Below are 437340 nucleotides of genomic sequence, written 5' to 3' on the forward strand. Positions count from 1 at the left end.
GGACTGCTGATCGAGGGCGCCGATTGGACGAGAGAGCCGTCGGTCAGCAGGCAATGGGGGCGGGACATGATGAGTCAGCGCGATCTTTGGAGTGGGGGGGGAGGGGGTGGGACTGAGGATAGAGTGCGGTGATTGGAGGAGGGAGACGTGCCAAAACACTCTCAGCACAGACCTGCGCCTCATCCACAGCCAGGATCGATCCCGGTTCTCCGGCGCTGATGGCCAGAGACGTCGGGAGTCAGACGGGAGCTGTACCCCCAGGCCCACAACCAGCGCAGAGAAGCAGCGCAAAACCCAGCTCAACTGTGCCTGTCCCGCCAGGTTAACCTACAGCCCTGCCTGGACTTGCGGGAAATATGGCCAGCGCGGAGAAGCAGGGCTGGTGTCCCGGCGAGACAGGCAGAGTTGAGCTGCATTTAGCACTGGATTGAGCCTCCGAAGCCTTGCGCGTGTGTGTGAATGTGCGCATGCACGCGCGGCCGCCAAAAAATGGTGTCCCCTCCTGTCCCCTGGTCCCCTCCATATTTTGACAGCGATTTCCATGCCTGCACCGAGCCATGGTTTCATGCCATTTATATTGCTCTATGAAATGAAGAAATTACTAAGCATGCAGGATACAGCTGGGATAATGTAGCATAAGAACTGAATATGGCCCAATTGCAGTACTGAAGCTATGCCCTAGGGTCAGCCACACTTCTAGCCAAGTTGTTGCAGCAAAGCTACAAAACTGGCAATGACCTGTAAAATGAAATGACCAGTCCACAAAAAAAATCACTGCCCCACCATTTCCCCATTAGTCCACACTCAATTGACAGCAGCATGGTCAGAAAGATCATTTAACCGAATACTGACCGACATCTACCACAAACCCACTGACTGCCATGGCTATCCGGACTACACTTCTTCCCACCCTGCTTCCTGTAGGGACTCTATCCCCTACTCCCAATTCCTCCGTCTACGCCGCATCTGCACCCAGGATGAGGTGTTCCAAACCAGGGCATCGGAGATGTCCTCATTCTTCAGGGAACGGGGATTCCCTTCATCGACTATAGATGAGGCCCTCATCAGGGTCTCCTCTATATCCCGTAGCTCTGCTCTCACTCCCCATATCCCCACGTACCAAGGGTAGATTCCCCGTCCTCACGTTCTACCCTACCAGCCGTCACACACAACAGATAATCCTCCAACGTTTTCGCCACCTCCAATGGGATCCCACCACTGGCCATATCTTCCCATCTCCTCCCCTTTCGGCTTTCCGCAGAGACTGCTCCCTCCGTAACTCATTGGTAAATTCGTCCCTTCCCACCCAAACCACCCCCTCCCCTGGTACTTTCCCTTGCAACCGCAGGAAATGCTACACTTGTCGCTTTACCTCCCCCCTCGACTCCATCCAAGGACCCAAGCAGTCTTTCCAGGTGAGGCAGAGGTTCACCTGCACCTCCTCCAACCTCATCTATTGCATCCGGTGTTCTAGGTGTCAACTGCTCTATATCGGTGAGACCAAGCTCAGGCTTGCCGATCGCTTTACCCAACACCTCCGCTCAGTTCGCATTAAACAACCTGATCACCCGGTGGCTCAGCACTTCAACTTCCCCTCCCATTCCGAATCCGACCTTTCTGATCTGGGCCTCCTCCATGGTTAGTGTGAGCCCCACCGCAAATGGGAGGAGCAGCACCTCATATTTCGCTTGGGTAGTTTACACCCCAGCGGTAAGAACAATTTCAGGTAGTCCTTGCTTTCTCCCTCTTTCCCCTCCCCTACCCAGCTCTCCCACAACCTACTGTCTCCGCATCTTCCTTTCTTCATCCCGTTTCCCACCCCACCCCCACATCATTCTGAAGAAGGATCTCGACCCGAGACGTCACCTATTCCTTTGCTCCATAGATGCTGCCTCACCCGCTGAGTTTCTCCAGCATTTTTGTCTACCTTCGATTTTTCCAGCATCTGCAGTTCTTTCTTAAACATTTAAAGCAGAGTCATTTGTTCACCAGACTCTTTACTAATGCTCAGTTTGGGTTTTGCTAGAACCACAGAGCGCAGACTGGGGTTAACAACTTCTCATAGAACCATTGTAACCCAACAATGAGGGATAGACAGCAAAAAGAAGCACAGATAAATTGCCCTCCTGCCTGATCATAATCCATTTCCTTTTCCATAAATGGTAGAGTATGCAATGCTCACAAACATTGTGCGGGTTTGTTCTGCATTGTTATTTTAAAACGGTATTTTACTTTCCATGTGGTCCAACATTTCATATGTGAAATAATTTCTGCATTATACCTTTGGACAACTGACAAGTAAAACCATTTTAACAAATTTTGTGGCAATTCACCATAAATATAAATATTCAAGACGTGATTTGTTATTTTACTAAATCGATAGATAATAGCATGCAATAATAAAGATCACTGATTTAATGTAATTAAAAAAATCACTTGTTCAATCATTATAACTCAGCATACTTAATTCTAAAAGGATAAAATTGCTTTGTGCCATTCTCCAAACATTGTTTTATGACCCTAGATTCAATATAATAAAATAAATAATTTGTCTTCTTAAGTTAGTATTACAGCTGAAAGAAGCATTTTGCACTATAAGACACAAATATTTGGGTGCAATTGGATAGTTTCCTTTTTCTATTAGTTGTAGATATTTATTCAATAGGATTTTGAAATAATGTGACAAAGGCAGCACATATTGATTAGTAAAAGATATAGAAATATATTTATTTTAGCTTGTTTAACTTGAAGTACCAATAGTTGTTTTCATCCTTGAGGCTATGTGATTATTCTTTTACATTAAAGGAACATTCAGCCTACAAACCTAAAGTACTGTTGAGAACATAATTTAGCCCTTATTAATGTTGACAGGTTTTAGCATGCTGTGGGTATTTGTTTTCTTTTTATGGTTGGCTCTTCAGTATAATTTCAGCTGCAGTGTTTAAGCAAATGCCAGAAGCATACTAGTTGTGGCATAGATAATAGTGTGGAAGAATTGGGTTCATTTGAAGGCAGTGTTGCAATAGGGAGTGCCAATGGGCAGAAAGCCTAAAAAAATACAGCAACCTTTGAAAAATTGAACTTGTGGGAAATTGAAAAGAGGCAAATGTAAAGGAATCAAATAAATGCTTAGCAAGTAACTCATGCAGTACTCTGCCATGATGATATCCAACTTGGAGGTGATAGAAATTGAGCTACATGCAAGGAGGTTATCACTTTGTAACAATGCATGACATCTTACCCAAAGATCAATATGCAGATTATCTAACACAAAGTAAAATATTATTTCATATACACATGATAGTAATTGAGCCGTAGAGCTATACAGAAACTACTCATCCCTCCTGGTCAAGTTGTCTCACTGAGCTGGTACAACTTGCCCACACCTGGTCTATATCCCTCCAAATCTCACTTATCCATGTAGCTGTCTAAATGTTTTTTAAATGTTGTAATTGTACCTGCTTCAACCACTTCCTCCGACAGCTTGCTCCACATATGCACCAACCTCTGTTTGAAAAGGATACTCCTCACGTTCTTCTTAAATCTTTCCCCTCTCATCTTAAACCTATGCCAACTAGTTTTAGACATCCCTATCCTGCGGAAAACACTGGTTGTTCACCTTATTTATGCCCCTCATGATTGTATTTTTTTAATAAGATCGCTCCTCAGTCTCTTGTGCTCTGGGAAAAAAGATGCAGCTTGTACATATAACTCAAACCCATATAACTCAAACCCACCAGACCCGTTATTAGCTCCGTAAATCATTTTTTCACCTTTCCAATTTCATGACTTTCTTCTTATAGCAGACTGATCAGAACTGTACACAGTGCTCCAAATGTGACCTTACCAATGTCTTGTATAGCTGTAACATGACGTCCCTATTACTGCACTCAATACAGGAATGCATTCCTGCAATCCTGCAATCATTGAAGGCAAGTTTGCCAAATGCCTTCTTCACTACCCTGTTTACTTGTGTCGTCACTTTTATGAAATTATGTGCCTGTACCCCTGGGTTTCTCAGGGGCCTACCATTTATTGTATAAATTCTGCCTTGGTTCATCAAACTGCAACACCTCACATTTATCTGAACTCCAAATTTATCCGAACATAAACTCCATCTGCCATTCCTCGGCCCATTGATTCAGATAATCTTGATCTCATTATGATCACCTTCACCTTTGTCCATACTACCTACATACCTACATTCACAACCAAGTAATGAATGTAAATAATGAACCACGGTGGATCCAGCACCAATACCCTGTGGTACACCACATGTTGCAGGTCTCCAGTCTGAAAAACAAACCTGTACCACCACCTTCTGTTTCCTGCATTCAAGCTATGTGACCTAAGCTTTCAGACCAGCTTACCATGCAGTATCTTGTCAAAGGCCTTGCTACCATCTGCATAGACAATGTTGAACATACTGCCCTCATCAATCTTCATGGTCGCCTCTTATTGGTGAGACATGATTTCCCATGCACAAAGTCATACCGACTATCCCTAATCAGTCCTTGTCTTTCCAAATTCTATCTCTCAGAATCCGCTCCAATAACTTACCCACTACTGATGTAAGGCTCACCCATCTGTACTTCCAGACTTTGCAGCTTTTCTTAAATTGAGGCACAACAGCTACCGGCACCTTACCCATGGCTATCAATGATACAAATATCTCTGCCAGTGGTTTCTTGCAGAGCATTCTGCGATGTCCCAGGATACAGTTGATCAGGGCCCAGGGATCTATCTACCTTAATGTGTTTAAGACCTCCAGCACCTCCTCTTTTGTAACATGGATTTTCTTCAAGGCTTCAACATTAACTTGTTCTTCTTGCATTAATAAGATGTATTTTCCTAACTCTATATCCCCATTTACCATTGAATTCCTCGTTACTCCATCAACTTGGATAGCCGTACAATGGTGCTGTGGTCAGTTTGTTCCATAGTCAATAGACTTTATTGTCAGTCGTACCCGGATATAGTGAAATTCTTTGTTTTGCATCCAATCCTGTAAAATAGTAAGATTAAACGAGAACTTACCAGTTTGAAGTTGATCTGTATTTTATGAGGAGTTACGATGAGGGATTACGTGAAGAACCCGCTCAGTGCGCATGCGCGGCATACTTCAAAGCAGCGGTGTGGAATCACAGATAGACACAGTTATTGAAATAAACATAGTAAATAAAAGGAGACATCAGTTATCAGTTTGACCCATATTATTGAGGGTGGGAGCGGAGGGCACGTAATCCCTCATCGTAACTCCTCATAAAATACAGATCAAACTTCAAACTGGTAAGTTCTCGTTTAATCTTACTATTTTACTTCGGAGTCACGTGAGTGACGACGTGAAGCTTTTAAAGCTCTGTGATTTCAAACCGTGTAACAGTTATTACTTCACTCACTGCCGAAGTCCTTGAGGGAGGAAGTGTGATATCGTAATCAACCAATGAATCTGTTTGTAGAAAAACACAACGGTATTTATTAACAATAACAACAAAGAAATTAAATTGCTCCCCTGGGCTTAAATTAAATATTTGCAGTCTGTAAAACTTTCTCTGCAAATAAAGCAGGTTTTGCCAACGGCTTATTATAAAAAGTTCGGAACGTTCTTTCCCCCGACCATCCTGCTGTAGCCAGGATGTGGTCTATAGGAACGTCCATTCTTTTGGCCATCGACGTTGATGCTGCCCTGGTGGAGTGAGATTTGTACATGTTAGTGTCTATCCCTGCAGCTTTTAGCACCTGCTTGAGCCATCTCGAAATGGTTTGGCTCGTCACCCGGCCATAAGTTTTTATGACTGACCCATAAGGCATTTTCACTCCCTCGAATATTTTTGGTTGTGTCTATGTAGGACAGTAGGTGGGTCATGGCACATAACCGTGGTTCTGGCGTGTAAGCCCGGAATTCCATGACTGGATTATGTGTTCCTGGTCTGCTCTGTTTGATCAGTCCCTGGATAATGAAAGAGACCTGGTCTGGAGCTGTTATCATGTTGTCCAGTCGCAATAGGTGTAGTGACTGGACCCTCTGTGCGGATACAAGTGCCATCAACATGTGAGTTTTAAGCGTAGATTGTTCCAGGTTGAGGGATCCGGCTGGTGGCCATCCCCTGAGGTATGTCAGGACCACACTGACATCCCATATATGGGTGTACCTTGGTCTAGGGGGGTTAGAGTTGAAAATACCCTTCATTAGTTTGACCACCAGCGGGTGGGACCCCATGGCCTGTTGTCCTGGTGCTTGTTTTAAATAGACAGACAGGGCACTTCTAGCTGTGTTGATGGCACTAGCTGAGTCCTTCATCGTGGTGAAGGTTTGCCAGGAATTCCAGTACGTTGGTGACTGTAGCGGTTGAGTAGGTGGTCCCTGTATCCAAGCAGTACTTCTCCCACTTTTTGATGCTGGACAAGTACTGTTTTTTAGTGGATGTTCGGAAGGATGCTGACATGGTGTTGACGGTTTGTTCTGACAATCCCAGTCCCAGTAACGGTCTTTTCAGAATCTGCAACCCAGGAGTTTGATTTTTTCATGGCACGGGTGGCTTATGCCAGACACTGGGTGTCTTAATAACTCTGGGTCACTGGGAAATATCATCGGGGTTTCAACAACCATGTCGTGGAGTAATGGGAACCATGGCTGTGTAGGCCAGTCGGGTACTATCAAAATACCTGAAGCAGAGTTCATTTGTATTTTGCATAGTACCCGGCTGATGAGGCAGAAGGGAGGAAATGCATAGAAGAAGAAATTTCCCCAATCCAGCGCGAACGCAACTACCGCTGCTGCCTCAGGGTCTGGTTCCCAAGCGACATACATAGGTACCTGGTGATTTAGGCTTGATGCAAATAAGTCGATATCTGGCGTGCCATATTGCTTAATAATCTTTGCAAACACTTTGGGGTTTAACATCCATTCGGTGTTGTCATTAAATTTGTGTGACCTGGTGTCTGCCACTGTATTTAGCTAACCTGGCAGGTAAGTTGCTGATAGCCAAATATGTCTTTCGACACACCATTGCCAAATTGTGTTGACCAATTAGTCGCATGATATCGATTTTATGCCGCCCATATTATTAATGTAGGCCACCACCGTAGTATTGTCTATTTGTAACCGTACATGCAAGTGATGCATATTTGATGCATATGCTTTTAAACCATAAAAGGCACCCAACATCTCTAGATAGTTAATGCCCAGTGTAAGTAGTAATGATGACTCTGGGTTAGTCCATCTACCACCTTTGCTGGATATGGAGTTAGTCGCTCCCCAGCCTTGAGCACTGGCATCTGTTTGGATAACTAAAGTAGGGTTAATGATGATGATGGGGCTGAAACTATGCCAAACGTTTTCTGCCCACCACTGTAGTTCTGATATTGCTTCAGTGGGTAATTTCATGATGCGATCATAATGACCTGCATGTCGTTTTAGTGCCTGTACCTTTGCTCTTTGCAAGTTTTGATAGTGCAAAGGTCCGAATTGTGTAGCCGGAAATGCTGCTACCATTTTCCCAATTACTCTTGCTACTTGTCGGATAGTTGGTCGCTCGTTGACCATTAAATTGTTGCATGATTGTGCCAATTCAACTGTTTTGTCTTTTGGCAAAGTTACAGACATGTGGACTGAGTTAATTGTGAAGCCCAAGTAGTCCATGGTTGTGGATGGCTTCAACTTAGATTTATCTGGATGTAAGACAAATCCCAGGGTTTCGAACAACTGTTTGGTAGCTGACACAGCTGATATTGCCAATTCCATGGTCTTGCCTTCTATTAAGATATCATCAAGATATGCCATGACAATATGTTTTTGTCTTCTTAATATTGCCAGGGCTGGTTTTAGTATCTTGGTGAATAATCTTGGGGCTGATGTTAACTCATTGGGTAACGCTTTAAACTGCCATAGCTGCCCCATCCAGGTAAATTTCAGGTATCTGCGATGATCCTTGTGAATGGGTACTGAATAGTAAGCATCTTTGAGGTCAATGCTTGCCATGAAGTATCCTTTGGAAATTAGTTGTTTGGCAGTAACAAACATTTCCATTTTGAAATGTACATACTTAACAAACATATTTAGTGAAGTTAAGTCAATGATGATGCGACATCCACCATCTTTTTTGGTTTTAGTGAATATATTTGATACAAATTCCAAGGGTTCATGTTTTGTTTTTTCGATGATACCCTTAGTGATTAGCCTCACCAGTTCAGCTTGTCCCTCTCGTTTTTCTTTAACTGAGAGGGAAAAGACCCTCTGAGGTGAATGATTGATCTGGTGGCAATTTTTCTAGTATAAATTGTATTTTGTATCCACTAATGCTATTGAGTATATACTTGTCACTCGTGATAGACTCCCATGCTCCCTTAAACAGGTGTAATCTCCCCCCTGTTAGTATTGCGCCCCTACTTTCTATATGCTGGTAGGCAACAGACCCACCTACCTCCATGGTTATGGGTGTTTCTTCTGTCTCTTCCCAGACCAGCGAGTCTTGCGCGTTGACTGACGTGGCGGTGATGTTTGGGGGTGGCGCATTTTCCATGGGGTCCGCTCTGGGCCTTGGTCTAAAAAAGACTTCCGGTGATAATATGCGTATCACCAATCTAGTCACCAATCCCATATGGTAGACGTCGACTGGTGGACGCGATGGGGTGCTGCCGCTTGGGTATTGTTGTTTTGGGTTTGCTCGTCCCGGGGCCTGCCCTCATGAGACTGAAAGTTTTAGAGGCCTCTTCCATATCCTTTACTTTTTTCGTGAGGTCTTTGCCAAAGAGCAGTATGTCTGGCTCAGTGGCTGGGGTTTTGCACAAGCCCGCGAATTTTGGATTTAGGGCAGGTCTTATAATTTCTTTACGGAGGTCATTTATCTCGAACTGCGTGTTGCACAACAGCGCGAGAGTGTCCTTTTGGTTTGTGGTCATCTCCGTATTGTCCACGGAACGAGCAAATGATGTGATGGCTGACGTCAGGAGCCTGAGGATCCGCTGCGGTTTCAGCTCCTGGTTCCGAATATTTGTCCCGACGTGCCCCCAGATTTGGCTGTTGACAGCCGGCACTTTGAGAGACTCACAATTTTCTGGAGCTGTGTACAATTCTAAGGCCTCATTAACCACCTGCTCCTGTAGGGCCCTGTTGGAGAGGTGGTTAATGCTGGCCGCTAGTTTAGGCTCTAATGGCCTTCCTGCACGTGGGGCTGCCACGTAGCGGTCCACCACACCCAGCAGCTCTTCCTGGTCCTGCACCCCTTGCATACTCCCGACATACTCCAGCCAGCGTCCCCTCTTCCTGACCAGCCCAGTCCTGGTCGCCAAAGCTGCCCTCGGGTGAGGAGGAAGCGATGGCCAGTGCACAAGGCACTGTGGAGGGAGTGCCTGAACTCCCCCTGCGAGACTGCCCCTCACGCAGCGAGTCTCGCTGGAGCACCTGCTCCAGGAGCCGCTCCAGGCGGCTCATGCGGCTGTCTCTCCCCCGAACGGGTGGTGAGACGTCCCCGTCCGACGAGTCGGAAACCACCGGCCGGATGCTCTTCCTGGTGGCTTTACAACCAGCCCGCTGCTCAGGCGCTAGCGGGACTGGGCTCGGCCCAGTTTCGGGGATGGCGGAGCGCCGGGTAAGCGGTCCTACCGCCTGCTGCCCCCCACAGATGGGACGCTCCTCCGTTGGAGTCGAGCGGGGGACAGATTTCTTCGAGAGCCTTTTCTTGATCGAACTCATGTCTGAAAAACAAATCAGAGGCTCTCCTTGCAAAAGAAAAGCCGACCTCAGATTAACTTACCTGACGGTCCGTCTTTTAAACTGCAGCAGGAGCACCTGACTCCCGCTGCGGCCGCTGTTGCACTGCTGAACGCAATCATGCGCGCTGAGCGGGTTCTTCACGTAGTCACTCACGTGACTCCGAAGTAAAATCAGACTATACATAAGCACAATCATACATACCGGTAAGTACAATTGATTGTAGTGCAGAAATGGTAGATTTCTTCTGAGACAGTACACAGAATCGCTACATTTCCTGCACCACTTGTACCCTTCATAAGTCAAGTTCTTAAAAAGGTTGAGTCTTATTTTGGCCTTAAGCCTTAAATCCTAGTGGTGACACAGAGTCGGCGAGGTGGCGGTTGGCCTGGCCAGACAATGCCTCTGTACGCCAGGTTGCCTCTCACAGCTGTAATTGAAATCTCTAGAGTACTTCCATGGATGTATGAGGTGAGCTCACAACCTGTTCACCAGCATCAATCTTCTCCTCTGTCCCCCACTGCCACCATCATAAAGTTGCTCATCCACCCAGCAATCTTTACATTTATCCACACGTGTTGCAAGAAGCTCTTACCTGTTGCACGTTCAAGGATTGAAGCTTCTCCAAGTTATCCATAATGTCAAAAGTTTATATATGACCAGTCATTTTCAATAGAGCAGAAAAAAATAAGTGACTGACACTGTATAAGAATTTAAATATTTCAACTTCAGTGCAGAAAACTTCATATTTTCATAGTACATCATAAATTATTCTATTTGCAGTACTCCTCTTTCAAATAAGTGACTTGGATGTAAAATTCAGATGAATACTATTAGAAAACCGCAATGCATTTTTAAGAAGATAGTATGTACAGTAAAATTATAATTAGCATATTGTCATAGATGGAATCTGCGAATGCCTCATCTCACTTTGTTAAAGGAAGAATGCAAAACAAAGTTTTACTTGAACTATCAAATAGATGTGACACAAAGAAACAGTTGTTCTTTATCCTTCTCAATGGCTAACATATTTGGGATCAGCAACATTTCCTAACACATGTCTAGAGTCACTACCTAGGCAGAGAAACTAATTTAAGGTAGTTAACTGTGCCAGTACGTTTCATCCAGAAAATAATTGTTTGGTCAGCTTCTGGGTGAGCAAGGCTATGTGCTGTAGCTATATACTGAGGAATTGAATTCAGTAATTTTGTTGAGGTAATTAGTTCACATTCTGGAGCAACAATTGAGTACAGTAATAATTGCAATGCAGGAAACATGATCAAGATTTTTGAACTGATTGGGAAATCCCATAATAATTCTTGTCTGGGGTTACAGGATCATGGTTATGTGTTGCATGTCTTCGAACATTCCAATTCTGGGATCTCATGTTGGAGTTCCCAAAAAAAACATAACCTTCAATTTCACAGCAGTTAAATCATCAGAGATATAGCAATTCTTGATCATACAATGAAATTCAAAAAACTGTATGAAGGAAAATTGACACAGATTGTGGTGCTTTTGTCATATCATCTGGACAACGCATTTGCTCTTCGAACTGTAAAGCATCATCTGTTGCAGCCCTTCTTTGGTAATCAAGTCTCAAAGTTGTTCTTCAACCCAGTATTTTTTTTTAACTCATTTACTGATTTTGATTATTCATTGTCCAACTATGATTGCACAGGAGGTGGAGGCAGCGAGGCAACTGCTAGTATGGCTATAATTAATATTTTGTTCCGGAGTCCCAGGCTTTTAATCCAGTGACAATGAAGAAAAATCAATACATTTCCAAACTAAAATGATGTGTGCCTTGGAATTTGCAGGGGGTGGTGTTTACTGCCACTAACCAGAACATAAAAAAAGATCAGTTTAAAGGAATATCTGTCCGATATGGGTAAGTTTATGTACTCCTGTCTGTCAGTGTTTACAGGTAATTGAAATCATGTTGGCTAATCAAAAATCCCAACCAGGCATTTACTTGGCAACAAGAAATCAGAAATTCTGTGGTTATATATTTTCACTTGGGATTGAGAGATTGTAAGGCCTTAATGTAAAATCTGACACCATAGCCTTCTCTTTTTTCCAATCCATTTTTGATGCAAGGTGAGCCATAAAAACCTTACTACAGTGATTTTGTGGCTAAGAGGCCGTTTAAAATAATTCCTCACTAACCATCAACAACTGTATTGCAGTGTCCCCTTTGATCTGTTAGTTGTTAATGGATATGATATAGTTGGGATTATGGAGACATGGTTCCAGGGTGACCAAGGCTGGGAACTCAACATGCAGGGGTATTCAATATTTAGGAAGGGTAGGCAGAAAGGAAGATGAGGTGGAATGGCATTGCTGGTTAAAGAGGAAAATAAGGCAATGGTATGGAGAGACATTAGCTTGGATGCTGTAGAATCTGTATGGGTAGAACAGACCACCAAACAGCAACAGTGAGGTTGGGGATAGTGTAGACATCAAACGTTGTGAATAAACGCTTTCTTTCTTCAGGTATTATAGGTTTGGTATGCATGCACGTATGGTACTCTAACACAAAAGTCATTGGTGCTGCTGCGAGGCACATCTGTTGACTCACAGGCTCGAACTGATCTTCTGCTGATGTGGCAGGACACTCCCCTTAATTCTTGACGTCACGTACCCGTCAAAGCCTGTCACGTGACAGTCCCTGTTCTGATGACGAAGGTTCCACCTGTAAGTGGCCTGAACACCAGATAGCACCACATGACCCCCCGCCCCCCCCCCCCCCCTCCCTCCAGAGCCAGAGTAAGGGAATCGAGCAGGCTGACGAAACACGGCAGACTGAACTTGTAAACGCACAGGCAGTCCATGAGGGCAGATGTCGAAAAGGGATAGGGCGCGCTCACCTTCTACAGAAGGTGCACATAGTCAAGGGTGGTTCCTGCTGTGGGTCATGGGCACCCCGGCCGTGGGTCGGGACGGTGGGGCCCGTGGGCGCAGTCGGCGCTCCGGCTGTGGGCCATCCCGGCTGTGGGCTAAGGGGTGCAAGGAGACCAATGCAAAAAGCCGCAGGATGGACCAGATGCAGACCGTCGACCAGCGGGGGATCATGTCCTGCGAAATTTGGCACCCAGCAATGGCTGGGAGACGTTGGCAACAATGAAAACCAAAGGAAAACAACAACAACAACAAAGAAATAAGCAAGAAACTACTAACTATCCCAAGCTGAGTCATGACAGTTCAAAATAAAACAAAGTATGAAGAGCAACCATACTGTAAAGTCCAAAGTGGTTCAAGAATCCAGTTTTCGATGAGGAGAAGCTATTCTTGAAACTGAAGGTTGTAGAGACACCATCCGGCCAGAAGGGGCTGCTGTTGACGGCTGACAGAGCAAGGCAACTGTGTACCGGAGTTAGCATCGAGCCTTCCCCAACGAGGCAAAAAGGCTGACCTCCGCTCCTGGAAGTAAAGCATCGTTTTCAGCCGGCCGCGTCGGACATTATGGCCTCCGGGTGAGGTGGCCATTTTGACAGCCGGCCAAGCCGGTCTGTACTGGCGGCCGACCGAGGCGATTCCCTGATTCGTGTGGGGCGGCTGGCTTTGACGGGCCTCGCCCCACCGCTGGTGGTAGAAGCTCCACATACCGTCGGCAGTGGCTCTCGAGACCGGCTGTGTCCCTGCACCCTCGGTGGAGACTGGAAGCGACGAGGGATCCATCGTGGCACCTCTGACTCACAACTGACTGAGGCTCCGCCTTGCTGTTGGGCCGGCCACAGCCCGACCGCACGGGCAGCCAGAGGCTGGGGATTGGCGAGATCCGTCCCGGCGAGGAGCAGGCGGACATCGTCGGGCATCCGCCCCAGGTAGGCCTCCTCGATCGGGATACAGAGCTGGCGGCCGTCAATCAACGCTTGTATCTCGCTCATCGACACGGACGGCCTGCGACCGCCAAGACCACTCACGGGCGGGATTCAAGCGGCCCTATCGCGGTGGCAGAGACCACAGGTACATTACTGTAGTGTGTGGAGGCTGTCGTCGGAGGCATCATGCTGCAGTGCAGTGTTGGCTGTCGTATCCATAATGCAAATTCCAAAATACCGTTTGGGATCGCCGGGGTCACCAATGTGAGACATCAAACGTTGTGAATAAACGTTCTTTATTCAGGCATTATAGGTTGGGTATACATGCATGTTTGATTAACACAAAAATTATTGTTGCTGCTGCGAGGCACGTCTGTTGACTCGTGGGCTCGAGCTGAGCTTCTGCTGATGTGGCAGGACACTCCCCTTAACTCACGACGTCACATTCCCACCAAAGCCTGTCACGTGACACTCCACGTTGTGATGACAAGGTTTCGACCAGTAGGTGGCCTGACCACCAGGTAGAGCCACAATAGCATCAAACAGGAAATTTGGGATGCTTGTAGCAAAGGTACAGCAGTTATCATGGGAAACTTTAATCTACATATGAATATAAATTGGGCTATTCAAATTGGTAACAACACTGAGGAGGAGGATTTCATAGTGTATATGGGATGTTTTCTGTATGTTAGCCAATCAGAATGCTTAGTAATTATAACTCCACCTAATGCATGCTTTATAGTGTAAGAACTCGCCTACTGTCTTCAACAGCTGCAGTAGACTGAATGTACGATGTACTGCTTATGTGATGATGACCTGAACATTAAAGATGCTTATACCCCAACCAATGTGAGAGTGATGTACTTACATGGTGTCAGAAAACTGGGTCCAACCCACATCTGTTAACCGCGATTTATTTTCTTTATCAGTTTTTATTTGTGATTGATTTTGATGACATGGCTAACTCCTGCCGAAAGCCGAGTCCCCTCGTGTTTGATTCTGACGTAATCGAGCGCTGGCGAATGTTTGAGCGCAACTATGCTCACTACACCCGTATCGTTCACCGGAACGAGCACGATGATCTGACGGCATCGCTACTACTCAATCTAGCGGGCCCGGAAGCACTGTTCCATGCAGACAACTTTGAATTCGCCCCAGCACACCTCGACGCAAATGGTCAGGTCCTGGTGCCAGCAGAAACTATCGACAAACCTACGGTCCTACTGAGAAAGTTTAGAGATCTATGTGACCTGCCATCGAACCGTATCCTCGAGAGAACACGCTTCCTCGCCCGACAGCAGCATGTCGATGAACCTGTCGAATGATTTATCAGTGATTTACGATACATGGCTACACGGTGTCGTTTTGGTGAGTTGACTAACGAGCTGGTACATGATAAAATTGTGGAGGAATGAGTGACCGCAAGCCAAGAGCAGTACTGCTTCGGAACGCCGAACTGACTTTAGAACAAGCCATTCATTTGTGTCGAATGGCTGAGGTCGTGGCCCCACTAGCAGATTTTGACCCTGCCAGCCCTCAACAGGAACACAACATAAATCTAGCCAACTACTCTCCACATAAATTTTTAAACGCATCTCGCAAAGATCCCAATATCCCTGCCACGCGATGCCCCAATAGCAATTATTTCCACCCTAGGGGGCGCCAGTTTGGCGTCGCCCATGGGAAAGTTTGTCACAACTGCAAGAAACTTAATCATTCGCCACATGTTGCCGATCTCGTGGGAACACTGCTTCAAGGACAAATCTGCACCTGCTTCAACAAGAGCTGCCTGACTCCGATTCCCAAGAACAAGATGACACTTCCCACAGGAAATATTCCGATAACACAGACAATGACTCAGCCATGCTGTCCCTCCTGCGCTCCTCAGACAAGCTGCTGGATCCTGCAGTGACCATGGTAATAAACAACAAGGCCCTCATCGCCAATGTCGACACTGGTGCAAAGGTGAAAGTAATGTCACTCAGAGAGTTCAACAAGATAAGGAGCACTGAACTAATGAGAAAGGACTCCTCCACCCAAGATGCCTACGGCGGGGGGGAGTTCTCCACCCGTTGGGTAAAGCTGATTTGAAATACACTGTCAATGAGCAAACGAAAAACCTGATGTTTTAAATTGTCCAACCTAACTCTGAAACCCTGCTTGGCATCAACGCATGCCAGGACCTGGGGCTGGTTTATTTCGGGCGTGCTGTGCACAAACTCTGCCTGACAGAGGAAGCAACACAGCAGTTGCTCTCCCAGTACAAAGACCTGTTCGATGACAAACTTGGCAAGCTGCCCACGATATGCAAGATCACTGTAGATCATGCAGTCACACCAATAGTTTGTGCGCCCCACCGCGTTCCCCATGGTATGCGGAAGAAAATACACACCAAACTTAAATGCATGGTCTCCATTGGAGTAATTGCCGAGGTCAGCAAATCCTCCGACTGGGTCTCCACCATGGTTGTAACCACCAAGAAAAACAAAGAAGAGTTGCGGGTCTGCATCAATCCCAAAGATTTAAACAGAGCAATCAAACGCCCACACTACCCAATGAGAACCACTGAGGACGTAGCTGCGCAAATTGGAAATGCAACAGTGTTCTCGGTCCTTGACGCCAAGAGCTCTTTCTGGCAAATACCACTGGACCAGGCATCGTCTGCCCTAACAACTTTCGCCATGCCATTTGGCCACTACAGATTTTTAAGGATGCCTTTTGGCATCAACTCTGCCAGCGAAGTCTTCCAGCGCGCAATGGAACTGTTCGCAGAATATCCGTGTGCCATAGTTGTTGACGACATCCTAGTCTACACCGCAATGTGGCCAAGCATGATGCCAACCTGAAGAAGATACTAAACTGTGCCAGAGACATCAACCTGAAACTCAACCCTCGCAAATGCAAATTCCGGGTTCCGGAAGTCACCTATGTCGGTCATGAATTCACCAGCAACGGATTAAAACCTGATCCGTTCGCCTTCGAACTGATAATGGAACCCAATTCACCAGCCAAAAGTTCCAAAACTTTGCCAAACGGTGGAACTTTCAACATGTCATTAGCAGCCCTGAGTACCCACAGTCCAACGGACTTGCTGAACGCGCTGCTCGCAGCGCTAAACAACTCATGGAATGCTCCTACCTAGCAAAATCCGACATCCACCTGGACCTGCTAAACTTACGGAACATTTCAAGAGACAGTATTCTCGGCTCCCCCGCCCAACGATTAATGTCCCGCCAGACACGTCCACCACTGCCTGTCTCTTAGCAACAGCTGCAGCCTCAAGTCTGCTCTCCCACTGTGATACAAAAACGTGTGTAGTTTAAACGCGACACACAGAAGCGTTTCTATGATAAAACCAGCAAGCCACTCAAACCACTTATACAAGGACAAGTGGTACGACTACAAACTGACTAAGCACATACCAAACTGGGACATATTCATGGCCCCTCGAAGGAACCACGCTCCTAGCTGTTCGAAGACGATGGTGTCCTCTACAGACGCAACCGTCAACACCTCCTTCCTGGGAAGGAACATCGTCTGGCGCCCCCGAGTCCTGATGCCCCACCACTCGTGTTCACACCAACGCCTGTTGCAGCTGTTCCATCACCTGCCGCGACCAAGTCCACCCACTCCCCGCGTCGGTCTACCCCTGCGTCTCCTGCTGTAACCAGTACCCCAGGCTCCCCGCGTCGGTTCACCCCCGGTTCCCCCGTGGCGGTCTCTCCCGATAGGCCCATTGGGTCTCCTGCGGTATTACCAACCCCAGCCCCCATCTTTTCGGAAGGAAAGGGTGATGAGGCAGCCCCCTACCGCACGAGGACCGGGCGGGTTAGTAGGCCACCCAGTAGATTTAGCGATTTTGTTTCACCCCACTATTATTCTCTCAGCTTACCGTTTAAAGTGCCTTAGTTGCTTTTTTCATTTCTACAAGAAGAGATGTAGATTGGCTATTGCATGTTAGCCAATCTGAATGCTTAGTAATTATAACTCTGCCTAATGCATGATTTATAGTGTAAGAACTCGCCTACTGTCTTGAGTAAATGAAGTAGACTGAATGTACGATGTACTGCTTATGTGATGATGACCTGAACATTGAAGATGCTTATACCCCAACCGGTGTGAGAGTGAGATACTTACATTTTCCATGCCAATATGTAGAGTAACCAACTGGAGGCCAGGCCATCTTAGACTGGGTATTGTGAAAAGAGGGATGATTAGTTAGCATTCTTGTTGTGCAAAGCCCCATGGCAACAGTAACCATAATATGGTAGAATTTTGCATTAAGATGGAGCGTGACATGGTTAATTCAGAGACAGGGGTCTTGAAGTTACAGAAAGGTAACTTTGATGGCACGAGACGGGAATTGGCTAAGATAGACTGGCAAATGATATTTAAAGGGTTAACGGTGGATATGCAATGGAAAAGATTTAAAGATCGCAAGGATGAATTACTACAATTGTTCATCCCTGTCTGGCGTAAAAATAAATCAGGGAATGCGGCTCAACCGTGGTAAATGAGGGAAATTATGGATAGTGTTAAATCCAAGGAAGAGGCATATAAATTGGCCAGAGGAAGCAGCCAACTGGAGGACAGGGAGACATTTAGAACTCAACAGGAGGACAAAGGGGTTAAGTAAGTGGGGGAAAATAGAGCATGAAATAAAGCTTGCGGGGAATATAAAAATTGACTGTAAAAGCTTCTAATGATATGTGCAGAATAAAAGATTAGTGAAGGTAAATGTAGGTCCCTTACAGTCAGAAACAGGTGAATTTATAATGTGAAACAAGGATATGGCAGACCAGTTAAACAAGTTCTTTAGTTCTGTCTTCACTAAAGAAGACATAAACAATCTCCCGGAAATACCAGTAAACTGAGGATCTAGTGGGAGGGAGGAACTGAAGGTAATCCATATTAGTCAGGAAATGGTGTTAGGTAAACTGTTGGGACTGAAGGCAAATAAATCCCCAGGACCTGATGGTCTGCATCCCAGAGTACTCAAGGAGGTGGCCCTAGAAATCGTGGATGTATTGGTGATCATTTTCCAATGCTCTGAACACTCTGGCTCAGTTCCAGTGGACTGGAGGGTAGCTAAAGTAACCACACTTTTAAAGAAAGGAGGGAGGAGAAAACAGGGAATTATAGACCAGTTAGACATCGGTAGTGGGGAAGATGCTTGAGTCGATTATTAAAGTTGTGATAACAGCGCATTAGGTCAAAGACAGCATGGGTTTATGCTTGACGATTAATCTGGTACTTTTTGAGCATGTAACAAGTAGAATGGATAAGGGAGAGCCAGCTGATGGGGTGTATCTGGACTTTCAAAAAGTCTTTGACAAGGTCCCACACACGAGATTAGTGTGCAAAATTAGAGCACATGGGATTGGGGGTAGGGTATTGACATGGATAGAGAATTGGTTGGCAGACAGGAAGCAAAGAGTAGGAATTAACAGGTCCTTTTAAGATTAGTGGCTAGTGGGGGCCCGCAAGACTCAGTGCTAGGACCCTAGTTATTTACAATCTATCTATCTATACATAACTAAAACTCTGATCTTGTGCTCTTCCGCTTTGCGCAATTTATCTATATGTGCAAAAACAGTACTCAATAACACTACGATTTTTCGTCAGCTCGCTCACCTGTGCTGCGAGTGCACCAAGTTTCGTTCCGATCGGTAGTATGTTGTAAAAGTTAGCGAGGTTTAAAAATCGTAAAAACCGCGCGGGCGCAGATCAATCTCTCCTGCCAGTCAGTGCCGCGTGGATTGGTCACTTCTCCTGTCACTCCCGGGGACGGTCCGCCCCTTCCTGCACCATCGCATCTTTATTGAATCTGAGGATGGGCGACGGAGGTATCCAACCGGACATAATTTTTGGAGGCACCGCAGGCGGCCCGAAGTCGCCAATGTCGCCAAACAGAAAGCCGGATCCCAGAGTCTGATCTCAGCAGAGGATAATGTCCAGCACCCACTGTGAGTCCCAAACACACTGCCAGCTCCAGCCCCACAGCTCCAGCCCCGCAGCTCCAGCCCCTACCCTTCTGGTCTCCCTCGCTGGTTCCTGCCCCCCTCCCCCGTGATACAACCCTCTCCCTCATGACTCTTCCCCCATCTTTTCTCCAAGTTCTCCCCCCCCCAGCCCACACGCTGGCGCGGCCGTAACTGCTGGTGCGTTCGGGGCGATCCGAGGCCTGGCTCTGAGGGCGCCGACGGCTGATGCTCCTCCGGGGCACGCAAGAAGGGAGAGGAGTGACAACCTCCATATCCTGGCGAGTGAGAGTGGGGGAGGAGAGCGGATAGAGGGAGAGGAGGGGAATAGGGAGGGGATAGGAGTTATGGAGAGAATGACTGAGGGTAGGGGAAAGGAGAGGGAGGGAAGGATTGGGGAGGATAGGAGGAAAGGGATAAGAAAGGGGAGGTGAGGAGGGAGGAGGGGGAATAGAGGTAGAGGAGGGTGAGAGTAGAGGAGGAGGAGTGGGGGAGGTAGGGAGTGGGGAATAGAGAGAGGAGAGCATTGGGGGGGGTTGAGGGGGAGGGATAGGGTGAGGTGTAGGGGAGGTGGGGAGAATAGAGAGATAGGAGGGGGGTATGGAGGGGAGAGTTATTGAAGGAAGGATGGAATGACTGAGGGTAGGGGAAAGGGAGAGAGAGGTGTGGGAGGGATTTGGGGAGGGGAGGAGGAGAGGGCAAAGAAGAGTGAGGGTGAAGAGGAGGGGGAGAGAGTGCTAGGGATGAGGGGAAATGAGCTGTGCCTGTGCAGTTGGGGACCAAGCCTCCTGTGTGACAGGGACCCAACGGGTACCACTTAGCATGGTATATATTAACGATTTAGATGAAGGAATTAAATGTAACATCTCCAGGTTTGCGGATGACAAAAAGCTGGATGGCAATGTGAGCTGCGAGGAGGAATGCTATGAGGCTGCAGGGTGACTTGGATAGGTTTGGTGAGTGGGCAGGTGCATGGCAGATGCAGTATAATGTGGATAAATGTGAAGTTATCCTCTTTGGTGGCAAGAACAATAGATTATTATTTGAATTGTGGCAGATTAGAAAATGGGGAGGTGCAACGAGACCTGCGTGTCCTTGTACATCAGTCACTGAAAGTGGGCAGGCAGGTACAGCAAGCAGTGAAAAAAGCCAAGGAAGTCCTCCTGCAGTTGTACAGGGCTCTGGTGAGACCACACCTGGAGTATTGTGTGCAGCTTTGGTCCTAATTTTAGGAAGAACATTCTTGCTATTGAGCGAGTGCGGCGTCGGTTCACCAGGTTAATTCCCGGGATGGCAGGACTGACATATGATGAAAGAAACACTAGACTAAGTGGGACTCGTTGGGTCCCAGTCACATGGGAGGCCTGGTCCCCCCTAACGCAACCCATTCCCCAATGCAATAATCCACCACTCACCTGTTCCCCCAACACAACCCGTTTCCCCAATGCAATATTCCACCACTCAGGGGAGGGGGTGTGGGGGAGGGGGTGGTGTGCATGTGGGGGAGGGGGGTGGGTTGGTGTGGGGAGAGGGGAGTGGGGAAAGGGGGGGTGTGGGGATAGGGGGGGTGTGGACAAAGGGGGGGGGTGTGGGGAAAGCGGTGTGGGGGAAAGGGGGTTGGGGGAAGGGAGGAGGGGGATGGGGTAGGGAGGAGGGAGAAGGGGTGTGGGGAGGGGGGGGCTCATGCTCTGCTCTGCTCACCCCGCACCTTCAGCTTTCGGCCACACACAGCAGATTCTGGTCCCACTCTGGCTTCACTCAGAGGCTTCCAGTTCAACTCAGCAGCATCCGGCTGGTTGTGCTGGTCACCGAGGAAGCAGTCCATATGCTGCTCACCCCCCGCGGGCTGCACGCTCTGCGCGGGCTGCTCAACACACTCCGCCCCTTCAGATTGTTATTCTCCTCGCCGCGTTATTGACAGCGGGTTCCGGAAGGGGCGGTTTTCATGATTTTTAAACCTTCATAACTTTTGTACTGTTTTACCAATCGGAACAAAACTTATTTGACTTGCAGCAGAGGAGAATGGTGAGAAAGGTGGTGAAAAATCATGGTGTTTTGGGGGATCGTTTTTGCACAAATTTAAATACAACGCAGACAGGGTGGTCAAGATGAGAGTTTTAATAATAGTATAGATATAAAATTCTTAAGAGATTGGACAGGCTAGATGCAGGAACGATGTTCCCTATGTTGGAGGAAACCAGAACCAGGGGTCACAGTTTAAGAATAAAGGGTAAGCCATTCAGGACTGAGATGAGGAATAACTTCTTCACGCAGCGAGTTGTGAATCCGTGGAATTCAAGGGAGAGTTAGATATAAATCTTAGGGCTAACGGAATCAAGGGATATGGGTAGAAAGGAGGAATGCGGTACTGATTTTGGATGTTCAGGTGGCAGTGCTGGCTCGAAGGTCCGAATGGCCTACTCCTGCACCTATTTTCTATGTTTCTAATGTAAATGGCTCCCACACTATAGGCACTGGGATAAGTGCCTATAGTGTCATCCGCAAACTTGGAGATGTACCCCACTAGTCACTACCTGCCATTCTGAAAAGGACCCGTTTACTCCTACTCTTTGCTTCCTGTCTGCCTGCCAGTTCTCTATCCACATCAATACTGAACCCCCAATACCGTGTGCTTTAAGTTTGCATACTAATCTCTTATGTGGGACCTTGTCGAAAGCCTTCTGGAAGTCCAGATATAACACATCCACTGGTTCCCCCTTATCCACTCTACTAGTTACATCCTCGAAAAATTCTATAAGATTCGTCAAACATGATTTACTTTTCATAAATCCATGCTGACTTTGTCCAATGAATTCACCACTTTCCAAATGTGCTGCTATCCCATCTCTAATAACTGACTCCAGCATTTCCCCCACTACCGATGTTAGGCTAACTGGTCTGTAATTCCCCGTTTTCTCTCTCCCTTCCTTTTTAAAAAGTGGGGTTACATTAGCTACCCTCCAATCCTCAGGAACTACTCCTGAATCTAAAGAGTTTTGAAAAATTATCACAATTTCTGCGGCTACTTCCTTCAGTACTCTAGGATGCAACTTATCTGGCCCTGGGGATTTATCGGCCTTTAATCCATTCAATTTACCTAACACCACTTCCTGGCTAACCTGGATTTCACTCAGTTCCTCCATCTCATTTAACCCCCGGTCCCTTGCTATTTCCGGCAGATTAAAAGATCCTATAGCGGCGCTCCGCCATAGGTTCTTTGTTCTGCCGATCTGGAGGTGAGTGTCGCTGAATGAGGTTCTCCTCACTGTCGGCGCAGCTCGTGAAGCCCTGCCCCTCCCATCCCCTGCCCGCTCATTCCAGCTGTGGGTTTCCAGAGTCAGAAGAAGCTGTTCCTGTCTCTCCGCATTTCAGAGCCCACTCTCTCGCCCGGCTCCCCTCCACCACCCCCCCCCCCCAACTCTTCTCAGCTCCTCCCCTCTCCTCCATCCCTCTCTCCCCTCTGCTCTCCACCCGTCACAGGGGAAGACCTCCTCTCCGGGGAGGCCCGATCATCTGTCCCCCACCCCCCCCCGGCCCGGCCCGGCCCAGCCCGGCTCTGTCACGCTGGTGGGTGCGTTTACCTTTGCGGAAGCCACGAGCGGCTGGTCCCCCCGCTGCTTTTCACCGTCCTCTGATCGCTCTGTGCCTCGCTCGGGCTGCCGCCTCGCCCCCCTCCTCTCTCTCTCTCTCTTTCTCTCCCCTCTCTCCCCTCTCTCTTTCTCCTCCCCCCCTCTCGCTCTCTCTCCTCTCTCTCTCCCTCTCTCTCCCCCCTCTCGCTCTCTCTCCTCTCTCTCTCCCTCTCTCTCCCCCCTCCATTTCTTTCTCCCACCTTCCTCTCCCCCAACCCCATGTTCTCCCTCCCCTAAACCCCCCTCCCCTTCACACCCTCCACTCCCCCCTTCCCTCCACCCCCTCCACTACCCCCTTCCCTCTACCTCCCCCCTCCCCCTCCCTTCCCCCACCTCTCCCCCTCCCTTCCCACCCCCTTCCCTTCCCCCCCTCTCAGCCCCCCTTTCCCCCCTCTCTCTCCTCCCATCTCTTGCTCCCCTCCTCTCCCACCCTCCCCCCTCACCCACCCTCCCTCTCTCCCTCCCCTCCATCCCCCCTCTCCCTCCGTCTCTTGCCCTTCTGTCTCTGCCTCTCTCTCTGTCTCTCCCCATTCTCTCTCTGTCCTCACTCTCTACCCCCCTCCTCCGTCTCTAGATGCGCCTGTGAGTTGGGGGCTATGCGTCAGTGGATAGGGCGGTTATGGGGTAAAAGAAACAAATTATTAATATTAATATAATATCAAGGGGGGTAGTTAGTGTGTGTGTGGGTGTGGTTAGTGTGTGTGACGCCGCACCCCCCTCCCCCTCCCCCTCTCTCCCTCCATGCTCTCTCTCCCCCTTTCCCCCTCTCTTCCCCCTCCTCTCTCTCCCCCCTCTCCCCCTCCACCCCCTCTGCCCTCCCTCCACCCCACACCCCTCTCCCCTCCCCCTCTCACCTCCCCCTCCCCTCCCCCTCTCACCTCCCCCTCCACCTCCCTCCCCACGTCTCATTGCATCTCCCCTTTTCCTAATCGGCCACCATTCAGATAATAGTCTACTTTTCTGTTTTTGCCACCGAAGTGGATAACCTCACATTTATCCACATTATACTGCATCTGCCATGCATTTGCCCACTCACCCAGCCTATTCCATCTTTAATAACTGACTCTAGCAGTTTCCCCACTACCGATGTTAGACTAACTGGTCTGTAATTCCCCGTTTTCTCTCTCCCTCCCTTTTTAAAAACTGGGGTTACATTAGCTACCCTCAAATCCTCAGGAACTACTCCAGAATCTAAAGAGTTTTGAAAAATTATCACTAATTCATCCACTATTTGTGGGGCTACTTTCTTAAGAACTCTGGGATGCAGCCTATCTGGCCCTGGGGATTTATCGGCCTTTAATCCATTCAATTTACCTAACACCACTAACCTGGATTTCACTCAGTTCCTCCATCTCATTTGACCCCCGGTCCCCTGCTATTTCTGGCAGATTATTTATGTCTTCCTTAGTGAAGACAGAACCAAAATAGTTATTCAATTGGTCTGCCATGTCCTTGTTCCCCATGATCAATTCACCTGTTTCTGACTGCAAGGGACCTACATTTGTTTTAAGTAATCTTTTTCTCTTCACATATCTCTAAAAACTTTTGCAGTCTGTTTTTATGTTCCCTGCCAATTAACATTTAATTTTTTGCCACTTGGCCCATGCACAGATGATGTTCATAAGTTCAGAAGCATAGGGGAATGGAGCAGACTTAGGCCATTCGGCCCATCAAGTCTACACCACCATTCAATCATGGCTGATCTATCTCTTCCTCCTAACCCCATTCTCCTTCCTTTTCTCCATAACCACTGGCACCCGTACTAATCAAGAAATTTTGGGAATCCCGCACCAGCATTCCCAAGTTCCTTTGCACCTCCGATTTCTGAATTTAGAAAATAGTTTATGTCTTTGTTCCTGTTACCAAAATGCATGACTCCACACTTTGCTACACTGTATTCCATCTGCCACTTCTCTGCCCCGCTCCCAACCCGTCCAAGTCCTTCTGCAGAGTCCCTGCTTTTTCTACACTACCTATCCCTTCATCTATCTTCGTATCATCAGTAAACTTGGCCACAGAGCCATCAATTCCTTCATCCAAGTCATTAGTATACAACATGAAGAGTAGCGGCCCCAGCACCGACTCCTGCGGAACTCCGCTGGTCACTGGCAGCCAACCAGAAAAAGCCCCCTTTATTGCCACTCTTTGCGCCTTCTGCCCTCCAGCCAACCTGCTATCCATGCCAGTATCTTCCCTTTGATACCATGGGTTCACATCTTCCTTTTCAGACTCACGTGCGGCATCTTATCAAAGGCTTTCTGAAAATCTAGGTCAACAATATCCACTGACTCTCCTTTGTCTGTCCTGTAATTTACTTCCCCATAGGATTCCAGCAGATTCATCAGGGAAGATCTCTCCTTTACAAAACCATGCTGACTTCGGCCTATTTTATAATGAACTTCTGAGTATTCCATAACCTCAGGACTCTAATGTATCCTGCTATGCAAATTCACCATATGTCCCTCCCTGCCCCAGTCCCTCTCTGCCCCGTCCCTCCCTGTCCCTGTCCCTCCCTGCACCTGCTCCTCCTTGTCCCTCCCTGTCGCTCCCTACCCCTCCATGTCCCACCCTGTCCCTATCCCTCCCTGTCCCTGTCCCACCCTGTTCCTCCCTGTCCCTGTCCCTCCCTGTCCCTCCCTGTCCCTGTCCCTCCCTGTCCCTGTTCCACCCTGTCCCTGTCCCTCCATGTCCCTCCCTGTCACCGTCCCTCTGTCCCCCTCCCTCTGCCCCTCTATCTGTCCCCCTCCCTCCCTGTCCCCGTCCCTCCCTGTCTCTCTCCCTCCCTGTCTCTCCCCCTACTGCTCCCCCTTCCTGTCTCTCCCCCTCCCTGTCTCTCTCCCTCCCTGTACTCTCCCTCCCTGTCACTCCCCCTCCCTGTCTCTCCCCCTACCTGTCTCTCTCCCTCCCTGTACTCTCCCTCCCTGTCACTCCCCCTCCCTGTCACTCTCCCTCCCTGTCTTTCACCCTCCCATTTTCTGTCCTTTTGTCTCTCGCTCTGTCTTCACAGCTTGAACATTTAAAGAGCCCTTGGTTCTCTCATGTTATAGTGGATATTAGACCTCAGTCAATGTCTGTATTTAGGCCATGAACTGCCTATAATCCCACTCTTTGCCTTCTGTCATTCAGGCAATATACTATACTGTTGGCCAGCACAATCTTTGTTAGAAAAGTATTCTTGCAGTTATAACACAAATGAGATATGGTGGAAAATTTGTTATAATTACATGAATAATTCATAATGGACAAGGCTTAGTTTCATTGTAAGCTAAACCCCATCTCTCGATTGCAGAATTTTGCAATGGTTACAGGTAATTATTTATTTGCACTCTCCAAATAATTTTCAAAAATAGTTTATAGTGGTTTAGTGATTATATTAATGGGTTCTTATCCCCAAAGCTTGAACAAGTGATTTGGAGATATGAGTTCATATGTTACCATGTCAGTTTATAACTTTCAATTCCATTAATTTAAAACACATTTAGAATAAAAAAGTACAATTTTTAATGGTTGCTTTGAAATAAATGGATTGTCATAAGTCATAGTCAGAGAGTCGTAGAATCTTACAGCACGGAAACAGGCCCTATGGTCCAACTCGGCCACACTGACCCATTTAAACTAGCCTCATTTGCCCACACCTACCCCATATCCCTCTGCATTTCCAAACCATGTATCTGTTCAAATGTATTTTTAATGTTGTTGTACCTATTAATTCTCCTGTACCACACTCCCTGTCTTATGCTGTTAAAAGTCACCTGTGCGTGTTGCTTTTAGCTGTATCAGCCCAAGCCTTTGTGCCTGGAAGTGCCATGATATACCTTTATTTGCTGTTATTCGAATGGGAAATCTTTGAGGAAATAGCAGGATAGATAAATGAGAGTCAGTGGATCTTGTTTATACTTTGGATTTTCAGAAGGCCTTCAATAAAATGCCGCACTCGAGGTTGATAAACAAGATAAGGGTGAAGATACTAGCATGGTTAGAAGATTGGCTGAATGACAGAGATCAAAGAGTAGGATTAATGGGGCTTTTTCTGGTTGGCTGCCGGTGACTGGTGGTGTTCCACAGGTGTTAGGTCCGCTACTTTTTATTTTGTATAATAATGAATTGGAACTTGGAATTGATGTCTTTGTGGTCAAGTTAGATGATGATACGAAGATAAGTGGAGGGGCAGGTAGTGTTAAGGAAGCATGGAGTTTGCGAAAGGACTTGGACAGGTTGGGTGAATGGGAAAAGAAGTGGCAGATGGAATGCAAAGTTGCCAAGTGTGCGATCATGTAACTTGGTAGTAGGAATAAAGGCATAGACTATTTTCTAAATGGGGAGATAATTCAGAAATTGGAGGTGCAAAAGGACTTAGGAGTGCTGGTGTTGGATTCCCAAAAGGTTAATTTGCAAGTTGAATCGGTGGTAAGGAAGGCAAATACAAGGTTAACATTCATTTTGAAAAAACGAGAATATAAAAGCAGGGATGTAATGCTGAGGCTTTATAAGGCACTGGTCAGACCGCATTGGGAGTATTGTGATGAGTTTTGGGCCCATATCTGAGGTGGGATGTGGTGGTGTTGGAGAAGTCCAGAAGACGTTTACAAGAATAATCCCAGGGATGATTGGGTTAACGTATGATGAGTGTTTGACTGCTCTGAGCCTGTATTCAATGGAGTTCAGAAGGATGGAGGGGAGGATCTCATTGAAACTTACCCAATAATGAAAGGCCTAGATAGAGTGAATGTGGAGAGAATTTTTAGATTCCACACTATAATTGCACTAGAATCTAGGACCAGAGGACACAGCCTCAGAATAAAAGGGCATACCTTTAGAAAGGAGATGAGGAGGAATTTCTTTAGCCAGAGGGTGGAGGATCTGTGGGATGCTTTGCCACAGACAGCTGTTGAGGCCCCGTCTTTGGGTATTTAAAAGCATAGATGAACAGATTCTTGACACAGAAGGTAGTTGAGGCCAGTTCATTGGCTATATTTAAGAGGGAGTTAGATGTGGCCCTTGTGTCTAAAGGGATCAGGGGGTATGGAGAGAAGGCAGGTACAGGATACTGAGTTGAATGATCAGCCATGATCATATTGAATGGCGGTGCAGGCTCGAAGGGCCGAATGGCCTACTCCTGTACCTATTTTCTATGTTTCTATGTTGATTAGTAATGGCTCTGTCCAATGGTACGAGTTAATTCCAAGAGCTCTCCCGAGTTTAAAAAAAATCAAACTCGTGGTAAGCAAGGAGACTGAACGTAGCAGGTACATCGGAGCTCGGGAACGTCTCTTAGCGGCTCGTAACGCTGATGGCAGCGGCTCGCAACACTAATGGAAGACTCGCTAACGGCATGTAAGCTCGGGAAGACTCGTGAAGATTTTTCAACATGTTGAAAAATGTCCACGAGAGCCCCGAGTACCGACGAGTGGCCATTACCGTAAATCTGCGAGTTCGAATCAGGGCAAACTTGGGAGAGCTCTTGGAATGAACTCGTATCATGGGACAGGGCCATAAGGGTGTTAAAAGTTATGGGGACATGGCAGGAGAATGGGGTTGAGAGGGAAATATAGATCAGCCATGATTGAATGGCAAAGTAGACTCGATGGGCCAATTGGCCTAATTCTGCTCCTACGACATATGAACTTATGAACACCATGTTGTGAGCCCGCCACTTCTCAATATACAACCCCTATAATTTTCTAAAGGCAAATTAAGTTAAGGCATCATTTGGTTAACGTAATAAGCTGCTTTACTCCACAGTACAGCATTAAATATGATAAAAGCCACTTGGTAAAAGGAATACATTTTCTCTGTACATTTTGTTCCAAAGTAAATACACAGCCCTGTTATCGAACATTAAATTCACTAAAGGGAGTAGAATTGCTGTAGGCCAGTTTTTTTATTTGAAGTCAGGACCAAACACAATGCTCTTAATCCATTTAACGACTGGAGTTTTACTTTACCAATGGAGCACTGTCCTTGCCCATCTGATACAATCATCAGCTACTTCTTCTCCAGTCTCCTCTTTCCACTATTTGTACCCAAATGACTATAATGCTGTGTGTTTTAGCCTTGTCTCCAAGTTTGGTGTTAGTTAATATATGTTTTCTTCAGTGAGCTCCAAATCTTTGCTCTAGCTTCCACTTTAATTATGTACGCTCAAATACACAGCGCATTCTCTGATCACCTCTATTTTATGTGTTTCTTCATTCAGAAACTTCTGTATTTAGTATTAATGTGGGTTTCAGAACCTCCATTTGTAATTAATGTTTAGTATTTATTTCAGCATGATTTCTAGTAGTATTGCACCTTTTTAAAATGTTTGGAAAAAATGCTTTGGATCTATCTCCATATATTTAGCTGTATATCTGCAGACTGCAAAAACACTCCTGAGGGTCATTGAAGGGAGGATGAACAGAATTTAGGATGCAAGTGGTTTTGTTATTTTTGCATGTGAAAAAGATAGCACTGTCTTAACTACCAACTCCCACAACTCTGTGCAACAAAGTGTTGCATGACTTTCCATGTACTTAATAGGACAGGCATACCAATACTGTGTAAAACTCACAGTTTCCTCTTTGATGTTTTGTCACCAGCACACCCCACCTTCTTAAAGCACCATTTTCACAAATATCTATTCACAATGCATGAAAAGCAGAATGATGGAGAAGAGAATGATGAAGACCCAAGCCACCTCGGAGTATTAATTGCCTTTACATGCAGACACTAATATATGCTGGATCCTTACCCATTCTCCTCATTGCACTGAAGCTCTTCTTAAAAAACACCTGCTGTTCTTCACTGCACTGCATGTAACTTGTCTGGGCTCAAGGTCCAGTAACTTAGAGGCCTTTTACCACATTTCACCCAATGTAAATCATGTAACTTAGGTGCTGAATCCAAGTTGCTTGGAAATTAGTTGCAACAATGTTCTATTGTCACTAAACAGTAAATTTTAAGGAAATTTACTTCCATATTCAAATTCAAATTAATGTTATTTTGTGGTACACTCAGTGCCATAGGTATTTATAATTTATACATTAAAGTAATACCTATTGTGCAATTTTATTTTTTTTTGCACACATCCACACATCAGAATAAGATTTAAACAGATATTATTTTGAAATTATATCTGATTCAAATATATAATTATTAAACAAAAATTAAGTTAACAAATTAAAATATGTTTAATTTTGTTTCTTCTACATTTTGACAAACTAACTTGTTCTCCATAAGTAGTTTTTAATAACAGAAATTACTGTGAACATAATTTAATTATGGAAAAAATGCTAATGCAGAAAATGAGCAAAAGGATCCAGAACAGTGTTTCTCAGCAGTGACTCTTAAAAGAAAAAGTTACCATGCCAATCTCACAAAACATTGTTTTCTTGACTCGTTTTCCTTTACAAACTAATTTAATTTACAGACACTTCAGAATATATTTAAAATTCAGTGCCCTTTTCTCAAGGCCTCCTCAGATATTAATGCGTAATTAGGCTCTGCAATTGTCTACATTTCCAGCAGGTGCTCCCAGAGATTACAGATTGTGTGGATAATGTTTGATGAACAATAAATAATTGGGCTATTGGAATCTATTGGAACACTCTATTTGTTTGAAGATTCCAAAATAAATGGAAAGTTAGCACTCCAAATACGCAGCTATGGTGTTTGAATCTCCAGTGGTGCAATATTTCATGGTGAATAAAAATCTAAAAGCATTAGATACTGGAAATCTGAATTGAAAACAGAAAATGCTCAAATGGTAGCAGATCTGGCAGCCTCCATGGAAAGAGTATTAGCAATATTTTTTGTTTTAGTTCATGGTGAATGCTCACCTTAACTGCTAAAAAATGAAGCCTAAACTACCTCTGGAACATCTTTAGCACCTTCATCTTCCTCCGTTCGCCCTCTTGCTAAATATCACACACATGCACGGGTGAATTATCATTTCTGGAACAGCTGCAGGCTGACTAATGTATTATCTTGCTAAGGTGGTGTGGGTTCATGTATCTTGCACCACATTGATGTAGCATAGATGTCCAATGCAGTGAGGCATGGCATCAAGCTAGCATCAATATTGTACATAAAGCATACTAACTGAACCAAAAGATACCTCAGAATTGTAGTGGCCAAACATTAAAAAAAAATGTTCTCCAAATTTACTGTGCCATTTCTAATGAATTTTTGGAGACTGAAAATTTGCATTTATCTCCACTTCACTTTGCCAAAATTAGCATTTAGTCAATAACTTTATTTGAATTATTGTGAAGCCAAATGAGACAGCACTGGTCTGTTTTTTTTCTTGCACCTTTCAGCTCAAACATATTACTTGGTACCCCAGCTTACTAGAATTGTATCTTGAGGAAAGAGGAGCAAGAACAGCAGAACATCCAGAGGCTTACTGAAAGGGGGTACTAAGAATGGACCCTCCAAGGCTACATCCCCCTTTATCCCTGTAACACCTACAGCAATATGGTCTCTTGCACGTTTGGACTTCAGTATTAGTCGTACATTAATTTTCCTGGGTTCAAGGCACCAAATTTCGCTCATTGAACTTCTCTACATTCATCTTGTTGCTTAAGATATGGTTCATGACACCAACATGATGGGCCAGCTCATGAAAAATTACGAGACAGAGTACACCACAGCTGTGTTGCATCCCAACTTGGTTTAGGAACAGCCCTGCTCAAGAACAATAAATTGCAGAGAGATTTGGATGTTGCCTGGTCCATCACACAGACTAGACTCCCTACCATTGACTCCATCTATACTTCATGGAAAAGCAGTCAAATGAAAGACTTGTCCCACCCCCATCATTCCTTCTTCACTCCACGCCCGTTGGGAAGAAGATACAGAAGCTTGAAAGTGTGCACCAACAGACAAGGGGATCAGCTTCTTCTCCTCTGTTATCAGGCCTCTGAATAGTCCTTCCATAAGTTAGGATTCTGTCCAATTCAACTCTTCCTCATCATGAGCATTAGACTTTGTCTCTGGAACAGTTGCACTACATTGCAAAGAGCTACATTCTGCACTTTGTTTTTTTCCCTTCGCTCAACGTATTCTACTTGTGTTTGGCTTAATATTATTTATCTATAGTATTATCTGATAGCATATAAAACAAAGATTTTCACTGCACCACAATGTACGTGAGACAATAGTAATATAGTTTAGAGATACAGAATGGAAACAGGCCCTTCATCTCACCTTGTCTGCACCGATCAACTGTTGCCAAATCTACTGAATGTTTAGTTTAATTTAGTTTAGAAATACAGCATGGAAACAGGCCCTTCGGCCCACGAGTTCATGCCAATCAGAGATCCCCTCACACTAACATATCCTACACACGCTGGGGACAATTTACAATTCTACCAATCCAATTAGCCTACAAACCTGTATGTCTTTGGAATGTGGGAGGAAACCAGAGCAGCTGTGGAAAATCTACATGGTCAAAAGGAGAACGTACAAATTCCATACAGACTGCACCCTTAGTCAGGATCGAACCCGGGTCTCTGGTGCTGTAAGGCAGCATCTCTACCGCTGCACCACACATTTAATTTTTATTTCAGAGTTCCTGCATCTGCAGTTTTTTTAATTTTCATTATTAATATATTCTATTGCTGTTTAACTTCACCCAATTTAAAGGTTGAGAAACAATAGAGAACAGAGAGTTAAATATATTGGGTTAATTAGAATAAAATTAGAAAAGGACAAGAAAGGGAAAGAAGTGTTAGATTAAGATAAAAGAGAATTTCCTCCTGGTCCTCCAATTCCTTCCCACATGCCATGAATATGTAGGTTGGTAGGTTAATCGCCATGTTGATTTGGCCAGATGTGTAAATGAGAGGTAGAATCAAGTGAGTAGTTAATGCGTATGTAGGGGAAATAATGTTGGTTAGCATAGGATTGATATAAATTGGGTGGTTAATGGCCCATATCTTTTTATGACTATGAAATAGGAAAGACTGCTGGTCAGGGCACACATGGATCACAATTCTTGATAATTCTTATGTTTGTGATTTCAAATTTTACTTCAACATGGTGCTGAACCTCATTTTTGAATGTATACTAAGCATAACATATATTTATGACACAGCCTCTCTATTGCTCTTTTGCCACATTACTATAATAACAGGCAGTGCACTTCTAGTGCAAGATGAGCATGCTTCTTGCCTGCCAAATTGGTTCCTTAAGCACCAGCAAATTAATAGATACATAAAGGTGTCACAAGGAATATTTTAGATATTGGGGGAAAGACAAAGTACCAAAGTATGGAGGAAGCGGTTTGGGAGGAAGGCCTATGGGAATTTGGCACTGAAGACTATGTAAAAAAAAAAACTAGCTTCCTGATATAATGTAAAGAAAAGGACCAAAACAAAATGATGACAAGAAATTGTGTTTATTTTCCTCATCATTTGGAACATGGGTGTCAGTGGCAAGGCCAGCATTTATTGCCCATCCCTTAATGACATTTGGTAAGTGCTGGTGACCCACTTTATTGATCTACTGTAGACCTTTTGGCATTAGTACCTCTACAGTGTTGTTGGGTTGGAAGTGCCAGTATCTATACCCAGCAATAATCAACAATATATTAGTGACAGAGAAAATGCTGGAATCTATAATACAGGATGTCATTATGCAATACTTTGAAAATTATAATAGAGTTGAGCAATGGTAATATGGGTCTAATGAACACAAATTATGTTTGATAAACCTGATTGACATCTTTGAGGATGTGTCTAGTAGGATAGTTATTGGGAGATCAGTGAATCTAATGCATTTCTATTTCAGAAAGTATTCAATAATGTTCTGAGTCAACTAACTGCTTGACACAGTCATGCTCACAATCAACATGTCAAGGGACTTCCATCACCAACAGAACAAACATACCAGTTGGGAAAATAAAAAGTTATGAAAGTGGGTGATGATAGACTGGAAATCCTGAATATTGACCCAGGGCCCCACAATGTTTCATGGCAACAGGCTAAATGTAGGGAAACCTGCTTCTTACTGCCTACTATCCCCCTCAGCTCATAAGTCATATTTTCACATGAAGAATCACTGTGAATCACTGAAAGTAGCATGGCACTGAATATCTTTACTGGGTAGGAGACTTTAATCTCCATCATCATGAGTGACTTGGTAGAATCACCACTGACCGAGTGTGATGTGTCTTAAAGGACATGGCTGCCAGATTGGGATTGAATAAACATGACTGCTAAACATACATAACCTCATCTTCACCAACCCACCAGTTGCCAAATAACCCATTTAAGACAGCACTGATAGGAGTAACCACCACACAGTCTTCCTGCAGACAATGTACCATCTTCCATTGTATTGTGTCACACTTCAGTCACACTAAAGGGGAAAGAACAGGCTGTTCTAAATTGGGAATTCAATTTGGTGCTATGAGCCAACACATTATCTAACCTTATAATCCAGCATATCACTCATTTTATCTTGATAATAAGGCATCAAATGTGGAATGAGTAATGCAGAATTGCTTACCTAAAAGTGTTCCAGTTTGGCAAAACATCTATATAACTAAAAGTCTCATCTTGACCACTTCCTGTCTGCGCTGTATATTGTTTTAGAAAAACGGCATCCTACAGCGTTATGATTTTTGGCCATCTTACTCACAGTGCTCCCCCGCTGAGGCAGCCCTGAGGATTTTTCCGATCGATGAAAAATAAAAAAGTTATGAGTATTTAACAAATCTTGATCAGCCCCTTCTGGGGGGAGGGCAGGACTATAAAACCCCGGATGCCTGGACGTGAGTTAGTCACTCTGAAAGATCGCGAGGGAGAGGCCACAACTCTCTGCTGTGAGTCTACTGAAATGTGAGTCCACTGAACTGTGAGTCTACCCTTTATGTGCTTTATGTGGTTATGAGGTTTATGTGGTTATGTGCTTTATGTGGTTAAGTGCTTTATGTGGTTAAGTGCTTTATGTGGTTATGTGCTTTATGTGGTTATGTGCTTTATGTGGTTATGTGCTTTATGTGGTTATGTGCTTTATGTGGTTAACCCTTTATGTGCTTGCAATAAATGATTTGTTAGCCAGCAATGTGCTTGCAATGAATGATTTGTTAACTCTTCATGTGCTTGCAATAAATGATTTGTTAACTCTTCATGTGCTTGCAATAAATGATTTGTTAGCCAGCAATGTGCTTGCAATGAATGATGATTTGTTAACCCTTAATGTGCTTGCAATAAATGATTTGTTAACCCTTAATGAAATTAAATGAGTTGTTTGGCCTGCCCTGTGCTTTTGCTTTGCCTTTGCTTTGCTTGAGCTCACCTGAAATGAAAGCAAATGGATTGTATTGTTGGCTGGTCCCACCTGCCCTGTACTTTTGCTTTTGCTTTGCCTTTGCTTTGCTTGAGCTCACCTGAAATGAAAGCACACGGATTGTATTGTTGGCTGGCCCCGCCAGCCCCGTGCTTTTGCTTTTGCTTTGCCTTTGCTTTGCTTGACCTCACCTGAAATGAAAGCAAATGACTTGTATTGTTGGCTGGCCCCACCTGCACTGTTGCCTGACTTGACTTGAAATGGATTGACTTGACATGAAATGGATTGAAATGGATTGTTGGCCCTGCACTCACTATGCTTGACTTGACCCACAACACCCATGTTAACGCTCCAGAACCCCCCCCCCCCCACTGGCCACCAATATTGGAATTGGTGGCAAAGTGGATATTGCGTTGGGGGACCAGCTGTCCCGTGTGAACCTGGGACCCAACGGGTCCCACTTAGTCTACTAGAGTTACTATATGCTTGCTAAACAGCAAGTACAGCACACTGTAGACTTATGTAAGGGCCTCCAATTACCAAAAGATAAGATCAAACTTATGCAGTCCTGAAACATTTAGTCATGAATGATGAAAAGCAGTTAAATGGTTAATGGGAAGAGAGTCAAGGGTGCTTTATTGTCAAATGTCCCAGATAGAACAATGAAATTCTTACTTGCTGCAGCACGTTGAACACATTGAGACATGGGCGGAAATTCCGGGACACACACACACACGTCCCCCCCCCCCCCCCCCACCAATGTTTTGTAATCTGAATTTTGAAATTTGGTGAAAAAATCTATTAAACATCTCTGCTTTCCGCGAGACAGTGGGGGGTGGGACTGATGATTGAGGGCGTCAATTTGACGAGAGAGATGTCAGTCAGCAGACAGTGGAGGGGTCGGGACATGATGATTCAGCACGAAAATTGGAGGTGGGAGGTGTCAGTTAGAGGCTGAAGTGGGGTTATGGGACTGAGGATAGAGCGTGGTGTTTGGAGGAGGGAGACATCCTGGTGGAGCAAAGATCATAGAGCGGTGTTTGAAACGTCCCGTTCGCAGGGCCTTTCATCGCCCGACCCAATACGGCTTAAAATCGGCCACAGGATCTTCCATCGCCCCGCGGTCAAATTGCTGCGTCGAGGCAATCGAGGCTCCCGATGTTGAAGCCCCTGCCGGGGATGAAAGATCCCATGGCCGGTTTTAAGCCCCATGATTCGGGGCTGACGAAGCTGCTATTGCTGGAGTTCGGAGTTGGCCACTAACCAGGGTAATTCCCGATGTGATCGTCCACAGAAGCCTCCGAAGCCTCGCGTGTGTGTGCATGCGCGTGCGGCCACCAAGAAATTGTGACCCCCTCCCCCAGGTTTTGACAGGGATTTCCGCCCCTGCATTGAGAGAAGGCTCAAAAACAAATCTTGCTCAACATGTCAGCTCCAAATACATGTCTGAAGCATTTTTAAGTAAGGACGTCATATCTGTGCATAAAACTTCAGGTGTGGCCTCAGTAAAGCCAGTATAATTGGAATATAACTTGGTTGCTCCTATATCAAAGTACAGGTCCACGACCGATTTTCCGGCACCTTTGGTTCCAGAGTCTTTCTGGATTACCTATTTTGCTAGAGGTCACGGCCTCCGAGAGGAGTCCAACGGTACTGAACGGTCCGCCCAGGCAGCTGAGGAGCTGTGATATCGGGCTGCAAAGTCAGCCTTGAAAGTCAGCTATGGGAACAGATCTGCCAGCTCCGGCCGGGCTGGAGTTCCAGAGCCCTGGCCGCAGGCGGCAAATTCAACCCACTGATTGGTTACGGAAGTCGGCAATGGGAACGGATCTGTCGGACCACCAGTGCTGGACCACCATTTGCCAGAAAATCGGTGTAGACCTGTATCTTGTAATTTAAGAAGGAACTGCAGATGTTGAAAATTCGAAGGTACACAAAAAAGCTGGAGAAACTCAGCGGGTGCATCTATGGAGCGAAGGAAATAGGCAACGTTTCGGGCCGAAACCCTTCTTCATACCTTTGTATCTTGTAATAAATGCTAAAATACCATTTGCTCTCTTAACTGATTAACATATTGGTCTTCAGAAACTTGCATTGAAGCAGACCTGAGTCCCTTTGAACATTTATCAAACTCTGACTAGTTAAGGTATGCTCAAATTTTTTATTAAATATTTCATTTTCCACATGATATTTTAACTACCCTATGCACAGACGTTCACTCAGCATCCTTGAAGCCTTTCTACATTCTCGTTTGTACTCGCATTCCCACTTCGTTGAGTATAGTGAACAAACGTGGAAGTAAGAAGTTTGATACCCTCAGACAAATTATCGATATAGTGCAGAATCTGAAAATCCATGTCCCAAGCATGAATCCCTGCAGTTCTCTATTAATCATGCTGACCTGAGAATGATCTACTGATTCTGACTTTTTGCTTTGTGTCTAATAGCCGTCTTAATTTATTATTCCGAATACCACATCCTCCACCTAGAATCGTTAATAAAATGTAGTGTTCAAACTCGGAAGTTGTACCAGATTAAATGTAGTGAAAGCCTGAAATGAGCCAATCTTCATTTGATTCGTTGAAAAGGACAACAAAGGATTATAAACCCCATAGAATACAAAGAACACACCTTAATAAACGAAAAGAGTGGGGGGGTCTAGCGCTCCCTAACTTTATGTATTATAATTGGGCAGTAAATATTAAAAATATGATTCACCTGCTGGACAATTCTGCCCAGCAGGCGGACTGGATTGTAATGGAAAAAGGGGATTGCTCCCCGAGTAATATAGGAGCGATTATCCTCTCACCAATAAATCTGAATAATAAAAATTATAATAAAAACCCAATTATACATAGCACAATTAGAACATGGAAACAAATAAAACAGAATCTAAAATTAAGAAACCTATCTCTCTCAATACCAATAGCCAATAACCCATCGTTTAAACCATCAATCATAGACAAATCATTTATACATTGGGAAAGAATGGGAATCAAAACGCTCGAAGATCTGTATGAAGTGGGAAAATTACTATCATTTCAACAACTACAACTGAAATATAATTTGAAAAATAACCAATATTTTAAATATCTTCAAATTTGTGATTATTTGAAAAAATACACAAAAGACTATCATAATATGCCTTCCGACTTACTGGATGAAGCAATGAAGACAAACGCGGAATCAGCTAACTTAATATCGTACTTATATAATATCATTTTAAACATAGAAATACCCACAACAGATGGAATTAGAAGAGACTGGGAACAAGAATTAGCTATAAACATTTCAAAAGAGAGCTGGGATAAACATTTACTACAGGTGCATAAATGCTCGATCAATGTACGACATACGCTTATCCAATTCAAAACATTACATAGACTATACTATTCAAAAACTAAATTAAATAAAATCTTTCCTAATGTTTCACCAATCTGTGATAAATGTCTGTGTCAAGAAGCTACCATAGCGCACTCTTTTGTTTTTTGTACAAAAATCCAAAAATTCTGGCATGGAATATTTGATATTTTTTCAAAATTAATTAAAATAAAACTGGTACCAAAACCAGAATGGATCATTTTTGGGATATCGGAAGGTATCCCTGAATTAAACGTGTATCAGAAGAATTTACTCAATTACGGGCTAATAATGGGAAAAAAGCTCATACTTAAATTCTGGAAAAATGCGCCCACACCAACAATAAAAATGTGGATATCAAATATGTTTGAAACATTACATCTGGAAGAGATGAGATTCCTCTTAGCAGATAAAGCAAACCAATTCCAAAAGACGTGGTCTACGTTTATGGACCTATTACAAGCATGAGGTGCAATAGTAATTTTAAAAATAAATAAATAAATAAATGGTATCAGGACCTGGCATTGGGAGATAAAACAACAAAAACAGACTTGGTTGGTAGTCTTTCTGCGGAGTTTAATGTTATAATAGAGCGATTGTCCTTACTTTCTTTTTCTTTCTTTTCTAGGGTCTACTTTCTTACTTTACTTCCTTCTCTAACTTCTTTTCTAAGGGGCTTTCTTTTCCCAACACTCTCCTGCACTTCACAACTCTTGCGCACCTTCTTTACTTTCCTTACTTCTATCTTTTTCTTAAAGCTTTAAAAAAAAAAAAAATGAAGCGGTACAAAAAATGTATTAAGATATATGTGTTGTGTGTTATTGTAATTTACCGTACTTCTAATAAAAAAAAAAAAAAATAAATTAAAAAAAAGAAAAGGACAACTTTATAATGTACTAGACTAAGTGGAACCGGTTGTGTCCCAGCATCACATGGGAGGGCTGGTACCCTAACGCAATATTCCACCTCTCCACCAATTCCAATATTGGTGGCCAGTGGGGGGGGGAGGGGGCTTTCTGGAGTGCTAGTATGGGTGTTGTGCGCTGAAGGGACTGGTTGCCAGGGGGCTAGTATGGACATTGTGGGCCGAATGGATTCTTAGGCTGGCACTCAGTCACTCAAGCCTGTTGTGCTGGCAGCTCACTCACTCACGGCTGGTGGGCTCGCTGTTGACTCACAGGGCTATTCCTTAAAATTCCATTTCAAGCAGGGTGCAAAGGCACAAAATTCAAGTGCAGTTTCATACCATTTCAAGCAGGGTGCAAGGGCACTAAAGACAGCGAGTCGTGACCTCTCCCTCCCCCATCTTGCAGAGACTGAGCCATGCCCACACTTCCGGGTTTTATAATCCCTCCCCCCCTCCCACCAGGCGCATTCATGGCATGATTGACAAGAGAGAGAATCGCAACATTTTTTAAACACTAATAACTCTTTTACTTTTCATCGATGGGTAAAATCCTCAGCACCTGATGAGCGGAGGGGGACTCTGAGTAAGATGGCCAAAAAAATCACAGCCATACGGGTAGTGTTTTTACTAGTGTTAGCACTTTCAAAACCAAAGGCAAGGCAGCTAGCTTTAGCACTTTCAAAACCAAAGGCAATGCAGCTCGCTTTAGCACTTTCAAAACCAAAGAAAAGGCAGCTCACTTTAGCACTTTCAAACCCAAAGGCAAGTGCTCGCCTTCGCACGTTCAAAACCAAAGGCAAGGTAGCTCGCTTTAGCACTTTCAAAACCAAAGGCAACACAGCTTGCTTTAGCACTTTAAAAACCAAAGGTAACACAGCTTTAGCACTTTCAAACCAAAACACACTTTTGCATTTTCAAACTACATTTCAAACCACATTAAGGGCACGGACAGGTCAGTAAAACCACTCACAGTTTAGTAGAAATGTGTTCAGTGTTATTCACAGCTCAGACTGCGAATTGCCACCTCTCGCTCCCCCATCTTGCAGAGAACTGAGGCACCTTCACACTTCCGGGTTTTACAGTCCCTCCGGAAGGGGCGTGGCATTCAGGAGAAAAAATCTCGACATTTTTTAAACACTAATAAATCTTTTATTTTTTATCAATGGGAAAAGTCCTCTTGTCTCGCGCAGCGGAGGGGGACTCTGAGTAAGATGGCCAAAAATCACAGCCGTAAGTGGCAGCATTTTTTCCAAAATCAATATACTGAACAATAGGAAGTGGTCAAGATCAGACTTTTAGTAATATAAGATTACTGCACAGGTCATTTTGACAAAAAAATACTATATTGCATTGTTGCATCTTTTTCTCTTTTTTGTTATTGGTTATTGGGGAGTAGATTGGTAGGTGATATTTCTCATGATGTATGAGGAAGGAATACAAGAACATAAGAAAAGAGAAGCAGCTGGCACCACAAGAGTGCCCTAGTGTCCAATAAGATTGTGATTCTCAGAAGAAGGGTCTCGACCCGAAACTTCACATATTCCTTTTTTTCCAGAGATGCTGCCTGACCCGCTGAGTTACACCAGCATTTTGTATGTATCTTCATAGTCTCCTGTTCTTCAGATTCATTTTTGAACCTTCTGATCAAGTACTGCAAAAATTTCTAAACACCTGTTTTCGCTTTTTTGTCATGTATTGTCATAGATTGGTGATTAAAAAATGAATTGAATCCATTTTTGAATAAGTTTGTAACGTTACAAAATGTGGAAAAAGTGAAGGGGTCTGAATACTTTCTCAATGCACTGTAGGTTTCCTCCATTCAAGATTATATTTTCTTTATTTAAACAGATCTCTGCTGATCTCCCATTAACCAAGAACTACCTGCTTCTGTCATTGCCTTAGTTATTAGTTAGGACATTACATCACCACAATGAACTGACTAGAATGATGTTATATAGTCCTACAGCATGGAAACATGCCTTTCAGCCCAACTTCTCCATACTGACCAAGATACCCGATTTACGCTAGTCCCACCTGCCTGCGTTTGGTCAATGTTTCTCTAAATCTTTCTTATCCATGTACCTATCCAAATGTATTTTAAATGTTGTAATAGTACCTGCCTCAACTACTTCCTCAATACCTATTTACCCACCATCCTCTGTATGAAAACGTTCCCCCTCAGGTTCCTATTAAATTTTTTTCCTCTCACCTTAAACATATGTACCCTAGTTTTTGATTCCCCTACTCTTGGTGAAATCACTGTGCATTCACCCTAAAGGGCCTGTCCCACGAGCATGCGACTCTATGCGGCAAGCGCAACCAAACCAGAAGCGAGGGCCGCGCGGAGGTCGAGTGAGTGACATGAAGTTCGAGCAAAGTCCGCGGGAAGTTCGCGCGTGACGTACGGCGTCCCTATTGCTTTTCCATTGACTTAACACAAAAGCTGTGATCGAGGACAGTCAAAAGCCCATAACTTTCTTAAAAATTAAGAGAACTGAATGAAATTTCAATTATAGATTGAAGCATTCTCAAACAAATATAAAACATCTCACTTGGATGACCTGAAATTAAAGCATATAATTAGTTAATGACCTAATTGTAGCTAATTACAAAATTGACCGTTGTGACGGAAATAGTACCACGCATGACATGCCTTTCTGCCCACTACTTTCCCATTAACAATGTCCTGTAGATTCCATTTCTTAAGAAAAGGATATTTTTTTTTAAATAGCCTAAGTATCCAATGAACAAACTAATCCAATTCACACAAGAAATCACAATATAACGTGATTTTTAAATCTCACTGTCATGAATTTATATGCCAGATGGAAGGAATTTAATGTTTAATTCCCATAAATTAATCTAGAAACATCCACTCGATATAATTATTATTTTTTGCACAATGCATGTGGCTAAAACTGTTGTGTATATTTAGTATAAAAATATTGACTATGGATAGACAATAACACAAAATATAGACGATTTAGATGCTCTTATGACATGATTGTCCAAAGTAAAAGAGCATTTTAATCATCTTGCGAGTGGGTGTTTCTGGAAGGCGATCGATTGGAACATTGCATATGTTTGAACCCCATATCGGCATCTGTGAATTTGAACCCCATATCAGCAGGAAAGACACTGCCGGTTCGTATGGAGCCCAAATAACATTTTCACAATGTAAAATTAGATTAAAGCCATCCCAAGAAGCAAGATTATATGTAAAATAAACGACTTGCCCTTTGTTTTGTCCCGTTCTTGCGATTCGTCACGTTGTAGGCGTTGAGGGCATTAGAAGTCGCCTTTTATTTTAATCCAATTATTAAATTGTCTAGCGATTTTAAAAAAACGGGAAAGGAAGTCCAATCGATTTTTCTTCAGCAGCTAGCAGCCCGAGGAAACCGCCTCCGACAAGCAGTACTGCATTTTAATCCCGCCCCCCTCCCCCCCAAGGCGCCAAAGTCGCGCACACGGCCAGTGGCAGAACTGCAGTGCTGCTGAAGGTAAGTTTTGTAACATCGCTAAATACTGAATGGTTATACTGTTGGAGAATATTTATTTTGCATAACCAAGGCCATTTATAGGGAATTACACAACCTTCTGGCTTTGTATTGTGCAAAGTGTAATTTTGAAAAAATGTACCAAGTGGGGAGCTGGTTCCTGGATGGGTGCTTAATAGAAGGCTATGTGAAATGCAACGGGCATTGCAATTTAAAGTCATTGTATTCCAGCTGGTCATTGGAATAAAAGAGAAATCTCACATTTGGAGCCAATCCCATCAAAATAATTCCCCTTTTTTTCCCAATAGTGTATTCTCTCAATATTTTGTTTTTCACCACTCCTTCTACTGGTCACCTGCTTTGGAGCAATTCTTCAATAGTAGCCCAGCCAATTACTATCCCAACCTAAAATTAATGACACATTTCTGCAATGTATGATAATGAAATCACTGATTTATACCTTAAACTACAATATTATTCAGAAAAAAATCTATTTGATTCCTCATGCTAAACTTTGTTTCCACTCTGCCTGTTCCAGTTACAGGAATTCATACAGACACAACATTTGCATCGACATGCTGCAGCAAGGTTATCACAAGTCTTTTTCAGAGTTCACCACTCTGATCCTATATTGGAATGCTGTAAGGGAGAATGCAGGCCCTGGGTCAGACATATGGATGGAAGAACCATTGAACAAACAGCTAAATAAACTGGATCATCTTCAGTATTTCCTTACTAGGGCTGAGGCAGCCGAAAGAGCAGGTAAGTGAGGTCATATTGGTATTGGTTTATTATTGTCATGTCTACCGAGAAACAGTGACAAACGTTGTTGTGTGCTATCCAGCCAAATCATGCCAATCATATCAGTGTAGTGCAAAAGGGGAAAAAGATGCTGTAGCGGCAGATTTTGGACTATATCTTTCAGGTAATTAGCACCCTAGCCGCTAATTGGATGAGAATGGATAAGGGGAATATCTTCGGTACGCATGCAAGCTGCCTCAGAGACCTTCAGAGCTTCTCCATTCATAAAGCTTCAGCACACAGTCTTTTAATGAATATTTTCTTTATTGTAGATAGAAAACAGTAAGATACATCCAAGGTTTTTCCGACTTGTTACGGCAATCTTCTTCGAACTCCAGCTCATTACTTTAGATATTAGAAAGCTCCTCGTGTCTCCGTAACAATAACATGCAATGACATGGTCGAAGGATTAACCTTCTCCATCGTCTCTCCATAACAAATCTAAAAACTAAACTTCTGCGCAAGCAGTTAAGCTGCAAACACGCCCAAAGACACGTTATAAATCCCACCCACATTATAACGGGCAGTCTAAAATTTAAAGGCACATGCCATCCACAATGACATGCAAAACAGGCCAAATGGCCACTACAGATACAAAATGCAGAATATAGTGTTACAGCCACAGAGTAAGTGCAGATAAAATAAGTGCAATGAGCTTCATTGGGAGGGTAGGAATTAATTGTTTCCATATGAGAGAAATCTTCAAGAGTCTGAGAACAACAGGAAAGAAGATATTCTTGAATCTGATCCTGTGTGCTTTCAAGGTTTTGTATCTTTTGTTCGACGGGAGAGGGGAAAAAAGAATGACCAAGGAGTGAGTGGGTTTTGATTATTTTGTTTGCTTTCCCAAGGCAGTAAGAAGTATAGATGGAGTCAATGGGAGGGGAGACTGATTTGCATGATGGGCTTGGCTGCATTCACAACTCTCTGCAATTTCATGTAGTCTTGGGCAGAGCTATTGCCAATATGAGTTATTATGCATCTCACTAGGATGCTTTCTATGGTGCATCTGTTGAAATTGTTAAGAGTCTTTTGAGACATAACAAATTTCCTTTGTTTTCTGAGGAAGAAGAGTTATGCCAGTTCAGTTCAGTTTAGTTTATTGTCATGCGTACCGAGGTACAGTGAAAAGCTTTTGTTGTGTACTAACCAGTCAGCGGAAAGACAATACATGATTACAATTGAGCCATTCACAGTGTACAGATACAGGATAAGGGAATAACGTTTAGTGCAAGTTAAAGCCAGTGAAGTCTGATCAAAGATAGCCTGAGAGCCACCAATGAGGTAAATAGTAGTTCAGGACTGCACTGTAGTTGTAGTAGGATGGTTCAGTTGCCTGATGACAGCTGGAAAGAACCTCCCTGAATCTGGACGTGTGCATTTTCACGCTTCCATATTTTGCGAGGGGAGAAGAGGGAGTGGCTAGGGTGCGACTTGTCCTTGATTATGCTGCTGGCCTTGCCAAGGCAGCATGAGGTATAAATGGAGGCAATGGAAGGGAGGTTGGTTTATGTGATGCTCTTGTGAATCTACAATAATGGCTTTGCAAATTTCTTGCGATCTTGGATGGAGCTGACCCTATACAGTGGTGTCATCTTTAAATATGTAAATAAAGTTAGAGCAGCCCTTGATATCCAGATGTTCCAGGGATAAGTGTAGGGAGATGCCATCTGCCATGGACCTGTTGCGGTGGCGGGCGAATTGCAGTGGATTCTGACTTTCTGGCAGGTTGGAGTTAATGTGCACCATGCCCAGCACCTCGAACCACTTCATGACGTGAACCTATGAATCTGAACCTGAAGAAGGGTCCTGATCCAAAATATCGTCTATCCATTCCCTGCACAGATGCTGCCTGACCCATTGAGTTCCTCAGCACTTTGTGTTTTACTCAAGATTCTCTTATCTGTAGTTCCTTATGCCTTCATGGTGATGGGAGTCAGAGCCACTGGGCAGTAGTCATTAAGGTATATTACCTTGTTTCCCTTTGGCACAGGGATGATAGTGGTCTTCGTATAAAGCATGTGGGAACTTCATATTGGAGGAGGGAGGCATAGAAAATGGTCTGTGTGGTTAGTCTGGAACTCCAGCTTTGTCAGGTAGTCTCTTGCCATCCTTGGTTTGCAATAGTGTACTTAAATTTCCTGTACAGGTCGGACACATCTGACTTGAATGCCTCAAACCTGGAATTCAAGAGGAAGTGGATCTCACTTTTCAACCAAGGTTTCTGGTTAGGGAACACTCAGATTGACTTATTTGCCACGTGTGATATCCTAGCAGTCACTTAGGAGCTTATCTGGTTCAGCAGGAATTGATGCAGGAAGTGCTAGGCTGAAGGGGGATGAAAATAGTTTCAGGAACAATTAATATTTTTGAAAATGTGAGCATAAAAGCTTCGTTCCAGCAAGCTTTTCCTGAAAGTATGAAAACATAATATGATATTTTGGTGAGTTGAACATTTTACCTTTACTTTTATGGAATTTCCATTTTGTATCATTAATAACATAAAAATAGAAAGGGGTCTTATCTCTGAAAGCATATTGGAGAGCAATTTTATTTCACTTAGATGAGTTATTCAGCTTTTAGTTTATATATGCATAGCATTGGATATGTAGCAGTGGCTGTCTGATCATGTATGTAGGCATCTCCTTAAGCAAGAAGATATCAAAGCTGAATAAATGTTGTACTAATTTACAGGTAACATGAAATATATAAGATGACTCTGCATGTATGTTGGAGGGGGATGAGGGAAATTGACTGATCATGCAAATATATTCATGAACACAGAGAATACTGGAAGAAATGCATGGACCAGGCAACATCCATGAAAAGAGAACAAAGTCACATTTCAAATCAATGACCCTTGTATATATTTGTTTGTTCATTCTTTTTAGAGAAAAAGTCATTAATACAAAAACACACTACAGTAAACCGCTGTAATGGTCATTGGGGGGGGGGGGGGGTGAGTAACTCAGCAGGTCGTACAGCATCTCTGGAGAAAGGTCGAGCCTTCTTCAAACTCTCGGTGTGAAATCGGGCCTGAAATCCAGGTAAGTTGATGCCCCCGGCCGCTGGAAGTCTGGGGAGAGGTGGAAATTCTGCTGACCTGCTGAGCTACTTCAGCACTTTGTGTCCTTCGTCATTGCTCAAGTATCGATTGAAGCCATTGCTTGTTATTGGGTGTGGCCTGGAAGTGGCTGAGGAGGTTGTGTTCCCAGCGGTGGTGGCAGTAGGACTGGCCTGGAAGCAGCCAGGGAGGCAGTGCGGGCCGGCTGTGAGGGTCGTCAGTGGCGTCGGCAGCTCTGCCTGGTGGTAAAGGTGTGGCCCGGAGGCGGCTGAGAAGGAGGTGCGAGAAGGCGTCGGCAGCCCCGTTCGGTGGAGAAGATTGGTAGGTCTGGCCTAGATGTAGCTGGGAGTGCGGTGCAGGCAATGGATGGCATAGACAGCCCGGTCTGGTGATAAAGGTAGGTAACATGGCCTGGAAGCAGCCGGGGAGGCAAGGCCAACCGGCATCGGCAGCCCGGCCTGGCGGTTAAGGTCAGTAAGTCTGGCCTGGATGGTGTCGGGGAGGTGGTGTCGCTTGGTGTCAACAGCCCGGCCGTGCGGTGAAGGATGGTGCCACTGCAGGTCTCAGCCTCCAGCGCAATACAGCAGTGGGTCTCGACTCGGAATGTCACCTATCCATGCTCTCCTGACCTGCTGTATCCTTCATCATTGCACATGTTGATCTGCTGTCGTGTCAGGTTCTCTGGATGCTTTCAAGAGAGAGCTAGATAGGGCTCTTAAAAATAGCGGAGTCAGGGGATATGGGGAGAAGGCAGGAACGGGGTACTGATTGGGGATGATCAACCATGATCACATTGAATGGCGGTGCTGGCTCGAAGGGCCAAATGGCCTACTCCTACACCTATTGTCTATTGTCTATTGTGTCGAAATTGCTTGTCAATTTCTATGACTTGTCAATTTCAATAGCCGCAGCAGTGTAATGGCCAGTTCTCACGGTGCGACCTGAAGCAAGATGTCACCCGAGTGAAGTGGTCGTGGTCCAGCACGAGTTCCGCACGATATAACGGGGGGTAGATAAAGAGTTCCCACGGTACTCGGCATTTCTGTTATTTGTGCGAGTGACTTGTCCGTCTCCCGATCTTTCCCGTTAATCTTGAATGAACATCGTGGACTGTAGTGTTGTTAATCACGTGGCACAAATGATGTTACTTTTTTTCACACACTATATTGGTTTTTTTCACCCGAGCTCTTTAATGAGCTGAAGAATAATCTGTTTTTTTTTAGACAAATGTTGTTTGGTGTGATGCACCTTCTCTCAATATGTGCAAGAAGTCGTCTTTTTATTTTGTCAAATAGGAATAAAGACTGTGTCTCACATTGACCGTGATGATTGTCTTATTTTATTATCTACTGAGAGGTGAAACTTTCAGTCTGAAGAAGGCTCTCGACCCGAAACGCCACCCGTTCCTTCTCTCCAGAGATGCTGCCTGTCCCGCTGAGTTGCTCCAAGCAACTGGTGTCTATCTTTAAAGGACTGACCACCGGGCTGGATGTCGGGGCTGGCGTGTTGCGTTTCACAGACCGAACTGTCCAACAGATGGGCACTCCCTCTCAACCACATTCTCTTGCCTTCTCCCCATAACCTCCTGACAGCCGCACTAATCAGGAATGTATCTATCTCTGCCCCTATTCTTCACCCTTTTGACAGTAGTTTTGTTTTATTGGAGACGCGGGAGACAGCGGATTCTGGAATACTGAGCAAAACACGAAGTGCTGGAGGAACTCGGTGCATTTGTGTTTAAGAAGGAACTGCAGATGCTGGAAAATCGAATGTACACAATAATGCTGGAGAAACTCAGCGGGTGCAGCAGCATCTATGGAACGAAGGAAATAGGCAACGTTTCGGGCCGAAACGTTGCCTATTTCCTTCGTTCCATAGATGCTGCTGCACCCGCTGAGTTTCTCCAGCATTTGTGTGTGAGGGTGGGAGTTGGGGGGAGGGGGGGGTGGGGGAGAGAGATAAGGCAGCCTGAAGAAAGGGTCGCATGTCCATTTCCCTCCGTAGATGCTGCCTGGCCCGCGGAGTTCCTCCAGTCTTAGAAACTGCTTTAGACAAAAAGAGACACAAACTGCTGGAGTAAAATAGCTCAGCAAGTGAGGTACCTGAACACTCAAAAATGAAAAAGAATGAAAATGTGATTATTTCACCTCCCTTCAACTATTTTGTGTTTCAGCATGAGAGGGATTATAACATTAGAGACATTCATCTTGTAGTGATGTGTTAATGAAGAATTGCAGACATCAATCTGATAGTAAAAAATATATTTATTTAACAATGAGGTAAAACAAGCACTGACAATCAAACTGCTCAGTTACTCACCGTTCGCAGGAATTCCCACGGTACCCGCAAGAGTTATTACGGATATCGCACGGGCCACTGCGTTCATACAATGTTGCAACGCTCACCAAAAAGTGCTCAAGGCACTCTTGGAGAAATTCAAAAATGTTTGAATTTTCTCCCGACCTTACCAAGTCACACGGCTACCTGCCGTTAGCGCCACGGAGGTCCTCGGTGGTCCATGAATGCCGTACTGCTATCGCAGAAGGTTCCCACGATGTTAAGTCTTGCTTCAGGTCGCACAGTGAGAAAGCCCTTTAACTAGCACCCTGTGTTCTTAAAGAGACAGTGGTGTCTAATTACTGTGGGGATGCTCAGTCCGCTATAACTAAAATCTGTTATAAAAAGGTCTGTAATAACGAGGGTTTACTGTAGTACAGAATTTACTGAATTGGGACATCTCATGTTGTGCTATTTTTTCTGACACCCCTCACTTCAATAATGTTCTTGTCCTGTAACTTGCTGGAAGAGTAACCTGATACATGACAAGAACAACAGGACATCAAGAAAGTTGATGAACAATAGAGCAAACGATGCATTGTCCAAGTAGAATAACTAATTAAGAATTAAATAGTTGAGGGGGAAGCAGCCGGTGAATACAATTACAGAAATATAAATACAGCAAATGAAATATAAAATTAAGATTGAAAAATAATTGGGATAGAAAAGTACATAAACCTTTTAAATAATTTACGTAGTTGTAAAATATCCCCCAAAATAATTCATAACTATACTTTCAGATGTTTACTTGCTGGGTCAGATAAATCGATTGGCAGTCATTGATATTATCATGTTAAGGGCCTGTCCCACGAGCATACGACCTGCATGCGGCAAGCGCGACCAAACCGGAAGCGGGAGCCGCATGGAGGTCGAGTGATCCCCGTACAGGGCCGGTCCCACCAGCATGCGCCTACATGCGGTGAGCGCGACCAAACCAGAAGCGGGGGCCGCGCGGAGGTCGAGTGAGTGACGTGAAGTTCGAGCGAAGTCCGCGGGAAGTTCGCACGTGACGTACGGCGTCAAGACTGCGTACGGCGTTGAGACGCTGCGTATCCCCGTCGAGGCCATGCGTACAGCGTCGAGGCGGCTGCGGAGTGGCATTTTTGAACACGGTCAGTTTTTCGGAGCCCCGCGCGATGTCGGGACCAACTCCGCACAACTCCATACGGCTCCGGCGATTGAAGTGGGACCGGCCCCGCGAGGCCGTACGGCTCAAGCGACCACGTTAGGTCGCGCTTGCCGCATGGAGTTGCATGCTCGTGGGACAGGCCCTTTAATAAACAAGATTCTTTGATTGCTAATTACTAGATTCAGTAGTTCTGTGGTGAGTTAATTGAACTACACCGATTTATAAAAAAGAATGTTTAATGGTGATTGTATCAGAAAAACTAATAGTACAGTTCACAGTGTCTCTCCCTTTCCATTTTATTATCTGATTTGCATTCTGCATAATTCATCAGTAATTATATTTTTAGTCATTTCTCAGGTACAATGAATAGCTACTGTATGCTTAAAGCTGCTTATAGCAGTGTTTTATTGACATTAGATGTGTTAAAAGCTTTACATTTACACAGGATTATAAAAGAAACATATAAGTTGCATACACAAATTATTTGTAGATAGCTGAATTTGTGTTTCATAAATTAAATTTAGTGATGCCATACTAATGTTAATTTTCCTTCACTTTATTATTACAATGTCTTTGTGAAACTGTGAAACCTGTTGAATTTTATTAGTGGGAATATAGGTAATTTCTATATGCTGTCTCTGGCATTGTAACATATGTTGGATGAATAAGTGTGTATTGGTGACTTATTGCCCATGATCGTTTCTAAAATATTACTCTTTTTTTGAAGGTTCGTTTGAGGAAGTCTATAATAATCAACTTTCACTGGCATGTTACTTTAAAAAGGTTGCTGACAAACTACTTTCAGATCACTTCTTTGAATCATGCCTCTCCACCAGTAAAATGATCGTGCCATGTGGGGGACAGAAAATGGCAGAAGCAAATGCCAATATAGGCACAGCCTATGAGGAGAAAGGTACTTCAAATTCATTTACATTATTGTATGCAATAACAACTCGGAGAAAACGAATACATTTACTATTAATCACAATCTCCTCAATGGAGGGGAAATTAAATAACAAACTGGCACTGGGTATTATTTATTCTTACACATTTTCAGTGTTTTTGTTGTTTAGTGATTTGATCTGATATTACATTTGGATCTTGAGTTTTTAAAACCATATTCCTCAAATTTGCAGAACCAGAAAACTCCTATTATATATATCCCTCTGAGAATCGCAAAACGTTTTCCATGTTTCCTTATGAGATAGAAGGAGGCAATTCAGACTATCAAGTCTAAACAGGCTCTCGACAGAATCCCTTCAATCCATTCACCCAACTTTTTTTTCCCTATTATCTATTATCATACCCATTAAAAAAGCCTTAGATTCTCTCATAAGATCATGATCATTAGTGATAGGAATGGAATTAGGCCATTCGGCCCATCAAGTCTACTCCATCATTTAATCATGGCTAATCTACCTCTCCCTCCTAACCCAATTCTCTTGCCTTCTCCCCGTAACCTCTGATACCCATACTAATCAAGAATCTATCTATCTCTGCCTAAATATATCCACTGACTGTGCCTCCACAGCCTTCTGTGGCAAAAGATTCCACAGATTCACCACTCTCTGACTAAACAAATTCTTCCTCAATTCCTTCCTAAAATAACATCCCCTAATTCTGAGGCGATGACCTCTAGTCCAAGACTCTCCCACTAGTGGAAACATCCTTTCCACATCCACTCTATCCAAGCCTTTCACTATTCTGTACGTTTCAATGAGGTCCCACCTCATTCTTCTAAACTCCAGCGAATATAGGCCCAGTGCTGGCAAACGCTCATCACATGTTAATGAAGAGCTCTGCTCTCAATTCAAGTAGCCAATCAACCAAACAACCAGAATGACAATGGGATGTAGGATGAGTTGAAGTGATTCCATAATATACCATACAAATACTTACATTTTAACAGCATGTAGATTCTAATTTGGCCAATTTTGACCAAACATTAAATGTTCTTCTTGCTAAATCTATCTGCATATAAAATGAAATAATATATGTTGACCGATTTGTCTATTTATGCAATGTGATTAGTTTCAATCCAGCAGGAAACCTTTTGGAGATGAGATACAGTGATGCAGTGATAAACATTGAGGACAGTGTTGTGGCTTTGATGCAACCTTCTTTTACACCAATTTGCTCAAGGAATATTAATATTGTCAACCTGCTTGGTTAAGATCATGGTTTGCATGCTTTATCATAGTGGACATTAGATGAAGACGATTTTTTTGTGGACAGTCACAATTTAGATGCTCCACAATTTCCTTCAAGTGATGAAGGGAAAGACTTGAAAAGATAGAAAACGAGGAGCGTGGCACTGATTGTTCCCCATGGTAGACAGTGGAGACACCCAATATAATGATCACAATTGGATTTGTGTCCTACTGCCTTTCTGTAACATCCCTCCTAACTACCCCTGCAACTCCTTCTCAGCCCAGTTACAGGAGGTGGGGTTGTGGATTTGTGACTAAGGATGTTCCCTGCCAAGTTTTAAAACATTTTGAGAGATGCAGTTACTTTTGAGGCCTGTTTTTCAGTTTTCATGTGGCCTTTTCAGCTTTTTGCCGGTCACAAAATCTGAACCAAATATTTTACCCAAGTCAAGGATAAAGTCATGGTTGAAAAGCTCATAGTATTCCTTCTAGCTGACTCTCCTTCTGTCCGTTGAGGAGTTTCCAACCCAAAACACAAGATGATTTCAGTTAATTAGATGCTGGAACTTGATTATTCTCATTAAACAGTTCTGATGTTTTCTGGGAGAGGAGCTGAGTCTCTTCACATGTACTCATGTTGGTAAACTTAAGGGCAGTCCAGCTGCTGTGATGCTGTGAATCCTGTGTTTGGTGATTCAAGTTGTCTCTGAAGAGAGCTACCTTTGCAAGATCCTTGATGCCTTCAAAATTATGCAGCAGTATTTATTTTGCTGTTGTTTTGGAGTCAGGATTTGGTCAGTCCAATGATCATTGGTACCTGTCTTGTGCAGATAATGTGTTTCCAGCAATCAGATGGGGAATTGAGAATGTAGAGGGATGTAGAGGGAGACTGGCTTGGAAGAGCAGTGACTCCCTTTGCAGCAGTGACTCCTTTTGCTCATCTCTTTTTGTCTTAGATCCTTCTCTCTTACTTGCCTCAGCAATCTTCCCTGGCCTCAACACCCTTAGATTTTCCAACTGGACGGCTTTGTCTCTGCATAAACTAGATTCCCAAATTTCTTCTAGAAACCAACCAGCTTAGTGCTGCAGATTATGATATGCCCATCCTCAGCCTTTCAAACAACTTGTGATGCATTGGCAGCACTAATAGCCAGGAAAGTGCAATAATGATTAACATTTGAGAATTGATTTTCCTCTACAGTGTCCTCATATAGTAGCGGAAAATGGGCTAAAATGGTTGAAAGAATTCTCACAATTTAAGAAGTGACCTTTTCCCATCCACTACATACAATTGCTGGTATGGTGATGCATTTTGGGGGCCCAGATATGTTTTTTTTCACTTATAACTGGCTTCACCTCTTAACCATGACACAGTGAAATTAGTAGAGCTGTTACTTCACAACACTAGTGATTGGGGTTGAATCCTTATCTCAGGTGATGTGGAGTTTACTTATTTGTCTTTATTACTATGCAGGCTTCCTCCAGGTACTTCAGTTTCCACCAACACCCTAAAGACATACAGATTGAATGGTAGATTCTGGTGGCAGAGTGGGGTTGCAGATAAAATGGGTTTAGTGTAGAATTATTGTAAATTAGTGCGTGATGGTCAGTGAGGACTTGGAAAGCCAAAGGGTCTCTTTTCATCGAAGATAGAAAGAAAACGATGGAGTAACTCAGTGGGATAGGTAGCATCTCTGGAGAGAAGGAATGGGTGGCATTTTGGGTCAAGACCCTTCGGTCTCTTTTCATGTTGTGTTACTCTATGATTATGACTTCTTGGGAGCCCCAGGAAAATCTTGTTCATGTAAGAGCAATAAGGGTCTAAAACTAAAAGGAGGTAGGAAAAGTGCTGTGCATTGCTTTCACCTTCACTTAGCATGTTGGGCATCTGTTTTGCCTGATGCCCACACAGATGGTTTTGATCTTTGGAATCATTCTTTTAGAAATTATATATCCTTGTGTTCTCAATATCACACAAGAGAATACCATTTTAAATTGGCATAGAAATCTATTATAGTAACTAGAACATGGAACATTGAACAGTGCGGTACAGGAATAGGCCCTTCTGCCCACGAAGCCCATGCCAAATATGATTCCAAGTTAAACTACTCTTCTCTGCCTCCATGTGGAATTGAATATTAACAGGTTTCAAGGATTTGGATTAATGATGGAAGGAAAACACTCAGATAATATAACATTTAAAGCAGAAGCGTTTATTAAAGAAACATTGAAGCACAGACCACCAACAAGAAGTGAGCAATAGAATGACAATACAACTTTGTGTAAAGCAACCATAAAGACACAAATAAACTACAATATAAATGGCAGCATAAAATGGCAAATAAACACCGAGTCTCACATGTCCTGCAGCCCCGAAGGCTGTTACTTCGGAAGCTGGTCAGGAACTCTGTTTAATAGTCTGGACTGGAGAATTTTCAAATTTTCTTTTGAAGAACCTGTGTTCCTGGTACCACTCCGGAAGCTCGGCTTGAGGTGTCTGATGAGCTCATGTGTCACAGGCATTTTTATACATAAATGCTTATTCTTATACCCTAATCTAAGAACAGCAGTAGACTATGTATTAAAATTGGCTCTCCTCCTGAGTGTTAAAAACAGTTGTTTGTTGCATCAGGTTCTGAGCTAGTCTTGGATGTCTCTGAGAAGGTAAAAATTTATCTTCTTACTAGGTGCCCTGGCAGCTATGTTATCAGAGACCTAATGATTTCCTGATTCTTTTACATAAGTCCAAACATTCTCTAATTCATCTAATTATTTTTCTAAATGAGCCTGTTTCCGTGACAAATTCATTCATTCGTTCATTCATTCATCATCATTGAAAACATTAGCGATGCAGTGGTGCTGGTTTCCAACGCGAATGGCGACGGACGCATCACACATCTCTGTCCTCCAGTTCCTGCGGACTTCCGCCGCTGGAAGTATAGGATTTTGGTGTGTGCTTTATCATCATTCCTTACAATGCTATTATACGACAGTGTTCGCAACTTCTACTGAAGTGTGGATGGCCGTTGGCTCGCTAGAAGCTCATCCGCCCTTTGACAGGTCTTGTTTTTGGTCCTGTTGGGGGTCCACAGCCCCCTCCTCACATGGCAAACCAGGTGGGGGAGACGGGTTCTGTCTCCGGACATGGTTTTAGTCGCCGACTATCTGACCATGGAGCAGGTAGCACGGGATTACATGGTACCCATGGCAGGGGGAACTCCCCCCGACCTGACGTCCATGACAAATTATGCTATTAATTTAGCTGAGAAGCTTGCATATGGATGTTGGATGACAACTCTATTTTAGTTAATACAGTTTGCTTATCTTTACATTACAGCACGGGATCCATATCCCTCCATGTTCATGTGCATATCTAAAAACTTCTCAAATGCCATCAATGTATCTGCCTCCATCATCACATCTGGCTGCGCTTTCCAGGCACCTCTGCAAATAATCCCATGAAGGTCAAAAGAGATGGCGTATAATGTGAAATTAAAAGTATGCAAAAAGTCAAAACGTGGAAATGATGGTGAATGGGAAAGAAAAAAGAACAACAAAGCATTGCGTAACAAAATAGATTTGAAAACTTGAAACATATGTCACAACATTTAAAATGAATATAATGCTATGCTGAATAGTAGCATGAGTGTTTGGATTAAAGGAAATGGATAGCATTCCAAATATCAGGAAAAACTTTGTTGAATTGGGAACAGAAGATTTTCAAAATTGGTAAACATATTAATAATTTGCAAAGTTTCAATTTAGGGATCATAAAGACAGAAAAATAGGTGGAGTAGGCCATTCGGCCCTTCGAGCCAACACCGCCATTCAATATAATCATGGCTGATCATCTAAAATCAGTACCCTGTTCCTGCTTATTCCCCATATCTCTTGATTCCTTTAGCCTTAAGAGCTAAATCTAACACTCTCTTGAAAACATCTAGTGAATTGGCCACTGTATTCTGTGGCAGAGAATTCCAAGGTTTCACAACTCTCTGGGTGAATTTTTTTTTCCTCATCTCAGTCCTAAATGGCCTACCCCTTATTCTTAAACTGTGACCCCTGGTTCTGGACTCTCCCAACATGGAGAACATTTTTCCTGCATCTAGCCTATCCAAACACTTAAGAATTGTATATGTTTCTATAAGATCTCCTCTCATCCTTCTAAATTCCAGTGAATACAAGCCCCGTCGAGCTTTGCAATCAATTGGAAAATCATATTTACCAATGAGAAATAAAAGTGAGAATGGTAAGTCAGGGAATTGGACTTGTTAGCCCATTATCTGTGAGTTGAAATTTTTTGGCATCTCTGAGTAAAGAATGAGTGACTGAATATCTTACATTTTCACCTGACTGGACAGAGACAAAAATAGACAAGGAAACTAAAGGTTACGCTTGAGAACCTGAAGTAGTGACTAAATCTATTGGAAGGCATTTGATAAAGTTCTTTCCTTACTTCAGCTAAGACTGTTAACTGAAGTTTAAAGTCACAATGCCCGAAATTCGTTCATACAGCTCCAAAAGACTTGTTTTGCTGTCCAATATCACTTGCTGTTCATATCTGGCCATATTAATTCATTTTTCAACACAGTTTTTGTTTTCACTTACACATTTTGCTCTGGCATAAACCATCCAGAATAATGGGGTGGCACAGCGGTAGAATTGCTGCCTTACAGCACGAGAAACCCGGGATCGATCCTGACTAGTAGTGCTGTTTGTACGGAGTTTGTACATTCTCCCTGTGACCGCGTGGGTCTTTCCATTGTGCTCTGGTTTCCTTCCACACACCAAATACGTACAGATTTGTTGGTTAATTGGCTTCAGTAATAATTGTACTTTGTCCCTAGTGTGTAGGATAGTGCTAGTGTACAGGGATCGCTGGTTGGCATGGACTCAGTTGGCCGAAGGGCCTGTTTCCATGCTGTATCACTAAACTAAATTAAACTAATCTAAACTAGTGCAACATTCAACATTTTTTTCTTTAGTGAGTTTTACAACATCACAGGTCTGAAAAATAACAATTGCTATCTACTCACAGAATGGCTGAGTTTTACACTTCCGCTTTCACCTTTAAACATACTGGTTAAAAGGCCATGATGTATACCACATTCTTTACTCCTGCAGTCTCAAGTACAATCTGTTATTTGTGAAATGACCCTGGACTGGAAGGTCATGGTTATTCTTTTTTTAATCTTTGGGATAATTACTGCTGCTGACGTCTGTTATGTCTGTTTGCTGCTTACTGCTGCATTAGGAAGGTCAGGGAAGGAAAGACTTCCCCTTTTTTTTCAGCTCACAGCACCAGGCAGGGTGGACATTATTCTCTTGTTTCTACAGAGATCTCCTTGGCCCCATCCTAACATCAGTGCATATTTGTAGCCCTGGATGTTCTCTCTACCCTTCTTGCACAAAGAACATTCCTTCAATCTATCCATTACCCTTGAACTCCTTAGTATATTCTTGTATTTTGCAATGTCAGCACCCCATCTCCATCCTTTCTTTTGCTGGATTCATTCAGTAGCAACATTTCACTCAGGTTGGAAGGGTCTTGCTTGAATTCCGGTATTTCCCTTTAAGATCTGGCTGTAAAGATAGCACCTACTGTGCTACATGATGACTGCCGAGAACTTGCAATACATCAATGGGGAGTGCTACACCAAACATCACAACATAACTGACAATTGTGTCTGTGAACCTTCGTGATGTTTTTAATGTTTAAATAACTTTCACAAACGGCATTAGCATGATCTGCAACACAGTTTTAATGCCAAAGAATGTGGTATTCAGTGATTTCCAAATCATGTAACTGAAAGGAAATTATTCCTTTTAAGTTGGGAAATTGGCTAACCCGTAATAGATGGAGAGCAAGGATAATGAGCAATAGCTAAAATGAGTTCAATGTTGGTGGTGACTCCTGCATTACGATCATTCAGATAACAGATATTCTTCCTCACAGAATTCACAAATCTACCCCAAAATTTGAGATATAGAATAGAATTCATAATTTATTTGAGAGAAAGCAAATAAATAAATGTGTATGTAATGTGGAGGTCACCTGTAATCTATACTGGAGGTGCAATTATTTACCTTACTTACAATCAGAGACAGACACACAATGCTGGAGTTACTCAGTGGGGCAGGCAGCATCTCTGGAGAGAAGGAATAGGTGACGTTTCAGGTCGAGACCCTTCTTCAGACTGCTTATAATCAAAATTGCTGATAAGAAACAAAGTTACATATCAAAGTTTATCAATGACACGAAGTATAGATAGCATTGTTAACAGTACAGATGAAAAGATTAACTTTAAAAATGTTGATACGTTAAGTAAACAGGAAATTAGATTTAAATAAAACCAGATCATCTGCTTTGAATGTAAAAAGCATTGAAGGGACTACTTTTAAATGGTTAAGAATGAGGAGCTATAGATATATACAGTGGCTTGCAAATGTTTTCATACCCCTTGAACTTTTCCACATTTTGTCACGTTACAACCACAAACGTAAATGTATTTTATTGGGATTTTATGTGATAGACCAACACAAAGTGGTGCATAATTGTGAAGTGGAAGGAAAATGATACATGGTTTTCAAATTTTTTTACAAATAAAAAACTGAAAAGTGTGGTGTGCAAAAGTATTCATCCCCCCTGAGTCAATACTTTGTAGAACCACCTTTCGCTGCAATTACAGCTGCAAGTCTTTTGGGGTATGTCTCTACCAGCTTTGCACATCTAGAGACTGAAATTTTTGCCCATCTTCTTTGCAAAATAGCTCAAGCTCAGTCAGATTGGATGGAGAGCGTTTGTGAACAGCAATTTTCAAGTCTTGCCAGAGATTCGCAATTGGATTTAGGTCTGGATTTTGACTGGGCCATTCTAACACATGAATATGCTTTGATCTAAACCATTTCATTGTAGCTCTGGCTGTATGTTTAGGGTCGTTGTCCTGCTGGAAGGTGAACCTCCGCCCCAGTCTCAAGTCTTTTGCAGACTCTAACAGGTTTTCTTCCAAGATTGCCCTGTATTTGGCTCCATCCATCTTCCCATCAACTCTGACCAGCTTCCCTGTCCCTGCGAAAGAAAAGCATCCCCACAGCAGGATGCTGCCACCACCATGTTTCACAGTGGGGATGGTGTGTTCAGAGTGATGTGCAGTGTTAGTTTTCCGCCACACATAGCGTTTTGCACCTTCCTCCACATAACCATATAACCATATAACCATATAACAATTACAGCACGGAAACAGGCCATCTCGACCCTTCTAGTCCGTGCCGAACACGTATTCTCCCCTAGTCCCATATACCTACGCTCAGACCATAACCCTCCATTCCTTTCCCGTCCATATAACTATCTAATTTATTTTTAAATGATAAAAACGAACCTGCCTCCACCACCTTCACTGGAAGCTCATTCCACACAGCCACCACTCTCTGAGTAAAGAAGTTCCCCCTCATGTTACCCCTAAACTTCTGTCCCTTAATTCTCAAGTCATGTCCCCTTGTTTGAATCTTCCCTACTCTCAGTGGGAAAAGCTTATCCACGTCAACTCTGTCTATCCCTCTCATCATTTTAAAGACCTCTATCAAGTCCCCCCTTAACCTTCTGCGCTCCAAAGAATAAAGCCCTAACTTGTTCAACCTTTCCCTGTAACTTAGTTGCTGAAACCCAGGCAACATTCTAGTAAATCTCCTCTGTACTCTCTCTATTTTGTTGACATCCTTCCTATAATTAGGCGACCAAAATTGTACCCCATACTCCAGAATTGGCCTCACCAATGCCTTGTACAATTTTAACATTACATCCCAACTTCTATACTCAATGCTCTGATTTATAAAGGCCAGCACACCAAAAGCTTTCTTTACCACCCTATCTACATGAGATTCCACTTTCAGGGAACTGTGCACAGTTATTCCCAGATCCCTCTGTTCACCTGCATTCTTCAATTCCCTACCATTTACCATGTACGTCCTATTTTGAGTTGTCCTGCCAAGATGTAGCACCTCACACTTATCAGCATTAAACTCCATCTGCCATCTTTCAGTCCACTCTTCCAACTGGCATAAATCTCTCTGTAGACTTTGAAAATCTACTTCATTATCCACAACCCCACCTATCTTAGTATCATCTGCATACTTACTAATCCAATTTACCACACCATCATCCAGATCATTGATGTACATGACAAACAACAGTGGACCCAACACAGATCCCTGTGGCACCCCACTAGTCACTGGCCTCCAACCTGACAAACAACCATCCACCATTACTCTCTGGCATCTCCCATTCAGCCACTGTTGAATCCATCTTGCTACTCCACCATTAATACCCAACCATTGAACCTTCTTAACCAACCTTCCATGAGGAACCTTGTCAAAGGCCTTACTGAAGTCCATATATACAACATCCACTGCTTTACCCTCATCAATTTCCCGAGTAACCTCTTCAAAAAATTCAAGAAGATTAGTCAAACATGACCTTCCAGGCACAAATCCATGTTGACTGTTCCTAATCAGACCCTGTTTATCCAGATGCTTATATATATTATCTCTAATTATCCTTTCCATTAATTTGCCCACCATTGACGTCAAACTAACAGTCTATAATTGCTAGGTTTACTCTTAGACCCCTTTTTAAACAATGGAACAACATGCGCAGTACGCCAATCCTCCGGCACTATTCCCGTTTCTAATGACATTTGAAATATTTCTGTCATAGCCCCTGCTATTTCTACACTAACTTCCCTCAATGTCCTAGGGAATATCCTGTCCGGACCTGGAGACTTATCCACTTTTATATTTCTCAAAAGTGTCAGTACTTCCTCTTCTTTGAATCTCATAGTTTCCATAGCTACTCTACTTGTTTCCCTTACCTCACATAATTCAATATCCTTCTCCTTGGTGAATACCGAAGAAAAGAAATTGTTCAATATCTCCCCCCTTCTCTTTTGGCTCTGCAGATAGCTGTCCACTCTGACTCTCTAATGGACCAATTTTATCCCTTGTAATCCTTTTGCTATTAATATAGCTGTAGAAACCCTTTGGGTTTACTTTCACCTTACTTGCCAAAGCAACCTCATATCTTCTTTTAGCTTTTCTAATTTCTTTCTTAAGATTCTTTTTACATTCTTTATACTCCTCAAGCACCTCATTTACTCCATGCTGCCTATAATTATTGTAGATCTCCCTCTTTTTCCGAACCAAGTGTCCAATTTCCCTTGAAAACCATGGCTCTTTCCGATTTTTACTATTTCCTTTCAACCGAACAGGGACATAAAGATTCTGTACTCTTAAAATTTCACCTTTAAATGTACTCCATTTCTCTTCCACATCTTTCCCATAAAACAAAATATCCCAATTTACTCCTTTTAAATCCTTTCGCATCTCCTCAAAGTTAGCCTTTCTCCAATCAAAAATCTCAACCCTAGGTCCAGTTCTGACCCTCTCCATAATTATATTGAAACTAATGGTATTGTGATCACTGGTCCCGAACTGTTCCCCAACGCATACCTCTGCCACCTGACCCGTCTCATTTCCTAACAGGAGGTCCAGCACCGCTCCTTCTCTAGTAGGTACTTCTATGTATTGCTGCAAAAAACTATCCTGCACACATTTTACAAACTCCAACCCATCCAGCCCATTTACAGAATGTGTTTCCCAGTCTATGTGTGGAAAATTGAAATCTCCCACAATCACTACCTTGTGCTTACTACTAATATCTGCAATCTCCTTACATATTTGCTCTTCCAATTCTCACTCCCCATTTGGCGGTCTATAATACACCCCTATAAGTGTTGCTACCCCTTTCCCATTTCTCAGTTCCACCCAAATAGCCTCCCTAGACGAGCCCTCAAATCTATCCTGCCAAAGCACTGCTGTAATATCTTCCCTGATAAGCAATGCAACACCTCCACCTCTTGCCCCTCCAATTCTATCACACCTGAAGCAACCTGAAACATGTTTGCTGTGTCCCCCACATGGCTTGTGGCAAACTGCAAACGGGACTTCTTATGGCTTTTTTTCAACAATGGCTTTCTTCTTGCCACTCTTCCATAAAGGCCCGATTTGTGGAGTGCACGACTAATAGTTATCCTGTGGACAGATTCTCCCACCTGAGCTGTGGATCTCTGCAGCTCCTCCAGAGTTACCATGTTACCAGAGTTACCTCTTGGCTGCTTCTCTGATCAATGTTCTCCTTGCCCGGCCAGTCAGTTTAGGTGGACGGCCATGACTTGGTAGGTTTGCAGTTGTGCCATACTCTTTCCATTCTCGGATGATGGATTGAGCAGTGCTCCGTGAGATGTTCAAAGCTTGGGATATTTTTTTATAACCTAACCCTGCTTTAAACTTCTCCACAACTTTATCCCTGACCTGTCTGGAGTGTTCCTTGGGCTTCATGATGCTGTTTGTTCACTAATGTTCTCTAACAAACCTCTGAGGCCTTCACAGAACAGCTGTATTTATACTGAGATTAGATTACACACAAGTGGACTCTATTTACTAATTAGGTGACTTCTGAAGGCAATTGGTTACACTGGATTTTATTTAGGGGTATCAGAGTAAAGGGGGCTGAATACTTTTGCACGCTACACTTTTCAGTTTTTTATTTGTAAAAAAATTTGAAAACCATGTATCATTTTCCTTCCACTTCACAATTATGCACTACTTTGTGTTGGTCTATCACATAAAATCCCAATAAAATACATTTGCGTTTGTGGTTGTAACGTGACAAAATGTGGAAAAGTTCAAGGGGTATGAAAACTTTTGCAAGCCACTGTAGATCCATATATCATTGAGGCATATTAGTTTAGTTTATTGTGTACCGAGCTACTGTGAGAAGCTTTGTTTGCATGCTATCGTCAAAGAAAAGACCATAGATGATTACAATCCCTTCGACAGTGTACAGAAAAAAAGATAAAGGGTACAACCTTTACTGCAAGATAAAGTCTAATAAAGTCCAATTAAAGAGAGGGCAGTACAGTTGCCTGATAACAGCTGGGAAGAAACTGTCCCTGAATTTGGAGAAATGCATTTTCAACCTTCTGTATCTCTTGCCTGATGGAAGAGGGGAGAAGAGTGTGTGTGACCAGGGAGAGACTGGTCCTTGATTATACTGGTGGTCATGCTGGTGCAGCATGAAGTGTAGTTGGAATCAATTGAGTTAATTAAAAACTCATGACAGGCTAGTGAAAATATTCTGTTAGGCCAGTAGAATGCTAGGGAACTGGAATGGAATGCCTGGTGGGATAAAACCTATCTGCTGTGGTTATAGGTTTTGAAACAAAATATAACAAAGAAGAGGTATATGGCTTGGAGTATCGATTTTCAGGATAAAGAAACAATTCTTTCCATGCTGACTTTGGCCTATTTTATCATGTGCTTACAAGTACCCTAAAACTTTATCCTTGATGATGGTCTCTAAAATCTTACCAACTACTGAGGTCTCCACCGCCTGTAGTTTCCCCTCTTTTACCTTGCTACCTTCTTGAACAGTGGAGTTACATGTGTGATTTTCCAGTCCTCTAGAACCATTCTTGACACTTGTGATTCTTGAAAGATCACTACTAATGCTTCAATAATCTCTACTGCTAGGTCTTTCAGAGCCCTGGGGTACAGTCCTTTTGGCCTAGGTGACTTACCCACCTTTCAGCTTCCCAAGCACCTTCTCCGTGGCAATAGCGACTGCACTCACTTCTGGTCCTGACTCTCTTGAATTTCTCGCATGTTCTGGTGTCTTCCACTGTGAAGACTGAAGAAAATAACATTTTGTCCTCTATTTCGTTGTTCCTATTTCTGTTCCTATTTATGCAGCCCAATTAGTTGCCTTCATGATTCAAGTAAGATTGGAAATGTTACTCATTTTTCATCGCATATATATTGGGTATATTCATTGGATATGAAATCAAGAATGTAAATAAAGGAACATTTCCAGGTAAAGAATACAGGCCCATTTCCAGGTAAAGAGCACTGGCCCATCACTAACCTTAACTTCTATTCAAATTCTTAAAAATGAAAATGATAGCAGGTATCAAAAAATGTGGTCACAAATAACTTGCCTGACTTTATGTAGTGATTGAATCTTTAGTGTAAGTAAATGATTTTGTATTGAGTGATGGAACTGGAAATGCCTGTTTATATCATCATTTCATAGCCTTGGCACCATCAGAATTTTTGACTATCACAAGAGAACATGAACTCCATTGTTGTGGGTGTGATCAATGTTCAACACACCAGGCCAATCAGGTTTTCCCAGGGAAAAGTCAGATTAGAAATTATTAACATGACATTACTGTTTCAGCATAGAAGGAGGCCAGGCAGCCCTTGAAATCCATTTTTATTTCCAGCAGAGCTACCCCATCAGTCCTTTTTCACTGTCGCTCTGTGGTTTATTGTCACATGCCCATCAATTCCTCTTTGTTTTTTATGTTGTTTACCTACAGTGGAATAATTTAGCATTGGGGTGTGGAAGGAAACCAGAGCATCCTATTTAAGCCCATACAGTTAAACCCCTGTCACACTGTGCAAGCTGACCCACGAGGTACCCCGAGTTTAAAACGTGGTAATCACGTACAATTAACGTAGTGGTGACGTCGGAACTCGTGGACGCAACTTAGCGACTCGTGGCGCTAACGGCAGGTACCCGTGAAACTTGTTAACTCTTGAAAAAATTAAAACATGTTTAAAGTTTTCCACGAGTAAAATGTACTGCTGAAGTTAAAAATTGGAACATTTAAACTCGTTGTAAGAAGTGGCCCGTGAATTTACCTTAGTGTCTCGTGAGTCTACCGTGGGAACTCTTTAACTCAGCGGGCAGGCAGCATCTCTGGAGAGAAGGAATGGGTGACGGGATGATATTTCTATTGAACCTCGCAATGAAAGGACAATGGATTTCATATAATGGAGTTACCCTTGTACTTCAGCGTACTTGCTCAAAAGTTTACGGCCGAACTGAACTCAAAATATGGTTTGTATATCAAACATGCATGTTACAAACACTAACCAACCATTGACAGATGAAAGATACATGCAGCTCCTGGAAAGCGAGCGATAATTAGTTCCATGTGAAGTTCTTACCGATAGTAATAATTTTATTCGGAATAGTTTAAATCTACCGAGTAGCATTTTAGTTTACACCCACTGCCTCCATACTAATACACGTGTATGCACATGTTGTTTCCTCCATATACCACATGTTGTATAGTTATTTAGGTGTTTTGGCCACCCTGAGTCTGAACGGCGCTGTAATACAGAGCAAGTCTTTATTTCTATTTCCCTTTGTGAGAATATTTTTTCCCTGATCATCTTCAGTAAATAGACATGCGGGCGGCTCGAATAATGTTCACATGTTGCCTAATCGCTTTCCAAATATTGGAACGTGAAATTGTATTTTATCTACCGTGCAAAGCTTCATTTCAGAATGCCAACTGCATTGAAGTCTTTCGCTGCTTCACTGCAGAAAATGACTATTTGTTTCCCAGATAAGGACGCGATGCAGAATTAGTTCGGGTACACAGTGGGATATTGCTTAAAGTTGTATATGTGTGTTGGTGGAGCGAGATCTGGGTGCCCCAAAACTGCACTGGTTTGTTCCGCGGCAAGCCGATTGTACCGCCTTCACCATTTGTAACACCTTTTCCCACGGACATCTTTCAGAACAAGCTCAGAAACGGCTTCTCTTTTGTCCGTTTTCAGGTGAGCCGACAGTGTGGAGAGGTAGGGTTACGCGACTTTTAGCTGTAATGAATATTTGTCACCGAACCAGCTGAATTCCAAACACCACATATAGCTCGTTCTACCTGTTTAGCTTAAAAATGAACCCCCATCCCCACCAACCCTCGGAGAGAACAGCGAAGGTTCTTTGTTCTTGTTCCAAATTGTTAAAGAGTTGAAGAAAAGTGCCTTTTTCCACGCGCGACTCAAGCGGTGACCTGATCTCTCTGGGAAAAGGAGAAGTTCAAAATGCAATAGATGCGGCCGCGCTGAATTCTATCTTTAATAAGTCTCATAATCAGGCAACCATGAACTAGAGACAGACAAAATGCTGGAGTGACAGTGGATCAGGCAGCATCTCTGAGGAATAGGTAATATTTTGGGTCAAGACCATTCTTCAGACGGGTCTCGACACGAAACGTCACCAATTCCTTTACTCCAGAGATGCTGCCTGACCCGCCGAGTTTCTCCAGCTTTTTGTACACTTGTTCAGTCTTTCGGTTATTGATCTGCAAAGTTTCTGTGGAATTTGCCTGACAATCCACAAATTGCTCTGCTTGCTGTCTCTCTTCATTTCTTTTGATTTTTCTGATGCCCTATTCACACCCAGTTCCAATCCAATTCGTTCTGGATCTGATCTCACACACTGTTCATACCTCCAAGTTTATGCCATATCAATCACCATAAATTTTGGACTGGTTCATCTTGTAGATCAGTGCATGCTCCTTTAACATAGTGACCTCACCACTACTAACCACTCCCCATTATCTTCAGTATAATTGTAGCCTCCCCACACCTCTCTCGCTCTCTAGCTCCAGTGACAGACCACGGACAGCTAGGGCACAGTGTGTGTAATGGCACAATGGGCTAAGTGTTCGGCTGGCAACCGGAAGGTAGCCGGTTCGAATCCCGCTTGGAGTGCATACTGTCGTTGTGTCCTTGGGCAAGACACTTCACCCACCTTTGCCTGTGTGTGAATGTGTGTGAGTGATTGGTGGTGGTCGGAGGGGCCGTAGGCGCAGAATGGCAGCCACGCTTCCGTCAGTCTGCCCCAGGGCAGCTGTGGCTACAGAAGTAGCTTACCACCACCGAGTGTGACTGAGGAGTGAATGAATAATGCGATGTAAAGCGCCTTGAGTATTAGAAAGGCGCTATATAAATCCCATCCATTATTATTATTATTATTATAACAATGTTTGTAATAAACTAATAGTGAAGACATCGCGTGTTTTAAGAGTCTTTACACATCTTTCTTCGCAATCTTTTTAAACAGCAAACGGGCAACTGATTGAATGATTACTGCATTGAAAAGCTATTTTGAAGAATCTGCACAGTGTCTCAATTGTGCAGCAGCTCCACAAATAATAACAGAATCATATATTTTTATCACAGTTAACATCTTTAACACTGTTGCTTATTAAAACAGACCTTCATTCATGGTGGCTCAAGAGTAACTCGGTGGGGAATTTGGAACATCGCAGAAATGACAAGTAAACGGCAAACTTATCATACCCGTGGGAACTCGGTTAAACTCTTGATCATACACTTGGAATCTCGTACACAACCATGAGTTTTTCGCTCGGGGTACCTCGTGGGTCAGCTCGCACAGTGTGGCAGGGCTTTTACAGAGGTAAACGCCATACAGATAGCACTGGAGGTCAGAATTGAACCTCGGTCCCAGGAGCAGTGAGGCAGCAGAACTGACTGCTGACTGCTTTGCTGGCCTTTTAAGTGAATTATGTACCTTCATCCTTTATGTCTTCCACCAGCACACGCCACAGCACCCACCCCATCAGTAATCAATCATTGTTAGTCATTTTATCAATACCCCAAGCCACATCACATGCCTAATCGGACTTGTGCCTGCCAGTCATTCTGAGTTCTGTTTTCTAGTGGTGTATCAGGTGGCATATTTTTGGCTAAAATGGTTTAACACTTAGTTAAGCCTTGGGCCCTGAATACAAGTAAAATTTGCAAAGTCATGACTAGTTTAGGTGTAATCATTTTTGCATTTTATTGTTCTGACACTCTGCTGATTTGGGTGTGTCAACAGCAATGCTTTGCAATGTTTACTTAGAATCAATACAGACCATTTAGCTGGTGTGATTTTTTTAAAGAAATTACAAGGTAAATGTTGATCCTTTGGTGTATACAATTCACCAGTAAATGTTCAATTCAACTTTATTGTCATTGCACAGATACAAGTATGGGTACAACGAAATGCAGTTTGGCGTCAGTCCGTAGTAATAGTGCAATATAGAAATAAAAATACAGAATAAGCAAACAATGTGGACGGAGAGACTGGAGAAATCTATCGGCGGGACTCCGAGTTCAGCAATGTGATAGTGTTGTTGTAGAAGCTGCTCCTCATCCTACTAGTACGAGACCTGAGGCTCCTGTACCGCCTCCCTGATGGGAGGAGGGCAAACAGTCCATGGTTAGGGTAGGAGGGGTCTTTGATGATCTTCCCGGCCCGTCTCAGACACCGTTTTCGGTGGAGGGCATCCATGGCAGGGAGCGGGGCACCAATGATGTATTGAGCGGTTTTCACCACCCGTTGTAGTGCCTTCCTGTCCGCTACGGTGCAACTGCTGTACCATACCGTGAAGCAGGTGGTCAGGATGCTTTCGATGGTACAGCGGTAAAAGTTGGTCAGGATCTGGGGGGACAGGTGAGTTTCTTGAGCCTCCTCAGGAAGTAAAGGCGCTGCTGCGCCTTTTTGATCAGCTTGGAGGTGTTGAGGGATGGGGGTATGTCTGCCCCCTCTGTTCTTCCTGAAGTCAACAATAATTTCCTTCGTCTTCTTGGAGTTGAGGACGAGGTTATTGTTGGCACATCAGGTTGTCAGGTGCTGGACCTCCTCCCTATAGGCTGACTCGTCGTTGTCACTGATCAGTCCTACCACCGTGGTGTCGTCGGCAAATTTAATGATGGCGTTGGAGCCATTCTTAGGGATGCAGTCATGGGTGAAGAGGGAGTAGAGGAGAGGGCTGAGCACTCTGATAGGTAACTTGGAATATTACAGAGCTGAAATTTTGAATTAGGGTATGAAAATTCAGAAGTTTTCATCCCCCAAAACTCAGAAGTTTTCATCAAACAAACTGATCAATAAATGGAATGGCCTTCAACTGGAATGGCGACTGTCAGAGTGGATCACACACAAACACATCGCTTCTTTCACCAGCCCGTGTGAATTTTTTAGACAGCGCTCCCCAATGAGCCAATGAAATTCACCAGTCAGCACCGGCTACAACCTACAAGAACCTCCAAGAACCTTCGACCTCCTGGCAACCCATTAGGACCTCCTGGCGACCCACTTACAGCATGTGAATTCTCGCTACCCTCCATGGCGGCTTCAATCCAGTCGCCGCAAATTTTTCAACATGAAAATAAAAACATTCGATTGAACCATATATTTGACATAGAATGTCAGTTTATATTAGTTACTAGACTAAGTGGGACCCGTTGGGTCCCAGCATCACACGGGAGGGCTGGTAACCATGTTTCTGTTGCGATAGTATGGGTGTTGCTGGCCGAAGGTACTGGTTTCCAGAGGGCTAGTATAGACATTGTGGGCCGAATGGATTCTTGGGCTGGCAGCCAACTGTTGCAACAATTTATAAAGCAAAGCCAAGGCTAACAATTTGGCTGCAGTCACCCGACAACCAAAATTCATTTTGTGAACACAAACATTTTTAAAAGGTGAAGCAAACAATTGAGCAGCAGCCACCCGACAACCGAAATTCATTTTATGAACACAAACTCGTTAAAAAGGCGAGGCAAACAATTGGGCAGCAGCCACCCGACAACCAAAATTTATTTTGTGAATACAAACTCGTTAAAAAGGCGAGGCAAACAATTGGGCAGCAGTCACCCGACAACCAAAATTCATTTTGTGAACACAAACTCGTTAAAAAGGCGAGGTAAACAATTGGGCAGCAGCCACCCGACAACCAAAATTCATTTTGTGAACACAAACTCATTAAAAAGGCGAGGCAAACAATTGGGCAGCAGCCACCCGACAACCAGAATTCATTTTGTGAACAAAAACTCGTTAAAAAGGTGAGGCAAACAATTGGGCAGCAGCCACCTTTCAGCCGCATCGAGGGGTCTCACCGTGGAGTAGACGTGCGTTCAGTGTTATTCGCAGCTCAGAGAGCCATGACCCTCTCGCTTCCTGGGTCTGGCAGAGACTGAGTGAGGGACTACACTTCCGGGTTTTATAGTTCCGACCCCCTGCCGCTAGCGGGGGCAGCAGGGAGAATGGGGAATTTTTTTATAACATTAATATCTCTCTGATTTTTCATCGATGGGAAAAATCCTCCGGTCCCGGAAGGCGGAAGGGGGCTCTGAGCGAGATGGCCAAAAATGACGGGTGTAGGTGGCGGCGTTCTCTCGGAAATCACACCGCAGTGAGTCAAAAGTGGTCAAGATCAGACTTTTAGTAATATAGATAGTACCATGATATATTAGTTTTGCAGCAGATCTTGCTCTATACCCATCTATCCTTAGTTATAACCAAGCTTCCATTAGATTCTTCCAGGGAGCACTTTAATTAGTACAAATTAGGATCCAGTGACAATTGCATTGTCGTCTTCCTGTTGTGCCGACACCATCAGGTGGATCTGTTACAATGCTACTATGATCCACCAAGGGTATGAAAAATGAACTTCTCAAACCAGTTTCCTTCTGGTTAACATCTGATCCTCAGTACCCCAGGAACCCTGCTTCCAATGGCAGTAAGCAACCCAGTCTTTACCTGCACTGCACATTCAGTTACAGCTTTGTACTAAAAACAACTGAGTAGGTAGCTAGTAATTCCAATGGTTTAAAATCTGCTATAACACCAATGAACTCTCCCAGATTATATCCATTCCTGATGGCTTCTCACTGAGTTAAAATCAGCCCTACAATAATGACATAGGCATACTTATTTACATTCTGACATTTTTCAGAATTGCTAAAATGTATATACTTCTATACCATCTGCAGTTATTGAAGTGTGCAATATTACAACATTAAAATTATTTTTTAATGTATGATCCTGCATATAGTTTCTCTTAGTTCCACAACTACATTGAATTGAGAATATTTTGCGTTAAATGCTATTAATTTAGCATTTCAGTGAAAATCTCCAAAGGAGCAATGCCTCTATACCATAACCAGGAGCAATAGAAGCAGGTGGAGATTATTGCAGGGAGCGGTGCGACGGGTGGAAAGCTTATGAGGAGTTTGGGAATAGTAAGAGTAAACACTCCTGTAATTTATCCTATTTGTAATATTAAAAGAACAACTTATATTAGGAACCCAGCACCCATACTTTGAATCAGCTGCAGGGAATCCCAAAGGTCAGTTGTCCCAATCAATAATGAGTGAATTTTCATAGTTGTATTGTCATCATTTCATGACTTTGATACAATAGTTTGGCTTTTAACTATTTTTACATGGCCGACGTCAATGGCCTGTCTTTTGCATTATACAATTTATAGGGAATGGCATTCAGATTTTTTGAGGCAAAGGAATTATGCAACATGCTGAATCTGAGGAAAATAAGATATGTGACACAGGCTCATTGGTGAAGGTGAGGATGTACACCACCATCTCAGCATATGTATTCAGGCTGCAAAAATGTCGGCAAACATCTTATTGGACTTATCTCCAATTTTCTCACACTTCTGAAGAGAAGCAGCACAATAAAAACATCTGCTGCTAATTCAGGAAACATGTACGTAATAAATGTAATATGGATGTAAACATTAAAAAAAAAACATTACGAGAGACTATCTGCAAGATGGCAGACATCTTAAAGACCATGGCAGCTAAAAGATAAGATTAATTATTTTTTTTGTAATAATACTGAAGTAGGTTTTTTTCATTTAGGGCCAGATTTAGTCTTTTTAATTTATTATTGTCATGTAGTGAGATACGGTGAAAAGCTTGTGTTGCATGCTATCGTCAAATCCTACTATACATGATTACAATCATATACATGTAAATAAGTGAAACAATTGTAGTTGGTCATAGTACATCTTCCGGGATAGCATGCAAATAGACCAATGTTCCAACACCACCTTGCAACTTTCAAGTCTCGAATCATTAAAAATATTAAGTCTGATCTTAGCCTAAGGAGTTATGCTTTACTTATTTTCTCACTTTAAGGCCTGATGTCCTAACGGTCTTGGATTGATGATGTTGGGGTTGGCCTGGTACAGCGCAATGCAGTCAGTTCCTTTCACTGCTGCTCAGTGCAGCTGCTGCAAGCTCCATTCAATCTGCTCACTCACCTGGCTGTTGTATGGCCTTCAGCAACCGCCCGCACCAACACATGACCTGACACCACTGCAACCGTGCCATCTGACCCCTCCGCTTCCGTCTGCCGAGGTCGCCATGTCCCACTTCACGAGTTGACAACAAATCTTTAGGGTGCTTCTGAGGGTGAGCTGGCAGACCGTTCACAGCCACTAGGTTTCCTCTTGAGTACTCTGATTGCAGGGTACTGTTTGTGGGCCGTAAGAAAAAAGCAAATACATTTCTAAAGGGTGTATTTACGCTGTATCTTTTAATGACTGAATCATCATGTAAGAGTGGAAAAGAGTAAAATGAAATTAATCTACAGTGCGTAGATTAAGAGGGGTGGGAGAAGTCTCCAATGGCACATAATCTAGCAGGTTTGATTGTTCTCCTTGGCTCTGTTGTCATAAACCAGTGGGGTCAAATGGGCAGTTTCAGTGTCATGCTCAGGATACAATTAAAAAATTCTGAGAGTTTGAAAAAAATTAAAATGCAAGTACTAGTTTCCTCTCTCACCATGACCTAACCTTTATATCACTTTACACTATAACATATATAAAAATAAAATATTTGACAATTTTAATGCTTTTATTTTCAGCGTGACTTTAGAGAATTAAATATTTGAATTCCTAAGTTACTGCTTTTTACCATGCTCTCATTAGCATATATTTCTATTTATATCTTCTTCCATAATGTAATACCTCACGGGTAATTATATTAAATTTCCTTTGACTTCTCCTTGCTTAATTTGATGATGTGTCTTCATCTTCTAGATGTCTTTCATAGTCCTACTTGTTAATTACTAAATACTAATTTGCCTTTGGAATATTTTCAAGTTATATTCTCTATTTGAATCCAAATCAGAAACTGAGCAAAAGTGTATCTAATACTGATTCTTGGGATACAATATTAGTAAATCTTGTAGAGTCTAAACCATCATACATAATTCCTTGCGTTTTGGTGCATTATCAAACTTTTTCAACCCTGTATCTTACCTGACGCTGCAGTAAACACTAATGAAATTCAGACCATTTTATATGTTTTGGCTGGAAACAAGGTGTTTTTCGTGTTCGTTTTCTAGGTCTGCACAAAACTTGACAGTCTTCAATTTACAACAGAAGTCTTTAATGATTTACTCAATGCTGGCAGCAAGACAACTCCAAAATGGCTGCACTCTCTCACACTACCTCCCTGTTGGACTGCAACCTTGTCACGGTCAGGGAGCTTGTGTGTCTCAGTGACCCCTTAGGCCTATGCCAGCGGGAGATTCGTCTCCTGTTAGGGTCTCCCATGCTGGACAGGTTGAAGGGTGGAGGCTAGATGAAGAGCGATCCACTGGTCCTCCAGGTTGGAGGTTGAGCACAGGGCTAACAACCCTGTCTCGTAAAACAAATATGTTACAGAAACAGCAACTGAAGAAATCAACATTACTGAGTGGAGGACCTTCATTGCTGCCCTACATGCCAGGACGCATAATAGGCAGTAAGTAATTAAGTCACACACTACAGACAGGATAAACTATATACATAAACATCTCCCTTTGTCCTGTGCAGCGCCACCTGCTGCACAGGAGGAGCAACGGGTCCTCCCACCCACACAGTCCACCAAACATCACATTCCCCCTTTCCAGTTTGAACGTCTCCATTGGCTGGACCTCACTTCACTCTTTTTTCCCAGCCTTTTTTGCGTTTCACAACCCTTGCTAAAGGCCCAGAATCAACAGAGTTTTCCTCAGTGTTCTCTTTTGAAGAGACATCAGTATTTGTTTTATCTGTATGCTGTTCTTTCCCCACTTGACTGTAGTTTTCCTCGGCATTCGTCAGCGTTTTGGATGCGAACGCGATTGGTTCTTCCTTGCCGTTTGGCGTGGTTTGTGAGATTACAGCTCCAAGACCACACGGCGATGCATCGGTGGCCAGCAAGATCAAACGCGTCTTCTGGGCGAGCACTTCCTTCAACCTGGTGAATGCGTGGTCACACTCTTTGCACCAGTCCCATTCATCATCCTATTTTTGCAGGTTGTTCACGCACTTGCTGACCATGTTGCAATCCGTGGTAGATGACAATGCCATAGTTGATCCATCGTAGATCAAGGCGTTCATGTCAAGCTTGAAAGCATGGATCCGGTCGATGGCGCACAGGGATCTACCTTCTTTACCAACGATGATCAGCGGCAAGATCTGTGTCAGACCATTACAGGAAACGGCGACACTGCATTGCCTTTTGTGGGAATGGGCTGTAGTCCGTATCCGAAAAGGCGGATGTTGGCCGATTTCAGTTTTGGCGATCCGATCCTCTTCCAGATGTCCTGACCCACTACCAACACAGATGCACCAGTGTCCACATTGAACTGTAGATCGACATTCGAGACCCGCAGTGAAATCCTCGGCTTGTCGGTGATCGTAGACACCCCGAGCACTTCAATAGAAATGGTCTCCGCGATTTGGTCGACTGTGTTTTGCGCTTTCTTGCCCTTTCTCAGCTTTCCTACGGATTGACACTGCCTGGAGATGACCTTTTCGGTAACAGGCATAACAAACGGACTCGATATACGGGCACTCACGGGTGATGATGAGCAGTTGAGCCGCACCGGTAGCCGGGTTTTGAGCCTCCATCCACAGGGGGACGGCTCTTCTGAAACTGTCCCACCTTCTCCGGGTTTGCTCTGGATCGATCAAGTGATTTCTTGCGTTGTGGAATCTTGTGTGTTGGATGTGTCTGATGAACTGTATGCACCTCCTGAGGGAGTTTCAACGCTGTTTCACCGGCCATTTTGTGCAGTTCTTTACTTAGCAGCTCAGCCATCTTAGCACACTGCAGCACATTATTCAATGAGGCATGCGATTCCTTGAGAATCGCCTGCTGGATGAATGCATGCCTGCAGCCCATAACCAGTCTATCCCGCACTTTTTGCAGCATTGAGCTTTAAAATCACATGCCTTTGCCTTGGAGCAAAGTTTGTCAAGAAATTCGGTGATCGATTGCCCTTCCGGTTGCACTGTCCGGTAGAAATCGAGGCGAGCTACTAGGAAATTTTGACTTTCTTCGAAATGCAGCTGCAAAGCTGTTGTGATTTCAGCATATGAAACTTCAATTACTTCTTCTGTAAGTAAATTTTGAAAAAGTTTTGCAAAAGTTTCTGGAGACATTGATCAACACAAGAGGGCCTTCTTCTTCAGGTCAGTAGTAATTACCATACTTTAAAAATAAAACTCAGCTCGCATTAAATACGACGACCACCTTTCTCGCTCGGGATCGAAACGATCGAATTCCCGAGGCTTTGGACGCAATCCAAAGTATCCCACTTCTGACACCACTTTCGTGTTCTTTTTCTAGGTCTGCACAAAACTTGAGATTCTTCAATTTGCAACAGAAGTCTTTAATGCTTTAGTGCTGGCAGCAAGACAACTCCAAAATGGCCGCACCCTCACACACTACAGACAGGATAAACTACATCCAAAAACATCTCCCTTTGTCCTGTGCAGCGCCACCTGCTGCACAGGAGGAGCAACGGGTCCTCCCACCCTACACAGTCCATCAAACATCACAGTGTTGAATTTCTTCAGGAAGAACATTAGAGAGTTTGAGTTCCAAATCTAATTTATGAAAAAAGGGTTCCTCTTTCCTTAAAATAGACCAATTCAATCTTTAGGGAGTTATATCCCTTGAAATTCATGTAAAGAACTGGGTAGCTATGGGGAGCGAATTACACAGAAATCAATTCTTCAATGAACTTGACTGCATGCTCAGTTTGACTAATCTGAGACACATCTAAGAGCATTGTGAAATTGCCAGTATTAAGAAAGCATATGGTAACATATAAAGAATTAACACCACATTCATGTTGCATAGAGGGACTGGTAGTCTTGATGATGATGTACCGGGTGTTGTACATCTTGTGAACAGGTTCACCCACTTAGAAGCTGTCTGGTCAGAAGACGTTATTACACCGAGCGGCGGACTGGCTGGCGAAGCAAAAAGGGCTGTTGAGCCAAAACCAAAGAGGCCAACATCAGGCAACGCCATTGTAGTGGGAGACTCCATTGTGAGAGGTACGGACAGGGGTTTCTGCGGCAACAGACGGGATTCGAGGATGGTGTGCTGCCTTCCTGGTGCCTGGATCCAGGATGTCACGGACAGAGTGCACAAAATCCTCAAGTGAGAAGGTGAACAGCCGGAAGTGGTAGTGCATGTCGGCACAAACGATGTCGGAAAGAAGGGGATGAATATTCTGCAGCATGACTTTAGAGAGTTCAGAAAAATGCTGAAAAGCAGGACCTCCAGGGTTGTTATCTCCGGTTTGCTTCCAGTTCCTCGTGCTGGCGAGAGCAGGAACAGGGAGATACGGGACCTGAATGTGTGGCTGAATGGTGCACCAGAAACTGGTGCACGGGGCAGGGATTTAGATTCTTAATCACTGGGATCTGTTTTGGAGTAAGGGGGAACTGTACAAAAGGGACGGATAGCATCTTAACAGGTGGGGGACCAGCATTCTGGCAGGCAGGTTTGCCACTGCTACACGGGTGGTTTTAAACTGAATAAGGGGGGTGGGGTGTCAAATGGGATAGTCGATGATGGAGTTAAAGGGAAAGGATTTCTTAAATGTGTGAGCGTAGAGACAGAGGGGTGTAAAATGAGGGTAGAAGCAAGGTGAAAAGTAAAAGTGGCAGGCAGACAAATCCAGGGCAAAAATCAAAAAGGGCCACTTTTCAACATCATTGTATAATGGGTAAGAGTGTTGTAAAAACAAGCCTGAAGGCTTTGTGTCTCAATGCAAGGAGCATTCGTAATAAGGTGGATGAGGTGAATGTGCAGATAGCTATTAATGACTATGATATAGTTGGGATCACGGAGACATGGCTCCAGGGTGACCAAGGCTGGGAGCTGAACATCCAGGGATATTCAATATTCAGGAGGGATAGACAGAAAGGAAAAGGAGGTGGGGTAGCGTTGCTGGTTAGAAAGGAGATTAACGCAATAGAAAGGAAGGACATTAGCTTGGAGGATGTGGAATCGATATGGGTAGAGCTGCGAAACACTAAGGGGCAGAAAACGCTAGTGAGAGTTGTGTACAGGCCACCTAACAGTAGTAGCGGAGTTGGGGATGGCATCAAACAGAAAATTAGAAATGCGTGCAACAAAGGTAAAACTGTTATAATGAGTGACTTCAATCTACATATAGATTGGGTGAATCAAATTGGCAAGGGTGCTGAGGAAGAGGATTTCTTGGAATGTATGAGGGATAGTTTTCTAAACCAACATGTAGAGGAACCAACGGGAGAGCAGGCTATTTTAGACTGGGTATTGAGTAATGAGGAAGGGTTAGTTAGCAGTCTTGTTGTGCGTGGCCACTTGGGCAAGAGTGACCATAATATGGTTGAGTTCTTCATTAGGATGGAGAGTGACATTGTTAATTCAGAAACAAGGGTCCTGAACTTAAAGAAAGGTAACTTTGAAGGTATGAGACGTGAATTGGCCAAGATAGACTGGCAATTGATTCTTAAAGGGTTGACGATGGATATGCAATGGAAGGCATTTAAAGACTGCATCCCAGTTTGGCAAAAGAATAAATCAGGGAAGGTAGTGCATCCGTGGATAACAAGGTAAATCAGGGATGGTATCAAAACAAAAGATGAAGCATACAAATTAGCCAGAAGAAGCAGCCAACCAGAGGACTGGGAGAAATTCAGGGTCCAGCAGAGGAGGACAAAAGGCTTAATTAGGAAAGGGAAAATAGATTATGAGAGAAAACTGGCAGGGAACATAAAAACTGACTGCAAACGTTTTTATAGATACATGAAGAGAAAAAGATTAGTTAAAACAAATGTAGGTCTCTTGCAGTCAGAAACAGGTAAATTGATCATGGGGAACAAGGACATGGCAGACCAATTGAATAACTACTTTGGTTCTGTCTTCACTAAGGAAGACATAAATAATCTGCCGGAAATAGCAGGGGACCGGGGGTCAAATGAGATGGAGGAACGGAGTGAAATCCAGGTTAGCAGGGAAGTGGTGTTAAGTAAATTGAATGGATTAAAGGTCGATAAATCCCCAGGGCCAGATAGGCTGCATCCCAGAGTACTTAAGGAAGTAGCCCCAGAAATAGTGGATGCATTAGTGATAATTTTTCAAAACTCTTTAGATTCTGGAGTAGTTCCTGAGGATTGGAGGGTAGCTAATGTAACCCCACTTTTTAAAAAGGGAGGGAGAGAGAAAACGAAGAATTACAGACCAGTTAGTCTAACATTGGTGGTACACAAAAATGCTGGAGAAACTCAGCGGGTGCAGCAGCATCTATGGAGCGAAGGAAATAGGCAACGTTTCGGGCCGAAACCCTTCTTCAGAGTCTAACATGGCGAAACTGCTAGAATCAGTTATTAAAGATGGGATAGCAGCACATTTGGAAAGTGGTGAAATCATTGGACAAAGTCAGCATGGATTTATGAAAGGTAAATCATGTCTGACGAATCATAGAATTTTTCGAGGATGTAACTAGTAGAGTGGATAAGGGAGAACCAGTGGATGTGTTATATATCTGGACTTTCAGAAGGCTTTCGACAAGGTCCCACATAAGAGATTAGTATACAAACTTAAAGCACACGGTATTGGGGGTTCAGTATTGATGTGGATAGAGAACTGGCTGGCAGACAGGAAGCAAAGAGTAGGAATAAACGGGTCCTTTTCACAATGGCAGGTAGTGACTAGTGGGGTACCGCAAGGCTCAGTGCTGGGACCCCAGCTATTTACAATATATATTAATGATTTGGACGAGGGAATTGAATGCAACATCTCCAAGTTTGCGGATGACACGAAGCTGGGGGGCAGTGTTAGCTGTGAGGAGGATGCTAGGAGGCTGCAAGGTGACTTGGATAGGCTGGGTGAGTGGGCAAATGCATGGCAGATGCAGTATAATGTGGATAAATGTGAGGTTATCCACTTTGGTGGCAAAAACAGGAAAGTAAACTATTATCTGAATGGTGGCTGATTAGGAAAAGGGAAGATGCAACGAGACCTGGATGTCATGGTACACCAGTCATTAAAAGTAGGCTTGCAGGTGCAGCAGGCAGTGAAGAATGCGAATGGTATGTTAGCATTCATAGCAAAAGGATTTGAGTATAGGAGCAGGGAGGTTCTACTGCAGTTGTACAGGGTCTTGGTGAGACCACACCTGGAGTATTGCGCACAGTTTTGGTCTCCTAATCTGAGGAAAGGCATTCTTGCCAGAGAAGGTTCACCAGACTGATTCCTGAGATATCAGGACTTTCATATGAAGAAAGACTGGATAGACTCGGCTTGTACTCGCTAGAATTTAGAAGATTGAGGGGGGATCTTATAGAAACTTACAAAATTCTTAAGGGGTTGGACAGGCTAGATGTAGGAAGATTGTTCCCGATGTTGTGGAAGTCCAGAACAAGGGGTCACAGTTTAAGGATAAGGGGGAAATCTTTTAGGACCGAGATGAGGAAAACATTTTTCACACAGAGAGTGGTGAATCTCTGGAATTCTCTGCCACAGAAGGTAGTTGAGGCCAGTTCATTGGCTATATTTAAGAGGGAGTTAGATGTGGCCCTCGTGGCTAAAGGGATCAGGGGGTATGGAGAGAAGGCAGGTACAGGATACTGAATTGGATGATCAGCCATGATCATATTGAATGGCGGTGCAGGCTCGAAGGGCCGAATAGCCTACTCCTGCACCTATTTTCTATGTTTCTATGATGTGCCACCTTCGTGAAATGGTTTGAACTTCCATTGAGGTACTTTTGGAGGATTTTGGAGGAATCCATTTTGCTCCATTGGTAGTACTCATTTTAACTCTTTGACCTTTGTCAGCTTTCTGAAGTTGACAACATGACAAGCATATTAACATGAAACCTTCTCACTTATGCCATGCTATCACAGTCTCACCAAGTCATCAGAAACAGAATGAGTGTGAGGCTTCATCATCTGGGGAGGTGGCATATTAGCTTTACGATCCCTCTATCCCAACTGATCTGCAAATGCCAAATCTCTCACCATGAACATTTCACTTTGTTAATCTGGCCTGTGCATTTTGTTGAGCACTAAAATGTGAGCTAGTGGTGTTAAGCACAGCAATTTCTCCACTTCCTGTTCCTCCATGGTAAAGTCCCTTTCCGGCGGGACCGGGAAGCCACCTGAAGGCTTGTCGGTCGGAGTGACTGGGAACCTGTCCAAAGGCTCGTCGGAGTGCGCCTGAAGCCTCGGCAGACGGCATAACCAGGAGGGAGCTGGAGAAGATGGGCGTCAGCAGCAAGGACCGGTAGGAGGGTGTATCAGGGTCTTCAGGTAGGCTGCATGAGGTGCCCCCGGGACACAAAGATGGCCAGGCAAGGAGAGGAAAAGGACGTTGGTTCATGGGAACTACTCCAGTTTTATAGAGCGCGCACGCTGACTGGACTTTAGACTTTGAATAATGGCGGCAAATATGACCGCATGAGTAATATATGCAAAATCAATTTATCTGCGCAGTTGCATAATGTGACAAATAAAGCACTATTGAACTTGTACGTCATAGAACATACTGTAGGACAGTACAGCACAAGAACAGGCCCTTCAGCCCACATTGTGCCAAATGTTGCTAAAACCATCACTTATCTACCTGCACAAAACCCATATCCCTCCATTCCCTGCACATCGATATGCCTATCCAAAGGTATTTTAAATGCCAGTGGGGTATCTGCTTCAACTCCCACCCGAGGAAGTGTGTTTCAGGCACTCACAATGTCCTGTGTGAAAAAACGTGTCCCACACATCCCCTCTAAACTTTGCCCCTCTCACCTTAAAGCTATACCCCCTTGTATTGATTTTTTAATCCTGGGAAAAAGATTCTGATTGTCTATCGTATCTATGCCTCTCATACTTTTATATACTTATATCATATCTTCCTGCAACCTTCAGCATTCCATCAAAAGTAATCCAAGTCTGTCCAACCTTTAGCCAATACACCCTAATCCAGGCATCATTCTGGTAAACCTCCATTGCACCCTTTCCACAGCTTCCACGTACATCCTATAATAGGGCGACCAGAACGGCATGTAATATTACTCCAAACGCAGCCTAACCCAAGCTCCATAAAGCTGCATCCACATTGATCTCACTGTCCTCCATGTCCTTCTCCTTGGTGAAAACGGATGCAAAGTACTTGTTTAGTACCTCATCTACATCCTCAGGCTCCAAGTACAAATTCCTTCCTTTATCCTTGAGCGGATATCCTTGATTCTTGCTTTCAGTAGAAGAGTCAGAAAGTCATGATGCAGCTTTATAGAGCTTCAGTTCAGTATAAAAAACTGGGATTTTCTTTAACCCAACTCGCTGCAGCCATTTCATGGCCCCTTTTGGCCCACTTGAGTTCTTTCTTCCTTCGCTATATTCTTCAAAAGCCATGCATGATTCCAATTCTTAAACCCTGCATGCTCTTCCTTTTATTGTTGACTAAATTCATGACCTCTTTGGTCATCCAAGGTTCCCTTACTTAGCCATCCTTATCTCTCCTACTGGAACATGCTTGTTCTGAACATCGATCAACTGGCCTATAAACAACTCCCGTGTGTATGAGAAGGAACTGCAGATGCTGGAAAATCGAAGGTACACAAAAAAGCTGGAGAAACTCAGCGGGTGCAGCAGCATCTATGGAGCGAAGGAAATAGGCAACGTTTCGGGCCGAAACCCTTCTTCAGACTGATCGGGGGTGGGGGGTGGGGGGGGGGCGGGGACAAGTAAGGAAAAAGGAGGAGGAGCCCGAAGGCTGGGGGATGGGAGGAGACAGCAGGGGGACTGAGGAAGGGGAGGAGACAGCAAGGGCTAAAAAAATTGGGAGAATTCGATGTTCATGCCCCAGGATGCAGGCTCACCAAGCGGAATATGAGGTGCTGTTCCTCCAATTTCCGGTGTTGCTCGCTGTGGCCATGGAGGAGACCCAGGACAGAGAGGTCGGAGACGGAGTGGGAGGGGGAGTTGAAGTGCTGAGCCACCGGGAGGTCAGCTTGGTTATTGCGGACCGAGCGGAGGTGTTCGGCGAAACGATCGCCCAACCTCCACTTGTATCTTCAAAAGACCAAGCGGAGGTTGGGCGATCGTTTCGCCGAACACCTCCGTCGGGAGGTCAGCTTGGTTATTGCGGACCGAGCGGAGGTGTTCGACGAAACGATCGCTGCTGCACCCGCTGAGTTTCCCCAGCTTTTTTGTGTACCTCCCATGTGTATGATGTGGACTTATCCAATGGACCCTCCTGAGCTGCTATCTAATAACATTATTGTGTGCCTTACTCCAATTTGACACTATCCCGCAAGGTCCAGTAGTCTCCCTATTCAAAACAATTTTTAAACTAGGGGAGTTGTGATCACTATCCCCAAAATGCTCTTCCACTGAAACACCAGTTCCAATATGTTCTCTTTTTGGGTTAGACTATCCACATTTTCTTTTGAAGATACTGATTTTGGATACATCTCCCAAATTATGTCTCATCTCAGCCTTTGTCCCACTGAGCAAGTGCCAGTCAATATTCCAAAAGTTAAAATCACCCACGAAGACAACCCTGCTGCTTTGGCTTCTTTTGGCAATCTGTCTACATCAGCTGTTCCTCTATCTCCCATTTGTTATTTGGAGGCTTGTAGTACAATCAATTGAAGTCCGAGCACCATTCTTATTTCTATGCTCTATCCCTACCGCCTCAGCAGCCGAATCTTCCAGAATCCTCCAGCCACGGAGTGCCACCGTTTCAGTCTCTCTGATCAGTAGTGCAACTCGTCCCAGGCACCAATCCAGGTTCTAAGTTCATATGATTTCTCTACAATGCTCCTTCCATTGAAATAAGCAGACTCAACCCATCAGTATCACCATATTCCTTCACCTCTCCCAGCCTGTCCTTTGACACTTAATGGTCCTAACATCTACCTTCCCATTACTCCTTTCAATTTCTGAAGCCTTTATCATGGCATTGTTAAAGTAAACATTCAAATAGGCAGATTAATGCTATCATATCTACCGTTGAATCATAAAAGCATTTATGTAATCTATGCCCCATAACTTCATTATATGAAGCACCTGCTGTTTCAGTCTACATGGCATGTGGAACTGTTGATATCTTTCAACCTCTGGGATACTAATGTCACCACAATCTCTAGAGCTACCTCTTTCAGAACCTTGGGGTGTAGTCCATCTGGTCCAGGTGATTTATCCATCTTCAGAACTTTCAGCTTCCCAAGCACCTTCTCCTTAACAATAGCACCTTCACTAACTTCTGCTCCCTGACTCTCTTGAATTTCTGGCATCTTGGTGATGTCTTTCACTGTGACTACTGAATCAAAAATCTTATTCAATTTGTCTGCCATTTTTTAATTCCCCATTACTACTTCTACAGCAGTCCAATGTCTATTCTTGCCTCTCTTTTACTCTTTATATAAACCTAAAAATAACTTTAGATATCCTCTTTTATATTATTGGTTAGCTTACCTTCATATTTTTTCTTTTCTCTCCTTATTGCCTTTCTAATTGCCTTCCATTAGTTTTTGAAAACTTCCCAGTCCTCTAGCTTCCCACTAATTGTTGCAATATTATACGCCTTCTCTTTTACTTTTATGCAACTTTTGACCACTTGTCAGCCATGGTCACCTCATTCTCCCCTTAGAATCTTTCTTCCTCTTTGGGATAAAACGATCCTGCTTCTTCTGAATTACACCCAGAAACTCCTGCCATTGCTGCTCCACTGTCATTTCTGCTAGGATCCCTTTCCAAGTAACTTCATAACAGCTCCTCACTTATACCTCTGTAGTTATCTTAATGGGCCTGTCTCACTTACGCAACTTTTTTGGCGACTGTCTGCACCTGTCATAGGTCATTGCAGGTTGCCGAAAATTTTCAACATATTGAAAATTCAGCGGCGACTAGAAAGACGCTACGACTCTTTGGGCAACTGAGGAGACTACTCACGACCATTAAGGCAACATGTCGCGGGGTGAAGCCTGTATGGTCGTGATAGTCGCCCAAAAAGTCGTACCTTGTTATGGTTGCCTGCAACGACCTATAATGGGTGCCAGCAGTTGCCGAAAAAGTCACGTAACTGGGACAGGCCCATTACTCAAAATTCATACCGACACTTCTGATTTTAACTTCTCCCTTTCAAATGGCAGGTTGAATGTTTTCATATTACGGTCACTACCTTATTAAGGTTTCCATAAGGTGAGGGGGAAAGTTTAATGGAGATGTGCCCGGCAAGTTTTATTACAGAGAATGGTGGGGGTGATGGGTGAAACACACACGATAGTGGCGTTTCAGAAGCGTTTAGATAACTCTATTAACCATTGAATGTACCTCTAGTTTCATCCACGATTTCCTGTTGGGGAACATTTGGATTTACTTAGTTGGCACTAGGTCTTCCATGCACTTGATGAGGATGTCAGTCACGGCAGTGGAGTATACATTCAGGTTAGCTGTGAGTCCCTGAATATGGACCAGTCCACTGACTCAAACCAGTCGTATAAGATGTAATTCGTGTCCGTTGACTAGCATTTCACAACTCTGCACCGGATGCTCCTGCTTCAATTTTTGTTTGTAGGCAGGGAGCAGAAGCACAGTAAGGTGATCAGATTTCCCAAAATGTGGTCAAGGGACAGAACGGTAGTTGATCTTTACTAATGTATAGCAATAGTTGAGGATGTTCTAGCTCTGTGTGGGACAAGAGACATGCCGGTAGTACTTTGGTCGTACACTCCTGAGGTTGGTGTGGTTGAAGTCTCTGGCCAAAACGAACAGGGCTCCGGGGTGTTGGAATCATTGTTTTTTAATGGGAATGGGCACGATTTCCAAATTTGCAGATGGCACCACCGTGGCTGTGATGTGAATTATGAAGAGGACATTGACAGAAGTGATAGGAGATGTAATGGTTTCCTTGTGACTAATGTCCAACTCCTTGAGGCCGGTGGACCTCTCAAGGAGCCAGACAAAGTTCCAATATTTTGTGATACAGACTGCACACCATTTAAACCACCAATAAGCAATATGAATAGGTAGATAACAGCCCCACAATTCTGGCCACCACTTTGTTCAGTCTTTCAAAGGAAGCTCTCAGCTAAGTCTGACCAGAAACACTGCTCTGAAACCAGAGTGTATTTCTCTGCCCTCACGGTGGAGAGACAAGATCACAGTTGACATATCCATACTCTTTTGGACCATACTCTTGAGCACCCACTTTAGAGTGATCCTGTGAAAGTCTATCAGTTTTAGTCCTGACTTCTCTGGAGCAGAGAGGGTGCATGAAACAATACTCCCAGCCGCCAGTGAGCCCACAAATGTGATTCTCTACACATCCTGTATGTTTGTAGTCCTCTGGTGCCAGATTGCCCTCCCCATACAATATTCCCCTCTTACATTATTACCTTTTCTTCCCTCACTGTACAAATATTTGATGTGTTGCTAAAGACTATTAGACAGACGGAGATGTTCATCTTTGTATTGTATTGTATTTTAATGACCACACAGCCAGGCTGGTGGAATTTGTTATCAGTACAGCTCGGTACAGGTTCCAACCTTTCATCAAACATTAAACATATAACATAGATATACATACAGACAGACACATTACATAATACATAAGGGTCATGCTTATTCTTATTCCTCACCGTACAGAGTTTAAAATGTTAATTGCAGTGGGAATGAAACTGTTTTTGAAGCGGTTTGTTTTGGAGGCAATTGTCCTGTAACGCCTCCCAGAGGGCAGTAGCTGAAAGGCATAGTGTGCAGGGTGAGTGGGATCAGAGATGATCTTGCGGGCTCTGTGTAGTGTCCGTTTGTGGTAAAGTGATTCAAGGGATGGTAGGGGTAAGCCAATAATTTTGGATGCTCTGTTGATGATGCGCTGTAATTTCTTCCGGGAGAGTGAGTCGAGACTGCCGAACCAGACTGTGATGGATGAAGTGAGGATGCTTTCGATGATGGCTGTATAGAAGCGGAGCATGAGATGAGACCTTACTCTGAACTTCCTGAGCTGTCGGAGATGGAAAAGTCTTTGCTGGGCTTTTCCATAGATGTGGTCTGCGTTTGTCCTCCATTTGAGGTTGTTGCTGATGTGGGTTCCAAGGAGTTTGAATGTGTCAGTGATGGAGATGGATTCATCTTTAATGAGCACAGGAGTTTTGGGGGATGGCTGGCGTCTTGGGTCGATGATGAGTTCTTTTGTTTTTGATGAGTTGAGTAAGAGATCATGGTCTGTGCACCAGGTCACTGCTTGGTTGACCTGTGCACGGTATTCAGTTTCTTGGTTGTTGGTGATGAATCCTATGATGGTTGAGTCGTCCGCGTACTTGTACAGGTTGACAGAGCTGTGGTGGGATGTGAGCTGGTTTGTGTAAAGGGAGAATAGCCAGGGTGAGAGAACACAGCCTTGGGGTGTGCCTGTACTGAGGAACAGAGGGGAGGATGTGTTATTGTTGATCCTCACCCTCTGTTGCCTGTTCCAGAGAAAGCTGTGAATCCAGTGACAGATGCATGGGTCAATGTTCATGTCCAGTAATTTATTGAACAGTTTGGCCGGGTTTATTGTATTGAATGCCGAGCTGAAATCCATGAACAGGATGCGGGCATATGTGTTTGCGGACTCCAGGTGGTTCAGAATGTGATGAGTTGCTAAGTTGACGGTGTCCTCAACTGACCTGTTGGCTCTGTATGCAAATTGGTATGGGTCCATGAGTGGGGTGGTGACAGTTTTCAGGTGATTGAGTATGATGCGCTCAAATGATTTCATGACTGCCGATGTCAAGGCAATGGGTCTGTAGTCATTGAGGCAGGAGATGGTCTTGGGAACCGGGATGATAATGGATTCTTTGAAGCAATTGGGTACTGAGCTTTGACAGAGGGAGGTGTTGAAGATGTTGATAAAAACCCCAGCCAGTTCCGCAGCGCAGTGGTGGAGAACGGAGGGGCTGATGTTATCTGGGCCGGAGGCTTTATTCCTCTTAAGTCTTGAGTGTCATTATACTACTGCACTACTTCCTCCTGCTCCTTCTGCAGCTTCTCTTCCATTTTCTCATCTCGTCCATTTCTTCAAAACCTTGGAGACAAGAGAGTGGCACACAAAAAGCAGTGACATTGAAACAGCACACATGCTTGTATAGTTATTTATATCAGATCAACGTGAAGTAGACACATTTATGAAAGTGCAGTTTTAACGTGAATGGTCAGCAGATTTAGTAGCCACTGCTCACAACTGTGTTCATCCATCAATAACACCTTTGCTCATGAGGAAAAGAAGCCTCGCCAACCTGAGGGGATGTGCTCTCCCATTCGGGTAGCCTCCCTCCTATATTTGGCAGTCTTCATCGAAAATAAGAAGATAAAGCATCAGGCCAATGGCAGTTTATCATTCCTAGGTTCATAGGGTGGATCCTTGTTGAAGCGGGGATGTGGGGTTTAATATGTGTGGATGAGTGGATTGTGAGAATGTTTTGGACTTATATGTAGGTGCCAATGAACGGCAAAACTTATTGTCCGTCTGGCACACCATGACAGACCTATTAAAGTCAATTTTCTTCCTACATTAGCCTATTATAAGGCGAGTGCAACTTCTGGACAGTGGCCATCTCTCGCCAAAATAATCTAATGACATACCTAGCAGGTCTTTTGGGCTCCACTTAATTCAGTGGATTCCTTTCTTGACGTGTATCTCCCTAACCAACTTGATATTGTTTCTCTCAGAGGATTTAGGGGGGGTTCTTCTCCTGCCCTTCTCTCTTCTTCCACGGTACGATAGCTATTTTGTGCAATGTTACTATACAGTATTGCTGTTAAGAAGAGCAAGCTTTTAAGGACCGAAACCTTGCAGTGATTAGTACGCCACAAACTGCTGCCAGCTGAATGAAAATTCACAGCTTTTCTGTCGGGACCCTTACTGCTTGACATTTAATGCAGTGCTTACTAATCAAAAACAAGAAGGCAATATTCCACACCTACTTTTCACAAGGACCTGATTTGGCACAGGCAAACTACATCACAATGTATTCACACTTCAAAAATGATGAAAAACAATTTATAGATAATTGCGCCACACAAATCATTTGCTGTTAATGACTGTGAACAGTTTAAAAAAATCAGCATTCATGTGAAAGGAACTTGGACTTTCTGTAAATGATCCGAGAAACAGAACAATCTCCAAAAATAGTTTCATATTTCTTCATAATTTACCATTCCTGAGGACCATGATCCTTTCAACCTGTTTTAGAATATCAGCTGTCTGTAGAAATCACCTCAAGGCAGTCCCAAAGGCAGTCATTAAAGGCAAGTTTCAGTACTTAATTATATTTTATAGAAATGCTCAACAAGATATATGGTTTTGGAAATTCTGAAAGGTAGTTCATAAACTTCTCAGTACATTGCATAAAATGAAGTTCTGTGAATCAATGTAAATCGATCCTTACTTTGTAGGTAATGCAAAAATTCATTTGACTGAGTATTTGGGTATAATGAGACTGAAAGTTAGGAACTTAATGAAGTGTCTTGTATTAAAGTATTCATATATTCAAAATAATTCTGTTTGAGCTTTTGGATGGAACCAAAGCCGTATTCTTTGTGCAAAAATCGTAATTACAGCACAGCCCTGTGGCCAAAGGTTCTCTTTAACACTATAGACATGTTTCAATTTCAAATCAGCTACTTTTATAATAAATTAATATTTGCCAAAATATTACATTCACTTTTTCATGTGTATCTTTATAGTTTAACTGACTTTTCAATATGTTCTTATCATTGTACCTTTGATCATGTTCTTTTGTAACATTATGAATAATATAGATATAAAGTTTGCTTTGTTAAGTAAGTTTTTTTAGAAAATTAACCAGTTAAAATTGTTGGACCATTTTCTTGCATTTATATTGGCAAAGTCTCCCAGCTAAATAAAAAATAATTAGCTATTCCCAGTGTTCCTGAAGTCCACAGCCAAGTAAGGCAGGTCAGTCAGTGCATCCCAGTTTCTGACATTTCAAATTACCTGAATAATACCTGCAGCAATCTCCAGACCTAATTAACACTCCATGCAATTATGGCCGGGTCTAAATGTACAACCTGTCTGAAGGAGCATGAAACGGCTTAGATTTTTTTCCAGAAAACCAAGCATTCCTCTCTGACTTCTTATGTAAAATCATTGTGTCTTCCGTTTTTTTTTGTCTTGGCGGAATAAGATCTTTCCATCAAATAATCAATGCACTGCCGAATGAGTTCATTTTAATGCGCTCAATCATGCCTCTAATGTTCATTGCTTACGGGCGTAGGCATCAGTAATGCAGGAATGTTATATAGTTTCAGTTTGGCCATTTCATAAAATATTCATGGAATCAAAAATGTGCATCAAAATAGCGGCTGGGTGAATTACATTTATGTGGTTGCTGTTATGGCAGCAGATGGTTGCCCCTGTCAGTGTCAATAATTTGTAGGTATTTTTAACAGTTCAAAATTAAACTGCATATAACCTTTATTTTACATATTATTAAATTGTTTAATATTTGCATGATGAAGAGTTGTTTTAGTTACAAAAGGAAAATATATGCAAATGATGCCTCAGAATTTTATATCCATTACTATAAACATTTTAATGGCGGCTGTTGAAACATATTGATGTTTCTTCTACTAGGTTTTGATGATGTTTATCTGCCTCACATCCTGAATTTAGTCTTTTCACAGTTGATCTTTATGTGTTTCACGTCCTGTCATTTGAGTCAAGCCTTTACCATAAATTATATTTATTTCAGGAAATGCACCTACAATGTATCAGAATCAGCTGGTATTTTTTAAGTCTACAGTTTATAAGCTTAAATATGGTGGTTGAGCTTTCTGCACCTTTGTTTGTCAGTTGTGATGTCTGTCCTGTTATGATGATATGGAAATCATTCTTTGCAGAAAACCCTTGCTCGTTTATTTTCAATCTTGGTTATGAAATTTTAGTATAAATTAAAAGAATTATAGTTTCTCAGTTTTTGCATTTTTTTAAATATCTAAGTATAGCATTTGTTGATGTGATGAATATTGTGGTGGATACCAAATAATACAAAACAAGAACAAATAACCACATTAATACTCAATTCTCTATTGGCAAGGACAATTGGGTCATTTAGGATGATGAATAAAAATCAAAATGTTTCTTCATATAGTTGATAATTTTTCTATAATGCAATGTATCTGAAAGCTGAAATGAAACCCGAAGAGATTTTATTTTCCTTTGTTAAATGAAGGAATTAACATATTGAGTACCAGTGACCACCATACAACTATGAAACCATTACATTAAGTAGCCTTTAATTTAAGTTGCTTATTTTGCATTGAAGTGCACTGTAAAAACTAGACATTCATATAAAAGGCAGTGAGTGCACCGTAAAGCTATACAAACGCTGCTTGTAATAAAAACTTGGAATAACTGCCACTTTAAAATTATGGACAATAACAATAGCAACAGTTAAAATCTTCCATTGCTGTACAGGTATTTACCTCTCTATCCAAACTCCAGTACAAGTCCGGAAAGGCTGAACATCTGGATAGCATATTGTTTTGGATTTCCTGATTGTGCTCGGATGTTGGGATTACTCTGATCGCCGAATGAAAGGGAGAAACGTTCTGCAGTTTCCCAACATTTATACTGGGAAATGAGTTCAATGAATTAGTATCAAATGTGACCAATCTTGGAGCAATAAACGCTTCCATTGAATAGAGTAGTTTAAGGAAGAAGGGCGAATATAGATTATTTGCCATGCTTTTCCTTTAATAGGGTTAATTTAAATTTATTTAACTCAAATATTTTCTATTAAATGATTTACTTTAATTTAAAGAAACCGCATGGAAACAGCCCTTCAGCCCACCGAGTTCGCACGGACCATGATCACTCGTGCACAGGAAATAGACTACGACCAACGTCTATTATGAACCTACCGACTCCTACAACTATCTAAATTACACTTCTTCCCACCCTCCTTCCTGCAAAAACTCTGTCCCCTACTCCCAATTCCTCCGTCTATGTTGCATCTGCGCCCAAGATGAGGTGTTCCATACCAGGACATCCGAGATGTCCTCATTCTTTAGGGAACAGGGATTCCCTTCTTCCATCATAGATGAGGCCCTCACACACGTCTCCTCAGTACTCCACAGGTCCGCTCTTGCTCCCCCTCCCCCTAGTCGCAACAGGGACAGTCCCCTTAGTCACAAGTTCACAGGTTTATAGGAGTAGAATTAGGCCATTCAGCCCATCGCGTACTCCACCATTCAATAATGGCTGATTTTCCTGTCTTCTCCCCATAATTCTTGACACCCGTTCTAATCAAGAATTTGTCTATCTTTGCCTAAAAAATATCCACTGACGGCCCTCGCAGCCCTTTGTGGCAATAAGTTCCACAGATTAACTACTGTCTGGCTAAAGAAGTTCCTCCTCACCCCCTTTCTAAAAGAGCATCCTTTAATTCTGAGTCTATGACATCTGGTCCTAGACTCTCCCACCAGTGGAAACATTCTTTCCACATCCACTCTATCTTTCATTATTCTGTAGATTTCAATGAGGTCCCCCCCCTCAACCTCTAAACTCCAGTGAGTATTGTCAAATGCTCATTTCCTTTTGCCTTTCACCCCATCAGCCATCGCACATATAAGATATAATCCTCTGACATTTTTGCCACCTCCAACGTGATCCCACAAAGTGCTTTCCTACCGGGGCAAGGTGTTGGTCATTAACCAACTCGTGGCCTCCATGCTCTGGTACAGATTGACCACATTGGTCCCATCAGCCACCTTTGCTGGGATCATCCAGAGGAAGTTGGTGGACTTCTTCTGGGGCAACAGAAAGCACTGGGTCTCTGCAGCGGTCCTGAGTCTCCCGATCGAGGAGGGCGGTCAGTCGCTGGTGTGCATTCGCACCAAGTTGGCGGCTCTCCGCCTCAGGACCTTGCAGAGATACCTGTACTCAAGGCATCAAGGTAGCATGTGCTGGCGACGCACTTTTCCCAACGGAGCCGCTGCCTTCAAGGCGGTACGCGGATCCCGATGGTGGACGTCAGTCGTGCGGTCCTGATGGGGATGCCCAGCTTCTACAGGGACTTGTTGAGAGTCTGGAACCTGGTTGCCGTTGACCGGGCCCCCCCCCTCCGCCGGCGGAGGGTGACGGCCCGGGCGTGAGAGCAGCCGGTCCTTGTCCCGCCCCACCTGGTGTCGGGGGGGCTCAAACGTGTGGAGTACTTGTGGTTGAGCAAGCCCCCGCTCAGCCGGAAGTACTCATCGGACTCAGGCGCCGTAATCTATCCCGGGAGCCGGTCCCACACAATTTGAGCCGCCTTTCCTCGACACCCTTCGTCTCCCTCCGAGACGCAGGGAGGCGTGTCCTGTACAGGCTCCTCCTCCACACCCTGCACTTCCTCGCCCTGGTCCACCATCCAGACACCAAGTGGCGGTCGGTGTTGCCTTCAGGTCACGAGGGGGGTCCCTCTACGCAGGGATTCTCCCCCTCTACATTGGGGACCTGTGTTGGAGGGTATTGCACCGAGGTGTTCCCTGCAACCTGTTTCTCTCGTGGTTCACTGACTCGCCAACCACCTGCCACTTTTGCGGGCTGGAAGAGTCTGTGTACCACGTGTACATGGAGTGCGTGAGGCTGCAGCCTCTGTTTGAATACCTAAAGGGGCTGCTCCTTGCCTTCTGGCTGCATTTTTCACCCACCATCCTCATCTTTGGACACCCTGTGCGTAGGGGAGAGGGTAGGGCTGAAGATGTCCTGGTTGGGTTGCTCCTGGGCCTGGCCAAGCTGGCCATCCGCGTCAGAGGGTGGAGGGCTCTACCCGAGCCGGCTGCCTGCCCCTTTTCCGGGGTTACGTCCGTGCCCGGGTGGGGTTAGAAAGGGAATACGCCCTGTCTACGGGCACCTGAGGGAGTTCCGGGACCGCTGGGCTCCGCAGGGTGTTGAATGTATCCTCAATATGGATTGTAACATGGTTGTATAGTAGTTTATTATGGATACATGTTTGTATTGTATTATGGTGGTGGGTTCTGGCTTGTTTTATTGTGGTGTAAATATTATTTTTTAATAATTGAATACATTTTTTGATTAATTTAAAAAATAAATAAATAAATAAATAAATAAAATAAAACCTGATCCCACGACGAGTCACATCTTCCCATCTCCACCCCGCTGAGACCGTTCCCTGGTTAACTCATCCCTTCCCAACCAAACCAACCCCTTCCCAGGTACCTTCCCCTTGCAGGCGATACAACACTTCATATTTTGCTTGGGCAGCTAACAACCCTGCGGTATACATATTGATTTATATAACTTCAAGTAATCCTTGCATCCCCTCTCTCTCCGTTCCTCCCCAACCCAAGCCGTCGTATCAGCATCAAAATCTTCTTGTTGTGTCTTATTGTCCGTAACTCGTCACCAAGCCCACATCTAACAATGGCCTGTTTCCTTTATTATCGTAACATTTTTGCATATCCTTCATACATTCTTTATCTCTCTACATCAATGTCTATATCTCTAATTTCCCTTTCCCCTGACTCTCAGTCTGAAGATGGGTCTTGACCCGAAACATCACCTATTCCTTTTCTCCAGAGATGCTGTCTGACCGGCTGAGTTATTCAGGTTTTTGTGTCTATCTTTGGTTTAAGCCAGCATCTGCAGTTCCTTCCGACACACTAGTTTTATTTTACACACTGGGGACAATTTACAGAAATTAATTAACCTACAAGCCTGCACGTCTTTGGAATGTGGGAGGAAACCAGAGCACCTAGAGAAAATGCACGCAGTCACAGGGAGAATGTACACACTCCATACAGACAGCACCCATAATCAGGATTGAACCCAGGTCTCTGGCGCTGTAAGGCAGCAACTCTACTGCTATGCCACTGAGCTGCCCTAAACTTTTTAAATGATTTATGGGATTTATTAATTTATGTCATTAAATGATATTATCATTATTTTATTTAAATCATGCTGTTTGCAAATGTTTTCCCTATTAGTTTTAACCGTTTGCTCAGCCTGGATACTGAATTAACCAGTTTTCAATACATGATATGTGCTGTGCAAGACCTCTCTAATCAGGTCTGTGTTGCTGTACCTACCTGGTCAAATTACAAACATAAGAGCAGATTTAATAAGTAAAGGTATTATGTGGCTCACCGCTTTACAAAGGTTTGGGGCAGTATCTTGATAATGGCATTTTTTTCATTCTGAAGCTAAGATTTTGTATGTGACTGACTTAAATCATTTCTGACGTTGCATGAACAAAAGACAGTGCGTGTTTCAGTCCGTTAACTTAATGTTAAGAATATTAAATTTATGTTATCAGTTTAAGAGGAAACCATTGAAGATTACAGTTGCTTGCAAAGCAACTATCCTAAAGGTGATCTTTCAGAAGACTGTCACATAAGCATAGATTTAAAACATATGTCAATTATTAGTACCTAATTAAGATAACTAAGATTACTATTACCAAATCATTGTTTCTGCACATGTAAATTGCTCATTCTAAGCTTCCCCCCGGTCTAGTTTGTCAAAAATCACTGAGTCAAGCACTTGAGCATCTAAACTTCATTTTGACAAAACACAATTACAGTTCAACTATTATACCTAACCATCGTGGGTTCGATCCTCGTATCTGCCTGATCAAGCCCTCTAGGCCTCGGTCAAACAGAGACCTCCAGAAGGTCACGCAGTCCTAAGCGCTCTCTCAGAAGATCAACGCAGGACCTCGTAGCAGCGGTCTTTTATAGGTCTCGGATTTCAAGGGGCCGAACCACATGGAGGTGGTCTCTTTACAATCCAATTACAGATATCGATTAACCCCAAACATGACAGACATTTCCCTAACTCAATAATACAGTGGCTAATACATTGTATTCAAACAGTTTTTCTCGGAGGAAACGGACATCGCAACATTTGCCCTGATATGCAAGAAAACCAGACAAGGCTCAATACTTAATCCAATCAACATTCAGCAAAGTAAAGCTTTGCAACAGTATTTACAATTATTTACAAAGTGTATGTCTGGTTTGCATTCATCCAATCCATTCTATGCATTTTGCACCTAATCGTCAGGGTCTTTAGATGTTCCTATTCTTTTCATGCAGCTCTGATCTAGGCTCTGGACAAACTGGCACCATTCTGCAGCTTGTCCCATTTCTACAGAAAGCACTTTTAAATTTACCAAATGGCCGAGGAGCCCTGAAGTCTTTACTCAATTTTAGGGTCCTGGCCTCCCCAATTTGACCAGGATTAACATTCCTTCCTTTTTATAATATATGAAAACCCATCATTTATGATAACCAAATAGTCAAATAATCAGCTAACCAGATATACAGGTGTGTGTCCATTACATTTCCCATCTATCAGCAACACAAGATGATGATGTTTCTTCCCAGAATCTTGTCAAGCTTCCCGAGTTTTCGTGGGCGTCACTTCACAATTTCCATCTGATGAGTCTTCACCTCCCGCGTTTTCGTGGGAGGCGAATTCCCTCCATTCGTGTTGTTGCCCATTCTTCCATCCCTTTCCATAGTCGAACCTATTACTTATAATTCCTGAAAAACATGGGACAAAGCAAGTTACCACTCATGCACCAATGCTTCCCCATACATTCACTGTAATTCTGCAATACTATCCCTTTTCCATTTCACTATTCTGCTCAATTACTATATTCCTATTTCTATTATGTTCTATAATATACTCTTTACTATCCTAGGATCAACACTAGTCAGCCATCTCCATATTCACACGATGTTATAGTATGTATATCTGATGATGGGTTCTCATATAAATTTCAGCTGGGTTCAGTCCAGATTTCCCTACAGGCGTGATTCTAATTTAAAGCAAACCATGAAGAATGTTTCAATTCAACCAAATTCAGTTTCAGCCTTCCATTTAATATTGTAAATTTCAGCGTCCGTCTAATTTTCATTCCACAGCTTTGTGGCCGATAACACAATTCCATACCAATTCCTGTGGAATTACCAGCTGTTCTAATTTAATCAATCAATTGCTATGTGCTGTCAATTTCATCATGAATCCGATTAAGAATGCCAATTCCAGGGACAATTTATTTCTACCTTGATAATAGAAGCCACTTTACCATCAAAGGTTAAACAATTTAGATCCATCGTTTAAAAATGCATTGGCTCTGTTATTCCTACACCCATTCAAGTTTATCCTTCTAATTCAATAAACTTCTTCTCCAGTACATCTTCAAACAGTTTTGGCTCAGCTCTCAGTCTAGGGGTTCTCGCTTATACTAGTTCCTAACTACAGAGTAATTCCTAATCCGGTCTCCTAAAGGGAAGTCCTGCTGCTCACAGTTCCTCTTTTGACCATTTCCAATTCCAACTCCAATTTCTCAACACAAACTCCAACTCTCAATCACAGTCTCTTCCATGCTGCAATCTCTCTCACTCAATCCACTTTAACTTCGCACAGACAGACAAATCCGAACCACGCTAATAAAACTATGATCAAAAACGAAAGTATTCCCCCGATTACAAGTAACCCTGAACACACCCCAATATAAACTACAAGCATCCAATAAATCACACTCTAATAAATCTTCCTCGTGGTGCAATCGGTCAGCGGAATGACTCCTGACACAGCGATCGAAAGAGTACAACCCCTGATCGAACCACCAAGACTCAGATTCTCACAATACTACGATCTAAACAATTACAAATATTTAATTCAAACACACTTTTACTTCAAGTATTTAAATCCGTAAACACTCACACAAGCAGCAATACAAATAGCCGTCCGGGAGCATAACACATTCTAAATCTTACTTTCTAAATCTTAATACACTCTAAATTTATTTACATGCACGGAATATTTACACAATTCGGATCCAATAACAATGCAAAAAGCTAGATTTTTACAATTTACAAAAATGATTTAAAGCATTAGCGCACAGTTTACAAACACTCGATCACAATGCCGCGTCACGCTGTTATCAATCAGTGAACCTCTCCCTCCGTTACCGATGATTTTACCCTTCCTAGGTTACTTTTTGCTATGGGGTACTACTCCTTAAATAACTACTTTCCCTCCCAAATGTTACTATCCTCACGCTAAGACTGGAGGGGGGACCTCTATCCCTCCTCTCTCAGTTCTTTAGAATTAGGGGTACCCTTCACATTCTGATTACTTTTCACCAAGTAAACAGATTCCCATCTCTCAGGTACTCTTCACTATGAGGTACTAATCAACAATCGATGAGAGGGTTACTGTTCACTGTTGATCAGCCGCTATTCGGAATCGATCACGGACATGCACCAACTCCGAAGTTCTATCTACAAGAATTCGAATTCTACCTTACGGGCAGAACTTCAATGTGAAATTGGAAATTTGATTCTGCAAATCTAGACTAGTTCTCGAACTCCTAGTTTTAGTGCATATACCTCCTCATACGCGGGCTCTCGAATCAAACTAAAATTGCCCAATTAAATTCTCGAATGGACTAGAGTATTCCCAGCCACCCTATGCTCTGACCACCAAGCCCAGTACCTTTACGAGGTTCCTCGCCCGTCACTTCAGGGAGGGACTCAGACACCTTCACGCAGACACCTCTCTCTGCTGGGCACTGAGGGTTCAACGCCTAGCCTCTTCGCGCTGGCAGTCGTCGATGCCAATTTTCAGAGCGCACCTTTCCAATCAACGCTCCTGGCAAAGATAGATCAATACGTAGGTCAGACCTGTGTTTCAATACCCCACCAATTGGATACCAAATCTAACCTTGGGCCACCCCTTGCCCAATGAAGCGCTTCAGGCTCTCGTTAAAGCAGTTGCAGTCTGCCATCTACAAATTTTGGGCCTCTAACCTAGGAAAAGGTCTCTAACCCAACCCCAGCAGGGCCTCTAACCCCATCCTGGTTTTATGGGCCCCAAACCCAAAGGAGTGCTAACCACCCCCCCGTGCTTGCTAGATCCTGTTCTAATGATCTCGATTAGACCCTTTCCCAAGCCCACGAATGATCGATCCGCTCCGACTAACGAAGTGCTGAAAACCAATGTGAAAACCGCACAGTGGGCCCGATTTCTGCACTCACGATCGATACAGCTCAACACCCTTGATCGCAAGCTTGTGTTTGGGGGTCTATTGAGATCCCGGACGCGCCCCCAATGTAAATTTCTCATTCTAAGCTTCCCCCCAGTCTAGTTTCAGTCAAAAATCACTGAGTCAAGCACTTGAGCATCTAAGCTTTATTTTGACAAACAATTACAGTTCAACTACTATACCTACCCTCGTATCTGCCTGATCAAGCCCTCTAAGCCTCGCTCAAACAGAGACACTCCAAGAAGGTCACGCAGTTCCAAGCGCTCTCCCAGAAGATCGACGCAAGACCTGGTGGCAGCAGGCTTTTATAGGTCCCCGGATCTCGAGGGGCCGAACCACATGGGGGTGGTCTCTTTACAATCCAATTACAGATATTGATTAACCCCATACATGACAGACATTTCCCTAACCCAATAAATCAGTGGCTAATACATTGTATTCAAACAATTATTTACAAAGTGTATGTCTGGTTTGCATTCATCCAATCCATTCTATGCATTTTGCACCTAATCGTCAGGGTCTTCAGATGTTCCCATTCTTTTCCTGCAGCTCTGATCTAGGCTCTGGACAAACTGGCACCATTCTGCAGCTTGTCCCATTTCTACAGAAAGCACTTTTAAATTGACCAAATGGCCTAGCAGCCCTGAAGCCTTTACTCAATTTTAGGGTCCTGGCCTTCCTAATTTGACCAGGATTAACACACATACAGAGCAAAATAGAACATAGAATTACTAAAGCTTAATTTGATATTAATCAGCAGTTTTATTTCTGCAGTTTCGGTAGATTTGTCAGGAATATTTGTTTTATGTTGGCTATCTGATGTACAAAAGATCTGGATAATTACTGATTCTCAAATCATGCAATGGTTAGCATTGCAAAACCTAGCAACAAATATCACAGATTACACTTTGGAATAGAATGTGATTTTCATTACATAACTGTTCCAAAGAGAGTTTTTTTCTGGAATGGTGCTGCAGCAAGGAATATGTTTTTGTATTCTATTCAAGAATCATAGAAAAGCAATGGAAGATATATTCAGGTCAGAAAGAAAAAAAGGAATTGTCTTTATTTAAATATAAATTGGAACTTAATAAGAGAAGACACAAAGTGCTAGAGTAACTCAGCAGGTCAGGCAGCATCTCTGGAAGCCATGGATAGGTGACATTTCGGATAGGAACCCTTCTTGAGACTGATTGTAGGATGGAGAAAGCCAGAAGAGAGATGGCAGTGGGACAAAGCCTGTATTATGTGACACTCTTAATATCAAGTATTCATTATTCCATGTCAGATATGTTTAAGTGTCCAAAAGAACTAACGAGTCTCCATATTTTACATAAAGAATATGGAATAAATTCAGTATAAGATCTGTAATTATTTGATTCTGAAAGAAGATTCAACATCTATGAATGTGCAAGGAAAAAAATTGCTTCCATTCTGTAGTAATAAAACATGCACATCAGAAGAAATTTAAATTCTCCACAGTAAGAAGCAAGAGGGCAGATTATTAATGAGTCCCTATCATAGTTGTGACAAATAAAAACAAGAAATAAACACACTTCAAAACCATTTCATGAAGTATTTAATTGAAAGGACACCAATGACAAACAACCAAAATTAAACATAAGTTGTGGGGTGTCAGGATTTTGATGTTAGTAAAGCAGTGCCTTAGGACGATTTAAACCATTAAATCTCAAGCAACCAACCCCAAGCATTTAGTGATTCAAGGGTTCAGATTTGTAAATTACTGATGATCTTATTAATGGAATCAATCATCTCTGGTGAAATGTCAGAAGTTTAAATGTAGTTCTATATTCAAAAAAGGGACCAGACAATGCTCGGCAGCTGCATCAATCTCATGTCAATAATTAAAACAAGTTATTGTAGGTCTTAAATATACACAAAAGTTGTCAGTGGTTGAGAATTCTGAATATGTAGGTCAATTTACTTTCCTATCCATTCTCGTAATTGGTAGAAATCCCTCGTAAAGTGTGTGCAAGCTGTGGCTCATAAAACTAAAGCAGCAGAATGGGGAGCAATCAATTAGAAAAGGAGCAGTAGTTGGCTTATTCGCTTGGCTCTTAGGTAATTTCCTTTAAATTAAATAGCATACGTTTAAAACAAATTGTAAAGCATGACTGGTGCAAGCAGCAAAATAATGTAGCAAGATATACAAAAAGAGAGTCGTGGTTCGTATTATCTGATGATTCAACGCCAAGGGCTAAAATTTTTAGGTTTGGGCAACAGTATTATGGGAGTCTCAATGCAGAGTGTGGTTATGATCCAAATAAGATACTTAAGCATGTTACCTAAGCACATAGGTAGGACATATATTAGAATCTAAAGCAAAATGATGTAATGCACTTTGGCTTTCAATAAAGTGTGAGATGAAGAAATGGTTTACAATTTTAAAAGTACTGGAGCAAGTGGGACCCACCCTGTCACACAGGAGGACTGGTCCCCCAATGCAAAATTCCACCACTCAACCATAGCCCCCATGAGAGGCCTGGTCCCCCAATGCAACCCATTAACCAACGCAATATTCCACTCGTTCCCCCAATGTAATATTCCAGCACTCACCCATAGCCCCCAATTGCGCAGGGGCGGCTCATTTCCCCTTATTCACTCTCCCTCATTAAACTTTTTAAAATATCCTTGCTGTCAGGATTGCAACATTGTAGCTTGCAATTGCACTTGCAAGTGCTGGCAGGACTCAGTGTCCTGGGATAGCAACATTGTAGCGAGCAGGCCTACAATCCCATTGTGACATCATAGCCAGTGCAGATGGAAGAAATGTTTTCTCAAATTGGGATTTTGTAAATTAAAAAATGAATAACTTGTGAAATATAACAACAATCTGAATGAAACTTGGTACAAACCACCACATGACAATTGTGAGTAAGGTGGTCCAAAACCTGTAGAGCTATCGTGTACTGTTTTGGCATAATTTGACGACATCACCGAATCAGAGATCACAGACAGGCACGCACGCACACACACTCATAGAAACAAACAAGATGAGAGTTTTAGTATAATGGATTTATCAAGAATTCACAAATGACTAAAAGAAAGGAAGCAGGAGACATAAGCGATATACATGGATATACATGAAGAGGTACATAGATAGGATAGGTTTAGAAGGATATGGGCCAAACACAGGCAAGTGGGACAAGTGTAAATGGGGCACATTGGTTGGCATGGGCCTGTTCCCATGTTGTATGACTATGACATACTTTAGAAAAATGTGCATGATTTTCTTTAGTATTCCAAGACCCATATTTCCATTTGTATAAAATTAAATAATATGGAGAGAGATTAAGTATGGTTTACTCATTTACCTCAGATTATTTGGTGCCTGATCTGAGATGCAAAGTTTATGCTTGCACATAAATAGAATTAATGTATCTTCCTTGTTTTGCAGATCCTGTGCAAAATGTGAATCCTTAATTGTGAATGAAAGAATATAATTATTTATTCTAGATAACAGGGTTGAATCACATCTATCATATGTGGTGCATGCTGTCTGCCATGGACATATGCCCCCAAATCTGAATATTTCTTCAGACACACACATTTGAATATTTTGGTAGAATATTCATTTCAAAATTAAGGTATCAAAATTGAACAGCATTATTGTATTGCTGCTCATTTTTATGCTGTTTGAAACAGTTCTTTATATATTTAAGAAATTGATGCCTGGCATTTGTAACTGATTATTGAATAATCAATTACAGAAGCGTTTAGTTATTTAAATAAGTACCCTTGGGGCCTGTGGCAAACTGGGTGCCAAGAATTAACAGGTATCCCAAGTATCCAGCATTTTATCTTAGTTAATTTAATAGACCCACATACAAATGAAGGGGGAAATTGTAAAGTACCTATAAATCCCAGTGTGGATGGAGGCCAAATTAGATCTAAAGACTTTGCACGTAATGTATATGAAAGAGCACAAATAAAGTTAGCTCAAAATGATGCTCTGATATTTTTGAAACAGATAAGACAATGGTGTAGAAACAAGGAACTGCAGATGTCGGCTTCAAAAAAGAGACACAAAGTGCTGGAATAACTCATCTCTGGAGAACATAAATAGGGGATGTTTCCGTTTGGGACACTTCTTTAGACTGATTGTGGTGGGGGGAAGGAACTGGAAGAGAAGGATGGCAGGACAAAGCCTGGCAAGTGATAGGTGGATATAGGTGTGGTGAGCCTTGGACAGTCAGATGGCTGGACAATGGCCAGAGATGAAAAGACTAAAGGTGTGACATAAAGTTGGAAAAGTTGCAAATTGTGAAGCCAGAGAAAGGAATGTAGGTGGAAGCAGAGGAGGAGAAGAGGAATGGGTGCAAGTTCAGGCTGAGCACAGGGAAGAGAGGGAAAGGGAAAGGGCTAGGGGAGGAGTTTTGGAAAGTTACCTAAAAGTGGGGAATTCAATGTTCATACCGTTGGGATGTAAGTTATCGAAGCAGAATATGAAGTGCTGTTCCTCCAGTTTGTGTGTGGCCTCACTTTGGAAATGGAGAAGACTCAGAACAGAAAGGTTAGAATGGAAATAGGAATAGGAGTTGAGATGGTTAGCAACTGGGAGATCCAGTAGACCTTGGTGGACTGAGCGCAATTGTTTGGCAAAACGGTCAACAAGTCTATGTTTGGTATCGCCGATGTAAAAGAGGCCACATCGTGATGCAGTAGATGAGACTAGAGGAGGTGCACATAACCGCTGTCTCATCTGGAAGGACTGCTGTGTCCCTGGCTGATTTGGAAGCAAGAGGCTTCAGGACAGGTGTTACATCTCCTGCGACTGCAAGAGAAAGTACCTGGGTAAGTATGGTTTGGGTTGGAAGGGATGAATGAACCGAAGAGTTGTGGAGAAGACGGTCACTGGGGAAGGTGGAAAAGTTTGGAGATGGGATCACGTTGATGGTGGCAGAAAAGTCGAGAATGATATGTCGGAAAGTGAAAGGTATGGACCAGGGTAACTTTCCTTGTTCCATCAGGGGGGGAGAGGTAGGGAGAGCAGAACTATAAGATACAGGGGAGACACGCATGACAGCAGGGGGAAACCGTATTTACGAAAGAAAGAGGATATATCGGATGTCCAAGAATGGAAAGCCTCATCTTGTCTTGCTGTTCAGTTAGGTATGGCTGCCCTGCCTGCAGCTGTCCGTCTTTTCACTTCTTTTAAAAAAATTTTAGTATGATAAAATAGTGTTTTGCTTTGGAGGTCTAGTCTGTTTATGTGGGGTGTGGGGAGGGGGGGGGGTGAAGGAGGAAACTGCTTTTCCTAGTCCCTGTCTGGTCCTCCGAGCAGCATCTTCGACCCGTCCTCGCAACCTACCATCGGGTCTGTAGTGGCTTTTCCTGAGGGGACCAGCCAGAACCAAGGCTTCGGCGGCGGCACAGCGCTGGAGCGCTATCGCGGGGCAGGCGATGCCTTGCCCTGGTCGCCCCACTCTGGAGCTCCGGTGTGCTGGGTCCACCGATTGAACATCGCGGAGCTACGGGTCTGTGGAGTGGCCAGCCGCGGGCGGCAGCTCTGACTTTGACATCACGGAGCCTGTAATCTCTCGCCGAGATCGCCAGTGGTGGAGCTCCGTCCAGCGCGGCCCGTTAGCTTCGAAAGCCGCGGTCTCCGGTAAGGAAGCGGCCGTTCCAGGTATCCCAAGCCACTGAGAGGGTTCTCCCGATGCCGGAGCACCATCACCTGGCAAGAAGGGCCTGAAACATCGGGCCGCCGTAGCGGCGACTGTGGAGGCCTCAATAGACCCGACTATGGGTGGACAATGGGATGGGGACTGGACTTTGTGCCTTCCCTTACAGTGGGAACTATTGTGGGGGGATGTTTTTTATGTTTAATGTTAAATTCATTTATAATGTTATGTTGTATTCTTATTAATGTGCTGCAATGGCAACTCGAATTTCACTACACCAAACGGTGTATGTGACAATAAATGAACGTTTGAACCTTTGAATCTTTGAGGTGTGGCTGAGACAGAGAAATTGAGAATAGGGGATAGCATCTTTACAAGAGGCCGGGTGGGAGGAGGTGCAGTCTCGGTAACTGTAGGAGTCAGTGGGTTTGTAGTAGATGTCATTTGATAGACTGCCTCCTGTGATGGAGAAAGAGAGATCAAGAAAGGGGAGAGGTGTCAGAGATAGAAAAAAGAAGAGAGAGGTGTTGGATGTTTATTTTCCACTCTTCAGCATCTATCTATATAGCCATATTCCACACAATTAAATGTGCCATAAATTTTGCCATACAGAATTTTTGTGGTATCCTATTAAAATGCATTGTCAGGATCAGTGTTTAAACATTCTTTTAAACCTATCTTCCAGTTTTCTTTAAAGAACACCTTAGGATTTATCGGGCATAGGCTGTCATGGGCTTGTAATATCTATGTTTACAAACTCTATTAGCTATGAATCTTTATCTTTTTGATAAATTTGATAAATTTCCAGCATGTGGAATAGTGTTCAGTTGAATCATGTAGTGTTTAGTAATTTCTTACTAAGAACACAGATTGACAGCACACACTTGCCATTCAGCACATCATGTCTATGCTGCTTCAGACTAGTGCAAACTCATTAACCCCATTCCCTTGCACTTTTTCCGTATCCTTACAAATTATTTTAACTCAAGTGCAAAACCACTTCCCTGTAGAAGTCTTGATTGAATGTTACCAACACAATTACAGACATTGAGTTTCAGATCATAACCCTGCATAAAGATTTGCTCACATTCCCTTGACATTGCTGACCAGACTTTAAAATTGTAACCCTTGATGTTGAATCATCTGATAATAAGAACCACTCTTCGCTCTTTTTAAATAATCTAAAATATTTGCCTTTATTCATGCTGTTCTTGTACTGTTCAAAAAGTAGGATGTACAGGTCCACCGGGAGCAAATTCGATCCGCCAATCGGCCGCGGAAGTCCCGATGAGGTCAAGATCACCCACCTCACCCGGCCTATGTGCCCACTTTTAGGGGGACTTCAAGTTCACTCTTGTAATTCCCTCCAGATTAAAGCAAGTGCCGGTCCATCAGTTGCCGGAAAATCGGTGGTGGACCTGTACCTGATATTGTGGAAAATTGCACACGTATGTCCTGTTCACCAAAAGCAGAATAGATTCAGTAAGATAATTATGGATTATGGCCCAATCTATTCACTGTCATCAGCAAAGTGGTTGAAGCTGTTATCATCATAGGAAAGAAGGGGGGGGGGGGGGGGGGGGCATTACTTAAAATTGGAAATTTCAATGTTCATAACGTTGGGTTGTAATTTAAACAATCAGAATATGAGGTGATTTTCATCCAATATTCATCTGATCATCTCCCAATGCCCAGTCACTCTGCTCATTTTCTTCCTTCCCGTACTCATCTCTCAACCCCATGCCCTATTCATCTATCACTTGCCAGACTTTGGCCTGCCCCACCACTCTTTTCGAGACCTCTCCCTGCCCCACCACTCTTTTCGAGACCTCTCCCTGCCCCTCCACTCCAATCAGTCTGAAGAAGTGTCCCAGCACACAATCTGTCCATTCCCTCCACAGATATTCATTTGATAAGGTCCCATATAGGAGATTAGTGGGCAAAATTAGGGCACATGGTATTGGGTCCTTGTTCATCGGTCTATGAAAGTAAGCATGCAGGTACAGCAGGCAGTGAAGAAAGCAAATGGCATGTTGGCCTTTATAACAAAAGGAGTCGAGTATAGGAGCAAAGAGGTCATTCTGCAGTTGTACAGGGCCCTAGTGAGACCACACCTGGAGTATTGTGTGCAGTTTTGGTCCGCTAATTTGAGGAAGGACATTCTTGTAATTGAGAGAGCTAGATAGGTCTCTTAAAGATAGCGGATTCAGGGGATATGGAGAGAAGACAGGAACGGGGTACTGATAGAGGATGATCGGCCATGATCACATTGAATGGCGGTGCTGGCTCGAGGGGCCAATGGCCTTTTCCTGCACCTATTGTCTATTGTCTATACTGCCTGACCCACTTACCTCCTCAACCACTTTATGTTTTGCTCATTACATTTACAGTTTCTCTGGGTATCCATTATTTGTGTTTTGTTAATAAGATGCCAGACATGACACATTGCTGCAGTTAGAGTTTTAATGATTAATATTTAAGGATTTAATTCCTCAGCCCATCTAGTCTCGAGCTTGAAAAGGTAGTAATAGGTATAGATTATTGGCGATGAACTAGAAGGAAGAAAAAAGGAGCAATATGAGTATTAATTAGGGCATTATAATGAAAGGATTTTAAATTGTTTAAAATTTGCAGTCTAATTTTCACCAGTATGATGCCTGGATCAGGTAGTTTTTAGCTACAGAGAGATATTGAACAGACTTGGATTGGTTTCTCTGGAATGCCAGTTGTGGGGAGAGCTGATAGAAGTATGTAAAATTATGAGAGGCAAAGATGGGGTAGACAGTCAGAATCCTTTTCCCAGGATAGAAAAATCAAATACTTTTAAGTTGAAAGGAGCAAAGTTTAAAGGAAGTGTGCGGGAAAACTTTTTTATGCAGACGTTGTGAGTGCCTGGAACACACTGTCGGTAGTGGTGGTTGAAGTAGATATGTAAGCAGATAGGCATATGAATATGCAGGGTATGGAGGACAGGTAGCTAAAGTGATGGTCTTGACATCATGTTCAGTACAGACATTGTGGCCCAAAGTGCCTGTTCCTGTGGTCTAATGTACCATGTTCTAAATGGGTATCTGTACTTGCAGCATAGTGATCCATAATTGCATGTCTTCTTCAGAGGAAGCCACTGCATAAGAACTAGAACCAGGAATAGTCCAAGGTACACAAAATTGCTGGGGAAACTCAGCGGGTGCAGCAGCATCTATGGAGCGAAGGAAATAGGCGACGTTTCGGGCCGAAACCCTTCTTCAGACAGTAGTCCATTTGGCTCCTGTATTCAGTAAGATCATGGCAGCAGTTTCTTGGACTAAATGTATTTCCTTTAATATCTAAAAATCTGACAATCTTTTAACTTGAATGTGTTTAGTGCCTGACTTTGCATGGCCCGCTTGGGGTGGCAATATGAAAGAGTCATTATCGTCTTGGACAAGAAATGTCTTCCTATGTCTTCCTATGACTGGACCATTACTTGGAGTCTACGACCTCTGGTTTCAGTCATGCAAGTCAGGAGGAATATCATGCAGTCAAGAGTTAAAAGAATTGTGTTCAGTTCAATTAAATTACTTTTTCCCCTCTGAACACCCATACCTTTCAATCTTTCACCGTTTATTAAATATTCTACTTAATACTCTACCTTTCTCTTTTTGCGGATTCCGGAAGTGGCGGCGCTGTTAACAGCTGCGGCTCGCCTGCAGTCCGTCTGTCTACTTTTTTCTGTTGTTTTTTTTGTCTTGTTTTGGTTAAGTTTTAGTTTGTTGGGTTGTGTTAGGGGGGGGGGGTGAAACATGTTCTCTGTCTCTTCCTTCGGGGGAATGCAACTTTTTCGTGTCGTATCCCCCTTCTCTGCCTCCGTCTGCGCTGAGGCCTAATGGCGGAGCTGGCGGCCTCCAGCCTGCAACTAACCCCGAGGCTCCGGAGGCAGAGCCAGCCAGGACTCACCAACGAGAGGCTGGCCGTCTTCGGGGCTGAGGCAGCGGTGGCCCGACTTGCTGGTGCGGCATTCTGGCTTTCGGCGGCGGCCTGGAGCTGATGCAGCGGGGCTCGGAGCGGAGACTGCGGGACCCGGAGCTGGGGCAGCGGCTTGGAGCTGGGGCGGCGGCCCGGAGCGGAGACTGCGGGACCCGGAGCTGGGGCAGCGGCCTGGAGCTGGGGCGGCGGCCCGGAGCGGAGACTGCGGGACCCGGAGCTGGGGCAGCGGCCTGGAGCTGGGGCGGCGGCCCGGAGCTGGGGCAGCGGCCCGGAGCGGAGACTGCGGGACCCGGAGCTGGGGCAGCGGCCTGGAGCTGGGGCGGCGGCCCGGAGCGGAGACTGCGGGACCCGGAGCTGGGGCGGCGTTCCGGCTTTCGGCGGCGGCGACATCACCATGGAGGTCCGCTGGACTGGAGGGCGGCATCTCCGGCCTGGATCGATCGCCTCAGCGCAGAGGGAGAACAAGGAGGGAAGAGACGGAGTCTAAGACTTTGCCTCCATCACAGTGAGGATGTGCTTGGTGAACTCACTGTGGTGGATGTTTAATTTGTGTTTATTGTATGTTTTGTTTTTAATGGTTCTGTGTATGACTGCAGGCAACATAATTTCGTTCAGACCGAAAGGTCTGAATGACAATAAAGGAATCTAATTCTAATCTAATTCTAATTCTATATTTCAGCTTCATACCTATATCTTCCTCACAACTTGGATGAAATTCAGCATGTCTCCAGTGACTGACAATACTTATATAGATGCATCATAGAAAGCATATTGCCGGGTTGCATCACAGCTTGGTTTGGGAACAGCTCTGCCTGAGACCACAAGAAATTGCAGAGATTTGTAGATGTAGCCCAGTCCATGATACAAACCAGATTTCCCACCATTTATTCCATCTACACTTCACACTGCCACAGAAAAGCAGCTAACACAATCAACGACTTGTCCCACAGGTCAATTCTTCTCTCTGCTTCTGTCCGGCAAAAGATGCAGAAGCTTGAAAGTACGCATCACCAGACTCAGGAACAGCCTCTTTCCCTCGATTAACCAGATTATGAACGGTCCTTCCATAAGCCAGGGTACTGTTTGATGCACCTCTACCCCATTGAGGATATTGGACACCTCCACCTTTCGCCACCTCCAACGTGACCCCACCACTCGCCACATCTTCCCATCTCCCCCCATATCTGCCTTCCGCAAAGACCGCTCCCTCCATAACTCCCTTGTCAATTCTTCCCTTCCCTCTCGTACCACCCCCTCCCCGGGCACTTTCCCTTGCAACCGCAAGAGATGCAACACTTTTACCTCCCTTTACCTCCCCCCTCGACTCCGTTCAAGGACCCAAGCAGTCGTTCCAGGTGCGACAGAGGTTTACCTGCATCTCCTCCAACCTCATCTATTGCATCCGCTGCTCTAGATGTCAGCAGATCTATATCGGTGAGACCAAGCGGAGGTTGGGCGATCGTTTCGCTGAACACCTCCGCTCGATCCGCAATAACCAAGCTGACCTCCCGGTGGCTCAGCACTTCAACTCCCCCTCCCACTCCGTCTCCGACCTCTCTGTCCTGGGTCTCCTCCATGGCCACAGCGAGCAACACCGGAAATTGGAGGAACAGCACCTCATATTCCGCTTGGGGAGTCTGCATCCTGGGGGCATGAACATCGAATTCTCCCAATTTTGTTAGTCCTTGCTGTCTCCTCCCGTTCCTCAGTCCCCCTGCTGTCTCCTCCCATCCCCCAGCCTTCTGGCTCCTCCTCCTATTTCCTTTCTTGTCCCCGCCCCCCACCCCCCCCCACCCCCGATCAGTCTGAAGAAGGGTTTCGGCCCGAAACGTTGCCTATTTCCTTCGCTCCATATATGCTGCTGCACCCGCTAAGTATTTCATTGAACCTTGACTACACGTGGCAATAGGAACCTATACCTAAAAAACACCTAAACCTAATACATTTTGGCCGTTATCAACATTTTTATTTTATATTAACCAGTCCCAACAGTAATTCCTATAGCGTCGACTCTTAATGGCCTTCCATCCTAAAAGTGGCCTATTTACTCCTGTTCTCTATTTTCATTCTGATAGCCAATCCTCGGGTCACAGCACTATCTTATTCCCAATCCCAGATGTTCTAATTTCTTGTGAAACCCTTTACTCAGAATGTTCAAATGCATCACATCCACTGGTTCCTCCAATTTTTGCTGGTTACTATCTCTAAAATCTCCAATGGATCTGACAAATATGATTTTATAAATTACGATGATTCTGCACAATCCTTTTATTATTTTCTAATCTATAAAAATGATCATATTATCTGAAGACTTTGATGGAAGACGCATGTGTAGAGGCAAAATAGGAGCTTACCAGATGCATGGAGGACAGAGATGTGTGGTGCGTCTGTCATCGTCCCCGTCGGAAACCAGCACCACTGTGTCGCTAATGTTTTCAACGAATTAATAATAATAAATAATAATAATATTATAACCTCACTTCCATAACGTCTCCTTAACTACCAGATTATTAATGCCATTATCATTTGGGTTTCTATATTTTCTGCACCTTCTTCAACACTGCTTGCTTGTTGCCACAGGATTTTAGTTTGTGGTATTCTGAAAAATGATGGCAGCTGTCTATGAGATTTCCTAAAATACAGTATAAATGTTGTAGTCCCTGATGAATCCATATTGAAGGTGAGTATTTCAAAGGTTTTGCAAAGTGATCTTCCTGAAGCAGTTTTTAGAAAGATTGGGAATCAAATCCTCTTTAATAAGGCCATACAGTATTTGCTCTATTTTGATAAAATATTGTGATGAAAATTTACTGGCTGCAGTCGCGATGGATCAGGTGACATATTGCAGCCTGATTAGCTAAATCATTCTGAGTCATTCCTCTGTAAATATGTAGATTCAAGTCAATGAGGTAACAGTAGCATAGAAAACAGGAGCATGAATAGGCAATTTGGCCCTGCAGACTTGCTCTATCATTCAATAGATCATGGCTGTTCATCCACTTCTGTACTGTTGTCCCACCTTCTCTCTGTATCCATTTATCCCATTCGCATTAAATAATAAATATATGTTCTTAAATATATGTAAAGACTTAGCTTTTGTTGCCTTCTGTGGTAAATAATCTGAAAACCTCTGGCTGATCATGGTTCTAAAGGCATATCCCATATCCTGAGGATGAGACTCCTGGTTCTGGACTTTCCAGGCATTAGAAACACCCTCGCTGTATCCACTCCTCAAGTCCTGTTAGAATTGCTTTGCTTTATTTAAGATCTTGTTTAATTCTTCTACACTTACAAATGTTGGCTGACAGCTATTGTTTTTACTAATTGGAGTGCTGTGGCAATGATTCTGTTCTGGAAACACAAAGCAAAGGCAATGATCAGTGATCTAGAGATCAAAATTCAAATCCCATCCATGTCGACTGGGAAAATTAAATTCAGTTAGTCAATTGAATAAAAATCTATTAAAAACAGTATCAGTAATGGTGCCCATGAAACTCGCTGTAAAACCTTTTTTAGGGAAGGAACTCAGCTATCTTCCGCAGTCTACAGAGTTATGAGTCTGGGCCCATAATAATAAAATGGTTGGCACTTAAATGCTGTTTGACATGCATAACAAGCCACTCAATTATCATTGCTATAGTAGTTGCTGGTCACACCAGCATCTCATGGGTATTAAATACTAGTTTTGCTAGCAATACACATTCCCGATGAATGAATTACTAAAATAAATTCTGATGGCTTGAACAGTAGTGGCATCAGTGCCATGTCAAATCTAGATTTATGCCAAAAGTGGACCAAGTAAAATAATTTTATTAAGGATTAGAAAACAATAGGATGCTCTCTCTACCTTCGATTTAAACCAGCATCTGCAGTTCTTTAGGGAGAAGAAATGGGCCCATTCCTTCTCTCCAGAGATGCTGCCTCACCCGCTGAGTTACTCCAGCATTTTGTGTCTACCTTCGATTTAAACCAGCATCTGCAGTTCTTTCTTACACATCTGCAGTTCTTTCTTACACATCTGCAGTTCTTTCTTACACATGCTCTCTCATACCATTTTCAAACCATGGGTCTGTGTTCTACCTCTCCTTTTACCTTTATGATATTTCCACCCTCTTGCATTGCTCAATCATTTGTGGTTGTTTGAAGCTGGAAGTTGCCATGCTGTGTCAATGGTAAGAGCTAACAGTCCTAGCATGTTTTAACCTGGACACCGAAATTCCCATCTCATGTAATACGCTGGAGAGGAATCCCTGTATTTGCAATGAGTCTTCGCAACCTAGTGGAATCTCAATGGATTTCTCGAGCCATCAAACAATCCTTAGAAAATTTACTTTTAGCTATATATTATCTGTGGATATCAGGATGTTATTATTATAAAGTCAAATTCTAAAATTATCAGATGTGGCCAGATGTGGAGTTTTGTTCAGATCACTAAATCTGATCTGATTGGATAGCATGCAAAACAAAGCTTTTCACTGTACCTTGGTAAACATGACAATAATAAACCTAAACCTAAAAAAACAAAACCTAATACACTATGGCCTTTATCAAAATTGTTAATTATATATTAACTAGCCCCAACACTAATTCCTGTAGCATCCGATTTATAATGATCTTCCATCCCAAAAGTGGCCTAAATCTTTATCCTTGTCCTCTATTTTCATTCTGATAACCAATCCTCAGGTCAAATCCTAATATTATCAGATGTGTCCAAGTGTGATGTTTTGTTCTGGTCACAAGATAACAATCGGCAGCAGAGAACCCAATATTGTTACTTCACTATTGGGCACCAATTTTGATCAGATTCCAATTGATACACAAATAAATCAGAGACTTTTTTGAGTTGCTACAGGTCGAATTTGCCTTGGAATCTTCCATTCAACTACCGTAACTGCAGATAATATTTATTTAGTGTTTCTGCCAAATCTTTGCTTTGCCGGAAATTATGAAAATAAACACGACCTAATGCTCACTACTGAACCAGTACTTTTCCCAATAATCTGACAAACTACACCAGAATCTGCAACCAAAATCAGTTGTGCACTTGATGTTTCAGGTTGTGCATGTTTTCTCCACTGCCAGTAAAACATAAAGCTTTTGGAGACATTATATAATCTTCATGCATTCCCTCCACTTCAACACATCTTCTGTCCCAAAACAGAATAAAGTTTGGTTTTGCTGGTTTTCACTTTCACTCACCAGCCTCCTCATCCAGTACATCATCTTTCATCACATCTCCCAGCTCAAACAGGATCCCATCACCAGCCATATCAGTTGAACGAAGGGCGGCATGGTGGCATAGCGGTAAAGTTGCTGCCTTATAGGGCCAGAGACCCAGATTTGATCCTGACTACGGGTGCTGTCTGTACAAAGTTTGTACGTTCTCCCTATGACCTGCGTGGGTTTACTCCAGATGCTTCCCACACTCCAAGGTTAATTGGCTTGGTAACATTGTAATTTATCCCTAGTGTGTGTAGGATAGTGATAATGTGGGGGATCGCTGATCAGCGTGGACTCGGTTGGCTGAAGGGCATGTTTCTGCGCTGTATTTCTAAACTAATCTATGAGATCCACTCTCTGGTGAATCCAAATCTGCAGCTTTCAGGTCAAATGAACGTGAGCTGCATATCAAATCTATATATGACCTCATGAAGTCATGAAGAATGTCACAAGGGAATTCTGGACCAAGCTAGAGTCCCAGAAGAGCCACACGGCCAACCATCAATTGTGCCAAAACCTGCATGTTATGAGCAATAAAGTGAAGTCGAGTAGAACCACTGGTAACACCATGTTTCTAGTTCATGATCTCAATGCATTCTCAGCTCGCTTCGAGCAGAAGATGGGTGAAATAACGTTCTCTGCCCAGAAGGCCTTGGGTGGACCTGTATCCACGGTCCCTGTAGCAGATGTCAAATTGACCTTCCTGAGAGTAAACCCATGGAAAGCAACTAGCCCAAGTGAAGTCTCCAGTGGCATCCTCAGGACCTGCACGGATTAGCCCTATAATCCTGTAGGACTATAGGGGGTTTATTTGTCCATTTTCCACCATGAGCCAGAGCCTAAACAGCTTTTCTAGGTGAAATAGAGATTCACATGCATCTCCACCAACCTCATCTATTGCATTTTGTGCTTGCTATGTGACCTCCTCTACACTTGCGAGATCCCTCGTAGATGAGGCAACAGTTTTGCAGATAATAATAATAATAATAATAATGGATGGGATTTATATAGCGCCTTTCTAATACTCAAGGCGCTTTACATCGCATTATTCATTCACTCCTCAGTCACACTCGGTGGTGGTAAGCTACTTCTGTAGCCACAGCTGCCCTGGGGCAGACTGACGGAAGCATGGCTGCCATTCTGCGCCTACGGCCCCTCCGACCACCACCAATCACTCACACACACACACATTCACACACAGGCAAAGGTGGGTGAAGTGTCTTGCCCAAGGACACAATGACAGTACACACTCCAAGCAGGATTCGAACCGGCCACCTTCAGGTTGCCAGCCGAACACTTAGCCCATTGTGCCATCCCAGATACCTGCCCTCTGTCCACAAGGGCCATCCTGAGATTCCAGTTGCACATCATTTAATTGGCACTTCTTGTTCCCACGGTAATGTTTCTGTCCTTGGCCTTCTCTACTGTCAGGGTGAGGCCGAACACAAACTAGAACAACACCTGATATTCCGTAGGAATCTTGCAGCCCAATGGCATAAGCATTAAATTTTCCAATTTCAGATTACCAACCCTATGTTCCTTCCTCATTCTCACCAGGGCTCCTAGCGTCTCCCTCTCGTTGTTCACCTTTTCCATTCCTCCCCACCTCATTACCTAAACTCATCACCTTTCTCCGCATGGTTCAATTTGCCCCTCTCCCTCATACCTATCTACTTGGGTTTAGCTCCATTGGTTTATCTTCCTTTCCTCTTCCGTACTACCTGGTTCTTTCCAACCCCCTCCTTCTCATTTTTATATACTGGCTATCTTCCCTCTGCACCCTCAGTCCTCATCTAGGGTCTTGACTCGAAATGTTGAGCATCCCTTTGCTTCCACAGGTGTTGCTAAACCCACTGAGTTCTTCCAGCATTTCTTGTTATGCAATCTTCACTCAATGAGAAACTAGGAGCACATTGTTTATCTTAATCTTTAGAAATATTGCGTGAAAACCGGACCTTCGGGCCACCAGGTCCATGCCGAACACTATTTCTACCCTACACACTAGGGACAATTTACACAGGCCAATTAACCTCCAAACTTGCATGTCTTTGGGATGTGGGATGAAATTGGAGTACCCAGAGAAAACCCATGCAGTCACAGGGAGAACGTGTAAACTCCATAAAACAGTATCGTAGTCAGGATCGAACAAAGGTCTCTGGCGATATAAGGCAACAACACTACTGCTGCGCCACTGTTATCGGTGTTCTGTCAGCGCTGGTGTGTATCGCTTAGATTATCATAGCAAGACCACAATTGCATTTAGTATTATTGGGCATTAGTGTTTTATTAAGCCCACGTATAATGCATCGTGCTTGAAACCCAATTTCTGGCAAAGATACTTCCTTTCAGTATGTGAAGTAAAATTGTGTAGATATCAGAAATGATACTACGATTAAAGGATCTGAATTGTCATGTTAATGTCTTGCACACAGCAACTGCCGGCCTCAGTTTTGAATGGCTAGCGGTATAGTAACTGATTCTGTGGTGCTCTCTTCACTGATCATAACCTTTTTATTCAAGTCAATTTGGGATGCTTATTGTAATTAGGTATGTTGCAAAACGCACCTGAAGCATCGCTGAAAATCTGTCCCAGCCCGTGTGCGCGATTTTGGCGCCGTTTAGAGGGGGGCGGGTTTAAAACGCGATTTTCCCTAGGCTGTTCAAATCGAGGTTTTTCAGCCTAGTTAATTATTAACTAAAAATCGCTGGAAGATTCCCTCGCTTGAGCTATTATTAGTTTTAAGGGCTTTATTTAATTGTTATAGTAGATTCCACTATCACTAATTTTATATGGGATTACAGAACACATAGAATTCAACTAAAGCATTTGTGCAAATCTAAAGAAGTTGGGGGTTTATCATTACCTAACTTTATGTATTAATACTGGGCAGTGCATATTAAGAACATAATGTACTGGCTGGATAGTTCCACTCAGCAGTTGGAGTGGATAAGAATGGAGAAAGAGGAGTGCTATCCGCACGATATAGGAACGATCCTGCTCTCATCGATAAAATTGAATAGTATAATATATAAGAAGAACCCAATTATTCACAATATAATAAGAATTTGGAAACAAATAAAAGTATCCTTGAAATTAAATAATTTATCAGTACTAACCCCACTGTTGAACAACCCCGCATTCAAACCTTCTCTCATCGACAACACATATCAACAATGGGATAGACTGGGGATTAGGAAAGTAGGGGATATGTATGAATTGGGCAAACTGTTATCATTTCAAAAATTTAAATTTAAATTGAAGGATAATCAATATTTTAAATATATACAGGTATGTGACTTTATGAAGAAATATACACATAGATTTCAAACTATATTTTTAGACCCTTTAGAAGAAGCAATGAATATTAAGGCTGATTCACAAAAATTAATATCATACTTTTATAATAATATATTAAATAGAGAATCACCCTCAACAGAAGCACTATGGGAAGATTGGGAACATGAGCTAATGATAAAGATCTCGAAGGATGGATGGGAAAAGTATTTGATGAATACACATAACTGTTCTATTAATGCAAGACATAATTTAATTCAATTCAAATTGTTACATAGACTATATTATTCAAAAACGAGGTTGAATAAATTTTATCAAAACGTCTCTCCCAGATGCGATAAATGTTTGTTTCAAAACGCTAATATAACACATTCATTTGTAGGATGTACAAAGTTGAATAAATTTTGGAGTAATATATTTGATATATTTACAAAGCTCTTCAAGTCAAGAATAGAACCCAAAATGGAATGGATTATATTTGGAATAATAGGAGAAGATACCAATTTAAATAAAGACCAAAATGTTTTTTTTAATAATGGGTTAATAATTGGAAAGAAATTGATACTTAAATTTTGGAAAAATACAACCATACCAACTGTTAAAATGTGGATTAGGAATATGATGGACATAGCACGCCTTGAAGAAATGAGACTCCGACTAATAGATAAATATGACCAATTCTTAAGGAGTTGGTCTCCTTTCATCGACTTTTTGGAATCATGTGATGCAGCGGTACCATAAGGATTGCTGATTTCAGTTCATGACGTGGATAGATCTACATCTCCGAATACAGATTTGAAAAATTCTCTTTTAAGGGGCTTTCTCTTCTATTTCTACTTTCCACTTTTTCTTTTTTATTTTTATTTTTATTTTTTATATACACACTTCACGTTTTTCTACTCTCTACCATCTATTCTTCTACTTTTTCCCCTTTCTATTGTTTTCTTTTTCTTGTCTTGCTTACTTCCTTCTCATAACATAAAACTAGAGGTTGTACATAGAATGGATTATGGTATGACATAGTTGGCACCTAAAATTAGGTTCCACTGTACTGTTTTGTACTGTATTAACTTCTAATAAAATAAACAAATTAAAAAAAAAAATAAAAAAAAAATTAACCTCTAAACCCCCGACCGCCGACAACGGGCCAGATCTCATACTGGGGAAAACGGAAGATAGGCTGTTTATTTTTACATTAAAAAGGGCTTCTTAAGATCCCTTTATACAAAGTTTAATGTTGCGAGTAGCTAATTTGGGCCACATTATATCCCGCAGTATTTTTCTGGGCATTTGAGGGCACAAATCTACCGCAATGTGAACGTTCTAAACCAGCGCGTTCACAGGATCCCACTAGAAAGCTGATTTAAATGGACTTTAATTTACAGCAATTAAACACTAAATTCCTTCCATTTGGTCTATAAATTAATATAAATGAGATTTTAAAATCATATTTTATTGTGAATTATTTGTGAATATTATTTGGACACAGGCTATTTAAAAATATTAATCATTTATTAAGAAATGGATAGATGTTTAGATCTAGTAATTAAAGTGTGAAATTAGCTACAATTAGGTAACTAACTAATTATATGCTTTAATTTCAGGTCATCCAAGTAAGATTATTTTATATTTGTTTCAGAATGCTTCAATCTATGATAACTGAAAATTTCATTCAGTTCTCTTATTTTTTAAGAAAGTTATAGGCTTTTGACTGTCCACGATCACAGCTTTTTTGTTATGTCCATAGAAAATCAATAGGGAACAAGATGCTAATTTCCGAGTATGAAAATGGCCATAACTTTTTAAATACTTGAGATATGAAAGTGAATTAGGTGTCAAATTAAACTTATTTGTATGCTTTATCTGATGGGATAAATTGCAGACTTGATTTTTTTAATCTCAAAATTTTGTAATAGCTATTGTAATCACTAGCTATTTGATCAGCCTGCATTTCACAATTGCTAAGGCCATTCATGTCAAGTAAATCAATCAGTCTGGACAATCAAATGATATGTACTCACATGGAAGAACTCCGAATCTCACCTCCTACATTTCTCTTCCCTCCATGTCAGTCTTTTTTGCTGCTGTATGTTGGCTGCTATTTGGAGAGTTTTGTAGGTGCTGATGTGCATCCGTGAGATGATCATAGCGACAGCACAATTGCAGTGGGCATTATTGGGCATTAATGTTATATTAAGCACATATGCATAATGCACCAAATGCTTGAAACCAAATTTCCGGCATAGATACTTCCTTTCAGTATGTGAAAGTAAATTGAATAGTGGTGCTCAGAAACTGGAGTTTGTTATGATTTTGGTGCACTAAGTGGCTGCTATATGTAATGCTGGTACCCAGTTGAGTGACCTCTAAAGAAATTAAGGAAACTGCTGAAAAATCCAGTTTAAAATATTGGCATCATCCTGTATCATTAGCAGGACACTTTCGCTACGCATTTCTCAAAGACAGCTGCTTATCATTGCTGCACCTACCAGTTAGAAGACAGTTATTCCTTAAAGAGCACAAATTGACATGGCAGCCACAGTAAATGCAGCATAAATAGCTATTATGGAGGTGAAGAAAAAGTAGGTAGGGAAGACATGGTACTCTATAAATGTGAAAATTACCACTGCACCATGTTCTCCAGAGATTCTGCCTGACCTGCTGAAACCTCCAGAACTTTGCACTCCTTTGTGTAGTAACCAGCATCTGCATTTCCTCATTTCTCCATCATAATTTTTAGGTTCTGGTATTTTATAATTTATCTCATCTCACTTCAGCCAAGTGTAGAAACTAAGAGAGCACTGTATTGTCAGAGGTTCCAATTTTGTACTAAAGGCTAAATTAAAACTCTTTTCAGTTTGGATATATTAGAGATCATTTAACGATATCTGAAGAAGTCAAATGAAGTTCCAATTAATTCCAATTCACAAAACAGATTATGGTTATTTTATTTCATTGCTTTTTGTTGAATATTGCTATGCCAGGTTTAGCTACCATCTTGTTCCCCTATCAAATATGTATATATTTTTTATAATAAATGAGTGCATCTCCCAACCCCACGGGGAACCCCGAGGCCTCAAGCTTCCCTGCTTCAATGGATATCACCGATCCATTACATGCCCTTTGCCCTTTGTTGAAATTGAGACTTATAGTTCGGTCTTTCAGCACTAATTGTTGCAATTACAGTCAGTATTTGTAAGTTCAGTGGTACAATACCTTCATGAATTCAGGTCTTAGTGAAAAGATTAAATGTCATTCTAGCATCAAATGTGTTTAATATTACTTTAATTTAACCTCAGTAAAATGAGATAAAAGAGCAGTAAATGGTTAGTCAAGGATTGGTATTTAACTACAAAGCAATTTAATTTTCCTCTTATGTGTTCCCCTTCCACCAATTAAACTTTGCATAAAATTTTCACAAAAAAGAAAAAAAATTAACATAAAGTTACACAGTGCAAAGTAAAGACTAGATGAACTTGCTGATCGTTTATTCTACATCAGTTATGCTTATTCCACATATTCAATAGCACATTATTTTGGTAAAACGTTCACAATAAGAAAGTGCCCATGAAGACCATATTTTAAACAGTTTAATGTGTTGTTAAAAGTTTAAACTTAATTCTTCAAAACATAGCATACATTTATGAGGCTCAAGTATTTTATCTGAGCCTTTATTTTCTGATTGTATTTTAAGAACCAAATTACCTGGGATTGTCAGAAATCAAACCTGTTTGAAAGCTAGAATTTGTCATTGTGTTGAGTTACTGTTTATCAATTACTTGTGTGTTGCAGGAGAGCTGGATAAAGCTGCTGAGTATTATGAGATATTCCATCAACTCACTGTAGGAAAGACATGGCAGGATGAAAATTGCTGCCTCCACTTTGCACATGCATGTACGAACCTCTGGAGGATTTACACATCACTGGCAGACGAAAAGCTTGAAAGTGCACAAGACAAAGAGGCGAGGGAATTTCTCAGAAAAGCTTATGACATAGCCAAGGAAGGTGAGTGCAAAGTAACATTTTCAGTTCCTGTGTTTTATATGGTAAACCTCTCACTGGGCAGGAAACCACAGTAAATAGAACAAGGTGATTACAAAAATATTAAAAATAGACAGAAAATGCATACATAATATGAGAAATTGAATCAGCTGGGTTTTTGAGGTGTTTATTTGTTCTTGAATGCTTAATTTTCACTAAATTCATTCCTGTAGGTTTCCCTGTAAAATAAACTGTGATTTAAAACTAGAAAAAATATCTTACAGACATTTAGAGGTTAATGAAAATTCCCTACATATTTGTTATTTGTCCAAAATAACAAATGTATTTTGATATATTTGTTCCAAGAATATCTTTTTAGATATTAAAAATATCTAATGAGATAGTTTGGGACATTTTCCAAAACACGTAACAAAGAGACATCCTTTATTATTATTACCTGAAGCAGCAGTAGACCACTTGCATTTGTGAATAGAGAGTCCACTATGTGCTTCATTTCTGCTCAGTCAGTGATTTGTCATAGTCCATTCTAGACAATAGTCCCCAGAAATAATTTATGACATTATAATTTGTGGCTATTTTAAATACTGCCACCACTACCAGTTGTATGATTTCTGAGTTCCAGTACCTCTTGACATTTTCCTGCTCAATCCAAACTTCTAGCCTCCATTAATCTTCCGCTCTGACCACCAATCATGTTATAAACCTACCCAGCAATTCACCTCTGACCAAGGATTGTGATCTCCCTCAACTCCAAATGAATTTCTACTGAGGCCAATTCACTCTACGCCATGCCAGGTCCTAATCATGATCCCTTCATCCTGACCTGATCTAACCCCTATCCCCAAAGCAATAAATCATTTACTGGCAGGCTGCAACATTAACTGTATCCCATCTTGCAGTGCTTATCTCCATTGCCTCTCATAACATGCTGATTTTGTTTACATTAGTGAGGACCTTCAACATTTTCTTTCTCTTTAATTATTTAATGATGTCATGAACAATTAGTCATTTACTTACTTACTTAAGGGCCTGTCCCACTTACGTGTCCTTGGCACACAAATTACGCGACCTCGTGGTCGCGTTGAGGCGCACGGGTATCGTATGGCCGTGTGGGGCCGGTCCCACTGAGAAGCGCGGAGGGGTATGTAGTTGTGCCGAAATTTTTGTAGCGAACAAAATCTTCGCGCGGCAACGGCCTGTCGCGTAACTGACGGCCAAAGTGGGACAGGCCCAAGACCCTGGCGCGACGCAACGTCTCACCTCCAGCAGAAGCAGAAGCAGGCAAACGATCGCCAAACTCAGCCTGGAGCTCAAGGCCGTTGCGGTCCGGATCCGCCCCCACTTCTATTCCCAGAGCGGGACCAAGAAAACTGAAGATGGACACAAAATGCAGGAGTAATTCAGCGGGACCGGCAGCATCTCTGGAGAGAAGCAATGGGTGACGTTTCGGGTCAAGACCCTTCTTTCAGACTGAAGAAGGGTCTCGACCCGAAACATCATCCATTCCTTCTCTCCAGAGATGCTGCTGGTCTCGCTGAGTTACAACGGCATTTTGCGTCCATCTTCAAATGACGTCACGCACTCCAGACGGCTGTGCGGGCGCATGAAATCGCGAGCGACCTTCGCGGGACCATCGCGCCTCAACGCGACCAAGGACACGTAAGTGGGACAGGGGAATTTATTTACTGCCTATTATGCCTCCTGGCATGCAAGGCAGGAACAAGGGTCCTCCACTCCTGTCTGTTCTGGGCTAGCTCCTGGACACTGTGTGTGGAGAAGTATGTGCGACTGGGGAAATATAGTTTTTACAGAAACCTGGCTAAGGGAAGGACAGGACTGGCAGCTTAATGTTCCAGGCTACTGTGCTCCAGGCAAGATAGAGTAGAGGGTAAAAGAGGAGGGGGAGTTGGTTTACTGATTCAGGAGAACGTCGCAGCAGTAGTCCAAGATGACTTTACTGATGGTTCACCCAGTGAAAATATATGGATGCAGCTGAGTAATGAAATCCACCCGCGGGAGCGTCCCACAGTCACTGACCGCAGTCGGAGGGAGGGGGGGGGATCACCCTGGTGTGGAGGTTGGGGTCTGATGGCAATGCATCGCGGTCAGTGACTGTGGGATGCTACCACGGGTGGAGACAGAGGAGAGAGAGGAGGGGGAGAGAAGGGGAGAGAGAGAGGGGGAGGGAGAGAAGGGAGGGAGAGAGAAGGGAGGGAGAGAGAAGGGAGAGAGAGAAGGGAGGGAGAGAGAAGGGAGGGAGAGAGAAGGGAGAGAGAGGAGGAGATAAAGAAGAGGGGAGAGAGGAGAGAGAGAAGGGAGAGAGAGAAGGGGGAGAGAGAGAAGGGAGGGAGGGAGAGGGGGGAGAGAGGAGGAGAAGAGAGGGAGAGGGAGAGAGAGAGAGAGAAGGGGGGGGAGAAAGGGGGAGAGAGGGAGAGAGAGAGAGGAGGAAGAGGGGAGAGAGATAGAGAGAGAGAGAGAGAGGGAAGAGGGGAGAGAGAAGGGGGAGATGGGAGCGTGGGGTTCATTTTCCCACACAAGTCACAGGTGACTGAGCAATCTGAACCCAAGCACCAAGTTGAAAGCGGCGTGTGCATCGCTCGGGACAGCCCCCACTCTCCCATGGCCACCGTCCGCGGGCTGTGAGTCGGGTGGAGCGGAGGTTTGGGACAATGTTCATGCCTTCACAGTGATGTGATGGACGTGGGGGTCTGGACCAATAGCTGACAAGTCTCGCCCCCTGGCAACGTCAAATCCATTATTGGACTTTACTGTTGAGCGGCAGTCGGTCCTTTGGCCTGTAGGCGCCGCCGCCTTTCTGGGTAGGTCGCGTTTCGACAGAGTGGCCATTCGGTAAGTTTGCTTTAAGGCGACGCAGCTTTTCGGTTCCTTGGGTTTTAGGCGTCCCGCCCTTTCGGTTAGTTTGCATATAGGCGTCCCATCCTTTCGGTTAGTAGGCGTTTCGTCTTAGACTCTTTCAGATTATTGTCGTTTCGGCCTCGTTTCCATTCCGTTCTTTGGCTTCGACTTCTTTGCTTCGGCATCTCGGCCGTCGGCGCCACGTTCACACACGGGGGATTTTAACTTTCTCAATATAGATCGGGACTGCCATATTGTCAAGGACTTAGACAGGTTGAATTTGTCAAATGTGTTTTGAAGAGAAGGGCAGTGGAGGAATACCACCCAGCCAACCAGCATTGGGTGCGCCTGTATGGTTAATGTGGATGTAAGATCGGCCTTGCTGAGAGTGAATTGATGGAAAACAACTGGATCGGATAAAATCCTTGGCTGTGTCCTTGGGACTTGTGTGTATCAGCTGCCAGAGATATTCACAGACATCTTTAACCTCTTACTAGTGCATTCTGGAGTCCCCACCTGTTTCAAGCAGACCTCTATCATCCCGGTGCTAAAGGAAAATAAAGCCCCTTTCCCACCTAGGAGACCTAAACAGCAACCTCTGGTGACCTTGCCCACCACCCAAGGTTTCCATGAGGTCACCGGAGGTTTTGGTCACTCTCCCTAATGGTCGAAAGTGGTTTCCGCGTGGTCGAGGCTTCATCTAGGTTGCTGCTATTTTTTCATCATCATTAAAAACCGGCCTCGACTAAAAATAGGTTGCCGTTTTAAAAATCGATTATTTTTTTGATGCAGGTCTAGTCGAAGCCGGTTTTCTTCATAGTCGAGGAAGGTTTTCAACATATGCGTGGGAGGTGGTAGGAGATTGCAGGTCACCTCAACATTAATTTTTTTTTGGGTGGCTGGCAAGTTCACCAGAGCTGTTTAGGTCTCCTAAGTGGGACAGGGGCTTAAGATAGCGGGCCTTAATGACTACCCTCCAATGGCTCTGACATCCACTATCATGAAGTGCTTCGAGAGACTGGTGATGGCGCACATTAACTTCAGTCTCCCAGCCAGCCTTGATCGACTACCAGTTTTCATACCGCAGCCAACAGGTCTACAGCAGCTGCCCTGGTCATAAACTCATCCCATCCCTGGAACACCTAGATAACCATGACTCCACCTAGATATTCATCGACTATAGCTCCACCTTCAACACCATAATCGCATCCAAACTCTTCTCCAAATCATTTGACAGAGGAATCAGCACCTGGATAAATGTGAGGTTATCCACTTTGGTGGCAAAAACAGGAAAGTATTATCTGAATGGTGGCCGATTAGGAAAAGGGAAGATGCAACGAGACCTGGGTGTCATGGTACACCAGTCATTGAAAGTGGGCATGCAGGTGCAGCAGGCAGTGAAGAAAGCGAATGGTATGTTAGCATTCATAGCAAAAGGATTGGAGTATAGGAGCAGGGAGGTTCTACTGCAGTTGTACAGGGTCTTGGTGAGACCACACCTGGAGTATTGCGTACAGTTTTGGTCTCCTAATCTGAGGAAGGACATTCTTGCCATAGAGGGAGTACAGAGAAGGTTCACCAGACTGATTCCTGGGATGTCAGGACTTTCATATGAAGAAAGACTGGATAGACTCGGCTTGTACTCGCTAGAATTTAGAAGATTGAGGGGGGATCTTATAGAAACTTACAAAATTCTTAAGGGGTTGGACAGGCTAGATGCAGGAAGATTGTTCCCGATGTTGGGGAAGTCCAGAACAAGGGATCACAATTTAAGGATAAAGGGGAAATCTTTTAGGACTGAGATGAGAAAAACATTTTCTACACAGAGAGTGGTGAATCTCTGGAATTCTCTGCCGCAGAATGTAGTTGCGGCCAGTTCATTGGCTATATTTAAGAGGGAGTTAGATGTGGCCCTTGTGGCTAAAGGGATCAGGGGGTATGGAGAGAAGGCAGGTACAGGATACTGAGTTGGATGATCAGCCATGATCATATTGAATGGCGGTGCAGGCTCGAAGGGCCGAATGGCCTACTCCTGCACCTATTTTCTATGTTTCTATGTTACCTCTGCCACTGGATCTTCGACATTCCGATCCACAGGCCACAATCTGTGACAACACCCCCTCCACAATAATTCTCAGTGCCGGAGCCCCGCAAAGATGCTTCCTCATTCCCCTACTATATTCTTAATACAATCATGATCAATCACAAATTCAGCACTAACTTCTTCTACAAGTCTGCAGATTACATTGTTATGGTGGGCCAAATCACGAACAATTATGAGACAGAATACAAGGAGATAGAAAACCTAGTGACATGGTTCAGGACAGCAAGACAAAGTAGCTAGATGTCGACTTTAGGAAGACTGGTGGAGTACATGCCCCAATCAGTATAATTGGTGCCATAGTGGAAATGATTGAGAGCCTCCACGGCCTTCCAGCGCTGACTCCAGCCCAGGGAACAGGCTCACAAAGTCCAAGTTCTGCCACCTAGTGGGGAAAACGGATTAGGCGCGCTGGACTGAAAGTAAGGCTAAAACAATGGGGATTTTAAGACTCCCCCCTCCTACCTAGCATACTACTGGCTAATATGCAATCCAAAATAAGCTGGATGAATTTAAAGCTAGAATGATTCACCTTAAAGAAGTTAGAGACTGCTATGTGCTCTTTCAGAGACATGGCTCAACCCTGAATATCTGATAGTGAAGTGCCGTCCTTACCACCTGTCGAGGGAATTCACCTCAGCTATCCTGACATCAGCCTCCCCCCCTCTCCCACGCAGACATCAAGCTTGCTGTGAACGAACTGTACTCCACTATCAATAACCTCGAGACAAAACACTCCGAAGCTCTGGTCGTTGTAGCCGGAGACTTCAATCAAACCAACCTCAGAGGCGTACGACCAAAGTATTACTAGCATGTCTCTTGTCCCTCCAGGAGCCAGAACATCCTCGATCACTGCTATACATTAATAAAAAAATGCCTACCGCTCTATCCCTCAACCACATTTCTGGAAATCTGATCACCAATCTGTACTTCTGCTCCCTGCCTACAAACAAAATTTGGAGCAGCAGGATCTGGTACAAAGAGTTGTGAAATGCCAGTCAACAGACAAATTACATCTTATGCGACTGCTTTGAGTCAGTGGACTGGTCCGTATTCAGGGATTCCACAGCTAATCTGAATGAGTACGCTGGCAAGTGCGTGCAAGACTGTGTGCCAATGAAGTCGATCCGAATGTTCCCAACTGGAAACTATGGATGAACCATGGGGTACATTCACAGGCTAAGTTTAGGTCCGCTGCATACAAGTCAAACGATCCCGAGCAGAACAAGATGGCCCACTATGATCATCGTAAAGCCATTAAGGATGCCACGAGACAATACCGGGACAAACCTAAGTCCCAGTATAATCATTCAGACACAAGGAGAATGTGACACAGTCTGAATAAGATAACTGGCTGCAAAGCAAGGTCAGGAAACAGAATTGGTGATCGTGCCACCCTACCCGATGAACTGAATGCTTTTTATGCTCGCTTCGATCAGAAGGCGAACAGAACGGTGACACCTGGCCCTTCAGACTCAAGTGTGCCTCTCCCAAGGGTGAGTGTTGCAGAAGTTAGATTGGCCTTCCTTAGGTTCATCTCAAGAAAAGCAACTGGCCCAGACGGAGTTCCTGGCTGCGTCCTGAGTAGCTGCGTGGACCAGCTAGCGGGAGCATTCACGAACATCTCTAATTCCTTCTCCATTCTGAGGCACCCACCTGCTTCAAGAAGACAACCATCATCCCGGTGCCGAAGAAAAGTAAGACCTCCTGCCTAAACGATTACCGTCCAGTGGTCTTGACATCCACCACCATGAAATGTTTTGAGAGGCTAGTTATGGAATGCATTAATTTCAGTCTACCCAGTAGGCTTGGCCCACTGCAGATTGCCTACTGCCACAACAGGTCCATGGATAATGGCATATCCCTGGCCCTGGGACATCGGGATAAGAGAGACAACTACGTCAGACTCCTATTCATAGACTACAGATCTGCCTTTAATACCACTCATCTCTACAACTGGATCCTCCACTTACTGACCAACGGACCCCAATCAGTGAGGATAGGGGACAAATCATCCTCTACGATAACCCACAACACACAAAGCAACCTCCCTTCGATTGACTCATTTTATACCTCACACTGCTTCGGCAAGGCCAGCAGCATAACTAAGGATGAGTCGCACCCTGGCCAATCTCTTTACTGCCCTCTACCCCCAGGCAAAAAGTATAGAAGTGTGAAAAAGCACACCTCTAGATTCAGGGACAGTTTCTTCCCAGCTATTATCAGGCAACTGAATCATCCTACCACAACCAGAGAGCATTCCTGAACTACTATCTACCCCATTGTTGTCAGACCTTACTGGCTTTACCTCACACTAAACGTTATTCCCTTATCATGTATCTATACACTGTAAATGGCTCGATTGTAATCATGTCTTTCCGCTGATTGGTTAGCACGCAACAAAAAGCTTTTCACTGTTCCTCGGTACACATGACAAGAAAATAAACTAATCTGAACGTTCTGTCACGCATTATTCACACTTTTTTCTAAGTTGAAGCAGTAATGCCTTTGTGATGTGCATGGCCTTTAGGAGTTGGTTCCCAAGGTACAGCGAACACTGAAACCTGCAAATAAGCTGAACTACATGGACTTGGTTTTGTCTTTTTGTACTTATTGTTTGTGTGTTGTTTTTATGTGTGTGTATGTATGTACACATGCTGAACTTTTTATAATATTGTTTACGGAGTACTATGTTTACATATTCTGTTGTGCTGCTGCAAGTAAGAATTTCATTGTTCTATCTGGGATATATGACAATAAAACACTCTTGACTCTTGACTGCCTTTTACTCAGGACTGTATTCCTCTACATCCCAGCCTACCAAACCCCCCCAACTTGCTTGTCGCAGAAAGATGAATGACAACCTCCACCACTGCTTGATAACTTTTGGCTTGGCAATTAGTGAGTTACTCTTCCAGTACTGTCATGTTCATTCCGCAAAGGGTTATAGCATAACTGCATGTTAGCAGTTCAGATTAACCGGCAAGTAATTGGGAAGGCTAATGGAATGTTGTCCTTTTTTGAACAAAGATTTGACAACAAAAGTAAAGGTGTAGTGTGCCTTGAGAACTACAGTCCAGTGTCACTGACATTCACCATCATGTGGTGCTTTGAGAGGCAACCATGACACACATCAAGGCCAGCCTCAAAGACAGCCTTGATCCACTGCAGTTTTGTTTACTGTCATAACAGGTCCATGGCAGACACTATCACTCTGGCCCTGCGCTCATTCCTGGAACATCTGGAAAGAAGGACACCTACATCTGTCCTATTTATTGACTTTAGTTCTGTCTTCGATGTCATAATACAAACCTGACTCATCTCCAAATTCCTGGACTTAGGAGTGAACACCACCCCCATGTCACTGGATCCCCGATTTCCTGACCCATAGACCACAAACAATAAGGATAACACATCCTCCATAATAATTCTCACCACTGCTGCCCCACAAGGGTGTGTTGTCAGCCCCTAATTGGACTCCCCATAAAATCATGTCTGTGTGCCCGAATTCTGCTCTAGCTCCATTTACAAGTTTGCAGACGACACCACCGTAATAGCCTGGATCTTGAACAACCATGAGACAGTGCAGGAATGAGATAGAGGGCTTAGTAACGGTCTCAAAACTACAACCATAGCCTGAATGTCAGCAAGGTGAAGGAGCTAGTTATTGACTTCAGGAAACAACGTTAGGTACACATCCCAGTCAGCATCAATGGTGCTGGTGAAGATGGTTGAGAGCTTCAAGTTTCTAGACATAAATATTATTAGCAATTTGTCCTGGACCAACCACACTGAAGCTACAGCAAGACATCACACCAATGCCTCTCCTTTTTCAGAAAATTAAGGAAATTCAGCATTTATCCAACAGTTCTTGCCAATTTCTGTGTATGGACTATAGAAAGCATCCTATCGTGTGCATCACAGCTTTCTTTGGCAACTGCTATGCCCAAGATTGCAAGAAATTGAAGGGAGCTTTGGATGTAGCCAAATCCTTCACCTGCACAATCATTCCCACATCGTCTCCATCCACACAACGTAATTTTGTGGTGCTAGATGGGCAGATTTTCCAGACAATTGAATATTATTCCTATTAATGCCGCACCATGCTTTTATTTCACTAATTTTAAATGCTGCACATTATTATAACAAATTATCCAGTGAACCTAATAAGATTAAAGAGAGAGAGATAGACACAAAATGCTGGAGTAACTCAGCAGGACAGGCTGCATCTCTGGAGAGAAGGAATGGGAGACGTTTCTGGTCGAGACCCTTCTTCAGACTGATTCAGACCATTCCTTCTCTCCAGAGAAGCTGCCTGTCCCACTGAGTTACTCCAGCATTTTGTGTCTATCTTCGATTTAAACTAGCATCTGCAGTTCTTTCCTACACAAGTTTAAAGAGAGCTTGGGAACCAGGTTCTGGTCAGTATAAAGGGAGCACTGAATCAGAGCTCCGATGAGATAAGAAATAAATGCGTCCTCTTGAGTTGAAAGGGTGAGCACAAACTTAAGTCCTCTTGAATTGAAAGGGAGCATGGGCACAGGGCTCTTGGTAAATTGAGGGAGCACAGTGAATTGAAAGGGAACATGGGAATCTGGATCGCAGAGTGTTGAAAGGGAGCATCAGAAAGGGCCCCAGTTAGTTGTAAGGGAAAACAGGAATCAGAAGCCTTGTGAGTTGAAATCAAACATGGGAATCACGACCCTGGAAGGTTGAAAGGGAGCGCAGGTATTAAGGCCCCAGTGAGTTGAAAGAGAGAGCCAGAACCCGGGCAACAGTGAAATGAAAAGATGCACTGGAATTGGGTCCATGTGAGGTGAAAGGGAACACAGGAACCTGAACCCCAGTGAATTAAAAGAGAGCGCCCTTTCCAGTTGAAAGGAATCACAGGAACCAGGGTCCTGGTGAGTTGCAAAAAGCACGGGTAGCAAGACTTTGGTGAGGTGAAAGGAAGCGAGCCAGATGATGAGCCATCAGCATTTCTAAATAGTTGGAAAGAAATTCCCAAGACTTAATATATATCAAGTTGCATGATAAGAAACCTAATAATAAATAGAAATTATGGAATGTATACAGTTTAAGGATAAGAGGGAAGTCTTTTAGGACTGAGATGAGAAAATCATTTTTTTACACTGAGAATCTGTGGAATTCTCTGCCACAGAAGGTAGTTGAGGCCAGTTCATTGGTTATATTTAAGAGGGAGTTAGATGTGGCCCTTGTGGCTAAAGGGATCAGGGGATATGGAGAGAAGGCAGGGATGGGATACTGAGTTGGATGATCAGCCATGATCATATTGAATGGCGGTGTAGGCTCGAAGAGCCGAATGGCCTACTCCTGCAACTATTTTCTATGTTTCTATAGGCCATAATTCAGATAGTAACATTTCATTCTGAAATGTTTAAATCTATATGATTTTTTGAAAATGTTGCAGAAAATATATATGAAAGCATGTGAAAAGAGTATAACGTGTTATTTCTTGAAACGTAACTGAATCAAGGCAATAACAATTACATTAATACTGTCTGAAAACTGGACATTAAATTTATCTGAAAGCAATTAGCCTCCAAATGATACCTGCATAAATATAATTACAGCACTTGTCCAGAGGAAGACAATGGTCAGGCAGAAAATCAGATAATGGTTTGACCACTTAAAACAGAGTTCCATTTAGAAGTTAGCTTTTTTTGCTGTTTCATCTGATGCAGTAAATAGAAGAAAATCAGACTGAAAATTAGTTGAATCCTCTTCCATTATATATCCATATTTCCTTCTCAGTGGAGGTAAAGTTGGAGAGGGTGACGTGCATAGGAACAATGAAAGGTGTGGCATTGTCTCTGTTTAACATTAGTGTTATCCCAGTATCTACACATCTTACAATGGGAGAATTGTACTATTTGCAAAAGGGTTGGCAAAAGGATTATAGAGAGTACTGTTGAGGGCAGTTATTCAGAGCAGGGATCATGGTAGCGGGGCATTTTATTTTACAAAGTCAATATACTTACATTTTGCCATATTATACTTCATCTGGCAACTTCTTTCCCATTCACTTAACCTACCTATATTCCCTTGCAGACTTTTTAATTGCCTCTTTCCGTTGTAGCCTCTTGTCGGCGAGACCAAGTGTATACTTGGCGACCACTTTGACGAACACTTATGCTTGACCTGTCAAGGCCTGTGGAATCTCTCGGTTACTAACCATTTTAATTCCCCTTTCCATTCCCATGCTGACCTTTCTGTCCTAGGCCTCCTCCATTGCCAGTGTGAGGCCACACCCAAACTGGAGGAACAGCACATATTCTGCTTGGGTAGTTTCCAGTCCAGTGTTATGAACATTGAATTGTGATGAAGTGCTTCAAGGGGTTGGTTATGATGCAAATCAACTAATGCCTTGGTAATAATCTGGACCCATTTCAATTCGCCTATTAGTACAATACATTGAGAGCAGATGCGATCTCACCTGCACTCTTAAGGTCAGCTTGTAGCACTCACTTCTTATCTCCCAGTCAACCCAGGCAAGAATTAACAAAGCAGAGACAGCGTGATTATACTGCAGCTCGTTCTATTCAAGAATGTAACAACTGTGGTGGGGGGGCACTTAAGAAAGAGAAGTACCCTATTAAGAGAGAGAAGTACCCTGCCTTTGGTCAAGTTTGCCATGGGTGTAAAAGGCGAAACCATTTCTGGAGATGTTGCAGATCCCGACCTAACAGAGAGCAGACAAAGCAGCCAATAAATTTGCTGCAGGCTGAGCCACTGTCAGATTTGTCCGATAGCAGCATGGACGTGAGGCCAAAGGTCGATGGAATCGTTCTGCAGGCACATTCTATTATCACACAAAATGTGCAGAATAGTGAGCCAATGGCTACCGTAACAGTAAACAATAAAGTGATCGAGATGAAAATCGACACAAGCGAAATGCAATGTTCTGTCTCGGGAACAGTTCAATTGTCTGATGAACGCAGGGCTAATTAAACCCACCAGTGTTACTCTTCTCGCATATGGGGGAAGCGAGGTCAATATGGTCGGTATTGTGAAGCTGCAGTGCTCCTTAGGGGAACAACCATACAGGTTGTAATTCTATGTCGTCGACTGCAATGTTATTCAATTTTTAGGCTATGATGTCTGCAAAGATATGGGATTGGTTACCTTCAGCAAGGCTGTGCATCAACTAACTCCAGTTCCGGATTCTACACAGCGTATTCTGATGGATTACCACCATCTTTTCACTGAAGAACTTGGCAAGCTACCAATAACCTACTCTATGTCTTTAGACCCGGAGGTGCGGCCTGTGGTTCGTCCTGCTCAGCGTGTACCTATTGTCATGAGAGACAGGGTCGAAGCCGAACTGGACAGGATTATGGCATTGGGAGTTATCAAGACTGTGTCAGAACCCACGGACTGGATGTCCTTGATGGTGACTGCTACAAATAAGAATTAACAGGAGATTCGTATATGTATTAATCCAAGGGACCTGAACACCGCGCTCAAAAGACCCCATCACCCCATGCGTACCGTGGAGGATGTAGCTGCCCACAGGGGTAAACCAACGGTATTGTCTGTATTAGACACCAAGAGCTCCTTCTGGCTGATTCCCCTAGATCATGCATCATCTATACATACCACCTGCAGCACCGCTTTCGGCCGCTACAGATTTTTGCGCATGCCGTTTGGCATCAGTTCAGCCAGTGAGGTATTTCAGTACTCCATGGAGCAACTGTTTGACGGATACTCTTGTGCTATCATTGTGGACAATATCATTGTTAGTGGCAAAGGCATGGAGCAACATGATGCCAACTTGAAGAAGGTACTCGAGCGTGCCAGGGAAGTGAACTTAAAACTGAATCCCCAAAAATGTTGGTTCCGTGTTAACCAGGTGAGCTAAGTGTGCATATTTTCACAGCTGATGGTCCCAAGGCGGATCTTTCATAGACTGTGGCTGTTAGCGAAATGTCCACACCCACTGATGTTGCAGGCCTGCAGAGATTTCTGGGCATGGTTAATTACCTCCGAAAATTCATTCCTAACTTCAGCAAGATCTCGGCTCCCTTGCTGCAGCTAACTCACAAGGACACTGCCTGGACATGGCACGAACATCAGCAACATGCTTTTGACACATCAGATGTCATGCCCACCTACCCTGGCTTATTACGATGTCAATAAATCTGTTACTTTGACCTGTGATGCATCCCAGTACGGCCTCAGTGCAGCATGTCTGCAGGAAGAGCAGCCTGTTGTTTATGCCTCCAGGACGATGACGGGCATGGAGATGAGGTATGCTCAGATCGAGAAGGAAATACTATTCAACTATTGCACTTTTGGCAAGGCTGTTACCGTAGAGACCGACCACCAGCCTTTGGTTACCATTTTAAACAAGCCTATACATTCTGCTCCGGCGTAGCTGCAAAGAATGATGCTGCAGCTCCAGAAATATGATCTCTCTCTCACAAGCAGGATAAACACATGTATCTGGCTGACACCTTATCTCATGTTCCCAGGAGGTCGAGCGCCCAGCACACATCAGAAATAGACACGTTTGACGTCATGGCAATTGATTTCACTCATCCTTCACATCTGGATACTTTGGTGGTTCCCACGGCAGAAGATGCCACACCTTGGTCATCAATCACGGATGGCCTGGCAATCAGCACTTGCTTCCATCTGCTGTTCAGCCTTACTTTTCTGTCCAAGACGAACTGGCCATTGAAGGTGGGGTTATCAAAAAGGGCCGTAAGGCAGTGATCCCGGCTTCACTCCAACAGAAGTACTTTGACGCTGTACACGGAGGTCATCCTCGTTCTGAAGCTATGGGTCAACGAGCAAAGAGCATGTTTTTCTGGCCTGCCATGTCAGATTATATACGCCAGAGGGTGCAGTCCTGCACTGTGTGCAACAGCATGGCTCCACATAAACAGAAAGAGCCCCTTTTGCAGCACCTGGTTCCTGACTTGCCGTGGTCCATGGTAGCTACTGACCTTTTTGACTGGCGTGGCAACCAATACTTGGTCCTGGTTGACTCTTACTCCGGGTGGTTTGAGATCGATCTGCTTCCCACAGCTTCCGCTGCGACGGTCGTCAAGAAACTTGCGAGGCATTTTTCGGTCCAATGGGTACCTCAAATCCTCATGTCTGACAATGGTAGCCAATTCGCAAGTCAGTGTTTCAAGGACTTTGCAAATGAATGGGATTTTAGGCACATCACTAACAGTCCGGAGTACCCCCAGTCGAACGGGCTGGTTGAGTGAGCTGTCCGCAGTGCAAAGGAGCTCATGGAGAAGTCCAGCAGGGCAGGGTCTGATGCATTTTTGTATTTTCTCAATTTCCGCCACATTCCACGTGATCCCACACTCGGTTCGCCGGCTCAGCGACATGTCCAGACGGAAATTATGTCTAGATGCAGATCTTGGACACTAATTAACTACAACCAATGTTACTTATATTACTTGCAGTATATCCTCCATTGCTTCACTGTAGATGATAGTTAATTTTTACAGCTTTATATACATATTACCCCTGCATGCTTTATGTTTGCCCTTTGGGGAAAAGCCCAAGAAGGGGGATGTAGATCAAACAATATTGTCGATTTGATCCGTCTGGTTTTGCTGCTGATGACCTGATCCATAATCCATGTCAGTTTTTCCACACCACCACCTTGTGGCAGGCGGGCAGCCATGATGCTTTTTAGTTGTTAAATTACGATTCGGAGCCTAAAGTACTCATCTCGATGATCTCTGTATGTATACAAATTAAAGTACTTGTTATGATATATAATGACTCTGTATCATAAGTACTTTGAACAATCACCCCTTCTAAATCCATCATCAAATTCAGGGAACTGGGCCTCTGTTCGTCACTATGCAACTGGACCATCGACTTCCTTATGAGCAGGCCTCAATTGGTACAAATTGGCAGCAATACCTCCTCTTTGCTAACCATCAGCATAGAGGCATCTGAAAGCTTTGTGCTCATTCCCCCGCTTTATTTTTCACTATATCCATGACTGCAGCCAGACACAGCTCCAATGTCAATTTTAAATTTGCCGATGATACCACTGTTGGATAGATAACGGGTTATGATGCATCAGAGTACAAGAAGGAGATAAATCATCTGGTTGATTGGTGCCGGAATAATAATTTGCCCTCAACATTATGAAAACCAAGGAACGGATTGTTGGTTTCAGGAGGGGAAACCTGAGGGACTATGCATCTGCCTATGTCAGCCAGACAGTGGTGGAGAGAGTCAGTGCATATCTCTGATGATCCGTCCCAGGCCCAGCACTTTCATCAATTACGAAGAAAGCTCACCAACACCTCCACCTCCTTGGTAGTTTGTGGAGGTTCGGCATGTCACCAAATATTGTATTGAACGTATAGGTGTACACTAGATGGCATAAAACTGGTTACATCACAGCCTGTTCTGGTAACATAATCGCCCAATAATATGTTTGTGCAGTAAGGTAACAGATTTGTCCCATTAATAAGCATTGCCATGCAAAATGTAAAGTGCAAGGTTTTTAATGTAATTACCAGCTTACTCCGGATTTAAATAATGATGTTGTTGCCTCTTCAAGAGCACTGGACCATCCAGTGAATCACTGGAGAAACAATTATTTCCAATGCCAATACCTTTGTAAGGTTATATGATCATTAGAGTGCTGTGTTTCAAGGATAAAAATGTAAATGACCACAGATCAAACATAAAGCAGATGCAGATCTTGTCCACATGGACATTTGTTATTGTAACGAAGGCGCATATGAATCAGTCTCAAGTAACAGAAATCCATTGGAGTCAACAGTAGTTTCAAAATTACCCTTCAAGAGTTCAAGAGAGTTTATTGTCATGTGTCCCTAATAGGACAATGAAATTCTTGCTTTTCTTTAGCATACCAGAACATAGTAGGCACGAATACAGAACAGATCAGTGTGTCCATATACCGTTGTATAAATAAGCTAAGGAGCTGATCGTGGACTTTAGGTGGGCACATCATCCGAGGACGTACACACCATTGAGAATAAATGGGGATACTGTGGATAGGGTGAGCTGTTTTAAATACCTGGGAGTTCACATCTCTGAGGATATGACATGGACATCAGACGCTGCAGCACTCGTGAGTAAGGCAAGACAGCGCCTTTACCACCTCAGGCAATTGAGGAAATTCAGAGTGTCTCTGAGGATCCTCCAGTGCTTCTACTCAGCGGCTGTGGAAAGCATCTTGTCCGGAAATATCACGATTTGGTTTGGGAACTGCTCTGCCCAGGACAAGAAGGCTCTGCAGAGAGTCGTGCGTTCGGCCGAACGCACTATGGGAACTTCATTCGCCCCTCTGCAGGATCTATACATAAGAAGGTGTAACTCCAGAGCCAATAAGATCATGGGAGATCCCTTCCACCCCTGCAATGGAATGTTCCAGCTGCTATGGTCAGGCAAACGCCTCCATTGCCATGCTGTGAGAATGGAGAGGTTGAGAAGGAGTTTCTTCCCAGAGGCCATTAGGACTGTAAACTCCTACCTCACCAGGGACTACGATGCAACCAGTCAGCATGCTCTCTACTGTGCACCTGTAGAAGTTAGAGAGAGTCCTCCTTGACATACCGACTCTCCGTAATCTTCTCAGGAAGTAGAGGCGCTGATGTGCTTTCTTTATGATTGCACGACAGATGGCACAATGGGCTAAGTGTTCGGCTGGCAACCAGAAGGTAGCTGGTTCGAATCCCGCTTGGAGTGCATACTGTCGTTGTGTCCTTGGGCAAGACACTTCACCCACCTTTGCCTGTGTGTGTCCTTGGGCAAGACACTTCACCCATCTTTGCCTGTGTGTGTGAATGTAATTATGTGAAGCACTTTGGGGTCAATGCAAGTTGACTAAAAATGTGCTATATAATTAAAGAAATTTAATTTAATTTTAATTGCATCAGTGTTCTCGAACCTGGAAAGATCTTCAGAGATATGCACGCCCAGGAATTTGGTATCGTCAGCGAACTTGATGATGGAGTTCGTACTATGACCGGCTACACAGTCATGAGTATAGAGTATAGAGTGAGTACAGCAGGGGGCTAAGCACGCAGCCTTGAGGTGCTCCCGTGCTGATTATTATCGAGGCTGACACATTTCCACCAATACGAACTGACTGTGGTCTGTGAATGGGGAAGTCGAGGATCCAATTGCAGAGGGATGCGCAGAGACCCAGTTCTGCGGGTTTGGTAACCAGCTTGGAGGGGATGATTGTATTAAATGCCGAGCTGTAATCAATGAATATCAGCCTGACATATGAGTTTTTGTTGTCCAAGTGGTCCAGAGCGGAGTGGAGAGCCAGCGAGATCGCATCCACCGTTGATCTGTTGTAGCGGTAAGCGAACTGCAGAAGGTCCAGGTTTTTGTCGAGGTAGGAGTTGATTTGCGCCATGATCAACCTCGCAAAGCACTTCATCTCCACTTCATCATCACCTTTGCTACATGCACAGGTGTATAATGTCTAACCACAATAAGACCACAACTAATAGGAGTTTTTTAGTTTAACACTTGTCTACTTGTGCACTAGTTTAGTCTGCCTTTACTAGAATTTTATGGAGTGAGTGAGTGATTAACACATTCTGAGGTCATATGAGCATATCATCAAGCCAGCATAATCACAATTACAGAAATAATTGTTGGCAAGGAAGTAGTTCCATTTGCTACCTAAGAAGCCAGCTTCCTGACGATGTAAGTGTGCAGAGGTGACCTTGATAAACAGTCTGGTTTCTACCTTGGTTAAATTGACATTTTATAGTGATGTATAGAGAACCAATTTTGTTCTACTTATGTCTTGGTTATGTTTTATGGGGATATTTCAGCAGGAGTCCGAAATCATGCGTTCAGAAATCAAAAAGTCCACTTTTGGGATACACATGAAATAGCATGAACATGTTGCAAAGGTTGCACATTTAGTCAGTGAGGCAATTGGTACAAAAGGAGTCTTATTCTAAAGTTTTGCATTTAAAACGTAACTTTATTTTGTTTCTTTTACTATGTTAACTAAAATTAAACAAGCTGCTTTTCAGTGGCAGTTAACAGATAAGAATAAATAATCAGCTAAAACTGATCAACCTGAATAGGTCCTTTCAGCAGAGGCAGACTGAGCAATTGGGGAATTTGAGTGTGAGTAAACACTTGCTAATGCTCAGACTGACTGCAGCTTGAACAGTGTGATGGTTGAAAATGTTATTGGCATGCGAACATAGTGCGAAGAAAGAATTGTGTTGCTTGGTATTTAAAATACAAATTAAGGAGGATAAATCAGGAAGAAAATAACTTAAGGGATAAGTGCTGACCTAGGAGATTTCCTGGATTTTTAGTTCTTGTTCTGAAAATAGAGTCATGGGGTATTTACACCGTCCTGTTAAATCCACATACTATGTGATGTGGGAAATCCATAATGCCTCCTAGATGTAGGAATTAATGTCTGCTAGGAGAGCTGTCTATATTTTGGACTATGAGCAACAATTGGTGTGACTACAGTGGCTACAAAACCATCTGTAGAGAGAGGATAGACAGCAAAATGTCAAGGTCTATTAATATTGGTATCAATATCGATGGCAGGAATAATAATGATTACAAGAAGTTTGTGCAGGACCTCCAGATGGCAGTTTCCAATGACCACAAATGTCACGCATCAATAAGTATGGAAATTGGTGGATAATATGACTGAAGTAGTATAAGAAGGAGGGCTTTAGATTATTGAGGCATTAGTGTTGAGTATCTGAGGGTGGCTCTGGGAGAGAGGCGGATACATATAAGCTTAAGGATTTAGTAGACAAATGTAAAAGGTAGGCAATGAAGTGTTGTGAAAGGCAGAGGAGATAAAGGCTAGAATAAAGGAAACAAAGGAAGTTTGAAGTTAAGGGGTGCCTAATTTGAGAGGGCTTAAAAGACGTAGGGGTGTGATGTCTTGGACATTGCTAAAATGTGGGTTATACCAGGAGAGGATAACAGCTGAAATTCCTTAACAGGATTTTCAGATGAGGAAGTGAGGGGGTAAAGAAAGAAGATGGACAACAATATTAATTCATGGAGTTGATTGTTACTTGAGGACAAATGCTAAAACAAAGCATGTAAGTAGATGCAATGAAGAATAACTCAATGATTTAACTGGGGTTGTGAAAAGAAAGAACTGAAAAACAAAAGAGGCAAATGACATTATTGGATGTGCACTAAGGGCCCCAAACAGTCAAATGCAAATGGTAGGGCAATGTGCAGTCAGGCTTCTGACAAATGCTAAATAAACAATGGTAGGCAATTTCAACCACCCTAACAGCACAGACAGAGAGTAAAGAGTTTAGAAGGTACAGATTTCTTAAATCACATTCAAGGGAACTTTTTTTTAATCCGTGCATAAAACCTCAAAAAAAAGAGATACAGTACAGGACATCCATTTTAGAATCTAGACTCATGTGTGTTCAGACCAAATATGTACACAATAAATTCCCAAAGTTATAGAACCCCCCCATGCAAAAACAGTGAATATGATATGTGGAGAACCAGTCACACAGCAGAAGCCTTGAGCTATTGGAGGTGCAGAAGTGAAATAAAGACAGATATTAGAAAGAAGTGCGAGAAAAATACATTAGCAGATGCAATCAAGAAACATGCTAAGATTTTACTTAAGAATGTAAAAGGAAAGAATAAATAAAATGTCAGAGGATTCCCAGAGCCATCCTCTCTGACCTGTGTAAGGTCTAGTATGTCTGCCTTGCCAGTGGGACACAACACACCTAGGAATTGTCACGGAGACGTATTACATGTTGACTTTAAGATAAGATTCTGTCAGGCAGTTGCCTGATTAGACTGGGGACATTATTCCCAATTTAGATACCATTTTCTAGATGTTTGCGAGGAGCACTTTGCAAGGATGACAGGACTGGGAGTGACTGCTATGTATGGATATGGTGACAATGTCAATGTTGAGTGATGGATCAGGTTTTATCTTTTATTTTGCTTTAAAATAACAGTTATGATATAACTAATATAATTATCTAAAGGGTGGCACAGTAGCACAATGGTAGAATCGCTGCCTTATAGTGCCAGAGACCCAGGTTCAATCCTGACCATGGGTGCTGGCTGTACGGAGTTTGTATATTTTCTCAGTGACCTTGTGAGTTTTTTTCAGATGCTCCAGTTTCCTCCCACATTCCAAAGATATACAGGTTTGCAAATTAGCTGTCTTCCGTAAGTTGTCCCTAGCATGTACAGTAGGATGCGAAACTGGGATAATGGGTAGTCGTTAGTCAGCATGGACTCGGTAGTCCAAAGGGCCTATTTCCATACTGTATCTCTAAACTAAAATAAACTAAACCAATTGGTTCGCTGAATCATTTCAAGGGTGTTTAGAACAATTCTAAATCATTAACTGTATTTAAACCCATCAGTTGCCTAAATGGGGTTTGAACTCACACCTCCGAATTGTCAGTTCAAGCCTCTGGGTTACTTTCCAAGTAAGTTCAGCCTCGTATCCTCAACATACCTAATTTCTGACCAATGAACTGTACTGAAGAGATGAAAATCAAAAACCTGTTGAGTGTTTTTGCTGTGATTTTTATTTGAGAAAGGGATGAAGTCTCCCTACCTTGAATAGAGATTATCAGTAACTTATCTAATGCAGCAGTGAGCTGCAAACAAAATACGAGCCATGAATCAGCCTCAATTGCCAAGAATGATCCAAAGCTAAGTAGATCAGGATGATAATGACCTTCATTTCTACCAACAGACCTGCAGGTGTTTGAAGCTCTGTCTGAAGGCTATGGGGTCACCACTACCTATTATTTTTTTATCTCCAGATATGCCTCTCTTCATAGATACAGAGGCAGTTTAGCTTTATATATTCTCTTTAATGAGGTACGATCTGTGTGTTTGAATCGTACTTTCTCTACTTTTTAGTGTCTCTAACCATATACTAGACTAAGTGCGACCCGTTGGGTCCTTGTCACATGGGAGGCCTGGTCCCCCAATGCAATCCGATCCCCCAACGCAATATTCCACCACTCACCCATAGCCCCCAACTGCGCAGGCACGGCTCATTCCCCCTCATCTCCAAGCCCCTCCTCTTCACCCTCACTCTTCCTTCACCTCTCGTCCTCCCCTCCCCCAATCCCTCCCTCACCTCTCCCTCCCTCTTCTTTCCCCTACCCTCAGTCACTCACTCCCTCCCTCCATAACTCCTCTCCCCTCCCTACCCCCTCCTATCCCTCTATCCCCCACCTCCCCCACTCCTCACCTCCCCCTATCCCCCACTATCCCTCCTCACCTCCCCCACTGCCTTCCTCTCCCTCTATTCCCCACTCCCTACCTCCCCCACTCCATACTTCCCCCACCCCCTCCTCTCCCTCTATTCCCCCTCCTCCCCCACTCTCCCTCCTCACCTCCTCCCTCTTCTTTTCCCTCTCCTCCTACCCTCCCCCAATCCCTCCCTCACCTTTCCTTTCCCCTACCCTCAGTCACTCCCTCCCTCCTTCCATAACTCCTCTCCCCTCCCTACCCCCTCCTCTCCCTCTATTCCCCCCTCCTCCCCCACTCTCCCTCCTCACCTCCCCCACTTTCCCCTCCCTCTCCCTCCCTACCGCCTCCTCTCCCTCAATACCCCCACTCTCCCTCCTCACCTCCCTAGTATCTCGAGGTTGCCGCTCCTCTCCCTTCTTGCGTGCCCCAGAGGGGCATCAGTCATCGGCGCCCTCAGAGCCAGGCTTAGGCCTTAGGATCCCCGGCAGGAAGGCCACGCCGGCAGGATGGTGGGCTGCGGCCGGTGACTGACAGCAGAGGTTTTTAAACCTTAATAAGTTTTAAAATATACCACTGATCGGAACAAAACTTGGTGCATTTGCAGCACAGGACAACGGTGAGTAAGGTGGCGAACAATCGTAGCACTATCGCATACCGTTTTTGCGCAAATATGAAAACTATGCAAACTAGAAGATACCAAGATGAGAGTTTTAGTTATGTATAGATAGATACCCTTCCAATCTCTCTTCTAGCTTCCATTTTACACCACACCTAGAGAGACCATGACTGAAGCAATGTGGCAAATGATTGTACACTTCGCTCGTAGTGTTAGAAACTTGAACTCTTTCCTGTGGTTGCCTGCAGCTGCCACACTTCAATATAATTGAAAAAGGAAAAGTGACTCGTTAATGGAGCTGTAAAAGCGGAGCTATATAATACCAATTTCCGGTGACTAACCCATCTGTTTCCAAATCAGAAAAAAATGATTACAATTAAGTGGAGTAGATTCCAACTGAATATCGCAAAAGGTATGCATTCTCAACATGATGGATCCGTGGGGCAATAGGTGCAAAGCATTCATATGAAAGTGCCAGGTACTGTTCTGCTGCTGTGCACTGGGTGCATTTCAGAGAGAGTTCTCCAGGTTGATTCCGAGGATGAAGGGGTTGCATTATGACAACATTTGTGTACATTGGATCTATGCATTGGAGATTAGATAAATGAGAAATAATCTTTGTGAAGCATGTAAGATGCCGTGGGAGTTGTAGATGCCGAGAAGATGCTGCAAGGATGTTATCAGGACACGAGAGCCTGAATGAAGACCATGAGAAGTTGGGAAGGCGAGGACTTTATTCCTTCAAGTGCAGGAGGCTGAGGGATGATCATCCAGACATGTATAAAATCCTAAAGAGAATAAATAGGGAGAATGCACAGAGTCTTCTTCCCGGGGTATGAGAATCAAGAATTAGGTTTAAGGTGAGAACGGAAAGATTTATTAGGAACCTGAGGGACAACTTTTTCATGCAAATGCTAGTGGGTATATGGAACAAAAAGTCAGAGGAAGTAGCTGAGGCAAATACAACTTTAAAAATAAAATAAAATTTAAAATATTAAGACAAGTACATGGATAGGAAAGGTCTAGAAGAATACTAGATCAAGTGGGACTCGTTGGATCCCATCCTACACACACCCTAACCACCCCTCACACACACACACTAACCACCCCCCTTGATATTATATTAATATTATTCATTCGCTCCTTTTGCACCATCCCCGCCCTATCCACTCACGCATAGCCCCCCAACTCGCAGGCACATCTAGAGAGGGAGGGGGTAGAGAGAGAGAGGAGGCAGGGACAGAGAGAGAGGGGCAGAAACAGAGAGAGAGGGGCAGAGAGAGACAAAGAGGCAGAGAGAGAGAGGGGCAGAGACAGAGAGAGGGGGGGAGAGAAGGGGGGAGTGAGGTGGGGGAGAGAGAGGGAGGGAGAGCGAGAGAAGGGGTAGAGGTGGTGGGGAGAAAGAGGGGGGAGAGAGAATGGGGGGGGAGAGAGGAAGGTGAGAGGGGGCGAAAGGAGGAGAGGGGGGAGAAAGGGGGTGGTAAGGGAAGAGGGGGAACAGAGAGGGGGGGGGGAGAGCCGAGGACCGGACCCAAGCCGAGTCGTGAGCGGGTAAGCATCGACAAAGGACCGCGAGTTGGGGGGGGAGAGGGGGATGGGGGGGAGAGAGAGGAGGGGGGACTGGGGAGAGAGAGGGGGGGTGAGTGGGGAGAGGGGGGGGAGAGGGGCCGGAGAGAGGTGGGGGGAGAGGGAGGGGGTAGGGAGGGGGAAGTGGGGGAGGATAGAGGGGGAGAGAGAAGGGGAGAAAGGGGAAGTGCGGGGCCGGAGAGAGGTGGGGGGGGAGCCGAGGATTGGACCCGAGTGGAGCCAAGGACCGGACCCGAGCGGAGCCGAGGCGTGAGCTGGCAAGCGTCGACCAAAGGACTGCGAATTGGGGGGGGGAGAGAGAGGAGGGGGCAGAGAGGGGGGAAGAGAGTAGGGATAAGAGAGGAGGAGGAGAGAGGGGGTTGAGAGAGAGAGGGAGGAGGTGAGGGGGGAGAGAGTGTGGGAGAGGGGGTAGGGGCATGGGAGGGGGAGGGGGAAGAGGGGCGCCGGAGAGGGCTGGGAGCGAGGGGGGAGTGGGGGACGAGAGGGGAGGAAGACGGGGGGAGAGAGGGGGAGGAAAGGGAGGAGGTGAGGGGGGAGAGAGTGTGGGAGAGGGGGTAGGGGTATGGGAGGGGGAGGGGGAGGGGGAAGAGGGGCGCCGAAGAGGGGCGGGAGCGAGGGGGGAGTGGGGGTTGAGAGGGGAGGAAGACGGGGGGAAAGAGAGGGGAGGAAAGGGAAGGGGAGGAAAGGGAGGGGGAGGAGGGTGGGAGATGGGGAGAGGGGGGTAAAGGAAGGGGGAGAGGGAGCTAAAGGGAGGGGGTGGTGGGAAAGTAGGGGAGGGTAAGTTCAATCTGTGAAAAAACGGGGAAAAGCAACGTAATAAAATAGTAAAAAAGTGCGGAAATCACGGAGAAAACCGCTGTCCGAAATTAAATGGTAAATGTTAACTGTTAAACCTGTAGTAACATTTTCAAAGTTAAAGCAATAAAATGAAGTTCCAATCGGACTCTTATCAAAGTGAGAATGACCGTTGAGAATTTTCTGGAAAGATGAGCCGGTGAGCTCGCGCGAGTTCCGGGGAGCTCGCGCGAGTTCAGGGGAGCTCGCAGGATCCCGCGGGAGCTGGAGTACAGGGCCTGACTTGATCGTCTTTTGAATAACCAGAGGGGGGGGGGGGGAGAGGGGTCTGGAGGGTCACTTGCAGCGTGTGGAACACCGCGAAAAACTTCAGATTTGTGAACGTTTTCATAAATAATTCGAGAAATAAAGCATGAATTTTTCAGATAAGATGATTTTGGACACCACGGGATAAAACTACAAAAAAGTTACCGTTAGGGCTTCATTTTTTCGAGCAGATGTGATTATACACATACATACCCACACACATCCAAGATCAGAGTTTTATAATTATACTAGACCAAGAGGGACCCGTTGAGTCCCGTCCCCTCATCCCCCCCACACACACACACAATAACCACCCCCCATGATATTGGAGAGAAGGGGGGGAGGGGGTGGAGAGGGGAGGTGAGGAGAGAGGCTGGGGGAGGAGAGAGGAGGGAAGAGGGGGAAGAGAGGAAAGGGGGAGAGGAGGAGGGGGTCGAGAGGGTGAGGAGGAGGGGGAGAGGAGGAGGAGGAGGGGGGGAGAGGAGGGGGGGAGATGAGGGGGCAGAGAGGTGGAGGAGGGGGAGAGGCGGAGGAGGGGTAGAGGAGGAGGAAGAGGGGGAGAGGAGGAGGAGGTGGGGGGAGAGGAAGAGGGGGGAGTGGAAGAGGGGGGAAAGGTGGAGGGGGAGAGGAGAGCTGGATGGGGAGTGGAGGAGGGCGGAGAGGAGGAAGGGGGAGAGAAGGAGGAGGAGTGGGGAGCAGGGTGGGCGTCAACCAAAGGACTGCGTGTTCAGCGGCTTCAATCCAGAGCCCGAGGGGGTGGGGGGGGGGGGGTGTCACAGGGGAGGGCTGGTTCATTAAAGCAATACTCTGTTCCTCCAGGCTGCAGGCTCCCGGGACAGGGAGGGGGTAGAGACAGGGCGAGGGTAGCTTGCTGCCTTTTGGTGCTGGGGTTTCCGATTTGCAGCATCATTTTGAGACAGGGAGCGGGCAGAGGCAGGGAGAGGGATGCGGGCGGACGTGGACTTGAGGGAGGCTGCGTGTGGGCGGGCAGGCGGTTATGGACCCCGAGCGAGTGGGGCGCAGCCGCTGCGAGTGGGCGGCCGGGCGACGTCACTCGCAGCGCGTGAACACAGTGTGCAGCCAATGTGACTTTATTTAATAACTCTAGAAATAATGCATGAATTTTTTAGATTTGCCAATTTCGGAGTTCACGGGATAAATCTGTACAGGAATATGTAAAAAAGGTGCCGTTAGGGCATAGTTTTTTTGAGCAGATGTGAACACACACACACACACGCCACAAATTTATGTTGGTTTCGTTTTCAGATTAGTTATAGAGATTCAGCCAGGAAACAAGCTCTTCGGCCCACCGAGTCCACACCAACCACTATTCACATCTACACTAGTTCTATATTATTCCAGTTTCGCATCCTACACCCGAGGGCAATTTACAGAAGCCAATTAAGCTATCAACCTGCATGTCTTTCTGATGTGCAAGGAAACCGGAGCACCCAGTGAAAACCCATGTGGTCACAGGGAGAACGTGCAAACTCCACACAGACAGCACCCGAAGTCATGATCCAGCCCAGGTCTCTGGCGCTGTGAGGCAGCATCTCTACCGCTGCTCAACTGTACCACCCTGTTGAAGAGTAATTTCTTGTCAGAGTCAAAAATCTTTGGTATTGTGAGAAACTGAATCAATTAATTTACTCGAAACTGTTTCAGATTTTTGGAATATAGACACGTCAAGAATTATACAAAAGCACAGGAAAGTGAGGTCAAAGCTAAAATCAGAACATTGAACAATGGAACAAGCATGAGAGGCCAAATAACCTCTTCTGAATCTTTTCTTCTGAATTATGATTGTAAATTAAACAGAAATCCTTTTCATTTCACCTTCACATTGCACTAAAATATTGTGAATTGTAAATTAATTTCTAGTTTAATATATTTGGTTCTAAGCTTAACAAATTTAGATCCTGTGGGCAAAATTACATACAAATCTAAATGCTAGCATTTGTTTCCACCAGGGGGCGATAAGAAGTTGGAACTAGCAGCTCTGTATCGAGTGGCTTTAGGTTACCTTAGTACTGGAGATCCAGAGAGAGCGATTACTGTAAGTACAATGTTGGTATTTGGTTCTTTGCGTTTTATCCCTATGTTGTTTTAGATCAACGCATTAACACTTGAGAAATGTACTGGCTTTGTATTCCTTAAAACATGAACATGTTTTTTGTCCAATAAATATTTTAAATGAGGGTTCTTGTTAAAATGGTGCTGTGATTTCCCATTAACGTAAAAATATACTCAATTTCTAGCATTTCTGGAAATTGATCTAGAAATCATTGGAGCTGTCTTCCACTGAAAATAACTGATTTTCATTGGGGCGATGCTGGAAAGAAAAACATTGCTGCCATTTGTACGAATTTCCAGGCCAAAATTTATGTAGTTGTAGTAAATTACAATAACTTCGTATTTTGAAGTTACGGCACAATATTATTCTAATGGTTCAAATGAAAAACAAACTAAAATTGGTATTGTTGAGAGAAGTCTATTGATTCTGTTTAATTTGTTACTGTACTTTATCTTGATAATATAATTTTCATAGCTCCTTTTAATTGCATTTAGTATATCTTTGTTTTTTGAAAGACCTTTGAAGTAGGAAAAGAATAGGGGAGAGATCTATTAAAGAGTGTAAACAGAGCAAGTGTGTAAAACTCCCAAAGGAAATATATGTTATCAAGGATAGGATGAAGAACAGTTAAGATAGACTATGCTGCAAAGGCAAAAGGAAAGAAGTAGTGGAGTATGCTTAGGAGGTAGCACTTCTTTTCTCTGGTATCTCAAGCCCTCAGCTCTCTCCTATCCAAAATAGCACCCTCAGAGTCTGTGTTTTATTGCTGAGATGTGTTGGAGCAGTTTCCTTGTGGCCTCTACAGTGCTAGCCCTTCTATTCCCCTTCTCCATTGTTCACCATCATAGCTAATTATGGGTTGAGAATCCTATCCAACTTGGTAAATTTTGGTTGTGATCTTGCTATGTACCCTGGTTTATAAAAATGATACAAACTGGGCAAACTTTATAAAAGAATGTTTATGCGCTGGAAATTCAGAGAAAATGTAGGAGATAAATAAATATAAAGGGAGAAAAAAGAGACAAATCAGGAAGTCATGCAACTCTCAAAGATTTTGGAGTATTGAGTGCAGTTGTGGTCGCTTCATTACAGGAAGGATGTAGAGGCTCTAGAGAGGATGCAGAAGATGTTTACGAGAATGCTTCCTGGATTAGGTGGTATTAACTACAAGGAGAGGTTGGACAAACCTGGATTGATTTCTCTGGAATGCGGAGGTTGAGAGGATACCTGATAAAAGTATATAAAATGATGCAAGGCATAGATTGGGTAGACAGTCAGAACCTTTCTCCCAGGGTGAAACTGTCAAAGACTACAGGGCATGCCTTTAAAGTGAGAGGGGTAAAGTTTAAAGGAGATGTGCACGGCAAGTTATTTTACACAGATGGTGGTGGGCGCCTGGAACCCACTACCAAGGGTGATGGTGGAGGCAGGTACAATAGTGTAACGGGTTTTAGATAAGCACAAGGATATGCAGGAAAGTGAGGGATATGAATCATATGAGGCAGTTTAGAGATACGGTGCGGAAAGTTCACATAAACCAATGATCTCCGCACAATAACACTATCCTACACACTAGGGACAATTTACACAAACAAGAAGCCAATTAACTAACATACCTGTACGTCTTTGGAGTGTGGAAGGAAACCAAAGATCTCGGGGAAAACCTACGTGGTCACGGGGAGAACGTACAAACTCCATACAGGCAGCACCTGTAGTCGGGATCGAACACGAGCCTCTGATGCTGCAAAAGCTGCAAGGCAGCAACACCACCGCTGTGCCACGGTGCTGACCATGAGAGTTAAGATTAGTTTATCTTAGCACAGTTTATATTCAGCACAGACATTGTGGGCCGAAAGGCTTGTACCTGTGATGTACCATTCAATGTTCTCTGTGCCAGAGAAATGTATGGAATGAGGAGAAATGTGGGAAAGAATTAGAGGCAGAGATAGATATAAACAGAAATTAGAATCAAGCTGCACAAAGGGAGAATGAAAGCATGGAAATATAAAAATGTGCAAAGCTAGAAAAGTTTATGGGGAGGTAGTAAAACAGACAGAAATAGGAAAATACGATTTTTTTTATCAATAACATTTAAACATTTAACTTAAAAATCTGCAATGTTGCCTGCATGCTAGGGGCCAAGAAAAGTCAATCTTAAATAATATAATGTTTAATATTTTTGGTTACTTCATAGTCCCCAGCTCTGAGTTGGTGGCATTAGTTGTTATTATACTGCATACAATTATTTTATTGAAGTCTGCGCTGCACAATTTTGCCTTTGAATACTTAAAAAAGAATGTGGATGCTGACGGTGTCAATAAGAAAAAAGGCAAATGTTTTCTTTTTAAGAGCCATTGTGTACAATTTACATTTATATTTTATTATATTACTAATTTCTCCATCTGAGTGGAGCTCAGATGTATACAGGCCTTAGATCATAGTTCCCTCCTCCCTTAGGACATCTGCTTGTCATTATACTGAGCATGCTAGCTTTCTACTTTGCCTTGTGGTAATATGCTGTTCATTGCCAGGCCAGGCCTCGGAGACATGCTAAAGAGGTCCTGCCACACAGCTCAAGACTCCTGGGGTCTGTGCTCTGGGGTCTCTGTGGTTGTTTCCCTGCTTTTCCATCAGAGTTTTCATCTCCGTTATCCTGTTGTAATGTGCCCACCTCGGGCTGTCTTTCTGCGGAAGGCTACGGTCAGGATCTAACAGCAACAGCTGGTGTAAAAGACAACCATTTCCTCCCACTGTTACCTCATTAGTGTTTTCTCATTCAAGTACAAAAACATAACTCCTATTGAAAATTAAAGGAACAATATTTAAAGATATTTTTCATGAAATAGAGAATTAACAGAGTTCGGTTTGTTTAAAATCATCATACACAATTTGTGTTGTGTTTTTTTTTTTAAATTATTACATTATTTTTATCTTATGGCTCATCATTTCGATATGTAAACGAAACCGGTGACAGATGTAGTAATTTATGAAATGCATGTTATATCTATGCTATTTAATCCATTATTTAACTGAATTGCGTATGATGATTTACCTGAAGCATGAAATCTGTGATCAGCATCTGTGATTTGCTTTTCAAACATTTACAGTCATAAAAATATTTACACTTATACATGGTCTTTATCTATGAACTTTTGCATGAAATATTTCATTCCAATGCTTTGATAACATAGCATTGGGTATAGTAAATTGCATTATAAGATTCAGCAATTAAAACATTTTGTTAAGTCCAGATCAAAATGCATGGTAGATAAACCAATATTACATTTACCTTACTTTTCTTATTTTAATACAACATGCAAAGGAAAGAGCTTTCAGTGAAACAAATGACTTTATGTTCCCCAAATTGACAAGTTTCTTTTATATTTTACCAAAGCCTAGCTGAACCCGAGAAACATTCAAAACTCTACACAATTTACCTCATCAGAGGGTCCAAATTACACCAGTAAAATTAAATGTGGATAAAATGAAAGGTATCGAACATTTTTTAGAACCACGAATGTAATACCCGATATGAAATAAACCACATGCTTAATACTGCAATTGCATTTATTTATATAACAGAAAAATTCCATTGCCGGTTGTTCCCATTTTATATGATAAGAACAGAACTTGCAGTTGAAAAGGTGAAATATCATGTGTTATATGATATGTGATTGAAGCTTTTCAGGAATTGAAAAGGCATTTGGATTTTCTTTACTGTGCGTCTCATTATAATTCTTTTTGCCTAGCATCTCAAAGTATTCCCAGTTTTAAGAAATGCACTCCATTCATTACCATAATTACAAATAAAAGAATTTCAAAATAAATTAATAATGTGTAAGGCTTTAATCCTTATATTGCTTTAAACAACCTGCCAAGTACTTCAGATTTGAATGTTTCTCAATCATAGTGGATGCACAGAAGATGCCTTAGGAATTTAATTTTAGTGTATAATGTGGTCAAAGTAATGTGATTTTTTTACTGCTTTTTTAATATAAAATTCTATGCAGTATTAAAAAACTTTCTGATGTGAGAGAATAAAGGTATTTCCTAAAGAGCAGCTCACAGTGGAGGTTTAGTTCTAGGTACTTGTTGGTGCCGAAGCATGTAGTTGCATATACTATGATTTTGATGTCTTGGGAGGATAGTGGAACTTGACAGCAAGGTATATTGCTATTGACATAACTGTAAGATAAAAGCAAAGCAGACAATCAGGCCATAGCACTATATTCAAAAGAGAACTTTGAATATTCTTTGCAAATGCACTCACCAGTCACTTGCTTTTAGCAGCTCCTTCATTTTCTCCTGGGTAGGTTATGCTCCCTGTATCATTCACCTTTCCTACGACTCTCATTTCCTCCATGTCATCACTGGCATCCAAGCCAAACTGCATATACTGTATGTCCAAGATTCCCCATTTGACGCGCTGTACTCCTCCTTCCATTACTGCTCTTGTGTGGCTGCTGGTTTCATGTATGTCTTCGTTCAGCAGCGCACAGGCTTGTTTTGTCAATAACCATTTATTTGTTGCTGAAATAGAAGCAGCCATTACATCTGACCTCTCTGTTTCATCAATTATGGATAGATTATTGGATATGAACATCTGCAAAAGCTAGCAGTTAGAATCACCTTCTGGCTTGCATGAGGTAAAGTATTATACTGGTGTTTATTGTCAGACCAAACCCTAGTGGAATGACTGAACTATTCAAGGAACAGAAAATTCCCAATGGCAGGCATCTACAGTAAACCTGCTTAGAGCTTTTATATGCAGTTGCAACAGTAATAATTTCTTTGTTTAATCTTGTTATGCGCTGAATTCTGGAACTCCTCCATGAAAATGGATAAACTCTAGTCAATAACACAATGGGATCAAAGGACAAAACCAAACTAGCCGCAGAACGGAGTACATATGAACCTATGGCTTGAATATGAGAACCACTTTCCCATTCCACAAACCCCACCCCAAGTCATGCTAAGGATACCATAAAAACAACAATGTTGCAACACAATTTTAGGAATGTGTACCCCCTGTGGTTGACCATATTTATGCCAACATATAAATGAGGTTACAAAATAATTCATTCAACCCAAGCAGTCTTAAAAGCAAGCCAATACTTAAAATCACATTCTTCCACCGGTTACCTTTTTCTTTCAATTCCTTCTCTTTCATCTGTCTTTTCAAACTAAGTTTGAATGTTGAAATAATTTCTAATACAGACATTGGAATTCAATTCCACAGCCCTGCTCTAATTTTATATCAATGTTCCTTGACCTCACTATTCTAAATCTCATACATTTAGTACCATATCCAAGTCTCTCAGCTTCACCAGTTTGTCTCCATCCACCTGAACAGTGATTTCTTGATTAGAATTGAGAACATTAAATATAGGCCACGCATATCTTGCAAATCTAATGATTTCTTCATGCAGGAGTCCACTCGAATGGCTATAAACTTGATTAGACATGTGGGCTGCAAAGTTTCAGGAATGAATTTGTCAGGGCAGAAACTATAATCTGCTATTACAAGGCTTTAGCATAACGAGGTATGGCTGCAGTGAGAGGGACTTGATTAAGGCTGAGATCTGCAAAATAAATGTAACACCAATCTGTGGTCTTCTGACACAAACAAACATTTAAGAACATGATTACTACTTAAACAAGTAAGTCTTATTTTGAAACTGAATTATCATGTTCAATTCTTCTGTAAGGAGCTTTAAAAGCTGACAGCATGCCTCAGTATTTTGTGGGGACAGCAAGCGCAGTCATGCACTGTCAGACTTAATAAAGATTTATCTGAAAGTTCCAGGCTGTCCCTGCAGGATATCTTTTCAGGATAACAAGTTGGGCTGCTCAGGAAACTTTGCAAATAGGCTTAATACAAACAATATACTGTCCTGATCGTAGTGTGTTAGTAGCTTCTATCTTGGGCCTTTTCAGGACTTCCTTCAAATTGGGCTTGGGTAAATAAAAGGGCACCCAAGAATATTCCTCTGATTTCTCCCTATTGGGTGATTGACTCGTGTTAGAAACATTGGTATATTGGCATCGGCAGTCTTTTATTTCTGATGTTATTTTTTTCAGACACCTGTGACATTTTGCAATCAAATATTAAGGCAAATAGCTGAAACAACACTGTGGGTTCATGCATCATTTACTTAGTGTCTGGTTTACATAGAGCTTCCTGGATTTGGGGTTCAGCAAAGGTACATAACTTGGTCTAAAGGGAAGAAGAAGAGGTTTACAAATTCTTCCAAAGCAGTTGTTGTCGATGAGCTACGGTATAGAATTGAGTAGTATTAAGATACTGGACTTTTCAGCCTAGCAGAGGAAATGCAATTGGAAGATGATAAAAATGTGAACAGAGTTGTACTTGGTCAAAATCTATACACTTCTGCTTGGAGAAGTTTTCTTCACTGTGTATTTATCCAGTTCCTTCCTGAAAGCCACAATGGAATCTGCCTCCCTTACGTCTGCAGGAAATAAATTCCAGATTCCAATCACACACTGAATAAAAGAAGCTTTTCCTCATATCACTATTAATTGTCTTCCCCTTTACTTTATACCCGTGCCTTCTAGTCCTCAATCTCACCACCATTGGGAACAGCGTCCCACTATTCACTCCGTCCAGTCCTCATTATTTTGATCTCAACTCAGCCTTTTCGAAAGAAAACAGTCCCAGCCTTTCTATCCTAATAACTGTTGTCCCTCATTCCAGAAACAATTCTTGTATATTGAACCCTCTCCATTGCCTTCACATCCTTTTTTTTTAAAGGCAACCAGAACTGAACACGATACTCCAGTGAAGGTCCAGTAGTTTACAAAAAATTCAACAGTCGATGAGCGTGAGGGGGGGGAGGGGAAGACAAGGGTGGACCCTGTGTGGGGGGACGCCATGAAGACAATGGGGACCCGACGTGGGGGGACCGCCGTGAGGGACAGTGGGAGAATAAAGGGGGAACCGGTGTGGGGTGGGGTGGGGGGGGGGGGGGGGATTGGAATCTGGAATTTATGTCCTGTGTGTGATTGGAATCTGGAATTTATTTCCTGCAGACGTAAGGGAGGCAGATTCCATTGTGGCTTTCAGGAAGGAACTGGATAAATACACAGTGAAGAAAACTTCTCCAAGCAGAAGTGTATAGATTTTGACCAAGTACAACTCTGTTCACATTTTTATCATCTTCCAATTGCATTTCCTCTGCTAGGCTGAAAAGTCCAGTATCTTAATACTACTCAATTCTATACCGTAGCTCATCGACAACAACTGCTTTGGAAGAATTTGTAAACCTCTTCTTCTTCCCTTTAGACCAAGTTATGTACCTTTGCTGAACCCCAAATCCAGGAAGCTCTATGTAAACCAGACACTAAGTAAAGGGGGAACCGGTGTGGGGTGGGGTGGGGGGGGGAGGGGGAACTCTAGTTTAGAATCCTCTGTCCAGCGGATAAGTCTGTGTTTGTTTGTTTGTTCGTTCATTTGTTCCGGTGAAGGCGCCGTGCACATGGCAGCCAGCTAACGGTCGCCTGTCTTTTCCTTTTTGTTTTAATTTCTATAATTTCAATTTTTTTGTGTACCTTGTGTGTTGTGACTGTTGGCAGACCAATACCTGTCTGGGGATGAATAAAGTTTTATCGTATCGTATCGTATGGTAGAATGTCATGATTCACATTCCTCTTGTCTGAAAAACAAGCATTTACCAAAATAGCAGTGAAGATTGGTAAAAATATTGTCAATGTTCTCCAATGACTTGTGTTTGAATACAGCAAAGTGACAACATTCTATGTAACCTTGACCTTCCAAAAATCCATTATTTGTATCTGCTGTTAGACCAGTCTAATTAGATGACCTGATCAAAAGACTATTTGCTCTGTTGGTTCCACAAAACAATAATATATCAATTGAATTGTCCTTAGTGCTTTCAACTGAATTGTAGACTTGTCTCTTTAATAAATGCATGATTGGAATTAAATGCTAAAAATTGTCAAATGTCAATGAATTTGGGCTGTGACTTTTATTGCATATCAGTACAGTTTACTCCAAATTTAACATCAAAAAGTAAAATCATTTCTCTCATATCTTGAAAGGTTGACAAAAATCTACAGGGATAATTTTCATTTGAAAATGAAATCATCCTTGAGGCTACAAATTATTAAATGCCATTGAGGTGGAATGCCATAAAAAATTTAACCATATATGGCTGTTGACCATTAATGTATGTCTCAGAGTGTCTGATTTATAGATTTGAAGTTCTTTCAAGTGGGGTGTAAATTGTACTATTTGAAATGAAGATTGTTAAAATGAATTAGTAGCAGAACACATGTAGCAAGTATGTAATTTATATTGGATAGAAGAGGAAGATTGCATTCACCATTTATACAGCCTAACATATTTGTAGAAATGTTAAAGATAATTTTTCGAGACCTTCCTATATGAAGGAACCTTTCTGTTACTGATATATAAAAATGAACCACAGATGTATGTAGAATTCCCTCTGCACATGTTTTAAGAGTAAGTACTTATGTTGCAGTGCTGGCCTCAGCTGGCCTGAAGCCCAGTGCAGGTCTTATTGAAATCATTTATTAATGCAAATCTCTGTCCCTCAAACTGAAATAGCATTCATTTTGGGCCACATGAGGTCTCTTTAACCATTGCCAGTGACACTACAGTTCCACTACTATGATGCGTAAAGTTGCAATTAAAATTTAGTGCTGAAACCGATATTATGTTAGGAAAATCATTATGAATACTACATTTGTATCATATACTAATGTGCTTGGCAGCTACAATTGTAAAGCAACACTAACAAACGATTAATATTTATCCTGATACCAGTAGTAATTTGAAGGTTATTGGATCATAAATTTTCTTAAGCTATAAAGCTCATGCCTTTTAAAATCTTCTTGCATGCCCAATGAAAATAACTTCCAATTGCTCAAAGCTCAGTTTTATACGCACCACTGCAAGGGCAGTGGAGGGTATTTGAAATAAATGCAATGACCTGAAGAGACAAGCCACCGATAAGCTGGGCTGGCTCTCTAGAGTGCCAGGTCTACAGGTTGAGGAACCATCAGTGGAGGAGTGGCTGTTCTCTAGGGAGGAACATATTTGTTTAATCAATAAACTCTGAAATCATTGGGGTGGATAAATATAGCTAGATGGATTGGCATTTATAGCCCTGTGCAACATTAAGAAAACAACAGTTACAGTTATTTTCAGAATGAATCTTTTTACCTTTGTGTTGCTTATCTTTTATATTGATTCAGCTTTTAGCACCACTATTTCCATATTTAAGTTTGCTGTTGTAAACTATGAATGCCAAATTATAGCAATTTTGTTAAAGGTTTTTCCAATCACAGATGATGAAGAGAGTCATGTTATTTTAACAGTCATGAGCAATTTTGTTTTCTTTCCAGTATTAGAGGTTCTTCCATTACAAAACATACAATATTACAAAAGCAATTAGCATTCAATAATCCTGTACATATCCTCCCAAGCAACTTGAGAAAATGTAGAGGGAAAATATTGAGCTAGTAGTGCATCTTAAAAGAAAAATCAAATAGGTGATTCGTGTTCTTGATAAAGAACAACTAACCCGGGAGCAGGTCTCGGGAAATCAAAGCCATAAAAACTACATCCTATCCTATCCTATCAGTACAATAAAAATTGTAAATGTCACCATGTGCACTCGAAAATATTGTGAATTTGAGTACTTTTAGGATCTGTTTGAGTCCACAAGCCTGCGCTGGGCCTGATGCAAATGCACTGGATTCCCACTAAAGGAAATCCTGATCTATCACCTCTAAAGTACATCTATTTCCCTAGGTGAGGTCAAAGAATATATGTAAATAATGAGAAATTTTAATTTTCCTTACTTTGATGTTCCTTTTAAATATTCTGCACTTGCCCAGTTTTATTAATCTCAGGCATTTTCTGTAGTACCAATGGTTTTCTCAATGAAAATTCTGCAATATGTTATTTGGAAGGGAACAAAGATCAATGACGAGATATCAGTCAGACAATGTTTATTCCAATCTTCCAAGTTCTATTTAACCATATTTGAAATAGTTGAGACCAAACCTCACTTTAGCTGGTATAGAGACCTTTCCTGTCCATTCAAATGTCAGGGTTATTAATGTAAACTTCTATATGCATCATTACCAGTATGTGTTAATGTTCTCTGGTTTGTTTTATGTGAGGGGTGGGGGAGGGGGGAGGGGGAAACTTTTTTTCAATCTCTTACCATGCAGGAGATGCAATTGTTTTCCGGATCGTATCTCCGGTCGCTCCGCGGCCTAACATCATGGAGCTGGCAGCCTTGCTTGAGACTGACTTTGAGTCCCACCTCAGGGCCGTAGACTTATCATCGGAGCCTGTGATCCCTTGCCTGGGATCGATCGCCTGCGGATTTCAACATCGAGGAGCTCGCAGTCTCGGGTAGAGACTGATGTCGGGAAGTTCCAAAGTTGCAACTGGTTCGACCAGCGCCAATCCGGGGTCCGATCGCCCGGTGCAGGGGAGCTGAGATCCCCCCGATGCAGGAGCTTGATCGCCCCGATGCGGAGGGCCCGACTGACGGCTACAGGAGCCAAGATCATCTCATCAACGGAAGGCTCAAGGCCAATGAGGACAAATAAGCAAAGAGATTGAACTTTTTTTTCGCCTTCCATAACAGTGAGGAATGTGGTGGATGTTTATGTTAAAATGTATTTTGTATGTTTTGTTGCTTTTTATTGGTATGACTGTATGGCAAATCAAAGTCCTCATATGTTGCAAAACATACTTGGCTAATGAAGTATGATTATGATTATGAATGCAGTTAATTGCTGGATAGAACTGCGGTTAGCCAGAAATCTCAAGGTCTTGAGATATTGCTAATTCTTGATTGTACAGTATAACACTAATGATATGGTATCCGATTGTTTTGAAATCCTTATGGTCTTCTATCCGTCTTATTCATACGTTCAGATTGTAGGATGGGATATCCTCTCATGTGTGCGGGCAGGACGAGAAGCCGAAGCCAAATGCCGAACCTACATCACGCCGAAAATCCAAGATACCGAAAGGACACAACGCCGAAAGGAAACAAAACCGAATGGACACGACGCCGAAAGGAACGAAGCCGAACGCACATGACGCCAAAAGGAAGCGAAGCCAAATGGACACGACGCCGAAAGGATACAAAGCCGAAAGGAAACAAAGTCGAACGGACATGACGCAGAACAGACATGACGTCGAAAAGCCGCCGCACGGACATGACATCTCCGGGGACGGTATTGGTCTGACATCTTGTCAGTCATCGACAAAGATCAGCGATTGGTCCAGACCCCCAACCCCCGGCGTCCATCACATCACTGGCTGGGGGGGGGGGGGGAGACAGGAGGGCGGGGGGGAGACGGGAGGGTGGGGGGGGAGCTTCAGCTTGCATTTGTAAAATGGTGGCAGTGACTTCAAGCTGCTGCGATTGCCACAGAGGCTTTTCAACGTCATGTTCCTTCACCATCAGATTTTAAGCCAAAAAATAAGTAAGTAAAAAAAGATAATTAAGATTATTTTTTCAGCTTTTTGACGTCATGTCCTTTCGACGTCTTTTCGACGTCACGTCCGTTCGACATCTTGTCCGTTTGGCATCGTGTCCGTTCGGCTTCGTGTCCTGCCAGTGTCGTGTCTGTTCATCATCTAGGTTTTTCAATGTGATGTCCGTTCTGCATCTTGGCCTTGACTTCTCGACCTTCGGCGTTCCATTCGGGTACCATCCTCTCACAAACCTCTGCCCCAGGAAAACACTTTGTGCATTCACCCTATCTATTCTCTACATTATTTTATACACCTCTATAAGATAATTTCTCAGTCTCCTGCACTCCAAGGAACAAAGTCCTAGCCGGCTGAACCTTGCCCCCTATCTCAGGTCCTTGAATCTTGGCAACATCCTTGTAAATGTTCTCTGTACTCTTTCTAGCTTAACGGCATGTTTCCTATAGCAGAGTGACCAAAACGGAACACAATACCCCAGGTACAGCCCCACCAACGTCTCGTACAACTGTAACATAATGTCCCGACTTGTAGCGTGAAAAATCCGTTATTTAAGCACCACCAAAGTCCCAAGGGTGTTGGATTTTTGGAGTTTTACTGCAGATGGATTTTCTTTTGTGAATGCTTGTGACCTTGGACCTTGCCCTCGATAGAAAGCAATACAGGAATGAGAGCTTGACCGAAAATCTTCTCACAGCATGTCGCACATCCAATAATAATAGACTTTGAAACCTGAATCTGTGAAGACATTGCTCACCAGAGAATTCTAAGTAGGAGGTTCAGTATCTGAAAACTTCATGGGAGCAGTAGGTTCTGTGACGATAGGCATATGTTTTTCTCTTGCTTCACGAATCCTGATCCACTTGGCCAATCAAGGCCACAACAATGTTTCTAGCAATGGAGGCTTCCCAGCAACGTAAATACTGAGGCACTCATGGAATGAGGACACCAGCACCAAGAAGCTGGAAAAAACCTTCTCTGTCAGTTGTTGTACATCCAACTTTGGAAGGCATTTGACTGGTCTTCTATCATTTCTGATCCCTAACATATCAGTGCATTTCAGTGTCAACAAGAAAAAGCAACAAACTAGCGTGATAAACCCCGTGCCGCAGACCAGAACCCGCCCGGTAGGCCCAGCTCAGCTGCCGCAGGCCAGGGACTCACCCGCCACGGACGGAGGGCCTGCGCCATGGACTGGAACCCGCCCGGAAGGTCCGGCTTGCCCGATGCAGATTGAAGACCCATGGCAACCCACCTGGAAGGCTGGTAAATGGACCGGCTGCGGGAGAAAACGCACGGCCTCGACGGGCGAGTGGAGGCTGGAGGCAGGGGGTCATGCAACAACCTGGGGCTTGGCTAAACCAGATGCCGCTCCAAGAGGCAGGGCACATGGATCAGATGCGGCCTACAACGGGGGAGCAGAGGCGGAGTACACCATATGCTTGGCTAGGCCGAACCTGCACCGCCGCCAAGACAACGGGCCTTCATGGTCAGGTCAAGAACCCTGCACTTACAACAACTGGGACTTGAAAATGGTGCCAAACAAGCACCTGTTTACTGCCTCAGTGTACTACTGCTTTACACTTGTACTGTGTCTGAGATGCTTATCTAATATGTATCTTAAGTGCTTATGTATAGTGATATTCCTACTGAACTGTATACAAAAATGAATTTCACTGTACCTCGGTGAGCAGTTTTAGGCCCCATATCTGAGAAAGGATGTGTTGGACTTTGGAAAGGGTCCAGAGGAAGTTTACGAGTAAGATCCTGGGGACGATTGGTTTAAGGTATGAGAAGCGTTTGAAGGCGTTAGGCCTGGTACTTGCTGAAGTTTAGAAGTTCGAGCAAAGTCAGCGGGAAGTTCGCGCGTGACGTACGGCGTCAAGACGCTGCGTCCGACGTCAAGACGCTGCGTATGCCCGTCGAGGCGGTGCGTACGGCATCGAGGCAGCTGTGGGCCGGCAGGCGGTTGCCGCGCGGAATTTTTGAACACGGTCAGTTTTTCAGAGCCCCGCGCGATGTCGGGACCAGCTCCGCACAATTCCATACGGCTCCAGCGATCGAAGTGGGACCGGCCCCGCGAGGCCGTACGGCTAAACCGACCACGTTAGGTCGCGCTTGCCACATGGAGTCGCATGTTCGTGGGACAGGCCCTTAAGGCCTAGATTGAGTGGATAGAATGTTTCCAGTAAGGGAGAGTCTCGAGCCAGAGGCCACATCCTCAGAACAAAAAGGACGTACTTTCAATCATGGATGTACCTTCAATTTCTTTAGCCAGAGGGTTGTGAATCTGCAGAGTTAATTGCCACAGATGGTCATGGAGACCAAGATATTGGGTATTTTATAGGCAGAGACTGAGTAGGAAAGGGGCCAAAGGTTACAGGGAGACGGCAGATTGAGAGGGAAAAATAGATCAGCCATGATTGAATGGCGGAATAGACTCAATGGGCTGAGTGCCTTAATTCTGCTCCTATATCTATGGTCCTATGATCTTATGTCAATTATAGTGCAATGCATACTGCACACACAGGTGGTAGATAGTCTAATCTTACAATTGATACAATTTCATCTGTAAATGATCACCAATGCAAAATGATCTCCAGTTTGTTTGCTTTTCAACGCCAGCACAGTCTATTCTACATACTAGCAAAATTGGACCATTGTAATAATAACTAATAAAAAAGGGTGTTACATAATTTTAATTCCAAGCCCTTGAAGAAAATATGTGCACAGTGTTTGAGCATGCAAATAACATTAAAGTTGATAATACAATGCAGTAAAATACATAAAGCTAAATTGTGCAGATGCCAGAAATCTGAAATCAGTGTATTTTGTTCATCAGTCAGCATCTATACAAAGAGAAAAACAAAGATAAAACTTTAGGTTATTGATGTTTTGACTGAACCAGTTATTATAAATGCAGTGTAACTGATTCAGCTACCATAAATCAGCTACCCAATGTGAAAACACTGGAAGCAAATAATGTTCCTATACTTAACCATTGTAAATTGATAGATGCTGAGTTTATCGTGTTTGTTATTTTTATTGGGAATTAAGATCATAGGGTTAACCAAAACATGTTTAATTTACTAACAATCATTACACTTCATATACTTTCTTATATCTTTTTGGTCATGGAACAAATTTTTTGTGACATTAAGTGCTGCATCTAAAGGTGTCTAGCCACTAATTCACCATATCACCACCTGCTCTTCATAACCCAGTGAGCTGGTTCCACTGCATCATAACATGCCAATGCTTAGACTAGTTGCAATGCATGTTACTGTGGCACTTGTCATGAATCATTAGGCTGTGATGTGTCTGATTGATCTGGTAATTGATTGGCTGAGTCATGTAAATCCACTGTGCTCACAGATTCAAAAGGCATACAATATCAAAAAATCATTTGTGAGTGCAACCTGAATGTAGCAATTTGTTAGCGTTACAAAATTTGAGCCAGCAGTTAGCTGGGATGAATTTAATTTATAAAAATAAAACATGTTATGGCAGAAGACATGTTTTGCATTCCCCACTAATGATAACCCACTTATATTAAAAATGAATATTGCTTTTGTTCAATGGACATTAGATCTAAATGTCCCAAGATTTAATAAGCAATAGGTCCCGAAATTTGCATCCAGTCTGGTAGTTTTTGAATGTCAACTCAAATGGGCATCTGCTATAATGATTCAAATGTGGTTGAGTCAAGGATATGCTCGTTTGCAGCCTCGATTCAATGGTATTGTGGGGATGCAAAAGAACGGGTACTCTGGCTAACTCTACAGTGCAAAAAACATGACATTAGTGCAAAAACATAATTTGAACAAAAATGCATGTCCTTGGAAGTGCAAGAGGTGGATCTTTGTGTTCCATTGTTGAGGTAGGGTTTGCACATTGTTTCCATGAATCCAGCATCCCTGTCCCCAGAATCCCTTTGTTCCCAAACAGCCATGTACATTCCTACATGTTATTTCATCCTAAGAGGTATGCGGAGGAAATAGTTCCAGGGGTTTAACCAAGTAAAAAAAGGACTGACTGTATTTACATTTAATTTGATGACATCAATAACAGTAAATGTGGGAAGTTTCATCCCAGTATTGAGGAAAAGCTGGATACACTCTGCTGTGCAGACAAAAAGGCAGAGGGAGCACATGTCTTAATGGTCTTCATATTGTAATGTGTATTTTTTTTAAACTATGGAGGGATTAAGAGTTTTTACTGTTTCCCTGTGTACGGGGTAGTTTGTCTCTCTAGTGTGGAAAATGCGTAATGATATTTTGGACTATAATCCAAATTTTGAAAATGGAAGTCCCAGCGTTCTTAAAGCATATCTAGGTAGATACGTTCCCAGGGCCTGACAAGGGTATCCTTGGACATTGAGAGAAGTTATGGAGGAAATTTCTAGGGCCCTGACAGAGGTGTTTACATAATCTTGAACTATGGGGGAGATACTAGAAGACCGAAGGGTGATCAATGTTGTGCCTTTATTTAAAAATGGCTGCAAGAACAATCCAGGGAACTGCAGCCCAGTGAGTCTGATGTCAGAAGTTACTGGAGGGGAACCTGAGGGACACAATCTATGTGCATTTGTGCAGGCAGGACTGTTTAAGCATAGTGGGTATGTCTTTGTGCTTGAGGAATTATGTCTCACATTTTTTTTAAAGTTCACCAAGAGGATTGACAAAGGCGGGGTGGAGTACATTGTCTATATGAACTCAAACAAGGCCTTTGACGAAGTCTTGTATGATAGGCTAGACCAGAAGTTTAGGTCATATGGGATCCTGGGTGAACTTATCAAATGGATTCACAATTGGTTTGATGGAAAGAGTCAGAATATGGTAGTGGAGGGTTGTTTTTCTAATTGAAGGGTTGTGACCGGTAGTCTGGTCCATAATTGTATGTCATCTATATTAAGAATTTGGGTGACAATGTAATTAATGTGGTTATATGTTATTTGCAGATGATAACAAAATTGATGGTGCAGTGGACAGTGCAAATACATTTCCGGTTTTAAATGTAAACCCTGAAATTGACAGAAATGCATCCTGCAACATGCTTTATTTCACATAATCCCTTACTCTTTACCTCAAAAATATGAAGTTGCTAGAAGTACAATCTTTTAATAGCTTGGCAAAGGTCTTAGTGAACAGTAGAGATACTGTTGCAAAATTCATCTGAAGAAGGGTCCCGACCAGAAACATCACTCTCCATTTTGTCCAGAGATGTTGCCTGACCCACTGAGTTACTCCACCATGTTCTGTCCAGCAATTATTTTGATGCCTCATCAAGATTTGCCTGCATATATGCTCCACAATCTCCCACTGACTGTTGGTGGCCTGAAACACCTCCCAGAGAAGTAGTCTCTGAAAGTAAACATGCTTGCAGATACAGCAGGCAGTGAAGAAAGTTAATGGCGTGTTGGCCTTCATAACAAGAGGAGTTGAGTATGGGAGCAAAGAAGTCCTTCTGCAGTTGAACAGGGCCCTGGTGAGACCACACCTGGAGTATTGTGGGCAGTTTTGGTCTCCAAATTTGAGGAAGGACATTCTTGCTATTAAGGGAGTGCAGATTAGGTTCACGAGTTTAATTCCCGGGATGGCGGGACTGTCATATGTCGATAGAATGGAGTGGCTGGGCTTGTACACACTGGAATTTAGAAGGATGAGAGGGAATCTTATTGAAACATATAAGATTATTAAGGGATTGGACACGCTAGAGGCAGGAAACATGTTCCCGATGTTCCCGATCTAGAACCAGGGGCCACAGTTTAGGAATAAGGGGCAGGGCCGTCTTAACACATGGGCAAGCTGGGCAGTAGCCGGGGGCCCCACTAGCATAGGGGCCCCATGCTAATCTATGTATTGTAGAATGTTATTGCAGAACATGAAAAAGGAGAAGAACATCGCAAGTGCATGACGGCATATTTGATTCGGCATAAATAAACTGGAAGTGTAGGGGCCCCAGTGCACTGCTTTGCCCAGGGGCCTATAATGCTGTTAAGACAGCCCTGACAAGGCCATTTAGAATGGAGATGAGTAAAAACATTTCACCCAGAGAGTTGTGAATCTGTGGAATTCTCTGCCTCAGAAGGCAGTGGAGGCCAATTCTCTGATGCTTTCAAGAAAGAGTTAGATAGAGCGCTTAAAGATAGTGGAGCCAGGGTATATGGTGATAAGGCAGGAATGGGGTATTGAATGTGGATGATCAACCATGATCACAACGAATGGCGGTGCTGGCTCGAAGAGCCGAATGGTCTACTCCTGCACTTATTGTCTATTGTTTAACAACAGGTTAAATCAGCATTTGTTATAATGACATGATAGAAGCTGGGTTTGTAGTCATTGATGAGTGTCTCACCTAATCCCTCAGATAGTCTAATTAATCACAAGGTTCATCATAAATATAATGAGATGTTCATATTTTGCCAAGGTTGGTGCAACTGTAATAGTGCTCAGGACCAACACATCCTGCACAAGGTTATCTGCTTGAACATCATTTCATCTCTGAATTAAATATTCACATCCATCATCATTGCCATTCTTGACAGCATTCTGTAATTTATATTAGTGTGGTGCAACTGGTAGAGCTGTTGGCTCACCGTTCTAATGACCCAGTGCAATCCAGAACTCTAGTGCTGTTTCTGTTGAGTTTTCTAATTCTCCAATGATATAACATATAACATATAACATATAACAATTACAGCACGGAAACAGGCCATCTCGGCCCTACAAGTCCGTGCCGAACAATTATTTTCCCTTAGTCCCACCTGCCTGCACTCATACCATAACCCTCCATTCCCTTCTCATCCATATGCCTATCCAATTTATTTTTAAATGATACCAACGAACCTACCTCCACCACTTCCACTGGAAGCTCATTCCACACCGCTACCACTCTGAGTAAAGAAGTTCCCCCTCATGTTACCCCTAAACTTCTGTCCCTTAATTCTGAAGTCATGTCCTCTTGTTTGAATCTTCCCTATTCTCAAAGGGAAAAGCTGATCCACATCAACTCTGTCTATCCCTCTCATCATTTTAAAGACCTCTATCAAGTCCCCCCTTAACCTTCTGCGCTCCAGAGAATAAAGACCTAACTTATTCAACCTTTCTCTGTAACTTAGTTGTTGAAACCCAGGCAACATTCTAGTAAATCTCCTCTGTACTCTCTCTATTTTGTTGACATCCTTCCTATAATTGGGCGACCAAAATTGTACACCATACTCCAGATTTGGTCTCACCAATGCCTTGTACAATTTTAACATTACATCCCAGCTTCTATACTCAATGCTCTGATTTATAAAGGCTAGCATACCAAAAGCTTTCTTTACCACCCTATCTATATGAGATTCCACCTTCAAGGAAATATGCACGGTTATTCCCAGATCCCTCTGTTCAACTGCATTCTTCAATTCCCTACCATTTACCATATACGTCCTATTTTGATTTGTCCTGCCAAGGTGTAGCACCTCACATTTATCAGCATTAAACTCCATCTGCCATCTTTCAGCCCATTCTTCCAAATGGCCTAAATCAGTGCTTCCCAAACTATCTGATGTGGCGTACCGGTAATTTTTTTCCAATGTGCCAGGTACCGGTAATATGCGTAGTAATATTAATTTATACAGGAAACAATATATATAATGAATATAAGAAAAGTTGATAATTAGTTTTTATCTTATATTAAAGTTTGTAAACAAATAATACAATATTACAATATTAAAAAAAAATTTAAACCAGCAGTCTTCTAACAAAGATATTTTACCACATAATATATAAGTAATAAAAAATATATAATGAATAAAGTACAGTAGTTTAATTTTAAAGAATATACAAAATTTGTAGTTATTTTAAACCGCAATGAATAAAGATGTTAACACAAAGATTGAAAGGAATAGGTAACGTTCAATTGTAGACAGAACAATTGAAAATATATCGTAATACTAAAAAATGAAACTAATTATTTTATTACCACAATAATAGCCATGTTAAAACAATACTCTTTACTAATGGGAAAGGTGAGCCTGCTTCTTCTTTGTCAGCTTATCCAGTCGAGGTTCAATTGAGGACAGTGCCACGCGCAATGGAGAATGAATATCCATAATATTCCTGTACTTTGTTTTAATGACACTCATGGTTGAGAAGCCAGTCTCGCAGAGGTAAGTTGAAGGAAATGGGAGAAGGGTTTTCAGAGCAATTTCACTAAGCTCAGGATATATTGAAGCTTAGTTAGGCCTATATGTTAATTCTAGACTAGGTTAGGTCATTTGCGGTATAATTCATGGTCAAATCAATGGAAAAACACAAAACTAGTGGGAAACTATTTTTTCCCCACCGATATCGATGTTTGAGATAAACTGGACATTTACCAAATAATTAATATAAATTTCATAACCCCAGGTAGCCCTATATACTTAATTTATGATATTAGGATGAAAGCCAAATAAATTCAGTGGGAATTCTTTTATTGAAAAGTATGTGTGAGAGGAACATTGATTAATAGGGTAAGTAATGTTAGGATAAGAAGCTAATATGAAATTTTAAATGAAATTACAAACAGGATAAAAATGGGAAAGTAAAGAATATTCGTACTTACATTCTCAGATCAGTGGATTGTGACAGGGCCTCAAAGGACAAACGCGCTGTCATCCGTATGATACTCTCTGTTCAACTTCTTGATGGTAACTGCGGGAAAGGATTATAATATTAGAGAAGGATGGCCCACTCTGTTATATATTTGCTCCCGGGCCGACGGTACCGCCTCTAGCGGTCGACACGTATCACTAATACAACTCTCATTAGATTTGTTAATATCAAACCATTTGTTTTAGTTTATTTTATATTAATAGTGATGCATTGGAGTTTCCTATTATTAACACATCTAATGAGATTTGTATTAGTGATACTTGTCGACCGCTACAGGCGCCACCGTCGCGGCAGGAGTAAGTTCGCCAATTGGAGTGGGCCATCCTTCTCTAATATCATAATCCTTGCTGCGGGTCACGGGTGACCCGTTGTACGGTTGTTGGGGTGGGTGTAACATCTTTAAACGTTAGGAGAAATGAAATAATATATTCTCTCATTTTTTTTTTGTTCGTGGAGGCAACTCCGTTTCCTAAGAATTCGTCTTGAAGCATAAATTCTTCAATAACTGAGGAATTCCCCACACAAACCCCCAAGAAAGAGAAGCTTGAGAAGATTGGGGTGAAATTTGGCGGGGAAACAGCAAACATGCCGTGTTCACTTATTCCAGATTCTCCCCTCGCCCTTACACCCTCCCATTTTGTCTGCATCCCACACGCTATAGTAGCACCCACTATGTGATGTATAATACAAATAACAAGTACACAACGGAAATGAAAATAAAATGTTTGATTAATTTTAAAGAGAGAGAGAGAGAGAGAGAGGAGAGAGAGAGAAGAGAGAGAGGATCGAGAGCAGAGCAGATGAGGATGAGAGAGATGAGAGCAGAGAGATGAGAGACGAGAGGTGAGAGAGAGGAGAGAGAGAGACGACGATGGATCGAGAGAGGAGAGACTGAGAGGATATGACGCAGAGAGAAGAAGAGAGTGAGAGAGAGGAGATGAGAGGAGAGAGAGAGAGAGAGAGAGAGAGAGAGAGAGAGAGAGAGAGAGAGAGAGAGAGAGAGAGAGAGCTTTGATTATAATTATTACAGATAAATTTCCTACGTTTTGACTCTTTTCTTAATTAAACAAAAGTATGATCTCTGAAGGTGCTATCCTTTCTTTCTTTTCTGGAAACTCGCCGCGTACCGGCAACTGATGGTCCGCGTACCGGTACCGGTCCGCGGACCACCACTTTGGGTAGCACTGGCCTAAATCACTCTGTAGACTTTGGAAATCCTCTTCATTATCCACAACACCCCCTATCTTGGTATAATCTGCATACTTACTAATCCAATTTACCACACCTTCATCCAGATCATTGATGTACATGACAAACAACAAATGACCCAACACAGATCCCTGAGGCACCCCACTAGTCACCTGCCTCCAACCCGACAAACAGCCATCCACCATTACCCTCTGGCGTCTCCCATTCAGCCACTTTTGAATCCATCTTGCTACTCCTGCATTTATACCCAACAGTTGAACCTTCTTAACCAACCTTCCATGAGGAACCTTGTCAAAGGCCTTACTAAAGTCCATATAGACAACATCCACTGCTTTACCCTCGTCAATTTCCCTAGTAACCTCTTCAAAAAATTCCAGAAGATTAGTCAAACATGACCTTCCAGGCACAAATCCATGTTGACTGTTCCTAATCAGACCCTGTTTATCCAGATGCTTATATATATTATCTCTAAGTATCTTTCCCATTAATTTGCCCACCACTGAAGTCAAACTAACAGGTCTATAATTGCTAGGGTTACTCTTAGAACCCTTTTTAAACAATGGAACAACATGCGCAGTACGCCAATCCTCGGGGACTATTCCCGTTTCTAATGACATTTGAAATATTTCTGTCATAGCCCCGGCTATTTCTACACTAACTTCCCTCAATGTCCTAGGGAATATCCTGTCAGGACCTGGAGACTTATCCACTTTTATATTTTTCAAAAGTGTCAGTACTTCTTTTACTTTGAAACTCATAGTATCCATAGCTACTCTACTAGTTTCCCTTACCTCACATAATTTAATATCCTTCTCCTTGGTGAATACCGAAGAAAATAAATTGTTCAATATCTCCCCCATCTCTTCTGGCTCTGCAGATAGCTGTCCACTCTGTCTCTCCAATGGACCAATTTTATCCCTCGTTATCCTTTTGCTATTAATATAGCTGTAGAAACCCTTTGGATTTACTTTCACCTTACTTGCCAAAGCAACCTCGTATCTTCTTTTAGCTTTTCTAATTTCTTTCTTAAGATTCTTTTTACATTCCTTATACTCCTCAAGCACCTCATTTACTTCATGCTGCCTATAATTATTGTAGATCTCCCTCTTTTTCCGAACAAGATGTCCAATTTCCCTTGAAAACCAGGGCTCTTTCCAATTTTTACTGTTTCCTTTCAACCGAACAGGAACATAATGATGCTGTACTCTTAAAATGTCCCCTTTAAATGTCCTCCATTTCTCTTCTACATCCTTCCCATAAAACAAAATGTCCCAGTGCACTCCTTTTAAATCATTTTGCATCTCATCAAAGTTAGCCTTTCTCCAATCAAAAATCTCAACCCTAGGTCCAGTTCTGACCCTCTCCATAATTATATTGAAACTAATGGTATTGTGATCACTGGACCCGAAGTGCTCCCCAACGCATACCTCCGCCACCTGTCCCGTCTCATTTCCTAACAGGAGGTCCAGCACTGCCCCTCCTCTAGTAGGTACCTCTATGTATTACTGCAAAAAACTATCCTGCACACATTTTACAAACTCCAAACCATCCAGCCCATTTACAGAATGTGTTTCCCAGTCTATGTGTGGAAAGCTGAAATCTCCCACAATCACTACCTTGTGCTTACTACTAATATCTGCTATCTCCTTACGTATTTGCTCTTCCAATTCTCGATCCCCATTTGGCGGTCTATAATACACCACTATAAGTGTTGCTACATCTTTCCCACTTCTCAGTTCCACCCAAATAGCCTCCCTAGATGAGCCCTCCAATCTATCATGCCAAAGCACTGCTGTAATATCTTCCCTGACTAGCAATACAACACCTCCACCTCTTGCCCCTCCAATTCTATCACACCTGAAGCTACGAAATCCTGGAATATTTAGTTTCCAATCACAGCCCTCCTGCAACCATGTTTCACTGATCGCCACAACATCATACTTCCAGGTGTCTATCCAGACTCTAAGCTCATCCACGTTTCATACAATGCTCCTAGCATTAAAATATGCACATTTAAGAAACCCCCCGCCTCTTATTCTCTGTTTATTTCCTTTTTCTTCTTTCTCCTCTTGTGACCGAGTGCTTCCCTTTTCTGCTTCCTGCCTCCCACTCTGTCTACTAGCTTTCTCTGATGACATGGCTTTCCCCATGTGCTCCAACTTCCTCTCACATCACACATATGTGCAAGTGGAAAGGTTATTTGGCCATTGTTGGTCGCCCAGGGTGTAGGTAAGTGGTATAATCTGGAGGGACTTGATGGGAATGTGGGGCTAATATGTTTCATGGAAAATTACTGGTGGAGTAGGATTGTGCTGTGAACCAGTATAGACGTAATAGGACAAAGTGGCCCCTTCTGTGTTCGAAGGCAATATGGTATAATGGCCCTCACTCGTGTCTCCTTGGTACCCTGCAACTCTGTCCTTGCTCCCCCTCCCTCTAGTCGCAACAGAGACAGTCCCCCTAATCCTTACCTTCCACCCCATCAGCCGTCGCATACAGCACATAATCCTGTGAAATTTCCACCACCTTCAACGGGATCCCACCACTCGCCACATTTTCCCATCTCCACCCCTTTCCGCCTACCGCAGAGACCATTCCCTCCACAACTCTCTGGTTAACTCATCCCTTCCTACCCAAACCACCCCCTCCCCAGGTACCTTCCCTTGAAACCGCAGAAGATGCAACACCTGTCGCCATACCTCCTCCCTCGACTCTGTGACAGTCATTTCAGGTTAGGCAGAGATTTACTTGCACCTCCTCCAACCTCATCTAATGTATCCATTGTTCAAGATGTGGACTCTTATACATCAGCAAGACCAAACGCAGGCTGGGCGATCGTTTTGTGGAACACCTTCTCTCAACCCGCCTGAACTTACCTGATCTCCCGGTTGCTGGACACTTTAATTCTCCTTCCCATTCCTACACAGACCTTTCGGTCCTCCATTGTCAGAGTGAGGCTAAATGCAAATTGGAGGAACAGCATCTCATATTTGGCTTGGGCAACTTACAGCCCAGTGGTATGAATATTGATTTATCTCACTTCAGGTTCACCCCGGCATTCCCTCTCTCACTATCCCTCCCCCACCCAAGTCACACTAGTTCCTCATTTTCACCCAACAAACAGCTAACAATGGCTTGTTTCCTTTATCATCATTACTTTTTTACATGTCTTTCATTCATTGTTCGTTATCTCCACTTCACAATATGTATCTCTCGTTTCCCTTATCCCTAACCAGTCTTAAGAAGGGTCTCGACCCGAAATGTCACCCAGTCCTTCTCTCCAGAGATGCTGATTGTCCCGCTGAGTTACTCCAGCTTTTTGTGTCTATCTTTGATATAATTTGATCCCCCTTTCCTCCAAACTCAAAGACTGAAATGAATAAAAGCATCAACAATAGATTTAGGCTGATTATTGTCATGTGTCATGTGCAGTGAAAAGCTTTCTTTTGCATGCTTTCCAATGTTGACTCTCCACCACCGTCCTATCGATGAAGACAGGTAGACTTAATGTACCAGAAAGCTGTCAATTCTTTTTGACTGTCGATACTGAACATGAAGAGCTATTTGGATTACCTCTGCAATACAATTATTTCAATGTGCTAGAACTAAAGATGTCATCTGTAGAAAAACAACTCAATTGTTTCATTAATAACGGCTATAAATGTAACTAGACCAAGTGCAGACCCGTTGGGTCTGTTTCCCCAACGGCGTTTGCGGGGGGGTGGGGAGCTGCGGCATCACACTCACATTAACCACCCCCCAAACACACCGGTGGGGGGTGGGGGGGTGAGAAGAAGGGAGGGAGGGGAGAGGAGGAAACGGGACAGGTTTGGGAGGGAAAGGAGAGCGGGGTAGGGGGTGAGAGAGGGGGATGGGGAGAGAGATGTGGGGGAGGGGGGGGATGGGGAGGGAGGGGAGGAGGGAGGGAGGGGAGAGGGGTGGGGGGAGAGTGGGGAGGGAGAGTGGAGGGGGAAGGGGGAGAGGTGGAAGAGTGGGGAGGGAGGAGGAAAGGGGTAGGGGGAGTGATGGAAGAGGGACAGAGGGGTAGGAGGAAGGGGGCGGGTGGAGAGAGGGAAGGGGTGGGGTAGAGAGGGAAGGGGGGTGGGGGAGAGAGGGATGGGTGAGAGAGGGAGAGGGGTGAGGAGAGGGAAACATAGAAACATAGAAATTAAGTGCAGGAGTAGGCCATTCGGCCCTTCGAGCCTGCACCACCATTCAATATGATCATGGCTGATCATCCAACTCAGTATCCTGTATCTGCCTTCTCTCCATACCCCCTGATCCCTTTAGCCACACGGGCCACATCTAACTCCCTCTTAAATATAGCCAATGAACTGGCCTCAACTACCTTCTGTGCCAGTGAATTCCAGAGATTCACCACTCTCTGTGTGAAAAATGTTTTTCTCATCTCGGTCCTAAAATATTTACCCCTTATCCTTAAACTGTGACCCCTTGTCCTGGACTTCCCCAACATCTGGAACAATCTTCCTGCATCTAGCCTGTCCAACCCCTTAAGAATTTTGTAAGTTTCTATAAGATACCCCCTCAATCTTCTAAAATCTAGCGAGTACAAGCCGAGTCTATCCAGTCTTTATTCATATGAAAGTACTGACATCCCAGGAATCAGTCTGGTGAACCTTCTCTGTACTCCCTCTATGGCAACAATGTATTTGAGCATTGGGCATTGTGACATCACACGATGGAACGTTCACCAGGTGCTGGTGCTCCTGCAAAGGCATATGTAAATGGATCCATTCCGATTGGACATATGTGAACATCGGGCATTGTGACATCACACGATGGAACGTTCACCAGGGGCTGGGGCTGGGGCTGCTTCTATGGGTGAGAAGCCAGTTTATTTTTGAAATATTGGGGGGGGGGGGGGGGGAGAAGGCTTTGATTAAAAATGTGTACATAAACACGACGAAATGTAATCAGGAGTGGATACTTTGAAAGAAAAGTGAAATCTCTACCGAAATGGAAAAGATGTCGGCGATTCTGCGTCTGGTTTCGGAGTTGCAAGGAATCAAAGGAAGAAAGGCAGCTGGCAGCCGGACGGATGGACGCCGGACGCCGGCAGGCACACAGTTTTATATAATAATAGATAGATAGATTTGATGTTATCCACTAGACTAGTTTCAGGATGAAATTTTGTATTGTTTTATTTGATACGTTAGGATTAAACACATTACATGCCTGTTTGCACTTGCACTGAGGGGAAAATAAGCTATAAAAGCTGAATGGCAATTTGTGTTAGTGATTACATGCTTTTATACAGAGATGAAATGAGTAATGTTGAAGTATACCATGAATTACGTATGATTAATTAATACATAGTTCACCATTCTGAACCAAAACAAAAGGCTTGCCAAATGTTCTTATGACAAAAATATACCATACAGACTTTGGAAAGCACTTTAATAAGAATACATTGCCAACATCAACAACTTTAAAGCGGTGACCTTTAAAAAAGGGATCTTCAAAAATAATAGCTTACAACTGTACTCATACTTTACCTCATCTTTACAATTTAAAAAAATAATATATTGAAATTTCTAGTAAGTGTAATAAAAGTGCAAAGCTACATAGATGTTTGTATTTTTTTAAACCGATTTGAGAATTTCTTTAATTCCACTTGTGAAGGTTCCTATATATATTTTTTGCCTTACCTGGGAGTTTTATTTATGTTTCTTCACTCAACATCTTTAGAGTTCAGGAAGCTCAGTTCTTGTTTGTTGTCTTACAACTTCTGGCAAAATTAATCTAAACAAAAAATAATTTCAATTACCTGGAAATCCAGCCTACAGTTAATTTGTTTACAAATTGTTTTTGCTTTCATAATGAATGATGTAGGCTAAGGGAAGATTAGTTTTGTTTTAGTTTAGTTTAGAGATACAGCATGGAAACAGCAGGGCTGCCAACATTGGGTGAGATTGAGAGTGAGAAATTGCGAGGGAGGTAGCGAGCTTTCGCATTTTTCAGCTTGAAATTGTGCAATCTGGTGCAAACTGTAGCAGTACAGTACAACATTTATGCTTTAAATTGTATTAGGTATGACTAAGGTTAGGCTAAATTACATTCCTAATTACTTTCCACAGTAGAACTAGGCTATGATCAACAGGTGCAGCACATGAATGACTATATTCATGTATGGAAATCAGATTATAATTCATGGTGTTATGCATATCTATATATAGAGAAAAACAGAGAGAAACAAGGCAAGAGTCGGACATCCATCACTGTTCTGCACAAATAAATCAATCAACCTTACCGTTTGACTATAGAAAGAAGATGAAAATAGTGCCACATATTCAATTGTATATGGTTCAATGAAATTAAGATATATATGTAAAACTATGTATGGAAACAGGCCCTTCAGCCCACCAAGACCACACCGACCAGCAATTTATCATATACCAGTTCCATCCTACACGCCAGGAACAATTTACAGAAGCCAATTAACTTACAAATCTGCACTTCTTTTGGATGTGGGATAAACTGGAATATCCAGAGAAAACCCATGTGGTATTAAGGCAGCAACTCTACCGCTGCGCCACAGTGCCACCCCATTAAATTATTTTTTCTGTAATATATTTATTATGGTGTCACGTCAATAAAGATGAACACATGATTCTGATTTCTGCCCTTAGTTGGATAACACACATCTCCAGTCATTGTGTTTTATGGCTGGTTTTCAACCTCTTCAGTCTGAAGGTCTTGACGCGAAACATCACCCATTCTTTCTCTCCAGAGATGTCTGCTGCCTGTCCTGCTGAGTTATTCCAGTTTTTAGTGTCTATCTTCAGTTTAAACCAGCATCTGTAGTTCCTTCCTACACTCTTTGTTAACAGGTCCTATTCTCATTATATTATTCACCTCAACTAAGTTTTTTTTCACCTCCGTTGCTGCAGAGAATACAATCCCAGTTATCAAATCTTTCTGCAAAGTGAAAAAAAAATTCCAGCCCAGCCAACATCTTCATAAATCGCCCCTCGATCCTCTCCAGAGTAATTGCACCCTTTCTACAATGTGTTGTAGTCTTTCAGCATGGAAACAGGCCCTTCATTCCAACTTGTTCATGCAGATCAAGATGCCCCAATTAAACTAGTCACATTTACCCGCATATGGCCCATATCTCTTTAAACCTTGTGTGTGCCAGTGTGTGTGTGTGAGAGTGTATGTCAGTGAAGCGGCGACAACATCCGGAGCGAGTGGAGACTTGGCGATGCCCAGGGAGCGTTTCCCTCTCCCCCCCCGCCTCCCCCCTTGTCTCTTCCCCCCTCCCCTCCCGGGAATGCGGGCCGGCCCAGGTGCTCTGTGTCCAGCTGCGGTCCGGGGGAGGTAAGAGTCAGTGACCCGGGGGGATCAGTGACCCGGGGGTCGGGCATCAGAGCGGAACCTTAGCCCGAGATTCATCCCCGCGGCTCCGGAGGCGGCAGCGACGCCCCCACTCACCCGATCCGCTCCTGGCTCCAGTCCGGGGTTAAACCTCCATGGGGTGTGGACAGAGCGGTCGACGGACACAGAGCCGCCGGAGATAAGGTTGGGAGTTGTGAGTGGTGCCTCGGGAGGGGAGGGAGGTGTCGGTGCTGGGACCACTGCAGGGGAGAAACTAAACTTTCCCCCATATCATCCTGCGGGCCAGTAGTTTGACAGCCCTGCTTTAAACCAATGCCCTCTAGTTCTTGAATCACATATCCCAGGAAAAAGACTATGCATTCACCTTATATATTCCCCTCGTGGTTTTTACTCACCTCTAAAACAATTTTCGCTTTAGTTTGAACTTCCAACACCTGAAGATTTTTGAGCATGAGAAATTTGTGATCAGCGTGAGAGCATGAGAATTTTGTGAAATGCGTGACTCTCAAGCTCAATGCGTGAGAAGTGCAGCCATGAAACAGCCCCTTCGGTCCACTGAGTCCATGCTGACCATCAATCACCTGTACACTAATTCTATGTTATCCCACTTTTGCATCATACACACTAGGGGTAATTTATAGGAACCAACAAATCTGCATGTCTTTGAAAAGTGGAAATTGAGAAGTTGAAAAATTATTCGACAGATATCATGCCAAATTAGAATGAAAGTGAAACTGGATTGTAAATAGAAGTTAAAAAAATATTGCAACAGGTTAAGCAGATTTTTTTTCAATTAATTAAATAATTTCATAAAGGCCACATTTTTACTCCACCAATAAAGTGGCAAAGGGCTTGGAAGAAAAATGAACATATTGGGTCCAGCTGAGGATAGCGTTCTTTTCAATCAATTTTTAAAACTCCAGATCCACTCTTCAATTACACATCTAATAATGTAGAGGAGCGGAAGAAGAATCTGAAGAAGGGTCTCGACCCGAAACATCACCCATTCCTTCTCTCCAGAGAAGCTACCTGACCTGCTGAGTTACTCCAACATTTTGTGTCTACCTTCTAATTATGTGAGCAATTTAGGACTGATTTGAGGAAATAATTCTTCACCCAGAGTTGTGAACCTGCAGAATTCTGTGCCACAGAAGGCAGTGGGGGCCAATTCACTGGATGTTTTCAAGAGAGTTAGATTTAGCTCTTAGGGCTAAAGGAATCAAGGGATATGGTGGGAAAGCAGGAACAGGGTACTGATTTTAGATGCTCAGCCATAATTATATTGAATGGCAGTGCTGGCTCGAAGGGTCGAATGACCTACTCCTGCACCTATTTTTCTATGTTTCTACAACGAGAAATTGTTGGAAAAAGGTCATCACATGCAGCTATTCCTGCAGCAGTTGTCATAGCCTTTGATCTGGCACTTCACACAGTTCCAGGGTCGAAGGCGTGGCAGGTTCCGCGGAGCAGTCGCTATGAGAGTGGCATTGCTCGGCCTAACCTTTGCCATCCAAGGTTCAGGTAAATTTTCGGGCCTTATTTTTCAGTAAAAACTAGCGTCTTGGACGCCGGGAAATACGGTAATCTTAAAAATAATTTATTTTGCTTGCATTTTTTTACTCCATATTTTTCTAAATGATTTGTCTCTTTCTCTCTTCCTTAGTACTTACAAACATATTTGGAGCTGTCCAGTTCCATAGATGATGATGCTGGTTTAGGCAAAGCTTATGAAGCTCTGGCAATGGCCTTACTAAGGTAGGTTGTATTTTGCTAACTCAAACTTGTTCAGCAGTGAAAATCAAAATTGTTAGAAGTACGTTCCTAAATATTACAAACTTATTAAATCTGAAGCATTTCTCATTGTGAATAATTCTTTCGTAAAAGTTATCCAGTTATTTTAAAGCAAAATTAAAAATCTACAAAAATAATGAAACATTTAACATCTAACAGCAAACAAGTAACTGTTATCTTTGTTCCAGCCAGTGTATTTTGAGTTTAAAGTTAAGCATCAAAATTTTCCAAACTCCAAAAATATTTTCTTATTTTAACTTTTATAAATGTGCATTAAGTTAAAACAATTTTTTCATTACCTTATCATTCTGTCTATTTTTTGGTCAGGTTGAGATGTTTAAATGTATTCCCAGTGGCAGCAGGTGTGTTTTTTAGTTACAAATGCTTCCACAGTATCACAACTCCACCATTAAACATACTGCATTTTTATTAAATGCAATTCAACAGTCCAGTAAGCATCCGAATTTATTAAATTAAACTGGTTCGCTCCTTGATTAAAATTTAGAAATGACCAAAGAAAAAAATATAATTGAAAGTATTTACATTAATTCATGAAATGAAGGAAGTCGTTTAAATTTCCACCTGTCACCATTCGCATTTTCTTCTTGCTAAAAGCTTTCCTCCTCAAACTTGGTGGCACAATTGGCAACCCCCCTGAGTGACTGTTTTCATCTCTGCTATATTTGATTTCTCCACACTGAACAAATGATTAAGTTTTCATGCATTGGTTCAGCCAAAATCTGTGTTCACTCAACCATATCCTTTATTGATTACTTCTTCAGCAAACAGTAGGCCGTGTGTGATGTACATAATTGGACAGTTGTCAGGGGATAAGGGTGTTAAGAGTCCTGTTTCTCCAGCTGGAAATTGGAAACACCTTGATATACAAATAGAGCATGTCCCATCTCTCCTCAGCACTGAGACTAAGGAAATCTGTTTTCTGAGAAAATAAATTAACTATTTAAGGCTTCCAACGGAAGTATCTAAGAGCATAGAATTTTTTCCTCAAAATGTTCAGTGCTGCAAGGTTAAAGCAAATTTAATATTATAAGGCTGTTTTATTAGAAATTGCCATGGAATGGTGAATGAAGTGCCTAGATGGATTATAATGTACAAATAAGTCTCATTTTTGTAATTTGTGCACTTTATAAAAAATTAAGACATCCATTTGTATCTGTGAATTAGGAAGATTAATAACTTGCTTCGTTAAGCAACACTGCACTGTTAAATGCATGATTACCTTTTTATATTTGAAATTATTTTGTCTCCTTAAGTACATAGAAAATACGTCTGAAGAAGGGTTTTGGCCCGAAACGTTGCCTTTTTTCTTCGCTCCATAGATGCTGCTGCACCCGCTGAGTTTCTCCAGCTTTTTTGTGTACCATAGAAAATACATCTTGGTTAAATATTTGGACACTAGCAGCTATATTGAGTGTGTAAATATATTTTACAAATAATAACACCACATTGCCAGGGATGGTACCTTGGAGATTACTGTGAACAATGTTAATCAAAATCCCTGTCTTTCTATATCTTAATGGAAAAAATATACTATTTATATCAAATGGTTAAAGTCTCTACTTGTGTTATAAATGGAGAAAGTTTTATCCATGTTCAACATTTGTGAAGTTATAGTAATCAGTGCACTTTCTAGGTTGCTGATACTTGTGCAAGGAAAGGATTTTCTGTCTTTGGTGGGAAGGATATCGGTCCATCATTTGGATTTTTCCATTACTCCGACAATATTTCATGTACAATGTTCTCTGTATTTTTAGACAAATTCCTTGTCAATAAAGAGGCAGAAACTTAGAATAATATGCAATATGTTCCAAAAGGCTGGGCAACATAAAATAATGTGAAATTTTAAAAAAACACAAGAAAGTGGGAGCAGGAATAGGCTACCAGGCCTCTCATGTCTGCCCCACTCTTCAACATGATCATGATTGGTTTATGCTGGCCTCTGCTCCTGCCATGTTTCAGATCCCCATGACCCTCCGTTCCTTGTTCTTTCAAGTATTTATTTCCATGTTAAATACTGTATATCTAATGATCTGACCACCACCCTTGGAGGCAAAGATTTCCTGCGATTCTCGTGTGAGAGAAGACATTTCTACACAGCTGAGTTTTAAATTACTCTTATTTGTAGCTATTTCCCTTTCTTCGCAATTCTCCCAATTGTGAAAACATCTCAATATTTACCCTGTAAAGTCCCCTTGAGATCTTACATGTTTGAATCAGATCGCCCTTAATTCTTGTAAATTCCAAGGAGTACAATAGGCAATAGACAATAGGTGCAGGAGTAGGCCATTCGGCCCTTTGAGCCAGCACCGCCATTTACTGTGATCATGGCTGATCATCCACATTCAGTATCCTGTTCCTGCCTTTTCCCCGTATCCCGCTATCTTCAAGAGCTTTATCCAACTCTCTCTTGAAAGCATACAGAGAATTTGCCTCCACTTCCATCTGAAGCAGAGAATTCCGCAGATTCACGACCCTCTGTGTGAAAACGTTTTTCCTCATCTCCGTTCTAAATGGCTTACCCCTTATTCTTAAACTGTGGCCCCTGGTTCCAGACTCGCCCAACATCGGGAACATGTTTCCTGCCTCTAGCATGTCCAAACCTTTAATAATCTTATATGTGTGTACCTACCAAGGACTGTGAATGTTATCATGTTTGATAAAAAAGGAGGGAATGAAAGATCGAATCTAAATCTAAATCTAAATCAAATCTAAAATTGAGTCGTTCCTCTACAAAAGCATGGTCTAGTAGAACAAAAGAATGGCTCGATGCCAAGTCTGAATGACTTTGCAAATTATATGGAACACAATATGGAGGAGACATTAAGATGGAAACCTGCGTAATAACATGTGCTCTTTCAAGGCCATAAAGAAGTCAAGATTGAAAAAAATAGCTGACGCTCCAGAGATAAGTAATAATTATTGCATGAGCTTGATTTGGACCCAGCTTTTCCTATATTCTGAAAGGCTATAAAATGTTTGAGTCATGCCATATTCAGACTTGGTAGGAGTGTTTTACTGACAAGAAAAATGTATAATTGTGCTAACTTTCCTTTGTTCTGTGAGTGGAGCCTGAGAAGCACTGAGCAACGTTTGTGCTCATGGTCGATCTTGCAACTCCCATCTAACGAATCAATTAAACATTGCCATGGTTTACCTTTAACAATTTTGTTGCTATCTGCTTTTTAAGAGACAAAGCTTGACACAAGAACTCCCAGATCTCGTTGTACTTCTCTATTTCCCAATTTGACACCATTCAGATAATAATCTGCCTTCCTGTTTTCGCCACCAAAGTGGATAACCTCACATTTATACACATTAAACTGCATCTGCCATGCATCTGCCCACTCACCCAACCTGTCCAAGTCACCCTGCATCCTCATAGCATCCTCCTCACAGTTTACACGGCCACCCAGTTTTGTGTCATCTGCAAATTTGCTAATGTTACTTTTAATCCCTTCATCTAAATCATTAATGTATATTGTAAATAGCTGCGGTCCCAGCACCGAGCCTTGCGGTACCCCACTAGTCACTGCCTTCCATTCTGAAAGGGACCCGTTAATCCCTACTCTTTGTTTCCTGTTTGCCAACCAATTTTCTATCCATGTCAGTACCCTGCCCCCAATACCATGTGCTCTCATTTTTGTCCACTGATCTCCTATGTGGGACCTTATCAAATGCTTTCTGAAAGTCCAGGTACACTACATCCACTGGCTCTCCTTGTCCATTTTCCTAGTTACATCCTCAAAAAATTCCAGAAGATTAGTCAACCATGATTTCCCCTTCGTAAATCCATGCTGACTCGGACCAATCCTGCTACTGCTATCCAAATGTGCTGCTATTTCATCTTTTATAATTGACTCCAGCATCTTCCCCACCACCATGTCAGGCTAACTGGTCTATAATTCCCTGATTTCTCTCTCCCGCCTTTCTTAAAAAGTGGGTTAACATTAGCTACCCTCCAATCCACAGGAACTGATCCTGAATCTATAGACCATTGGAAAATGATCACCAATGCGCCCACAATTTCTAGAGCCACTTCCTTAAGTACCCTGGGATGTACACCATCAGGCCCTGGGGATTTATCAGCCTTCAGTCCCATCAGTCTACCCAACACCATTACCTGCCTAATATGAATTTCCTTCAGTTCCTCCATTACCCTAGATCCTCTGGCCACTAGTACATCAGGGAGATTGGTTGCTTCTTCCTTAGTGAAGCCGGATACAATGCACCTGTTCAACTCATCTGCCATTTCCTTGTTCCCCATAATAAATTCACCTGTTTCAGTCTTCAAGGGTTCAACTTTGGTCTTAATGATTTTTTTCCTCTTCATATACCTAAAGAAGCTTTTACCATCCTGCTTTATATTCTTGGCTAGCTTACCTTTATACCTCATCTTTTCTCCCCGTATTGCCTTTTTAGTTATCTTCTGTTGCTCTTTAAAAGTTTCCCAATCCTCTGGTTTCCTGCTTATCTTTTCTATCTTATACTTCTCTTTTATTTTTATACTGTCCCTGACTTCCCTTGTCAGCCACGGTCGCCCCTTATTCCCCTTGGAATCTTTCTCCCTTTTTGGAATGAACTGATCCTGCACCTTCTGTATTATTCCCAGAAATACCTGCCATTCTTGTTCCACTGTCATCCCTGCTAGGATATCTTTCCAGTCAACTTTGGCCAGCTCCTCCCTCATGGCTCCATAGTCCCCTTTGTTCAACTATAATACTGATACTTCCGATTTTCCCATCTCCCTCTCAAATTGTAGAATATAATTTATCATATTATGGTCACTACCTCCTAATGGCTCCTTTAACTCAAGTTCCCTTATCAAATCCGGTTCATTACACAACACTAAATCTAGAATTGCCTTCTCCCTGGTAGGCTCCAGTACAAGCTGCTCTAAGAATCCATCACGGAGGCACTCCACAAACTCCCTTTCTTGGGGTCCAGTACCAACCTGATTTTCCCAGTCTACCTGCATGTTGAAATCCCCCTTAACTACCGTAGCATTACCTTTACGACGTGGCAATTTTAACTCTTGATTCAACATGCACCCTATATCCAGGTTACTGTTTGGGGGCCTGTAGATAACTCCCATTACGGTCTTTTTACCCTTACAATTCCTCAGTTCTATCCATACTGACTCTACATCTCCTGATTCTATGTCACCCCACACAGGGGACTGAATTTCATTCCTCACCAACAGAGCTACCCCATCCCCTCTGCCCACCTGTCTGTCTTTTCAATAGGACATATACCCTTGAATATTTAGTACCCAGCCCTGGTCCTCTTGCAGCTATGTCTCTGTAATTCCCACAACATCATACTTGCCAATTTCTAACTGAGCCTCAAGCTCTTCCACTTTATTTCTTATTCTTCACGCATTCATATACAACACTTTAACTTCTATATTCAACTCTCCTCTCACACGGGTCACTATTGGCCCTGACCTTACTCTCTTATCCCTTCTCGAACTTTCCTTCCCATTAATTCGGGAGTCTTTTGCATCTTTTCCTGTACTCACTTCCCCCTTAACTCCATCTTTAGACTCCCAATTTATCAATCCCTCCCCCCCCACTATTTAGTTTAAACCCACACGTGTAGCAGTGGTACTGATCCAAACTGTCTATAGCATTGTAAGGCACTGTGCCTGTTGATGTTTTCAACGATGATGATGATGATGATTATTATTGTCACGTTTACCAAGATACTGTGAAAGGCTATACAAACAGATATGATAATATCATACATAATTACAATTAAGTCAAACTCACGTACAATAGATAGAGCAAAGGACAAGATACAGATTGCAGAATATAGTTCTCAGCATTGTAGCACATCAGTTCCTTAGCCAAAATCCAATATCTACAATGGAGTAAATGTGAATTGGACACTACCCTAGCATATGGAAAGATCGTTCAAAAACCTGGCAACAGAGAGGAAGAAGTTGTTACTGACTCTGCTGGTGCAAGGAGAAGAAGGAGTAACAAGTCGGCTGTCTTTCCGAGCCGGCATGAAGTGTAGATGGAATGGTGGGAGGTCTGGACTGTGATGGATTGGGCTACATCTATAAGTACGTGTGACACGTTTAAACAAGATGTTGAAGAAGGTGTATGGCATGCTTGCCTTCATTAAGCAGTGCTCAGAGTAGAAAAATTAGGATGTCACGTTACAGGTGGCTGGATGTTGGTAAGACTGCACCTGGGTCAGCACTTGGTCTGGTAAATTATAAAATCGTGAGGGATTTAAAAAAATAGTTGGTCTCGTTTTAAAGGGGCCCATGGGGCACGTTTTTTACACAGGTGGTGGTGGCTATATGAACTCAGCTGCTAGATGAAGTGGTAGAGGCGAGTATAATCATAGCGTTTAAAAGGCATTTGACAGCTTCATGGATAGGAAAGGTTTAGAGAAATTGGTATCGATGGTGGGAGGTCTGGTCTATCTGATGGGAGAGGCTGCATCTACAACTGTAATTTCTTGCAGTCTTGAGCATAGCTGTTCCCAAACCAAGCTGTAATGCAACCCCATAGTATACTTTCTATGGTGCATCTTTCAGACTTCATTTAAAACTGTAGAGAAACAGCGTGGAAACAGCCCCTTCAACCCACCGTTTCACACTGACCAGCGATCACCCTGTATACTAACACTGCACATTAGTGGCAATTTACAATTCTACCGAAGCCAATTAATCTACAAACCAATCCACATCTTTGGAGTGTAGGAGGAAAGAAAAGCACCCGGAGAAAACCCATGTGGTCACAGAGAGAATGTACAATTAGATTAGATTAGATTCAATTTTATAGTCATTGCACTTTTCAGTGCAACGAAATGGTTTAGCCTGCAGTCATAACATAGAATAAATAACAAAACACACACTCAACACAGTTTAACATCCACCACAGTAGCACCTCCTCACTGTGATGGAAGGCAAAAAGTCCCAAAGTCATTGTCTCTTCCCTCCTTGCTCTCCCTCTGCGCTGAGGCAATCCAGGCCTCCAATGTTGTGACCCCGCCGGGTGATGGTAAGCAAGTCCCACGGCTGAATCCGAGCTCCGCAAATGGGCCGGTTCAAACTCTGTGGCCCGGGGTGGTCGAAGCTGCCGAAGCTGCCGCCCTCCAGTCCAGCGGACGCAGCTGTTGTTGCGGGAGCTCCGGAAAAACAGGTCAACAACCTGTGATCTGCAAGCTCCCGACGATGTTGTCTACTGGCACGCGGCCAAGCCTCCGAGGCTCCAAAGTTGGGTCGGAAGTCGGGTCGCAACGCCACCACAGCCCTGAAGTCGGCCAGCCTCGCGTTGGTAAGTCCTGGCTGGCTCTGCCTCTGGAGCCTCGAGGTCGGCCCCAGTTGGAGGCCGCCAGTTCCGCGATAGGCCTCAGCGCAGATGGAGACGGAGACGGGGGATACGGCAAGAAAGGTCACATCCCCCCCTGAAGGAAGAGTCAAAAAACATGTTTCACCCACCCCCCACACATACACAACTAAATAAACTGAAATAAACTGTAACAACGGGACAAAAGAAAACAAAAAAAGAAAAGACAAACGGACTGCAGGCGAGCCGCAGCTGCAAGGCAGCGCCCATAGTCAGGATCAAACCCGGGTGTCTGGCACTGTAAGGCAGCAGGTCTATATCGCTGCACCAAGTTTAAAACGATTAGAAGTATTTTAAGAGTCATTGGAGACATTCTGAATTTTCTCAGTCACCTCAGGAAGCAAAGGCATTGGTGTGCTTTTTTGACAATACAATACAATACCTTTTATTTGTCATTTGAACCTCACATGAGGTTCAAACGAAATTTGGTTTCTGCAGCCATACAAGAAAAGAACCAAGACACACACCAACACAATTCACACAAACATCCATCACAGTGAGTCTCCTCCTCACTGTGATGGAAGGCAAAGTCGAGGTTAAAGGCCCCAGCGGGCGGCCTGCTGCAGTAATGTGGTTGGTCCACTATTGATCATTGGTAATATGAAGGGCAAGGAACTTGAAGCTCTCAGTCATTTCCACTTCAACACCATTGATGCTGAATGGGGCATGTACAACACCATTCTTCCTGAAGTCGATAATTAGCTCCTTCGTCTTACTGACATTGATGGAAAGATTATTATCCTGACACCATGTTACGAAGTTCTCTATCTCTTTCCTATTCTCCATCTCATCATTGTCAGTGACCCGGCCCACCACAGCGGTGTCATTTGCAAACTTGTAGATGGAGTTAGAGCTGAAATTTGCCATATAGTCGTGAGTATATGGGGAGTATTGTCGGGGCCTGACATACATTCGGTGGAATTCTCTGCCTCAGAAGGCAGTGGAGGCCAATTCACTGGATATTTTCAAGAGAGAGTTAGATTTAGCTCTTAGGGCTAAAGGAATCAAGGGATATGGGGGGGAGGGGGGGGGGAAGCAGGAACGGGGTACTGATTTTAGATGATTAGCCTTGATCATATTGATTGGTGGTGCTGACTTGAATGGCCTACTCCTGCACCTATTTTTTTTTTCTCCAGCATTTTTGTCTACCTTCGATTTTCCAGAATCTGCAGTTCCTTCTTAAACGCAGATATAATTTAACTCAGTGTAAAGTGATGCACTTTGGAAAATTAAACTAGGCAGAATTGGAGTGTTACTGAACAGAGACCTAGGGGTACAAGTACTGTACATAGTTCCCTGAGAGTAGCGACACAGGCCATTGAAGAAGGCGTTTGGCATGCTTGCCTTAATCAGCCAGTGCTGTGAGTCAAAACCTGGGGATGTCATGTTACAGGTGACTAGATGTTGGTGAGACCGCACCTGGAATATTGTATGCAGTTCTGGTCACCATACTATAGGAAGTATGTGATTAAATTAGAAAAGAATCATAAGGATGTTGCTGGAATTGGAGTGCTTGGGTTATAAAGAGAGACTGGAGCAAAGGAGGCTGAGGAGCGACCCATATCGAGCTTTATGATAGAATGAGAAACTCAGTGAAGAGAAAGGGTCACAGTCTTTTTCCATGGGTAGGGGAGTCTAAAACTAGAGGGAATTTGTTTAAGATAAGAGGGGAAAGATTTAAACGGCACCTATGGGACAAGCTTCTGTCCAAAGATGGTGTCATGTACATGAAATGAAATTCTGGAAGATGTGGAGGAGGCTAGTACAATCATAACATTTTAAAGGTATTTGACAGCTTCATGGATAGGAAAGGTTCAGAGAGGATATTGGAGGGAATTGTGTGTTTCACCTGTACCAAAAATGTGACTTTCATGTGGGGATCAGTTCAATTACAACTCTGATTGGGATAGCACACAAAAATGTTGTAGAGCAGTGACGAGTTTCTCAAACAAGTCAGTTTATTCAAGGCTTTGCCAGAATATATTGGGGGAAATTCTAAGAGAACCTAAAGTGTTTCACTGATTCACAGCACCTACAGGCTTCTTATACTCTGGAACACAATAGTTACATGCAGGTTTCACATTTTTGAAATAATTAGTCAGTGATCAATGTATCTTTGTAGTCTTTCATCTTGTTTTTATCCCCCAGAGTTTACTTTAACTTTCTGTTCCTTATTTAGTTTGGTTTAGTTTAAAGATACAGCTCGGAAACAGGCCCTTCGGCCCACCAGGTCTGCGCCGACCAGCGATCCCCGCACATTAACACTATCCTACACATGCTAGGGACAATTGACATTTATACCAAGCCAATTTACCTACATACTATTTACAAAACCATTCTCCCATTCTCCATTCTCCCAATGGGTGTCAAAAGGTTACTTCTCTTATCTCATGATCAGTTTTATTACCCTCTGCCTGGTTTACAACCTCCTGTGTTTATCTTTACCCCAGCTAGCTTTGCCAAGCTTGTAATGTAAACACTTCCTAAATCTATTTATTGCCTTTCATAATATGACTTTTAAGTTACCTTCACCATGTTGGTCTCTTTTCTTGGATTCAAACATATTACGAATTTGCCCAATTTTCTTATAATTTCCACAGTTTCCTTTACCAAAGATATTAGCCAAATGCAGACAAATGGAACTGGCACAGAAAGGTACCTTGGTCAGTATGAAGAGTTGAACCAAAAGGCTTTTTTCTGTGCTGTCACTCTATGACATTCAAGATTCAAGAGAGTTTATTGTCATGTGTCCCAGATAGGACAATGAAATTCATGCATTGCTTCAGCACAACAGAATATAATAGGCATAAATAAGTACAGAGCAGATCAGTGTGACCATATACCATTGAATATATATACACACATAAATAAGCAGATAAAGATAAAGTGCAATGGGCTATTAATGTTCAGAGTTTTGTTTGAGTTGAGTTTAATAGCCTGATGGCTGCGGGGAAGCAGCTATTCCTGAACCTGGATGTTGCAGATTTCAGGCTCCTGTACCTTCTACCTGAAGGCAGCGGGGAGATGAGTGAGTGGCCAGGATGGTGTGGATCCTTGATGATGCTGGCAGCCTTTTTGCGGAAGCGACTACGATAGATCCCCTCGATGGTAGGGAGGTCAGAGCCAATGATGGACTGGGCAGTGTTAACAACTTTTTGCAGTCTTTTCTGCTTCTGGGCGCTCAAGTTGCCAAACCAAGCCACGATGCAACCGGTCAGCATGCTCTCTACTGTACACCTGTAGAGGTTTGAGAGAGTCCTCCTTGACATACCGACCCTCTGTAATCTTCTCAGGAAGCTTTCTTTATAATTGCATCAGTGTTCTCGGACCAGGAGAGATCTTCAGAGATATGCACGTCCAGGAATTTGAAGCTCTTGACCCTCTCCACCATCGACCCGTTAATATAAACGGGACTATGGGTCCCCATCCTACTCCTTCCAAAGTCCACAATCAGTTCCTTGGTTTTGCTGGTGTTGAGAGCCAGGTTATTGTGCTGGCACCATTTGGTCAAATGGTCGATCTCACTTCTGTACTCTGACTCATCTCCATCAGTGATACGCCCCACAACAGTGGTGTCATAAGCGAACTTGATGATGGAGTTTGCACTATGACCGGCTACTCAGTCATGAGTATAGAGTGATTACAGAAGGGGGCTGAGCACGCAGCCTTAAGGTGCTCCTGTGCTGATTGTTATCAAGGCTGACACATTTCTACCAATACGGACAGACTGTGGTCTGTGAATGAGGAAGTCAAGGATCCAATTGCAGAGGGATGCGCAGAGACCCAGTTCTGCGAGTTTGGTAACCAGCTTGGAGGAGATGATTGTATTAAATGCCGAGCTGTAGTCAATGAATAACAGCCTGACATATGAGTTTTTGTTGTCCAAGTGGTCCAGAGCGGAGTGGAGAGCCAGCGAGATCACATCCACCGTTGATCTGTTGTGGCGGTAAGTGAATTGCAGTGGGTCCAGGTTTTTGTCGAGGTAGGAGTTGATTTGCGCCATGATCAACCTCTCAAATCACTTCATCACCACTGACGTTAGTGCCACTGGTTGATAGTAATTGAGGCACGTCACCTTGCTCTTCTTGGGCACCGGTATAATTGATGCCCTTTTAAAGCAAGTGGGAACCTCAGACCTCAGAAGTGAGAGGTTGAAAATGTCCGTAAAAACTACAGCCAGCTGGTCCGCACAGGTTTTTAGAACACGACCGGGTATGCAACCAGGTCCAGGCGCTTTCCGAGGGTTCACCCCTCTGAAGGATTTTCTCACGTCGATCACTGTGACCGTGACCGAGATACCATCACAGCGAATGGGGGCTCGAGAAGACACATCAGTGTTCTCCCTATCAAAGCGTGCGTAAAACGCATTGAGCTCGTCAGGGAGTGATGTTTCGCTGACATGAAACTTAATGGGTCTCTCCCACTTTGGCGATTTTTCAGCGGAATGCCTGCGACTGTCAAATTGCCGGCAGTCGCCTGAAAAACCAGGAACTGGAATGGCGACTGTCAGAGTGGAACACAAATGCACACACACACACATCGCTTCCTTCACCAACCTGTGTGAATTTTTTTAGACAGCGCTCCCCCCGCTTGCCCTGTCTAAAAAATTCACACGGTGCAAAGCCAAGGTGATACAGACACACACCGCGATGAACAGGAAGGTTGGTGCTGTAAAAAGACGGCTAATGCACAGTGTACGGTAAGTCCTTTCAATTAGGGGGAGAGGAGGGAGAAGGGGGGAGAAGGAGTGGAGACAACTTTTAAGAAGCCAGAGATACACAGCTGTGAAGCTCGGCGGACATTTAACATTACCGATTGGTTATCCTTAATTCTGAAAACTACTGCTTACGTTTTGTTCCCCCAATGAGCCTATAAAATTCATCGGTCAGCACCGGCTCCAACCTACGTGAACCTCTGAGAACCTTCGACCTCCTGGCAACCCATTAGGACCTCCTGCCGACCCACCTACGGCACGAGAATTCTCGCTACTCTCCATGGTGGTTTCATTCTAGTCGCCGCTAATTTTTCAACATGTTGCCTAAGTGCGACAGGCCCATTACTATTATTTTCCAAGCTGCTGCCTGACTTACTGAATGTTTACACAAGGTTCTCCCCTTTTATTGATATTTTAAACACCTTGATCACATCAGTTGATTGTAGGGTATCTTTTGTACAGAAAGATATTCAAGGCACAACTCTGAAACCTGTCCCCTATCCTTTGATTCTGGTAAATATATGGTTTGACCTTACCAAGGGCATTATATCCTTCCTGGGGTTTGGTGTCTAAAAGGGAACGTAGCTGGTGTTGGACCAAAGTTCTAAAACATAACTTCCATGTATTTGTAATGTAACTAACTTTAATTAAAAGCCAAGATACCATTCAACATTTTTAATTGTATTTCCTCAATACATGGGTTAAGGCTTTCTTTCATTTGCTCACTAAGAAACTATGAATGGCAGGTATTTTTAGCTAACAAAATGCTCTTTTAAACAAAATACATTTCTTATTTGTGCTTATGCACAAACAGACTGATTCCACCAAGCTCTACACTAATTATATAACAGGGAGTCACATGCAAGTTACTAACCAGTATTATGTTACACCTCCCTAAAAGAAAATCACACGCAACTGCCCCATCTCTGTGTACTTTGGCCACATATTGTCCATGAAGATCAGGTGCTACATCTGTTCATTTCCTTTCTCATGATCTCAAATGATGCATGAATTAGTACATTTCTACTCACCACCACTTTTTGGTATGTGTGGCGTTGCTCTGGTATAAGTTTCATCTTCTCTATTTTTGCAAAACTTAACAGTGGCAGTTGTTTGGCAGCAGTGTGCATGTTTTATTTTGGCCATCTCCAGTGGATTTCTCTAAATGTTACATATTTTGTCACCTTGTTCCATGAACAGCATCTACTTATTTACCCATGAATGCTTGCATTAGAACATTCTTCATGATTCTTCTGTGATATATCTTTATCAGTGGCATGCTGCTTTCAATAAAGGTGTGATATTTTACAGTTTACAATTACAAACTGAATGAATGAATGAATGAATGAATGAATGAATGAATGAATGAATGAATGAATGAATGAATGAAACTTTATTGTCATTCAGATATACACCTAGACACAGTGCACCTTGAACGAAATTTCGTTGCATTTGACTCTCCAATCAGGTAAATAGTAAAAGTAAAAGTGCTAGGTGCGTCCATAAAAATGCCTCATGTGCATGGTTCTGTAAAATAAATATATATAAAAAGTTTTTAAAAAGTGTCGATATTTAAAAAGTTCTAGCCTCGGTTTTGTTGATTGTTCAGTAATCTTATGGCGTGGGGGATGAAGCTGTTGCAGAACCTGGTTGTCCCGCTCTTCATGCTGCGGTACCTCCTCCCAGAGTTAAGCAGTATAAACAGTCCAAATTGTGGGTGTGTGGGGGCTCTGGTAATGCCCTTAGCTCTAATCAGACAGCGCTTGTACCCCATGCCCATGATGGAAGGAAGAGAAGTCCCAATGATTTTTTCCGCTGTCCTCACCACTCTCTGAAGGCACTTCCAGTCCGCAGCTGTACAGCTGCCGCACCACGTAGAGATGCAGCTGGTCATGACCGACTCAATTGTGCTTCTGTAGAAAGTGGCGAGGATGGGAGGGTGGAGGTGTAAACTTCTCAACCTGCGGAGGAAGTACAACCGCTGCTGTGCCCGTTTTGCCAGAGATGTAATGTTTGTGGACCAGTTTAAGGTGTCCGTTATATGCACCCCCAGGAACTTGATCCTTTTCACCTGCTCCACTGCTGAGTTGTTGATGCAAAGTGGAGTGTGACTGGGCTGAATTTTCCTTCTGAAATCGACGACAATCTCCTTGGTTTTGTTCACATTTAGGAGAAGGTTGTTCCTGCTGCACCAGCTCACGAGCTGTTCCACCTCCTCTCTATATGCCTGGTCGTCGTTATTGCGGATGAGGCCCACTACTGTTGTGTCATCCGCGTATTTGATGATATGGTTAGTAGTGGACCTGGCGACACAGTCATGTGTCATCAATGTGAAGAGCAGCGGACTCAGGACACAGCCCTGAGGGGATCCGGTGCTCAGTGTGATGACCGAGGAGGTGTTCTTCCCCACCCGCACAGACTGGGGTCTTTCAGAAAGGAAATCCAGGATCCAGTTGCATAGTATGGTATTGAAACCTAGGGGTGCCAGTTTGCTCACCAGATGCTGGGGGATTATCGTGTTAAATGCTGAGCTGAAATCAACAAACAGCATCCGCACGTGGGTGTTTCTCTCCTCTAGGTGTTGTAGGCTCAGGTGGACTACAGAGGAAATAGCATCCTCTGTGGAGCGGTTCGGGCGATAAGCAAACTGGAACGGGTCAAAACTGGAGGGGAGTTTAGAGACCATGTGCTGCTTAATAAGCCTCTCAAAGCACTTCATTATTATTGGTGTGAGTGCTACGGGGCGGTAATCATTCAGGCAGGTTATTGTAGACTTTTTGGGAACTGGTATGATGGTGGCTGTCTTGAAACATGATGGAACAATGGCCTGGTTCAGGGAGATGTTAAAAATGTCTGTCAGAACCAGAGCCAGCTGGTCGGCACATCCCCTAAGCAGACGCCCCGGTATGTTATCCGGTCCGGCTGCCTTTCACTGGTCAATACCCTCCAGGATTTTGCGGACTTCAGCAGTTTCAAAAGACAGTGTCTGTTCTCCTGGTTGAGGCTCTAATTTCCTCATTGTAGTGGTGTTCAGTGCCTCAAACCTGCCGAAATGATTATTTAGTTCATTTAGAAAGTCTGTGTCATCCTTACAAGACATCTGAGGGGCCTTGTAGTTTGTTATGGCCCGGATGCCTTCCCACATGTTCCTGGTGTTGGTATCATCCTGGAAGAAACCCTGGATTTTCTGTTCGTGGGCGCGCTTTGCTTTCCTAATTTCGCGGTTAAGGTTGGCTCTCGCTGTTCTCAGAGCTCCCAAATCACCAGATTTAAAAGCCGCATTTCGTGCTTTCAGCATGGCACGCACCTCTGCAGTAATCCAAGGTTTGTGGTTGGCCCGGGTTGTGATGTTCCTGATGACAGTGACGTCCTCCATGCACTTCTGTATGTAGCCCGACACTGACATGGCATACTCATCCACATTGATGTTTTCGTTATGAGTGGCTGCTGTCCTGAACATGTCCCAGTCCGTGCACTCAAAGCAGTCCTGGAGTGCTTCTGTAGCTCCCTCAGACCAGACTCTAACCTGCTTCACAGTGGGTTTCTCTCTGATCAGCAGGGGCTTATAGGCTGGGATGAGCATTACAGAGAGGTGGTCAGAGGAGCCGAGGTGAGGCCGGGGTACTGCTCTGAAAGCCTGCTTGATGTTACTGTAGACCCGGTCCAGCGTATTCTCTCCACGTGTAGCAAAGTCCACATATTGATGGAAATGAGGGAGGACAGTCTTCATGTTGGCCTGGTTAAAGTCCCCAGCAACAATGACAACGCCCTCTGGATGATTTCTTTGCAGCTCACTGATGGAACGGTAGAGAATACGCAGAGCCTCCTTAGTGTTGGCCGCGGGGGGGATGTATACAGCAGTAATGCTAACCACAGTAAACTCCCGTGGCAGATAGAATGGCCTGCATTTCACAGTCAAAAACTCTATGTCCGGAGAGCAGTGGCTGGAAACAGCGGTAGCATTATTACACCAGCTGTTGTTTGTGTAGATGCACACACCCCCACCCCGGGATTTACCAGTCAAAACAGTGTCCCTGTCGAGCCGGAAAGTTGTTAGACCCCCTAAGCTAACACAATATTCTTAGTATCAAGAGCACATGATGAATTGATTCTAAGTGTGCCTCGAGACCAATGACTTTCTTCCTCAATGCATTGCTCCCTATTCATGTTGAAATTACATTGACTACCCTTATTCCAATTATACCCTTATTGGCACAGATACATGTAGCAGATATTCCTTCAACAGAATTGACGATGTTTAGCCTCAGATACATTGTGTATTCAGTTAGATATCTACATCTGGCTGTGTGTCTCTCGTGCACGGCTCATTTTATCCACTTCATGGACTTTCTATGCTGTTTTCATTCTGCACAGGTCATGGACTTGATTTCCCATATCATATTGTATAGTTTCTTCCCCATATGCAGGGTATTGTTTTCACAGCTGCTTCTGCTGGCATAATTGCCATTATACTTGCAATAAGTAAGCTGCCATGGCTGTATTTTCCATGTGCCACCTTTGCCTTGCACTTCATCTATTATCTATCAGCATTTCTAGACCAGCTTTGGATAGCGGCACAGCTTTGCACGTCTCCTTGCATTTTTCTAATTCTATCTCACCTGCTAGCTGTTGCCTAGAGCTGAACTCCGATGAGCAAATCCTTAGATTCTATAACACTACAACTATCTGTCATTTAAATGAACAACGTGCTTTCGTAACAAAAAAGCCTACAAGAAAAAAGTAAATGAGGTCAGTTACCACATGATTTTCCAACAGAAGCAAACTAGCTTTCATAAATTCCAAACACACAAAAATATAATAATAGCCAGAGAGTACAGTAGTTGTTCTTACGCTACAATACTTAAAATAGCGACGGTCCACATAACAATCATTGGCTGAATCATCTTCATGAACCAGTTTAGCCTGTGTGTTACTAGCTCGGCATTTCCAAGATTTTCATCCAACAATAGGAAAACAGATTAGGCATGTACTTCCTAGTCAGGATTAAATCGGGTAGTATGCCTGCTCTTTCCCTGCAGGTTCAGAGAAATGCTGTTGAAAAATCCTGTTGCAATGTGTGGTCCAGGGGTGGCAGAGTAAATTTGTAAGGTAATAAATAGAGTGCCAAACAAGTGGGGGGGGGGGGGGGGGTTCTGGAATTACTTTCTTTCTTGAATGGTTGTTAAAACTGTACTTATTTGGACAAATTTAAAACATTTCATGTGCTTAGTGAATGAAGGAAAGATTTTCAGTCAGGAATTGAATTGCCTATCACAGAATTTCCAAACACCAGCCTGTTCCTGTCATCACAATATTAATGTTACTTGATGGAACATTAGATAAAAGTCATGCCATTGAATGACATAGTGAAGTGGGGAGAATCTCACTTGATGAGGAGGTTGATGACACAAGTTGTTCACAAGTTTTATGGGGCTTATTAACCCAAATAGAAATCTTTGTCAGCTAGTGCTCTGCACAGTCATGGATTACTTTATTATGCGATGAACTGTGAATGGAGTCAAGAACTGTTGATTAATCACCAGATATCTCTCCTTCTAACCTTATGGAAGGAAGATTATAGACAAAACAACTGAAGGCAAGTGAGCTTAAACCATTTCCTAAGGAACATCAGGTGGGTGATTTCGTAAGCCTCAGCGGACCGAGCGTAAATGTTCAACAAAGTGGTCGCCAAGTCAACATTTGGTCTCACTGATGTAGAAGAGCTCCCATTGTGAACACCAGATGCAGTAGATGGGGTTAGACGAGGTACAAGTGAATCTCTGTATCACCTGAAAGGACTGTTGTGGTCCCTGGATGGAGTCAAGGAACGAGGTATAAGGACAGGTATTGCACTTTCTGCGGTTGTGGGGAAAAGTACCTTGGGAGGTGATGGTTTGGGTGAGATGGGACGAGTAAAGCAAAGAATTGCAGAGGGAGTGGTCTCTGCAGAAGGAACATAGACTCGGTGACCCTTTCACTGAACACTTACATTTGGTCCGCCGAGGTCTATGGAATCTCCTCGTTGCTAACCATTTCAACTCCCCTTCCCATTATCATACTGACCTTTCTGTCCTAGGCCTCCTCCATTGCCAGAGTGAGGCCACACACAAATTGAAGGAACTGCACCTCATATTTCGCTTGGGTAGCTTATAACTCATTGGTATTAATGTTGAATTCTCTAATTAAGTAACTTCCAGCAACACTCCTCTCCCCCCCTGGCCACCTTCCTCCATCCTAGTCATTTAACCAGTTCCACAATTCACCACATTGTATCCCTCTAGAGATCCATGCCTTCCCTAGCCACCAATTGAGATCATTTGTTGCCAGTCCTGATTTGTCCAGGTCTTTTCATGCCTTCAGCTCACAAGACCCCACCACCACACCACCTACTTTCAGTCTGAAGAAGGTTCCAAACCCGAAATGTCACCTATCCTTTTTCTCCAGAGATGCTGCCTGACCCACTGAGTTACTCCAGCTGGTATCAGGCAACTGAACTACCTTATCACAACCAGAGAGCAGTCCTGAACTACTATTTACCTCATTGGAGACCCTCGGACTATCTATGATCAGATTGTACTAGACGTTATTCACATTATTCCCTATATCATGTATTTGCACACTGCAAATGTCTCAATTGTAATCATGTATTGTCTTTCCGCTGACTGGTTAGCACACAACAAAAGCTTTTCACTGTACCTTGGTGCCCTTGACAATAAACCAAACTCATAAACTAAACTCAATGAAACTGTGGACAGATGCATCTGCATCATATAGATTACTGTTGACAAGGACAAGTGGTCATGCGCATCTTGCTAATCTCACTTCCTGTCACCTACCTGATTTTAGCAACTATTTTCTTTTTGGATAGTTACTATAAGTGATTTGTGATAACTCTTGTACTCTTAACGAAATATATTTTGAGCCCCTAACAACCTTGATGCTTCTAAATGGTACTCAGCAGGGAGGAGTATCTGAATCATCAATTGAGATGATGCGAATGATGGTAATCATGAGATCACTGGATGCCAAGTACTGCAATCCACCATTATTAATTATATTTGTCCTTGAGGTCTTCATTTACATTTGTTGTAACCACCACCATTCAAAACTATGTGCAGCAAATTTTTCAGAGTAGCAGATGATGGGGACCTGAAATAGAAATGGAGAATTCTTGAAAAGCTCTGCGTCAAGCAGCATCTATAGAAAGAAAATCAGTATATCTATTATTACTGACAATTTCCATATCCAGCCACCAACCCTTCCTCACTTTGCATTTTGTTGGAACCAGGGTGCTGAAGCAGTAATAACGCCTCCTGTAATCCTCACTCGGAGCCTCTCTAACACCAGCACACCCTTCCTCGGATATGGGGCCCAAAACTGCTCACAATATTCCAAATGTGTAGGAAGGATCTGCAGAAAGTGATTTACGCTGGAGATAGACACAAAATGCTGGAGTACCTCAGCGGGACAGGCAGCAGCTCTGGAGAGAAGGAATGGGTGATGTTTCGGGTTGAGACCCTTCTCGATGTCTCAACCCAAAACCTCACCCATTCCTTTTCTCTTATCCCGCTGAGTTACTCCAGCATTTGTGTCTATCTTCATAATATTCTAAATGTGGCCTGACCAGCGTCTTATAAAGACTCAGCATTACATCCTTGCTTTTATATTCTAGATCTGTCGATATGAATGCTAACATTGCATTTGTCTTCCTTATTACCAACTTGACCAGCAAGTTAACCTTTTGAGAATCCTGCACCACCATTCTCAAGTCGCTTTGCACCTCCTATTTCTGAATCCTCTCCCCATTTACAAAATAGTCTACATGTTTATTCCTTCTACCAAAATGCATAACCATACACTTTGCCATATTCTATTTGCCACTTATTTGTCCACTCCCCAACCTGTCCAAGTCCTACTGCAGTCTCCCTCACTGCAGAACTCAATCTATCCCTCCACCTATCTTCATATTCTGCAAAAACTTGGCCGCAACGCTATCTAAACTATCATCCAGATCGTTAACATATAATGTGAAAAGTAGCGGACCCAACACTGAACCCTCTGGAACACCACTAGTCACCAGTAGCCAACCAGAAAAGGCCCCCTTTATTGCCAATCTTTGCCTTCTGCCAGTCAACTAATCTTCAATCCATGCTAGTACTTCATCTCTAATACCATGGACTCCTATCTTGTTTAACAGCTTCATGTGCAGCATCTTATCAAAGGCCTTCTGGAAATGGATGGATTAATTTGGCTTGCTTACTTTTGATATAATATTCTTGGAATATTTAACATTATTTGATAATGACTCTGTGTACATGCACCTGTAAAGGAAAGGCTTAGCCTCACCTGCCTGGCATCTCAATCATGCTGCCTTTGGCATTCTCTCTTACACTCATTGAACCAGATAACTTGACAAACAGTATTTTGAGGAGTTGAGCTAGATAACGAATTTACAGATTGTGGTAGAATATAATTCTGTTGCTGTCGATGGCCTACTGTCCCTCTTTGGTCCCTAGTTTTTGAGCTGCACTATTTGTTTTGGATCTGGTCCATTTATTGCAGCAAAATTGCCATTATAACATGAGGAAATATCTTCTCATTGAAAGGAAATTGTCTCCTTACGTCTGGGGATGGCCTCCCCAAATTTCATGGCAGGTGCCTCTGTGACACATAGATACGGTAAATATGCACGCACTTGTTAACTTCAATCTCTATTCTTCCACAGTCCCTAGTTTCTCAACATTAGCACCCTTTCTTAGCCCTTGCTGTCTCCTCCCCTTCCTTAGCCCTCGAGCTGTCTCCTCCCATCCCCCAGCCCTCGGGCTCCTCCTCTTTTTTTTCCTTCCTTCTCCCTGCCACCCCCTATCAGTCTGAAGAAGGGTTTCGGCCCGAAACGTTACCTATTTCCTTCGCTCCATAGATGCTGCTGCACCCGCTGAGTTTCTCCAGCATTTTTGTGTACCTAAGATCATTGTGCATCTCCATTCATTCCATGGTTTATTGGTCACTTGCATTGACAAGATATGGGAGTAGGCTTACTACCAATAACATCTTGCTCCATTCAGCACAAAATATATGTTTGAGATATGTTTTTTCCTTATCACTTTGAGTTATTTCTGACTACTCTGTTCAGTCTATGAGGAGAGTGTAAAGGACCTTTTCACTGAGATTATTAACGCTTCCTGTGTTGCTCCTAATATTGCTCTTGTCACATTTTCAGATGCCTGATAACCAGGTGAACATGCTTGAAATTAAAATTGAAATGGCAATTGCTCAGCTACCTGAAAGTGAATCCAATGATCCCAAAACTTCCCGACTTAACCTGCTAGTTCCTTAGCAAATCTCTTAAACTTTCATCCAAATTTGTTCTTTTATCAAGCTGCGGGTTTAATTTCATACATTTGCTTTTATATAGAATATGCATGCTTTGATAAGGATGGGCTTTGCCTTTGACAAGAATGGGCTGGGATGCAGGGATAAACGGTACAGTCTCTAATGGGAAAATAATCTTATCTTTCCTGGATCTGAAATAAATCACCTCACGCAAGCCCAATGTTGAGGTTTTGCCACTTAAATAATCAAAAATGTTTGCAACTTCATGTTCATATATGCAATGCTACTATCTTTCCTAACTATTGTGATAAGTTGAGGGCCAAATTAAGAACAGATACTTGGAGAACACTACTATCCAGTCCTTATTTCTAATAAAACCAGAGGTGAGAAATCATTAAAAGAAAGTGACATAATTATAGGCTGAAAATTTAAGAGTATCGTCACCTTAAGGGCCTGTCTCACTTGACGATATGTTTGGCGACTGCCGGCATAATTGACTGACGTATCAGGTCAGCGGAAAATTTGCGGCGTGATGCGGCGGTGACGCAGTGTGATGACGTATGACGTGCGGTGTTTTTTCAAGTGTCGCATCATTTTTTTTTGTCGCCACTGGATTTTGAAATCTTTTGGCGACACTGATATGACGCCGGCATTTGCCGAAAAAATTGCCAAGTTGGACAGGCCCTTAAGGCTTGGAAAAGGCAATCGATAAACCGGCAAAGAAAATTCGAAGTTCAGCCATGAAGCTTCAAAGGAGTAAAGGAGACTCAATGTCTTACCCAGTTTTAGATGCTGAAGTTGAAATGGTTCAGCATTGGACAAAGGATCGGCATCGTGGCATTTTACAATAACATTCCCATACCCCAATAATGCAGCATGGCTACTAAGATATCGCCATAATCAACCATAACTGAATGTATCAGTCCTTTTTAATAAATGTTATAACATACAACACCATTTGTTCCAACAGTAGATTCAGTTCAATGCAAGAGCTTGTTTTGGTGCTGGCACCATCTTAACAATTGTCATTAATAATATAAAGTTGGTCATTAATCACCACAGCATTTCTTTCATGAAATGCTCTTGAAAATATGAGGAATTGCAAATAGGGCGACAAAGCAAGAATCAAATCAAAAAGGCATTTACATTAGAGCCTAAAAGGAAAATCTGCATCCACATTGATAAGAGAATTAAATTACCATTATATTTTATATATTTTTAAAATTTACGAATCCATCTTCGCATTAGCGTATATGTATAATGTCATTAACTCCATAGTTATACATTAATTATGATATCTTAATGTTACTGTGTTCTGAAACTCAATTGCAAGACAAATATAATTGCAAGTAAGTTCTCAATAGATTATAAAAGATGAAAAAGAAACTACTTACATTTTAGAACTTTTTTTAAGACCTCAGTACCCCCAATGAAGTATTTTGATCTGCGGTCATTTTATTAAGCTGGACTATATACATTATCATAGCCAACGGAAAGTGTTCCTGCTTGTTTTTAAATTATCTCAGTTTATTTTGGTACTTATCTATTCTCTTGTTTCTTGTATCTTACTCATTTAAAATCAATATCCTTATAATATTTCATTCTTCCACAGCACAGGAAATTCTTCTGAAGCTCTTGAATACCTGAAAACATTTTTGGGCCTGGCAGAGAAAAGCGGTGATAAATTGAGTTTGATCGATGCTTGCAGATTCCTTGGAATTATGTATAATAATCTAGTAGGTATCAGTTTGTATATATATTGATGGAAATTGGATCTCATCTAGAGTTGAATACCGGTAACAAGACCCAATTTAATGAGCATCATACCATTCATGGATACCTGAAAATCACCCATCCCCATATTAAGCCATGTTAAGGGTCCACAGCGGCTGCTTAAAACAAGAATCGGGTCTCTTAAATGTTTGAATTAAAGATTTACTAAGCCGGATCATGCTCGTCTCAATATTCACCCGGAGAGTTGTGAATCTGTGGAATTCTTTGCCACGGAAGTCAGTGGAGGCCAATTCACTGAATGTTTTCAAGAGAAAGTTAGATTTAGCTCTTAGGGCTAAAGGAATCAAAGGATATCGGGGAAAAGTAGGAACGAGGTACTGATTTTAGATGATCAGCCATGATCATATTGAATGACGATGCTGGCTCAAAGGGCCGAACGGCCTACTCATGCACCTATTTTTCTATGTTTCTATGCCCCGAGATGGTACCTCGCACTCTTATTGCTCTACTTGCAAATAGAGTGTAGAATTGATATAATGTTATCAAAGTACCTTTTAGAAGTGTGAACTGTATAGTAACCATATAATTTGTATACCTATCATTATAGGCCCTATTAGTAGTGCTGGGAGGAGCTGGCAACACTTCCTGCTGGTCAGAATGGTCTCCTTATACTGTGTAAGGTTTTGTTATTGGAATTGAAACCTACATGATCCATGATATTGTGTGCAATGTTGTCCAGCATGTTATTTAAAGACAAGAAGCATTTCCTGACTCTCTTTAGTCTGCAGTGACATGAGCATCTAATTCTGCCACTTCAATACCAATGCCTGAGCTCCTCAGCTGACCCCTGTGACATTCAGTTCCCCTGGCCAAGCTCCTGGGCAGAGAATCGTCACATGCAGAGGCCTCCTCTAATCTAAGTAAGGACATTATTCTGCTATGATCCTGCATGAAACTGGCACATTGACTGTACAATAGCATTTTTGTGCACACTTGCAGGATCACAAGAATTTCCATTACAATATGCCATAAGGTAAATTGCAACCTAGGGTAAAGGAATTATGTCGAAACATGGAAAGAATGAAGCAGACAAGATTTGCATTTGGAAATATCTAGATGTGAATAACTATTATTTTGAGTTGTTTAAGACCAGTGAGGGTATCAGAAAAGTAATAGATATATTAATTATTACAGAATATGCATTGGAAAAAGAATGGGTGAAATACAGAATATTGTGATCGCATCTTTCCGATATTTTCTAAAATAATCTTTGAAAATCACCCAGTTATGTTCATTTTATTCCAGCTTTTAAGAAAAAATATTTGCATGTCATAAAAGAATAACTTTCTGTTAGCAGTGGTTACCAGATTTTGGCTCTTTATGCTTTTTATTTATCTTTTTAGATGCTGACTGACCTGCTTTACATTTATATCATTTACAATAATCACTTAAGAATTGCGGTATTCATTTTTCTCTTTGTTATGATATTCACGTTAATTTGATATTGTCTTTGAGCTCTCTTTTGCATTCCCATTAAATTACCAGAATTAGACATAGAAATGTAGCAAATACATATACTTACACTATCCATGAATGTGGCGCTGAAGTAAAATATTTACATATGCATTTGAAGTCATTTTCTTAAGATTAGCAATGGTAAAAATAGATTATGGAATAAATAAAACGCTGTTTTCTGTGAACAATTTTCCTTGCCAATGTAAAATAGGATTTTTAGAGATTATTCCTGGGCCAATCATTGTCATGAATTGAATGAATACGTGGGCAGTAACCCCTGTCCCACTTACGTGCCCTTGACACGCTAATTACACGACCTCGTGGTCGCGTTGAGGCACGACGGCCCCGCGAAGGTCGCGCGCGATTTCTTGCGCTCGCACAGCCGTCTGGAGCGCGTGACATCAATTGAAGATGGACACAAAATGCAGTAGTAACTCAGCGGGACCGGCAGCACCTCTGGAGAGAAACAATGGGTGCTGTTTCGGGTCAAGACTCTTCTTCAGTCTGAAAGAAGGGTCTTGACCCGAAACGTCACCCATTGCTTCTCTCCAGAGATGCTGAGTTACTCCTGCATTTTGTGTCTATCTTCAATTTTCTTGGCCCCGTGTTGGGAGTAGAAGTGGGGGCGGATCCGGACCGCAACGGCCATGAGCCCCAGGCCGAGTTCGGCGATCGTTTGCCTGTTTCTGCTGCTGTTAGAGGTGAGACGTTGCATCGCACCAGGGTCTTGGGCCTGTCCCACTTTGGCCGTCATTTACGCGACAGGCCGTTGGCGCGCGAAGATTCCGTTCGCTACAAAAATTCGGAGCCCCGCGCGATGTCGCTCACAACTACATACCCCTCTGCGCTTCTCAGTGGGTCCGGCCCCGCGCGACCATATGATGCCCGTGCGCCACAACGCGATGACGAGGTCGCGTAATTTGTGTGCCAAGGACACGTAAGGGGGCCAGGCTTTAGAGTTTTTGTGAGTTCACTGCAAGTGCTGCTTCCTACTGGAAGTTCCCAATTGCAGAATTACTGCAGTAAAATGCCAGAAAATCGTTGAGGAATATACTATTACAGGCAGAGTTAGTTGCTTTTACTGCCAGCTGGAAGCATTAAAAGAAAATTGAGGGATGCTATGAGGTGAAAGGGAGTGAGAGTTTACAAATTGTAATCAAAATAGTTTTAGGAAAATAAAACTGTTCTGATTTCATCATTGCTCAGTAGACGTTGATTGGCAACAACAATGAATGATGTCAGTTGAGTGTTTCACTGAAACAATGTTTAAGGCTGAAGAACCACCTTTCACTTAAATGATCTATTTCACAAGTAGGACCTAATTTGCAAACATAACTAGAAAGGCATATGAGTTACAATTTTTTGACAATAGCAGTGACATTGACAATGACCTTGTCAAAAGCACTTTCCATCTCCTTTGAGCATACTTTGAGATATTACTTATGCAATATTACATGTATAATACCATACAAAAATGTGTGTGTGCCATGATTGTCTGTATTCTTTTCATCCTCAGCTTTCCTTCTCAAAGAGGATTTTTTTGGATTCTTTGAAAATATGTGCAAAAATGTATTATTTAAATGTAATGTTAAAATGTGAAGTTGGTTAGAAAATTCATTGATTATAAATTGTTTTGAAGTAATTGTGATGTGATCATTGCATACTTATACATTCTGACCAAGTAATATTTAAAGAAGACTACAAAATGTATCAAAATCACACAATAGTACTTGAGACTTTTTTTCAATATTTTAAGTTTGATAGATTTGTGGATTAGAGAAAAAATTTACACATGAGCAAAAGGAAACATATGGCAATACAGTGGGGAATGTTCTTAATTCTTAGTATTCTTTGCTAACATAATGAGAAGAGATGAAGAGATGTGAAAAGATCAACATACCATCATACTTCTCAGATTAGGTTCAATGCTATGCTTTGCACCTGCTCACGTTTCACTGTTGACTTAATATATGCCTTCATGCACAGCCTAGAATTTTAAATTGCAGCAATATTTTTTCACTTTAATGTATTTTACCAAGAGGTGAATTCCCAACACAGAAAGATTACTGATCTGTTTTTGTTGCTCAAGCAATGAGACACGGATTTTGTCATAACCTTTGTGATACCCAAGGGCATGTGTATTAAGAGGTAACCGCTGACTGCTCTGTTTTTATTCCATAATGCAAAAAATAGAGAGGTAAGTGGCATTTTCTAACTCAAAATCATCTTTGCCTCCCTGACCTTATTTGTCTGTAACATTTCATGACAGGGTCAGTATGATGTAGCCTGCGAGTATATTTGGCGAGGATATGAGATTGCAATGACCTTGGGTGATATCCATTTGGTAGAGATAATGCAAGTTCACCACGGAATCTACAAGGCTCACATGATGATGTCCTCATATTGTCACCACGTTGAGGCTGCTGGACATGTGCATCTTGAGCACTTGGTGACATGGAAGGATAGTAGATTAGACATGTTCAATGTCTCCAAAGCAGAAGGTAAGTGTTGATACAGAGCGTGTTAATGGATCTGCATTGTTAATGGATGGGTCATGATGTATTCACCTTAATTGTTTTTCACATCAATCATTGGTTTATTTCCTTACTTAATTTGATTTTGAGATTACATTCTTTCTATCGGGAAACATGGCTAGATGTTTGTAAACGTGATGCAGCTAATAGGCCATCCAGTGTGACTGATTACATGATTAATATGTTCATTGATATTAGCAGTTAGAACCCGTTTGCTTGAAAATGTCAAAGATAGACACAAAATGATGGAGTAACTCAGTGGGACAAGCAGCATCTCTGGAGAGAAGGAATAGGTGACGTTTCAGGTTGAGCCCCTTTTTCAGACTGAGCAGAGCAGCCGGTGGGTCAGTCTGAAGAAGGGTCTCGACCCAAAACGTCACCCATTCCTTCTCTCCCGAGATGCTGCCTGTCACGTTGAGTTACACCAGCATTTTTGTTCTCTTTGATTTAAACCAGCATCTGCAGTTCTTTCCTACACATTTTGCTTGAAAATGTATTTCTGCCATCACAGTAAAAGGCTGGATAAAATGATGGTTAGTCTCCTAATCATCTGGAGGGTGAGAAATCTTGTTCATCACCCATGCACGTTCCACACATATTTCCGCAGTTGCAGTGCCATAACCTTTCTACAAGCAGAGTGATCTATTAGTAGCAAGCATGCCTCAGGTGGCATATCAACTGTTTTTAAAGTGCTTCTGATATTTTTTAATATTTAAACAATTGACAGCACTAAAATTATTTTTTTAAACTAAGTTTACGTAAAAATATATCTTTATGTGTCTCAAAATAAATATTTTGAAATTAAGAAAGATAAAGAAATAAATCACAAAACTACATTCATCTTTACAATCAAGGTTGACGATCCCATTCAAATGAATGTGGTTACACTACATACACTAGCTATTCCTGATATAAAGCTCAGTCAGAAGTACTTTAAGACGTTGAAGCTCAAAGATTTGTGTTCCAGAACTGGACTCAAATTCTGATTCCAGCAGTGGAGCAAGTAAACAGATGCACCAGTATGTGACCTTTAATTTATCACTGACCTCTAAACTGCAATGTGTAAGCACATTTATCGGAATAGTATAGTACAGAGTAGCACTGACTCACACACTGCTGCGAGATAGTAGTTATTTATTGAACAGAACCGTCAGCTGAAGAACAGCACAAGTTGGTCCTTTAATGTCTGTTTAGGTCAGTGTAAACAAATGGAATAATCAAGAAACAAACAAGATGATTATGTGCACTTTGTTCTTTATTAACTTAAGGATAATGTTTTATTTTTTGTACTATTAACTATTATGAAAGGCATTTGACAACATTGGATGGAAGGTGAGAGTAAATTACATTTCCCTTGATTCCTTGTGCATTGTATTGCTCTTGGTTTATTGTTGCCATTCATACTGAGATACAGTGTAAAACTTTGTTTGCATGCTAACCAATCAATTCATACTATACATTAGAATAGAATAGAGAATAGAATAGAATAGCCTTTTATTGTCATCCAGACCGAAGTCTGAACGAAATTTAAGCAGTCATACATACAATACAATACAATAAAAAACAACAATAAACACATATTAACATCCACCACAGTGAGTCCACCCAACATCTCCTCACTGTGATGGAGGCAAAAGTCTTAGGGCTGCAGTCTCTTCCCTCCTCTTCTCCTTCTGCGCCGAGGCGATACCCCCCGGGCGATGTTAAAACCTGTCCTGCGGCTCAAACACCGCGGCCCGGGGTAGTCGAAGCTGCCGCTCACCAGACCTGCTGACGCAGCCGCTGGCCCGCGGCCGAACCCCCGGTCTCAGGCCACCGCCACCAGAACTGCCGTCCCAGCCCCCGGAGCATCGTTCCAGCCCCGAGCCGGATCGCCCTCACGTGAGTACTGCCACCGTCTCAGCCTCGCGCCAGGCCGCCGCTCCTCCCTCGCGCCAGGCCGCCCCGACTGGGCACCGCTCCTCCCTCGGGCTGGGCCGCCCCGACTGGGCGCCGCTCCTCCCTCGGGCTGGGCCGCCCCGACCGGGCACCGCTCCTCCCTCGGGCTGGGCCGCCCTGACCGGCGCACCCGCTCCTCCCTCGGGCTTGGGCCGCCCGACCGGGCGCCGCTCCTCCCTCGGGCTGGCGCCCGACCGGGCACGATCCTCCTCGCGCTGGGCCGCCCCGACCGGGGCACCGCTCCTCCCTCGGGCTGGGCCGCCCCGACCGGGCACACGCTCCTCCCTCGGGCTGGGCCGCCCCGGACCGGGCGCCGCTCCTCCCTCGGGCTGGGAACGCCGTACCTCCCCGAGCTCGGCCACTCCGACGGGAGCACCGTTCCTTCCTCGGGCCGGCCGTCACAGCCCCTCACGAAAGCCCTGTTCCAGCCCCGAGCCGGGCCGTCCTCACGGGAGCGAGCTCAGTGCGAGTCCTGGCGGGCTCTGCCTCCTGAGCCTCGAGGTCGCCAGCTCCGCCATTAGGCCTCAGCGCAGACGGAGGCAGAGAAGGGGAATACGACAAAGGGGGATGCTATAAATCATGCTATAAATCATGCTACAATCATGCTATAAACATGTACAACAGGTAGCGCAAAAATAAAAAATACCAGAATACAGAATATAGTGTCACATTGTTATAGTGTTGCAGCTGCAAAGAAGGTGCCTATTAACAAATTCCAAGGGCCGCAATTAGGTAGGACTAGACTAAATGTCACACAGGAGGCCTGGTCCCCCAACGCAACCCGTTCCCCCTGCGCAATATTCCATCACTCACCCATAGCCCCCAACTGCGCAGGTGTGGCTCATTTCCCTTCATCCCCCAGTACTCCCTCCCCCTCCTCTTCATCCTCACTCTTCTTTCCCCTCTACTACTCCCCTCCCCCAATCCCTCCCTCACCTCTCCCTCTCTCTCCTTTCCCCTACTCTCAATCCCTCCACTCCCCTCCCTACTCCCCTCTATCCCCCACTCCTCACTTCCCCCTATCCCCCCACTTTCCTTTCTCACCTCCCATCCCTCTCTCACATTCCCCACTCCCTACCTCCCCCACTCCTCTCCCACTCTTCCCTCTCCTCCCCCACTCCCCCTCCTCACCTCCCCCAATTTCCCCCCTCTCCATCCCTATCCCTCCTCTCCCTCAATCCCTCCCAATCTCCCTCCTCACCTCCCCAGGATCTCGAGGTTGCCGCTCCTTTCCTTCCTTGCGTGCCGAAGCAGCGGCTGCGGGGCTGTGGCTGCGGGGCTGCGGCTGTTGTGGCCGCAGGGAAGAGGAGACGCGTTGAAGCCTGGCCGCGGGGAAGCCGGGGAAGCCACACTGCAGGGAAGCCGGGGAATCCAGGCTGTGGGGAAGCCAGGGCGCGGGGAAGCGGGGCTACGGTGAAGGCGGGTCTCGGCGACGCCCCTTCCTGAGTGACAGGAGAGGAGACCAATCTGCTTAGCGGCGACTGAGAGCAATCTGCGCATGTGTGGTTTTTACGATTTTTAAACGTTAATAACTTTTACAATATATCATCAATCAGAACTAAACTTGTTACATTCGCAGCACAGGAGAACAGTGAGTTAGCTGGCGAAAGATCGTAGCACTATCGAGTTCTGTTTTTGCACAAATAGAAAAACCCTGCAAACCGGATGAGCACAAGATCAGAGTTTTAGTTATGTCTAGATAAATAGATTGATAGATAGATGGGACGTCAGGATTTAGGGGAAGACCATTGTCTGAATTCAGAAAGGAATAAGGTGGTCCTGAATCTAGTGGTATTGTTTTGGTGACTGTAGAAAGGGTTAATCCTCTATTTTTTTTAATGTGCTACTTTCTAAATATATATTCTTTAATATTATAACATGTATTTATTTCACTTACATTTTAAGAATGATGGTTAAGTACGATTTTCCAATGTAAATATTTGCTTTAAATCATTGATATGACAAGACGTGCAGAAAATCATTAAGACCTGAATGCTTTTTCTAAAGATATTTCAGGTGGTGCCATTTCAAAATGCTCTTGTTCTTAATGGTAATGGTTGAGACTTTGTTCTGTTCATGGTATGTACTATAGCCACAGATTGTGATGTCAAGATTCATGAGTATAGTTTACTTGGTGTCATCACAATCCTACTTAGTGTCTACCGGATGTCTGAAGAAGGGTCTCGACCCAAAAATTACCCATTCCTTCTCTCCAGAGATGCTGCCTGTCCCCGCTGAGTTACTCCAGCATTTTGTGTCCACCTTCGATTTAATACCAGCATCTGCAGTTCTTTCTTTCACATAGTAAATGAATGGTTGATTTCTGAACCATAAAGCTTGTGAAATATCACGTGAATCTGCACTAGAAACCATGCTTCTAGAAAGTAAAGCAGGGGACACATTGCTATTATTCTCAAGCAATGCTTCCACTAACGGAAATACTTTGGAAGAACTTTGCAGTACTTAGCTGGGTGGATTAACATGATTTGCAAATGAGAAATCCTGAATAATTTTAGGGAACATCCTTTCTGTCACCTATCAGGGGAGGAGTAAGGAGAAGTGCAGGGGAAATGAAAAGGAGGAAGTAGAACAGGAAGAGAAAGGAAAGACCATGGCAATGCAGTTCCTCTCCTCCTGAAATCTATGTGGTTAAGTAATTTATGTGCAAAACTAAAAATAACCACCATTGCCCATTCATCTTAAGTCCAAAAGTCCTTGCTAATGTCAGTTACAACTTGTATTTTCCAGCAAAACCAGCCAGTAAAGCATTGAGGGTTGGTGTCCAGTGCCATGATAACAACAAATTGAGTTTTCTTGCAGCAGGCTTAACTTATATGGTCACAGTCTGAGTTTAGATGGTGGCAATTCAAAAATTGTATAGAACAAGCTGCAGTAGGCCAGCATTCGCATCTTTAGCACAATTTATGTTGCAGTGGAAGCTAAGTTTTTATCCATTGGGTGCCACTTCATGCTAAGTTCCACAAGTATGTGAACAGCGATGTCTACCCATTCCCTTATTCCATGTTGATAAGGTAAATTCAAGATTCAGTGCAAGGTCTGGGCCAACTTCCTGTGTATTCTTATTTGGCCATTGACATTCTGATCTGAGTTGCCTTCATGAGACAAATGTTAGATTTATGTGCTAGTAGAGGGGAGAAGAGGGAGTGTCTGGAGTGAGACTCGTCCTTGATTATGCTGGTGGCCTTGCCGACTTCACACTAAGTGCAAATGGAGTCAATGAAAGGGAGATTAATTTGCGTGACGATCTGGTCTGCATCCACAATTCTCTGCAATTTCTCACAGCCTTGGATGGAGCTCCGAACAAGTTGTGATGCATCCTGATAAAATGTAGGTGAGAGTTGTTGGGGACGTGCCTGAATGGTGGCCGATTAGGAATAGGGGAGATGCAACGAGACCTGGGTGTCATGGTACACCAGTCATTGAAAGTAGGCATGCAAGTGCAGCAGGCAGTGAAGAAAGCGAATGGTATGTTAACATTCATAGCAAAAGGATTTGAGTATAAGAGCAGGGAGGTTCTACTGCAGTTGTACAGGGTCTTGGTGAGACCACACCTGGAGTATTGCATACAATTTTGGTCTCCTAATCTGAGGAAAGACATTCTTGCCATAGAGGGAGTACAGAGAAGGTTCACCAGACTGATTCCTGGGATGACAGGACTTTCATATGAAGAAAGACTGGATAGACTCGGCTTGTACTCGCTAGAATTTAGAAGATTGAGGGGGGATCTTATAGAAACTTACAAAATTCTTAAGGAGTTGGACAGGCTGGATGCAGGAAGATTATTCCCGATGTTAGGGAAGTCCAGAACAAGGGGTCACAGTTTAAGGATAAGGGGGAAGTCTTTTAGGACCGAGATGAGAAAATCATTTTTTACACAGAGAGTGGTGAATCTGTGGAATTCTCTGCCACAGTAGGTAGTTGCTGGTGGTATTTACTTCTTGGGACCTTGATACTTTCAACCAGGTACACTTAAGTTCCGTCAATATATGTATGTGTACCGCTTCGCTTCCTCAAGTCGATCACTATTTCCCTGATATTACTTACATTGAAAGAAAGGTTGTTGTCTTGACACCAGGTTATGAAGTTCTTAATATTTTGTGCTGCATGAGTCCATGACTATTATTTAAATGGTGAATACATAGATACTATCAATATAAATACAATCTATAGGAGGATTAGTGCTTCATGGGATTTCCATATATATATTTAAGGCGAGGATTATATTCAACGGCTAGTGTTAATTGCTGCAAGATTTTAACATTGGTTTACAAGGGGCTGTTGGTTATTTTAAAAGAACAAATCACTATCTGCATTTTAATAAAGCACCTTTAACAAGCAATGCCTTTACAAGGTTATATTTTGTTTCATGTCAGTGACCCTTTCAGCTAGGCAAACAATTGTCATTGTACACAGAGGGTTAAAATTAGGCTGTTTTTTTGGAACATTCAGATTGGCGGCTGCCAGGGAGACACTAAATTATCTTGGCTAATGACATGTAGGTACTGAATCTTCAGACCTCTCAGGTGGCTCCAGCCAACCAGATCCTTCAGTATGATGAAAAGGTTGAGATAAAATAAACTGACAGTTGCTAGTCAGTGCAGGCAGCAGACTGCACCCAGGCAGCTGAGACCCCAGGAGTCCTATTTTACAAAGGCTTTCACTGCTCTAAGCACAAACTCTGGAACAGGCCAGATTGGCAGCTGGTGGTCGGTAGGGGGGAGGGGGTGGGGGTTAAGGGAGGGAAACTGGATTACCCGGGAATTGTTGGCTAATTAGAAGCCATTCCCACCTACTTAAAACTAGGCCATTAAGCAAAAATACAATTCTCGTTCTATCACCACAACACATGACATAATACTCCAATCAATAGCCTCCCACTGACTGCCTCAGCATCTACAAATGAATACACTGCAGTTCAAGTATGCAATGATTGAGTTGGTACAGCAAAAGTGCAAATTACTCACCAAAAAAAATCTTTCAACATAAAGATAATACTTTGTACTGTGGAGATGAAATAAAGAAATCAGCTCCTTGGTATTGAATGAATGTCAGAATGAAGATACACTCCAGAAATGAGAGATCAATAACTGTTGCAATTTATCTTGAAATTCCTCGGCATTACAAGTGAGAATTTACGGTTCTTCTATTTCAAGTCATCTTTCATTTAAGTAAAAGGTACAGTTGGGAACCTGAATTTTAAAAACCAGCCCCATATCTATCATGAAGGGGAGGGATACAGTGGACATTACAACGCTTTAAAAGCAATGCCACTAGCATGTGTGCCACTAATTGACTTGAGAATGACTTTCAGTCTCAGGTGTCAAATGCAATAATTCTACTATGGACTCTATTCCAAAATATAGATTTTTAGATAATTGCAAACACAGACCAACCATTCTATATTTTTCTAGTGCAGTGCTGGAGATTGGAAGATCAACTAGAATTGAGTTTTGTTATTTCTGCTCTATTTTTATGCTAAGAACATGTGATTATAAAACAGGTTTTCTGTATTATTTCAAATACTTGAAGGACAAGCAATTTTCTTATTTGGAAATCGTGTGTTCAAAGCAAAATTATGCATTAAAAAGACAACTGAAATTGAATTATATTGGGAGTGAATTTCCTCATCTTAACCATTAAAAACCGACGGAGCACACCCTGTAGGTCAGCACAGTAGTGCAACAGCAGACTTGCTGCTTTACAGACAGTGATTTGGGTTCAATCCTGACTACGGGTGCTGTTTGCATGGAGTTTGTACGTTCTTCCTGTGAACGTGTAGGTTTTCTCCGGGTGCTCCGGTTTTCACCCACATTCCAAAGACATGCAAATTTTTAAGTTAATTGGCCTCTGTAAATTGCCCCTAGTGTATAGGATAGACCTATTGTATGACTGATTATGGTCAGTGTGGACTTGGAGGGCCAAAGGGCCTGTTTCCGCTCTGTATTTCTAAACTAAACTAAAAACTGAATTGTACGCCGATTTGGATACATTTTTTTTTGGTTTCCTTTCCCAACGATAGAACACACTCCAAGGATAAATGACAACCAGGAGGATTTCATTTTTATAGAAACAAGGAACTGCAGATGCTGGTTAATAGACAAAAGTGCTGGAGCAATTCAACAGGTCAGGCAGCATCTCTAGAGAACATGGATAGGGGACGTTTCAGGATGAGACCCTTCATCAAACAATCCATGTCCATGTTCTCCAGAGATGCTGCCTGACCTGACTTACTCCAGCACTTTGTATCCTTTTGAGGATTTACATGTTATTTTAAGAACGTTGCATTTGACTTTCAATTGTTTTTATTTATTTTTTTAATTTGTATTTTTATTAGAAGCAGTGTACAGTAGTATAAACCACGGCATATGACAAAATACATTTTGTGTACAACTTCTATTTTAAATTTAACAAGAAAGAAGTAGAACGAGAAAGAAAGAGCGAGAAAGAGAAAAAGTGAAGGAAGTAGTGATGTGTAAACCCCTAGACTACCAGATGTGCAGTCTGGGGGTGAACAAGTGATAGCCTATAGAAAAATAAGGACAAAAGCCCTTAAAATAGTTTAAAAAAAAGAAAGAGAAAAAAAGAAGAAAAAAAAAAGGGACCCTTGTGTGTGGATATACCTGCTTCATATCTCACCACACCCATCACCGGGTTAATCTGTTTATTTCCAGAGTTGTGTTGCACCATACTATACTTGTAATGAGTCAATAAAAGGAGACCATGTCTTTAAAAATTGCTCTGATTTTCCTGCTAAGACGAGTCTCATATCTTCCAGATGTAGCGTCTCAGACATGCTTGTGATCCACATTTTAAGCGTTGGGGTGGATGCATTTTTCCAAAATTTAAGTATAAGTTTTTTTGCCATTATCAGGCCGTAGTTAAGGAAACGTCTTTGAAATATTGATAGCTTAGAGCAGGCACCTGTTGTTCTGAAAATAATCAATTCTATATTGGGGTCCAGTTTTGTTTTTAAATTGACTTTCAATTATGCAGAGTTAGTGGTGACCAATCCTAGTTCTCTCTTATTGTCCAGTCAATCCCCAAAATTATATATATAAATAACCTAGACATAAATGTCGATAAGTTGGTAAGTGAGTTTGCTGACGACACCAAAATTGGAAGAGTTGCAGACGATGAGGAATGCTGTCAGACGATGCAGCAGGATATACAGTAGATCAGCTGCACAAATGGGCAGAGAAAAGGCAGACGGAGTTTAACCCGAGCAAGTGTGAGGTGTTGCACTTTGGGATGTTGAATGTAAGGGGAGATTATACAGTTAATGTCAAGACCCCCAACAGCATTGACGTTTAGAGGGATTTTGGTGTCCAAGTTCATAGTTCATTGAAGGTTGCAGCACAAATAGGGTGGTAAAGAAGCCGTATGGTATGCTTGTTGTCATTGTTAGGGGCACTGAATAAAAGGATCAATAAATCACGCGGTGCTATCGGACTTCGGCTGCATTTAGAGTATTGTGTGCAGTTCTAGACAAGATGATAAAGCCTATTACTCGGCTTCAGTTCAAGAGATGATGACTTTCATCACTAATATCGGTGCTTTAATAAAACATGAATTGAAGCTGAAGAAATACCACTTTGGGATCTGTTAGCAAATGGTTTTAGCACCAAAGGTGATTCAAGCACCATGATATATCAATGGGTTATTTTACTCAGGCAGTTAGATGCCTGGTTGAATGCTGGAGACCATTCAGTAAACTTCGGCTAGATGACAGCTTCTGAATTGATATCTTTCAGGATCAACAACTTAATCAGTTCAGAATACAAAAAATGTGCCTTTATTTTGCCAACTGAAGTTTGTGACAGGGAAGCCAAAACTCCGATAAAATCAGTTGAAGCCCTTGAAAATGAAGCAGCTCATGTTTACCAAGTTTATGAAATTACTTGACTGTGAGTTCTAACCTCACTTCAACAAAAAATCTGATTATTTGGTGATTTTTGGCCTGAAACTCTGAACTGCTAGATATTGAATGTATGTGAGGATCTGGAAGCATTTTTATATTTTTCTCTCCAACATTTTTCAAGTGGCAGGAAACAATGAGGCACTCAGAAAAGTAACTGCAATTTCAGAGTGAAGATTCGTTTTAAGTTAATGTGCAAGTCATTGACACACCAGGCAATAATGAATTCCTACGAGTCTTTGTTGATTATAGCTTAATTTGTAACTGTGTGCATGGGAACATGATCAAAAAGTGCAGCAGAATCAATTCATGGGGTACATGATAACTGCTAGCAGCTACGATGTTTGTGTACTATGGATCTGGAGTGGGTAAAATGCACAGTGACTGGAATTAACCAACATTGTTTGTTATGTGCTGGCAGTACCCATAGCTATTATATGTATATGTGGCGTATTTGTACTTTCAGTTTCATGTCATTAACGACTGCAAGGAAAGAGCATCAGTGTCTGCAGACTCATTAAATATGAATGCCACGATTTACTACAATTGATTTACTGTCTATATCTTGTATTTGGGCACCTGCACTTAAAAACCTGTTTTTGTGTCCTTATCTAAATATACATATTATTATGTATTTATTTAAAATATCGTCTTGTAAGCATTTTTGTAGAAAAATGTGAGTACGCATGCGGTTATTTCAGTTTAGTTGTACATGTTAAGGTTGCAAGAGATTGAAAGTTGATAAGCATATTTTGACGGGAGTTTATCAACAGTCAAAGTCAATTGACTTTAGCAAATATTAATGAAAAACAAAAGAAAATGAATATAAACCAAAAAGATCAGTGAAAAATGCAAGAATTACTTATCTTTATTATTGCACCTTGAATTAATACCTCGGTGACTCAAAGGAAGTAGATTTTCATGTGCAAATGTTCAACATTGAATATCTGATCCCAGCATAACTGTGATAAAGTGCTTAAAGTAATACCTCCTCTTGCATATGCTGCAGTTGTTGAGCAGCAGGTTAAAGTTTTACATCGAGGTGGAAGTACAACGGGATCTGGGGGTCCTTGATCATCATTCACTGAAAGTAAGCATGCAGGTACAACAGGCAGTGAAGAAAACAAATGGCATGTTGGCCTTCAAAAACACACAAGGAGTTGAGTGTAGGAGCAAAGAGGTCCTCCTGCAACTGTACATGGCCCTATTGAGACCACACCTGGAGTATTGTGTGCAGTTTTGGTCTCCAAACTTGAGGACGGACATTCTTGCTACTGACGGAGTGCAGCATAGGTTCACAAGGTTAATTCCCGGGATGGCGGGACTGTCATATGTTAATAGATTGGAGTGGATGGGCTTGAATACTCTGGAATTATACATCTGAAAATACTCTGGAAATTGTATAGTCTGGAAATCTACATATAAGATTATTAAGGGTTTGGACACGCTAGAGGCAGGAAACATGTTCCCAATGTTGTGGAAGTCCAGAGCCAGGGGCCACAGTTTAAGAATAAGTGGTAAGCCATTTAGAACGGAGATAAGGAAAAGCTATTTCACACAGAGAATTGTGAGCGTGAGGAATTCTCTGCCTCAGAGGGCAGTGGAGGCTGGTTCTCTGGATGCTTTCAAGAGAGAGTTAGATAGAGCTCTTGGGGATAGCGGAATTAGGGGAAATGGAGAGAAGGCAGGAACAGCGTACTGATTGTGGATGATCAGCCATGATCACATTGAATGGTGGTGCTGGCTCGAAGGGCCGAATGGACTACGCCTGCACCTATTGTCTATTGTCTATTTTTGTGTGTCCACTTAATGGTTTCAGTTGGTAGGTTGGTATATCATTGCTAAATTATTATTTACAGTACAACTGTGCATTAACAATTAATTAAGTGTCCATAGTCTGACGGATGTATTCACGTCTCCAGAAGGTGCTCTTTTTTTCTGATTTTCTTCATGTCTGCTGGCTTACAGACAGAGATTGAAGCACGAGGAATGTAATGCAACAGTAATCTGAGGACGCTGAGGGTTTACTTCAGGACAACTGGAGTCAGTGGACTGGAACATATTTTTAGTTTAGCTTAGAGATACAGCATGGAAACAGTCCCTTCGGTCGCCAAGTCTGCGCCAACCAATGATCACCCGAACACTGGGGCAATTTACTGAAGCCAATTAACTTACAGACCTGCACGTCTTTGGAATGTAGGAGGCAATCGGAGCACCAGGAGAAAATCCATGCAGTCACAGGAAGAACTTACAAATTCCATACAGACAGCACACATAGTCAGGATCGAACCCAGATCTCTGGTGCGATAAGGAGCAGCTCTCCTGTTGCGCCACTGTGCTGCCCCTGGATCCTGTTCAAGACCTATTTGTGCAGCCTGAATAAGTAAAATCAGTTTCTTCAAGGAAAGTGTTGATGACCATGTTATGACAAAGAAAATTATGGCCTATCCTAACCAAAAACACTGGATAACAGCGGTATAAACACTGATTTCTCTAACCTCAAGAAGCCCTTGATTTCCCTCTCCCTCCATCCCCTCCCCCTTCCCAGTTCTCCCACCAGTTTTACTGACTACATTCTATGTTTTTAAGAAGGAACTGCAGATGCTGGAAAATCGAAGGTACACAAAAATGCTGGAGAAACTCAGCGGGTGCAGCAGCATCTATGGAGCGAAGGAAATAGGCAATGTTTCCCTCAGCCCTCGGGCTGTCTCCTCCCATCCCTCAGCCCTCGGGCTCCTCCTCCTCCTTTTTCCTTTCTTCTCCCCGCCACCCCCCATTAGTCTCAAGAAAGGTTTTGGCCCGAAACGTTGCCTATTTCCTTCGCTCCATTAATGCTGCTGCACCCGCTGAGTTTCTCCAGCATTTTTGAGTACTTTACATTCTATGTTTACTGACTACATTCTATCTCTGTACCGCCCACTCTCCTGACATCATTCTGAAGAAGGGTCTTGAACAAAAACATCACCCATTCCTTCTGTACAGAGATGCTGCCTGTCCCGCTGAGTTACTCCAGCATTTTGTGTCTATCTTCAATTTAAATCAGCATCTGCAGCTCTTTCCAACACAGGAAGATTCACTCTCTGCTTAAGTCCAGATCTGAGGCATTCAAGAAGCATGACCTTGTACTATATAAGAAGGCCAAGAATGATCTCCATTAGGCTATCTGGGATTTTAAAGAGAATTCCTGAACAAGCTGGACGAGTTGTTCTTAAATACAGGAGAGGTGCTGGAAGACTGGAGGGCGGCAAATGTTGCTGCAGGGAAAATGCTGGGAACTATAGGCCCGTGAGCGTAATTAACATCTGTAGTTGGTAAATTACTGGAGAGTATTCTGAGGGATAGGTTATACAGGCATTTGGATGGGAAAGGGCTGATTAGGGATAGTCAGCATGTTTTTGTACTTGGGAGCTCATGTCTCACAAATCTGATTGCTTTTTTTGAAGACATGACCAAAAAGATTGATGAGGGCAGAGCTGTAGATGTGGTGTACATGGACTTCAGTAAGGCGTTCGACAAGGTTCCGCATGGTAGGCTGCTCTGGAAGGTTAGATCGCATGGGATCGAGGGAGAGATAGCTGGATGGATAGCAAATTGGCTCCATGGAAAGAAGTAGAGGGTGATGGTTGCTTCTCAAACTGGAGGTCTGTGACTAGTGGTGTGCCTCAGGGTTCGGTGCTGGGCCCGTTACTGTTTGTCATCTACATCAATGATTTGGAAGAGAACATACAGGGTAAGATTAGCAAGTTTGCTGATGATACAAAAGTTAGTGGTTTTGCAGATAGTGAAGATGGTTGTGAACGATTACAGCAGGATCTGGATCGATTGGCCAGGTGGGCTGAGGAATGGCTGATGGAATTTAATACAGAAAAGTGTGAGATGTTGCATTTTGGGACGTCAAACAAGGGCAGGACCTACAGTAAATGGTAGATCTCCGGGTAGTGTTGTAGAGCAGAGGGATCTAGGAGTACGGGTGCATGGTTCCTTGAAGGTCCTTGAAGGTAGATAAGGTGGTCAAAACGGCTTTTGGCACTTTGGCCTTCATCAGCCAAAGTATTGAGTATAGAAGTTGGGAGGCCATGTTGTAGTTGTATAAGACGTTGGTGAGACAGCATTTAGAATATTGTGTTCAGTTCTGGGCACCATGTTATAGGAAAGATATTGTCAAGCTTGAAAGGGTTCAGAAAAGATTTACAAGGATGTTGCCAGGACTAGAGGGTGTGAGCTATAGGGAGAGGTTGAGTAGGCTGGGTCTCTATTCCACAAAGCACAGGAGGATGAGGAGAAATCTTATAGAGGTATACAAAATCATGAGAGCAATAGATTGGGTAGATGCACAGAGTATTTTACCCAGAGTAGGGGAATCGAGGACCAGACGACATAGGTTCAAGGTGAAAGGGAAAAGATTTAATAGTAATCCGAGGGGTAAGTTTTTCACACAAAGGATGGTGGGTGTATGGACAGGTTCCAGAGGAGGTAGTTGAGGCTGGGACTATCCCATTGTTCAAGAAACAATTAGACAGGTACATGGATAGGACAGATTTGGAGGGATATGGACCAAGCACAGGCAACTGGGACTAGTGTAGCTGGGACATTGTTGGCTGGTGTGGGCAATTTGGGCCGAAGGGCCTGTTTCCACGCTGTATCTCTCTATGACTCTATGACTCTATCAATGCAATTAAGTGGATGCCAGGTGAATGCGGCAGGGCCTGAATACCATCGCAGGATGCAAGCCAAAATCGGGGTGATCTCTGGCTACCACACATCTTCATCGGATGAGCTCAAGACCATTTATGCCTATTTTACCAAGACTCATTCACCCCACATCTTCCACTGGCTCTGTCCCACACATCTTGGTGGAAGAAGCTTGATCTACTATCATAAAGGTAAAATCTCAGAAAGCAGCAAGTCCAGATGGAGACTCTGGAAAGTCACTGAAATGATGCACTAATCAACTGGCCACTATCTTCACCGACATCTTCAACCTCTTATTCAACAGCTGACTGTCCCCATCTTCTTCACGGAAATCTCCACCATCCCATTAGCTCTAAAATCAACCATAATGAAGTGCTTTGAAAGATTAGTAATGCCCCACATATGCACCAAGCCTTTGGACAATTTAGATTTGAATACAGGTAAAATAGGTCTACAAGGGATGCCATCTCCCTTGAATGACATTCAGCTCTAGATCAACTTGACAATAAGAATACATGTCAGGCTGGGATTTATTAACTATAGCTGAGCCTTCAAGTTCAAGTCACATTTATTGTCACACGCACCTTGATACAATGATATTTGAGTTACCACACAGCCATACGAATAATAAGAACACAATACACAATAGAATTTAACATAAACGTCCACCACAGTAGAATCAACATTTCTCACTGTGATGGAAGGCAATAAAGTTCAGTCAATCTTCCTCCTTTTGTTCATCCATGGTCAGGGCCTAGAACCCTCCATATTCGCCGCTACGGATGTACCGATGTACAGGCCCTCTTGCCGGAATGATCAAAACTCTGACGTTGGGACAGATCGGAACACACTCTGCGGCTTGGAGTTCCCGAATCTGCCGCTACTTACCGGAGACCATGGCTTGCGAAGTCCACAGGCCCCGCTGGATGGAGCTCCAACACTCGGCAATCCTCGGCAAAAGATCCCAGTTTCTGCGATGTTAAAGTCAGCGGCGTGCCCGCTGCTAGAAGCTCTGCTGCCCACAGCTCCACGATGTTAAAGTCATCATGCCCCGCGATCAGAGCTCCAACACTGCCGATCCTCGACAAGGATCCCAGGCTCTGCGCTGGTAATTCCGCGCTGCGCCTGCTGCTGAAGCTCTGGGTCGGTCTCCGGTCGGAAAGGCCGCGGGGGGGGCGAAGATGCGACATTGAGAAATGATGCATCTCCGTCCAGGTAAGTTTCCCCCTATTCCGCCCACCACCCCCCACATAATGCATACTGAGTAACATTAAAACATGCGTTTAGACGCACTAAAAATAACATAAAAGGCGAAAGGAATGATGAGCTGCTGACGAGGCAGCCACTGAGCTGGCGCAAACCGATAGCGCTATAACACCAAATTTTTATATCTGAACTCCTGGATCCTGGATTTGATGCCTCCATCTGCACTGACTTCAGGACCTCTTGACTGACAGACCTCAATCAATTAGAATTGGCCATAACATTTCCTTCACTCCGACCCTCAATACTGGTGCTCCTCAAGGTTGCATGCTCCGTCTCCTGTCCTACTACTGTACACCCATGGCTGTGTGGTAACGTATAATGCCAACTCGATATTTAAATTTATCGACGATAACACTGTTGTTATCTGGATCAACAATAATGATGAGATTGAGTATAGGAAATAGATTGGAACCTTGTGGCGTTGTGTCAGAACAACAAGTTTTGATTCGTACTGCTTCAGGTTGCACCACAGTTTTTACATAATTCTGCTATTTTGCAATTCTCCTTTTATTCATTGTTGTATCTATCATTATAACTTATATTGTGCACTCTATGAGCTTCATGCAAACAAGGAATTTCATTGCAGCTTGATGTATATAACTATGAACTAACCTGAATTTGAATCTAGTAAGTGGCGACGTTCAGCTACTCAGATTGTACCAGATTTTCTGACGAAGGTTAAATCTATACTTCTATTCTCTGATCCTTAACTTGCCCTTATGCGCCTGTCCCACTTAGGCGATTTTTCAGCGGACTGCCGGCGACTGTCAAGGTGCCGGCAATCGCCTGAAAAACCAGCAACTGGAACAGCGACTGTCAGAGTGGATCACACACAAACACATCGCTTCCTTCACCAGTCCGTTATGCAGGCGGGGGACAGGGCAAGAGTGGTGAGCGCTGTCTAAAAAATGTACACAGTGTAAAGCCAAGGTGAAACAGGCACACACCGCGATGAACAGGAAGGTTGGCGCTGTAAAAAGACGGCTAAAGCACAGTGTACGGTTAGTCCTTTAAAAGAGAGGGGGAGAGGGGAGCGGGAGAAGGGAGAAGAAGAAGTGGAGACAGCTTTTAAGAAGCCAGAGATACACGGCTGTAAAGCTCGGCGGACATTTAACATTACCGGTCGGTTATCCTTGGTTCTGAAAACTACTGCTTTCCTTTTTTTTCCCCAATGAGCCAATGGAATTCACCGGTCAGCACCGGCTACAACCTATGAGAACCTCCGAGTACCTTTGACCTCCTGACAACCAATTAGGACCTCCTGGCGACCCACCTACGGCTCGAGAATTCTCGCTACTTTCCATGACGGCTTCATTCTAGTTGCCGCTAATTTTTCAACATGTTGAAAATTTCACGACAACCATAGTGAAGCCGCGACTAGTTCCCAAAATGCGGGAACTCCTCACGACCATGAAGGCGACTCCCCGGCAACCACCCGCGAACATGTGGCGACCATGTGGCGACTGCATTTGGATAGACGAATGGTCAGACAAAGGCCAGACATGAAAATACAAAAGGTGTGAGATAAGGATAGAAGAGGTCCTGATTGTGAGGCCAGAGGAAGGAATATAGGTGTGAGGAGAGGGGGAGGAGGAGAAATGGTACGGGTGTCAGGGGTTATGGGGAGAAGGCAGGAGAATGGGGTTGAGGGGGAAATATTGATCAGCCATGATTGAATGGTGGAATAGATTTGAGGGACCAAATGGCCTAATTCTGTTCCTATAACTTGTGAACGTGAAGTTCCCCTCCATTTATGCATTTCCTGTCACTACAACAGTCAGGAAAGTATAGAAGTGATTGTCATGCAATCTGTTGAGTAATATGAAGTAGTTGAATAGCGGACAAGCAGAGCATATAAATTTATACTTTTGCGGTCACTTCTGTCTGATGCTGCACAATGTGCATCTAATCTTTCTTCTAAAGTAAGCTATGTGTCAGGTTGAGTGAGAAGGTACCATCACTCTTGCTGGTTTGCTGCTCAGCTGCAGGCAAATGGGAGTTCCTGGTTATCCAAAGAAAAGGCAAAAGGTTGGGTAGAGTGAGCGTTTTACAAACTACAGATGGTATGATTGCACACATCTGAGCATTTTACACTATCTGCAGTTTGAATATCTGCAGTTTGAACTATTCATTACTATAGGCTGTGTTTTGAAAGAAAATGCTTTGTGCAAAAAAAGTTACCGGGGTAAGTTGTGAACAGGCTGTCATCTTTGATGGCCTCAACACTGGCATTGGCTACCTGTGACACTGTTACACAAATAGGCTTCATTATTTCCTCCGATGGAGATGAATATGCTCTAAATATTCTGCTGATGTAGGCACTGATTAAGAAATGATTTTAACTGCAGTAGAGAGTAAATTGTGTTAAGAGAATGATTTTCAATGCTTATGGATGACATATCTGTTATATTTGAATAGATGGCCGTGTTTGGAAATAGTGAGATGTGTATCAGTTGTAGAGTGGTGGGAAAAGTGTGAGGATTTCTGGGAATACATGAATGTCATGTTCTAATTGCTTTAAATTGTTGTTGAATGAGTCACAAGGATGCAGAGCAGAGAATGAAATGTAAAGTTAGTGGTACAATTGTTAGGAGAGAGATTCCATGATGTTTTCATCAGCTTAACCATATATGCAGGGCTCTCGCTTAACTCTTTTTCCCTGTTGCCAGCCGGGCAACCTTGGCAGCGTTTTAGGTTGCCAAATGACAGTTTAGGTGGTCATTTAAGATGGCTTGCATGACGCGTGCGATAATGTGCTCTGACGAAGTGCGTAGTTACCAGTCGGAATTATACTCAATGAAGCATTCACATATTATTTCTGCTTCAAATAAAGTCACAAACTAAACATTCACCAATCAAGACATGATATATCCCACCATGACATGCAGCAAAATTATAAGACAGTATCACAACTCTTTTTACACATTGCAATTAATGCAATTTCTATTAGTTCTTTTCACTTCCAAACAAAAAGGTGGTTGGATTATTCAGCATATGATCAACCTGTGTCAATAAATCCTGGACCATGGTAACATATATGCGTACGTATAGTTGTGAATGTTGCTCATTAAATAACTACAGTACTGATACTCCATAATAAGAGCATTGATTTGCCGTTAAAATGAATTCTGTAATAACGTGTCAACGGTAGCAGTGACAATCGAACACTGCGGTTTTAATGTTTCACGTGTTCACAAATAAAATTAATCCATCTTTATGGATTAAAACAAATAATAACATTGGGAATTAAAACACATTTGATTGCATTCCGTTATCAAACATAGTCAATGTTCGCTCTGAAGATATTTCCAGGACAATAGGGTCAGGGAGGGGGGTGTGTGTGAATCAGTGCGGGGTGGATAGATGGCGGGGAGGGGGGGGGGGTTTTAGAAGGCAGTCGATGTAGAATGGATGGATTAGTACGTGTTGGTTGGAGTAGGTAAAATTGTGAGGGGCGAGCACGGGGGATGTCAGTGGTGTTGAATGGGGGAGTTCAGAACGGGTTGGATGGGGGTAGACAAAAGTGCTGGAGAAACTCAGCGGGTGAGGCAGCATCTATGGAGTGAAGGAAATTGTCAACGTTTCGGGTCGAGACCCTTCTTCAGACTGTTCCCCCCATTCTTCTTGAATGGGAGGATCAGTACAGGATGGATGGGGGGGGGGGGGGAGATCAGCGCAGGATGATTGGGGGGGGGGGGGGGTCAGGACAGTGTGGAACGGAGGGTCTGTGCAGGATGAATGGGGAATCACTACAGGATGAATGAGGGGAAGGTGCAGGGTAAATGGAGGGTGGGTCAGTACGGGATGAATGTGTGGATTAGTACAGGATGGATGGGGGATCAGTACAGGATGGATGGAGGAGAAGTGCAGGATGGATGGGAAAGGGGTAAGTACAGGGTGAATTGGGGAACCAGTGTAGGATGGATGTGGGGGGGGGGGGGGTGGCGGGGAGGGGAGCACAGGGGATGTCAGTGAGGACTGAATAGAGGCGGGAATGGGGATCAGTGCGGGATGTAGAGGAGGGGTCCCAGGATAATGGGGGTGGAGGGGGCGTACCAGAGAGAGAGAGAGATAGAGAAGGGGGGTGAGGTATGGAGGAAGGAGGGTCAGCGCTCCTCGACAAAATCGCCCTGCTGCCTTGGCCGTTGGGAATTCCTCGCCACTGCCTCCCTCCTCCGCCAGCCAACAGCAAGGTGCGGGGCCGAGCGGTGCAGCTCAAAGATCCTATAGCTATAGGATCTATGGTGCAGCTGCTTCAGAAGTGTCGGAGCGAATGACGGGTCCCGCACAGCAGCGGCAGCAGCGGCTCCATCTCCTCCTCCTCCCTGATAGCGGCCGCTGCTTGCAAACCCACTAACGGCGATAACCGCTTTTTAAAAAAAACCCTCCCGCACGCCGAGGCCGGGAGGTGGGAGGGAGGGGGAGGCCTCGGCGTGCGGGAGGGTTTTTTTTTTAAAGCGGTTATCGCCGTTAGTGGGTTTGTCAGGGCGGGCGGGGAGCGGGAGGAGGAGGAGATGGAGCCACTGTAGCTGTTCGGGGCCCGTCATTCGCTGCGACCCTTCGTCACCCCGCACCTAGTATCTTTCCCACGCAATACAGTCGTCACCTCCGACACAAAATGTTGCGTTCCTTTTCTCCAGAGATGCTGCCTGACCCTGCGGAGTTACTCCAGTTCTTTGTGTCTGTCTTCGGTACAAACCAGTATCTGGTTGCCAAGCCGGGCAAAATGACTCGGTGTTTAGGTTGCCTGGAGGTGCTTTGAGTGGTCTGTGGCACCCGGGCAACCGTTAATTTTGAGCCCTGATATGTGAGATCATTAAAACATTTTGCTGCAGCCTTCATATCCTTGAAACTTAATTCTTAATGTTGATCCTGATTATGACTCAAACATCTGTTTGATTATTTATTTGAGGACTTAACGGGCATTACTGGTGGTGACTTTCTTTTGCAGGTGTCAAACTTTACACTTTGATAACCAAGGTGTCCAAAGTCATTTCTGAAAATCAGGGCACCAACTCTAATCCATTCTCTGTCATGGTTTCCTCCATGAATCCAAAACCTAAAAAATAGTTTCTCCGCCAGTTTCAGGCAATAAGCGCATCATTTTTATGAGATGCAAGCATGGCTTCAATCAACACCTTATAATAACAACTGGTACTGGCCACTCATTAATTTGGATCCTACGAATATATGCTAATACAATAAACTTAATGGTTTGCATTCTTAGAAGCTGAAATCTCAAGAGTGAGGTAGGCTCATGAATTTTGAGTATATCTTGATTTCGGGCAAACAAGCCTGGGATAATCTAACATCATAATCCGAGCAGAGACACAAAAAGCCAGAGCAACTCAGCGGGACAGGCAGCATATCTGGAGAGAAGGAATGGGTGACGTTTCGGGTCGAGACCCTTCTTCAGATCATAATCCGAGCATACATTTTACAGCACCATCCAGTTTCTCCCTCTAAAAGTTCACAGCCTTTTCAAATAATTGAGATTGATTCACGCAAGATGTTGCAAAGTCTCGCAACAGTCAGTTGCAAGACAAACTGAGCCTTAAGACATTAACATCACCTATTCCAGCTTCCAAACCTTCTTTTCTACAATGCACATCACACAAGAGAATTGTTTCTTTCTGAAGTCCACACTACCATTGTACATTCTATTTATGAAGATTGAATATAAGCCATTTGTTTTTATACTTGTTTTTCCTCCTTTTGATTTTACCATGTACCCTAGGTACATGCCCAACCCTTATTTGTTAAACTCAGACCTTGGGTGTACATAGCTGACCAATTTGAACTGTTGACCTATATATGCTATTTATTTGCATTTCCAAATTTATTGAGGGACATTTTTGACTTTTTTCTTTCTCGATTGCAACTGATGTACAGTCTGATAATGGCATTTAATCCTAGAATTTAGCAGTATTTTTGATGCATATAAATCCTCACTCCAACTGCCTAATTAAGCCTCAAAGTAGGCAACAAATGTGCAATCAACCCCCGAGGCTACAGATGATGTTACCAGATGATTCCACTTATACCCAGATTTTGCATATATCACTTTTGCAGCTCTTTGTTCTTCTGAGAATTCTATAACACCCATGAAAATTAAACGAATGACTCAGATGCTACACTTCATGGGCATTAAAACTTCAAAGGACGTGCTGTGTGACAAAAAGGGGTGCTGTCTGGATGATCACTGATCATAGTGCTTTGACTGAGATAAATGTGTACCATATCCATTTGGTAACTCCCAGATTACAATATCTATTTTATAGCACCTGCATGCCATTTGTGCTATTGTACTGCAAACTTTACAGGCCTAGCCAAAAAAAAACAAAGTAACTGACATTCAAATACACATTGTTTAATTCTTCTTTAATTCTACTGCTTCTTAAGCTGCTCATTTGGAAGGCTTCCTGGGCCCCATTATAGTAATGATATACTATTGCATTGTCCTGTGGAGTGTCTGGAAATTGGTAAACATCTGTGATTCTCCACACGGTGAACTTCCAGCCTTATTTGTGTCATAAAAGAGAAGGGAAAGATAATCAGAAGTGACAATTTATGTGGTTCTTGAGAACTTTTCACATATCTATCAGAAGATAGCAAAGTATGCCTGTTTTTCTATTCACTCAACATGGCTTTCTTGAATAGCAGGGCGACATTTGATATTGAGAAATGCAGGAGAAATCAGAACTGATATCTCTGTAGCGATGTCATAAAACATTAAGCTATAAGGCATCACGGCTATGGGATCCGTCAAATCAGTCCCATTAAACTTTGTATTCCATTAAAATTCTAATTTATTTAACTTCTTAATGCTTATTACATCCTTGTTATTGATTAAATGATTTTTAGTGTCTTCTGTTGAAATTATTTGTTTAACGATGTTTAATTTGTCTAATATTAATTAATAGTCGATTCTGTGTCCAACTTTCCATAATTGCTCGCATCCTCCTGCAAGGGAAGCATTATCACTTTGTACAAATCTTTCTTATCAATTTTTCTTGCATACCACAAGAATATTATATATTCCATATTTGCATTTTTTGCAAGTTGACTTCATTTCTTTTCTCTTTCCATCAATTTCTTCATCAACCTGCTGAATTCAAGTAATTCACAGGCTTATTGTTCTTTTTGGCATATTTGCATCCTCTTTTAATCACATACTATATTTAACTTTTCCCGTAGTCAAAAGGGGAACACTCTCCCGATGGGAGCTTTATTCCTCAGGGGAATATATATTCATTGTGAATAATGAATTATTTATTTGAATGATTGCCTTTGCTTATCCAATGGTATATCATTTAATTTAGTTCCCAATCTACCTAGTTTGCCTTAATTAAATTTAAGATCCTCTTTTCATTCTCAACTAAATCACTCTCAAAGTCAATCTAAAATTCTATCATAAACATTCTCCAAATTTTTAAAAACAACAAGGTTATTAATAACTTAGTACCATTGCCCTGTTGACTAGTCAGTCTCTTGAGATGCTGATTTGGGTAACACTTTGAATATATTCAGTAAATTTGCACTGCACACTATTGCTTCAAATTTGGTTTGCCCAATATAAAGGATTAAAGTCTCCCAGGATTATTTATTTTAGACACACTCCTCTAATCTCATTTATTTATACCATGCGCAGTACCGTAGCTACTATTAAGTAGCCTATAAACTAATTCCATCAGAGTATTCTGCTGCTTATTTCTTAATTCTATCCAAACTGATTATTGATTTTCTCGGTTAAGATCATTTATTTTTATCATCTTCATCCTCCATTGTCATTGGGCAACCCCAGCTCTCTTTTTGATTTTCCCAAAGCCATCTAAAAGTCAAGTACCCTGAAATCATTTATTTCTAACCTTGTTCATAGCAAATATATCTCCATATTTGCTCTTCGATCAAGAGGGTTTGTTTTCAATTGTACAATTACTTGGTCTTCTTTGTTTTGAATGTGTTATATGCTTGGATATATTGTGTTAACAGTATTACTTTCCATTGATACAAAAACAAAATACTGCAAACGCTGGAAATCAGAAAGAAAAGTTCAGTTCAAGGGGCAAGGCAGGACTTGTGTAGAAAGAATTAGTTAAAATTTCAGCTCATTGACTTTTTACCAGAACTAAGAAAGGGCATAGGTTTAAGGTGAGAGAGAGAGATTTCATGGAAACCTGAGGGGTATGTTTTTCACACAGAGTCCGGAGGGTATATGGAACAAGCTGCCAGAAGAAGTGGTAAAGGTGGTAACGATTACAAAGTTTGGACAGGTTCATAGATGGGAAGGAACTGACGTGACAGTGATATTCCATGGCACTGAAGGGTTATGTCTCTGGCTTTTTTTCAGATCAATGCCAAAGTTAAAAAGTACATTTGTAATTTGCAGTGAGTGGATCAGTGTTATAGGAAGGGTCAGATGCTCTTTGTTCAAGTAGAATGTTTATTACCTCTTTGTGCTAGGTAAAGATCACCAGGTAACATGAACATGGGAATTTTCAATGATAGCAAACTTTGCAATAGTACAAGAAATGCTCAGGAAACAAAAGAAATATTAGTAAATTAGTAATATTAATAGAATTTTAGCACTTGCGATTTGCAAAGGTTTCTTTGATAGCAGCTCCCAGATCTCCAATCTCTACCACCTAAAAGGGAAAGTCAGCATGTACTTGGGGACACCTTTACGTGCTGGTTCACCACCAAGTCAGACATTATCCTGATTTGGAAGAACGCCAGCGTTATCACTGGATCAAAATCTTGGACTCTGAACTGAATGTCTTCATTACAGGGGCTGCAGTAACTCAGGAACATATTTCCCTACCACCTTGTCAAAAGCAAATGACACAGGTAGTAAACTGTATCCTTGCCAGTGACACCATCATGCCAGGCCTGAATAAAAATAATTCAGTCATCAGATAATTGTGAATCTCAAGTGGTTATTCCTGGTTAAATCCAATTCCTTACTCCCTGCAGGTATAATAACTGAAATACCAGAGGGCCCTCTGATTATCTATCTCTTCTTTGTTTCTATACTTTTACCTAGAACCACATAAAACTAAAGTGCAGAAAAGATGTAATTGGCCTAATTGGTTCATGGCAATAATTATACTTCGCAAGAGCATCCTCGGTATAGGAGCATTAGAGGTCCTTCCGCAGTTGTACAGGGTCCTCGTGAGACCACACCTGTAGTATTGCGTGCAGTTTTGGTCTCCTAATTTGAGTAAGGACATTCTTGATATTGAGGGAGTGCAGCGTAGGTTCACGAGGTTAATTCCCGGGATGGCGGGGCTGTCATATGATGAAAGAACAGAGCGACTGGGCTTGTATTCACTGGCATTTAGAAGGATGAGAGAGGACCTTATAGAAACATATAAAATTATTAAGGGATCGGACACGCTAGATGCAGGAAACATGTTCCCGATGCTGCGGGAGTCCAGAACCACGGCCCACTGTTTAAGAATAAGGTGGAGGCCATTTAGAACTGAGTTGAAGAAAAACGTTTTTGCACAGAGTTGTGAATTTATGGAATTCGCTGCCTCGGAAGCTGAGGCTGAATCTGGCTGATTCACTGGATGCATTCAAAAGAGAGTCGGATAGAGCTCTTAGGGTTAGCGGAATCAAGGAGTATGGGGAGAAGGCAGGAACGGGGTACTGATTGTGGATGATCAGCCATGATCACATTGAATGGCGGTGCAGGCCTACTCCTGCACATTTTGTCTGTGTATCTACTGTATGTATCTATGTACTTCATTAAACCATTTCAGCTTGTCCTAAGTCAATATACTGGGCCACCATGTTTATTTTACACCAATGCCGTTTTCAAAATAATAAAAAAATATCTTCATATCCTGGTACAGGAGAACCTTGGCCTGCAGATGAAACACAGAATCTTAAAGATTAGACTGGATCTATACAGTCGGCTGCAGTACAATATAACAGGAAAACCAATCAGCAAAAATTATCTTAATTTAAATAACATCACTGTTTTTTGATCCTGGATATTGAAAGGCTCTTTGGTAAACATATGCACAATTGAACAAAGCTATCAGAAAAAAAATGATGGGTTCCAATTCTTGCTAACAGATTCATGACTGAAGTCCCTTTAAGGACAAATCTGTCTGCATGAAATTTACAGTCACCTCTTTCTGGGCCACACTATTTCTTCTATTGGGACTCTGACCAGACTACTGTTGGGATCCCAGCACATTGGCATTGCGGCTACACTCACAGAGCAGCTTTGACAACTAATCAGGCACAACCCTCAAGTTCACTGTTCAAAGCTGTCATTGTTAGTGAATGGTATGATATCATTGGCACTCAATGACATGCGCAACATTCAGCTGCATTTATGATATATCAAATATAAAAATATTGTACAAGAGACATTAAAGTTACTACACATACACACTTAAAATATTTAAAGATATTTAAAGTAACTAAATCAGTATAAAAAAAACGTATTCTTCTCCTATAACCCTACTTCACCCATCCATTTCTATCGGAACACAATACATTTGCCTGGTACAACCTGTCGCAAGTTGAGAGTAAAGCATAGTGGTATGGGCAAGTTTGGGACAATGCTTGAGATGTGACATTCATGGAGAAACAAGAGTAAGTCCCAACATGCACATTGGTGTGGATCAGAAGATCTGATCTATTACTTCCATTAACTATTTCCCAGTCAGTGGCAGCTCCATAGATCAATGTAAGAAGGGAACAAAGGTGATCAATGCTTGAGATAATTGATATATGTTGAACTAGACTAAGTGGGACCCGTTGGGTCCCAGCATCATACAGGAGGGCTGGTCACCAACGCAATATTCCACCTCTCCACCAATTCCAATATTACTCGCCAGTGGGGGGGCTTTCTGTTGCGCTAGTATGGGTGTTGCGGGCCAAAGGTACTGGTTTCCAGAGGGCTAGTTTAGACATTGTGGGCCGAATGGATTCTTGGGCTAGCAGCCAACTGTTGCAACGATTTAAAAAGCCATGCCAAGGCAAACAATTTGGCTGCAGCCACCCGCAACCAAAATTCATTTTGTGTACACAAACTTTTTTTAAAAAGGCGAGGCAAACAATTGGGGAGCAGCCACCTGACAACCAAAATTCATTTTGTGAACACAAACTTTTTAAAAAGGCGAGGCAAACAATTGGGCACAGCCGCCTGACAACCAAAATTCATTTTGTGAACACAAACTTTAAAAAAGGCGAGGCAAACAATTGGGTAGCAGCCACTTTACAGCCGCATCGAGGGGACTCACCGTGGAGTAGACGTGCGTTCAGTGTTATTCGCAGCTCAGAGAGCCGTGACCCTCTCGCTTCCTGGGTCTGGGTTTTATAAAACTTCTGGGTTTTATAGTCTCTCCCCCCTGCTGCCAGCGGGGGCAGCAGAGAGAATGGCAAATCTTTTTAAAACATTAATATCTCTCTGATTTGTCATCGATGGGAAAAATCCTCCGGTCCCGGAAGGCGTAGGAGGGCTCTGAGCGAAGTGGCCAAAAATGACGGCCGTAAGTGGCGGCGTTCTCTCGGATATCGCAGCACAGTGGGCCAAAAGCTGTCAAGATCAGACTTTTAGTAATATAGATGGATAGGTGGTAAACATATGTTGGGGATGAAGAGGGAGAGCAGGACTTTTCATTAATATGAATGTGGTTAACTCATGGCTAGACAAGTGATAATGCAAGGAAATGTATATACAGGAAGCAGTGGTATATCTATAACGTGCTGATATGAAGAGTAATATATGTGAATATATAGGTGAATATGCCACTATAGTCACATTTCCTGATCTGATGAGAACATTAAACTGCTTGAGGTACGGAATCGAGGAGCTTATTTATGTTTCTGGCAGGCTTCTTCCTCAAGGAATATGATATTACTACATCTTCATCCTTCTTCAGCATGATACTGAGTGATCTATTAAACTGAAGGACACCTAGTTCATTTACACACGAGTCAAAGAGTCATACAGTGCAGAACCAGATGCTATTGCCCACCATGCTCTTATCCCCTCCGTGTACATCAAATCAAGTCAAGAGTGTTTTATTAATAATAATAATAATAATAAATTTTATTAAATGGGCGCCTTTCAGACATCTCAAGGACACCTTACATAGTAATCGGAATAACATATAATCGGAATATAACAAGTAATAAAGACATCACAGAGACACAAATTAAAAACAGAATTCAATCCAAAAACAGAAAATCAAAAACACAGTGTGAAGAGAGAGCAGCGGCAGCCAAAGCGCGCTAGCGTCCACTCTCTCTTCACGGCAGCCATCTTGGACACAGACCTACAGGACTACAATTAGACAAAAAAATCATCCCCCCACAGTGGATAGCACTGTGAGGGAAGGCACAATGTCCAGTCCCCATCCCATGTTCACCACAAAGTCAGGCCTATTGAGGCCACCGCAATTGCCTCTACGGAGGCCCGATGTCCCTGGCTGTTCTAACCGGGTGGTCTTGCCCCGGCGTCGGGAGAGTCCTTTCGGCAGCTGGGCCACCTGGAACGGCCGCTTCCTGGTTGGAGCCCGCGGCTGCCAAAGCCGACAAGGCCGCGCCGGTTTGGAGCTCCCAGGCTCCCGATGAAAAAGTCGGCGCCGCCTCTCCACACTGCCGCCTCTCCGCACTGCCACCTCGCCGCACTGCCGCCTCTCCGCACGCCGCCTCTCCGCTCCGCAGACCCGCAGCCCGGAGATGTTGCTCTCGGCGGTCCAGCTCACCAGAGCTCCAGCGCGGCGACCCAGGCAAGGCATCGCCCGTTCCACTCCGCTCCGCTCCAGCGCTCCAACACTGTGCCGCCACCGAGGCCGAGGTGCTGGGCGGTCCCCGCCAGGAAACGGCGCTCCAAGCCCGCTGGTAGGCCACGATGACGGGTCGACGGGCAGCCCGGAGAAAAGGCTGCCACACCGACCAGGTAGGGACAGAAAAATATAGTTACACCTACCCCCCCACATTAAAAAAGACCATATTCCCTACAAACAAAAAAACAGGACTCACTAAAAACTATTAAAAAAACGAATTTAAAACAGACGGCTGCTGGCTAGCAGCCGTTCACCAAGATGGCTCCTCCCCAAAAGGAGGATTTTTATTGTCATATGTCCATTGGGACAGTGAAATTCTTACTTGCTGCAGCACAACAGAATATGTGAATATGTAAACATAGTACATAACGGGTGAGGAGAAAAAAAAGAAAAAGTTCAATTAATAACAAACATAGTGCAATAATAATATAGTCTTTTGCTGTTGAGAGCTCAGAGCTTATTCGTTGTTGTGTTTAATAGCCTGATGGCTGTAGGGAAGAAGCTGTTCCTGAACCTGGACGTTACAGTTTTCAGGCTCATGTACCTTCTTCCTGATGGCAATGGTGAAATGAGTGTGTGGCCAGGATAGTGAGGGTCTTGATGATTTTGACTGCCTTTTTGATGCAGTGACTACAATAGATCCCTTTGACGGAGGGGAGGTCAAAGCCGGTGATGGACTGGGCAGTGGTCACAACTTTTTGTAGTCTTTTTCGCTACTGGACGCTCAAGTTGCCGAACCAAGCCACGATGCAACCAGTCAGAATGCTCTCTACCGTGCACCTGTAGAAGTTTAGGAGAATCCTCTTCGACGTGCCAAATCTCTATAATCTTCTCAGGAAGTAGAGTTGCTGATGTGCTTTCTTTATAATTCCATTGGTGTTCTGGGTCCAGGAGAGATCTTTGGAAATATGCACACCCAGGAATTTGAAGTTTTTGACCCTCTCCACCATTGTCCCATTGATGTGAACAGGATTGTGGGTCCTCATCCTTCCCCTACCAAAGTCCACAATCAGTACATTGGTCTTACTGATGTTGAGAGCCAGGTTGTTGTGCTGGCACCATTTGGTCAGTCGGTCGATCTAACGTCTATACTCTGACTCGTCCCCATCTGTGAATCGTCCCAACAACAGTGGTGTCATCGGCAAACTTGATGATGGAGTTCGCACTATGTCCGGCTACGCAGTCATGTGTATAGAGTGAGCAGAGTAGGGGGCTGAGCACGCAGCCTTGAGGTGCTCCCATACTAATTGTTACTGAGGATGAAGTGTTTCTGCCAATTCAAACAGAATGTGGTCTGTGGATGAGGAAGGCGAGGATACAATTACAGAGGGATGCGCAGAGACCCAGTTCCGTGAGCTTGGTAACCAGCTCGGAAGGTTACCAAGTTGGTTACCAAGAGTTGGTCAATTATTTCAGATGTGCCTTTAAAGAATGTTGTTGATATTAAGTAATATGCTTATTGTCAGTATACTCAGGCCATTGGTCTGCTGACGTAGATGATATTATGCCCAATTTAATATACAACACACAATGCAGTTTCCTGTACAGTGGGATACCCTTTGGATGTAAAAAAAAACAAGAACATTCAGACTTTTATTATACGTTGCTTTTTTCTATCTGTGGAACTCTCCGTGATATAATGTCTCTTTTTCTACCTCAGGTTCTTAGAATGTTTATAAACCTACATGTATTTTTTTTAAATCATATTTGCTCTGAGCAATCACTAAGGTCAAGGTCTGAAGAAGGGTTTCGGCCCGAAACGTTGCCTATTTCCTTCGCTCCATAGATGCTGCTGCACCCGCTGAGTTTCTCCAGCTTTTTTGTGTAAGGTCAAGAACTAAGCTGGTATAAATCTCAGAGTACAGTACATATGTGAATATTTTTCTCCTCAAATCATCTTCAGAATGTAATGAATTGTGATGAAAAATGCCGACTGAAGTGTATAAATTAGTAATTCAAAATGTTTGTATGTTATTTAAAGAAATGTTAATTTTCTGCAGCTGCCAGTTTTTTTTCATTTGCTAAAATCATGCAGAATGGCAAGGTATATTTTTCCTGACAACAACTATGGATAAATGATGTTACAGTTTGTAACGTTACTTCCTTAAATAAATTAAAATGGATTAGAATTGTGACCTTGAATTAAATTAAGGGATACTTGTGTACATGCTTAATCTACTTAACTAAAATTACTCTCATTATTTTTGAAGTATTAATTTATTTAAGGTGTTTAAATTCACTAACATAGCAGTGAACATAGATTTCTAAGTTTTTCTTGGTATATATCCAAGGTCCTATATTCTTGATTATATAATTTATTCATAATATTAAATTGGTAAAATTCTGATGTGATATTAAATTTTGTGATTATATAATTGAGTTTCACGCGTAATAGTTGCAGAGAATGAACAATTAAATATCAGTTGGGAAAACAACAAATTATTGGAGTTCCCTCACAATAATACAATAAATTATAGTGAAACATAATTTGATAACAGTGGTGAATCTTATGTTTTCATACATTTGACATTTGTGGAAAGTGTTTCATACCTATGTTTAGGGCTACTTAAGATTAATATTTGTGTGCCGTACCAAAAGAGTCAGCTCATTGAAAGTAAATACCAGTGAAGGTTTCAGTAGGGTGTTACAGCATGGATCAAGGCTAAGATTATTGGAATGCCAGTTTCATCCATTTTCTAGCCTTTTGCAGATTTTTCTTATTATTCATGCCTCCTTTCCTCCTTTCCTACTACTTTGCTTATTTTTTAAAAATCTAAAATTTCCTACTCTCAACGGAAGGTACTCAATTCCACAGATACAGCTTGACCTATTAATTCTTACCACCAGTTCAGCTTTTTTCAGCTTTCTAGCTTCCATCGTCCTAGATTTTGTATTCATGTCTTCAAATTGTCACACTGACTCACATTTCTTTGGCCACTGCATCAATGACTCTTAATCTCCTTATTGCTCCTCATCCCGCAATCTCTCAAAGGTTCCTAAAATCATAACCCTCAATCTCTACAATCCATCCATGTTCCTTTGCTTCCCAATCTTTATAAATGTGCTCAATTGATATATTTTCCTAAACCTAATCTTCCTGAGCCTTCAATAAATACCGTCCACTTTTCTTAGAACCCCATTGATGTTATCCTTGCTTGATGTTTTCCTTGCATGCCTCTCCCTTCTTTTCCCTATCATCCCAGGAATAAACTGGTACCATAGTCTACCTATTCCCAATGGTTAACCATTCCTCTAATATTGGGATTGGTTTATTATTTTCACAAACTACGGTGAAAAACGTTTTGCTTGCTACCGAGGCAGATCATGCCACACATAAGTGAAAACATGCCATATTTGACTATAACAGGTAGTGCAAAAAGAGAAAGGAAATAGAGTGCAGATATAGTGTTATAACAACAGAGAAAGTACAAATGTAACAACATTACATCTCCACTTTAGCACCATTAATGCAGGTTGTGTTGTGTACTCCAATCCACTTCCTTATGTCGATGGCCAGCTCCTTCCTTTTGCTGGTATTGGAGGAGAGATTTTTGATTTGACGCAACTACTAAGCTCTCTACTTTCTTCCTGTACTCCTTCTCATCATTGTTCAAGATCCGGCCCACTAAGTAGGTGTCATCTGTATACTTGTAAATGGAGTTAGAGCAGAAATTGCATGCATAGTCGTGAGGGTACAGGGGAGTAGTAATGAGCTGAGGATGCAGCCTTGTGGGGCACTGGTGTTGGGAATTATCGTGGAGGATGTTTTATCATTTATCCTTACCGATTGTGGTCAACCTGTCAGGCAGTCAAGGATTCAAATGCAGAACGAGGTTTTGAGGTCTAGGTTCAGTAGCTCGCAAATGAGTTTAATTAGAATCATAGTGTTGAAGAGAGAGCTATAATCAATAAATGGGAGTCTGATGTATGTGTCCTTGTAATCCAGATGTTCCAGGAGTGAGGGCCAGGGAGATGATGTCTATCGTGGACTAGTTGCGGCAGTGGGTGAATTGCAGTAGATCTAGGCTGTCTGGGAGTTAATGTGCACAATGACCAGCCTCTTGAAGCACTTCATGATGGTGTGTGGTTGTCATTATTAGCATGCTACCTTATTTTTCTTTGGTACTAGGATGATGGCACATGGGTCTTAGTGATCTTACATCATGGCACAAGGGTCTTAGTGATCTTCTTAAAGCAAAGACAATCTGTAATCAGGCTTTATTGTCAAAACAATAGTGCTTGATAGAAATAATTTTTTCTGCATTCCCTTAACACGAAGCTATTACTGCCACTTTTCCCTCCCCATTCTCACATTCATATCAGGGCCAGTTTTTCTAAGTTTTTCCAGTGTCTTGGTTATGAATGGAAAATAAATTAGGAGTTTCTATACAAGTTAAAAATAATAATTTTAATGTGACATTTCATCTTTTCAGTCAATATTTTTGATCTGATCATCAATATTCCACCCCTACTTCAATAAAGTGATTTGCAGGACTGTATTTGTTTATAAAAATGTAGTCTGTTGAGGAATTCCTCTGATTAGTATTGCAATGTAGTATTGAATAGTGCCTCACCAGCATACAGCGATGAAGTCTTTGCATTAGTTTAGTTGAAAACATTCATGCTTTAGACAGAAGGCTGTGGTTCAAGTCTTCTCCCAAGTAGAAATTAAGAATCTCAATGAAGTCCATGTAAATTTCATCTTGGCTGGGCCAATATTGACCTATGTTTTGTCTATATTTGTCTATTAAAATACCGTTTTAACATAATATTTTTAAAAGACAAAATGCACAAAATGGATATAATTGTGATAAAGTTCTGACCGAATAATTTCCTTAAACATTGTGTCTTTGAACAAGACATCTACTGATTAAAATTGTAATTTCTGTAAATCTGACAAGGCAAACATTTAGCTAATTATCATTTTTTTAATAGCTTTTCACTGCCCAACTCTATTCCTAAGGTTCAGCAGATGCTATTAAATTTCACCTCATAGATATACTGTTATGACATGTAATAACTACTTGAATATAAAGGGGATTAATAATTTAAAAGGAGTTAACAAATTAGACCCATCATTAAAAAAGAGGCTTCAAACCATTCACATAAAACTCAGTCGAAGGTAATGCTCTGTTCTTATGATAAAGAATTACCGCATTAATTCTGCAAAGTGAACTTATTGCTCCTATTCATCTCTTAAATCCCTGGAGCATGTGAAGACAAGAAGACTAGAAATGATAATGGCAATATTTAAAGCATCATGGTTTGAATATTTTAGGTCATAAACAATTTCACATTTGAGCTCTTCCTAGTAATTTCACCACAAATAAGATTAATAAGAATGTTCTTACTTATTTGTTAGTTCTAACATTATATTTAATAGTGCCCTGTAATTAGCAGAGGATGGAATGGAATGGTCATTTCTGTTTCTTAACATTCTCTGAAAATGTTGCATAAGTGGCTCAGCAGTAGAGTTGCTGTCTTACAGTACAAGAGACCCGAGTTCCACCCTGACCACTTGGGCTGTCTATATGGAGTTTGTACCTTTTTCCTGTGACTGCGTGGGTTTTCTCCGGGGCTCCGGTTTCGTCCCACGAAGGAAGACATGCAGGTTTGCAGGTTAATCGGTTTCTGTAAATTGTCCCGTGTGTGTGGGATTGAACCAGTACATGGGTGATTACTAGTCGGCATGGACTAGGAGGGCTGAAGGGCTTGATTTCATGCTGTATCTCTAAACAAAAGTGTTCTTCACATTCCTAATATTGTGCGACCCATCTCTGATACCTAACTATGAAACAAGGAACCGCCTGCTCTGCCTCAACTCTTGCGGAGCTCTTGAATGCTGTGGGATTTTTATGTTTTCTTTTAACCATGTGAAGCAAAGATTAAAAATATGCAACTGTAAAGGCAGGCCATTATGTACGAGGGTTTTGGCTTATTATCTGTAACACTTTTACCAAATTACTTAAAACTATGTTTGTGTTTTTCATGGTGATTTAAAGTCAATTGATTATGGCAATTAGTTTAGTTAGTTCAGTTTAGTTTATTGGCACGTGCACCAAGGTACAGTGAAAAGCTTTTTTGTTGCATCCTATCTAGTCAGCGGAAAGACTATACATGAGTACAATCAAGCAACCCACAGTGTATAGATATCTGATAAAGGGAATACAATGCAATACAATACAATATGGTTTATTTGTCACATTGCACATAAGTGCAAGTGAAATGAATATGTCAGCAGCGGTACAATTATAAAGAACACACACAAAAACACAATAAAAATTTAACACAAACATCCACCACAGCATTCATCACTGTGGTGGAAGGCACACAATTTGGCCAGTCCTCCTCCATTTTCCCCCGTGGTCGGGACCTCAACCCTCCGCAGCCGTTGCTGCGGGCGTCCAGATGGTAAAAGGACAAGGTACAAGTCCAGGTAAGTCCAGAGTCGGCTCTTCCCCACCGGAGACCGCGGCTTTAAGTTGGTGTAGGCGCAGGCCGGCGGCCGAAGATTTAAAGTCCCCACCGCGCCGCAGCCAGAAGCACCGCAGACCGCAGGGCCGGCGGTCGAAGCTCCCCTCCAGGGGTGATGGTAAGTCGCCACCGCGCCCGCGGTAGAAGTTGGCCGCGGGCCGGCCGATGGAGCTTCTTCTTCCCCCCGGGTCCCCCACGAGGGATCCCGGGCTGCAGACGCCGCGCCAGCTGGAACTCTGCAGACCGCGGCTTCAGGCTGCCGGCTGCCGCGGGCCAGCGAAACGGAGCGCTCCCCTCCAGCGAGCCCCAGCGAGGGCTCACCCGCTCCACGCCGAGAGTCCGCGCTGCGCCCGCCGCTGAAGCCCCGGGGCGCATCTCCGGGAAAGGCCGCGCCGATCCTTGCTGTAAGGCCACGGGAGAGGCGACCTGGAAAAAGTCGCCCCTCACCCCCCCACACCACCCCCCACACAAACCACACAAAGAAACATTAAAAACATACTTCAAAACATACTAAAAAAATAAAAAAAGTTGAAAAAACTAACGCGCTGCTGACAGGGCTGCCGCCATTGCAGCGCCCCCACTGACCATATGACAGCGAATCATGTTTAGTGCAAGATAAAGTCTAGAAAAGTACTATTGAAGATAGTCCAGGGGTCTCCAGTGAGGTAGATGGTAGTTTATGGGCCTGTCCCACTTAGGCGATTTTTCAGGCGACTGTCAAGTTGCCGCCAGTCTCCTGAAAAACCAGCAACTGGAATGGCGACTGTCAGAGTGGAACACATACACACATCGCTTCCTTCACCAGCCCGTTATGCAGGCGGGGGCTAGGGCAAGCGGGGGGAGTGCTGTCTGAGTGAAATTCACACAGTGCAAAGCCAAGGGGATACCGCTATGAACAGGAAAGTTGGCGCAGTAATTAAGACGGCTAAAGCACAGTGTATGGTAAGTCCTTTAAAAGATGTGGGGAGAAGTGGGGAGAGGGGAGAGAAGGAGGGAGAAGGAATGGAGACAACTTTTAAGAGTCCAGAGATACACAGCTGTGAATAGACAATAGGTGCAGGAGGAGGCCATTCGGCCCTTCAAGCCAGCACCACCATTCAATGTGATCGTGGCGGACTTTCAAGCTCGGCAGACATTTAACATTACCAGTCGGATATCCTTGGTTCTGAAAACGACTACTTACGTATTTTTTCCCCAATGAGCCAATGCAATTCACCGGTCAGCACTGGCTACAACCTACGAGAACCTACAACCTCCTGGCAACCCACGAGGACCTCCTTTCGACCCACCTACTGCAAGAGAATTCTCGCTACTTTCCATGGCGGCTTCATTCTAGTCGCCGCTAATTTTTCAACATGTTGAAAAATTTGCAGCGACCATAATGAGGCCGCGACTAGTCCCCAGAATGCAGGAACTCCTCACGACCATGAAGGCGACTCCTCGGCAACCACCCACGAACATGTGGCGAGCATATGGCGACCATGTGGCGACTGCATAGTCTTCTGCAGTTGCCTAAAAAGTCGCCTAAGTGGGACATGCCCATAAGGACCACTCTCTAGCTGATAACAGCTGGGGAGAAACTCCCTGAATCTGGAGGTGTGCATTTTCACACTTCTGTATCACTTGCCTGATGGGAGAGTGGAGTAGAGGGAGTGTGCGGGAAAGACTCGTCCTTGATTATGCTGCTGGACTTGCCGAGGCAGCGTAAAGTATCGATGGAGTCAATGGAAGGGAGATTAGTTTGCATAATGGTCTGGACTGAATCCACAATTCTTTGCAATTTATTGCGGTCTTGGATGGAGCTGTTCCCAAACCATGCTGTGATGCATCCCGATAAAATGCTATCTATGGCACATCTGTAGAAGTTGGTGAGAGTTGCTGGGGATGGGTGGCATGGTGGCGCAGCAGTAGAGTTGCTGCCTTACAGCGCCAGACACACGGGTTCGATTCTGACTCCAGATGCTTGTCTGTACAGAGTTTGTACGTTCTCCCCGTGACCTGCGTGGGATTTGTCTGGGTGCTCCAGTTTCCTCCAATTCTCTAATGCCGCACTGGTTTGTGGGGTAATTGGCTTGGTATAATTGTAAATTATCTCCAGTATGTGTAGGATAATGTATATGTGCGGGGATCACTGGTCAGCACAGACTTGGTGGGCGAAGGGCATGTTTCCACAATGTATCTCTAAACTAAACCAAAATAAACGGAACTAAATCAAAATCATCTAAGCAAGCCGAACTTCCTAAGCTCTTTAAGGAAGTAGAGGCGTGGTGTGCTCTCCTGGCCATAGCTTCGATATGACTAGTCCAGGCCAAGTTGCTGGTTATATTTACTCCTATGAACTTGAACCTTTCGACCATCTCTACTTCAGCATCGTCAATGTATACTGGGCTCTGCTTTGTTTCCTGAAGTCACTATCTCCTTTGTCTTGCCGACATGAGAGAAATCAATATCAATCAATCAATATCAGTTTTATTCGTCACTTGCACATAAAATGCAAGTGAAATGAATTTGCAGCAGCGGTACAATGAATAAAGAACACAAACATCCACCACAGCATTCATCACTGTGGTGGAAGGCACAACATTTGGCCAGTCCTCCTCCATTTCCCCCCGTTGTCGAGACCTCAACCCTTGTCCAAAGGTTCTTGTCCTGACAGCAGGTTACGAGGTTTGCAATCTCCTTCGTATACTCCGTCTCATCGTTATTTGATATCTCGCCCACTATCTGACCTCAAACTGTAAGAATGGAAAGTCACCTTAAATGATTGTATTTTAATATATAATCAATGTATAAAGATAACATTTCCACTGTGCACAAGCTATGTCAAAATCATACAGACTTCTTTCAGGATTATGTTTCATTTCTTAATATCTTATGCAGCGGAAATCTTTTATCATGCTCCACAATCTAAGATTCATTAAGATTGTAATTATTACAAATTTAAACTTTGTACTGAACGGAGAATAAATTAGATCCTTTTTCTATAACTCCACTATATCTCTGCAGTCTACTGAATCGGACTAATATTCTTATTCTTCTTCTTCTTCTTGCATATGGCGTGCACAGCCTAAAGCTGTAGGACAACTTGTTCTATTTGATCTTACTTGATTGTGCACAGCAGGTTGATTGCATTCGTCGAAACAGGGTGGACCACGTGAAGGTTGCAATCTTCCACCCAGGACTATTCATGATCTTTCAACTAGACATACTTCCAAACACCAACATTGATTCTGAAGTCTGAAGAAGGGTTTCGGCCCGAAACGTCGCCTATTTCCTTTGCTCCATAGATGCTGCTGCACCCGCTGAGTTTCCCCAGCAATTTTGTGTACCACCAACATTGATTAATTCAGTCTCCTCGCTATTGCATGCCACCTAACCTTGCAAGTTCTGAAATCTTATCCAAGTTTTAATCATCTCCAGATTTGCTTTTTCCAGAGTGAACCGTGTTTTCCATCTCCAACAAAGGAATAGCAGTTGAATTAGGCCATTCGGCCCATCAATTCTATTCCGCCATTCAATGTCGGCTGATCTATCTCTCCCTCTTAACCCCATTCCCCTGCCTTTTCCCCAACCTCTGATACCTGTACTAATCTAGAATCTATCCATGCATTAAAAATATCAACTGACTTGGCCTCCAAAGCCTTCTGTGACTAAGAATTCCACCAATTCACCACCCTCTGACTAAAGAAATTTCTCCTCATCTCCTTCCTAAAAGAACATCCTTTAATTCTGAGGCTACGATCTCTAGTTCTAGACTCCCACTAGTGAAAACATCCTCTCCACATCCACTCTATCTAAGCCTTTCACTATTCTATATGTTTCAATGAGGTCCCCCCTCACTCTTCTGATCTCCAGCGAGTGCAGGCCCAGTGCTGACAAATGCTCATCATAGGTTAACATAGAAACATAGAAATTAGGTGCAGGAGTAGGCCATTCGGCCCTTCGAGCCTGCACCGCCATTCAATATGATCATGGCTGATCATCCAACTCAGTATCCCATACCTGCCTTCTCTCCATACCCTCTGATCCCCTTAGCCACAAGGGCCACATCTAACTCCCTCTTAAATATAGCCAATGAACTGGCCTCAACTACCCTCTGTGGCAGAGAGTTCCAGAGATTCACCACTCTCTGTGTGAAAAAAGTTTTTCTCATCTCGGTTTTAAAGGATTTCCCCCTTATCCTTAAGCTGTGACCCCTTGTCCTGGACTTCCCCAACATCAGGAACAATCTTCCTGCATCTAGCCTGTCCAACCCCTTAAGAATTTTGTACGTTTCTATAAGATCCCCCCCTCAATCTTCTAAATTGTAGCGAGTATAAGCTGAGTCTATCTAGTCTTTCTTCATAAGACAGTCCTGACATCCCAGGAATGAGTCTGGTGAACCTCTGCACTCCCTCTATGGCAATAATGTCCTTCCTCAGATTTGGAGACCAAAACTGTACGCAATACTCCAGGTGTGGTCTCACCAAGACCCTGTACAACTGCAGTAGAACCTCCCTGCTCCTATACTCAAATCCTTTTGCTATGAAAGCTAACATACCATTCGCTTTCTTCACTGCCTGCTGCACCTGCATGCCTACTTTCAATGACTGGTGTACCATGACACCCAGGTTAACCTACTCATTCCTGGGATCTTTCTTGTAAACCTCCTCTGGACCCTCTCCAGAGCCAGCACATCCTTCCTCACATATGGTAAGCAAAATTACTCACAATATTCAAAATGCGGCCTTACCAGCACCTTATAGAGCCTCAACATCCAAGGTTTCAGGTCGAAACCTTGCATCAGGATTCCAATCCTGCTGTAGAGACCCAATCAGAAACAATGACTCCGATCTTTAGCCTCCACAGATGCTGCTTGATCAGTTGAATTCTTCCAGCGTTTTGTATTTTGTTCCAGATTCCAGCATGTCCAGTCTCTTTTTGTCTAGATAGCAAAAACATTGTCCTTTGGAGAACTACAGTGCCCTCCATAATGTTTGGGACAAAGAACCATCATTTATTTATTTACCTCTGTACTCCACAATTTGAGATTTGTAATTAAATAAATTCACATGTGGTTAAAGTGCACATCGTCAGATTTTAATAAAGGGTATTTTTATGTATTTTGGTTTCACCATGTAGAAATTACAGCTGTGTATATATACATAGTCCCCCCATTTCAGGGCACCATAATGTTTTGGACACATGGCTTCACAGGCGTTTGTAATTGCTCAGGTGTGTTTAATTGCCTCCTTAATGCAGGTATAGGAGAGCTCTCAGCACCTAGTCTTTCCATCACCTTTGGAAACTTTTGTTGCTGTTTATCAACATGAGGAGCAAAGTTGTGCCAATGAAAGTCAAAGAAGCCATTATGAGACTGAGAAACACGAATAGAACTGTTAGAGACGTCAGCCAAACCTTAGGCTCACCCAAATCAACTGTTTCAAACATCATTAAGAAAGAGAGCACTGGTGAGCTTAATAATTGCAAAGGGACTGGCAGGCCAAGGAAGACCTTCACAGCTGATGACAGAAGAATTCTCTCTATAATAAAGAAAAATCCCCAATCACCTGTCCGACAGATCAAAAACTCTCTTCAGGAGTCAGGTGTGGATTTGTCATTGACCACTGTCCGCAGAAGACTTCTTGAACAGAAATACAGAGCATACACTGCAAGATGCAAACCACTGTTTAGCTACAAAAATAGGATGGCAGGTTACAGTTAGCCAAGAAGTACTTAAAAGAGCACCCACAGTTCTGGGAAAAGGTCTTGTGGACAGATGAGACAAAGATTAACTTATATCAGAGTGACGGCAAGAGCAAAGTATGAAGGAGAGAAGGAACTGCCCAAGATCCAAAGCATACCACCTCATCTGTGAAACACGGTGGTGGGTGTGCTATGGTCTTGGCATGTATGGCTGCTGAAGGTGCTGGCTCACTTATCTTCATTGATGATACAACTGCTGATGGTAGTAACATAATGAATTCTGAAATATATAGACACGTGCTATCTGCTCAAGTTCAAACAAATGCCTCAACACTCATTGGCCGGCGGTTCATTCTACAACAAGACAATGATCCCAAACATACTGCTAAAAAATGGTCAATTCTTGAATGGTCAAGTCAATCACCCGATCTGAATCCAATTGAGCATGCCTGTTATACTCCTGTGCCTTCTCCTGCAAGGCTCCTAACCTTTCATTAGTCATTTGCAACAACTAACTAGAAGCTATCAACCAAGATGTTTTGCTACTGTGTAACAACAAATGCCCTTTAAATTAGTTACAGTACTGACGAAAGTATCCAGCTAAAAAGCACTTAATATAGTTTTATCAAATTCTGAGTGCTTTGTAAAATATCTTGTGAATTTGTCTGGATACCATTCATTCCAAACACATCTTCCAAATCCAGAATCATTTTTATAAGTAGGCATCTTAGTGCATAATAGTGCCAGTGCTTGCCAAAGACAAGGAAATTGATCTGTTCCCATCGTCATGAAGTTGGTCAGCATCTGAATATTCTGAGTTTGATGCAGCTTATCTCTCAAGATCTGGTTCACCATCTGAAAGGCAAGGCATTCAGTTTTGGATATTTTTAAATGGTTGTTTTGCTTCTGAGAGTAAAATGGCTATGACAATAATGCTGTAATAACCAGCATGAAAGAAATTCCAATTTAACTGTACAAAATATTGAATAAATGTCTAATAGCAAATATTTTTTTTTTAAAGTTTGTGAATGTAAGCTGATAACAGATTCAGAGTAACCATATGGTCATTTTGATGATTCTTTTTTTGAGGCCATATAGATTTATATTTTCTTGTCTAATGTCAAACAATGTACTGTTTTACCTGACTCCAGCAACCAGTGTTTGTGGGTTTAGAGTCCATAATCACACTACCCATTGATTGTAAATGCAAAAAATGTTGCAACCGCACTGTAATAAACATGTAAAGCAATTAAGAGAAATATAAACTTGCACTTTGACAATCCATAGTCATTCTAGCATATTCCCAATAAAATTATCATGAAGGTCTCCAGGAACCGTCAGGTCATTCCAGGTCCCAGTTATGCTTAGAAAAGAGCAAGAACACCTTGTGTCAGGATTTTGTTCTACTTAGTCCCTAACCATCAACAGTTGAGAGTCATATTAGTGTGTCAAGCCAGGAATAATACGTAAAACACCCTTCTCACGATAAGGACCATGCGTGGCTACCATCCAAAGCACATCTGCCAATTTAACTGGTATCTTAGGTACAACCATAACAGTGTTAATGCTTTCCAATGTCAAATAAATTAAAGAAAATTTCCCACTGTCAGAAAGATCATCAAGATCTAAATATTTGAGTCTCATAATCTGCATCTCTCAAAATTTGGTTTACACACTTTTACGGGTTAGGTCTTTATTTCTCTTTTTTCCACTCATCGCTACGTGAATTATTAATCTGAAGCAATCTTTCGTCAAAGTCTGTCTTCTAAAACTCAGGATTTTTAACTTTGACCTGGAGTACAATATCCGTGATGGATTTTTTGAGCAGCTTGTACTGGAGCCTACCAGGGAGAAGGTAATTCTGGATTTAGTGTTGTGTATTGAACCAGATTTGATAAGGGAACTTCAGGTTAAGGAGCCCTTAGGAGGTAGTGACCATAATATGATATTTTAATCTATAATTTGAGAGGGAGGAGGGTAAATCGGAGGTCTCAGTAATACAGTTGAACTAAGGGGACTATGGAGCCATGAGGAGCTGGCCAAAGTTGACTGGAAAGATACCCTAGCAGAGATGACAGTGGAACAACAATGGCAGGTATTTCTGGGATTAAAACTGAAGGTGCAGGATCAGTTCATTCCAAAGAGGAAGAAAGATTCCAAGGAGAGTAAGGGGCGACCGTGGCTGACAAGGGAAGTCAGGTACAGTATAAAAATAAAAGTACAACATAGCAAAGATGAGCGGGAAGCCAGAGGATTGGGTAACATTTAAAGAGCAACAGAAGATAACTAAAAAGGCAATATGGGGAGAAAAGATGAGGTACGAAGGTAAGCTAGCCAAGAATATAAAGGAGGGTAGTAAAAGCTTCTTTAGGTATATGAAGAGGAAAACAATTGTTAAGACCAAAGTTAGACCCTCGAAGACTTAAACGGGTGAATTTATTATGGGGAACAAGGAAATTGCAGATGAGTTGAACAGGTACTTTGGATCTGTCTTCACTAAGGAGGACACAAACAATCTTCCTGATATAGTAGGGGCCAGAGGACCTGGGGTGACGGAGAAACTGAAGGAAATCCACATTAGGTAGGAAATGGTGTTGGGTAGACTGATGGGACTGAAGGCTGATAAATCCCCAGGGCCTGATGGTCTGCATCCCAGGGTACTTAAGGAAGTGGCTCTAGAAATCGTGGACGGATTGGTGATCATTTTCCAATGTTCTACAGATTCAGGATCAGTTCCTGTGGATTGGATAGTAGCTAATGCTATCCAACTTTTTAAGAAAGGCGGGAGAGAGAAAACAGGGAATTATAGACCAGTGAGCCTGACATCGGTGGTGGGGAAGATGCTGGAGTCAATCATAAAAGATGAAATGGTGGCACATTTGGAAAGCAGTAACAGGATCGGTCCGAGTCAGCGTGGATTTACGATGGGGAAATCATGCTTGACTAACCTTCTGGAATTTTTTGAGGATGTAACTAGGAAAATGGACAAGGGAGAGTCAGTGGATGTAGTGTACCTGGACTTTCAGAAAACATTTGATATGGTCCCACATAGGAGATTAGTGGGCAAAATTAAGGCACATAATATTGGGGATAGAGTGCTGACGGATAGAAAATTGGTTGGCAGACAGGACACAAAGAGGGATTAATGGGTCCCTTTCAGAATGGCAGACAGTGACTATTGTGGTACCGCAAGGCTCGGTGCTGGGACCGCAGCTATTTACAATATATATTAATGGTTACGTGAAGGGATTACAAGTAACATTAGCAAATTTGCAGATGACACAAAGCTGGGTGACAGTGTGAACTGTGAGGAGGATGCTATGAGAATGCATGGTGACTTGGACAGTTGGGTGAGTGTGCAGATGCATGGCAGATGCAGTTTAATGTGGATAAATGTGATGTTTTTACTAGCAAAAACAGGGAGGCAGATTATTATCTAAATGGTGTCAAGTTGGGAAAAGGGGAAGCACAACGGGATCTGGGGGTCCTTGTTCATCAGTCAATGAAAGTAAGTATGCAGGCAGTGAAGAAAGCGAATGGCATGTTGGCCTTCAATAACAAGAGGAGTTGAGTACAAGAGCAAAGAGGTCCTTCTGCAGTTGTACAGGGCCCCAGTGAGCCCACACCTGGAGTATTGTGTGCAGTTTTGGTCTCCAAATTTGAGGAAGGACATTCTTGCTATTGAGGGAGTGCAGCATAGGTTCATAAGGTTAATTTCCGGGATGGCGGGACTGTCATATGCTGAGAGAATGGAGCGGCTGGGCTTGTATTCTCTGGAATTTAGAAGGATGAGAGGGAATCTTATTGAAACATATAAGATTATTAAGGGTTTGGACACGCTAGAGGCAGGAAACATGTTCCCGATGTTGGGTGTGTCCAGAACCAGGGGCCACAGTTTAAGAATAAGGGGTAAGCCATTTAGAACGGAGATGAGGAAACACTTTTTCACACAGAGAGTTGTGAGTCTGTGGAATTCTCTGCCACAGAGGGTGGTGGAGGCCGATTCTCTGGATACTTTCAAGAGTGAGCTAGATAGGACTCTTAACAGATCACATTGAATGGTGGTGCTGGCTCGAAGGGCTGAATGGCCTACTCCTGCACCTATTGTCTATTGTCTGTTCAGTTTTTTGATTTAATGGTGCAGCTCCATAATAATGCATAAGGTCATAATTGATAAACATAGCAATGCTTTTCTGAGCATATATCTGGTTAAACCATTTTTGATGGGGTGGATATGCTTATAGTAGTGCCGAATAGATTAATAGTCTGTTTATACCTGTAAATAATGTTAATATTTTACCAATCTTTTCACCAATCATTACACCAATGTATATTAACAACTTTTAGAAATATTTTTGAGAGCATTGTAATGTCAAATTAAGATTTTTATTACATTTTAGAAACATACAGAAGAATTAAATCTAGGGCACGTTCAAATAGAAGCCTTTAAACAAAAAAACAATAGCAGGCAATTTCGAAGAGACATTCAGTTTTCTCTTGCAAACAACCATGGGAAGGAGATACCTTTAAGGAGTCTCTTTATGAAATCAGCATAATTATAATCAGAATTCTTACAACGTACAGAGATTCCTAAAGGCTAATAGCTCCACTCAATTGAGTAACTCAGATAAATTATCATTAATTAGCTAATAAACGTCAGCAGGTGGTTTTCAGCCCTGAGACATTCCCATGTTATTTAAATTATGTATATTAAACCACAGCTATGGTAAAGTAAATGAAAGGGAAACAACAGATATAAGTCTATGAAAACCCTATGCAGGCTAATGCATCAGTGAAATCTCCCCCAATTCATAGATCATCCCAAAGGAATACAAGGCAGCTTTGACCCCTGTTTAAATAATATAATCCATGAATTAAGAAAGCCCTGTGCAGCTTAAAGTTAAACACTGATTATGCATGCAGTGAACAAGTGTGAGAGCAGCTCTCCTCGAGGACTATTCTTGTGTTTGTTTTAGAAAAATTACTAATGATAACTGGTAGGAATCAGATTTTATCGAATTCTGTTTTAAGATCACAAGGTCTGGCAAAGAGTATGCTTTGATTACTGAGAAGAACCTGATGTATGGTAAATAATGTTTGTTTGCCCGATCTTGATTTATTCATAGTAATGTTATATATGAAGACATAATTTGTGTAATTGATGGGTTAGTTGCTATTTGATCTAAATTTCATTATGTATCTCCGCCCAGGATTTTAAATGTGAAAGATGTGGCAAATATCTGTATGCAAGATTTGATTTTACTGGGAGACCAATCTAAAATGTCAAGACTTTTGATGACCTGCTTAGATGATATACATTTCCCTATATCTCACTCTGTGTATGTTTTTATTATTTATAAATATATAAATTATACAGTTTTATATGGAATTGTAGATATAAAAATCAGAATACCAGATATCCATCTGTTATCCTATCCACATTCAGGAAGTTGTCGTGGATCTTGTATGCTCTTCTATATACCTATTGAAAAATGCTTACAATTTGTTTAATTTTTATTTTCTCCCACCATCGTGTAAATCTGTTGCAGACATAAAGTATAGGAAAGGTTGTATCATTGGTTTATAATCATTCAAATTTTTAATTTGTATTTATAAAACAGCTATAACATAGTATGGTGTGGAATGAGCTTCCAGTGGAAGTGGTGGAGGCAAGTTCAATGGTATCATTTAAAAATAAATTGGATAGGCATATGGATGAGAAGGGAATGGAGGGTTATGGTATGAGTGCAGGAAGGTGGGACTAAGGGAAAATAATTGTTCGGCACGGACTTGTAGGGCCGAGATGGCCTGTTTCCGTGTTGTAATTGTTATATGGTTATATGGTTATATGGTTAAAACATCCCAAGATGTCTCCCAGAGACATGTCTTCAAGAAGAGAGTACAACTGTAATAAAGAATTTGGGGAGTGTGAAGAGAGAGCAGAAATGAAGTGAAGTAAAGCCGCATCTGCAGTTCCGTGTTTATACATACTGAAATAAAGTGGTTATGGGAAGTGAATTGCACAAACTAGAACCTAAATGACATAGCCATTCGTTGTGTGGAGTGAAAAGAGGTGAAAAGGTATCAAAAAAGGCAAAAGTTAAATCATAGAAACCTAAGGGAGGAAGAGTAGCAAGGGTGAAGGAGATGCTTTTTAAAACATGCTTCCTCTGTTATTTGCTATGCACAATATTGACCTCATTATATTGAGACACGGGTTAACTGTTAATTTTATGTATTTTATTAAGTATTTTAATTATATTCTATGTTTAATAATGGTCATGATATGTCTACTATTATATCCATTGCAGTAAATAGTTAAATAATCATATAATCCGGATTCAGGGATAGTTTCTTCCCAGCTGTTATCAGCCAACTGAATCATCCTTTCACCAACTAGAGAGTAGTCCTGACTTACCATCTACCATTGGAGACCCTTGGACTATCTTTAATCAGACTTTACTGGACTTTATCTTGCACTAAACATTCTGTTTATCCTGTATCTATACACTGTGGATGGCTTGATTGTAATCAAATTTGGTCTTTCAGCTGGCAGGATAGCACACAACAAAAATGTTTTTCACTGTACCTCAATACACGTGACAATAAACTAAACTAAACTACAGACAGTTACTGACTTTGCAATGTGGGTGGGTGATGGGTGGAGCAACCATTTTACTTTCTCTGGTGTGGGAATTTGTTCAGCTTGTAAAATGTTCTAGTTTAGAGCAAAGCCCTGGGGGAGTGCTATGATGTACACTTATCAACTTGTGTGCATTTGGATTAGCATTCTCAGGCTTTATGCGTAAATCAGGATTGCTAATTCAAAACTGTTGTGCACTATGGCATGTGTTTTTAAATTAGCAATTTCAAACTGAAGATGCATGGAACTGCAGTTGTTGGAAATGTACATAGAACACAAAGTGGGTCAGGCACCATCTCTTGTAGTCATTCTGGTCGGTACCCTTCTTTCAAACTGGAGTCTAATGTGACAGTGTGAAGGAGGGTACAAAGTGGTAAAAACTCTTGAAGTCGTGTTTCTTAACTGGTGCCTCAGGTGACAAAGCCAAGGAGAGCCTAGACATGACATCTTTCCAGCCATCCCTGGCCCCCAACACTAATGCGATAGTGATTATCAGTTGGACACCAAAGACTCCCAGAAATGCATCAAAAACAAAGGAAATAGGAACTTGCCTGAAGAAATAATAAACAAAATCATCAAATCTTCACGATTGGATTCCCCAAGTAGGGTCTGCTCTCACACCTGTGACCTGCATCATTCAAGTATCATGTTTTTGTGGTGGAAAGTAACATGAATGACATCCATTATATTGGATTGCTGCAACATGGTCAATGGCTTCCTTAAAAATGGACCATGGGCCTTCATAAAAAAAATAAAATGATGGTTCCCAATCTTAGACAATCAAATTTGTCTACCATATTTTGGGAGCGACGTTACCTCAATGGCTCTACTGAGCAATAAAAACTATCCATCCTTCTTTAACATTTTTCTTTTGTCAGCATTCTCGTGACAAGCTACATTGAAAACAACAAGACTACCGAGTGGAAAATGTCATCCTCCACCACAATGATGCATTCCGCTGTCTGTGCTACTCCAGTATGTAACAGATGGGATATTATACATTGCCCTTATCTACTGCATCTTGCAGAAGATAGACAACATAAGAGTTGAGCCTTTACCCGAAGGCCGTCGCTCAGAGGTGGAAAAAGAAAAGAAAGTGTAGGAAGATGATCACCATGCACAATGGGTGCCAGGGGATGTGGGTCTTGGAGCTGCTAAAAGGATGAAAAGGATGTTGTCAGACATAATCTATTTGCCCACTGATTCTCCTGAACACTCTATTGCACATATTCCAATCTTAAACATGCATCAACATCCAGTGTCAATAAAAGGGGTCATACATACAATTGTCATTTACTATCATTTTGTAAGTCCATAACAAGATGTCACTCCACTCATACAAAAGAGAATAGGAAACACCTTATTCTTGTCAGCAGGAAGACACTTCAGCAGGGGACATGAGTAATGGAGAGTTTCTGCTCATGAACCTGATATTAATGAATTAATGAATGTAAAGAGAACCCCAAGATTTGGGTGCATAAAGATCTGCCCCACCTTTAGTTGTGTCTGTTCCTCAAGGGGCTAATCTATAAAGTTCATCATACTAATTGAGCTGAAGACCACATCAATATTCTTTCATTGTTCCTGTATTATGGATATCCCTCACCTAACAAGGAGCAAAATTTCAACATAATCATTTGTTTTCATAAAGAAAGCTTTAAAATTTCAATTGAATGTAATAATTAAAGAGCCCTTGAAGGCACACCCCTTGATAGATTTCTCTGTACTTGCAATTTCCGAAGCAACATAATTGCCGAAAAGATAGACATGATATTTCTTTAAAGTACAGTAGTTTTTCAATTACTGTCATCTCTAACTATAATGGTCAATTGCTCAACCATTTAATTTTCAACCTTACTATGGTTGATACAATGATCAGAGATACCTTTGGGCCTGTTCTTTCATGGAAGCAGAAATAGGATCTCAGTGATCAGTATGGACATGGTGGGACACGAGACCTATTACAGTCCAGCAATCTCTGCAATTATGAATTTAAAATTCTCCCAAACTATGATCATTCTTTCTTGGATAATCTTTTCTTTATGGACTGCAGGTGTTGTGTGTCTGGCTCTGCATTAATGCCCAAGTTTGGTTGGATATGGACTTACTCATCCGTGGCTTTTGCCATCCCTATTAGGTAGTTTGAACAGTACGCCAGATATTTAGTAATGTATACACATTTGCTTTCCCGTACGTGTATCCTGTTGTAATCTGGTCCAAGTCAAAAGGGAGTGTCACTGCCGGATGATTATCCCGTAACCTAGCTTCATGATCTACCTTCTAAGCTAACCTCTTCTGCATTTGCAGAGCTATCGGAACTGGTGCTTATCAATACAGTTCACATCACCTTCTCTCTATCCACGATCTTCCTCCACTGCTGTCTCCTCCTTCCCTCTTATCCTTTCTTTATTCTCTGGTGTCTTTGTTGTTGAAGGTCATAAGTGGGAAGATGTGTAGATCTTTCTGGAGATACTGCAATGACAGAGACAAAATAAATCACATGGATATGCGCATGGATCGGCTTCTCTGTGAACTTTATCACAAACTGATAAATGTTGTCAAGACAGTGATTTGAAAAAGAAACGGAGAGTGAGAGTGTCAATTGACATGAGATTTTCCTCAACTGTGCCTGAAGCATGAGGCTCAATTTCTCCAGTGTCAATCAGGAAGATGACCCTCTTCTCCAGCCTGGTCAGGCATTGTAGCCAAGAGTTTACTACCATTCCTTGTAACTTTAGCCCAGATGGTAAATTGAACATTTCTTAGAGTCCTTTCTTTACAGGATTAAAGTACGTAATTTTGCTGTATCCACCTGCCTCTCTATTGGATAGGGGTGAGTGCCTGTCTGCCTCATCATGGGATTATGCTTCATCAACTCTATTTTTTGTAGGATTGTGTGCTTCCTGAGGTGTGCTTACTGGCCTTTGTATGTGAAAGGCTGTGCCTGCCTACCTTCAGGTGTGGTAGTGTGTCGAATTATACTCTCAGAGGCCGAAGAATTACAACATATTTGAGTTGCAGATCACAGTTTTAGACCCCCTACTTACACACACCTTGTCAGTTAGTCTTTCTGACATTGATCCGTGTAGCAGAAGTTTCAATGGTATAATTCTTTTTATGTAACTTGCTGACAGACTTTTCTGTATGTGGTGGATCTCCTGATCTCTCTAGCCCAAAGGACCTCTCTTCAGGAATGCACATCATTCAACAGGATCCCCTGCTATAAAATCCAGCATAAACACTTGTTTCCCTCTCCTGTGCCAGATCTATAATGTTACCATCAATTGCAGCAGCCCATGACTTTGTGAAGAGGGGCTCTTTAGGGACATGAGAATCAACATGTTAGCTCCAAGGTAAGTAAGGAAGCAACACTTGGTTCTTGGTTTCTTGGTCTCTTGGTCCTCCAAAATATTCCAAATGGAATTTAAACTGGAGATGGTGGAGGGAGGATTTAAGCCAGAAAGGGTTATTGGGAAGAAAGGGTTACTTTAAATGTATTTGCATCTGGTTGGGTAACAATAGTAGGGTGGAGATTATTCCATGCTTTAATTGTGCGGGGGAAGAACGAATTGCTGTACACATCTGTCTTTGTAGCTGGGATCACAAATTGGATCGAATGCCCTCGTCTGCTCCTAATTGGTTTGAGTTTGGTGTAGGTCTTGTAATCTATGTCGAGCTGACCATTTAACATTTTGTAAAAACAGGTCAAACGGTGAGCTTCACGTCTGTCTTGGAGAGGGTTCCACCCCAGAGAATTCAGAAGTTTGGTGACACTCGCTTCTCTCTCATAGGTGGTAGTAACAAATCGAGCTGCCTGTCTTTGGACACGTTCGATGGAAGAAATGTTTTTATTTGTGTATGGGTCCCATGCTGCAACTGCGTAGTCCAAATGAGGTCTAACGAGGGTGAAGTATAGCTTCTCCTTGACAGAAGTTGAACAATGATGAAAGTTGCGCCTCAGAAAGTTTAGGACACCTGTTGCTTTCACCGTTGCATGATGAGTCTGACCATTCCAACGCAGATATTTCTGCAATTTGATGCCAAGATACTTGGTTTGTTTGGATTCTTCAAGGGTGGCACCAAGTATATTGTAAGATGTTTCGCCTGGATTCCTCTTTCTAGTGACACGCATGGTTTCACATTTGGAAGGGTTGAACTGCATGCCCCATTGTTGTGACCACTCAACCATAGTATCGAGATCCTTTTGGAGAGCATCTTCATCATCAGCTGACTTAATTGGACGGTACAGCAAACAATCATCAGCGAATAGTCTGGTCGTACTTGCGACTTTTTCATGGATGTCATTTATGTAAAGCAAAAATAGATGTAGGCCAAGTACTGTGCCCTGAGGTGTACCACTCAACACTGGATGCCAATTGGAGCTCTTTCCGTTCACACACACACGCTGAAGACATTTTGTCAGGAAACTGGAAATCCATCGTTTCGTGTTGGAACAAATACCATAGAAGTCAAGCTTCCGAAGCCGTCTCTGGTGTGGGATGACATCAAATGCTTTAGAAAAGTCCAGTACAACTAAATCCGTGATGACGTTACTATCAAGGTACTTGGCCAGGTCATTTGTCGTCAGGATAAGCTGAGACTCACATGATCTATGCCTCCTAAATGCATGTTGGTTGTCAGCAAGAATGTTATGTTTGCTCACGTGTCGCATCAGATTACTATCAATTAAATGCTCCAGCAATTTGCAGCAAGTACTTGTTAATGAAACAGGACGATAATTCGCTGGGTTGGTGGTTGAACCCTTCTTAAAGAGAGGAGTGATGTTGGCCTTCCTCCAATCCAGCGGAACATCACCTGAGTCAAGCGATTGTTGGAAAATGAATTGCAAAACTGGAGCCAGTTCGTCGGCTGCGATCTTGAGAGCTTGATTCTGTATCTAAATGCAGTGATACTTGTGCCATACATTGCTTTACTTTTAGTCGTCTTCTCCTTGTGTATGATGTGCACAGCCTAAAGTTGTGGCTCAAGTGGCATGAAAAACTACATCTATTTGTTTGTTTGTCGGGTTGATTGCATTAGTCGAAACAGGGTGGACCATGTGAAGGTTGCAATCTCCTACCTCTTTACTTTTAGTAAAAATGGTACCATTACTCAACTTCCCCTTCAACGTCAACAAGACCAAGAAACTGATTATTGAATTTGGAAAAGAGAAGATGAGAGATCACTAACCAATTTCTATTGGTGGGTTAGTGGTGGAAAAAGTGCACAGCTTCAAATTCCTGGGTGCTAACATGTCAATACCCAGCACATAGATCCAATCATGAAGAAGGTGTGCCAACGCATCTACTTTCTTAAAAGTTTAAAAGGTTTAGGTAGGTCTCCCAACGCTCCAACAAATTTTAACAGAGTCATCCTGTAATAAATATCCTGACTGGTTGGGTCATGGTCTGGTATGGCAAATCCATCACATAGGAATGTGAGAGGCTACAAAGAATGGTGAGCTTCATCACAGGCACAGCCACACCCCCTCCCACCCTCTCACTCGCCGCCCCTCCCCCATCAGCATCTCTGTAGAGAAAGAATGGGTGACGTTTTGAGTCGAGACTTTCATCAAGGACCCTCACCATCCAGGCTATATTCACTTTCATTGCTACCATTGGGCAGGAGGTACAGAAGCTGGAAGTCCCTTGCTCCCAGGTTCAAGAAGAGCAACTTTTCAACCAGGCTACACAAACCTAATCCTATCTCAACAGCAGATCACTACGATTCACTTCTTGCACGACCATGGACTTGGTTTACTTTCTAATTATATATTTTTGCATTAATATCTTTACTTTGCACAATCTTCTTTTAGGATTTTAAATGTAATTTGTGTATTTACTTCATTTTATGCTACTCAGAATGTATGCTTTCACTTGAGAGTGAGCAGCTGAAAGTTGGAGCAGCGAGTGAGATTTAAAAAGCAGCCATTAGAATGAGGCTTGGTTAGTTTCACTTGCAAGTGAGCAGCTGAGGAGGAGCGGCGATGGAGATTTCAAAAGCAACCGTCCAAGAGTTTATTGCTCCAAATGGTGCATTGAAGGAAGGCAAACACTAGTGTAGTGACCAATGGGGCGCAGCTGTGTTGGAAGAGGTTGAGATGCCAATGCTGTGTTTGAGGTTAAATGTAGACGCTTCAATGAGGAGGCTGAGCAGAGGGTGGCCAAGTGAGTGAACTGCAGCTGCTGCTGGATGACCTCAGGACCATTCACGAGAACGAGAGCATCATAAACGTGTAATAATGAGGTGGTCACGTTGTTGGTACAGCCAGAGGTAGATAGGTGACCAACAGGAGTGGGAGTAGGCAGAGAGTGCAGGAATCCCCATGGCCATCTTCCATATCAATCTATCTATCCATAGAGCTGCCGACAGCTTTCGTGCATGAGACGTGCACGCTTCATTTCCACAACATTCTGAACGCGTGACGCACGGTTGCATTTCGCTCTCTCTGTCTCTCCCCCCTCTCTCTCCCCATCTCTCTCTCTCAACCCATTCTCTCTCTCTCCCCCTCTCTCTCTCCCCCTCCCTCTCTCTCCCCCTTCCTCTCCCCCCCACCCCCCTGCCCCCCACCCTCCCTGCCCTAAACCCCCCTCCCCTCCACACCCTCCCCTCCACCCCTCCCCTACCCCCTTCCCTCCACCCCCTCCCCTACCCCCTTCACTCCCGCCCCCTCAGCTCCCCTCACTCCTCCCCTCTCTCTCCTCCCATCTCTCTCTCCCCTCCTCCCCCACCCTCCCCCCCTCACCCACCCTCCCTCTCCTCCTCCCCTCCACCCTCCTCTCCCTCTCGTGCCCTTCTGTCTCTGCCTCTCTCTCTTTCTCTCCCCATTCTCTCTCTTCCCTCATTCTCTACCCCTCCACCCCCCTCTCGATGTGCCTGTGAGTTGGGGGCTATGCGTCAGTGGATAATGTTATGGGGTAAAAGGAGCAAATTAATAATATTAATATAATATCCACAGGGGTAGTTAGTGTGTGTGACGCGCATGCCGCCCCCCCCGCATTGGGGGAACACGCGTTGGGGGAACAGACCCAACGGGTCCGCACTTGGTCTAGTATTATTATAAAACTCTGATCTTTGATGTTTACTTATGTGTTTGTTTACCTCATGATCTCAAAAATCCCCTCATCTGAAAATTTGACTTATTATTTCCCGAGTTTTTTACTAAGATTGTTCACCAATCTGACATATTTTAAAAATCTAACGAGCTGAAGCGAGCTGGATGACCTCACAATGCCTCTGCTCCTCGCGGGTAGCTGCGCAGAGCTTTCAACGCGCAGCCTACTGACCACTCGTTTCCACGAGCTGCCGCCCCGCTCCACTCCCCTCTCTCTCTCCCCTCTCCTCTCTCTCTCTCCCCCTCCTCTCCCTCTCTCTCTCCCCTCTCCTCTCTCTCCCCCTCCCCCCCCCCTCTCTCCCTCCTCCTCTCTCTCCCCCCCTTTCTCTATCACCTCTCTTCCCCTCTCCCTCTCTCTCTCTCCTCCCCCTCCTCTCTCTCTCTCCCCTCCTCTTTCTCTCTCCCGCCCTCTCTCTCTCTCCCCCCTCCTCTCTCTCCCCCTCCTCTCTCTCCCCCCTCCTCTCTCTCTCTCTCTCCCCCCTCCTCTCTCTTCCCCTTCTCCCCTCTCCCTCCTCTCTCTCTCTCCCCCACCTCACTCTCTCACTCCCCACTCCTCTCTCTCTCCCCCTCCTCTCTCTCTCTCCCGCCCTCTCTCTCTCTCTCCCCTCCTCTCTCTCTCCCCTCTCTCTCTCTCCCCCTCTCTCTCTCCCCTCCTCTCTCTCCCCCCCTCCTCTTTCTCTCTCTCTCCCCCCTCCTCTCTCTCCCCCCTCCCTTCTCTCGCTCCCCTCCTCTCCCCCTCCCCCACCGTCCCTCCCCTAAACCGATCATGACGATCAGCCATGATAACAATGAATGGCGGTGCTGGCTCAAAGGGCCGAATGGCCTCCTCTTGCACCTATTTTCTGTGTTCTCTCTCCCCCCTCCTCTCTCTCTCTCCCCCTCCTCTCTCTCATCCCCCTCCTCTCCCCCCTCCCCCCATCCTCCCTCCCCTCCACCCCTCCCCCAACATCCCTCCCCTAAATCCCCCTCCCCTCAACCCCTCTTCCCTCCACACCCTCCCCCTTGCCCTTCCACTCCCCTCCACCCCATCCCCTTTGTCCTCCCCTCCCCTCCACCCCATCCCCCCTCCACCCCATCCCCCCTCCACCCCATCCCCTCCCCTCCACCACCCTTCACCCCTCCAACACCCTGACTCCCCTCCCTTCTACCCATTACCCCCTCTCCCCCTCCTCTCCCCCTCATCTCTCCCCCTCATTTCCCCCCTTCCCCCCTCTCACCCCCATCTCTCCCTCTCTCCCCCCTCTCTCTCCTCCCCTCTTTCTCTCCTCCCCCTCTCCTCCCCTCTCTCTCCTCCCCTACATCAAAATTCTGCTTACCCACCATACCACCTCCAGGTCCAGCCGACTTGGGGTTACTGACCATCCCACAATCTAGGCAAAGCTCAGGGGCGACCGTGCTTTTGCGGTTGCAGCTCCTAGCCTATGGAACAGCATCCTTCTTCCCATCAGAACTGCCCCCTCCATCGACTCTTTTAAGTCTAGACTTAAAACTTATTTCTACTCTCAAGCCTTTCTTGACGTCCTCTGAGGGAGGGCTGTATGTATGTATCTATGTATGTATTGTTGATCTATGTACCACCCCACCCACCCAAGCAGGCGTTGTGGGGACAGGACCTAACGGGTCCCCCTTGGTCTAGTATTATACTAAAACTCTTCCCTTTGTTCTCAACATTTACAAGATACAAGATACAAGATACATTTATTTGTGACATGTGCCCGTTGCCAGAGTGAAATGTGATCACCATACAGCCATACAGTAAAATAAGGAACACAACACACGATAGAGTTCAACATAAAGCATGCCCACACAGCAGAATCAAAAGTATCCCACTGTGAGGGAAGGCACCAAGGTCAGTCATCTTCCTCTGATGTTCACTCTTGGTCGGGGCCTCCGCAGTCCTCTGCAGTCGCCGCTATGGGCAGCCCGCCGCTCAGTCCCACTCGTCGGGATTACCCCCCCCCCCCCTCTCTACCCCCTCCCTCTCTGCCCACCTCCCTCACTGACCCCCCTCCTTCTCTGCCCCCCCTCCCTCTCTGCACCCCTCACTCTCAGCCCCCCCTCCCTCTCTTCCCCCCTTCCCGCTCTCCCACCACTCCCTCTCTACCCCCCTCCCTCTCTAGGGAGTGGTGAGCATTGGGACCAATGGGCGAGTGGTGGAGTATTGCGTTCAGGGGGCCAGCCCTCCCCTGCGATGCCACGCGCCACCCCTACCCCTCAATCTCTACCACTCCCCCTCCCTCTACCCCCCTCACCCTCTCCCTCTCTACCCCTTCAAGCTCCCTCTCTACCCCCCTCCCTCTCCTTTTCTAACTGCTCCTGCACAGTTGGGGGCTATGTGTGAGGGGATAGGGCGGGGGATGGGGGAAAAGGAGCAAATTAATAATATTAATATAATATCCAGGGGGGGGTGGTTAGTGTGTGTGTGTGTGACGCCGCAGTCCGCAACCCCCCCCCCCCCCCCCCACCATGTGTTGAGGGGATGGGACCCAGCGGATCCCGCTTGGTCTAGTATTATACTAAAACTCTTCCCTTTGTCCTTGTGTATGTGTGGGCCAGGGTTGTGTCAGCTTTCTGTCAATCTCCTTAATTCCTTTCTTCATCCAAATGCTAGGCCACAGCCTTCCCATTTTCACACATGCTACTGACATTTTTCCCGTGGACGCGATAAATATCTTCCCGTCGCATTTCAACCTATATTTCCCAAGTTACTAATCTTTTAAAACAGTTTTTTAAAAATCAGTTTTTCAAGTTCCTTCAAGATTTTGAAGAAAAGAATTCGGACTGACGTCACAATCCTCTCGCAAACTCCGGGCGCGAGGGTCACTTCAGCACTCCAACCCGCTCGGCCCAGCTGGGATCTCTCGCCCTCTCCATCTCTTCCCTCCCTCTCCCCCACCCCCCCCATCTCTGTAACCCCCTCCCTCTCTGCCCCTCACCCTCTCTACCCCCTCCCCCTCCCTCTATCCTCCCTCTCTACCCCCTCCAGCGCTCCAATCCGCTCAGCCCCGCTGGGACCCGTTCGGCCACTCTCGGCTCTGCTGGGACCCGTTCGGCCTCGCTCGCTCGGCTCTGCTGGGAACATTTAAAAGGCATCTGGATAGGTACATGGATATGAAAGGTTTAGAGGGATGTGGGACAAGCATGGGGAAATGGGACTAGCTTAGATGAGGCATCTTGGTCGGCATGAATGAGTTGGGCCAAAGAGCTTGTTCCCCTGCTATATAACTTTATGACTAAGTGCCTGTGATATACTACAAGCAAGAGTTTTCATTGTGCCTATACCTCATTGTACTTGTGCGTATAACTAAACTTGAACTTGCTAGCATCATGACGTGAAACTATGCTCCTAATGCATTCGCATGAAGGGGTGTTGCAGATATATCTCTTTCTAATATTCATGTGTCATTGATTTGAAACCTTAAATTTCCTTCTCTTTCCATGGCTGTGAATTTTTACTAATTTGTGTTTATATATCAGATTCAAATGATCTCCATTGATATCTGGATATTATTTATACTGTCAGCAAGTAAAACAAATACTGAACTATGAGAAATATTACTCCATAAATTTGAAACAGCACAAACTGCATGTAAGAGTTTTAAGTATTACTTAAACTATTGAGTATTAAACTGTCTTCATATAGTATTCTAGTTATTGTTTATTTAATGATTATTATTTTACATATTTACAGGTAAAATTATGAATATATTATAAGAGTTACATAACACTACAGCAAGGAAAGGGTTACTGTTGCTCTCACTGGTGTAACTATTTTTGTTGTACACAAAAAATTCACTACTGGGAAATCATAAAAGGCTTCTTCTGAGAAATAATTGCGATCATTACATAAATGTTACAATAGATTTTATTGTCTCTACAGAAATTTAAAATGCAAAGTAAACAATTAGACTGGTGGAATTGGATCAGAATAATTTGAAAATGTTATCAATATTTGGATGTCTGGTATTTTCTGTAACTTTATCAGATCAAGTCAGCTCCACTCTTTATGAACAGTCACAATCAAATGAAACAAAATAATTAATTTTATTTCCCGGCTACAGTTTTTGTCTTTTTACTTATTCACAATAATATGTTCTCAGGGAATGTTCTTTTCCATAATTGTACTTCCTTCAGTATTTGCCAGGTCTTTCTCTAATTGTCATGTGATATCAGCCACAGTCCCATTGATTTGCTCAACACATGTTGTCATTCTAAATAATTGAAAAATAATTATTTTTTTCCTTATATTCAATAGAAGGAGCAAATTATTGTTAGTAATCAATTGTCTGGAGGGTAATGGATGGCTGTTTTCGTACACTGGGTTGTACTTCTTGTGAAAAAATATATGGAATGATGGAGATAATATGATACAGTGATCAATTCATTCAATCATTGGGTATAAAAACATTAGCCCAGGGAAAAGAGCTGCCACTGAGAGTATTAGCCAATGGTCTCAATAGTATGTCTCTAAGTGATTTGCATTCTCAGACAAATTTCATGACCAGCATTGGTTGTGATGAAAATGTGAATACATTGCTTTTCTTCTCTTTTCTATATATATATATCTCAGACTGTGTGTAGCAGAATCCATTAGGGGCTAAGTCTGAGTGTAATGAAATGAAGGCAATAACTGACATGATGGAAACCCTGGATTCGTTTTCAGACTAGCCTGTGCTCAGCTATCATGGCCTCTATGTCAAGTTAAAGATCCTGTGGGAGACCTGGAATGCCTCTGGATACTATCCTCACTGCTCAGATGGAAAACATCTCCCAAGTTGCGAGAAATATTTAGATAAAAGTTGCACAGATTGTTGATATTGAAACAGTTTAAACAACCCATAACATTCTTAACAGCACATCCTTCCAACAGAAAGCGGCATCAAATATAACTCCAGAAAGCTCAGATAGAATACGTGATAATTAAGCATGTCAGTGCAAAGTAAACACATTTATTTCAAGTAGATTTGCTTCAGTCCCATAAATGAAGAGACTTGCAATGTTATTAATTACTTCCAAAAAATGTACTAAGTTGATAGGATGATTGAAATGTGGTTAGACGTGATAAAGCAAAGTGAGTTAAATTGATGAGTCGCTCTGCAGAAGCATGGAACATCAGTTGGGCCCTTCTATTTCTTATACAATTAAATTCCCAATCTTATCTGGTGTTTAGATAGGTGATCGCCCTAAGGGAGGAAAATTATATGCCATGCTATTAAATTGATGAAAATGCCTCCTAGGAGTTGACTCAGAGCTAGTTTGGCAAACACTTATCGAGTCTGAAGAAGGGCTCGACCTGAAACGTCACCCTTCAGTCTGAAGAAGGGTCTCGACCCAAAATGTCACCCATTCCTTCTATCCAGAACTGCTGTAGCTTTGGGAGCAACAGCAACAGCAGCAGGAGATTTGCAAGAGATACGACTGATTGGCTCTAGCCCAAGTGGGAGGAGAGAAGTGAGTCAGAGGGGTGAAAACAGTTGAAAAGTAGAGGCCAAGGACAGGCAGGCTTTACTCAGAACTGCTGTAGATTTGGGAGCAACAGCAGATTAGCAAGAGATACGACTGATTGGCTCTAGCCCAAGTGGGAGGAGAGAAGTGAGTCAGTGCCGGGAAAACAGTTGAAAACTGAGGAATTTGGTTTGTGAATTGGTAAATCAGGCAATTTATCAGTCAATTTAAGCAAGACTGCTATTGGGGAGCGGCAGTGAGGGAAGTGCCCTGTGAGAAAAGTGTGAGTCTTTGGCTCGAGAGTCCTGTGAGAAAAGTGTGAGTCTTTGGCTCGAGAGTCCTGTGAGAAAAGTGTGAGTCTTTGGCTCGAGAGTCTTCGGCGAAGAGGCTGCTGAGGAGAGGAGACTACGCTTGAGATGTAGAGACGAAAGAAGGAGATGTCAGGCAAGCTGATTCAGTGTGATGCTTGCAGTATGTGGGAGGTCAAGGACACCGCTGGTGCCTCTGGCTGCTACAAATGCGAGAAGTGCATCCAGGTAGAGCTCCTGAAGGGCCGTGTTGGGGAACTGAAGAAGCAAGTGGATGACCTCCGGTTCGTCCGAGAAACTGAGTCGTTCCTCGACAAGTCCTACAGTACGATTGTTACACCTAAGGTACTGGAAGAGAGAAGGTGGTAGACAGTGAGAAAGGGAGGGAAGCATGGAATGCCAACGTCCCCGGGTGTTGTACCTCTTGTGAACAGGTTCACCCACTTAGAAGCTGTCGGGACAGAAGACGTGTTTACACTGAGCGGCGGACTGGCTTGCGATGCGAATAGGGCTGTTGAGCCAGAACCTAAAGGGCCTAAGGCAGGCAACGCCATTGTAGTGGGAGACTCCATTGTGAGAGGTACGGACAGGGGTTTCTGCGGCAACAGACGGGATGCGAGGATGGTGTGCTGCCTTCCTGGTGCCAGGATCCAGGATGTCACGGACAGAGTGCAGAAAATCCTCAAGGGCGAAGGTGAACATCCGGAAGTGGTAGTGCATGTCGGCACAAACGATGTCGGAAAGAAGGGGATGAATATTCTGCAGCGTGACTTTAGAGAGCTCGGAAAAATGCTGAAAAGCAGGACCTCCAGGGTTGTTATCTCCGGTTTGCTTCCAGTTCCTCGTGCTGGCGAGAGCAGGAACAGGGAGATACGGGACCTGAACGTGTGGCTGAGGAACTGGTGCACGGGGCAGGGATTTAGATTCTTAGATCACTGGGATCTGTTTTGGGGTAAGGGGGAACTGTACAAAAGGGACGGATTGCATCTTAACAGGTGTGGGACCAGCATTCTGGCAGGCAGGTTTGCCACTCTACACGGGTGGTTTTAAACTGAATAAGGGGGGGTGGGGTGTCGAATGGGATAGTGGAGGATGGAGTTAAAGGGAAAGGGTTTCTTAAATGTGTGAGCGTAGAGACAGAGGGGTGTAAAATGAGGGTAGAAGCAATAGGTAGCAAGGTGAAAAGTAAAAGTGGCAGGCAGGACAAGACCAGGGCAAAAATCAAAAAGGGCCACTTTTCAACATAATTGTATAAGGGGTAAGAGTGTTGTAAAAACAAGCCTGAAGGCTTTGTGTCTCAATGCAAGGAGCATTCGTAATAAGGTGGATGAGTTGAATGTGCAGATAGCTATTAATGACTATGATATAGTTGGGATCACGGAGACATGGCTCCAGGGTGACCAAGGCTGGGAGCTGAACATCCAGGGATATTCAATATTCAGGAGGGATAGAGAGAAAGGAAAAGGAGGTGGGGTAGCGTTGCTGATTAGAGAGGAGATTAACGCAATGGAAAGGAAGGACATTAGTTTGGAGGATGTGGAATCGGTATGGGTAGAGCTGCGAAACACTAAGGGGCAGAAAACGCTGGTGGGTGTTGTGTACAGGCCACCTAACAGTAGTAGTGAAGTTGGAGATGGTATCAAACAGGAAATTAGAAATGCGTGCGACAAAGGCAAAACAGTTATAATGGGTGACTTCAATCTACATATAGATTGGGTGAATCAAATTGGCAGGGGTACTGAGGAAGAGGATTTCTTGGAATGTATGCGGGATAGTTATCTAAATCAACATGTAGAGGAACCAACGAGAGAGCAGGCTATTTTAGACTGGGTCTTGAGTATTGAGGAAAGGTTAGTTAGCAGTCTTGTTGTACGTGCCCCCTTGGGCAAGAGTGACCATAATATGGTTGAGTTCTTCATTAGGATGGAGAGTGACATTGTTAATTCCGAAACAATGGTTCTGAACTTAATGAAAGGTAACTTTGAGGGTATGAGACGTGAATTGGCCAAGATTGACTGGCAATTAATTCTAAAAGGGTTGACGGTGGATATGCAATGGAAGACATTTAAAGACTGCATGGATGAACTACAAAAATTGTTCATCCCAGTTTGGCAAAAGAATAAATCAGGGAAGGTAGTGCATCCGTGGATAACAAGGGAAATCAGGGATAGTATCAAAGCGAAGGATGATGCGTACAAATTAGCCAGAAAAAGCAGCATACTGGGACTGGGAGAAATTCAGAGACCAGCAGAGGAGGACAAAGGGCTTAATTAGGAAAGGAAAAATAGATTATGAAAGAAAACTGGCAGGGAACATAAAAACTGACTGCAAAAGTTTTTATAGATATGTGAAAAGAAAGAGATTAGTTAAAACAAATGTAGGTCCCTTGCAGTCAGAAACAGGTGAGTTGATCATGGGGAACAAGGATATGGCGGACCAATTGAATAACTACTTTGGTTCCGTCTTCACTAAGGAAGACATAAATAATCTGCCGGAAATAGCAGGGGACCGCGGGTCAAAGGAGTTGGAGGAATTGAGTGAAATCCAGGTTAGCCGGGAAGTGGTGTTGGGTAAATTGAATGGATTAAACGCCGATAAATCCCCAGGGCCAGATAGGCTGCATCCCAGAGTACTTAAGGAAGTAGCTCCAGAAATAGTGGATGCATTAGTAATAATCTTTCAAAACTCTTTAGATTCTGGAGTAGTTCCTGAGGATTGGCGGGTAGCAAACGTAACCCCACTTTTTAAGAAGGGAGGGAGAGAGAAAACGGGGAATTACAGACCAGTTAGTCTAACATCGGTAGTGGAGAAACTGCTAGAGTCAGTTATTAAAGATGGGATAGCAGCACATTTGGAAAGTGGTGAAATCATTGGACAAAGTCAGCATGGATCTACAAAAGGTAAATCATGTCTGACGAATCTTATAGAATTTTTCGCGGATGTAACTAGTAGCGTGGATAGGGGAGAACCGGTGGATGTGGTGTATCTGGACTTCCAGAAGGCTTTCGACAAGGTCCCACATAAGAGATTAGTATACAAACTTAAAGCACATGGCATTGGGGGTTCAGTATTGATGTGGATAGAGAACTGGCTGGCAAACAGGAAGCAAAGACTAGGAGTAAACGGGTCCTTTTCACAATGGCAGGCAGTGACTAGTGGGGTACCGCAAGGCTCAGTGCTGGGACGCCAGCTATTTACAATATATATTAATGATCTGGATGAGGGAATTGAAGGCAATATCTCCAAGTTTGCAGATGACACTAAGCTGGGGGGCAGTGTTAGCTGTGAGGAGGATGCTAGGAGACTGCACGGTGACTTGGATAGGCTGGGTGAGTGGGCAAATGTTTGGCAGATGCAGTATAATGTGGATAAATGTGAGGTTATCCATTTTGGTGGCAAAAACAGGAAAGCAGACTATTATCTAAATGGTGGCCGACTAGGAAAAGGGAGAGATGCAGCGAGACCTGGGTGTCATGGTACACCAGTCATTGAAAGTAGGCATGCAGGTGCAGCAGGCAGTGAAGAAAGCGAATGGTATGTTAGCTTTCATAGCAAAAGGATTTGAGTATAGGAGCAGGGAGGTTCTACTGCAGTTGTACAGGGTCTTGGTGAGACCACACCTGGAGTATTGCGTACAGTTTTGGTCTCCAAATCTGAGGAAGGACATTATTGCCATGGAGGGAGTGCAGAGAAGGTTCACCAGACTGATTCCTGGGATGTCAGGACTGTCTTATGAAGAAAGACTGGATAGACTTGGTTTATACTCTCTAGAATTTAGGAGATTGAGAGGGGATCTTATAGAAACTTACAAAATTCTTAAGGGGTTAGACAGGCTAGATGCAGGAAGATTGCTCCCGATGTTGGGGAAGTCCAGGACAAGGGGTCACAGCTTAAGGATAAGGGGGAAATCCTTTAAGACCGAGATGAGAAGAAACTTTTTCACACAGAGAGTGGTGAATCTCTGGAACTCTCTGCCACAGAGGGTAGTCGAGGCCAGTTCATTGGCTATATTTAAGAGGGAGTTAGATGTGGCCCTTGTGGCTAAGGGGATCAGAGGGTATGGAGAGAAGGCAGGTACGGGATACTGAGTTGGATGATCAGCCATGATCATATTGAATGGCGGTGCAGGCTCGAAGGGCCGAATGGCCTACTCCTGCACCTAATTTCTATGTTTCTATGTCTATGTTTCTATCCACAGATGCTGCCAGTCCCGCCGAGTTACTCTAGCATTTTGCTGTCTATCTTTGATGAGTTTGGTCCAGGATGAGCTGGAAGATCAGATTGTCATTTTGAAACAGGTGACAATAAGCTTGTGAAACCGGAGATAAAAGGGCACATAATATTCAAATGATTTGCTTTCCAGGTCTACTTTTGTTTTAGTTAAAGAAGGTAGTTGGAGGTGCAATTTTGGTGTAACATCATTATTATACAAAGATGTACTTTCACAGAGCTGTTTTGCAAAACAAACCATTAAAATGTTGTGAACAGGACCCTTAGGGGCACAGATGCACAGAGGGATCTTGATGTGCGTCCATTGCTCACTGAAAATGACAACACAAATAGATAGTATGATTACAAAAGGCATACTTCGTACATGCCTTCATTCGTTGGGGCATTGAATATAAAAGCCAGGAAGTCGTTGCAGGTGGATAATATTTTGGTTAAGCTACATTTGGAGAATTGTGTGCAGTTCTGGCCAGCACAATCCAGAAGGGTGTAGAAGCTTTGGATAGAGTGCAGATGAGGTTCACCAGGATGTTGGCTGATTTGAAGAGTATTCTATATGCATTATTATATAATAAATATGTAGACCATGAGAAATGTTATGCAAAGACTAATTCTAACTTCCTCTCTCTTAGAGGCACTGTAGTTGATCATTATTTCATTATGCCATGTTCTCCATTAGTCATGCATGTACTATTTCCACTCACTTTCCCCGTCCACCTTTTGTTAAAAAAAACATGCAATTACGTATCTGTGCAAAGTTGACCCATACTTGTTTAGTTCATTTTTGCTATGGACTTTTGATATTGAAAATAAAGTTAATTTCCCCAGCAGCAATATCAATATATCTGATTCTAATGTAAGAGTGAGTCTTTTTACAATACATTTGAAGGCAGTGAATGAAAATAAGTTAAGTAATATACGTTTTCAATGTTCAAATAATGGAAGTTTTCACCTTGTCATCTCTCATTTTTGGACACATTACAATGAAAATAATGTTATCCCGAAACCACTTTAAGCGCAATATGTTAATAAAGCCCTTTTCTAAGAACATAGCTAATTGATGTTGAACAGTTGTAACATGACAAAATATCCAATTGTTTCTTGAATGGTTCCAATGTTTTTGAGTTCATTAGTGCATATGGGACTTATTCTACCAAATGAGCACTCTGTCCAAAGAATAAATTCCTGTTAGCATTTCTTAAAGTTTAATCTCACGTTCCTTACCCAATTTACAAGTTTGATCTAAGATAGTATTCCAGATTATTTTTTACTGAACATCTACAGATCTTGAGGATTCAAATTGGCTAAATAGTTGTGCAACAATTGATTATTGGGGTAAGATTGGTAGTAATGTCATGGATTAGTCGTCCAAAACATGAGATTAGTAGTCAATGGGTGGATTTAATTAGCTGAAGGTTGAATTCATAGGGTTGTGTGATATTATGAATTAAGCCGATCTGCTGGGGGGGTAGTAAGATTGATGGTCAGGTCATAGGATTGTACAGTGAGGGTGAGGTTGGGAGTTCATTTGTGATAAGAGATAAAGTTTGTAGTTGAGGGTTGTGATCTGCAATTAGTGATTAATAACTGGATACGTATTAAGGGGCTGTTCCACTTGGGCGACTTAATCCGCGAGTTCTGGCGAGTTTGCCCTCGACTCATACTCGCAGCATGGTCGACACGGAGGCCTAGGAGGTCCTTGTAACTCTCATTCATGCTCGAGAGTAGTCCCCGTGTAGTCGAGGCCTCAGCCAGGTCGCGGCATACTTTTCAACATGCTGAAAAATGCCCGCGAGTAAAAAAAGGTCGCCATGGAAAAAATCGATACATTTTTTACTCGTAGGTTTAGTCGTAGTAGGTCGGCATGTTAGTCGTAGGTAATCGAGGTTAGTCAAAGGTAATCGAACGTAGTCGTAGATAGTCTTCATCATAGTCGAAGGGGGGGTCGAAGGGAGGTTGAAGGAGATCGAAGGAGGTTGTCTTCACTCTCCACTATACACTGTCCAATTTTCCCGAAGTTAGTCGTAGCCGGTCGTAGCTAGTCTTCAACATAGTCAAAGGAGGTCGGAGGAGGTCTTCTACATAGTCGAAGGAGGTCTTCACCATGACATTTTTTCAAACTCTCCTAAACTCTTCTGAACTCGCCAATTAGGTCGCCCAAGTGGGACAGCCCCTTAAGGACAAGTTGATAGCTGTAAATTCAGATTTCGGATTAGTTTATTGAAATATATACCAGGGTGCAATGAAACTCCTTGTTCACATGGAGGTCAGCAAGTAAACATAATACAGGAATGATAGTTGCAAAATAAATATAACAACAAATGTGAAACAGCATGATGGTGCAAAGATCATAGTGCAATCTGAAGTAGGGCAAAAAAAATCTACGAAAGAACAATAACAAAATAATCAAATGAGAGTGTTAAGAGTAAGAGTGGATTGTTGATTGGTTTAAAAGAATAATAGCTGTTGGGAAGAAACTGTTCTTAACTCTGGACATTCAAGCTTTCAAGCTCCTGTATCTTCTCCTAGAAGGAGAAGAGAGGAAAGGGAATGACTATGGTGGCAGCCATTCTTGAAGATACTTCCAGCCTTCCGGAGGCCATGCACCATAAAGGGGGACTGAATTGTGGACATGCCGAATCTGACAAAGGTGTGGACCATTACCAATCCTTCAAAACACTTAATTGTGGTTGATGTTCGAGCTACTGGGCAACAGTAATTAAAACAGGTCACTTCAGTTTGCTATGGACTAGAATGATGGAGTATTCTTAAAGCAGATGGAGAAGTAGGCTGTTGAAATGGGAGGTTGATGTCAGCAAAGACTGGCCAGTTGATTGGCACACAATTTCAGAACCCATCTGGGCCAGCCACTTTCCGAGAATTTACACGTGTGAAAGGCACCATGAAGTAAGGGAGACAGTCCAGCAGGGAGAGGGGTGATGGATATTAGCTATTCCAAGGACAATCAGAGGATAGATTGGAGGCTTTTCAGGTTAGTTGACAGGTCAGTGGCGGGTTTGAGAAGGTAGTGTCAAGGAGTGTACTGCAAACAGTTGGAAGCAACTCTGCATGTCTGAGCATGTTTGAACATTGAATTCTCCCAATGTTATTAGTCCTTGCTGTCTCCTCCCCTTCCTCAGCCCTCCTGCTGTCTCCGCCCATCCCCCAGCCTTTGAGCTCCTCCTCCTTTTTCCTTTCTTCTCCCCGCCCCCCCACCTCCGATCAGTCTGAAGAAGGGTTTCGGCCCAAAACGTTGCCTTTTCCTTCGCTCCATAGATGCTGCTGCACCCGCTGAGTTTCTCCAGCTTTCTTGTGTACCTTCTGCATGTCTGAGTCCTGTTTTTCACAGATCCAAGAAGAACTCAAGAATGAAAATCATGATCTATGCAACTCCCATGAAGCCTTAAATATTCAATTCCATTTGATCTTTCATTGAACGGAACATGTGGCATACAAAAACTGATACTGCATAATCCAATGTTCACATTTGTTCTAGTTATCCCGTCCTGTTTTAACATGATTTGTGGAATTCGTGTGTCATTCTTTTCTTGTTTCTTTGTCTGGTGTTTATAATTCTCTGCATTAATTTTCATCTGCTGTAGTAATGCCACTTCTGTATGTTCTAAAACTCACTCTTAGCTTCCTCTTTCAGTTCCACTGCCCTTTTCATGTCCAGACTCTGTTGCAAAACAAGCGCATTCTCTAATTTTCTCTATGACATTGGCCTGCATAGCACAGTGGATATATCTGAACTGCCCAGCATCTGCAGTGTTTTCCTTTACAGATGGCTGAAGGAGTTTTGGGAAGAGCATTTAATTTTCTCAGCTGACATGGCCTTTGCTTCCAGATTCTAGTTCAGAATATTTTCAATTACTTGTTTACACAAAATACACCAGCCATTGCATTGTAAATATATAGAAAACAGAGACAAGGGTAGAATTTGCTGCAGGGTGGGTTGGGGGGGGGGAGGGGGGGGTACTTTCACTTGGCCAGCTGATTCTGATCTGACCACCATTTTTTCAGCTTGGTTCTCTCTGGAAGACAACCACACATCAGATGTCTGCCATTGTTCAAAAATAGACTGCTACACAAAACCCATTCCAGCCTTTGAAGACAGGGCATACTTGATAAGAGGGACAACGGAACCACAAAAAGAGTTTAATTAAAACTTAACTAATGCAAAGTAGGATTTAGGTAGGCAGAGCATGAAACCTACACTGGCCTAATTTATGTCTACAATATTTTAACTCCTGAACTTCATGAAAAAGTCATCAAATTTCCTTCCAAAGCAAGCAGGAAGAAGGTACAGTGCATCTGTCATTAGACAAGGTTGACTACCTAAAGCTTTGTTCCAACATTCAGATAATTTTTAGGAAGGTTATTTTGAGTAAGTCTTGCGAAAGCTTGGAGCTTCATAGAGCTGGCCACCTGGCCAAACTGAGCAATTGGGGGAGAAGGGCCTTGGTCAGGGAGGTGACCAAGAACCCGATGGTCACTCTGACAGAGCTCCAGAGTTCCTGTGTGGAGATGGGAGAACTTTCCAGAAGGACAACTATAGTCTGCAGCACTCCACCAATCAGGCCTTTATGGTAGAGTGGCCAGCAGAATCCATTCTTCAGTAAAAGGCACATGACAGCACATTTTGAGTTTGCCAAAAGGCATGAGAAACAAGATTCTCTGGTCTGATTAAACCAAGATTGAACTCTTTGGCCTGAATGCCAAGCGTCACGTCTGGAGGAAACCAGGCACCGCTCATCACTTGGCCAATACCATACCTACGGTGAAGCATGGTGGTGGCAGCATCATGCTGTGGGGATGCTTTTCAATGGCAGGAACTGAGAGACTAGTCAGGATCGAGGGAAAGATGAACGGAGAAAAGTACAGAGAGACCCTTGATGAAAACCTGCTCCAGAGCATTCTGGACCTCAGACTGGGGCGGAGGTTCACCTTCCAACAGCACAACAACCCTAAGCACACAGTCAAGACAACGCAGGAGTGGCAAGTCTGTGAATGTCCTTGAGTGGACCAGCCAGAGCCCGGACTTGACCCAATCGAACATCTCTGGAGGGACCTGAAAATAGATGTGCATCGACGCTCCCCATCCAACCTGACAGAGGATCTGCAGAGAAGAATGGGAAAAATTACTCAAGTACAGGTGTGCCAAGCTTGTAGCATCATACCCAAGAAGACTTGAGGCTGTAATCACTGACAAAGGTGCTTCAACAAAGTATTGAGTAAAGGGTCTGAATACTTATTTAAATGTGATATTTCAGTTATTTCTTTTTAATTACTTTGCAAAAATTCCGAAGCACCTGTTTTCACTTTTTTATTATGGGTATTGTGTGTAGATGATAAAAAAAAGATTTCAATCCATTTTAGAATAAGGCTCTAATGTAACAAAATGTGGAAAAAGTGAAGGGGTCTGAATACTTTCTGAATGCACTGTAGATAATTGGAAATTAAACTGTTTATTTAGTTTCTATTCAGTCAGAGGAGTCAACATTCATCAAAATGCATTCATATAATGATCAGCCAGGTTCACAGTCCATAAAAAGTGTGATAAATGTTTATTTTTCTTTTGTGGTTATTATTATAAACAGTAGGGTAATTTTATAAATTAGCAGTTCTGACACTGAGCTTCATAGAGGGACATATATTTAAAATGGGAAGTTATAACCTCAATTTTAACTTAGCACAGAGACTGAGCAGGATGGATGGTGCTAAATAAGGATAAGAGGGAAGTCTTTTTGGACCTAGATGAGAAAATCATTTTTTACACAGAGGGTGGTGAATCTGTGGAATTCTCTGCCACAGAAGGTAGTTGAAGCCAGTTCATTGGCTATATTTAAGAGGGAGTTAGATGTGGCCCTTGTGGCTAAAGGGATCAGGGGGTATGGAAAGAAGGCAGGGTAGGGATACTGAGTTGGATGATCAGCCATGATCATATTGAATGGCGGTGCAGGCTCAAAGAGCCGAATGGCCTACTCCTGGACCTATTTTCTATGTTTCTATAACCAAGCTTTGGTCATTCTTAAACACAAAGTGCTGGAGTAACTCAGCAGGTCAGGCAGCATCCCTGGAGAACAGTGACATTTCAGGTCAGGACCTTTCTTCAGACTGATCAATTTTCCCCCACCGTCCGAGCTCACAAATTGTGCCTAACCTGCCTATCATATCATATGAAAACTAGACTGGGAAAATCAGGTTGGTGGTGGACCCCAAAAAAGGGAATTTGTAGAGAGCCTCCGAGATGGTTTCTTAGAGCAGCTTGCAGTGGAGCCTACCAGGGAAAAAACAATTATGGATTTAGTGTTGTGTAATGAACCAGATTTGATAAGGCAACTCAAGGTATAGGAACCACTGGCTGGTAGTGACCACAACACGATAAGATTTAACCTGCAATTTGAAAGGGAGAAGGTGAAATCAGATATGTCGGTATCACAGCCGAGCAAAGGTGAGTCGAGATGCATGAGGGAGAAACTGGCCAAAGTTGACTGAAAAGTGACCCTAGCAGGAATGATGGTGGAACAGCAATGGCAGGAATTTCTGGGAATAATTCAGAGGATGCAGGATCTTTTCATTCCAAAGAGGAAGAACGATTCTAGGGGGAGAATTAGGTGACCTTGGCTGACAATGGAAGTCAAGGACTGTACAAAACTGAAAGAGAAGGGAAAGATTAGTGTGAAGCCAGAGGATTGGGAAGCTTTTAAAGAATACAGAAGGTAACTAAAAAGGCAATACAGGGAGAAAAGATGAAATACAAAGGTAAGCTTGCCAATAATATAAAAGAAAATAACATTTTTTTTCAGTTATATATAGAGTAAGAAAGAGGCAAGATTAGATGTAGGACTGCTGGAGAATGTTGCAGGAGAAGTGAGAATGGGGAATAAAGAAATGGCAGAGGAATTGAATCACTTTTTTGCATCAGTCTTCACAGTGGAAGACACCAACAATGTGCCTGAAATTCAAGCGAGTCAGTTGGTGGAGATTAGTGGAGTGGTTATTGCGAAGGAGAAGGTGCTTCGGAAGCTGAAGGGACTGAAGGTGGATAAGTCACCTGGGTTGGATGGACTGCACACTAGGGTTCTGAAAGAGGTGGCTTTAGAGATTGTGGAGGCATTACTAGTGACATTTCAGGTATCACTCATCAGGATGGCTCCAGACAATTGGAAAATTGCCAATATTACCCCGCTGTACAAGAAGGGAGCAAAACAGAAAAGTGGAATCGATAGGTCGGTTAGTCTGACTTCAGTGGTTGGTAAGTTTTTTGAGTCCATTATAAAGGATGAGGTTACGGAGTACTTAGAAGTTCATGATAAAAATAGGCCAGTCTGCATGGTTTTGTGAAGGGGAGATCTTGCCTGACGAATCTGCTGGAATTCTTTGAAGAAGTAAATAGCAGGAGAGTTAGTGGATGTTGTTTAGATTTTCAGAAAGCCTTTGATAGATTGCCACATGTGAGGCTGCCAAGGAAGATGAGAGCCCATAATATCAAAGGACATATACTAGCATGAATAGCAAGTTGGCTGGAGGCCAGAAGGCAAAGTGGCAATAAAGGAGGCTTTTTCTGGTTTGTTGCCATTGACTAGTGGTGTTCCGCAGGGGTCGGTGCTGGGGCTGCTACTCTTCATGTTGTATATGATTTGTTGATGGGATTGAAGACTCTGTGGCCAAGTTTGCAGATGACACGAAAATCGGTGGAGGGACAGGTAGTGTGGAGAAAGCAGGGACTCTGCAGAAGGACTTTGACAGATTGGGAGTGTGGGCAGAGAAGTTGCAGATGGAATATAGTGTAGCAAAGTGTGGAGTCATGCATTTTGGTAGTATGAATAAAGGCATATACTATTTTCTAAATGGGGAGAGAATCTAGAAATTGGAGGTGTAAATGGACTGGAGTGCTGGGTCTTGATGCCCAAAAAAGTTAATCGGTAGCAAGGAAGGCAAAGGAAACGCCAGCATACGTTTTAAGAGGGTTAGAATCCAAAAACAGGGATGAAATGCTGTGGCTCTATGAGGCGCTGGTCAGGCACATTTGAGGTATTGTGAGCAAATCTGGGCACCTTATCTGAGGAAGGATGTCCTGGCTCTGGAGAGGGTCCAGAGGAGGTTTACATGAATGATCCCAGGAATGTGTGGGTTAACATATGATGAGCGTTTGACGGCACTGGGCCTGTACTCGCTGGAGTTTAGAAGGATGAGAGGAGACCTCATTGAAGCTTAACATAGAAACATAGAAACATAGAAAGTAGGTGCGAGAGTAGACCACCAGGTCCGTCGAGCCCGCACCGCCATTCGCTCATGGCTGAACACTAAACAGACACACTTACCCACAAACAGTAGACACAAGACACAGAACACAAGACACTACCCTCCCCTTTATACCGCTATCACCCCTCTCCACCCCAAGAACCGCGTGATCTCCTGGGGGAGGCAAAAAACCGGATAAAAACCCAGGTCCAATTCGGGAAAAAAATCCGGGAAATTCCTCTCCGACCCCAATCCAGGCGATCGACACTTGTCCAGGAGATCACTCAGGTCTTACTATACTAACCATACCTAGGTCCATATCCCTGCCCTCTCCCCGTAGCCCCTTATCCCCTTGGCAGCTAAAAAAACATCTATTTTAGACTTAAATATATTTAACGTTTCTGCTTCCACTGCTCCCTGGGGCAGTGAATTCCATAAATTAACCACCCTCTGGGTGAAGAAGTTCTTCCTCATCTCAGTTTTAAAAGAGCCCCCCCTTATTCTGCAACTATGTCCCCTAGTTCTAGTTTCCCCGATCATTGGGAACATCCTCGGTGCATCCACCCGATCAAGGCCCCTCACGATCTTATATGTTTCAATGAGATCGCCTCTCATTCTTCTAAACTCCAAAGAGTAGAGTTCCAGCCTACTTAACCTTTCCTCATATGTCAATCCCCTCATTGCAGGAATTAATCTTGTAAACCTTCGCTGCACTGCCTCCAGGGCTAGTACATCCTTTCTTAAGTATGGACCCCAGAACTGTACACAGTATTCCAAATGTGGTCTCACTAATACTGTGTACAGCTGCAGCAAGACCTCCGTGTTTTTATACTCAATCCCCCTAGCAATAAAGGCCAAAACTCCATTGGCCTTCCTGATTGCTTGCTGCACCTGCATACTAACTTTTAGTGATTCATGTACTAATACCCCTAGATCCCTTTGCGTTGCATTACAACGCAGCTCCTCCTCATTTAGAAAATAACTTGCCCTATCATTTTTTTTCCCAAAGTGAATGACTTCACATTTATTAGTATTAAATTTCATCTGCCAAGTTGTTGCCCACTCACCTAGCTTATCTATATCCTTTTGCAGACTCTTCCTATCCTCCTCATCCCCTACTTTTCCTCCCATTTTTGTATCGTCCGCAAATTTTGATATATTACACTTGGTTCCCTCCTCCAAATCATTTATATAAATTGTGAACAACTGGGGTCCCAGCACCGACCCTTGCGGAACCCCGCTAGTTACCGGTTGCCATCCCGAGTATGAACCATTTATCCCCACTCTCTGCTTCCTATTTGTTAGCCAATCCTCTACCCATGCTAATATATTACCCCCAATCCCATAATTTTTTATTTTTAGCAATAGTCTCTTATGTGGCACCTTGTCAAAAGCCTTTTGGAAGTCCAAGTATACCACATCCACCGGTTCCCCTTTATCCACCCGGGTTGTTACTTCCTCAAAGAATTCGAGCAGATTCGTTAAACAGGACTTCCCCTTCACAAAACCATGCTGGTTCTGTCCGATGAAGTCATGTTTATCCAAGTGCCCCGTTAGTGTTTCTTTAATAATTGTCTCTAACATTTTACCCACCACCGATGTTAGACTAACCGGTCTATAGTTACCCGCCTTCTGTTTACTTCCTTTTTTAAATATAGGTGTTACATTGGCCATTTTCCAATCCACTGGGACCGTTCCTGCCTCCAGGGAGTTTTGGAACATTATCACCAATGCATCCACAATCCCCACCGCTATCTCCCTCAAGACCCTTGGATGTAATCCATCAGGCCCAGGGGATTTATCCTCATTCAGTCTCATTAATTTCCCTAATACCACCTTACCAAATAGTGAAAGGCTTGGGATAGAGGGGATGTGGAGAGGATGTTTCCACTAGTGGGAGAGTCTAGGACTAGATGTCTAGCCTCAGTTAGAGGTCGTAGACTCAGAATTAAAGGATGTTCCTTTGGGAAGGAGATGAGGAGGAAGGTAGACACAAAATGCTGGAGCAACTCAACGGGACAGGCAGCATCTCTGGAGAGAAGGAATGGGTGATGTTTCAGGTCGAGACTCTTCTTCAGACTGATGTCAGGGGAGTGGGCGGGACAGAAATATACAAAATTCTGGAGATGAGGAGGAATTTCTTTAGTCCGAGGGTGGTGAATGTATGGAATTATTTGCCACAGAAGGCTGTGGTGACCAAGTCAATGGATATTTTTAAGGCAGAAATAAATAGATTCTTGATTAGTACAGATGTCAGAGGTTATGGGGAGAAGGCAGGAGAATGGATTTAGGAGGGAGAGATGGATCAGCCATGATTGAATGGCGGAGTAGACTTGATGGGCCGAGTGGCCTAATTCTGCTCCCATCCCTTATGACCTTATGATCCTGACTGATCTGCTAATTAACCTGACGGCCGTCCAATTTTTGATCTTCCAAGTGATGATACCCATCCAATTACTGACTCTCTCAGGGTGCACTCACACAAGAGCTAAAGTGGGTTGCCTTCTTTTTTTTTAATCACTAAATTGCTCAAAGAGAAGTTTGAAATTATGTTTGGATGTTTTACAGCCACAATAAAGTTTTAAAATATGGCTTATGCAGAACAAGGGTTTAAAATAACAGCTGGCCTGTGAAATGGGAAAATATTACAAGACAGTAGAAATTTACCATAGTGGATGAAGGAATAGACAAATCATTTTTAAAAAGGTCTCATAATTGTTAGTAGAGGAAGAGTAAAGCTTTGTCCATTGCAAAGCTACATTTTCCTCAGAGACCCAATAGAGGTGAAAGTATTTTTGCTCATTTTAATTCCAGCATCAATAATAACTCCTTGCAGTAAATGTTTCTAATTATTACTTTGGAGAAAGCTCAGAAACATAATTTAACTTTATTAAAAATGAAACAAATTATTTGCAAAATGATCATATGATGTGTATTTTACATTGTCATTGAATTTCAACAAATAATCAGTAATTAGACTATTTTTAATGAACATTTATAATCAAATAGCAAAATCTCTTTATGAAGCTCATGTACAGTATTCATCCTGAAATCAGTGATGCATTAGTACTATCTCAAAGAAGCCTTTTTGAATCTATAAGCTTGTATAGAGTAAACAGTTTGTTTAAAATTGATTTTTTTAAATTTCAGTTTAATGGGAAACCTTCCAGTATTTTTAATGGTCTAATGGAATTTTAGTGCATCCATTTCTCCAACTGAATCAGTACTTACACAGGTCTCCCACTGAGTTCCCAGCATTCCCATCCGAAGCAGAAAGCTATTTAAGGTGTGGATTGGCACCCTATTCTGATTTGAACTTTCAAACAGAGCCCTAACTGGTGATCCTGAAAATAATGAGACATTTTAAAATAAAATTAAAATAAATAATTTGTAGCGAATAGGACCAAATATGCTCTTTGGTGACCATCTTTAAAACACCTGCTAAGAAAGTAAGCAAAAATATTAATTGAATATTGGCTATTATATTTAGGGGATTTGAATGCAAAATGATACACATTTGCACTAACTATAAAGCCCTGATTAGACCAAGCATGGAGCACAGACATACATACATACTGTGGTATCATTGAACCATATACAACCAATAAACTGATTTCACTCCTGAAAGATCAGCAAGATGCAATGAGTATCCATTAAATAATTAATAGGGTCCGAATGTGAATGTAACCATAGTGAGTATAGTATACAAAGTAGTTCAGATTGTTGATGTAGAATTCATTCATTGATCAGTTTGGAGCTCCATACAATTGGATTTCTTGTTCCCTCATTTCTTTTATGAGTGATGTGGGAATGTTAGTCATCTCAACATTTTCTTTTTTTTAATATACGTACTTTAATAAAGGGACCACTACCAACAAATGCCCTGGTCATGTGCTATTATTGTAACAGAAAAATATATATCCTTGTGATTGAGGCAGTGCAGCGTAGGTGCACGAGATTGATCCCTGGGATGGAGGGACTGTCGTATGAGGAAAGATTGAAAAGACTAGACTTGTATTCACTGGAGTTTAGAAGGATGAGGGGGTAATCTTCTAGAAACATATAAAATTATAAAAGGACTGGACAAGCTAGATGCAGGAAAAATGTTCCCAATGTTAGGCAAGTCCAGAACCAGGGGCCACAGTCTTAGAATAAAGTGGAGGTCATTTAACACCGAGGTGAGAAAAAAAAATTTCACCCAGAGTTGTGAATTTATGGAATTTCCTGCCACAGAGGGCAGTGGAGGCCAAGTCACTGGATGGATTTAAGAGAGAGTTAGATAGAGCTCTAGGGGCTAGTGGAGTCAAGGGATATGGGGAGAAGGCAGGTAAGGGTTATTGATAGGGGACGATCAGCCATGATCACAATGAATGGCGGTGCTGGCTCGAAGGGTCAAATGGCCTCCTCCTGCACCTATTTTTTATGTTTCTATGTTTCTACATAATCAATTGTACCTGAAATACTGAGCTATATAGGGAAATCAAATTTCAAAATAATATATTGACAATAATGCAGTAATTGAATAAATTAATGACAAATATTTGTTCATAATTGAGTTCTGGGTTCTTTGCGTGCATAGATCCTTTAAGAAACATATGAAGGTAAATGTGCTATATCTCTGCTGATTATTAAACATTGAAATGCTGATTTTTTACCCTTTCACAATCATTAACTAAAATCAATTCACTTATTTTAATTTTAAAGAAAATGAAAATCAACATTTAACTCAGTTACAAAACGATAAATATATTAAACTGCTTGGCCAACTTGCAAACTCAGAATCTTACACTCAAATTTACTAATAATATTCATTAAATAGGAAGTCTTGGTATGCATGGAATAAAACACCTTATTTAAGGGTATACTTCAAAATAGGACATGACTGAGCTTGAATTATATTGATCAACTATTAATTTTTCTCTCATATGTATCTGTACTACAATGAGTATAGATTATCCAGAATTCAGTTCTTACAGAATTAAATGCACACACATGCCATGTCAATGTGGTTACATTTGTCTTGCTAATAATAATTTATCAATATGTACTAAATCATATTAAAAATATAAACAGGTGGGAATTCATCTCAGGTGATGACACAATATATGGAATAGAGGTACAGCTAATGCAACGCCTAATATTTCAAGACATTGGAATTAAATATGTGCATTGATAAGTAGTTGATTAATACCACCTGTTTTGCACCAACAGCTAAGATGAATCTATATATACCTAAAATAGGAAATTAGTTAGATGTGGTATGCATTTTTACAATATTCGTTATGTAGGATAACAGAAAAAGGAATTTTCATTTCTGCCACCAAAATAAAATCTAAAATACCTTTTCATCATTTAATGACTTCCAACTTAGGAAAGTAAAATTTTGCAAATTAGCAGTACACGTTGAAATGTCCTTTTTAATTCATTTGGTGGAGGTTAACAGAAAGCTGTCATTACAAAATCGCATGACTCGTTTTTGACAGTAAATGGCCTGAATACCTAATGTAATAATAGCCTTCAGCATCAAGCTAAATGACATATGAATATAATCAACCTTTCTGATGACTATTCATAAGTAATCCCTTCAGCTTTCAACCACAGCAGATATTTTTACAAGGCAAGCTATACTAATAATATGTCTCAAGATTCCCTCTGCATATGGACTCATTACAATGGGACTAAAACTCTGGGTTCATTATGGAGCAGCTGGAATTAAATCCTGTTTGCAAAACAAAAAAGGTAACGAAAATATTACAACTGTGGTGTATTTATAGGGAATCTTTAGAACTGGTTTCTAGAGCTGAGTATCACCATCACTCATTTACTCAAGACACAGAGCTCCAAGTAAATAAAACCTTTATTTATGGTACCTAACCTTCAGTGGAATTTCATGGCTGGATCTATCCATTGGACACACTTAAGGTAATAACAACACACCAGTTTTAAGGTAACAGCTAATCAAAATAAAGCATACGACTTCCCCTTTAAAAAGAAAGAACTCAACAGTACTGTGCAATCAGATTCTCTGGTGGTTTGTGCACACAGGTAAATTAAGAGATTAATTTAAAATGTATACAGCATGTTTAGTTACATCCCAGTTACTCGTATACAAAATTAATATAGTAATATTTAGATACTGGACACAAGTAACATTCTTCCATTCATGAACTTACTATATATGATAATATATTTACAGTAGTGCTTAAGTTTGTAACAACCCGTATTCCACTGGTATTCTGTACAGGCAACCTCCACCTATGGCAGTTCAGGTAGCAGAAATTCGCCCTTACAGAATTCACACACCACGACCAAAATATCTGTGATACAGGTGAAAAAATAATTGCTCCCAAATTTACATGCAAAAATACATAAATAAACATCACTTCTTTCAACTCTCATTTCTTGAACATGGACGGATGACAGTTCATGTTGTGGAGAATCGTGATGCAGGATGCAACCCTCCTGTATTCAGGGATTACCTCTGTATTCAACATATTGGTAAAAGAAACATCGTAAATTTAACCTCAAAGACTATACACATGCAGATTAAACATAACCCAAATTGCACAATCGCATATTTGGCATATAATTGCATATAAGAAAATTAAATCTTCTTTGGAAAAAAAGCACGTCCCATATTCAACCCCTTCCCTGTCTGTGTATGCTACCTTCTTATCTGGCTTCCATATGTCTCTCCAATTGTTGTTCCCCTCCTCTTCTTTCTTCCTTTTTGAGCATTTGCCATTCATTCATGCCCTTGTTCATTTTGTCTTGTTGCTTTCATTTTCACCAGATTATGCATAGCCTGTCTTTCCTTATTCTACCCACTGCAAAAATAATTAGTGCCATGTAGACGTATTATAAAGCGGATCTCATTCTGGCATGAAAATCCAAATTCACTTTCACATAGTCCACTGGCTGGACTATAGTCCACCGGGTGGCGCTTTGATGGCAGCCTCGCCTACAGTCTGTTTGTCCTTTTCATCTTTTTTTTGTTATTTTTGTTTAAAAAGTATGTGTTGATGTTCTCTGGTTTTTTTATGTGGAGGCTGTGGGCAGGGGTGGTCGGGGGAAACTTATTTGCAATCTCTTACCTTGCCGGAGACACAATTGTTTTCCGGCCCATATCTCCGGTCGCTGTGCGGCCTAACATCTTGTAGCTGGAGGCCTTGCTCGGGACTGACATTGAGCCTCACCGCGGGGATGTGGACTTGCCATCGGAGCCGATCCATTGCCTGGGATCAACGTTCAAACCGCGGCCTGCGGTCGTTCACATCAAGGAGCTCGTGGTCTCGGGTTGAGACCGACGTCGGGAAGCTCCAAAAGCCGCACAACGTTCGACTAGCTCCGACCCGGGGTAGATCAGCTGGCGGGTGGGAACTGAGATTACCTCGCCCCACCCCACCCCCCGATACAGGAGCTTGATCGCCCCGACAAGGAGACCCGCCGCCGGCTACGGGAGAAAAATCGTCCCGTAAAATCGTCTTCCATCACAGTGAGGAATGTGGAGGAGTCACTGTGGTGGATGTTTATGTTAAAATGTATTTTGCGTGTTCGGTTGCTTTTTATTGGTATGAATATATGGCAAATCAAATTCCTCGGACGTTGCAAAATGTACTTGGCTAATAAAGTAGGATTATGATTATGATTAATAGTGTACAATCCACCCTCCAACTTAGCCAACTAGCTGCTTCACTTCCCAACAATAATTAAAAATCTGGCCAGAAACAGGCACTGGTCTCAAGCACACAAAAATGCTGGAGAAACTCAGCGGGTGAGGCAGCATCTATGGAGAGAAAGAATAGGTGACGTTTCGGGTCGAGACCCTTCTTCAGACTGATGTCGGGGGGGGCAGGAAAAAGAAGAGGAAGAGGCGGTGACAGTAGGCTTTGTGGGAGAGCTGGGAAGGGGAGGGGAAGGAAGGAGAAAGCAAGGGTTATCTAAAATTAGAGAAGTCAATTTTCATACCGCTGGGGTGTAAACTACCCAAGTGAAATATGAGGTGCTGTTCCCCGATTTGCGCTGGGCCTCACTCTGGCAATGGAGGAGGCCCAGGACTGAAAGGTCAGATTAGAAATAAGAGGGGGAGTTGAAGTGCTGAGAAACCGGGAGATCAGATTGGTTATTACGAACTGAGCGGAGGTGTGGGGCGAAGCGATCGCCGAGCCTGCGCTTGGTCTCACCAATGTAGAGAAGTTGCAGTAGATGAGGTTGGAGGAGGTGCAGGTGCCTCACCTGAAAAGACTGATTGGGTCCTGGGATGGAGTCGAGCGGGGAGGTAAAGCGACAAGTGTAGCATTTCCTGCGGCTGCAAGGGAAAGTACCCGGGGAGGGAGTGGTCCAAGGCATAGCTATGGGCACGCACATGGGCCCTAGCTATGCCTGCCTCTTTGTTGGGTACGTCGAACAATCCCTGTTCGAGGCATACCGTGGCCCTATCCCCGAACTCTACCTTAGCTACATGGACGACTGCATTGGTGCTACCTCCTGCACCCATGCAGAACTCACTGACTTCATCCATTTCACCACTAATTTCTATCCGGCACTCAAATTCACCTGGACCATTTCCGACATCTCCCTACCGTTTCTAGATCTCACCATCTCCATCGCAGGCAACAAACTACTGACCGACATCTACTACAAACCCACTGACTCCCATAGCTATCTTGACTACATTTCTTCCCACCCTGCTTCCTGTAAGGACTCTATCCCCTACTCCCAATTCCTCCGTCTACACCCAGGATGAGGTGATCCATACCAGGGCATCGGAGATGTCCTCATTCTTTAGGGAACGGGGGTTCCCCTCTTCTATTATAGATGAGGCTCTCACCAGGGTCTCCTCTATATCCTGCAGCTCCGCTCTTATTCCCCATCCCCCATTCGTAACAAGGACAGAGTCCCCCTTGTCCTCACCTTCCACCCCATCAGCCGTCCGCATACAACATATAATCCTCCGACATTTTCGCCACTTCCAACGGGATCCTACCAATGGCCAAATCTTCCCATCTCCTCCCCTTTCTGCTTTCCGCAGAGACCATTCCATCCCTAACACCCTGGTCAATTTGTTCCTTCCTACCCAAACCACCCCCTTCCTGGGTACTTTCCCTTGCAACTGCAGGAAATGCTATACTTGTTGCTTTGCCTCCCCCCTCGACTCCATCCAAGGACCCAATCAGTCTTTCCAGGTGAGGCAGAGGTTCACCTGCACCTCCTCCAACCTCATCTACTGCATCCACTGTTTCAGGTGTCAACTTCTCTACATCAGCGAGACCAAGCGCAGGCTCGACGATCGCTTCGCCCAACACCTCTACTCAGTTCATACTAACCAACCTGATCTCCCGGTTGCACAGCACTTCAACTCCCCCTCCCATTCCCAATCTGACCTTTCTGTCCAGGGCCTCCTCCATTGCCAGAGTAAGGCCCAGCGCAAATTGGAGGAACAGCACCTCATATTTCACTTGGGTAGTTTACACCTGTGGAAGAAATTAATTTAGAGGGAAATACAAGGAAAAAAGAAAAGTTACAGACTTCGCAGGTTTGCTTCAAGAGAATTTATTGCATGATATCATGGAGAGATGGCTGTAGTAAACTGCTCACCAGTTCTCTGACTTCCAAGCAGAATTAGCCAACAGTTATACTGTGAAGTGAATAACTTTTGTTTACTTTTGTTAGACACTATTCTACAAAAACATTCTATCACTACATGGGTTCCCATTATTTCATGTTTGCTTAAATATGTTCATACTGTTTGCTTATGTTAATCTTATTCAACCACAGATGGTTAATACAAATGAATCGCAAAACAAGGAAATCTTGACATTATTCTATCTCATCTTTCAAGCGGCCCACGTCGCCATCCCCATTCCCTGATGATCATAAGCTTCCCATTTACTGCAATGTATCTATGCTATTAGCGGTAGGTGGCGCGGGTGAACCACTGTAACTTCTCAGAAATGTAAACAAGCTTTGTTATCTCCTCCCATTTCATGTTTACATTTACCATCCACAATTCATCACATTCCCAGACTGTAGGTAATACGTCGAATCTTACTTTGTCGATTCTCACAAACTTCTTCTGCACTTGGTCAAGCGAGAGCTGCCAATTGTCACATCCAAAACACCCTTTTGTTACCTTGTTCAATTCCAATTAAATTAATAAGGATATTATTTTTTCTTCCACAACACCCCAGCGGTATGAACATTGACTTCTCTAATTTTAGATAACCCTTGCTTTCTCCCTCCTCAGATTCAGATTCAGATTCAAACTTTATTGTCATTGTGCAGTGTACAGTACAGAGACAACAAATTGCAGTTAGCGTCTCCCTAGAAGAGCGACATAGAATATGAGCAATAAATAAATATATTTACGATACAGTCATAGTAGTGCAATTATTTTTTTTCCTGGTGAAAGGAGTGTCCGGGGGGGATACCCCAGGGGGGGGGGATTGGCAATCACCGAGTAATGTAACAACCGCAGGGAAGAAGCTGTTCCTGGACCTACTGGTCCGGCAACGGAGAGACCTGTACCGCCTCCCGGATGGTAGGAGGGTAAACAGACTGTGGCTGGGGTGAGAGCAGTCCTTGACGATGCTGAGCGCCCTTCGCAGACATCGCTTTCTTTGGACAGACTCAATGGAGAGGAGTGAAGAACCGGTGATGCATTGGGCAATTTTCACCACCCTCTGCAGTGCTTTCCGGTCGGAGACAGAGCAGTTGCCATACCATACTGTGATACAGTTGGTAAGGATGCACTCGATGGTGCAGCGGTAGAAGTTCACCAGAATCTGAGGAGACAGATGGACCTTCTTTAGTCTCCTCAGGAAGAAGAGACACTGGTGAGCCTTCTTGACCAGAGTTGAGGTATTGTGGGTCCAAGAGAGGTCATCGGAGATGTTGACCTCCAGAAACCTGAAGCTGGAAACACGTTCCACCTCCGTCCCGTTAATGTGGATGAGGGTGTGCGTGCCGCCCCTAGACTTCCTGAAGTCTACAATGAGCTCCTTGGTCTTCTTGGAGTTAAGGGCCAGGTTGTTGTCAGTGCACCATGCTGCTAGGAGCTGGACCTCCTCCCTATAGGCCGACTCATCGTTGTTGCTGATGAGGCCAATCACCGTTGTATCATCTGCATACTTGATGATGGTGTTAGTACCATGTACAGGTGTGCAGTCGTAGGTGAAGAGGGAGTAGAGGAGGGGGCTCAGCACACAGCCCTGTGGAACGTCGGTGTTCAGGGTGAGGGTTGAAGAGGTGTGCTTGTCTAACCTAACAGACTGGGGTCTGTTGGTTAGAAAGTCCAATATCCAGTTGCAGAGGGAGGGGTCGATGCCCAGGTCACCGAGTTTGGTGATCAGTTTAGAGGGTATAATGGTGTTGAATGCTGAGCTGCAATCGACGACTCCTTTCCCTCCCCTTCCCAGCTCTCCCACAAAGCCTACTGTCTCCGCCTCTTCCTTTCTTTCCACCCACGACATCAGTCTGAAGAAAGGTCTCGACCCGGAACATCACCTATTCCTTCTCTCCATAGATGCTGCCTCACCCATCTTTTAATTTTGCCAGTTCGCTGGCAAGCTAATATGTTAACGATGGGCATCCAGTCATGGAATCTGCCTTGAGTAACTTGACATCGCTACCCTTGCTCCTTGTTTGCCCACTCAATGTTACATCAGTTACCACGAGCTTATTATGGACGGGAAAGGAATGGAGGGTTATGGTCTGAGCGCAGGTATATGGGACTAGGGGAGAATACGTGTTTGGCACGGACTAGAAGGGTCGAGATGGCCTGTTTGCATGCTATAATTGGTATATGGTTTATATGGTTATATTCTTAAACTGTGACCCCCCTGGTTCTGGACTTCCCCTACATGGGGAACATTTTTTCTGCATCTAGCCTGTCCAATGCCGTAAGAATTTTATATGTATCTATAAGATACCCTCTCATCCTTTAGCAGGACTAATCCAAAATAATGCCCTGCAGCCCCCTCATGCATTGTTGTGCCCAGGCCATTTATTTTAACTGTAGCTGTGCAGTCTTTTATTATTTGTGCCATGAATACCATTTTATTGTTAATTTAAATAGTACTTAGAGCACTTTTCAGGTGTGTTTGGCAAGGATACACTGTTGCCTCCAAGCTAACTGTATACTGCAGTTCTGTGTGGCTCGGTTCTGCTTCTCTTTATAAACTGGTGATAGATGTCCATTTTTTCCCCAAACTGTCCATAGATCCCATTGGTACCATTTCTGTCATCAGGCCTCAGGCTCCCCTTTTGCAAGGGCTAATCTTATTGTAGTTTGGAAGAACGCCATCATTTTTAACCAACCCTTCACAAATTTAAGATCACCTTCCTTTACATTCCGAGACTTACTTTCTGTCCATTGGAGTAAGCAGAATGAACACAGGCCTTTGCTGCTTCCAAGTTTTCCCAAATTACAACATTAATACACAATAGTTTTGTCCTGTCAGAGAATTTTCTCACTGGCAATTTCCTGCTCAGTCAGCCTGGATATAGCTTGTAGCATCTCGCTGACTTCCTTGCCCAAGGAGTGTATCTCCAGCAGGCATTGTTCTCTAACCTCTTCTCCAGGTTCTTCAGATATCTTGAGAACACTTGACCACTTTCAACCACTCATTGCTGTATCTATTAGCAATACCTCCCTGTAGCTGGAAGGGATGCTGCTTATATTGTAGTTATGCCCCTTTAAGAATTGCCTGCAAGGATTACACCTGTGGGGTTAAATGAGCACTTGCTAAGGATTAATTGGGAGTGTGGCCATCATTGTCACTTTTGATGAAATGTTACACAGGGAAATCGGACAATGCTCTTCTATTATCTACACAGTTGAAGTTCTTTCATGGTGGAATGATGTTCAGTGATTGTTTTAATGCCACAAAAAAATATGTTGGAGCAATTAATGGGATGCATTGTTGTAGGGTAGTAAGTATTGTCCAACTCCCTGGGAGACTTTGCTTACACTTCTGGATGAAAATACATGAAAGGATGTTGATAAGCAATAAAACTACTCGAAATCTGAACAAATCTGTAAATACTTGCTATTTGCAGAAAGTTAGATAGCACCTGCGGCGAGAGTCTTTGTTTTGCCTCAAGTTTATCTTGCTCCCTGTTTTTGTATTTATCTTAAAACACTGGTCACGTTTATACCAGTTTCTGTTAAATTACCTAGGCCAACTTGCACCTCCCTACATTCCCACTGTCTGGAAACCATGAATCGCTGTGCAATATCCCTCTCTGTTTTTCACCATTATTGCACTGTGTTGGAACCATTTACTCTAATCTATAATCTGAAAGTGAATGCAATTTAGTCACAGAAAGGTGTTTCTATCTAGCCTCGCATCACCTTCCTGACCTCACAACTGTTGCATTTGTAAAGTTATTCATCCAGCATTCAGTACACAGATAAGCAGGAATTTCCTCAGTTAAATATTGTTTTTTGTTACACTCCCTTAAAGCTATATTCGTTTATGCGTCCAGTGTTTGAAGTGTATCTTGTTTGATCACAATTACCTATTGTCAATTCTGTAACTTCAGTTCCCTTAATACTGAAAAAATTCAATTGTATCTGTATTTAACCTTTTAAGTCAAGAGTGTTCAACCTAATATTGTGTAATTTAAATCCTTGTAAGTTAACCCTTATAATTTAGATATAATTCTGGTAAATCTACATCATACTCCCTCCAAAGGTAATGTTTGCATTGTAAGATGGCCCTGAACTGGAACTGTTTGCAGTACTCTATGCTTGGTCTAATCCGGGTTTTATGGTTATGGCAAACTTGTATTGACATACACTTCAATCCCCTAAATGTAAAAGCCAATATTCAATTTATCTTTTTGCATATTTTCTGTAACGGGTATTTTAATGACTCACATAAATATTTTTGAATCTGCACTGTTGATAGCTTTTCACCATGTATAACTCCCCTTACAAGCTCTCATCCAATGCCAATGACATCACCATTGGTTATACTGAAATTGCTTTGGCATAGCTGTGCCCATTCATTCAAGCATTCAATATCCGCTCTGTAATTTAATACTTCTATCTACATAGCATTTGCATATAATCATTATTGCAGTTAAGGAGTAATAATTTGATCATTATTGGCATTGTAACATTTGATAATATTTCCCAAAATGTTAATGGAATATGATTGCATGGGTCATTTTAAACCTGATATAAATTGTTCATTTTCTTCATTCCACTCCATTTAATGCTAATTGTGCAAAACTAAAGCAGGGAGACTTATTGCGTAGCCGTAGAGAGACTACATCCTTGCTTTGTCACCCTGAGATGCTGCATACAGCAGGAAAGCTGACATTAAACTGTGCCATATTTTAGAAGGAGAACTATTATCCAGTAATAATATTAGAACCATTAATATAGTTTGGATTATCACTGTTTTAATTGGTCAATCTTTGAACTATCGTTCATAGAGTCCTGCTGTCTGTTAATTGCTGCTGGCTATATTTGTCTGCTAAGCAATTGCCTGGCTATGAAATTTGGGTCCATATCCCTGTAGAAACAGATTTCCTGTATTGTCAGGGTTCATGCACTTTCAGTACATTTCATGTCAATCACATATTGGTAAAAATGTTGTGTGGTCTCACTGTACTCCCACTGTGTCAAATTGTGCTGAGTAGGTGGATCACAGATCACACGGAGTATGTCATAACATAGAAAACATACAACATACACAAGTACCACACAGGAACACAATGACTGTGCTGAACCTAATATAAGACTAAAGGGCCTGTCCCACTTTCCCGAGCTGCTCACAAATTCTCCCGAGTTTTCCCCTTGATTCAAACTCGGAGAATGTCCGTAACGGGGCCGTAGGAGTCCGTAGATATATCGTAGTGGCTCATTATGTCAGCCGTAGGTACTCGGGGCATCAGGTAAGTCGGGACGTTATTTCCAGCATGACAAAAAATGACCGCGAGTAAAAAGATAGTCGGGAGTTAAAAAATTGCAACAATTAATGCCCCGAGTTCGTACGCAGCACCGTAGTATGGTCGGATTTACCGAAGTGAGGACGAGGGATGGAGCGATAGGCATCCTTGATGGTCGTGTAGCAGTGGTCGAGGGTGTTTGATCCTCTGGTGCTGCAGGAGACATGTTGGTGGAAGTTATGGAGCAATTTCTTATGGTTGGCTTTGTTAAAATCCCCAGCTATGGTAGTAAATGCCTCGGGGTAAGCCGTCTGGTGCTTATTGACCATGGCGTGCAGCTCTCCCAGTGCCAGACGGACATCAGCCTGGGGAGGGATGTAGACCGCGGTCAGGATGATGGAGGTGAATTCCCTTGGTAGGTAGAAGGGACGGCACTTCACAGCCAGGTGGTCCAGGTGTGGAGAGCAGGAGTTGGACAGGACTGCCATGTCTGAGCACCATGGAGAAACCATCAGGCTGGACTGCTGAGTCTGGGGAGCTGGGGGTGAGCCATGTCTCTGTGAAACAGAACACAGAGCATTCCCTCAGCTCCCTTTGATAAAGCAGCCTTGCTTTTAAGTCCTCCACTTTATTTTCAAGGGTCTGTACATTGGCCCGAAGGATGGTAGAGAGAGGGGATCGACGTCCCCTGCGCTTCAGTCTGACCTGAAGTCCTGCCCGTTGGCCACGTTTCCGGACGCAATGGAGGCCTCCCCGTTGTTTCCAGGTACTGTACTTACTGTACCTGCTGTTTCTGCGAGCCTGTGCTGGAAACGGGCATTCCTTCACAGTCAGCAGCTCCAGACTGTGAGGGAATTATGCCAGACTAAGCCAGACTAAGAGATGGTCATTTTAAGTTAAGGGCTATTCCTGGTGCCTTGCATGACACTGCAGAGATGGTTTGAAAAGTTGTGATCCCCTGTTATATTCTCCACATATGGGTAGTGTTGTGTGCTTTTGCCAACAGGACGAGGACCAAGGAGGTGGCACGGGTAAAAGAGTACTGAAACCTTCAGTGGTCTCTGAATCACCACTAGCCTCAGACTCCTAACCATCACTGGCCAGTGAACTCTTGTCTGGCACACACAAAATGCTGGAGTAACTCAGCGGGACAGGCAGCATCTCTGGAGAGAAGAACTGGGTGAATTTTTGGGTCGAGACCTTCTCCTTTTTCTTCTGCTTCTTCTGGCACATCTGTTTAGTGTTTCTGCATGCTATTAAAGCCATGAACACCTGTTCCAAAAAATAATGCTGGTGATACTCAGGTCAGGCAGCATTGGTGGAGAGAAATAGACAGACAACATTTTGGGTCAGAACCTTTCTTCAGACTGTTTGATTAGGGGAGAACGAACTAGAAAAGAGAGATTGAGGTGGGGCAAAGTCAGGCAAGATGTAGCCTGAATGCATCAGAGAATGGGACAACCAAGGCAAGTTTTTTTACATAAAGGGTGGTGAGTAACTGGAATGTGCTACCAGGGGTGGTGGTGGAAACAGATACAATAGTGGCATTTGACAGACCTTTGGATAGCACATGGATATGGCTGTGTTTCCATAAATAAGGGTACCAACCTGTGACATTCGTGGCCAAATTTGAAAGTTATTAAATCATAATGAAATACCACAGCATTAAAAATGGGCTCACCTATGATCTTCTTAAGCTAATTTGTGATCAAAATTGACCAAACTTTGACCAAAATTTAATACTTTCAAAATATGAAAACAAAAAGATGAGAAATTTTATTTATAAGACATACTAGACTAAGTGGGACCCGTTGGGTCCCAGCATCACACAGGAGGGCTGGTCATCCAACGCAATATTCCACCTCTCCACCAATTCTAATATTGGTGGCCAGTTGGGGAGGGGGGGGCTTTCTGGAGCGCTAGTATGGGTGTTGTGGGCTGAAGGGACTGGTTTCCAGAGGGCCAGTATGCAAATTGTGCGCCAAATGGATTCTTGGGCTGGTGAATCAGTCAATCAAGCCAGTTGTGCTGGCAACTCACTCACGGCTGGTGGGCTGGTAGTTGACTCACGGCTAATCCTTGAAATTCTATTTCAAGCAGGGTATAAGGCCACCAAATTCAAGTGCAGTTTCTTACCACTTCTAGCAGGGTGCAAGGCCACCAAATTCAAGTGCAGTTTTATACCATTTGAAGTAGGGTGCAAAGCCACTAAAGACAGCGAGTCGTGACCTCTCCCTCCTCCATCTTGCAGAGACTGAGCCACACCCACATTTCCGGGTTTTATAACCCCTCCCCCCCCACTGGAAAAGGTGTGGCTTTCATGGAGTGATTGACAGGAGTGAGATTCTCAACACTTTTTTTAAAAACTAATAGCACTTTTATTTATCATTGATGGGAAGAATTCTCTGCACCTGCTCAGCGGAGGGGGACTGAGTAAGATGGCCAAAAATCACAGCCGTAAGTGGTAGCTTTTTATCTAAAATCAATATACAGTGCAAACAGGAAGTAAGTGCATTTACAGTAGTGCCTTTTAACTTCAAGCCAAAGCACCCAAGCCACCATTTGCAGTAAGTAGTGCATTTCAACTACATGCCACCATTTGCAGTAAGTGGTGCCTTTCAACTTCAAGCCAATGCACCCACGCCACCATTTGCAGTAAGTAATGCCTTTTAACTTCAAGCCATTGCATCAAAGCCACCATTTGCAGTAAGTGGTGTCTTTCAACTTCAAACCACACCTAAGCCACACCCAAGCCATCATTTGCAGTAAGTAGTGCCTTTCAACTTCATGCCACCATTTGCAGTAAGTAGTGCCTTTCAACTTCAAGCCAATGCACCCACGCCCCCATTCGCAGTAATAGTGCCTTTCAACTTCAAGCCAAAGCTCCCAAGCCTCCATTTGCAGTAAGTAGTGCCTTTCAACTTCATGCCACCATTTGCAGTAAGTGGTGTCTTTCAACTTCAAGCCACACCCAAGCCATCATTTGCAGTAAGTAGTGCCTTTCAACTTCAAAGCTCCCAAGCCACCATTTGCAGTAAGTGGTGTCTTTCAACTTCAAGCCACACCCAAGCCATCATTTGCAGTAAGTGGTGTATTTCAACTTCAAGCCACACCCAAGCCACCATTTGCAGTAAGTAGTGTCTTTCAACTTCATGCCACCATTTGCAGTAAGTGGTGTCTTTCAACTTCAAGCCACACCCATGCCACACCCAAGCTACCATTTGCAGTAAGTAGTGCCTTTCAACTTCAAGCCAAAGCAACCAAGCCACCATTTGCAGTAATAGTGCCTTTCAACTTCAAGCCAAAGCAACCAAGCCACCATTTGCAGTAATAGTGCCTTTCAACTTCAAACCAAAGCTCCCAAGCCACCATTTGCAGTAAGTAGTGCCTTTCAACTTCAAGCCACACCCAAGCCACCATTTGCAGTAAGTAGTGCCTTTCAATTTCATGCCACCATTTGCAGTAAGTAGTGCCTTTCAACTTCAAGCCACACCCAAGCCACCATTTGCAGTAAGTAGTGCCTTTCAACTTCAAGCCACAATTTGCAGTAAGTAGTGCCTTTCAACTTCAGGCCAATGCACCCACGCCCCCCATTTCCCGTAAGTAGTGCCTTTCAACCACATGCCACCATTTGCAGTAAGTAGTGCCTTTCAACTTCATGCCACCATTTGCAGGAAGTAGTGCCTTTCAACTTCAAGCCAATGCACCCACGCCCCCCATTTGCAGTAAGTAGTGTCTTTCAACTTCAAGCCACACCCAAGCCATCATTTGCAGGAAGTAGTGCCTTTCAACTTCAAGTCAAAGCACCCAAGCTACCATTTGCAGTAAGTAGTGCCTTTCAACTTCAAGCCAAAGCAACCAATCCACCATTTACAGTAAGTAGTGCCTTTCAACTTCATGTCACCATTTGCAGTAAGTAGTGCCTTTCAACTTCAAGCCACACCCAAGCCACCATTTGCAGTAAGTAGTGCCTTTCAACTTCAAGCCAAAGCAACCAAGCTACCATTTGCAGTAATTGTGCCTTTCAACTTCAAGCCAAAGCTCCCAAGCCACCATTTGCAGTAAGTAGTGCCTTTCAACTTCAAGCCAAAGCAACCAATCCACCATTTGCAGTAAGTAGTGCCTTTCAACTTCATGCCACCATTTGCAGTAAGTGGTGTCTTTCAACTTCAAGCCACACCCAAGCCACCATTTGCAGTAAGTAGTGCCTTTCAACTTCAAGCCAAAGCAACCAAGCCACCATTTGCAGTAAGTAATGCCTTTTAACTTCAAGCCATTGCATCCAAGCCACCATTCCGGAAGTGGCGGCGCTGTGATACAGCTGCGGCTCGCCTGCAGTCTGTCTGTTTTTACTTTTTATGTTGTTTTTTTTTTGTCTAGTTTAGTACATTTTTTGGTTATTAGGTGGTGTTATGTGTGTGGGGGGAGGGTGAAACAGAGCTTTCTGTCTCTCCCTTCGGGGGAATGCGACTTTTTGTCGTATCCCCCTTCTCTTCCCCCGTCTGCGCTGAGGCCTAATGGCGGAGCTGGCGGTCTCCAACCTGCGACCGACCTCGAGGGTCCGGAGGTAGAGCCAGCCAGGACTCACCAACGCGAGGCTGGCCGTCTTCGAGCTGCGGCGGCGTTCGGGTAGCGGCACGACTCGGCGCTCCGGTGAGGGCGGACGGTGCGGAGCTGAGACACTCCTGTGCGGCCGGCACGGCTACCGGCTGGAAGGCGCTCCCGTGTGAGCAGCCCGGTGCGGGGCTGAGACGCTGACGTGTGGGCGGACCGGCTCCCGGCTGGAAGGTGCTTCCGTGGGGGCGGCCCGGTGCGGGGCTGAGACGCTGCCTTGTGGGCGGCCCGGTGCGGAGCGGAGACGGTGCTACGGCGGCTGAGGCGGTGTTCTGGCGGCGGCGACCTGGATCCGGGGCTCGGCCGCGGGCCAATGGAGGACAATGTCGGGAGCTCGCAGGTCACAGGCTGGTGCCTGTTTTCCGGAGCACCCGTTGCAACAGCTGCGGGCAGCTTCGACCACCCCCCGGGCCGCAGAGCTTGAACCGCGGGACTGACTTACCATCGCCCGGTGGGGTATCGCCTCGGCGCAGAGGGAGAAGAGGAGGGAAGAGACAGTAACTCTAAGACTTTTGCCTCCATCACAGTGAGGAGGTGTTTGGTGAACTCACTGTGGTGGATGTTAATTTGTGTTTATTGTGTTTTGTTATTATTACATGTATGGCTGCAGGCAACAGCATTTCGTTCAGACCGAAAGGTCTGAATGACAAATAAAGGATTCAATTCAATTCAATTTGCAGTAAGTGGTATCTTTCAACTTCAAACCACACCCAAGCCACACCCAAGCCACCATTTGCAGTAAGTAGTGCCTTTCAACTTCAAGCCAAAGCTCCCAAAGGAGGGAGGGGGGGGGGGGTGGGAGGGGGGCCTTCTGGAGCGCTAGTATGAACCATTTTAGAACCAATAGACATTTTTTTTGCAAGCTATAGAACCAATAGACATTTTTTGCAAGCTTTAGAACCAATAGTCATTTTTTTGCAAGCTTTAGAACCAATAGTCATTTTGTTTGTAAGCTTTAGAACCAATAGACTTTTTTTGCAAGCTTTAGAACCAATAGACATTTTTTGCAAGCTTTAGAACCAATAGACATTTTTTTGCAAGCTTTAGAACCAATAGACACTTTTTTTGCAAGCTTTAGAACCAATAGACACATTCTGCAAGCATTTTAGAACCACTAAGGTCACTTACATTTGAGTAGACATGTGTTCAGTGTTATTCACAGCTCAGAGAAACGTGACCCTCTGCCGTCCTCCATCTTGAAGATACTGTGTGGCACACCACTTCCTGGTTTTATAGTCCCTCCCCCCTGCCGCCAGCGGGGGCAGCAGAGAGAATGGGGAATTTTGTAAAAACATTAATATCTCTGTCATTTTTAATCGACGGGAAAAATCCTCGGCACACATGCGGCGGAGGGGGGCTCTGAGCAAGGTGGCCAAAAATGACGGCCGTAGGTGGCGGCGTTCTCTCGGAAATCGCAGCACAGATGGCCAAAACCGGTCAAGAACAGACTTTTAGTAATATAGATAGGACACTATCTATTATACTGATTTCTAAGCTCCCTTACAAAATGTTGGCACGTAACCCACCACGAGGCCCGTCGTTGACGTCAGGGTCATTATAATCACGTTGTTTGAATTTTTTTTTAAATCATGACGAGTACAAAAAAATATATATGGGCCTGTCCCACTTACGCGACTTTGTTGAAAATCCAGCGGCGACCAGAACAAGGCACGAGTCTTTGGGCGACGACTCACGACCATACAGGCTTCACCCCGCGACATGTCGCTGTGGTGTCGCCTGTATGGCCGTAAGTAGTCTCCTCAGTCGCCCAAAGAGTCATAGCGTCTTTCCGTTGAAAATTTTCGGCGACATGCAACGACCTATGACGGGTGCCGGCAGTCGCCGAAAAAGTCGCGTAAGTGGGACAGGCCCATTATAGCATTGACGACGTTAGACAATGGGAGGGACTACAGAGTGAGACATCGATAAAAAAGGTGAGCAAACTAGATTTTTATTTCATGATTTTAAGTTCTATTCATTATTAAGTATTTCAATGGAAAGCTTAAACACAAAATATAAACAATAAATTTAAAAACAGTTACTCTGCTTTTAATTCAGGCATTTCACACATGACCAAATGGACACTGCTAGTCACGTTGTGCTGCAAAAACGTGGGGCATCCGAATCGGGTGATAGATGATAAAAATCATCAGCATAATCAGAATTTGGCTTATATAGAATTATTTAATTGCAAAGTTAATGTAATCTTTCTGGTATAAATTAGCCTAGGGATTTTATGAAATCCTGCTTGAAAAATGTCACAAAAAAAGGCAAGGGATATATCTGATATTTTTCTTTGTAAAAACAGATTTATTTATTTTTGCTTCATCTCATTATTTTGGCTATACACCATGATCTAAACTACTTAAAATAAAGGATATGTAACAATGGGAATATCACATAAAAAACAGGAAAATGCCATGGAAGTTTGGAGACCAGTTTCACTCCTGTGCTGTATTTACGGAAACACCCATATGCAGGGAATGGAGAGATATGGATTATATGCAGGCAGTTGGTCTTGATGTCATATTCGGACGGACTTTGTTGGGTGGTGGGCCTGTTCCTGTGCTATGTTCTATCTAATAAACTTTGTCTAAAATTCTATTGTTGTACAGTTCAGCTCAGAAGGGTTGCACTATTCAATAATGAAATAAGAAATAAGAAAGCAGTTTTTCACGTAGTGAGTCATGATTGTTCTGTGCCATGACTCCCAAAAATCTGTTACAGTTAAATAAATTAAATTTTTGAAAACCAAGGCTGCTAGTTTTGAAGGAGGTAAAAGAAGTTGACATTCGAATCAGCCATAAAATGATTAACTGGACAGATTAAATGCTGAACTCCTGTTCCCTGTGATGGGAGCCTTCAAAAGCATTGTTCTTTTACGCTGTAACAAAAATAGAAAATGTTGGAGAATCAAAACGTCAGACAGCATCTGTGGTAAGAGAAACAAGCTTATTGGTTTCGGGTCAAAGATCTTTCATCAGAAACGGGAAAAAGGGGAAACAAGTTAGCTTTAAGTTGCAGAGAGGTTGGGAGGAATGCAGAGAACAAAGGGAATATCGGTGAAAAGCTGAGGCCACAGTTACCACGGAGATAAACTGCAGTCATCTGGTCAATGGGTCAATGAGAAGAGTTCAAGAATGACAGTATAAACAAATGAGCATAAAATAGTTGCAAAATTCATGGCCAACAGGACATGCCCAGCAGGTCAGGTTGTGTCAGTGGAGAAAAGAAAACGATGCCAATATTGCAGATAGATGATTTGCAGCATAAATGGCCCTCTCTATTGCAGAGAGAAAGCAAGTTGGAGAATTTGACATAGACTCCTAGCAGAAGATAGCTGACTCCTAGCTGGTTCCTTTGCGAAGTTAGAGAGATAATGTGATAGAAATTAAACTGGCAGGCAACAGGAAGCTTGTGGTTACCCCTTCGAACTATATGTAGATGCTCTGCAAAGTGGTCCCTACTCTGTTTGATTTCACCAATATAGATGACACCATGTTGTGAACAATGAATGTAGTATACTAGATTGTAGTTGTGAATGCAGTATACTAGATTGGATTATTTCGTTTAGTTTAGAGATAGAGCACGGAAACAGGTCCTTCAGCCCACTAAGTCCACTTTAACCAGCGATCTCCGCACACTAACACTATCCTACGCACACTAGAGGCAATTAACAATGAAACCAAGCCACTTAACCAACAAACTTGCACATCTTTGGATTGTGGGAGGAAACCTGAGATCCCAGTGAAAGCCCATGCAGGTCACAGGGAGAATGTACAAACTCCATACAGACAGCTCCCGTAGTCAGGATCAATCCAGGGTTTCTGGCGCTGTGAGATAGCAACTCTACCGCTGCCCATGTGTAATTGAATTTATTTTTTATTTTATACCTTCGACTGCTTGGATTTCCACCAGGTGTTCCCACATCCTAAAATATGTGAGTTGGTAAGTTCAATTGGTGACTGTAAATCGCCCCTGGTGTGATGTGTGTGTAGAATGGATAGAATAAAGTGGGATTAATGTGGAATCGGTACAAAAATGTGCTTGATGGTTAGCACAGGCTGACCAGCGTGTTTCCATCCTGTTTGCTTCTATGACTGTGGGTGCAGATGATGGGGACAGGAGAATAGCTAGCTGAGGGAAAGGATGTGAAGCCCAATGCAAATTGGAGGAACAGCACCTCATATTTCGCTTGGGCAGCTTAGAATAGAATAGAATAGAATAGAATATGTTTATTGTCATTGCACAAAACTGAGCAACGAAATTCCATTTGCCTCTCCTCCGTTAAAGAAATACAACACAACAACCAATACACATATGTACAGTTAATAGTAAAATAATAGATACATTTTTTAAAAGGTTTAAAAGAATTTAGCGGTATTCCTCGAAGTTCCCAGTCGTATAAATATAGACTTCTCTAACGTCAATTAACCCTTGCTTTCGTTCTCTCCGATCCCTCCCCATCCCAGTTCTCCAAAGGGTCTCGACCCGAAACGTCAACCATTCCTTCTCTCCAGAGATGCTGCCTGTCCCGCTGAGTTACTCCAGCTTTTTGTGTCTATCTCTGACCAGTCTGACTGTCTTCCTGATTACATTTTATCTTTGTATGCTTCGTTGTCACCTTACCCTAGCTAACAATAATCTAATTTAACTACATTTACCTTCATCTCTCATTTGATGTCTCATTTTCACACCTTACCCATTCATATCTCCCTCCCTCTCACCCGACTCTGTCTGAAGATGGGTCTCGACCCAAAACATAATCCATTCGTTCTATCCAGAGTTGCTGCCTGTCCCGCTGAGTTACTTCAGCATTTAGTGTCTATCTTACAGTTGAACCACCTCTCTATTTCCAAAATGCTGATTTTACAGTGTGAAATACCATTCTCTCCGTCCCATGGTAACAATTGCACAGATTTTAACATAACTACTTGTTTTGCAAAAATATTTGTAATATTTCATCTTCTATCTTAATCCCATGTGTATGTATCAATGTGCACTTTTTGTAACAGAGTACTCAAAACCAAATATCTTTATTCTTCAGGCCTGAAAATCTGGCCCTAAGTCATGGATTCTCCACAAAATCAGGGCCAACTTTCATGACATTTTTCAAGAAGTAACTCATTTACATGATCAGAACTGACTAGTTGCTCCATACTAAAGATAACCTTACAATTTCAGAATCCTGAAGGGATCCTGGAGAGTTCTACTGGCACACTGTCATTTATATGACAGCACTCTCCCTCTTCATTAGTCACAATCTCCAGATTTTTTTATCCATGGTATGTTTCTCGACACATGTGCTTTATCTCACCTGTTCTACTGCATGTTGCTATTTGAGTTCTTACCATAAATCATGAAATATTCTATAGGCATATGACATCCTTTCAAAAAGTGACAGGTGCCTATTATTTGGAGTATTGGATTTTTTTTTTGTTTTTGTTTTTTTGTGAGGTAAATTGGTTTATCTATTGCCTGCATTTTACTTGAAGTTATCAAAATGAAGCCTTCACAAGATCTTCCTAATTCTGTACCAAGAAAAAGATATTAAAAGGTTGGCTCTTTTATTCTTTTTAAAACTGCTGGTTTGAACAAATATAGGTGAAACACAGACAGACCCTCATATTAGTTTCACCCAGAGGTGGCAGATTTCCATTGTGGATCCTGATGCAGTTGTTAAGGGGCTGTCCCGCTTGGGCGACCTAATCCGCGAGTTCCGGCGAGTTTGCCCTCGACATATACTCGCAGCATGGTCGACACGAGGTCGTAGGAGGTCTTCGTAACTCTCCTTCAGGCTCGAGAGTGGTCTCCGCGTACTCGAGGCCTCAGCTATGTCGCAGCGTTTTTTTCAATATGTTAAAAAATGCCCGCGAGTAAAAAAAGGTTGCCATGAGAAAAATCGATACTTTTTTTAGTCGTAGGTTTAGTCGTAATAGGTTGGAGTAGGTCGGCATGTTAGTCGTAGGTAATCGAGGGTAGTCGAAGGTAGTGGAAGGTAGTTGTAGATAGTCTTCATCATAGTCGAAGGGAGGTCGAAGGAGATCAACTTCACTCTCCATGATTCAGTGGCCAATTTTCCCGAAGTTAGTTATAGCTAGTCGTAGCTAGTCGAAGCTAGTCTTCAACATAGTCGAAGGAGGTTGAAGGAGGTCTTCAACGTCATTTTTTTAAACTCTTCTAAACTCGCCAATTAGGTCGCCCAAGTGGGACAGCCCCTTTAAGCTACTCACTTGCTTTAAGTTCTACACAAGATTAGCCTTCATCTCTTTTAGGTACCGAGGATCTGTAAAAAATCACTGACTTGTATCACACAATTTCATGCATCTGTGGGCAAATGCCCGTTTTTCTTGCATGCCTCTCACAGCATATTACTCCCATTTTTCACCAATAAACAGAATGAATTGAGATCTAAATTCACTACAACATAGTTTGCATATTTTTTGTTGGTATTTTTCAAGCATCATTTAAAGCTCCTGCTAATTTAGTTTCAGTTACATTTTTGAAACATAGTTGTACAAAACTAAAGCTGTATCATGCTTTCCAACCTTTCTATCAACCAGCAATCCCTCCCCTCTCCATGTGTCCCCCATTCTTGTCATTAGAGAGTGCTTTTGAGTTATTTTATGCCACTGTTGGTCCTCCGACTCCTCCATTTGTTTAACAGCCTTTTTCTGCAAGGAAAAACACAACACTGTATATATCCTTTTGAACAGTGAGAAAGTGCACCTCAAACTCTCATGCAAAATGTAGTCATTTGAGCAACGTTGGTAGCTGTACAAGTTGATCTGATGTTGTTAACTTAACTTAATTGAAAGTAAACCAATAATACTTGACTTTGCTCTAAATATAAAATGTTATACTTTCTAACTAATTAAATGTTATAGACAAAGTGCTATAGTAACTAAGTGGGTCAGGCGGCATCTCTGGAGAACATGGATAGGTGACATTTCGGGCTGGGACCCTTCTTCAGACTGATAGTGTGGGTGGAGGGAAGAAAGCTGGAAGAGAGGAGAGGCAGGACATCATCAAGCCATTAATGGGTTGATATAGGTGAGCGAGTATATTTTATAAGCAGATGATTGGACAAAGGCAAGAGATTAAAAGGTGTGAGACATAAGATTTGAGCATTGGATAATGCTAGAAGCAGTGCACGCCAGCCTCAGTCTCCCCGGAACGACTGCTGGGGTCCCAGGATGGAGGCTAGGGAGGAGGTATAGGGCAGGTGTTATATCTCTTGCAGTTGCAGGGGAAAGTATCTGGGGAAGGGTTGAGGGGAAGAGATGAGTGAACCAAGGAGTCGTGAACGGAGCGGTCTCTGCGGAAGTTGTGACTAGTGTTGGGACCTCCAACGTGAATCTGCAGTTCCTTGTTTCTAATTGTATTTTATTTTACAGTAACTCACATTCAATCTAACTTAAAAACACTTATTATCCGTTTAGTCAGCATTTGCTGGGCACAGCAAAGGTTGAGCCATGTTATTTTTCTTTCAAAACCAGCTCTCCTTTCATCTCTGTATAGTAGATATCTCTGTTTTACTACTATTAGAAGTATTTGAATTTGGCTTTAAATCTGATGTAAAATGATCCATGAATATATTACAGATATTGACTAATCTCTGATTAATTAGTAGGTAGACAAAAATGCTGGAGAAACTCAGCGAGTGAGCCAGCATCTATGGAGTGAAGGAATAGGTGACGCTTCGGGTCGAGACCCTTCTTCAGACTGATGTGGTGGGAGGTGGGGGGGGGCGGGAAGAAGAAAGGAAGAGGCGGAGACAGTAGGCTGTGGGAGAGCTGGGAAGGGGAGGGGAAGGAGGGAGAAAGCAAGGACTACCAGAAATTGGAGAAGTCAATGTTCATACCGCTGGGGTGTAAGCTGCCCAAGCGAAATATGAAGTGCTGCACCTCCAATTTGCGGTAGGACTCACTCTGGCCATGGAGGAGGCCCAGGACAGAAAGGTCGGATTCGGAATGGGAAGGGTGTTGAAGTGCTGGGCCACCGGGAGATCAGGTTGGTTAATGCGAACCGAGTGGAGGTGTTAGGCGAAGTGATCGCCAAGCCTACGCTTGGTCTCACTGATGTGGAGCAGTTGAGATCTAGAGCAGCGGATGCAATAGATGAGGTTGGAGGAGATGCAGGTGAACCTCTGCCTCACCTGGAAAGATTAATTAGTGGTTTAAGAGGACTATAAGATTACCTAAATCTACTCAAAATAAATTACACGACCAATGTAAAAAGCTGCCTATTTTTGCAAACACAATTTAACAATGCTGAGATGTATTTAGCAACACATTGAGAGAAAGTGTTAATTTATCATGACACAGATCAGTTAAACATAGACACTGGGCCTCCATTCAAAACGAGCTACATAGCCAGTGATGTAAGAAAGAAAAGTCAGTTCTGGGTTTAGCATTAATTATTGCTGTTAACAAGGAAGTTTTGTTCTTGCATGTAATATTTTCTGTAAAATTTGCAGGAAACTGCCCGTGATAGGGCACAGCAAGAAAGATGGTACAGGCATCATGCTGTAAAAGAAAAAGCAATGTTATTATGAAGCAGGAAACAGTATATGTTGGGTCAGACAGTTAGGCAAAATATCACGGTTAGGTTTTGCAAGATATCCAGTTTCTTATATATGACCATGAGGCCAGTAAATTACAAGAATATTCCTGATCTACAGCCTACATACACACACATGTATATTATGAGAGCTCAGTTGAGCGGCCGCAGATGGCATTGTGAGTGGCGAGCGTTCTTCCCAGTCGTGTCCCTCCGTCGTGAAAGAGTTATTTGTTTACATCTAAACATTGAAAACTCTCCTTGGCTTTGTCTAATTCTATCTGTGCTAGCTCAATGTTTAAGTTCATCCTGTTTCAAATCTGCCTGGCCCTTAGGCACCACCCTACAACCCATCCTCACACCATTCTGTTCAATTTGCCTCTTACCTTCTGGAACTCTGAACTTCCTGTCATGCCTTTTCTAAAATACTGGGCACAGTTAAAGGTCTGCTTCCCAAAATCCTTTCGCTCAATCATCTCTCCTAATTAATTGTTTCGCAAGACAATACAGTAAACCGTTGTTTTAATGACCCTCTTATAATGGACTAAGTGGGACCTGTTGGGTCCCACCTTCACATGGGAGGACTGGTCCCCCAATGCAATATTCCACCTCTCCACCAATTCCAATGTATACACACACACACACACACACACACACACACACACACACACACACACACACACACACACACACACACACACACACACACACACACACACACACACACCTACACCCACACCCTCCACCTCACACACTTACCACACACATGCACTCACTCACTCTCACACATACACACACACACCCTCCACCTCACACACACACACTTACACTCACACATACACACACACACACACATTCACTCACACACTCACTCACACACACACTCACTCACTCACACACACATATACACTCACACACATACACTCACACGCACATACATACACTCAGACACACATACACTCACACACACTTACACTCACACACACACACTCACACACATACACTCATACGCACACACATACACTCACAAACACATACACTCACACACACACACTCACATACACATACACTCACACACACACATACACTCACACACACACACACGCCTAGTCGTTGCCATGGGTCCCACTCCTTTCCCTCCCCGTGGGCTGCCGCCCCTAAACCCAGCCCCAGCCTCAGCACCCAGGCCCTGGGTCTCCCCACCTCCAGACCCCGCACCGCCTCCAACCCCAGCCCAGGGCCAGTGGGACAGAAATTATTAATGCTGTGATGTTGTAACACCAGAGATCCCAGTTGTGACGTGCACGGGAACTCTCCCCCAACTGCGCATGAGCGGGCGGCAAGTGGGGACACTGTTTTAAGTTAATTTAAGTTTTAAATGTCAATAACTTGTAAAATATAACATTAACCTGAACGAAACATGGCTATTGCACACCACAGGACAATGGTGAGTAAGGTGGGCCAAACATAGTAGCGCTATCGTGTATCGTTTTGGTGGAGTTGTCAGGACTGACTCACATACAAATAAACAAGCAAACAAGATGAGAGTATTAGTGATATACTAGACCAACTGGGACCCATCAGGTCCCTGTCACACGGGAGGTCTGGTCCCCCAACACAACCCGTTCCCCAATGCAATATAGCACCACTAACCCGTAGCCCCTATGGGAGGCGTGGTTGCCCAACTCAACCCGTTGCCAAACGTAAGATTCCAGCACCTGAATAAGTGTTGTATGATGGCTACATTGTTGCAGATGTCGGGGGAGGTCTGTGATATTCCATTCAGGTGAAAAGTTGGTGGAAGCACAGAGTGTTCCTGTATTGCAACTTCATATTGAAGTTTGTTGTGGAAGCTGGCAGGAAGGATTTTAACAGTAAAAATCTTGTTAAAGTTGGCTTTTTTAAACCTTGAAATATCAATAAAGTGAAACATAATGTCAAATGTGAAGAAACTTGATAAGAATGACCACGGGGAAAAACTGAGTAAGATTTTGCAAAAATGTCCGTGCTATTGTGTACCGTTTTGGCGTAGCTCCTGAGATTACAGACAGACGGACAGACAAACATGGCAAGACTTTTAATAGTATACTAGACCAAGTGAGACTCATTGTCCCGTCCCCTCAACGTCCGGTTGCGCGGGAGAGGCCTGCGGTGTAACACACACAATAACCACCCTCGCCACACTGTTATATTAATATTATTCATTGGCTCCTTTTACCCCGTCCCTGCCCTATCAACTGACGCATGGGGGAGAGGAAGGGGGGAGAAATAGAGGAGGTTGGAGAGAGAGAGGGGGGAGAGATAGAGGGGGGGGGAGAGAGGGGGAAGAGAGAGGGGGAGAGAGAGGATGGGAAGGGATAGGGGGAAGAGAGAGGGGGAGAGGGGGGAGAGAGAGAGGGGGGAGAGAGGGGGAAGAGAGAGAGGAGGGGGAGAGAGAGAGGAGTGGGGCGGGGCGGCAGCTCGCGGTGGCCCGGAGCGAGGCCCAGAGCGATCAGGGGACCAAAGATCCTATAGCGCGCTATAGGCTCTTTGTTGAGAACTGCCAAAAGCTGCGGAGGACCGGCCGATCGTGGCTTATGCAAGGGAGGTCGTCCCCTGTGACAGGTAGAGAGGAGCGTGGAGAGAGGGAGGGAGGAGAGGGGAGGAGGTGAGAAGAGGAGGGGAGGAGGTGAGGGTGTGCCGGGCGAGTGAGTGGGCTTGCGAAAAGCGGAGAGAGACCCGGCCTGACTCTGGAAATCCGCAGCTGCAGTGAGCGACGGACGTGGCTTCACAAGCTGCGGCGGCCGTGAGAGAGGGAGAAAGTTCTGCAACTGTGACCTCACGATCTGCAGAACTTTCTCGTTCTTTCTGCGCCTTTTGAAGAACGTGGCGGGGAGGCGAGTGGTCGTGGGGAAAGAGGTGGGGGAAGAGGAGGAAGGGAGCGGGGGGCGTAACTGGCTGCGCATTGAAAATCTGCACAGCTGGTCGTAAGCAGCAAAGGCATTGTGACGACAGCAGCTGGCCAGTGGCGATATTCGAAAAAAAACAGTCTATTTGGTGAACAATTTTAGTGAAAATATAGGGAAATAATTGACCAAATTCATAGAGGAGTGGATTTCTAAGTCATAAGGTAAATTGCTACTGAAATATGTAATAATTTCCCCGTTTTGGCATCTGGTTTTCGAGGAGATACGTTTCAAAGGCTAAATGACACACACCCTCACAAATAGACACACACACAGAGTTTTAATAAGTATATGATATGATATGATACTAGAGTAAGTGGGACCCATTGGGTCCCATGTTCACATGGGAGGACTGGTCCCCCAACGCAATATTCCACCTCTCCACCAATTCCAATATTGCTGGCCTGTGGGGGATGGGGGCTTTCTGGAGCGCTTGTATGGGAGTTGTGGCCCGAAGGGACTGGTTTCCAGAGGGACATTGTGGACCAAATGGATTCTTGGGCTGGCAGCTCAGTCACTCAGGCCTGGTGGGCTGGCAGCTCAGTCACTCACGCCTGGTGGGCTGGCAGCTCAGTCACTCAGGCCTGGTGGGCTGGCAGCTCAGTCACTCAGGCCTGGTGAGCTGGCAGATCAGTCACTCAGGCCTGGTGGGCTGGCGGCTCAGTCACTCAGGCCTGGTGGGCTGGCAGCTCAGAAACTGCCAGAAATTCTGCCCAGAACAGGTGAGAGACTCTGTGAGAGAGAAGGGGGAGAGGGTGGAGAATCAATTTTAGACATTTTTCATCTTTTTCTGCAGATCACAGCAATGAAGGAGGAAAGTCTATCCTGGCCTGGATCTCCCAGGAAGCAAATGAAGGGAGGGAGAAAAATACTGTGGTGATGTTTAATACTTGCAGGGGGAATACTTACTGATGGGCCGAGTAGACTCCTTGGGCCTGATGGGCCGAAGTGGCTCTATTAAAAAATTAAAATAAAGTGAAATCTCAGTGAAAGGCACTTTTTCTGGACTATTCCTAGCCTGGCATGGGACCTTTGTGCCAAAATGTTCCTCCTGGGCTAATACGGGCATTTTGGGCAAAGGGGACTGGTTTCTCGGCTAATAGGCACCTAGTGGTTTCAGGCAGGCCAAACTACTCATTTCATTTCCAATTGCATTGCAGTTTCAAGCACAGGCAGGCCGAATGGCTCATTGCATTTTCATTTTACTTCCATTGCCATTGCAGTTGCAAGCACAGGGCAGGCACAAGCCAAATAGCTGATTGCATTTTCACTTCATTTCCATTGCCATTGTACATTCAAGCACAGGGCAGGCTCAAGCCAAACAGCTCATTGCATTTTCACTTCATTTCCATTGCCATTGGACTTTCAAGCACAGGGCAGGCTCAAGCCTAACATCTCATTGCATTTTCACTTCATTGCCATTGCGATTGCAGTTTCAAGCACAGGGCAGGCCAAATAACTAATTTCCTTTTCATTAAAGGCTAACAAATCATTTATTCAAGTACATTGCAAACTCACAGTGTTCTGGTAGTTTCCCAGCTCAGACAGAGAGTCATGACCTCTCCCTCGCCATCTTGCAGACAGACTGAGCCATGCCCGCACATCCGGGTTTTATAGTCCCTCCAACCGGAAGGGGCGTGGCCTTCATGGCAGTGATTGACAGGAGAGAGAATCTCAAGATTTTTAAAATACTAATAAGTCTTTTATTTTTCATCGATGGGAAAAATCCTCGGGGCCTGCACGGCGGAGGAGGACTTTGAGTAAGATGGCCAAAAAATCACAGCCACATGTGGTAGCGTTTTTTCTAAAATCAAAGCACAGTGCAAACAGGAAGTGGTCAAGATGAGACTTTTAATTATATAGCTATGGATGGATGGATAGATAGATATTAAACATTCAGGATTATTTGCACATTTCAAAAGAACATTGAACAAATTAGTAATGTAAAAAGGATTTTGTTTTAGTTCCTCTCAGATGTTTTAATCTTTAAATGTGTTTCAAATCTACTTCTATTTTTGTCTGTAGTTGTTGGTCATGCACTAGTAGAAGTTAGAAATTACTGATTGCTGAATGGATGTATTTCCTTAGTTTCCACCATTTAACACCAAATGGTCATCATTGATGTTGGGTGGTCGTCAAATTGAAAGATTCTACTGAGAGATCTCAGTCTTATGAAGTATCATTGAAGCTTGAAAATATTCTGATGATTTCAATTTTGACGAATTACAAATTACTGATCCATACTATAAATGTGTTATTATAATGGCTATATATTTACCAAATCGTGATTTTGGAAGTTTCCCACTTTTAATTTGATTATCTGATTTAGTAGTGCTATGAAAGATCTGAAGATGAAAATGATTGATGTAGAAAACAAATACATTAAAACATTGACTATTTAAGCATCTCAATCTACAGAACTTGTACTTCCATTCATGAGAAATGCTTTCCTTTGCAGCTATGACAGCTACTACTGGTTTATAATGTATGCCCTTTACATGAATACAAAATATTAAATTCTTACAACCTGTTCATTTTGAAATCTAGTTTAATTGTTTCAATGAAGACGCATTGAGATTATACCAATCTGAAATAGTTTTGTGTGTGGTCTCTTTATTTCGTAGTGAAGTGCAGACATGATAATGTTATTCTTTGTTATGTACATGAAGTCATTAGTGAACTGTGCGATACTGTATAATGAAAATGTGCTTCTTTACTATTTATTTACAATCAAATACTAGTCTCCATACTGGCCATTCCTTCTTCTCCCTCGTCCCATCCGGCAGAAGCTACAGACTCACGAACAACTTCTTCCCCTCTGTTATGAGACTTCTGAACGATCCTTCCATAAGCTAATCATACGGAACTACTGAGCTACAATGCTGACAACTATATTCTGCACACTCCATCTTCATTGTAACTCCATATCTCTTCCGCCCCGCCCCCTTCTACTTTCAGTCTGAAGAACGGGTCCAACCCAAAACGTCACCTGTTCCTTTTCTCCAGAGATTTGTGTCTATCACTGTATCTCCCCCTTTGCTCTGTCTATTGTGCTTGAGTTTGACTAGATTGTATTTATGTATAGTATTATATGATCTGTTTGGATAGCATGCGAAGCAAAGATTTCCACTGTACCTTGACAATAACAAACCTATACCTATATCTTGATAATATTTTAAGCTGTATTTTTTAGCACATTTTCGTTGTTGTATTTTATACCATGCCTGGCAGTAACTGAAAAGCTGTGGATCCTGAAGACTTTAAAAATGATATCAACACTTTGCCCCAGCTATGTGTCAGCAGCCAACTCTGATACATCACAATTTTGTAGCTTCAGATTGATTTAACTGTCATTAAATTCTCATCAAAGCAGAGTGTGTCCTCAGTGGTTATTTTAAAGTATATTAATCCTGACACATAGTACAAAGAAATTATTTTTATTTGAAATATTGATATTACTTTGCAATGAGTCGCAATAATAATAAAAATAATTTGGATACATTCCTTCATAAAATGGATACGAGTGCTTTAGTGCCTTGTTTTATTTTCATGCTTTTAGCAAGTAGGGGTTTCTGTTGAGCTGCAGTTCACAAGTACATTGATGAATGGGAATACAGCTTAACCCACTTATTAGCCACTTTCTCCCTGTGGGAAATGTGAGATTGGATTTCACCATGCAGTGCCTGCGGCAGGATACAATAGAAACCAAATAAATGCTACCATAGGCCCTAAAGGGAGAAGTTGAGTGGAATTTGGAATAATCTTTACTTTATAAATTTCATTTGTAATACTTAATTCCAATGTTTTAGTTAAAATATTATTTGCATTTTTGTATATATCTGTGTGATACATTAGCCATAATGCCTAAGACATTAATAGAAAAACTATATAATATAGAACTTTCAATAGAATTTTTGTTTGTCTGCAACATGCGTACATCTTTTTTAATAGGTTGCTTCATATAAAGAATTGTGGCCTTGAATGTTACACAGGTGGTATGTTATAAGAGGTGCCTGGTAACCATCAACAAACCCAGTCAGGTTAAGGCTGTGGAAATGCTGGTAATTTTTACAAGAAGCCCTCCTATAGATTAACATATGCAGAGTCCTGCCTAATAATTGGATGTATTGCATGACCAAAGGATCAGAGTGACATTTTGATGGCAAGAGGAACAGCTCAGGACAATTTTAAACATTCTCCAGGTTTTGGGAGCATAGACACATAGGGAAGGGCAGGACGATTCTGCTGCAACATTAAGATTTATCAAGAACAAACGTTAATGAAAGCATTAAACAGAAATAGATCATAAAATTGTTACACCATTGAAGGACGTCATTAGGCCCTTCAAGCCTATCATGGCTCACAGTAGCGTAATCCAGACAGTCGTATTCTCCATGGCCCTGTAAATTATTCTCTCTCAAATGATAACCCATTTTTTGTAGATATTAATTGGTTTTCTTCCCACTACCCATACATACAGTGAATTCCAGATTGCAATACACTCTGAACAAATATGTTTTTTTTACCTCGCATGTTATCTGTTTTTGAAGAAAGTCATAATCCTAGAGGATATTCGTTTTTGCAGACTACCAACTTATTCTCTGCATTTCATGCATACCAATACATGCATCCGAGACTTAGTTTTGTGTTTCTTGAAACTTTTCTTCGTCTTTTTCCGTAAAATATGGTACCACTCTTCATTGTTATTTAATATTCCCACCTACTACTCTGCGATGCAGTTGAAATCTTCCCCAACCACCCAGGGCTATTGATTGCAGTGTTGTCAAAGTACAAAACAACCTTGAACAGATAATTTATGCCTGAACACCGGTCCAGATATCCCCCAAAATCTGAAGCTCTCGCAATACCATGTCTTTATCACACATCAATATACACAAGTTTTCTATTTGTATTCTCATTAATGCACAACACTGGGATTAATTCAGATAGTACTACCTTCATGGCCCTAATTTTTAAACTTGTTCACTTACCCTAATATTCCATCCTCTTTTTCTCCCTATGCCACTGGTTCCAAAGTGAACCATTATTTATTCCTTTCCCTTTCAGAATGCTCTGCACTCTGTCTTTCATCATGGCACCAGACAGGCAACACGCCAAGTCAAGCTCACGTTGTTGGTTGTAAAAAACCCTGTTGGCTGCCTGATTTTGGAATTACTTGATACTGCAGCATTTCTAAACTTATCTGTTGCCCCTGTGTGGTTAAAGAAACATAGAAACATAGAAAATAGGTGCAGGAGTAGGCCATTCGGCCCCTCGAGCCTGCACCGCCATTCAATATGATCATGGCTGATCATCCAACTCAGTATCCTGTACCTGCCTTCTCTCTATACCCTCTGATCCCTTTAGCCACAAGGGCCACATCTAACTCCCTCTTAAATATAGCCAATGAACTGGCCTCAACTACCTTCTGTGGCAGTGAATTCCAGAGATTCACCACTCTCTATCCTTTGTTCTATGATTCTAGGTTTCATTTCTTTAAGGTGTGATTTACTTCACCAGCCTCAAATGCTGAATATCAGTTTGGGAGAGTCACACACAGCAAAATGATTCCCGCAAATACAACTTCTTCCAGATAGCCACCATTTCTATCCTGAGCTGTGAGGTTGCAGGGTGGATACCTGAAACATAAGATCCAGGAATTCTCAGCTTTCCTTGTAGTCTATAGTGACTATTTAAGCTGCACCTCAAACTTCGAGGCTTAAAATTATTAAACAAGTGAATCTGTGTCCGCCATGTCCCTCTCATAAAATATTTCGATATGCTGAACATTTTTCATCTCAGACTATTTCAAAAGAACCCGGCTATATTCTTTATCACATCTTTTCACAAGAAAATCAAAATGTTCTTTTGGGGGAATTCGGAACACAGAGGACATAATCTTAAAGTTGCTAATAATAATAAATAAAAACAATGATGACAGAAATTATAAAAAAGTTTCTTCAAAATCACAGAGCAGGTAGTTACATTGGCATATCTGGTAACAGATCAAATATACAGGAACCCAAAGTTTGCCATTTTATCCACCGATGACACCCGACTGGAATGGCAAAGGTTACTACATTCTATGAATTTAAACTCCTGATTAATGATTAGTAAACTCCTTCTCACTAAAACAAAAATTGGGACTGAGCTAGACAAGACAGCAAAAATGTACTTCCTTTTAATTTCAGTAATTTGGAAAGGACTGCTATAGTTACAGGTGTGCTGGAGGTTTAAACTGGGATAAATGACCATAAGGCCCAGCAGTGCACAAGAAAAAGATCAGTGATCCTGGGAATGGCTGACAGGAAATTTTGGAGACTGAAAAAACAGAGATGAAAGCCAGAGAACCCAGGAGCAGCATGTTCAGTGAGCAGAGTCAAACAATCTGGCCCGCTATAGTTGAGGTCTGATATTGAGGGATCCATAACTTAAGTATTATTTATCAATGAGGTGAAACACGGATCCCTTGAATGCTAAGTGGGTAAGGGATGGGAACAAGGCATGATCATGAGATAAGCTGGAACAATTGTCGCAACACCCGTTCTGTCTGCACAAGTCTTAATTCCATGAGAAATGTGGATGACCAGTTATGAATCTGGAAGACAAATAAAATCAAAAGTTTGAAACGTTATTATATCATTTACATTATGAGCATGATTATTCTGATCCCCACATGCTCTAATAAATCCAGGTGGATTCGAAACATTTGAGACTTTACATCGACTCTGACACAGAATCACCAGTGTTGTAGGGTAAACCGTACCCCAAGTTGTACTATGTTCATCTTTGTCATTGATAGTGCTATGAAGTTATTCTAAACTCTATTGATTCTCCCAACAGATCCTACGGCAAGCAGAATATTTGACAGACGATCAATCGTGGAAACAAAGATAGCTTTTGATGAAACTGCGGATTAAGAAAGGCAAATGCTGGAAAAATATAACGCTAGTTCACAACCTTCATAATGGTGGCACTTTTGTCAATCTAATTCAGATGGTATCAGTTCAATCACCAATGAAAATAACAAATGATCACAAATAATCTTTTATTTTTGAACTGTTTTATTAATTAATTGTGCCCAAATTGTGCTTGATATGTCAATGTTTTCACCATACAGGGGTCAGATAGTGATTATTAAACTGGTCTGTTTTAACATTGTTGTGCACTAATTTTCACCATGGGGTTTTTTGTTGTTGTTAACGTGCAAACATTATTATGTGGAGTATTTCATCATCAATATAGATTATTTCCTTACATAACTATCAAATTTATCATCGTGCAGTACCGTCAACCATTCACATGTTAGTGGGTTTCTCCGAAATTATTTTAATTTGGGTGACATAAAATAGAGATAATTTTTTAATGGATAGATTCTTTTTTACATAACCTGAACAGTTTAGGAATGTATACAACAGTGACTATCAAAAATAGGATTATACTTGTTCTTACCCTGATGGAGCATATTATGCATGGGCTCTCTTTCTATATTTAATTATCCATAAGCATTTTAAAAATACCAATTTTCAAACCGTTTATAATTTGAAGTACTTCAACATTTCCAATAAAATACTGTTCCTTTTTAATCATCTGAGGCCGTAAACAATAAAGTAAAATCTGAAAAAGATCTTTCAATTGAAATGTATTGGAAAAACATTAAATAAGCTCCTTGGTTTAACTTTGTGTGGATTTAGATGTGTTTGGCTTGGGTGCAAATGTGGATATAATTTATAACAGGCCTTCATTCTTTGGTACAGTAGATGTTGTGAATCTGGGTAGCGGACTTACTCTGGTTTTGTTATTATTTGTGTAAGTGCATTTGAACACTGTGTTTTCCTTAATTCCTTATTGCCATGTCACAAGGCATTGAATTCCCTTTGCACCTCTACTATCCAATTGCCCAGTCCATTGGTATCCTCCTGCAACACGAAGGTGCCAATAACACAGCCAATGATCTCCAAATCATTATTGGATTGATCTGCATAATGATGAAGGATGGTATACTTTATGGAATGTGAAATTGTAGCACAGTTCTTGCCACAGTTCCATATCTCAACAAACAGCATGACTAGAAATTCATCCTTTGTATTAGTCAATTAAGTGAATTTCAGAGGCAGGACAATGCGGTGATGTATGTGAAAACATGTTTGTTGTTTCCAATAGGGATGAACTTCCAAGCATGTAAATCTTAACACAGAGATGTCTGTTCCCAAAGGGTAAATATAAAATAAGAATATATTTTTGCCCTGTAACTGCACCCATTAACTATATGATGTAGGGTTGGAGTCAACAATGGGCTAGATAAAATTGGGATAACAAACTCCAATGAAATATCAAATGCACATTTTTTTTAAAATAATGAACAAAATAATTTTCTGGTGCTAATTCACAACATGAACATTTTTGAATTCAATTTCAAATCTTGCCTTGAGCTCAGTCTCCAGGTATTGGCCCAATACAGTAACCACAGGCTAATTGTGATGATCATCCATGCAGCAAGTGTATGTTATTCATGGTTTGTCTATGCTTGCACTGTGTTCAGACAAAATATTTATTACAGGAGGCATAAAATTATTTAACAAGTGAATCTGGGTATGCCATGTCCCTCATAATATCTTTCGATATTGCTGTACATTTTTCTTCTCTGACTATTTCAAAAGCACCTCTCTTTTGTTTTTATCACATTTTCCACAAGAAAATCAAAATGCGGGTTTCAGAACACAGAGGACATAACCTTAAAATTATTGCGTCTTGTTCATTAGTCACAAGAACAGAATTAGGCGATTCGGCCCATCGTGTCTACTCCACCCTTCAATCATGGCTGATCCATCTTTCCCTCTCAACCCCATTCTCCTGACTTCTCCCCATAACTCTTGACACCCCTACTAATCAAGAATCAGTCGATCTTTGCTTAAAAATACCAGATGCCGGTCTCCACAGCGTCTATGGCAATGAATTCCACTGATTCACCACCCTCAAAATGAATACATTCCTCCTCATCTCCTTTCTAAAGCTATGTTATTTTATTCTGAAGCTGTGCCCTCTGGTCCTACACTCTCCCACTAGTGGAAACATCCTCTCCACATCCACTCTATTCAGGGCTTTCACTATTCGGTAAGTTTCAATGAGGTCCCCCTCTCATTCTTCTAAACTCCAGTGACTACAGGCCCAGTGCCATCAAACGAACATCCTATGTTAACCCAATCATCTCCAGGATTATTCTCATAAACCTGCACAGGACCCACTCTAACGCCTTTCTCAGATATGGGATCCAAAACTGTTCACAATACTTCAAATGTGGTCTGATCAGTGACATAAACCCTCAGCATTACATCCCAGTGCATTTTAGAAATAGGAATGCATGTTTTCTCACAAAGGAGAATGGAAATCTGAATTCTCTTTTGGATGTTGGATCTCTTGAAATTTCCAAGTCTCTCATATTATTGGCAAAAAGTTTAAAAGCATGCAGAACAAACCAGGATGAGGCAAGTTAAGCTGCTATAATTCCACGGTGTTAAATTAATTAGGATGGGTAGGATTCTATGTTAATATATCTTATAACATCCTACATTATTTGTTATTGTATACTGTTTCATGTTGCTTTGTGATGCTTTTACAGTATTCAGAAATGGAACAGGACACCTCATTGCATATTTGCCTTTTTAGAACAGACGTCAGTGTGTTAAGATTCACATGCATGGTAGTTCATCCCTATCGGAAGCAGCAAACAAGCTTCACAGTTGCATTAGCATGTTGCCCTGCCTCTGAAATTCATTCTGACTTAACACAGAAGATGAATTTCTTGTCATGCTTGTCATTGTTGAGAGATGTAACTCTGGCAAGAAACGTGTTATGATTTCACATTCCACAAAGTATACCATCCTTCATCATTATGCAGATCAATCCAATAATGATCTGAAGATGATACGACAATTGGCCGTGTTGTTGACAGTCTCCGGTTGCAGGAGGATACCATTGGAATGAGCCGTTGGATAGAAGTGGCAAAGGGGATTCAATCGAAGCGGTGACTGTTGTAATATTAGAGAATGGTATAAGACAAGGGAATATTCAATAAATAGGATGATAGTGAAAGGTGTGGAGGAACAGAAGGGCCTTGGAGTATATGTCCACAGATCCTTTAAACTAACAGGGGAGAAAGTAACGTGATTAAAAATGCACATGGAATGCTTTATTAGCCAAGGCATAGAATTTAAGAACAGGGAGGATATGCTGGAACTCTACATAACATGATTTAGACCACAGTTTCAGTAGTGTAGACAGTTCTGGTTACAATTTTATTGGGAAAAAAATGATTGCATTTGAGAGGGTGCAACGGAGATTTAGGAGGATGTTGATAGACCTATATATTTGTAATTATGAGGAAAGATTAGATAGGCTGGGGGGGGGGGGGTTCAGAATAGACGCTGAGAACGGATTTGACTAGGGTGAATAAAATTATGTGTATCCTACATGAAGTACGGTAAATAGGACGATAATGAGGACCCAATTCTCTCAACAAAATGGTTCAAACACCAGGGAAGAGAATCAAACTAACTAGTAGAAGAATTTGAGGGGAATTGAGAAACAAAATCACCCAGAAAGTGGGAGGGATCTGAAACTTTTTGCCTGTAATTCTGCTCAGGACAAAAGCCCTTGTCACATTTAATTATTATTTTAAGATACACTTGAGGAACCATGACTTATAAAACTACAGGTGCAGTGTTGATCAGTAAAATTCAGCTGTAGCCCAGCAAAGACATGCATCAAATTGCTTCCTTCATTGGTGTAAATATTCTAAGTTTCTATGAATTCCCATTAAATATGGCCAGTTCATTGGCTATATTTAAGAGGGAGTTAGATGTGGCCCTTGTGGCTAAAGGGATCAGGGGGTATGGAGAGAAGGCAGGTACAGGATACTGAGTTGGATGATCAGCCATGATCATATTGAATGGCGGTGCAGGCTCTAAGGGCCGAATGGCCTACTCCTGCACCTATTTTCTATGTTTCTATATTAGATTAAATATTAGATTTCTGTAGGGGATATGATTTACTTCTTATTGGGCTATTCCATTCACTTAAAGGTTGACCACAGTATATCCAACCCTATTCGCCAGATGGAAAATACTTTTGAAGGTCTGCAGTTTTTTTTCATCTTTGTATTTATCATTTGTGACACATTCAAAACCCTGACAATCACATACAGTATTAAGGCTTTGATTGGCCTACTTTCAATATGAACAATTTTTTGGGTTCCATTTCTTATTGGTTTTGTTGACACTGTGAGCTGTCTTACAGAAGAAATGCAAGTAGACAATCTTAATTGGATAATTTTGGATGAAGAATGGAAAGCTGTTCAATATGAAAATCCCGTGCAATCAACCAGAATACAACTTGCTGGAAAGATACCACTGAAAAAAGGTTCAAAGGTTCAAAGGTTATTTTATTGGTCACATACACCTAGGTGTAGTGAAATGCTTCTTGCCATGCAGTACATAAAGAAAGAATACAGACATAACAATAATAAAGAAATTTAAACATAAAAACATCCCCCCACAATGGTTCCCATTATGAGGGAAGGCACAGTGTCCAGTCCCCATCCCATGTCCACCCATAGTCGGGCCTATGAGGCCTCCACAGTTGCCTTTAAGGAGGCCCGATGTTCCAGGCCGTTCTCGCCGGGTGATGGTGCTCCGGCGTCGGGAGAATCCTCTCGGCGACATGGGAAACCTGGAACGGCCGCTTCCCTCACCGGAGACCGCGGCTTCCGAAGCCAACAAGGCTGCGCCGGTTGGAGCTCCACCACTGGCGATCTCATCGAGAGATCCCAGGCTCCCGATGTTTAAGTTCAGCGCCGCCACCCGCAGCTGGCCACTCCAAAGACCCGCAGCTCCGCGATGTTTATCTCGGCCGTCTTCAGCTCACCGGAGCTCCAGCGCGGCGACCCGGGCAAGGCATCGCCCGCTCCGCTCCACGATAGCGCTCCAGCGCTGTGCCGCCACCGAAGCCGAGGTTCTGGCCGGTCCCCCGACAGGAAACACCGCTCCAGGCCCGCTGGTAGGCCGCGAGGACGGGTCGAAACTGCAGCCCGGAGAAAAGCTGCCTCTCCGACCAGGTAGGGACCCTGAAAGATAGTTTCCCCCTTCCCCCCCCACCCCCCACATAAAAATGTCTAGACCTCCAGAACAAAAACACTTTAACTAACAAAAAATTTAAAAAAAGAGATGAAAAGACGGACAGCTGCTGGCTGGGCAGCCATGCACAGGACAGCGCCCCCACCCGATGCTCCATGTCAGAACAATCCATTGGAGACAGTGACAAAGCATCTGCTTTTATTTTTATTTGCATTGAAGAATATCCTATCATCATATAAAGCTCCACTATGCCCAACAGAGCTTTTCCCAGTCTTTCTTATCTTCCTTATTCCCAAGTAACAGCCCAAATTTAAGCTGGGAGAATGGGTGTGCAGTCAGATCGCAACAAAGACCCATGGAACAAACTTCCTAATTTGCATGGGCTGTATAGACCTGCACTGTGCTCCTAGGAGTCTGGCCAACTAGAATCTGGTTCCAATTACATTATCAGAACACAATATCCAAATTTGGAGAATCGTCCAAATGCTGCTCCACCTATCACTTAGGAGAACTGGTTCAGAATAAAATGAGGAAAGGTAGCAAGAATCCTTCTAGTCATCGGCTGATTTTAACTGCCTGCCCAGTTTTGTCCAAGTAGGTAAGATCAAAAATCCTTGAGAGGTTTTAACTGAACGCATAACTGAAGCCGGGTCGGGTCAAAGATAGGGTCGGGTTTACTGAAATGGCAGAAGTTACGCTCCGTTGCGTACTACACGTCAGCCCATTGGATTTTGCAGGAGTGGTCTGTCTTGCTCCGCTCTAAGATCTTTGGGTAAGATGTCCGTGACAATTTTCAACGGAGGAATACCCAGCTTCAACTCAATTATGTGCAAAGCTCAAACAACTTATGTATACCATTAAAACACACACACAAATATATTAGGAGTTATATTTACATAATCCAGAACATTTTAATTTATTTATTCACAATGTGGACATTGGTAACAAGATCAGCATTTATTGTCCATCCTTGATTTGTTCCAGGTCCATTTCTGAAGACAGTTAAGAATCAACAAGATTGATGAGTCTGAAGTACATGCAAGCCAGACTGGCAAAGGACGGCAGGTTTTCATTCCTTCAGTAAACAAGTTGCATTTTTAAAGACAATCTACCAGTTTCAAGATCACCATTTCTAAAAGATACTCTTATTTAATTATTTCTATTCAGATTCCAAAGCTGACATTGTGGGATTCAAACCCACACCCCAAGATTAACCTGAGACATTAACACACTCCACAGAGGCCATCGGGTACGGTGAGGATCTAATGCTATCTTTAAATCCTTACCATCATATCACAAAAACATAATTCTATGCAATTTTTTTTACACAGAGTTACAGTATATTGTATGATATTGGTTTAATATATGCAGGTTTACATTGTTTATTGCTAACACTACATTGTTTAAACCCTTCATAACTCTACACATTTTATATTCTCACAGAAAATTTACTTTGCTTTGGTGAAATACTATAAAACTTTGGGCTACAAGTGAAGAGAGTCAAGATTGTTTTATTGTCCCAGATTTAACATCTGAGGCAATACAATTAACAGAAATAACCAATAGATCGCTCGCAGAGGATAAGGGGAACATTGATGGGTTAAAGGTACCAATACTGTAAAGCCCTTATTGGGTTGGCCATCAAACCTCATTTTGAGTCAAGCGATTCAGGAGAACAGTCTTAAACATGCATTAGTCACTATTTATGGAAGCTCCTAACTAACGTAATTGATTCTCACATTCTTCGCACCAACAAATGTGATTACTCAGCCCAAATCCCTGGTGAAGCAACCAGCATTGTTTTAACAAGTTGATCTGTTCTTTGTGCTGAGAGGCAACAAAACTACACTGACATGGGGCAGAGGAAGTGCAGTGGGTGCTGCGACAGTATTGTTCCCAACCTTCAGCCCTCTATGTCCCTCCTGCACACAGTGTAATTTCAAGATTTTAAGAAACACGTCCCACAGATTTGTGAGGGAATTATCAACTGGAAATCAGAGATCGTATTTAAGTCTCAGAATTACATGGAAGGATGTTGAACAGCATGGTTCGTTGCACACATTCAAGCAGAGGGAATGTGCAACAAGCTATTGCAACAGCATATTTCAATAAAGAAATGTAGAAACATGGAACTGCACATTCTAGTTTACAAAAAAAATACAGTGTTGGAATAGCTCAGTGGGATAGGCAGCATGTCTGGAGACCATGGATAGGTGATGTTTCGGGTCGGGACCATGCTGTAGACCGAGAACGCGGATGTGGCTTCAGGAGGGTGAATCCTCGGAAAGCATCTAGAGCTAAAAGTGTACCTGGTCACGTACTCAAAACGAGCTGGCAGGAGTTTTTGCGGACATCTTCAACCTCTCATTGCTGAGGATTTAGGTTCCCTCCTGCTTTAAAAGGGCATCAAGAAAAGTAAGGTGACGTGCCTCAATGACGACCAACCAGTGGCACTAACGTCCGTGGTGAAGTGCTTTGAGAGGTTGGTTATGGCGCTATCAACTTCTACTAGAGTTAGATACAGTACTGGTGTTAGAACTCCTAACTAGAGTTAGATATAGTTCTTAGCTCTTAGGGCTAACGGAATCATGGGATATGGGGAAAAAGCAGGAACAGAGTACTGATTCTGGATGATCGGCCATGATCATATTGAATGGCGGTGCTGGCTCGAAGGGCCGAATGGCCTACTCCTGCACCTACTTTCTATGTTTCTATGTTTACTTCAGCAAGAACCTGGACCCACTATAGTTCGCCTACTACCACAATAGATCAATGGAGGATGCAATCACAATAGCTAGCCACTCTGCACTGGACCACTTGAACAATAAAAACACATCCCTTTGCAACAGGATCCTCGACTTGCTCAGCAGTTTAGTTTAATTTAGAGATACAGCGCAGAAACAGGCCGTGCGACCCACCAAGTCCGCACCGACCCGTGATCCCTGCACATTAACACTAGCCTACACACACGAGGGGCAATTTACATTTATACCAAGCTAATTAACCTACAAACCTGTACATCTTTGGAGTGTGGGAGGAAACTGAAGATCTTGGAGAAAACTCACAGTCACGTGGAGAACGTACAAACTCCGTACAGATAGCACCCGTAGTCGGGATCGAACCTGCTTCTCTCGAGCTGAAAGTGCTGTAAGGCAACAACTCTACCTCTGCGCCACCGTGCCACTAGAACACAATCAATACGATTTGGCAACAGCTCTTCCTCCTCGATAACCATCAGCACGGGGGCACCTCCGTCCCCTGATCTACTCACTCTATACCCATGAGTTTGTAGCTGGACACAGTTGCAACTCCATCTTTAAATATGCAAATGACACCACTGTTGGAAGAATTATGGATAGTGATGAGTCAGAGTAGAGGAGTGACGTTGATCATCTGATTGAATGTAACCAGAACAACAACCTTGCTCTCAACAACAGTAAAACCAAGGATTTGATTGTTGACTTTAGAAGAGGAACGCCGAGGAACCACAAACCTATCTTCATGAATGGGTGGGTGGTGGAGAGAATCAACAATTTCAAGTTCCTGGGCGTGCATATTTCTGAAGATCTGTCCTGGTCCCAGCATGTTGATGCAATCATAAAGAAAGCCCATCAATACCACGATTTCCTGAGAAGAATGATGAGATTCTGTATATTAATGAATACTCTCTTGAACGTCTACAGGTGTATAGTAGGGACCATTGACTGGTTGCATTCAGCAACCTGAACACCCAGGAACAAAGGAGTGAACATCACAGATACTGACCTTCCCATCGTTGATGGGATCGATTGGAGGCACCTCAAAAATGCAGCCAGCATCATTAAGGACTCACACCACCCTGGCCATGCCTCTTATTACTCTTGCCATCGGGAAGAAGATATCTGGAAAAAGGAATCTGTAAATGTGACCTCTGGGTTCAGGAACAGTTTCTTCCCAACAACCATCGGGCTATTAAACACTACAAACTCCAACTAAACTCTGAACTATGAACTGCCTTAGTTACACTAAGGACTGCATTATATTGAGTTTTTACATATTGAACTTTTTTTGTTTGTTTGGGAATGCAGTATCTATTAAGTACTGTGTTTACAAACCTGTTATGGTGTTGCAAGTGAGAGTTTCATAGTTCCGTTTCGGTACATCTGACAATTAAACACTCTTGATTCTTGACTCTTGATCTTCAGACTAGCATCTTCCAACTGTTATTTTCTATCCTTTCTGACCAAGAGGCAATTGGGTTTTAGTGCAAGCATCTGTCACCTAAGCAAGTGAGAAAGGACAAAGTATCTAGGAATGCCACTGTTTTAAAAGGCACTACGGTGTTGAAAATCTATGGCTGTTGAGTTTCCAATAATATCCTATATGGAGTCCATTCTCTGCTTTCTGGAATTAGCTCGTGAAATCAAGAAATCGCGACACTTGGCTTTGTATGATGGATACAGCAAAACTATGATCTCCATAATATCCTTCCATAAACCAATTTAATGCGGTGAGGTGTGTGTGTGCTTTCGAAGCACTGTTCATTTATAGAATCCTGCAAATTAAAACCTGATGTGGGGAGGAAGTGTCACATGCTGAGTATCTAAGTTTGCTAACTCATTTTTCTGCCTTCTTATCCCTGTATCTATACAGTCAATCAACAGTTGCCATTTGACTGCTACTTTAATACGTTATGCATACTTGCTGACAATTTAAATATTTTCCAATATTGCATATACTTCCAAAAATAAAACTCACTTTCTCTGCCAATAATGCAACTGTGGCCGATGGTTCGAAACAACTAGTCATTACTAAGCCACTAGGGAGAATATCCAATCGTCAATTTGAACTTAAAATGTTGCCAATGAGGACGAAGAGAAAGATATTCTGATTGCTAGCTGCAGTCATTCATTACCAGGAGCAGCGCAAAACAGTACTTAAACTGTCGGCGCACAATTACCTCAGCAGATGACATGGAATCACAAGGTAACACTGTCAGTTTTCTTACTGTTGGTTTAGAAAGATATTCAATTAAGCCACAACTTGTGGATTTGACCTCATTCATGCTTGCCAGTGCTATTTAAACAATGGATCATTGCCATATGCTATCAATATAATTAATCCCCACAATGCAAAATATTTTTGAATAATTCCAACACTGTGGGAGACATTTATAATATTAGTCTGCACTTCCCTGTTCTGCAAACCATTTATTTTACATCTCTGCAGTGTCAACAATTACCATTCAGAAAATCCATTGAACAGTCAACATTGGCACCAGTCATGATGGCCCCCAGTGTTGAACGGGCTGAGAGAATTTGTTGTTAGATTTGCCCAAGATGCAAATGTTACGAAAGGTCTGCTAACCCTGAGTCTCCTTAGAAACATTCACAAAACTCTCATATCGAACTCTCATTCAAACCAGAATGAACATAGTATACTAACATATACAATTGCCATACAAAATTACATATTGCTACATGTAAATGAATGTTTAATCATTAGAATGCTATTCATATTTGAGATCTATGTCCCACAAATTATTTTGTTTACAATGTTTAGAAATAATCCTTAATGAAAATGTGAGCCTAGATTTGATGACACATATAAGACTATATCTGTGCTGACAGAAACGTTTTTCATTTTCTATGGCAAAGTAAACATTTTGCCAATGCAAATATTGGGTTTTCAAAATATATGAACTTAAAGCTGGTAAAGAAATATTAGAATTTGTTTGCAATCTGATTTACAATTTGTTAAGTTCCAGTGTTGTAAAACCTTTGGGATTATCTTTCATAAAACACATTGGTTTACCTGCTAGCTTTTTGTTCAAAGGTCTAAACACAGATACCATCACGTTTGAACCATGTACAGTATATTAGTGGGCACCAATCCCAGATTTATTTTCATTGCCGATTCTCCTCATTCATTTTCGCAGCCCATTTTCCGTACCATAAATGTGGTTTGTATAACTCCACTTGTTATGTGACAGGGTTGACATTACAGCAATAAAATAGTTTACTGTTACTGTTGCTTGAATACTCCATTTCCTTTATGTTTCCTCCATTATTTTCTCTTTTTTCCATCCCCAGTCCAGTTCCTGCTTTATTTGGATCCAACATACAGACCCACATATAGTAAGAGGTTCGTCACATCTTTTTTGCATGATTCTCAAGTTTAAAAATAGATGTGATCAATATTTTTTATGTGCACAGTTCATTGGGCCTCTAAACCCCAGCAAATAATGACATTGGCTATTGGGATTCTTTAAAATAGTCAGGAAAGTTATTTTTGGAATAATGTAGATATTAAAATTTGACAAGAAATATTGAAGGTTTAATAAATGAAATATAGATATTCATGGCTAAATAATAAAATGTGACATTAAGAAGATAAATGGACTGGAAAAAGTTTTTTTCTGCACTAAAAGTTGAGGAGCAGTGAGATGCAAACCTGAGAGTTTACAATTCCATCTTTACTGTGAGGTCCTTTATTACAGGTGCCGCGGTCTCCATGCCTCCCGGATGGCCACGGAGAAGCCAGGGCTGGAGCCTCGCGGGTCGGAGCCCATGGCAGATGGAGCCTGAGTCGACGGAGCCCCATGGCTGGAGTCTGGGTCGACGCCACAGAGGCCTCAGGAGGGGACCTGGCAGTGATAGTGGAGAGGTTGGGAGTGCCGGTCAATGATGCACTGACGGACAAAGACAGACCACGTGGAGTGAGGACGCCGCTGCCTGGAGAAAGAACAACGGAGGACCCGGCGTGGGGGGACCATCGTGAGGGAGGGGGGGGGGGAAATAAAGGTAGACCTGGTGCGGGATACAAGTTTGTAAGCGGTCTTTATGTGACGACTACTTACATAGCTTGGATATGCAAGCAACGAATTTCACTGTGACTTGTCACATGTGCCAATAAATTATTCATTCATTCATTCATTCATTCATTCATTCATTCATTCATTCATACAGTGGATTATATGTACAACAGCAGTTCCATTTTTTAAAGAGAGGGTGTTGTGAAACATTGTGATTATAGTACAGGTAGGTGTAAGAGTTTTCATGCATTATTTACCTTCCAAAGGATTATATGGTAAATCAGAGATGATGCTTACTTGTTTTTACATTCTTTTTTGTTTCTGAGAAAGCTTATCAAGGAGAGAATGGTCATTCATTTCTGAAATATGGAGAATTGCCCAAAGATATCATATGGCCACCAATCAACAATAGTTGATTTGTGAATATAAGATGACTAACCTTGCATTTTCTGTATCCAGAAAAATGAAAAAAGATCACAGATCATCCATAATCTGCATAATCCTCAGTGACTCTTCTTAAGGACCACTGGTCAGCTAACCAAACACAACCACATTTGTATCTATATCAATGATATTCAAACGGCTTCTTGCCTATAAAGAGGTGGAACTCTGTCAATTTCATAAACAAACATTGTGAAAACCACAAAATAGCAGTGTAACCAAACCAATCAATATCCCAATACCATGTTTAGTAGAAAGACAAAGTGCTAAAGGAACTCAGTGGGTCAGGCAGCATCTGTGAGGGGAATTGACAGATGACATTTCAGGTCAGTATCTTTCTTGAAAATGCAAAAGAGATGTGGGGGTAGGAAAAGCCAGGCAATAGCTTGGTGAGTTCTGATGGGGGAGGGGGAGGGAGGCGATTGGCGGATGACTGGAGTAAGTGATTATTCCATTAGCGTATGATACGATAAAACGTTAATCATCGCCGGAGGGAAATTCAGATTCAGATTCAAACTTTATTGTCATTGTGCAGTGTACAGTACATTGGTCTGCCAACAGTCACAACACACAACAAGCTACACGAAAACTTGAAATTAAAAGCGAGAAAGAAAAAGAAGGGAAAAAAAACTCCTGTTCAAAACAAATATAGATTGCATTGAGCCTGATGGAGAGCAATGTTATTGCCAGCAATTCTGAATGGCTTTGCTTTGTAGCCTGTTGTAGCTCGCAATTGATGGGTGTATGTGGGGTTAATCCGGTACTAGCTTAATCTGGAATTGTGTCTTGGCATCCCTGATGGGTTTGCAGAATTCATATCTCGATTCCCTGTTCAGGTCGGAATCACCCAACGTGAACACAACAGATATGGTCTTCACTGGGAAGTGGATCTCAAGGTTCATCTCTGTTTTCTACTGGGGGAACACTCAGATTGCTTCCTAAGGCACGCTGTCCTCAACACACTTACTGATGAGGGTTGGTTACTGAGTCCTTGGCGGCCCGGTCCACCAAGTCTAAATAGTCACATAGGAGCTCATCTGTTTCCTTAGACCAACGCAATATGATTTTCTGTACTGGATCATCACTTTCTGCTTGTTAACAGGGACTAAGAGCACAGTCTGATAGTCAGATTTTCCAAAATACAGTGATGGGCGTATGGAGCACTAGACATTTTTGGTGGTTCTTTAACAGTGGTCAAGGGTGTTTGAGCCTCTGATGGAACAGGAGACTTGTTGACAGTATTTTGGTTGCATCAACTTGTCTTTGGCTGACTGATGTCCCTGGCAATTATGAAAAATGCCTCTGGAACATGCTGGTTCTGAACTTCGATCAAATGCCCTTTAAACGACTCCGGACATCCAACATGTCAGATGTGGACTTATTCAAAACTAATGCTCCCAGTGTACTCTCCCGATCACCTGTCCAATAATGCTGTAGTTTGCCCTGCTCCAATTTAGTACCTTTCTCACAGTCCAGCCTTCTCTCTATTCAAAACAATCTTAACACTTATGGAAGATAGACAAAATGCTGGAGTAACTCAGCAGGTCAGGCAGCATCTCTGAAGAAAAAGAATAGGTGATGTTTCAACTAGGAACCCTTCTTCAGACTGGGAGAAAGCTTATGTTGTGATCACTATCCCCAAAATGCTTTCCAATGTCACACCAGTCAGCTGGCCAGACTAATTTCCCAACACAAGGTCCTTTCTCAGGTTGGACTATCCCCACACTGTTTCAAGAAATCCCTTTGGATGCACTCCACAAATTCTACCCCATCTAAGCTTTTAGTACTAAGCAAGTCCTAGTCAATATTGTGGAAGTTAAAGTCACCCATTAATATGACCTTGTTGCTTTGGCATCTTTCCGTAATCTGTCTACATATCTGTTCCTCTATCTCCCGCTTACTTTTGAGGAGACTATGGTACAGTGCATTAGAGTGCTTGCACCTTTCTTATTTTTAAGCTCTACTCATTTTACCTCAGCGATTGAACCCTCTAGTATGTCCTCACTGAGTGCCGCTGTGAAATCTCACTGATTTATAGTGCAACTCTGCCATCTCATTTGCGTCCCTCGTGATCACATCTGAAACATTGAAACCCCGGACATTGAGCTGCCACTCGTGACCTTTTAGCAACTACATTTCTGCAAAGACCACAATATCACAGTTGATCCAAGTTCATCTGCTTCCTCTATAATACTCCTTGCGTTGGAATGAACACACTTCAGTCCATCAGCATCATAATATTCCTTCACTTCCTGCCTGTCCATTCTTTGAGACTTACTGGTCCTAACCCCTATCTTCTCATCACTCCTTCCAATTTCTAACCACCTATTCTGGTTCCCTCTGTTGTTGGAGTTGGGCCAATGAATTGGAGTTGGAGTTGCGGCTCGATGAATAGGGATTAATGGGATATGGCTGAATGAGGTGAAGGCACAGTCCAAAGAATTGTAAAAGGAATGTCATTCTGTAAGTGTGGGAAGTGAATAGGACATTATTAGAGGGTAAAGGGTGTGAATGGGGAGTGGGTGGAAATACATTTGATGTTGTAAGATGTGCAGATGATGACAGGATGTGACACATTTCAGGACCGATGACGAAGTGAATGAAACATGGTGACCCATGGCAGGAAAGTGAAAGGAATACCACAAAGCATGTGGTGGGAATAGGAAATTGCAGAACTAGGGAGAAGAAAGTGAAGTGAGCAACATGGAATATTGCAAGGCATGAAATGGGTGCGAATGCTAATCATGAGGGGTGGGGCAAAGTTATGGGACATTTGAGGAATGGCTTCGAACGTGCATTGGAGAGTGGTTTACCACAGATGGTAGATGAGGGTTGAATGGGCCACAGGTGGCAGACGTTATAGGGAGAGCTGAGATTTGTTAAGTTGAATTAAATATTGTAGAGGCTGGGGGATCATCGAAGGGTTATCGTGACGAGATGGGATTTTAATGGGGTATTGTGAGTAGTGAAGAGCGAGTGAATGGAAGATTCCAAGGGAGTAAATGGGGTTTGTAAGGGTTGGCGACATGACACAGCAAGGGTGTTAATGGGGGAGTTGTGAGAATAAATGCAATGCTTCAGGGAGCAGACAAATGAATAGCACGCCACATGAAGCAGCAGGTGTATGTGAATAAACATTGTAGGGGTGGAAAGGAGGGTGAGTTGGCTGTGGTGATGGGTGGAAAGAAAGTGAATGGATATAGCGGTGAGTGGAGGGCAAATAAATGGCATATAATGGGGTAGAGGGGAATGAATAGGGTATAGTGGTGGAAGAAAGCAGAGTGATGGGGATATCAAGGCATAGAAGGGAGTGAATAAGACATCAAGGTAGAGTGAATGGAAGCAAATCAGACATTGCAAAGGGATAAGTCAGTTAACAAATTTGTGCTATCCAAATGTGCCGCTATTTCATCTTTTATAATTGACTCCAGCATCTTCCCCACCACCGATGTCAGGCTAACTGGTCTATAATTCCCTGCTTTCTGTCTCCCTCCTTTCTTAAAAAGTGGGATAACATTAGCTACCCTCCGAAGCTGCATTTCGTTGTACCTGTAGTCGTATTTGTGCAATGACAATAAAGTTGAATCAAATCAAATCAAATCAAATCAAAAATATATAGCACATTTAACATAGCCAACTATAATAAAGCAGTTCACAGGATCCTGGCAAAAAAGGAAAGTGCTGTAATTGGATCTGCCTCCACCACCTCCTCTGGCAGCTCGTTCTGAATATTCACCACCCAGTGTGAAAAATGTACTCCTTTAAATTTCCTACTTCTCAACTTAAACTCATGCCCTCTAGTTTCACACTCCGCCATCCGCAAACGAAATACTTTTATCTATCCTACATCCCTCAGAATTTCACAAACCTCTATAAAATCACACCTCAGGCTCCTACATTCATGTGAGAATAAAGCCAGCTTTAACCAAGCTTTCCTTATGTTTCATAAGGAACCGCAAATGGCAGCTTACAAGAAAAAAAGACAGAAAGTGCTGGAGTAACACAGAGGATGAGGTAGCATCTCTGGAGAACAGGAATAGATGATGTTTCAGATCTAGACACTTCTTCAGACAGATTTTGTTCAGGAGGTAGAAACCTGGTAGAGAGTGTATTTTCTTCATTACATCTCTGGCCTTTATCCAATCATCTGCCAATCAAAAAAACCCTCACCTGTATCCACCTGTCACTCGCTAGACTTTGTCCTGCCCCTACTTCACGTCTAACCTTTTCCCCCTCTCACCGCAATCAGTCTGAAGAAGGGTCCCGACCCGAAACATCAACTCTTCAGAGATGCTCCTAGACCTGCTGAGTTGCTCCAGTGCATTGTGTCTTTTTTGTCCTTATAATTAAATCTCACCATTCCATACAACATCCAACTGCACTATTTATGTTACTGCCTTACTGTAGTGTGGCGACCTGAACTGTACACAATACTTCAAGTGCAACCTTTGTACAGCTGATCTACCCCAAGCCTCAACTCCTCTTTTGTGACAGTTCTGCTTTTTTTTTTAATGTATCTGTCTCTACTTTAAATAGTTATAATGATCTGGCTTCCACAATTTCTGGCATTGAGAATTACAGGGATTCACCTCAATCTGCAAAAAGAAATGTCTATTCACTTTGGTTTTAAACGGCCCACCGCTTATTATGACAACTGTTCCCTTCTTTGAGATTTTCCAAGTAGTGGAAATATTGTGTGGCTTGGAGTCACATAGAGGCCAGACCAGGTAAGTACAGAACACATCATTCCCTGAAATACATTAGTAAATCCAGCATTCACATTTTCTCTAATTGAAGCTATTTTAAAGTGCAGATGAATTTAATTTCCCAGCTGTCATGGTAAGATTCAAAATCATGTCTCTGGATTAATGATCCAGAACTTTTGCTGCTAGTTAATGAATCATTATGCTACCACACCACAAGTGGTTCAAGAATTTCATATGAACTTCTTGCTCCAGCATGAAACATAATCAATAACAGGAAATAGAGCAGGAATATGCCACATGTCCCTTCAAAAAAGTTTTGTCATTCAATCAAGGTATTGGCTGATTCTTTGCTCACCTTACTGTATTATTACCTTATCTCCTGATTCTCCTAGTTGAAATCTATTAGATCTCATAGAGCCATAAAGTAAATAACAGGCCCCTCAGCCTAAGTTGTCCATGACGAACAAGATGCCCCATCCAGGCTACGTCCTTATGTCTACCTTTGGCCCATATCCCTTCAAATCTTTCCGATGCAAGTGTGTTTTAAATGCTCTTGTAGTACCTCCTCAACTACCTCCTCTGGTGCTCATTCTATATTCACACCACCATCTGAGTGAAAAAAAATAGCCCACGAGGTTCCTATTTATTTTTTCCCCTCTCACTTTAAACCTACGTCCTCTGGTTCTTGGTTCCTCTACTTTGGGTAAAAGACTAACGGCACCATTCAGATAATAATCTGCCTTCCTGTTCTTGCCATCAAAGTGGATAACCTCACATTTATCCACATTAAACTGCATCTGCCATGCATCTGCCCACTCACCCAACCTGTCCAAGTCACCCTGCATCCTCATAGCATCCTCCTCACAGTTCACACTGCCACCCAGCTTTGTGTCATCTGCAAATTTGCTAATGTTACTCTTAATCCCTTCATCTAAATCATTATTGTAAATTGTAAATAGCTGCGGTCCCAGCACTTAGCCTTGTGGTACCCCAATAATTCCTGCCTGACATTCTGAAAGAGAGCCGTTAATCCCTACTCTTTGTTTCCTGTCTGCCAACCAATTTTCTATCCATGTCAGTACCCTACCCCCAATACCATGTGCTCTAATTTTGCCCACTAATCTGCTATGTGGGACCTTATCAAATGCTTTCTGAAAGTCCAGGTACACTACATCCACTGACTCTCCCTTGTCCATTTTCCTAGTTACATCCTCAAAAAATTCCAGAAGATTAGTCGAGCATGATTTCCCCTTCGTAAATCCATGCTGACTTGGACCGATCCTGTTACTGCTATCCAAATGTGCCGCTATTTCATCTTTTATAATTGACTCCCCACAACCGATGTCAGGCTAACTGGTCTATAATTCCCTGTTTTCTCTCTCCCTCCTTTCTTAAAAAGTGAGATAACATTAGCTGCCCTCCAATCCACAGGAACTGATCCTGAATCTATAGAGCATTGGAAAATGATCACCAATGCGTCCACGATTTCTAGAGTCACTTCCTCAAGTACCCTGGGATGCAGACCATCAGGTCCTGGGGATTCATCAGCCTTCAGTCCCATCAGTCTACCCAACACCATTTCCTGCCTAATGTGAATTTCCTTCAGTTCCTCCGTCACCCTAGGTCCTCTGGCCACTAGTACATCAGGGAGATTGTGTCTTCCTTAGTGAAGACAGATCCAAAGTAACTGTTCAACTCGTCTGCCATTCACAAATCTTCAGGAGCTCTTTCCACCAGCAACTACCTGCAGACAAACAGAAATGTATTGTTTCTTGGAGTTGCAAACGGACCCCGACCAGAGGTCATAGCCTCAGAATTAAAGGACCTTCCTTTAGGAAGGAGATGAGAATTAATTTCTTTAGTCAGACAGTGGTGAATCTGTGGAATTCTTTGTCACAGGGGGTGGTGGAGGCCAAGTCAATGGTTATTTTTAAGGCAGAGATGGATAGATTTTTGATTAGTACGGGTGCCAGGGGTTATGGGGGGGGAAGGTAGGAGAATGTGGTTAGGAGAGAGAGCTAGGTCAGCCATGATTGAATGGCGGAGTAGACATGATGGGCCAAATGACCTAATTCTGCTCACATCACATGATCTTAAGACCTTATGACTTTCGTGGGCCACTCTGACTCCTGTGCCAGGACTTATTTAAGTGCATCTACCAGTGAGACACATGCCTTACGGATGTGAAGGCCGGTGAAATCTAGAGTCCAGTTTTACACAACATTTTTGGTCAGAAAAAAGGTGTTCAGGCAGCACTGAGTTTGGATCAGGAAACAGGTTCAGACTGAAACTAAATCACCAATGACTGAACTGGGTATTCTGAATGAAATTATGAAGATGGCGGATGTGTGGGAGTGGGCGCCGTCTGTGTATGGCAGCCTGCCCGCAGTCCGTCTCTTCACCTTTTTTTTATTTTAAGTCCTGTCCAAAATGTTAGTGGAGGTCTTTTATGTGGTGGGTGGGGGTGGGGAAGGGGGAAACTTTAATTCTTAGTCACCTACCTGGTCGGAGAGGCAGCATCCCTCCGAGCTGCTTCTTCGCCCCGTCCTCGCGGCCTACCATCGAGAATGGAGCGGCGTTTCCTATCGGGACCGGCCGGGACTACAGCTTCGGCGGCGGCGCAGCGCAAGGACACCATCACGGAGCGGGGCCACGGAGCGGGCGATGCCTTGCCGGGTCGCCGTGCCGTAAGCTCCGGAGCGCTGTGGCCGCCGACTCCCGGCATCGCGGAGCTGTGGCTGCGGGCGTCCGGCCGCGGGCGGCGCTGGATTTGGAGCGCCGCGGAGCCAGGGATCGAGTTCGCCGGGGTCGGAGCTCCAACCGGCGCGGCCTGAAGTCTACAAGTGCCCCGGTCTCCCGTCTCCGGGGAGGAGGCAGCCGCTCCAGACTTTCCAAGCCACTTGAGGAATTGTTTCACCCGACGCCAGAGTTCCATCTTCACGGCAAGAGGGCCCTGAAAATCATCGGACTGGCTGCAAGGCCACAAATGGGCCCCGACCTCGGGTGTTTCAGAGGAAGAGGACTTAACTTTCTGTTGCCTTTCCGCACAGTGGACATTTTTGATTCTGTTGTGGGGGGATGTTTCTGTTGAGCTCTATAATGTGTTGTGTCCATTTTCTTTCTTTATTTATTTTTAACCTTTTTCTATGGTTTGTATGGAAACTTATTATTTAATTTATGTAAAGCACTTTGGTGTCAATGCAGGTTGACTTAAAACGTGCTATATAAATAAACTTACTTCCTTACTTACTTACATACAAAAATAATGATAGAGAGGTAGTTGTCCCACCACATGTGCCCAAGGGTCATGAAATGACATGCATCTTTCATTAACAATGTGGACATTGTAATTCATCGTATATATAAAAAATAACTCCATGTGGCACAGTGAACAAGTGGGCCCCATGCAAACTTAGGATGTGAAACTCTTTCATGAGTAAAAGGACACTGTAAAGCAGTTTATTGCCAGTCAGTTCTCTTTGAAGTGTATTAATGGTTGCAATGTTGGGAAAAGAGTACAAATAACCATAAAGTTCCACAGAATGCCAAGTGATAATATTTTTTTGTTCATTTGGTTAAAGAATATGTTTTGGCCAGGAGACCAGAAAAGTTACCCTGCTCTACTCCAATACCAGACTCCTGTATATTTTACATCTACCTTAAATGGCAGGAAGGGCTTCAGTTCAATGTCAATTCTAAAAGACAGCACCTCTGACACTGCAGTGCAAGCCCAGGTTGCCTGATGATGGCTAGAAAGGGACTTGAACTGGTAATTCTATGACATTGAACAAACTTGAGTCAAGCCTGATGCATCAATGTTTAAATATAGTATAATCTTGGAGAGGGTAGTCAATAAATGTGCAAACCTTGCAGCCTTTGTGCTGACACCCCAGAGGACAAGGATCAGGAGTGTGGGATCTCCATGGTTTGCTTGTCCATAATAACCTTTCACCCTGATCCAAGCAATGTTTTTGGGAGGCGCTGATTGCCAAATATAAATGCATGTTTACCCAAAGTTGGTAGAACTAAGATGAGGCCCTCATCGTGAGGCTAGCCTGTTCATTCCAGCCTGAATTCGTTTATGAATAGGCCCATTGCTTTGGATTGCATTTTTTCGCTATCTAAGTAGAACATTAGGGCAGTGCATTAGTGCATCTGGGAGAGCTGCTGCTTCACAGCGCCAGCCACCCGGTTCGATCCTGACCTCGGGTGCTGTCTGTGTGGAGTTTGCACTTCTCCCTCTGGCCACGTGGGTTTCCTCCGGGCCCCATTTTCCTCCCACCTCCTGAAGATGTGCAAGTTTGTAGGCTTAGTGGTTTCTGTAAAATTGTCCCTTGTGTGTAAGGAGTGGATGTGAAAGTGGGATAACATGGAACTAGTGTGAATGGATAGTGTGAGTGGACCCACGCTGTACTTCTAAACCCGGGAATAGAGCTAGTGCAACTGGACGTCGGTCTAGTCATTACCATTATGTCACACGGCAATGTAGAGGAACAACCATATTTGTTCAAAAAGCAAGCACTGGAGCAACTCAGCGGGTCAGGCAGTATCTGGTCCTAAACGCCGCCTATCCGTTTTCTCTCCAGAGATGCTGCCTGGCCCGCTGAGTTCAATGATGCTCTTATTGACACAAATACCAAGTGCTAACAAAGTGAAATCCGTATTCTTACAAACAGTCCAGCAGAGTATTGTCTCCGGCACGTTGTGTTGTGTTCAAGATTCCAGCATCTGCAGTTCCCTGTGTCGAAACATATGCGTTCAATTGGTTTGGGGGCTACATTTTCTGTGGACCTGCGGACAGGTGGAGACATTTATACCCTGGAGACCACTGCTTTCGTCTAAACGACACACATGTCATTAACCCAGCCGCTCAAGGCCAAACAAAAACCATCTGCATAAATATATATGGAGAATACAATGTTGGGAAACGGCCAACAATTACGAGAAGTACAAGGCAAAACGATTTAAAGTGAAAAGAAAAAAAGACCAGACCGTGATCCGACATCTCCTGCCATCCACTGGAGCAGTGCAGGAACCAGTCCTACTCGGAATACCAACAACACCAGCCTTCAAGAGGAACGCGTAAGGCAGTATGGATAGACACAAAGTGCTGGAGTAACTCGACGTGTCAGGCAGCTTCTCTGGAGAAAAAGGATGGGTGACCTTTCGGGTCGAAACCATTCTTCAGACTGGAAGATGGGTCCCGACCCGAAACATCACCCATCCATTTTCCCCAAAGATGCTTCCTGACCCGCGGAGTTTCTCCAGCACGTTGTGCCCATCATCGGTATAAACCAGCGTCCATAGTTCATTCCTTATGCCCCTGTCCCACTTAGGAAACCTGAACGAAAACCTCTGTAGACTTTGCGCCCCACCCAAGGTTTCCGTGCGGTTCCCGGAGGTTTTTGTCAGTCTCCCTACCTGCTTCCACTACCTGCAACCTCCGGCAACCACCTGCAACCTCCGGGAACCGCACGGAAACCTTGGGTGGGGCGCAAAGTCTCCATAGGTTTCCGTTCAGGTTGTAAGGCAGTGGTTTGAAAGTGAAGACTCACATTCATATCCTTTAGGCCGTTCAAAAGTTATGATTCAATAGTGTTTAATTGCCAACTGCTTTTGGGGAGAAATTCTTATTTTCTGTAGCTTTTACATGCACTTTAACGCAACACAGCAAATAAATAATGTCATAAGTTATAGGAGCAGAATTAGTCCATTCGGCCCATCAAGTCTACTCTGCCATTTAATCATAGCTGATCTATCTTTCCCTCTCAACCCTATTCTCCTGCCCATAACCCTTGACACCCGGACTGGTCATGAATCTATCAGTTTCCGCCTTAAATAAATAGCAATAATACAATAAGTTTTCCGTTTACTAGGTTGCCAGACCAAGTATGCCACGCGTTTTAAACCTTTCGGGTGTGGTATTATGCCAGTGTAATGTTTGTTTGGTCTCGGTTATATGACATAGTGATAACTGCGGAAAGAACACAATCACTTTCTCGTCGGAATGTCACAGTAACTTCAACGTTGTTTCTGATTATCGTTTAACTTTTATTCAACTTTCAACCTCAATATTTCCTGCTTTTGACATCCCAGATTATACCGCCAATTATTTCACCCTTTTCATTTCCCCATCTTTCTTTTCCTTTCATGTCTTCCCTCTCGCAGCTTCAGAAATTCGTCCTTATTTTTCTTTCAGCTATTCCCGTCATTGTTTTGACCTTCATATCTACAAGGTCCTGCCTTCTATCACTCGGACAGTGTCTCCATGGGTCGTGTCTTCCCGCGGGGTGATCAAGTGGAAAGATGTATAGAGTTCAGCAACGGGAATTTTAAGTTTGATTAACGGTACACCGCAATTATTTCATCCTTTCACCGTGAACTCCTCTTTTCGACTTGCATCGTTGACTTTTGCAAGTGTAGCTCTTCTACCGTTTGCATCAAACCTAGTTAAAGATTGTCGCACCAAACAGCTGGGTCCATTTTATTTTCAAAACTCATTATAACCATATAACCATATAACAATTACAGCATGGAAACAGGCCATCTCGGCCCTTCTAGTCCGTGCCGAACACTTACTCTCACCTAGTCCCATCTACCTGCACTTAGACCATAACCCTCCATTCCTTTCCCGTCCATATACCTATCCAATTTATTTTTAAATGATAAAATCGAACCTGCCTCCACCACTTCCACTGGAAGCTCATTCCACACAGCTACCACTCTCTGAGTAAAGAAGTTCCCCCTCATGTTACCCCTAAACTTCTGTCCCTTAATTCTCAAATTCTCTTAATTGTATGAAGAATTGGGACCAGGGTTCAGCTGAAGATAAAAGCACCAAAGTATTTTACTGCATTTACTGCTGGGTTTCTCCGCATGAATGTCAAGATGCTTCATCCCTACAAGGTCACGTATTCTCCTCTGTGCTCGGAGGGGGAGGGGTCGTTCTGTTAAAAAAAGTATTGACCGGCCGCGGGCTCCAGGCTACAATCTTTTGACCCTGTCAAACGCGGCATACTGCAGGAAATTAAGATGGTTTAAATGTATATAAAATTAGGAGACGTTGTCACCAATTTCTTCTCATTCAATTATTTTATAGCGAGCGTTTTCGAATTGATAGAATAAACGTGTTTCAATTTAATATGCGATTAGTTGCCGTAAAACCGCGGAGGGATTTAATAAATCGCGAAATTGTCAATTGAAAACAACTCCAAACCGTGATGTTCAAACGCATCGCCCTTATTTTTTTTTAATAAAGATGGGTATTGATAGCTGGAGGTAGCGATGGGAAAGTTATAATTGTAGTCAGGCATTTTCATATCAACTGTTAACAGCCGGTCTAGCTGCCAATTCTTTCAGTAGACCGATCCACTGAAATGCTCGAGTTATGATGATGTGATGCTTACGATGATACTTTATTGTCACATGTACAGTGAAATGCTTTATTTTGCATACAATCCGGTAAAATCTTGCGATGACCTCACTCGCCCAGGCAGTCCACAAGAGTGGCCGCGTTTCTGACGCAGGCAAAGTTTAAAAGTTGATCCCGATATTCCATTCATTGTTCCAACTTTTCCCAATTGCACCAGTTCCTCTCCATAGATGTTTACCGTGAATGCGAGTTTGAAATGCGGAGAGCGCTCTTATTATCTCTCATGTTGTATTTAACTGCTAATAGTTCATATTCCAGAGAGCGACAGCTACGAAGACAGATACGATAAGAACTTAGAAGGTATTTAAATTATCTTGAAAACCTCATGATTTGGAAAAGTGCAGGATTCGTGCCCGGTTACCTGATAATCCCTTAACATCTTGTTATCCGTTAATTTGCCGCCATCACACGATCGTATTTGAGATCCACTGAATGTTTTTCGCAGTTTGCTCGCTGATAACAATTCGAGCAACTTGCAGCCCTCGTTATGCCAACTCAACGGTTACAGGCACGCTTGATCTTCTAGAATTGAAAAGCAAAGTTAGATTATACATTCCACGTCACTTTAATGGAGATGAAATGAGAATTTAGAATTCGTGCAATAATGGTGTGTGTAGGATCAAGAAAGACTTTTAAAAAAAGGTTAAATCTGAGTATGTTTTACCAGGGTTAGGACTGTGTCAACTTTTGCAAGAAACCAAGATAAAACTCGTACTATGTGTAAGAAAGAACTGCAGATTTAAACCGAAGATAGACACAAAAAGCTGGAGTAACTCAGCGGGACAGGCAGCATCTCTGGAGAGAAGGAATGGGTGACGTTTCGGGTCGAGACCTTTCTTCAAAACCCGTACTAGTTCTTCTAGCTGTTGCACGTTTCTGAGAGGGCAGTTACAAGATCAGTAAATGTTAGGATCACGCTCATGCAGATTTAAAATGAACACCATGCCTACAGCACTTAGCGTGTGAACAAAAATATCATCTTGAAGAATTTCGTAGCATAGGATATTTGATTCTTTTAAAAACGTGCTCTTAGTGTCAACTGCTGCTATACAGAGTAAGAAGGAACTGCAGATGTTGGTTTAAACTGAAGGTAGACACAAAATGCTGGATTAATTCAGCGGGACAGGCAGCATCTCTGGAGAGAAGGAATGGGTGACTTTTCGGGTCGAGACCCTTCAGACTGTTATACAAAAGTGGACTTAAAAAAACAGGTTAGGGATCCCAGCAAATTGTTTAATTTGTATTAGTGACTGATTTAATAGTATATATCCAAAAAGCATCGATTTGATATCGCAGTTGCTGCATGGAATGTTTGCATTATATTTTAAAATAAATTGTCTTAACTCGTGACCAATATCGGGAATGTTTGTTGGCAGGGTCACGATGTCCTGGTATCATCCCTCTCCTCTGTGCTTTCTCTTTAGCTGCCAACATATAAAGGATTAGTGCAAGAATGATACGTCCACTTTTGAATCTACAAAAAAAAACTACTTGGAAGAGTTAACTTCCAGAATGCGCGCCAACTTTTTAGTGGGAAATAAACGGTTGGCGTTTTGTTCATCAACATGAAGAAGTCTGATTGACCAGGTGGATCAAGGACCTTGTCGTGCTGGAACCTTCAGCAGATAAAAAGCGAAGTGCTGCCCCTCTTCTCTTCCAACTTTCTCCCCCTCATCCCACCACAATACGTCTCAGGAGGGGTCCCGGCCCGAAGAGTCACATGTCCTTGATCCCCAGAGATGCTGCATGGCCCGCTGAGTTATTCCAAGATTTTGTGTCTTTTTTTTACGTGCTGGAGAAACTGAGCGGAGCAGCCAGCATCTGCGGATGGGAAAGGAACACTCGACGTTTCGGGTCAGACTCTGTCTGCCCCACTAAATTCCTCCTGCACTTTGGTCTTTTATTTTGTTTTAGATTAAGAATGTCGATTTTCTTGTAAAATATGTCAATATGTCAATACTGGCGACGAACCTAGATTAAGGGGAATCCATCACAAAAATAATATAGCCTTAAAGTTTATAGACATATTTTCTGAACCAACTAGAGAACGGGGTAGAGTGGGAAAGGGGAAAGTGCGGTGCGTTACTGGAGGTGAATACTCCGTCAAAATAATAAATAACACTACACGGACCACATGTGACCGTGTCTGGTTGCGCTTCTGCCTGCTATTCAGATGCGGTGACATTTTGATGTAATTATTGCGCTAAAAGCCCTCCCCAGTATCTCTCTCCCCCTCCCTTTCTCTGTCCTTTGTTTTTGCCCAAGGCCATTGGCATGGAGAGGATCATTTGCTACCAACTGGGCTGTTTGATGAGGGCCTGACCCAGCGACTCATCCATCAGCGCAGTCTACTTTCTTTTATTTACATCTGTCTTTAGCATTCTAATTACTCTGTTTATTACTATAGCCTAAAGGAACCCGTAAAAACAAGGGACTGGAGATTTCCATAACAATAAAGGTTCTCATATTTGCTACCTTCCAGTGTTTGCTGCTGTAATGACCTATAGGTGTCCTTTCAAGAAATTAGCCATTAGAAGTCAGATTGTGCCGTTAGGTTATTGACTACGCGTGGAATTATATCAAGAAGGGGTACCCAATTTAATTGAAGGCTAACCTCCTTATAACTAACTACTATAACTAACTATCTCGCTTTCCATTGCAGATTGTTTGGCTGCAGTTTCATCTTTAATTAGAGTATTTTATCTCTTGCGGCGTTCACGTTATCTTTGCATCATTTTTGCCGTAAAGACAATAGACAATAGGTGCAGGAATAGGCCATTCGGCCCTTCGAGCCAGCACCATCAATGTGATCATGGCTGATCATTGCCAACCAGTACCCCGTTCCTGCCTTCTCCCCATATCCCTTCTTGAAAGCATCCAGAGAACCTGCCTCCAGAGAATTCCACAAACTCACATCTCTCTGTGAGAAAAAGTGTTTCCTCGTCTCCGTTCTAAATGGCTTACTCCTTATTCTTAAACTGTGGCCCCTGGTTCTGGACTCCCCCAACATCGGGAACATGTTTCCTGCCTCTAGTGTGTCCAAGCCCTTAACAATGTTATATGTTTCAATGAGATACCCTCGCATCCTTCTAAACTCCAGAGTGTGCAAGCTCAGCTGCTCCATTCTCTCAGCATATGACAGTCCCGCCATCCCGGGAATTAACCTTGAGTAAATAAAGTAAACCTACGCTGCACTCCCTCAATAGCAAGAATGCCCTTCCTCAAATTAGGGGACCAAAACTGCACACAATACTCCAGGTTTATAGGAAGGTTTAATATATGAAAGTTTTTTTTTGTGTACGTAACTGTTTATTGAGTTAATAGAAACAGAGAAACATATAAAACAGGTGCAGGAGTAGGTCATTCGGCCCTTCGAGCCAACACCGCCACAAAATCTGATCATGGCTGATCATCCAAATTCAGTACCCCTCCCCTGCTTTCTCCCCATATCCCTTGATTCCGCTATCCCAAAGAGCTGTATCTAACTGAATACATCAAGTACCAAGTGCATTTTATTTAATGTGGTACACAATTTATTCTTCGGACGTTTTTCGTTTAATGAGGCACAATTCAGCTCCAGAAAGGTCCTATCTCTGCGTCTTGTTGGTGGCAAATCTTAATTGCATTAACAAGGAACATCATTACGATTTAACTACCACTGTTTACAGAGAAAACATCTCCCCACCCCCGCTATTCTCATGAGATCAGTGTATGGTTACAAAATATCGTCCGTAGCTTATTTTTGTATTCCTGAAGGTCATGGGAGTAAAGTAAATAAATGAGGGCCAGTTCATTGATATGTTGGATTAACATGGTGGTGGTGGTGAGGGAGTGGGCAATAGAATAAGTACATTTACCAATATTGTTTTATTGTTTTATAACTCTATGCCCACCACCTAACTATTTTTGGTTGCACCACACATCAGATTGTAACTGAGTAAAAATCTCTAAAGTTATGCAGTCTCCAGGAATAGAATCTAATGGTGCGTTGACCGAGTATTTCAGATACTTTCCGCGAGGTGTTTTAGGAATCAATCATACTTAATCAGTTGGTTTAGGGTTTTTTAATGGATATAATATATCTTCAAGACGATTTTTAATTGTGTTGTCATCGACACATGTCTGTATTCATCGTGTCCATTTTGGCTGTTTTGCGGATTCGTGTCTGTGAACATGTATCTGTCTTTATGCCAGTAAATACGAGGATGCATGGTTGTCATGGTGGGATAATGTGTACCTGTCAGTAATTCAGTATGCTGTGTAATGGCATCAGGGTTCAATTTAATGTACGGATTCTTTCCAATTTTTGGTGATAATTTATTGTCCTTTGTGTTGCCATATGAGCAACTGATAGATAATGCAATAATGCCGACGTAATTAAGCGAGCGCAACTTAATCATCAAACGGGAGCAGTTTTGCTGTCCGTCACGCAGCTCTCTGCTGCTCGCTGTTGAGTAATCGCTGAGCAACCAGCAAACATCCAGGGACAATTTCCCAGTTACAGCCAGCAAGAGCCCCGCTGAGGCACATTACCGAAATGGGAGGGACTACTGGAAATAACAAAGGGAGCATGGGAAAGCGGGATCTGTGTCCTCACAAATATTAACACTTGCCAATAGGGCCAAGTAGAAACTGGGCTGTGATTCAGCTAAACCTGGAAGATACCAGATTCCTATTCATACCAAATGGATGCCCGGGTTGTTTATTTTTGATAATTTAATGTGGATAATTCTATTGTGAGCAGTTATTATACTTTCCACAATCTACTTCTTCTTATTCTTGCCTATGACATGCACATTTTAATGCAATTTGGTGCCACCATGTATAAATTACAGCATTGTTTATACATAACCCCCCCCCATCCCCCCCCCCCCCCCCATCCCCCCCCCCCCCCCCCCCCCCCCCCCCCCCCCATCCCCCCCCCCCCCCCCCCCCATGTTTGGGATACAGCAATGTAATGTAAATGAAAGTAGTTATGTTTAGCATTTTGTTGCATATCCTTTGCATGCAATGACTGCTTGAAGTATGTGATTCATGGACATCTCCAGCTGCTGGGTTTCTTCTCTGGTGATGTTCTGCCAGGCCTGTATTGCAGCCATCTTTAGCTTATGCTTGTTTTGGAGGCTAGTCCCCTTCAATTTTCTCTTCAGCATATAAAAGGCATGATCAATTGGGTTCAGATCGGGTGATTGACTTGGCCACTCAGGAATTGACCATTTTTTAACTTTGAAAAACTCCTTTGATGCTTTAGCAGTATGTTTGGGATCATTGTCTTGCTGTAGAATGAACTGCCAGCCAATGTGTTTTGAGGCATTTGTTTGAACTTGAGCATATAGGATGTGTCTATACACTTCCGAATTCATTATGCTACTACCATCAGCAGTTGTATTATCAATGAAGATAAGTGAGACAGTTTCTTCAGCAGCCATACATGCCCAGGCCATAACACCCCCACCACAGTGTTTCACAGATGAGGTGGTATGCTTTGGATCTTGGGCAGTTCCTTCTCTCCTCCATACTTTGCTCTTGCCATCACTCTGCTATAAGTTAATCTTCATTTCATCTGTCCACATGACCTTTTACCAGAACTGTGGTTGCTCTTTTAAGTACTTCTTGGCAAACTGTAACCAGGCCATACTATTTTTGCAGCAAACCATTGGTTTGCATCTTGCAGTGTAGCCTCTGTATTTCTGTTCATGAAGTCTTCTGCAGACAGTGGTCATTGACAAATCCACACCTGATTCCTGAAGAGTGTTTCTGATCTGTCGGACATCCAGCTGTGGAGTTCTTCCTTGGCCTGCTCACCAGTGCTCTCTTTCTTCTCAATGAAGTTCCAAACAGTTGATTTTGGTAAGCCTAAAGTTTGGCTAATGTCTGTAACAGTTTTATTATTGTTTCTCAGTCTCATAATGGCTTCTTTGACTTTCATTGGCATAACTTTGGTCCTCATATTGATAAACAGCAATAAAAGTTTCCAAAGGTGATGGAAAGACTGGAGGAAAGACTAGGTGCTGAGAACTCTCTTATACCTGCATTAAGGAGGCAATTATTACGCACCTTAGCAGTTACAAACACCTGTGAAGCCATGTGTCCCAAACATTATGGTGCCCTGAAATGGGGGGACAATGTATAAACACAGCTGTAATTTCTACATGGTGAAACCAAAATGTATAAAAATGGCCTTTAATAAAATCTGATAATGTGCACTTTACCCACATGTGATTTTTTTTTCTATTACAAATCTCAAATTGTGGAGTACAGAGGCAAATAAATAAACGATAGGTCTATAATGGTTTACACAGTGCCGTTATGGAGGGCACTGTATAAACCACCAAATTGACTAGTTTCCGTTTTCAGTATTCCATTCTTTAAAGTTCTAGATTAATAGAAATCAAAGCGAACATGTAATAACAACAGCAAATTATTTGAACATATAGAATTCATTCAGCTTGGATGCGGAAGGTGAGCTTTTTGTACAAAGAAACAAAATGTAGACGAAAGAAAAGAACGTACTAATGTCGTTTAAAAAGCACTTTTTGAATTTGGCAGCAATTTTCCACAATTAGTTCTGTCCCTGCCTGTGAACTGTATATGGAATGGAGATTCAAGAAAAGACAGTGCACCGAATAAATTGTCCAAACTCTCATCTAAATGACATCAATAATGGGGCCCACACTTTAATGAGCTCTCAAGTTTAAAGACTTGAAGGATATTAACAAGCGCCTTGACAAATGGTGCTTAGAACCACATTAAAGACAGTGCTAATGGAGCGCATAATGACGGCTAATTTTCGATCAGATATAAATTAGAGCCCCAACAGTTATTTGCCTAAAGGACTTTATGTAAATGATTCCGTTCTGTATAAACTGAAGAGCGAATAAAGCGCTGACATACTGGCACTCCTTTTGGGAATGATTAATAGATCTGCGGCAGAATGTGGCTGACAAGGAACTACACAATATACACTCTATACAGAAAATACGTCCATGCACAAATCAAATCCTAATTCAAATCATGTTGATCCCTTGCTCTTTTTAAAGACAATCCCAAGTAGCCCTGTCTTAAGCGTTGAAAATACATGTTGTGGGACATTAGAGTATGGCGGTGTTTGCTTATTGCTTGCTATTAGACTGTATGTCTTTATATGTGCAATTAGGAATCGCTGTATGTTTCAGGGATAAATGACTCCTTCCTGCGGTACATCTTGATCTGGAACAATATTAACGTGTTAGATGTTTTTAATTCTGTAGAAAAGTCCGGGATGGAAGGATAAAGGTTAGAGGATTTAATAACTGGGGTATAAGAAATGGCGGTTCCACGTTTTATAAAAATATTTATCTTACCGCATTATGCAATGATTAAATATTTCGCCCAACGTAGTGCAAGGGACAGATGAATTAGTCGCGGATATTTCATCACTTCAAATATAAATGCGTTGGATATCAGGCATTACTTCCGCAGTTGGATTGATTTTTGTGTCAGACTATTGTAACGGATTTCCATTGATGCATCAGGACATTTCAGGAAATGTGCACTGTTCAGTCATTCTGACGTATGGATGAAGTAGTGCATTGTTACTAGCGATGTTCGAGTTGGTTTTGATCTATTTTTCGGCACAATTTATAAAGCACAATTTTACAGGTAAGCATCTTCCAATTGGAATCTAACATTCCATCTGGGTTGAGTGGCGCCGTCCTTTTGAAATTAAAAATCTACTTAACATTGGGTTCGCCTATTTGAAATGCAGACTCCAGCTGCACTGGGTCATCATCAGAGATGACGAGAATCTAAATCGCGACGGACTTGTTGATCATAGAGTGTTTATAAAGCTAAATATTGAATGTGACTTTGATGAGATCATCGAAGGAATTTGAAACAACAGCGTTGCTTATTTTACTAAAAACAAATTGCTGGAGAAACTCAGCAGGACAGACAGCATCCATGGAGGCTAAAGCGGGTCGGGACCCTACTTCAGATTGGTGGATAGCGAGGGGGATGGGGGGAGGGGGCGGGTATACGGTAGGGCAAGAACTGCCAATTGATGGGTGGACTCGGGGGTGATGGTTGACGATGGGGCAAGAGCTGGCAATTGGTAGGTGGTCCCACAGTTAAGGAGGGGCGGGTTGGCAGATGAGTCAGGCGGGAAAGAGAAAAATGTAGATAACAACCGAAGCTGGAGATGACACAGAGAAGAAACAAGGGTACAAATAATGAACCCCGATCAGAAAAGAAGCGGGAAGCGGAATGTAGAACCAGAGGGCGAGATGGTGGGAAGAAGGGAACGGGTGAAGTGGGGAATGGAGAAAAAAAACAGGTGAGAAATAGGGAAGAGTTGATGATGAGCGGGTGGAGGAAGAGGAAAGAACTGGGCGATGGGAGCCGTCAAAGTGGAAAGTAAAGTGTACACGATGGGGGGTGTGGGTGGGAAGCTGAGAAGATAAAAAGGGAAGGGGGAGGCATCTGAAATTGGAGAAATCAATGTTGTTGCCACTGGGATGTGGGCTACCCACGCGGAATATGAGGCGCTGTTCTAGTTTGCGTGTGGTCCTCGCTGCTTCCTCTACAGCTCATCGGCACTTGTTCCCAATTAATTTCCCAATTTAAATTGGACCAGGCAACAATGGTGGAGTATTGCGCTTAAAACGCAATTGCAAACTTGTCTTTATCCCTCATTTTAACACGTAAATATTTATTGTAGTCAGTGGAATGCAAATGTGAGTGTTTAATCGAGGAATCTGTGATAAACATCAAATACTGAATCAGAAAACATCTCAGAGTGCAGCCATCAATACCATTGCAGTTTAAGGATAGCAGCTCAGGTTAAGCGCCCCCCCCCCCCCCCCCCCTCCCCCTTCCCCCCGCCCACCACACACACACACAACACAACACATGCACACACACAATAAAATAACACAATTAAACTATTTGGTTAAACATAATTTGAGTTTTATTTCACATTTTTCAATTCGACTGTGCTGATCTTACTGAAGATGTTATTTAACTACAAAATTCAATTCTTTATATACATTAGTACACAGAATCGTTAAAGATCGAATCGCTAAGGCAGTTTTTATGTGTTGAACTTCCAGATGACTTTAAATATATACTTAGAAATGTTTATGTGTTGACAGGCATTAAACCCACCTCTTTATTTGTTCACTTCTCCATAATGTCCATAATGGTGGTGCGGTTAGATTAACTGACGTGAATCGCGTTGCAAAAAAAAAAGGGGGGGGGGGTGCGTTATTGTCTCATAAGTTGAATATCATAAGACAACGTGGAAGATCTTGTAAAAAGGACACATGGACGCAGTGTGGAAAATGCACAGGGGAGAAGCCAGGAAAGGCATAAAGGTGCACTGCAGATGCACGTCCGGCTCAGCAAAGGAAGTGACAGTAATGAAAGAATGAATAGATAGACAGGCAGTCTGATAAATAGGTAGACTCACACAGACAGATGAGGATGTACTGGACAATCTTTGGGGAAAATATGGGAATGGGTTTATCAAAACAATATTATACATAACAGTTGACAAACTAAAGCAATCACGCGACGGGTCTTTTTTTTTTAAATTATGTGGTTATTTATATTAGGCTACAATTTGGAAATAAATGTTTCGGGAAATCCCCCAGAAACTAAAATATAGTACTGAAACACGCAGTTCTTCGAAAACAGTGAACACTGATATAAGATTAACGTGAGTGAGGCTGTGTACTTGCTGTGTGTCGTCTCCATATTAACTGGAACAACAAATGCGCTTGTTTTCTTATAAAATGGTAAAAAATAATAACGTTGAACAAGGAACACGTTTACAACTCCAATTATTTATTACAAATGTATTCTAATTATCGGAATCGTGAACTAACAATCGCATACTCGACTAAACAAAACAAATACTACATGGAATCAGGGAATTTTGAATTAGGATGGGCGTAATATTCCTGGAAATTATGATTTAGATGTTTGTTATTATGCCTCTTGCAACATCGTTGTCATAATTTAATCGTGTTAAGGCTTATTGGGCCACCGTGTTTCAATTGCGCGACCGAGAAGGGGTTCAGTGCGCTATGTTATAGATTTTTGCATTAAATAGTTATTCAAAACGTACAACCTGTCAGTTTAAATATCCACTGGTTGGGCTGCAATATTAGTTGTCTTCCCATTCATTCGTATTCACTACTAATAGATAAGTATAATCTTGAAGGACGATTCCTGTTTATTCCCAGAACGTTACACCCATTATTTCATTCGCATATGGAAAACGTGGGGGGCACAACAGCATTAAATACAGCCGCGTTGCTTCCACACCAATCCTTTTGTATTAAATAGTACAGAATATTTTCATCTACTCACCCCAAAACCATTGTTAAAAATACAATGACACAATGGACGTTTCATTCTCCTTCACTGGTATCCCGTGCCCGTTGCTTTCTGGATGAAAAAAACACACCACACATTCTTATACCACTACAACCGATTAATATTGCATTAACCGTATTTTTTTTTAAACTTACAAAAGCACGATATAATGCCACCTCTATACCAAATCCATTTATTATTAACGAAAAGGTAATTGGAGACCTAATGTGTGATGGTTTAGAGCTGCTGAAGGACAAACACTCCGAAATGGGCTCTCGGTTTTATTTGCCAAGATAACGTATTTGAGAGGCCTGGGAAATTTCAACTTTTATTCCATAGTTCTTTTAATTCAAGATTAAAAGCAATCACGTCTTTGAAGGCAGACGGTTATTGTAAATATACAGTTAAAATATTCTCGCTCTCCCAAGGCAGGGTTCCACCGATCCCAGACTTCATTAAAATTTCATCAGTACCAAAGAATATCGTCACATTTATTTATTTATTATTTTTTTTTTTTTAAACCCTTCGTTCTTGAAGAAGCAATGCCTTCCCTAATTAAGGATAGGCGAGATCACAGAAATTGTCACAAGGAATAGACGTTATATTTTCTTGCGTGAATAGTATAAATCAAGAAAAGCATATTATATGTGATATTGGAAACACCGGGAATTCAGCATACAACGTAATAACATGATGTTACACGCTCTTAATTTAACGTCTTCAGAATGTCATTTAGTATAAAGAAGTGTACTGTTGAAATGGAAATTTGCAATTGTGATCTTGATATTTCATTCAAATTATAAATAAACGCAGACATATGTTGATAAAAAATATCTAATCAAGCGTTAGAAATGAGAACATGAAGGAAACTGAATGCAATCCCAGTTCGCAGTACTCTCATTCAGATTCCTCCTCCCCTCTTAAATTAACGGAGAAGTTTCTCACTCGGGAGCTGACATGTGACTAGATTGAGGATGTCAAGCAGAGACGCGCACTATGCAAAGTTAATTTTAATTCCCGGTGAGGATTTCAAATTCCAGCTCTCTGTGACCCAGAGTAATTAGCTCAGATAACTAATGATTACTTACTTATTCGTTGTAATTATCTGGATTTCGCTTTTCGCTGTGTAATTTATTAATTCCCGTAATGGCCTTTTAGTGAATGACTCATTTAGAGGGCGAGGTAAAATTTAGATTCTTCTCCTGCTGCCTGTTCAGTGGTTAATTTGACATAAACGACATCTCCACCTCCAACCCCCATCCTCATGGTGGTAGTTGTATTTATCTGATTAATTTGTAATATTTTATTGGCATTTCGATCGTTATTGCTGCATTCAGGCGGGTAATTTCAGACGCCTTAGATCAATCATTATTAAGAATTATTTCTAAGTTTTAAGTATTTACAAACTCAATCAGTGTTAACAAGCCTGTCTTTTAAATGGAGGTCCTACTTACTCCTCCCCTTCCCCAACAAAAACAGGCACGAGAATATAATGTCGAATATGAAAAATGAAAATAGCCAATGGGAAACAAAAATAGTGACAGTACCATCTAAAAATAGTTGCTGACGCAACTAAGTTTCCAATTGCAACTCTTTTATCAGATTTCAGAAGTCGCACAACCACATAATTGTAGTAATTTTGAGTTTATTGCACCTAGCCTCACAAGGTCGAGTATGAAATGAGCACGTTAAATTCAATGTTAGGAAGTCAACTACAACTACACTTGGATCACCCAAAGAAGACGTTTTCAATCATTTCTATCTTCTATCATAAGGTTAAAAAAAATGATGGGTAAGTGTCATGGCTCTTCCAAGTGTTCTAAAGATAGTCACCTATTCAGTGTATTGATGCGTTCTTTAGACAGCTGTATTCAGAATTATTAGCAGTAGGTATTAATCATTGTTGCACAAGTGTTTTCCTTGTGGTAGATTGATTAGTCCATGATAATTGAAGATATGTAACTCTCTATAATGAATATTAGAAGGATAACGGGACATGCATAGTTTCTGCTTGTGTTCTTTAAGCAGGAACTTTGCCGCGTTTATACAATGTATTTTCCTCTAATGTAATTACCAAGATACGGAGCCACTGTGCTGCCAACAGCTGTCACTTGTTTGGCCTGTATGGATTGTGAGTATGATTCATTATATTTAGCTGATAATCATTCGTGGGCTTCAGTCAAACAGGAAAAGTAGTAGTTTTACAACTTTAAATGAAATAATGGAAAAGTCCTTTCCAGAATGGCTAATGGGTAGTTTTGTGTCGTGTCTTTTATCAGCAGACAGGGCATATGAGAATATTTAACAAAGTCACATCCGAAACAGCTTTGTAACGCAAACAAAAAGGAGCCTAGGCGAAATATGAGATGCTGTTCCTCCAATTTGCGTTTGGCCTCGCTCTGACATTGGAGGAGGCCTAGGACAGAAAAGCTGAAGAACGGTCTCAACCCGAAACGTCACCCGTTCCTTCTCTCCAAAGATGCTGCCTGTCCCGCTGAGTTACTATAGCGTTTTGTGTCTATCTTCAGGATGAATACATATACTCCCCCCCGCCACCCCCCCCCCCCTTCTGTGCTTGTATATTCGAGAAGCGTGCTACAGTGTTGAATTTAAAGACTATTCTTCATTTCGTTAAATCAAATTATGCACATTTTTAAAGGACGTTATATGTCGACTTTATAAAATGTGATCACCATTTGTTCATTTTTACAACATTTCTCCCATCAGTCAACACTATCGAGTGAGTACAACTCCTAACAAGAGGAACGTGACCCGAAATGCATAGCATTGCTCCTTATTTATGTTATCGAAATTAAATACAACATTATCGAGAGATTGTGAAATAATATATGACTGTTTATACTTGTGTATCACCAGATCCGTTAAAGACTCGATGATCAAGATCAAGTAATAGGGGTCACTGAGCAATAAAACTTTGGCTGACATGTAAATACTCTGATTGGAGAAACTGATAAAGCAATCTGGTAAATATGCACGGCTTCCCGTGTTAAGGGTCTGGTGATGTTTGCTTAACAAAAAGGAAGGGATATGCGACAGCATCATCTATTGGCATGAGGAACATCCATTCTAAGAATCTTCTAAGGCACATTCCAATTGAAATAATATTGACATTGGGGACCGCCTCCCTGCACTCGTTCACTATCCGTTAAGCCTCTGGTCAATTCTGCTGTCGCTCAAAGAACTACTTTTACGCTCCATCCAACATATATATGTTTAAACCTATCACTTGCAGAAAGCTGCTAAGTCTTTAATAATGGGGACTCATTTGTGTCTCCTAATTCTATGAAGATAATAGATTTACAGGTACCAACAGTCTTGCTGTGGGGAATTCAGTGCTTTGGTGTAGTTCAATGTTTAATTAGTCTACAGGGGAATAAAGGGTAAATAAAGTAATTCCGAACTGAACGCACCAATCCAATTATCATTCGGTATTATTTGAAAGCATCCAACATGAGGACTGATATTATTAATAGAACCTCTATTCCCATAAACAGCTACGATGAATTGCCAACAATGAAAAAAAAAAGCCTTATTTCTGCAAAATTTAATCTACACATCGGATAAGTGTAAATGGAGCACAGTATTCAAAAATATGATCTCACAGTTTGCCCACTGAAAATTTTACGGGTTGTTTGATTTGGGAGAATTACGTTGCTTTTTTTTAGTTAAGACAAACTCAAAGCGTTTGGAAGCCGACTCTCGGTGGCATTGGTTCCCTAGTCTCCGGATACGGCTCTGACAAATTGCCACATTTAAATGATTCAAATTGCATAAAAATCCATACACTAGTTTTATTTTTGTTTGTTTTCACTAGTTTTATTATACGATCGCGGTACAATAGATGGACCTCAAAACAGGTTATATGTATACCCTGGTACAGACTCCTGGCTGACAGTGTGAGAGCGCCGAGCTTTGACATCTGGCAGCCTTGAGCTCCTGGGACAAATCCTAGTCTCCACAGACTCTCTGATTGGAGTCTAATAGAATATTTGCAATCTCTCCGAGGTACCTTTTACCCGTTACTGGCAATACAGGCATTAAGTGCTAAAGCATTAGCAACAGAATCATGTTTCCTTCACCACGCCGCAAAACAGCACTATAAGACGCGTTCATTCGATATTTGTAAAATAGTAGGAACCGTTGTTTTTAGTCCAACCAATAGTTTCAGTTCGATCTTTTAACCGTTTTTTTACAGGTTATAAAAATATGTTTATGTTCAGATTAAAACCGCATTATAGCGAATGAAACCACATATAGGATTTATTGTAAACCTTTAGCGTTGGGTCATTTAATAATAAAGATCAACAATGAAGTCAATAGATTACCTTTTATTTTAAAGATGTGCATAATCTTACATGATAAAGTAAAGTAAAAAGTACAATGATTTTGTTTGAGTTTATGAAAGCTGTATTTTTTAGGTTAGGAGCCGATGGGTTTCAATTCAAAAACACGATGTTTACATGCTAAGAAGTAAAAACCCATCCTGATTAAAAAAAAACTACCTACAATAAAAGAGATAGTTAAACAAATACCCAAGAACACGACTGCAATGAAAACATACAACATATAAGTCATATTCTACTAAAAGGTTTCAACTTCGAAAGAATGTTAAAGGGATTTGCAGAATGAAATGAATCATTTTAATAACCAGAATGTCAATAAATTAACATTAAATCACACCAATAAATAAACTGGTAAATCGCTCTAGAACAAACAAACAAAGGAACAGAATGTTTAAGGGACCAAATACCATACAGAAACCGTGCGCTTGTCACGTAAAAATGTTTATGCTATAACTGCAACACGTCAAAATCTGTAAGAATATATCTATATGTGCATCGTCCACTGAATGATATTTACAATATACAGGTACAGTCCCATGTACCTTTCTTTTAATATTTTAAAAAGATAGGCCAGTACCAAACAACAAGGTATTACAGTGCATCAAACGTTAATTTTCATTGAATTGTGCAGCTTTCTTTCAACATTGATAAATGCACCTCTACAATCTTTCACCCCCACTAGAGCAACAAAGCATTTGAGTAAAAATAAACTTCATTCAAAATCAAAACAGACCCAAGACAGTTGCAACTAAGTTGCATTTTTAATAGTCGGTCGACATAGATTAGCTTTCAAAGATTAAAATCTTTACAGCCGCTGTATTAACTCATTTTGTGCGCTGTGACAGAATTTATGCCAGACCAACATTTAATGAAATCATATTTTGATATTCATACACATATATACCGAGTGAATCGTATGCAATTGTTTTTTTATATAGAAAACGCTATCCACGGTCTGCTCAAACATATTTTCTTTAAAAAATCGCCGCTTATTTTTCCCGACCACTTTCTTTCTTATATTCTATCAACCAACATACTGTATTAAATATTAAATAATTTAATAATCCTTTTATTTGCCCTGCTGTTATCACAACTTGAATTAAACAGGCGGAATTAATTCGAGTGAACACGAAATTAACTTTGTAGACGGTGTGAATGAATAATTCAAGCTCAGGCTGTTTTGGCAGTAATCTAATAATAGCCTTCAGACAGAGGGAGAGGCTTCGAGCTTGTTCTTAGCAGCTATTTCCGTCCATGCTGGGAGGGGAGGGGAGGCGGGGGCGGTGAATGGGGTTTCAAAGCGAAATTTGGAAGAAAAATCGGGCCATCACCCACAGGTTTCTAATGAAACGGTAGCCGTAAGCGGGAGGTTGCTGATTGCTTAACAGAGTTATGACTTCCAAATAAAGCGGAGACAAAATTGTGGGCTCCTGCGATGACAGAAGAGCTCGTTGGGCAGAGTATTGGGGGCCATACCTCAAGCGATCAATAGCTGGAGATTACACGGGACGGTCCATCAAATGGTCAGCTACAAGTGCTGCACTTACCGGAGCTGAACCTCCTGCATGTGTCTGTGCGGGGCGCAGAGGGGGAATAGTTGTGCAAGAGGTGATGTTTGGACGAGGAAACAAAAACGAATGCAACCCAAAACATAATCCTCAGATCAACTACACAGCAATTCGCGATACACTGTAATTTCAAACCAGCGGGTCCTTGTGTAAACGATTTATAAACAATTATGTCATTTGTTGATTTGTAAACTGCAACTGTCGGCTCGCACCAAGTGACAGTCGGGGTTTTGATGTGTCCTCTTTCGGTGGCAGTGGGTGGCATTAGACAAAACAAAACAAAACCTGTCTTACTTGTTGGCGGCCCCACGGCAAGGTCCTGACAGACTCAGGCAGTGCGGTTGACCGAGGACTGGCGAGAGGAGTTGCAGTCCGCCTTTCTCGTTCTCTCCTGCCCCGGGGAGGAGATGGCACTAATGGCCCGCGGAGTATTTCATCCGTTTCTGTTTCTGTCTCTGGTTGCAAAACCAGACCCGGACCACGTTCTTCTTCAGGTCGAGTTTCTCGGCGATGGCGGCGATTTTCTCGGACGACGGCCTGGGCTGGATGGCGAAGTAGGCTTCGAGGGAGCGCTTCTCGGGCGCGGCGATGGACGTGCGCTTCCGCTTCTTGTCGGCGCCGTTGAAGAGCTCGGGCTTGTTGAGTTTGTCGCGGTGAGACTTCTCGGCCTCCTCCAGCCACGCCTGCAGGATGGGCTTCAGCGCGATCATGTTGTTGTGAGACAGCGTCAGCGACTCGAAGCGGCAGATGGTGCTCTGGCTGAGCGAGCCCACGCCCGGGATCTTCAAGTTGGCGAGCGCCGAGCCCACGTCGGCCTGGGTCACGCCGAGCTTGATCCGCCGCTGCTTGAAGCGCTCGGCGAACGCCTCCAGGTCGCGGGGGTCGGCGTCCACCTCGCCCATGCAGCCCAGGGCGCCGTGCGACGCGGCCAGCCCGTGGCCCGCCATGCTCATGGCCTGGTGCATGTGGGCCAGGCCGCTCAGGTGAGGCGGTGCCGCCGGCGGGGACACCACGCTGCCGTCGGGGGCCGACATGCCGCCCAGCCCCAGGCCCGGGGCCAGGTGCTCCAGCAGCTCGCCCTCCAGGCTCGGGTGAGGCGGCGGCTGCTGCTGCTGCTGCTGCTGCTGCTGGTGGTGGTGGTGGTGCTGCTGCTGCTGCTGCTGTTGGTGGTGGTGATGGTGGTGGTGGTGCTGGTGCGAGCCCAGCGCGGAAGGGTGAGAGATGGGGCCGGAGGAAGAGCTGGAGGTGCACGGGATGCTGTTCATGGTGTGGTAGGTGGCGTCCGGCTTGTACGGGTGGCTCTTGGTGCTCTGCGGTACAATGTCCACAGCCGCCAGAGCTTCGGCGCGGGCCACCAAACTTTCATCCAGCCCGCCGAATATATTGCTCTGCAATTGCAAATAGAATGCACACATTCCTGTCAGCAGGGAATTCGCTCGACTCCAGGATTAAAACATTTCCAGAATGTTAAAAAAAAACTTTAAACACACACACACACACACACACATACACCACCCAGGTCATAAAAATTAATATGAACGGCAAGCCAGCCTGAATACATAAGTTGAAAGTATCCGAGGTGTTGGGTGATTTGCTGTACAGACATGAAAAAAACATCAAGCAAAGGGAAAAAAAAGAGGGGGCTGTCAAAATGTGCCTCTAAGCGGTGATTATGCATATACGTACCGATGGGGTTGGGAGACATGCTCGGCACATCGCCTCTGAGCTGCTGCTGCCGGATTGAGTGGACGATGAGTTGGAAGCAGAGGACGTGTGCAGGCTCGAGTACTTGTGCTCGGGCAGGTTGGACGAGTGCGGCGGCGGCGGCGGCATGCCGAACGCCTGCTTCCCGTTCATCGACATCATCATCATCATCTTGCAGCGGTGGCGCTCTGCCGGCGGGCGCCCGGTGCCGGTGCGAAGCGTTGGAGGGAGCCCGGTGCTGGCGGGAGCCAGGGACCAGTGGCGAGAGCTGGTGATCTCCTAGTGCGAGGCGCTGGCGGGAGCCAGGGACCGGTGCTGGTGCTGGTGCTGGCGCGGGGCGCGGGCGGGGGGCTGGGCTGCACGGGGCTCGCGCCGCGGCGGCGCCCGGGCCGGTGTTTGGAATGTTGCCCGGTTTGGAATGTTGCCCGGGAATGTCGCCGCTGCTGCACACCTTGCCCGAGCAGGTAGCTCGTGGAAAGACATGAAGGGAACTTTCGGGGGGTGTCAAGGGTGTGTGTGTGTGTCTCTCTCTGCCTGTCTGTCGGAGTGTGTGTGCGTGTCTGTGTGTTTGTGTACTGTATGTGTGCTGATCCTGAGAGCCTATTGGTCGCGGGCTGGCTCGGCTGCTCGTGGCACAGGCGGAAAGCTGCTCGCGCTGCAGTCTATCGCGTTCCACCTGGTGGGAAAAGATGGGGGGGGGGGACTCAGGTTCCACTTCGGATGATTTTTGTATCCATTAGCATGCGAAGTGCAAGTGGGATAGCACGCATGCGGGATGTCCTCCCTCCTCCTTCCTTTCAAATTATCCACGCGCGCTTTATGGTTATAACAGTCCCGATATAAAACTGTACGATTACCCCTTATCACTTGTACAGCCACCCCACCTCCGGGAGGATTATGCATCTGTAGATACCGTCACCACATTATCACTTAATAGGCTGTTATCATAAGGAACATTGGTCGCACACTTTAGACTTTATTTTTGGCAAACAGCATAATATTGTTCTGCTTTTATATGCCGCTGGTCGGAAAACTGTTTCAATAATGCTCATTTTTCAATTGATGGCAGCAAGGGAAATTGTCGGTGAATTTCAAATAAGGAAATTGTTTTACACATTTATTAAAATGTGTGTAATATTTAGATTTTTCAACTCCACTCCTAGTCCTGTAGTGATTGTGTACCTGATATTGCATCTTGTTGCCGTTTTGCTTATTAAATCGCTGACTGTTTTCATTATATTTTATAGCATTTCTCTTTGCAGTTTCCGGAAGAAATCAAGAAATTATATTACACTACTTGCTCCACCATTCTTCTCATAGCTCGGCGGAAGAAAATAAATCAAACTTAAAAGCCTGACTCTCATTTAATTATCGCGCGAATAGGGCTTTCATTGCGCCCGAAAAGAAGTCAAGCAGCATCTCTAAGCAAATTATGACCAGGCCAGAAAGGAATTATTAGATTGAAATTTCATTTAAACTCGAGAGGCACGGGACTTCAATATGTAATCTGCTGTGCCTCATCTGATTTGTATGCGTAATTCTCGTTGACAAATTTATTAGTTTTCATAATAGTGAAAAAATTGAGAAGCAGAGGGCTAATATCTTGTATCATTAAATTGTACATGTGTCACTCGTGAAGGCTAGTCTACGCGGTCTAATATTTATGGCAATTTGAAGTGGGTATCCCTTCACCAGATTTAGTACCTGGTAGAGAACCATATAATGTAACATGCAGCCGCAGCAGAAGATTATTAATACGAACTGAATAGTCATGTTGCTACATCATCAGAGATATAATTAGACCCCGAAATTACGTTCTAATTAACAAGGATTGTTCAATTTGTTTAACCTATTATACAATTTCAACAGAACTGATTTATTCTTCTCTGGGATTGATCGCACTCATTTCAGTATGCAATGCATAAGTTCTTAGAAACAGATGTTGCATTTGTGTTGTTACCGACCACTCTGGAGTCCATAACACACTGCTGATATCCTTGCAGAACAGAATATCTCACTGCGTTGAGTTAGACAGCTCAAAATATGCCTTTGGCACCACTTCTGTATTTCTAGTTAAATTCTTATGGATTAATACTAAACAGACCATTTTATTTTATGTTCTGCCAGGCGGATATACATTAATTCCGTTAATTATTTTCATACATGAGTGGATTAAGCGAGGGATTCTAACTCACTGTACCTAAATAAAGGTGGCTCTAGGTTGAAGAAGGTCCCCAACCCGCAACAGTGCCCTCCATAATGTTTGGGACAAAGACCCATCATTTATTTATTTGCCTCTGTACTCCACAATGTGAGATTTATAATAGAAAAAAAATCATGTGGTTAAAGTGCACATTGCCAGATTTTAATAAAGGCCATTTTTATACATTTTGGTTTCACCATTGTGAAATTACAGCAGTGTTTATACATAATCCCCCCATTCAGGGCACAATAATGTTTGGGACACAGCAATGTCATGTAAATTAAAGTAGTCACGTTTAGTATTTTGTTGCATATCCTTTGCATGCAATGACTGATTGAAGTCTATGATTCATGGACATCACCAGTTGCTGGGTGTCTTCTCTGGTGGTGCTCTGCCAGGCCTGTATTGCAGCCATCTTTAGCTTATGCTTGTTTTGGGGGGCTAGTCCCCTTCACTTCAGCATATAAAAAGCATGCTCAACTGGGTTCGATCTGGTGATTAACTTGGCCACTCAAGAATTGACCATTTTCTAGCCTTGAAAAACGTTGTTGCTTGAGCAGCATGTTTGGGATCATTGTCTTGCTGTAGCATGATCTGCCGGCCAATGCTTTGAGGCATTTGTTTGAACTTGGGCAGATAGGATGTGTCCATACACTTCAGAATTCATTATGCTACTACCATCAACAGTTGTATCTTCAATGAAGATAAGTGAGCCAGTACCTTCAGCAGCCATACATGCCCAGGCCATAGCACCCCCACCACAGTGTTTCAGAGATGATGTGCTATGCTTTGGATCCTGGGCAGTTCCTTCTCTCCTCCATACTTTGCTCTTGCCACCACTCTGATATAAGTTACCTTTTTTTCCAGAACTGTGGATGCTCTTCTAAGTACTTCTTGGCAAACTGTAACCTGGTCATCCTATTTTTGCGGCTAACCAGTGGTTTGCATCTTGCAGTGTAGCCTCTGTATTTCTGTTCATGAAGTTTTCTGCAAACAGTGGTCATTGGCAAATCAACACCTAACTCCCGAAGATTGTTTCTCGTCTGTCGTACAGGGTTTTGGGGATTTTTGTCTAATATAGAGAGAGTTCTTCTGTCATCAGTTGTAGAGTTCTTCCTTGGCCTGCCAGTCCATTTGCGATTAGTAAGCTCACCAGTGCTCCCTTTTGCTCTTAATGATGTTCCCAAGAGTTGCATTTGGTAAGCCTAAGGTTTGGCTGATGTCTCTAACAGTTTTATTCTTGTTTCTCAGTCTCATACTGGCTTATTTGACTTTCATTTGCACAACTTTGGTCCTCATGTTGATAAACAGCAATAAAAGTTTCCAAAGATGACGGGAAAGACTGGAGGAAAGACTAGGTGCTGAGAGCTCTCTTATATCTGCATGAGGGAGGCAATGAAACACATCTGAGCAATTACAAACAGTTGTGAAGCCATGTGTCCCAAATGTTATGGTGCCCTGAAATGAGGGGACTATGTATAAACACAGCTGTAATTTCTACATGATGAAACCAAAATGTACAAAAATGGCCTTTAATAAAATCTGACAATGTGCACTTTAACCACGTATGATTTTTTCTATTACAAATCTCAAATTGTGGAGTACAGAGACAAATAAATAATTGATGGGTCTTTGTCCCAAACATTATGGAGGGCGCTGTATTCCTTCTCCAGGGATGGTACCTGTCCCGCTGACCTACTCCAGAATGTTGTGTCCATCTTTGGCTCTGGGTTATTTGTTAGTTGATAAGTGTCATTCGTACTTCAGTGCAAAACTCTCATCAGTGAATCAGCGTTCAAACTTCACCCAAGAAACTTGAAAACAAACATCACGGTTGACCTTCCAGTGTCTACTTCTTCTTCTTCTTGCGTGTGGCGTGCACAGCCTAAAGTTGTAGGACAACTTGTTCTATTTTATCTTATTTGATTGTGCACACCGGGTTGATTGCATTAGTCGAACCAGGGCGGGCCACGTGAAGGTTGCAATCTCCCACCCCCCAGTGTCTACTGAGAGAGTGTTACATTCTTGAAGTTGCTGACTTTTGGAAAAGACTGAGCTCAAGGGTCAATCCACACCGCCACTCAAAACTACTTTTGGCGTGTTTCTATTTTTGAGGGCGCGAAATGCACGATATAAATGCAGATTAATCTTTTCATTGATACTTTCTGTCATTTCTTATTTCATTTTAGTTCTTGAGGATGGCAGAATGTTTTACATGGATACGATTATTTAAAAGCACCCGTTTTAAATACAAATGATTTCTCGTAACAGCAGAGCCTACCCCATTCCTTCCCATCCGCGCAAGCACTTGCCCACTCGAGACACATCGAGTTACGTTTATTTTAACACACAAATTCACATAACGCTCTGCATTGTGCACTGCCATTACAATTGACAACAAACTTTAAAAATAAAATCCAGTTATGGGCGTGTTTAGCAATATTACACAACCCTGTTATAAATCCAGCTAAGGTACACCAGACGGCAGGGATATGGTAGATTTTTTTCTCTTGTGAAAACGTGCGCAAAAGAGTAATGCAATTTCACGTTATTCTGGATCGATGGGAGAACGCAACAATAATATATTTTGGGTGTGAATTAGTATTTTGGACGATAGACCGTGCTAACCAGGCGTCCTTGGTCACGTTGAGGATATAGTTGGGCTCATGCGTTCCAAGTCTGGGGGGAAAGTGTATAATATGGAGATGCGACTACTGATAGAATCTCTAGATAGAAATAACCTTCTCAAGTCGCTTTTTCTCGGTGTGCCATAGGGTTTGCTGGAAACACACGCAACAGGTGTCATACCGAAGTAAACAGGGACGCATTAAAGAGGCGCACATCGGTTCTACAAACCGAAACGGTGAGGAAAAATTTGATTAATTTGAAGATATGACTATGAACATGTTTGGGAAATCTTGTGAAGAGAGTCTTGATTCAATAGTGTATGCAATATGAAAATATCTGGCTCTGTTACACTGCAAAGACAAATAGTTTTGTCGTACCCGATCAATATACATTCTCTATACATTCAGCAAGTGCGCTCGCCACTTCTATTGGTGTTTGGTATTTGTAGGAGCTTGCTCGGTTCTGCCGAAATTCCGAAATTGGAGAGAGAGAATTAAGCGAATGTATATGAACGTATGGGCCAGGCGTCCGAGGCGGCAAGATTGATACGTGGATAAAGAGTAAATTAAGATTATATACCAAAAAGATGACAAGTCTAAGAACATATAGATAAAGAACAAGGTAAATAGTAAGTGTATAAAGGAACTGCAAATGCTCGTTTATACAGACGATAGACACAAAGTCCTGGAGTAACTCAGAGGATCAGGCAACATCTCTGGAGAAAAAAGGATAGGTGTCGTTTCGAGTTTAAAGAAGGGTCCCGACCCGAAACGTCACCCATCCCTTTTCTCCAGAGGTGCTGCCTGACCCGCTGAGTTTCTCCAGTACTTTGTATGTCTATTAAGTGAATAGTAAGAAAGCGGGTCCAACTGAAACTGGGGCGGAGGCTTTTTATTAGTAAATGGAATATACTGAGGACGTGGGGATAGGTAGAAGTCAGTGGAACGAGAAATCATGGATGTAAAAGAGGCGTAAATTGGAAATAGACGATAAAATATAAGAACCGTAGCAGTTAAATGAGTGAGTGAAGCAAAGATACAAACAGGGGCCGTCACAAGGTGGGGAGCAAAATGGCCATCCATCTATATTCATAATCAAATGCAGAATACAATATATGGGGGAACGGTGAAGATAAGTTAAATATTTTCAGAGGAGACAGATTAACAATGATGGCGATGAAGCAGGAAATGAGGAAGAGGGATGGGTTAGCGCGGAGTGCACATCAAGATGGTCAAGTCAACCTCTTTGTTAGGTAATAGCTTCTGTCACCTCCCCATATCTGGATGCACCGAGGCCTTTTCTAATGTCCCTAAGCAATGGCAAACTGCAAGCAGATGTGTAGTGCATTCACTATCATGCAGAATACCATCAGTCTTCACCCAGCTTTAGCACACAAATGGACTGCTTCACATTTGCACAGCCTTCATAATCCAAGTCCACAGACACCGAGGGAAATCACTGTCTCCTCGCATAGATGCATGTTCTGATTTATGATAAAAGTTTAACGAAATCATTTATATTTCAGAGAGTCTAAATCGCTGCATATTTTTTTTACCATGGTGACATATACTGTATGTTAAAGGAAAATGTAACCTTTCCATTATCAGATTATATATATTTTTTAAACCTCTCAGAGGGCTCCGTAGTCTTCGATTAAAGTTCTACTAAGGTAACACGGCAAAAACACTTACTTTATAATATATATAATTTATTTGTGTGTACTACTAAACCATGAGCATGTACCATAAGTACAAATAGTGACCCAAGAAAATTCCAGCTAGAACTAGTTATTTTGAAAATACTTTAGTGTTAATTGTAAAAAACCACGAGGAAGTTCACGTTTTCTGTCTCTCTAGAGTTGGGAACTGAAAACCCTTTATTACGTGGAATTGCAAATATTTTAGCATTATTCTAAATATTTCATTGCCCTTCTAAATATTTTATTGTCAATATATGTCATTGGGACCTGGTGTTATTTTGTTTTCTTATACCGCGCTTCACATTTGAATAAAAAGTAAATTATATTTCCTGTGTGTAAGAAATTATTTGTTTACATAACCTAAAATATTGTCTGATTATGCAGTCATGATTTGCGGACAAATTTAGCGTAACGGTTCCTTTATTTTTCCCCCCAATAATTAAGTTTCAATTTGTGGAGTTTATTTTTGTGCCGATAAACATTTCCTGTAATAAACTTTGAGGGTAATCTGCATTCCTTCGGGATCTAAATTTTGATTTTGTGATATTACTCCATATGTTATGAAAATCCAAATACACCAGTTTCAGATAAATACATTTCCACCCATGCGAACTGTCGTAGCTGAGTTTACGGCACCAACTAAATGCAACAGTACAATGAAGTTTAACACTGACCCATTTGTTTGTGGAACTCTATGACGAAGCAACATGTCTCAAAGTCCTTTACACGACCCGATTAAGTAAATACTAAATACATGTACACAAAACATAGAGGTGTTTTAAGGGATGTCTAACAAGAGGTTGAGAGGCCCGACTGAGATTTTTTCAAAGTTTAGGGCTTTTGTAGTTAAAACTAAATTCAGTTGTGATTAAGCGGCCAGAATGGTATTAGGTTGGACTGTCAGATTGACGCAGATTTCGAAATGTGAATGGGAATTTTAAAACCTAGTGTTGTTTAACAGGGGGTCAATTTAAGACAGTAACAACTTAAAAACGAAGCTTTATCTGAGGTCCATAAGTGACATAAGTAAGGAAAGCAAACAATAATGACTTGGAAAAGTAATGTCGAGGAGCAATACGGGTAAAGATTAGGATTTCGATAGAATGCGAGTTGAAGGAAGGGTGGGGATGAGCATGAGTGGTTAAGAAGGAGTGGGTGAGAATGAGTGGTCTTGGTACGGCGGGATCAGTACCTTACACTCACACATTCACCCAGGGAATCTGTTTCCATTTCAGACAGCCCAAAAGAGGATCCAGATTTGTAGCAGGGACGGAAAGTTCAAACTTAAAAAAAAAAATGGTAACAGAACTTTCCTTCGGCTGGATAGAAAAAATCCTGCGCTTCTCACCAGGCATACACCCGATCGGTGGGGTTTTCGCACTCTCCTGTGAGTAATGGAAACCTCTGGAGACTTTGCGCCCCACCCAAGGTTTCCTTGCGGTTCCTGGAGGTTTTTGTCAGTCTCCCTACCTGCTTCCACTACCTGCAACCTCCGGCAACCACCTGCAACCTCCGGGAAACGCACGGAAACCTTGGGTGGGGCGCAAAGTCTCCAGAGGTTTCCGTTCAGGTTTCCTAAGTGGGACCGGGGCATAACATATAATAACTCCCGCCCCAAGTGTCCGCAACCCGTGCAGACCGCGGCCATTCTCATATCTTGGAAGTATTAAATATGTTACTTTATGAACGTTAACATCAAGAACTACTCTGTATAGTTAGCTCCCGGTTCCACACAATAAATCTTCTGTGACCTCAGAAAACCCTTTTTAAAAAACGGTTATTTTATCCCTTTGATGTTCAGGCATCAGGAAAATGTGGCGATTGTGACTGCGTTCTCCGTGTACTAAGCTGGTTGTGAGAGATTGTTTTGAATAAGAGGATACAACGACGTTTGAGCTTAGTTAGGTATCAGTTTGATTTTTGTAAAGACGTGCTTAAGTTATTTAACCGACCAGTTTGATTTCCCAAGCATCTTACGAACTTACGCCCATGCCTTAAAGAAACATTCCAAGCTGCCGAGAAGTCTTAATTCCCCCTCATGTCAAGTGAAGTAACGTGCGCTTGTGTTCTCCAGATTCAATTCCATATCAATGAAAGGAACCAAACGTGGTACCTATGGTTTTAGAGGAATTTAAAGAGTCACATGGACAGGCAGAGAATGCAGGGAGATAGAGGATGTTCTGTTTAAATTGGCATCATGGCAAGTACATGCTTAATGGGCCGAATGGTTTGTTCCTCTGCTCTATTGTTCGATGTATCTGTACCTCAGAGACAGGTCCTATCCTGACCTCGGGTGCTGACTGCGTGGAGTTTGTACGTTCTCCCTGTGACCGCGTGGGGTTTCTCCGGGCGCTCCGTTTTCCTCACACATCCGAAAGACGCGTGGGATTGCAGGTTAATTGGCCTGTGTAAATTGTCCCTAGTGTGCAGAGAGTGGCTGCAAAAGTGGGATAACACCACTATTAAAACACAAAGTACGTGATATAGCACCCGGATAAGCGCTGAACCAAGAAAACCAACCCAAAGCCAAAGGAGAAAACTGCTTATACACACGACTGGAGGACAATAACTAACACCATATGTAGTAATAAGTTATCCATGCGTTAACATAAAGACTGATCGTGTAGATGCAAGTATATCATTGGGGTTGCCAAGTGGGCACCTCCCTTCACTGGTGTTTCCTTGAGTTAGGCCCAGGACACCTCAGGAAGACTCAACAGGTGTCCCAGAACAACCCCCCTCAATACCTGCTCTCACCAGCTATGCTACCAGTATCTACTAACTAAAGGCAACTTTAATTAACTCAAGCATATGCTAAACACTCGCATCATGTCTTAAACCCCTGTCCCACGGTACGAGTTCATTCCAAGAGTTCTCCCGAGTTTGCCCTGTTTCGAACTCGGAGATTTACGGTAATGGCCACTCGTCGGTACTCGGGGCTCTCGTGGACATTTTTCATCATGTTGAAAAATCTTCACGAGTCTTCCCGTGCTTACCTGCCGTTAGCGAGTCTTCCCGAGTACCTGCCGTTAGTGCTAAGAGACGTCCCCGAGCTCCGACGTTCATTCTCCGTGCTTATCATGAGTTTGATTTTTTTTTAACTCGGGAGAGCTCTTGGAATGAACTCGCACCGTGTGACAGGGGTATTACACTTATCCTAAACCATCTTTAAACAATCGTAGTGCCACAAATATCAACCTAAAATATAGAACCGGGATACACTTACCTGTACACGGAATACACATACAAAGAAATACACATTCCGCGCTTGATACATTTCCTTTTGCCCCCAATTGACTGTTTCCTCTTGACCGAATTCACCTACTGCCTTGCTCGGCTGCTTCTGACATCTCCTTTATGGTCTAACGTAAACTCTGTCCACAAATAAGCGAGTTCGGTATTTCAACTGCGCATGCCCAGGTCATTGGTCATTCGCGATAAACATTCTCTCCTGCCAAGCCGCATTTCATCCGTATTTTCCAGTTTTGCTTCTTCGAGATAAGAAAATACTGTTTTCAAAACTATTAACGATGTATTCATGGTTCATTTTCATAAAACTACGATGATTTTGTTGATTTTATTGCTTTATGCTTTGGAGCGTATAACTGTTAGACCAGTGTCTCAAACTAACTGCCATGTTCAGTAGACATAATATTGCTTAAAGCAATGTTATGTCTACTGAACATGGCAGTTAGTTTGAGACACTGGTGTTACAGTTATACGCTCATTGCAGTTATTGGTGTGCCTGGTAAGAACTTTGGCAAACAAAATTTTACAGTTTTCTGTGATATATTTGGATTTGTTCACTCCTTGCGCTATTGTAATGTAACTTTATCAATGGCAGTATGTAGGACATCGGCAGTAAGTATGGTGATCATTGAGGTCGCTTTGTGTTTTATTTTTTTATCTCACTCTCGCTACTGCCATTGTAGTGTCAACCCTTGTGGGTCAACATGCCACTGGAAATTAAATCTTGCCCCAAACTCCTCCACTCTCTCTCTCTCACACTCCTCACGACCAGCCACCCACTACAAATAGGCGGAATGGTTCTTTCTTTCATTAATCGTGCCCGCAGTCTCTGATGGGGCCGGTTTCACAGACTTAACCGTGGCTGGCCGCGTTTAACCAGGGCTCTGGGAACTTGGCATCTGATGGGGATGAGGAGGGTTCAAGAGGAAAGGCAGGGACTCAGAATCCGGCAGCAGTGTGGCTCTGTTAATGGATTCATTCCACAGTGAATTCAGTTCGGAAAGAACACACGCCGGTAGATCCGCGGCCGCTGGTTCAGGAGTTCGATCCAATTATTGACCAACAGGCAGTGAAATCCATCTGTGACAGACTCCGCAGTGAGACATGTCCACAGGAGTGGGTGTTCACTCTGATCAATAACTCAGGCAATGTTAAACCATCCCAGTCAAAACCGTCCCGAAGAACTGCCTTGCTCGAGCACTGGGACAACTCTAGCTAAGGTCCCACTGAAGGCAAGAACAACATTCTAGTCACTAATAAAATATGCCTGCGGGCCGGATGATTTCGGGTTACAGGCTAACCCCTGCCTTAACGGTACATTCACACCGCCTGTAGGTAAAGCATCATCCCACATCACACGGATACAGTCACTGCATGCCTCAGATTAAATATATTTTTACACATAAATTATGAATAAAGATAAGAAAATGTTTCAAACACAGTAATATTTTCTTATTCCAGTAGCAAATACATTAAGGATTAAATGAAAATAGTAAATTCTTTAACTTTTTGAATATCTCATCATTGCAGATTAATGAACTGAACTGGAACTGGGACTGTGTAAGTAGTCTGTGAACATCAGAACAAGAAAGGAAGCTATTGACGACAGAATTCTAGATGAATTAATTGGTAGAATAGTTAACAATTTATACACAATTTATACAGCGCTGCGTTTGCTTTTTTTCCCCCGAATGACCTTTGACAAATCCCATGATTCCTTATGTTTATCGGAATACCGAACTCGCTTATTCCTAGCTCTCCAAATAGCGACGTGGTCGATCGCGCAGTGAAGCCTCTACAACCCGCCTCTACCGATGTATTCTTGCTCTCCATCCTTGCTGCTCAACTTCTGCTGCCAAATCTACATATCTAAGTCTTTTCCTTTCATAAGCCTCATCTACTACGCTCTCTTAATGCACCGTCGGATCCATAAAATACACTATCCCCTGACTAACTGACCATAGCACTATATCAGGCCTCGAACTAGTACTAATTATTTCCTGTGGAACAACACTTTCCTCCCGGATCTACCTGCATCTCCCAATCATTGGTTCCCTGTAACTCGCCTGACTCATGACTGTCTGCAAATTTCCCTTCTCTACCTTTACCTCCCTCACAGGCAAAATTAATAGCTACACTCTCAGTCCCGATGCCTACTCAATTCACCTGTGTTCTCCTCCTCTCAATTGCTGCAGCTACTGTATACACTTCAAAACCTGGTTATGCCGCCAAGTATATCAACCCTGAGAGAGACTAGTCTTGCATTCTGACAAAATATGCCTTACGTTGCCACCTCTGAACACAGGGGATAAGCCGGGTCCCCACCTAGCCATTGTTTGAGATTGTGCACTGAAGGCAGTACATCATAAATAGCCCCTCGGAGGAAACTTACATGATCCGCCTCCATACACCACAGCTCCTCCATCAAACCTCCTTTTTTCTACACTTTCTCAATTCATACACTACCCTTATACATGTCACTGCTTCATCATGCCGATGTACCTGCTCTGCAACCAATTTCTCAAGCCTCAAGGTATGCTCCTTTGAAGTTCTCTTCTCTCCGATGAGAATTCTACACACCTTCTATCGCTTGTTTTCACACCATACCTTCCATATCTCTATGTCTCCCTCTTCCCTGGGTCTGAAGAATGGTCTCGACCTGAAACATCACCCATTCCTTCTCTCCAGAGATGTTGCCTGTCCCACTAAGTTACTCCAGCATTTTTCAGCATGTTTCCAGCTTCAGGTTTCTGGGGTTCAACATCTCCAATGACCTCTCTTGGACCCACAATACCTCAACACTGGTCAAGAAGGCTCACCAGCGTCTCTTCTTCCTGAGGAGACTAAAGAAGGTCCATCTGTCTCCTCAGATTCTGGTGAACTTCTACCGCTGCACCATCGAGAGCATCCTTACCAACTGTATCACAGTATGGTATGGCAACTGCTCTGTCTCTGACCAGAAAGCACTGCAGAGGGTGGTGAAAACTGCCCAACGCATCACCGGTTCCTCGCTCCCCTCCATTGAGTTTGTCCAGAGCAAGCGTTGTCTGGGAAGGGTGCGCAGCATCGCCAAGGACTGCTCTCACCCCAGCCACAGTCTGTTTACCCTCCTACCATCTGGGAGGCGCTACAGGTCTCTCCGTTGCCGGACCAGCAGGTTCAGGAACAGCTTCTTCCCTGCGGCTGTTACACTACTTAACTCTGCACCCCCCCCCCCCCCCCCCTCACTGGACACTCCTCCCACAGGAAAATTGCACTTCTACTACTACTGTTTGTACATATATATATTTTACTGCTCATTATTCTATGTTTGCTCTACTGGGTGAGATGCTAACTGTATTTCGTTGTCTCTGTACTGTACACTGCACAATGACATTAAAGATTGAATCTGAATCTGAATCTGAATCTTGTCTTTCCCAGAGTTGCTTGTGCTGCTTGTCCTGCCTACTTTAACTTCCACTTCCACCCTCCATTAATATTAACACCAGATTACTAACTAAGATATCCTTGCTCCCTGATAAATGCGACTCATCTTAGCACACTTAAACTCCTCTGTTAGGTTAGACAATGGTAAATAGAGAATACCTTTCCCATATAAAGCCACATCACTAAGACATCGTAGAACTCCTAACCATTTCCTAATATGTGAACTCACCAATCTCTCAACCCTTCCCATCTTAGATACTGGCACTTTCTATACCGCTAATGGCCATATCAACCTAGGGAATAGCCCAAATGGCAACCATCACAACTTCAACTTGTCAAGAGACTCTAACTTCTCTATTCTTTCTAACTCAGCTATAACATATTCCCTAAGTTGCTGAACCTGTTCAGTGTCATCCAACTTCCTGTTATACCATCTACCCACGTTTTTAACTGGCTTTTCCATTATAGACAGGAATTCTTCCTCATCTACATAAAACTTTTTCTCTACAACCTTTTCTCTAGCCAAAGAAATACTACAAGATTTACGAGGCTTAATCTTAAATCTAGCCCATTTAAGATTATCATTTAATTTCTCTAATAACCTTCTTGTATGTTGTGGTCACCAAGGTCATATAGTCCATATAGGCCCTGATTGGAGGGAACTGACAACTCTGAAGACTCTTTCTGCTTGGGAATGAAGATACCCCCTGCTCTATGCCAAACCCTTGGTACGACCTGTTAAGAGCCTCCACAAGAATCCATAATAATAGTACGAACGGGTGATCGATGGTCGGCGTGGACCCGGTGAGCCGAAGGGCCTGTTTCCATCCTGTATCTCTGCAAAGATAAGGAGCGGTCCTCAGATCCCAGAAATGCTCTATCAATAAGCTTGTGATTCACATTGAAATTACGGATTTCTGAACTGCTCAGATGAACATGTGTGGAGTTTTTTTTAAATTAAGAAATTGGAACAATATAATACTCTTGAAGCCATTTTGAAAGGTTTGACACCAACATTAAACCCTCCCCATTACAAGTGCATTAAAAATGAGCCTTTAAACTGCCCTGAAAATTGATCTGGTCCCATCCTCACTCTGAAACGTCTTCAGTTTGGGCTAGAGGCACAGAACTTTTGCATTGTTTTGGCTTCCCAATTTATAATCCTGGTGTGTACTTTATGGGTGGTACCTCTCACCCCCTTCTCTAACGTAAGGAATTTTACTTGTCCTCTTTTTTTAAATTCCACAACAAGTTTAGTTGTGAACCAAGGACTACTCCTGAAACTATCTGATTGAAAGCATCTTCTAAAAAATATGTAGTAAATTGCAGTCGAAATTTGATGAATCAAGGATATTGATCAATACGTTATCGCGACCAATAGTAGTGGCAAACATAACTTATCGAGCCAGATTGAAATTCGGGTTCATTTAAAATCCCATTTGTTGATGTAATGTACTTTATTTCTTACATTTCACCCAGCACTCTATCTATGTCAAAATAAATGCAATAAATGTGCACAGGTAACACCTTTTTTGGCAAGATTGATTCAGAATCGCTTGAGATCTATTTGCTTTCAGAGTTAATGTGACATTTGGCCGCGTATCTAGCATAAATGTTTAAAATTCTTTGGCAACATGTAAATAATCCTAAAACTCGCAGTTGACGGTAAATTTATGGCCGGAGTGTGACTTCACATTGTGACATGACCACATTAGAGCTAATAGTACTTTATAATTTTGATATTGCTTTATGAATTAAAAGCAAAGTTTTAGAAAGACCACTAAAGTATAAGTGTTGTATTGATCTGGAAATACCTAGCCTCTTACAGGTCATGCTTTAAGGCAACATTTTGCAAGCCTCATGTTTTTGTAGTTATAATATTTTATACTATAAGTAGAAATGGATCGAAGACAATGCGTAATGCAAGACCAAGATACATTTCATATTGAAATGAGAAGGCAGGAACGGAGTACTGTGGATGATTTTCCATGATCAAGTTGAATGGCGGTGCTGGCTCGAGGGGCCGAATAGCCTACTCCTGCACCTATTGTCTATTGTCTATTGAAATTCCTTGGCCCTTCCGTTGTAGCCAGAACATTGACTTCATATGATTTACTTGCAACCGACTTTTTTCCCCTCCATACTCGTGCGCTTCAAAGAGTTGTTCGTGGGTGACAGCATTTTCATTCTCATCTACGAGGTGGGCATGTTTTAAAAACGTTGTTTTTTAATACAACGAGTTTTGTGTGCAAAGGAAATAACCCGGCTGCTTTAAGAGAGTGTACATCCGTGCAGAAAGAAAGCTACAGTATCTGTCACCGCGCCGAGATGGAAACTAATCTTCATTTTACCTTTATGCAACATGGTTGTCGGGTAGGTGATCTACATGGAATAATAAACTTGTTTGGAAAAAGCTTTTGTATTTGAACTTTCACGCCAACTGCGCACACTAAACGCAAAACATGCACCAGATGCACTGAGTTTTACTTTTCCTTAAATGTTTTTAACAATGTATTCGCAAGAACTTGTCAGTGTTTCCCAATCGAAAGTGAATAAAAATCAGACAGAAACATGTGCAATTGTAATTTTCTTATGGCCTTGTATAATACGCGTACCGATCCCCCTGTTATCCAGTATTATTCGTGTGTGTCCCACTAAAGGGCCTGTCCCACTAACGCAGCTTTTCAGCGACTGTCTTCCACCTTCAAGCCCGAGGGCATTCGCCTGAAAAACCTCGAGCTGGATCGACCGTCAACGATGAAACCGCGAGCCGTATCGACCGTCTGCACACACACACACACACACACACACACACACACACACACACACACACACACACACACACGCACGCACGCACGCACGCACACACGCACACACACACGCACACACACACACAAACACATCGCAGAGGCGGGGGCCAGGGAAAGCGGGAGAGCGCTGTCTGAAATTCACACCCGCGATGAACAGGAAGGTAAAAGATGACTGGCACAGTTACGGTAAGTCCTTTAGAGAGTGCGGAGAGGGGTGGGGGTGAGAGAGGGGGAGAGAAGGGGGAAGAAGGAGAGAGAATGGGAGAGAAGGGAAGAGAAGGGGAGAGAAGGGGGGAGAAGGGGGGGAGAAGGAGTGGAGACACTTTTAAGAAGCCAGAGAACGTTTAATAAAGTTTAGCGGGCATTTAACATTACCGGTTGGTTTACATTCCTTTTTTTTTCTCAACGAGCTTTATCTTCGACTACCCTCGATTACCTTCGATTGCCTTTGATTACCTACGACTAACATGCCGACCTACTACGACCTTCCTCGACTAAACCTACGAGTAAAAAAGTATATCGATTTTTTTCCATGGCAACCTTTTTTTACTCGCGGGCATTTTTCAGCATGTTGAAAAATACGCCGCGACCCAGCTGAGGCCTCGAGTACGCGGGGGACTACTCTCGAGCATGAAGGAGAGTTACAAAGACCTCCTAGGACCTCATGTCGACCATGCTGTGAGTATGAGTCGAGGTGAAACTCTTCTGAACTCGCGGATTAGGTCGCCGCAGTGGGACAGCCCCTTGAGTTAGCTGAGTTGGACTCAGCTGCCAGATTGGATTTGTAGTAGATGATGAGAGAATGAGAGGATGAGAGAAGGAATATACTTGTGTTGGAGGCAGTTCAGGAAAGATTCACAAGCTTGATTCTTGAGATGAAAGGGCTGATTTACAAGGAAAGCTTGAAGCGGTTGGTCCATTATTCATTGCCTTTTCTATATCCAACGATCATTGATTTCTTGAATTCATGTGGAGTACATAGAAATGGCTGAGAACCAGCTGTTTGAAGGTAGATACTGCAAGCAGAGTATGATCATTGTGGAGGGTTTACCGGAAATCATCTGGATTTCTGCTAAACTGTGGTGACAAATGCTCCAACTTTGTCGTTTGAACTCATTTATATTTAAGGATAGTGATATTCGTCTAACCAACTTCTCCAGTTTAAGAGCCCTCCCCTATTTACCCATGATCATGGCAGCATTACATGGCTTTAATATGATCCATTGGTCATGGGACAGTTTAACAGCATGCTACTTCCTTTGTTTATCATGCATACTCTCCAAGCTAGAACTTCTTTTAGGATTAAACCTGATTCTGCTCATCATGAACATCCTGAAATTTCTCCCCTTACAAAGCGATTGCAAGACTCCGACCACAAGGCAGCGATTCAAGAGGCCAAGTCATTGTCACTTCCTCGCGATAGGCGTTAGTTGCTGATCTCACCAGTTTGGCCATCTCCTGCAAATAAAAAATCTGCCAATTTAGCATTTTATTAGTAGCTTTACCCTATGATGAATTATCATTTTGAAAAATGATACGGTCTCTGAAGTGCCCGATACATTTCCAGATGGGAGAAAAAGGGAGAATGACAGAATTAACTGAATAAATGGGTTTCGACATCCAGCCGTGATGTTTAAATGCTTCTGAGCTACTTCCAACTCCATGGTTAAACATGATTGGTGCTTTAAACATGGACACCTACTGACCCACGCTTGCAATAGTTGCTTTTAAATAGGACCTGTCCACTGATCCAGAAAATTGCAGGAAGTGTCTGTGGTGCACGTCAAATGGTGCAAGGGCAGGAATGTAAGGAAGGACAGAGAAAGCCCAAGTCCCCTCCCCCCCCCCACCCCCCCCTCCCCTTCATGCCCCCCCTCCCCACCCAAACAACCACCACCACCTTTTTCAATATTACAAATCTTCGTGTTCCTTGGACAAGGTCAAAATAAAAAAGTTCCAACTCCTGTGCTTGTGAAGTCTGATGGGTTTTCAGAACAGAAATGAAAAAGGATGGAAGTTTAAATTACTGGAAGTGGGTGCCCCATATCCTGGGAACAGTGAAGGAAGAAATTCAATGTCCTCACTCACTTTCACAATGTGTGTCTGCTGACCCTTAGAATTGAAAATCATTAAAAAATAGCCTCGAAATGGACACAATCCACAGTGGCAGCACTCTCACATTTCACAGCTCAGCTCACACACACACATACATAGACAGGTGTCCTACCTTGGAAAGCATATCGTTTGCTGCTTAATGCCCCTGTCCCACTTAGGAAACCTGAACGGAAACCTCTGGAGACTTTGCGCCCCACCCAATGTTTCCATGCGGTTCCCGGAGGTTTTTGTCAGTCTCCCTACCTGCTTCCACTACCTGCAACCTCCGGCAACCACCTACAACTTCTGGGAACCGCACAGAAACTTTGGGTGGGGAGCAAAGTCTCCAGAGGTTTCCGTTCGGGTTTCCTATGTGGGACAGTGGCAGAACTCTTCCTCAAAATGTTGTGACTCAAACAGTTCCAACCACACATCACACACAGTGCAGGAAGTGAACTGTGATAATTAGGTAATTGTTGCACCTTGATGTGAACTTCCTACTCCTTCTAGAATAACCTGGGACCCAGCAACCATTTCATCAATTAGGAGGGGAAGACCCCCATTCCCAAAGGTTGACCAAAAGAGGACAGTCCATTGGTGTTACCCATGCTTGTAACCCCGGTGAAACGGAGAAAATCATGGGTAATGCTATACATTTCTACAGGAACTTTAACTTGCCTGTTCCTTCAAAGCAATTGACATTTAGTGATAGTGTGTGAGACTGTGAGGCTGTTCTATAAACAGCATCTTGTCCTTACTGATGAAATGGCCATCAGTGAGGAGTGAGATATATATCTTTCTTCCATTTACAATGGGCTTCTGAGCACTGGCAATGTATGGACACGAGGTTGGAGTTCGAGTCATACAGCACCGAAGCAGACCTTTTGGCCCCCCAACTCCATGCTGACATCCAGTGGCGGACTGACCAGGGTGTCAGGTGGGCCCCTGATGAAGTGGGCCCCCTTTGTCTCCTGGCAACCAATATTTTTAGACCCAGTCCGCCACTGCTGACATCAACCACCCACCTACACTAATCCTGCATTTTCATTCTCCCCACTTTCCCATCAACCCTTCTCAGATTCTACCCCTCGCCCACATATTAGAGGCAACTTAAAATGACTAATTAATGCACCAAACTGCACGTCTTTGGGATGTGAGAGGAAACCAGAGCACCGGGAGAAACACACGGAGTCACTGGGAGATTGTGCAAACTCCACACAGGCATCAGCCGAGGTCAGGATGGAACCTGAGTCTTCAGCGCTGTGAGGTAACAATTCTACTTGCTGTGCCACTGTGCCATCTTCTCAGATTTTCCAAATGCTCCATCTCCATCTTTTTGGGACCTTAGCCAGGAATTCCTAGGAAATTATAACGGTCCTGTTGTTTCATGTGTTTATAATTGATGCAGTGAGTGGCAATGATCCCCATTAATGAAAGGTAGATACAATTATGTTTTACAAGCTAATGACATGTTTAACGCCCATGGAAATAGCCCATGGAAACCCCATCTGGTTCTTCTAAATCCTGGCACAAATTGCAAGGATATTGGTGCATTTTGGAATAAAATCTCTGTTTTGGGAAGATCTTAATGGATGTTGTTGTTCAGAGGGTATTGTTGTACCTAAGCCACAGATATCTATTACACTAGTATCTCCAAATGCAAATGCTAATTTTACGTTTAAAGTACAGTTTGGATAAGAAGAGCATGGAAGTTTTGGTGCCATTGTGTAGGGCTTTGGCGATATGGAAACACTGTGTCTCGTGTTGGTCTGTAAGTACAAGGAAAGATTAAACTGCCTTGGTGATGCTGATTCAGCAGAAACACCACCTAGAATATGCACATCTACTCCATTGCTTCAAGTTGACTATAAAGCAATAATCAGTAACCGTGGGCCTGCCAAATCTTTAAAAAATCTTCCTTTGACAAAGAAACTGACTTTGTAAAACAATCATATTTCTAAGCTTGAATATATTTTTTAAGTTATTTTCAGTTGTTTAACATCGGAGATGGTGCACTGGGCACATTAAAGATTATAATTTCCAGCTTTATATACGGAACCTATCCAAGGAACCATACTTAAATATATCGATGATTGTGTTTTTAAATATTTGGGGACAAAAATATTATTAAAAATCAAACATTGCTGGCCGGATTGGTTGAGGAAATATATTGCAATTTCTCCAGAAGAAACAAATCAATTTTACTCAGGAACAAATGTGTGCACAATTTGCACCCAGGTAACTTTAGACAATAGACTTTAGACATACAGTGTGGGAACAGGCCCTTCGGCCCATCGTGTCCACTCCGACCAGCCATCGGCTTGTATACTAAAACAAACCTACACACTAGGGACAATTTACAATTTTACTGAAGCCACTTAACCCACAAATCAGTATATCTTTGGAGTGTGGGAGGAAACCAGAGGACCCAGAGAAAACCCACGACTTGGTTTTATAGAGTTGGTTTTGGAATGCATCAAAATAGATTTTGAACATTGTAGAAGTGATGATGTCACGTCCAGTTGAAGTATGATACTGTGACACTAGTCCAGAAACTGTCTCTTATTTAGATGGTGAAGTTTTGGATTGTCCTGCAGACAATATGGATGAATGAGTTGAGCTCCATCGCTCCATCCATCCATCCATATTTATCTATCTATTTATTTATTTACTTATTTATTTATTTATTTATTTATTTATTTATCTATCTATCTATCTATCTATCTATCTATCTATCTATCTATCTATCTATCTATCTATCTATCTATCTATCTATCTATCTATCTATCTATCTATCTCTGATCTTGTTATCTTCCAGTTTGTGCGGTCTTTCTATTTGCGCAAAAACGATTCGCAATAGCGCTACGGTTTTTCGCCAGTTCACTCACCGTTCTCCTGTGCTGCGATTGTACCAAGTTTCATCCCAACCGGTTGAATGTCGAAAAAGTTAGCGAGGTTTAAAAAATCTTAAAAACCGCACCGGCGCAGATCGATCTCTTCTCCTGCCGTTCAGCGCCATGCGGAGTAGTCTTTTCCCCTGTCACTCACAAGGATGGTCCGCCCCTTCCTGCACTATCGCGTCTTTACTGGAAGTGAGGATGGCCAGTGGAGGTTTCCAACCAGACACAATATTTGGAGGGATCCAAAGCAGCCCAGCCCCAAGCAGCCCCAGCGTCGGAGACACAGCGTCGGAGACACAGCGTCGGAGACCCAGCCCAGCGTTGGAGACCCTGCCCAGCCAAGCCCAGCGTGTGAGACCCAGCCCAGCCCGGAGTCGGAGATGTCGCTGATGTTGCCAAACGGAAAGCGAAGACTCTGATCCCGGCGGTGGAGAACAACCAGCGAACAGCCCCCACTGTGAGTCCCCATCGCACCACCAATTCCAGTCACTACCCCTCGGGTCTCCCTCGCTGTCTCCTCCCCCTCCCCAACCCTGTGATACCCCCATCTCCCCCATGGCTCTTCCCCCGTCTTTTCTCCGAGCTCATTCCCCCCCTCACCCCGCACACAAAACCCTCTCCACCCACAACGTCCTCCCCCGTCCACACACACCTCTCCCCCACAACTCCCCCCGCACACACCCTTTCTCCCCCACAACCCCCTGCCCCCACAACCCCTGTCCCCACAACCCCCGCCCCACAACCCCCCGTCCCCACCACCCCAGCCCCCACAACCCCCCGTCCCCACCACTCCCCGCCCCCACAACCCCTGCCCCCACAACCCCTGCCCCCACAACCCCTGCCCCCACAACCCCTGTCCCCACAACCCCCGCCCCACAACCCCCCGCCCCCACAACCCCCCGTCCCCACCACCCCCGCCCCCACAAACCCCCCCGCCCCCACACACCCTTTCCCCCACCCACAAACCCCTCCCGCCCACATCCCGCCCCGCCCACACCCTCCCGTCCACACACACACGCCCACACACCACCCCCCCGCCCACACACACACACCCACACATTACCTCCCCGCCCACACACATCTCCCTCCCACACACACACCCTCCACCACACATCCCTCCTCCCCCCTCCCACATACACACCTCCCCCCACCACACACCGCTCTCCCTCACACCCCCATCCCCCCACACCACCCTCTCCCCTCCTCCTACACCTCCCCATTCACACACACCCCTCCTCCCCTCCCACCACATACCCCACCCACCCCACATCCACCCCGCCATAGACCCCACTTCCCTCCCCCCCTCCCCTCCCACACATGAAGAGGAGGGGGAGGGAGCGCTCGGGGATGAGGGGAAATGAGCAGCACCTGCGCAGTTAGGGGCTATCCGTGAGTGGTGGAATATTGCATTGGGGGAACGGTTTGCAAGACCAGGCCTCCCGTGTGACAGGGACCCAAGGGGTCCCACTTAGCCTAGTTAAGTTTTAAAGTCAGCTGTCTATTTTTGCTGAATTTTTGGACAGCAATTATACATGCAATTGTTATATTTATATTTCTTCATGCTTTAATTATTTAGGAAGTTATAGGGTACTTTCTCTATGTGACTTTTGCTAGAATATTTTATCAAGATGCTAAAATATGATGAGGGCTTCAAACACAATCACAATCCCAAGAACATGGATGAATTATAAGCAACAATTGCAAAAGACTTAAGCCTTACAGTCTAAGAAGAGAAAGTTGATATGCTTGCATTTAAACAAATGTCTAAAATGTAGGATGCCAAGATCAGTGGAAGTACGTTTACAGAGCTGACCTGCAGGTTTGGGATGAATGGCTGGTGCCTGATTCACTCCCACACTCCTGATGAAGAAAGAACATTGGACCTCCTCCCCTTCTGGTAGTTATTGAGAGCCCTACTTAGGGTAGATTTCTGGGGTGAGGCATAAATGTGAGGAATTTGGGATAGAAAGAGAATTCCTGCTTCTCTTTGGTCCATGGATTTTGGTCCAAAATTTAAAAAATAATCTAGTTTCCAAGGAGCAACCAGGCTCCACTCAAACTATTTTAACAAGTGTTCCTTCACTGGCTGTGAAGTTCTTCATTACACAAGTTAATCATTTATCACGTATCTGTACACTGTGAAGTGCTCGATTGTAAACATGTATTGTCTTTCCTCGCAACAAAGGCTTTTCACTGTACCTCAGTACATGTGACAATAAACTAAAGTGAATTGAAGCTGGAAAAGGACAAAACCCTCATTTTAGTCAGAGCAGCACAGTGGTGTTGGTGGTAGAGTTGCTGCTTTACAGCGCCAGAGACCCGGATTTGATCCTGACTACGGGTGCTGTCTGTATGGAGTTTGTACGTTCTCCCTGTGGCCGCGTGATTTTCCTCCAGGAGCTTCGGTTTAATCCCACATTCCAAAGATGTACACGTTTGTAAGTAAGTAGTAAGTACATTTTATTTATATAACACGTTTAAATCAACTTAGGTTGAAACCAAAGTGCTTTACATAGAAAAAAATAATTATGTTTCCGTACATCTATAGAAAATTAAAAAAAAAGAAAAATTACGCAACACATTATAGAGTTCAACATGAATGTTCCCCCGCAACAGAATCAAAATGTTCCACTGTGGGGAAAGGCATCGGAAAGTTCAGTCCTCTTCCTCTGTGATCACCCGAGGTCGGGGCCTATTTGTGGCCTCCGCGGCCAGTCCAATGTTTTCAGGCCCTCTTGCCGGGAAGATGGAGCTCCGGCATCGGGTGAACACTCCTCAGCGGCTTGGAAAGTCTAGAGCGACCGCTTCCTCCCCGGAGACCGCGGCGCCCGAAGTCCTCAGGCCGCGCTGGCTGGAGCTCCAACTCTGGCGATCTCGAATCCCAGACTCCGCGGTGTTTTAAATCCAGCGCCGCCCACCCGCGGCTGGACGATCGCAGCCACAGCTCCTCAGCTGGTGGAGTTTGTAGATTAATTGGTTTCTATATATTGTCCCTAGTGTGTAGGATAGAACTATTGCACGGGTGATCGCTGTTCGGCATGGAGTCCGTGGGCCGAAAGGCCTGTTTCCACACTGTATCTCTAAAACTAAAACTAAAACAAAAGTAATTTAGTTAGCTACAAGAAAGTCCTAACAATAATTATCTGGTTTAGCAGTGGCCCAGAAACCAATGGCCATTATTTCACTTCCAATCAATGCCATGCTAAGTTGTCACATTACATTAGCTCCAGGTTATACTGTGCCAGATGTCTTATTAGTCTAATGCTGGGGGTTTAATTATTTACAAACTTCATCTGTAACAAGAATTAAATGCACCTGATCAAATTGTTTATATCTCTTTTCTGGCTGAAGGACTAAAATGAAATGAAATGTCTCTAAACCACAGTGTCAGGAAGTACTTGTGTATCCTGGTGGTAAATTAATTAAATTCCCCTGACATGTAATTAGATTGTTGCAAATAGTTGCACTTGAGTATAACTCTTCAACAATTTAGACCTAGTGAATATTGTTTTGTCGGAACTTCGTGCAACTGTGCTAAGACCTACTGAGCGGTTAAACACTTACAGTAAGTGATTCTAAGCCTTCCAGAGCCACTCTGTAATTGTTTGTGATGATCAGTGTGTAATTGCAGCAAATTCAATCACACCATTGATTTTAAAGGAAGAAGTGGAGCACGATAATTAGTTGTTCACATTTTTACTGAGTGCTATCACTGAGTAGTGCAAAGTACCAGCAATTAATAGGGTAAGGTATAAGAAATGTTCTATACTATTAGTTCCTAGAATTTATAATATTTCCATAATTCCTGCATCATAGAAGGAGGCAATTCAAAACCTCAGGTCTACACTGGATCACAGAGTAACCCCATTCCTCCATTAATTTTTATCTGTAATACATTCTCCCCACGCCACACCAGTTGCCTATTAACCTAACAGGACACCCACCCAGTCACAAAAATAATGTGCAAGTTTCATACATAGGCAGCACCAGAAGTCACGATTGAACCTAGGTCACTACAGCTGTGAGGCAACTCTACCAGTCCACAACAATATCCATTTATCTAGACGAACCTTAACATGACATTCAGACCCTAGTAAAAAATCAAAAGATATTAATGATGATGATGCAGTTTATATTAAAGTTAATCACTTGAGTTGATTATTGCATACATTTTACTTCTATCATTCAGAAGCTTTAGAGTTTGAATTTTGAAATACTGTAACCTCTGTTTCTATTTGGATAATAAGGAATAGGGATGAACATTTCCTTGATCTGAAACACAAATGCCTTCTTTACAAAGCAGCAGTTGGATGTGTGGGAGTTTGACATCATTAATTGCAGCAATTTAATTTTGATATAATATTTTTATAGGAGACGCATCTCAAAAATGGAGCTCATAACAGGCTGAAGGCTAGCTGGATTGGTCAATTATATCACTCTACTTTTCTTTCCAAAGCAAGAGGTACTGCAATTCTAATTCGTAAAGGTACACCATTTAAACACAAATCCACTATAGCCGTTAAGGAAGGTAGGTACATTATAGTATCTGGGGAATTACACTCAACCCCACTTACTATGGTGAACATCTATGCTCCTAATTTTGATAACCCACAATTTTAAAATAAAATATTTAATATAATTTCAGACTCCTGTCAGTAAAATCTGATAATTGGAGACCTAAATTGTGTATTAGGTCCATATTTGGATAAATCTTCACAGCAAAGGAGAAACACTTTAAAATCAAAATCCAGTGAACTTTTAAATACTTACATAAAAAACACAAACATAACCGATGTCTGGAGGATTGCCAATCCATCCGGAAGAGAATACTCTTTTTATTCAGGTGTTCACAAAACGTATACACGAATTGATTATTTTCTGGTGGATTCAAAACTGATCCATTTTTTTTTTTTTTTTTTGAAAATATTTTTTATTGGAGATAGGTACATAACCAAAATACATCATTACAGTCTTACATTTTTAAATTGATAATATTGTCAATTATTATTACATTGTCTCCAATACTTTTTGCCTTTTTTTTTTTTTTAAACTAGATAGAACTAAAGAGATAGATGAAGTAAAGAAAGAAAAGAAAGAGAAGAAAAACAAAAAACAAAAACAACAAAAAAAAAAAGGTAGTTAAAGAAGAATGGAAAAATTTGTTAAAATAAAAAAGACTTCATTCGAGATATATTCGTACATTTCAGAGTATAGTATTTCATCCATTCTTTAGCCCGCGTGCTAGTCAGGTTCCTGTGCTGAACCATTCTGACCCTTTAAGTAATCAATAAAAGGAGACCATGTTCCAACGAATAATTCCTGTTTGTCCAACAGGGAAAATCTGATTCTTTCCACGTTTAAGGTCTCCGTCATTTCTATAATCCACATTTTGATTGTGGGGGCCGTAGGGCCTTTCCAAAATTTTAGAATTAATTTTTTTCCTGTTATTAAACTATAATCAATAAAGTTTCTTTGTGTTGTTCTAAGTGTTTGATTTAATTCTAATATTCCGAGTATTATTAATTTTGGATCTGGGTCCAATTGTGTGCTGGTTACTTTAGATATTATACTAAAAATATTTACCCAGAATTTTTTAATTTTTATACAGTTTGCAAACATATGAGATAATGTAGCTTCTAAATGTTGACATTTATCACATATAGGTGAGATATGTTGAAAAATTTTATGTAGTTTTGTTTTTGAATAATGTAACCTATGTATTACTTTAAATTGTATTAGAGAATGTCTGGCGTTTAGTGAACACTGATGTATGTGTTGCAAACTTTCTTCCCAAGTATCTTTCGTTATTACTTGATTTAATTCTTTTTCCCATGTTTGTCTGTGTAAGTCCGTCGAGGGAATGTCACTGTCTAATAAGATATTAATTTTTCTGTATTAGGATGTTTGTTCCAACATTCATCAAGAATTTCTGAATTTCTAATTCGAAGATTTTGGGAGTTCGATTTTACATAATCTCTAAATTGAAGATATCTGAAATAATCATTTCCTCGAAGTCCATAAGTCTGTTGCAATTCCTGAAATGTCAGAAAAGTGCCTTCCTTGTAAAGTTGTCCCATATTTTTAATTCCATAATTCTTCCATTGTGTAAAACCCCCGTCCAACCATGAAGGCTTAAACAAAGGATTATTCACAATTGGAAGAAAAAGTGATAAATTATCTAATTTTAATGTCTTTTTTAATTGTTTCCAGATTCGTATAGCACTAAATATTATAGGGTTTTCCCTATAAATTTTTTTGTTTAATTTAGACGTAGCAAATAATATCGAACCGATATCAAAAGGTAAGCAATCTTCCTTTTCCATTTTTAACCAGTCTGGTTGATGATCTATTTCTTCCAACCAGAAATTCATATTTTTAATGTTAACTGCCCAGAAATAAAACAAAAAATTGGGTAAAACCAAGCCTCCATTTATTTTTGATTTACACAAGTGTCTTTTGTTTATCCTATGATTCTTATAATCCCAGATAAAATCATTAACAATAGAGTCCAATTTTAAAAAAAAGTTTTTTGCCAGATATATCGGAATTGTCTGAAAAAGATATAATATTTGCGGTAAAAAAATCATTTTTATGGCATTGATTTTGCCTACCATTGAGATAGGAAGTGTTTTCCAGTATTGAATATTCTTATGTAGTTTGTTCAGTAATGGGGGGAAATTTGCTTTAAATAATGATGTATATATCTTAGTTACATAAATACCTAGATATTTAAATTTTTCATTTACTATTTTAAATGGAAATTGTTGTATTGTCTGTTTGTTATGTTCCCTTATTGGCATAATTTCACTTTTATTCCAATTTATTCTGTATCCTGAAAGTGAACCAAATTGGGTTATTAGCTTTAATAAGTTTGGAATACTAATTTCTGGTTTTGTAATGTAAATTAATACATCATCTGCATATAGAGAAATTTTATTCACTGTGTCCTTTGTGTTATACCCATGTATTTCCGGATGCCCCCTAACTCTTTCTGCCAGTGGCTCAATAGCAAGCGCAAATAATAATGGAGATAATGGGCATCCTTGTCTACAACCTCTAGATAGGCTAAATTTAGGTGACAACCTTTGGTTTGTAAATATTCTAGCCGTGGGATTTGTATATAACAGTTTTATCCATGTACAGAATTTCTCCCCTAGCTGCATATTTTCCATCACCGAAAATAAATAAGGCCATTCGACCTGATCAAATGCTTTTTCAGCGTCAAGTGAAATTATTGCTAGATCTTCATTAATAATTCTCTTAGAATATATAATATTAAATAATCTTCTTAGATTATAATATGAGTACCGTTTCTGAATAAAGCCTGTTTGGTCAGGGTGTATTAATTTATTCATCACTGTACCTAATCTATGCGCTAGTATTTTAGTTAAAATTTTCTGATCTGTATTTAAAAGTGCAATTGCTCTGTATGATCCCGGGTCTTCCAGATCTTTATCAGCTTTAGGAATAAGTGTTATTATTGATTCATTTAAAGTGTCTGGAAGTTTCTGTTGAGTATATATATACTCATACAGTCTTTGTAAACGTGGGCTAAGCAAATCATAAAAATTTTTATAAAATTCGGAACCTAAACCATCTGGTCCTACTGCTTTACCATTTTTTAAAGAGCCAATAGACTCCTCAATATCCTTTATCGTAATCTCCCTTTCTAATAATTCTCTATCGTTTGAATCTAAACCTTTTAAATTACATTTTATTAAAAAATCTGCTATTCCTTCTGATTGTGCTACGGTTTTAGTTGAATAAAGGTTATGATAGTATTGGAGAAATCTATCATTTATGTCCTTGGGCATTTTTAATAATTCTCCTGTCTCTGTTCTAATTTTATGAATTGTTTTTTCCCCTTCCATTTTTCGTAACTGACGTGCTAATAATTTTTGTGGTTTGTCTCCAAATTCAAAATGTAGTTGTTTGGTTTTTTGATAAAGTTTTATTACTTGTTCTGAATACATTTTATTTAATTTATATTTCAATACAGCAATTTTATTATGTTTTAAAGTAGATGGCATTCTCGCATTTTCTATATCTAGTTGCTTGATTTCAATTTCCAATGTTTGATGCTTAATCCTGTTCTCTTTATTATAAAATGCTTGAGCAGAAATTAATGTACCTCGAACATACGCTTTAAACGTTTCCCACATAAGAGAAGTAGGTGTGTCAGGGTTGTCATTTACCTCAAAAAATATTTGAATCTGTTTAATAATATATTCCTGGCATGATCTTTCGTTCAAAATTTGTGGGTTAAATCTCCAATATGCTTGTTTCTCGGACATTCCATTTAATTTAATCATGAATGTTACAGGTGCGTGATCTGAGATTATAATGTTATGGTATTTTGAATTATAAATAAATGGGATAAACGTAGAGTCAACTAAAAAATAATCTATTCTTGAGTATGTTTTGTGTACTGGTGAGTAAAATGAATATTCCCGTCCCGTTGGGTTTTCTATTCTCCAGATATCCTTAATATTAGTGGTATTAATAAATGAATTTAGAAATACACTTGATTGAGATTTTACTTTTTTTTGCCTTGATGATCTGTCTAAGTATGGATCTAATGTACAATTGAAGTCTCCTCCAATTATTAATTTATATTGTGTAAATTCAGGAATTTTATTAAATGTTTTATTAAAAAACTTGGGATTATCAAAATTAGGCCCATAAACATTAAGAAGAATCACTTTTTCTCCATTTAACTCTCCAACTAATATAATATATCTACCATCAATATCCACTATTGTTGAAGAGTTCTTAAAAGGTATTCCTTTACGAATTAGTATTGCAACTCCTCTGGACTTATGGGAAAAGGAGGAATGATATGATTCAGCGATCCACTTAGCTTTAAGTCTATGTTGAGATTCCTTTTTAAGGTGTGTTTCTTGTAGAAATATTATATCTGTTTTGATTAAATTTAGATGTGCCAAAACTTTACCTCTCTTAATTGGTTCATTAATTCCCTTGACATTCCAACTACAAAATGTTATTCCCTGACCCCCTCTTATCATATTAACATCTTGCATATTGTTTCTAAGGTGGTCTATAACCGAGCAGAAGGTACAACACATAGAACCTGACCCTGCTCCCGAACCTCAAATAGATGAATTTAAAATCATATACATCGCTCTTCCGAACACATCTCCTTGTATTAGTCTTATTTTTCCATTCAAACATTAAATTATAAAAATATTTAAAGTGAAAAAAGTGATAGAGTTGGTTAGTATAGGGCGAAAGAAAAAGAACTACATCTACAATTAGTGTAGTTAGTGATAGCCACACTAACGTGGCTAGAATTCTAAAGACTTCCGTAGCCTTTGTAAAAAAAAAAAATTTCCAGCTCCGTGCCCGAAGAAAAAAAAGATTATTTCTAACATTCAAATAACTTCTTTGGGAGTAACAAACTTATTTACATATCCATACGTACACACACACAATATGCACACATATATATATATATATATATACACATACATATATATACATATATACCCATATGCATACATACATAAACACGTGACCCTGCAGAAAAGTTCAAAAACAGCAAAAATTCCCAACGTTATTATTCTCACATATCATATTAATTTTTTCGCTAAATCTATAAATTTAATTTTAAATCGAAAAATAAAGAGAAAAACCGTTAAACTTTTTTAATGATGTAATCTAATTTACCTCTTGCATATCTTCCTATATAATATAAGTATGTAATTCATTTCTACGTTAATCGAAGACTATTAATTATTAATCATTGTTATCAATCATATACAGTATTAAATTTTTATGAGAAATGTTAATGTTAATAATTTTAGTAGTAATATAGATATTTAATAAGTATTAGTTGTTACATATATAGTTAGGCATGAATATACAGATAATAATATTGATTAATAAACAAAAATACAAAGATCACGGTTTTATCCAATGTCCTCCGTCCATTTCGGTTTCCGAATGTCCTTAAAGCTCTTAAAAGAACTTTAAAGGTCCTTTTAGATCTGGCTTGACTCCTAAGGAGTAATGTGAATTCTTCAGTCTATGGTCATGTTATTGACTTTTTTGGCATATTCCAGTGCTTTTTCATGGTCTGTAAAAAAGTGCTCCTTGGACTTGTAGAGGACTCTTAGTCTTGCGGGGTAAAACAAACTGTATTTCAGATCAGGTACATCCTTCAGTATTCTCTTTGTCTCAGTGAACAGCGCTCTTTTCTTGAAGACTTCTGCCGGATAATCTCGATAAATACTGAATCTCGCACCTTCAAAAAGGAGCTGTCCACCTCGAACAATTTTCTTCATTAAATCATCAAATTCATGATCCAATTGTACCTTTACGATAATTTGTCTTGGACGGCCATCATCTTGTATACGACGTCCCTGCGCTCTATGAGCTCGACCGAGTGAAGGTTTGTGATCCAATTTTAAGGCTTTTTGTAATAGGTCTGCCACAAAATCCCGCGTACCCATTTCCTTCTCACTTCCTTCTTTCACCCCTACAATTCTTAGATTCTTACGTCTTTGACGCCCCTCCAAATCAATACACTTATCATTTAATTTGATCACCATATCGGAGAGGCGTTGGTTTTCAATAAGGAGTCGACTTACAGTTTCCACACTTGTCGTCACCGAATTCTCAAGTTCGGTTATCGCTGTTCTATGCTGATCAAGTATGTGATAAATGGGGTCCACCTTCGTTTCCACCGAAACAAGCCTGGTTTCCAGCACTTCCATCTGATCCTTGATCTCTTCCTCCCTCGTCTTCTTCCAGATTTCCAGCATTTGTTTAACGGTAGAAAGCATTTCTGCTTTAAAATCTACCTTAAAAGAGTCAAGTTCCTCTTTAAACTTCTCTCCAAACTTCTCTCCAAAGGTTTTCATTTCGGCAGAGAGAAAAATTTTAAGCTCCTCCATTTCAGACTTTTTCGGTTTCGTTTTCTTCGAAGGGTCTTCCTGGGCCGTTGTTGTAACTGAGGTCGAGGCCTCTGTAAGGCCTTCCTCTTCCTTCTGCTGTCTCCCTTTACCGACTTTTTTTTGTGTCCCACGGGGGGGGGTATGTTGTACCGACGACATATCTTAAAGTCGCGCGCCTGATGACGTCACGCAGGCAGCCGTTCAGATCGCGATCGCAGCAGGTAAGACCCGATTTTCTCCCGTTTTAAATTTCTTCGGCACGGAGCTAGTTGGCGCTGGACTCAAGCCTCCATAGCGCCACCGGAAGTCTCAAAACTGATCCATTTTACATTCAATCCTAAATATCACAATAATATCATTTCTGACCATTGTCCATTAACCTTCTTCTTAAAACTAGAAGGAATGCATAACAAAAAAATGTTCTGGAGATTTAATCAACTAATACTAACTGAGCCAGGTTGATGTGACTACCTGAAGCAACAGATGGAATTATTCTATGAGACAAACGACACACCTGGTATTTCAGCTACATTATTGTGGGAATCTTTCAAGGCCTTTATCAGAGGCTGCATTATTTCGTACCAAGCTTTTCAAAATAAAAAAACAGGTTGGAACAATTAGTATTAGAAAAACAGATTAAACAGCTCGACTCAGAAAATGCGATTGATCCATCTACAGTTAAACATAATAAGATAGCAGCATTAAAATTTAAATTAAATCAGATCCTCTCGGCAAAAGTTATTAAGATATTTCAATACACTAAGCAAAAAATTTTCGAATTTGGTGATAAACCGCACAAACGTCTGGCACGCTAACTGAGAAAAATGGAAAAAGATCACACTATTCAAAAAATTAGATCAGAAAAAGGTGAGCTGCGCACACTTCCTAAAGACATTAATGAAAGATTCCAAAAATTCTATCAAAATCGATATGCATCAAAAACATCAGCCGACTCTGCAAAGAACAAAAACTTTCTTGACAATTGCAACCTCCTATCACTTAATGAGGAGGAACGAGAAGAATTAGGTACACAAAATTGCTGGGGAAACTCAGCGGGTGCAGCAGCATCTATGGAGCGAAGGAAATAGGCGACGTTTCGGGCCGAAACCCTTCTTCAGACAGGTGCTGAGATTACAATAAAAGATATTGAAGTGACTATCAAACCACTGATTAGTGGGAAAACGACAGGTCCAGATGGGTTCAGTAATGAATTCTATAAAAAATTCAATTATTTAATTTCCCCACGCCTATGAGCCTTTAATTTACATGCTTTTAAAGAACAGACCTTACCACATACCCTTGCTGAATCAACTATTACATTAATACCTAAAAAAGACAAAAATCTCGAAGAGCCTGGATCATATAGAACAATAGCTCTTCTAAATACAGATCAGAAAATATTAGCCAAGACTTTGGCAAGAAGACTAAGTCTGTACATTAGTAAATTAATACATCCAGACCAAACTGGGTTTATACCTAAGCGACATTTGTTTCATAATTTGAGATGCCTCTTTAATATAATGTATTCACACAGAACGATTAATGAAGATTTATCAATTATTTCTTTAGATGCAGAAAAAGCATTTGATCAAGTAGAATGGGCCTATCTCTTTACAGTGTTGGAAAATTTCCAACTAGGAGAAAATTTTATTTCACGGGTAAAGCGGTTATATAACAATCTGACCACCAGAATATTGACCAATCAAATTCTGTCACCTAAATTTCAATTATCCAGGGGTAATAGACAAGGATGTGCCCTTTCACCAATGTTATTTACCTTAGCCATAGAACCTTTAGCAGAAATCATAAGAGTACATTTGGGTATTCATGGATACAATACTAAACATACCAATAACAAGATGTTGTTATATGCAGACAATGTACTCTTATACATCACCAATTCCCAAGTCAGTATCCCAAATATATTAAACCTTATAGACAAATTGGTTCCTTTTCAGGGTATAGAATAAATTGAAATAAACGTGAAATTATGCCAATAAAAGCTCAAGAACCTTCACAACTCAAAACATTTCCTTTCAAAATTGTTACTGAACAATTTAGATACCTTGGAGTCTATGTGACTAGAAAATACACCTCTCTATTTCAAACAAATTTCCCACCATTAATTACTAAATTAAATGCCCTCATTCAATTTTGGAAAACACTCCCTATTTCCCTTATAGGTGGAATAAATGCCCTAAAGTTGATTTTCCTTCCACAACTCTTATACCTATTTCAATCAATACCGCTATATCTCCCCAAAAGTTTAAAAAAAAACTTGACTCTGTTATCACAAATTTCATTTGGGACTATAAAACCCATAGAATACATAAAAGACATTTATGTAAATCTAAAAAAGATGGGTGACTAATATTAAAAACTACTGGATTGGATGATACATGTCAACAGGTAAATTGGTTAAAAATGGAGAGGGAAGATTGTTTGCCTTTTAATATAGGCACGATCCTTCTTTCTCCAACACATCTGAACAAATCAACGTATGAGCAAAATCCGATAATACACAGTACCCTACGCATTTGGAAACAGTTGAAATTAAGTCTCAAACTGAGAAATTTCTCTCTCCTTTTACCAATCGCTAACAATCCCTCGTTTAAACCGTCTACTTTAGATAAGGCGTTTGCACAATGGAAAAGCTCAGGAATTAAAACGGTGGGAGATCTTTACGAGAAGGGGATTTTCCTCTCGTTTCAAGAACTACAGGAGAAATATCATTTGAAAGCAAGCAATTTTTTTAGATATCTTCAAATCCGAGTATATGAAAACATTTACACAAGATTGTTATTTTATGGGTCCAGATATACTAGATGAATGTATGAATAGACATGTTGATACAAGCAAGATAATATCCTACATTTACAACACTCTCTTAATTGCACACATCCCATCTTCTGAGGCGAGCATGGGAAGACGAATTGGGTTTATTAATTTCAAAGGATAGCTGGGAGGAAAGCCTTCTATACATACACTACTGTTCTCTCAATGTCAGGTACTCCCTGATACAATTTAAAATACTGCATAGACTCAACTATTCAAAGACCAAATTGAACAAGATCTTCCCAAACATCTCTCATATTTGTGATAAATGTCACCTCCAAGAAGCGGCTATAACCCATTCCTTCGCTTCCTGTATAAAGTTACAAAACTTCTGGAGAGGAATATTTGATATCTTCTCCAAAATACTTTAAATTAAATTGGAACCAGATATAAAACTGATCACATTAGGTATGTCAGAGGCCTGTTCTAAGCTAACGATATTTCAAAGACGTTTCCTCAATTACGGCCTAATAACGGCGAAAAAACTAATACTCAAATTTTGGAAAAAATACAACAGTTCCCACAGTGAAGATGTGGATTACTGATATGTCCAAGACACTACATTTAGAAAACATTAGGCTTGTCTTGGCTGAAAAAGCAGATCAATTTCTCAAGTCATGGTTGCCTTTCACTGAATTTCTTCAACAACAGAATGGTTAAATAGAAATTTAAACCCGATGCCAGGGATGGGTAGGGGGGTGGGGGGTGGAATGGGGGGGGGTGGGGGATGGGGGGGGGGTGGGGGGTGGGAAGGTATATCCCCTTCTTGTCTTTTCTTATTTCTTTTCTTTTCTCTTGCACTTCTTTGGTAGATTAGGGGTCTTTTTCTTGCTTTCTTTTAATTTCTCTTTCTTCATTCTCTTCTTTTCTCTCTCTTTTTTCCCTTTTTTTTTTGATTTAGGTTTCAATGTTAAAAATGAAGCTGTACAATAATTGTACAATAATGACAATCACCAATAAGATCATGACTGGTTTCATCTTTGATCTCAAAACGATGCTTGTTCCCTAATATGTTTGTTTTAGATTAGATTAGATTAGATTAGATTAGATTAGATGGCGGCGCTGGCTTAAGCGCGGCCCACCTGCAGTCCGTCTGTTTTTTTTCTTTCTTTTTGTTTCTTGTCATGTTTTAGTTAATTTTGTTTTATTAAGTTGTGTGTGTGTGTGGGTGGGGTGGGAGAAACATGCTTTGGTCTTCCTTCCGGGGATGCGACTTTGTTTTTTTGTCGTATTCCCCGTCTCCGTCTGCGCCGAGGCCTAATGGCGGAGCTTGCGGCATCGGTGCCGTAGCGGCGGCAGCAGCAGCGGAGACCCGACTCGGCCCCGCAGCTGTGGCGGCGGCGGCAGCAGCAGCGGAGACCCGACTCGGCCCCGAAGTTGCGGCGGCGGCAGCAGCAGCGGAGACCCGACTCGGCCCCGAAGCTGTGGCGGCGGCGGCAGCAGCAGCGGAGACCCGACTCGGCCCCGAAGCTGTGGCGGCGGCAGTGGAGACCCGACTCTCGGAGCTGTGGCGGCGGCAGCGACCACCCGCGGAGTTTGAACCGTCGCCTCGGCGCAGAGGGAGAACAAAGGGAAGAGACAGAGACTTTAAGATTTTGCCTTCCACCACAGTGAGGAGGTGTTTGGTGAACTCACTGTGATGGATGTTAAGTTTGTGTTGATTGTGTGTTTTTGTCATTTTTTAATTATATGTATGACTGCAGGGAAACAACATTTCGTTCAGACCGAAAGGTCTGAATGACAATAAACAAATCTAATCTAATCTAAATCTAAATTGTATAACTGTTATGTCGATTGCCTTATTCCTGTACAATTGCTTCTAATAAAATAAATAAAAACATTTTTTTTTAATTAATTGCAGCAATTTAACTTACAAACAGAAGATAAAGTTGCAATCAACACAAAATATATTGACATGAAATTACATCATAATGGGAACATGGCATCAAGCAGATATTAGGAAATTTGCTACTATTTATTTATTCTGAATCAATGTAGTTTCTATCAAAGAAACCATCACATTTTTTGGGCATTGTTATGAAATCTGTGCTCTGTTCTTCTAGCCCTTTCCTCATCTTTCAAGAAAAGTTTGATTAACAATTCAATATTCCTTTAAGTTCAAAGGCAGCTTTAAATGTTAGCGATATTGAGGATACCAATTATACAGCATAGGTCAAAAGCTCTGCTGTGAATAAGGAATGATTCATGATCTCAATCAGAAACGGGGTTACATAAACATACAATTACACAAAAAGCTGGAGTAACTCAGCGGGTCAGGCAGCATCTCTGGAGAAAAGGATTAGGTGACGTTTTGGGTCGAGATCCTTCTTCAGACTGAAAGTCAGGGAAAAGGGAAACGAGAGATATAGATGGTGATATAGAGATATTTCTTTCAGACAATCAAACAGAACAGAGCAGAGCAGGTTGGTTTTGGTTTGTTCTGGTATTCATAGCCTGGTTTGACATTGTATCTTTACTGAATCTGTGTGGTGTTTTAAAATAAATAATGTTTTGGGACATTTCTCTAGAGGCACCATTGATTTCCCATTGAAGTTTCAGAAAGTGATTGGGAGAATCCCCAAGGATTAAGGGCATTGTGGTTAAATACACATAAGCAAACATTTTATTTATTACTTTCCTCTAATGGTTTTTGTAGAGCATTTAGTTTTGATGCTAGAGAGAAACCTCTAATATTAAGGGTCCAATTATTTGCCCTTCAAATTATTTGCCAGAATTTATTTTGGGGGGAAAATCCACATTCATGCCACTGCCTTGTTGCACAGGCTGTCAGCATCAGTCCCCTGACACTTAACCTCATTGGTCATGAATGATTCAATTCAATTGATGTTATTTGAATTGCACTTGTCTCCATTCCATGCCTGCAATACTGCTGCATCACATGTGTAAGAACCACATTATGGGACATATGATTACACAAGATGACCCGGGATCTTGCCCCGCCAATGGAATCAACAATACAGGAATTCTCTTTGCTGACAGGTCAAGTCCTTAACCCTGTCCGGATTCCACTGATGGAGATCGATGCTAAAACAAAAAGGGAACTTTGGCCTGTTTTAAGATTTGCCTTGTGCATCAAAACTGAAACAAAAAGCAAAATGAAGTGTAATTTATGGGTGACAATGCACTCATTATGTGTAATACATTTCTGTTGGCATTAGAGGGGAAGAATGCATTATATGAAATTTCCCTGCTTTATATGTAAATGGAATATGCAACTATTGAAGATTTACAATGAAAGTAGTACAGCTTGAATGATCATTTTTCAAAAATTAGTGATAAGAACATTTTCACAACTTTCTGCTTAAGAATCCATCCTTAATATTGCATTAATCTTTGCTCCGATTTCCATTCTGAAGAATAGTTCTTTTCCTAACTTCAGTGTTTCAAAATTAGTGGACACTGTTGAATATTTACACTGCCAGTCATTTTCCACCCATTCACACATTTTCCACCCATTCACAGAAATCCAAATTTTTAAAACAATGGTAAACGATAGAAAGAAATGAGAGGGCTTCTGAAGTTAGAGCACTTGATTACCCGCTGCAATGTCCCACAATTATTACACTCTCAAAGCTAGTCTTATAGTTTACACCCATTAAGTGACCTGGCAAACGTAACTGGACCAGTTTCCTCGCTAAATGCTTTTGTCCCTCGTCTTTAGCTGAACGCAGATATTAAAGCAACATTGTTGACAGCTGAGTCTCAACAACCCCAGTAACCAGTGGGGTTAAAAAGCATGTGATAGCCTGCTTTATTTTTGATTGCTTAATTTTTTGACTGATTAAACTTTACCGTTCATTTCTAATGAAAGGCATGATTTGATTTAAAGCTAAAAAAATCAGATTCCTTGGAAGAACTGCAGATGCTGGAATCTTGAGCAAAGCATGATGTGCTGGAGGAACTCAGCCAGACGGGTAGTCTTGGTTCTTGGTTTCTTGGTCCTCCAAAATATTTCAAATGGAATTTAAACTGGAGGTCACAGGCAGCATTCAGAAATGAATTCCCCCGACACTATGTATTTTGAATCAGGAAGTTTGTTGCTTTTTGTAGAGATTTTAGGAAGAATAAATTATGATATAAATAGAGACATCTTGTTTCAGATATATAGATCCTTGGTGAGACTGCATCTGGAATATTGTGAATATAGTTGGTCTTTATACTAAAGAATGAATATACAATACATGATACTTCCAGATGCAGCCCGAACAGTTGTCACAGAGCATCCCACAGCATGGCCGGTGAGAAAGGACACACAACTGCTTGTTCACCCCTCAGGAGGAAGGTGGTGTCCATGAGCTGATGCTGGAGGTAACATGGAGAATGGGAGGGGGGTGATGGCATTGCAGATGACAATCACCAATAAGATCATGACTGGTTTCATCTCTGATCTCAAAATGATGCTTGTTCCCTAATATGTTTGTTTTGTTTAGAACATAGAACAGTACAACACAGGAACAGACCCTCTGGCCCACACCAACGGTGTCGAACATGATTCCAAGACCAACTCTTATCTGCCTGTAATAGAACATAAAACAGTAAAAGAACATAGAACAGTATAAAACACTTTAAAGACTGTTGTAAGAAACATAATTGGACTTTAACATCTTGCAAAACCTTATTTGTTTACATCGGTGTGAAAGCTGAGAAGACAATATTCTAAGCAAAATGAATGTAACTTTTGAGTCAATAATTGTAAATTCAATACCTGCCCATAAATGCCTGGCAATCAATGTATTGTTATACTCATCTTAAATGCATGAACAACACAATTGATAATAAGCGCATGAAATTCAATGTTGGGTCGGAGTTTAAATATTTCTTATTCCTTATTATTAAGTTTTCACTCATCATCAGCACAGCTGCCAAAAGTCCTGCATTCTTCAGTTGAGGAGGCACAAACCCCACTTAATCTTGCTCCAGTGATATTTTGCACCACGAGAGGATCTCACAAGATCAGGGCCACTGTTTAACTCTGTTAGCCGTTTGATTGAATGTTAGTATTATTTCTACTTTAGGAGATAAGCAATCCATTTGATCTTCTTTCATGTGTCTGGAAACTATATACTTGCAGAAAAATAATAAAAGAATAAAACAGCACCACCTCATTACTGAAGACAGTTCCTTGACTTGTATCTGAGGTTCATGTCTCTTCAATTTTTCCTGTTGCTTCTGAAGGAGAAGCTCCTTGCATTTCAAAGACTGTCTCCGTCACTAAGGTCCCTTGAGAGAGTTTTTGACAAGGTGCCTAATAGTTTCATAGTCAATAGCAATAGAACTACATACAGTACATACTTTCAGAACAATGAAGATACTTAATGGGTTTCATTTTTTCCAGAATTGAGGAAGACTCCAAAATCTGAATGTGACAAAGGCATAAGTGACTTTTATACTTTCTCACAAGTGGAATAAAATGGTTTCGTTATTTGTGATGTTGCAGTTTGTTTGTATTCCTTGTGAAAGCTGGGGCTCTTGAACTAGTTGCAAATAACACCATGTTTCATATTTGAATAAGAATTTGTTTTTGACACAAATATCATAAGATGTTTTTAATGAGCAAGAGCTGAGCAGTGAGTCCAACTTGTCAAGGCTAAATCTATTTTAGTGCTATGTAAAGAGTTGGAGTAAACCCTTTAAACTGAAAAATGACACTTAATTCCTGTTGCTCTCTTGGTGTATTAGATGGGAATCTAAAGTTCCCAGGCATCGTGAAAGATATTTATCCAATTAGCAAACGCCCTTACAGATTTACAGTATTTTGCATAAGAAATTTGTCGCAGTTTTTTATTAACATAAACCTCCAGGCACCAAAATTACAGAACTTAATTCATATCTCCTCTAGCCAATATATTATAGGATCTATAGTTTAAATTTCCCATCCCAACATCTTTTTCTTAATAATAAGGACTTTCGCTCCTCGCCTTTGACTCACTTCACATAGCTAAATTCTATTGGCCAATTAATCAATCCCTTTCATGAAATTATTCCTTCTTTAGACAAAATGTCTCATTTTGTCACGACCTCAGAGAATCAGTCATAGAGAGATGCAGCACATAAACAGAACCTTTAACTTATTGAGTTTACACTGACCATCAACTGCCCATTTACACAAGATCTTACATTAATCCAATTATGTAAGATTCTCCCCACATTCATTATTTTAATTCAAACTTCTTTCTTTTGATTGGTTGATATGCGCTGTCATTATTTCTGATTCAGATAGGGAAATACAATGAAGTCATGCAAATATCTTAGCAAGAAAATGGCAAACTAAGCATGCAATAAAATCATATATGGCCATATCTGTATGGCATATGCAGCTGTCTTGAGGTGTGGCCAGCTTTGTAGACATGGTTGCTTTGGTAAAGGATCTTCAAACCAGAATAAAATATTTCATAAATGGGTGTAAAGTGGCGAACTGCACAAATCCGCTTAAAATGCTGTGATCTTTTGCTGTGGTTTATCCCATTAGTCCATCTATTCTCTGCTGCCTGGATGAAAATTACATGGAAATTCTAGGTCATTGCATACGTCAAACCTAGTTGGCATTTGTAATGAGCATCTTGCTCTGCTCAAAATGATCATCGATTTAATTCTATTCCTCTGGCAGCTTGAAAGTGGGAAGAATAAGAAATGCATTGTTCTTAAAAATCTAGGACATATGAATCAAAATCAAGTGGTATGAGCAACATTATTTCCATTATATAGTACCAAAACTTTGACATGAAGAGGTTTATTTGTTTGAAGTATTTTCTTCCAGGAACAGATGCTTCTATTCAAGAACTACAGGTATGCTCAAATATTTAGAAATATGAACACTGCTCTCACACCATTTTGAGCAAATCATCTGTTGATGCTCAGAACAGGGCAATATGGAATGACAGCTTCTAATCATGAAAATACAGGCAGAGGACATTCAAATACTTTGCATCTCAGTGGATTCTTAACTCCCTACGTAGGAACTTTGTTTGATGTCTTGGTGGAATGGACTGCCCATACAGAGATGCAACTACTTCACAATTTCTTGTCACCTTTTCCAAATCCCAGTTCTGAATTTGCTCTTCAAATGGTGTCAGATCGTACTTGAAAAACAAAAAGCTACAGATCTTGAAAAAGTGAAATAGAAACAGATAATTCTGCAGACATTCAAAGCACTTGCGGAGAGAGAAGCAGGGTTAACATTTAAGCTTAATATTTCCCAGAACATACACTGCAATTTTGACTGCTCATAGTTGGTTGCTGTTGTGCATTGATTTGTCCTACGAAAGGAGCAAGGAATTATCCACTCTTCAAGTGTGAGGATTGACCCAATAAATACCGGAAAGGCAGATAAACACAGCATACTGTGGTGATAACAAGAGTTAGGCAGTAGGTTGCTTTGGGCATTTGCTGAGTTGTGCTTAGAGGAATGGAATTTGCACAATGGGGTGACATGATTTGAGCTGCAGGTGGTGATGATGCTAATCCTCTAATTCTTACCATTAAATTATGGAATCAATATGGCGCAGTAGATCATTCTGAGTGTGTCCATTTGGAGCAATTCCATTAATCCTACTCACCTGCTGTTTCCCCACATTTTGTAAAGTGAATATCCAAAATGATCATCAAAATGAATAAAAATAGTCTCCTTGCATCTCCCTGGTATTTTTTTCTCATGATTTCAGATCTTCTCTCTTTTAACCATCCACTAGTGGGAATGGTTCCTCTCCATTTAAACCCATAATGATCTTGCATACTGAGAAATTTTTTTAAAAAGCTGTAAATACCGAGTGGAGTCAGAGAATTGTGGAGGTAGCCTTTCATCAGTTTCCCCGTGTCTGCAGTATTTTGTTTTTGGGGATCTAGGACACAATAGACAATAGACAATAGACAATAGATGCAGGAGTAGGCCATTCGGCCCTTCGAGCCCGCACCGCCATTCAATGTGATCATGGCTGATCATCCCCAATCAGTACCTCGTTCCTGCCTACTCCCCATATCCCCTGACTCCGCTATTTTTAAGAGCCCTAGCTCTCTCTTGACACCTCTGCAAAAAAAATCTAATCACAATCTTCTTTGTTCAAAGAAAAAAGCTCCAGTTTTTTCAGTCTGAAGAAAGTCTCGACCTGAAATGTCACCTATCCATGTTCATCTGACTGGCTGAGTAACTCCAGAACTTTATGTCTTTTTTTTGTAAAGATGCAGTTCTTTATTTCCCCAGTTTCTTCCTTCTAACTTCATAGCTAAAAGCCCTCAACCCAGCATTATTTCCCTCTATGATCTCCAAGATCCTTCCTAAGTAAATGAAAGTTGATGCTGTCCCTACATTCATTACCCCTACAAGGCAGTTTGTGCCTTTTATTGTTTGCAAACATAAATCCTGGATATTTTTCTTGGTATTAATTCTCTCAGTCATCACAGCCACGTGCTTCCAACAACTGACTTGAAACTCTTAAAACAAAAAAGCTAAAGACAACATTTCTCAGCTTCACTAATTGGAAGCTCTCTATGCTGTCAAAATATTGCAGCCAAACTTATCCCACAGCAATTATTGTGCACAAGATATAGTCTGTAACAGAAATAGACGTCCTAAATCACTGTAATGAGTGCACACCAAACACTGCGTCTTCAAGTCCTGTAGCAAAAATGTAATCCATTCCTGCACATCCCTTTTGCAGACACTATGCTCCATCAATCTTGAGCCCTCTCACAAATGGAAATTTCGCATATGTTCTATATCAAATGTCCACAGCCACAAGATTCTGATTGAAAAACACTTCCTTTGATCTTGCACAGTGTGCAAAGTTTGCACTTTTAGTATTTTAATAATGTAATTCTATGGAGTATAGACAGCTACCACGTGCATGCAGGCCAGACTTAGTTTATCAATGAATATCAAACATAGTTTTAGGCCTATGTGCTCTGTCTAACAATTTGGATATTTGTTTACTCAGAGAATCATCCCTCACAACACTAATTTTGGATGTTTGGGTACACCACAGAGAGCATCCTTATCTGAATGGTAATCACAGTTTGGTATAACGACTGCTGTGCCCAAAACTGCAAGAAATGGCAGAGAATTGTGAATAAAACCATTCCATTAGACAAGCCAGCCTTAAACCCCTCCACTCCATCTTTACTTCACTGCCTAAGGAAGACAGCCAACATAATCAAGGACCACTTACATTCTGGTCATTCTCACTTCTCCCCCTTCCTGTCACGCAGAAGATACAAAAGGTTGAAAGCACAGGCCATCAGATTCAAGAACAGCTTCTTCCCCATTCTATTTTGACCTTTGAATGGACCTCTCATATGCTAGAGATGTAATCTTCTAGTCTACATCATTGTGGCTCATATACTTTCCCTTTAACTGCACTTTCTCTGCAGTTCTCGCCCAAAGGCTTTGTTAAGGTACGTTTCACTTCAAACAGACAATAACATTAGTAATCAAGTAGTAAAATCTTTATTTCGGCAAGCGGGTGTGGCAGTAAACTCTTCCAGTATGTAATATACCGACTATAGGTTCACTCTATCCCCACACACAGATGTAATGTTCAATCAGATATATTTATACCCCAATAATCAGCAATTCAGCAATACTTTATCTTCCAGAGCATTGTACAGCCTCTTGCCTGTTAAGATTGACAGGTTCTTCCGAGAGAGGAAAGGTTAGCCCATATACGGTTATGCTAAAGAAGCTATTTTTCTACAGATCAAGCATTTGTTTTTTTTACCTTGTTGATCTATTGTTTGTACATTGCAATCAGTAGAGCAGAGGGAAAGAACCATTGTCTGAACATTCTTCTAATGTTTATATCATAAAGGAAAACATTCATGAAGTTGTGCTGTTATCTCGCTAGTGTTATGGAAGAATGGAGAAAACAAGCTTTGCTCGTGTAATAGGAGAAAGGTGAAGGTATTTCTTTATTGCTTCTAATTCTGCAGCTGAATCCATTTTGTTATTTTTAAATTTTTAAACTTTCTCAGCTCGGTAGTCAATGAGACCGGTAACCCACCTGAAGGCTCGCCGCGCGGCATAACTGGAGGGATCGGGAAACGCCGGGCGCCAGGAGTTGGCCGGTAGGAGGTTGAACGTGGTAATGTCTCCAGAGACTTCATGGTTGGCTGCAGGAAGCGCCCGGGTTGCACAGATGGCCAGGAGAGGAGAGGGATGTCGGTTTACGGGAACTGCTCCAGTACTCTGAGTGCGTGGGCGGACCAGACTTTGAAAAATGGCACAGAACATGGCAGTGCCTGTATGCGCACTATATGTAAAAAGAATATCACTGTGCAGTTGCACAGAGTATTTGACAAATAAAGCACTATTGACCCTATTGTAAATTATGGATTAATAAAGTCTTTATTATTCCTGTACATCTCACACGGCTGTATGGTTGGAAAAGATGCCTCCAAACCTTATGCACCACCTCCATGCCTTCCAGCAAAAGAGGTGTAAGAAATTGAAATGTTGGAATTTGTGATCGCAGAAAAGTAGTTGAAATAATAAGGGAGGGCAGGACAAAGTGTGATAAGAGTGTGGAGTAAATAGTAAATCTTTAGCATGAAGGATACATTTTAAATGTTAACTTTTAAAAATAGTAGAAACTGAGGCAATATAGCATTATTCAAAGCTGGTTGGATGAGAGTAAACAAGAACTATTTGAAAACTGGGTGTTACATTATCGGGTAAGTTGTTGGTGGAAAGTCCCACAAGGCACTAAGAGAATCCATGTGGATGCAACTTTGCTCTAAGCTTATTTTATATTGAAGGCACGTGAGTGACTACGTGAAGAGCCCGCCAGTCCACATGCGCGTCAATACGTCAAACGCATGGTGCATGGATTGGCTGGGGGGAACATCGGTTCCTCCAGCGGTAAGTTTAAAAACCTCTCAGGTAAGTGCAAACTGGGTGGGTTTGGTATACTTTATTTTTTCAACAAATCTCTAAGTTTGATTATGGATAAACCTAGGACCAAACCAAGACGGGCCGCAGTAAAGCCGGCAGCAAAAGACCGCGGTAGTGTGGGAAGCCGGCGGCCGTCCATTTCTACCACAGAGTCGCTGGCAGCTCTGGTCTGCTCAGCTACCTCTGAAATGGTTCCTATAGGAAGCAGCTTGGCAGCCCCGAAGGGGGCTAAAGCCAAAGCTAAAACTATGAGGCAAGTCCTGTCGGACGATTCAGGCCAGGAGGATACTGCTCCCACATCCATGTCTGATGTGTTAGGCCATTTGTCTCAGATGGAGCATCTTATGGAGAAGATGCTAGCACACAATATGCTCCGTGCTACGGAGGCATACTCAGGCAGTTCAATTCAAACGCCTGCTGCAGCTCCTGGTTCAGGGTTGCTTATTTCCTCCCACTTGGACGAGGGGAGTTTCGGAGATCTGTATGCAGGTGACTCCGAATATGAATGTGTGTCGGAGGCCCATGCTGTAATGCACGATGTGCGTGATTCGCATAAAGAAGAGTTGCCCGCTCTTGCCTCCAAATTTGTTGTTCCTTCGGGGACTGGCAAGCCACTTCAAGGGGAGTTGGCCAGAAGCATCAGCTACCTCACTTCCCACCAGCTGAAGGAAGTGACTATGGTGGATACGGCTGCGAAATATCCCAGTCCGGAAAATTGTGCAACCTTAAATGTGCCCTTAGTTAACGCCACTATTTGGGATTATATTGGGGCCAAGACGAAATCCAAAGTACTGAAGCTTCAACGGATCGTGAGGCTATCACGCAAGTATCACGCAGGTATCACGGCCTTTGCTAGGTCAATCGATGACGTTCAATTGTCCGAAGTTCAGCAGGATGCTATGGCACTGCTGTGCAACGCTCATTTTGAAATGAACTGCTTCCAGAAAGACGCCATCAAGCCAGAACTGAATCCAAAGTTCACACATCTATGCAAGGCAAGCAATATTCAGCTTCCTAAATTCCTCTTCGGAGAAGACTTGAGCAAACAGGTCAAGGACTTGCATGAGGTGTTAAAAGCTGCTGGCATGATCAAAGCATCTTTTATGAGCAAGACTCCCCTCCTCCAGCGTCAGCACCCCTACACCTCTACCAGCAAGAAGTGGTTTTCTGAGGCCAGTGGGAATTCCAGATTTGTCCTACCCGGTCACAGGTCTTTTTTAGGCCAAGGCCCATCCCGCACATCCTGGAAGATGCGGCAGCCTCACGTCCCAACAGCTCAACCTTTCCGAGCGAGGGGGAAAAAACAGAACCAAAATTAAGGTCCGCTGGGCCTGGTGTCAAACCACCTGTAACCTTTGAGGTAGGTGGGTCCGGTTCTATCAGTCACATGGGGTGTGCGGAGGAATTTCAAGTCGGTGGTAGGTTAAGTTTGTTCTTGCATGAATGGCGTCAGGTAACTTCAGATCCGTTTATATTGCACAGTATAAAGGGTTTCAAAATTGAGATTTTGCCTAACTCATTTCCACCCACACAAGATACGCCGAGTCGGTCGTGTACTTGCTCCAAACAAGAGACTTTGGATATGCAAGCAGAAATACACGCATTGCACAAAAAATAAGTTATTGAGAGATCAATTTATGAAAAAGATCAATACATCTCTAATATATTCTCCAGGGAGAAGAAAGATGGTGGATGCCGTATCATCCTTGATTTGGCAAAATTCAACTCATATGTGCAGTATAGACATTTTAAAATGGAGAATTTCCTTACTGCTAAGCAACTAATTTCCGAGGGCTGCTTTATGGCATGCATCGATCTCAAGGATGCATATTATTCAATTCTGACTCACAAGGATCACCGGAGATATCTGAAGTTTAGCTGGATGGGGCAGCTGTGGCAGTTTAAAGTGTTACCTAATGGTTTAAGCTCAGCCCCTCGGTTATTTACCAAACTGCTTAGACCAGTGCTCGGCTTACTTAAAGCTAAAGGGCATATTATTACGGGCTATATAGATGATATTCTGATCATCGGGAGAACACTGCATTTGACAAAACTAGCTGTTTCAGCTGCCAAGCTCATTTTTGAGAAATTGGGGTTTATCACCCATCCAGCCAAATCCAGATTGGTACCAATGAGGTCTATTGACTATTTAGGGTTTACTATCAACTCAGTGGAAATGTCTGTGACCCTGCCCATGAGGAAAAAACTAGATTTAATGGAAGCTTGTTATAATCTTCTGATTACAGAAGAGCCATCTATTCACCAGGTGGCTAGAATAGTGGCTGCCTTTCCAGCCGCTCGGTTTGGGCCTTTGCATTATCGAAATCTGGAGCGTGCAAAGGATCAGGCAGTTAGATTCCACAAACGTCATTTCGACAGACCTATGCAGTTGTTGCCTAATTCTAAAGCGGTTACAATGGTGGATGACCAATATTCAACATTGCTCCGGTGGGTTTTTGTCTAGTAAACCTATAATAACACTGCAGAGTGATGCAAGTGCACTGGGATGGGGAGCTACTAACACCATCTCTATTTGCGGTGGCAGATGGAACATGAACGAGTTACCATTTAGCCGTAAATATGGTATCAATTACCTGGAAATGCTGGGGGCATTTTATGCCTTGAAGGCTTACTGTGGGAAGCTACATGATGTGCATGTTAGACTTCAAATCGATAACACTACGGCTGTGGCATATATTAATCACATGGGTGGAAACAAATCAGTATCCTGTGATACTTTAGCTAATCTCATTTGGAATTGGTGTATAGACAGGAGAATATGGATCTCAGCTACTTGCCGGGTGGATTTAATGCGGTGGCAGTTACTAGATCTCGTAAATTCAATGATCACACTGAGTGGATGTTAAATCAAAAAGTATTTAACAACATTATTGCTCGTTATGGAACACCTGATATTGATTTGTTCGCCTCCAGGCTTAATCACCAATTACCAAGATATGTAGCATGGGAGCCAGACCCAGGGGCGGAGGCTATAGATGCATTCTCTATAGACTGGGGGGGGAATGTTCTTCTACGCTTTCCCTCCATTCTGCCTCGTTGGACGATGCTTGCAAAAAATTATGCAAGACTTCGCATCGGGTATTTTAGTAGTGCCTAACTGGCCTACACAACCATGGTTCCCTTTACTGTTCGGAGTATTAAAGGAACCACCCATGGTTGTTTATAGACATAAATATTTGCTTATTCAGCCCGTTTCCCGGGAACCTCATCCGCTACATGACAGAATCAACTTGTGTATTTGCAGAATCTGAGAAGACCTTTCCTGGGGCTCGGATTATCTGACCGGACGGTGGATGTAATCACTGCAGCTTGGCTGAACGGCACTAAGAAGCAGTACATCTCATACATTAGACAATGGGAAGACTTTTAGCCGATGTGTTGGAATTCTTTCAACCTTATATTTTGTCAAAAAATTGAGTTATAGCGCTATTAACACTGCTCGTAGTGCTTTGTCATCATATTTGCTGCTGGGATCTGGACACCATTCTGTCAGCTCTCACCCATTGGTATCCAAATTTATGAGGGGTATTTTTTAACAAAAACCCTCCTAGGCCCAGATTTCGGGAAGTATGGAATATTAATATAGTATTAACGTTGTTCGCAGTTGGGCACCAGCTGCATCATTATCTTTGGCCCAGCTCACCTATAAATTAGTCATGTTCATGGCGCTTGTTTCAGCGCAATGAGGCCAGTCGTTACAGAAATTAAGGCTGGATAAGGCAGTTATATCCAATAATAAGGTAACCTTTTATATAGATGAGCTAATTAAGCAAAGTAGATCAGGTGCGCTAGGATTTAAGTTGGAGCTCTTGGCGTATCCACCAGATCGCAGGTTATGTGTTGTTACATATATTAAAGAATACATAAAGGTTACAAAAGATCTTCGAGGCAGCTTCGTCAGTCATAAAAAAACACATAGAAGGGCAACGGTGCAGACCATTTCTAGATGGTTAAGACGCGTATTAGCATTCGCAGGAGTGGACACTGATGTATTTAAATCTCACTCTACCAGGGCTGCAGCCACGTCGGCAGCGAGAAATATGGAGGTTCCACTGGATCACATCCTTGCGACAGCGGGATGGGCACATGAGCGAACTTTTCAAACATTTTATAATAAACCAATTACCAGGCCTGTTTTATTTGCCAGCAAAATTTTAAGTTCTGTTAATTAAATCTATTGTTTATCCCTGATGTGAAGGGACTTTTTTTTCCATTAAAGCATGGACATGTTTAAAATTAACATCATGTTTCAATGAAGTATGTTTCTTCAGCCATGTCTGGTCAACTAGGGCGGTGTGTCTGCATGGAAACTGGTTCACTGCATGAAACCACAGAGCTTTCAAGTCTTCACATAGTCACTCACGTGACTTCGATATAAAATAGAAAGATTAAACGAGAATTTACCGTTTGAAGTTTGATCTTTATTTTATGAGAAGTTGAAGTGAGGGATTGCGTGCCCTCCACTCCCAACCCTACTTCTCATAAACATCATTCGGTAGTTCTTAGGTTGTTAATCTTCCTATAGCTTAGGTCAGCAACTATGTTGTGGTTTCATACAGCCGCTCTAAAGTTTGACGCGCATGCGGGCTGGCGGGCTCTTTACATAATCGCTCACTTCAACTTCTCATAAAATAAAGGTCAAACTTCAAACGGTAAGTTCTCGTTCAATCTTTCTATTTTCCATACAAATCACTGTTTCTTCCAGCACTGTAGTCAGCTTAATTCATTATCTGAAAAGTAATATAGTGCAAACTTTCCTCAATTTTGCAGACTGAAGTGTTATAATAATAATAATATTAATAATAACTTTAGTTGTATAGCACTTTTTATATAATTGAATACTTTCCACAAAAACACAGGTCTAAACAAAAATACAATTTAAAACAGTAATAAAATCAGTCTGAAGAAGGGTCTCGACCCGAAACGTCACCTATTCCTTCGCTCCATAGATGCTGCTTCACCCACTGCGTTTCTCCAGAATTTTTGACTACCTTCGAATTTCCAGCATCTGCAGTTTTTTCTTACACAATTTAAAACTGTAAGGACAATTAATAGCACAGTTTTATATAAAAATATAAAATAAAAAATTGAGAGTGCAGAAGGACCAAAAACAAAAATACTGAGGTCAAATACAGAGTCCCATATACTATATGAGCACACAAGCTGCTGAAGGCTATGCTGAGATAAATACAAGAGAATACAGGTAATTTTTAGTCATCAGAAGAAGTAAAGTCAGTTAAAAGCTTGATTGAAAAGATAAGTTTTTAGCTGCCATTTAAAAATGTCAACTGAGTGGACGTTTCTCATAGCCCTGGGAAGGATATTCCACAGCTTGAGTGCATAATTGAAAAAGGCTGCTTCACTAATGTTCTTATTGCTGCGGCATTGAGAGGCTAACAAGCGAGCATCAGAAGACCTGAGTGCTCGAGTAGGGGCATAGAGAAGGAGGGACTGTAAAATATGATGCTCCTAAGCCATTTCGGGCTTTATAGACAAGAAGGAGGACTTTATGGTCTATCCTGGATCTCACTGGGAGCCAATGAAAGGAGTATAATACTGGGGTGATATGTTCCCTTTTCTTGGTATTTGTTAAAAGCTGGGCCGCGGCATTTTGAATGAGCTGTAACTTGTTGGAGGATTTTTAAGGCAGACGGGTAAATAAGGCATTACAGTAATCAAGTCTGTTTGATATGAAAGCATATATCAGTTTTTTACAGTCATGTTGAGTTAAGAAAGGCCATACTTTAGCAATATTTCTGAGGTGACAGAAAGCACACGTTGTTACCTTATTTATGGGAGATTTAAAATTAAGATCATTGTCAATTTTTACCCCCAGGCTTGTGACTTCTTGTTTGACATAGGCAGTCAAATTTCCCAGTATACCAAGTAACATCTCTCTCTTGGGTTCTGATCCAAGTAATAACATTTCAGTCTTGTCATCGTTGAGTTTAAAAAAGTTAACATTCACCCATTTTTTTAATGGAAAATAGGCAGGAGGTCAAAGAACTAAAGGCGTTCGCATCAGTGGGTTCGACAGAGAGGTATAACTGTGTCATCGGCATAACTTAGAAATTTTACATTAATGCTGTCTGATAACTCCTCCTAGCGGCAGCATATACAAGGAAAAGAGTAGCGGACCAAGGCAGTTACCTTGTGCTACACCAAAGGGTGTATCATGCAGCTGTGACACGTAGTCCCCAAGTCTAATAAAGTACTTCCTTCCACTTATATATGATTGGAGCCAACTTAGTACCTGATCTGACAGGCCGACCCAGTTTTCTAGGCGAGATATAAGAATACTGTGATCTATGGTGTCAAAAGCTGCAGTGAGGTCTAAGAGGATCAGCACTGAGACTCAGACGTCAATGCTAACTCTAAGGTCACTGACTATTTTTTATCAGGGCAGTCTCAGTGCTGTAATTTGCTCTGAAACCAGGTTGAAATTTCTCTACAATGTAATTTTGATTCAGAAAGTGTTGTATTTGGTAGAATGCCACATTCTCCAGGTCCTTGCTGACAAAAGGTAAATTTGATATTTGCCCACTGTCTCAATTTGATTTATTTAACAGAGGCTTTACGACAGCGGTTTTATAAGCATCTGGGAAAATTCCAGTCTCAAGGGAGATGTTCATAATTGTAAGGACAAAACTGGATAAACTGTTAAAAACATTCTTTAAAAACTTTGTAGGAGCTGCGTCGAAATGACAGGTAGTGGATTTGCTCTCGGCCACAATTGTACAAATTTCTGAGGTAGAAATACTTATGAAACTGCTCATTTTTGCCTGTGCCTTACTAGGTCGGCAGCAGAGGACAGTAGAATCTAAAGGGATACCAGCTCTGATAGTCCAAACCTTATCAAAGATTATAACCGTAAGTCACCCAAATAGGACTGGAACTCACAATCTTGATTTAACCATTAGAATAAATACACTGCACTAATACTAATCTGTTTAGCCTAGTTTGATTTTGTTTATTGTCACGTGTCCTGAGGTACAGTGGAAAGCTTTTGTTGCATGCTAACCATTCAATGGAAAGACAATATATGACTATAATCGTGCCATCCACAGTGTACAGATAATGGAAATAACGTTTAGTTTAGATAATGTCCAATAAATTCCGATTAAAGATAGATTACAAATATCTATATTCACGTCCTTTCAAATGTTTGGCTCCCATCTCTCTGGCTACATTCATGTTTTACTGGGCCTTTAAACGGGAGAATATTTACATATGTATGTTTTAACTCAGGGCAGCAATAGGACTGATCCTCACATTGACTACAGAACCCAAAGTGGTAACTGCTAGTGATAACCTAAAGCTGTATCTAGCAATAGTTCAATTGCAATCGCACCATTCATGAACTTATTCCATTTTATAACTAAATTACTAATGCCATTTCATAATTGAGTTACTCTTTTTCATTCTACAAAAATAATATTACTTCACAAGTGCGTTTATTTTAAATACTGCTGCTAGTCATCTTAAATTGGAGGTCCAACTTACCACCACTGAATCTGAGTCAATTTTATAATTAAGTTACACTCTCATTTTTATAATTAAATTATTAACTGAATGTTATAATTCACAACACTGATCTCTATATTTAATTAAATTACATACCAAATTGAATTAACTTGCTCACTGAAATTCATAATTACAGACTATAAATAATTAATTTCTCTTCCACAATAATTAGTTAACCTACTATCAGCATTTAATAATAAATTTCATCACAAATTTTAAGATAGTCCATATATGCTCTGAACATATTGCATAATTCAACAAATTTTACATTACAGATAATGATAATATTTTAACTGAACCTATTAACATAGTTTCATCTACACATTACAAACCCATTCAATCTCAATGATCAGCATAACCATTGTGGATTAGTTACATTGCACCCTACAAGCTAATAGCCTTATCATTGCTCATTCTGATTAGGAGATTTTACAAGAATATGTATACGTGTATAACATTAGCCTAGGATTGGATTTAGGCTATGCGGATATGGGTTTAGGTTCTTGCACTACACGCATGGAGTCTTGAGAGTAGTCAACATAGCATTGGAGGAAATGGAGATGATTTTAACTTTAGGTAGCTGCCTAGTATTGTTTGATTCCATTAGTGTAGAGTAGACCATGAGCGGGTATGATTTGGATGGAGCAGTTGTATTTCCGTATGACAGGTAAGCTGAGAAGCCACTGGTTGGAGAGGGGAGTGGAAATGCCCAACTGCTCTTCTGCCTCAGAAATGTCAGCAAGCTGTAACTGAGGGTGTGGCATTGAGATATCTATCCAAGTTGAGTCAGGGCCAACAGCAGCCTGAAGTAATTTTGGAAGAGCAGCAGAAGAATTCTTGCTGGCTACACACAATGATGAAAACCAACAAAAAAACTGCAAAAATGCTGGACATTTAAAACAAAACCAGAAAGTGAAGCAGGTCAGTTCATATCAGAGAAACAAAGTGAACATAGCATCTTTTGAAATGTTGACTGTTTCCCAGCCAAAACCTGCGGAGTATTTCAAAATGTTTCCTCTTCTTTGTCAGCATTAATGGAGTAAAGAAAAGGGTAATGGCCTCGGATTTCAATCTGAGGCCATCACTGGTTCATTAGCACTTGATCCTGGCAGGCATTATTTAGATGGTAAGTTTCAAGTTCAAGTGAGTTTATTGTCATGTGTCCCTGTATAGGACAATGAAATTATTGCTTTGCTTCAGCACACAGAACATAGTAGGCATTTACTACAAAACAGATAAGTGTGTCCATATACCATAATATAAATATATACACACATGAATAAATAAACTGATAAAGTGCAAATAACAGAAAATGGGTTATTAATAATCAGAGTTTTGTCCGAGCCAGGTTTAATAGCCTGATGGCTGTGGGGAAGTAGCTATTCCTGAACCTGGTTGTTGCAGTCTTCAGGCTCCTGTACCTTCTACCTGAAGGTAGTAGGGAGATGAGTGTGTGGCCAGGATGGTGTGGGTCTTTGATGATGCTGCCAGCCTTTTTGAGGCTGAAATAATTCCAGGCATTATTGCTAGATTTGTCATTTCTACTTCAACATGCTGTCAATTAAGACTTGGACATTTGGAGCATAATATATAATTATTTTAATTAACCAAAATAAGACGTTGGCATGATAGTCACGAATCTTCAGGTGCACATAGGCTGGGGAGATAGGCCATTTCTCGTAGTTTTACCTGAAATTTTCACTTAGCTTTCTCTCTCTCTGTTAGAACAGCCCAACCTGCTGAGAATATCCCACAGTCCTGCTATAAGCAACACACAAAGGGTGACCCCTCTGACTTCTCAGTCAGATGCCCTAAATGTTAACTTTGTTTCTTAATTCATTGATATTGCCCAAGTCACTGAATGTTCCCAGCATTTTCTGTATTTATTTCAGATTTCCAACATTTGAGGTCTTTGTCATTCTCTTCATGACTGTATCTCTTGCATACTGGGAGCATAAAGGAAATGCAGAAAACTGTGTGAAGCCTCGATAAAAGTGAAAGATAGGACATGGATAGTTGCAATGATCTGTTGAAATAAAACAACCTGCCACAACAAACCAAATCACCAGTATTTAAGTTAGGACATCAGGCCATTGTTAACAATGATGTCAAACTAAAAAAATGCATTCAATGTTTATCTTTGTTTTCCCCTGCTGACCCTCACCCTAAATAAACCCCTTAGTAAGTTACGAAGAATTATATTATTATGACATTTCTTCCGAGTAAAAGGAATAGAAAACAAATCTCTTATTTGCAGCCTTCCAGTTAGAACATTTTGCACTTATAAAGCTATCCCAAGGGTTATTTATGTGCTGGAAAAGAAAGAAAAAAAATGCTTCTTTGTGTTTCAGCTTGCAACAACATATCTTCTGGGCATTCTTGGATATTTATACAAAAAAAATCTCAGTGAAAACAATCAAACACATTTTGAATTCACTTATGCTGACTGTACAGCAAGAAAACAAGCCTTTAACTGCAGGGAATCCTGTCTGATGTGTCATCTGCTGTTAGAGTGTTTTGCAGCAGTTGTAGAATGTGAAGCAGGAGAAATTGAGATATATTTTCTTTTCTTTATTTCTTGTCTACTTTAAATGACCCCCTTGCTACAATCTTTAAGAAGACAGGTACTGTATATCGCAGTATCAAACCTACCATTATAGAATCCCAAAATATTCAATGTTATAGCTTAGTCATTTTCTTTATCCTCCTTCATGAAACCTAATGTACATTTGGAACTTGGTAGGTGGGAATGGAACATTTATGTTTTTTTTCTTTCATTTAGCCAAATAGTTCTCATTCTTTCCCCCAATTTCAGATATCATTGGACAAAATTAACAGTGTATAGTTAGTTAGGTAAAGCTTGCATGCAAACTGCATCTCTCTCTAGATTTTGGTGGAAGTAAAAAAAATGATTCTACAATGTAAGTAAAGCTTATTTTTTGTTTATAAATGACATTGATGTGGGATTTGAATTCCCCAAAAGTTAATTTTTTGCTGCATGTGTCATATACTATATCTTCAATATGTTTTATGAAACATGTATAAATTAGGAGCAGATTTAGGCCGCTCAATGCCTCTCAGGCCAGTACCATGTATTGTTTCCAGATACTATATCATCACATCAAGCTTTAAATAACTGGTACCACCGTATTGTTCTCTTCAGTTCCTCTTCCAATGAATGCTAATATTTTATTAATTTTGCTGCATCCCTATTCTAGTCTTTTGCAATCTTGCACCATTTCGATAATGTATTTCTTTTTTCATTGTTTTTCCTAAAATGGATAATGTCATATTTTCCGACATTGTCTCCCATTCATCAGATCTTTGCCCACTCATGCAAGCTACATGTCTCTTTGTAGCCTTCTTTTTTCCTCTATACTGTAGATTTGAAATGTAATCATATTTTCTAATTGTAAACTGTAAGTTCTTCATGTAAAATAAGATGAATATTACTCCATCCTTACTCCAAAAACAGATGTCTCACATTTAAAATATCCTATTTAGCACTGCTGAGTAGAGAAATTCACCCACCATACTTCAAAGCAAAAAAATTAAATGAAAAAGAAAAATAGATTTGGATACAATAATAATAGAATAATCATGTTAACACCAAACAATGTTAACTACATAAAATTATTCACAGGAGGTGCAATGCTTTGCAATATACACTCATAAAATTTATGTTCCTCTTCAATGTTACTTCAAAACTGCATTTAAATTTATTGCATGTTAAGTTTCATTTACCAAACTGCCTTCTGTAGTTATTGGATATATATTTTGTTCTGTCATTCAGAAATCTATTAACTATTCATTCTTCAACATTTATTTTATAAAAATGATTAAAGTCTGTAAATGGTTATGAAAGTTGGCATTACAACTGGATAGAATAATTATCAATTTTACTATGAGAAGGCAGTTAATTTACCAGACTGATATCCAGAGGCCTGAACTAATCATTTAGAGTCATGAGTTTGAATCCTTCCTTGGCTGCTCTGGAGTTATAAATTCTGTTAATTAAATAAATCTAGAGTTAAGTGATTGTGGTTGAGAAAATCACGGATATAAGACGAGGCATGCTAATGAGTTATTGCATAGTGCATCAACAATTATTTTAATTATGGGGTTGCTGCAGCAAAATCTGGTAGCCTCTTTTGTTGTTTCCCTTTTGTGGAATGTATGGGAAAGTATCAGGAAAGTCAAGGTGCAGGCCAGGACTTTGGGCACAAGGGAAAGACTGCTCAGCAGCCAGAGATGGAGTTAGACATTGGAGCAGGACCAGCGATGGATGTGAATGATTGGGGAGGAAGGAGTGAGATTGGTGGGTAGGAGTGAGAAGTTAATACAGTATTATTGGGGTTGGGGTGATTTTGATGGAGTGCAGAAAGTGCCAGTGGAGCAGAAAACAGTGAAGGAGCCTATGTGAGTGAACCTCAACATGCCGAGACCTACTCAAAAGCATTACTAGTAAACTAAGATTGTTCTATGATTCCATACTGGTATGTTACATCACAACAATCGCATCTCTGACCAGGTAGGGACTGAGAAAATACAGTTTCCCCCCCCCCCCCCCCCCACATAAAAAGACTAGACCTCCAAAATAAAACGTTTTTTAAACACTAAAAAGGATGAAAAGACGGACTGCAGGCAGAGCAGCCATACACAATGGCGCCCCACTCCTACACATCCGCCATTTGGAAGGAGAGAGGGAGGGAGAGGGGGAGGGAGAGGGGGAGGGAGGAGGAGGAGGAAGAAGAAGAAGAGGAAGAGGAGGAGGAGGAAGAAGAGGAGGAAGAGGAGGAGGAAGAAGAAGAAGAGGAAGAGGAGGAAGAAGAGGAAGAGGAAGAAGAGGAAGAAGTGGAAGAGCCCCTCGTCCATGTTAACCAAGATGCCCGATCCAAGCTAGTCTTATATGCCCGTATTTCACCCTTTAAACATTTCCTATCCATGTACCTGTCAAGTAAAAATTCTTGCTTCTCCATGCCATGGCCCGATGAGCAATGTATTAATAACCTCTTTACAATTTTAGTTTAGAGTAACATAAATTGTTAATATCCCTGAGACAGGGATAACCCTGGCAAATAAAAGCTCTTTCTGTCGTCAAATTCTGTTAGATTCCTAAGACTTCCCAAAAGTCCAGGGTGTCACATATATCACGAGAGGTACATTTATATGTACTCCAGAGGTTTCTACTCCAGCAAATTGCAGATTAATTGTGACCTACAAAATAGGATATGGCAGATAAATGCCAATTACTAGGCAGTTGACACAGGACCTTTACTTTAAGGAATTAAGAATGCAAAGTTTATTTAATTAATAAACAGAGACCTTAAAATACTCTGATTCAACTGTGGTAAAATATGCAAAAAAATTAAAACAGGACACCCGGTTTCCTTATTAAATAATTATAAACATTTTGAAGCAGTGCTAAAATCCTGGACAAGTCAGAGAGAATATTAAAATCAAGTCGAGAGTCTTCAGGATATTTATGTTTGCTCCATGTCACAAAGGAGAGGTATGAACAGGGTACTGTTCAGTTGGATGATCAACCATGATCATATTGAATGGCGGTGCAGGCTCGAAGGGCCGAATGGCCTACTCCTGCACCTATTTTCTATGTTTCGCCTCACATCCAACCAATATTTTGAATGATGCTTCTTTTTTATGTTTTTTCCCCTCTCATTTCTGCCATCATTTATCTCCCTCTATTTGCATCTTTCCCAGACTGATCAGGTGCGATAAACAACCCATCATCACCCTCTCTCAGACAGCACCATAAACCAATGTCATTCCATCTCTCCTGATATCCACCTTATCAGATATTTCCTTTGTTCTTTCCTCTGTTCTCCTTTTCTGCAACTTTAAACACATACTGTTTCTAATTTTTCTTAGTTTTAATGAAAGGTCATTAACTTCAACCCTTATCTTCTTCTTCAGAAAGGATGGTGGGTGTATGGAAGAAGCTGCCAGAGGAGGTAGTTGAGGCAGGGACTATCACAACTTTACAATACGATACCATATATCTTTATTTACCCCAGGAGGAAAATTGATCTGCAAAAGTCATAAAACACAAAATACATGAAATTAACATGACGAGTGGAAAGGATTGGGGATGTGCAAAGTTTGGGAGTGTGGGGGGGGGGGGGGGGGGGGAGGGGGGGAGGAAGGGAGAGAGTACCATTCCATGCTGCCCCTATGTTGCTCACTACCATGCCCGAGACACTGTTCTGTAGCCTAACATACTGTGGTCATCCAGTTGTCAAAGTTCGTTTCTTAAAATGCAGATAGCAACAAAAACTGTTAAAGGTAAACCATGGCAATCTTTAAATGATTCGTCTGACGGGCGGCAAGATCTACCATGAGCACAAACTCCTACCAAGTCTGAATATGGCATGACTGAAAGATTCTGCTGCTTTTCAGAATATAGGAAAGCTGAGTCCAAATCAAGCTCATCCAATAACAACTTATTACTTATCTCTGGAGCGTCAGCAATTTTTTTCAATCTTGGCTTCTTTATGACCTTGAAATGAAGCACATGTTATTATGCAGGCTGCCATCTTAATGACTTAATTGAAAAGACAACATGTCCTCCATATTATGTTCCATATAATTTACAAAGTCATTCAGACTTGGCACCGAGCCATTCTTTTGAAGAAGAACGACTCCATTTTAGATTTGGCTATTAGATAGAAACATAGAAAATAGGTGCAGGAAGAGGCCATTCGGCCCTTCGAGCCAGCACCGCCATTCATTGTGATCATGGCTGATCTGACTATTAGCTCATTCACAGTCAGGTAGTTGGTGATCCAGGACACCAATGGAGCATCCACCCGCATCTTCGTCAGATATGATTGGAGGATGGGCACCAATCTTTGCCCAAATCCACTCCAACTCCATTGCAACACAAAGTTTGACAATATGGAATGCAGGATTAATCTTAATACCTAAAATAATGTGATTTTATTGAGTATATATTGCAAGGTCTGTCCCTCCCTTGCAGGACAATTGTTACATCAGTCTGAAGAAGGATCCCAACCTGAAACATTGTCAGTTAATTTCCCTCCACCGATGCTGCCTGACCCACTGAGTCCCTTCAGCAGTTTGTTTTTTGGTCAAGATTCCATCATCTGCAGTCTTTAGAACTTCCTTGTTACATTTGCTACCCTGTTTCATCACCAGCAATAAAAGTCTGCTGGCAGGCAGCACAATGCCCACCTGATTAGTGGACTGAATGAAACAGCCATTATTGAAGGGTCTGTTCCCTTCAAATTTCCCGACAGCCAAATAGTATTGGGTAGGCTAATGGGACTGAAGGATGATAAATCCCCTGGACATGATGGTCTGCATCCCAGGGTCCTCAGGGAGGTGGCTCTAGAAATAGTGGACGCATTGGTGGTCATTGTCCAATGTTCAATAGATTCAGGATCAGTTCCTGTGGATTGGAGGATAGCTAATGTTATCCCACTTTTCAAGAAAGGAGCGAGAGAGAAAACGGGGAATTACAGACCAGTTAGCCTGACTTCGGTGGTGGGAAAGATGCTGGAGTCAATTATTAAAGAGGTAATAATGGGGCATTTGGATAGCAGTAAAAGGATTAGTCCAAGTCAACATGGATTTATGAAAGGAAAATCATGCTTGACTAATCTTCTGGAATTTTTTGAGGATGTGACAAGTAAAATGGATGAAGGGGTGCCAGTGGATGTAGTGTATCTAGACTTTCAGAAAGCCTTTGATAAGGTCCCGCACGGGAGACTGGTGACTAAAATTAGAGCACATGGTATTGGGGGTAGGGTGTTGACATGGATAGAAAATTGGTTGGCAGACCGGAAGCAAAGAGTAGGTGTGAACGGGTCCTTTTCAGAATGGCAGGCAGTGGCGAGTGGAGTGCCGCAAGGCTCGGTGTTGGGGCCGCAACTGTTTACCATATATATTAGTGATTTGGAAGAGAATTAGGAGCAACACTAGCAAGTTTGCGGATGACACAAAGCTGGGTGGCAGTGTGAACTGTGAAGAGGATGTTAGGAGGTTGCAGGGTGACCTGGACAGGTTGAGTGAGTGGGCAGATGCGTGGCAGATGCAGTATAATATAGATAAATGTGAGGTTATCCACTTTGGCGGCAAAAACAAAGGGGCAGATTATTATCTCAATGGGGTTAGGTTAGGTAAGGGGGAGGTACAGCGAGACCTGGGCGTCCTTGTACACCGGTCACTGAACGTTGGCGTGCAGGTATAGCAGACAGTGAAGAAAGCTAATGGAATGTTGGCCTTCATAACAAGAGGATTTCAGTATATGGATTCATAAATCCAGACTTTAGATCTTACCTTTCAGTTCCAGTTGATTCACAATGTTTCAATGGTTTCATGATTTGGCTGTCCTCTTTGTTTTGCAGCACCTCAGCAGCGACTTTGGTTTCAAGGCTTTGTTCCACTTCTATCCACTTAGCTGCACATTCTTCAGATTTCTTAATGCTTTTCTCACTAAATTCAATTACCCTGCTGCAAGTTTCCACGACATGTATTCCACAGAACAACAAAGAATCTTCATCGGAATCTCCAGTAAAACAGGCATCAGTAGAAGCACTCTCAGCCATGATGTGGGCTCCCTGCCTAGCTAGCCTGAAACAAAGCGCGTGATTGGCCAACTGGCATCCGACTCAATGTTAAACGTGCTTTGATTGGACTAAAAATGTGCACGCTTTGTTCTTGATGAGTTTCAGGGATGATTTATATAATATTTTTACACAATATGTGAAGATTTCATGTAATTCTGTGAGTTGGGTCACGAAACTGCACAAAAAAGCTCCTCGGCCCACAGCCTAGAACCAACACTACTTTTCAATAAGGCAACACCACTTTTCAATAAGGCAACACCACTTTTCAATAAGGCAACACCAACACTGCTTTTCAATAAGGCAAAACCAACACCACTTTTGCATTTCCAAACCAACACCACTTTTGCATTTTCAAACCAACCCCACTTTTCAATAAGGCAAAACCAACACCACTTTTCAATAAGGCAAAACCAACACCATTTTTGCATTTTCAACCCAACACCACTTTTGAATTTTCAAACCAACGCCACTTTTGCATTTTCAAACCAACACCACATTTTCATTTTCAAACCAACACCACTTTTCCATTTTCAAACCAACACCACTTATGCATTTTCAGACCAACACCACTTTTGCATTTTCAAACCAAAACCACTTTCCCATTTTCAAACCAAAACTACTTTTGCATTTTCAAACCAAAACCACTTTTGCATTTTCAAACTAAAACCACTTTTGCATTTTCAAGCTAAAACAAAATGCATTTTCAAACCACATTTTACGGACACTCACAGGTCAGAAAAACCACACTCCGTTGAGTAGACATGTGTTCAGTGTTATTCACAGTTCAGATTGTGAGTCATGACCTCTCGCTCCCCCATTTGCAGAGACTGAGGCACACCCACACTTCCGGGTTTTATAGTCCCTCCCCCTCCCACCGGAAGGGGCGTAGCTTTCATGGCGTGATTGACAGGAGAGAGAATCTCAACATTTTAAAAACATTAATAAGTCTTTTATTTTTCATCGATGGGAAAAATCCTCTTGTCCTGCGCAGCGGAGGGGGACTCTGAGTAAGATGGCCCAAAATCACAGCCGTATGTGGTAGCGTTTTTTCTAAAATCAATATGCAGTGCAAACAGGAAGTGGTCAAGATTTGAGTTTTAATTATATCGATGATTAGGGCCCCTGAGAGGAATTTTATCAGTGGGTACAAAGTTTCTTTCGGGCTCCCTTCCCTTCTCCATTAGTCATCCACTATGGTTTTATGCCACGAGCTGTAGCCAAAAAGGGTATGGAAGATGAGAGAGGGGTGGAATGGAACGCTCTGTTGATTTTCTACATTTGAGGCCTTATACTCCTATACTCTCTCCATGATAAATATAAATAAAATAAAAGGATCAGAGAAAAGAAAGCACATTTGTTTTGAACTTTGTTTATGCTACAATACAGATAAGGAGAAAGACAATAGACAATGGGTGCAGGAGTAGGTCATTCGGCCCTTCGAGCCAGCACCGCCATTCAATGTGATCATGGCTGATCATCCTCAATCAGTACCCCGTTCCTGCCTTCTCCCCATATTCCCTGACTCCACTATCATTAAGAGCCCTAACCATAGGGGGCGCCGTCCTGTTGGGTATGGCTGCCCTGCCTGCAGCTGTCCGTCTTTTCACTTGTTTTTATTTTTAGTATGTTAAAATAGTGTTGTTTTTTATGTGGGGGGTGGGAACTGCTTCCCCCTCTTTTAATCAGGTTACCCCGACCACACACCCGTTAGTTAAAATTCCCTGCTTTATTATGGATCATAATTTCTATGAATTACAGTATATACAACTATATAGGCTCACACAAAATGTGAATGCCAGTCTTCACAAAATATATGCAAACATTTTCTTAGATTTCAGGAAATTCCTGGCCGCCCCTCCGTTGGCTGCCGGGCCCCCATTTGGACACCGGGCCCGGGTATGATGTATTCCCTGCACCCCCCTCTTGTAGGCCCTGGCTATGATCATGAATAGTGATGAAAAAATCTGCAGGTGATTGTGCCTCCATTCTTCTTTATCTTTCATGGTGGTAGAGGGGGCACTTTGGATAGAAAATAGGTGTAGGAGTGGGTACTTCGAGCCAGCACCACCATTCAATATGATCATGGCTGATCATCCAAAATCAGTACCCCGTTCCTGCTTTCTCCCCATATCCCTTGATTCCATTAGCCCTAAGACCTATATCTAACTCTCTATTGAAAGCATGCATTGAATTGCCATCCACTGCCCTTTGTGGCAGAAAATTCTACAGATTCACAACTCAGCTCAGTCCTAAATGGCCTACCCCTTATTCTTAAACTGTGCCCCCTGGTTCTGGACTCCTCCAACATTGGAAACATCTTTCCTGCGTCTAGCCTGTCTAATTTCTTAAGGATTGTATATGTTTCTATAAGATGTCCTCTCAACCTTCTAAATTTCAGTGAATATAAGCCCAGTTGACCCATTCTTTCATCATGTCAGTCCCGCCATCCTGGGAATTAACCTGGTGAACCTACGCTGCACTTCCTCAATATCAAGAATGTTGCTGCAACTAAAGCATGTGCACTGCACATTGTAGATGATGCACACTATCGTCACAATGCATCAATGGTGGAACGAATGAATGTTTAGGACGGTGGTGGACACGTTATCCAATAATACACAGGCGTTTCCATGATCTTGTTTGGCTTCCTTAGTGTTGGAGCTGTATCAACTCAACAAATTACATTTATTCTATCAGACTCATGACATTTGAGTTGTATGTCAAGCGGCACTTTGATTCTCTATCCTACTCTCACTCCATGGCATCCTGCACTGTTACAATAAGGCCCAGCACAGGGTTGAGGTTCAACATATCTAGACATGATTCAGCCATGGCATTTTAGGCCATGTCTCCGCCAGGCTCTGTTGTAGCCTTTCAGACACAATAATGAATTATCCAACTTCAGGTAACTCACTTTTTCTCTTTGTATCAGAGTTGGTCCTTTCCATGTCTTTTTTGAAGTAACTTCCACCTTCTCAAAAAAATGAGTTAAGATTGCCAAGGTATGAAGGTTACATGATGTATTTCATCTGTTCAATTTCCTCTTTTATGCAGTTTGAAAAAGCAGTTCATGTACTCAGTGCCACAGCCTAATTGATATTAAAGCCTGAAGATGTGGAGGAAATTGTAGACACTCTCCATAATCATTCAAGAAATATTAGCAATCTCCATAAAGAATATATTAGCAATTTCTTCAAAGAGTTATGTAGCTATGGATAATTTACCATTTTCATTGACTTCCTTAAAAACTATCATTGGATGTCACCATGATAAATATGAAGGACATGCATCTTGTTTTAGTCTGAGAAAATACATATTTTAAGAAGCTATTTTTAGCCTGCATCTATATTTTAACAAACATTGCAAGTATGTATTTGGCTTTCCCATAGATGGTATCTAACATGATACCCAATTACATAGATTTTATTACTGATAAAGATATGTCTGGAAGCTTGCCGTTTTCTGAATGTTTGATCGAGATCTTTGATTGAGAAAATTAAACTTCCAGAGCATAATGTTGTTATGAAAATTAAACTTCCAGAGATGTGTTCAGACCAGTTGTTTAGTATATTACAGGTTTATATTTAATTCCCAGTCTCTTATTTAATCTCATGAAAAAGCTGGATCATGGTATTCCCATATTTTATTTATATTGTTTTTGATGGATATATGTTTGTTTTTTATTTGGTTAAAACTTGAATATAATACAATTTATTAAAAAAATAAGGATAGATCTTGTGAAAGAAAAATAAGTTTTGGTGGTCAAAATTAGTAACTACCCTGCTTACCTTTACACTTTCCTGAGCACATTATCAGGCATCAAATATTTTATTTGGTTAGCAGTGAAGACTTTCCCAAGGAAAAATGAGTCACTGAGGATTCTGACATTCACGTCTTTCCACATCATTGGAGATCACAATCTCAAGGATGATCCTTACCTTCATGAGATTAAACCAATACAAAGCATAATATCCATGCAATTAATTTAATAATAAGCAAATAACTCTACAGACTCACAGACTTAGTTCATCTGTATTATTTTCATGTGGTGAATGGTAGGGGCCTAGAATTCATTGACTGAAAACAGTGAGAGGAGGAAATGGTCAATGCATTAAAAAAGTTCCTGAATGATTCTTCATGCACTATATCCAACAGGTTGCACAACAAGAGCTGAGAAACAGGACTGGGATGGCAGGCATAAACATGGTAGGCTGTTAATTCCTACGATTCCAAAGGACAATTAAATATGTTTCTAAGCTTTTTGAGTCCATGCGTGTAAACTGTCCAAGAAGAGAGGAATTGAAAACTTAGCTCCACACTACCTCCTCAGCACAGCAGATAATATACCAGGATTCCTTAAAAATTGGCTCAGTCCAGACATCTGAGGTACCATAAGAAGAAACTGTACTTTATGCAGTTAATGTTGAAAGAATCTGGTTTTCTCTCCACATCATTTGCAGCTTAATGCAACGTCCACAACAGAGATGTGCTTTTATCACATCATGTACCTGTAATATAGACATAATACAAAATATATGCAGATCTCCTTTCAGTCTTCCCTTTTACCGAGCCTGGTGAATCTTCCCTGATAGCCGTATCCTTACTAAACTGATGTGGCTCAAAAGCTATAAATGTCAAAGTACTTAGCTGGAGCAGAGACTTGCAGCAAAGAGTGGAACCATAGCTTACACTGTAAATTGAATGGATCATGAAATGTTGGCATGTACAGAATTTATGGATGTGATGTTTTGGAATTAGGAATTCATTGACAAGGGGAAGAAAGTGCTTATTTTGCCTTGTAGTGGTTTGTGTAAGGTTTGTAACAGAATGTACTTTCAATTTGTTCAATATTTAATAGCTTTGCATGATATACAATAAAAATCTTAAAACATGAAAAGTTAATTGCCAATGACTAAATATCCTCGAGGATGAGAGGATGCTCAGAAATAATGGACAAATACTTAAAATACTGGTAAAAATTGTGAGATTTCCCAGGGCTATCCATTCAGCTGGATCAACTGAGTGTCAGACCCTGTGATGTTACAATACATTGGGCTTGCGATATTAAATTGCTTTGTGGGGTTCTTTGTTTTTGGATGAAAATGTAATAACTTTTATTGTACTTTAAATAAAAATAAGCTTATATAACTTTATTTAGACCATCATTAAATAACTAAGTTTGGAGATGTCAGGGTGATGTGTCAGTACGAAGAGTGTGGGAATTCATGGACAATGATGGCTCAACCCTAGATCCCCAGAGATCCAAGAAATATTTTCACATGGTACACAAAAATGCTGGAGAAACTCAGCGGGTGCAGCAGCATCTATGGAGCGAAGGAAGTAGGCAACGTTTCCGGCCGAAACCCTTCTTCAGACTGATGGGGGGTGGCGGGGAGAAGAAAGAAAAAAAGAGGAGGAGCCCGAGGGCTGAGGGATGGGAGGAGACAGCCCAAGGGCTGAGGAAGGGGAGGAGACAGCAAGGGCTAACAAAATTGGGAGAATTCAATGTTCATGCCCGCACGATAACTTCTTTGACATGAATAGAACAAAACCCATGTTCACCTTAGCAAGATTCTGAATCTTTCATCAACTGTCTTTCAGCAGTAAACAGACTAAAAGATGACTCAGTTACAAAACTCAGCTGTTGTATGTTATCCTGTTTTAACATGTTGATTCTTGACAGGTCAGCTTATGTGTAGAGGTAGTTTAGAACAATCTAGTTGATTTATTTCTCCTTTATCCTCAGGAAGTTGGTTGGTCACCATAATGCTCATGCTGTTTAAGAAGGAACTGCAGTTGCTGGAAAATCGAAGGTAGACAAAAATGCTGGAGAAACTCAGCGGGTGAGGCAGCATCTATGGAGTGAAGGAAATAGGCAACGTTTCGGGTCGAAACCCTTCTTCAGATGCTCATGCTGTTGGGTGGTTGCAGTGGAAGTACTGGCTATGTGTGCTATCATATGCTGATGTGCTGATGAAGCTTGCATTTTTTTTCTGCAGCAGCATTATAATGTTGAAGATGTCTGGCATCTTTGTTGCTTTCTTTCTCCTTGGCAGACCACATCACTCTTGGTTTTTTTCTAGTGAGGATGCACTAACTTTTGATATTAATTGGCTTAAAGATGCCAATGTCTTTCAAAAGGAGTCTTTTGTTTTACACCATTTCCACACCAGACGCGCATTCTCAGCACTAATCTAAAATATTAAGATTCCAGTTATGGTTAGGTGTGCCTTCTTTTCAAACTTGAAAGCATATGGATGTTATTGCTTTGTCCACTGACTATTTTTCAACTTCTCAATGTGGCCCCTTCTGGAATATGCAGTCCAGGGTTACTGTACGGTTCAAATTGATTTGTTCAGTGAGTGGACACTGTTCTAATTAATGTTTAATTCTTTATTTGCAGGTGGAAGAAACTGATTTATGATTTTCTTAATTGATTAGCAACATTGTAATCTGTAAGCCTACGTAGTGCATCCTTCATTGTATGCTCAATCTGGTCAATTTCACTGCTTGTGCTGTTCTCATTGTATGGATAAAGCTAGGTGCCCTTAAATGAATTAGTTGTAATTCGTGTGAAAAGTATAGAGCCAAAGTATCAATACACTTCCATGGGGTAGACCATATTGCTCTGGTAAATCTTCTCTGCCTCTACACCCTTTTTATAATATGGTGACCGGACCATACACGTTACTCGAAATGTGATTTAACCAATGTACAATAAAAATTTTGCATTGTTCCTTCCAGAAATAAATCTTTTTTTTATTTCCAAAAATTAACTTTATAAAAATAAAAACAAGAACAGTGCAAAAACTCTTCTGACATTCTCAGCGTCTGTATATTAATTAGTGTCATACTTAGCAGTGTTTACAACAGTCCATAAACCAGGCACCCTGGCTAATCTTGTGGCCCCTAGGGTGATATTCCTTCCAATATTTGATGGCTATCCCACTGGACTCCCGCAGTGGAAAGACCCTAGATGGCGGACCTCCCCAAAGAGCTTTGGGATTGCTTGCAGTGTTTCAGCACATCTCTTAGCATGTACTCCTACAGTTTAGAATGGACAAGTTGGCAACATTTCCTGATGGACATCTCACTCTGCTGGGAGGCCACCAAGTTTCGGGCAGACCAAAGAGCATCTTTCACTGAGCTCAAATGCCCAATTTGCAATTTAATAATTTGACTAATTTGTGTGCCACTTTCAATCTTTGAACTCTGAGATCCTCTACTCCACCTAGACATATCCATTTCAAGTAATAAATTACCTTTCTGTTCTTCCTACTTCAACGCTTATGTGCTGAACTGCCAATTATTCCATCTATTGGTAGTTGTTTATGCCTGCTGTCTTCTTCTTCTTCTTGCATATGGCGTGCACAGCCTAAAGTTGTAGGACAACTTGTTCTATTTGATCTTATTTGATTGTGCACACCAGGTTGATTGCATTTGTCGAAACAGGGCAGACCACGTGAAGGTTGCAATCCCCCACCCCAATGCCTGCTGTGAGTTGTTGGAATCATCATATTTGACCATCCCTTGAAATTTGGCTTTATATGTAAATTTAGATTTAGTTTTTGATTCCAGTGCCTAAATCAGATCACAACCCACTTTCTTCAACTGTGAATAGACATGTTTCACTAATGTTCTATATTCTGATCAGCTATAAATCTATTCTCCTGACTCTGCTTTTTCTGACATTAGTCACTTGTCCTTAAGGGGTACCATATAGAAGACCTTTTGAAAACCTAAATAAATTACATCTAATGTGTAATCGCTGTCCATATTCTCTGCTTCCAACTCAAAAAACTCAATAACAGTGGCAAACAGTATTTTCCACTATGATATCCAGGCTTTCCTGATTTATTTTTCATTTCTAAATATTCTTTATTGTCTCCATTAATATGGTTTCCTTTATGTTCCTGGCACCCATGTTAAGCTGACCAGGGTATAATTCCCTGAACTTCTTGTACTGCCTTTTTAAATATAGGTAATTTGTTAACTAACTGCCAGCCCATAGATACTACAGGTTTTTAATGAATTATTAAGTACGTGTAGTAATGCCTCTGATATCTCTTCACTAGAGTATTTTAAAATGTGCAAAGGAATCCATTGGATTAGTTTTATTCCCTTTGATATTTATATTGATCAACTACTTAATCTATATTGTGTACAGGCCACCTAACAGTAGTAGTGAAGTTGGAGATGGTATCAAACAGGAAATTAGAAATGCATGCGACAAAGGCAAAACAGTTATAATGGGTGACTTCAATCTACATATAGATTGGGTGAATCAAATTGGCAGGGGTGCTGAGGAAGAGTATTTCTTGGAATGTATGCGGGATAGTTATCTAAATCAACATGTAGAGGAACCAACGAGAGAGCAGGCTATTTTAGACTGGGTATTGAGGAAGGGTTAGTTAGCAGTCTTGTTGTACGTGCCCCCTTGGGCAAGAGTGACCATAATATGGTTGAGTTCTTCATTAGGATGGAGAGTGACATTGTTAATTCAGAAACAATGGCTCTGAACTTAAAGAAAGGTAACTTTGAGGGTATGAGACGTGAATTGGCCAAGATTGACTGGCAATTAATTCTAAAAGGGTTGACGGTGGATATGCAATGGAAGACATTTAAAGACTGCATGGATGAACTACAAAAATTGTTCATCCCTGTTTGGCAAAAGAATAAATCAGGGAAGGTAGTGCATCCGTGGATAACAAGGGAAATCAGGGATAGTATCAAAGCGAAGGATGATGCGTACAAATTAGCCAGAAAAAGCAGCATACCGAAGGACTGGGAGAAATTCAGAGACCAGCAGAGGAGGACAAAGGGCTTAATTAGGAAAGGAAAAATAGATTATGAAAGAAAACTGGCAGGGAACATAAAAACTGACTGCAAAAGTTTTTATAGATATGTGAAAAGAAAGAGATTAGTTAAAACAAATGTAGGTCCCTTGCAGTCAGAAACAGGTAGTTGATCATGGGGAACAAGGATATGGCAGACCAATTAAATAACTACTTTGGTTCCGTCTTCACTAAGGAAGACATAAATAATCTGCCGGAAATAGCAGGGGACCGCGGGTCAAAGGAGTTGGAGGAATTGAGTGAAATCCAGGTTAGCCGGGAAGTGGTGTTGGGTAAATTGAATGGATTAAAGGCCGATAAATTCCCAGGGCCAGATAGGCTGCATCCCAGAGTACTTAAGGAAGTAGCTCCAGAAATAGTGGATGCATTAGTAATAATCTTTCAAAACTCTTTAGATTCTGGAGTAGTTCCTGAGGATTGGCGGGTAGCAAACGTAACCCCACTTTTTAAGAAGGGAGGGAGAGAGAAAACGGGGAATTACAGACCAGTTAGTCTAACATCGGTAGTGGGGAAACTGCTAGAGTCAGTTATTAAAGATGGGATAACAGCACATTTGGAAAGTGGTGAAATCATTGGACAAAGTCAGCATGGATTTACAAAAGGTAAATCATGTCTGACGAATCTTATAGAATTTTTCGAGGATGTAACTAGTAGAGTGGATAGGGGAGAACCAGTGGATGTGGTGTATCTGGACTTCCAGAAGGCTTTCGACAAGGTCCCACATAAGAGATTAGTATACAAACTTAAAGCACATGGCATTGGGGGTTCAGTATTGATGTGGATAGAGAACTGGCTGGCAAACAGGAAGCAAAGAGTAGGAGTAAACGGGTCCTTTTCACAATGGCAGGCAGTGACTAGTGGGGTACCGCAAGGCTCAGTGCTGGGACCCCAGCTATTTACAATATATATTAATGATCTGGATGAGGGAATTGAAGGCAATATCTCCAAGTTTGCGGATGACACTAAGCTGGGGGGCAGTGTTAGCTGTGAGGAGGATGCTAGGAGACTGCAAGGTGACTTGGATAGGTTGGGTGAGTGGGCAAATGTTTGGCAGATGCAGTATAATGTGGATAAATGTGAGGTTATCCATTTTGGTGGCAAAAACAGGAAAGCAGACTATTATCTAAATGGTGGCCGACTAGGAAAAGGGGAGATGCAGCGAGACCTGGGTGTCATGGTACACCAGTCATTGAAAGTGGGCATGCAGGTGCAGCAGGCAGTGAAGAAAGCGAATGGTATGTTAGCTTTCATAGCAAAAGGATTTGAGTATAGGAGCAGGGAGGTTCTACTGCAGTTGTACAGGGTCTTGGTGAGACCACACCTGGAGTATTGCGTACAGTTTTGGTCTCCAAATCTGAGGAAGGACATTATTGCCATAGAGGGAGTGCAGAGAAGGTTCACCAGACTGATTCCTGGGATGTCAGGACTGTCTTATGAAGAAAGACTGGATAGACTTGGTTTATACTCTCTAGAATTTAGGAGATTGAGAGGGGATCTTATAGAAACTTACAAAATTCTTAAGGGGTTGGACAGGCTAGATGCAGGAAGATTGCTCCCGATGTTGGGGAAGTCCAGGACAAGGGGTCACAGCTTAAGGATAAGGGGGAAATCCTTTAAAACCGAGATGAGAAGAACTTTTTTCACACAGAGAGTGGTGAATCTCTGGAACTCTCTGCCACAGAGGGTAGTCGAGGCCAGTTCATTGGCTATATTTAAGAGGGAGTTAGATGTGGCCCTTGTGGCTAAGGGGATCAGAGGGTATGGAGAGAAGGCAGGTACAGGATACTGAGTTGGATGATCAGCCATGATCATATTGAATGGCGGTGCAGGCTCGAAGGGCCGAATGGCCTACTCCTGCACCTAATTTCTATGTTTCTATATCCTTCTTCAATTTTAAATGCATTCATCATCTCACCTTCCTCGTCATCATTGTTCCTCATATCATCACCCAAAGTAATGTCAACTAATTCCTTGTTAAATGGTAAAATGGAATGATTTAATATTTCTTCCACCTTCCTATAATTACCTGTGGTGGTTTCCTATCTATTCCTTAATGGCCCTATAGGCCTTACTTATTCATTGTTGTGTCTGTAACTTAAGAGTTATTGCAGCAGTAATTGCCCAAATTCTAGCAAAATATACTGTAATAAATTGTAGACTTTGCAGAACAAGAAATCAATTTTAGAATAAAAGGTATTGTTCCCATGTATACTGATATATTTCAACAATCACCCATATATGCAATTCCCCCATATACAATTGTTGTACATTAGCAAAATGACCATGGTCTGTTTCAGTGTCTATTAAGGCATTGTTCCTCATATTGACTGAATGCTGAATTCAGTAGCTTTTATATCAGTATTTCACTCCATGTGGATCAAGCATCTTTGCTAAAGCTATTCAGCTTATTGAGAGACCTTTTGCTTGGGTTTTAGCAGTTACTGATGTAATGATAAGAGAGATCACGTTTGCTGTGATCAATATCCAAAGTGATGTTTCCATTCCATGTCACACTTACCTGGGTACGTCACAGGAGATCTTTCTTCAATGCTGAAGTGGTGACAGGGCTATACAACCTGCTGCAGGCTTATTTATACACTTCAAGGATTTGGATTGCTCCTACTGTGGCTCTAAATCTGATCTGAATCAGAAACCCATTCTGACATTAAACTTTTATGCAAAAGATCCTAGACAATTCTCCGGTTCCATCTGACAGTGAAGCCAATCTGCAGTTCATTTCACTATAAATCAAATGACCGATACTGTGTTTGCCTGATGTGTTTACCTCTTTAATCACATTTCTAGCAGAAAACCAAATGGGAAAAAACACAGAACCATTGCTGCGTAGTAGTCTTTTTAAAAATGCAGTACTTTTAGATGTTATACTTAAGGTTATTAGAAGTCCACATCAATCAATATGAAGATACATTAAAAAAAGCATACTGTTGATTGTGTAGGTGGTTTTAGACCACAAATAGATGATCTCACATATTATTGCCATTATCCTGGGAGCAATTATCATGCTCAATCTTCAGCTTCAGTATTTGATATTTGACTGAATGGATGGATGGATGGAACAGAACTAGCCGTTACATTATTCTGGTTAGGATGATCGTGCCTTTTAGAAATATCCTCATATTAGACTAAGGTGGATATAATGGGGCTCATACCATCATCAGAGTTAGTATGGAATGTACCACTGGAATACTGAAGGAAAGATCCCTTTGTATGGAGCATTCGAGGAGTGCTGGTGATAACAATTTTAAATTGTCATCAGCAGCTGCTACCTGTACAATTCTGCCAGACAAGACACTGAGAAAATAGAATGGTGCAGCATTTCAACGACACTTTTTGATTAACAAAAATCAATCTACCTCAGTTTTGAAAGTTAAAATTCTGTTTTTGAAGAAGAGAATTTCAAATTTATTTTGTTTGGTTTGTGAGAAAGTGGGTACTCTAAATGCCTGAATGCCTCAATTCTAATTTTAAAGTTAAATCCCCATTCTTTTTGATTGATCAAACAGAGGAAAGAGTTTCTTCATTACTAGCCCATAAAATGTTTTTTTAGAAACCTTATTTAAGTCAGCTCCCAATCTTGGATACTTAACTATATAAAAAAAGTTGTTGAACCACTGTCACAATTTAGCACAAATTATTCTGATAGATCTAACTGGCCCAGTAATTTGATAGGAGCAAACAGATTAGACAATGATTCTAACCGTTGACTTGCCATCTGCAGTACTAACAATCTGTGAGAACAGACTGAAAAAGATATCTGTTACACAGAAAGTCCAATGTCACTGCTCTTTGGATACCTCCAAGTCTGTTAAATCTAACAACAAAATATTTATTTAACTGAGTCTTTTGTTAACAAAGTCTTTTGTAAATTATTCAATTTTTGGGATGTGAATGTTGCTGGCAAGACAAACATTTATTGCTGCTGGAGGTTTGCCCTCTTGGTCAGCTATAATCCTTCTGTGGAAGATATTGATTTTAGGGATTTAGACCCACCTCCTCCTGGATTGATTATCAGAGTCGAATGGGAGATATGCTGGACCATGGAGCGGTAGATTGTGCTGGAATGCATTTCTTTGTTTCTGATGGTTCACAATATCTCCATGTTATGCAGTCTTTGATATGTTCTGAGTCTAATCTATTTAGTGTGATGATAATGCCAGAATACATTATAGAGGGTAGCTTTTGTGTTTAAATGAAATTTGTCCCCATGAGAACTCTGTGATGTTCGTTCCTCTCGACATTTTGATGGATTGATGAATCTGCAAACGGTGGATAGTAATCGACAAGGTCAAATCAGTTTTCCTCCTTGCCTTTGTTCATTCACCACCTGCTGCAGTCAGCCTTTGACAGTTGTGTTCTTTTCTTGGTCATGGCAAATGAAGTTCATTCTGTAGTACTGCCACTTGCAGCGATTTGTTATATTCAGTAATGAATAGCAATGTTTCATCAGCTGCAGGAAAATGGTAGGTTGTAATCAGAATGTCCATGTTTAACCTTATGCCTTGAGTCTTCATGGACCTTGGAGTCAATGCTGAGAGCTCCCAGTGCTATTCCTAGATATAATGTACATATTTGGTGCTTTGTACTACTATGGAGAGGATGTACTCAGGAAACTTCACAAATGACTCTCGCACATTGTCTGGAAGGTGTGGTTGTTTGAGTATATCGAGTAGTGACTTGATTAGTTTGTGAGACAGTTTACCCCATTTGCACCTCAGTTCATGGGGTGAGCTTTGCAGGCTTATTGGTGTCTGTATTTGGTTCTTCAGGCAATGGTAGGTAGCCTGTTCCGTTTTATCCTTTTTCTGCTTTAATGTAGTGATTTGATACAACTGAATGACTTACTGGGTTATTTCAGAGGAAAATTAAGAATTAACCATGTTGGAGTTACATGAAGTCCAGGTAACATTGATAGATTTCTAGCTTTGAATAACATCTATGAACCCAATGTTTTGCAGACAATCCGGTAGTTTCCTGGCCCAGCTTATGTAAACATTCAATTTGATCTGGTCTGGCTTCAGTGCATTTGTACTTGAGCCTTGACCTTCTACGAAAGCACTTGTTTTACAGTTGAGCAACATGTTAAGTCTCACAAATTTTTCACAGCAATGCCGATAATAAACATAGCTTTTTCTGGCACATTCACTGATCAAAAGCAATGATCTACTTTTAAATATATTTCCATAATCTCCTATCAAGCTGTAATCCATATTTATAAGCATTTGCTCATTTTGCCTAATAGACAATAGGTGCAGGAGTAGGCCATTCGGCCCTTTGAGCCATCACCACCATTCAATGTGATCATGGCTGATCATCCCCAATCAGTACCCCGTTCCTGCCTTCTCGCAATATCCTCTGACTCCGCTATCTTTAAGAGCCCTATCTAGCCCTTATCTAAATCCTTATAATTTTCCAAACATAATTTTAAATGGATATTGATAAAAAACTTTTTTTAAGCATTTACCAACCAAGCGTTAACTGTGGGAGATCCATATGTGCCTTATCCGAAGGGAAATTCTTAATATATCTTTTCTTGAATGGACCTGATTGTTTACCTAAGATTGTTATTTCCATAACCTTAGTTTAAATACCCGGTTTGCATTTCTCACTTTAAATACCCAATCATGTGTCCCTTGAAATTTCTCCCAGCAAAAAAGTTATTGCACTATTTTTAATCAATCCTTTGGTGAAGAGATTTTACTCTGAACTTGCTTCATGCAATAGACAAATACTCTTTTTCAATAAATAAAAAGGTCCTACGGCATTGAGAACTGGCAATATTTTTATTGAAGCATTCACAGAATAATGTAGCCTTATACTTCCCCCCAATATTATTTAGTTTAATTTAAAATGAGAAGCCGAATGGAATTGGCAATAAGAAACGCGAGTTAATATTGCAGCCTCGCGTCGACATCAGATATTTTCAAATAAACAGTTACACATTGAAATGCAAATTTTACTTCCATTGTGTGCCTCAGTCCAAGTCTCAGAAAAAAATATAGGGGGGTTGCACATAACGTCACTGGGTCATAGGGCTTGACGCACGGAGCCGCTCAATCCATCTGGAAGACATCCGTCACTTCCGGTATATGTTATTAATGCAAGAAACGCGTACTTTCCTACCTGTTAAAAAACGCCAAAATGTTGGATTTTTGCGCTGAAAAAAATTGTGGAAGTCGGGGTAAGTGTGAGAGACATGCACCCAACTTTAGAATTCCAAACATGAAGCGAAATGAAGGTAAAGAGAAGTGAGAGCTGAAGGGACAACAGCAGCTAAAGTGCTTGGTAAACATTGGCCGTGCAGGGGAGGAGACAGCAAGGGCTAACAAAATTGGGAGAATTCAGTGTTCAAGCCCACAGGCTGCAGACTCCCCAAGCGGAATATAAGGTGCTGTTCCTCCAATTTCTAGTGTTGCTCGCTCTGGCCATGGAGGAGACCCAGGACAGAGAGGTCGGATTCGGAGTGGGAGTTGAAGTGCTGAGCTCACTGCATTTCATCAACTAAGGCATTATTTGTGTTTTTTCTTGATTTCTTTGGTATCTAAAAAGTCTCAGAAGTGATAAATCTGGCTGTAAATTTTTCTTCAGATGCGTTTTCATTTTGTACGTAAAAACCCACTTGAGAACCATGGGCGATTTAAAAAATTTACATAAATTTTGCAACCGCAAGAAATGCAACACCTGTCCCTTCACCTCCCCCCTCGACTCCATTCAAGGACCCAAGCAGTCGTTCCAGGTGCGACAAAGGTTCACCTGTATCTCCTCCAACCTCATCTACTGCATCCGCTGCTCTAGATGTGAGCTGATTTACATCGGGGAGACTAAGCGGTGGTTGGGCGATCGTTTCGCCGAACACATCCGCTCAGTCCGCAATAACCTACCTGAACTCCCGGTGGCTCAGCACTTCAACTCCCCCTCCCATTCCCAATCCGACCTCTCTGTCCTGGGTCTCCTCCATTGCCAGAGTGAGCAACAGCGGAAATTGGAGGAACAGCACCTCATATTCCGCCTGGGGACCTTGCGTCCGGATGGCATTAACATTGAATTCTCCCAATTTTGCTAGCCCTTGCTGTCTCCTCCCCTTCCTTAACCCTCTAGCTGTCTCCTCCCACCCTCCCATCCGACCGCCCTCGGGCTCCTCCTCCTCCTCCCCATTTCCTTCCTTCTCCCCCCCACCCCCCATCAGCTGGAAGAAGGGTTTCGGCCCGAAACGTCGCCTATTTCCTTCGCTCCATAGATGCTGCTGCACCCGCTGAGTTTCTCCAGCAATTTTGTGTACCTTCGATCTTCCAGCATCTGCAGTTCCTTCTTGAACACAAATAATGCCTTAGTTGATGAAATGCAGTGAGCAAACGGCCAATGTTCGCTAAGCACTCTGTCTGTTCAGATTCAGATTCAACTTTAATTGTCATTGTCCGTGTACAGTACAGAGACAACGAAATGCATTTAGCATCTCCCTGGAAGAGCGACATAGCATATGAGCGACATAGCATCTTTTGCATCTAAAAAATTTACATGTTGTTGTCCCTTCAGCTCTCACTTCTATCTACCGTCATTTCTCCTCACTTTTGGAATTCTGAAGTAGGCTAAATGTCTCTCACGCTTATCCCGATTTCAATAATTATTTGCAGCGCAAAAATGGACATTTTCGGCGGGTTTTAACGGGCCCGCTACGCTGGAAACAATGGTAAGTGCCTACCTGCAGTTCATCGCGTGTAATCCATTCGGAGCAGCGTAGCAACAGTACAGGTCATGGGTCGTGACCCGACTGCCGTGAAACCTCCCTATTCTCTTCTGTGGCATTTCCTAAACCATTCATCCAATATTAGCGAGACTGTCAAAATGGATTGTACACATAAATGCTGGAGAAACTCAGCGGGTGCAGCAGCATCTATGGAGCGAAGGAAATAGGCAACGTTTCGGGCCGAAACCCTTCTTCAGACTTCAAAATGGATTGTTGGGTCTTTCGAGATACGGGGCTTAACTATTTCTAGAGGCATAATTTCAAACACATAGTTTGCAATTACGGAGGAGACTTTCCATTCACTTGTTCGGGCTGGAAGACACATTAGTTGAGAAATTAGCCAGCCTCTACCTCGATATTAATTCATTCCTCTCTCTATATTATCTGTTTTTTTAAGTTCGAAAACTATTTTGTGACAATATACACTACTAAA

The 437340-nt window shown here is 42.4% G+C and overlaps 2 protein-coding genes and 1 long non-coding RNA gene across 3 annotated transcripts; 1 reads left to right on the forward strand and 2 right to left on the reverse strand.

The window, feature by feature from the left end:
- Nucleotides 1-33547: 33547 nt before the first annotated feature.
- Nucleotides 33548-316653, forward strand: ttc29 (tetratricopeptide repeat domain 29). Its single transcript, XM_033021387.1, has 9 exons — nucleotides 33548-33600; nucleotides 43722-43945; nucleotides 51242-51427; nucleotides 120637-120849; nucleotides 147323-147408; nucleotides 177824-177915; nucleotides 200996-201119; nucleotides 204902-205133; nucleotides 315819-316653. Exons 1-9 carry the CDS (start codon nucleotides 33548-33550, stop codon nucleotides 315893-315895), a joined length of 1287 nt encoding a protein of 428 aa, XP_032877278.1. The 3' UTR covers nucleotides 315896-316653.
- On the reverse strand, nucleotides 151254-151904 carry LOC116971066. Its single transcript, XR_004411394.1, has 2 exons — nucleotides 151697-151904; nucleotides 151254-151611 (listed from the first exon to the last, which is right to left on the reverse strand). It is a non-coding gene; the product is annotated as an uncharacterized LOC116971066 (long non-coding RNA).
- A 38518-nt stretch (nucleotides 316654-355171) lies between the features above and the next one.
- On the reverse strand, nucleotides 355172-358757 carry pou4f2 (POU class 4 homeobox 2). The gene is made up of 2 exons (XM_033017873.1): nucleotides 358456-358757; nucleotides 355172-358157 (listed from the first exon to the last, which is right to left on the reverse strand). The coding sequence occupies exons 1-2, from the start codon at nucleotides 358642-358644 to the stop codon at nucleotides 357183-357185; spliced, it is 1164 nt and encodes a 387-aa protein (XP_032873764.1). The 5' UTR covers nucleotides 358645-358757; the 3' UTR covers nucleotides 355172-357182.
- Between the last annotated feature and the right edge of the window lie 78583 nt (nucleotides 358758-437340).

Source organism: Amblyraja radiata, chromosome 1, assembly GCF_010909765.2.
Source record: "Amblyraja radiata isolate CabotCenter1 chromosome 1, sAmbRad1.1.pri, whole genome shotgun sequence".
NCBI lineage: Eukaryota > Metazoa > Chordata > Chondrichthyes > Rajiformes > Rajidae > Amblyraja > Amblyraja radiata.

Excerpts from the sequence above, each read along its gene's own strand:
- ttc29 (XM_033021387.1), top strand. The coding sequence starts at position 33,548 with ATGGGTGTCAGTGGCAAGGCCAGCATTTATTGCCCATCCCTTAATGAC. Across the intron at positions 177,916-200,995 it reads CTGGCAATGGCCTTACTAAG|CACAGGAAATTCTTCTGAAG; the intron begins GTAGGTTGTATT and ends ATTCTTCCACAG. Across the intron at positions 201,120-204,901 it reads GAATTATGTATAATAATCTA|GGTCAGTATGATGTAGCCTG; the intron begins GTAGGTATCAGT and ends ATTTCATGACAG.
- pou4f2 (XM_033017873.1), bottom strand. The coding sequence starts at position 358,644 with ATGATGATGATGATGTCGATGAACGGGAAGCAGGCGTTCGGCATGCCG. Across the intron at positions 358,158-358,455 it reads CATGTCTCCCAACCCCATCG|AGCAATATATTCGGCGGGCT; the intron begins GTACGTATATGC and ends TTGCAATTGCAG.